The sequence below is a fragment of the Oncorhynchus mykiss genome, chromosome 11 (assembly GCF_013265735.2).
Source record: "Oncorhynchus mykiss isolate Arlee chromosome 11, USDA_OmykA_1.1, whole genome shotgun sequence".
In the NCBI taxonomy this organism is placed as follows: Eukaryota; Metazoa; Chordata; class Actinopteri; order Salmoniformes; family Salmonidae; genus Oncorhynchus; species Oncorhynchus mykiss.
This window is the reverse complement of record NC_048575.1, coordinates 74518125-74941585: the sequence shown is the minus strand read 5'-3', so window position 1 is coordinate 74941585 and position 423461 is coordinate 74518125. Positions and strand designations below refer to the sequence as shown.

Here is a 423461-nt window from a genome sequence, read left to right as displayed (position 1 = left end):
AAACATCAATATACAATATAAACATCAATATACAATATAAACATCAATATACATATCAATATACACTATAAACATCAATATACATCAATATACACTATACAAATCTATATAAGCGTCAATATAAACATCAATATACATATCAATATACACTATAAACATCAACATACATCAATATACACTATACAAATCTATATAAGCATCAATATAAACATCAATATACATCAATATACACATCAATATAGACATCAATACACATCAAAATAAACATCAATATAGACATCAATACACAAATGGTAGAACACTCATATAAACCAAACACATTCTTCAATAAAGAATTGCCCCAGAGGCACCACCTCTTACAATTTTAGAGCGCTTTGGAGATTATTCCACAAGTAAGGTGCAAGCTCTTCTCTCCCTCAAAAATCAAACCAAATCAAATGTATTTATATAGCCCTTCGTACATCAGCTGATATCTCAAAGTGCTGTACAGAAACCCAGCCTAAAATCCCAAACAGCAAGCAATGCAGGTGTAGAAGCACATTGGCTAGGAAAAACTCCCTAGAAAGGCCAAAACCTAGGAAGAAACCTAGAGATGAACCAGGCTATGAGGGGTGGCCAGTCCTCTTCTGGCTGTGCCGGGTGGAGATTATAACAGAACATGGCCAAGATGTTCAAATGTTCATAAATGACCAGCATGGTCAAATAATAGGTCTGGGACAGGTAGCACGTCCGGTGAACAGGTCATGATTCCATAGCCGCAGACAGAACAGTTGAAACTGGAGCAGCAGCACGGCCAGGTGGACTGGGGACAGCAAGGAGTCATCATGCCAGGTAGTCCTGAGGCAACCTCCACCACTCTCCCTTCTCTCCCTCCACCTCCCTCCCTCCACCTCTCTCCCTTCTCTCCCTCCACCACTCTCTCTTCACTCCCTCCACCTCCCTCCCTTCACTCCCTCCACCTCTCTCTCTTCACTCCCTCCACCTCTCTCCCTTCACTCCCTCCACCTCTCTCCCTTCTCTCCCTCCACCTCCATCCCTTCACTCCCTCCACCTCCCTCCCTTCTCTCCCTCCACCTCTCTCCGTTCACTCCCTCCACCTCTCTCCCTTCACTCCCTCCACCTCTCTCCCTTCTCTCCCTCCACCTCCCTCCCTTCTCTCCCTCCACCTCTCTCCCTTCTCTCCCTCCACCTCCCTCCCTTCACTCCCTCCACCTCCCTCCCTCCACTTCTCTCCCTTCTCTCCCTCCACCTCCCTCCCTTCACTCCCTCCACCTCCCTCCCTTCACTCCCTCCACCTCCCTCCCTCCACCTCTCTCCCTCCACCTCCATCCCTTCACTCCCTCCACCTCCCTCCCTTCACTCCCTCCACCTCCCTCCCTCCACCTCTCTCTCCCTTCTCTCCCTCCACCTTCCTCCCTTCACTCCCTCCACCTCCCTCCCTCCACCTCACTCTCTCTTCACTCCCTCCACCTCCCTCCACCTCTCTCCCTTCTCTCCCTCCACCTCCCTCCCTTCACTCCCTCCACATCCCTCCCTTCACTCCCTCCACCTCCCTCCCTCCACCTCTCTCCCTTCTCTCCCTCCACCTCCCTCCCTTCACTCCCTCCACCTCCCTCCCTTCACTCCCTCCACCTCCCTCCCTTCACTCCCTCCACCTCCCTCCCTTCACTCCCACCACCTCCCTCCCTTCATTCCCTCCACCTCCCTCCCTCCACCTCTCTCCCTTCTCTCCCTCCACCTCCCTCCCTTCACTCCCTCCACCTCCATCCCTCCACCTCTCTCCCTTCTCTCCCTCCACCTCCATCCCTTCACTCCCTCCACCTCCCTCCCTTCTCTCCCTCCACCTCTCTCCGTTCACTCCCTCCACCTCTCTCCCTTCACTCCCTCCACCTCTCTCCCCTCTCTCCCTCCACCTCCCTCCCTTCTCTCCCTCCACCTCTCTCCTTTCTCTCCCTCCACCTCCCTCCCTTCACTCCCTCCACCTCCCTCCCTCCACTTCTCTCCCTTCTCTCCTTCCACCTCCCTCCCTTCACTCCCTCCACCTCCCTCCCTTCACTCCCTCCACCTCCCTCCCTCCACCTCTCTCCCTCCACCTCCATCCCTTCACTCCCTCCACCTCTCTCCCTTCACTCCCTCCACCTCCCTCCCTCCACCTCTCTCCCTTCTCTCCCTCCACCTCCCTCTCTCTTCACTCCCTCCACCTCCCTCCCTCCACCTCTCTCCACCTGGCTCCCTAGTGAGTGTACCTGGCTCCCCAGTGGTTGGACCTGGCTCCCTAGTGAGTGTACCTGGCTCCCCAGTGGGTGGACCTGGCTCCCTAGTGAGTGTACCTGGCTCCCCAGTGGGTGGACCTGGCTCCCTAGTGAGTGTACGGGGCTCCCCAGTGGGTGGACCTGGCTCCCTAGTTATTGTACCTGGCTCCCTAGTGAGTGGACCTGGCTCCCCAGTGGGTGGACCTGGCTCCCTAGTGAGTGAACCTGGCTCCCCAGTGGGTGGACCTGGCTCCCCAGTGGGTGGACCTGGCTCCCTAGTGAGTGGACCTGGATCCCTAGTTATTGTACCTGGCTCCCTAGTGAGTGTACCTGGCTCCCCAGTGGGTGGCTCTGGCTCCCTAGTGAGTGTACCTGGCTCCCCAGTGGGTGGACTTGGCTCCCTAGTGAGTGGACCTGGCTCCCCAGTGGGTGGACTTGGCTCCCTAGTGAGTGGACCTGGCTCCCCAGTGGGTGGACCTGGCTCCCTAGTGATTGTTCCTGGCTCCCCAGTGGGTGGACCTGGCTCCCTAGTGAGTGAACCTGGCTCCCCAGTGGGTGGACCTGGCTCCCCAGTGGGTGGACCTGGCTCCCTAGTGAGTGTACCTGGCTCCCCAGTGGGTGGACCTGGCTCCCTAGTGAGTGTACCTGGCTCCCCAGTGGGTGGCTCTGGCTCCCTAGTGAGTGTACCTGGCTCCCCAGTGGGTGGACTTGGCTCCCTAGTGAGTGGACCTGGCTCCCCAGTGGGTGGACTTGGCTCCCTAGTGAGTGGACCTGGCTCCCCAGTGGGTGGACCTGGCTCCCTAGTGATTGTACCTGGCTCCCCAGTGGGTGTTCCTGGCTCCCTAGTGAGTGTTCCTGGCTCCCCAGTGGGTGGACCTGGCTCCCTAGTGAGTGTACCTGGCTCCCTAGTGAGTGTACCTGGCTCCCCAGTGGGTGGACCTGGCTCCCTAGTGAGTGAACCTGGCTCCCCAGTGGGTGGACCTGGCTCCCCAGTGGGTGGACCTGGCTCCCTAGTGAGTGGACCTGGATCCCTAGTTGTTGTACCTGGCTCCCCAGTGGGTGGACCTGGCTCTCTAGTTGGTGGACCTGGCTCCCAAGTGAGTGGACCTGGCTCCCCAGTAGTTGTGGACCTGGCTCCCCAGTGTGTGGACCTGGCTCCCTAGTGAGTGTACCTGGCTCCCCAGTGGGTGGACCTGGCTCCCTAGTGAGTGTACCTAGCTCCCCAGTGGGTGGACCTGGCTCCCTAGTGAGTGTACCTGGCTCCCCAGTGGGTGGCTCTGGCTCCCTAGTGAGTGTACCTGGCTCCTCAGTGGGTGGACTTGGCTCCCTAGTGAGTGGACCTGGCTCCCCAGTGGGTGGACTTGGCTCCCTAGTGAGTGGACCTGGCTCCCCAGTGGGTGGACCTGGCTCCCTAGTGAGTGTACCTGGCTCCCCAGTGGGTGTTCCTGGCTCCCTAGTGAGTGTTCCTGGCTCCCCAGTGGGTGGACCTGGCTCCCTAGTGAGTGTACCTGGCTCCCTAGTTAGTGGACCTGGCTCCCCAGTGGGTGGACCTGGCTCCCTAGTGAGTGTACCTGGCTCCCCAGTGGGTGGACCTGGCTCCCCGGTGAGTGGACCTGACTCCCCGGTGAGTGGACCTGGCTCCCCAGTGAGTGGACCTGGCTCCCCAGTGGGTGTACCTGGCTCCCTAATGAGTGTACCTGGCTCCCTAGTGACTGAACCTGGCTCCCCAGTGGGTGGACCTGGCTCTCTAGTGAGTGGACCTGGCTCCCTAGTGACTGAACCTGGCTCCCCAGTGGGTGGACCTGGCTCTCTAGTGAGTGGACCTGGCCCCCCAGTGGGTGGACCTGGCTCCCTAGTGAGTGGACCTGGCTCCCCAGTGGGTGGACCTGGCTCCCTAATTAGTGTACCTTGCTCCCCAGTGGGTGTACCTGGCTCTCTAGTGAGTTTACCTGGCTCCCCAGTGGGTGGACATGGCTCCCTAGTGAGTGGACCTGGCTCCCTAGTGGGTGTACCTGGCTCCCTAGTGAGTGTACCTGTGCCCTCCCAGTGAGTGTACCTGTGCCCTCCCTAGTGAGTGTACCTGTGCCCTCCCAGTGAGTGTACCTGTGCCCTCCCAGTGAGTGTACCTGTGCCCTCCCAGGCCCACCCATGGCAGCACCCCCAACTTTTCGTTTCTCCCCATTGATAAGAACAGATCGTTGGGAAGAGTCAATGCTCTTCTTAGAGAATAACATACAAACAGTCTTGTCAATATTTAAATATAGGCATGAAGAGAATTATACACAAAGCATTCAACATTCATGGCTCTTATGAGTGCTATATGGTTACATGAGACATTACTAACCTAATGCAAAGGTATTAGCCTGGTGGAATGAGCCTGATCGCTGTGTATATTGTTATTAGAAACTGATTGATAGGAGGCCATTTCATTGGAGAGACCTGACCTCCTCTGGTGATTATGACCTGTAGACATGACCTTCAGTGGCACATCAACACAACCCACACGGCCATTACCTGTCCCTTTCACAATATTACTTTTATAGATGCTTTATGTGAATGGGCTAACTATTCCTTTCGTCTGGAGAAAGAGAGAGCGAGAGAAAGAGAAAGTGAGTGAATGAGGTTATAGAGAGTGGTATATTCTGTGAGACTGACCTCGAGGGGTGAGCGCTTGGATCAACAGAGAGAGACGCCTACATTGCCAGCTGAGCAGTCACCAAGGGGGATATAGCTAGATACAAACCAATAGCCCAAATCAAGGTGGGGAATCAATTGCTATGTTGGATTTGACCATGTTTGTCCTTAGGAAAATCATTAGGACGAGAAAAAAGGCTGCTTAAAAGGAGTGGAATAATCACTCATGGCCCTCTTAGGAACTATATCCCTGGCAAATCCCTGACACATCTTTGATGGGCTTTGACTGAGCTATTTTGGACCACTTTATTGTAGGGGAAAGACAAAGTATAGTCAAGGAAGAAAGAAAGAAAGAAAGAAAGAAAGAAAGAAAGAAAGAAAGAAAGAAAGAAAGAAAGAAAGAAAGAAAGAAAGAAAGAAAGACAGAAAGACAGAAAGATAGAAAGAAAGAAAGAAAGAAAGAAAGAAAGAAAGAAAGAAAGAAAGGAAGGAAGAAAGAAAGAAAGAAAGAAAGACAGAAAGAAAGGAAGAAAGACAGAAAGATAGAAAGAAAGAAAGAAAGAAAGGAAGAAAGACAGAAAGAAAGAAAGAAATAAAGGAAGAAAGACAGAAAGAAAGAAAGAAAGAAAGAAAGAAAGAAAGAAAGACAGAAAGATAGAAAGAAAGAAAGAAAGAAAGGAAGAAAGACAGAAAGAAATAAAGAAAGAAAGACAGAAAGATAGAAAGAAAGAAAGAAAGAAAGGAAGAAAGACAGAAAGACAGAAAGAAAGAAAGAAAGGAAGAAAGACAGAAAGATAGAAAGAAAGAAAGAAAGAAAGAAAGGAAGAAAGACAGAAAGAAAGAAAGAAAGGAAGAAAGACAGAAAGAAAGAAAGAAAGAAAGGAAGGAAGAAAGACAGAAAGATAGAAAGAAAGACAGAAAGATAGAAAGAAAGAAAGAAAGAAAGAAAGAAAGGAAGGAAGAAAGACAGAAAGATAGAAAGAAAGACAGAAAGATAGAAAGAAAGAAAGAAAGGAAGGAAGAAAGACAGAAAGATAGAAAGAAAGAAAGGAAGGAAGAAAGACAGAAAGAAAGAAAGGAAGAAAGACAGAAAGATAGAAAGAAAGAAAGGAAGGAAGAAAGACAGAAAGAAAGAAAGGAAGAAAGACAGAAAGATAGAAAGAAAGAAAGGAAGGAAGAAAGACAGAAAGATAGAAAGAAAGAAAGGAAGGAAGAAAGACAGAAAGATAGAAAGAAAGAAAGGAAGGAAGAAAGACAGAAAGATAGAAAGAAGGAAAGATAGAAGAAAAGGGTTACAGCAGTTTTGTGCTTGTGTTTTTTTTACACATGAATTCCATTAACGATCTTCCCATCCGACATTTCCTACCGTGCTGTACGATATAAGAGGTCGATAATGTAGTGAAAGGAGAGGCACATACCCATGTCTTGAAAACAGCCATTGGCCATTCCCATTTTTTACACCAGTGAAAGATATTACCGAGTACGTCCCAAGTGGCACCGTATTCCCTATTATAGTACACTACTTTTGACCTGGGCCAAAAGGGTGCCATTTGGGATTCGGGAGTATTTGGGAGTATATCAATTCAAGCTGCTATGATGGACAGGAACAACTGATCTGGGAGAAGGTAAATAACAAACGGGAGGCAACATCTGTTCTCTTTACAACTTTATCTTCTGGTTTTAAAAGAGACCAAACAACAGAGAAAAGAGAATATATCTTAATTTTACCTTGACATCTTCCGGAAGCTTCGTTGTTTCTAGCCACTACATGATAAGAGAACAAACATCTCACTTTGGCCAACGGCTGTTATGTTTTGAGGTAAATATGGATACCTGCAGATCTACTCAATGCTGAATACCCCATGGTATATGCATGCCTAAATTAGAACGAAAATAAGAGAGAAAACATGTTTAATTCTTCATTTGTTTTGATGTCAATTTGTCTCACCATTCATTCGGTATGGAACAATCAGAATGACTGATTAGAGATGGGAACAGATGTTGCTATAGGAACTAGTTTTGATTAACTTCAGTCTTCAGTCACTGCAGTCTCTCACTTGGTCTTCTAGCAGGAGGATTGTTGACATCATACTTCCCTCACTTCAACCCACTGATCAAGCTGCTAATCCTTCCTGTCTGTCAGGCAAAGCAAAGCCGTGTTCTCGCTCACCGCTCTGCATTAGAGATCCATTTGTACCTGCTGGCTTCCCTCAGCAGTCTAGCAGGTCTGTGGTATCTTCTGTATCATATCAAAATCAAAAGAAAAATGCTGTTTGTCACATGCTTCGTAAACAGGCGTGGAATAACAGTGAAATGCTTACTGACGGGGCCTTCCCAGCAATGCAGAGAGAAAGAAAATAGAGAAACAATAGAAAAGTAATAACACAAAATAATACAAATAATAATAGATACATAATTCGTAACGATAACTTGGCTATATACACTGAGTGTACAAAATACCTGCTTTTTCCAGGACATACACTGACCAGGTGAATCCAGGTGAAGCTATGATCCATAATTGATGTCAACTGTTAAATCCACTTCAATCAGTGTAGATGAAGGGGAAGAGACAGGTAAAATAAAGATTTTTAAGCCTTGAGACCATTGAGACATGGACTGTGTGCCATTCAGAGGGTGAACGGGCAAGACAAAAGATTGAAGTGTCTTTGAACAGGGTATGGTAGTAGGTGTCAGGGTCACCTGTTTGAGTGCGTGAAGAATTACAGCGCTGCTGGGTTTTTCACGCTCAACAGTTTCCTGTGTGTATCAAGAATGGTCCACCACCCAAAGGACATGCAATAGGGATTGCATCATCTGTGGATCTGTTTGGGCAGTATGCGAATTAGAGTGGGTCCAGGGTATCTGGGATGATGGTGTTGATGTGAGCCATGACCAGCCTTTCAAAGCATTTCATGGCCACAGATGTGAGTGCTACGGGACGATAGTCATTTAGACAGGTTACCTTGACGTTCTTGTACGTGTGTGTAGGAGCAATGTTCCTATGATGTGATACAGTACGTGATTGGGGGAGAACAGCTATGACAAGCTGTGTGATCTAGTGCGGAAGCTTCCTGTCTCTCACTGACCCAGGGCTGCTAAAAGCAGGGAGGTCATTAAAACACACAGCAGCAGCAACGGGGATCATGGATTGGATCACCGTGCCCAATGAGAAGCTTCATCTGAAAGGAAAGGGTGCTGTTGGCAGGACAACAAGCAGACAGACAATATGTAGGCATCTAGTTGCTTCATATGATCATGTGGAATGATTTTCTGGTTGTTTTCTATTGCAAAATGCTGTACAAAATATGAATTCTCTCAAAAGTCCTTGTGTCACAGCATAGCTCAAACAGTTCATATACTGTAGCTTACAGTATGTACTTGGCCCACAGTGACTTCACATCATCATGGGATGAACCCCCATGTGAAGGTTTGTAATTCTATTGTAAACTGAAAATGCTCTCTCTTTGCAGTAAACAAAATATATTTTTTTGTTTACTGAAGTGATTGGCCTGAACATCAGAGACATGAAACACAGTAAACTAATCTGTAGAGACTACAGCTAATCGGCTTGCTGTGTTGTGTGGCAGAGACACAAATCCCTAACAAGTTTAGGCAGCAGCCACTATCACCAACCCAGCAAGTGGTCCCGATTGTTTTGTTTGTTTGTATTCTTGGAGGGGAGGGGGGGGGGGGGGGGGGGGGGGGGGGGGTGTTTGGATGCTGTTCCGTTCTCCTCATCTCTGGCCATGAGATTAAAAAACTCTCATTTATGAACGAAAAGAGACAAAGAAATCCCTCTCAAATCAAATTATAGGAGCATGTTACTTTGTCAAGCGTTTCCCCTTTTATCTGGAGCTGATTAAACTCCCGTTGGAATCGTCTGAAGACACACGGCTGTGATTGCTGATAAAGTTTTGAAGTCGCTGCGGTGAGTGAGGAAGCAGGGAATCAAGGAGGGAGGGAGGGTGGAAGGAAGGAAGGAAGGAAGGATGAATGGAAGGAAGGAAGGAAGGAAGGAAGGAAGGAAGGAAGGAAGGAAGGAAGGAAGGAAGGAAGGAAGGAAGGAAGGAAGGAAGGAAGGAAGGAAGGAAGGAAGGAAGGAAGGAAGGAAGGAAGGAAGGAAGGAAGGAAGGAAGGGGCTACGATTTTATATGGCAATCAGAAATTTGGGATTTATGTTTTTGTCCCTGTAGGCAAAAAAAAAAGGGTTAGCTCATGTCCATCAATGGTAGCAGAGCAAAATACTCCACTAGCTAGATATCATTATATGCATTATACATGCATCTTAAGGATACAATTGTTAAGTAGGGAGTTGAGTGTTCTAAATAAAACACAACACTCAATCTTATTGTTTCTATTGTTGACAGCAGGGTTTACTTATCTCAACTAAGTTCCAGTCTGTTATTGCATAGACATTGTGTCGCTTGAGAGAAAGAGAGCAAGAGAAAGAAAAAGAGACAGAGACAGAGAAAGACAGAGAGAGACAGAGAGATAGAGGGTGTGAGAGAGACAGAGACAGAGAGAGACAGAGAGAGACAGAGAGATAGAGGGTGTGAGAGAGACAGAGATAGAGGGTGTGAGAGAGACAGAGAGAGACTGGGAGATAGAGGGTATAAGAGAGAGACACAGAGAAAGACAGAGAGAGACAGAGAGATAGAGGGTGTGAGAGAGACAGAGACAGAGAGAGACAGAAAGATAGAGGGTGTGAGAGAGACAGAGATAGAGGGTGTGAGAGAGACAGAGAGAGACTGGGAGATAGAGGGTATAAGAGAGAGACACAGAGAAAGACAGAGAGAGACAGAGAGATAGAGGGTGTGAGAGAGACAGAGACAGAGAGAGACAGAGATAGAGAGAGAATGAATCACTAAAACAATACAGAAATACACTACGGAAAAAGAAGGAACAGCATGTCAGAAATCAGCTCAATGCAATTGAAGAATCCATAGACTCTAACCACTTCTGGGAAAATTGGAAAACACTAAACAAACAACAACACAAATAATTATCTATCCAAAATGGAGATGTATGGGTAAACCACTTCTCCAATCTTTTTGGCTCTATAACAAAGAATAAAGAGCAAAAACATATACATGATCAAATACAGATCTTAGAATAAACTATTAAAGACTACCAGAACCCACTGGATTCTCCAATTACATTGAATGAGTTACAGGACAAAATAAAAACCCTCCAACCCAAAAAGGCCTGTGGTGTTGATGGTATCCTCAATGAAATGATCAAATATACAGACAACAAATTCCAATTGGCTATACAAAAACTCTTTAACATCATACTTAGCTCTGGCATCTTCCCCAATATTTGGAACCAAGGACTGATCACCCCAATCCACAAAAGTGGAGACAAATTTGACTACAATAACTACCGTGGAATATGTGTCAACAGTAACCTTGGGAAAATCCTCTGCATTATTATTAACAGCAGACTCGTACATTTCTCGTACAACAAGTGTGCGGTTAAAATTGGCAAAAAACACACACATTTCTTCACACAGGGTCGTGGGGTTAGACAGGGATGCAGCTTAAGCCCCACCCTCTTCAACATATATATCAACGAATTGGCGCGGGCACTAGAAAAGTCTGCAGCACCCGGCCTCCCCCTGCTAGAATCCGAAGTCAAATGTCTGCTGTTTGCTGATGATCTGGTGCTTCTGTCACCAACCAAGGAGGGCCTACAGCAGCACCTAGATCTTATGCACAGATTCTGTCAGACCTGGGCCCTGACAGTAAATCTCAGTAAGACCAAAATAATGGTGTTCCAAAAAAGGTCCAGTCACCAGGACCACAAATACAAATTCCATCTAGACACTGTTGCCCTAGAGCACACAAAAAACTATACATACCTTGGCCTAAACATCAGCGCCACAGGTAACTTCCACAAAGCTGTGAACGATCTGAGAGACAAGGCAAGAAGGGCATTCTATGCCATCAAAAGAAAGATAAATTTCAACATACCAATTAGGATTTGGCTAAAAATACTTGAATCAGTCATGGAGCTCATTGCCCTTTATGGTTGTGAGGTCTGGGGTCCGCTCACCAACCAAGACTTCACAAAATGGGACAAACACCAAATTGAGACTCTGCACGCAGAATTCGGCAAAAATATCCTCCGTGTACAACGTAGAACACCAAATAATGCATGCAGAGCAGAATTAGGCAGATACCCACTAATTATCAAAATCCAGAAAAGAGCCGTTAAATTCTACAACCACCTAAAAGGAAGCGATTCACAAACCTTCCATAACAAAGCCATCACCTACAGAGAGATGAATCTGGAGAAGAGTCCCCTAAGCAAGCTGGTCCTGGGGCTCTGTTCACAAACACAAACACACCCTACAGAGCCCCAGGACAACAGCACAATTAGACCCAACCAAATCATGAGAAAACAAAAAGATAATTACTTAACACATTGGAAAGAATTAACAAAAAAACAGAGCAAACTAGAATGCTATTTGGCCCTACACAGAGAGTACACAGCGGCAGAATACCTGACCAATGTGGCTGACCCAAAATTAAGGAAAGCTTTGACTATGTACAGACTCAGTGAACATAGCCTTGCTATTGAGAAAGGCCGCCGTAGGCAGACATGGCTCTCAAGAGAAGACAGGCTATGTGCTCACTGCCCACAAAATGAGGTGGAAACTGAGCTGCACTTCCTAACCTCCTGCCCAATGTATGACCATATTAGAGAGACATATTTCCCTCAGATTACACAGATCCACAAAGAATTCGAAAACTAATCCAATTTTGAAAAACTCCCATATCTACTGGGTGAAATTCCACAGTGTGCCATCACAGCAGCAAGATTTGTGACCTGTTGCCACGAGAAAAGGGCAACCAGTGAAGAACAAACACCATTGTAAATACAACCCATATTTATGCTTATTTATTTTATCTTGTGTCCTTTAACCATTTGTACATTGTTAAAACACTGTATATATATATATAATATGACATTTGTAATGTCTTTACTGTTTTGAAACCTCTGTATGTGTAATGTTTACTGTTCATTTTTTTTGTTTTTCACTTTATATATTCACTTTGTATGTTGTCTACCTCACTTGCTTTGGCAATGTTAACACATGTTTCCCATGCCAATAAAGCCCTTGAATTGAATTGAATTGACAGAGAGATAGAGAGATAGAGAGATAGAGGGTGTGAGAGATAGAGGGTGTGAGAGAGATAGAGAGACAGAGAGATCGAGGGTGTGAGAGAGATAGAGAGATAGAGACAGAAAGACAGAGAGAGAGAGAGAGAGAGAGAGATAGAGAGATAGATGAGTGTGAGAGAGACAGAGACAGAGAGAGACAAAGAGAGACAGAGATAAAGGGTGTGTGAGAGAGAGACAGAGAGACAGAGAGATAGAGAGATAGAGGGTGTGAGAGAAATAGAGAGACATCAGCACAATTAGACCCAACCAAATCATGAGAAAACAAAAAGATAATTACTTGACACATTGGAAAGAATTAACAAAAAAAACAGAGCAAACTAGAATGCTATTTGGCCCTACACAGAGAGTACACAGCGGCAGAATACCTGACCACTGTGACTGACCCAAAATTAAGGAAAGCTTTGACTATGTACAGACTCAGTGAGCATAGCCTTGCCATTGAGAAAGGCCGCCGTAGACAGACCTGGCTCTCAAGAGAAGACAGGCTATGTGCTCACTGCCCACAAAATGAGGTGGAAACTGAGCTGCACTTCCTAACCTCCTGCCCAATGTATGACCATATTAGAGAGACATATTTCCCTCAGATTACACAGATCCACAAAGAATTTTAAAAAAAAAACAATTTTGATAAACTCCCATATCTATTGGGTGAAATTCCACAGTGTGCCATCACAGCAGCAAGATTTGTGACCTGTTGCCCCAAGAAAAGGGCAACAAGTGAAGAACAAACACCATTGTAAATACAACCCATATTTATGTTGATTTATTTTCCCTTGTGTACCCTTAACCATTTGTACATCGTTGCAACACTGTATATATACATAATATGACATTTGTAATGTCTTTATTGTTTTGAAATGTACTGTTAATTTTTATTGTTTGTTTCACTTTTGTATATTATCTACCTCACTTGCTTTGGCAATGTTAACACATGTTTTCCATGCCAATAAAGCCCCTTGAATTGAATTTAATAGAGAGATAGAGGTTGTGAGAGACAGAGAGATAGAGATAGAGGGTGTGAGAGACAGAGAGATAGAGATAGAGGTTGTGAGAGACAGAGAGATAGAGATAGAGGGTGTGAGAGACAGAGAGATAGAGATAGAGGGTGTGAGAGAGATGGGGGGGGGGGACTGACATATTCATTAATAGTGTAATAAAAACAAGAATTCTTTGTAATTTAATCTCTGTGAATGTGGAACACAGGCAATTATTTGAAGGGTGAAAAAAACAGTTACATTTTTTCCTCATGAATCTACACACAATACCCCACAATACTGACAAGGCAAAAACAGGTTTTTAAAAATGTTTCCAAAAATAAATAAAATAAAAACTGAAATATCACATTCACATAAGCATTCAACTCCTTTACTCAGTACTTTGTTAACATAGGACAATGTGGGAAAAGGGAAGAGGTCTGAATGCACTGTAGGCCAATGTATGAAGCAGAGCCATAGGCCTACAGTATAGGATCAACACATTATAGATTATATATTCATTTATAAGACCATGCAGATGGGAGGAACATCTCCAACATCCCTCAAGTGTGTGCCAAGGATTCGGGTGAAGCAGCTGGCTTTAAGGTCATAAAGTTGATTCATATATTGTCTTATTCATGTTCGAGGAACAGAAACAAGCAAGTGCTCAAGTAAAACATCGTGACGAGCTGATTGCAACAGCACCGGCGTCTCTATCCTTGGCGCTGAAATTCTGTGAGAGCATTCGATTCAATTCAATAGACTTCATTGACATGGCAAGTTAAATTACTTACATTGTCAAAGTACACATATAACAAAAATGGTGGGACCATCAGCATTCTTTACCTCCACACCGCACTTCAAGAGTGCTATCTATTTTAGTGAGTTATCAGTAGGGACAGAAGGAAGTGGTATATATCTAAGAGTGTTGACACCATACTCTTGGATGAGAGGTCAAATTTGCATGGATGGACACCAATTTTTCAACCCCTGTATTGGTCAGCCTGTTGCGTGCGGTGGTGTGTGTGTTCCCAAACAAGGACCAGTTGTGCTCTGAGGAGGCTGATGTTGGTGCAATTTGGAGGATGATGGAGGCAACAGGGGAAACAAAGTCCAGAAAGTCCCTTCCACCAGGTGGCTGATGCGATAAATTGTTTTGTTTTCAGTGCCATTATGTCCTAGAGGAGCAGATTCAATGCATGAGCAGCACAGCCAATGGGTGTGATGTGAGGGTAGGACTCCTCCACTTTAGACCAAGCAGCCTTCATGTTCCCAGCATTGTCTGTCCCCAGTGCAAATACCTTCTGTGGTCCAAGGTCATTGATGACTGCCTTCAGCTAAGCTGCAGTGTAGAGACCGGTGTGTCTGTTGTCCCTTGTGTCTGTGCTCTTGTAGAATACTGGTTGAGTGGTGGAGATGATGTAGTTAATTATTCCTTGCCCACGAACATTCAACCACCCATCAGAGATGATTGCAATGCAGTCTGCTTTCTCTATGATTTGCTTGACCTTCACGCATCCAGCAAATGCGTAGATAAAGCATGTCTGGTTGGAGGGGTGTATACTGGGTTAAGAACATTCAGAAATCTCTTCCAATACACATTGCCTGTGAGCATCAGAGGTGAACCAGTTGCATACACAGCTCGAGCAAGACATTCATCAGTATTTCTCTGAATACATTCCTCCATTGAGTCAAAAAATACTTCTGATTCCAGGAGGACCATGAGCTGTTGCTATCGATAAGGTATCTGATTCATAATTTCCACCTCAAATAGAAGTAGAGGGACTTTTGACAGAGGTTGCTGGTTGTGAGCGCTGAGGGAACATTATGCACTTGGCCAGACGATTCTGCATCTGTTTTGCGTTCTTCAAATATGATTTGGCACAGTATTTGCAAATGTACACAGCTTTTCCTTCTACATTAGCTGCAGTGAAATGTCTCCACACATCAGATAGTGCCCGTGGCATTTCCCTGTAAAGATTAGAAAAAAAATGTTTAAAAAAAACAAATACAATTCCATGTACAGATAAATAGTTAAGCAGTTAGATTAAACAGCTCCTTTGTAAGATAAATGTATGGAAACAGGTGAATTAACACTGCTCAATTAGCAGGCTCAAGCGAGCTAAATGGTAGCATAAACTAACTATCAGAAATGGTTAAGAAGTTAGAAATGATTTAAACACACTTTGCTGTAGGCTACTATTTACTAGATAACAAGAAATAATGTACATCATATAAAATATATTCACCCCACCCAGTATTGTAAACAAAAACTTACCAGAAAGCATGTGGTCCTTGGCTCAGACAGTGTAGTAGTGTGGGCTCAATAGCATCTCATTAGTGTGCAAGATCTTGAGAATCAGCTGTACATGTGATGGAAGAGTGCACTGCAAATGTGATGGAAGAATGCACTGTGCATGTGATGGCAGAATGGTTAGTAGTATAGCGGCTAGCACATAATGTTTTGAGAACTATACGTTTCTTAGAGTTTGGTGAAAGTGTGGTTGTCTTGTGGTTATTTTGCATACCACTTTCTCACAACTTTCTGGGAATGGTGCAGGATAATCGCATGGCTTTGGAATATTTTCAGCACATTTAAGGAACTTGACAAAGTTCTTGGTATTTCATTACCATATCCTAAAAGTTCTAGCATGGTACGATTACATTTTCATGTTTTCATATTTGATAAAAAAATGTATGTTCTAGGAACGTTCTCCAAATGGTTTGACATTAAGAATGTTGTGGAATAGTTCAGAGAGTGTTAAGAAACAGTGTTCTTCAGTTGGAATTTCAGTACTTCAGCATAACATTTCCTACAGGTTTCCTCACATGGTTCTATTTAAAGTAATGTTCTCAAATTTTTTTCCTAGAATGATAAGAGAACTTTCCATTAAAAAAAAACACAATAAAACTTTAGTAATGTTCAGAGAATGTTCTAAGAATATTATTTGAAAACATATACATTATTTTCTCAGCATCAACAAAACTCTCTATATCCTCTATCTTGTTAAGTGTGTTCAGGAGTGTTGGGCACACCTACTAATTGGCCACACCTGATGTTAATGAGTGCATGTTTCCTCCCAAACAGAATTGCGGTCTGTTTGAATAGACTCAAATGAACAGCTTTGTTTGAGTTTAAAAAAACATGGCATGGTAGCTTCATCCTGGTGGCACAATTAACTAACTCTGTGGATAAAGAACAGAAGATCATAGGTTCAAATCTCACTGATAAAAAAAGAAATGTGTTGTTTAAGTTTTATGGTAGTTATTAAAAAACCTCCAAATAAGCTATAATTTCTGTTCTTAGAGCGTTAAAAAAACCTCTCTGGAAGAAACCAGAGTAAAACGTTCTCAAAACCTTCCTGCAACCTTAAAATAAACATTCCCAGAAGAGACAAAATGTTTATTTCTGTTCTCAGAACGCTTAAAAAAAGTTCAATTTTACCAGTCAGAAAACGAATGGCTTCATTCACAGAACCAATGTGAAACCAAAAACATACATTCCAACAACTTCCAAGGAACCAAGTGTGCTAGCTGGGTATAGCCTATCTATCCATTTAGCCAAAACTCTCCCAGAGTAGCTAAATAGACTGGCAGGAGATTGTTGGCAATTTAGCATGGCTGTTTACTCCATTTTACAGTTTACAAAACTAAGGCTTTCAATTGACTTTCAAAGTGAATAAAGATGTGGTCATGCTTGTATTCTAGAAATGTTCAGCATTAGATTTTAATCAGAGATCTGGTTCTGCAGATTGAATGATAAAAAACTGTAATCTGAAACAGCACACATTAATGTATTCCTTCCCTCGGGGAGACCGGGGAGTGGTGGGGGTTCTTTGGGAGTGATAATTGCCCTTATCACACATGAGAGATTATTTGCCCTGATATTGTCATTCTTAAATGGGATACTTTCAGTAAAACTGTCATGCTAGTGGAGTGTTGAATGTTGATTACGTTGTAGGCTCACACGCTTCTATATGCAGCCACAAAGCCATGCTTTAGGCTACTATATGGTCAGTATGTTCTCTGCATACATTTTTAAAGATCAAAGTATTATAAGCAAGTAATGCATACCTGCAGGCTAAACCTATTCTGTATAAGCTATACGTTACTGCATAAATACAAATGTATAGACAACTGAATTACACTAAAAGCAATAAGGCTATGGGCTGGTTTGTTTATTAACAGACCAATACAGAAAACCTACCCGTGTCTGTGTCCAGCAAACATAGTTAGCCTGCATTTTGAGCCTGCCAAGATCGATCAATGAAGGTATGATTAATCTAATCTAACACAGAAGACAAAATTATTTATCAGAGTTGATGCATTGTCCCTTCGCTTAAACATTCAGACAAAGGGGCCTAATTCTGATACAAAGCAAATATCCTTTAAACGAATAATAATGGGTTAGGGACAAAGGCTAATGATGCTGCTGCTGGCTTTTCTTTTCACAGATAGGTGGGAAATAGTCCAATAATGTGGAGCGTGTAATTAGGAATCTCTCTGCCATCAGTCTTGCTAATGTCCAGAGTTAGGTTTACAGACCCAGGGAGTATTCACACAGCAGGACTGAAGGCAGGCTGGGAGGCTTACAGACCCGGGGAGTATTCACACAGCAGGACTGAAGGCAGGCTGGGAGGCTTACAGACCCGGGGAGTATTCACACAGCAGGACTGAAGGCAGGCTGGGAGGCTTACAGACCCGGGGAGTATTCACATAGCAGGACTGAAGGCAGGCTTACAGACCCGGGGAGTATTCACACAGCAGGACTGAAGGCAGGCTGGGAGGCTTACAGACCCGGGGAGTATTCACATAGCAGGACTGAAGGCAGGCTTACAGACCCGGGGAGTATTCACACAGCAGGACTGAAGGCAGGCTGGGAGGCTTACAGACCCGGGGAGAATTCACATAGCAGGACTGAAGGCAGGCTTACAAACCGGGGAGTGTTCACACAGCAAGACTGAAGGCAGACTGGGAGGCTTACAGACCCGGGGAGTATTCACACAGGAGGACTGAAGGCAGGCTGGGAGGCTTACAGACCCGGGGAGTATTCACACAGCAGGACTGAAGGCAGGCTGGGAGGCTTACAGACCGGGGAGTATTCACACAGGAGGACTGAAGGCAGGCTTACAGACCCGGGGAGTATTCACACAGCAGGACTGAAGGCAGGCTGGGAGGCTTACAGACCTGGGGAGTATTCACACAGGAGGACTGAAGGCAGGCTTACAGACCCGGGGAGTATTCACACAGGAGGACTGAAGGCAGGCTGGGAGGCTTACAGACCGGGGAGTGTTCACACAGGAGGACTGAAGGTAGGCTGGGAGGCTTACAGACCCGGGGAGTATTCACACAGGAGGACTGAAGGCAGGCTTACAGACCGGGGAGTATTCACACAGGAGGACTGAAGGCAGGCTGGGAGGCTTACAGACCGGGGAGTATTCACACAGCAGGACTGAAGGCAGGCTTACAGACCCGGGGAGTATTCACACAGCAGGACTGAAGGCAGGCTGGGAGGCTTACAGACCGGGGAGAATTCACATAGTAGGACTGAAGGCAGGCTGGGAGGCTTACAGACCCGGGGAGTATTCACATAGCAGGACTGAAGGCAGGCTTAGAGACCGGGGAGTATTCACACAGCAGGACTGAAGGCAGGCTGTGAGGCTTACAGACCCGGGGAGTATTCACACAGCAGGACTGAAGGCAGGCTGGGAGGCTTACAGACCCGGGGAGTATTCACACAGCAGGACTGAAGGCAGGCTGGGAGGCTTACAGACCCGGGGAGTATTCACACAGGAGGACTGAAGGCAGGCTGGGAGGCTTACAGATCCGGGGAGTATTCACACAGCAGGACTGAAGGCAGGCTGGGAGGCTTACAGACCGGGGAGTATTCACACAGCAGGACTGAAGGCAAGCTTACAGACCCGGGGAGTATTTACACAGCAGGACTGAAGGCAGGCTGGGAGGCTTACAGACTCAGGGAATATTCACACAGCAGGACTGAAGGCAGGCTGGGAGGCTTACAGACCGGGGAGAATTCACATAGCAGGACTGAAGGCAGGCTGGGAGGCTTACAGACCCGGGGAGTATTCACATAGCAGGACTGAAGGCAGGCTTACAGACCGGGGAGTATTCACACAGCAGGACTGAAGGCAGGCTGTGAGGCTTACAGACCCGGGGAGTATTCACACAGCAGGACTGAAGGCAAGCTGGGAGGCTTACAGACCCGGGGAGTATTCACACAGCAGGACTGAAGGCAGGCTGGGAGGCTTATAGACCAGGGAGTATTCACACAGCAGGACTGAAGGCAAGCTTACAGACCCGGGGAGTATTTACACAGCAGGACTGAAGGCAGGCTGGGAGGCTTACAGACTCGGGGAGTATTCACACAGCAGGACTGAAGGCAGGCTGGGAGGCTTACAGACCAGGGAGTATTCACACAGCAGGACTGAAGGCAGGCTGGGAGGCTTACAGACCGGGGAGTATTCACACAGGAGGACTGAAGGCAGGCTTACAGACCCGGGGAGTATTCACACAGCAGGACTGAAGGCAGGCTGGGAGGCTTACAGACCGGGGAGTATTCACACAGGAGGCCTGAAGGCAGGCTGGGAGGCTTACAGACCCGGGGAGTATTCACACAGGAGTACTGAAGGCAGGCTGGGAGGCTTACAGACCCGGGGAGTATTCACACAGCATGACTGAAGGAAGGCTGGGAGGCTTACAGACCCGGGAGTATTCACACAGGAGGACTGAAAGCAGACTGGGAGGCTTACAGACCCGGGAGTATTCACACAGCAGGACTGAAGGCAGGCTGGGAGGCGTACAGACCCGGGGAGTATTCACACAGGAGGACTGAAGGCATGCTGGGAGGCGTACAGGCCTGTGAAGTATTCACACAGGAGGACTGAAGGCAGGCTGGGAGGCGTACAGGCCTGTGAAGTATTCACACAGGAGGACTGAAGGCAGGCTGGGAGGCGTACAGGCCCGGGGAGTATTCACACAGGAGGACTGAAGGCAGGCTTACAGACCCGGGGAGTATTCACACAGCATGACTGAAGGCAGGCTGGGAGGCTTACAGACCCGGGAGTATTCACACAGGAGGACTGAAAGCAGACTGGGAGGCTTACAGACCCGGGAGTTTTCACACAGCAGGACTGAAGGCAGGCTGGGAGGCGTACAGACCCGGGGAGTATTCACACAGGAGGACTGAAGGCAGGCTGGGAGGCGTACAGGCCTGTGAAGTATTCACACAGGAGGACTGAAGGCAGGCTGGGAGGCGTACAGGCCTGTGAAGTTTTCACACAGGAGGACTGAAGGCAGGCTGGGAGGCGTACAGGCCCGGGGAGTATTCACACAGGAGGACTGAAGGCAGGCTGGGAGAATTACAGATCCGGGGAGTATTCACACAGCAGTACTGAAGGCAGGCTGGGAGGCTTACTAGCCTGTGAAGTATTCACACAGGAGGACTGAAGGCAGGCTGGGAGGCTTACAGACCCGGGGAGTATTCACACAGGAGGACTGAAGGCAGGCTGGGAGGCTTACTAGCCTGTGAAGTATTCACACAGGAAGACTGAAGGCAGGCTGGGAGGCGTACAGGCCCGGGGAGTATTCACACAGGAGGACTGAAGGCAGGCTGGGAGGCTTCCTAACAAAAAATGTATGTATCCCTACCTAAATGTCCATTAATTATAATCCACAAAATAATTTCCATCGCCTGTCCCATTTCCATTTCCTGATTATTTTAATCCTGCAGAATACTGGGTCAAATTAAGAACCTACATCTGTAGCTCACTACAATCACAACCCCCTTATTGTGTTATTATATGATCTTTGATTTTCCAGAGGTGTCTGAAGGGGAAAACCATGGATGTGCACTGCATCTTACATCTATGCATGGACATTTACAAAAACAATTATCTTCTGCCTGAATGTCAATGAATCTATTTAATCACCATCATTTTATTACAGGAATATACACAACTATGTAGGACATAAGGCTAAGAATAAAGGCATATGTACTGTCTCTATATATACGGTATGGTGATAGCTTTGTTTAATGTACCATGTTCACAGCCAGCGCAGTGGACAGGCAGGCTGGCAAGAATAGAACACAAACACCAGTGTTATTTCACACAGTAAACACAGCCAAGTGCTTCCACTGCATATAAACAACATCCTTTTGCACCCTTGTCAACCACCATTACACAGCATTGTGTGAGTGAGTGTGTGTGTGTGTGTGTGTGTGTGTGTGTGTGTGTGTGTGTGTGTGTGTGTGTGTGTGTGTGTGTGTGTGTGTGTTATACGCATACAAGTAATTCCATACAAATGAAGAATAGCATGAATAAACCACTCATGAAGCAGAAAATTATAGAAAGGAAACATTTGACATTTTTATTACTAATGCCTTTCAAAAGACTATATAAGAAAGCATGTTAAAGGTGTACACTACAGATGTCAGATCTTAACTTGATCACTCTTTTGTCATAGAGAATTTTCTCGTCAGTCCCTAAAAAAAATGTTCTTTCTCTCCATGCGGTGGCAGTCGAGTCAGTGGGATCAGGGCTTTCGATCAAAATGATGTTCTCTCTCGCTCGCTCACACGCTAGGCCTAGGTCCTAATACTGCAACATTCAAATGTACAAAAATCTGTCTGAAACACAGCCATGCACATCAACAACCGTTGTTTCATATACAGTAGCTTAATAACACAAGATAGATATTGGTTCCAACTAGGCTACGACATACTAGTGTCAACATCCCAAGGTCAAAGTTACGGTCGCTGTTTTCACCTGGCACATAGGCCTACTGTGTCGACGTGGGTTCGATACCAGTCCATGACATTCTGGCACGAAGAACTGAATCCCCCCCCCCCCCCCCCCCCCCCCGATATATTTACTTACACAGTTCCAATATGGACAGTCCAGGGATATTTTACCTCTGATCTTGATAAGAAGTGATCATACCAGACACGGTTGAATAGCATAAAGAGGAAACCAATAGAATAATAACAGTAGGCTACACCAACATTAGTTTCCATTCCTACAAAGTGTGGGGTAATTTGCCACAGTAGACTTGCCATGGTAAACAATTAAATACTTTACTTATATTGTACGGAATGCTTGTCAAATACATAAATCGCTCTTAGTCTAAATTGTTTCCGATTACAACACCAACCAGAGGGTCTTTGTCTTTTTTTTTTAACCTTTATTTAACCAGGCAAGTCAGTTAAGAACAAATTCTTATTTTCAATGATGTCCTAGGAACAGTGGGTTAACTGCCTATTCAGGGGCAGAGCGACAGATTTGTACTTTGTCAGCTTGGGGGTTTAAACTTGCAACCTTGCGGTTACTAGTCCAACGCTCTAACCACTAGGCTACCCTGCCGGTTGCAAGCAGGACTAAGGTAACACTGACATTAGCTTTTAGGGAGAGGTAATGAGGTGACCATTAACGGTTGCCATTGAGGTCAGCTGCGTGGGTGAATTTAGCACGTATTGATGGTTTAACTAGACATCATCTGGTGATAATATAGTGCCATTGATGGTTGCAATAGGCCCCTTGTTGTTTAATTATATTACAATACATTCTGTAGTCAACTCATTAGCATAATGACATTAATAACACAAGATATATATTGGTTCCAACTAGGCTACGACATACTAGTGTTAACATCCCACGGTCAAAGTTACGGTCGCTGTTTTCACCTGGCACATAGGCCTACTGTATCGACGTGGGTTCGATACCAGTCCATGTCCATAGGTTACAGTAGCTGAGTTGATGAGCTGATTTGGGCCATCAGTTGACTGACAGATTTAGGCCTACTGTAGAACAATATATTTTCCTCCAGTGTGGATGCTCGCCCACGTTTAAATTAGGCTGTGTATAATTTCTCAGTACATTCAAATAAACGCAATGAACCTGTGGGTTTAATGTATGTTCACGGTCACTATATCGTCCAGCACTGGGAGAAACTCATGCAGCTCAGAGCCAGAACTCACTGCTCAGACCACTGCGTTACGGCACTTCACCATTCTCTATCAAGCACTAAGAATGCTATGAAAACTGATGATACATAGGCAATTGTTTTTAATTATTTAGTTTTAAGCCTTCCCTAAACCATAGCCCTAACCTTAACCACTCAGAATGAATGCCTAAACTATTCATCTTTGAGTTGTTTCAAATCAAATCAAATGTTATTGGTCACATACACATATTTAATGGATGTTATTGCGGGTGTAGCGAAATGTTTGTGCTCCTAGCTCCATCAGTGCAGTAATATCTAACAGTGCAGTAGTATCTAACAGTGCAGTAGTATCTAACAGTGCAGTAGTATCTAACAGTGCAGTAATATCTAACAGTGCAGTAGTATCTAACAGTGCAGTAGTATCTAACAGTGCAGTAGTATCTAACAGTGCAGTAATATCTAACAGTGCAGTAGTATCTAACAGTGCAGTAGTATCTAACAGTGCAGTAGTATCTAACACTGCAGAAGTATCTAACAGTGCAGTAATATCTAACAGTGCAGTAGTATCTAACAGTGCAGTAGTATCTAACAGTGCAGTAGTATCTAACAGTGCAGTAGTATCTAACAGTGTAGTAATATCTAACAGTGCAGTAGTATCTAACAGTGCAGTAGTATCTAACAGTGCAGTAGTATCTAACAGTGTTGTAATATCTAACAGTGCAGTAGTATCTAACAGTGCAGTAGTATCTAACAGTGCAGTAGTATCTAAAAAAAAGTGCAGTAGTATCTAACAGTGCAGTAGTATCTAACAGTGTAGTAGTATCTAACAGTGCAGTAGTATCTAACAGTGCAGTAGTATCTAACAGTGCAGTAGTATCTAACAGTGTAGTAATATCTAACAGTGCAGTAGTATCTAACAGTGTAGTAGTATCTAACAGTGCAGTAATATCTAACAGTGCAGTAGTATCTAACAGTGCAGTAGTATCTAACAGTGCAGTAGTATCTAACAGTGTAGTAGTATCTAACAGTGCAGAAGTATCTAACAGTGCAGTGGTATCTAACAGTGCAGTAGTATCTAACAGTGTAGTAGTATATAACAGTGCAGTGGTATCTAACAGTGCAGTAGTATCTAACAGTGTAGTAGTATATAACAGTGCAGTGGTATCTAACAGTGTAGTAGTATCTAACAGTGCAGTGGTATCTAACAGTGCAGTAGTATATAACAGTGCAGTAGTATCTAACAGTGCAGTAGTATCTAACAGTGTAGTAGTATCTAACAGTGCAGTGGTATCTAACAGTGCAGTAGTATCTAACAGTGTAGTAGTATATAACAGTGCAGTAGTATCTAACAGTGCAGTAGTATCTAACAGTGCAGTAGTATCTAACAGTGCAGTAGTATCTAACAGTGCAGTAGTATCTAACAGTGTAGTAGTATCTAACAGTGCAGTAGTATCTAACAGTGCAGTAGTATCTAACAGTGCAGTAGTATCTAACAGTGCAGTAGTATCTAACAGTGCAGTAGTATCTAACAGTGCAGTAGTATCTAACAGTGCAGAAGTATCTAACAGTGTAGTAGTATCTAACAGTGCAGAAGTATCTAACAGTGCAGTGGTATCTAACAGTGCAGTAGTATCTAACAGTGCAGTAGTATCTAACAATTCACAACAATGTTTCTGTTTTAACCCAGTAACTATGCGTAATGAATAGACATTCGTTCATCTGTGAGTCAAAGGGCAGTGGACCGGATTCAGACCCATGCTGACTCTGGCATATGTAGACTGTCTGTAACCGTTGGACCACAAAGGCACTGAGGAAACAAATCATTTATTCTGTCTATTACTTGCCTTCAACATATAAAACAATTGATAAAAAAATATATGATTTTCACTAACTAAAAAATATCTACTCCCCACAAATATGTAAATTTATTCTAAACCAGATGAGAATGAACAGGAGACGTGCTGTAGCCTGCATGGAACCTACACAAGTTACAATGTAGGTGCGGTGTGCATTGTATACAAACACCTCCTCCAGCTGCCCACTGGCCGCCATTTTAAATATTTCTTCAGATATTCAAATCCTCCTGCTGCAGGATTAATTTCCTCCTGCGACGAAAGGGGTCAAATTAAGATCCAACATCTGTATGTTCCATTTATTTGACTAGATGAATTGGACCACCTTTTGCACCCTTTTTCACAATCAAATGTTTTTCATTTATTAATAATATTGTCAGCAAGAATCACCTCTTGGACTCTGAGCACGGTGGTCCTATAGACTGGAACGGCAACAGATGTTGTGGTCCATAAGACATGGCATTTCTAACATCTAACACACACTGGCACAGGCATGCACACGCACACACACACACACGTACGCATGCACACACACACACAATCACACTCTAGGTGTTGTGGTCCATAAGACATGGCATTTCTAACATCTAACACACACTGGCACAGGCATGCACACGCACACACACACACACACACACACACGTACGCATGCACACACACACAATCACACTCTAGGTGTTGTGGTCCATAAGACATGACATTTGTAATATCTACCACAGGCTGCCTGACAATAACAGGACGAGATGGGACAGACATCATCTAGCTGCTTCCTATCAGTCCTCTCTCTCTCTCGCTCTCTCTCTCTATCCCTCTCTCTCCCTCTATCCCTCTATCCCTCTCTCTCTCTCTATCCCTCTCTCTCTCTATCCCTCTCTCTCTCCCTCCCTCCCTCCCTCCTGATTCCACATCAAACAGAAACACATCATCATAAGAACACTGCAGGAAATAATACCTAGTTGATAACAGAGAGGAAGTGCATAAGAAGTGAGTTCCTCTGATGCATCACACACACACACACACACACACACACACACACACACACACACACACACACACACACACACACACACACACACACACACACACACACACACACACACACACACACACACACACACACACACACACACATACACACACACACACACACAAGCCCTGTGCACCAAATTGAAGGAGGGGAGGGGGGCAGTACTTTAGAATATAATGTAAAATGATGGCACGTCGTTTTGGAAACGCTAATTGGAGGTAATTTTGCTCTCAATTTTAATAAAGCTGGTGTTGTCGTATCATACAGCAGTTCTCTTCCCATTATCTGGTATGCATGGCAGCATGGTGGCAGGGTGCCAGCGGTGTGTGTGTGTGTGTGTGTGTGTGTGTGTGTGTGTGTGTGTGTGTGTGTGTGTGCAGGGAGGCTGCGACAGTGCTCTACCACTTCATCACCATGACGATGCAGCATGTTGATGTTGATTTGATGTAGGAGAGAGAGTGAGTGTCAGAGGTAGTCATTAGGGAATAGGACAGGAGTGACAGACGAGAACACACACGCACGCACACACACACACACACACACACACAAGCAGGTAGTCATTAGCACTGGGATAGGGTGGGAGTGACAGGCTGCATAGTCAGAGTACGATGAGCCTGCACAGCCATTCATTTACATGGATATACGACTATGGCGGGGACCATAATTAAGCAGGTGTACAGGGGGGGACAGGGCCCTAGAAGGGCAAACGGAAAAGGACAAGGAGGAGGAGGTGGAGGAGCAGGAGAGTCACAGGCAGGAAGGAAATTACAAACTGATGATATTCATCCTGTCTGTCACCAGTCATGAGGTACCAGGGGAGGGTATTCAGCCTGTCTGTCAAGAGTCATGAAGAACCAGGGGAGGGTATTCAGCCTGTCTGTCACCAGTCATGAAGAACCAGGGGAGGGTATTCAGCCTGTCTGTCACCAGTCATGAAGAACCAGGGGAGGGTATTCAGTCTGTCACCAGTCATGAAGAACCAGGGGAGGGTTTTCAGTCTGTCACCAGTCATGAAGAACCAGGGGAGGGTATTCAGTCTGTCACCAGTCATGAAGAACCAGGGGAGGGTATTCAGCCTGTCTGTCACCAGTCATGAAGAACCAGGGGAGGGTATTCAGCCTGTCTGTCACCAGTCATGAAGTACCAGGGGAGGGTATTCAGTCCGTCACCAGTCATGAAGAACCAGGGGAGGGTATTCAGTCTGTCACCAGTCATAAAGAATCAGGGGAGGGTATTCAGCCTGTCACCAGTCATAAAGAACCAGGGGAGGGTATTCAGCCTGTCACCAGTCATAAAGAACCAGGGGAGAGTTCTAGAATTATCACCTTTCAGGACTGATAGAATGCAACGTCAGCAACTAGCACTCGACAACTAACACTGTGCGCTCACATTCATACAGGCAGACATTCTCCCAATCAATGGGCTTTAATGAAGTCCATGTTCCTTTTTTTCCTCAGTGAAGGCAGTGAAATGGCCTCAGATCAATATCTGCTAACAGCAGTTTGTTTGAGGGAGAGAAATGTTTCAAGGGGTAGTCGTGCCTGGGGAGCATTACGGACGAGGGATAGGGTCGGTTTGTAACCTTTATTTAACTAAGCAAGTCAGTACAGAACAAATTCTTATTTACAATGACGGCCTACCCCGGCAAACCCAAACGATGCTGGGCTAATTGTGCACCGCCCTATAGGACTCCCAATCAAGGCGGGATGTGTGCAGCTTGGATAGTCATTAGGGTGTCACTCCTCTTATCAGCTATATAATAGTCACAAGGCAGTGTGGATTCTCCCTACATACTTATTCTAGCAGTTTATGTGTATTTAGCAGGCTTCTCTACAGTAAATGTTATGTTGTAATAACATAATGTGTTCAGGTTTTACTTTTAACTACCCTCACTCTTTTACAGGGAATGGTCAGTGAAGAAGGGTGCTGTTGAGTTAGTGTTGAATTACAAACACCCTCACTCTTTTACAGGGAATGGTCAGTGAAGAAGGGTGCTGTTGAGTTAGTGTTGAATTACAAACACCCTCACTCTTTTACAGGGAATGGTCAGTGAAGAAGGGTGCTGTTGAGTTAGTGTTGAATTACAAACACCCTCACTCTTTTACAGGGAATGGTCAGTGAAGAAGGGTGCTGTTGAGTTAGTGTTGAATTACAAACACCCTCACTCTTTTACAGGGAATGGTCAGTGAAGAAGGGTGCTGTTGAGTTAGTGTTGAATTACAAACACCCTCACTCTTTTACAGGGAATGGTCAGTGAAGAAGGGTGCTGTTGAGTTAGTGTTGAATTACAAACACCCTCACTCTTTTACAGGGAATGGTCAGTGAAGAAGGGTGCTGTTGAGTTAGTGTTGAATTACAAACACCCTCACTCTTTTACAGGGAATGGTCAGTGAAGAAGGGTGCTGTTGAGTTAGTGTTGAATTACAAACACCCTCACTCTTTTACAGGGAATGGTCAGTGAAGAAGGGTGCTGTTGAGTTAGTGTTGAATTACAAACACCCTCACTCTTTTACAGGGAATGGTCAGTGAAGAAGGGTGCTGTTGAGTTAGTGTTGAATTACAAACACCCTCACTCTTTTACAGGGAATGGTCAGTGAAGAAGGGTGCTGTTGAGTTAGTGTTGAATTACAAACACCCTCACTCTTTTACAGGGAATGGTCAGTGAAGAAGGGTGCTGTTGAGTTAGTGTTGAATTACAAGCACCCTCACTCTTTTACAGGGAATGGTCAGTGAAGAAGGGTGCTGTTGAGTTAGTGTTGAATTACAAACACCCTCACTCTTTTACAGGGAATGGTCAGTGAAGAAGGGTGCTGTTGAGTTAGTGTTGAATTACAAACACCCTCACCCTTTTACAGGGAATGGTCAGTGAAGAAGGGTGCTGTTGAGTTAGTGTTGAATTACAAACACCCTCACTCTTTTACAGGGAATGGTCAGTGAAGAAGGGTGCTGTTGAGTTAGTGTTGAATTACAAACACCCTCACTCTTTTACAGGGAATGGTCAGTGAAGAAGGGTGCTGTTGAGTTAGTGTTGAATTACAAACACCCTCACTCTTTTACAGGGAATGGTCAGTGAAGAAGGGTGCTGTTGAGTTAGTGTTGAATTACAAACACCCTCACCCTTTTACAGGGAATGGTCAGTGAAGAAGGGTGCTGTTGAGTTAGTGTTGAATTACAAACACTCTCACTCTTTTACAGGGAATGGTCAGTGAAGAAGGGTGCTGTTGAGTTAGTGTTGAATTACAAAGCAGACAAAGCCTCAGGTAACCATTAAATAATTCATCCAAACTCATACCCTGTAGCTCCAAGCCACCTTGAGGAGGAGACACACTGAGTGTACAAAACATTAGGAACACCTTTATGTAGTAGTAGGTAATAGGTTCCAGGCGCACCGGTTTGTGTCAAGAACTGCAACGCTGCTGTGTTTTTCACTCTCAACAGTTTCCGGTGCGTATCAAGAATGGTCCACCACCCAAAGGACATCCAGCCAACTTGACACAACTGTGAGAAGCATTGGAGTCAATATGGGCCAGCATCCATGTAGAACTCTTTCGACACCTTGTCATCCATGCCCCAACCAATTGCAGCTGTTCTGAGGTCAAAAGGGGGTGCAACTCAATATTACGAAGGTGTTCCTAATGTTTAGTACACTCAGTGTAAACCATGAATGTGTAATGCAGGGTAGAATTCACTGTGTGAGGACTCGAGCCCATAACAGTTGCTGTACCCGGCGGTGATACAGCCCGACAGGATGCTCTCGATTGTGCATCTGTAAAAGTTTGTGAGTGTTTTTGGTGACAAGACAAATTTCTTCAGCCTCCTGACGTTTGAAGAGGAGCTGTTGCGCCTTCTTCACCACGCTGTCTGTGTGGGTGGACCATTTCAGTTTATCCGTAATGTGTACGTCGAGGAACTTAAAACTTTCCACCTTCTCCACTACTGTCCCGTCGATGTGGATAGGGGGGTGCTCCCTCTGCTGTTTCCTGAAGTCCACGATCATCTCCTTTGTTTTGTTGACATTGAGTGTGAGGTTATTTTCCTGACAACACACTCTGAGGGCCCTTACCTCCTCCCTGTAGGCCGTCTCGTTGTTGGTAATCAAGCCTACCACTGTAGTGTCGTCTGCAGACTTGATGATTGAGTTGGAGGCGTGCATGGCCACGCAGTCATGGGTGAACAGGGAGTATAGGAGAGGGCTCAGAACTCACCCTTGTGGGGCCCCAGTGTTGTAGTAATAGTAGTAGTAGTTGTTGTTTTTTGTACTAGCAGTAATATTAGTATTAGGAATTGTAGTAGTTGTAGCAGAATTAGTAGTTGTAGTAGCAGTAGAAGTTGTAGGAGAAGAGGTAGTAATAATAATAGTAGTAGTAGTAATCATAGCAGTAGAAGTTGTAATAGTAGTAGTACTTGTAGCAGAAGTAGTAGTAGTAGCAGCAGTAGTAGTAGTAGTTGTTGTAGTAGTAGTAGTAATAGCAGTAGTAATATTAGTAGTAGTAATTGTTGTAGCATTAGCAGTAGTTGTAGTAGCAGTTGTAGTTGTTGCAGTAGTAGTAGTTGTTGTTGTAGTAGGTGTAGTACTAGTAGTTGTTGTTGTTGTTGTAGTTGTAGTAGTAGTAGTAGCAGCAGCAGTTGTACTAGTAGTAATATTAGTAGTTGTAGTAGTAATAGTAGTAGTAGTAATAGTTGTAGTGGTAGTTGTAGTAATAGTAGTAGTTGTAATAGTAGTAGTAATAGTAGTAGTTGTAGTAATAGTAGTTGCCGTAGTAGTATTAGTTGTAGTAGTATTAATAGTAGTAGTTGTACTAGTAGTAATAGTAGTGATTGTAGTAGTAGTAGTAGTTGTACTAGTAGTAGTAGTAGTAGTAATAGTAGTAATAGTAGTAGTAGTAGTACTAGTAGAAATAGTGGTAGTAATATTAGTAGTAGTAATTGTAGTAGTAGTAGTGGTATCACGCTGCTGCTCTCTCATTTAACTATTTGCACTTTACGGATTGTGTTTGTTGCAGATGGCTGTTCACAAATCTAAATGTGTATTTGAACCCAATAATGGTTTAATTCAAATAGTTTAAGCTGCCTATCAATCATTGTTTTTGAAACCAGTGGACAGCCAACTAAAAATGCGCTCCTGCAACAGCTGCATAGTGCAGATTGAACCCCATGGAATAAATGCGGGGCTTTGACTGCAATATCTATTTCATGCTCCTAAAAATATATATACACTACCGGTCAAAAGCTTTAGAACACCTACTCATTCAAGTTTTTTTCTTTATTTAAACTATTTTCTACATTGTACAATAATAGTCAAGACATCAAAACTATGAAATAACACATATGGAATCATGTAGTAACCAAAAAAGTGTTAAACAAATCAACGACATTTATATTTGAGATTCTTCAAATAGCCACCCTTTGCCTTGATGTCAGCTTTGCACAATCTTGGCATTCTCTCAACCAGCTTCATGAGGTAGTCACCTGGAATGCATTTCAATTAACAGGTGTGCCTTCTTAACAGTACATTTGTGGATTTTTTTCCATCTTAATGCATTTGAGCCAATCAGTTGTGTTGTGACATGGTAGGGGTGGTATACAGAAGATATCCCTATTTGGTAAAAGACCAAGTCCATATTATGGCAAGAACAGCACAAATAAGCAAGGAGAAATGACAGTCCATCATTACTTTAAGACATGAAGTTCAGTCAATACGGAAAATGTCAAGAACTTTGAAAGTTTCTTCAAGTGCAGTCGCAAAAACCATCAAGCGCTATGATGAATCTGGCTCTCATGAAGAATGCAACAGGAAAGGAAGACCCAGAGTTACCTCTGCTGCAGAGGATAAGTTCATAGGAGTTACCAGCTTCAGAAATTGCAGCCCAAATAAATGCTTCACAGAGTTCAAGTAACAGACACATCTCAACATCAACTGTTCAGAGGTCGAATTGCTGCAAAGAAACCACTACTAAAGGACATCAATAAGAAGAAGAGACTTGCTTGGGCCAAGAAACACGAGCAATGGACATTAGACCGGTGGAAACTTGTCCTTTGGTCTGGAGTCCAAATTGGAGATTGTTGGTTCCAACCGCTGTGTCTTTGTGAGACGCGGTGTAGGTGAACAGGGGATCTCTGCATGTGTATTTCCCACCGTAAAGCATGGAGAAGGAGGTGTTATGGTGTGGGGTGCTTTGCTGGTGGGTGACACTGTCTGTAATTTATCTAGAATTCAAGGCACATTTAACCAGCATGGCTACCACAGCATTCTGCAGCGATACGCCATCCCATCTGGTTTGGGCTTAGTGGAACTATCATTTGTTTTTCTACAGGACAATGACCCAACATACCTCCAGGCTGTGTAAGGGCTATTTGACCAAGAAGGAGAGTGATGGAGTGCTGCATCAGATGACCTGGCCTCCATAATCCCCCAACCTCAACCCAATTGAGATGGTTTGGGATGAGTCGGACCACAGAGTGAAGGAAAAGAAGTGAACAAGTGTTCAGCATTTGTGGGAACTCCTTCAAGACTGTTGGAAAAGCATTCCAGGTGATGCTGGTTGAGAGAATGCCACGAGTGTGCAAAGCTGTCATCAGGAGAACCCTTGAATGAGTAGGTGTTCTAAAACTTTTGACAAGTAGTGTATACCCATTGATTCTTTAAGAGTATAACTTATAAATGCCAACTGTTACACTCCATGAGAACCTAAAATATAAGCTTGTTTTACTCCAATGTTTGTAAACATTGTAAATGTAAACAAACACGGTATAGCTTCGTAACATGGTTAAAACAATTATTTTATATTATGGATGGTCAGTCCTTGCATCCATAGCTCTGTCTACTAATCTGAGATTGGTTACATTTCTCCAGGATCATCCCTCAGTTTTTTACCAAAACAGATGCAGGGTGACGTTTTTTAAAATTGTTTCATCTGTGGATTTGCCCTTCAATTAAACAGCTGCATATTATCAAGATATCAAAGTGTCACAAACAAAAAAGGTAAACAATAGACCTATAGCAAATGCAGCATATGACATTCCTTTTTCACATGTAAATAGTACTTTTAAGTAGTGCTCAAAGTATGCCATTCCATGAGCGCAGCACTTATTTTTCAACTCAAACCAATGAGCCCAATCAGTCCTCCATGACAACAAAATCATAAACAACAGAGTAGGGCTGGCTAATAAGTCCTTAGTTTTGGGGTCATTTCCAAGTCCTATTATTGAAGATCAAGGGGTATAACATGTTATTGGAATGACTGGAATTCTGATAGACTGTAGTTTTTAATGTAAAGATATAATTTAATCGTATTATTGTATGTAGTAGAAAGCGATGGGTTAGAAGAAGCCTACATAACCAACCCATAAAGTAAAATGTAACATCCACATAAGGCCAGCTATGTAAACTTTAACATGGATTTATTCTGTAATAGATGTCGTTCAATTGGTAACATACATTTTGTCTTCTTCTAATGCCTTTGAAGGGGAAAGTAATCTAAAAGTAACAGAATGTAATCAGATTACGTTACTGAGTTTGAGTGATCCAAAAGTTACATTACTGATTACAATTTTGGACAGGTAACTAGTAACTGTAACGGATTACATTTAGAAAGTAACCTACCCAACACCTTTATAATCATTGGCCAGTACGGAGAATTAATTAAAACAACAAGCCCAAATCCCTATCTCCATCCATGGCTAATTTAGGACAGGGACAATTTTAGCCAGCTGGCTAGCTAGCCACCGGAGCACAACAACCTAACGACATGCAACAATTCAAGATTTTCTGTCTATGACATATGCGCTCAATGGGATTTTGATAGGAGTGACGCCAAATCCAAGCTGGCTTCCCGTGACACTTTTTTTTGGGTGCGCCAGGAACATTCACAGTTGAGCTCGCTCAGCTTAGCTCAATGCTGATTGGAAAATATATATTTTTTAATTGGTCAATAGAGGCCAGATGCTCGCTGGCTTCCCTTGCATTCAATGCTACAGGCGGCAACAATGTCAGACTCGTTTAGACCAGACAGCAATCAGATAGATGTTCTCCACGTACAGAGACAGAGGGGCACTGTTTCGCTCGGTTGGTTTCTCCTATGAGATACATTCAGCCTTTTGCGAATTAAAGGAAAATTATAAAACACAGAGAGACGAAAGACACATTATTATTTATTTTCATAATTTTTTTGTGTGAATTCTTTGGGGAATTCTTTCCCTTGACATTTATGAATACACACCATTGATTAAGTAATTTAATGACTAGCTAATGTAGCTAATGTAAACAAAAACAAAAACAAACAAAAAAAATAATTTCAGAACTTTACAAAGGAACAGAAAGGAACGATATCAACTGTTACTTTGTTTTGGTTCAAACTGGTTCAGAAGTTGATTTTGCTAGTAGGAACAGTGGAATGGGAAGGAGAAAAAGTATGATTCTGTTCAGAACGAAATGATTGGAAAATAATTTGGGTTCCAACCCATGCTACAAATACAGTATCTATGGGGGGTGGGCACTACGTTACTGCCCCCTGGCCCTACAAAGTAGGCAAGAGCAATTATTCCACTGCTTGAGGTGACAGAATACAGTTTCTCTATCTAATCAGTGGTATATAGACTGAAAATAGTATGCACCATGTAAAGTGTTGGTCCCATGTTTCATGAGCTGAAATTAAAGATCTTCGAAATATTACATATGTACAAAAATCTTTCTTTACATCCCTGATAGTGAAAATGTATTCATTGTCAAGATATCCATGCTGATTAAACAGCATGATCATTACACAGGTGTATCTTGTGCTGGGGACAATAAAAGGCCACTGTGCAGTTTTCTCACACAACACAATGCCACAGATGTCTCGGGCTTTGAGGGAGCATGCAATTGGCATGTTGACTGCAGGAATGTCCACCAGAGCTATTGCCAGTTAATTGAATTTTCATTTCTCAACCATAAATTGCCTCCAACGTCATTTTAGAGAATTTGACAGTACGTCCAACCAGCCTCACAGCCGTAGACCACGTGTAACCACACCAACCCAGGACCTCCACATCCGGCTTCTTCACCTGAGAGGAGTATTTCTGTCTGTATTAAATCACTTTTGTGGGGAAAAGCTCATTATGATTGGCTGGGCCTGGCTCCAGTGGGTGTGCCTGGCTGCCAAGTGGGTGGGCCTATGCCCCCTCAGGTCCACCAAGGGATCATCACCCCTGATCAGTAATTTTCTTATATGAACTGATATTTTTTCAATACATATAAAAACGGTCTTGTGGTTGAAATTCTCTACTCTGGAAGAGTTCAGAAAGAAGAGGGCAGATGCCTGCCCGCCTGCCCGCCTGCCTGCCCGCCTGCCCGCCTGCCCGCCTGCCTGCCTGCCTGCCTGCCTGCCCGCCTGCCCGCCCGCCTGCCCGCCTGCCCGCCTGCCCGCCTGCCCGCCTGCCCGCCTGCCTGCCTGCCTGCCTGCTTGTGTCATCCCTCAACCCTGTCTCTATGACAGTCTGCTTGTGTCATCCCTCAACCCTGTCTCTATGACAGTCTGCTTGTGTCATCCCTCAACCCTGTCTCTATGACAGTCTGCTTGTGTCATCCCTCAACCCTGTCTCTATGACAGTCTGCTTGTGTCATCCCTCAACCCTGTCTCTATGACAGTCTGCTTATGTCATCCCTCAACCCTGTCTCTATGACAGTCTGCTTGTGTCATCCCTCAACCATGTCTCTATGACAGTCTGCTTGTGTCATCCCTCTACCCTGTCTCTATGACAGTCTGCTTGTGTCATCCCTCAACCCTGTCTCTATGATAGTCTGCTTGTGTCATCCCTCAACCCTGTCTCTATGACAGTCTGCTTGTGTCATCCCTCAACCCTGTCTCTATGACAGTCTGCTTGTGTCATCCCTCAACCCTGTCTCTATGACAGTCTGCTTGTGTCATCCCTCAACCCTGTCTCTATGACAGTCTGCTTATGTCATCCCTCAACCCTGTCTCTATGACAGTCTGCTTGTGTCATCCCTCAACCCTGTCTCTATGACAGTCTGCTTGTGTCATCCCTCAACCCTGTCTCTATGACAGTCTGCTTGTGTCATCCCTCAACCCTGTCTCTATGACAGTCTGCTTGTGTCATCCCTCAACCCTGTCTCTATTACAGTCTGCTTGTGTCATCCCTCAACCCTGTCTCTATGGCAGTCTGCTTGTGTCATCCCTCAACCCTGTCTCTATGACAGTCTGCTTGTGTCATCCCTCAACCCTGTCTCTATGACAGTCTGCTTGTGTCATCCCTCAACCCTGTCTCTATGATAGTCTGCTTGTGTCATCCCTCAACCCTGTCTCTATGACAGTCTGCTTGTGTCATCCCTCAACCCTGTCTCTATGACAGTCTGCTTGTGTCATCCCTCAACCCTGTCTCTACGACAGTCTGCTTGTGTCATCCCTCAACCCTGTCTCTATGACAGTCTGCTTGTGTCATCCCTCAACCCTGTCTCTATGACAGTCTGCTTGTGTCATCCCTCAACCCTGTCTCTATGACAGTCTGCTTGTGTCATCCCTCAACCCTGTCTCTATGACAGTCTGCTTGTGTCATCCCTCAACCCTGTCTCTATTACAGTCTGCTTGTGTCATCCCTCAACCCTGTCTCTATGGCAGTCTGCTTGTGTCATCCCTCAACCCTGTCTCTATGACAGTCTGCTTGTGTCATCCCTCAACCCTGTCTCTTTGACAGTCTGCTTGTGTCATCCCTCAACCCTGTCTCTATGACAGTCTGCTTGTGTCATCCCTCAATCCTGTCTCTATGCTAGTCTGCTTGTGTCATCCCTCAACCCTGTCTCTATTACAGTCTGCTTGTGTCATCCCTCAACCCTGTCTCTATTACAGTCTGCTTGTGTCATCCCTCAACCCTGTCTCTATGACAGTCTGCTTATGTCATCCCTCAACAATCTGTCTCTATGAAAGTCTGCTTGTGTCATCCCTCAACACTGTCTCTATGACAGTCTGCTTGTGTCATCCCTCAACCCTGTCTCTATGACAGTCTGCTTGTGTCATCCCTCAACCCTGTCTCTATGCTAGTCTGCTTGTGTCATCCCTCAACCCTGTCTCTATTACAGTCTGCTTGTGTCATCCCTCAACCCTGTCTCTATGACACTCTGCTTATGTCATCCCTCAACAATCTGTCTCTATGAAAGTCTGCTTGTGTCATCCCTCAACCCTGTCTCTATGACAGTCTGCTTGTGTCATCCCTCAACCCTGTCTCTATGACAGTCTGCTTGTGTCATCCCTCAACCCTGTCTCTATGACAGTCTGCTTATGTCATCCCTCAACCCTGTCTCTATGACAGTCTGCTTATGTCATCCCTCAACCCCGTCTCTATGACAGTCTGCTTGTGTCATCCCTCAACCCTGTCTCAATGACAGTCTGCTTGTGTCATCCCTCAACCCTGTCTCTATTACAGTCTGCTTGTGTCATCCCTCAACCCTGTCTCTATTACAGTCTGCTTGTGTCATCCCTCAACCCTGTCTCTATGACAGTCTACTTGTGTCATCCCTCAACCCTGTTTCTGTGACAGTCTGCTTGTCTCATAGGGCTCTGGTCAACAGTAGTGCACTATTTAGGGAAGAAGGTGCCTTTAGGAGGCACAACTGCAGTCTCTCTCCTGCTCCCACCCTTGGCCTTACTGCCCCCTGAACCTACTGCCCCCTGGCCTTACTGCCCCCTGGCCTTACTGCCCCCTGAACCTACTGCCCCCTGGCCTTACTGCCCCCTGAACCTACTGCCCCCTGGCCTTACTGCCCCCTGGCCTTACTGCCCCCTGGACCTACTGCCCCCTGGACTTACTGCCCCCTGGACCTACTGCCCCCTGGACCTACTGCCCCCTGAACCTACTGCTCCCTGGCCTTACTGCCCCCTGGCCTTACTGCCCCCTGGACCTACTGCCCCCTGGAACTACTGCCCCTTGGACCTACTGCCCCCTGGACCTAATGACCCCTGGCCCTACTGCACCCTGGAACTACTGCCTACTGGCCTTACTGCCCCCTGGAGCTACTGCCCACTACTGATAAATATGTGCAGTAAGCTGAGACGTGGCCATCGAGGGCTAGCGTGAGGAACAGAGTTGATATTCTGATTCCACAGGGGTCCGTACGACCCGTCGAGATAGCTGTCCAGATATCCCTCCCTGTCTTATAAGATCAAATCTTATCAGGGAAATAGTGATCTCACTTTCTCCAACAGGGCTCAAAGTTGTTGCCAAGGTTACTTCTGAAAGCTGCATGCTCTGAAACTTAGTGCAGTGTAATATGTAGTATGTCTACGGCCAGCAGATTTTCTGAGTCGGAAAAACTCCTGGTCCTTATTAGATCTGAGTAGAGGAAAACTAGAAATCCTGGCCAATTCATGCACTGTTTAAGAAGAGTGAAGAAAGTATTAAGACGAAATAATAGTTACATACTAATAGCTATAAATATGCTCGTCATGCATACATTTTACAACAGCTTTCAAAAAAGAAAAGTGCTTACGTTGAAACGACAAATATCCTTTTTCAAGTTGTGTATTTAAAAAACCCTTATTTTCCATTTCAAATTGAACCACTCTGAATGGCAAACATGTTACACACAGCACCGTGACAGAACTTACTACATGTGTATTCTGTATGTACAGTATGCAGAAAACAAACAGAGAATATGATAATACCAGCACCAACATTCTATTTTGCTGCCAAGCAACCAAGTGTGAACTCTCTCACACCGTTGACAGGTGTATAAAATCGAGCACACGGCCAAACAATCTCCATAGCCGCAAAGTGGTGGGCCACACAAGCTCACAGAACAGGACTGCCGATTGCTGAAGCGCGTAGCTCACTCCTGAGTTCCAAAATTCCTCTAAAAACAACGTCAGCACAAAACAAATTGGGCGGCTTCATGAAATGGGTTTCCATGCCTGAGCAGCTGCATACAAGCCTAAGATCACCATATGCAAATCCAAGCAATGGTTAGAGTGGTGTAAAGCTTGCTGCCATTGGATTCTGCAGCAGTGGAAACACGTTCTCTGGAGTGATGAATCACGCTTCATCATCTGGCAGCCCGATGGATGAATCTGGGTTTGACGGATGCCAGGAGAACGTTACCTGCCCAAATGTATAGGTGCCAACTGTAAAGTTTGGTAGAGGAGGAATAATGGTCTGGGGCTGTTTTTCATGGTTTGGGCTAGGCCCCTTAGTTTCAGTGAAGGGATATCTTAATGAGGCAGCATACAATGACATTCTAGATGATTCTGTGCTTCCAACTTTGTGGCAACAGTTTGGGGAAGGCCCTTGTTTCAGCATGACAATACCCTTGTCCAGAATGCAAGGCCCATACAGAATAGTTTTTTTTCGAGATCGGTGTGGAAGAACTTGACTGGCCTGCACAGAGCCCTGACCTCAACCCCATCGAACACCTTTATGATGAATTGGAACTCCGACTGCGAGCCAGGCAGAATCTCCCAACATCAGTGCCTGACCTCACTAATGCTCTTGTGGCTGAATGTAAGCAAGTTCCAGCAGCAATTGTCCAACATCTTCCCAGAAGAGGGGAGGCTGTTCTAGCAGCAAATGGGGGTACAACTCCATATTAATGCCCATGATTTGGAATGGGATGTTTGACGATCAGGTGTCCACATACTTTGGTAGTGTAGTGTATCTTAGTTGTTATGCCTACTTGCAAGTCTGCTAGACTTTAGAAAAGCAGGCAATAACTACATGTCCAGAATATTTGGTTCCTTTAACAAAATAACTATCAGTCAGGAGGATACAGACAGCTCAAGACTGTAAAGTCCATGTAGAATAAGAGCACCTCCTCCCAGCTGCCCACTGCACTGAGGCTAGGAAACACTGTCACCACCGATAAATCTATGATTATCGAGAATTTCAATAAGCATTTTTCTATGGCTGGCCATGCTTTCCACCTGGCTACCCCTACCCCGGTCAACAGCTCTACACCCCCCACAGCAACTTGCCCAAGCCTCCGCCATTTCTCCTTCACCCAAATCCAGATAGCTGATGTTCTGAAAGAGCTGCAAAATCTGGACCCCTACAAAATCAGCTGGGCTAGACAATCTGGACCCTCTAAAATCATATGCCACAATTGTTGCAACCCCTATTACTAGCCTGTTCAACCTCTCTTCGTATCGTCTGAGATCCCCAAAGATTGGAAAGCTGCCACAGTCATCCCCCTCTTCAAAGGGGGAGACACTCTAGACCCAAACTGTTACAGACCTACATATATCCTACCCTGTTTTTCTAAAGTCTTCGAAAGCCAAGTTAGCAAACAGATCACCGACCATTTAGAATCCCACTGTACCTTCTCCACTATGCAATATGGTTTACGAGCTGGTCATGGGGTGCACCTCAGCCACACTCATAGTACTTAACGATATCATAACCGCCATCGATAAGAGACAATACTGTGCAGCCATATTCATCGACCTGGCCAAGGCTTTCAACTCTGTCAATGACCGCATTCTTATCGGCAGACTCAACAGCCTTGGTTTCTCAAATGACTGCCTCGCCTGGTTCACCAACTACTTCTCAGAAAGAGTTTCATGTGTGAAATCGGAGGGCCTGTTGTCCGGACCTCTGGCAGTCTCTATGGGAGGCCACAGGGTTCCATTCTCAGGCCGACTCTTTTCTCTGTATACATCAATGATGTCGCCCTTGCTGCTGGTGATTCTCTGATCCACCTCCACGCAGATGAAACCATTCTGTATACTTCTGGCCCTTCTTTGGACACTGTGTTAACAAACCTCCAGACGAGCTTCAATGCCATACAACACTCCTTCCGTGGCCTCCAACTACTCTTAAATGCAAGTAAAACTAAATGCATGCTCTTCAACCGATCGCTGCCCGCACCCGCCCACCTGTCCAGCATCACTACTCTGGACGGCTCTGACTTAGAATATGTGGACAACTACAAATGGCTAGGTGTCTGGTTAGACTGTAAACTCTCCTTATAGACTCACATTAAGCATCTCCAATACAAAATCAAATCTAGAATCAGCTTCCTATTTTGCAACAAAGCATCCTTCACTCATGCTGCCAAACATACCCTCGTAAAACTGACTATTCTACCGATCCTTGACTTAGGCGATGTAATTTACAAAATAGCCTCCAACACTCTACTCAGCAAATTGGATGTAATCTATCACAGTGCCATCCGTTTTGTCACCAAAGCCCCATATACAGTGCCTTGCGAAAGTATTCGGCCCCCTTGAACTTTGCGACCTTTTGCCACATTTCAGGTTTCAAACATAAAGATATAAAACTGTATTTTTTTGTGAAGAATCAACAACAAGTGGGACACAATCATGAAGTGGAACGACATTTATTGGATATTTAAAACTTTTTTAACAAATCAAAAACTGAAAAATTGGGCGTGCAAAATTATTCAGCCCCTTTACTTTCAGTGCAGCAAACTCTCTCCAGAAGTTCAGTGAGGATCTCTGAATGATCCAATGTTGACCTAAATGACAAATTATGATAAATACAATCCAATTGTGTGTAATCAAGTCTACGTATAAATGCACCTGCACTGTGGTAGTCTCAGAGGTCCGTTAAAAGCGCAGAGAGCATCATGAAGAACAAGGAACACACCAAGCAGGTCCGAGATACTGTTGTGAAGAAGTTTAAAGCCGGATTTGGATACAAAAAGATTTCCCAAGCTTTAAACATCCCAAGGAGCACTGTGCAAGCGATAATATTGAAATGGAAGGAGTATCAAGACCACTGCAAATCTACCAAGACCTGGCCTCCCTCTAAACTTTCAGCTCATACAAGGAGAAGACTGATCAGAGATGCAGCCAAGAGGCCCATGATCACTCTGGATGAACTGCAGAGATCTACAGCTGAGGTGGGAGATTCTGTCCATAGGACAACAATCAGTCATATATTGCACAAATCTGGCCTTTATGGAAGAGTGGCAAGAAGAAAGACATTTCTTAAAGATATCCATAAAAAGTGTTGTTTAAAGTTTGCCACAAGCCACCTGGGAGACACACCAAACATGTGGAAGAAGGTGCTCTGGTCAGATGAAACCAAAATTGAACTTTTTGGCAACAATGCAAAACGTTATGTTTGGCGTAAAAGCAACACAGCTGAACACACCATCCCCACTGTCAAACATGGTGGTGGCAGCATCATGGTTTGGGCCTGCTTTTCTTCAGCAGGGACCGGGAAGATGGTTAAAATTGATGGGAAGATGGATGGAACCAAATACAGGACCATTCTGGAAGAAAACCTGATGGAGTCTGCAAAAGACCTGAGACTGGAACGGAGATTTGTCTTCCAACAAGACAATGATCCAAAACATAAAGCAAAATCTACAATGGAATGGTTCAAAAATAAACATATCCAGGTGTTAGAATGGCCAAGTCAAAGTCCAGACCTGAATCCAATCGAGAATCTGTGGAAAGAACTGAAAACTGCTGTTCACAAATGCTCTCCATCCAACCTCACTGAGCTCGAGCTGTTTTGCAAGGAGGAATGGGAAAAAATTTCAGTCTCTCGATGTGCAAAACTGATAGAGACATACCCCAAGCGACTTACAGCTGTAATCGCAGCAAAAGGTGGCGCTACAAAGTATTAACTTAAGGGGGCTGAATAATTTTGCACGCCCAATTTTTCAGTTTTTGATTTGTTAAATAAGTTTGAAATATCCAATAAATGTCGTTCCACTTCATGATTGTGTCCCACTTGTTGTTGATTCTTCACAAACAAATACAGTTTTATATCTTTATGTTTGAAGCCTGAAATGTGGCAAAAGGTCGCAAAGTTCAAGGGGGCCGAATACTTTCGCAAGGCACTGTACTACCCACCACTGCGACCTGTATGCTTTTGTTGGCTGGCACTCTCTTCATATTCGTAGCCAAACACACTGGCTCCAGGTCATCTATAAGTCTTTTCTAGGTAAAGCCCCACCTTTTCTCAGCTCACTGGTCACCATAGCAGCACCCAACCGTAGCCCGCGCTCCAGCAGGTATATTTCACTGGTCATCCCAAAAGCCAACTCCTCCTTTCCTTCCCGTTCCCTGCTGCCAATGACTGGAACAAATTGCAAAAATCTCTGAAGCTGGAGTCTTATATTTCCCTCACTAACTTTAAGCATCAGCTGTCAGAGCAGCTTACTGATCATTGCACCTGTACACAGCCCATCGGTAAATAGCCCACCTAACTACCTCATCCCCATATTGTTTTTGTTTTTTTTGCTCCTTTGTACCCCAGTATCTCTACTTCATCACATTCATCTTCTGCACATCTATCACTCCAGTGTTTAATTGCTAAATTGTAATAATTTCGCCACTATGGCCTATTTATTGCCTTACCTACCTAATCTTACTACGTTTGCACACACTGTATATAGACTTTTCTATTGTGTTATTGACTGTACATTTGTTTATCCCATGTGTAACTCTGTGTTGTTTGTGTCGCACTGCTTTGCTTTATCTTGACCAGGTCGCAGTTGTAAATGACAACTTGTTCTCAACTGGCCTACCTGGTTAAATAAAGGTGAAATTAAAAAAATTAAAAAGAGGTATGCTTAGAGATGCAGAAAAATAAACAATTTTGACATAGAATTAAGCATAATGATTATGGCTCTATTGCGGGATTAAGGTGTTTCAGGTGTTTGAAAAATGCTAAATTCTCGAATTTACGGTCGAGTCCTAGCCCCCTCCGGAATACCCACCAGCCATCCTCTGGTACTTTGTGCCCCCTCAGATTTTTGGGGATGCATGACACCCTTGGTTGGAGTCACATCATTTGTTCAATGTTCATTCATTCATGACCATATGACCACTTAGCATTATTTTAGTAAGTACTTTTGATGTTGATAGATAAAAATACTTTTTATTTTTTATAAATCTCAAAAATATACTGTGTGAAAACACTGCATATATTTTGGCTGTGCTGTGGAGACAAGGTGCAAGAAGGATAGTTTGTGTGTATGTATTGATATGTAGCCTACGTGTGCCTTTTATTAATGATGTAGTTCTGTCCTTGAGGTGTTCTTGTCTATTAATGTTCTGTATTATGTCATGTTTTATGTTTTGTGTGGAACCCAGGAAGAGTAGCTGCTGCTTTTGCAACAGCTATTTGGGATCCTAATAAAATACCAAATATCAAAATGGTGCTCTGTAGAGATAAAACTAGATGATGTCTGAAGCTAATGATCAACGATTCTCTTTGATTTAGCCCTGGATGGAAAAAACAACAGCTTCAACAGCAGGGTTGAACTCGGATTAGCCCCAATAACATAAAAACATGTCTCTGTCGTTCTTTCTCTCTGTCATTCTCACTCTTTCTGTCATTCTCTCTCTCTCTCTCTGTTGTTGTCTCTCTCTCCGTTGTTCTCTCTCTCTGTGGTTGTTTCTCTCTCTGTTATCTCTCTGTCATCTATGTCGCTCTCTCTCTCTGTCATTTTCCCTCTGTCATTCTTTCTCTCTCTGTCGTTCTTTCTCTCCCTGTCGTTCTCTCTCTCTGTCGTTCTCTCTCTCTCTGTCGTTCTCTCTCTCTGTCGTTCTCTCTCTCTGTCATCTCTGACGCTCTCTCTGTCATTCTCTCTCTGTAATTTTCTCTGTCGTTCTCTCTCTCTGTCATTTTCCCTCTGTTGTTCTTTCTCTCTCTGTCGGTCTCTCTCTCTCTCTGTCGTTCTCTCTCTGTCATTTTATCTCTGTCGTTCTCTCTCTCTGTCATTTTATCTCTGTCGTTCTCTCTCTCTGTTGTTCTCTTTCTCTCTCTCTGTCGTTCTCTCTCTCTCTGTCAATTTATCTCTGTCGTTCTCTCTCTCTGTCGTTCTCTTTCTCTCTGTCATTTTTTCTCTGTCGTTCTCTTTCTCTCTGTCGTTCTCTCTCTCTCTCTCTGTCGTTCTCTTTCTCTCTGTCATTTTATCTCTGTCGTTCTCTTTCTCTCTGTCGTTCTTTCTCTCTCTGTTGTTCTCTCTCTCTCTCTGTCGTTCTCTTTCTCTCTGTCATTTTATCTCTGTCGTTCTCTTCTCTCTCTGTCGTTCTTTCTCTCTCTGTCGTTCTCTCTCTCTCTCTCTGTCGTTCTCTCTCTCTCTCTCTCTGTCGTTCTCTTTCTCTCTGTCATTTTATCTCTGTCATTCTCTTTCTCTCTCTGTCGTTCTTTCTCTCTCTGTCGTTCTCTCTCTCTCTCTGTCGTTCTCTTTCTCTGTCATTTTATCTCTCTCGTTCTCTCTCTCTGTCGTTCTCTTTCTCTCGCTGTCATTTTATCTCTGTCGTTCTCTTTCTCTCTCTGTCGTTCTTTCCCTTTCGCTTTATCAGTCAAATGTACAGAAAACTTTGTTGCATAAATACCACAGATTATTTGAATCAGACACTTCTAATAACAACCTGTTGTTTATTTTACTTTCATTGTCTTTTATCTTTTTGGTTTCATGACACAGACAGAGCACTGTGATTTCTTCAGTTGCTACCAGACATTCTGTTTTGCTTTTAGTGACAGCTGAATTGGTGATGCTTTGTAACTTCTTTTTAACAGCAGGTATCTATAGACCGGTCTACCAGCGGTGAACAACACACTTGGCAGCACAAACAAAGCTCAAAGCACAAAACACTCAGAACAAAAGTTTCCCTCCATGACATTTGCTTGTTGCACAATAACAACCAAGGACCTTGTGATTCACAGACAGAATTCTGCCTCCCAAATGGCTCCCTATTCCCAACATAGTGCACTACTTTTAACATGAGTCCTATGATCCTTGGTCAAAAGTAGTGCATGGCCGAGGGAATAGAATGCCATTTGGGAAACAGATGACTCTTGCTGAGCAGGAAAATCATTGGAGGGGAAAATCAGTCACCGCAAATGACAAGTGCTATGATCATCGGTCTGTCAAAGATGCAGGGAATGATTTTGTACCGTGTGCTACAATGGGGTTCTGCTAGGTGTCAGTGACTAGGCTACATGAGGTTCTGCTAGGTGTCAGTGACTAGGCTACATGGGGTTCTGCTAGGTGGCAGTGACTAGGCTACATGAGGTTCTGCTAGGTGTCAGTGACTAGGCTACATGGGGTTCTGCTAGGTGGCAGTGACTAGGCTACATGGGGTTCTGCTAGGTGTCAGTGACTAGGCTACATGAGGTTCTGCTAGGTGTCAGTGACTAGGCTACATGGGGTTCTGCTAGGTGGCAGTGACTAGGCTACATGAGGTTCTGCTAGGTGTCAGTGACTAGGCTACATGGGGTTGTGCTAGGTGGCAGTGACTAGGCTACAATGGGGTTCTGCTAGGTGTCAGTGACTAGGCTACATGGGGTTGTGCTAGGTGTCAGTGACTAGGCTACAATGGGGTTCTGCTAGGTGTCAGTGACTAGGCTACATGGGGTTGTGCTAGGTGTCAGTGACTAGGCTACAATGGGGTTCTGCTAGGTGTCAGTGACTAGGCTACAATGGGGTTGTGCTAGGTGTCAGTGACTAGGCTACCTGGGGTTCTGCTAGGTGTCAGTGACTAGGCTACATGGGGTTCTGCTAGGTGGCAGTGACTAGGCTACATGGGGTTCTGCTAGGTGTCAGTGACTAGGCTACAATGGGGTTCTGCTAGGTGTCAGTGACTAGGCTACATGGGGTTCTGCTAGGTGTCAGTGACTAGGCTACATCGGGTTCTGCTAGGTGGCAGTGACTAGGCTACATGGGGTTCTGCTAGGTGTCAGTGACTAGGCTACATGGGGTTCTGCTAGGTGTCAGTGACTAGGCTACATGGGGTTCTGCTAGGTGGCAGTGACTAGGCTACATGGGGTTGTGCTAGGTGTCAGTGACTAGGCTACATGGGGTTCTGCTAGGTGTCAGTGACTAGGCTACATGGGGTTCTGCTAGGTGTCAGTGACTAGGCTACATGGGGTTCTGCTAGGTGGCAGTGACTAGGCTACATGGGGTTGTGCTAGGTGTCAGTGACTAGGCTACATGGGGTTCTGCTAGGTGTCAGTGACTAGGCTACATGGGGTTCTGCTAGGTGGCAGTGACTAGGCTACATGGGGTTGTGCTCAGGTGTCAGTGATTAGGCTACATGGGGTTCTGCTAGGTGTCAGTGACTAGGCTACATGGGGTTCTGCTAGGTGTCAGTGACTAGGCTACATGGGGTTGTGCTAGGTGTCAGTGACTAGGCTACATCGGGTTCTGCTAGGTGGCAGTGACTAGGCTACATGGGGTTGTGCTAGGTGTCAGTGACTAGGCTACATGGGGTTCTGCTAGGTGTCAGTGACTAGGCTACATGGGGTTCTGCTAGGTGTCAGTGACTAGGCTACATGGGGTTCTGCTAGGTGTCAGTGACTAGGCTACATCGGGTTCTGCTAGGTGTCAGTGACTGGGCTACATGGGGTTCTGCTAGGTGTCAGTGACTAGGCTACATGGGGTTCTGCTAGGTGTCAGTGACTAGGCTACAATGGGGTTCTGCTAGGTGTCAGTGACTAGGCTACATGGGGTTGTGCTAGGTGTCAGTGCCTAGGCTACATGGGGTTCTGCTAGGTGGCAGTGACTAGGCTACATGGGGTTCTGCTAGGTGGCAGTGACTAGGCTACATGGGGTTGTGCTCAGGTGTCAGTGATTAGGCTACATGGGGTTCTGCTAGGTGTCAGTGACTAGGCTACATGAGGTTCTGCTAGGTGTCAGTGACTAGGCTACATGGGGTTGTGCTAGGTGTCAGTGACTAGGCTACATCGGGTTCTGCTAGGTGGCAGTGACTAGGCTACACGGGGTTGTGCTAGGTGTCAGTGACTAGGCTACATGGGGTTCTGCTAGGTGTCAGTGACTAGGCTACATGGGGTTCTGCTAGGTGTCAGTGACTGGGCTACATGGGGTTCTGCTAGGTGTCAGTGACTAGGCTACATGGGGTTCTGCTAGGTGTCAGTGACTAGGCTACATGGGGTTCTGTTAGGTGTCAGTGACTAGGCTACATGGGGTTCTGCTAGGTGGCAGTGACTAGGCTACATGGGGTTCTGCTAGGTGTCAGTGACTAGACTACATGGGGTTCTGCTAGGTGGCAGTGACTAGGCTACATGGGGTTGTGCTAGGTGTCAGTGACTAGGCTACATGGGGTTCTGCTAGGTGTCAGTGACTAGGCTACATGGGGTTCTGCTAGGTGGCAGTGACTAGGCTACATGGGGTTGTGCTAGGTGTCAGTGACTAGGCTACATGGGGTTCTGCTAGGTGTCAGTGACTAGGCTACATGGGGTTCTGCTAGGTGGCAGTGACTAGGCTACATGGGGTTCTGCTAGGTGTCAGTGACTAGGCTACATCGGGTTCTGCTAGGTGTCAGTGACTAGGCTACATGAGGTTCTGCTAGGTGTCAGTGACTAGGCTACATGGGGTTGTGCTAGGTGTCAGTGACTAGGCTACATCGGGTTCTGCTAGGTGGCAGTGACTAGGCTACATGGGGTTGTGCTAGGTGTCAGTGACTAGGCTACATGGGGTTTTGCTAGGTGTCAGTGACTAGGCTACATGGGGTTCTGCTAGGTGTCAGTGACTGGGCTACATGGGGTTCTGCTAGGTGTCAGTGACTAGGCTACATGGGGTTCTGCTAGGTGTCAGTGACTAGGCTACATGGGGTTGTGCTAGGTGTCAGTGACTAGGCTACATGGGGTTGTGCTAGGTGTCAGTGACTAGGCTACATGGGGTTCTGCTAGGTGTCAGTGACTAGACAAGGCAAGGCATGACAAGGTAGCTAATAAAGGATCGTTTTCAAGCGGTTTGTTTACACAGAAATCATTAAGTGTCAACATTATACCATTGTTCATCAGCAGCACTCAACACAAAAATGGAACAAGCTGCATGATTTGCCGCAATCAAAGTTCCTTCTGGAAAAAATACAAAATATACTGATTTTGTTTAATAAAGTTATTTCTGTGCCACCCACACAAAGGCAAAAGGTGATGTAAAATGTTCATGTCCTACAGACAGAGACACACTTAACAAAAATATAAATGCAACAATTTCTAAGACCTTACTGAGTTACAGTACATATAAGGAAATCAGTCAATTGAAAGAAATGCATTAGGCCCTTATCTATGGATTTCACGTGACTGGGCAGAAAAACAACCATTGGTGGGCGGGGGAGGGCATAGGCCAACCCACTGGGGAGCCAGACCCACCCCCTGGGGATAATTCGTTTTTATCCACAAAAGGGCTTTATTTTACAGAAATACTCCTCAGCCCCCCCGCAGGTGAAGAAGCCAGATGTGGAGGTCCTGGACTGGTGTGGTTACACGTGGTCTGCGGTTGTGAGGCTGGTTGGACGTACTGCCAAATTCTCTAAAACGAAGTTGGAGGCAGCTTACAGTAGAGAAATTCATATTTAATACCCTTGCAACAACTCTGGTGGACATTCCTGCAGTCAGCATGCCAATTGCACGCTCCCTCAAAACATGAGACATTTGTGGCATTTTGTTGTGTGACAAAACTGCACATTTTAGAGTGTCCTTTTATTGTCCCCAGCACAAGGTGCACCTGTGTAATGATCATGCTGTTTAATCAGCTTATTGATATGCCACACCTGTCAGGTTGATGGATTATATTGGCAAATGAGAAATGCTCAATAACAGCAATGTAAACATATTTGTGCATAAAATATGAGTGAAATAAGCTTTTTGTGCGTATGGAAAACGTCTTTACATGTTGATTTGATGTTTTTCAGTCTCCATAAAGTAAGCACCAAACCCTACCCTCCTCCACTCCAAACTAGAGTGAGTAGAGGCTGCAAGAGAAATATAAAGTGGCGCAAAACTAGTACTTCCTCTCTAAGTCTAGCTGTATCCCACACATCTCTCAACAGATAGCACTGAGCAAGGAGCAGTTTAGGTCTGCCAGACATCTCTCAACAGATAGCACTGAGCAAGGAGCAGCTTTAGGTCTGCCAGACATCTCTCATTAGATAGCACTGAGCAAGGAGCAGTTTAGGTCTGCCAGACATCTCTCAACAGATAGCACTGAGCAAGGAGCAGCTTTAGGTCTGCCAGACATCTCTCAACAGATAGCACTGAGCAAGGAGCAGTTTAGGTCTGCCAGACATCTCTCAAAAGATAGCACTGAGCAAGGAGCAGCTTTAGGTCTGCCAGACATCTCTCAACAGATAGGACTGAGCAAGGAGCAGCTTTAGGTCTGCCAGACATCTCTCAACAGATAGCACTGAGCAAGGAGCAGCTTTAGTCCTGCCAGACATCTCCCAACACAGTGGTTCCCAAACTTTTTATAGTCCTGTACCCCTTCAAACATTCAACCTCCAGCTGCGTACCCCCTCTAACAACAGGGTCAGCGCACTTTCAAATGTTGTTTTTGCCATCATTGTAAGCTGCCACACACACACACACTATAAGATACATTTATTAAACTCAAGAATGAGTGTGAGTGTTTGTCACAACCCGGCTCGTGGGAAGTGACAAAGAGCTCTTCTAGGACCAGGGCACAAATAATAATATAATAATAATCAATCATTTTGCTCTTTATTTAACCATCTTACATATAAAACTTTATTTGTTCATCAATTTTTTTTATCTAACTCACCACAGGTTAATGAGAAGGGTGTGCTTGAAAGGATGCACATAACTCTGCAATGTTGAGTTGTATTGGAGAGTCTCAGTCTTAAATCATTCTCCACACAAAATCTGTGCCTGTATTTAGTTTTCATGCTAGTGAGGGCCGAGAACCCACTCACACATACTGTAGATATGTGGTTGCAAAGGGCACCAGTGTCTTAACAGCGCAATCTGCCAAGGCAGGATACTCTGAGAGCAGCCCAATCCAGAAATATGGCAGTGGCTTCTGATTCAATTTTCACAGAACCGCTTGTTGCAATTTCGATGTTCAGATATCAGTGGACTGGAGGTAGGGCATGAAAGGGGATTCCAGTTGTTTGTGTCATTCGTTTGGGGAAAGTACATGCGCAATTGCGCACCCAACTCACTCAGGTGCTTCACTATATCACATTTGACATTTGCACACAAAAAAATCATACAATGATGGAAAGACCTGTGTGTTCATTACATAGTGCAGAAAATACACGAGAGTTCATGGACCTTGCTTTAACAAAGTTAACCATTTTCAATGTATTGTCCAAAAAGTCTTTCAAGCTGTCAGGCATTCTCTTGGCAGCAAGAGCCTCTCGGTGGATGCTGCAGTGTACCCAAGTGGCCTCGGGAGCAACTGCTTGCATGCGCGTTACCACTCCACTATGTCTCTCTGTCTTGGCTTTTGCACCATCAGTACAGATACCAACACATCTTGACCACCAAAGTCCATTTGGTGTCACAAAGCTGTCCAGTAATTTAAAAATATCCTTTCCTGGTGTCCTGGTTTCCAGTGGTTTGCAGAAGAGGATGTCTTCCTTAATTGACCCCCCCCCCCATAAAAGTAACAGACATATACCAGTTTGTGCCTTTTCCCCCAGCATTCCCCCAGCCATATACGCAGCAGCAGGAAGAATTAAGTACTCCACAATAGTATGGGGCTTGCCTGTCCTAGCCACTCGGTAGCTCACTATATAAGATGCTTCTAGACCCTTCTTATTCATGGTATCTGTTGCTTTTATACATGTCTTACTACTCAAAAGTCGTCTTAATTCTCGTGGTTTATTTTTCAAATTGGCATGTTTTGTTTCTAAAAGTCTGCGCAAGAGTGAAGGTTTCATCGAGTTGTGAGATAGTACTGTTGCACATCTAACACACTGTGGCTGAGGAAAGGCACTACTCCCAATACAAGTGAACCCCAAATCAATGTAGTTCTCATCATATTTGCACCTCTTCGATGGTCCAATGTCCCTGTCTGTTGTTCGGTGGTTTCCTGGGTAAGGGGTCAGTAGCTCTTCGGCTGCATCAGATTCACAGCTGGACTAACAACAAATGTAGAATTACTGATGCTAGCATTGGATGTGCTGGTGGAAGCAGAACAACTTGTGTCGTCGACAGGTGCAGGTGTAGTACTGCTGGTAGTAGCAGGTCTACCAGTAGAGCTGGTATGTGTCTCTTTGGACTCAGGCCTTACTTTTTTCACCATTTATCAGTTTTCCAGCCAACGGAATGAGCAGTAGCTACGTTTGGCTACATACGGACGTTGGTGGAATTCCCGCGAGAGAGTAACAGTTAATGTGATTGGATGTTAATTATTTGACTAGGCTACCTGTATTTGACATGGTGTTGTCATTTCACTGAACACTACATGGTTTACTTGTATTATTGGCAGTTAAACGAGGCTACTCAGGCAAGAGATTAAAATGTGAAATCAGGTTTTTATTTGTTGTACCACCGACGGCATTGGGCGTACCCGTTTGGGAATACCTGTCCCAACAGATAGCTCTGAGCAAGAAGCAGCTTTAGGGCTGCCGACATGTATTGATGTGCTGGACACACACACAGGGTGGAGCCAATGCAGTTTAAAGAGGAAAGCACAGGAAGTGGCTGCTTGGGGGGGGTGGAGCTGGTGGATTTTATTGATGCCCTGGGTGGTCCTTTATGCACACAAGCAATAACCACGTGGCAGAATGACTCCAGTGAGTATTTCCCCCAGCTGACACACACAACGCTTGGCTACACATCGTTAATTAACAGAACATCAAACCCCTCCTGCTTCCTGTTGACTTTACACTGCAGTGTCCTCTCAGCTGATTATACTGACTTCAACCATGTCTATTGGCTATTGTCTCCCTACGAGCCAGGCGTGTGTGTGTGTGTGTGTGTGTTAGCAGCAGGTTTGTGGGAGGGCTTAATCCCAGATAGCGGGCAAGACTATCAGACATTTACACACTCAGATCTGACTGGAAAGGTGTTTATAAGATGGACGAAAGGAGAGAGCATGTGGAGTGGGATGCTTACTAAGAGGTGGAGATTATTACAAGTGCAACATGGATTGTGTCCCAAATGGCACCCTATTCCCTTTATAGTGCACTACTTTTGACCAGGGCCCATAGGATAGTGCACTACTTTTGACCAGGGGCTATAGGGCTCTGGTTAAAAGTGCACTATAAAAAGGGAATAGGGTGCCATTTGGGACATGGGCCCAGTGTTGGCGACATCACTGGTATGAGGAGCTCTGTGGTGGAGAGCTCTATATCAACAAAGTGTCTCCGAGTAAGAGTACTGATCTAGGATCACTTTGCCTTTCAGATCATAATGAATAAGACCGGGAGAGAGCTGATCCAGTACTTATACTGTGAGACGATGTGAAACAGGTAAATCCAGGTGAGAACATCCATTTAGAGAAGAATGGATGACGTCAGTAACACAGCAGTGGAACGGCAATAACCCGTTGGCCACGTTACGGTAGCGGGGGGGAGCCGTTGGCCACGTTACGGTAGCGGGGGGGCCCGGCCCTGAAAGCTAGATCAGTGGTGGCTGGTATCTTACTGCCTTTTGTCAGTTACATTTAATAAATGGAACGCACAAGAAAACAATCAAATATAAAATGGTTCACCTTCCTCCCATGGACAAAACCAGTTTAGACACGTCAGATGTATTCAACATTTCGGTTTAACTGAACTCATTTAATGTCAATAATACAGATACAAAATTAAAACCTTAAGTCTATCCAATATATTCTGAAAAAAAGATAAAATGTTAATTGACCAGAAAAAACAATACCAGACAATGTCATGATGAAGAAAGATGACATGCGATTTAAGCTGAGTGGCACAGCTGACTGAAACTGTTACAGAACCAAGTTAGGTATATAAAGGAAGACCAATCAAAACACCGACCGTCAGCCCCTAAGCACTTGTGGAGATCTGAGAGCATTGGATGGCGTAAGCAAAATGGAAATCATTTCACTAAGCCTATGACAAGGTAGTGTAGCTATGACAACTTTTGATATACCAAGGCTATCCAGTCTTTGCACGTCTACTCAACTGCCTAAAGGGCTATTTGAGCCAAAACTAGCAAGGAGAAAGGCTTCCACGTGTGCTTGGTGATGTCTAAAAAGACTGACAGAAAGCGTCGTTCTTCCCCTCCTGTGGTCCTGATTGATTGAAACACCAGGAAGTTATGGAGAAGACTTCCTCCAAGCACACAGTAGGGATGAGGGAGAGAGCCACGTGAGGGAGGGGGGAGCAACACACTGCATGTACAAGATGGAAGGAATGGATGGATGGATGGATGAAGAGAAAGTGTGAAGGGGCACGGTGTTGTTTCTACGCTGCCGACCGCCGTCGGATGATAAACGCTCCTCTTTGTAGCTGTCCCAGGTAGATCCTCATCTTGGTGCTGTCGCTGGTCTTCCTCACCCAGATCTGAGGGGAAACCCAACCAATAGGACGCATTATGGTCATTTACAAAAGAGCCTCTATATAATAAAAGCATGGTGCTCATCATATCAGGAGTTCCAAAACTTATCAAAAGAACATCCCACAATTTATTTACTGTATTAAACATATCAGGCCATTTTTAGGAAAACTATAATTTTTTCCATCCTATCTTCCAGCTCGAAATGAAAACACATACAAGCTAAGATCTCAATCTTGTTTTATGCTAAGAGCCCTCAAAATTAGAACAGAGCATGGAAAAATGGCCCTTTTACTTAGCCACCTGGGGTTGGAATTCCCTCCAAGCCAACCCAAAACTCCAGGATCTATTGTCCCTGGAGGAGTTCAAAGGACAAATAGATGATGAACAGGTTGTTGAGACATGTAGTTGTTCCTGGTTGTCACCCCATGTCACTAGTTTGCGTAGCCTTATGTAAGGAAGCATGTCGTTTTACTTCACAGACAGTTCGCTGTTGTATGCATGCTGCCGTCTGTTGCCCGTTTTGTCATTTCGTTTTTAGCCCGTCCCCACAGGCCTTTTGCCAGGCCATCTTGGAAATAAGAATTTGTTCTTAATTGAATTGCCTGGTTGAATAAGTTTTTTAAAAACACCACCATACAATACCTACACTGCACTTCGGACAGACTACTACGACCACCCTAACTCTATACTAGCAAGTCATGGATCCCTCTAATATATAATGGATTTAAGTGGTACAAGCATAGAGCTGTAGCTGTGGAAATGAGAACTGAAACCCACCTCATTTGTTCCCACTGAGCTGATGACACAGCTGATCTTGGTGTTCTCCTTGGACTCCAGGTGGATGGCCTGGCTCTTATGATACCTGATGGGAAAGCCACAAGTTGTTATTTATAAATAAATAAATAAATATATATGACAATTATCTTAAATTGCTGTAGGAATTTCTAAGCCTTTCGAAACCATGACCTATAAAAATATTACACGTAGCTCATTTAGTATAACAGGATTAATTATCTGGCATTGAGTGAGGGGTACGAGAAGGAATTACTTATATTTAACTAGGCAAGTCAGTTAAGAACAAATTCTTATTTACAATGACAGCCTACCGGGGAACAGTGGGTTAACTGCCTGATTTTTAATCTGTCAACTCAGGGATTCGATCTAGCAACCTTTCGGTTACTAGCCCAACGCTCTAACCACTAGGCTACCTGCCGCCCCAGGAATAATGTCCACTCAGATAAGGACTTTGAAACCTATAGGACAATATCCTCTTGAGCACACAATCCCTTAAAGATTATAATAGATAATCTGACAATGCTGTAATGGAGAGAAACAAAATGACCAAAAGCTAGGTAGTCTTTGATTGTGGCTGAGGAGAGAGTCCCTGAGGTAAGTGAAAAGGAGTGACAAGCTGGAACAGACAGAATCAGTAAAAGGTTTATTTCTTTATTGAAGAAAATATGTCCGCTTGCTTCAGCTGTCTTGCTTTCAGGCAAGCGCATTAGATGAAACATCATTACCGGGAGAAAGGAGAAGGAACACATGTGGTTTCAACCATGGCTGCTGAGTCTTCACCATCCTCTCCCCTCAGCCTTTCTTATCCTAGGTCTGGTGAGACTGTGGGAGCGAGAACGATAGCAGCGAACACTTCACTCAACTGAGATCCTCTCTCACTTCAGAATTGATCAAAGGCTACATGAAAGTCATGGAAAGCCATTTTTAATATCACAGAGGAGCACATTTCACATTTTCCACTCTTCAAAAGGAATTATTCATTGGTGCGTGATGTCCTATGCAGAGAGCTACTCTTTACCCAAAGGGCCTGAGAGGACAGATTATCCCATCCAAGCAAACACTGTCATTTCTGTCAGCCTATGGAACTATCACCAAATGGCATACTGCTCTGTACGCCAAAACCCATGTTCCATCCTCATGATAGCGATGTAATGTAATTTCATGGTGACAGGTAGTATGAGCTTGCCTGGCTAACATTCCAGCCACCCATTGGTTAATATGAAATATGACCTATTGGCCAGAGGGAATGTTACTATAAACATACTACAAACATGATTTCCATTTCTTGAATCTTGTTTTTGAAGTCTTAAAAAAAACAGACATATCAGCAAAGCCAAGAATTCTTCAGTGAGTAGAGCATGAGGATTTACACGGCTGTGGCGCCATCTAGTGGCAAATAAAAGTCAAGCGCATCATGAATTAAAACACTAGGTATTATATTATAGGGAATCAGTTCAGTAGATCTTATATTTAGACCAATCCTATTAAAACAGCGATAAACCACAACAGCAGACAATAAAAGTACAAAATTCCCCCTTTTTGCTGTTTCAGTCAGCTGTGCCACTCAGCTTAAATCGCATGTCATCTTTCTTCATGACATTGTCTGGTATTTTTTTTAACTTTTTTTAAATGGTCTAATCAACCAATTGAAAAAGATAGTCAGTGTGCATGTACCATCTCTTGTCGTAGTACAGCTTTCCCTCTTCAATGCGGGCCTCATAGCGCTGTGAGGGGGCCTCCATTGGAATGGTGGGCATTTGGTCTGGAGACGACGGAGACACTGGGGGAGAAAACATGGTGTGAGAAAAACTAAAGTAATTTCAATGTAAATAGTTAATTTACTAAAAACGCTGCCAGCCCAGGAGTTCTTGATGTTTAATGTAAATAAAATAAACATGTTTTTGTAGTCTGAACAAAAATCCTGTATAATAACTTGATTCATCTTCATTTTGTCTTGATGGCATTTAGACTGAAACAAAACAATCCAAACAGTTGTAAAAAATGGACTGCTCACATACCTGGACGCTTAGGGGATTTCAGCTGCTTGTTCAGTATTCGCAGATCTTCCAGGATCTGGTCATCGGTTAGCAAATAGTTAAGCTGAGGTGTGGATCGTTAAGGACAACTCGTCTTAATCAAATCATATTTTTTGTGTGTGTGTGTGTGTGTGTGTGTGCATATATATATATATATTTCTGTGAAGGGGTAAAACTGTATCTAGTAAGTTTTAACCCTGTGAAGATGAAAAGAAAAAGAAGTGAAATGTAACTAATCAGTCAAGACGAGATTCTTTGAAGCTGGACAGTGTCTAACATGGATCAACACTGTTGTAGACAAGACAGACAGTGATTGGACCTCTAGTAAAGGATATCAGGTGCAGGTTTCCTCCGCTTGTCTGGAATGGGGACTGGATCGTTGGGCCGCCTCCTTAACTTCCGTGTCATGATGGGTTTCACCTCCATGGAATCTACACAGGGGTAATATGGAATGAGCTTACCGCCATGCACCCGACACTGTAGAAATATTACTACTAAGTCCACCTGTCAGAGCACTTCAATGGGAATGTACATTCTAATAACTATATGGGTGACACTCATGTGGGTATAACACAGAGGAAAGCTATATTGGTACATGTACACCGAGTATACAAAACTTGGGGCTCCCGAGTGGCGCAGCGGTCTAAGGCTGTAACCAGGCTGTATCACAACCAGCAGTGATTGGGAGTCCCATTAGACGGTGCAAAATTGGCCCAGCATCGTCTGGGTTTGGACGTCATTGTAAATAAAATGTTGATCTTAACGGACTTGCCTAGTTAAATTAAAAAGTTCAAAAGAAAACACCTGCTCTTTCCATGACAGACTAACCAGGTGAATCTTATGATCCCTTATTGAAGTCAACTGTTAAATCCACTTCAAATCAGTGTAGATGAAGGGGAGGAGACGGGTTAAAGAAGGATGTTTAAGCCTTGGAGACGTGGATTGTACGTGTGCCATTCAGAGGGTGAATGGGCTGGACAAAATATTGAAGGGCCTTTGAACAGGGTATGGTAGTAGGTGCCAGGCACACCAGTTTGAGTGTGTCAAGAACTGCAACGCTGCTGGGTTTTAACAAGAATGGTCCACCACCCAAAGGACATCCAGCCAACTTGACAACTGTGGGAAGCATTGGAGTCAACATGGGCCATCTCCATATTATGGAGATTATCCCAATGTTTGGTATACTCAGCGTGTGTACACACACACACACACACACACACACATTCAGTGATCCGATTCAACAGTGCAGTTCTAGTACAGGGTCAGACCCCTCTTTGCCTCCAGAACAACCTGGGCATGGAAATGTTGCTCAGTTGGTAAGAGACCTAACGTGTGCCAGGAAAACATTCCCCACAACATTACACCACCAGCCTCTATTGACACCAGGCAGGATGGGGCCATGGACTCATGCTGCTTACTCCAAATCCTGACTGCCATCTGTATGCCAACAGGAACCAGGATTCGTTGGACCAGGCAATGTTTTTCCACTCAATTGTCCAGTGTTGGTGATTGCATGCCCAGCTGATAGGAGTGGAACCGGTGCGGTCGTCTGCTGCAATAGCTCATCTGTGACAAGGACCGATGAGTTGTGCTTACCGAGAAGCCATTCTGCGCCGTGATTTGCCCATTTGTGGCACGCCTGTTAGATTGCACGATTCTTGCCGTCTTGTCTCAGTAAACCCTAGACACTGCCGTGTGTGAAAAGCCCAGGAGGCTTCAATTGAATGATTAAAAATCTGCAAGTTAGAGAGTGAAAACAATGTATCTAAGACTTTTAGCCCTTGTTAGTATGAAGGTTGTGAGATATAAGATGAGCTAAGAAACTCCATCTCCAAAACACTTCCACTGAGGATAAAATAAGTTAGCCTACATAGTCTTCTTCCTCAGCAAAAACCAACCGTCACCCATCAGTCTTTTTTACCCCCCCCCCCACCCAGAGTGTGATGAGAGGAGGGAGACAGTCTCAGTGATTCTCCTACCGCCTGTCAGCTCCATTGTTAATTTCTCATTCTCTATCATCTTCTTCTTCTCCTCTAGCTCAGCAATTAAGTTTTCCTTCAGCTCCACCTTCTTATCGTCAAACTCTTTCACCGCCGCCTTCTTCTCTTTGATGTAGTTCCTCTCCACCTGTTCTGTCTGAGAGCGAGAGAGAAGGAACCAGAGAGAGAAGGATCCAGAGAGAGAAGGAACCAGAGAGAGCAGGAACCAGAGAGAGCAGGAACCAGAGAGAGAAGGAACCAGAGAGAGAAGGAACCAGAGAGAGAAGGAACCAGAGAGAGAAGGAACCAGAGAGAGAAGGAACCAGAGAGAGAAGGAACCAGAGAGAGAAGGATCCAGAGAGAGAAGGATCCAGAGAGAGAAGGATCCAGAGAGAGAAGGATCCAGAGAGAGAAGGAACCAGAGAGAGAAGGAACCAGAGAGAGAAGGAACCAGAGAGAGAAGGAACCAGAGAGAGAAGGAACCAGAGAGAGAAGGAACCAGAGAGAGAAGGAACCAGAGATTGTGTCGAAAGGCCATAAAATACATTTAAAAAAATGCAATAATTAGCAGGTGAAGGAGTCAGTTGAATTTCCATGTTAGGTAATAATATCAAAACATCCCTTACCTCAAGTTGGAGAAAGAGATCTGTAAGAAAGAAACAGACAAATTACAATGTTAACGCTCATGTTGACTGCATTGTCAGTTAATCCCTGGCTGTCACATTGACTTTAAGCACAAAACCAACAACCACAAAAAAATAGTGTTTTTATTCATCATGTACACAGCAGGAATAAATGGTGCAGTAAATGCTTACAAGCTGGCTCCCTCAAAAATGCAGCACACACTTTGGGTGTTCAAGTTTAAATGACACAGAATGAGGTCTCTCCATGTGGCAACAACTTAACGGTGACTGAGTGTATCCCAAATGGCACCCTACGCCTTATGGGCCCTGGTCCAAAGGTAGTGTACTATATAGGGAGCCATTTAGGGATGAGCACAGTGATCCTATTCCACAACAGTGCCATTTTCTTACCAGCATTGCGGACTCTCTCCTTGTATTGTTGGTCCAGCTTCTTCATTCTCTTCTGGTACTCCTGAAGTGTTCCTGCAGGGAAGAGTTTAATTAAAACACAGCATATACAGTTGAAGTCAGAAGTTTACATACACCTAGGCCAAATACATTTAAACTCAGTTTCATAATTCCTGACATTTAATCCTAGTAAGAATTTCCTGTTTTAGGTCAGTGAGGATCACCACTTTATTTTATGAATGTGAAATGTCAGAATAATAGTAGAGAGAATTATTCCTTTCATCACATTCCCAGTGGGTCAGAAGTGTACATACACTCAATTTGTATTTGGTGGCGTTGCCATTAAATTATTTAAACTTGGGTCAAACGTTTCGGGTAGCCTTCCACAAGTATCCCATAATAAGTTGGGTTATTTTGGCCCATTCCTCCTGACAGAGCTGGTGTAATTGAGTCAGGTTTGTAGGCCTCCTTGCTCGCACATGTTTTTTTCAGTTCTGCCCACAAATTTATGGGATTGAGGTCAGGGGTTTGGGATGGCCACTCCAATACCTTGACCTTGTTGTCCTTAAGCCATTTTGCCACAACTTTGGAAGTATGCTTGGGGTCATTGTCCATTTGAACAGACCCATTTGCAACCAAGCTTTAAATTCCTGAGTGATGTTGCTTCAATATAGCCACATCATTTTCGTTCTTCATGATGCCATCTATTTTGTGAAGTACACCAGTCCCTTATGCAGCAAAGCACCCCCACAACAAGCTGCTGCCACCCCCATGCTTCACAGTTGGGATGGTGTTCTTCAGCTTGCAACCCTCCCCCTTTTCCTCCAAACATAACAATGGTCATTATGGCCAAACAGTTCTATTTTTATTTAATCAGACTAGAAAGTATGCTCTCTGTCCCCATGTGCAGTTTGCAAACCGTTGTCTGGCTATTTTATGGTAGTTTTGGAGCAGTGGCTCCTTCCCTGCCGAGCGGCCTTTCAGCTTATGTCGATACAGGACTTGTTTTACTGTGGTTATAGATACTTTTGTACCTGTTTCCTCCAGCATCTACACAAGTTCCTTTGCTGTTCTGGGATCGATATACATTTTTCGCACCAAAGTACTGTAATCTCTAGGAGACAGAAAGTGTCTCATTCCTGAGCAGTATGACAGCTGCGTGGTCTCATGGTGTTTAACTGCATACTATTGTTTGTACAGATGAATGTCGTACCTTCAGGCATTTGGAAATTGCTCCCAAAGATGAACTAGGCTTGTGGAGGTCTACAATTTATTTGAGGTCTTGTCTGATTTATTTTGATTTTCCCATGATGTCAAGCTAAGTGGCACTGAATTGGACGATAGGCCTTGAAATACATCCACAGGTACACCTCCAATTGACAAATTATGTCAATTAGCCTATGACAACATTTTCTGGACTTTCCCAAGCTGTTTAAAGGTAGTCAACTTTGTGTATGTAAACTTCTGACCCACTGGAATTGTGATAGTGTTTTTTTATAAGTGAAATCATCTGTCTAAACAATTGTTGGAAAATGACTTGTCATGTAAATATCCTAAACAACTTGCCAAAACTATAGTTTATTAACAAGACATTTGTGGAGTGGTTGAAAAACAAGTGTACGTAAACTTCCAACTTCTTATCCAACCAATCTCTGAAAGCAAAGAGCACCACCCTCTGAGGAGCCATCATAACAGTTGTGCAAAATGATAGGTCTGCTCAGCTCTACTTATGCACGCGGAGGAATTCATGACATTGATAATCACATTGATTGTGAATGCAAGGAGGATAATGAACTGATTATAGGCTAGGCCTAATTCATAAACGCAGTGAGGATAATTGGAAACAGTGACACTACCCTCTTGGAGTTGCGTCAACTGCCTTTTCAATGATGCCAGCTTGTCTTGGTACATCCTGAAACCAAATAAAACATGATTATCACAACCAACTACTAAATCTGTAACTGTAGTCATTCAAGATCAGGCTACATTTTGAACATCCCATTTCATCCAAGTCAACATATATTCTATCCAGTGTAACCGTGCAATTGGTGGACAACACTCACTGTTCTTTGATTTCCACATAGTCATCCTCATCATGTTTCGCCAGGTCAGTTTCACTGGCATCTTCTGTGTCTGAAAGAGGGAGAAGAAAAAAAAGAGAAAAAAAATGGCGGACGTCAGTAAGTAGGCTAACAGTTCACCAATATCATATGACATAGGGCCTATGCCAAGAAAACATTTTCAGAACAATTTGTTCAATAGCAAGTCAATGAAATGTCTAATTTTAGGAAAGCTGGAAACAGTAGTAGGATAGATGTAGCTACTCAGTCAAGTTACCTTTATTTGGATCCCCAATGAGTGCGTTACCAGCCATTTCCCTTTAGACTTATACAAAAATAAACTAACAAAGTAAAACAAGGTCGTCTGATAAATGCGAAATGTTATGTCGTAGGCTAAAGTAGCCACACGCAAGATGGCAAGCTAGCTAACTCAGCGTTCAGCTAACAGGCTTGCTCATTTCTATCAAAAAAAAGTTAGCAATTAAATGTTAACCAGAATTGCACAGACCGGGCAGTGACTCCAGATTAGTAAACAGTCGTTTCTTATTTGACCAGCCAGCTAATTCTCAACAAAAGGGTTTACATTGAGTGCCTAACATTTGTCCCGTTGCTAACGCGTAGCAAATTGATGAAGCCAAATACGAGAGCGATTTGTCAAGCTAGCCAATTTAGCTATTAGCAACAGCTAATTCAAGACTTGGCAATTGAACCGGTTTCAAATGTTGTTAGCTAGATGCAATCTCTGCGTGGCCTGCATGAGAATACGTAGTTGTGTACCTATTTTAGATACCCGACTAGCTCGTTAGCTACTGAGTTTGCCAGCGCCAAAGCAGGTTTTTGCCGGTGACCTGTCAGCTGATGGTAGCTAACGCTAGCTAGCGGCGTAACGTTAACGCTTGCTAGCTAGTTACAACACCAGTGAATGGTTGACTTAACATTGACAAGACTAACACAACTCTCCATCAAATACAGGTAACATGAGTAAAGGGTCATTGCTTAAATCTGTAGATATACCCAAAGTTAACAGCACAAATGCAACGTGACATTTGGAAATAGCCTGCATCAGCGCGCGGCCTTAAAACCTAATTTAGCTAAATCCCAACAAACCACCTTCATCTACGCACGTACCCAATGAAATGGCTGGCCTCAAAGTTAACTGGACATGTAAGGAGAGCTGAAATTACAAAATCAAATATAGTTTCTTATACTTCACACCAACAGTGGCAAGACGGTGTCAGAAAAGGCCAATCACTGAAATCATATTGGTGTTAAAGCAAATGATGAGTCTTTCTTGCCACCTGTCAACCATTACAAATGTTTTACTGAGAATGACTGCCTGCCTGTTTGTTACGAATTTAACTCCAAAATCGAGACTCCAAGTCCAATGCACGGTTACAAAAACTACTTTTTCTCTCTCTCTCATATATATATTACGTTAGCGCTGTCTGTCCACCACTTGACAACGTGTTGCTGTATAAAAGTAAAGCCGGGCTTGACCGCTAAACATGAAAGTTCAAAAAGATAATGAACTTGTCCCTCATCTACACTAACAGGTAGCTTTCCTGCCAGGGGCGTATTCATTACAACCAAACGAAAAGGGGCGGGACCTACCTGAATTTGTCCAATAGAAACTCTCGTTTTTAACAGTTTGGACTCATGATTAAACTCCTGCGAACAACAAGCTGGATTATAGAAACCTGTGTTAATTCAACGCTGGCTAGCTAGCGTTAGTTACCCAAACTGGCGCAAACTTTACTCTTCAATGGGGATGGGTTCATTCTTTAAAAAAATGTATTAAAAAATAAAAAACGTGCAAAGGTCACACTAGTTTTAGGAGACTATTTGAGAAAAGTAACAACGTTTATTAGCAAATATCACAAGAGTAGCTAGCTAACAAAATGTGCTACATTGGCGAACCTACCTTCTTCCGAGTCTCTTCCCCTGAAGCTTCGATCATCGTCGTCGTCCACACTATCAAGTTCTTCTTCATCATTGTAATAATCTACCATCGGTGATAGTAAAGTAGAAGCCATTTGATGGCAAGTAAAAATGTAAACAAACGTTAGATAAACAATCGATTTGGAATTTGCAGTTCAGAACAAAACAGCGCCTACATCTGTTAAGACCCCATGAGAAGTAAGATGGCCGTTATTGCGCCTGACCAAAATATTTAAAACAAAACTGTAGAGATTATTTTTAATAGTAATTTTATCACATCTTTGTGTCATGCATACACCAATGTAATAGTATAAATTAAATAGCGTTTTTCCATGAAACAGGGTTAGTTACCAGTATCTTCGCTATATTTTAGCAGTCTAATTAGGCATTTCTAGGTCAGCCCTTGTGCAGAGCAAAAGATTTTCAGCGATTTGTATAAGTTTACAATTAAATGCTATACAGAATTGCACATGCCGGACAACCATTCACTTCATATTAGTAAACCGTTGTTTCTTATTTGACCAGTCAGCTAATTCCCAACAGCAAAGGGTTTACATTGAGTGCCAACATTTGCCACATGTTGATTTGCTAGCCTCGATTTTGTTACGAATTGACCCTGCGCTGGGTCAATCATAACATAATGGCTATCGGGGTAAAGTGCGTGTCTTGAAAGTATTTACGTCCCTCACGTTCACATAACTGTATAGACACTAAACTATTAATATCCCTAAACCTGGGTATTCGAAATAGTTGCTGAGTAGGGTTGTTCGTTTTTTGCGGTCATCACACATACACCGACATATACCTTGACAAAACCATAGGGACCCCAAACACAGAATATCCATTATATTGACCAGGTAATCTAGGTCTAGCAAAAATATCCAGCAGAAAAAGCACTAAAAACCTGCCCAAAGCGCGGAACACAAGGCCATATTTTTTTCCCACGGCAAGAGATGAGTTGCCATATTTATCCTATAAACCATTTTCCATATCGTTAGAGGCAATTAATAAGGAATATTGTAGTAATTTGTAATGACGGTATAAGCAAACTATTGCGAGCTGTCATAGCGCAAAGGCTTTTCAAAGGAAATAATTTGCCTTTACACACTTTTCTATCAATGGATGTCGATTTAACTCGCATGACTGCTATGATTAAGCAATACGGCACAGAGAATGGTTTTAAATTTAAAAAAATTATCAGAAATACCTAATTTACCTAATAAGGCTGTAACATAACAAAATGTGGAAAAAGTGAAGGGGTCTGAATACTTTACGAATGCACAAGACATACCCCCCCCCCAGACACGCCACTCTGGGTTTCTTCCCAGTACCCCAACCAAAAACAGATTGAATCCCTCGTCATTGTGGAATGCTCTGCCACAAGAGGTTACTCAGGCAAAAAGCAGGTTTCGCTTTTTAACAAATTTAAAAAATCATTATCACAGCACCTCTCCTCTTTCTAAAGATATAATTGAACTGTACTCTAAGAATATTAATATGTACAGTGCCTTGCGAAAGTATTCGGCCCCCTTGAACTTTGCGACCTTTTGCCACATTTCAGGCTTCAAACATAAAGATATAAAACTGTATTTTTTTGTGAAGAATCAGCAACAAGTGGGACACAATCATGAAGTGGAACGACATTTATTGGATATTTCAAACTTTTTTAACAAATCAAAAACTGAAAAATTGGGCGTGCAAAATTATTCAGCCCCCTTAAGTTAATACTTTGTAGCGCCACCTTTTGCTGCGATTACAGCTGTAAGTCGCTTGGGGTATGTCTCTATCAGTTTTGCACATCGAGAGACTGAAATTTTTTCCCATTCCTCCTTGCAAAACAGCTCGAGCTCAGTGAGGTTGGATGGAGAGCATTTGTGAACAGCAGTTTTCAGTTCTTTCCACAGATTCTCGATTGGATTCAGGTCTGGACTTTGACTTGGCCATTCTAACACCTGGATATGTTTATTTTTGAACCATTCCATTGTAGATTTTGCTTTATGTTTTGGATCATTGTCTTGTTGGAAGACAAATCTCCGTCCCAGTCTCAGGTCTTTTGCAGACTCCATCAGGTTTTCTTCCAGAATGGTCCTGTATTTGCTCCATCCATCTTCCCATCAATTTTAACCATCTTCCCTGTCCCTGCTGAAGAAAAGCAGCCACCATGTTTGACAGTGGGGATGGTGTGTTCAGGGTGATGCGCTGTGTTGCTTTTACGCCAAACATAACGTTTTGCATTGTTGCCAAAAAGTTAAATTTTGGTTTCATCTGACCAGAGCACCTTCTTCCACATGTTTGGTGTGTCTCCCAGGTGGCTTGTGGCAAACATTAAACAACACTTTTTATGGATATCTTTAAGAAATGTCTTTCTTCTTGCCACTCTTCCATAAAGGCCAGATTTGTGCAATATACTGCAATATACTGATTGTTGTCCTATGGACAGAGTCTCCCACCTCAGCTGTAGATCTCTGCAGTTCATCCAGAGTGATCATGGGCCTCTTGGCTGCATCTCTGATCAGTCTTCTCCTTGTATGAGCTGAAAGTTTAGAGGGACGGCCAGGTCTTGGTAGATTTGCAGTGGTCTGATACTCCTTCCATTTCAATATTATCGCTTGCACAGTGCTCCTTGGGATGTTTAAAGCTTGGGAAATCTTTTTGTATCCAAATCCGGCTTTAAACTTCTTCACAACAGTATCTCGGACCTGCCTGGTGTGTTCCTTGTTCTTCATGATGCTCTCTGCGCTTTTAACGGACCTCTGAGACTATCACAGTGCAGGTGCATTTATACGGAGACTTGATTACACACAGGTGGATTGTATTTATCATCATTAGTCATTTAGGTCAACATTGGATCATTCAGAGATCCTCACTGAACTTCTGGAGAGAGTTTGCTGCACTGAAAGTAAAGGGGCTGAATAATTTTGCACGCCCAATTTTTCAGTTTTTGATTTGTTAAAAAAGTTTGAAATATCCAATAAATGTCGTTCCACTTCATGATTGTGTCCCACTTGTTGTTGATTCTTCACAAAAAAATACAGTTTTATATCTTTATGTTTGAAGCCTGAAATGTGGCAAAAGGTCGCAAAGTTCAAGGGGGCCGAATACTTTCGCAAGGCACTGTATCTATTAATAGTATAAATAGTATTTTTGTTGTCTCGTTGTGTCTTTCCTATATACAGTACCAGTCAAAAGTTTGTACACACCTACCCTTTCAAGGGTTTTTCTTTATTTTCACTATTTTCTACATTGTAGAATAATAGTAAAGACATCAACATATGAAATAACACATATGGAATCATGTAGTAACCAAAAAAGTGTTAAACAAATCAAAATATATATGAGATTCTTCAAAGTAGCCACCCTACCGTTAAAAAGATACCTTATGCTCCTGAGTGGCGCCATAGGCGGAAATCCCAGGGGGGGCGGGGAGGACACGACCCCCCCATCCTGGGAAAAATATGATTTGTCCCCCCCAATATATCACTGTAAACATAACTATGTCATTTAAATAATATGAATAATACTCAATGAAAGCACTTGTGCTGATTATAGACACTTAATAGCACGTTTTTAAGTTATAAAAGATTGCGACCCCCTGCCCTTTGCCTCACAATGGTTTGATTCACTGCCAGTTCCTTAGCTGGCTAGGTAACAGAGGGTTCGTATCTACTGTCTGAAAGGCACTCAATGCACGTAACTTAATCCAATCAATCGCGCCATAGCAATGTTTTTTTTTTATGTTGGCAGGGTTCACACACACACTAGCTGAATTTGCAGAGCTAGCGGGCAAATATGAACTATTAAGCTAGCTAGTACCTATTCCATTTATGTGGCGTCGTCAAAGATGGAATCTTTGCTATCATCAGTTTATTCCAAGATCAGCATGCAGCTGTAGTGCTTCAAAGTCCCTGTGATAAGGCCAGCGATAAACTGAACTCCAAACTGAACAGAATTACACTCTCTTCTACCATTGTCTTAAATATCTTTAATGGTCTCGTTGCAAAAGCTAACTTGTCCCTATGGAACTTTTATTTTTTTATTTTATTTCACCTTTATTTAACTAGGTAGCAAAGATTATAGGAAACGCCACAGAAACGGAATTGGTCCTCGCTAGTTTTGCAAATTCAGCTATTGTTGGAAGCCAGCCAATATGAAACAAACTATATTAAAATTCCAAAAGGTTGCAGCATATGTTGTGTAAATGGTGAACTCATACAGCTGTCAACTCGTCACTGCAATCCGTGTCACATTTGCTAGCTACCGTTTAGATCGAAGCCCATATAGAATGATAGAAGATAAGATGATAGGAGCCCATCTCCTACTGTAAATAACCGACACACTGTGTGTGTGTGTGTGTGTGTGTGTGTGTGTGTGTGTGTGGCCAGCCAGGTAGAAAAATGTCAGAAAAAAATTAAAAAGACAGACATCAGAGTATTTTTCAGTACACCAAAACGCAAAGTAAGAACCCTAGTAGCCTAATATCTCAAAGACTAGTTGATAAAATGTTCATTAGAAAGAAGTGAAATGCTAATGGAAATGTTTCACAATGATGTTATTAGGCAGAGCAGGCACCAGATGGCACACAGACAGCAGAGCTGGGGACAGATGGGCAGGGACAGACTGGCAGAGACAGACTGGCAGGGACAGATATGTAGGGACAGACTGGCAGAGACAGACTGGCAGGGACAGATATGTAGGGACAGACTGGCAGAGACAGACTGGCAGGGACAGATGGGCAGGGACAGACTGGCAGAGACAGATATGGGGGGACAGATGGGCAGGGACAGACTGGCAGAGACAGACTGGCAGGGACAGATATGCAGGGACAGACTGGCAGAGACAGACATTCAGGGACAGATATGCAGGGACAGACTGGCAGAGACAGATGGGCAGGGACAGATATGCAGGGACAGACTGGCAGAGACTGATAGGCAGGGACAGACTGGCAGAGACAGATGGGCAGGGACAGATATGCAGGGACAGACTGGCAGAGACAGACTGGCAGAGACAGGGAGTCTCAGGTAAGTTTGTTGAGTCTTTGTTTGGCAACATTATGAAAGGTTCTAAAAAAAATGACTTGTAAAATAGGGACATCATTTGAAAATGCCATGGATACCCCCACTCTCAACTTAAACTGGTGACTGAACTAAGATTTGTTTAAGGCAATGGTATTGCTGTTGTGATTAATTGTTTAGTTTTGTGTACCGGTAGTTAGGAGTACGGCAAACACCTTATTTATTTTCTAGCGACAGACTGTGAGTCAGTGAGGGTGGTGAAAGGGGAAGAGCCAGGGAGAGAGACTTCAGAGGACAGTGTCACAGCCACGGCAGGACCAGGTGTCAACCTTGTTGCCAGCAGCACCAGTATATGGGGACAGTGGCACAGCATTGTCCAATTACCTCAATGGCACAAAACCATATCAGCCACACCCAGAATTTACAGAACCGCAAACTCTTGCCAACAGAGTGTTGACGTTTCAAGAGAGATGGTTTTGCAATTTCCCATGGCTACATTATACACCATCAATAAAAGGAGTGTTGTATTCACTGTAGTCAAGGGTTTTCAAGCCAGCCATCTTTTGGCCAAAGAGCAAATGTTGCCTTCATTAGTGCAGGATTTAGGAACTGGAGAAAAGCCATGGAGAAAATGTAATGTAATTGTCCCCTCCAAAGTTGATATCAGATTTTCGCCCCTGAGTGGCACAGCGGTCTAAGACACTGCATCTCAGTACTAGAGGTGTCATTACAGACCCTGGTTCGATTCCAGGCTGAATCACAACTGGCCGTGATTGGGTGTCTCATAGGGCGGTACACAATTGGCCCAGAGTCGTCTGGGTTTGGCCGTCATTGTAAAAAAGAATTTGTTCTTAACTGACTTGCCGAGTTTAATAAAGGTTCAATAAAATTAATAACAAAAATAAAAGGTAGAGGGCGTGGATCAGAAAAACAGTCAGTATCTGCTGTGGCCACCATTTGCCTCATGCAGTGCGACACATCTTTCGCATAGAGTTGATCAGGCTGTTGATTGGGGCCTGTGGAATGTTCTCCCACTCCTCTTTAATGGCTGTGCGAGGTTGATAGATATTGGTGAGAACTGGAACACGCTGTCGTTCACATCGATCCAGAGCATCCCAAACATGCTCAATGGGTGGTGTCATGTCTGGTGAGTATGCAGACCATGTAATAGCTGGGAAATGTTCAGCTTCCAGGAATTGTGTACAGATCCTTGCTGCTGTGTATTATTATGCTGTAACATGAGGTGATGGCGGCGGATGAAAGGCCTCAGGATCTCATCACGGTATTTCTGTGTACTAAAATTGTCATCGATAAAATGCAATTGTGTTTGTTTTCCGTAGCTTATGCCTACCCATACAATAACCCCACCGCCACCATGGGGCAGTCTGTTCACAATGTAGACATCAGCAAACTGCTCACCCACACAACAGTTGAATAGTTGTACAGTTGAAACCGTGAAGAGCAGACCAGTGGCCATCAAAGGTGAGCATTTGCCCACTGAAGTCGGTGACCACGCCGAACTGCAGGCAGGTCTAGATCCTGGTGAGGATGACAAGCATGCAGATGAGCTTCCCTGAGACGGTTTCTGACAGTTTGTGCAGAAATATTTTTTTTGTGCAAACCCACAGTTTCATCAGCTGTCCAGGTAGCTGGCCTCAGACGATCTCGCAGGTGAAGAAGCCGGATGTTCATCGCGCACCAGTGCGCGCTAGCCAAGGTTGCCAGGTGCACGGTGTAGCCTCCGACACATTGGTGCGGCTGGCTTCCGGGTTGGATGCGCGCTGTGTTAAGAAGCAGTACGGCTGGTTGGGTTGTGTATCGGAGGACGCATGACATTCAGCCTTCGTCTCTCCCGAGCCCGTACGTTTGTAGCTACTACAACAATTGGATACCACGAAATTGGGGAGAAAAAGGGGTAAAAAAAAAGGAAAAAAGAAAAGAAGAAGCCGGATGTGGAGGTCCTGGGCTGACGTGGTTACACTTGGTCTGCGGTTGTTCGGCCGGTCGGACGTACTGCCAAATTCTCTAAAATGACGATGGAGGCGGCTTATGGTAGAGAAATTAACTTTCAATTCCATGGCAACAGCTCTGGTGGACATTCCTGGAGGTAGCATGCCAATTACACCATCCCTCAAAACTTGGGTGGCATTGTGTTGTGTGACAAAACTGCACATTTTAGAGTAGCCTTATATTGTCCCCAGCACAAGGTGTAATGATCATGCTGTTTAATCATGCTGTTTAATCAGCTTCTTGATATGCCACAGCTGTCAGGTGGATGGATTATCTTGGCAAAGTAGAAATTCTCAGGAATGTAAACATATTTGGGCACAATATTTGAGAGAAATAAGCTTTCTGTGTGCATGTAACATTCCCGGGATCTTTTATTTCAGCTCATGAAACATGGGACAACACTTTACATGTTGCATTTTTATTTCTGTTCAGTATATATATAAACTCAGCAAAAAAAGAAACGTCCCATTTTCAAGGCCCTGTCTTTCAAAGACAATTCGTAAAAATCCAAATAACTTCACAGATCTTCATTGAAAAGGGTTTGTTCATGCTTGTTCAATGAACCATAAACAATTAATAAACATGCACCTGTGGAACTGTCGTTAAGACACTAACAGCTTACAGACGGTAGGCAATTAAGGTCATAGTTATGAAAACTTAGGACACTAAAGAGGCCTTTCTACTGACTCTGAAAAACACCAAAAGAAAGTGGCCCAGGGTCCCTTCTCATCTGCGTGAACGTGCCTTAGGCCTGCTGCAAGGAGGCCATGGGGACTGCAGACGTGGCCAGGGCAATAAATTGCAATTTTCTGTACTGTGAGACGCCTAAGACAGTGCTACAGCGAGACAGGACGGACAGCTGATCATCCTCGCAGTGGCAGACCACGTGTATCAACACCTGCACAGGATCGGTACATCCGAACATCACACCTAATGGACAGGTACAGGATGGCAACAACAACTGCCTGAGTTACACCAGGAGTTACACCAGGTACGCACAATCCCTCCATCTGTGCTCAGACTGTCCGCAATAGGCTGAGAGAGCCTGGACTGAGGGCTTGTAGGCCTGTTGTAAGGCAGGTCCTCACCAGACATCACCGGCAACAACGTCGCCAATGGGCACAAACCCACTGTCGCTGGACCAGACAGGACTGGCAAAATGTGCTCTTCACTGACGAGTCACGGTTTTGTCACACCAGGGGTGATGGTCTGATTCACGTTTGTCGTCGAAGGAATGAACGTTACACACAAAGGCCTGTACTCTGGAGCAGGATCGATTTGGAGGTGGAGGGTCCATCATGGTCTGGGGCGTTGTGTCACAGCATCGGACTGAGCTTGTTGTCATTGCAGGCAATCTCAACGCTGTGCGTTACAGGGAAGACATCCTCCTGCCTCATGTGGTACCCTTCCTGCAGGCTCATCCTGACATGACCCTCCAGCATGACAATGCCACCAGCCATACTGCTCATTCTGTGCATAGTTTCCTGCAAGACAGGAATGTCAGTGTTCTGCCATGGCCAGTGAAGAGCCCGGATCTCAATCCCTTTGAGCACGTCTGGGACCTGTTGGATCAGAGGGTGAGGGCTAGGGCAATTAACCCCAGAAATGTCCGGGGACCTGCAGGTGCCTTGGTGGAAGAGTGGGGTAACATCTCACAGCAAGAACTGGCAAATCTGGTGCAGTCCATGTGGAGGAGATGCATTGCAGTACTTAATGCAGCTGGTGGCCACACCGATACTGACTGTTACTTTTGATTTTGACCCCCCATTTATTCAGGGACACATTATTCAATTTCTGTTAATCACATGTCTGTGCAACTTGTTCAGTTTATGTCTCAGTTGTTGAATCTTGTTATATTCATACAATATACAGTAAGTTTGCTGAAAATAAACGCAGTTGACAGTGAGTCTCCAGATCTCAAACCCATAGAAAATCTTTGGAGGGAGTTGAAAGTCTGTGTTGCCCAGCAACAGCCCCAAAACATCACTGCTCTAGAGGAGATCTGCATGGAGGAATGGGCCAAAATACCAGCAACAGTGTGTGAAAACCTTGTGAAGACTTACAGAAAATGTTTGACCTCTGTCATTGCCAACAAAGGGTATATAACAAAGTATTGAGATAAGCTTTTGTTATTGACCAAATACTTATTTTCCACCATAATTTGCAAATAAATTCATAAAAAATCCTACAATGTGATTTTCTGGATTTTTTTTCTCATTTTGTCTGTCATAGTTGAAGTGTACCTATGATGAAAATTACAGGCCTCTCATATTTTTAAGTGGGAGAACTTGCACAATTAGTGGCTGACTAAATACTTTTTTGCCCCACTGTATATACAGTTGAGGTCGGAAGTTTACATACACTTAGGTTGGAGTCATTAAAACTAATTTTTCAACCACTCCACAAATTTCTTGTGAACAAACTATAGTTTAGGACATTACTTTGTGCATGACACAAGTAATTTTTCCAACAATTGTTTACAGACAGATTATTTCACTTAGAACTCTGAATCACAATTCCAGTGGGTCAGAAGTTTACATGCACTAAGTTGACTGTGCCTTTAAACAGCTTGAACAATTCCAGAAAATTATGTCATGGCTTTAGAAGCTTCTGATAGGATTATTGACAACATTTGAGTCAATTGGAGGTGTACCTGTGGATGTATTTCAAGGCCTACCTTCAAACTCAGTGCCTCTTTGCTTGACATCATGGGAAAATCAAAAGAAATCAGCCAAGACCTCATTTTAAAAAAAAAGTCTGGTTCATCCTTGGGAGCAATTTCCAAACGCCTGAAGGTACCACATTCATCTGAACAAACAATTGTACGCAAGTATAAATACCATGGGACCACGCAGTCGTCATACCGCTCAGGAAGGAGACGCTTTCTGTCTCCTAGAGATGAACGTACATTGATGCGAAAAGTGCAAAACAATCCCAGAACAACAGCAAAGGACCTTGTGGAGATGCTGGAGGAAACAGGTACAAAAGTATCTATAACCACAGTAAAACGAGTCCTATATTGACATAACCTGAAAGGCAGCTCAGCAAGGAAGAAGCCACTGCTCCAAAACCAACATAAAAAAAGCCAGACTACGGTTTGCAACTGCAGATGGGGACAAAGATCGTACTTTTTGGAGAAATGTCCTCTGGTCTGATGAAACAAAAATAGAACTGTTAGGCCATAACATATGTTTGGAGGAAAAAGGGTGAGGCTTGCAAGCCGAAGAACACCATCTAAACCGCGAAGCACAGGGATGTCAGCATCATGTTGTGGGGGTGCTTTGCTGCAGGAGGGAGTGGTGCACTTCACAAAATAGATGGCATCATGAGGACGGAAAATGATGCTCTTGATCTATATATTTCGAAGCAACATGTATATTGAAGCAACATCTCAAGACGTCAGTCAAGATGTTAAAGCTTGGTCGCAAATGGTCAATGACCCCAAGCATACTTCCAAAGTTGTGGCAAAATGGCTTAAGGACAACAAAGTCTAGGTACTGGAGTGGCCATCCCAAAGCCCTGACCTCGATCCTATAGCAAATTTGTGGGCAGAACTGAGAAAATGTGTGCAAGCAAGGAGGCCTACAAACCTGACTCAGTTACATCAGCTCTGTCAGGAGGAATGGGCCAGAAAATTCACACAACTTATTGTGGGAAGCTTGTGGAAGGCTTCCCGAAACATTTGACCCAAGTTAAACAATTTAAAGGCAATGCTACCAAATACTATTTGAGTGTATGTAATCTTCTGACACACTGGGAATGTGATGAAAGAAATAAAAGGGATTTTTTTCATTTTCTACAACACAAATTCTTTCAGTTTTACCATTTCACTACCAGCACCCCTACTTCCAGGCTATGTCCACAGGTGGTAGTAGTGGTAGTAGGGATACAGGAACATCCACTCTTCCTGTGTAGCAGGAGGAGACTGAGGTCAGAGCACTGTGTCTACACTTGACACTTACATGCGACTTCTAGTATCAGAATACGAAGATCACATTGAAAAGACAGATCTAGACGCACAAAAGTCGTATTGTGTTCAGATCTGGACGACCACTTCAGGAGGTGGTCAGGGACGCATTGTGTGCGGATTTCCCCTCCGTCTGGACCATAGACATGGGGCACGCTCAACCAAATCACTTTTGTCAAGGCAAAGTGTGTTGCATTATGGGTATACACATTGTCTGACTTTCAACTTGTCTACTGCATGACCTTTACAGCATGTGATCAAAGACTGCAGTCGACTGGAAATCATAAATGGTTGATATCGTCACCTATCATTGGTTATTATCAATGCATGTTTACTGTTTTGGGCGGATGAACCTTCAGAGCTTAAATAGATGTTAATCCGTACATCCTTTACAATCTATTTTCGATCCACCTTTCTTACAGTAACAAATAAAATATCCAACTTGCGACAATATAGCTGACAACTGTAATGTTGTGTCCCATGTTATAGCCAGGAATTTGTCTTGTCTGTAATATTGTTGTAAAAAAAAAGTGTTGATTTGTTTATTACGTGTGAATAAAATGTTATACATATTGTAAACGACGCATTTGTTAATCTGGGGGATTTCTACACTGGCAATGTCCCGAAAACGGTCCTTTAAAACACCCTAGAGTTGATTTTGCGTAATTAAAAACAAACATAAAAAGCTGTCAGTTTAAACGAGAGATATCTGGTGTCTTGCATTGGACGCGTCTCAATCTACCACATCCGCCGATGTCTCACTTCCACGTCTTTGGTATGTGTCAGACCATGAGGTATCCTGAAAATCGGTCTTCTCACAGAATCGTCTGTAGCGTCCAAACGGTTTGGCCTAGAAACTAGCATGATGGAAAGATGAGACTCTCACTCTCAGGATGGTGTTCTCTACAAGTGTCTTGGGACAGCCGATCTGCCAACTTCTCTCTGTAGCGTCCAAACAGTTTGGGCTACACACTAATCTGACCCCTCTATGGAAAGGAGAGACTCTCACGAACACGTACATGTTATTTCGCTCTAGGATGCCCACAGGCCTTACAAGACTCGTCTGAAGGTCCTGGGTACCAGTTGAAAAAGTGAATGGAAGTACAGTATATATGGAGACTGTTTAATGCCAAAAATAAGAGGTTAACTATATGTATAAAACAAAAACTTATATCTCTCAGATATAGGACAGACACTTCAGAACAAACTTCCTTTAGATTTTTGGGGATAGGTTAATCTGTTGTTCAATGAGTTTGTATGTACTAATAGAAGTAAGGCCAAATAAAAAAAAATTATCAAGCATTTAAACAAATATTTTTGGGTTACTTCAAAGGGTGTAACATTCCTAAATCAAATAACAAAATGATCATTGGTATGACTTTGTTAAAGCAATTCCATATAGCTTAGTAGAACCAATTTCGATAGCATCCACTTCATCTGCAATAACAAAGGTGAAAGCCATGTCTGCCATTGTCGAGTTTCCTTGAAACAGCAGAAGTAGTCCGACTTGCATATGTGCACATGTGCCTCCCCAGACTTCACTTACCGACTTTGCTCAACGACTTCCGTCTAAAACAATTAACAAACCCATTTGAAGAGCTAAAACTATACTGAAATTCTTACATTTAACTCCAAAACTAACTAAAATAAAAACCATTATGAATTATGTTCAATTTTAGTTTTTTTCTCTCAAAATGTTGGGCAAACATTAAATGGGGATTTTAAGCTTCTGAATCTGGGGGTTCACAGATACTTGCGGTACTGCCTAGCAAAGCTTTTTGCACTCTATCCAATTGTCCTTCCCTACCTTCAGGCTATGCTCAAACCCTACAGCCCAACCCGAGCAGTCCATTATGTCACCTCTGGTCTTTAGGCCCATCGCCCGCTCAGCCCAGTCCAAGCTCTTCTCTGTCCTCGAACCCCAATGGTGGAGCCAGCTTTCCCCTGAAGCTTAAACAGCAGAGTCCCTGCCCATCTTCTGAAGCACCTGAAAGCCTACCTCTTCAAAAGAGTATCTTGAAAAAAATGATTCCCCACCTCACCTCGACCCACACCCCCCCTTTTTTTTTTTTTCTGAACCAACACTTGCAATCGATTCCCCCTTCTCCCCCTGTCTAGCTTTGACTTTGCTGATAGCTACTTTACTGAGGAAAAGTGTACTTACTATGCCTGTGATATGTGGTTGTCCCACCTAGCTATCTTAATACGAATGCACTAACTTTAAGTCACTCTGGATAAGAGGGTCTGCTGAATGACCAAAATGTCATGTGGAGGCTGCTGAGGGGAGAACAACTCATAATAATGGCCGGAACGGAGCAAATGGAATGGCATCAAACACCAGGAAACCATGGAAACCATGTGTTTAATGTAGAATACCATGGCACTGATTCCGCTCCAGTCGTTACCACGAGCCTGTCCTCCCCAATGAAGGTGCCACCAGCCTCCTGTGGTGGTATTCTATAGCAAACTGTAGTATTTTATCATGTTGGTTAGCAGCAGAACCTCCAGACAGCGAGACAGACCTTACTACGCGCCTTGGACTTGATTACATAAGACAACACATTGCCAGAGTTATGTTGAAAGAACACTTGACCCCTAAGCCCTTAATGGAGTGGCCACTTGATGATGTGTTTGATAATGATCACTTGAGTCCGTTTTGGGCGAAATGAGAATTGAGTCGATGCGCACTTGCATCCCAACTGCCACAATATTCCAAAATTATGAACCCATTCACGAGCATCTTGTGTTCCGCTGTGACCTGTTCTGTAACATGATTCCCTAGGAAACAGTGCCAGATAGACACACACTCTGGTAATAGATAGTAAGAAAGTTGTAAAAACTAAACGTCGCCAGCTCACAGTGACTTGAAAAACTTCAAGTTTTATTATCACGTGCACAAGAACAGTGAAATGCTTTTCTTGCAATCTCCAAACTCAACAATGCAGTAATATATATCAATGTAGCACTAAAAATAACATGAGGTAGAACAGAAACACATGAAGAAATTTAAAAAACAAAATAAGAACACAAGAAAGTAAGAAGTTATATGCATGCTAAACTGATTAAGCTAATGTGCCCTGCTTGCTCAATGTGCCTGCTACTGCTATCTACTTCTAACTAGCTAGCTTTATTTAAGATAGTTCAGACTATTTTGAGGAAGTGTTAGAGGCTATGTTGTTGCTACGGTGACTCAGGAGGGACAAACAACATTAACTGCCAGGGTATGATATAGCGAACATAACACCCCCAAGACTCAAATCCATTTTTTAATGAGCAGCAAAAAAACACATGGGTAATCAGTGTGTTCAGCCCCCCTTTATAACTAACTTAACCTATGACCTGAACCAGCATTACTGCCCCAAAGTGGCAAGAAGTAACAAGCTAAAAAACGATACAACACAAATGGCTCCTGGCCTCCGACACAGGATACTTTCTGTCCCCAACACTAAAACTATTTTTTATTTTTTATAAAACTTTAACAAAATAAAACTAGTAAATCAGATCTGAGAACTAACTGAAATTAAACTGAATTTCAAATACAAATCTTAAAACTAATAGAAATAAAAACTAACATAAAAACACAAAACTATAATAACCTTGTGTGATTCCAGTCATATCTGATTGAGCTTGAACACACTGTCTGTGGCCAAGGTTAAACCTAGGTCTTCTACATGTCAAAAGACTGTGTTAGCCCGCTGAGCTAACTCAAGCCTATAGACACTGAGAGGGAGGCAGAGGGGAAAATGGGGGTTCAACCCGGGACCTAACTCAAGGACCTAATACTTCACTTTACTTTTTAAGCGTTTTGCATGGATTTCCTGCAACTCATCATGTTTTTATTAGACATACATTCCATGGACTGTCTAGTATTAAAGGTGTCATTCTAAATTCTAACACCAGATGTCAGTATCGCCTTATTGTTTATTTATTTCATTTTTCTCAATTGTGTCGCCTTAGTTTTTATGAACACTGCCAAGTGATACATTTGATCAGAATTTACATTTCTGTGACCGACTTTCATCGCTTTCAGAGGTCAATATTGTCCCAATGCACCATTGAACAATATACATAAAGCCCCCAAAAATAAATGTGAGTTTTCTCATTTTTAAAAATGCAATTAACCCCATGTTATTTTATTAATGTGGACTTGACTGAAACCTAATACAGTACCCAAGTATTCATTTTCATTTTTAACATTGATATCCCTAGTTTTTCTATCCCCAAAGGTTGTCTGTTGATGATCCTTTATAGCCGATAACCGATACATTTTTGTTTCTCTCATCCACCTCCTGTCCTCGTCTGCTTTGACTCTGAACTCGATTGTTTCTCCTTGTAAACAGCACATACTAAAACGTCCAATATTGTCTAGAGTTAAATGACAATGGTCTTGACAACACGACATTTGATCAGTGCAATGTATTGATCATGATCAATAATCAACGGGCATGATCTAAACAACTGTGACACATACAGTGAATGTCGTGTTTTTGTTTGTTTAAACCATAACATTTATAGAGGCCAGAACTAAAGACAACTGCTGCTTGCCAGATAATCTACGAATTTATTTCCGCCTGTCAAACTAGCTGTCAGCGGCAAGGGGCCGTGCTCGTGCGGAGGAAAGGAGCGACTCGAGCCCTCATTCAGGAAGTCCTGACCAAACTTCAGAAAGTCAAGTTGTCTCTCGGAGTTGGACTAAATGTTATTGGAAACGTGGGATTCATCAAAAGGAACAAGAACATCACTGGTCAGTTTTTAATTTGGTTTATTTATGATGAAGGTACAAATGTTAATGTTAGCTATTGCTGTCACAATTTCACGCTTCTAATTTGCTGGCCTTATACACGAGAGACACTTCCTAGTACGCTGTCGTCATGTCTTCGTTTCCTTTAAGATGAAGTCGAAGTAACCCATGTTCCTGTGAAATGATTATTTCGTTGTCAAGATACCAGGCTAACGTAGTTGTATTCTTTATTATGACTCATAGCATGATGACTACCGAAGTTGAGACTTGAACGCATTGTTGTTTTAACGTAACAGTCTCACTAGATAGGCAGTCAGTGAAGTGCGTAGGGTAGTTGAACTGTGCAAGCCAAATACTTGGTTGGTTACACCTGCTCGCAAAACAATTCTCACCGTCGGTTTCATTGGAAATTGTTTATCATTCATACAGTGCTTTTAAATCGTTGAAAGTATTGCTTGGCAAATGAGGAACAGAGGACGTGTTTTCATAAGCACCGACCTGAGCTCATGGGTAAGTATTGCGAGCAAATGACAAGCCAGTTTGGTTCACCTCTTGTCGTGTTAAATTATAAACTGAACCTCTCGATAAACAATGAGACATGTTTTTAAAACCTGTATGCAGTTGCTTCAAAGCCTTTCAACTTGGTTTAGCTGTCAATTTTGTGAATTGTCATTTTGTTTCAAGAGGTTTTACTTGATAATTGGCGAGTTGTCACTAGACGGCTGGAACTATAATGTAGCTAGCTACTGTCTGGCTGTGCCACAGACTGTTTTTCAGTGGATACATGTTGCGACTGAACGTTTTACAACCAGCTACTTACTTACTGTATCATTTTTTGGACATTCTGCGATGGATGGATTGCCAGACATCGAAAACGATTGCATAGCTCAATGCACATGTTAAAATATGTAAATGAAACGAAATTTGCTTTAACTGCCCAGTAATTGACAGACAGAAATGACATTGTCACCCGAGTCTAACGTTAGTGCGTCTATTGTTTTTGTGCTCGAAGCAAATGTTGGTCTAGTGCACTACACACTGGTTAAACAGCATTGACAGCTACCTTTTTGAATGTTTTGTTTGATTTGCCGTCTATTGTCATTCATACAATGCTTTCAACGATAGCTTTACCACTGATATGCAGATATTTTGTTTCCTGTAATCTGCATAAAAGTAAATGTAGGTTAACATTACGCGCTTGAAATGTCTCATTAAAGGCTAAAATAGCAGCCAGTGGAACAGCCTACAACAACCAACCTGACTTCATGATGTCATCCTTTTATGTAGACAGCTTGAATAGGAAGCTAACAGACATGCTTGTAATGAACACATTTCTGCTTGTTCTGAACATGCAATATCTTGTAATTTCCCAAGATATTGCCTGAGCCATATGAAGTCGTTAGCTTCCATATTTAGCATATATTTGGTCAGCTCTTGAATATTCTGTATCAGAGTTCTCTGTATAATGTGTACATTCATTTATCTCTCACTATAAACAAATATTTGCCCATTAGCAGCCAGTAGCTTGATTTTAAAGAAACAACTTTCATTGCTTAAGCCTCTGCTTCCAACATAACCTACAGTAACCTTATCAAGTCGGCCAGCCAGCTCATCAGTAAGTCTCAGGCTTTGAGTGGGAGGTAACTATGAACAGAGTTACACCGTGGCAGTCCAAGGCTACCAGTCCCTTAAGGTTGCCTGCATCACCTATCTAGCTGATAATACTAAGCTAGTTAAGTCTATTTTTTTAAATATATTTTTTTATTGTATGATGAGGGACAATAGCCTGAAATGGTCGTGTCTGTGTGTGTGACCGAGGTCCAACGGAAGTTGCCCCTCCCTCCTCTGTTACCTTCACCCAGTTAGTTTAGCTTTTTTGTAGGATATTCAGACGTGACATCCTGTCTTCCTCCCAAATGGAACCCTATTCCCTATATAGTGCACTACTTTTTATCAGGGCTCTGGACAAAAGTAGTGCACTATATGGAATAGGGTGCCATTTGGGACATTCGCCGAGTGTCACTGACATCCTGTGTGTCTGATCTGTTGGCGTGCTCAACGGTTGTGGTTTGTGTTTGTGAATAACCTATGCATGCATGTATGTGTGCATTGCATGTATCCCATAGGCATTGGCTACATATATCTTACATGTTCCTCTGCACGTGTAAAGTCCAATTAAAACTTGATATTTATCCTGCTTGTCTTCCCTGACTGACTCTATATTTTCTGTGTAGTTCCTCTTCTGTGAGTCTGCAACGTGTTTGACTGTAATGTGCAACTATATATCTGCAAGTGTGAGGTGCGTTGATGGATGCGTGGGGTGAGGACACATCAACTGTGGCTGTCAGGGAGAGGGGGACATTCTGGGTCCTATGAGCACTGATCAAAAGTAGTGCAATATTTTTTTAACCTTTATTTAACTAGGCAAGTCAGTTAAGAACAAATTCTTATTTTCAATGACGGCCTAGGAGCAGTGGGTTCCAGGCTGGCCCTGTTCAGGGGCAGCCGGGGGTTTGAACTTGCAAACTTCCGGTTACTAGTCCAACGCTCTAACCACTAGGTTACCCTAGTGGTTAGGCTGCCCTAATATAAAGGGAATAGTGTGCAATTTGGGACACAGGAAAGCCCAGGCTCCAGCCCCCTCTACCAGGCAGGCCCAGGCTCCAGCCCCCTCTACCAGGCAGGCAAGCCCAGGCTCCAGCCCCCTCTACCAGGCAGGCAGGCCCAGGCTCCAGCCCCCTCTACCAGGCAGGCAGGCCCAGGCTCCAGCCCCCTCTACCAGGCAGGCAGGCCCAGGCTCCAGCCCCCTCTAGCAGGCAGGCCCAGGCTCCAGCCCCCTCTACCAGGCAGGCAGGCCCAGGCTCCAGCCCCCTCTGGCAGGCAGGCTCAGGCTCCAGCCCCCTCTACCAGGGAGGCAGGCCCAGGCTCCAGCCCCCTCTACCAGGGAGGCAGGCCCAGGCTCCAGCCCCCTCTACCAGGGAGGCAGGCCCAGGCTCCAGCCCCCTCTACCAGGGAGGCAGGCCCAGGCTCCAGCCCCCTCTACCAGGGAGGCAGGCCCAGGCTCCAGCCCCCTCTACCAGGCAGACAGCCCCAGGCTCCAGCCCCCTCTCCCAGGCAGGCAGGCCCAGGCTCCATGCCTCTCTCGCAGGCAGGCAGGCCCAGGCTCCATGCCTCTCTCCCAGGCAGGCAGGCCCAGGCTCCAGGCCTCTCTCCCAGGCAGGCAGGCCCAGGCTCCAGGCCTCTCTCCCAGGCAGGCAGGCCCAGGCTCCAGGCCTCTCTCCCAGGTAGGCAAGTAGGCAGGCAGGCAGGCCCAGGATACAGCCCTCTCTCCCAGGCAGGCAGGCCCAGGATACAGCCCTCTCTCCCAGGCAGGCAGGCCCAGGATACAGCCCTCTCTCCCAGGCAGGCAGGCCCAGGATACAGCCCTCTCTCCCAGGCAGGCAGGCCCAGGATACAGCCCTCTCTCCCAGGCAGGCCCAGGATACAGCCCTCTCTCCCAGGCAGGCAGGCCCAGGATACAGCCCTCTCTCCCAGGCAGGCAGGCCCAGGATACAGCCCTCTCTCCCAGGCAGGCAGGCCCAGGATACAGCCCTCTCTCCCAGGCAGGCAGGCCCAGGATACAGCCCTCTCTCCCAGGCAGGCAGGCCCAGGATACAGCCCTCTCTCCCAGGCAGGCAGGCCCAGGCTCCAGCCCCCTCTACCAGGCAGGCAGGCCCAGGCTCCAGCCCCCTCTACCAGGCAGGCAGGCCCAGGCTCCAGCCCTCTCTCCCAGGCAAGTAGGCAGGCAAGCCCAGGCTCCAGGCCTCTCTTACAGGCAGGTAGGCCCAGGCTCCAGCCCCCTCTACCAGGGAGGCAGGCCCATGCTCCAGCCCCCTCTACCAGGGAGGCAGGCCCAGGCTCCAGCCCCCTCTACCATGCAGACAGCCCCAGGCTCCAGCCCCCTCTCCCAGGCAGGCAGGCCCAGGCTCCAGGCCTCTCTCCCAGGCAGGCAGGCCCAGGCTCCAGGCCTCTCTCCTAGGCAGGCAGGCCCAGGCTCCAGGCCTCTCTCCCAGGCAGGCAGGCCCAGGCTCCAGGCCTCTCTCCCAGGTAGGCAAGTAGGCAGGCAGGCCCAGGCTCCAGCCCTCTCTCCCAGGCAGGCAGGCCCAGGATACAGCCCTCTCTCCCAGGCAGGCAGGCCCAGGATACAGCCCTCTCTCCCAGGCAGGCAGGCCCAGGATACAGCCCTCTCTCCCAGGCAGGCAGGCCCAGGATACAGCCCTCTCTCCCAGGCAGGCAGGCCCAGGATACAGCCCTCTCTCCCAGGCAGGCAGGCCCAGGATACAGCCCTCTCTCCCAGGCAGGCAGGCCCAGGATACAGCCCTCTCTCCCAGGCAGGCAGGCCCAGGATACAGCCCTCTCTCCCAGGCAGGCAGGCCCAGGATACAGCCCTCTCTCCCAGGCAGGCAGGCCCAGGATACAGCCCTCTCTCCCAGGCAGGCAGGCCCAGGATACAGCCCTCTCTCCCAGGCAGGCAGGCCCAGGATACAGCCCTCTCTCCCAGGCAGGCAGGCCCAGGATACAGCCCTCTCTCCCAGGCAGGCAGGCCCAGGATACAGTCCTCTCCCAGACAGGCAGGCCCAGGATACAGCCCTCTCTCCCAGGCAGGCAGGCCCAGGATACAGTCCTCTCCCAGACAGGCAGGCCCAGGATACAGCCCTCTCTCCCAGGCAGGCAGGCCCAGGATACAGCCCCCTCTCCCAGGCAGGCAGGCCCAGGCTCCGGCCCCCTCTCCCAGGCAGGCAGGCCCAGGCTCCGGCCCCCTCTCCCAGGGAGGCAGGCCCAGGCTCCGGCCCCCTCTACCAGGGAGGCAGGCCCAGGCTCCGGCCCCCTCTACCAGGGAGGCAGGCCCAGGCTCCGGCCCCCTCTACCAGGGAGGCAGGCCCAGGCTCCGGCCCCCTCTACCAGGGAGGCAGGCCCAGGCTCCGGCCCCCTCTACCAGGGAGGCAGGCCCAGGCTCCGGCCCCCTCTACCAGGCAGGCAGCCCCAGGCTCCGGCCCCCTCTACCAGGCAGGCAGGCCCAGGCTCCGGCCCCCTCTCCTAGGCAGGCAGGCCCAGGCTCCGGCCCCCTCTCCTAGGCAGGCAGGCCCAGGCTCCGGCCCCCTCTCCTAGGCAGGCAGGCCCAGGCTCCGGCCCCCTCTCCTAGGCAGGCAGGCCCAGGCTCCAGCCCCGTCTACCAGGGAGGCAGGCCCAGGCTCCAGCCCCCTCTCCTAGGCAGGCAGGCCCCAGGCTCCAGCCCCCTCTCCTAGGCAGGCAGGCCCAGGCTCCAGCCCCCTCTACCAGGGAGTCAGGCCCAGGCTCCAGCCCCGTCTACCAGGGAGGCAGGCCCAGGCTCCAGCCCCGTCTACCAGGGAGGCAGGCCCAGGCTCCAGCCCCCTCTCCAGCAACAGAAGCGCTCTCGCAGGCAGGCAGGCCGGCCCAACATAGGGGAGGTGTAAACCCTGGCAACAGGCTTAATCACTACACACTGACTGCTCTGTAAAGGGCTTTGGATAATCTGGGTGTGAATAAAGTTTCAGATATGAAGGAGAATTGAGAGGGAAAGGGCATTTCCATTGCAGCTGTTCTTTTTACTCTTGTCTCTCTTCTTAAGGACTAGTCTGGGCTATTCTGTTTACTACTCGCTCTCCTTCAATTCTTCCAAGCAGAGGAAGGAGGAAGATGAGGCCTTAAGGAAGGAGTGTGTAATGTCTGTTTCCCCTCAACAATGAACTGTTCCATGACACACCTGTACATTCTGTTCTTTGCTCTAAGTCTAAGGACATTAATTCTAAGAACGAGGAAATGTATTAAGATTGGAATTACATTGAGGAATTACAGTTGGCTCCAAATGTATTGGGACAGTGACACGTTATTTTTAGTTTTATTTAGGCTCTACTCCAGCACTTTGGATTGGAAATGATACAGTGTCTGAGGTTAAAGTGCAGACTGTCAGCTTTTATTTGAGGGTGTATTTTCATCCATATCAGATGAACCGTTTAGAAATTACAGCACTTTCTGTACATAATCAACCCTATTTAAAATAGTCAAGTTTTGTATTTGGTCCCATATTCATTGCACGCAATGACTACATCTTGGATTCATTTGCTGTTTTTTGTTCTTTTCTTGGTTGTGTTTCAGATTATTTTGTTCCCAAATAGAAATGAATGGTAACTAAAGTATTGTCATTTTGGAGTCACTTTTTATTGTAAATTAATATAGCATATGTTAATAACGCTTATACATTCATGTGGATGCTACCATGATAATGGATAGTCCTGAATGAATTGTGAATAATGATGTTTGAGAAAATTAGACGCACAAATATCATACCCCCAAGACATGCTAACCTCTCACCACTACAATAATGGGGGAGGGGAGCATTTTTTGGGGGGGTATAATATTTTCACGCTAACTTTCTCTTTTATTTACGATTCATTCAGAATTATCCGTAATCATGGTAGCATCCACATGAATGTAGAATTGTTTAGAAACATATCATATTCTTATTTGTAATGAAAGTGACCCCAAGATTGTCCCAATGCTTTTGGTCGGTTCACCCGATATGGATGAAAATACCCTAAAATTAAAGATGAAAGGCAGCTCTTTGACTTCATAGTCATGGTATCATTTCAAATCCGATTATTGGAGTACAGGGCCAAACAACAACAACGTGTCACTGTCCCAGTATTTTTGGTGCTCAATGTTGACAGAGAGACAGAACATTTTGTCACATGCGCTGAATACAGCTGGTGTATACTTTACCTTTACCTAGCTTACGAGCCTTTCCCAAAGATGCAGAGTTTCAAAATAGTAACGTGAGGAGTAAAATGAATTTGATATTTATACATACACACACACTACCGTTCAAAAGTTTAGTCACTTAGAAATGTCCTTGTTTTTTTAAAAGAAAAGCTCTCTTTTTGTCCATTAAAAATAACATCAAATTGATAAGAAATACAGTGTAGACATTGTTACTGTTGTAAATGATTATTGTAGCTGGAAATGGCTGATTTTTAAATTGTTATGGAATATCTACATAGGTGTACAGAGGCCCATTATCAGCAACCATCACTACTGTGTTCCAATGGCACGTTGTGTTAGCTACTCCAAGTGTATCATTTTAAAAGGCTAATTGATCATTAGAAAACCCTTCTGCAATTATGTTAGCACAGCTGAAAACTGTTGTCTGATTTAAAGAAGCAATAAAACTGGCCTTCTTTAGACTAGTTGAGTATCTGGAGCATCAGCATTTGTGGGTTTGATTACAGGCTCAAAATGGCCGCTCCAGATACTCAAGTCTAAAGGCCAGTTTTTTTATTGCTTCTTTAATCAGACAACAGTTTTCACCTGTGCTAAAATAAATGCAAAAAGGGTTTTCTAATGATCAATTAAATCAAATAAAATGTATTTATATAGCCCTTCGTACATCAGCTGATATCTCAAAGTGCTGTACAGAAACCCAGCCTAAAGCCCCAAAAAGCAAGCAATGCAGGTGTAGAAGCACGGTGGCTAGGAAAAACTCCCTAGAAAGGCCAAAACCTAGGAAGAAACCTAGAGAGGAACCAGGCTATGTGGGGTGGCCAGTCCTTTTTAAAATTATAAACTTGGATTGTCTAACACAACGTGCCATTGGAACACAGGAGAAATGGTTGCTGATAATGGGCCTATGCAGAAATGTCATAAATCAGCCGTTTCCAGCTACAATAGTCGTTTACAACATTAACAATGTCTACACTGTATTTCTGATCAATTTGATATTATTTTAATGGACAAAAAAATCTGCTTTTCTTTCAAAAACAAGGACATTTCTAAGTGACCCCAAATGGGGGTGTACACATGAATGTATGTATTGTATATATCATTGAATAGGACCTACTAGGCAACAGTGTGGTACTCTGCAGCAGAGTTGTAGTACTCAAGGCCACATATTGAGTGTCTCTGTCTTGGTGTCAAACATTTGTACTCGGTCTTGCCTTTGACAATTTCTTCCCAAGACCAGCGGAGTAAAAAAAACAACTTATCAGCTTCCATTCAGTCAGTGCATAAAACCGCTTCACAAGGTCAGATGTATACAATTCTTTCTTAAAACATTATTACAGTCTTAACAGCCTTTCTATCTATTATAGACATGTTAGTACAGTGGGTGACCCTAGAGGCCTTTGGTGGGTGACCCTAGAGGCCTTTGGTGGGTGACCCTAGGAGGCCTTTGGTGGGTGACCCTAGGAGGCCTTTGGTGGGTGACCCTAGGAGGCCTTTGGTGGGTGACCCTAGGAGGCCTTTGGTGGGTGACCCTAGGAGGCCTTTGGTGGGTGACCCTAGGAGGCCTTTGGTGGGTGACCCTAGGAGGCCTTTGGTGGGTGACCCTAGGAGGCCTTTGGTGGGTGACCCTAGGAGGCCTTTGGTGGGTGACCCTAGGAGGCCTTTGGTGGGTGACCCTAGGAGGCCTTTGGTGGGTGACCCTAGGAGGCCTTTGGTGGGTGACCGGATCATTGAAAGGACAGCAACTGTAATACCAGCACTCTTTTAGAAATATGCACTTTCTGTAAATTAAGGGTCAGTGTTGTAGTGGAAGCTATGTGCTGGTATAAACCGTATACCCACGTTTTAGTGTTTTTTTTTTTTCCTTCAGTGGGCATTGCGTGTACTCACTTAATCCTTACTGATGTGTTTTGATTTTTTAAGTTTAACCTTTAGTTAACTAGGCAAGTCCGTTAAGATCAAATTCTTACTTAAAATGACGGCCAAACCCAGGCGATGCTGGGCCAATTGTGCGTCGCCCTATCGGACTCCCATTCACGGCCAGTTGTGATTCATCCTGGAATCAAACCAGGATGTCTGTAGTGACACCTCTTGCGCTGAGATGCAGTGCCTTAGACCGCTGCGCCACTCGGGAGCAAAATAATGTAGTGGTGTATACGATTTAACAATGATATAGTACAATAGAGAAATCATGCACAAAGTAGCCTGCACAATTTGTAAAGTACGTGAAATATATTGACGTGTGCTGCACACACAGCCCAGTTTCAGTGGAATATTATCTGCACTAGAGTTGGACCAATTAATCGGAAATCGGTATTTTTGGGTGCCGATTTGCCCATTTCATTTATTTTTTATACATTTATTTAACTAGGCAAGTCAGTTAAGAACACTCTTATTTTCAATGACGGCCTAGGAACGGTGGGTTAACTGCCTCGTTCAGGGGCAGAACGACAGATTTTCACCTTGTCAGCTCGGGGGATCCAATCTTGCAACCTTACAGTTAACTAGTCCAACGCAATAACAACCTGCCTCTCTTTTGTTGCACTCCACGAGGAGACTGCCTGTTACGCGAATGCAGTAAGTCAAGGTAAGTTGCTAGCTAGCATTAAACTTATCTTTATGAAAAACAATCAATCATAATCACTAGTTAACTACACATGGTTGATGATATTACTAGATATTATCTAGCGTGACCTGCGTTGCATATAATCTGACTGAGCATACAAGTATCTGACTGAGCGGTGGTAGGCAGAAGCAGGTGCGTAAACATTAATTCAAACAGCACTTTTGTGCGTTTTGCCAGCAGCTCTTCGTTGTGTGTCAAGCATTGCGCTGTTTATGACTTCAAGCCTAACAACTCCCGAGATGAGGCTGGTGTAACCGAAGTGAAATGGCTAGCTAGTTAGCACGCGCTAATAGCGTTTCAAACGTCACTCGCTCTGAGCCTTCTAGTAGATGTTCCCCTTGCTCTGCATGGGTAACGCTGCTTCGATGGTGGCTGTCGTTGTGTTGCTGGTTCGAGCCCAAGGAGGAGCAACGAGAGGGACGGAAGCTTTACTGTTACACTGGCAATACTAAAGTGCCCATAAGAACATCCATTAGTCAAAGGTTAAGGGAGGGAAATAGTCCTATAATTCCTATAATAACTACAACCTAAAACTTCTTACCTGGGAATATTGAAGACTCATGTTAAAAGGAACCACCAGCTTTCATATGTTCTCATGTTCTGAGCAAGGAACTGAAACGTTAGCTTTCTTACATAGCACATATTGCACTTTTACTTTCTTCTCCAACACTTGAATTATTTAAACCAAATTGAACGTTTCATTATTTACTTGAGGCTAAATTGATTTTATTGATGTATTATATTAAGTTAAAATATGTGTTCTTTCAGTATTGTTGTAATTGTCATTATTACAAATAAATAAAATAAAAAAAATAGACTGATTTTAATCGGTATAGGCTTTTTTGGTCCTCCAACAATCGGTATCGGCGTTGAACAATCATAATCGGTCGACCTCTAATCTGCACGCTGCAGGAGTGTGCAGCTCTCAACTGGTTTTGGCATGGAGTAGCTCACAGAAGAATGACATCGGTAGCCGGTAGGGAAGACAAGTTGAAATATCTTCCAGTAAATGCTAACTAAGGCAACGATGGGCATGCAAACCAGGTATTGTAAAAAGTTTAGCCCAAAGTATTGTTCAGTAGGCTGTTTGTGATGCGCAATTGTCGTCATGCACTGTTTGCATCAGGGGGGTAGACCGAGGACCACCCACTGGGGAGCCAGGCCCTGACAGCCCACCCAATCAGATTGATGTTTAAGCATTGTTGAGGACGATCACATTGTTTTACATTTTTTCTTAAAAAAAAAAGTGATTTTGAGTGAATCAGAAGAATCTATAGAAAAACAGGATCTTTCCCACATGGTGCCTTTCCTTCGCTGGGTGGGCCGTTTGGAGACTTTTGGGGAATTTGAGGCTACCCACTTCTCCAGGCACCACTGCATAGGGCCGATGGAAAGACAGCAGTCACACACAGCATGATGTTAAAGGATAAGCAGTCCATAAACTTGGACATAATAAGCCAGTAGGTCCCAATCATAAGAATAAAAAACACAACCATTTAAGCATTTCCCAATCAAAATGTACAACTTCCCCATTGCAAAAAACATTTCAACGTTTTGCACACACAGTAACCAGTGAACTTTAAGTTTAAAGTGGAACTGACACCGTTTTAATTAATTTGCAGATATGAAACAGACTATCACTCAAAAATATACAATACTCAGTTTATGCTACAAAACCAACTTTGAGGTTTTAAAAAGAGATTATATTTAACTCAACGTTCCATTACCTACACTCAGGCATTGCTGGAAGAATAGATGGATGCAGTATAATGCATCATTAATATAATTAACCAATACATTTCTTGGGAGTCCAAAAACTATGACTATCAGGTTGTAAATCACAGCTGGCCTGGTACATTGTTTGCAGCCTCCATTCGGGCTGCACTGTTTCAATTTAATTCATTCAATATTCTGGACAACGGACAAATGTAACTAATGCTGGGAATGTCAATACAGTAAAACTAGCATTAAAAGCAAGTCAGTCATAGCGTGGCTAATAGGCTAACCTTTCTATTTATGTAGCAAGCTAAAAACACAGAGCCCAACGTTAGCTAGCTAATTGGAGTGTGTGAGTGACTGACTGTTCCATCAAATAGTTTTTCATTGGCTATACACGGTTGATGTGCATAACTGAGGGAGAGAGAGCCTACCCTTTTCATGATTGTTTGATCAATAGGATATATTTGCAGAAATTCATTCAGGTGTATTTAGTGGCTTTTGGTGAATGTGTCCTAATGATCTAAAGTTGCACTGTTGCTACTTCCTGTAAACACACAGTCCAGTTCAAAGTGAATGATGGCAGGCCCGTGTGGCCAATGGCTTGTTTGTATTAAGGTCTACCGTAGCTCTGATTGGCTATAGCGCACCGGGCTGTGGAGACTCCGTTCCTGGACAAGACCGATGTTTTATTCAGTTTTATTTACTGCAGTGTCTATTGATTGTCCAAACATATGTCTGTTTTCCACTCTATATTGCTATAGAATTTTCACAAGCCTTAGTATATACATAATTCCCAAACATTCTAAGAGTTTATGTAAACGTGAAAAGTGGATTAAGTGGTAACTTGTCAGGAAATGATTTTTAAAGTGTCCTTCCCGGGGGTATATATGAACAGATTTGAATAAGATTTAATTTTGCTAAAATTCTGTCAGTTCCACTTTAAGTGCAACAATGTTTCACACAAGTTATTGTCAGAGACGGCTATCAGGAAGCATGCTGCAATAACTAACACAGTTCCACTCACCAGATGATAATCATTTGAAACTTAACTTCTTGTTGAAAGTTATTCTTAAAGGGAGAAGCTAACAAATTAGCAGCAACATTCTCTTTGATAAAACCAACAACGACAACAACAACATTGTTAGCTAGCTAGACCGTGGGGAAACTACTGCTCGCTATTGCACAGTGTTGGCCTTCAAGAAGGCAGAAGTTTCCATAGGTTTTTGTAAAAACAGTCCCACCCATTAAGGTCCCACCCAATGTGATTGGTTGATTCCACTTTAACTCCAAAATGTTGCCCTAATACAGTTGAATGACAGATGCCTTTTATCTAGCTTCTGATGGCCTAGCCAATGGCTGACTTAGCTACTGTAGCTAGATTTATATCCCCAGAGACCAGCAAAGAAAAATTGTGATTTAACTATTTTCTTTCCAACAAAAACTGAAGAGATTAAATCAGAACATTATTATATTATAATCATTGTTTTCTAAATCCTTAGCCCTTCTCTGAAGGTATAGAAGGCCAGGCCCATTCTTCCCCACTGTGTTTGGGTTAGTAATCATTTGTAGTGGCTGTATCTTCTTGCAGCAAGCATTTCTTTTCCCTCTTCACTATTCTAAATGTCTAAAGAATCCAGATGTTGTTCTGAAATATGAACACAGAAATACTAGACATTTTCAACTCTAATGGTGGTGATTTGACAATTACAATGATGGTCTTGAATTGGACTTGCATTTGTCTCAGTCTTGACTCTCTCGGACCCCTTGTTCCCCTCCCGGTCTTGACTTGGTCTCTGTCTCACCCCCTCCTGTCTTGGTCTTGACTCGATTTGCTCCGGTCTTGGTCTTGAATCGGTCTTACTTTAGGTGGTCTCCAACACAACACTGCTGTACACTCTGTTATCATTAATAAAGTGAAATGTAGATTGGACATCACTTGTTGTCAGGTGTACAATAGGTCCATAGACATAGCTTTCATCATTGAATAGGCCAAAATACTGTACAGGTTTTTTGCCAAAACAAAGGAAACACCACCATAAAGTGTCTGAATTGGGCCACCACAAGCTGCCAGCACAGCTTCAATGGGACTTGGCATAGAGTCCAATCAATCAAATGTATTTATAAAACCTTCTTACATCAGCTGATGTCACAAAGTGCTGTACAGAAACCCATCCTAAAACTCCAAACAGCAAGCAATGCAGGTGTAGAAGCACGGTGACTAGGAAAAACTCCCTAGAAAGGCCAGAACCTAGGAAGAAACCTAGAGAGGAACCAACTATGAGGGGTGGCCAGTCCTCTTCTGGCTGTGCCAGGTGGAGATTATAACAGAACATGGCCATGATGTTCAAATGTTCATAGGTGACCAGCAGGGTCAAATAATAATCAGTGGTTGTAGAGGGTGCAACAGGTCAGCACCTCAGGAGTAAATGTCAGTTGGCTTTTCATAGCCGATCATTCAGAGTATCTACAAGTGTGTGGAACAAATGTTGGGTGTTTTGTTGATGGTGGTGGAAAACGCTTTCTCCTGCACCTTTCTAGAATCAATTGACCTTTCACTAAGCCCTGTCCCAGAATTTTGGGCAACCAATTGCACCGCTTCAATAGATGGCAACTGTCGTAGAGTCCGACACCTCGGACAAGGCCGCATTTAGAGCTCATGAAAGCCAGTGTGGGCTATGGCAAAAACCAGAGTTGAGCTCAGGGTAAATTGGTTTGAGATCTGGTGACTGACACATGCGCACACACACACAGCCACCCACCCACCCGTTAAACCCTCTGCTCTTTTGAGACCCCTCTTTCAAAGTCACTGAGATCTCTTCTTCAAGCCATGGTAGCCAAAATAATGGGCAACTGGGCATTTTATACATGACCCTAAGCATGATGGGATGTCAAAGTACCTGCTTTCAATATACTTTATATCCCTCATTTACTCAAGTGTTTCCTTTATTCTGGTAGTTACCTGTATATGAATTGTATACTCTCTCTCTCTTACTAGCTTATGTCCATCACTTTTAGTCTCGCTGACTGTAGTCCTGAATAGGCTAATTTAAGAGCAGCGAGCAGTCAGCCACTGAGCAGATGAGCGAAGCTAGAAAGGCCAGCTTGTGGCCTGAGAAGACCTGGGCCCATGCTAATTAGCACTGATAACATCACTCCAAGGACTCCATCCTCTCACACACACTCTCTCTGCCTTTCTCCATCTCTCTCTACTAGGGCTGACTCCATTTAGTCGACTGGTCGTTTATTTGGTCGATAGGCTGTTGGTCGACCGAGATTTCTTTAGTCGAGCAGTAGTGTGTGTGTGTGTGTGTGTATATATGTGTATATATATATGTATATATGTGTATGTCTCTCTGTCTCTCTGTCTCTCTGTCTCTCTGTCTCTCTGTCTCTCTGTCTCTCTGTCTCTCTGTCTCTCTGTCTCTCTGTGTCTCTGTGTCTCTGTGTCTCTGTGTCTCTGTGTCTCTGTGTCTCTCTGTCTCTCTGTCTCTCTGTCTCTGTGTCTCTCTGTGTCTCTCTGTGTCTCTCTGTCTCTCTCTGTCTCTCTCTGTACAAGACACCTGATTTCGTGCCTGTCTGAGTGGACAGATCAGTTGTGAAGGCCGTGTGTATGGCACAGTCATCACTCGAAGATGTTTGCTACTGAAATTGTAGATGGTTATATTATGTAAGAAAAATGGTGCAGCACAAATAAAAAATTTTTTTTATAACAAATGCGTGTTCTCCCCCGTGTGGATAGTGGTCGCTTTCCGCGGTTCTGAAACGCATCAGTGCTCTGTTGAATTGCCGTCTTTCCTAGACCATGGTGCTATGTGCATAATAAATCAATTTTTATTTGTCACATGCTTACTTACAAGCCCTTAACCAACAATGCAGTTTTAAGAAAAATAAGTGTTCGGTAAAAAATAGATGAGTAAGAAATACAAATAATTAAAGAGCAGCAGTAAAAGGCTATATACAGGGGGTACAGAGTCAATGTGCGGGGGTACAGGTTAGTCAAGGTAATTGAGGTAATATGTACATATAAAGGGACTATGCATAAATAATAAACAGAGAGTAGCAGCAGCATAAAGGGGCGGACAATGCAAATAGTCCGGGTAGCCATTTGATTATCTGTTCAGCAGTCTAATGGCTTGGTGTTAGAAGCTGTTAAGAAGCCTTTTGGGTCTACACTTGGCGCTCCTTTACTACCGTACGGCAAGCGGTAGAGAGAACAGTCTATGACTAGGGTGGCTGGAGTCTTTGACAATTTAATAGCGAAGTTAACCAGCATATTGTTGTTGAGAACAATGCGGCGGAGGCTGCAGCGGAGTGAAAACAGCTCTAGCCTTAATTGTCTAAGAAAATTGAGAGGATTTTAGTAATCTATACAGCACCTGTTTGAGACACTATGCACTCAGTGCTTTCTCCTTACCTTCTTTTTCTCGATCTCCAGTATTTTTCGCAACTAGTCAAATGTATTCCACACGTCTGACTTCCCCTTTACCTCCTGAGCAACCAGTAAACATTCCCCCGTTGTCGAGTTTATTTATTTGCTACATCTGTTTTGCTGTCACATGTTACGGTGTTCAGAGTTTGTTATAACCAATTTAATTATGTGATTATGAGGCACTATTGGTCATGTGTATGCAATGCTCACATGTGTCACGTAAAGAGAGCAAGGGTTGAGGGAATAGGAATTTTTATTTTTTCCCTAAACAAATGATAGATTTTGGTAACAACATTTCAGTCAGAAATGGTTGTAACTAAGTTGCAGCTTCAGCAACATGGACAGTGTGATACACACTATTGATGTTCTGTGGTGGTAGCTGCAGCACAGCGCAGCAAGTTTGGCAGATGACCACATTTTCACACAGAGCAGCAAGTTTGAGCCAGGCCCAGCACAATTTAAATCAATTACGGTCGGACTCCCTCTAGTCATTTGTGTGCCTTAATTATTTAATCAAACAGTTCACTTAAAGCATCAGACAAGCTCAGTGCATATAGTTGATTTGATTACAACACATAGGATATGTCTGTATATGGAAAGATACACGTTTGAGCATTTTGCCCAATCTCACACTCATCTTCTCTCTTTCTCTCACCTCTCACCTCTTGTTCTCTCTTTCTTACTACCTCTATGCTTCCCCTCATCTTGGCTGGTTTATTTTTGTATAATGGCTTCTGCTGTGTTTATGTGATGCGTCTGAGGGCCAATCATGTGCATGTTTGTCTTCAAGACAAAGGCACGCCATGATGGAATGTCCCAGTACACACTGGGCCTCATGTATCAACCGTGAGCAGCACACACTTTTGTGTGTAAGTCATTAGTATATGAAATGGTACGTGTATGTTGATTTTTATGCAATATTTTAGAGCATGAAGATGAAGCTGTAAAATGACTGGCATGCCTTGCCCATAAAATGACATCCGGTGTACTTCCTGTATAAAGGGCCCTGTTGGTGGCAAGGTCAATCCTTTGCTCTCTCTCCCTGCCAGGCTATTTAAATATCCTCCTCCCCCTCTTCTGGTCCTACACAACTCCCTCTAGCCTCTCAGCTCCTCGCCCTCTTCTTCTGGTCCTGCACAACACAACTCCCTCTCAGCTGAAAGCCTTCAACTTGTTTTTCTTCTTCCCTTTTTTGTCTCTCGCTCTCTGTCGCTCCGTCTCTCACTCTCTGCCCCCTCATCCCTCCTGCCACGTTAGAGAAGACTTACTTTTGAATAAGATATTAAGGGGATGGATAGGAGAGAGCGAGAATTATCAGTTCTAACCGGTGATGCTGCTGGTTTATATACGCCACGACGGTAGCAAAGCACATGAAATATTAAAGCGTTTTGGCCGTCAAGCTTAATGTTCTGCGCTCATCTGGTTGAATATGTCTAATAGGAGAATGCCGTCTCAGATGACCAGGACAATTATGCTTCTCAACTTTTCAGATTTTTCTGTTCTTCCTTTACATCTCCTCTAGCAAGATGAACTCATGTGTGTCTGTTTTTAATGGTGATTTCATAAGACAGCGATCACTGCACCGCTGAACGCGAGGGGTGGTCGTGGGAAAGCAGATGAGGGGTGTCCCAAATATAGGGAACAGGGTGCCATAAGTGTACTACTTTCGCCCTGGTCAAAAGAAGTGCACTACGTAGGGAGTTGCGTGGCATTTGGGATGCAGACTGGGTACAGATGTTTGGTAACAGGCTTACACTATCAACACCACAATATTTAATGACTAATATTGACCCCATCAGCAGCTACCGCTTCACAATAGACACCCTGTTCAGAACAGGTGTTACGTTGGGTCGCTGTACGGGAGCCATGAAGGCAATGCTTGTTAGTATAATGTGGTCATCTGCCAACCATTAGGTTAGAGATGTAGAGGGAAGGTCTATACTACAGGGAAAAAGAAGTGTCCACACAGTTAGGCTAAATCAGATGTCATTTCAGTATTAATGGCTTTCGGTCACCATTGGCCATCCAGAGCATTGTTTGTACACTCGAGATCTGATGGCTGTCTGTACACCATGTCAGCCTAATAAAAGGTGTGTGTGTGTGATGCTGCACTGTTTTCCATCTGCTCTGGGTTTTAAGCATGTTTCACGCCTAGCTGCCTCCCTCTCCTAATGTGATGCTCCACTGTCTGTCTCAATGAGGCCTGGCCGTCGCTCCAAGACATTCCTAACCCTAGTTCTCTCCTCATCGCCTGGTCTGGTGGAAAGTGTGCATTTACCTCTTGGATGGATGGCTGTGGAAGGACAGCGTCAGTGGAACATGGGAATGTGTCTGCTCATCATGGTCAGACCAGAATCACATGCAGGCATGGGCCAGTCAAGCAAACTCATGGTCACAATTCATGGGGGTGAATCTCAAATGTGTTTCCTTGCATCCTCTCTCCACACTGCTTCCTCAAAATGCATTGGAAGAGAAGGTCTGAGTGCAAGGGGGGAGAGGGAGCGAGACAAAGAATCAACGGTGGTCACCGCATGATCGCTAAGGGAAAAATGTATGGTTGGATATATCTAGTGAATGCCGTCCTTGTGATTGTTCTCCCACACTCCACTGCCCAGTTTTTCAAAAGTTGACCCGTCTGGATTTTGCTGATCTAATAGGATTAAATGCATAGAAATACAATTAATAGAATGGGAGTCATTTAAGTCAATGATTCCTTCGTTCTGTCAAGGTTCGAACACCCCCCCCCCCCCCCCCCACACACACACAGTTTTATAGCTGATATCATGCTATTTAAAAAAAAAAATTGTGGCATGTGGCTGAGAGAGAATGTTACTGTTTTAGAGCAAATTTTCTGCTATTCTACAATTTGCCATGAGGCTTAGAGAAAGTGTTGTGGTTTTAAAGATAATTTCCTATAATAAAAATAAATAAATCATGGCCTATGTGTTTATAAAATATGTTGTACACCAGTCCGTTCTAGCCAGTCTTCTTTTTCTATGTATTTAATCATATTCGATCTGCGAAATCACTTTTGGAAAAACTGGGCCCTGAGGAGCCATTCATTCTCTGTGTGTCTGAACTGACTGTTTTAATCTGTAATACTTTAGGGAGCGGCAACAGGGTGCAGCTGTCATCACAGACAGAAAGGAACTGTGGAGCAGCGGAATAGCTGCCTCCGTTGCAGCCACTGTCTCTAATGTAGGCTGGGCTAATGGCTATGAGGCTATACCGACCTATTTGTGCTACGTATATTGAAATAAAACAACATTTCACACCAATGTAGGCGCTAGCCAGTCTCATGGCTGGTTTGACATTTAATTCACCACTGCAGATATAGAATGGCTAGATAGGCAGACCAGGCTGTAGATTTAGGCTTATCATACTGTACATGTTCTGCTCATCTCCCTGTGTTCTTGGCGTGCATAGTACAAACCCCTCAGTGATGAGCCATTCTTGGTAAGTTGGTCTTCACTGACGGTGTGGGACTCAAGCAACTTAATTGCAGCCTTTAACATTAAAGAAAATGAGCCTCAGATTTTCTGGTGGAGAAAAACGACACCTGTGACCGACTGAGTTGGTCATCGAACCCCCGTTAGCTCTGTGTGTGTGAGCCACTGAGGCTATTTTCTCTGAAGCCGCTCTGTTCTGGGGCTCCGGGGTGAAGCCGCTCTGTCCTGGGGCTCCGGGGTGAAGCCGCTCTGTCCTGGGGCTCCGGGGTGAAGCCGCTCTGTCCTGGGGCTCCGGGGTGAAGCCGCTCTGTCCTGGGGCTCCGGGGTGAAGCCGCTCTGTCCTGGGGCTCCGGGGTGAAGCCGCTCTGTCCTGGGGCTCCGGGGTGAAGCCGCTCTGTCCTGGGGCTCCGGGGTGAAGCCGCTCTGTCCTGGGGCTCTGGGGTGAAGCCGCTCTGTCCTGGGTATCCGGGGTGAAGCCGCTCTGTCCTGGGGCTCCGGGGTGAAGCCGCTCTGTCCTGGGGCTCCGGGGTGAAGCCGCTCTGTCCTGGGGCTCCGGGGTGAAGCCGCTCTGTCCTGGGGCTCCGGGGTGAAGCCGCTCTGTCCTGGGGCTCCGGGGTGAAGCCGCTCTGTCCTGGGGCTCCGGGGTGAATGGGCAGGCAGGGCTGTCATCACACAGGGAAAGTGACATGGCTAATAACTGTTCTTGCCTTTTCTCTGCCCACTAGGCTGCATGTTTCTGTGTCCACAGAACACTATATTCTAGTGGAGTCTACTGTACACTTAAGCTCTTTGTCAATTGTAAAAAGTCCCCTTCAGTCCTCACCACCTCACTTCCTCTCCTTGTTTTCCTCTCCAGCCTAATGCTGAGCTTGGCTCCACCATTCCGTTTTCACTCGTCAACTCTTCTCCCATCAGTGCAGATGAAGGGAAGGAGACGAGGATCTGATTTTTAGACAATTGAGAAAGAACCATGGCCGGTGTCTGAACTTTATAGGACCCTAAAATATCTGATAAACAAATGTATTGAATTTTACTGTTACATTCTGTTTTAATGTCTGGATTCTGTCTGCGTGGTCCATAACTGTCTGGATTGTAGATTTTCTAGGGTCTTATATTTGTCTTCTCTGCTCGTTGTTCTGCTGTGCTCTGTGGCTTGGTAGAGTTTAGCATGCAGAAGCTCAGTATTAATAGTTTTCTCCTTTAAAAAAAAAAACCAAAAAAACCTGCATGTACCGCATAGAAGTCCTGTTGAAAAATTGAAGTGTCATGTCATAGATTTTATGTACCATGCTGTGGTTGGATTCCTGGGTAACCCAACCCACCGTGGAGAAGCTACAGTATGACTCGCTAGCGTTGCAGTTGCGGAGAGGGGATGCCAGCTTGGTTTAGAGGGGTGATTGTAATGGACACATTTGCTGATGTGAGTGGTGAGTGAGGTAATATTGTGGCGGATGGTGGTCTATTTTTGGGCTCTCCCTCGGCCTGCCTAAAGCTCTTTGTCTCACCACCACTCGACATCAGAGCTGCTGCTCGCTTCCCTGGCTGGCCAACAAACATCAGCTTTAACCTGTTCTCATTTTATAAAGTGTTATGTTTTTTTTATTTTTTTTAAGAATCCTATTTGACATGTTATTGGTTGGTGGAGCTGGAGTCACAGTGGGGCAGGATGGTGGCATCATGTAGCCTACCATCTGTCGTCTAGTGTGCTGCTGACTGGCATTGCAAATGCTGATGTATTCTGGCTTTTAATGGTGACATCAGTTTTGTCATTTGGAGAGAATGCGTACACTACAGCCTTAGCTTACTGGATGTGACGTATGCTTGTATTCTCACACCTCTTCATCTGTTGGAGTTGGACTCCCTCAGCTATTTCTGCCAGTGAGTCCCAGGAGAAAGTATTAAGTACGTCCCTGCCCTGGCTCTGTCGCCATGTTACGCTGCTCACTGTGTAGCCCTAACTAATGCTAGGACTGGACAGTCTCCATTGGGTCAACTAGAGATTTGCCTGTGATGAATCTGGGGAGATTGCATCGTGCTCATCGCAAGCCAGCAGTGAATCAGGCTAAATTTGATTTTAAGTCTCTCTCTCACTGCCTCTCGCTCTCTCTCTCTTCTGCCTCTCTCTCTCTCTCTCTGCCCCTCTCTCTCTTTGTCTCTTATGGGACTGAATATGCATCAACACTGTATGATGTGTGTCTCATTTCCCTCCATCTATAATGCATCACAACATTAAGGTCAACAAATACCTGCTCTGTTGACCCACTGGGGCTCTACTGACAGACATGGCTCACAAGTAAAGGGCGGAAGTGGGAGCCGAAGTAGTATTTCTGTTACCCTTTTCTTGCTTAATATTCCATAATGCCTGGGTTTTGTATGCCTTTGTGAGCCTGAAGAGCCTGGGGTTGAACTGAACAATAGTCCAATTAAACTGTGACTCGCTGAAAACTGTGTCATTCTCGCTCTCTCTCTCTCTGTGTCACCACACATGAACAGATGTGCTGCTCTGCACAGCTGATAGGCGCTGAACCCTACATGTGATTGTCTGTGAAGACAGAGATGAGTAAACAGATGTAGCGAGAGAGATGAAAAGAATAAACAGAATATCTTCCTCTTCCTGTACACTGGCCTTTATGACCTCCAACATCAGCTATTACTTCCTGCTATCATGTTACTATAACAACCTTTTCTATTATGACCATAATGGACATTAATCTCCCTTTATAAAGGAAGACCTATTCGCCTAGACCATATAGCAGAGCAGGAGTGCTGATCTCGGACCAGGTCCCAGCCTGTCTTATTCATAATTATCGAAAAAGAAACTGATCCGAGATCAGAATTTTGAGTCCAAGACGTGTCGTGAATAGAAGTCGACCGATTTAATCGGAATGGCCCGATTTTTAATTAGGGCCGATTTCTAGTTTTCATAATAATCGGTAATCAGCATTTTTGGACACTGATTATGGCTTATTATATTGCAATCCACAAGGAGACTGCGTGGCAGGCTGTGAACACATGCGAGTGCAGACAGCAAGGAGACATGCTAAGTTGGTAGTTAGCATTAAACTTCTCTCATTAAAAACAATCAATCTTAACATAATCACTAGTTAGCTACACATGGTTGATGATATTACTCGTTTATCCAGCTTGTCCTGCGTTGTATAGATCAATGCGGTGCCTGAAATTGTGTCACTTCTCTTGCATTCAGTGCAAGCAGAGTAAGGGTATATGCAGCAGTTTGGGTGGCCTGGCTCATTGCGAACTGTGTGAAGACCATTTCTTCCAAACAAAGCGTAATTAATTTGCCAGTATTTTACATTATGACAACATTGAAGGTTGTGCAATGTAACAGCAATATTTAGACTAACACTGAACCCAAACCAGCTGCATACATAGTGCATAAATGTATTTTCTCCCCCCATACCAAATGCGATCACGACACGCAGGTTAAAATATCAAAATGAACTCTGAACCAATTATATTAATTTGGTGACAGGTTGAAAAGCATTAAATATTTATGGCAATTTAGCTAGCTAGCTTGCACTTGCTAGCTAATTTATCATTTTATTATAATTAAGTATATGATTTGATAGAGCACTCTGACTGAGCGGTGGTAGGCAGCAGCAGGCTCATAAGCATTCATTCAAACCGCACTTTCCTCTGTTTGCCAGCAGCTCTTCGCAATGCTTGAAGCACAGCGCTGTTTATGACTTCAAGCCTATCAACTCCTGAGATTAGGCTGGCAATACAATAGTGCCTAGAAGAACATCCAATAGTCAAAGGTATATAAAATAGAAATAGTCCTATAATAACTACAACCTAAAACTTCTTACCTGGGAATATTGAAGACTCATGTTGAAAGGAACCACCAGCTTTCATATGTTCTCATGTTCTGAGCAAGGAACTGAAACGTTAGCTTTCTTACATGGCACATATTGCACCTTTACTTTCTTCTCCAACACTTTGTTTTTGCATTATTTAAACCAAATTGAACATGTTTCATTATTTATTTAAGACTAAACTGATTTTATTTACGTATTATATTTGGTTAAAATAAGTGTTCATTCAGTATTGTTGTAATTGTCATATATATATTTAAAATCGTCCGATTAATCGGTATCGACTTTTTTGGTCCTCCAATCTGTATCGGCGTTGAAACATAATCGGTCGACCTCTAGTCGTGAGTATGGACACTAATCTTTTAGACCCCTGTGATATTCAATGTGTTAATATAGCACTGAGCCTAGCACTGAGGGGCAGTGATGTCTATGTTGAGCCGTAGAGACTAGTGTTCTCATGACACCCGTCTCATGAGACTAGGTAGGAAGCAAGGAAGCAAACTAAACAAAACATGAACCGAATTCAATTTCTTGAGGAAAACAGTCCTAAAATTGGGGGGGAAAAAACTGCTCTATGTTACCCAGAGTCACATTTGTTTATGTTGCAAGCTATAGCACATACAATCTTTATAAAATAGGTTTTATGTTTTATGTCTGCTTTGTTTTATTTTGTTACCATGGAAAATCTGCTATGACAATGCTATTAGGGGTAATGATCTCTGTATATTGAGCCTTGGGGGCAGTGATCTCTGCGTGTGAGGGGGTGGTAGATGACTGATTCCTTCCAGATAACACATCTCATCGTCCTCCTTGACCAAAGCAGAGCTATCCTAGATCTCATGAGGGTGTGAGGGGAGGTCAAAGCCTTGGTGACCCTCTGAGGAGGTTGTTAGCCCGGGGAGGCTAGATAGGTCAAAGCATTAGCAAGGAGAATGGATGTTATGCAGTGTGTGTGTGTGTGGTGGAGGATGGATGTTATGCAGTGTGTGTGGTGGAGGATGGATGTTATGCAGTGTGTGTGGTGGAGGATGGATGTTATGCAGTGTGTGTGGTGGAGGATGGATGTTATGCAGTGTGTGTGTGGAGGATGGATGTTATGCAGTGTGTGTGTGTGTGGAGGATGGATGTTATGCAGTGTGTGTGGTGGAGGATGGATGTTATGCAGTGTGTGTGGTTGAGGATGGATGTTATGCAGTGTGTGTGGTTGAGGATGGATGTTATGCAGTGTGTGTGGTTGAGGATGGATGTTATGCAGTGTGTGTGTGGTGGAGGATGGATGTTATGCAGTGTGTGTGGTTGAGGATGGATGTTATGCAGTGTGTGTGTGTGGTGGAGGATGGATGTTATGCAGTGTGTGTGTGGTGGAGGATGGATGTTATGCAGTGTGTGTGTGGTGGAGGATGGATGTTATGCAGTGTGTGTGTGGTGGAGGATGGATGTTATGCAGTGTGTGTGTGTGTGGTGGAGGATGGATGTTATGCAGTGTGTGTGTGTGTGGTGGAGGATGGATGTTATGCAGTGTGTGTGTGTGTGTGTGTGTGGTGGAGGATGGATGTTATGCAGTGTGTGTGTGTGTGGAGGATGGATGTTATGCAGTGTGTGTGTGTGTGTGGTGGAGGATGGATGTTATGCAGTGTGTGTGGTGGAGGATGGATGTTATGCATGTGTGTGTGCGTGGTTGAGGATGGATGTTATGCAGTGTGTGTGGTTGAGGATGGATGTTATGCAGTGTGTGTGTGGTGGAGGATGGATGTTATGCAGTGTGTGTGTGTGTGGTGGAGGATGGATGTTATGCAGTGTGTGTGTGGAGGATGGATGTTATGCAGTGTGTGTGTGGAGGATGGATGTTATGCAGTGTGTGTGTGGTTGAGGATGGATGTTATGCAGTGTGTGTGTAGTTGAGGATGGATGTTATGCAGTGCGTGTGTAGTTGAGGATGGATGTTATGCAGTGTGTGTGTGGTGGAGGATGGATGTTATGATGTGTGTGTGTGGTGTAGGATGGATGTTATGCAGTGTGTATGTGTGGTGGAGGATGGATGTTATGCAGTGTGTGTGTGTGTGTGTGTGGTGGAGGATGGATGTTATGCAGTGTGTGTGTGTGGTGGAGGATGGATGTTATGCAGTGTGTGTGTGTGGTGGAGGATGGATGTTATGCAGTGTGTGTGTGTGTGTGTGTGTGGTGGAGGATGGATGTTATGCAGTGTGTGTGTGTGTGGTGGAGGATGGATGTTATGAAGTGTGTGTGTGTGGTGGAGGATGGATGTTATGCAGTGTGTGGTGGAGGATGGATGTTATGCAGTGTGTGTGTGTGGTGGAGGATGAATGTTATGCAGTGTGTGTGTGTGTGTGTGGTGGAGGATGGATGTTATGCAGTGTGTGTGTGGTGGAGGATGGATGTTATGCAGTGTGTGTGTGGTGGAGGATGGATGTTATGCAGTGTGTGTGTGTGGTGAAGGATGAATGTTATGCAGTGTGTGTGTGGGGTGAAGGATGAATGTTATGCAGTGTGTGTGTGTGGTGGAGGATGGATGTTATGCAGTGTGTGTGTGGTGGAGGATGGATGTTATGCAGTGTGTGTGTGGTGGAGGATGGATGTTATGCAGTGTGTGTGTGTGTGGTGGAGGATGGATGTTATGCAGTGTGTGTGTGTGTGGTTGAGGATGTTATGTTTGAGTGACTATTGCTGTTCCTAATTGCCCCTGAGGGGATAAATACAGTTATATTACAATTTAATTGAACCAGGATTCAGCTTGAGTACAGTCAACATGAATGGGAGGAGGAGGAGTGGAAGGTTAGCTTGGAGAATGGCAGTAGAGGAAACAGAATCCTTTATAGATATGGAGCAGGCCAGCAAAGGGGCACTGCGCCATGATGTGTAGCTTAGCCGACACAGAGGAAAGTCGTTGTACGAGAGATCTCACATCACAGCTGGCTGGCCACTGACCATGGGCCTCATTTATAACCTTTGTGTAAATTTGACACTAAATATCAGTGTTGTAGTTTAATGAACTTGGCATGTTTTCTGCTATAAATCAAACCTGTCCTGAAACTGTTTGTGAACGAAGATTATATCTCCTCCTGAAAAATGCCCATTGTTCACCTTTTATGGTGACAATAAGTATTGGAATTAAGCCGAGACCGTGTCTGAAGGAGATCTTGATCACATCTTTGGAGGTGTTGGCAGAATGTTTTGTTTTGCTGTAGCCTATCTGACTGTTTCTGAAAGACAAAAAAAACAATGGCAAATTGTTGTGGACCTGTAAACAAATTGTTTGAATTCAATAATGTTTTGCAGTTACATTTTTCCAAACCTAAATATGCCGCACTGCCCGTGAATTCTGAAACTTTGTCTAGTGACAACTACATTAGCCCTACTTTGTCTAGTGACAACTACATTAGCCCTACTTAGTGGTAGCCTTCATAGCTGTCTGTTTGCCTGTTCGATTCTGCTGTATGTTATAAACTGCGCAATTAAAAACAAATTATAATAACCTATTTCATTAATATAAATGAGAGATGCGCATGGTATTTTGTTTTTATGAATACTTGTGGAATATGAACTCGATCATGGCCAGAAAATGATTTTATTCTGCAATGGTTGCGATTTAATGTATTGTCTTTTATACATTTAAATGTTGTCTACTGGAGAAATTTGACAGTATTCCGTTGTAGCCTACAAACATCAATGGAATTTGGTGACCTATTGGTTCTACTGTTTAAATTGCTCTCCGGCTCGGAAAGCTTAGAGTAAAATAATTTAAATATACTGAACAAAAATATAAACGTGTTGGACCCATGTTTCATGAGCTGAAATAAAAGATCCCAGAAATGTTCCATACACACACAAAGCTTATTTCTCTCATTTTGTGCAATATTGTGTTTACATCCCCATTTAATATTTCTTCTTTGCCAAGATAACCCATCCACCTGACATGTGGCATATCAAGACGCTAAATAAACATGATCATTACACAGGTGCACCTTGTGCTGGGGACAATTAAAGGCCATTCTAAAATGTGACGTTTTTTCACACAACACAATGCCACAGATGTCAAAGATGTTGGGAGAGCATACAATTGGCATGATGACTGCAGGAATGTCCACCAGAAGTGTTGCCAGAGAATTTGAATGTTAATATCTTTACCGTAAGCGTTGTCTAACGTCGTTTTGGAGAATTTAGCAGTACGTCCTACCGGCCTCATTACCACAGACCACGTGTATGGTGTTGTGGGCGAGCGGATTATGGATGTAAACATTGAACAGAGTGCCCTATGGTGGCGGTGGGGTTATGGTATGAACACAGTTGCATTTTATCTATAGCACTTTGAATGCACAGAGATACCGTGATAAGATCCTGATGTCCATTTTTGTGCGTGCATCCTATTCACCCCCCCCCCCCCCCCCCCCCCCGAAGGTTGCAAGATTAGATCCCCCAAGCTGACAAGGTACAAATCTGTCGTTCTGCCCCTGAACAGGCAGTTAACCCACTGTTCCTAGGCCGTCATTGAAAATAAGAATGTGTTCTTAACTGACTTGCCTAGATAAATAAAAGTATTTTTTTTTTTAAATCTGCAAATCGGCGCCCAAAAATATCGATTTCCGATTGTTATGAAAACTTGAAATTGGCCCTTATTAATCGTCCTTTCCGATTTAATTGGTCGACCTCTAGTGAACACATATGCACGCACCATTTGTACTTTAAAAAAAATAAGTTTTTTTTTCACTTCTCCAATTTGGACTATTTTGTGTATGTCCATTACATGAAATCCAAATAAAATCTAATTAAATTACAGGTTGTAATGCAACAAAATAGGAAAAACTCCAAGGGGGATGAATACTTTTGCAAGGCACTGTAGGTGAGGATTTTATTCTGCAATGATCATGGAAAAAAATAACAGGAAAAAAGATGCCTATTACTAATTATTATAACACGCAAAGGTAAATCAATTTTCTGTCTTCTCGCTAACGGCAAATGATTGCATCTTGTTATTATATTTGCTACCTGTTTTTTTTTATTTTTATGAATAAGAGCATCATACGTTCCTGCACAAGGCTACTACAAGGGTACTTTGTCCTTTTTGCAATGCAGTACTTGAACCACTAGAATCTGTGTGTGTTATCATGGTCTACAGTTAGTAGGCTTGAGGATAAGCACATTCTCATGCCAATTTCAGTATTTAAAAATGCCCTTTTCTCTCTTTTTTTTTTCCCCCCCAAACTTTTCTGCGTGAACTGGTGCACGCATGTTTTGGGTCAGGGCTAGTTGAGAGGAAGTGATAGCCAGCCTGCCTGCCTTACGGTGTGTGTCAGTCAATCACTCAGTTGGGTCTGTATTCCGACTGAGTGATTGACTGATACATACAGAGTTGAGTGGTTAGAGCGTTGGACTAGTAACTGAAAGGTTGCAAGTTCAAATCCCCGAGCTGACAAGGTACAAAATCTGTCATTCTGCCCCCTGAACAAGGCAGTTAACCCACTGTTCCTAGGCTGTCATTGAAAATAAGAATTTGTTCTTAACTCACTTGACTAGTTAAATAAATGTTTAAAAAAATAAACACAGTTCAGTAGTGTCTGTACTGTCAGACTGAGGACGCATCTCTAATCGCTCCCTATTCCCTATGGGCTCTGGTCAAAAGTAGTGGACTATAATGGGGAATAGTGTGCAATTTGGGATGCAAACCCTAACTGACTGGAGTCCATACTGTACTGTATATCCAGGCTGTGTGCCTGTAGTCTGACAGAATGGGTGAGTCCGGTATGACTGTCAACAGCTCTCTGCCCAGTCAGGCTTTAATCTTATCACTCTGTGCTCTGCTAGGCCTGAGGTTATATGCTGCCTGGGACAGTCTGTACACGCCTGCATGCCGCACGCAAGGTGTGTGTGTGTGGTGAATATGGGGGGGGGAGAATTGGTGTAGTGGGTAGAGTGGGTTAGTCCCTACCAGACAGTCTATGCCTGTAGTGTGTTTTGTAAAGGCCAGTGTTACTAACTGGTAATAATTTACAGGGATCCATCAATAGGCTTAAAGACTTGATGGTTAGATGTAGTTCTACAGCATATTGAAGCACACAGATTTTTATCTTGGTGTAATGGACCTCAGGGTAACACGTCGGTAAGTTACAACCAGCAGGATATTTCCTAACACACATCATTTCCAGGCTCCGCCTACCGACTACACCACTAACACGTGAGTAATAATACTTCACACTCACTACTACTACTACTACCACAGGGGTGTTAGCCTACATAGAGTTCATTGTGGGTAAAATAAAATGTGAATTCACACACAGCACCACAGGGCTGAATTCTAACCGTTATATTGGAAGAGCTGAGGATTGTCTGATGAAATAGAGAGGGGGTAGGGGGGGGGGGGGGGGGGGGGGGGGCGAAATCTCTCACTGTAGAGTTCTGAGCCTGCATTCATTTCCAAATTAATTGCAAGCAGACTTTACATGGGCTAAAAGCTGAAATCCTAGGCCTAAACCGATGGGCCTTCTCCGTCTCTCTCCTTTCTCTGTAAACTCCTAGCCATGCTGTACGTAATTGATCCTGCCAGTGTATATTAAAGAAAGAGAAGCGTGAAGGAGCACAGGGAAATGACTCAGTGGCCTAAATGCAATGTTTCCTTTTTGGTGTTTCCTCCTGCTGCATTTCCTCCCACTCTCTCTTTCTTTCATTCTGTCGTTCGTTCTCTCTCTTACTATCTCTCCCGTGCACGCTCTGTCTCTTTCAATCTCTCTATCTTTCTCTCCTTCTCTTGCTCTCATTCTCTTTTTCTCCCTCTTATGCTTGTACTGATCATTCTCTCTTGTCCTTGTAAGTCTTTTTCTTTAATAGCAGCAGACTAGTCAAAGGATGTAGGCTAGGCTGACTTCATCGTCATGTCTCGATCCTGGCTCCCATCGTCATGTCTCGATCCTGGCTCCCATCGTCATGTCTCGATCCTGGCTCCCATCGTCATGTCTCGATCCTGGCTCCCATCGTCATGTCTCGATCCTGGCTACAGGTCTAGGCCATGTCTGGATCAACTGCCTCTCTTCAAAATGGCTGGCTGGCCACCCCCATGGAGGAAAGGGAACACTTCATCCAGTCTATTCTGAAGTTGGCAGATCTGAAAGGGTAGTACTTCATAAATGTATGCCAATGAATCCCAACCTCCCTGAGAGCTCAGTGACGTGCCACACGCAGCGTGACATGCGCCAAGTCTAGGTCCAAAAGTCTCCTTAACAGCTTCTACCCCCAAGCCTTAAGACTGCTGAATAATGAATCAAATGGCCACCGGACTATTTACATTGACCCCCTCCCTTTGTTTTTACACTGCTGCTACTCGTTGTTTATTATCGATGCACAGTCACTTCACCCTCACCTACATGTACAGATTACCTCAGATAACCTGTACCCCCGCACACTGACTCGGTACCTGTACCCCCTGTTTATAGCCTCATTACTTTTTATTATTTGTTACTTTAGTTTGTTTGGGAAATATTTTCTTAACTCTTCTTGAATTGCACTGTTGGTTAAGGGCTTGTAAGTAAGCATTTCACTGTAAGGTCTACTACACTTGTTGTATTTGGCGCATGTGACAAATAAAATTTGAATTGAAATAACACCCACCTCAAGAACGAGGCCTTGGAGAGAGTCTGAGGCTGCATCTCAATACTATGAAGCGGTCTTGTGTCCTGTTAATGTATCTGCACTGATAAGAAAGGCCTGGACAGGTGAAGGCCAATTCCCAGTAGGCCACCCATCCACCATATTGTTTTCACATATCATCCTGTGTGGAAGACGCGATTGCAATGCACCCCCAGTAGCAATGTGAACTGTCAGTGTTTCAGTTATCCAGTGTTTTTAGTGCAGTACAGAAGGAGAGGAAACGACTGTAGGTTGAACCCCCAGTAGCAATGTGAACTGTCAGTGTTTCAGTTATCCAGTGTTTTTAGTGCAGTACAGAAGGAGAGGAAACGACTGTAGGTTGAACCCCCAGTAGCAATGTGAACTGTCAGTGTTTCAGTTATCCAGTGTTTTTAGTGCAGTACAGAAGGAGAGGAAACGACTGTAGGTTGAACCCCCAGTAGCAATGTGAACTGTTAGTGTTTCAGTTATCCAGTGTTTTTAGTGCAGTACAGAAGGAGAGGAAACGACTGTAGGTTGAACCCCCAGTAGCAATGTGAACTGTCAGTGTTTCAGTTATCCAGTGTTTTTAGTGCAGTACAGAAGGAGAGGAAACGACTGTAGGTTGAACCCCCAGTAGCAATGTGAACTGTCAGTGTTTCAGTTATCCAGTGTTTTTAGTGCAGTACAGAAGGAGAGGAAACGACTGTAGGTTGGATCTCAATAGTCTATCTCTCTCCTACTGACTCCTCCCGTCCTGCTCTTCCCTGGTTGAACCTCCTCTCCTAAACCAAAAGTCACGTGAGGACCGTTCTAGTCGTGACACCTCATCTCTTGGCAGCGATGCCACTAGCCCCGTTAGTTAACACACTCACATCTAATGCATAGAGCCAAGGCTAAGCCATGCAGTGTCTGTTCATTTGATTTTAAAACAAATATTTAATGGTGTAAAACTGATGAGCGGCTCTGGGTTTGCGTGTGTGTCTATACCAGAGCCTGGGCCTGTACCAGGGTGGGTTTTATCTTTTTGCCCTGTGCTTGATTCTGTGCTTGATTCTGTGCTTGATTCTGTGCTTGATTCTGTGCTTGATGTGAGACGGGCTTCGTCCGAAATGGCACCCTGTTCTCTATATGGTGCAGCCCCTCCACACCTCTCTGATTCAGAGGGGTTGGGTTAAATGCGGGAGACACATTTCAGTTGAACGCATTCAGTTGTACAACTGACTAGCTTCCCTTTTGATTGGAAAATCATGTTGAGCAGCCCTCTACTCCAATCCCCCTCCTCTCTCAAACTAGATCAGTTGGTGTGGCAGTGTGTGCTGAGCCGCAAATGGAAGTGTGTGTGTGTGCAGATTGTGTGTCTATGTTGTTTGCGTTTGCTCGTTCACGCACTCCTCTCATACATTTTACATGCCCTAGTGGGAACGAGGCTGAAGCAGCAACATGACTCACTGGGCTTGGGTAGACTTCACCACAGGCACTTGTTACGGTTTTGTCAGGCCAGGGTCATCCATGGAACTGTGGTGTGCTGTAGCTTACATGAGAAGTGTGTTTTTGTGTGTGTGTGTGCGTCTCTCCCCCATGTACTGTATCAGCTTTGGCAGTTAGCAGAGCTAGGCAGGCCTGTAGCAGCCAGTCAGTTGATGCTAAAGCTGCCTGAAACCAAACTCTAGCCACAACACAGCGGGTGTAAATCATAGTTAATCCATACAAACTGACAGTCACGTGGGATAGATTTATTTATTTATTTATTTATTTAATACTGGACCAATCACCAGTCTCTCCCTCATCACTTTTATAGCTGTGGTTAACGCACACTAGCATGCTATAGGCAAGGTCTGCCTTTTGGAGTCTGTCTGTCCTAGTGTGTGTACATGCATATGTCTGTGCGTGTGTTTAGGTGTGTCTGGGGAATGCGTTTGTGGCCCTGTCAAATCAATGCAGCTGGTAACTGATAGTGTCATAAACAGACATCGGGTTATTGTCCAGTCAATGACTATACAGTTGAGCTGCGGCCATGGGGCTGTTTTCCACACACTGATGGGAATGAGTACCTATCGAATGGTCTTATTTCCATCTCTGTGTTCTGGCTACATCTATAATAGCAGTGGGTGGCAGCCCCATGCCAAACCATGTCCAAAAGAGAGAGGACCACAGTGGGAAATAACTATATATTATTATTGTTTTGCTCCAAATTCCCCATCTGCTTTAGTAAAGCCTAGTTCCTGCAATGACTCTAACTCTGGTGAGTAAATTGGAGTTGAGTGAATTATATCCATTGGCCTGGTTAGGGTGGTGGTTGAGTGAATTATATCCATTGGCCTGGTTAGGGTGGTGGTTGAGTGAATTATATCCATTGGCCTGGTTAGGGTGGTGGTTGAGGGACTTGGTCTTTAAACTCTAACCTGTTTTAGAACTTTTGTAAAACCTACTGGCTTAATGCCCAGTTAACCTCAGATTAATCAACAGTCCATTCACCAAACCCTCTGATTAACTGTCACTAGTCCTGGGAGAGTGGATGAATGTGAATGGACAGATGTGTAGATGGAGCATGTAGGATGTTGCCTGTTGTGGGTTAGTGTGCGTCTCGGTAGTTAAATTAGCCTACCACTGGCCTTCATCAGTGGTAACTGTGAATAGCCTACCACTGGCCTTCATCAGTGGTAACTGTGAATAGCCTACCACTGGCCTTCATCAGTGGTAACTGTGAGTAGCCTACCACTGGCCTTCATCAGTGGTAACTGTGAGTAGCCTACCACTGGCCTTCATCAGTGGTAACTGTGAGTAGCCTACCACTAGCCTTCATCAGTGGTAACTGTGAATAGCCTACCACTGGCCTTCATCAGTGGTAACTGTGAGTAGCCTACCACTGGCCTTCATCAGTGGTAACTGTGAATAGCCTACCACTGGCCTTCATCAGTGGTAACTGTGAGTAGCCTACCACTGGCCTTCATCAGTGGTAACTGTGAGTAGCCTACCACTGGCCTTCATCAGGAGTTATTCCTGACCAGGTCACAGTCAGGAAAAGCTCCAAATCCTAATAGTTTTAAGAATAGATCAGTGTAATATTTTTTTATTTTTACCTTTTTTATTTAGAACCAATTGTTATTTACAATGACGGCCTACCGGGGAACAGTGAGTTAACTGCCTTGTTCAGGGGCAGAGCGACAGATTAGGCTAGTTTAGGTATGAATCATTAATTTATTCTGTTTTGCTAAACTCATCTTCCCACGGAAGTAAACTGTCAGTGAAGTGTTATTTTTGGAACTGTGATTGTCGTTCGCCCCCGTTCAATGACGTGAGTTAACTCAGGCCAGAGAGAGAGGGTGTTGTCAGGAGTCGTCTGTTTTTTCAGCTTATCGACTGGTCGAAATGTTAAAACGTGTTTTTCCATATATAGACACACCCATTACTGCATGTCCAGTCATGTGAAATCCCTAGATTAGGGCTTTCAATTGACTGGTTTCCTTACGTACTTACGTAAGTCAGTAAAATCTTTGAAATTGTTGCATGTTGTTTATTTTTGTTCCGTATATATGTAGGCTACTGAGGTTGTCTGATGCTTTAAGCACACAGTTATGCAATAATTAAGACACAGCAATGAATCAAGAGGGAGCCAGAGAGAGCCTGTAAAAACAGACTTTGTTTACTTGCTGTTTGATGTGAAGAAAAAAATCCTTTCAGAAGCTCCACAGCTCATTATTAGTGGTGAGTTAAGACAATCAGAAATATTATCAGATCGCCAAATGGACACATTTAATAAGCCTACATTTGCTCGCAGGCCAGGTATCCTAGGCCTACTTCTATGCATAATTAGGTGCTTTTCCTTACTCAACATTGACAGGAGCGCTCCTAACAAAACGCAATGACTAAATTGACAACTCGTAAACAGAATGAAATAAATCAACTTGTTTCTCACAAGTGTAGCCTAGGTTGTGCGCTCTGCAAACAAGGTGTCCACTCCGAGAGAACAGTAAAGGACTGTAATAATAATTTTAGTGAAGGCATTAAAAAAAATGATGCTAATCGAACAAACGCTGTAGATTAGAAATGATGGGAATTAACAGTAAATGTACTGGTGGTGCTGGCGTGCCTCCACAATGGATTAGTCTGTTGAGACGGGCATCAATCAAGATGTGCCATCCATGTTAATTGTTTTTGCAACTAATCGACCAAAAAATGATTGACCAATCAACAGCCTATTGACCAAACAATCGACTAGTCGACTGAATGGGGTCAGCCCTATCCAGCATGTGTGTGAACTTGTGCCCTTTTACTGCCTCTTCTTTGTTTACCAGCCCAGCAGCAGTAACACACACACACACACACACACACACACGATAATCATAGCCGACAGTTCTGCCTTCACTCTGATCCTCGAGCACGTTTTTCACTGCTTGATGGGTTATAGTACTTCACTATTGCAGAGCCAGAGAGCGATGCACTTGTTGGCTTGATCTGTTACACTGAGCTGGAATACATGTGTCAGTGAGTGTATAGACTAGCATGCCTACTGTTGTGTTCAGTGGGCGGGATGGTGAAGTCCAGGGGAGGGAGGGAGGGATGGTGAAGTCCAGGGGAGGGAGGGAGGGATGGTGAAGTCCAGGGGAGGGAGGGAGGGATGGTGAAGTCCAGGGGAGGGAGGGAGGGATGGTGAAGTCCAGGGGAGGGAGGGAGGGATGGTGAAGTCCAGGGGAGGGAGGGAGGGATGGTGAAGTCCAGGGGAGGGAGGGAGGGATGGTGAAGTCCAGGGGAGGGAGGGAGGGATGGTGAAGTCCGGAGGAGGGAGGGCGGGATGGTGAAGTCCATGGGAGGGAGGGCGGGATGGTGAAGTCCATGGGAGGGAGGGCGGGATGGTGAAGTCCATGGGCGGGATGGTAAAGTCCATGGGAGGGAGGGTGGGATGGTAAAGTCCAGAGGAGGGAGGGATGGTGAAGTCCAGAGGAGGACAGTCATGCTGGCTGCATGTCATTTCAAATCACAATGTATTTTGCACATGTGCCGAATGTTTACTTACAAGCCCTTAACCAACACAGCAGTTTTAACAATATAGAGTTAAAATATTTACCAAATCAACTGAAGTGTAAAAAAAATGAAAAATAATTACACAATAAAATAACAAGGGGGTATATACAGGGGGTACCGGTACAGAGTCAATGTGGAGGCTATGTACAGGGGGTACCGGTACAGAGTCAATGTGGAGGCTATATACAGGGGGTACCGGTACAGAGTCAATGTGGAGGCTATATACAGGGGGTACCGGTACAGAGTCAAAGTGGTGGCTATATATAGGGGGCACCGGTACAGAGTCAATGTGGAGGCTATATACAGGGGGTACCGGTACAGAGTCAATGTGGAGGCTATATACAGGGGGTACCGGTACAGAGTCCATGTGGAGGCTATATACAGGGGGTACCGGTACAGAGTCCATGTGGAGGCTATATACAGGGGGTACCAATACAGAGTCAATGTGGAGGCTATATACAGGAGGTACCGGTACAGAGTCAATGTGGAGGCTATGTACAGGGGGTACCGGTACAGAGTCAACGTGCAGGTTAGTTGAGGTAATATGTACATGTCGATAAGGGTAAAGTGACTACACACATCCTAAACAGTGAGTAGCAGCAGTTTAAAAACTGTGGGGTGTGTCAATTCCAATAGTCCGGGTGGCTATTTTCTGTGCGGTAGCAGAGAGAACAGTCTGACTTGGGTGACTGGAGCCTTTACCCTTTCTTTGGGCCTTCCTCAGACACCGCCTAGCATATAAGTCCTGGAATGCAGGAAGCTTGGCCCCAGTGATGTCCTGGGCTGTACGCACTACCCTCTGTAGTGCCTTACGATCAGATGCCGAGCAGTTGCCATACCAGGCGGTGATGCAACCGGTGCTTAGCTTAGTGATGAGCTTTGTGGGCACTATGGTGTTGAATGCCTCTTGTTGCACTACACGAGGAGACTGCCTGTTACGCGGATGCAGTAAGCCAAGGTAAGTTGCTAGCTAGCATTAAACTTAATCAATCATAATCACTAGTTATAACTACACATGATTGATGATATTACTAGATATTAACTAGCATGTCCGGCGTTGCATATAATCTGACTGAGCATACAAGTATCTGGCTGAGTGTTGGTAGGCAGAAGCAGGCGTGTAAACATTCATTTAAACAGCACTATTGTGCGTTTTGCCAGCAGCTCTTCATTGTGCGTCAAGCATTGCGCTGTTTATGACTTCAAGCCTAACAACTCCCGAGATGAGGCTGGTGTAACCGAAGTGAAATGGCTAGCTAGTTAGTGCGCTAATAGCGTTTCAAACGTCACTCGCTCTGAGCCTTCTAGTAGTTGTTCCCCTTGCTCTGCATGGGTAACGCTGCTTCGATGGTGGCTGTTGTCGTTGTGTTGCTGGTTCGAGCCCAGGGAGGAGCGAGGAGAGGGAAGGAAGCTATACTGTTACACTGGCAATACTAAAGTGCCTATAAGAACATCCAATAGTCAAAGGTTAATGAAATACAAATGGTATAGAGGGAAATAGTCCTATAATTCCTATAATAACTACAACCTAAAACTTCTTACCTGGGAATATTGAAGACTCATGTTAAAAGGAACCACCAGCTTTCATATGTTCTCATGTTCTGAGCAAGGAACTGAAACGTTAGCTTTCTTACATTTACTTTCTTCTCCAACACTTGAATTATTTAAACCAAATTGAACGTTTCATTATTTACTTGAGGCTAAATTGATTTTATTGATGTATTATATTAAGTTAAAATAAGTGTTCATTCAGTATTGTTGTAATTGTCATTATTACAAATACTGCCGATTTTTTTTATTTATTTTTTATTTTATTTGATTTTTAAAAAAAAAAAATTTTATTTTTTTTATTTATTTATTTTTTAAAATTTATTTTATTTTTATTGTATCGGCTTTTTTGGTCCTCCAATAATCGGTCGACCTCTAGTATGTACGTACGGTCACTGTTGGGACGATGTCATCGATGCGCTTATTGATGAAGTCAATGCCATCGGAAGAATCCCGGAACATATTCCAGTCTGTGCTAGCAAAACAGTCCTGTATCTTAGCATCTGCTTCATCTGATCACTTTCTTATTGACATAGTCACTGGTGCTTCCTGCTGTAGTTTTTGTTTGTAAGCAGAAATCAGGAGGGTAGAATTATGGTCAGATTTGCCAAATGGAGTGCGAGGGAGAGCTTTGTACTCATCTCTGTGTGTGGAGTAAAGGTGGTCTAGAGGTTTTTTCCCTCTGCACATTTAACATGCTGGTAGATATTAGGTCAAATGGATTTGAGTTTCCCTGCATCAAAGTCATTAAAGAAAATTTTATTAAAAATCAAAACTGTCATGTTGTCCAATTTTTATTTCTTTTTTGAAGTGCCGTGATATATTTTGACCATATCGCCCAGCCCTAGTGTGACTGTGAGACTTTAGTAGCAAGATGTGCTCCCCTCACCCTACATCTGAATTAGACTATAATTACAGGAGCAGGGTGAGGGAGAGGGCAGGAGAACAGAAACCATACAGCCTCCGGTTCACTACACACACACACACACACACACACGCATGCACAAAGGGACCTTATGTAAAATGTATTTAATATATTCAAGTTGGAAAGTGAAGATCTAGGTTAGCTCTAGCCCTGAGGTTGGTGTGGACTTTCCCCCTCGCCCTCCTGGGGAAAATGACTAAGTCATGTTGTTGAAGTACACAGCTCCAAAAAAATACAGATTGAGTTTTCTTGCAGAAAAATTCTTACCATCCCATGGCATGGTGTGTGATGTCAGAGGTCGTTGTAGATTCTCGTAAGTCGGAAATCCGATCTTCTGCCTTGCCTTTTAATGTGTGGTTGTGTAGGCCGTTGATGAAATACAACATCTAAGGTAATTTGTCACGTGCACGGGAGACAGCTGGGGTAAAACGGTACAGTGAAATGCTTACTTCCTGAATTTCATCAACAGTGCAGAGTACATGTTAAGTATAAAAAATAATCAATCAGTAGATGAATAGAACTGTAACAGAGCACAACATGGAGGAAGCTATAGTAGATCTTCAACCAGGTGAACCCTACAGCCCACTACCAGTGTTGGACCAGATGACCCCACAGCCCACTACCAGTGTTGGACCAGGTGACCCCACAGCCCACTACCAGTGTTGGACCAGGTGACCCCACAGCCCACTACCAGTGTTGGACCAGGTGAACCCCACAGCCCACTACCAGTGTTGGACCAGGTGAACCCCACAGCCCACTACCAGTGTTGGACCAGGTGAACCCCACAGCCCACTACCAGTGTTGGACCAGGTGAACCCCACAGCCCACTACCAGTGTTGGACCAGGTGACCCCACAGCCCACTACCAGTGTTGGATCCTCTCACTCTGGATGCATTCCAGTAGTTTGCCTCTCTTGGTAGAGCAAGAGGAGGGGGGATGAGGCGAGGGGGTTTTACTGTGTTACAGTTAATTATTAGGAAATCTATGATTTTCACATGACTGGGCAGGGCCACAGCCATGGGTGGACCTGGGAGGGCATAGACCCACCCACTGGGGAGCCAGGTCCAGCCAATCAGAATTAGTTTTTCCCTTCAAAAGGGCTTTATTACAGACAGAAATAATCCTACATTTCATCAGCTGTCTGGGTGTCTGGTCTCAGACAATCCCACAGGTGAAGAAGCCGGATGTGGAGGTCCTGGGCTGGCGTCTGCGTTCTGAGGCTGGTTCTGAGGTTTGTTTCAGCTTATGGTAGAGACACGAATATTCGATTATCTGGTAACAGCTCCTGTGTACATTTCTGCAGTCAGCATGCCAATTGCACACTCCCTCAACTTGAGACATCTGTGGCACTGTGTTGTGTCAACTGCACATTTTGGAGTAGCCTTGTGATTGTCCCCAAACACAAGGTGCACCTGTGTATTGATCATGCTGTTCAGCTTCTTGATATGCCCCAGCTGTCTGGAGGATGGATTATCTTGGCAAAGGAGAACTTCTCACTAACAGGGATGTTAAAACGATCTGTGCACAACATTAGAGAGGAGTAAGCTTTTTGTTTATGGCTATTTTTTCTTTCATGCTCCTGAATCATGGAAACACTTTATGTTGCGTTTTATATTTTTGTTCAGTATACATTATTAGTCTGAGCCTAACTATATTCAGCTTTATTTCCAGTTGGATTTGAATGGCTGTTTTGTCTCTCAAACGCGCACACACAAGCCCAGGCTTTCCAGCTGTGGAAGTGGGCCGGGCAGAATACACACTTGCTCAGACACACACATGCTCTGGTCAATGCAGGCTGGATGAACCACCGCTACAGTCAATGTTTAATGTCCTGACACTAAGGTTTCCTTTAGATTAGATACAGGTCATATAACAGAGTAAGTGTGTGGTTAGTGCTATATATAGAGCAGCTATATTGTAGTAGTACAGAAGTCGCAGATCACAGTCCAACGTGTGTTTTGTGTGGGAACAGAAGATGATCCGTCAGATGTTAACAGATAACATGGTTAGTGTCCTCTGTGGAGTTACGTACGTGTGTGTGTGTGTGTGTGTGTGTGTGTGTGTGTGTGTGTGTAGAGAGAGAGAGAGAGACACTAGGGGGTCTGAGGGAGTGTGGAGGAGGACTAGGGGGAGTGCGAGAGGGGAGAGGAGGACGAGGGGGGAGCGCGCGGGTGGGGAGAGGAGGGCGAGGGGGGAGCGCGCGGGTGGGGAGAGGAGGGCGAGGGGGGAGCGTGCGGGGGGAGAGGGCGAGGGGGGAGCGCGCGGGTGGGGAGAGGAGGGCGAGGGGGGGAGCGCGCGGGAGGGGGGAGAGGAGGACGAGGGGGGAGAGGAGGACGGGGGGGGAGCGCGCGGGGGGAGCGGAGGACGAGGGGGGAGCGCGCGGGGGGGGAGAGGAGGGCGAGGGGGGAGTGCGCGCGGGGGGAGAGGAGGGCGAGGGGGGAGTGCGCGCGGGGGGGAGAGGAGGCGAGGGGGGAGCGCGCGGGGGGAGAGGAGGCGAGGGGGGAGCGCGCGCGGGTGGGGAGAGGAGGGCGAGGGGGGAGCGCGCGGGTGGGGAGAGGAGGGCGAGGGGGGAGCGCGCGGGGAGAGGAGGACAGGAGGATGCGGGGGGAGAGGAGGACGAGGGGGGAGCGCGCGCGGGCGGGAGAGGAGGAGGACGAGGGGAGCACGCGCGGCGGGAGAGGAGGAGGACGAGGGGAGCACGCGCGGGGGGGGGGGGGATGAGGAGGACGAGGGGAGGATGAGGGAAGCGGGCAGCGGAGGGGGTGGACTGGGTGAGTGCAGGGGGAGGAGGAGGAGGAGGACTAGGGTAGTGCGGGGGGAGACTATGAGGACTTGGGCAGCGAGGAGGGGTGAGGAGAGGACTAGGGCAGCGTGGGAGGAGAGGACTAGGGCAGCGTGGGGGGAGAGGACTAGGGCAGCGTGGGGGGAGAGGAGGAGGTCTAGGGGAGAGGGGAGTGCGCGTTGAAGTCTGGATGAAGAGCGTATGTTATGATGTACCACTATCTCCATCTGTTATGATGTACCACTATCTCATCATCTCTTATGATGTACCGCTATCTCCATCTGTTATGATGTACCACTAGTTCCATCTGTTATGATGTACCACTATCTCATCATCTGTTATGATGTACCACTATCTCCATCTGTTATGATGTACCACTAGTTCCATCTGTTATGATGTACCACTATCTCATCATCTGTTATGATGTACCACTATCTCCATCTGTTATGATGTACCACTAACTCATCATCTCTTATGATGTACCACTATCTTCATCTGTTATGATGTACCACTAGTTCCATCTGTTATGATGTACCACTATCTCCATCTGTTATGATGTACCACTAGCTCCATCTGTTATGATGTTCCACTAACTCATCATCTGTTATGATGTACCACTATCTCCATCTGTTATGATGTACCACTAACTCATCATCTCTTATGATGTACCACTATCTTCATCTGTTATGATGTACCACTAGCTCCATCTGTTATGATGTACCACTATCTCATCATCTGTTATGATGTACCACTATCTCCATCTGTTATGATGTACCACTATCTTCATCTGTTATGATGTACCACTATCTCCATCTGTTATGATGTACCACTATCTTCATCTGTTATGATGTACCACTAGCTCCATCTGTTATGATGTACCACTATCTCATCATCTGTTATGATGTACCACTATCTCCATCTGTTATGATGTACCACTAACTCATCATCTCTTATGATGTACCACTATCTTCATCTGTTATGATGTACCACTAGTTCCATCTGTTATGATGTACCACTATCTCCATCTGTTATGATGTACCACTAGCTCCATCTGTTATGATGTTCCACTAACTCATCATCTGTTATGATGTACCACTATCTCCATCTGTTATGATGTACCACTAACTCATCATCTCTTATGATGTACCACTATCTTCATCTGTTATGATGTACCACTATCTCCATATGTTATGATGTTCCACTAACTCATCATCTCTTATGATGTACCACTATCTTCATCTGTTATGATGTACCACTATCTCCATATGTTATGATGTGCCACTATCTTCATCTGTTATGATGTGCCACTATCTTCATCTGTTATGATGTACCACTAGCTCCATCTGTTATGATGTACCACTATCATCATCTGTTATGATGTACCACCAGCTCCAACAGAATCCATGTTCTTCTAGTTAGTACCTTTTTAACTGAACAGCTTAGATTAAGATTGATTGGCGATGTAAAGTACCAAACGAAACAGTCCATCGGTGAGACTAAACAACATTCAGTAGCTACTATAAGGAGCTATAGTCCTCCCCGGTGAAGTTGTCACTCTGAGTATAGGCATATAACTGTAAAGGGAAAAGTCCTGGAGTGAACTGGAGGGGTGGGCCATGTGCTTTACTGGTTAGTGTAAACTGGCTGGTTCCAGCCCTGAATGAGTGATTGGCTGACTGCCATTGTAAATCAGCCCATATACCATCGGTATGACAAACTGTTAATTTTTATTGCTATAAATAAGTTTATATACCAGTTTATATTAGCAATAAAGCACCTCCGAGGTTTGTGGGATATGGCCAATATACCACGACTAAGGGTTGGTATCCATAAGAACGGCCATTAGCCGTGGTATATTGGCCATACACCACACCACCTCGTGCCTAAATGGTGACGGAGCAGCAGTGCTGATCTAGGATCAGCTTCTCCCTATCCGTTTTATTATTTAGCATGATCTAAAAGACTAAACTCTTCCTGGAAGCTCCTCTTCTATTTTGAGACTGTTCCTGAGTAAGGCCCCAGATTCAAAGACTACTGGTACCTAAAGGCTGATCTATGTAGCCTCACTCCCATGATTCATAGTCTTCTATAGAGCCGTCGTATTATTTTGCGTCACTAAGCTCTGAATACGGTAGAGCTAGCTCCTCAGACTGCTCTGAATACGGTAGAGCTAGCTCCTCAGACTGCTCTGAATACGGTAGAGCTAGCTCCTCAGACTGCTCTGAATACGGTAGAGCTAGCTCCTCAGACTGCTCTGAATACGGTAGAGCTAGCTCCTCAGACTGCTCTGAATACGGTAGAGCTAGCTCCTCAGACTGCTCTGAATACGGTAGAGCTAGCTCCTCAGACTGCTCTGAATACGGTAGAGCTAGCTCCTCAGACTGCTCTGAATACGGTAGAGCTAGCTCCTCAGACTGCTCTGAATACGGTAGAGCTAGCTCCTCAGACTGCTCTGAATACGGTAGAGCTAGCTCCTCAGACTGCTCTGAATACGGTAGAGCTAGCTCCTCAGACTGCTCTGAATACGGTAGAGCTAGCTCCTCAGACTGCTCTGAATACGGTAGAGCTAGCTCCTCAGACTGCTTTGAAAGCTATAAATCCTGTTGTGTAGCAGGAGTCTGTGTGTCTGTGTCTGCGTGCCCTCTTATCAGTCACCCTATCTGAGATGAGTCACGTCTATAAAATCCCACCAACAGCATGTGGCGCTGCCACCAAAACAGGACATTCTGTCGAGTTTGAAGGGTTGTGGGAGTTCATGTCCTGTTTGTACTTACTGTAACCGGCTGTAGACATCTGGTACAAGTGTGTATCATCTTTGTTAGTCGGCAACATATTGTATCAGTCCATTTTATTTTTGTGTGTCTGTGGATCTCTGTGTCTCTGTGGATCTCTGTGTGTCTGTGGGTCTCTGTGTGTCTGTGGCCCTACTTAAACCCAATGCTAGATTTAAGACACATGCGTGAGCACACACACACACACACACACATACACACACACACACACACACACACACACACACACACACACACACACACACACACACACACACACACACACACACACACACACACACACACACAACCTATGACTCCCTCTACAAATGGCACTCATCTTTAGAGCTGCATCTAGTTCTGTGACATTAATACGGTTAGATTCTAGTCCAATTAATTTCCCCAGACTGGGGGAGCCCACCAGCTGAGCAGCAGCCAAAATCGGCTTAATATTAGCCCCTAAAAAAAAGAAAATAAGTCATGTCTCTCTCCTCCCCTCCGCCCCTCCCCTCCGCCCTCCCCTCCTCCCTTCCCCTCCTCCCTTCCCCTACTCCCTTCCCCTCCTCCCTTCCCCTACTCCCTTCCCCTACTCCCTTCCCCTACTCCCTTCCCCTACTCCCTTCCCCTCCTCCCCTCCCCTCCTCCCTTCCCCTCCTCCCCTCCTCCCTTCCCCTACTCCCTTCCCCTCCTCCCTTCCCCTACTCCCTTCCCCTCCTCCCTTCCCCTACTCCCTTCCCCTCCTCCCTTCCCCTCCTCCCTTCCCCTACTCCCTTCCCCTCCTCCCTTCCCCTACTCCCTTCCCCTCCTCCCTTCCCCTACTCCCTTCCCCTCCTCCCTTCCCCTACTCCCTTCCCCTCCTCCCTTCCCCTACTCCCTTCCCCTACTCCCTTCCCCTCCTCCCTTCCCCTACTCCCTTCCCCTACTCCCTTCCCCTCCTCCCTTCCCCTACTCCCTTCCCCTCCTCCCTTCCCCTCCTCCCTTCCCCTACTCCCTTCCCCTACTCCCTTCCCCTCCTCCCTTCCCCTCCTCCCTTCCCCTACTCCCTTCCCCTCCTCCCTTCTCTACTCCCTTCCCCTACTCCCTTCCCCTCCTCCCTTCCCCTCCTCCCTTCCCCTACTCCCTTCCCCTACTCCCTTCCCCTACTCCCTTCCCCTACTCCCTTCCCCTACTCCCTTCCCCTCCGCCCCTCCCCTCCTCCCTTCCCCTCCTCCCTTCCCCTCCTCCCTTCCTCTACTCCCTTCCCTTCCCCTACTCCCTTCCCCTACTCCCTTCCCCTACTCCCTTCCCCTCCTCCCTTCCCCTCCTCCCTTCCCCTCCTCCCTTCCCCTCCTCCCTTCCCCTCCCTCCTCCCTTCCCCTCCCTCCTCCCTTCCCCTACTCCCTTCCCCTCCTCCCTTCCCCTCCTCCCTTCCCCTCCTCCCTTCCCCTCCTCCCTTCCCCTCCTCCCTTCCCCTCCTCCCTTCCCCTCCTCCCTTCCCCTACTCCCTTCCCCTCCTCCCTTCCCCTACTCCCTTCCCCTCGTCCCTTCTCTTACTCCCTTCCCCTCGTCCCTTCTCTACTCCCTTCCCCTCGTCCCTTCTCTACTCCCTTCCCCTACTCCCTTCCCCTACTCCCTTCCCCTCGTCCCTTCTCTACTCCCTTCCCCTACTCCCTTCCCCTACTCCCTTCCCCTACTCCCTTCCCCTCCTCCCTTCTCTACTCCCTTCCCCTACTCCCTTCCCCTACTCCCTTCCCCTCTTCCCTTCCCCTACTCCCCTCCCCTCCTCTCCTCTCTCCTCTCTCCTCTCCTACTCCCCCCTCCCCTCCTCTCTCCTCTCCTCTCTCCTCCCCTCCGCCCCTCCCCTCCTCCCTTCCCCTCCTCCCTTCCCCTACTCCCCTCCCCTCCTCTCCTCTCTCCTCTCCTCTCCTCCTCTCCTCTCTCCTCTCCTCTCTCCTCTCCTACTCCCCCCTCCCCTCCTCTCTCCTCTCCTACTCCCCCCTCCCCTCCTCTCTCCTCTCCTACTCCCCCCTCCCCTCCTCTCTCCTCTCCTACTCCCCCCTCCCCTCCTCTCTCCTCTCCTACTCCCCGCTCCCCTCCTCTCTCCTCTCCTACTCCCCCCTCCCCTCCTCTCTCCTCTCTCCTCTCCTACTCCCCCCTCCCCTCCTCTCTCCTCTCCTACTCCCCGCTCCCCTCCTCTCTCCTCTCCTACTCCCCGCTCCCCTCCTCTCTCCTCTCCTACTCCCCCCTCCCCTCCTCTCTCCTCTCCTACTCCCCCCTCCCCTCCTCTCTCCTCTCCTACTCCCCCCTCCCCTCCTCTCTCCTCTCCTACTCCCCCCTCCCCTCCTCTCTCCTCTCCTACTCCCCCCTCCCCTCCTCTCTCCTCTCCTACTCCCCCCTCCCCTCCTCTCTCCTCTCCTACTCCCCCCTCCCCTCCTCTCTCCTCTCCTACTCCCCCCTCCCCTCCTCTCTCCTCTCCTACTCCCCCCTCCCCTCCTCTCTCCTCTCCTACTCCCCCCTCCCCTCCTCTCTCCCCTCCTACTCCCCCCTCCCCTCCCCTCTCCTCTCCCCTCCCCTCCTCTCTCCTCTCCCCTCCCCTCCTCTCTCCTCTCCCCTCCTCTCTCCTCTCCTACTCCCCTCCCCTCCTCTCTCCTCTCCTACTCCCCTCTCCCCTCCTCTCTCCCCTCCTACTCCCCCCTCCCCTCCTCTCTCCTCTCCTACTCCCCCCTCCCCTCCTCTCTCCTCTCCTACTCCCCCCTCCCCTCCTCTCTCCTCTCCTACTCCCCCCTCCCCTCCTCTCTCCTCTCCTACTCCCCCCTCCCCTCCTCTCTCCTCTCCTACTCCCCCCTCCCCTCCTCTCTCCTCTCCTACTCCCCCCTCCCCTCCTCTCTCCTCTCCTACTCCCCCCTCCCCTCCTCTCTCCTCTCCTACTCCCCCCTCCCCTCCTCTCTCCTCTCCTACTCCTCCCTCCTCTCCTCTCCTACTCCCCCCTCCTCTCCTACTCCCCCCTCCTCTCCTACTCCCCCCTCCTCTCCTCTCCTACTCCCCCCTCCTCTCCTCTCCTACTCCCCCCTCCTCTCCTCTCCTACTCCCCCCTCCTCTCCTACTCCCCCCTCCTCTCCTCTCCTACTCCCCCCTCCTCTCCTCTCCTACTCCCCCCTCCTCTCCTCTCCTACTCCCCCCTCCTCTCCTCTCCTACTCCCCCCTCCTCTCCTCTCCTACTCCCCCCTCCTCTCCTCTCCTACTCCCCCCTCCTCTCCTCTCCTACTCCCCCCTCCTCTCCTCTCCTACTCCCCCCTCCTCACCTCTCCTACTCCCCCCTCCTCACCTCTCCTACTCCCCCCTCCTCTCCTCTCCTACTCCCCCCTCCTCTCCTCTCCTACTCCCCCCTCCTCTCCTCTCCTACTCCCCCCTCCTCTCCTCTCCTACTCCCCCCTCCTCTCCTCTCCTACTCCCCTCTCCTCTCCTACTCCCCCCTCCTCTCCTCTCCTACTCCCCCCTCCTCTCCTCTCCTACTCCCCCCTCCTCTCCTCTCCTACTCCCCCCTCCTCTCCTCTCCTACTCCCCCCTCCTCTCCTCTCCTACTCCCCCCTCCTCTCCTCTCCTACTCCCCCCTCTTCTCCTCTCCTACTCCCCCCTCTTCTCCTCTCCTACTCCCCCCTCTTCTCCTCTCCTACTCCCCCCTCTTCTCCTCTCCTACTCCCCCCTCTTCTCCTCTCCTACTCCCCCCTCTTCTCCTCTCCTACTCCCCCCTCTTCTCCTCTCCTACTCCCCCCTCTTCTCCTCTCCTACTCCCCCTCCTCTCCTCCTCTCCTACTCCCCCCTCCTCTCCTCCTCTCCTACTCCCCCCTCCTCTCCTCCTCTCCTACTCCCCCCTCCTCTCCTCTCCTACTCCCCCCTCTTCTCCTCTCCTACTCCCCCCTCTTCTCCTCTCCTACTCCCCCTCTTCTCCTCTCCTACTCCCCCCTCTTCTCCTCTCCTACTCCCCCCTCTTCTCCTCTCCTACTCCCCCCTCCTCTCCTCTCCTACTCCCCCCTCCTCTCCTCTCCTACTCCCCCCTCCTCTTCCCTCCTACTCCCCCCTCCTCTTCCCTCCTACTCCCCCCTCCTCTCCTCTCCTACTCCCCCCTCTTCTCCTCTCCTACTCCCCCCTCTTCTCCTCTCCTACTCCCCCCTCTTCTCCTCTCCTACTCCCCCCTCCTCTCCTCTCCTACTCCCCCCTCCTCTCCTCTCCTACTCCCCCCTCCTCTCCTCTCCTACTCCCCCCTCCTCTCCTCTCCTACTCCCCCCTCTTCTCCTCTCCTACTCCCCCCTCCTCCCCTCTCCTACTCCCCCCTCTTCTCCTCTCCTACTCCCCCCTCTTCTCCTCTCCTACTCCCCCCTCTTCTCCTCTCCTACTCCCCCCTCTTCTCCTCTCCTACTCCCCCCTCTTCTCCTCTCCTACTCCCCCCTCTTCTCCTCTCCTACTCCCCTCTCTTCTCCTCTCCTACTCCCCCCTCTTCTCCTCTCCTACTCCCCCCTCTTCTCCTCTCCTACTCCCCCCTCTTCTCCTCTCCTACTCCCCCCTCTTCTCCTCTCCTACTCCCCCCTCTTCTCCTCTCCTACTCCCCCCTCTTCTCCTCTCCTACTCCCCCCTCTTCTCCTCTCCTACTCCCCCCTCCTCTCCTCTCCTCTCCTACTCCCCCCTCCTCCTCTCCTACTCCCCCCTCCTCCTCTCCTACTCCCCCCTCTTCTCCTCTCCTACTCCCCCCTCTTCTCCTCTCCTACTCCCCCCTCTTCTCCTCTCCTACTCCCCCCTCTTCTCCTCTCCCCCCCTCTTCTCCTCTCCCCCCCTCTTCTCCTCTCCCCCCTCTTCTCCTCTCCTACTCCCCCCTCTTCTCCTCTCCTACTCCCCCCTCTTCTCCTCTCCTACTCCCCCCTCTTCTCCTCTCCTACTCCCCCCTCCTCTCCTCTCCTACTCCCCCCTCCTCTCCTCTCCTCTCCTACCCCCACTCCTCTCCTCTCCTACTCCCCCCTCCTCCTCTCCTACTCCCCCCTCCTTCCTCCTCTCCTACTCCCCCCCGCTTCTCCTCTCCTTACTCCCCCTCTTCTCCGTCTCCTACTCCCCCCTCTTCTCCTCTCCTACTCCCCCTCTCTCCTCTCCTACTCCCCCCTCCTCTCCTCTCCTCTTCCTAAGCCCCCCTCTTCTCCTCTCTACTCCCCCATCTCTCTCTCCTACTCCCCCTCCTTCTCCTCTCCTACTCCCCCTCTTCTCCTCTCCGACTCCCCCTCTTCCTCCGCTCCTACTCCCCCCTCCTCTCCTCTCCTACTCCCCCTCCTCTCTCTCCTACTCCCCATCCTTCATCTCCTACTCCCTCCTCTCCTCCTCCTCTCCTACTCCCCCGCTCCCTCCTCTCCTACGTCCCCCCTCCCTCCTCTCCTACTTCCCCCCTCCTCTCCTACTCCTACTCCCCCCCCTCTTCTCCTCTCCTACTCCCCCCTCTTCTCCTCTCCTACTCCCCCCTCTTCTCCTCTCCTACTCCCCCCTCTTCTCCTCTCCCCCCCTCTTCTCCTCTCCCCCCCTCTTCTCCTCTCCCCCCCTCTTCTCCTCTCCTACTCCCCCCTCTTCTCCTCTCCTACTCCCCCCTCTTCTCCTCTCCTACTCCCCCCTCTTCTCCTCTCCTACTCCCCCCTCTTCTCCTCTCCTACTCCCCCCTCTTCTCCTCTCCTACTCCCCCCTCTTCTCCTCTCCTACTCCCCCCTCTTCTCCTCTCCTACTCCCCCCTCTTCTCCTCTCCTACTCCCCCCTCTTCTCCTCTCCTACTCCCCCCTCTTCTCCTCTCCTACTCCCCCCTCTTCTCCTCTCCTACTCCCCCCTCTTCTCCTCTCCTACTCCCCCCTCTTCTCCTCTCCTACTCCCCCCTCTTCTCCTCTCCTACTCCCCCCTCTTCTCCTCTCCTACTCCCCCCTCTTCTCCTCTCCTACTCCCCCCTCTTCTCCTCTCCTACTCCCCCCTCTTCTCCTCTCCTACTCCCCCCTCTTCTCCTCTCCTACTCCCCCCTCCTCTCCTCTCCTCTCCTACTCCCCCCTCCTCTCCTCTCCTACTCCCCCCTCCTCCTCTCCTACTCCCCCCTCCTCTCCTCTCCTACTCCCCCCTCCTCTCCTACTCCCCCTCTTCTCCTCTCCTACTCCCCCCTCCTCTCCTCTCCTACTCCCCCCTCCTCTCCTCTCCTACTCCCCCCTCCTCTCCTCTCCTACTCCCCCCTCCTCTCCTCTCCTACTCCCCCCTCCCCTCCTCTCCTACTCCCCCCTCCCCTCCTCTCCTACTCCCCCCTCCTCTCCTACTCCCCCCTCCCCTCCTCTCCTACTCCCCCCTCCTCTCCTACTCCCCCCTCCCCTCCTCTCCAATCCCCTCCTCTCTCCTCTCCTTCTCCCCTCCCCTCTCCCCTCCTCTCTCCCCTCCTCTCTCCTCTCCCTCTCCCACTCCTCTCTCCTCTCCTACTCCCCCCTCCTCTCCTCTCCTACTCCCCCCTCCTCTCCTCTCCTACTCCCCCCTCCCCTCCTCTCCTACTCCCCCCTCCTCTCCTACTCCCCCTCCCCTCCTCTCCTACTCCCCCCTCCCCTCCTCTCCTACTCCCCCCTCCCCTCCTCTCCTACTCCCCCCTCCCCTCCTCTCCTACTCCCCCCTCCCCTCCTCTCCAATCCCCTCCCCTCCCCTCCTCTCCAATCCCCTCCTCTCCAATCCCCTCCTCTCTCCCCTCCTCTCTCCCCTCCTCTCTCCTCTCCCTCTCCCACTCCTCTCTCCTCTCCTACTCCCCCCTCCCCTCCTCTCCAATCCCCTCCTCTCTCCTCTCCTTCTCCCCTCCTCTCTCCCCTCCTCTCTCCTCTCCCTCTCCCACTCCTCTCTGCTCTCCTACTCCCCTCCTCTCCCCTCTACTACTCCCCTCCTCTCCCCTCTACTACTCCCCTCCTCTCCCCTCCTCTCCCCTCTACTACTCCCCTCCTCTCCCCTCTCCCCTAATTCCCTTCTCACCTTCTCCCCTAATCCCCTTCTCACCTCCTCCCCTCATCCCCTTCTCACCTCCTCCCCTCCTCCTCTCTCACTCCCCTACTCATCTCCTCTCTCACTCCCCTACTCATCTCCTCTCTCACTCCCCTCCTCCCCTCCGCTCTCAATCCCCTCCTCCCCTCCGCTCTCAATCCCCTCCTCCCCTCCGCTCTCAATCCCCTCCTCCCCTCCGCTCTCAATCCCCTCCTCCCCTCCGCTCTCACTCCCCTCCTCCCCTCCGCTCTCACTCCCCTCCTCCCCTCCGCTCTCACTCCCCTACTCCCTCCTCTCTCACTCCCCTACTCCCCTCCTCTCTCACTCCTCTACTCCCCTCCTCTCTCACTCCTCTACTCCCCTCCTCTCTCACTCCTCTACTTCCTCCTCTCTCACTCCCCTACTCCCCTCCTCTCTCACTCCCCTACTCCCCTCCTCTCTCACTCCCCTACTCCCCTCCTCTCTCACTCCCCTACTCCCCTCCTCTCTCACTCCCCTACTCCCCTCCTCTCTCACTCCTCTACTCCACTCCTCCTCTCTCACTCCCCTCCTCCTCTCTCACTCCCCTCCTCCTCTCCTCTCTCACTCCTCTACTCCCCTCCTCCTCTCTCACTCCCCTCCTCCTCTCTCACTCCCCTACTCCCCTCCTCCTCTCTCACTCCCCTACTCCCCTCCTCCTCTCTCACTCCCCTACTCCCCTCCTCCTCTCTCACTCCCCTCCTCCTCTCTCACTCCCCTACTCCCCTCCTCTCTCACTCCCCTACTCCCCTCCTCTCTCACTCCCCTACTCCCCTCCTCTCTCACTCCCCTACTCCCCTCCTCCCCTCCTCTCTCACTCCCCTACTCTCATATTCCCTACTCCCCTCCTCTCTCACTCCCCTACTCCCCTCCTCTCTCACTCCCCTACTCCCCTCCTCTCTCACTCCCCTACTCCCCTCCTCCTCTCTCACTCCCTTCCTCCTCTCTCACTCCCCTCCTCCTCTCTCACTCCCCTACTCCCCTCCTCCTCTCTCACTCCCCTACTCCACTCCTCCTCTCTCACTTGCCTACTCCTCTCTCACTCCCCTACTCCCCTCCTCCTCTCTCACTCCCCTACTCCCCTCCTCCTCTCTCACTCCCCTACTCCCCTCCTCCCCTCCTCTCTCACTCCCCTACTCCCCTCCTCTCTCACTCCCCTACTCCCCTCCTCTCTCACTCCCCTACTCCCCTCCTCTCTCACTCCCCTACTCCCCTACTCCCCTCCTCTCTCACTCCCCTACTCCCCTCCTCTCTCACTCCCCTACTCCCCTCCTCTCTCACTCCCCTACTCCCCTCCTCTCTCACTCCCCTACTCCCCTCCTCTCTCACTCCTCCCCTCTCTCTCTCCTCTCTCCTCTCCTCCTCTCCTCTCTCCTCTCCTACTACCCCACTCCCCTCCTCTTTCCTCCCCTACTCCTCTCTCTCTCCTCACCATCTATCATTTCTCAATTCAGTTCAAGGGGCTTAATTGGCATGGAAAACATGTTAACATTGCCAAAGCAAGTGAGGTAGATAATATACAAAGTGAAATAAACAATAATTATGAGCAGTAAATATTACACTCACAGAAGTTCCAAAAGAATAAAGACAATACCAATGTCATATTATGTTTACATATATACAGTGTTGTAACGATGAACAAATGGTTAAAGTACAAAAGGGAAAATAAATCAACATAAATATGGGTTGTATTTACAATGGTGTGTGTTCTTCACTGGTTGCCCTTTTCTTGGGGCAACAGGTCACAAATCTTGCTGCTGTGATGTCACACTGTGGAATTTCACCCAATAGATATGGGAGTTTATCAAAATTCGGTTTGTTTTCGAATTCTTTGTTGATCTGTGTAATCTGAGGGAAATATGTCTCTCTAATATGGTCATACATTGGGCAGGAGGTTAGCGAGTGCATCTCAGTTTCCACCTCATTTTGTGGGCAGTGAGCACATAGCCTGTCTTCTCTTGAGAGCCATGTCTGCCTATGGCGGCCTTTCTCAATAGCAAGGCTATGCTCACAGTACATAGTCAAAGCTTTCCCTAATTTTGGTTCAGTCACAGTGGTCAGGTATTCTGCCACAATGTACTCTCTGTTTAGGGCCAAATAACATTCCAGTTTGCTCCTACCTACCTCCCTCCTACCTCCCTCTCTCACTCTCCCTTTCCCTCTCCCTTCCTCTCCCTTCTCTCTCTCCCTTAACCCTCTCCCTTCCTCTCCCTTCTCTCTCTCCCTTCTCTCTCTCCCCTTTCCCTCTCCCCTTTCCCTCTCCCCTTTCCCTCTCCCCTTTCCCTCTCCCCTTTCCCTCTCCCCTTTCCCTCTCCCCTTTCCCTCTCCCTTCTCCCTCTCCCTTCCTCTCTCCCTTCTCCCTCTCCCTTCCTCTCTCCCTTCCTCTCTCCCTTCTCCCTCTCCCCCTTCTCCCTCTCCCCCTTCTCCCTCTCCCTTCCTCTCTCCCTTCCTCTCTCCCTTCCTCTCTCCCTTCTCCCTCTCCCTTCTCCCTCTCCCTTCCTCTCTCCCTTCTCCCTCTCCCTTCCTCTCTCCCTTCTCCCTCTCCCTTCCTCTCTCCCTTCTCCCTCTCCCTTCCTCTCTCCCTTCCTCTCTCCCTTCCTCTCTCCCTTCCTCTCTCCCTTCTCCCTCTCCCTTCTCCCTCTCCCTTCCTCTCTCCCTTCCTCTCTCCCTTCTCCCTCTCCCTTCTCCCTCTCCCTTCTCCCTCTCCCTTCCTCTCTCCCTTCCTCTCTCCCTTCCTCTCTCCCTTCTCCCTCTCCCTTCCTCTCTCCCTTCTCCCTCTCCCTTCCTCTCTCCCTTCTCCCTCTCCCTTCCTCTCTCCCTTCTCCCTCTCCCTTCCTCTCTCCCTTCTCCCTCTCCCTTCCTCTCTCCCTTCTCCCTCTCCCTTCCTCTCTCCCTTCTCCCTCTCCCTTCCTCTCTCCCTTCTCCCTCTCCCTTCCTCTCTCCCTTTTCCCTCTCCCTTCCTCTCTCCCTTCTCCCTCTCCCTTCCTCTCCCCCTTCTCCCTCTCCCTTCTTCTCCCTCTCCCTCTCCCTTCCTCTCCCCCTTCTCCCTCTCCCTTCCTCTCCCCCTTCTCCCTCTCCCTTCCTCTCCCCCTTCTCCCTTCCTCTCCCCCTTCTCCCTCTCCCTTCCTCTCCCCCTTCTCCCTCTCCCTTCCTCTCACCCTTCTCCCTCTCCCTTCCTCTCCCCCTTCTCCCTCTCCCTTCCTCTCCCCCTTCTCCCTCTCCCTTCCTCTCCCCCTTCTCCCTCTCCCTTCCTCTCCCCCTTCTCCCTCTCCCTTTCTCTCCCCCTTCTCCCTCTCCCTTCCTCTCCCCCTCTCCTTCCTCTCCCCCTCTCCTTCCTCTTCCTCTCCCCCTCTCCTTCCTCTTCCTCCCCCCCTCTCCTTCCTCTTCCTCTCCCCCTCTCCTTCCTCTTCCTCTCCCCCTCTCCTTCCTCTTCCTCTCCCCCTCTCCTTCCTCTTCCTCTCCCCCTCTCCTTCCTCTTCCTCTCCCCCTCTCTCTCTCTCTCTCCCTCCCTCCCTCCCTCTTTTCTCTCCTCCCCCCTCCCTACACATACTGTCATGGGTACATACACACACACACTGTCATGGGTACACACACACACTGTCATGGGTACATACACACACACACACTGTCATGGGTACACACACACTGTCATGGGTACACACACACACTGTCATGGGTACACACACACACTGTCATGGGTACATACACACACACACTGTCATGGGTACACACACTCTGTCATGGGTACACACACACACTGTAATGGGTACATACACACACACACTGTCATGGGTACATACACACACACACTGTTAGGGGTACACACACTAATAATCACACACTGACGTACTCACACACATCAATGAGTGTCTGAAGGATGTCTGCACATGTACTCACAGTTTGTCCTGCACATAGATCACTCACACACTCTCACATACACAGTCTAACACACACACACACACACACACACACACACACACACACACACACACACACACACACACACACACACACACACACAGCCACACAGCCACACAGCCATAACAGTGTCTGAAGGCCGTCTCCTGCCCTTGGCTACGAGGCGTTGCTGCTGTGATGTCACACTGTGGAATTCCACCCAGTAGATATGGGAGTTTATCAAAATTGGGTTTGTTTTCGAATTCTTTGTGGATCTGTGTAATCTGAGGGAAATATGTGTCTCTAATACGGTCATACATTGGGCAGGAGGTTAGGAAGTGCAGCTCAGTTTCCACCTCATTTTGTGGCCAGTGTGAACATAGCCTGTCTTCTCTTGAGAGCCATGTCTGCCTACAGCGGCCTTTCTCAATAGCAAGGCTATGCTCACAGTACATAGTCAAAGCTTTCCCTAATTTTGGGTCAGTCACAGTGGACAGGTATTCTGCCACAATGTACCCTCTGTTTAGGGCCAAATAACATTTCAGTTTGCTCCTACCTATCTCCCTCCTACCTCCCTCTCTCACTCTCCCTTCTCCCTCCCTCTCTCACTCTCCCTTCTCCCTCTCCCTTCTCTCTCTCCCTTCTCCCTCTCCCTTCCTCTCTCCCTTCCCCCTCTCCCTTCCTCTCTCCCTTCTCCCTCTCCCTTCCTCTCTCCCTTCTCTCTCCCTTCTCCCTCTCCCTTCCTCTCTCCCTTCTCTCTCTCCCTTCCTCTCTCCCTTCTCCCTCTCCCTTCCTCTCTCTCTCTCCCTTCCTCTCTCTCCCTTCCTCTCTCTCCCTTCCTCTCTCTCCCTTCCTCTCTCCCTTCCTCTCTCCCTCTCTCTCCCTTCCTCTCTCTCCCTTCCTCTCTCTCCCTTCCTCTCTCCCTTCCTCTCTCCCTTCCTCTCCCTCTCTCCCTTCCTCTCCCCCTCTCCCTCTCTCCCCCTCTCCCTCTCTCCCTTCCTCTCCCCCTCTCCCTCTCTCTCCATCTCTCTCCCTCCCCCTCTCCCTCTCTCTCCATCTCTCTCCCTCCCCCTCTCTCTCCCCCTTCCCCTCGCTCTCTCTCTCTCCCTCCCTCCTTCTCTCTTTTCTCTCCTCCCACCGCCCTACACATACTGTCATGGGTACACACACGCACACACACTGTCATGGGTACACACACACACTGTCATGGGTACACACACACACTGTCATGGGTACATACACACACTGTCATGGGTACATATACACACTGTCATGGGTACACATACACACTGTCATGGACACACACACACTGTCATGGGTACACACACACTGTTATGGGTACACACACACTGTCATGGACACACACACACTGTCATGGGTACACACACACTGTCATGGACACACACACACTGTTATGGGTACACACACACACTGTTATAGGTACACACACACTTATGGGTACACACACACTGTCATGGGTACACACACACTGTCATGGACACACACACACTGTCATGGACACACACACTAATAATCACACACTGACGTACTCACACACATCAATGAGTGTCTGAAGGATGTCTGCACATGTACTCACAGTTTGTCCTGCACATAGATCACTCACACACTCTCACATACACAGTCTAACACACACACACACACACACACACACACACACACACACACACAGCAATAACAGTGTCTGAAGGCCGTCTCCTGCCCTTGGCTGCGAGGCGTTCTCTGACCTAGCACTGTTAGTCACATCACACACAAAATATAGGACCCCCTTTCTCCCCCTCATTTTCTCTCTCAACCTCTGGCCAATCTCTTCTCCTCTTCTCTCGCTCTCTGCCTCTTCCTCTCTCCATGCATCTCTCTCTCTCTCTCTCTCTCTCTCTCTCTCTCTCTGCCATGCTCTCTCTCTCTCTTTGCCTGCCTCTCTCTCTCTTTGCCTGTCTCTCTCTCTCTCTCTCTCTGCCTCTCTCTCTCTCTGCCTCTCTCTCACTCTCTCTCTCTCTCTTTCTGCCTCTGCCTCTCTCGCTCTGCCTTTCTCTCTCTCTCTGCCATGCTCTCTCTCTCTCTCTCTCTCTTTGCCTGCCTCTCTCTCTCTCTCTCTCTTTGCCTGCCTCTCTCTCTCTCTTTGCCTGCCTCTCTCTCTCTCTCTCTCTCTCTGCCTCTCTCTCTCTGCCTCTCTGCCTCTCTCTCTCTCTCTGCCTCTGCCTCTCTCTCTCTGCCTCTGCCTCTCTCTCTCTGCCTCTCTGCCTGCCTCTCTCTCTGCCTGCCTCTCTCTCTCTCTCTCTCTCTCTGCCTGCCTCTCTCTCTCTCTGCCTGCCTCTCTCTCTCTACCTGCCTCTCTCTCTCTCTGCCTGCCTCTCTCTCTACCTGCCTCTCTCTCTCTGCCTGCCTCTCTCTCTCTGCATGCCTCTCTCTCTCTCTGCCTGCCTCTCTCTCTCTCTCTCTCTCTCTGCCTGCCTCTCTCTCTCTCTGCCTCTCTCTCTCTGCCTGCCTCTCTCTCTACCTGCCTCTCTCTCTGCCTGCCTCTCTCTCTCTGCATGCCTCTCTCTCTCTGCCTGCCTCTCTCTCTCTCTCTCTGTCTCTCTCTCTGCCTGCCTCTCTCTCTCTCTGCCTCTCTCTCTCTCTCTGCCTCTCTCTCTCTCTCTGCCTCTCTCTCTCTCTGCCTCTCTCTCTTTGCCTCTCTCTCTGCCTCTCTCTGCCTGCCTCTCTTTCTGCCTGCCTGCCTCGCTCTCTGACTTCTCTCTCTCTCTCTCTGACTCCTTTCTCTCTCTCTCTGGCTCCTCTCTCTCTCTCTCTGGCTCCTCTCTTTCTGAAGGAGGGAGGACAAGAAGGCAAGACTTGAGAGCTCAACTTTCCCAAGGCTCCTGCTTTCTGCGTCACTTTCAGTTATAAATCATGTAGCGACACTCACAAGAAGCAAAATACATTTAGGTCCTCTTTTTGTCCTTTATTATTCAAACTGTGGCTTGTTATACCTGATCTGAGGCCTGTGGTATCTAGAGGGAGGATTTTTCTGAACTCCTATATCTACTGGGTGAAATACCACAGTGTACAATCACAGCAGCAAGATTCACAACCAGTGAAGAACAAACATTGTAAATACAACCCATATTGTTTTCTTCCCTTTTGTACTTTGACTATTTGCACATTGTTATAACACTGTACAGTAAATAGCCATAATATGGCATTTGAGATGTGTCTATTCCTTTGAAACCTGTGATTGTCATGTTTACTTTTTATTGTTTATTTCACTTCTGTTTATCTATTTCACTTGCTTTGGCAATGTTACCAATGTCGAAAAGCCCTTTGAATTGAATTGATATGAGACCTATGATATCTAGAAGAGAGAGATGTGAGGCTTGTGTTATCTAGAGAAGAGATAGAGAGATGTGAGGCTTGTGTTATCTAGAGGAGAGAGAGAGATGTGAGGCTTGTGTTATCTAGAGGAGAGAGAGAGAGATGTGAGGCCTGTGTTATCTAGAGAGAGAGCGATGTGAGGCCTGTGTTATCTAGAGAGAGATGTGAGGCCTTTGTTATCTAGAGGAGAGAGAGATGTGAGGCCTGTGTTATCTAGAGTAGAGAGAGATGTGAGGCCTGTGTTATCTAGAGGAGAGAGATATGTGAGGCCTGTGTTATCTAGAGGAGAGAGAGATGTGAGGCCTGTGTTATCTAGAGGATAGAGAGATGTGAGGCCTGTGTTATCTAGAGGAGAGAGAGATGTGAGGCCTGTGTTATCTAGAGGAGTGAGAGATGTGAGGCCTGTTATCTAGAGAGAGAGATGTGAGGCCTGTGTTATCTAGAGGAGAGAGAGATGTGAGGCCTGTGTTATCTAGAGAGAGAGATGTGAGGCCTGTGTTATCTAGAGGAGAGAGAGATGTGAGGCCTGTGTTATCTAGAGAGAGAGATGTGGGGCATGTGTTATCTAGAGGAGAGAGAGATGTGAGGCCTGTGTTATCTAGAGGAGAGAGAGAGATGTGAGGCCTGTGTTATCTAGAGGAGAGAGAGAGATGTGAGGCCTGTTTTATTTAGAGGAGAGAGAGAGAGATGTGAGGATTGTGTTATCTTGAGGAGAGAGATGTGAGGCCTGTGTTATCTAGAGAGAGAGAGAGAGAGATGTGAGGCCTGTGTTATTTAGAGGAGAGGAGGAAATAATTTGGAGAAAGAGGAAGTAGTTATCTTGGAAGAGCTCAGCGGTCATTGGATGAATAATGAGTCTCTTTTCTTTTGGCTGTTGTCTGGTTGGATGGATGTTCACTTCACAACATGTTATTTTGTTGTCTTGCCACTGACAGCATGGCCAGACTGGAGCTAGGTGCCAGACTTCACTAATCCTTGTTGATAACAAGCATACCCATAGCATGATGCATACCCATGACATGATGCAGCCACCACAATGCTTGAAAATATGAAAAGTGTGGCTCTGTGATGTGTTGTTGGACTTAGGTTTGCCCCAAAAGTAATGCTCTCTATTCAGGACCTGAAGTTAGATGTTTTGCCACATTTTTAGCAGTTTAACTTCAGTGCCTTACTGTAAACAGGATGTGATTCTTGTAGATGTGACAGTACTGTAGCTAGCTAGCTGCTGCCAGACCAAAGCTCTTGTAGATGTGACAGTACTGAAGCTAGCTAGCTGCTGCCAGACCAGAGCTCTTGTAGATGTGACAGTACTGTAGCTAGCTAGCTGCTGCCAGACCAGAGCTCTTGTAGATGTGACAGTACTGTAGCTAGCTAGCTGCTGCCAGACCAAAGCTCTTGTAGATGTGACAGTACTGAAGCTAGCTAGCTGCTGCCAGACCAGAGCTCTTGTAGATGTGACAGTACTGTAGCTAGCTAGCTGCTGCCAGACCAGAGCTCTTGTAGATGTGACAGTACTGTAGCTAGCTAGCTGCTGCCAGACCAGAGCTCTTGTAGATGTGACAGTACTGTAGCTAGCTAGCTGCTGCCAGACCAGAGCTCTTGTAGATGTGACAGTACTGTAGCTAGCTAGCTGCTGCCAGACCAGACCAGTTTTGTTCAGTTGTGTCATGCTGAAGTTTTCTATACTTGAGTTATTTATGTAAGTATGCTCTTTCCTCTGTTTCCTCAGGTTTTTCTCCATCTGTCCCAGCCATGAAGCAGCTGAGTGGACTATAGACCCGCTCTTGGCCTAGAGAAAAGCAGAACTCCATCACACACTAAGGTAATGATGCATGTGGTCGTTCGGCACTAGCAGACAGCTACTGTACAGGGGCGATTCCACTTCGGCATTACCCCAAAATATTTTTGGTATCCCAGATTGTTCTGGGAATTCTCACTTCATTTAAAAATCATAATGAAAGTGGCCCTTTTGGACCTGTACCTGCTTCCTGACGATCTGTGAACCGTCCATGATACAAACAACATCTAGTCATTATACTGTAAGACCCTATGATTTGTGAACCGTACATGATACAGACAACATATTGGAGCCATTATACTGTAGGACCCTATGATGTGTGAACCATACATGTTACAGACAACATCTAGTCATTATACTGAGCCCTAATGGTTGAGCCCTAATGGTTGGTGTGTTGAGCCCCTAATGTTTGGCGTGTTGGAGCCCCTAATGTTTGGTGTGTTGGTGCCCCTAATGTTTGGTGTGTTGGAGCCCTAATGGTTGGTGTGTTGGAGCCCTAATGGTTGGCGTGTTAGAGCCCCTAATGGTTGGTGTGTTAGAGCCCCTAATGGTTGACGTGTTGGAGCCCCTAATGGTTGGCGTATTGATCCCTATTGGTTGATGTGTTGGAGCCCTATTGGTTGGTGTGTTGGAACCCCTAATGGTTGGTGTGTTGGAGACCCTAATGGTTGGTGTGTTGGTGCCCCTAATGTTTGGTGTGTTGGTGCCCCTAATGTTTGGTGTGTTGAGCCCTAATGGTTGGTGTGTCGGAGGCCCTAATGGTTGGTGTGTCGGAGCCCCTATTGGTTGGTGTGTTGGAGCCCCTAATGGTTGGTGTGTTGGAGCCCCTAATGGTTGGTGTGTTAGAGCCCCTAATTGTTGACGTGTTGGAGCCCCTAATGGTTGGCGTATTGAGCCCTATTGGTTGGTGTGTTGGAGCCCTATTGGTTGGTGTGTTGGAGCCCCTAATGGTTGGTGTGTTGGAGACCCTAATGGTTGGTGTGTTGGTGCCCCTAATGTTTGGTGTGTTGAGCCCTAATGGTTGGTGTGTCGGAGGCCCTAATGGTTGGTGTGTCGGAGCCCCTATTGGTTGCTGTGTCGGAGCCCCTAATGGTTGGTGTGTTGGAGCCCCTAATGGTTGGTGTGTTGGAGCCCCTAATGGTTGGTGTGTTGGAGCCCCTAATGGTTGGTGTGTTGGTGCCCCTAATGATTGGTGTGTTGAGCCCTAATGGTTGGTGTGTTGGAGCCCCTAATGGTTGGTGTGTTGGAGTCCTTAATGGTTGGTGTGTTGAGCCCTATTGGTTGTTGTGTTGGAGCCCCTAATGGTTGGCGTGTTGGAGCCCCTAATGGTTGGCGTGTTGGAGCCCCTAATGGTTGGTGTGTTGGAGCCCCTAATGGTTGGTGTGTTGGAGCCCCTAATGGTTGGCGTGTTGGAGCCCCTAATGGTTGGCGTGTTGGAGCCCCTAATGGTTGGCGTGTTGGAGCCCCTAATGGTTGGCGTGTTGGAGCCCCTAATGGTTGGTGTGTTGGAGCCCCTAATGGTTGGCTTGTTGGAGCCATAATGGTTGGCTTGTTGGAGCCCTAATGGTTGGAGCCCCTAATGGTTGGTGTGTTGGAGCCCCTAATGGTTGGTGTGTTGGAGCCCTAATGGTTGGAGCCCTAATGGTTGGTGTGTTGGAGTCCCTAATGGTTGGCGTGTTGGAGCCCCTAATGGGTTGTGAGTTGGAGCCCCTAATGGTTGGTATGTTTAGTCCTAGTGGTTGGTGTGTTGGAGCCCCTAATTGTTGGCGTGTTGGAGCCCCTAATGGCTGGTTAGTTGGAGCCCCTAATGGCTGGTGTGTTGAGCCCTAATGGCTGGTGTGTTGATCCCTAATGGTTGGTGTGTTGAGCCCTAATGGCTGTTGTGTTGAGCCCTAATGGTTGGTAGTGGTTGCTCCTTTCTTGCTGCTCTACATACTCAAGCCGGCATGATGATGCTGCTGCTGCCTTTGTAGAGCAATCGCTCAGGATTAAACTTCACTGGGAGAAGAGAAGCACATACACACAGAACGCCAGGAGCAAAGCTGGCTGTTGAGTCATACAGCAGAGAGAGCTCAGAGAGTTGGGGAGCCCATAGCCAAGGCTGGGGGGGGGGCAGACAATATTTTTGGTAGGGTGTAGTTCCGGGTTTTCAGAGGGAGGGAGGGCCGAGTTTTCAGAGGGAGGGAGGGCCGGGTTTTCGCATGGAACGATGAATAGAGGGCCGCGTTTTCAAATGGATGGATGGATAGAGGGCCACGTTTTCACATGGATGGATGGAGAGAGGGAGGGCTGGGTTTTACTGTAGGAGGGAGGGCTGGATTTTACTGTAGGAGGGAAGTCTGGGTTTTACTGCATGAGGGAGCGCCGGGTTTTACTGTAGGAGGGAAGGCTGGGTTTTACTGTAGGAGGGAGTGCTGGGTTTTACTGTAGGAGGGAGGGCTGGGTTTTACTGTAGGAGGGAGGGCTGGGTTTTACTGTAGGAGGGAGGGCTGGCTTTTACTGTTGGAGGGAGGGCTGGGTTTTACTGTAGGAGGGAGGGCTGGGTTTTACTGTAGGAGGGACGGCTGGGTTTTACTGTAGGAGGGAGGGCTGGCTTTTACTGTAGGAGGGAGGGCTGGGTTTTACTGTAGGAGGGAGGGCTGGGTTTTACTGTAGGAAGGAGTGCTGGGTTTTACTGTAGGAGGGAGGGATGGGTTTTACTGTAGGAGGGAGGGCGGGGTTTTACTGTAGAAGTGAGGGCTGGGTTTTACTGATGGAGGGAGGGCTGGGTTTAAATGTAGAAGGGAGGGCTGGGTTTTACTGATGGAGGGAGGGCTGGGTTTTACTGTAGGAGGGAGGTGTCGTGACGTTGTATTAGGGACTGTTGCTCATCGAATGATTAAAGGTTTCTAATTGCGTGATTAACTGAATCAAGCAATTATTAACTCATTATCCTGGGGCACCATGGGAAAATTAGTTTTATTGAGTTTCTATTTCCCAAATTAACTCTCAGAATATCAGAATATCGATTTTACAATAGCCGCTAATTAATCAGTTACCTCTACAGTCTCGTTCTGAACGTCACATAATCCGGGAGCTGCACGGACCCGGGTCCCACCAATGAGTTCGTACCACACCAATCTTAGTTCCTATATCTACTGGGTGAAATACCACAGTGTACAATCACAGCAGCAAGATTCACAACCAGTGAAGAACAAACATTGTAAATACAACCCATATTTTTTTCTTCCCTTTTGTACTTTGACTATTTGCACATTGTTATAACACTGTACAGTAAATAGCCATAATATGGCATTTGAGATGTGTCTATTCCTTTGAAACCTGTGATTGTCATGTTTACTTTTTATTGTTTATTTCACTTCTGTTTATCTATTTCACTTGCTTTGGCAATGTTTCCAATGCCGAAAAGCCCATTGAATTGAATTGATATGAGACCTATGATATCTAGAAGAGAGAGATGTGAGGCTTGTGTTATCTAGAGAAGAGAGAGAGAGATGTGAGGCTTGTGATATCTAGAGGAGAGAGAGAGATGTGAGGCTTGTGTTATCTAGAGGAGAGAGAGAGAGACATGAGGCCTGTGTTATCTAGAGAGAGAGAGATGTGAGGCCTGTGTTATCTAGAGAGAGAGAGCGATGTGAGGCCTGTGTTATCTAGAGAGAGATGTGAGGCCTGTGTTATCTAGAGGAGAGAGAGATGTGAGGCCTGTGTTATCTAGAGAGAGAGATGTGAGGCCTGTGTTATCTAGAGGAGAGAGAGATGTGAGGCCTGTGTTATCTAGAGGAGAGAGAGATGTGAGGCCTGTGTTATCTAGAGGAGTGAGAGATGTGAGGCCTGTTATCTAGAGAGAGAGATGTGAGGCCTGTGTTATCTAGAGGAGAGAGAGATGTGAGGCCTGTGTTATCTAGAGAGAGAGATGTGAGGCCTGTGTTATCTAGAGAGAGAGATGTGAGGCCTGTGTTATCTAGAGGAGAGAGAGATGTGAGGCCTGTGTTATCTAGAGGAGAGAGAGAGATGTGAGGCCTGTGCTATCTAGAGGAGAGAGAGAGATGTGAGGCCTGTGTTATCTAGAGGAGAGAGAGAGATGTGAGGCCTGTTTTATTTAGAGGAGAGAGAGAGAGATGTGAGGATTGTGTTATCTTGAGGAGAGAGATGTGAGGCCTGTGTTATCTAGAGGAGAGAGAGAGATGTGAGGCCTGTGTTATTTAGAGGAGAGGAGGAAATAATTTGGAGAAAGAGGAAGTAGTTATCTTGGAAGAGCTCAGCGGTCATTGGATGAATAATGAGTCTCTTTTCTTTTGGCTGTTGTCTGGTTGGATGGATGTTCACTTCACAACATGTTATTTTGTTGTCTTGCCACTGACAGCATGGCCAGACTGGAGCTAGGTGCCAGACTTCACTAATCCTTGTTGATAACAAGCATACCCATAGCATGATGCATACCCATGACATGATGCAGCCACCACAATGCTTGAAAATATGAAAAGTGTGGCTCTGTGATGTGTTGTTGGACTTAGGTTTGCCCCAAAAGTAATGCTCTCTATTCAGGACCTGAAGTTAGATGTTTTGCCACATTTTTAGCAGTTTAACTTCAGTGCCTTACTGTAAACAGGATGTGATTCTTGTAGATGTGACAGTACTGTAGCTAGCTAGCTGCTGCCAGACCAGAGCTCTTGTAGATGTGACAGTACTGTAGCTAGCTAGCTGCTGCCAGACCAGAGCTCTTGTAGATGTGACAGTACTGTAGCTAGCTAGCTGCTGCCAGACCAGAGCTCTTGTAGATGTGACAGTACTGAAGCTAGCTAGCTGCTGCCAGACCAGAGCTCTTGTAGATGTGACAGTACTGTAGCTAGCTAGCTGCTGCCAGACCAGAGCTCTTGTAGATGTGACAGTACTGAAGCTAGCTAGCTGCTGCCAGACCAAAGCTCTTGTAGATGTGACAGTACTGTAGCTAGCTAGCTGCTGCCAGACCAGAGCTCTTGTAGATGTGACAGTACTGTAGCTAGCTAGCTGCTGCCAGACCAGAGCTCTTGAGTATTTATTTACTAGAAAGCTAAAATGATGGTAAAAGATACACATACACAAAAACACATTCTAGGCTATTGAATAAAACTTAGTGCAACGGGCCAACACACTATGGCGCTTGTTACCCAAAATGGGGATTTAAAAGAGAAAGTACACGAGAGAAATATACATTTGGGTGAATTTGTCAGCTATGCTATTCTAACCCTAGCCTTGCCCCAAACTGCCGCTCTTATGGGTCAGAATATAATGATGTAATTATGTGGGGAAGGTCTCCGTGGATTCTCAGCGTGGACCGTTCAGGCTGCTCAATGACGCACTTCTCCGGCGCAATTCTTTGGCTGTCCTCACGATGTCAGTGTCCTTTTGGCTTAGGAGTCTGTTCCCTCGCCCTTGCTCTGGAAGGGCTCTTATGAGGACAGACAGCTCTGTAGCTCAGAGCTCACAGCGTAGGAATGAAACAGTGTAGATACCACGATTCGATGGGGAGTGGAGGCTAGGTGGTTCGACTTGAATTCACCATCTTAGACACAGCTACTCACCAGTAGCTTGGGTAGAAACATATTTCTTTGTCTTCAAACTTGTGTTGCGTTTTGGGTTCGTTGACTTTTTAGACCTCGGCTGCAGCTTGGGTCACGTAGTCTCATATGTTAATTCTGTACTTACAGGTTTTATATCCTCGGGTCAGAAGTGGCCGTAACTGCCTTTAGGGCAATTCTCTGGGCGTACCAAGTTATGGGCAAGGTCTAGATTTTACTCAAATCCAATTTTAGACAACTAACTTCACATTTCATCTTTACCAAAACATTCTCTTTGATTTGGACATTTTCCACACAACGTACAATGTATAAACATTAAACATATACAGGGAAAACTCTTAATGTTACAATGTTTTCGTTATAACGTCATCTATTAACCTTTAATAACAAAACAAAAATGACATACATTTTCATATTCCATCTATCGTCATGACCACCATTGTGGCTGACAGAAACCATTGTTCCAAAGTCCCTTTATTTCATGTTTAATGTTCTGAGGCTGGTTCTCCATAGTAACAGGAATGTTGTGTGGCCTAAGATTTACCAGGGGCATGAGGGGTCATAAAACCCCCACATCTTCAGACCCTAGATCTCTCTTCCTCTGTTGGGGGTGAGAGATAATCTGTAGGGTTGTGGTTTCCTGTAACCTGACCTGATCAGGACAGTCATGACAGAGGGCTGGGTTTTACTGTAGGAGGCAGGGCTGGGTTTTACTGTAGGAGGCAGGGCTGGGTTTTACTGTAGGAGGGAGGGCTGGGTTTTACTGTAGGAGGGAGGGCTGGGTTTTACTGTAGGAGGGAGGGCTGGGTTTTACTGTAGGAGGGAGGGCTGGGTTTTACTGATGGAGGGAGGGCTGGATTTTACTGTAGGAGGGAGGGCTGGGTTTTACTGTAGGAGGGAGGGCTGGGTTTTCAGATGAATGGAGGGAGGGCTGGGTTTTACTGTATGAGGGAAGTCTGGGTTTTACTGTAGGAGGGAGGACTGGGTTTTCAGATGGATGGAGGGAGGGCTGGGTTTTCAGATGGATGGAGGGAGGGCTGGGTTTTATTGTAGGAGGGAGGGCTGAGTTTTATTGTAGGAGGGAGGTCTGGGTTTTACTGTAGGAGGGAGGGCTGAGTTTTACTGTAGGAGGGAGGGCTGAGTTTTACTGTAGGAGGGAGGGCTGAGTTTTACTGTAGGAGGGAGGGCTGAGTTTTACTGTAGGAGGGAGGGCTGAGTTTTACTGTAGGAGGGAGGGCTGGGTTTTACTGTAGGAGGGAGGGCTGGGTTTTCAGATGGATAGAGGGAGGGCTGGGTTTTACTGTAGGAGGGAGGGCTGGGTTTTCAGATGGATGGAGGGAGGGCTGGGTTTTATTGTAGGAGGGAGGGCTGAGTTTTACTGTAAGTGGGAGGGCTGGGTTTTACTGTAGGAGGGAGGGCTGGGTTTTACTGTAGGAGGGAGGGCTGGGATTTCAGATGGATGGAGGGAGGGCTGGGTTTTAGTGTTGGAGGGTGAGGGAGGGGGTTACCGAAGGGAAGAGGGGGTGGTTGATTCCGAACTCTACTGTATGTGTGTCTGTCCGTGTGCGCATGCGTATAACCCATGTTTCAGCGCGGTGAGAGAATACATCTCACGAATCACTTTCATCTCTACTGCTGAATTCCCCCTCACAGGCATACTTCTATGTCCTATAGTTCATGTTCATTACAATTGAATCAACACAAATCACCCATTCACATCCATATGAGACGAAATGACCATGTGTTAACGTGTGTTATTAATACTGTAAAGTACACGAATACTCCACAGTGGGGATGTGAAGCATTATTACTGCACCCAGGCTCTCCGTCTTGATTAGTAAGGCTTTGCTGAAGTGCAGTGATTCTCTATGGGATTGAATACCACAGTGTAATATCAAAAGCACTAATCCTACTCTGTAATATCATGCTAGTAATATAAAGTGAAAGGATCATTATCTAATTATCTCTCTCTGTCCCTCTGTCCTTCCCAACAACCATACATTATGCACAATTTGGCAGATTTGTATTGGTTAGGTTTGAGCGATGTCAACCATTGTCCTATTGTGACTATATACACATAAAACATTGTGATATTCGATATTGGCCAAACGACAGTTGGGCTATAGCACAAAATCGAATACAACTGGACCAAGCATGATGAAAGATAATGTTGTTGGAAGTCCCTAAAGTCCCTTTGTGTCTGTCTGGCGCACACGTGATGGAGCAGTGACTCTCTGATGAGGAACGGTCTGTCTTACTGTAGTGAGCTAGGTTATAGGACTACGTAATGAGGAACGGTCTGTCTTACTGTAGTGAGCTAGGTTATAGGACTACGTAATGAGGAACGGTCTGTCTTACTGTAGTGAGCTAGGTTATAGGACTACGTAATGAGGTACGGTCTTCCTTACTGTAGTAAGCTAGGTTATAGGACTACGTAATGAGGAACGGTCTGTCTTACTGTAGTGAGCTTGGTTATAGGTCCACGTAATGAGGAACGGTCTGTCTTACTGTAGTGAGCTAGGTTATAGAACTATGTCATGATGTGGAACGGTCTGTCTTACTGTAGTGAGCTAGGTTATAGGACTACGTAATGAGGAACGGTCTTCCTTACTGTAGTGAGCTAGGTTATAGGACTACGTAATGAGGAACGGTCTGTCTTACTGTAGTGAGCTAGGTTATAGGTCTACGTAATGAGGAACGGTCTGTCTTACTGTAGTGAGCTAGGTTATATAGGACTACGTAATGAGGAACGGTCTGTCTTACTGTAGTGAGCTAGGTTATAGGACTACGTAATGAGGAACGGTCTGTCTTACTGTAGTGAGCTAGGTTATAGGACTACGTCATGATGAGGAACGGTCTGTCTTACTGTAGTGAGCTAGGTTATAGGACTACGTCATGATGAGGAACAGTCTGTCTTACTGTAGTGAGCTAGGTTATATAGGACTACGTAATGAGGAACGGTCTGTCTTACTGTAGTGAGCTAGGTTATATAGGACTACGTAATGAGGAACGGTCTGTCTTACTGTAGTGAGCTAGGTTATAGGACTATTATATAGACCTTCCAGTGAAATGCTGAATGACAAGCCCTCAACCAACAGGTGTAAACCTCATAGTGAAATGCTGACTGACAAGCCCTCAACCAACAGGTGTAAACTCACATTTAAATGATCATCACTCACTAGCGACTCCTGTGTTGGGCCGGGCGCAGTGCACGCTGACCAGGTCGCCAGGTGTACGGTGTTTCCTCCGACACATTGGTGCAGCTGGCTTCCGGGTTGGATGTGCATTGTGTCAAGAAGCAGTGCGGCGAGGTTGGGTTCTTTTTCGGAGGCCCTCAACCAACAGGTGTAAACTTCATAGTGAAATGCTGACTGACAAGCCCTCAACCAACAGGTGTAAATTTCATAGTGAAATGCTGACTGACAAGCCCTCAACCAACAGGTGTAAACTTCATAGTGAAATGCTGACTGACAAGCCCTCAACCAACAGGTGTAAACCTCATAGTGACATGCTGACTGACAAGCCCTCAACCAACAGGTGTAAACCTCATAGTGAAATGCTGACTGACAAGCCCTCAACCAACAGGTGTAAACTTCATAGTGAAATGCTGACTGACAAGCCCTCAACCAACAGGTGTAAACCTCATAGTGAAATGCTGACTGACAAGCCCTCAACCAACAGGTGTAAACTTCATAGTGAAATGCTGACTGACAAGCCCTCAACCAACAGGTGTAAACTTCATAGTGAAATGCTGACTGACAAGCCCTCAACCAACAGGTGTAAACTTCATAGTGAAATGCTGACTGACAAGCCCTCAACCAACAGGTGTAAACTTCATAGTGAAATGCTGACTGACAAGCCCTCAACCAACAGGTGTAAACTTCATAGTGAAATGCTGACTGACAAGCCCTCAACCAACAGGTGTAAACCTCATAGTGACATGCTGACTGACAAGCCCTCAACCAACAGGTGTAAACTTCATAGTGAAATGCTGACTGACAAGCCCTCAACCAATTTTTTTTAAAATAAATAAAATAATAGAAACATTCAAATTCTAAAAATCTAAATAAAAAAAAGACAAAATAATAAACATATATATATTTTTAAGTGTTAAAAAAAAGAAAAAAAAGTAAACATTACAAAATAAAAATTCTAAATAAGTTCACTGACTGAGGCTCTCGACCTTCGCCTCTCCCGAGTCCGTATGGGAGTTGCTGCGAAGAGACAAGACTGTAACTACTACCAATTGGATACCATGAAAAGGGGGGGGAAATGTAGTAGCAGAGGTAACAGTCTATGACTAGGGTGGCTGGAGTCTTTGACAATTTTTTGGGCGTGGACACCAAGGAAATTGAAGCTTACAACCTGCTCCACTGCAGCCCCCTCGATGAGAATGGGGGCGTACTCGATCCTCCTTTTCCTGTAGTCCACAATCCTGTCCTTTGTCTTGATCACGTTGAGGGAGAGGTTGTTGTCCTGTCACCACACGTCCAGGTCTCTGACCTGCTCCCTATTGGCTGTCTCATCGTTGTCACTGTTGTGTCATCAGAAAACTTGATGATGGTGTTGGGAGCGTTCCTGGCAATGCAGTCATGAGTGAACAGGGAGTACCGGAGGGGACTGAGCATGCACCCCTGAAGGGGCCCCCGTGTTGAGGATCAGTGTGGAGGATGTGTTGTTGCCTACCCTTTCCACCTGGGGGCGGCCCGTCAGGAAGTCCAGGATCCAGTTGCGGAGGTTGTTGTTTAGTCCCAGGGTCCTTAGCTTAGTGATTAGCTTTGAGGGCACTATGGTGTTGAACACTGAGCTGAAGTCAATGAATAGCATTCACACATGGGTGTTCCTTTTGTCCAGGTGAGAAATGGCAGTGTTGAGTGCAATAGAGATTAGAGGTCGACCGATTATGATTTTTCAACGCCGATACCGATTATTGGAGGACCATAAGAGCCGATACCGATTAATCGGCCGATTTAAAAAAAAATAATAAAAAAAAAATAAAATAAAAAAATATTTGTAATAATGACAATTACAACAATACTGAATTAACACTTATTTAACTTAACATAATACATCAATAAAATCTATTTAGCCTCAAGTAAATAATGAAACATGTTCAATTTGGTTTAAATAATGCAAAAACAAAGTGTTGGAGAAGAAAGTAAAAGTGCAATATATGCCATGTAAGAAAGCTAACGTTTCAGTTCCTTGCTCAGAACATGAGAACATATGAAAGCTGGTGGTTCCTTTTAACATGAGTCTTCAATATTCCCAGTTAAGAAGTTTTAGGTTGTAGTTATTATAGGAATTATAGGACTATTTCCCTCTATACCATTTGTATTTCATTAACCTTTGACTATTGGATGTTCTTATAGGCACTTTAGTATTGCCAGTGTAACAGTATAGCTTCCGTCCCTCTCCTTGCTCCTCCATGGGCTCGAACCAGCAACACAACGACAACAGCCACCATCGAAGCAGCGTTACCCATGCAGAGCAAGGGGAACAACTACTAGAAGGCTCAGAGCGAGTGACGTTTGAACCGCTATTAGTGCGCGCTAACTAGCTAGCCATTTCACTTCGGTTACACCAGCCTCATCTCGGGAGTTGATAGGCTTGAAGTCATAAACAGCGCAATGCTGGATGCACAACGAAGAGCTGCTGGCAAAACGCACGAAAGTGCTGTTTGAGTTAATGTTAACGCCAGCTGTATGTAATTCATGTCGTCGGTCAGCCACGACTCGGTGAAACGTAAGATAATGCAGTTTTTAATGTCACGTTGGTAGGATATATGTGATCGTAGTTCGTCTGTTATTATTATGGATTGATTGTACGTTGGCTAATAGGACTGATGGTAACGGTAGATTGCCATCTCGGCATTGGATCCTTACAAGGCACCCGGACCTTCATCCCTGATACCTCAGTCTCTGATACCTTCGTCTTTTTCTCCTGCGAATGACAGGGATGAGGGCCTTGTCGGTCGTCTCATGTAAATAATTATCGTCTGACTCGCGAGCGTGCGTGTACTTGCGTGCATCGAGTCTTTGTAGTGCGGGCAGCGAGCACTAGTCGGTGACTCTCATGCTGGGCTGACTCAGTTGATCAGGGGTTCATTGACCCCTGTGCTGCTTGTTAGAGGTCTTCATGCATCTGTCATAGTGGATGATAAATAACCTAGCTATAGCATCTATCATAATGGATGATAAATAACCTAGCTATAGCATATATCATAGTGGATGATAAATAACCTAGCTATAGCATCTATCATAGTGGATGATACATAACCTAGCTATAGCATCTATCATAATGGATGATAAATAACCTAGCTATAGCATCTATCAAAGTGGATGATAAATAACCTAGCTATAGCATCTGTCATAGTGGATGATAAATAACCTAGCTATAGCATCTGTCATAGTGGATGATAAATAACCTAGCTATAACATCTATCATAGTGGATGATAAATAACCTAGCTATAGCATCTATCATAGTGGATGATAAATAACCCAGCTATAGCATCTATCATAGTGGATGATAAATAACCTAGCTATAGCATCTGTCATAGTGGATGATAAATAACCTAGTTATAGCATCTATCATAGTGGACGATAAATAACCTAGTTCTAGCATCTCTTGGTCTACTAGCGAGAGTTGGCTTGTTGGTTGGTTGTGGTCTCTCCCTCCCTCTTCCCTGCTCTCCGTCTCTCTCTCCCAGTACTGCCCCTCCCCCGCCTGCTAGAGCGGCACCTCTCTCTTCTATCTCTCTGCCTCTCTGCCTCTCTGCCTCTCTCTATCTCTTCTCTCGCTCTTTATCAGCTCTGGTTAGTAAAGTCGCTTAAAAAATTACTTTTCTGCTGCTTCCCTCACTCGGATCGGTCTGACTCTGACCAGGTCTATATGGGTCTCCATTTAAAACAATGTATGCATATCAAGCCCCAGGTCCATTTTGGACCTTTTTGGTCCCGTGAAGACGTTTCCGCGTGTGTGTATCAGAGCAGAGCTGTAGAATGTAATATTCAGCAGCCTGATGGTCTTCTTTCATAGCATCACGTTTGAAGATGAATTAGTAATGGCAGTGCAGTGGCCTCAGGGAGCCCACAGCGTGAGAAACCACCATATTGGTGGGTGAAATGTGTGTATTTGGGCAAGAGGATATGTGAGAGCATGTCTGTTTACCAATATTTTTGACGGGAGTGTATGTTTGTGTGCAATTGCAAAGGTGAGGACGTGTGTGCCTTCGCTCAACTCATTCGCACGGACGCATGTATGTGTGCTCACTCGCGCACACACACGTGAGCACACATGCTTCGATTTACACACACACACACACCCACGCACTAACTCCCTAATCTGTCTAAGCCGCGTACCTAATCACATCCCTCAGCACAGTGTCATTCATAGATAGATCTGCAATTATTTCAAAATGCGCGTGCACACACACACATGGTGTAAGCGGGTAGTGAGGACCAACAGCACAGTTTCAACCTGTTGTTGCCTAGTTGCATCATATCATACATTCCTGAAGGGGGGAGCAGGGGGGAGGCAAGAAAAGAGGGAAGAGAGATGGAAGCAAAGGGCCCCTAGAGAGGCCATGTGACCTCTTCATTTGCTCCATTTTTATCTCCGACCCTCTCCTCTATCCTTCTTTCTATCTCCAACCTTCTTTCTATCTATCCCAACCCTATATCCTTCTTTCTATCTCCAACCTTCTTTCTATCTATCCCAACCCTCTATCCTTCTATCTATCCCCAACCCTCTATCCTTCTTTCTATCTCCAACCCTCTATCCTTCTATCTATCCCAACCCTCTATCCTTCTTTCTATCTCCAACCTTCTTTCTATCTATCCCAACCCTCTATCCTTCTTTCTACCTCCAACCTTCTTTCTATCTATCCCAACCTTCTTTCTATCTATCCCAACCCTCTATCCTTCTTTCTATCTCCAACCTTCTTTCTATCTATCCCAACCCTCTATCCTTCTTTCTATCTCCAACCTTCTTTCTATCTATCCCAACCCTCTATCCTTCTATCTATCCCTGACCCTCTATCCTTCTATCTATCCCTGACCTCTATCCTTCTATCTATCTCTGACCCGCTATCCTTCTATATATCTGTCCCCTATCCACTATCCTTCTATATATCTATCTCTGACCCTCTATCCTCTATCCTTCTATCTATCCCTTGCCCAGGAAATTGTCTAAAAGGGATTGAATTTGTTGGTAGGTTTCCAAACTGCATTCCTTCCGTCTATAGCATTTCTTAATGTTACTCAGTTCCTTTGGCTTTGATGCCTCATGATTGAGTATTGCTCTGTTCAAGTAGATTGTGATTTTGCTGTGGTCTGATAGGGGTGTCAGTGGGCTGACTGTGAACGCTCTGAGAGAGACTGGGTTGAGGTCAGTGATTAATTAACCTCTAGTGACTCCCCATCCCGGATCCGGGAGCGTAATCATCGTCTGACACTAATTAGCATAACGCAACGGACATAAATATTACTAGAAAATATTCCTGTTCATGAAAATCACAAGTGAAATATACTAAGACACAGCTTAGCCTTTTGTTAATCATCCTGTCATCTCAGATTTTCAAAATATGCTTTACAGCCAAAGCTAGACAAGCATTTGTGTAAGTTTATTGATAGCCTAGCATAGCATTTTGTCCAGCTAGCAGCAGGTAACTTGGTCACGGAAATCAGAAAAGCAATCAAATTAAATAGTTTACCTTTGATGAGCTCCGGATGTTTTCACTCACGAGACTCCCAGTTATATAGCCAATGTTCCTTTTTTCCAAAAATATTATTTTTGTAGGCGAAATAGCTCCGTTTGTTCTTCACGTTTGGCTGAGAAATCGACCGGAAATTACGGTCACGAAAACGCCGAAAAATATTCCAAATTAGCTCCATAATATCGACAGAAACATGGCAAACGTTGTTTATAATCAATCTTCAAGGTGTTTTTCAAATATCTATTCGGTAATATATCCACCGGGACAATTGGTTTTTCAGTAGGACCGATTGGAATAATGGCTACCTCTGTATTTTACGCGAGAGTCACTCTGAGAGCCATCAGGTGACCACTTACACAATGTAGCCGCTTATGGGTATTCTTCAACATAAATGCGTAAAACTACGTCACAATGCTGTAGACACCTTGGGGAATACGTAGAAAAAGTAATCTGGTTGATAGCCCATTCACTGCTCAATAGGGACGCATTGGAACGCAGAGTTCCGGATTGGATTTTTCTCAGGCTTTCGCCTGCAATATCAGTTCTGTTATACTCACAGACAATATTTTTACAGTTTTGGAAACGTTAGAGTGTTTTCTATCCTAAGCTGTCAATTATATGCATATTCTAGCATCTTGCCCGAACAAAATATCATGTTTACTTTGGGTATGTTATTTTTCCAAAAATGAAAATACTGCCCCCTTGTCACAAAAGTAGTCTACAGTACTACTGTCAAGAGATGAGCTATAAGTGTACCTTGACAATGTACATACCCAGTGTGCGACAGAGCTGCAGGAGTTGTGACCCGTTTTTGTTGGTTAGGTTGTCATAGTTGTGCCTAGGGGTCATATGGGGGAGGGAATGCTGTCATCTCCAGGCAGGTGTTTGTCCCCCTGTGTGCTGAAGGTGTCAGGTTCTTGTCCGGTTCTGGCATTTAGGTTGCCACAGACTAGTACATGTCCCTGGGCCTGGAAAGGATTGATTTCCCCCTCCAGGATGGAGAAGCTGTCTTCATTAAAGTATGGGGATTCTAGTGAGGGGATATAGGTAGCACACAGGAGGACATTTTTCTCTGTTAAGATCATTTCCTTTTGAATTTCTAGCCAAATGTAAAATGTTCCTGTTTTGATTAATTTAATGGCGTGAGTTAGGTCTGCTCTATACCAAATTAGCATACCCCCAGAGAGCTGGGACAACCAGCTCTCTGTAACCTAGAGGGCAACCAGTGGGTCTGTCTCCTCTATACCAGGTTTCTTGCAGGATGACAATGTCTGTATTACCGATTTCTTTGGTGAAGTCCAGGTTCCTGCTCTTTAGGCCAAAGGCAGATGACCTCAAACTTTGGATATTCCAGGATGATATAGTGAAGGCTTTGTGTTCCATGAAGTGTCCAATGTTGTTGGTCGTGTGGTTTGGCCTCAGGCCAGCAAGTGTGAGCAGAGCCTGCTGAGCATCTGGTACATGCCATTGGCTTGGGCGAGTGTGAGAGTGGGGGTTGGGCCTGTTTGCCCGCTCACTGCCTGGGCGTATGTGTGACTTCCATGTTGAGGCCCTCTTTGCAGAGGATGGGGTGGGCAGGAGGGGCATAGGTCTGATCTGAGGGGGCCTAAATGGGGTGTGGGCATGGTTGACGTGGGGGGGTGCTGATTGGTTGGGGTGGGCGTGTGGATGTGGCTGGGGGTGCTGTGGTCTGTATTAGAGGTCGACCGATTATGATTTTTCAATACCGATACCGATTATTGGAGGACCAAAAAAGCCGATGCCGATTAATCAGCCGATTTCTTTTATTTGTTTATTATTTTTAACTTAATATAATACATCAATAAAATCAATTTAGCCTCAAGGAAATAATGAAACATGTTCAATTTGGTTTAAATAATCCAAAATCAAAGTGTTGGAGAAGAAAGTAAAAGTGCAATATGTGCTATGTAAGAAAGCTAACGTTTCAGTTCCTTGCTCAGACCATGAGAACATATGAAAGCTTGTGGTTCCTTTTAACCTCAGTCTTCAATATTCCCAGGTAAGAAGTTTTAGGTTGTAGTTATTATAGGAATTATAGGACTATTTCCCTCTATACCATTTGTATTTCATTAACCTTTGACTATTGGATGTTCTTATAGGCACTTTAGTATTGCCAGTGTAACAGTATAGCTTCCGTCCCTCTCCTTGCTCCTCCCTGGGCTCGAACCAGCAACACAACGACAACAGCCACCATCGAAGCAGCGTTACCCATGCAGAGCAAGGGGAACAACTACTAGAAGGCTCAGAGCGAGTGACGTTTGAACCGCTATTAGTGCGCGCTAACTAGCTAGCCATTTCACTTCGGTTACACCAGCCTCATCTCGGGAGTTGATAGGCTTGAAGTCATAAACAGCGCAATGCTTGACGCAGAACGAAGAGCTGCTGGCAAAACGCACAAAAGTGCTGTTTGAATGAATGTTTACGCGCCTGCTTCTGCCTACCACCGCTCAGTCAGATACTTAGATATTTGTATACTTGTATGCTCAGTCAGATTATATGCAACGCACGACACGCTAGATAATATAATTTACCATTCCAGTGTTTTACTTGCTATATTGTATTTACCTTGCCACCATGGCCTTTTTTGCCTTTACCTCCCTTCTCACCTCATTTGCTCACATTGTATATAGACTTGTTTATACTGTATTATTGACTGTATGTTTGTTTTACTCCATGTGTAACTCTGTGTCGTTGTATCTGTCGAACTGCTTTGCTTTATCTTGGCCAGGTCGCAATTGTAAATGAGATCTTGTTCTCAACTTGCCTACCTGGTTAAATAAAGGTATAAATTAAAAAATAAATTACCTGCTGTATTGTGGCAGGGTGGAAGTCTTTTCGTGGTAGCAGGGTGGAGATAACCACTTGTGCGTTGGGGGAAGTAGAATAAGCTTTTCAATCTCTCCCTTCAGTGCTGTGGCCACCCTTTCCTGCTGTGCTCTCAGGTCATTTGTGCCTGTGTGTATTATTATGTGGCTAGGTGAACCTAGTTGGTCCTCAGACAGAAGATCTAGGGTGTTTGGAAGCAAATCTCTATCTCCGACCCTCCATCCTTCTATCTATCTCCGACCCTCCATCCTTCTATCTCCGACCCTCCATCCTTCTATCTATCTCCGACCCTCTATCCTTCTATCTATCTCTGACCCTCTATCCTTCTATCTATCTCTGACCCTCTATCCTTCTATCTATCTCCGACCCTCCATCCTTCTATCTATCTCCGACCCTCCATCCTTCTATCTATCTCCGACCCTCTATCCTTCTATCTATCTCTGACCCTCTATCCTTCTATCTATCTCTGACCCTCTATCCTTCTATCTATCTCCGACCCTCTATCCTTCTATCTATCTCTGACCCTCTATCCTTCTATCTATCTCTGACCCTCTATCCTTCTATCTATCTCTGACCCTCTATCCTTCTATCTATCTCCGACCCTCTATCCTTCTATCTATCTCTGACCCTCTATCCTTCTATCTATCTCCGACCCTCTATCCTTCTATCTATCTCCGACCCTCTATCCTTCTATCTATCTCTGACCCTCTATCCTTCTATCTATCTCTGACCCTCTATTCTTCTATCTATCTCTGACCCTCTATCCTTCTATCTATCTCTGACCCTATATCCTTCTATCTATCTCTGACCCTCTATCCTTCTATCTATCTCTGACCCTCTATCCTTCTATCTATCTCTGACCCTCTATCCTTCTATCTATCTCTGACCCTCTATCCTTCTACCTATCTCTGACCCTCTATCCTTCTATCTCTGACCCTCTATCCTTCTATCTATCTCCGACCCTCTATCCTTCTATCTATCTCCGACCCTCTATCCTTCTATCTATCTCCGACCCTCTATCCTTCTATCTATCTCTGACCCTCTATCCTTCTATCTATCTCTGACCCTCTATTCCTCTATCTATCTCTGACCCTCTATCCTTCTATCTATCTCTGACCCTCTATCCTTCTATCTATCTCTGACCCTCTATCCTTCTATCTATCTCCGACCCTCTATCCTTCTATCTATCTCCGACCCTCTATCCTTCTATCTATCTCCGACCCTCTATCCTTCTATCTATCTCTGACCCATCTCTCTCTCTCTCTCTGTTCATCTCTTTATTCTCTTAATTTCTCTTTTCTCTTTCTCATCTCTCTCACTCAACCTCTATTCTCTTCTCCCCCTCTCTCTCTCTGTTATTTTATCTGGTGTAAACTGTGTATTCAGATTGAGTGGTGTGGGGGGGGGGGGGGGGGGGGGGTGGAGATAGACTGGGATGATGCAATGAAGAGGGAGACACATACACACACACACACACACTTGAAATGCTTTATATGGATTTGGGGTAAATGGAAACAAAACATGGCTTACACACACACACACACTGTGTTTTCCCTGTTGGCATACGTCGGAAGGGTCAATGAAGGCTTGTAGTTTATCTATAGCTTACGGGTGTATTTATTGTTCTGTGTCTATAATTTTCTCCAGTCCAGCCAGAGACATGGCATCCAGAACACATGGAGAAATCTTGACCCTGAACTGTGATGAATCTTGACCCTGAACTGTGATAAATTGGCAGTAGTTCACCCATTACTAACATCAATGGTGGAACCAATTCATGTTTTTTTTATTTTTTATGTTTCAACCGATGTTTATCACGGGTATTACGTAGCAATGATAATGTGTGTGAGAACTGAACTTTAGTTAAACACAATGATGGAATACCAAGAGTACAACACAATGTACAGTATTGTAGCTTACACATTAGAACCCCTGTAACCAGGCTTGTCATCCATTATTCACACCGTTTCCTACCAAATAGTCAGTGTCATCTGAGGTGTGGTATCCAGCTCAGAGAGGGTCTGCTGCGGCTCAGGAGAAATACCTCAACCACACTACAGTTAGTTAGCATGAGAACATCATGAACTGTCTGTCATTGTAGAGCTAGATAAGAAGTCAGGCAGGAAGCCAAGTCTGCATGTACCACACGGAACACACCATTGTTTCGAAGGTTCTACATAATCCGCGTCATTCCATGCCTTTCATGTGAAAAAGGAACAAATATGGCTATGCCTTTTTGAACAGTAGATTGTTTGATATGACACATTGTATCTGAAAACAATGAATACCTCTAAGATGAAGCTCATGAGAATTATGATGATGATCATTGTCTGTGACTCTCTCTGCCTGGCTACACTCGCTGTGTGTGTAGGGTTGAGCGGTATAGAGATGTTCATAGTGTTTCTGTACCATACCGAAGGGGCGCTATGTATACTGAACAAAAAATATAAAAGCAACAATTTCAAGGATTTGCCAGAGTTCATATAAGGAAATCAGGAAATTATAAATTAATTAATTAGGCCCTAATCTATGGATTTCACATGACTGGGAATACAGATATCCATCTGTTGATTACAGATACACTGTATATACACAAGTATGTGTACACCCTTCAAATGAGTGGATTAGCCTATTTCAGCCACACACATTGCTGACAGGTGTATAAAATCAGGCACACAACCATGCAAACTCAATAGACAAACATTGGCAGTAGAATGGGCTTACTGAAGAGCTCAGTGACTTTCAACATGGCACTGTCATAGGATGCCACCTTTCCAGCAAGTCAGTATATCAAATTCCTGCCCTGCTAGCACTGCCCCGGTAAACTGCCCCGGTAAACTGCCCCGGTAAACTTCCCCGGTAAATTGTAAGTCATTTTATTGTGAAGTGGAAACGTCTAGGAGCAACAACAGCTCAGCCGCGAGGTTGTAGGCTACACAAGATCACAGAACGGGACCACCGAGTGCTGATGGGCGCAGAAACGGTCTGTCTTCCAACTCACTACCGAGTTCCAAACTGCCTCTGGAAGCAACGTCAGCACAACAACTGTTTGTCTGGAGATTCATGAAGTGGGTTTGGAAACGCCGCCATTGGACTCTGGAGTAATGAATCACACTTCACCTGGATTTGACAGAAACCATGAGAATGCTACCTGCCCCAATGCATACTGCCAACTGTCAGATTTGGTGGATGAGGAATAATGATCAAGGGCTATTTTTCATAGTTCGGGCTAGGCCTCTTAACGCTACAGCATACATTCTAGACGATTCTGGGCTTCCAACTTTGTGGCAACAGTTTGGGGAAGGCCATTTCCTGTTTCAGTATGACAATGCCCTTGTGCAAAAAGCGAGGTCCATACAGGAATGTTTTGCCGATCGGTGTGTAAGAACTTGACAGGCCTGCACAGAGCCCTGACCTCAACCCCATCGAACACCTTCGGGATGAATTGGAATGCTGACTGCGAGCCAGGCCTAATCGCCCAACATCAGTGCCTGACCTCACTAATGCTCTTGTGGCTGAAAGGAAGCAAGTCCACTCAGCAATGTTCCAACATCTAGTGGAAAGCCTTCCCAGAAGAGTGGAGTCTGTTATAGCAGCAAAGGGGGGACCAACTCCATAATGATGCTCATAATTTTGGAATCGGATGTTTGATGAGCAGGTGTTTACATACATTTGGTCATGTAGTGTACCTTTAAAAAAAAAAAGTAGGGGCGTGAACCATTCAGTATCTGGTGTGACCACCTTTTGTCTCATGCATAAAGTTGATTAGGCTGTTGATTGTGACGTGGAATGTTTTCCCACTCCTCTTCAATGGCTGTGCAAAGTTGCTGGATATTGGTGGGAACTGGAACACGCTGTCATACACATCCCAAACATGCTCAATGGGTGACATCTGGTGAGTATGCAGGCCATGGAAGAACTAGGACATTTTCAGCTTCTAGGAATTGTGTACAGATCCTTGTGACATGGGGCCGTGAATTATCATGCTGAAACATGAGGTGAGGCCGGCGGATGAATGGCATGACAATGGGCCTCAGGATCTCGTCACAGTATCTCTGTGCATTCAAATTGCCATTGATAAAATGCAATTGTGTTCATTGTCTGTAGCTTATGACTGGCCATACCATAACCCCACTGCCACCATGGGGCACTCTGTTCACAATGCTAACATAAGCAAACCGCTCGCCCACACAACGCCTTACACATTGTCTGCGGTTGTGAGGCCGGTTGGACATACTGCCAAATTCTCTAAAACAATGTTGGAAGCGCCTTATGGTAGTTTAAATTCTCTGGCAACAACTCTGGTGGACATTCCTGCAATCAGCATGCCAATTGCACGCTCCCTCAACTTGAGACATCTGTGTCATCATGTTGTGACAAAACAGCACATTTTAGTGGCCTTTATTGTCCCCCGCACAAGGTGCACCTATGGAATGATACATTCTGATTAATCAGCTTCTTGATGTGCCACACCTGTCAGGTGGATGGATTATATTGGCAAGCAGAAACGCTCGCTTACAGGGATGTAAACAAATTTGTGCACAACATTTGAGAGAAGTAAGCTTTTTGTGAAAAATTCTGGTATTTTATTTCAGCTCATGGCACATGGGAACACTTTATATGTTGCGTTTATATATTTTTTTTCAGTGTGAACTTTTTTCTACGCACTAAACAATTTAGGCAACGGGAATCTTGATCCAGAAGGGGATTGAAAGTCTCGGCTGTAACCAAAAAGCTTTATCTTGACATCTAGCCACTTACAGTGGCTTGCAACAGTAAATACCCCCTTTGGCATTTTTCCTATTTTGTTGCCCGGAATTAAAATTTATTTTTGGGGGGATTGTGTAATTTGTTTTAAACAACATGTCTAGCAATTTGAAGATGCAAAAAATAAGACAAAGAAATAAGACAAAAAAACAGAAAAAACTTGATTTTGTGTATGTCCATTACATGAAATCCAAATAAAATCCAATTAAATTACAAGTTGTAATGCAACAAAATAGGGAAAACGCAGAGGTGGGTGAATACTTTTGCAAGGCATTGTAGGTAGAAAGTTACCAAACCATTTAATGCATAGCTAGAGCCCTGAACTGGATATCATTTGATACATCTTAGATTTCTTATAGTTCTAGTTCATAAGCAGTATCGTAGCATGGACTCAGGCAGCCTCCGCATAAGTTATTCCCATCGCTAAAAAAATACAAAAAATACTGTATATCTATATTTAATATTTTTTACGGTATTGGAAATCATATGATCAGTATTTGGAAATACTCCGGTATACGGTATAAACAGTATATCTCCCAGGCCTACGTGTGTGTGATCACGTGGCCCTCTCTATTCTCTCTCTGTGTGTTTGTGTGTGGAAGTGATGCACCAATGACTCACAGCGAGCGGCTGCAGCTGTCCTCTGTGTGTCTCCGTGTGTGTGCGTGTGTGTCCGTGTGTGTGTCCGTGTGTGTGTGTGTGTGTCCGTGTGTGTGTGTGTGTGTGTGTGTTTGTGTGTGTGTGTGTGTGTCCGTGTGTGTGTGTGTGTGTGTGTGAGAGAGTGATTTTCTGCATGGTTGAACAGCAGGACGAGATAGTGAGCATGACCGTCTCCTTCCCTTTCCTCTACCCTGCCAACTGTCCACGTGACCAACGCACATACGTTAAATGGTGATGAGTAGGATACGGTTGTAGACAGGGGTTGGTACCGAATCAGGTGTTTTGAACTGTGTGTATGTTTCTGCATGTTTATCCTGTAGGTCCTGGTTGGTAAATGTCATCTCGAAACGCTCTATTGTCCATTTAGTTGACAAGTCATGTTGTGAAGAGATCATATGAATACACCAAACTGATACACTACATGTCAGCTCTTTGTTGTGTGTTGGCCTTACTCCCTCTCAAACGTGTACGTTTGTGTTCCGTCCAGGTTGCTATGGTGAATGCTGGGCGCGTGGATGAGGAGGAGGAGCTGCAGTGAGGTGGAACACCGCGGTAACCACGGTACCGTCTAGCGCCCACCCACCATGCCCTCGTCCACGCGGAAGGGTGTGCCAAAGGACCCGGAACAGGCCGACCTCTTCTTCAAAGATGACCCAGAGGAAGTCTTCTGTGACCTCCACGAGATCGGCCATGGCAGCTTCGGGGCCGTCTACTTTGTACGTGAACTGAGATCCTGACGTATACAGGTTCTGGGTGGGAGACGTGCACATCAACTTAGCTCTAGTGCCGCTCCAGTTAGGAGGCTAGTAGTGATAAAGTAATAGTAGGGGTTATACTCTTGAAAGAGTAGCATTGGCTCTACTATTACACAGAACTAGCTGGCATGGCTAGAGTATACTCTATTCATTTTGTGGTTGATGTTAGTCTGTGGCTATGTCAGAGTCCAGGGACAAGATCACACACTTTCTCAAGGTTGTCTGATATTAACTCTCTGCTGCCATTTCCGTTAAGTTTCTATTCTGCGTTTCTTTATCTGGTTGTCACTAATGACACAAAGCCTTTGATTCTAAAGCAACGCCGGGAGAGAGAGGACGAGTCTGCCAGCACCAATCCCTCCATCCTTCTCCTCCTCATCCTCATCCCTTCCCTCTACCCCTCTCCTCCCTTCTCTCTACCCCCTTCCCACTATCCCTCTCCTCCCTTCTCTCCTCCCTTCTCCCTCCTCCCTTCCCTCTACCCCTCTCCTCCCTTCTCTCTATCCCTCTCCTCCCTTCTCTCTACACCCTTCCTTCTACCCCTCTACTCCCTTCTCTCTCCCCCTTCCCTCTATCCCTCTCCTCCCTTCTCTCTACCCCCTTCCCTCTACCCCTCTCCTCCATTCTCTCACCTCCCTTCCCTCTACCCCTCTCCTCCCTTCTCTCTACCCCTCTCCTCCCTTCTCTCTCCTCCCTTCCCTCTACCCCTCTCCTCCCCTCTCTCTCCTCCCTTCCCTCTCCTCCCCTCAAATCCTCTACTCCCTTCCATCTACCCCTCTCCTCCCTTCCCTCTACCCCTCTCCTCCCTTTTCTCTTCTCAACCCTCCATTCACCTCTCCTCTTCCAACTCCTCCTCCATTCACCTCCCCATCCCTCTCCTACTATCTCCTTCGCATCCCTCTCCTCTCCTATCCTCCCCTCCCTCAGCCTCTCCAGATTCAAGGCTGGTGGAGAAAAGGCATACTCTGAAGCCTTTCCTTCTAAGACAGCTGTTTTGTGGGTTATGTGGCGAGGACATCTGCCGATGGATGGGTGGATAGATAGTAGGCCATTACTACTACATAGAATCCAGTCATTTTCACACAAGGCTACAGGACTCAATGTCAGCCTAGCAGTCTGGCTGATATGGCTTACTATAGAGTCCTGGTGCTTTTTTATTGTCCCCCTTGACACTGTTCTTTTGATAGTAGTGCAGGATATTTTACTGGACCTGGGTTGGCAGGCATTACTGCTCTTCTGAGTCCAGTCATCGACCAGACAAGGCTACAGAAATAGAATTACAACAATGTACTGTTATTTTAAAGCGGCAATCTGAGATTTGAAAAACAACAGAGGTCAATGGCTATGTATCATTCATTTAAAAGTCCAGAAATGCATGTGTCAATCCCAGATTAACCCTTTTAAGTGTTCCAGTCAAATTGCCGTAGTCTAAATATATTTTTTTATCCTGTTCTAGTAATTACATTTTTATGGCAAAAGGACCATGTCACCGAACCCCACTGCGTGAGGATGAGTTGGTCAGTCTGTCTAGCTGATATGGCTGGCTATGATGAAATCCTTGTGCCTTTATTGTGGTCATTGACACACTTCTCTACCCAGCTGCCTGTGATCCACAATAATAGTTTATTATTTATTTCGTTTATTAACTTCAATGTCTTAAAACAGATATTCAGACCCCTTGACCTGTTCCACGTTTTTGTTACATTAGTCTTATTCTAAAATGGATTTTAAAAAATCCTCATCAATCTACCCACAATACCCCATAAAGACAAAGCAAAAACTGTTTTTGCTAATTTATTAAAAATTAAAAACGTAAATATCACATTTACGTACGTTTTCAGACCATTTACTCAGTACTTTGTTGAAGCACATTTGGCAGTCTTCTTGGATATGATGCTAAAGCTTGGCACACCTGTATTTGGGGAGTTTAAATATTATGGGGTATATTCTGTGTAGATTGCTGGCTATTTAAAAAAAAAAAAATCCAGTTAAGAATAAAGCTGTAACTTAACAACATGTGGAAAAGTCAAGGGGTCTGAATACTTTCCAAAGGCACTGTATGTAGAAAATCTATGAGAACTAACAATCACCAAAATAAGAGCTAGACAGTCAAGGAGAATTGCAAAGTCCAAAAACAATGAATATAGCAGTATATACACTACCGTTCAAAAGTTTGGGGTCACTTAGAAATGTCCTTGTTTTTTAAAGAAAAACAAGTTTTTAGTTGGTCCATTCATTTTTTTTACATTTTACCTTTATTTAACTAGGCAAGTCAGTTAAGAACACATTCTTATTTTCAATGACGGCCTAGGAACAGTGGGTTAACTGCCTGTTCAGGGGCAGAACAACAGATTTGTACCTTCTCAGCTCGGGGATTTGAACTTGCAACCTTCCGGTTACTAGTCCAACGCTCTAACCACTAGGCTACCCGGCTATACAGTGTAGACAATGTTAATGTTATAAACGACTATTGTAGCTGGAAACGGCAGATTTTTTATGAAATTTCTACATAGGCGTACAGAGGCCCATTATCAGCAACCATCTCTCCTGTGTTACAATGGCACGTTGTGTTAGCTAATCCAAGTTTATCATTTTAAAAAGCTAATTGATCATTAGAAAAACCTTTTGCATTTATGTTAGCACAGCTGAAAACTGTTGTCTGATTAAAGAAGCAATAAAACTGGTCTTCTTTAGACTAGTTGAGTATCTGGAGCATCAGCATTTGTTGGTTCGATTACAGGCTCAAAATGGCCAGAAACAAAGGACTTTCTTCTGAAACTCTTCAGTCTATTCTGTTGTGAGAAATGAAGGCTATTCCATGCGAGAAATTGCCAAGAAACGGAAGATCTCGTACAACGCTGTGTACTAATCCCTTCACAGAACAGTGCAAACTGTCTCTAACCAGAATAGAAAGAGGAGTGAGAGGCCCCGGTGCACAACTGAGCAAGAGGACAAGTACATTAGTGTCTAGTTTGAGAAAGTCCTCAACTGGCAGCTTTATTAAATAGTAGATATTCCATAAAAAATCTGCCGTTTCCAGCTACAATAGTCATTTACAACATTAACAATGTCTACACTGTATTTCGGATCAATTTGATGTTATTTTAATGGACAAAAAAATCTGCTTTTCTTTCAAAACAAGGACATTTCTAAGTGACCCCAAACTTTTGAACGGTAGTGTCATTTAATCTAATGTTTGAGAAAAATAACAGCATTAGCCATGGCAAAATGCACAGGAAATTATCTTTAAAACTGCAAACATTTCTCTCAGCTCCATGGAGAAATGTGTAGAATTGCAGGAATTTGGCTTAAATTCAAATATTTCTCTACACCGCCAAGAGGGGGGCCTCTAAAATGTTCTCTAAAATTCAGCCATTTCTAGGGGCAGAGACTGTAATGACGCTCTTACTGTGTGTAGATGGGCCACCAGCAGGTAAAGTACTGTACCTAACTTCTAGCTGAAGAACAGCCTGTTTCCTCTATGCTCATATCTCAACTCGAGGGAGTTTCCTGTGATGTTAAAATCTGTACTTTCATATTTGTTCAGTAACTCCTTAAGTGGAGATGTCAATGAAGAGAGACAGTTGATTACTGTTTCCAGTTTGCTCTCATTTGACCCAGAGTCATCAGTCAGTTTGTTAGGTACACCCATCTAGTACCTGATCGGACCCCCTTTTTCCTCCAGAACAGCCTGAATTCTTTGGGGCGTGGAAACATTGCTCAAGTGGTATCCAGGGACCTAACTTGTGCAAGGAAAACACTCCCCACACCATTACACCATCAATACCAGCATCTATTGTTGACACCAGGCAGGATGGGGCCATGGACTCATGCTGCTTATGCCAAATCTTGACTCTGCCATCAGCATGACGCAACAAGCACCAGGCAATGTTTTTCCTCTTTTCAATTGTCCAGTGTTGGTGATCATGTGTCCATGGAGCTGCTTCTTCTTGTTTTTAGCTGATATGAATAAAACCAGGTGTGGTTGTCCTGTGCAATAGCCCATCCGTGACAAGGACCGACGAGTAATGTGTTTCCGAGATGCCGTTTTGCACACCACTGTTGTACTGTGCTGTGATTGACCGGTTTGTGGCTGTTAGCTTGCACGATTCTTCCCATTCTCCTTCAACCTCCATCAAGCAGCTGTTTTGTCCCACAGGACTGCCGCTGACTGGATGTTTTTTGTTTTGTCACTCCATTCTCAGTAGATCCTAGACACTGTGGAAAAGCACAGGAGGCTACTGGCACTGGTGTGTCTGGCACCAACCATCATACCACGCACAAAGTCACTTAGTTCACTCATTTTTCCCATTTTAACTTTCAGTCAAACAGTTACTGATTGCCTGTCTACTTGCTTTATGTAGCAAGCCATGGTCATGTGACTGTCTTTAGGCGCAAACCATTTTTTTTAATGGGGGTGGTGTACCTAATAAACTGGCTTCTAACTGTATAAAGATGTATCACTATAATTTGACCCATTTGTACCAGCTTTTAGACTCCAACTGGATGCTAGCCAGCTGTCTATGTTTCAGATACTTATTGAATTGAATGTCAAGTGCTCCACTTGGGTTTGCAAATGAATTGACTCTGGCAAGGACTATTCACTTACTAGTAGTAATTTACTAAATGTGAACTGCAGCACAATCTGGTTAACAAATGATGGTCGTTCCTAGTGGGTTTTAGTACTGATGACGGCTCTATAAAAGATGAGCCCATATCCTGTATTCATACCACTGTGGTGTATTTATATAGAGATGCCTGTTCTCACATCCACCCTCCCATCTCTCTCTCTCTCCTCTCTCTTCTCTCTCTCTCTCCTCTCCTCTCTTCTCACTCTCTCTCTCCTCTCTTCTCACTCTCTCTCTCTCCTCTCTCCTCTCTTCTCACTCTCTCTCCTCTCTCTCCCCTCTCTCCTCTCTCTCCTCTCTCTCTCTCTGTCTCTCTCTCTCTCTGTCTCTCTCTCTCTCTCTGTCTCTCTCTCTCTCTCTCTGTCTCTCTCTCTCTCTCTACCTCTCTCTCTCTCTCCCGTCTCTCTCTCTCCGTCTCGTTCTCACTCACACCCCCCATCTCTCTCTCTCTCTGTCTCGTTCTCACTCACACCCCCCATCTCTCTCTCTCTGTCTCGTTCTCACTCACACCCTCCCATCTCTCTCTCTCTGTCTCGTTCTCACTCACACCCCCCATCTTTCTCTGTCTCGTTCTCACTCACACCCCCATCTCTCTCTCTCTCTGTCTCATTCTCACTCACACCCTCCCTTGTCTCTCTCCTACAGGCCAGAAACTCCTACTCCAAAGAGGTGGTGGCCATCAAGAAGATGTCCTACAATGGCAAACAGACCACCGAGGTGAGAGGACAACTCCAGCACACATTAAAGTCACTCACTGACTGCTATACTGGCTAAACCAACCAGCCAACTCACTCTGAAGTCACTCATTGACTGCTATACTGGCCAAACCGAGTCACTCAGTATGTCCACTATAACAGTCACACCTAAGGTTAACCTGTAGTGACGCCCAGCCCGTGAACGGGACCGTTATCATCATCTGACACTAATTAGCATAACGCAACGGACATAAATCTTCCTAGAAAATCTTCCTATTCATGAAAATCACAAGTTAAATATATTGGAACACAGCTTAGCCTTTTGTTAATCACCCTGTCATCTCAGATTTTCAAAATATGCTTTACAGCCAACACTAGACAAGCATTTGTGTAAGTTTATCATAGCCTAGCATAGCATTATGCCTTGCTAGCAGCAGGCAAACTTGTCACAGAAATCAGAAAAGCAATCAAATTAAATCGTTTACCTTTGATGAACTTTGGATGTTTTCACTTACGAGACTCCCAGGTAGACAGCCAAAGTTCATTTTTTCCCAAAATGTTTTTTTTGTAGGCAAAATAGCTCCGTTTGTTCTTCACGTTTGGCTGAGAAATCGCCCGGAAATTGAGGTCACCACAACGCCGAAAAATATTCAAAATTAGTCATTGGAACGCAGCGCTTTCAAAACCTTCTCAGGCTTTCGCCTGCAACATCAGTTCTTTTATACTCACAGACAATATTTTTACAGTTTTGGAAACATTAGTGTTTTCTATCCAAAGCTGTCAATTATATGCATATTCTAGCATCTTTTCCTGACAAAATATCCCGTTTAAAACGGGATATGAAAATACTGCCCCCTAACACCAAGAGGTTAAACATTCCTTGGCCAGCTCTCACTCGCTCAGAAGTCACTCGGACCACAGATGGTCACATCTCACTTTAAACTCAAACTAGAATGGTCATGCCTCAGGCTTTGAAACGGTACTAACTTACTTGGAACTCATTCCCACTGTCTGCTTTATCAGTCACACCTCAGTCCTTGAAACAGAGGTTCAACTTTCCATGGACAACACTCCTTCCCTATGGACACAACACACTCCTTCCCCATGCACAACTCACTATCTTTGAACTCACAACCTGGCCTTTCGAACGGTCACATATCAGGCATTGTAACAGAGGTTCGACATTCCCTGTGATCCACAAGGCCTTGTGTTGACATTTTTGTTAGGATTGGGGTCAAAGGTTAGGTTCAAACTCCTCTCTTGTGTAATTGTAACTGACCTATCCATAAACTCTCTCTCTCCCTCTCCTTCCTTTTCTCTTCAGAAATGGCAGGACATCATCAAGGAGGTCAAGTTTTTGGAGCAGCTGCACCACCCAAACACCATTGAGTATAAAGGCTGCTACTTGAAAGATAACACTGCCTGGGTCAGTGGACTGTGGCAGAGCTGCATCAATTTCAATTCAATTATAAAGGCTTTATTGGCATGTGAAACATATGTTTACATTTCCAAAGCAAGTGAAATAGATAATAAACAACAAAATTGAACAGTAAACATTGCACTCACAAAATAGAGACATTTCAAATGTCATATTATGTCTCTATACAGTGTTGTAACAATGTGCAAATGGTTAAAGTACAAAGGGAAAATAAATAAACATAAATATGGGTTGTATTTACAATGGTGTTTGTTCTTCACCGATTGGCCTTTTCTTGTGGCAATAGGTCACCAATCTTGCTGCTGTGATCTCACACTGTGGTATTTCACCCAGTAGATATGGGAGTTTATCAAAATTGGATTTGCTTTCAAATTCTTTCTGGGTCTGTGTTGTCTGAGTGAAATATGTGTCTTTAATATGGTCATACATTGGGCAGGAGGTTAGGAAGTGCAGCTCAGTTTCCACCTCATTTTGTGGGCAGGCTCTCTCTCTTTCTCTCCACCATTCTTTCACACATTGTCTCTCTTCACTCTTTCAATTTTATGTTATAAACTTCTGACCTCTGACCTTTCTCTCTGTCTCTTCCAGCTGGTGATGGAGTACTGCCTAGGCTCCGCATCAGATTTACTAGAGGGTGAGTAGTGCACACACACACAGCTCATCCAAAGAACATTTTTGGCTACAAAATCCAAACACAACGAAAATAGCTGGATGCTTTTGGAGCATGTGCTCAATGAATCTATTAACCTGTTGTAACTACCCATCCAGTGTCCGGGATCGTTGTCATTATCTGACACTAATTAGCATAACGCAACATAAATATTACTAGAAAATATTCCTATTAATGAAATCACAAGTGAAATATATTGAAACACAGCTTAGCCTTTTGTTAATCACCTTGTCATCTCAGATTTAGAAAATATGCTTTACAGCCAAAGCAAGACAAGCATTTTGTGTAAGTTTATCGATAGCCTAGCATAGCATTATGTCCAGCTAGCAGTAGGCAACTTGGTCACGAAAATTAGAAAAGCAATCAAATTAAATTGTTTACTTTTGATGAGCTTCGGATGTTTTCACTCACGAGACTCCCAGTTAGATAGCAAATGTTCCTTTTTTCCAAAAATATTATTTTTGTAGGCGAAATAGCTCCGTTTGTTCTTCACGTTTGGCTGAGAAATCAACCTGAAATTGCGGTCACGAAAACGCTGAATATTCCAAATTAGCTCCATAATATCGACAGAAACATGGCAAACGTTGTTTATAATCAATCCTCAAGGTGTTTTTCAAATATCCATTTGATAATATATCCACCGGGACAATTGGCTTTTCCGAGTGGAAAAATGGCTACCTCTGTATTTTACGCAAGAATCACTCTGCCATATAATCGCTTGCGCTCATTCTTCAACATAAATGCGTGAAACTACGTCAAAATGCTGTAGACACCTTGGGGAATACGTAGAAAAAGTAATCTGGTTGATAGCCCATTCACTGCTCAATAGGGACGCAATGGAACGCAGAGCTTTCAAAACATGAGTCACTTCCGGATTGGATTTTTCTCAGGCTTTCGCCTGGAATATCAGTTCTGTTATACTCACAGACAATATTTTTACAGTTTTGGAAACTTTAAGGTGTTTTCTATCCCAAGCTGTCAATTATATGCATATTCTAGCATATTGTCCTGACAAAATAGCCCGTTTACTCTGGGAATGTTATTTTTCCAAAAATGAAAATACTGCCCCCTAGTTACAAGAAGTTTAATGATTCAACATTCATGGTTAGAGATGAGCCTTTTCTCTAACCTCTCCACTCAATATTCCACTATGAATGTTCCTGTTCAGTCTCCCAACATTCCTGACCTTGCTCCGACTCGTGTGTGTGTGTGTGTGTGTGTGTGTGTGTGTGTGTGTGTGTGTGTGTGTGTGTGTGTGTGTGTGTGTGTGTGTGTGTGTGTGTGTGTGTGTGTGTGTGTGTGTGTGTATATAATTAATGTCCCTTTTTCAGGACCCTGTCTTTCAAAGATAATTCATAAAAATCCAAATAACTTCACAGATCTTCATTGTAAAGGGTTTAACCTTTCTAGCGCATGCGGAACCCCTCGACAACATTCCCCTGAAAAGGCAGCGCAAAAATATTTTTACGAAATATGTAACTTTCACACATTAACAAGCCCAATACAGCAAATGAAAGATGAACTTCTTGTTAATCTACCCATCGTGTACGATTTCAAAAATGCTTTACAGCGAAAGCACAACATATGATTATGTTAGATCACCGCCAACTCAAAAAAACACACAGCCATTTTTCCGGTCACAAAAAGCAGAAATATAGATCAAATTAATCACTAACCTTTGATGATCTTCATCAGATGACACTCATAGGACATCATGTTACACAATACATGTATGTTTTATTCGATAATGTGCATATTTATATCCAAAAATCTCAGTTTACATTGGCACGTTACGTGCAATAATGTTTTGATTCCAAAACATCCGGTGATTTTGCAGAAATACTCATAATAAACATTGATAAAAGAAACAAGTGTTATTCATAGAATTAAAGATAGACTTCTCCTTAATGCAACCGCTGTGTCAGATTTCAAAAGAACTTTACGGAAAAAGCATAATCTGACAACGGCGCTCAGAGCCCAATCCAGCCAGAAAAATATCTGCCAATTTGGAGTCAACAGAAGTTAGAAATAACACAATAAATATTCACTTACCTTTGATGATCTTCATCAGAAGGCACTCCCAGGAATCCCAGTTTGACAATAAATGACTGATTTGTTCCATAAAGTTCCATAAAGTCCATCATTTATGTCACAATAGCCACTTGTTGTTAGCATGTTCAGCCCAGTAATCCATCTTCATGAGGCTTGAGCACTTCGTCCAGACAAAAACTCGAAAAGTTCCATTACAGGTCGTAGAAACAAGTTAAATGATGTATGGAATCAATCTTTAGGATGTTTTTAACATAAAACATCAATAATGTTCCAACCGGAGAATTCCTATGTCTGAAGAAAAGCACTGGAACGAGAGTTAACTCTGTCGGGAGCTCACGTCACTGAGACACTCTGCCAGACCACTGACTCAAACAGCTCTCATGAGCCCCTGCTTTATAGTATAATCCTCAAATCAGTTTCTAAAGACGGTTGACATCTAGTGGAAGCCGTAGGAAGTGCAACATAACCAATATCCCACTGTATCTTCAATAGGGGCTGAGTTGAAAAACTACAAACCTCAGATATCCCACTTCTCAGTTTTTCGCCTGCCATATGAGTTCTGTTATACTCACAGACATCATTCAAACAGTTTTAGAAACTTCAGAGTGGTTTCTATCCAATACTAATAATAGATTTGCATATATTAGCATCTGGGACAGAGTAGGAGGCAGTTTACTCTGGGCACGCTATTCATCCAAAAGTGAAAATGCTGCCCCCTATCCCAAAAAGGTTAAACACTGTTTCCCATACTTGTTCAATGAACCATAAACAATTAATGAACATGCACCTGTGGAACAGTCGTTAAGAAACTAACAGCTTACAGACGGTAGTCAATTAAGGTCACAGTTATGAAAACTTAGGACACTAAAAAGGCCTTTCTACTGACTCTAAAAAACACCAAAAGAAAGATGCCCAGGGTCCCTTCTCATCTGCGTGAACATGCCTTAGGCATGCTGCAAGGAGGCATGCAGATGTTGCCAGGGCAATAAATTGCAATGTCCGTACTGTGAGACACCTAAGACAGCACTACAGGAAGACAGGGCGGACAGCTGATTGTCCTGGCAGTGGCAGACCATATGTAACAACACCTGCACAGGATCGGTACATCCAAACATTACACCTGCGGGACAGGCACAGGATGGCAACAACAACTGCCCGAGTTACATCAGGAACGCACAATCCCTCCATCAGTGCTCAGACTCTCTGCAATAGGCTGAGAGAAGCTGGACTGAGGGCTTTTAGGCCTGTTGTAAGGCAGGTCCTCACCAGACATCACCGGCAACAACGTCAGTGCTCTTCACTGACAAGTCGTGGTTTTGTCTCACCTGGGTGATGGTCGGATTCACGTTTATCTTACAAGGAATGAGCGTTACACCAAGGCCTGTACTCTGGAGGGGGATCGATTTGCAGGTGGAGGGTCCGTCATGGTCTGGGGGCGGTGTGTCACTGCATCATCGGACTGAGCTTGTTGTCATTGCAGGCAATCTCAACGCTGTGCGTTACAGGGAAGACATCCTCCTCCCTCGTGTGGTACCCTTCCTGACGGCTCATCCTGACATAACCCTCCAGCATGACAATGCCACCAGCCATACTGCTAATTCTGTGCGGAATTTCCTGCAATACAGGAATGTCAGTGTTCTGCCATGGCCAGCAAAGAGCCCGGATCTCAATCCCATTGAGCACATCTGGGACCTGTTGGATCGGAGGGTGAGGGCTAGGGCCGTTCCCTCAAGAAATGTCCAGGAACTTGCAGGTGCCTTGGTGGAAGAGTGGGGTAACATCTCACAGCAAGAACTGGCAAATCTGGTCCAATCCATGAGGAGGAGATGCATTGCAGTACTTAATGCAGCTGGTGGCCACACCAGATACTGACTAATACTTTAGATTTTGAATCCCTCTTTGTTCAGGGACATATTATTCCATTTCTGTTAGTCACATGTCTGTGGAACTTGTTCAGTTTGTCTGTTGTTGAATCTTGTTATGTTCATACAAATATTTACACATGTTAAGTTTGCTGAAAATAAACACAGTTGACAGTGAGAGGACGTTTTTGCTGAGTTTATATATACAGTGCCTTGCGAAAGTATTCGGCCCCCTTGAACTTTGTGACCTTTTGCCACATTTCAGGCTTCAAACATAAAGATATAAAACTGTATTTTTTTGTGAAGAATCAACAACAAGTGGGACACAATCATGAAGTGGAACGACATTTATTGGATATTTCAAACTTTTTTAACAAATCAAAAACTGAAAAATTGGGCGTGCAAAATTATTCAGCCCCCTTAAGTTAATACTTTGTAGCGCCACCTTTTGCTGCGATTACAGCTGTAAGTCGCTTGGGGTATGTCTCTATCAGTTTTGCACATCGAGAGACTGAAATTTTTTCCCATTCCTCCTTGCAAAACAGATCGAGCTCAGTGAGGTTGGATGGAGAGCATTTGTGAACAGCAGTTTTCAGTTCTTTCCACAGATTCTTGATTGGATTCAGGTCTGGACTTTGACTTGGCCATTCTAACACCTGGATATGTTTACTTTTGAACCATTCCATTGTAGATTTTGCTTTATGTTTTGGATCATTGTCTTGTTGGAAGACAAATCTCCGTCCCAGTCTCAGGTCTTTTGCAGACTCCATCAGGAGTCCATCATTCTTCCAGAATGGTCCTGTATTTGGCTCCATCCATCTTCCCATCAATTTTAACCATCTTCCCTGTCCCTGATGAAGAAAAGCAGGCCTAAACCATGATGCTGCCACCACCATGTTTGACAGTGGGGATGGTGTGTTCAGGGTGTTGCTTTCACGCCAAACATAACGTTTTGCATTGTTGCCAAAAAGTTCAATTTTGGTTTCATCTGCCCAGAGCACCTTCTTCCACATGTTTGGTGTGTCTCCCAGGTGGCTTGTGGCAAACTTTAAACAACACTTTTTATGGATATCTTTAAGAAATGGCTTTCTTCTTGCCACTCTTCCATAAAGGCCAGATTTGTGCAATATACGACTGATTGTTGTCCTATGGACAGAGTCTCCCACCTCAGCTGTAGATCTCTGCAGTTCATCCAGAGTGATCATGGGCCTCTTGGCTGCATCTCTGATCAGTCTTCTCCTTGTATGAGCTGAACGTTTAGAGGGACGGCCAGGTCTTGGTAGATTTGCAGTGGTTTGATTCTCCTTCCATTTCAATATTATCGCTTGCACAGTGCTCCTTGGGATGTTTAAAGCTTGGGAAATATTTTTGTATCCAAATCCGGCTTTAAACTTCTTCACAACAGTATCTCGGACCTGCCTGGTGTGTTCCTTGTTCTTCATGATGCTCTCTGCGCTTTTAACGGACCTCTCAGACTATCACAGTGCAGGTGCATTTATACGGAGACGTGATTACACACAGGTGGATTGTATTTATCATCATTAGTCATTTAGGTCAACATTGGATCATTCAGAGATCCTCACTGAACTTCTGGAGAGAGTTTGCTGCACTGAAAGTAAAGGGGCTGAATAATTTTGCACGCCCAATTTTTCAGTTTTTGATTTGTTAAAAAAGTTTGAAATATCCAATAAATGTCGTTCCACTTCATGATTGTGTCCCACTTGTTGTTGATTCTTCACAAAGAAATACAGTTTTATATCTTTATGTTTGAAGCCTGAAATGTGGCAAAAGGTCGCAAAGTTCAAGGGGGCCGAATACTTTCGCAAGCCACTGTATATATATATCTCTCTCTATATATATAGCACTTGTGTTTGTGTCCCATCCTGGCTGTCATGGATACCATTTTAAACAGCCATGGTGGTGTGTGTGTGTGAAGTGCTGTTGATAGTTCTCCACTGTAGTTCCACTTTGCCATTTGACTCCTTGGCAAGGCTTCGCTCTACTAGCCTGGTCCCAGATCTGTTTGCTCTGTCTTAACACCTCTCTATAGTCATTGCGTTAGCAAGACGGCACAAACAGATCTGGGACCAGGCTATAGTTCTACCAGAGCCCTGAATGTTTTTTATAACCCTAATATCCCAACCCTTTACCCAATAGGCAGTTGCTGTTGGGGTTGTTTGTGGCTGTGTGTAAATCAGGAAGGGCAGATTACTGTACCCTGTGTCTCTAGATAGCTCTGATGGTTTTCCCCTTCTGTTTTATTTTTCTATCCTCTCTAGTTCATAAGAAACCGCTCCAAGAGGTTGAAATTGCTGCCATAACCCATGGTGCCTTGCAGGGACTGGCTTACCTACATTCCCGTAATATGATTCACAGGTGAGTGTTTCCACATTTAAAATGTTCCTCGACAACAAAATTTGAACTGATGCTGAGACGATAAGTGGTGTCTGTTTTCACAGCTAGGTAATAATAACGTTATCAGAGAACTGTATCAGAGCGGTTATATCTGGCAATCCTTATCTCAGTTCCATGTGCATTCCAACAAGCCCTCTTGAACGTCACTAACGGAAAATGGTATTACGTGCTGAAGCCCGTATCATTTTACTATGCTCCCATAAATACACGTGCTACTCTTTTATTATACACAAATAGGATAGGCATCCACTATTACAGTAGTAATTCCCAAGCCCTAAATTCTCTGGCAAGCATCGTTTTACTACAGGTCGTTATGTCACTGATTAAAATGTTCAAAAGTTGAGGACAAAATGTCTTAAATAAAAATGATTCCCTACAGAATTTCATAAATTAATTGTAAGGTTTTATGCCTCAAAAGTAGACTTTACAAGTGTCCTCTCACTGTTTTCTGTGCTCAAGGAAATGTCTTTATTAATAATCTGGAGTTGTTATTCACAACGTTTCAACCACATTCTTCCTGGAGTTGAGCATCTGTCGTGTGCTTTTTGGATATATATCATAGATAAATAAATAACAAAGAAAGAAAAGTATACTACAAACATATTGTAACACTTTACGGTGTCCGTCTTTATTTGTGCATTCATGAATCCTTTATAAAGGCTACATAATGTGTCCTAACAATATCCCACCACCCTGACCATGTTGTCCCTTCTCTCTTTCTCGCGCTCTCTAGAGATGTAAAAGCTGGAAACATCCTGCTAACAGAGCCTGGCCTGGTCAAACTGGCAGACTTCGGCTCTGCCTCTATAGCTTCTCCTGCCAACTCCTTCGTAGGAACACCTTACTGGTCAGTACCTAACACAACACTAACACCTTACTGGTCAGTACCACCACCACAACACTAACACCTTACTGGTCAGTATCTAACACAACACTTACACCTTACTGGTCAGTATCTAACACAACACTAACACCTTACTGATCAGTACCTAACACAACACTAACACCTTACTGATCAGTACCTAACACAACACTAACACCTTACTGGTCAGTACCACCACCACAACACTAACACCTTACTGGTCAGTACCTAACACAACACTAACACCTTACTGGTCAGTACCACCACCACAACACTAACACCTTACTGGTCAGTACCTAACACAACACGTACACCTTACTGGTCAGTACCTAACACAACACTAACACCTTACTGGTCAGTACCTAACACAACACTAACACCTGACTGGTCAGTACCTAACACAACACTAACACCTTACTGGTCAGTACCTAACACAACACTAACACCTTACTGGTCAGTACCTAACACAACACTAACACCTTACTGGTCAGTACCACCACCACAACACTAACACCTTACTGGTCAGTACCTAACACAACACTAACACCTTACTGGTCAGTACCACCACCACAACACTAACACCTTACTGGTCAGTACCTAACACAACACTAACACCTTACTGGTCAGTACCTAACACAACACTAACACCTTACTGGTCAGTACCTAACACAACACTAACACCTGACTGGTCAGTACCTAACACAACACTAACACCTTACTGGTCAGTACCTAACACAACACTAACACCTTACTGGTCAGTACCTAACACAACACTAACACCTTACTGGTCAGTACCTAACACAACACTAACACCTTATTGGTCAGTACCTAACACAACACTAACACCTTACTGGTCAGTACCTAACACAACACTAACACCTTACTGGTCAGTACCTAACACAACACTAACACCTTACTGGTCAGTACCTAACACAACACGTACACCTTACTGGTCAGTACCTAACACAACACTAACACCTTACTGGTCAGTACCTAACACAACACGTACACCTTACTGGTCGGTATCTAACACAACACTTACACCTTACTGGTCAGTATCTAACACAACACTAACACCTTACTGATCAGTACCTAACACAACACTAACACCTGACTGGTCAGTACCTAACACAACACTAACACCTGACCGATCAGTACCACCACCACCACTAACACCTGACTGGTCAGTACCACCACCACTAACACCTTACTGGTCAGTACCACCACCACTAACACCTTACTGGTCAGTACCTAATACAACACTTACACCTTACTGATCAGTACCTAACACAACACTAACACCTTACTGGTCAGTACCTAACACAACACTAACACCTGACTGGTCAGTACCTAACACAACACTAACACCTGACCGATCAGTACCACCATCACCACTAACACCTGACTGGTCAGTACCACCACCACTAACACCTGACTGGTCAGTACCAACACCACCACTAACACCTGACTGGTCAGTACCAACACCACCACTAACACCTGACTGATCAGTACCTAACACAACACTAACACCTGACTGGTCAGTACCAACACCACCACTAACACCTGACTGGTCAGTACCAACACCACCACTAACACCTGACTGGTCAGTACCACCACCACCACTAACACCTGACTGGTCAGATCAGTACCACCACCACTAACACCTTACTGGTCAGTACCACCACCACCACTAACACCTTACTGGTCAGTACCACCGCCACCACTAACACCTTACTGGTCAGTACCACCACCACCACTAACACCTTACTGGTCAGTACCACCACCACCACTAACACCTGACTGGACAGTACCACCACCGCTAACACCTGTGCACGTCCATCTGTGTGTTCCAGGATGGCTCCAGAAGTGATCCTAGCCATGGATGAGGGTCAGTACGAAGGGAAGATAGACATCTGGTCCCTGGGAATCACCTGCATAGAACTGGGTGAGTTAGCGTACTTCTGTTTTACTGGGAATCACCTGCGTAGAACTGGGTGAGTTAGCGTACTTCTGTTTTACTGGGAATCACCTGCGTAGAACTGGGTGAGTTAGCGTACTTCTGTTTTACTGGGAATCACCTGCGTAGAACTGGGTGAGTTAGCGTACTTCTGTTTTACTGGGAATCACCTGCGTAGAACTGGGTAAGTTAGCGTACTCCTGTTTTACTGGGAATCACCTGTGTAGAACTGGGTGAGTTAGCATACTCCTGTTTTACTGGGAATCACCTGTGTAGAACTGGGTGAGTTAGCATACTTCTGTTTTACTGGGAATCACCTGCATAGAACTGGTTGAGTTAGCATACTCCTGTTTTACTGGGAATCACCTGTGTAGAACTGGTTGAGTTAGCGTACTTCTGTTTTACTGGGAATCACCTGCATAGGACTGCGTTACTTTATTAATTACATTTACATTTTAGTCGTTAAGCAGATGCTCTTAGTCAGAGCATTGGTAGGAGGTTTCTCCTCTTTGACTCCCTGTTGAGCAGAAAGCCTGCAACTAACCCTCTCAGCTTCTAGTGTAGAAATTATTTTGGACATATCAGGAGGCATCATTACTTGTTAGGATAACCTACTGTTTTGGCCTGCTTCAGAATGTCAAACATATACAGTTGAAGTTAGAAGTTTACGTACACCTTAGCCAAATACATTTCAACTCAGTTTTTCACAGTTCCTGACATTTAATCCTAGTAAAAATTCCCTGTCTTAGGTCAGTTAGGATCACCACTTTATTTTAAGAATGTTAAATGTCAGAATATAATAGTAGAGAGAGTGATTTATTTCAGAAGTTATTTATTTCGTCACATTTCTAGTGGGTCATAAGTTTACATACACTCAATTAGTATTTGGTAGCATTGCCTTTAAATTGTTTAACTTGGGTCAAACGTTTTGGGTAGCCTTCCACAAGCTTCCCACAATAAGTTGGGTGAATTTTGGCCCATTCCTCCTGACAGAGCGGGTGTAACTGAGTCAGGTTTGTAGGCCTCCTTGCTCGCACACGCCTTTTCAGTTCTGCCCACAAATGTTCTATAGGGTTGAGGTCAGGGCTTTGTGATGGCCACTCCAACACCTTGACTTTGTTGACCTTAAGCTATTTTGCCACAACTTTGGAAGTATGCTTGGGGTCATTGTCCATTTGGAAGACCCATTTGTGACCAAGCTTTAACTTCCTGACCGATGTCATGAGATGTTGCTTCAATATATCCGCATAATTTTCCTCCTTCATGATGCCATCTATTTTGTGAAGTGTACCAGTCCCTCCTGCAGCAAAGTACCTCCACAACATGATGCTGCCACCCACGTGCTTCACGGTTGGGATGGTGTTCTTCAGCTTGCAAGCCTCACCCTTTTTCCTCCAAACATAACCATGGTCATTATGGCCAAACAATTCTATTTTTGTTTCATCAGACCAGAAAGTATGATCTTTGTCCCCATGTGCAACTGATAACCATAGTCTGGCTTTGTTATAGAGGTTTTGGAGCAGTGGCTTCTTCCTTGCTGAGCGGCCTTTCAGGTTATGTCGATATAGGACTCGTTTTTACTGTGGATATAGATACTTTTGTACCTGTTTCCTCCAGCATCTTCACAAGGTCCTTTGGTGTTGTTCTGGGATTTGATTTGCACTTTTCGCACCAAAGTACGTTAATTTCTAGGAGACAGAACACGTCTCCTTCCTGAGCTGTATGACGGCTGCGTGGTCCCATGGTATTTACTTGCGTACTATTGTTTGTACAGATGAATGTGGTACCTTCAAGTTTTTTGAAATTAGGATGAACCTGACTTGTGGAGGTCTACAATTTATCTTTCTGGGGTCTTGGCTGATTTCTTTTGATTTTCCCAAGATATCAATCAAAGAGGCACTGAGTTTGAAGGTAGGCCTTGAAATACATCCACAGGTATACCTCCAATTGACTCAAATTATGTCTGTTTAAAAGGCACAGTCAACTTAGTGTAGGTAAACTTCTGACCCACTGGAATTGTGATACAGTGAATTAGTGAAGTGAAATAATCTGTCTGTAAACAATTGTTGGAAAAATTACTTGTGTCATGCACAAAGTAGATGTCCTAAACTATAGTTTGTTAACAAGACATTTGTGGACTGGTTGAAAAACAAGTTTTAATGACTCCAACCTAAGTGTATGTAAACTTCCGACTTCAACTGTAGCGACACCATCTGGCGAGAGGAATGACACTCCTTCACATTGTTGCTCAGTCCTGTTTTTCATGTGATTTATCTATTTCAGACACTGCATGTGAAATTGCACTCACTCACTGACACTTATATATAAACAGACAGATAATGGGAATTACTAGGTCAGTAGTATATCTTATCTTTCCTATTGGTCAACCAGATATAAACTCCCTCCTAACTCTCTCTCCCCCTCCATAGCGGAACGGAAACCTCCGCTGTTCAACATGAATGCTATGAGTGCCTTATATCACATTGCCCAGAACGACTCTCCCACGCTACAGTCTAACGAGTGGTAAGTCATCACCATCCCTCCACTGAGCTGTTTGACCACACACACACACACACACACACACACACACACACACACAACCTTTCGCAGCCCTGGAATTCCCAGTCAAAGTACACTACATGACCAAAAGTATGTGGACACCTGCTCGTAAACCATCTCATTCCAAAATCATGGGCATTAATGTGGAGTTGGTCCCCCTTTTGCTGCTATAACAGCCTCCACTCTTCTGGGAAGGCTTTCCACTAGATGTTGGAATGTTGCTGCTGGGACTTGCTTCCATTCAGCCACAAGAGCATTAGTGAGGTTGGGCACTGATGTTGGGTGATTAGGCCTGACTCGCAGTCACCGTTCCAATTCATCCCAAAGGTGTTCGATGGGATTGAGGTCAGGGCTCTGTGCAGGCCTGTCAAGTTCTTCCACACCGATCTCAAGAAACCATTTCTGTATGGATCTCACTTTGTGAACGGGGGCATTATCATGCTGAAACAGGAAAGGGCCTTCCCCAAACTGTTGCCCCAAAGTTGGAAGCACAGAATCATCTAGAATGTCATTGTATGCTGTAGCATTTAGATTTCCATTCACTGGAATTAAGGGGCTTAGCCCCCTACACCATGAAAAACAGCCCCAGACCATTATTCCTCATCCACCAAACTTTACAGTTGGCATTATGCATTCGGGCAGGTAGCATTCTCCTGGCATCCGCCAAACCCAGATTCATCCGTCGGACTGCCAAATGGTGAAGTGTGATTTATAACTCCAGAATACGCATTTCCACTGCTCCATAATCCAATGGTGGCGATCTTTACACCACTCCAACCAACACTTGGCATTGTGCATGGTGTTCTTAGGCTTGTGTGTGGCTGCTCGGCCATGGAAACCCATTTCATGAAACTCCCAACGAGCAGTTATTGTGCTGACGTTGCTTCCAGAGACAGTTTGGGACTTGTTAGTGAGTGTTGCAACCAAGGACAGACATTATTTCATGCCCTAGGCGCTTCAGCACTATGTGGTCCCGTTCTGTGAGCTTGTGTGGCCTACCACTTCGCGTCTGAGTCATTGTTGCTCCTAGACGTTTCCACTTCACAATAGCAGCAATTACAGTTGACCCGGGCAGCTCTTGTAGGGCAGAAATTTGACAAACTGACTTGTTGGAAAGGTGGCATCCTATGACGGTGCCAAGTTGAAAGTCACTGAGATCTTCAGTCAGGCCATTCTACTGCCAATGTTTGTTTATGGAGATTGCATGGCTGTGTGATTTATTTTATACAACGGGTGTGGATGAAATAGCCAAATCCACTAATTTGAAGGGGTGTACACATACTTTTGTATATATAGTGTATGTTATGTCATTACCTGAGGGGCCTAGCTGAGGCCTATTTAAAGAATCAGGCTCAAGTACACAGGCTTCTACTGTAATCTACCATTCACCAAACCACACTCCGTAGGACGGAGAGGGGGATGGAGAGACATAGACAGGGAACGAGGCAGGGAGAGAGAGGAATGGAGGGAGACAAACAGACAAATGGGTATGTAGGGAGCGAGGCAGGAAGAGAGGAGGGGAGAGAGGGATGATGGAGAGAGACAGATAGATGGATGGTTATGGAGGAAGCGAGGCAGGAAGAGAGGAAGGGGGAGAGAGGAGGGGAGAGAGGGATGATGGAGAGAGACAGACAGATGGTATGGAGGGAGACAAACAGACAAATGGGTATGGAGGGAGCGAGGCAGGAGGAGAGGAAGGGGAAGAGGGATGATGGAGAGAGACAGACAGATGGATGGTTATGGAGGAAGCGAGGCAAGATGAGAGGAGGGGAGAGAGGGATGATGGAGAGAGACAGATAGATGGATGGTTATGGAGGAAGCGAGGCAGGATGAGAGGAGGGGAGAGAGGGATGATGGAGAGAGACAGATAGATGGATGGTTATGGAGGAAAGCGAGGCAGGGAGAGAGGGATGGAGAGGGATGGAGAGAGACAGACAGATGGTATGGAGGGAGCGAGGCAAGGGGAGAGACGGGAGGATGGAATGAAAGAAGGAAGATGGATGCAGAAAGACAGGCAGCAATCACACTAGCCCCCCCCCCCCCCCCCTTTCTGATGGTGTAATGACTGGCATAGAAGGAAGATCCAGTCGAATATTACTCTACATGTCAACACAATGACATGGCACTACACCCACTTTACAGTAGTATCACACCATAAAGGTGGTAGTTTGTACTCTACTTGACCCAAGATAGATATAGGACTTATATGGCTCTAGGAATACATTCCTTTCAACAAATACAGTTCCTTATACTACAGCTGAAACAAGTGGCAGCATACGTCACTCTTTACAAGGGGATTTTCCTGAAGGTGAAAGTGTTTTTTCATCGTCCGTGTTCCGTACTGAACAGTGCTACTCATTGTTCTCCAGTGTAGGAGTCAATGTGGCAGTTGTGAAACCTTAAGCAAGCAGATTCACAAGTAGCGCTCACTCTCCAAGAAATGAGAGTTTGATTTTCTATTCATTTATTTCTATGGGTGCCCCCATGTCAGTGTGTTGTTGGATGTGTTTCAAACAGGCCTCTGGCATTAACATAGTCTCTCAGAGCTGAAACTAGCAGAAACATCACCATGCAGCGTTAGTCATGTTGACAAGCAATACAGGTGCTCTCTTAACCCTGACTCTGTGTATACTACTGAATGTATGACACTTTGACAGATGATTGAAAGTGACAGCTTTATGTCTTTATGCTTGTTTCTCCCAGAGCTAAGACTAGTAGAACATTTAGAAAACTATGTGGACTGTATGATGTACCCATGCAAAGAGTTTGATGATGGACTTTCAATAACACTGTCAAACATGGTGAATAACTATAGAAGCACCGCTTGGCCCTGACTCTGGTTTGAAAGGTGGGAAAGTGGATGTTGACTACTATTGCCTATAGTGCCTGGCTTAATCATTGTTGCATTCTGTTTTCTTCCGTCCCTCTGCTCCACCTCTCAACCCCTCTATCCTTCTTCGAGGTCGGACCCCTTCCGGAGCTTCGTTGACTGCTGCCTCCTCAAAATTCCTCAGGACAGACCCTCGTCTGGGGAGCTGCTGAGAGTGAGTGCACTTCCTGTTATTTCTGACACCTCACTTCCTGTGTCAGTCTCTCAAAGACCATCTGGATGTGTGAATCCTAAATGGTATCCTATTCACTATATAGTGCACTACTTTTGACCAGAGCCCTGTGGGTAGTAGTGCACTAAGTAGGGAATAGGGTGCCATTTTGGATGCATATCGATGACTCACTGCCTCCCACAGCTCTAGAGAAAATATTAATCAAAGATTCCACAGCGGTTATTCCACACACATACACACACACACACACTGGTTCCACAGGGGTTAGGGTTTTGTTGTTTAGTGTGTTTGAACTATTTTACATGTTTTGCTGTGCTACACCTCGTGTTAGATGTTGATAAAGCTTCAAGTGTAAGCTTGCCTATCTGTGGACTCACTAAACATTCTGACCAAGCTCCCTTGACGCACAATGAAAGCTGAAGTCAGCCCCCATAGACCCCCATGAGTTAGAGCACAAAAGCACAGTCACACAGTCTTTGTCATTTGTACGTCCTGATCTGCCAATACACTGTGCTCACCTGTGTTCATTGTGTGCATGTGCGTGTGTGTAAGACAAAGATGGCTCGGACAGACATGGCAGCTCTGCTTCTAGCAACTTTGCAGTATTTGTTTTTTTTTGTGTGTTATTTCTTACATTATTAGCCCAGAATGTTTTTTGTGTTATTACATACAGACTGAAAGAACTTTTGGATATCAGAGCGGCGGTAACTCACCACCATTACAACCAGGAATACGACTTTCCCAAATTGGATCCTTTGTTCTTACCTCCGAAGGCAATTTAACTTATCCCAGAGGCCGCTACAAGATCCGGCTGAGAAGAGGTATTCAGAGTGGACTTCTAGTCCCACTCAGGAGGCGTGCACACCATCCACCGCTTCCGAATATATTACTTGCTAATGTTCAGTCTCTGGATAATAAAGGAGATGAGCTCAGGGCGAGGATCTCCTTCCAGAGAAACATCAGGGACTGTAACATACAACATAACTCTGTTTCACGGAATCATGGCTCTCTCGGGATATAATGTGCCCGTCCATACAGCCAGCTGGGTTCTCAGTACATTGCGCAGACAAGAATAAAGAACTCTCCGGGAAGAAGAAAGGCAGGGGGTGTATGTTCCATGATTAACTACTCATGGTGTGATTGTGATAACATACAGAAACTCAAGTCCTTTTGTTCACCTGACCTAGAATACCTCACAATCAAATGCCGACCCTATTTCCTCCCAAGAGAATTATCTTCGGTTGTAGTCACAGCAGTGTATATTCCCCCTCAAGCCGATACCACGATGGCCCGCAAGGAACTACACTGGACTTTGTGCAACCACATATCCTGAGGCCGCATTAATTGTAGCTGGGGATTTTAACGAAGCAAATTTAAGGAAAACGCTACCGAAGTTTTATCAACACATTGACTCTAGTACTTGCGCTGCTAAAACACTCGAGCACTGCTTCTCCAACTTCTGGGATGCCTACAAGGCCCTCCCCCGCCCTCCCTTGGGCAAATCAGATCATAATTTTGCTCATCCCTTCCCATATACCAGAAACTCAAGCAGGAAGTATCCGTGCTAAGGTCTATTCATTGCTGGTCTGACCAATCGGAATCCATGATTTTAAGATTATTTTGATCACTCAGACTGGGATATGTTCCGGCTAGCCTCTGAGAGTAACATTGATGTATACACTGACATGGTGACTGAGTTCGTCAGGAAGTGTATAGCGGATGTTGTTCCCACTGTGAATATTAGAATCTACCCAAATCAGGAACCGTGGCTAGATGGGAGCATTTACGCAAAACTGAAAGAGCAAACCACCGCATTTAACCATAGCAAGGTGACTGGGAATATGGTTGAATACAAACAGTGTAGTTATTATAGTGCAATCAAACAGGCAAAATGTCAGTACAAAGTGGAATCGCAATTCAACGGCTCAGACACGAGCCTGTGGAAGTGTCTGCAGACAATCATGGATTACAAAGGGAAAACCAGCCACGTTGAGGACACCGACGTCTTGCTCCCGGACAAGCTAAACACCTTCGCCCTCTTTGAGGATAACACAGTGCCACCAACGCGACCCGCTCCCACGGACTGTTGCTTCTCGTTCTCCGTGGCGGACGTGAAAAATACATTGAAACGTGTTAACCCTCGCAAGTCTGCCGGCCCAGACTGCATCCCTAGCCGCGTCCTCAGAGCATGCACAGACCAGCTGGCTGGAATGTTTACGGACATATTCAATCTTTCTCTATCCCAGACTACTGTTCCCACTTGTTTCAAGATGTCCACTATTGTTCCTGTACCCAAGAAAGAAAAGGTAACTAATCTAATGACTATTGTCTCGTAGCATTCACTTCTGTCATGAAGTGCCTTGAGAGGCTAGTTAAGGATCACCTCTACCTTACCTGACACCCTACAGCCACTTCAATTTGCATATCCGCCCCAATAGGTCCACAGACGATGCCATCGCACTGCACACTTCCCTATCCCATCTGGACAAGTGGAATACCTATGTAAGAACGCTGTTTATTGACTACAGCTCAGCCTTCAACACCATAGTACCCTCCAAGCTCATCATTAAGCTCGGAGCCCTGTGTCTGAACCCCACCCTGTGCAACTGGGTCCTGGACTTCAGCCACCCCCAGATGGTGAACGTATGAAACAACACCTCCATTTCGCTGATCCTCAACACTGGGGCCCCACAAGGGTGCATGCTCAGCCCCCTCCTGTGCTCTCTGTTCACCCATGACTGCGTGGCCATGCATGCCTAAACTCAATTATCCAATTTTTAGACAACACATCAGTTGTAGGCCTGATTACCAACAATGACGAGACAGCCTACAGGGAGGAGGTGAGAGCCCTGGTGGAGTGGTGCCAGGACAATAACCTCAACGTCAACAAAATGAAGGAGCTGATCGTGGACTTCAGGAAACAGCAGAGAGAGCATGTCTCTATCCACATCGATGGGACTTCAGTGGAGAAGGTGCAAATCCGCGTACACATCACCGACGATCTGAATTGGTCCACCCACACAGAAGAAGCCGTAACAGCATCTCTTCAACCTCAGGCGGCTGAAGAAATTTGTCCCATCAAATCAAAGTTTATTTTTCACGTGCGCTTTTCACGTGCGCTGAATACAACCTTACAGTGAAATGCTTACTTACACGCTCCAACCAATAGTGCAAAAAAAGATATTAGGTGAACAATGGGTAGGTAAAGAAATAAAACAACATTAAAAATACAGGCTATATACAGTAGCGAGGCTATAAAAGTAGCGAGGCTACATACAGACACCGGTTAGTTAGGCTGGTTGAGGTAGTATGTATATACAGTGCCTTGCGAAAGTATTCGGCCCCCTTGAACTTTGCGACCTTTTGCCACATTTCAGGCTTCAAACATAAAGATATAAAACTGTATTTTTTTGTGAAGAATCAACAACAAGTGGGACACAATCATGAAGTGGAACGACATTTATTGGATATTTCAAACTTTTTTAACAAAGCAAAAACTGAAAAATTGGGCGTGCAAAATTATTCAGCCCCTTTACTTTCAGTGCAGCAAACTCTCTCCAGAAGTTCAGTGAGGATCTCTGAATGATCCAATGTTGACCTAAATGACTAATGATGATAAATACAATCCACCTGTGTGCAATCAAGTCTCCGTATAAATGCACCTGCACTGTGACAGTCTCAGAGGTCCGTTAAAAGCGCAGAGAGCATCATGAAGAACAAGGAACACACCAGGCAGGTCCGAGATACTGTTGTGAAGAAGTTTAAAGCTGGATTTGGATACAAAAAGATTTCCCAAGCTTTAAATATCCCAAGGAGCACTGTGCAAGCGATAATATTGAAATGGAAGGAGTATCAGACCACTGCAAATCTACCAAGACCTGGCCGTCCCTCTAAACTTTCAGCTCATACAAGGAGAAGACTGATCAGAGATGCAGCCAAGAGGCCCATGATCAGTCTGGATGAACTGCAGAGATCTACAGCTGAGGTGGGAGACTCTGTCCATAGGACAACAATCAGTCGTATATTGCACAAATCTGGCCTTTATGGAAGAGTGGCAAGAAGAAAGCCATTTCTTAAAAATATCCATAAAAAGTGTTGTTTAAAGTTTGCCACAAGCCACCTGGGAGACACACCAAACATGTGGAAGAAGGTGCTCTGGTCAGATGAAACCAAAATTGAACTTTTTGGCAACAATGCAAAACGTTATGTTTGGCGTAAAAGCAACACAGCTGAACACACCATCCCCACTGTCAAACATGGTGGTGGCAGCATCATGGTTTGGGCCTGCTTTTTTTCAGCAGGGACAGGGAAGATGGTTAAAATTGATGGGAAGATGGATGGAGCCAAATACAGGACCATTCTGGAAGAAAACCTGATGGAGTCTGCAAAAGACCTGAGACTGGGACGGAGATTTGTCTTCCAACAAGACAATGATCCAAAACATAAAGCAAAATCTACAATGGAATGGTTCAAAAATAAACATATCCAGGTGTTAGAATGGCCAAGTCAAAGTCCAGACCTGAATCCAATCGAGAATCTGTGAAAAGAACTGAAAACTGCTGTTCACAAATGCTCTCCATCCAACCTCACTGAGCTCGAGTTGTTTTGCAAGGAGGAATGGGAAAAAATTTCAGTCTCTCGATGTGCAAAACTGATAGAGACATACCCCAAGCGACTTACAGCTTTAATCGCAGCAAAAGGTGGCGCTACAAAGTATTAACTTAAGGGGGGTGAATAATTTTGCACGCCCAATTTTTCAGTTTTTGCTTTGTTAAAAAAGTTTGAGATATCCAATAAATGTCGTTCCACTTCATGATTGTGTCCCACTTGTTGTTGATTCTTCACAAAAAAATACAGTTTTATATCTTTATGTTTGAAGCCTGAAATGTGGCAAAAGGTCGCAAAGTTCAAGGGGGCCGAATACTTTCGCAAGGCACTATATATATTGATATATATTACCTCACTGTTGAATCTAGGAACACAAGCATTTCGCTACACCCTCAATAACATCTGCTAAATATGTGTATGTGACCAATAATTGTATTTGATTTTGTGTGTTAATTTGTGCATGTTGTGTTCATTGTGTGCCTGGCTGTGTAATGGAGATATTTTAGTTTGTTTGGCCGACAGGTCCGAACTGCCTGCTAAGGGTTTTACGTTCTTGGTTAGTTGTCACTCTCACTCTCCGGGGTTCCAGCCAGGGGGCTTGTCATTTTTTATCTGGCTGCCCAGGGAGTGTAGGGGTTAGTAGGCTGGAGGGGATGAGACAGTGGGGGGGCTAGTCTGGAGCTCTGGGTGTATGTGTACCTTTAGGTGGAGATCTAGGATCAGCTTTTCCTCCCCCAAATCCTGACCTTAATTAATTATTATAACCTTAACTATTAGTGAGGCTGACCTTGGGCCAGTGTCTAGTAGGCAACTTCCTCCTAATCTGAGTCGGGCAGGGGGTATCCACATCACTGCCCCTCGAGCCCCTAATTAAAACACACACGCTCATTGCCCGCCGCCCCTCTTTAGGAGTCAGGTCACTAATCTGTGCCCCTGTGCTGTCAACAGATGCTTTCCCTTCAGGTTCCACTTCCACTGAGTGAGAAAATTACAGACGCTCTATTATTGTAACAGTGAGAGGTTAGCATATTTTAGGGTTATGAAATCTGTGTGTCTAACTTTCTCACTCATCGTTATTCACGATTCATTCAGGATTATCTGTAATCGTGGTAGCATCCACATTAACATAGATGTGTTTAGAAACATATTATATTCTTATTTACTATAAAAGTGGCACGATACATTTTTTATGATTCATTTCTACTGGGCACAAAATAATGTGAAACACAACCAAAAAGAAAACAGCAAATGTATCTCATTCTCTCCTTTTCCCCTTCTCTCTCCAAGCCCCCTGGTCCATGGGAGCTCTCATTCTCTCACTCACTTGTTCAGTCCCTCTCTCCATCTCTCTCTCTCTCTTTCTCTCTCTCCGTCCGTTTGTTTGAAAACGGGAAAATGTGTCATCTCTATTTCCAGAGTATGATGTCATCAGTGTGCTGCTGAATGAGAGAGTACTTTACATTACATTATCCAGCCAGTATCTGTCAGATAGGTGTGCATGTAGACACACAGGCATTGCATACATCACATTTCATTTAGCAAATATTTTGTTGTGTGTGGGTGGGTGGCGGCTTGAGCCTTTTGGGGGCCCAAAGCAAGAATTGGTTGGTGGGCCCCCTACCTCACGGCAAAACATTTTAGTTGTCCGCCTCTTGACGGTGGATCATTTTTCCATGGGACGTAGAGAAAATGTGCAGTTTTAAAGCAAGTTTTCTGCAATTTTATAACACATTTCATGCAATCCTACCCGTTTCATGCAATCCTACCCGTTTCATGCAATCCTACCCGTTGAGAGACATTTTTGCAATTCCTTAGCTAATTTCCTGCAATTGTCCACATTTAGTATTGACTTATGCCATGTCAGTATGATATCTGAGTGAGAATGACTAACAAAATCAATGGAGGCGGGCTACCGCTCTGTCCCATATGTCCTTTAGTCTATATAGGATGTATCCCTGCTATAAACCTAGATAGGGACTCTTATCTAGGTTGAATAACCCACAGGCGCCCTCTAGTGACCAATGGACAATAGAGATTTTCTTTCAGATAGAAATCACATGTATTGATATATACAGTACCAGTCAAAAGTTTGGACACACCTACTCATTCCAGGGTTTTTCTTTATTTGTACTATTTTCTACATTGTAGAATAATAGTGAAGACATCAAAACTATGAAATAACACATATGGAATCATAACCAAAAAAGTGTTAAACAAATCAAAATATATTTTATATATGAGATTCTTCAAAGTAGCCACCCTTTGCCTTGATGACAGCTTTGCACACTCTAGGCATTCTCTCAACCAGCTTCATGAGGTAGTCACGTGGAATGCATTTCAATTAACAGGTGTGCCTTGATAAAAGTTAATTTGTCGAATTTCTTTCCTTCTTAATGTTGTGACAAGGTAGGGATGGTATACAGAAGATAGCCCTAATTGGTAAAATACGAAGTCCATATTATGGCAAGAACAGCTCAAATAAGCGGAGAGAAATTACTATCTGTCATTACTTTAAGACATGAAGGTCAGTCAAACTGGAGGTTCTTCAAGTGCAGTTGCAAAAACCATAAAGCGCTATGATGAAACTGGCTCATGAGGACTGCCATAGGAAAGGAAGACCCAGAGTTGCCTCTGCAGTAGAGGATAAGTTAATAAGAGTTACCAGCCTCAGAAATTGCAACCAAATAAATGGTTCACTGAGTTCAAGTAACAGACCCATCTCAACATCAACTGTTCAGAGGAGACTGCGTGAATCAGGCCTTCATGGTTGAATTGCTGCAAAGAAACCACAACTAAAGGACACCGATAAGAAGAAGAGACTTGCTTGGGCCAAGAAACACAAGCAATGGACATTAGACCAGTGGAAATCTGTCCTTTTGGGCCATATTTGAGATTTTTGGAGTAGGTAAATGGATGATCTCCGCATGTGTGGTTCCCACTATGAAGCATGGAGGAGGAGGTGTGATGGTGTGGGGTTGCTTTGCTGATGACAGTCAGTGATTTAAAAACAACTTTAAGGCACACTTAACCGGTCATCACCGATCCTCCACCAAATTTCACAGTGGGTGCGAGGTACTGTGGCTTGTAGGCCTCTCCAGGTCTCGCACCCACTGTAGTTTGAGACAGACGCCTCACAAGTCTTCAACTGGCAACTTCATTAAATAGTTCCCCCAAAACACCAATCTCAACGGTCCTCATGGACCCTGACCTCGAACTCAGGGGTCCCAAACTTTTTTGGCCCACGACCCCATTTTGATATCTGAAAATTCTCGCGACCCCAACCATGTGAAAAACATTATGGAATTAACAGCCAATGTTATCTTTTTTATTTGGGGCTATGGAAGTCAATTGTCTTTTCAACTCACCATCACGTACTTTTAATGTGGGGCTATGACAGTCACTATCTCACTACCACTAATGAGATAGATGTTCTTGATGCAAGTCGCGTCAGAGCTTCTCAAAGTCTGGGCAGTCGACAGAGCGCACCTTAACTCTGCGGTCACATCCAACCTGGATGGATATTTAGTTTTAATGCAGACAAGAGTACTGAATCCAGCTTCACATAGATATGAGCTGGTGAAGGTTAATGTCCGTTTTATGGTGCTATTAGACACCTGGGAACTCTGAAAAATACAAGTTGGAAACATGATGTCAGTGATCTTAAGGTTGGAAAGTCAGAGCTCTAGAAAGAGGCCCAAGATTCAGATTTCCCAGTTGTCTTGAACACACTGACGTTGGAATTCTGAGATTTCAGAGTTCCCAGTTCCCAGTTGTTTTGAACGCAGCATGGTGAACCTGACAGGGTATTTATTCCCTTTGAGTCATGAACCAAAATTCCTCTGTAGTGACCCGCGAATGTATTCAGTCACATAACGGCTCGATCAGCTGTTTAATTTCACTTACCGGCATGTCGACTGAGCCAGGGTCACAGTCAAACGAATTAGGAAGTAGGTCCCAAAGTGCCCTTTCAGGTGTTGGAGGTGAGCAGTCATCACTCATGTGGGACACTTACTGATGCTGTTTTCTATTAGAAACATGCACAGCCGAGGGTAGGGGGCATGGCTCGCTTTTAAAAGACTCTGTCCAATAAGAATGATATAATCTGAATCCACTGATTCAGTCACTCATCTGTAGAATGGTTTTGTATTTCCCCTGCATGCTTGCATTCAGTTCATTCAGTTGACCAAATATGTATGTTACATAGGCAAGGAGACACATTTTATTTTCATTACAAAGAAAGTCGGCCAAGTCTGTTTTTATACGTCCATTGTGAATGACAACAGTTATTCTCTCAATGCGAAAAATCTTTCCAACACTCCCCCTCGATAACTACTATGCCTCGGAATGGAATAGAGCATTGTCCTGCTCTGATCCCATATCTAAACGCAACATGCAACAGTTCATGTAAGGAAATCGGTCACAGATACAGATATAGGTATCTGTGACCACCATTTGCCTCATGCAGCATGACAAATCTCCTTTGCTTAGAGTTGATCAGGCGGTTGATTGTGGCCTGTGGAATGTTGTCCCTCTCCTCTTCAATGGCTGTGTGAAGTTGTTGGATATTGGCGGGAGCTGGAACACGCTGTCGTACACGTCGATCCAGACCAGCCCAAACATCAATGGGTGACATGTCTGTTGAGTATGCAGGCTATTGGACCATTTTCAGCTTCCAGGAATTGTGTACAAATCCTTGCGACATGGGGTCTTGCATTCGTTGTCTGTAGCTTATGCCTGCCCATACCATAACCCCACCGCCACCATGGGACACTATTTACATTAGCAAACCACTCGCCTGCAAAACGCCATACACGCTGTCTGCCATTTGCCCGGTGCAGTTGAAACCGGGATGCATCCATGAAGAGTTCACCTCTCCAGCATGCCAGTGGCCATTAAAGGTGAGAATTTGCCTCCTGAAATCTGTTACGACGCCGAACTGTAGTCAAGTCAAGACCCTGGTGAGGGCGACGAGCATGCAGATGAGCTTCCCTGAGAGAGTTTCTGACAGTTTGTGCAGAAATTATTTGGTTGTTTCATCAGCTGTCTGAGTGGCTGGTCTCCGACAATCTCAGAGGTGAACAAGCCGGATGTAGAGGTCCTGGACTGGCGTGGTTACACATGGTATGCTGTTGTGTAGCTGGTTGGACACCTTGCCAAATTCTCTAAAATGAATTTGGAGGCAGCTTATGGTAGAGAAATGAATATTACGTTTTCTGGCAAACGCTCTGGTGGACATTCCTGCAGTCAGCATGCCAATTGCACGCTCCCTCAACATTTTGAGACGTCTATGGCATTGTGTTGTTACAAAACTGCCCAATGTGCACCTGTGTAATAATCATGGTTTTACAACAGCTAATGGGGATCCTAATAAAATACCAAATGCCGTTTTGATCAGCTTCTTGATATGTCACACCTGTCAGGTGGAATGATTCTCTTGGCAAATGAGACATGCTCACTAACAGGGATGTAAGAAAATGTGTATACAGAATTTGAGAGAGACAAGCTTTTTGTGTGTGTGAAACATTTCTGGGATCTTTTATTTCAACTCATGATATAGAAATGAGTGTATGTGCCTTTTGACTCTCCACATTGTTTTCCCCATACCAAATACAGTTGCTCGTATCGAAGTCTCTGCAATAGTGTGTGGTGTCATAGCGTAGCAGGCCTTGCCATTCACCATGGGAATGATTCAAGTGCAACGGTTAAGTGCCACCTTTTCCCATGATCTAAGGGTGCTTTCTAAGGGTGCTTTCTAAGGGTGCTTTCTGGTTGAATTTCACCTTTTAGATTTGAATCATTTTACATGTTTAAGGTTAACCACATTCAAATGATTGATATACAAAGACGATATTATAATATATATTTTTTTAATTTTTCCTTTATTTAACTAGGCAAGTCAGTTAAGAACAAATTCTTATTTTCAATGACGGCCTAGGAACAGTGGGTTAACTGCCTGTTCAGGGGCAGAACGACAGATTTGTACCTTGTCAGCTCGGGGGTTTGAACTTGCAACCTTCCGGTTACTAGTCCAACGCTCTAACCACTAGGCTACCCTGTTTTGATAAATATATATATATTTTTTAAATCAGGATTTTTAAAAGTTCTCCCGCGACCCCATTTTCATATCAGGCAAACCCCCCTAGTTTGCTCTAACCTGTAAACTCTCTTTTCTCCCCAGCATGACTTTGTACGTCTGGAGCGCCCCCCGCGGGTCCTCATGGATCTGATCCAGAGGACCAAGGACGCGGTGAGGGAGCTGGACAACCTGCAGTACCGTAAGATGAAGAAGATCCTATATCAGGAAAAACACATGGGGGAGAGCCAGGAGGAGGAGGAGGTGAGGATGGAGAGGGGAAGCTGGGAAGGAGAGAGGATGGGAGGAGGAGGAAGGGAGAGCCGGGAGGAGGAGGTGAGGATGGAGAGCTGGGAAGGGGAGAGGATGGGAGGAGGAGGAAGGGAGAGCCGGGATGAGGAGGAGGAAGGGAGAGCCAGGAGGGGGTGGAGGAGGAAGGGAAAGCCAGGATGAGGAGGAAGAGTGGAGAAAGTACAGTTGAAGTCAGAAGTTTACATACACCTTTGCCAAATGCATTTAAACTCAGTTTTTCACAATTCCTGACATTTAATCCTAGTAAAAATTATGTCTTAGGTCAGTTAGGATCACCACTTTATTTTAAGAGTGTGAAATGTCAGAATAATAGTAGAGAGAATGATATATTTCATATTTTATTTCTTTCATCACATTCCCAGTGGGTCAGTAGTTTTTCATTCACTCAATTAGTATTTGGTAGCATTGCCTTTAAACTGTTGAACTAGGGTCAAACGTTTTGGGTAGCATTCCACAAGCTTCCCACAATAAGTTGGGTGAATTTTGGCCCATTCCTCCTGACAGAGCTGATGTAACTGAGTCAGGTTTGTAGGCCTCTTTGCTCGCACACGCTCTTTCAGTTTTGCCCACAACTTTTCTATAGGATTGAGGTCAGGGCTTTGTGATGGCCACTCCAATACCTTGACTTTGTTGTCCTTAAGTCATTTTGCCACTACTTTGGAAGTATGCTTGGGGTCATTGTCCATTTGGAAGACCCATTTGCGACCAAGATTTAACTTCTTGACTGATGTCTTGAGATGATGCTTCAATTTTTCCACATTATCTTCCTCCTTCATGATGCCATCTATTTTGTGAAGTGCACCAGTCCCTCCTGCAGCAAAGCACCCCCACAACATGATGCTGCCACCCCTGTGCTTCATGGTTGGGATGGTGTTCTTTGTCTTGCAAGCCTCCCCCTTTTTCCTCCAAACGTAACAATGGTCATTATGGCCAAACAGTATTTTTATTTCATCAGACCAGAGGACATTTCTCCAAAAAGTACGATCTTTGTCCCCATGTGCAGTTGCAAACAGTAGTCTGGCTTTTTTTATGGTGGTTTTGGAGCAGTGGCTTCTTCCTTGCTGAGCGGACTTTCAGGTTATGTCGATATAGGACTCGTTTTACTGTAGATATAGATACTTTTGTACCTGTTAACTCCATCTTCTCAAGGTCCTTTGCTGTTGTTCTGGGATTTATTTGCACTTTTCGCACCAAAGTACGTTCATCTCTAGGAGACAGAACGCGTCTCCTTCCTGAGCGGTATGGCGGCTGCGTGGTCCCATGGTGTTTATACTTGCGTACTATTGTTTGTACAGATGAATGTGGTACCTTCAGGCATTTGGAAATTGCTCCCAAGGATGAACCAGACTTGTGGATGTCTACAGTTTTTTTCTGAGGTCTTGGCTGATTTCTTTTGATTTTCCCATGATGTCAAGCAAAGAGGCACTGAGTTTGAAGGTAGGCCTTGAAATACATCCACAGGTACACTTCCAATTGACTCAAATGTTGTCAATTATCCTATCAGAAGCTTCTAAAGCCATGATATCATTTTCTGGAATTTTGCAAGCTGTTTCAAGGCACAGTCAACTTCGTGTATGTAAACATCTGACCCACTGGAATTGTGATACAGTGAATTATAAGTGAAATAATCTGTCTGTAAACAATTGTTGGAAAAATTACTTGTGTCATGCACAAAGTAGATGTCCTAACCGACTTGCCAAAACTATAGTTTGTTCACAATAAATTTGTGGAGTGGTTGAAAAACGAGTTTTAATGACTCCAACCTAAGTGTATGTAAACTTCCAACTTCAACTGTACATGGACTATGACCACTAATATTCTTACATTACGATGAAACATGTCAGTAAGATGTGTTCCCAGAAACATTTGATTACATGACTATAGTATTAAAACAATGGCATTGTGTGTCAGGGTGGATAAGCCTCTGGAGTCAACTGAACTCCTGTTATGGTCTGGCACAAATTGAATACTGTAGGTGTCCCAGAGGTCAACAAAAGAAACCCGTTGTCCTCCTGTTCACCTGTCTTGAACTAGGGCGAAGGAACAGTGATACAGAGCCCTGTCGTATAGCCCTGCGTCTCAGTTCTCCAACCATTTTTTTGCCCTCACTTATTAAGCTTTTATAATTATATAGATATTAACACATTTCTAGACATTCTGGTTTTGATTTCCCTGTGCTGGGGTCTCTCCTCACTGCCACACAGACATGTGGTTTTGATTTCCCTGTGCTGGGGTCTCTCCTCACTGCCACACAGACATGTGGTTTTGATTTCCCTGTGTTGGGGTCTCTCCTCACTGCCACACAGACATGTGGTATTGATTTCCCTGTGCTGGGGTCTCTCCTCACTGCCACACAGACATGTGGTTTTGATTTCCCTGTGCTGGGGTCTCTCCTCACTGCCACACAGACATGTGGTATTGATTTCCCTGTGCTGGGGTCTCTCATCACTGCCACACAGACATGTGGTTTTGATTTCCCTGTGCTGGGGTCTCTCCTCACTGCCACACAGACATGTGGTTTTGATTTCCCTGTGCTGGGGTCTCTCCTCACTGCCACACAGACATGTGGTTTTGATTTCCCTGTGCTGGGGTCTCTCCTCACTGCCACACAGACATGTGGTTTTGATTTCCCTGTGCTGGGGTCTCTCCTCACTGCCACACAGACATGTGGTTTTGATTTCCCTGTGCTGGGGTCTCTCCTCACTGCCACACAGACATGTGGTTTTGATTTCCCTGTGCTGGGGTCTCTCCTCACTGCCACACAGATATGTGGTTTTGATTTCCCTGTGCTGGGGTCTCTCCTCACTGCCACACAGACATGTGGTATTGATTTCCCTGTGCTGGGGTCTCTCATCACTGCCACACAGACATGTGGTATTGATTTCCCTGTGCTGGGGTCTCTCATCACTGCCACACAGACATGTGGTATTGATTTCCCTGTGCTGGGGTCTCTCCTCACTGCCACACAGACATGTGGTTTTGATTTCCCTGTGCTGGGGTCTCTCCTCACTGCCACACAGACATGTGGTATTGATTTCCCTGTGCTGGGGTCTCTCCTCACTGCCACACAGGCATGTGGTTTTGATTTCCCTGTGCTGGGGTCTCTCCTCACTGCCACACAGACATGTGGTTTTGATTTCCCTGTGCTGGGGTCTCTCCTCACTGCCACACAGATATGTGGTTTTGTGCCACATGCTCTGTTTTGTATGACACACTCAAGCTTGCTGATCCTGTTATGATGGACGGACACGGACAGGACTGACATCGATACTGTCTGTCCAGGTGAAATGTCTATTTATGGGCTATTTAGCATGACTTTGACTCTGTTGCACTCTGTATCGCAGGACATTATTTCTGCTGTATCAAGGTCACTCCAAGCTTAATGAGGCTATTTGTAAACCCATATTTACAGTTGAGGGGTGGGAAGGGGCAAGAGGTGTGTGTGTATTTCCCACAGTGTGTGTATACTGATTTCCATCTCTCTCTCCTCCAGGACTGTGAGCAGGCCAGCTGTAAGATGAACAGCCTGGGCAGTAACCACTCCCTCCCCAGCACCTCAGTCAGTACAGGAAGCCAGAGCAGCAGCATCAACAGCATGCAGGAGGTCCTAGACGAGAGCTGCTCCGACATGACCATGATGCACCACGACTACGATAGCAGCTTAGAATCCTCCGCACAGTCCAAGAAGGTATTATTTACAGAAAGAGAGAAACACACACACACATACATGCACACACACCAAGAAGGTAACACTGACAGAGGGAGAGAGACGGCCGGACAGCAGGAGAGAGACGGCCGAACAGCAGGAGAGACACACACACACTCACACACACATAGAAAGTAACACTGAGAGAGAGAGAGAGAGAGAGAGAGAGAGAGAGAGAGAGAGAGAGAGAGAGAGAGAGAGAGAGAGAGAGAGAGAGAGAGAGAGAGAGAGAGAGAGAGAGAGAGAGAGAGAGAGAGAGAGAGAGAGAGAGAGAGAGAGAGAGAGAGAGAGAGAGAGAGAGAGAGAGAGACTAGCATACACGCATACTCACCAAGAAGGTATTATTGACAGAGAGAGAGAAACACACACACACATACATGCACACACACCAAGAAGGTAACACTGACAGAGGGAGAGAGACGGCCGGACAGCAGGAGAGAGACGGCCGAACAGCAGGAGAGACACACACACACTATAAAACTAGCACGATCATTGTCCCTCCAGCTAGTCATTCACTCCAACACTACCCACGTCCTCAAGAATGACGCAAACAAACATGAACACACACATCAAGAAGGTACTACTCATCTAGCCCCTCAATCTCTCTAGCCAGCCAGCCAGCCAACAACCACCTACACCAAACTTAAACCCACATCCTGAAGAATGACAGCTCTCAGGGATGTACAAACGCTCATACACACAGGAGGGATAGCTATACACTCCAACCCTCACCCAAAAAATGACACACTGGAGGGATAGCGATACACTCCAACCCTCACCCAAATAATGACACACAGGAGGGATAGCGATACACTCCAACCCTCACCCAAATAATGACACACAGGAGGGATAGCGATACACTCCAACCCTCACCCAAATAATGACACACAGGAGGGATAGCGATACACTCCAACCCTCACCCAAATAATGACACACAGGAGGGATAGCGATACACTCCAACCCTCACCCAAATAATGACACACAGGAGGGATAGCGATACACTCCAACCCTCACCCAAATAATGACACACAGGAGGGATAGCGATACACTCCAACCCTCACCCAAATAATGACACACAGGAGGGATAGCGATACACTCCAACCCTCACCCAAATAATGACACACACAAACAACCTCGCGGTGGTATTCATATAATCATACTATATTAACCTAACCAAACCCAACACCCTTCAATTAAAAACACTGATGCCATGGAAACCATCGATACATTCTTCCACAAAATGCTGCTCAGCTTGATTCTTGTAAAGATGATACACACAGCACACAGAGCCAGAGATCATCACTCCTGTGAATCACACTTTGAGAACAAAGATGCCCTGACCTCTCCTCTTCTCTTCTCTCGTCTGGTGTTGACACACAGGCTGAGGGTTGAGCTGGACACACTTCTGAATGCTTTACATTATTCAGAATGAATGAATAACCTGTGTCGTGTCTTTACTATCATTAACTGAAGACTTTTAGTTTTTATCAAAGATTCTCTGTAATTATTATTACGCGATTAAACTGATGAATCATGTAACTGTAATTAACTAGGAAGTCGGGGCACCAAGGAAAATATTCAGATTACAAAGTTCTAATATAAATTTTGAAATTTTGATTAATAAATTCGTCTTTACCTCACATTAGTCTCATTCCAAACGTCGTAAATTGTTGGTTATCTGCACAAACCTAGTCTTCACTATGAGTCATCCATACATCAATTGTCTTAAATCATTTATTTATTAACTAACTAAACAATCACAGAAGTGCACACACAAACAAACAAGGTAAATATGGTTACATGAAATGATAGGAGAATGTGCCCTAGTGTGCTAAACCGGCATCTTGGTGGATAAAAAGGGAAGTGGGGGTCAGCTGAGAAGTCACTACAGAGTTAATAATTATAACAATTGAAATGCTAATCCTTTGCACATGAACGTTCACTCATTCGGGAACAATTGCAATCAACATATATATTTACGCTCAGCGTGTCTTCGGGGTCTCTGTTGAAAAGTTAGTTTCTGTTGGAGAGTTTGTCCGCCCTCTCTGCCGTGGTTAGAATGGATAGTTGAGAGTGACATTCATTCATGTCGTTGTAGAGTGGATGTTTCGGCGGTTTTCGGTCTTCACGTTTAATGATACCGAATTCCTAGCTGCTGACTAGCAATTAATATCGAAGACTTGTTCTTATTCTGTCGGTATCAATAGTCTAAGAGTTTAACCACGTGAGATGGTTAAAAGATTCAGCAGTCTGGTCTGGAACCTTTATCCTCTCGTAATTGAGAGCAACATGGTCTGATGAGAAATTCTCAAAGTGGGGGTTTTATTCGGGAGAGCAGAAAAGGGCCTGTCCCAGGATTCCCAACCATAACTGTGCTCATGGGCGGTCCTCTGATTTAGTTAAACTCAAAAGGGAATTGAAGTTTCCTTCATTAAACAGTCCAAAATCACATTACACAATTTTACAAACAGTATCATCCTCACTCATTCTTCTTATACAACAATTAGATGTAAAACCTCATATCTGACGCTATTATATAAACAGCGTTATGGTAATGTGGCCGTATGCTCCCCTGAGTTTCACAAAATTGTACCAAATGGACCAGTTTGTAGTTGGATTCTTCACCGATATTTTATACCTCCAGAACATAAATGTTGTTCGGACCTCAAGTTATGTGAGGTGGAAGAAATTCCTTGATTCTCTATGAAAATTCACTCTGTCTCTATACTGTGGCCATGAGGAGATAATCTCCTCCAGGAATTTACGACCTCTCTCTGACCACAGCAGCCTGGGTGTAGGAGACAGGGAGAGGGGGATGGGGCTTGCTGTACCCAAAGAGGGCAACGTCATGACACCTGCATGTCTCAGGCATCACAGCACACACAGGCACACACACATACACTTCAAACTAGCAGATTATGAGATGTTTGTTTCCTCCTCTTCAGCCACGTCTTTCCTGGTCTTTATCGTTTAGTTAACTGTTTTTAACGATGGGTGTGTGGGTTGCTGATATGTCACAAGGCCAACATGGGTGTATAGGAACAAGAGAAGGTGGCATGTTGTCTGTCTATAGATTCACACTGATAAAGAGTTAATTTTCCTACATGTACAGTGCCTTCGGAAAGTATTCACACCCCTTTACTCTTTCCACGTTTTGTTGTTTTACAAAGTGGGATTAAAATTGATTTAATTGTCATTTTTTGTCAACGATCTACACAAAATACTCAAGTGAAAGTGGAAGAAAAAAATGTACATTTGTAAAATAAAACACAAATATACAGTATCTTGATTAGATAATTTAATACATGTCAGAATCACCTTTGAGTCTTTCTGGGTAAGTCTCTAAGAGCTTTCCACACCTGGATTATCCAACATTTGCCCATTATTATTTAAAACATTCTTCAAGCTTTGTCAAATTGGTTGTTGATCGTTGCTAGACAGCCATTTTCAGGTTTTGCAATACATGTTAAAGTAGATTTATTAAGTAAAAACTGTTGCTCGGCCACACATTCTTAGTAAGCAACTCCAGTGTATATTTGGCCTTGTTTTTGGTTTTTGTCCTGCTGAAAGGTGAATTAATCTCCCAGTGTCTGGTGGAAATCAGACTGAACCAGGTTTTCCTTTAGGATTTTGTCTGTGGTTAGCTCTATTCTGTTTATTTTTTTATCCTGAAAAACTCCCCAGTCCTTAATGATTACAAGCATACCCAAAACATGACGCAGCCGCCACTATGAAAATATTGTGTGTTATACAGTAATATATTGGATTGGATTTGCCCCAAACATGTATTCAGGACAAAAAGTAATTTGCTTTGACACATTTTTTGCAGCATTACTTTAGTGCCTTGTTGCAAAAAGGATGCATGTTTTGGAATATTTTTATTCTGTGCAGGCCGGAGGGGATGGCTGCCGTTTTATGGGCTCCTAACCAACTGTATTTTTAGTTTTTTCACATTGTTTGTAAATTGCCTCTACCATCCATTCTATTGGCCAATGTGCAATCATTGGAAAATAAACTGGATGATCTCCGTTCGAGACTATCCTACCAACGGGACATTAAAAACAAATATCTTATGTTTCACCGAGTCGTGGCTGAATGACGACACAGATAATATACAGTTGGCTGGGTTTTCTGTGCATCGGCAGGACAGAACAGTTAAGTCTGACAAAACGAGGGGTGGGGGTGTGTGTTTATTTGTCAATAACAGCTGTTGCGCCATGTCTAATATTAAAGATGTCTCAAGGTATTGCTCGCCTGAGGTAGAGTACCTCATGATAAGCTGTAGACCACACTCTCTACCAGAGGTGGGACCAAGTCATTGTTTTGCAAGTCATAAGTAAGTCTCAAGTCTTAGCACTCAAGTCCCAGTCAAGTCTCAAGTCAAGACCGACAAGTATTAAGCCAAGTCTCAAGTCCTAAACTTTGAGTTTCGAGTCCTAAACAAGTCATAATGTGCTCTTCACCAAATGTAATAAATACCATTTCATATTTTTAACAAAAGCAATATTTAGTATATTACATTTACACAAATCATGAATGCTTTTAAAAATAAGACCACAACAAATATAAATGTAATCTGTTTTAAATTCAGGCTGTAACACAACAAAATGTGTCAAATGAATAATTTCTGAAGGCACTGTAACTGGTCAACTGGTCATGAACTGACATAAAATATGTAGGTTTATACACACTCCAATTTGATAGTCTAACCATCTAACGTTGGCTTGAGTTCAGTACAAAACTGTTCACTACCGACCTGTGGCACTACAGAACTATGAGAGAACAACCACCATACCTATCCTCTCCACCAGACGCCCTATATGAAGAATAATTTGGCTACGAATAATGCAACGTTCAATTATATCAACTACAGTTACATTTAGGTTTTGAAGTTACAGGCCATGTAATTCAACGTTTCTCCTGTCTGTCTCTCGCTCTCTCTCCTCAGGACCACAGGTATAACTGGGATAATGGTCTGAAACCTGACCTCAGGCCGGAGCTGATGCCATTATCCTCTGACATGAGCCAGGCACACAACTACCGCCACGACAACTTCTCCACCATCAAATCAGCATCACTTGTAAGGGTCAACACCCCTTTATCTCTCTATCTTAATTTATCCCTCCTTTCTCTCTACTATCCATCATCTAATCAGCATCACTGGAAAGGGCTACCATCATAGGTCACTCTCCCTGGGTGATACCAAGTCTCCCTCATACTCTGTCCATCTTTACCTCTCCTCTTTCCTTTGTGTCTCACATGCTGTCTCTCTCTAGCTTCCTCTTTCCTTTGTGTCTCACATGCTGTCTCTCCCTAGCCGCCTCTTTCCTTTGTGTCTCACATGCTGTCTCTCTCTAGCTTCCTCTTTCCTTTGTGTCTCACATGCTGTCTCTCTCTAGCTTCCTCTTTCCTTTGTGTCTCACATGCTGTCTCTCTCTAGCTTCCTCTTTCCTTTGTGTCTCACATGCTGTCTCTCTCTAGCTTCCTCTTTCCTTTTGTATTCTTTCTCTTGTTCCCACTCTATTCTTTCTCTCCCTCGCTCCCTCCCTCTCTGTGTCCTTCCACTCACTCAACCCCTTTGTGTTCTCCCGGTCCTTCACTCTGCTTCCGCTCCTCTTCACCGCTCTCTCCTTCTCTCCCTCGCTCATTCTCTCCTGTACTTTTCCCCTCGCTAATATATCACTCTCTTGGGGTTCCCGAGTGGTGCAGCGGTCTAAAGCACTACATCTCAGTGCAAGAGACGACACTACAGTCCCTGGTTCGAATCCAGGCTGAGTCACATCCGGCCGTGATTGGGAGTCCCATAGGGTGGCGCACAATTGGCCCAGTGCCGTCCGGGTTTGGCCATGGTATGCCGTCATGTAAATAAGAATTTGTTCTTAACTGACTTGCCTAGTTAAATAAATCAAAATAAATACTCCGACCCCCTCTGTCTTAAGTCTGGAGGGGTGCAGTGTGGAGTGAGATTACCCTCCCTGCCTCTCTCTCTTTCTTTCTCCATGTATGTTGTCATGGATACACGGCTCCAGTAAGCAGTCAGTCAGTTGCAATAGTGTCTATGGTCTGTCTGTCTCCTCCCACTGGATTCAATGGTGTCTATGGTCTGTCTGTCTCCTCCCACTGGATTCAGTGGTGTCTATGGTCTGTCTCCTCCCACTGGATTCAATGGTGTCTTTGGTCTGTCTGTCTCCTCCCACTGGATTCAATGGTGTCTTTGGTCTGTCTGTCCTCCCACTGGTTTTAAGCCCTGGACTGGCAATGTCCTTTACATGCCATGTGTTAGGCTAGATTTACTGACTGTGTTCTGGTTCTGGACACTTGGTTTACTGGATACTTGGTTCTGACTTCCATAGGTAGTGTTTATTTGATATTTTAGAAATAGTGTGAAATCAGCGCTCTGACTGTTAATCAAATGAATTGGTTAAGTGAATTGGTTGTTCACGTGGTTGTTGTTTTATGAGGCAGGGTATTGTGGTGTTGATTCCCCATTGCGGTAGGTATAAGTTGCATTCAGACAGCGTGGAGTCTGTTGCTGCTGCAATGAGTCGATGACATCATCGCTTTCTGCCGCCGTGAGGCGGGCACATGTCCCCTGATGGACCCGGCACTGCTCGCTCAGACTGGAAAGAACAGGTGGGGGGGGGGGGGGGGGTGACAATGTAGAGGGGGGGGGGGGGTGACAATGTAGAGGGAGGGGGGAGATGACAATGTAGAGGGAGGGGGGGATGACAATGTAGAGGGAGGGGGGAGATCACAATGTAGGGGGGGGTGACAATGTAGAGGGAGGGGGGGATGACAATGTAGAGGGAGGGGGGGATGACAATGTAGAGGGAGGGGGGAGATGACAATGTAGAGGGAGGGGGGTGACAATGTAGAGGGAGGATGGGGGGTGACAATGTAGAGGGAGGGGAGGTGACAATGTAGAGGGGGGGAGAAAATAAATGGGATGGACAGAGAGGAGAAAAACATACACACAATGGAGGGAGGGAGACTAAAAGAAAAGAACATGAGAGAATAGACAGATTAACAAACAGACAGACAGATGGACAAGCGAGCCAGTCAAGTAGGCAGAGAGGAATAAGAATGAAGTACAGAGAAGGAGAGGAATGTGACTGAAGGAGAGAGAGGAGAGGAATGTGACTGAAGGAGAGAGAGGAGAGGAATGTGACTGAAGGAGAGAGAGAAGGAGGGGAATGTGACTGAAGGAGAGAGAAGGAGGGGAATGTGACTGAAGTAGAGGAATGTGACTGAAGGAGAGAGAGAAGGAGAGGAATGTGACTGAAGGAGAGAGGAGAGGAATGTGACTGAAGGAGAGAGAGAAGGAGGGGAATGTGACTGAAGGAGAGGAATGTGACTGAAGTAGAGGAATGTGACTGAAGGAGAGAGAGGAGAGGAATGTGACTGAAGGAGGGAGAAGGAGAGGAATGTGACTGAAGGAGGGAGAAGGAGAGGAATGTGACTGAAGGAGAGAGAGGAGAGGAATGTGACTGAAGGAGAGAGAGAAGGAGGGGAATGTGACTGAAGTAGAGGAATGTGACTGAAGGAGAGAGAAGGAGAGGAATGTGACTGAAGGAGAGAGAGGAGAGGAATGTGACTGAAGGAGAAGAATGTGACTGAATGAGAGAGAGAAGGAGGGGAATGTGACTGAAGGAGAGGAATGTGACTGAAGTAGAGGAATGTGACTGAAGCAGGGAGGAGAGGAATGTGACTGAAGGAGAGGAGAGGAGAGGAATGTGACTGAAGGAGAGAGAGAAGGAGAGGAATGTGACTGAAGGAGAGGAATGTGACTGAAGGAGAGGAATGTGACTGAAGGAGAGGAATGTGACTGTAGTAGAGGAATGTGACTGTAGTAGAGGAATGTGACTGTAGTAGAGGAATGTGACTGGAGGAGAGGAGAGGAATGTGACTGGAGGAGAGGGAGGTAACAGAAGGAGAGGAATGTGACTGAAGGAGAGAGAAGGAGGGAGATGTGACTGAAGGAGAGAAATGTAACTGAAGGAGAGAGAGGAGAGGAATGTGACTGAAGGAGGGGGATGTGACTGAAGGAGAGAGAGGAGAGGAATGTGACTGAAGGGAAGGAATGTGACTGAAGGAGAGGAATGTGACTGAAGGAGAGAGAAGGAGGGGAATGTGACTGAAGGAGAGAAATGTGACTGAAGGAGAGAGAGGAGAGGAATGTGACTGAAGGAGAGAGAGGAGAGGAATGTGACTGAAGGAGAGAGAGGAGAGGAATGTCACTGAAGGAGAGAGAAGAAGGGGAATGTGACTGAAGTAGAGGAATGTAACTGAAGGCGAGAGAGAAGGGGAGGAATGTGACTGAAGGAGAGGAATGTGACTGAAGGAGAGAGAGGAGAGGAATGTGACTGAAGGAGAGAGAGGAGAGAAATGTGACTGAAGGAGAGAGAGAAGGAGGGGAATGTGACTGAAGGAGGGAGGAGAGGAATGTGACTGAAGGAGAGGAATGTGACTGAAGGAGAGAGAGGAGAGGATGTGACTGAAGGAGAGAGCAGGAGAGGAATGTGACTGAAGGAGAGAGAGGAGAGGAATGTGACTGAAGGAGAGAGAGAAGGAGGGGAATGTGACTGAAGGAGAGAGAGAAGGAGGGGAATGTGACTGAAGGAGAGAGCAGGAGAGGAATGTGACTGAAGGAGAGAGCAGGAGAGGAATGTGACTGAAGGAGAGAGCAGGAGAGAAATGTGACTGAAGGAGAGAGAGGAGAGGAATGTGACTGAAGGAGAGAGAGGAGAGGAATGTGACTGAAGGAGAGAGAGGAGAGGAATGTGTCTGAAGGAGAGAGAGGAGAGGAATGTCACTGAAGGAGAGAGAGAAGGAGGGGAATGTGACTGGAGTAGAGGAATGTGACTGAAGGAGAGAGAGGAGAGGAATGTGACTGAAGGAGAGGAATGTGACTGAAGGAGAGAGAGGAGAGAAATGTGACTGAAGGAGAGAGAGAAGGAGGGGAATGTGACTGAAGGAGAGGAATGTGACTGAAGTAGAGGAATGTGACTGAAGGAGAGGAATGTGACTGAAGGAGAGAGAGAAGGAGGGGAATGTGACTGAAGGAGAGAGCAGGAGAGGAATGTGACTGAAAGAGAGAGCAGGAGAGGAATGTGACTGAAGGAGGGAGAAGGAGAGGAATGTGACTGAAGGAGAGAGCAGGAGAGGAATGTGACTGAAGGAGGGAGCAGGAGAGGAATGTGACTGAAGGAGAGAGAGAAGGAGGGGAATGTGACTGAAGGAGAGAGCAGGAGAGGAATATGACTGAAGGAGAGAGCTGGCGAGGAATGTGACTGAAGGAGAGATAGGAGGGGAATGTGACTGAAGTAGAGGAATGTGACTGAAGGAGAGGAGAGGAATGTGACTGAAGGAGAGGAATGTGACTGAAAGAGAGGAATGTGACTGAAGGAGAGGAATGTGACTGGAGGAGAGGAATGTGACTGAAGGAGAGGAATGTGACTGAAGGAGAGGAGAGGAGAGGAATGTGACTGAAGGAGAGGAATGTGACTGAAGGAGAGGAATGTGACTGGAGGAGAGGAATGTGACTGAAGGAGAGGAATGTGACTGAAGGAGAGGAATGTGACTGAAGGAGAGGAATGTGACTGGAGGAGAGGAATGTGACTGGAGGAGAGGAATGTGACTGGAGGAGAGGAATGTGACTGAAGGAGAGGAATGTGACTGAAGGAGAGGAATGTGACTGAAGGAGAGGAATGTGACTGGAGGAGAGGAATGTGACTGGAGGAGAGGAATGTGACTGAAGGAGAGGAATGTGACTGAAGGAGAGGAATGTGACTGAAGGAGGGAGAAGGAGAGGGATGTGACTGAAGGAGAGGGATGTGACTGAAGGAGAGGGATGTGACTGAAGGAGAGGGATGTGACTGAAGGAGAGGAATGTGACTGAAGGAGAGGAATGTGACTGAAGGAGGGAGATGTGACTGAAGGAGAGGAATGTGACTGAAGGAGAGGAATGTGACTGAAGGAGGGAGAAGGAGAGGAATGTGACTGAAGGAGAGAGAGCGGGAGAGAAGAGAGGTGCACTATGTCTGATCACACTGAATGAAGTGTTAGATATCAGTTAAGAAGAAAGGGGAGAAAGCGAAGAGAGGGATGATGAGCCTCATCTGGAGGAGAGAGGGATGAATGGGGTTATTACAGGTCAGCCTGACTGGGAGAGGGTAGGAGGGGTACAAAATAGTTAACACTTCTATGTCCTTCTGAAATATGTAGCTTTTGTTTTAGTCCACATACAATACCAGTCAAAAGTTTGGACACACTTACTCATTCCAGGGTTTTTCTTTATTTTTACTATTGTCTACATTGTAGAATAATAGTGAAGACATCAAAACTATGAAATAACACATATGGAATCATGTAGTAGCCAAAAAAGTGTTTAAATTAATATATATATATATATATATATATATATATATATATATATATATATATATATATATATATATATATATATATATATATATATATATATATATATATATATATATATATATATATATTTGAGATTCTTCAAATAGCGCCACCCTTTGCCTTGATGACAGCTTTGCACACTCTTGGCATTCTCTCAACCAGTTTCACCTGGGATGCTTTTCCAACAGTCTTGAAGGAGGTCCCACATATGATGAGCACTTGTTGGCTGCTTTTCCTTCACTCTGTAGTCAAACTCATCCGAAACCATCTCAATTGTGTTGAGGTCGGGTGATTGTGGAGGCCAGGTCATCTGATGCAGGTGAAAGCTATGATCCCTTATTGATGTCACTTGTTAAATCTGCTTCAATCAGTGTAGATGAAGGGGAGAAGACAGGTAAAATAAGGATTTTTAAGACTTGAGACAACAGACATGGCATTTGTATGTGTGCCATTCAAATGGTGAATAGGCAAGACAAAAGATTTAAGTGCCTTTGAACGGGGTAGGTGCCAGGCTCACCCGTTTGGGTCAAGAACTGCAATGCTGTTGGGTTTTTCACGCTCAACAGTTTCCCGTGTGTATCAAGAATGGTCCACCACCAAAAGGACATCCCGCCAAATTGGAATCAACATGGGCCATCATCCCTGTTGAACGCTTTCGACACCTTCTAGAGTCCCCAACAAATGTTGTCTGTGCTGAGGGAAAAAGAGGGTGCAACTCAATATTAGGAAGGTGTTTCTAATGTTTTGTACATTGAGTGTATAACACATGTTGAAAATAAATAATACTTTTATTCAAAACACACATCAAGGCTCCCTTGATCAACCAGGTCATTGGCCGAGTAGCTTACCTGGCGAAAGGTCAACTAAACAAATAAAAAATGTCCTCACAATCAAATAAATCTTAACCTTTGGCCTGGAAGTGTTCCCCCCTGGATCGTATTTCCCTTCTTTGAGCTCAGCCTGTGAATGGCGATCACATGACGTGACTTGGCCTGTGATGGCAGCAAGGTGAAAGCAAGTGATTAGGATTGTCCCTGCATCACAGTAGAGGTATTGATTCAGATAGTTTAGGAGGGAATCTCTTTCACCCTTTCTTTACTTATCGCTCTCTCTTTCTCTCCCTATCGCTCCCCTTTCTCAGCCCTTCTCTATCTTCCTTTCTGACTCAATTAGGAGGGGATCTCTCTCTCGTACCCTCTCTCTACTTCTCTCTTTCTGCCTCCTTCTCTCCCTCTCTCAAAGAGGCTTTCATGTGACCCACCTGCTGAACGCAGGCTGCTCGGCCCCCAAAAAAGCCCCCTCTGTTCTGCCTGCCAATGGAGTCCGCTCCCTCTCTCTCATTCACAGTTCACATGCCTGCCCCGGTGTAGCTGCCCCGGTGTAGCTGCCCCGGTGAAGCTGCCCCGGGGGTAGCCCACAGCCACTGCGTTTCTCCAAAGACGTTTGTCTCAACGTTAACCAACCAGTGGGTTTGTTGCTTGTCTGGGTAAAGCTGAGCTGAGGGGGTTCGGGTGTAGGATATGCCACACATGGTTTCTGGGTGCTTGCACGGTTGTTGAACATGAACGTTGCCATGATGCACGGACTTAAGAAAATGAGTTATGAGAAGATGAGGGACTACTATGGGGATCTGGATAATCCCTTTTGTCAGGTTTGGTTTGTTTGTCTGCTTGACTCTTTACTCTTTATGTTGTGACTTGGACTAACTTGACTTGATTTTGGCTGACCTAACCAATGTAAATCACATTACATCATAGTCCACTCATGAAGTCAATCTACATTGATTAACCGGTTGGATTTAAATTAGATCTGTATGAACATATATATATATATATATATATATAGAAGACAATTATTGTATCTCCTCCTTTCTAATGTTGGATCTACTCCTCCCTCCTTTCTAATGTTGGATCTACTCCCTCCTTTCTAATGTTGGATCTACTCCCTCCTTTCTAATGTTGGATCTACTCCTCCCTCCTTTCTGATGTTGATCTACTCCTCGCTCCTTTCTAATGTTGGATCTACTCCCTCCTTTATAATGTTGATCTACTCCTCCCTCCTTTCTAATGTTGATCTACTCCTCCCTCCTTTATAATGTTGGATCTACTCCTCCCTCCTTTCTAATGTTGGATCTACTCCCTCCTTTCTAATGTTGATCTACTCCTCCCTCCTTTCTAATGTTGATCTACTCCCTCCTTTATAATGTTGGATCTACTCCTCCCTCCTTTCTAATGTTGATCTACTCCCTCCTTTATAATGTTGGATCTACTCCTCCCTCCTTTCTAATGTTGATCTACTCCCTCCTTTCTAATGTTGATCTACTCCTCCCTCCTTTCTGATGTTGATCTACTCCTCGCTCCTTTCTAATGTTGATCTACTCCCTCCTTTATAATGTTGGATCTACTCCCTCCTTTATAATGTTGGATCTACTCCTCCCTCCTTTATAACGTTGGATCTACTCCCTCCTTTCTAATGTTGGATCTACTCCTCCCTCCTTTATAATGTTGGATCTACTCCTCCCTCCTTTATAACGTTGGATCTACTCCCTCCTTTATAATGTTGGATCTACTCCTCCCTCCTTTATAATGTTGGATCTACTCCTCCCTCCTTTCTGATGTTGATCTACTCCTCGCTCCTTTCTAATGTTGGATCTACTCCCTCCTTTATAATGTTGGATCTACTCCTCCCTCCTTTATAACGTTGGATCTACTCCTACCTCCTTTCTAATGTTGATCTACTCCTCCCTCCTTTATAATGTTGGATCTACTCCTCCCTCCTTTCTGATGTTGATCTACTCCCTCCTTTATAATGTTGGATCTACTCCTCCCTCCTTTATAATGTTGGATCTACTCCTCCCTCCTTTCTAATGTTGATCTACTCCTCCCTCCTTTCTAATGTTGATCTACTCCTCCCTCCTTTATAATGTTGGATCTACTCCTCCCTCCTTTCTGATGTTGATCTACTCCTCCCTCCTTTATAATGTTGGATCTACTCCCTCCTTTATAATGTTGGATCTACTCCTCCCTCCTTTCTAATGTTGATCTACTCCTCCCTCCTATATAATGTTGGATCTACTCCTCCCTCCTTTCTAATGTTGATCTACTCCTCCCTCCTTTCTAATGTTGATCTACTCCTCCCTCCTTTATAATGTTGGATCTACTCCTCCCTCCTTTATAATGTTGGATCTACTCCTCCCTCCTTTATAATGTTGGATCTACTCCCTCCTTTATAATGTTGGATCTACTCCCTCCTTTATAATGTTGGATCTACTCCTCCCTCCTTTCTAATGTTGATCTACTCCTCCCTCCTATATAATGTTGGATCTACTCCTCCCTCCTTTCTAATGTTGATCTACTCCTCCCTCCTTTCTAATGTTGATCTACTCCTCCCTCCTTTATAATGTTGGATCTACTCCTCCCTCCTTTATAATGTTGGATCTACTCCTCCCTCCTTTATAATGTTGGATCTACTCCCTCCTTTATAATGTTGGATCTACTCCCTCCTTTATAATGTTGGATCTACTCCTCCCTCCTTTCTGATGTTGATCTACTCCTCGCTCCTTTCTAATGTTGGATCTACTCCTCCCTCCTTTCTAATGTTGATCTACTCCTCCCTCCTTTCTAATGTTGGATCTACTCCCTCCCTCCTTTCTAATGTTGGATCTACTCCCTCCTTTCTAATGTTGATCTACTCCTCCCTCCTTTATAATGTTGGATCTACTCCTCGCTCCTTTCTAATGTTGGATCTACTCCCTCCTTTCTAATGTTGGATCTACTCCCTCCTTTCTAATGTTGATCTACTCCTCCCTCCTTTCTAATGTTGGATCTACTCCTCCCTCCTTTCTAATGTTGGATCTACTCCTCCCTCCTTTCTAATGTTGATCTACTCCTCCCTCCTTTCTAATGTTGGATCTACTCCCTCCCTCCTTTCTAATGTTGGATCTACTCCCTCCTTTCTAATGTTGATCTACTCCTCCCTCCTTTATAATGTTGGATCTACTCCTCCCTCCTTTATAATGTTGGATCTACTCCCTCCTTTATAATGTTGGATCTACTCCTCCCTCCTTTATAATGTTGGATCTACTCCTCCCTCCTTTATAATGTTGGATCTACTCCCTCCCTCCTTTCTAATGTTGGATCTACTCCCTCCTTTCTAATGTTGGATCTACTCCCTCCTTTATAATGTTGATCTACTCCTCCCTCCTTTCTAATGTTGATCTACTCCCTCCTTTATAATGTTGGATCTACTCCTCCCTCCTTTCTAATGTTGGATCTACTCCTCGCTCCTTTATAATGTTGATCTACTCCTCCCTCCTTGCTATTGTTGGATCTACTCCTCCCTCCTTTATAATGTTGATCTACTCCTCCCTCCTTTCTAATGTTGATCTACTCCTCCCTCCTTTCTAATGTTGATCTACTCCTCCCTCCTTGCTAATGTTGGATCTACTCCTCCCTCCTTTATAATGTTGGATCTACTCCTCGCTCCTTTCTAATGTTGGATCTACTCCCTCCTTTCTAATGTTGGATCTACTCCCTCCTTTCTAATGTTGATCTACTCCTCCCTCCTTTCTAATGTTGGATCTACTCCTCCCTCCTTTCTAATGTTGGATCTACTCCTCCCTCCTTTCTAATGTTGATCTACTCCTCCCTCCTTTCTAATGTTGGATCTACTCCCTCCCTCCTTTCTAATGTTGGATCTACTCCCTCCTTTCTAATGTTGATCTACTCCTCCCTCCTTTATAATGTTGGATCTACTCCTCCCTCCTTTATAATGTTGGATCTACTCCCTCCTTTATAATGTTGGATCTACTCCTCCCTCCTTTATAATGTTGGATCTACTCCTCCCTCCTTTATAATGTTGGATCTACTCCCTCCCTCCTTTCTAATGTTGGATCTACTCCCTCCTTTCTAATGTTGATCTACTCCCTCCTTTATAATGTTGATCTACTCCTCCCTCCTTTCTAATGTTGATCTACTCCCTCCTTTATAATGTTGGATCTACTCCTCCCTCCTTTATAATGTTGGATCTACTCCCTCCTTTATAATGTTGATCTACTCCTCCCTCCTTTCTAATGTTGATCTACTCCCTCCTTTATAATGTTGGATCTACTCCTCCCTCCTTTCTAATGTTGGATCTACTCCTCGCTCCTTTATAATGTTGATCTACTCCTCCCTCCTTGCTATTGTTGGATCTACTCCTCCCTCCTTTATAATGTTGATCTACTCCTCCCTCCTTTCTAATGTTGATCTACTCCTCCCTCCTTTCTAATGTTGATCTACTCCTCCCTCCTTGCTAATGTTGGATCTACTCCTCCCTCCTTTCTAATGTTGATCTACTCCTCCTTCCTTTATAATGTTGATCTACTCCTCCCTCCTTTCCAATCATTGCAGATGAAGGGCAATAGAATTGGAGAGGACAGATTTTTGTCATTGAGATAGTGCCTTTGTGTATCCCATACTGTTTGACCTATGACCTCAGTTGTCCTAACTACCTTTGCGATTAGTTGGTTGATTGATTGATTGAATCCCCCCACAGGTAACCAAGCAGATCCATCAGCACGAGCAGGAGAATGAGCTGCGGGAGCAGATGTCAGGTTATAAACGGATGAGACGACAGCACCAGAAGCAGCTGATCGCTCTAGAGAACAAGCTGAAGGCAGAGATGGACGAACACAGACTGAAGTTGCAGAAGGAGGTGGAGACTCAGGCCAACAATGCCTATATAGAGCTAGAGAAACTGGCCAAAAGACACACCATCCACTGTGAAAAAGAGGTGGGTCTGGGGGGGGGGTCCTGTCTTTTCCTGTCCTGGAGAAGTGCCATTACTGTCCAATCAAAGAAGGTGTCTGGGGAGAGGGAAAAGATCCCTTGTTCAGGTTATGGGTTAGGCATTGCTGCCACCCAATGTCAAGAAGCTGTTAAAAACCACAACATTTCATCTGTAACTATGCAGATTAACCTCCATGGTCCACATTCCCTCCTTGACGTCCACTGGCACGTCCACTGGCACGTCCACTAGCACGTCCACTAACACGTCCACTAGCATGTCCACTAACACGTCCACTAGCATGTCCACTAACACTAACATGTCCACTAGCACGTCCACTAGCATTTCCACTAACATGTCCACTAGCACGTCCACTAACATGTCCACTAGCACGTCCACTAACACGAACTCATCCACTAGGATGTCCACTAGGATGTCCACTAGCACGTCCACTACCACGTCCACGTCCACTAGCACGTCCACTAACACGTCCACTAGCACGTCCACTAACACGTCCACTAGCACGTCCACTAGCACGTCCACTAGCACGTCCATTAACACGTCCACTAGTACTTCCACTAGCACATCCACTAACACGTCCACTAGCATGTCCACTAACACTAACATGTCCACTAACACGTCCACTAGCATGTCCACTAACACTAACATGTCCACTAGCACGTCCACTAGCATTTCCACTAACACGTCCACTAGCATTTCCACTAACATGTCCACTAGCACGTCCACTAACATGTCCACGAGCACGTCCACTAACACGAACTCATCCACTAGGATGTCCACTAGGATGTCCACTACCACGTCCACTACCACTAACATGTCCACTAACATGTCCACTAACACGAACTCATCCACTAGGATGTCCACTAGGATGTCCACTAGCACGTCCACTACCACGTCCACGTCCACTAGCACGTCCACTAACACGAACTCATCCACTAGGATGTCCACTAGGATGTCCACTAGCACGTCCACTACCACGTCCACTACCACTAACACGTCCACTAACACGTACACTAGCACGTCCACTAGCACGTCCACTAGCACGTCCATTAACACGTCCACTAGTACTTCCACTAGAACGTACACTAGCACGTCCACTAGTACTTCCACTAGCACGTCCACTAACACGTCCACTAGCACGTCCACTAGCACGTCCACTAGCACGTCCACTAGCACGTCCACTACCACTAACACGTCCACTAACACGTCCACTAGCAAGCTACCTGTCTGTTAATGGTGTTAGTTTACAGTACATTCGGAAAGTATTGAGACCCCTTCATTTTTTACACATTTCGTTACGTTACAGCCTTATTCATAAATAGATTCTATTGTTTTTTTCTCTCATTAATCTACACACAGTACTCGAGAATGACAAAGCAAAGCATTTACATAAGTATTCAGACCCTTTACTCAGTACTTTGTTGAAGCACCTTTGGCAGCAATTACAGCCTCGAGTCTTCTTGGATATGACACTACAAGCTTGGCACACCTGTATTTGGGGAGTTTGTCATTCTTCTCTGCAGATCCTCTCAAGCTCTGTCATGTTGGATGGGGAGTGTCGCTGCACAGCTATTTTCAGGTCTACAGAGATGTTCGGTCGGGTTCAAGTCCAGGCTCTGGCTGGGCCACTCAAGAACATTCAGAAACTTGTCCCGAAGACTTGTCCTAGGCTGTATGTTTAGGGTCGTTGTCCTGTTGGAAGGTTAACCTTCGCCCCAGTCTGAGGTCCTGAGCGTTTTGGAGCAGGTTTTCATCAAGGATCTCTCTGTACTTTGCTCCGTTCATCTTTCCTTTGATCCTGGCTAGTCTCCCAGTCCCTGCCACTGAAAAACATCCCAACAGCATGATGCTGCCACCATGCTTTACCGTAGGGATGGTATTGGCCAGGTGATGAGCTGTGCCCTTCTCCCCCATTTGCTTAGTTTGGCCTGGCAACCAGTTCTAGGAAGAGTCTTGATCGTTCCAAACTTCTTCCATTTAAGAATTATGGAGGCCACTGTGTTCTAGGGGACTTTCAATGCTGCAGAAATGTTTTAGGGCCCTTCTCCAGATCTGTGCCTCAACACAATCCTATCTCAAATCTCTACGGACAATTCCTTTGACCTCATGGCTTGGTTTTTGCTCTGACATGCACTGTCAACTGTTAGACCTTATATAGACAGGTGTATGCCTTTAGCATATCATGCCCAATCAACTGAATGTACCACAGGTGGAATCCAATCAGGTTGTAGAAACATCTCAAGGATGATCAATGGAAACAGGATGCACCTGAGTTCAATTTCGAGTCTCATAGCAAAGGATCTGAATACTTATGTAAATAAGGTATTTCTGTTCTTTATTTTTTTTATAAATTTGCACAAAAAAAAAAAAAAAACGTTTTTTCACTTTGTTATAAATGGTGTTGTGTGTAGATTAAGGAAAACTATTATTCAATCAATTGTAGAATAAGGCTGTAACGTAACAAAATGTGGAAAAAGTGAAGGGTGTCTGAATAGTTTCAGAATGCACTATACTCTAACAATACTTAACACTAACACCACTAACAGACCGGTAGCTTGCTAGCAAAACAACATTAGCCATGTGTTTTTTTTCTCCCTGTGTGCCTCTCTCCCATACAAGGCCCCTTCATAGCTAACTATTATCTGTGCTTCTCTCCCCCCACCCCTCTCTTTCTCTCTCTCTCTCTCTCTCTCTCTCCCTACTCCTCTCTCTCCCCCCTCTCTCTCTACTCCTCTCTCTCTCCCTCCCCCCCTCTCTCTCTCTCTCTCTCCCTACTCCTCTCTCTCTCCCTCCCTCCATCCCCCCTGTCTCTCGATTCAATTTAAGGGCTTTATTGTCATGGGAAACATATGTTAACATTGCCAAAGCAAGTGAACTAGATAATAAACAAAAGTGAAATAAACAATAAAAATGAACAGTAAACATTACACTCACTGTCTCTCATTTCCCCTCAGATGAAGACAATGTCATCAGATGAGAAGAAGTTCCAGCAGCAGATCGTGTCGCAGCAGAAGAAGGAGCTCACCACCTTCCTAGATAATCAGAAGAAGCAGTACAAGCTCTGCAAGGAGAAGATGAAAGAGGTCCTTTATTCCCCCTTTCCCAGCCTCACACTATATGCTCTGTATTGAGCTGAGTTGAATCGATCCTTAGTACAAGCGCTGCAAGGAAAGATTAGAGGTTGCAATGCAACACTTTGTCCTTTAGCTAGCTAGTACAGTACTGTACCCTCGTATAAATGCCTAGGAATAATCTCAGCACCCATGACACATCTACTATGTATTGCGATGGGTGGAAACAACCATCCTAAGAATACACGCACACACACATACAAACACACACACACACACACAAACATACACAAGTACAGTATGTTTGATCATCGTGCATTTTCATTTCACTGAGGAGGAGCTGAGTCACTACACACACACACACACACACACACATTGTGTTTCTAACAACCTTGATGCACTGTTTCTCACTGTTTCTCAGAACTGGATCCATTGTTGTGAACAGAACTAGGCCATCTCAGTTAATGGACATCGCTCTGATTCTAGACATTCCGTTACATAGCATTGTTTAAATCATAGGAATTAGAATACGATAATGGACATGAACCTTCTTATGATGGGATAAAGGTCAGTCATTTTGGTCAGGGAGTTAGTTGGTCAACCATGGTTTTCCAGTCCTGTGGTAAGATATTGTGTAAAATAATGAATTTGAAGAATGTTTGTTTGATCGCTAGCCAGCCATTTTTAGAGGAATAAATCTTTTTTTCTCAAATTAACTGCCAAAATGCCAACATTCCATTCAAACAATGCAGTCAATACACTGGCTGAAATCAGTTGATGATAGGACTTAGACAAGTTGTAAATGCAACAAGTACTGATATTGTATCATATAATAGCGTCACAGCTTTCCAAGAAAACAAAATGTTGACTGTTTATAGGCTATTTATACAGACATTTTTTATAAAACCTGTATAAACTCTATTTATATTTATATGAGGTTGACAATTCTATTACACAATTTCTGATATATCACGTCTTTTATTTTCCTGCATAAATAAAACCAGGATTATGCCTCTATACTGCCATTATTTCCAATTAGACTGGTTTGGATTTCTCCCTGACCAATATGGCTGCCAATTTCATCTCATTCCTGAACTTTGAGGGTTTATGACATTGCCCCTCTAGTAATTTAATAAAGCAACAAAAACAATGGAAATGCCATGGAAACGCGTTGGGGAAAGATCCCAAATCTCATTTCCCCCCAGCAAAATTAGCCTACATTTAGGCTACTGTATATACAGTATATCACAAAAGTGAGTACACCCCTCACATTTTTGTAAATATTTGAGTATATCTTTTCATGTGACAACACTGAAGAGATGACACTTTGCTACAATGTAAAGTAGTGAGTGCACAGCTTGTATAACAGTGTAAATTTGCTGTCCCCTCAAAATAACTCAACACACAGCCATTAATGTCTAAACCGCTGGCAACAAAAGTGGCAACTGCATTTGTTAAAAACGACTGGCTACCTCCATCGATTTCCTAATGCTACGCTACCAGTTTACATGTACATGAACGGGAGAGACTGCATTTGTTAAAAACGACTGGCTACCTCCATCGATTTCCTAATGCTACGCTACCAGTTTACATGTACATGAACGGGAGAGACTGCATTTGTTAAAAACGACTGGCTACCTCCATCGATTTCCTAATGCTACGCTACCAGTTTACATGTACATGAACGGGAGAGACTGCATTTGTTAAAAACGACTGGCTACCTCCATCGATTTCCTAATGCTACGCTACCAGTTTACATGTACATGAACGGGAGAGACTGCATTTGTTAAAAACGACTGGCTACCTCCATCGATTTCCTAATGCTACGCTACCAGTTTACATGTACATGAACGGGAGAGACTGCATTTGTTAAAAACGACTGGCTACCTCCATCGATTTCCTAATGCTACGCTACCAGTTTACATGTACATGAACGGGAGAGACTGCATTTGTTAAAAACGACTGGCTACCTCCATCGATTTCCTAATGCTACGCTACCAGTTTACATGTACATGAACGGGAGAGACTGCATTTGTTAAAAACGACTGGCTACCTCCATCGATTTCCTAATGCTACGCTACCAGTTTACATGTACATGAACGGGAGAGACTGCATTTGTTAAAAACGACTGGCTACCTCCATCGATTTCCTAATGCTACGCTACCAGTTTACATGTACATGAACGGGAGAGACTGCATTTGTTAAAAACGACTGGCTACCTCCATCGATTTCCTAATGCTACGCTACCAGTTTACATGTACATGAACGGGAGAGACTGCATTTGTTAAAAACGACTGGCTACCTCCATCGATTTCCTAATGCTACGCTACCAGTTTACATGTACATGAACGGGAGAGACTGCATTTGTTAAAAACGACTGGCTACCTCCATCGATTTCCTAATGCTACGCTACCAGTTTACATGTACATGAACGGGAGAGACTGCATTTTGCAGTCGCTTCTAAATCTGAAAAGGGACGACTTCTAAATGGAATGCAGTGAGATCTGCCACATATATCCAAATCAGATTTTAGTAACCACGTGGTAGACCTGTTACAATACATCAATCATGACGGTTTTGACGAATGTCCGCTTTGTTAGATCAGATTTGTTGAATGTGCGCCAATCCAGCGTCCTTCTATCCTCCATGGTGTGCGTTCCATTGACCTCTTTATCGCAACATGTACTGTTAATGTGGAGCTACTATGCCTGTCATAGAATGTTGGAAGTGTTATGTAAATGCATCATAATGCAGAAACCTCATTGGCCCAACTCTCTAGATACATGGCTCTAGAGGACCCTATATATCTTTAGAGAATAAGAGGATCTGCTGCACACCTGACCATTAGACAGGAGAACATGTATATCACGGACCGTTATATATCTGTAAAAATCTCCTCTGTCTCTCTTCCCATCTTCCAGGAGATGAATGAAGACCACCACACCACTAAGAAGGAGAAGCAGGAGCGCCTGTCCAAGCACAAGGAGAACCTGCAACACAGCCAGGCTGAGGAGGAGGCCCAGGTTCTGAGCCAACAGAGGGTCTTCTACGACAGGAACTGCAGAGGCTTCAAACGCAAAGTCATGATCAAGAGGCATGCGTTGGAACAGGAGCAGATACGAGAGGTACTGGATATTGTATAGATGTACAGATAGCCATTTCAAACGAGAGGCCAGGCGGACTGGGTGACATTGTGTGAAGAATGACTGGGATGTACAGTATCTTGTATAGATAGACACACATTTTAGTTCAAGTTCAGTCTGACGTGGTGTGCAGTGAACACTGCAATTCAGTAGGGATGTGAAAATCACATGTCCAACTGCTTATCCATAACATTCCCAGGGTCAATGTTGTCCTCGAATGGCTTCTGTAACATGAAAAATAATGTTCAAATCGGTATTTTCTGATGTTTCGTGGAAAACACCAAAAAGTGGTTTCCCATCTCGTGGAAAGTATAAGCAAGGCAACCATGGGGGGGGGGGGGGGGGGGCTAGGTAGGTAGGTAATGTCAATAAAACGACACCACAAGATACTGATCAGCTCCTGACCAAATGGCAGTAGGTTCTCATCATCCAGTGTCCATATAAAAGCAAAGTTTTAATCATTGGATGGCCATGATAATCCTCATCTATCCCTCCTTCTCTCTATCTCTCCCTCCCCATGTCTCTCTCTCTCCAGGAGCTGAACAAGAAGAAGACCCAGAAGGAGATGGAGCATGCCATGCTGATCAGACAGGACGAGTCCACCCAGGAGCTGGAGCATCGTCAGCTGAAAACCCTTCAGAAGCTGCGCATGGACCTTATCCGCCTGCAGCATCAGACAGAACTGGAGAACCAGATAGAATACAACAACCGGCGCGAGAGAGAGCTCCGCCGCAAGCACGTTTTGGAGCTACGGCAGCAGCCCAAGAACCTTAAGGTGACGGCTACGCCAGGTGCAGCTAAGCTAGTGGATGTATCCCTGGGAATGTGATGGCTGCATTGTTAGCTACTTTAGGCTGCATTGTTAGCTACTTTAGGCTGCATTGTTAGCTACTTTAGGCTGCATTGTTAGCTACATTAGGTGTTCTCAAGGAAAATGCTCTGATGTAACCAGGTAGTGGATGATATGAACCTAAACGTGAGGGTTAGGGTGCAGCTAGTAAAGGCAGTCCTGAAAAAGGGGAAATTCCAATGTCCTCTCCATTTCCACCAGGCCATGGAGATGCAGATTAAGAAACAGTTCCAGGACACGTGTAAGGTCCAGACGCGTCAGTACAAGGCCCTGAGACACCACCAGATGGAGGTGACGCCCAAGAGCGAGCACAAGGTGGTCCTCAAGGCCCTGAAGGAGGAGCAGACCAGGAAGCTGGCCATCCTGGCCGAGCAGTATGAACAGAGCATCAACGAGATGATGGCATCGCAGGCGGTGAGTCGCTTTAAAATGGAGGACGGGTGTTATGATGAGGATTTGTGAGCAGTGATGCTGATATTTGATCATTTTCTTTATATCAATTTCAAAGATTCATATACATGTTAAAGATCTTATCTAATATAGCACATGAAAATGAAAGAATAGTTCCATAGGAGAATTGTATCATTTTGTCCCCAAGCCGTAGGAGAAGTTGGTCATTGTAGGAGTTTGTAAATCTGCTTCTGTTATTCCCATATCTCCTCTTCTGTTCCATCACTCCTCCTATCTCCTCTTCTGTTCCATCACTCCTCCTATCTCCTCTTCTGTTCCATCACTTCCTCCTATCTCCTCTTCTGTTCCATCACTTCCTCCTATCTCCTTGTCTGTTCCATCACTTCCTCCTATCTCCTCGTCTGTTCCATCACTTCCTCCTATCTCCTCTTCTGTTCCATCACTCCTCCTATCTCCTCTTCTGTTACATCACTCCTCCTATCTCCTCTTCTGTTCCATCACTTCCTCCTATCTCCTCTTCTGTTCCATCACTCCTCCTATCTCCTCTTCTGTTCCATCACTCCTCCTATCTCCTCTTCTGTTCCATCACTTCCTCCTATCTTCTCTTCTGTTCCATCACTTCCTCCTATCTTCTCTTCTGTTCCATCACTCCTCCTATCTCCTCTTCTGTTCCATCACTTCCTCCTATCTCCTCTTCTGTTCCATCACTCCTCCTATCTCCTCTTCTGTTCCATCACTCCTCCTATCTCCTCTTCTGTTCCATCACTTCCTCCTATCTCCTCTTCTGTTCCATCACTCCTCCTATCTCCTCTTCTGTTCCATCACTCCTCCTATCTCCTCTTCTGTTCCATCACTCCTCCTATCTCCTCTTCTGTTCCATCACTCCTCCTATCTCCTCTTCTGTTCAATCACTTCCTCCTATCTCCTCTTCTGTTCCATCACTTCCTCCTATCTCCTCTTCTGTTCCATCACTTCCTCCTGTCTCCTCTTCTGTTCCATCACTTCCTCCTGTCTCCTCTTCTGTTCCATCACTTCCTCCTGTCTCCTCTTCTGTTCCATCACTTCCTCCTGTCTCCTCGTCTGTTCCATCACTTCTTCCTATCTTCACTTATGTTCCATCACTCCTCATTTCTCTCTCTTGGGGTCTGTTTATTCCTCTCTCTCTATTGTGGTCTATCTCTTTATTCCTCTTGCCTCTCAGCTGCGTCTGGACGAGGCCCAGGAAGCCGAGTGCCAGGCTCTGAGGCAGCAGCTGCAGCAGGAGATGGAGCTGCTGAATGCCTACCAGAGTAAGATCAAGATGCAGACCGAGGCCCAGCATGACAGAGAGCAGCAGAAGCTGGAGCACAAGGTGTCGCTTCGCAGAGCCCACCTCGAACAAAAGGTACAGAGAGAGAGAGACAGAGACAGACAGAGCGCTGTGCAGAGCCCACCTTGAACAAAAGGTACAGAGACAGAGAAAGACAGACAGAGAGCTGCGCAGGGCCCACCTCGAACAAAAGGTACAGAGAGAGAGCTGCGCAGAGCCCACCTCGAACAAAAGGTACAGAGAGAGAGCTGCGCAGAGCCCACCTTGAACAAAAGGTACAGAGAGAGAGACAGAGAGAGAGACAGAGAGAGCTGCGCAGAGCCCACCTCGAACAAAAGGTACAGTGAGAGAGACAGAGAGAGCTGCGCAGAGCCCACCTCGAACAAAAGGTACAGAGAGAGACAGAGAGAGAGCTGCGCAGAGCCCACCTCGAACAAAAGGTACAGAGAGAGAGACAGAGAGAGAGCTGCGCAGAGCCCACCTCGAACAAAAGGTACAGAGAGAGAGACAGAGAGAGAGCTGCGCAGAGCCCACCTCGAACAAAAGGTACAGAGAGAGAGACAGAGAGAGAGCTGCGCAGAGCCCACCTCGAACAAAAGGTACAGAGAGAGACAGAGCTGCGCAGAGCCCACCTCGAACAAAAGGTTCAGAGAGAGACAGAGAGAGAGCTGCGCAGAGCCCACCTCGAACAAAAGGTACAGAGAGAGACAGAGAGAGAGCTGCGCAGAGCCCACCTCGAACAAAAGTTACAGAGAGAGAGCTGCGCAGAGCCCACCTCGAACAAAAGGTACAGAGAGAGACAGAGCTGCGCAGAGCCCACCTTGAACAAAAGGTACACACAGAGAGAGCTGCGCAGAGCCCACCTCGAACAAAAGATAGAGGGGGAGGCGTCACAGAGACAGACTGTTAGATCCACAGAGCCTACCTAGTAGAGAGGGGAGAATCAACGCATGCACACAGACACACAGACTGTTAGAAACACAGACTTACACACGCAGAGCCCACCTTCACGAAAGATGTCAAAAAAAGGTATTGGGGGGGGGGGCGGAGTTAACGCAGACAGACACTGATGTACGTGCGCACACACATGCAGACAGACACTGATGTATGTGCTCACACACATGCAGACAGACACTGATGTACGTGCGCACACACATGCAGACAGACACTGATGTACGTGCGCACACACATGCAGACAGACACTGATGTACGTGCGCACACACATGCAGACAGACACTGATGTACGTGCGCACACACATGCAGACAGACACTGATGTACGTGCGCACACACATGCAGACAGACACTGATGTACGTGCGCACACACATGCAGACAGACACTGATGTACGTGCGCACACACATGCAGACAGACACTGATGTACGTGCGCACACACATGCAGACAGACTTTACACACATTTTACTCATCGCTGATCTATAACCCAGGGCCATGAAACTGGTCATGCACACAGCTTTTTCTTCTAAAATCCCATGATGTTACCATTGATGTGTTATTCTTACATGCTCTCTATATTTTAATCATAAGCAGTGTAAAGGAAATGTATAATTGATTCTTGATAATATGTAATATGGAGATTCTCAACAATAAGGCGTTACTTACTCAGCGACGCTGCCTCTACTTCCCTGTTGTATTCACCAAGTCATACACTCCATTCTGTGTCATACAATCTGGAGTCACAACACCTTTTCCTTCAGCTCCTCTCCCCACTCACTACTCTCTGCTGTTGACCATTTCCAACAGTGGATGCTGATGGCATACAATCAATTCACCATAGGCCACTTTATCAGTCATAATACTAGCTTTTTTGGAGGGACTAGAATACAAAGTTTTTCCAATGCAATGATGTCATTGCTCCTGGACAACAAAGGAACATGTCGCCCTGATCCAGTTTCAGTTGCCCAAGCAGCAGTTGACAGTAGTATCTTTACAATGTTATGCAACCAGTGGTGCTGTGGTGCCATCTGTTGACCATCTGTCTCCCTGCAATCTGTCTGAAATAGATTGCATCATCGAAACCAGTATCAGGGTTGTATTAATCAGGGAACGTAACAGAATCATTTTTTTAACGTTCTCCAATGGAAAACTAAAATGAGCATTTCTTATTGGACCAGTTCAGGTAGACAGACCCTTCCTGTTTCAATAAGTGTTCTTCCATTTTGTGCCTAATGAACACACCCCAGGCTCATGTGCCTCATTTCATATGAAAGAGAAGTGCAAACTGCAGATATCGATCCACTGTCTGGACTATTACGTGACTCAGGGGCTAGATGGAATCTGTTGCTGAAGGCTTTATGGAATTAAATCATGAATCAATACAAACCGAACACTGAAAATCAATTAAAGTTACGGACGTCTATAATGGGTTGATAAGCTTCACTGTTAATGTCTGGTCCTAAATCATGACTAGTGCAGGTGTATTTATGTCTGTACTAGTGCAGGTGTATTTATGTCTGTACTAGTGCAGGTGTATTTATGTCTGCAATAGTGCAGGTGTATTTATGTCTGTACTAGTGCAGGTGTATTTATGTCTGTACTAGTGCAGGTGTATTTATGTCTGCAATAGTACAGGTGTATTTATGTCTGTACTAGTGCAGGTGTATTTATGTCTGTACTAGTGCAGGTGTATTTATGTCTGTACTAGTGCAGGTGTATTTATGTCTGTACTAGTGCAGGTATATTTATGTCTGTACTAGTGCAGGTGTATTTATGTCTGTACTAGTGCAGGTGTATTTATGTCTGTACTAGTGCAGGTGTATTTATGTCTGTACTAGTGCAGGTGTATTTATGTCTGTACTAGTGCAGGTGTATTTATGTCTGTACTAGTGCAGGTGTATTTATGTCTGCAATAGTGCAGGTGTATTTATGTCTGCAATAGTGCAGGTGTATTTATGTCTGTACTAGTGCAGGTGTATTTATGTCTGTACTAGTGCAGGTGTATTTATGTCTGTACTAGTGCAGGTGTATTTATGTCTGTACTAGTGCAGGTATATTTATGTCTGTACTAGTGCAGGTGTATTTATGTCTGTACTAGTGCAGGTGTATTTATGTCTGTACTAGTGCAGGTGTATTTATGTCTGTACTAGTGCAGGTGTATTTATGTCTGTACTAGTGCAGGTGTATTTATGTCTGTACTAGTGCAGGTGTATTTATGTCTGTACTAGTGCAGGTGTATTTATGTCTGTACTAGTGCAGGTGTATTTATGTCTGTACTAGTGCAGGTGTATTTATGTCTGTACTAGTGCAGGTGTATTTATGTCTGTACTAGTGCAGGTGTATTTATGTCTGTACTAGTGCAGGTGTATTTATATCTGTACTAGTGCAGGTGTATTTATGTCTGTACTAGTGCAGGTGTATTTATGTCTGCAATAGTACAGGTGTATTTATGTCTGTACTAGTGCAGGTGTATTTATGTCTGCAATAGTGCAGGTGTATTTATGTCTGCAATAGTGCAGGTGTATTTATGTCTGTACTAGTGCAGGTGTATTTATGTCTGTACTAGTGCAGGTGTATTTATGTCTGTACTAGTGCAGGTGTATTTATATCTGTACTAGTGCAGGTGTATTTATGTCTGTACTAGTGCAGGTGTATTTATATCTGTACTAGTGCAGGTGTATTTATATCTGTACTTTGCTGACAATGGAGTGGTTATATAGATTCATGTTGAATTTCAAATCAATCCCCTAGACTAGCTTGAGCAAAAAAGCAAAAACCTGAACGAGCAGCTGTTGCAGGTCAAACTCAGCAGTACTCATTCATACCTTCAGTATGTTGTGATTCCAAATACTCTTGCTTCCGATAGTTTAATGAACTAAGTTGTTGTTTTGTAGATTGAAGAGGAGCTGGCTTCCCTTCAGAAGGAGCGTACAGAGAGGATCAAGCACCTACTGGAGCGCCAGTCAAGAGAGATTGACATGTTCGACATGGAGAGTCTCCGTCTGGGATTTGGTAACCTGGGGGCCCTGGACCCCCCCAAGGATGACTACAGATGACCAGCCCTGGTAACCTGGACCCCCCCAAGGATGACTACAGATGACTAGACCAGCCCTGGTAACCTGGGCTCCTGGACCCCAAGGATGACTACAGATGACCAGTCCTGGTAACCCTGGACCCCCAAGGATGACTACAGATGACCAGCCCCCCCCCCCAAGGATGACTAGACCAGCGCTGGTAATCTCCTCGTGGCCTCTGTCTCTCGATCTTCATCCTCTGGTCTGACCCTCCTCATCCCGCTGACCTGGTCTGGTTTGACCAGTTGGGGTCTTTAGTCACTGATTCTCACACACACACACCAGCCCAGTGCTAGTCTAATGCCAACGGGGCCCCCGATCTCGTGGTACTTCTTTTTTTTTTTTACCAGGCAAGTCAGTAATTTTGTCACAAGATGACAAAAAATGCTGGACAACTTCCTAGGCTCTTTCTTTTAAAGAATAACAATACAATGTCAGTGTTCCTGTTTCTTGTGCAGTGATGGCACTTGTAGTGTGACTAAGCAGAAACCAGAGAGGGAGAAGAAGACAGAACGAGCACAAGTGAATAATGTTGTGTTGCTCAATGATCACACAGAGGTTAATAATTGGTAAAAACTGTGCAAAACTTCAAGCCCAAAAACAAACTGATCCTTCAACTCTTTTTTTAGATTTATATTCATCAGGACATTTTTATGTAATTTCATATGTTGAGAACATGTTTTAAGTCATAATGTACATATTGGTACGTGAATCAGTTTGATTATAAACTTGACTTGGGAGGGACACTGAGGAGAGACTTGCAATGCACCCTGGTACTCCACTGATTCTCTGCACTGGCATGTCATGTGAATGTCTGGAATTGCACACTATTCCCTATGTAGTGCAGTACTTCTAGGGCAATAGGGGTGTGATTTGAGACGGCGCCCATGTGAATCCCTACTCCCAGGTAGCACAAAGGGCTTTGTCGCAGGGGGAGGGACATGTATTTTGTGTATAGAACAATTTATGTAGAGCTTTTACTTATTTTCGTATTTTAATTGTTATTCAAATATTTCTTTTTTAATGGACGATTGCTCCTCTTCCTTCAGTAAGTCGACTCGATCGCTCAATGTGTTTCTTGAAATTCGTCATTCTTTTTGCTTTAAAAGCTGCGAAGTATTTTCTTATCAACCAGATCAGTAAATAAATGCTTTATCTTTGCATGCACTTTTGTTTTCCAGGATTAAGAGAAAGCATGAATCTGTCAGAGCTTTTAATTATATTTGTAAATAAAGTGCTCATCACACAACTTCTGTCATTGGATTTTTTGCTGTATACAGGTAGTCATGGATTTGAGTTTGCTGATGCTCCCTATTAATATGGTGACATCTTGGCCACATTCAAGGTCCACCACTGAACGGTTTATGCAGGGCCAGGTTGTGTTACAGGAGCACTCCACCACATTTTCATTATCGCCAGTGTCCACAAAAATAACTGATGCAACCATAGAGTAACTCGTTGGAGAACGGTCAGCGACTAAAGATTGTAAACCAAACAAGATTAGCCGTTTTGTTTGATCATGGTGATAGAGAGATGACTTTTTAATGAGTCGGCATGAACAACTATAGGGCATTGCTCACATAATACAATTGTAAAATAAATCAGTGTGGGAAAAAAAAAGGCATTGTGGTTCCTGCAGTTATCTACATAATGTTAATTTCTGAATACTCCTTTGTTTATTTTCCAGCCAGTTGCTCATAGAGTTTAGGGACATAATTATCCCATTCTGCCTGATAGCAGGTTCCAGCCACAGGGACTCCCAGTCCGTATTTCTGACGGAATTCTTGGATCTTGAACTTGCCGCGGTTGTCTCCACAGCAGTTGGTGAGGACGGGCTCCGTACAGGAGAGGTTTCCTGACTGCTCATAGACCAGCCACACATACCTGTGGAGACCTGGGGGACACACACACAGAGAGACAGGAACAAAGATGTCACGTGGTCAATGAGGGAGGAAGTGCAAAGGCTATGTGAAGCAATGCACCACATGTCCAATAATACACTTGTGTAGACAATTTGTCACATTCAAGTTTCAGACATTCCTAGAGGAATAGAAGTCGCTCCAATCATTGGATAAGGTTACCAGTGCCTTTTGGAGGGCCAGACCCAACGTAGTCGGACATGACACATCCACTGGATACATTGTTTCCCTTCATGTTCACCACCAGAAAGTGATGCCACTCCCTTCAAAAAAATATATGGTTATCCAACATCCAAGAAAACATTTAAGAAATATGATTATCGATAACACAATCTGTTGGCTTCAGAAATCATCAGGGGGTGAAAAGGTCAAGCAACGCTTTGAATAATCGATCAGAGAGCCAATAAAAAGGGAGTTGCAGCCTAGAGCTGAGCGATATGGCCCGAAAAAATTATCTTGATATATTCACATTTATAGGTGATTCATATAATTTGTTCTCAAAATAAGCTTTTGTTGTACAATTAAAAAGGTCAAGCCTCCACGCCAAAAGACCCACTAATTTGATCAAAATAGTTAAATCTACTTTTTATCCCCAATAATCACTGATCTGGTTGTCAAGTCTATGAAAATGCAATTTACCAGAACAATGCATAATGCACATTCACTCTTAACGCCTGCTATAAGTCAGTCATTTATCAAAAATTAACCCAGGTCTCAAACAATGTCAAGCAAAAGCCCACATGCTAGTGAGTTGCCAGCCAACTTGGATCTATCTGCTAGTAACAAGGTAGAACAGTTGAAGCGTTATGAACACACCCTTCGATGTTTGAACAGCATGCTAGCTTGTCCATTTTTTCCCCCAGATGTTGATATTAAGTGACCTAACTAATTTCTCAGAATGAGAACGAGTTACCAAAACCCAGTGCTAGTCTAATGACAAATGGGCCCCCAATCCTTTTCTTTTAACTAGGCAAGTCAGTAAATTTGTCACAAATGACAAAATGCTGGACAACTTCCTAGGCTTTCTTTCTTTTAAAGAATAACAATACAATGTCAGTGTTCCTGTTTCTTGTGCAGTGATGGCACTTGTAGTGTGACTAAGCAGAAACCAGAGAGGGAGAAGAAGACAGAACGAGCACGACGATAAGTGAATAATGTTGTGTTGCTCAATGATCAAGGTTAATAATTGGTTAAAACTGTGCAAAAACTAAGCCCAACAAACTGATCCTTCTCATCTTCTTGGTGCTTTCAGTTCCTTCAACTCTTTTTTTCAGGACATTTGTGTAAAATTTAAGCAAATGTTGATATTAAGATACCAAATCCTTAGATAGTGTTTAATGCTTACTGCACATGTATACAACAGTCGTGATGTTTCAGTCGTCTGCTCTGCACATCATCTGAGGAGTTGAGACATAAAAAGGGTATCATGAGAAAGGTTAACTTCTCTATTATATGTGTTGGTGTCCATGTGACCCATTCTGTTGGACCAAACCTCAAACGCAAATAGCAAGTTGAAACCACTTGTCAGAGACAAAGAAGTGATCTCTCAGCTTTGTTGTTGTAAGTGTGTGTGTGAGTGAGAGAGAAAAATGGGAAGGTGCACACAGCACAGAAGAAGCGATTCTGGAGAAGCATGCATTTAGAATATTGTGCTAAAACTAATTTGATATATCGCCCAGCCCTACGGCAGCCCACCCAAATTTGGGGTCTTTCCTGCTGGGTGCGTCGGGGTCGGTCATGGCCAGGGTGTACAGCTTTGTGGAGTCACACCCCTCCCACTCTATAGAGGTGGGACGGCTCTGCACCTGTGAAGAAACAAACCAAGGGGAATGTAGTTGGTCTCAATACATTTCAAGCCCATCCCATTTTGGTAATAATTCACACAAGCAGTGGTCAATATAGTTGGTATCGCAACAAACACCCTACAAGCCAAAAATACTTTCACAAGTCAAGGATGGTATCACAATACAAGCATTCCACTACACTCGCATTAACATCTGGTAATCATGTGTATTTGACCAATAAAAATGGTTGCTATCACAAATACAAACCACAGTTGATATAGTTGGTATAACAAACAATAAGCAAAAAAATCAGTTTAATGTATTAAGGATATTCGAATGAACTGTGGATAATTATGTTAATTTGAGTTAGGCCAAAAATCCTGCACTAAGAGAGTGCTGATTAACATAGTCATTGCCCAACCCTCTTCTCTGCAGTGCAGACAGTCAGTGTATGGTCAGACCACCTCTTATGCAGTCTAAGCAAGACTGGAACATTATTGCACACTGACACGGTTTTGTGCATTGTGTCACATTTTTGCAAATAAACCTGGTCTTGCAAATTCTAGCAATCAATAACATTTTTTAAATGAGCTTATTTCATGTAATGTATCAACTACTATCTATTGAGCATAATCGTGAGCACGTGCTGTTAACCCTACAACTCTGAATTATATTCGAGACACTAGCTAGTTTGCAAGCTAACTCCACAGAACAATGAGATATTTTACCGGATGTATGAATGTGAAGCATCCGCTTGGCGTTTCCGCTCACTACCAAATATGTAGTGAGAGGAAGCACACTGGCCGGAGATGGAACGATATGGATTTGGGATGACATTCTGCACATTTTCGCACCAATTAAACATTTGTTCTCAATACAGTTCTCTGTTCCCAACTATAATATGTTGTGGACTAAGTTGCAGACTTTACCCTTTCCAAAAGTGTGTGTATATATCGCGTATAGGAGTGCAAAGGCGAATTCAGTTATTGCACAGGCGCACCTCAGATAGGCGGCGCAGATACAGGCTAGAACGCGCCAATAGGATCGCATTAGCTCGTGTTTGGCTCAGCCCACTATGACTCGTTTGGTCCCATTGGAAACGACAGGCGTGGTCTATCTTAGTTTAGTTATTTAAAAAAATATTCGCTAAATCGTTAGTTATTATGTCAAAGATGAACGCCAATGCAACGGCGAGTAACTCATTCGAACAGTGTACACCACAGTGTTGGAGAAAGGTCAGCGACTAAAGAACATAAACCAAACACGATTAGCTGTTTTGTTTGACTGATCATAGGGATAGAGAGTACTTTTTAATGGAGTCGCCATGAACAAATCTAGGGCATTGCTCACAGAACACAATTGTAAAATAAACGAGTGTGGCACAAAAAGGGCGTTGCAGTTATCACAGCTACACAATGTTCATTTCTGAATACTCATTTACTTTGTTCATTTGCTTGTTTTGCCCACTTTGGTCCCATTGGAAAAGACAGGCATGGTCTATCTTGGTTTAGTTCTAAAATAAATACTCGTTCGTCTTTGACAGTACCTGTGTTGGCGTGAGCACTTTGCCCAACTCGTCGATTTCAAGAGAGCCATACTTGACATGGAGGGTCTGTGCAGGCTTCTCATCCACCTCTGTTAGGGCAAGATTCCCTGTCCACTGGCTTAAATCTACCGGCATTTTGACTGATTCCGGAGAGCTGCAAACAGGAGCTGCTTTGACTTATTCTGCACAAAAACACAAGGGGGCAGGCACAGGCAGGGCCCGGAGTCCTGACTATGCATTGCGTTTAGGCCAATCACAGTACGTCTAGCTCTGCAGTTAGCACTTGTGATTGGCCTAAGGTTCTGTCAATCCCTCACTTTACTGCCCAATGACGCGAATTTATCTTTCTAGAATGTTCTTTTCATGACCAAGGTCCACTCCTACTCGAATTGTCACGTTTTGCTGATAAAGCTACATTGTGTCTTTAAGATCTAGAAACATATATATAAATTACCTACATTTCAGACACTTGTGTGTTAGTTTTCCCTGAGTTAGATTTCACTCTAGAAAAAGAGATAATAGGCTGTCTGTCACCTTCTCAGTGAACTTGGGTAACCCGTCTCGTTGATCAGCGCGGTGACAGCGGTATTAACTGTCAATAAACTAGAAATCCCCTGCTGCACCTTTAAGAAGGTAAGTGTTGGGTGTGGTTTGAAGTTTCCGGATAAACGCCCGCGAGTAAACAGCCAGGTAGCCAAATGGCTGAAAAATTATAGCATGTGGCAGTTCCATGGAGAAGAAAAATATTGAATTATTGTGGCTCATAATTCCTATATCAGTTACTCTAACCAGTTATGTAAACTAGGTGTAGAGGTGTGTTGTGTCACCGCATGCACAACAGGTAGTCAGACAGAGGTTGGCAACCAAAGCATTTGTCTAACTATAAATCAGAGTATATATGCTATACAGTAGGAGGGATAATTATGAATGGCTTCGCAGTTGCAATTTTTCTTCAGGTCATGCATCAGACCGGTGAGTGTCCACTTGTGACATGTTTATGAAACATAATCCATTGTTTTTAGCCTATACAGTAAAATTAGTTATATTAGGTCTGACGTTTTGATCTATATAGGCCTACTGTTCACTTTTATAAGCAATTTGTTGAATCGCAATTTGTTGAATTGAATAATCTTGTCTTAAATTATCGTGCTCATTGTTTTTATGAAAGTTGCAGCAAATGGGCGCTCGGATGAAACTACTGTAGCTGGAACACTGGGAGAGAATATTATACTTCCGTGTTGGAACACTGCGACCAATGTGACCCCCTCATTCACGCGATGGATGACGAATGGCCAGTTTACCATTGAACGCAATCATTCCATTATAATTCCAATATTCCCAAGTGAAGGGCACCTGACCATACTGTACAATCAAAGCTTGTACATCAACAGAATTAATCTATCAGATGAGGGGACCTATCTCTGTGATTCTTTACCCCATAACAACAAAACTCAAACAAGTCTCACATTGCAAATAGTCAGTAAGTATCTGTGTTCTATCATAACAATGTGTGTTGATGTCCTTCATATAATGACTTGCAGATACTGTACTGGTATCTTGGTCAATTGCCCTGGCAGTTGCCCTAGAAATTATTTTGAACAATTATTGCCTTGAAACTGGTTATTCTGGATTATTTGGTGCTGGGGCTGGTTTCATAGCACATGCTGTAGTAGCCTGTGTGTTTTGTAGGCATTTGAACAATCATGATCAGAGGGGTACTGCAGTGTTACCTTGACCATTATGTAGTATATGATGGATGGATGGAATGGGACTGAATAATTTTTTACAAATGTTCTGTATGTTATGGAATCAGTCCACATTGCTCAATAATGAAAGATGGGTGCCTTGGGTTGTAACAAGGCTTGATTGTTGTATACTGTGAGGACTGTTTTCAAGTGGAAAATGTCTGCCTTCTTTGGCAACACTATAGTAAAGTATATCATGTTTACTTCTTGCAGGTGGTCCTGACAATAGCATCATAGACATCCAGCCAGCCACGCCTCTTTCCAACGGAACCCTCTTTGTTGTCAGGGGTTCCACGGTGTCATTCAACTGTTCCAGCTTGTCCTACCCCTCCCAGAGCCTGTCCTGGGGGTTTCAGGGTGTGGCGTCCAGTAATGACTCTCTGGCGGTGGGCAGTGGGTCGTGGCTGGACTTCAGGATAGAGGATGTTCAGCCCACAGCTCAGGGGAACTACAGCTGCAGAGCCCAGAACTCAATCTCCCAGAAGGCTGCTGGCTCTAGCACAGAGCTGCTTGTATACTGTAGGTGACTGACTATAAGGGAAACAGACTTAATGGTCTCTGATAGTGGTTGATTAGTGACAATTTGAATATCGGTATATATCCTAAGCTCCTAATAGATACCTATCAGATACAGTGGCCAGTGGTGCTTGTTCAAATGACTTGTCTATCTTATTGTTGTGTAATAACCCAAATACCTCATCAATTCTATACTGTAAAGAGCATCCATCTTTCTCCTTTAGATTCCCCAGAGAGGCACCCAGAGTGTCTGTGGAACGCAGGGAAGGATCCGTCCCATGTCCAATTCAGCTGTAGCTGGTTTGGAGGCTACCCCTCTCCCACGTTATTCTGGGGGGAGAAGCATCAGACGTCAGGGAGCCATGGGAAGCAGGTGTTTGTTTTGTGGGGGTTAAAACATTACTTAATTGGATACATGCTTTTAAAATATATATAAAACATTTTTGCGTGTGTGTGTGTGTTATCCTCAATTATTTCCTTTGTGGTTCTTTTAGGTGGCTGGACAACTGATGGAGTCGGAGGAGACAGATAATCTGGTGGTGAATCTGAACAGGTCATTGTTGTTCGATGGGCAGATGCTGAAGTGTAATGGGCATCACCCTACGATAAGTCCAGGAGAGGATAAGTTCTGCTCCTTCACCCTGAGTAAGTGAGAGACTACCGCAAAAGTAGTGAATGGAACACTTCCCTATATAGTGCACTACTTCTGAACATGACCCATAGGTAAATAAGTGTACTATATAGGCAATAGGGTGCCATTTGGGATGCACACCCAGCCAACATCTGATATGCCTTTTGTTTGCATTCAGCTTTATGGTTTCTATATTGCAACTGTACATAGATGCCCCGAAACGTGTCAATATCAGTTCTGCATTAAATTGTACAACTGACTAGGTATCCCCCTCTCCTTTCTGTTGTACAACTGACTAGGTATCCCCCTTTCTTTTGTACAACTGACTAGGTATCCCCCTTTCTGTTGTACAACTGACTAGGTATCCCCCTTTCTGTTGTACAACTGACTAGGTATCCCCCTTTCTGTTGTACAACTGACTAGGTATCCCCCTTTCTGTTGTACAACTGACTAGGTATCCCCTTTCAGTTCAGGGTGCTTTATTGGGACACCCTACCATTGGCCAATTTACTTGATACGATGATGTTGGGTAATTACTAAAAGAGACATCTCGTCTGTCTCTTATTTACTTTCAGCTTTTAACCAACTGAATGGTTTCCACAACTGTACAAAGCTCATAGAATATTAGTAATGTGTGAAACACCCAGTGGCTGTGGCACACCTGGTCTGATTCCAAAAGAAACCTGCAAAGGAGGGAGCTGTCTTTGTGATTCCAGAAAGGCGAGATATTTTGAAGTAATTTATCAGCGTTTCTGAGCACCAGGCAAGATGACTCAAACAATGAGGAAGAACAAAAATAATGTGTTACCTACACCTCTTACCAAGCTATACTTTTCCCATGTCACACCCAACGCAGTTTGTGTGATTGTGTGCATACCTGTATAGAAGGATATCTAGCTAGATGTGTATCTATCACTAACCCAGTCTAAACCCCAGTCTCCCTCCTCGTCCCCTAGAGTCCCCCTATCCTGAAGGGGAACCACTAGTCACAGCGGTAGAAGGAACCAACGTGACATTAACGTGTACAGAGTCCAACTCCCTGCCTCCAGCCCTCACCAGCTGGCAGAGGACAGCCCAGCAGGAGGACGTAATCTCCAGCCCTAAGTACGTCCTGTCAGAGCAGGGCCCCACCTTCACCCTCACTATAGTCAACATCACCAAGCAGGACGAGGGCTTCTACTTCTGCAGGAGCGAGAACCCACTGATGGTCCGCGAGTTGGAGATCTATTTAACAGTTAAAGGTTAGTTCAGAGAGGTGTGTGTTTACAGATTGGATATCTCTGCAGACTCCATCTGGTCCTTGTGATAATCTATGTTGATGATCTTACAGGTGCAGAAAGGTAGCAAGGCAACACCTTCCCTGGAATGTCGCTAAACCTGTTGCCTCTCCCTGTTAGCTTCTAACAAGACTCTTTAGAGTATTGTACATTCATTTCTCTTTAGTGACTTAACTTTTTTTTGACTTAATCATGTCTAATGTTGTTTTGTTTCCACAGCCACCTCTCAATACAGTGGAGCAATCATAGGGATATTCCTAGCTATTTTGATAGTAGGATCTGGGATTGTTATTGCTAAAACAATATACTCCAACCGTGACCGAATATGCCTGGGTAAGATCTTTTTCCCATGCATTATAATGTCCCTTTTGTTGATGGGGCTTAAACTTTGTAACTGCCCGTGCCATATCAGATTATCTGTGTTTGTTATTTTCAGGGGTGCAATTTTCACTGGGGACATAACTAAAAATAATAGTTATGTCCCCCCCCTAAAACCAAAGTTGTACCCCTGGTTATTTTTGTATAATTTCATGAAAGGGAATGGATAATAGGACCCCCATCACCTAAGATAATATAAGATATACTTTGACGATAACTGACTTGTGAAGTTACCGAATTGCTAAAAGATATATGCAAATACTAACTACCTACTTTGAAATCTAAATATATGTTTTTTTTTATTACAGGTAATGGATTTGAGCAAATGGGGGAGAGAGGAGATGTGTTGAGCCTGGTAGAGGCAGATGAAGAGGAGGTGTTTCATGAAGCTATACCCAGACTTCCACCTCTGCCTCTGACCAACGGACACAATACTACACTTGTAGAGATACACACAATACCACCCAGTAAGGAATGATTTTCTGCTTCCAAGTTGTAGAGGGAGGGGAAGGGGGGGGGGGGTTGTTTTCAAAATGTGTATTTTATATTAAATGTGACACTATTAATAATGTTGCAATGTTGTATTTGCACATGTATCCGTAATACACAGTGGATAGAACTGTAACTGGGCGGCAGGTAGCCTAGCGGTTAAGAGCGCTGGGTTCGAATCCCAGAGCCAACTAGATGAAAAATCTGTCTGTGCCCTTGAGCAAGGAACTTAACCCTAATTGCTCGTAAAAGTCGCTCTGGATTAGAATCTGCTAAATTACTCAAATATAACGGTTCTGTTGCTGTTTTGTATTGATCTTATACTGTAGATGCAACTATAACCCAAATCTGTAACCAATCTCTTTTTTAGTTGACCACGAAGATGCAGAAATTCTTGAACATCCATTACAGCTAGAAGATAGAGATATCGATGAACTTGTCACGTTTTAGGTGTTGTAAGACTTAAAGAAAACGATTTTGTTGTGTGTGTAATGATTGGTGGTTGGTTTGTACAGTATGTAGATACAGTATATAGGTTTGCTTTTTACCACCCATTTAACCTTTGTTTTGTTTTAGCTTCAGGCTTATTGGGTGATATTTAACATGGTTATTTCAATTAATGGTTGCCATTAGCCTCATTTAAATTACATATTTGACAATAATGTAACATTTTGTATTTCTCAAACACCAAATTAAACCTGTTTTTAAAAAATAAAAATAAAAAAGGCAGGGATGTAGTTCTCTCTCTTGTTTTTATATACAATTTACAAGTTTGAACGCGTAGGTTTATCAGGGCCTAGTTTTAACAAATGGATTTCGATAGGATTAAATCCATAGAAATAGAACGGAAGAATCGGTAGGCAGGTTCCGTTGACCCAGGTTTATTAGACAAGCAATGTTAAAAAAAAAAAAAATGTTCTAGATTGACAACTTTTGTATTCGTTCGACGGGATTATTTTTTTTATCAAACTTTAACACGACAAATGATGGAAGCTGTATTTTTTTCGAATAAATGATGATTGGCGATTCATATTTTGAAGATACGTGACGTCATCACGTAACTATAAAGCTATACTCCACATTTTTTTACGTGTATTTATATTTAACCTTTATTTAACTAGGAAAGTCAGTTACGAACAAATTCTTATTTGCATTGAGGACCTACCCTGGCCAAATCATTTGGGCCAATTGTGCGCCGCCCTATGGGACTACCTATCACGGCCGGATGTAATACAGCCTGGATGTAACTAAATGTTTACTGTTTGCAAAATCTTTTTTTCTATAAAACATTTTCTTTACAGGAACAAGATTGTCCCGACTTTAAAGAACGCCTTGCTTTTCTGGTTGGCTGGCAAGTTTCACTATCCGATTACTTCAGATGTACATGAGCGCAGACCGTGGCGATGCGTTGGCACTCGTCCCAGAAATATATGATTCAGTTATTATTGCGTTGTGGCTTTCGCGGGCAACATGAAACAGATAGGTGGGAGGACATACAGGCTGTCGCCAATTTATTAATGCGTAATTTACCTAAGTGGGTAATGGAAACACTTCAGCCACTACAATTTGTATTCCACACTAGGTTTTTGTGAAAACATGTTTGGGGTGTGAGTGACGTCACTACGGTTTGGTTGACACAAGAAGCTTTCACGCACCCTAGCAGGCAATTGTCGCATTTATTTTCTATGCGAACATTCTAAACGTCGACAACAACAAAAATCACTGGATAAGTAATGGCAACATAGCAAGTGATTTGAATGGGGACAGTTGTTCTATTCATTATATTTTACTATATTACTATGCATTTAATCCTATCCGATAGCCGAAATCCAGATAGATCATTATTTAAAACTTGTTCACTGTAGATCAAACAAATCAGGGACAAATCAATTGTACGTAATAGAAAACAAGAGTACATGTGCTACGGTAGCCAATCAGGAAATCTGTACTGTACAGGAAATAGATAAATTATTCTCCTTTTACTAAAAAACACGCAATAAAACAACAACAATTAGGATATTTTACATCATTTAGCGATCTAAAGACATGATGGGCGCTCTGTTTTCCTCTTATTGACTGGAAGGCATTGTTAGATAACCAGGAAGTCAGTTAAGAACAAATTCGTATTTACAATGACGGGCTACCAGAAGGCAAAAGGCCTCCTCCGGGGACGGGGGCTGAGATTACAAATATAGGACAAAACACACATCACGACAAGAGAGACACCACAACACTACATAAAGATAGACCTAAAACAACAACATAGCATGACATGAACACACAGCATGGTAGATATTGGAGCTGAGATCCGCCCACCCTCAATCCCAGTTCGCCTGATCTATGAGACACGGGGTAGTGTGGGTGGTCGCCAGTGGTGTAAAGTATTTCTGTAAAAGTACTACTTAAGTCGTTTTTGGGGGTATCTGTACTTTACTTGACTATTTATATTTTTGACAACTTTTACTTCTACATTCCTAATGAAAATAATGTACTTTTTTATTCCATACATTTTCCCTGACACCCCAAAATACTCGTAACATTTGGAATGCTTTGCAGGACAGTTCACACACTTATCAAGAGAATATCCCCTGGTCATCCCTACTGCCTCTGATCTGGCACTCACTAAACACACATGCTTCGTTTGTAAATTATGTTTGAGTGTGTCCCTGGCTAACCGTGAATTAAAAACAAGAAAATCCTGCCGACTGGTTTGCTTAATATGAGGAATTTGAAATTATTTATACTTTTACTTTTGATGCTTAAGTATATCTTAGCAATTACATTTACATACATACAGAAATGTACACATACTTTTAGACTTAAGTAGTATTTTACTGGGTGACTTTTACTTGAGTCATTTTCTATTAGGGTATCTTTACTTTTACTCAAGTATGACAATTGAGTACCTTTTCCACCACTGGTGGTCGCCTGGCTGCTTCAGTATGGTATGCATGTATGGACTTTAAAGACAGGACTGTAAATATTCCTTCCTTTCGTTCTTCCATTCTCCATTGCTTCCTCTCCTCTTTCCTGATTTGAAAGTATTGATGATGTTCATCAGCACCTCTGGAGATTATTATTATTTTTTTTGTTTGTTTACTGTCAATAATGCTTAATTGTCTGTATAGAGTCAACAAGGTTGCTATTCCACCGGAGAGCAACAGACAGGACAAGAGCCTGAACTGTGATCAGACAGTGTGGGGTCTCACGTTTGGACCCCGTCCATCAAAAACACCAACCCCTGGTGATTAAAGCAGCCTCCAATGAGAGAGAATCATCCAGACTGCTTCTGGCCACTGGACAATGGAGTCATCAAGATATGGGATGTTGCAACTGGTCGGACATCTTGCTGTGTTTGTTATGGAGTTGAGGCTAATGTTTCATTTGATGATAGCACTTTTCATTGAACCCCTATTTTGAATAGATTATCATATAATTGTATAAAGATCGATAACTAAATATGAATGAATGTTCCTTCAAGCTGTGTTTATTTCACTCCTAACTGAAGCTCACCTTGGTATCTTCCTCTGGAGATAACACCTTAATGATATTGCATTTAACCCAGAAGGTCAGACATTTTTATATCTAAAAAATATATATTAATCCAAAGAGCTTTTCTCCGTCTCTTTTTTTCAATTGTCTATCTAAATTCATGGATATTTTTTATTGCACATGGAAATAATCTTGAACTGCTCTATACTTACCTGCTTCTCCACCTTCCATAAGTCAAAAATAGCCACATCGTCACTGGCTACAAGGACTGGATCAGCCACTGACTGACCTCACTGGCTACAAGGACTGGATCAGCCACTGACCTCACTGGCTACAAGGACTGGATCAGACACTGACCTCACTGGCTACAAGGACTGGATCAGACACTGACCTCACTGTCTACAAGGACTGGATCAGCCACTGTCCTCACTGGCTACAAGGACTGGATCAGACACTGTCCTCACTGGCTACAAGGACTGGATCAGCCACTGTCCTCACTGGCTACAAGGACTGGATCAGACACTGTCCTTACTGGCCACAAGGACTGGATCAGACACTGTCCTCACTAGCCACAAGGACTGGATCAGCCACTGACCTCATTGTCCCCACTGTCCTCACTGTCCTCACTGTCCACAAGGACTGGATCAGCCACTGTCCACAAGGACTGGATCAGACACTGTCCTCACTGGCCACAAGGACTGGGTCAGACACTGTCCTCACTGGCCACTTGGACTGGGTCAGACACTGTCCTCACTGGCCACAAGGACTGGGTCAGGCACTGTCCTCACTGGCCACAAGGACTGGGTCAGACACTGTCGTGTTTCATTAGACTGCAGCATGGTGGCATCCTGGTTTAACAAAGTTAGACCCCCATGACTCAACATGCCAGAATGCTCCAGAATGTATATGAGTTTGGGAATAATGATAGAATACTTATTGGCGTCCATTTTAAATTAATTTTTAGTTGTTTGGAAGTATTGACTAATGATAGCAGTCAAGGGAGGAGAGCATATTTATTTATTTTAACCTTTATTTAACCAGGCTAGTCAGTTAAGAACAAATTCTTATTTACAATGACGGCCTACACCGGACGACGCTGGGCGGATTGTGCACCGCCCTATGGGACTCCCAATCATGGCCGGATGTGAGGCAGCCTGGATTATTGGCATCCATTTGAAATGTAGGAGTTATTTGGAAGTATTGAATAACTAATGATAGCAGTCAAGGGAGGAAAGCTTATTATTTGCCTCCATTTGGAAAGCATAACAAAATCGCGGGAATATTGTATGACAGAAGTGACAGAACTTTCTAGGGCCCTGAGGTGATGCATCTTTCATTCTGATCTTCTCTGAAGTTATGGTTGAATAGGTGAAGGCAAGGGTTCTACTATGTCTGATCAGCTATTTGTTCAAAGACATTTCTCAGGATGTCAAAATGCTAATGGATGCAAATAGTTAAGTGACTCAAACATGCAACTGAACTCTTAAAAGTCTTGAATCCTAACATTATTCAGGTTAATTTACATCAATGTAATACAATTACTATCAAGAACAACCAATCTACATTTTTGTGCTAGAGGTATATTGTATGATAACTATTATAGTGTGTATTTTGTTATTTAAATGTGTACATTTACTGAGAGTAAATCTAAAGCTTGCATTGTGTACAGTAAATTAGTCTACTGAAACATTATTCATTGACTTTTGTACACAGCATACAATAAGACACTAGATTACATAAGAAACCATTTTATTTGACAATCAATATCAAAATGTAAATAAAGACAGGAATATTGAGCAGACAAGCACAAGTATGTTTTTATGAAGTTAGTCTCGAGTGAAATGTATTTTTTTTTGTGTGAACAAAAGGGTATCAAAGCCTTTAAGTCAGTTGGCACTAACTCAACGAACAATGGTCTTGACCAGCAATGTAGAAATTGCATCAGGTGTGTTAGTGCTGGGCTGGAATAGAAGCCTGCACACCCTGTAGCTCTCCAGGACCATGGTAGGTGACCTATGTGTACTAGACGTTTGTGACTGAGGACTACTGGTCTAGGCGGCCTCATTGACCACGATGTCTCTCACTGCCTGGAAAGCCGCCACCATCGAACTCAATTGGATCTTCTCACTAGTTCCAGAGGCCAGCCGGTACCTAGAAAAATATTAGTAATCTTCATTTACATTTAAATCATTCAGCATATGCTGTTATCCTGAGGGATTTACAATGAGTAAGGTATACAATTTGATGGGTATACAACCAACATACTGAAGATATGAGCACTTACTCAATGTCTGCCAACTTGATAAGCAAGCCCATCCGAATGGCAGGAGGGAAGTCCACTGTAAGAAATCAAGAAACACGGATGGTTATCATACAGCACAGAAGTGTAAAAATCTCTCAAAACATGCACCATAAAATGAACTGGTGTAACGCCGTGACTTTGATCTTAGCGCGGAGTCGACCCCCACCCACGAACTCATCCACATCTTCTGACCAGGAAGGACCCTTATCCTTACAATCTGCATCTACACAGGACTGAGGCATCGACCAATCTCCACAAGTCACAGGAGGAGACACCTCTCCATGGGGGAGGAGACACCTCTCCATGGGGGAGAAAAACCCCCATTGTTCTTCAATGGCTTCACCTCACACCAGGAAATCACCCAGCTAAGAAGCAAGCCTTCTTCCTCATCTTCCTCCTTTTCAAAACGAGATTACAGACTACCGTCAAATGGCTGCAGTTTGAATGTCAAAGGAATTAGCATCTGTGGAGGCTGCCCCAAATGGTTCCCAATCAATGGAAGGCCATTCACGTTCACACAACAAAGAGATGTGTCAGAGACTAGGCCCTGGGACCGGACTGCTACAGTGAAGACACTCAAATTTACAAAAAAACTTAAAATGCTCTTTTACCGAAGGATACAGAGTGTCGAGGAGTATCTCTGATATCCAGTGGTCCCAATTTGATTGTTTAATTATGCTACAGTATGGCTTTCACTTTGCTTTGTGACATCAATGTCAGATTATTAACATGTCAATGTTAGTATCTACAGAACCACAAGGAAATGACGAACACTGAAACAGGTTTTGTGACTGCACAAAAAAAGTACAGGCAGTTATGGACATAATTCTTTATTAACAGAACCTAACTCAGCCACACCTTCTTTCACACTTGGACTCAAGTGGGCGTGACTGAGCTAAAGCTTGGCCAATCAGACTACAACACAACAAGCTGCTTGCATTACTGTCTTCGAATTAATTGGCAGGCAATCATTATTCTACGTATTGATAAATTAACTGCAATTTGTATTGCTAATAGATCATTAGATTTGATGAAGTACCACAGACAAGCAATTCCTTCCAACTCCTTTTAAATCTAGGCCCCTGCACGCTCCTTTTACATCTAGGCCCCTGCATGCTCCTTTTAAATCTAGGCCCCTGCACGCTCCTTTTACATCTAGGCCCCTGCATGCTCCTTTTAAATCCAGGCCCCTGCATGCTCCTTTTACATCTAGGCCCCTGCACGCTCCTTTTACATCTAGGCCCCTGCACGCTCCTTTTAAATCTAGGCCCCTGCACGCTCCTTTTAAATCTAGGCCCCTGCATGCTCCTTTTAAATCTAGGCCCCTGCATGCTCCTTTTACATCTAGGCCCCTGCATGCTCCTTTTACATCTAGGCCCCTGCATGCTCCTTTTAAATCCAGGCCCCTGCATGCTCCTTTTACATCCAGGCCCCTGCATGCTCCTTTTACATCTAGGCCCCTGCATGCTCCTTTTACATCTAGGCCCCTGCATGCTCCTTTTACATCTAGGCCCCTGCATGCTCCTTTTAAATCCAGGCCCCTGCATGCTCCTTTTAAATCCAGGCCCCTGCATGCTCCTTTTACATCTAGGCCCCTGCATGCTCCTTTTAAATCCAGGCCCCTGCATGCTCCTTTTAAATCCAGGCCCCTGCATGCTCCTTTTAAATCCAGGCCCCTGCATGCTCCTTTTAAATCCAGGCCCCTGCATGCTCCTTTTAAATCCAGGCCCCTGCATGCTCCTTTTAAATCCAGGCCCCTGCATGCTCCTTTTACATCTAGGCCCCTGCATGCTCCTTTTAAATCTAGGCCCCTGCATGCTCCTTTTACATCTAGGCCCCTGCATGCTCCTTTTACATCTAGGCCCCTGCATGCTCCTTTTACATCTAGGCCCCTGCATGCTCCTTTTACATCTAGGCCCCTGCATGCTCCTTTTACATCTAGGCCCCTGCATGCTCCTTTTACATCTAGGCCCCTGCATGCTCCTTTTACATCTAGGCCCCTGCATGCTCCTTTTACATCTAGGCCCCTGCATGCTCCTTTTACATCTAGGCCCCTGCATGCTCCTTTTACATCTAGGCCCCTGCATGCTCCTTTTAAATCTAGGCCCCTGCATGCTCCTTTTAAATCTAGGCCCCTGCATACTCCTTTTGCCAAGTTTTGCATCCGTGCTTCTCTAGCATTACCTTCAGGTAGCTGAATGCGTTGCTAAAAATCACTATCCAATTTCTGTACTTTATTCTGTATCATTTTACTGTTATATAAGGAGTGACATCTCTAACATACGGTACAGAAGTGTACCAAATCCCTCAAAAAATATATCATTGCATCATAAAAGGTATCAGTGCTATAATTCACAGGCCCTCTATGGTAACACCTGATGAATCTGCCAAGACAGCTTAGTGAAACACATAACTTCAGAAATAAGAAAACAGGCCTTCACTGTCAGGCTAAAACGTTGCAGTAGTGATGCGTGCCACACTTAACACTGGCAAGCCATTCATTCTACAATGAGAACACTGGCAGCCATGGCAACCGCGAGGGGTCTCCCGGGAAACCAGAGGAAGAAAACATCACTATGCAGTTCGCTCTCCTAGCAGCTCGCCTCTCATATAATGTGCTGTATGAAGTATGTTTAGAATAGATCTATCAACTATAGATAGATAACAGTAAGCTAGGCCCTGCCCGGCCAGACAATATTTTTTTTAAAGTCCATAATCTAGTATATAATTCACACATTAAAAAGACCCAGACAATTAACACATTAAAAAAATACAACTTCAGACTTTGGGGATACAGTGATTGTACCTGTGATGCATTCAATGGAAATACCCATCCCATACAGTATGGACATCTCTAGAACCACAGCAGTGTACAGGTTTACTGCCTCCAGTCCAGCCCTTACCTCTGTGGATCAGTAGGTGGACCTCAGTCAGGATGTCATGCAGGGCTAGGCCTTTCAGCGTCTTCAGCTGGAGAATCTCTGTGGATCAGAAGCTAAGGAACATCTCTCAATATCAAGGATGGGATTTGACCTTCAGTATAATTCCAGGAATTCATGATATTCTGACATGATCCTCTATATATCCATACATACCCAGAAACATACAGTATCATCACCTAGCCAACTTTCAGATGTCATTTTGTCCTGATCCCATACAGGGGTGAGATTCTTCCTGATTAAACCAGGAATTTGTGTTTTTCTGACACAATCCTCTATTCATAGGCTACATCACTGAAATTAACTTTCTATACCGACCTAATAACATCCCTGCAAAATACACCACCCCAAGGCATTCAGAGCCACTTCCTAGAAGAGGTAGAAACACCAAGGCATTCAGAGCCACTTCCTAGAAGAGGTAGAAACACCAAGGCATTCAGAGCCACTTCCTAGAACAGGTAGAAACACCAAGGCATTCAGAGCCACTTCCTAAAAGAGGTAGAAACACCAAGGCATTCAGAGCCACTTCCTAGAAGAGGTAGAAACACCAAGGCATTGGCGATATTGTTATTTGAAAGAGCTGTTTTGGCAATACATAAACCATTGTGGGGCAGGGGAACGAGCCATTTGGTTGTTGAAAAGAGTAGGCTAAACATAAACCATTGTGGGGGGGGGGGGGGGACGACGAGCCATTTGGTTGTTAAAAAGAGTAGGCTAAACATAAACCATTGTGGGGGGGGGGGGGGGGGACGAGCCATTTGGTTGTTGAAAAGAGTAGGCTAAACATAAACCATTGTGGGGGGGGGAAGAGCCATTTGGTTGTTGAAAAGAGTAGGCTAAACATAAACCATTGTGGGGGGGGGGGGGGGGGGGGGGGGGGGCCATTTGGTTGTTGAAAAGAGTAGGCTAAACATAAACCATTGTGGGGGGGGAAGAGCCATTTGGTTGTTGAAAAGAGTAGGCTAAACATAAACCATTGTGGGGGGGGGGCGAGCCATTTGGTTGTTGAAAAGAGTAGGCTAAACATAAACCATTGTGGGGGGGGAAGAGCCATTTGGTTGTTGAAAAGAGTAGGCTAAACATAACTTGTGGTAATAGATATCGTTGAAATACATATGGTTGTGGGAGAGGATAAAGGATACGGTTGTAAGCGGAAGTGAAGTCCTTGTTTAGCGACCAGTCCAGGATGTTGGCGATATCGGATCGTAGTGGGTGACCAGTGCAGGTGTACACATTATCCTCGGTGACCTTCCCATACGCCATGCTGGTGCTCTGAGAAATACATGGGAAAGGAATCAGTCAGTCATTAGAAATAACAAAAAGAAATCGACCATAAGGAGTGTACTCAGAATCTGGGCACCGATATGGAAAATCCATATCAGTTTGCAGTTTTTTTAAACAATATACACTGAAACAAAATATAAAACGCAACATGTAACATGTTGGTCCCATGTTTCATGATCTGAAATAAAAGAACCCAGAAATTGTCCATCCGCACAAAAAGCTTATTTCCCTCAAATGTCGTGCACAAATGAGTTAACATCCCTGTTAATGAGCATTTCTCCTTTGCCAAGATATCCATCAACCGGACAGCTGTGGCATTTCAAGAAGTTAATTAAACAGCATGATCCTTACACAGGTGCACCTTGTGCGTATCAACTATGTGAAGGAGATGTGTTGAACTGCATGAAGCAAATGGTGGTCACACCAGATACTGACTGGTTTTGTGATCCTCGCCCCTACAGATGCATATCTGTATTCCCAGTCATGTGAAATACATATATTAGGGCCTAATTAACTTATTTCAATTGACTGATTACCTTATATGAACTGTAACTCAGTCAAATCTTTGAAATGGTTACATGTTGCTTTATATATATGTGTTCAGTATAGATGCAGTTTTTTTTTAATCAATAACATTGCAGCTGTGTTCATCTTCTGTTAACTTCCAAGTCTTTGTGAAATTCAGACAACTGCTTGTTGACTGCCCATTGGGCCTGGTGTGAATGTTCAGGGGGTCTGAACCTACCTAACCAGTTGAATACAATCAACCATTATTCAGCAGGCCAATAAGTATGCTAAATTGTGAGCCTGTGAGGTCAGTTTTTTGGCTACAGGAACAGTCATGTAATATATAGGGTACCAAACTATATCAAATACATTTTTATTTGTCACATGTGCTGAATTACAGCAGGTACCTGTTGTATCTGTCACCTTACAGTGAAATGCTTACTTACAAGCCCTTAACCAACAATACAGTTTAAAAAAAAATATATATTTTTACGTAAAAAAAAAAAAAAGAGAGAGAAAAAAAGTAACAAATAATTAAAGAGCAGTATCGAATTATCGATTTTGGTGCCCACCACTAGCCAATACATTTAGACCAGCAATAAAAACTCAACACTGTGATGCAATTAATCACATTTAGCTACACACTGGTAGCACTCTTTCCGTACCTGCAGTATGTTGAGGGATCTTCTCATGTCTCCCGATGACAGGGTCACAATAGCTTTCATTCCATCTGGAGTTACATCAATGCTGCAGGGACAAGAGCAGACATGCGTCTCTGATTAAAAGGCCCCACTCACCTCCCCCGGCCCCACTCACCTCCCCTGACCCATTAACTCCTGAGCCCACTCACCTCTCCTGCTGGATAACAAACTCCAGCCTCGGTATCATCTGGTCCTGAGACAGGGGTCCGAAGCGGAACCTGGTGCAGCGAGACTGCAGGGCTGGGATGATCTTAGACAGGTAGTTACAAATCAAACAGAACCTGGTGTTTTCTGTGTACTTCTCAATGACTGTAGGAGAGGAAGCGAGAGGTAGAGGGGAAAGAGAGAGGTAGAGGGGGAAGAGAGAGGTAGCAATAGGAGTAGAAACCAGCAGGGAGAAATGGATGTCAATGATTTGACGTTCAGTGGGCATCTGCTCATTAAAATGTTGTAATGTAGAATATAAAATGTGAACTGTTAAATCAATGGCATCTATTACAAGCAATTGTAGCACATTAATATTCTAAATAATCGGGCTAATATGCGGTACCGCTCCCAAATGCATTTAACATTTGCTTGTGGTCTCATGTCCCCATGTTACAGTAAGCAGATATTTTCATCAGTGAGAATTACTGGTTAGCTCGCAGGCAGCTCATTTGGCCAGTTGGTACACAGCAGGTGAACAACTCAAAACAGATGGTTACCTCGACGCAATGCATTCTGGGCATCCCGGGTCATGGCATCAGCCTCATCCAGTATCACCAACTTGAAACCCTTCCTGGAAGACAAAGAAAAATAAATAAACACACATTTTGTCAATTGCAGTCAGGGTTATCTAAGGACACGGGTACTTGCAATCCTTTGTGTTTCCTAGTCCTCGCTGAAAAGACTTGGAAACTGATTGCAATATGGTAGACAACTACTGGTAGATAAGAGACCTACTTCTCTACAAATACAGACCTGTCAGTGACGGCAAGGAAACAAAACCGTTTGAAGTATTATTCATTATTGTCATACTTGAATATGGTCCTGGTGCTGGCAAAACTCAGGATGGGTCCTCGTACAACATCGATACCTCTGTCGTCTGACGCATTAAGCTGCAAATAAAAATGTATGCATTATTGATGCACCGAAAACAGTTATGTATGCCGCACACTAACATTGAATGTTAAGAATCAATATTGCTCACTGGAAAACATGACAACCCTGAAGTGCAGTGTTATGAGCACAGCATTTGTCTTTGATAATTCTACATATCAGGGCTGAGTTATTACGTACCTCCAGGACCATGGCGTTGAACTCCTTCTCCTTGTAGAGCTGCTTGGCAGAGGCGAGAACAGTAGATGTTTTCCCTGTGCCTGGGGGTCCATAGAACAAGAGATGTGGCAGCCTGTCCTCACTGATAAATTTCTGGACTGAAAAGAGAAAAGGATTGGGTCCAACAAATATGTTGTTACATATGCACTCATGCAACAAAAAAACACAACTGTAGTTCATTTGAGAATGAAAACATTATTTTGAATAAATTCACTTGACTATATATTTGAAATGAATTGTTGTTGGAATGAATAAAGGTCAGGTTTTCTACAGCAGAAGTTCCATCCCTGTTGTTTCAAAGACTGAAAAAAACATACTTACTGGTGCTTAATATGTCCTTGTGAGAAATCAAGTCATCTAGGGTCTGTGGCCTGTATTTCTCAACCCTAAAATAAAGATATAAAATGTCAGACAGCATCGCGCATGCGTGGCTACATTGTAAGCAGGGAAGAGGTGGTGTGCACGAACAAACAAGGCAACTAAAATACAAATCACAACACTTTGCTACACCGTATAGGCAGGGGAAACATATTAACACAATGATTGGGGTTTTGTCGAGCTAATTAGGCCTGCTAACGTAGCTAGCTATCTAGTTAATTAGTTAGCATGCTTGCTGGCAAGAAATAAGCTAGTTAGTTAGCTAGCATCTGACACCGGCTAGCTAGTGAGCTCAAATTACCACGGCAAATTTCTTGACTGCAACGGTATCTTGCCAATCGATGCCATTTGAATCGATTCAATTTGTTCTCCAATTTTCACCAATATATTATCCAAATGGCGCGCTTTACTTCAACAAAACGTGCATTACATTACGATACACAGTTTACGGCAGGTTTGCAACCAATCGCATCCGTTGTTTTACTGTGGGCGGAGTCAAATTACTCTTTATAATATTTCGCGGCATGCTGCCATTTCCTTTTCCGTCGACGTTCCTCTCCAAGTAGCAGCTCTTCTTGTTCAGTCCGCAAAAGACAAAGAAACATGTCCGACGAAGGAAAACTTTTCGTCGGTGGCCTGAGCTTCGACACCACAGAGCAATCTCTTGCAGAAGCGTTCTCAAAGTATGGAAATATCTCTAAATGTGATGTCATCATGGACAGAGAAACAGGAAGGCCTCGTGGGTTCGGCTTCGTAAAGTACGACAATCCCGAGGATGCGAAGGACGCTATGGATGCAATGAACGGCCAGTCTCTCGACGGCAGAACCATCCGTGTGAACGAGGCAGGCCAGGGAGGTGGTGGAGGTCGTGGAGGTGGCGGTGGATACAGAGGTTCCCGAGGTGGTGGTGGATACGGCGGTGGAGGTGGATATGGTGGAGGCGAGAGGAGTTACGGTGGTGGCGGAGGAGGCCGCAGCTATGGCGGAGAAGACCGAGGATACGGAGGTGGTGGTGGTGGTGGATACAGGAGCGGTGGAGGCCGAGGCGGGTACTCCTCTGGTGGCGGATACAGGGACAATCAATAGGTTGGGCCCAGGAAGGCTACGGAGACCGTTCTAGGCCGGGGATCCTACAGAGACTGCTAGCTACAACAGTTAACGTTATGCTGCACACGAGTAAAACTCCGATTCAAGATCATCCCTTGGCTGGCTGTATTTAAAAGATGCGCTCCTCAAGAAATGTCCACGTGTTGTTGTTGACCGGATGACTTTTGTAGTCCTATTCTGTGTTTAATTAGCTAAGTTAGCTTGCTAGCTAGCTCGAGCGTCTTTCAATTTAGCCACGTGTGTCAGCCATTCATTTCCAAACCATGTGAAAAGTTCATGTTCTCTTGCCCAGTAACATTCCACCTTTGTACTTTCTGTTTGTATCCTCAACATTATTTTTTGTGTCAATTTTGGCTTTATGGAACCTATTAAACGATTTCTTTGGAAAAACAAGTTCTCCTCATGTTATTAGTGAACTAATTTTATCAATCCATAAAATGACTCGTGTTTGTGGTTGAATTTATTCTGCCAAGGGCCTTAACGCGGCAATCCGCAGTTACAACCACAGGGCCACCCCCTCTACAAAACTGCAGGGTGGGTCTGGGTCGATATAACCACGCAAATAGGACTGACCATTATATCGGAGTTGTTTTTAACGATGTGCAAGTAGGTTTTTGGGCTCATGAGGCATAACATTTATATTCAAAAGTCGACGGGTGCATATCATTTTATGAATCCAAAAATGGATGTCGCAACTGCAGATTGCCCCGTAAGACTACGGTGTGTCGAAAGTCTTCATACAATTCTTTCGGTAGAACCAAATTCGCCCACAAACACGAATATAATAGTATTTATATAGCTAGCTATCTTAAATGACCGCGTTTTCGCGAATTTAAGTATCTGATTGTACGGGACTGGATACGGAAGTAAAGCGGAAGCGGGCGTCGCTTTCGCACAACTGAAAAGTGGTTTCCACTAGAGCGCACAGCCACAAAGTTAAAATACGCTTTATCGTAAAGGTTCATGAGAAATTGTAGCTTTTTGGTCTGAATTTAGGTATAAGGCTATTAGTGTGGTTGAAGTAATGCTAGGGTTTAAAACATTTGAAGATACATTGTAGAAATAGGCAGGATTTATGACTTTGTGTCTGTGGTAACTAGTGACGACCGCGTAATATCAAGAGGGTATATTTTGTCATTTTTCAGTTACAAAATAACGAATGTCGAAGGCAGATACCAAGTCAGTCGTTTGCTTGTCATTTCTAAATATATATATACCTTAATGCCAGAATAAAGGCTTCTAATTAAGAAATCCCCGTGTTCAAAATCAACGTTTATCGGTGGTATACGCAGTTTTGCAGATGTTATCGCAGGTGCACCGAAATGCTTGTTTCGAGCTCCTACAGTGCAGCAATATCAAGCAATACAATAATACACATAATCAAAAAGTTTAAAAAAAGAAAACTTAAGACATCAAAACGAGCAATACCAGTCTGGAATAGAAATAAGTATATGAATGTGAACGGTGTGTATGGACAGTATGTGAATAGAAATGGTGTGTACAGCAGTAGTTATATAGGATGAGCCTTGACTAGAATATGGTATGTACATATGAAGTGGGTAAAACAGTATGTCAACATTATTAAAGTGACCCTTGTTCAATGACTATTTCCATGGTTGTCGAGTGGCACAGTGGTCTAAGTCACTGCATCCCAGTGCTTTAGGTGTCACCACAGACACCCTGGTTTGATTCCAGGCTGTATCACAACCGGCTGTGATTGGGAGTCCCATAGGGCGGCGCATAATTTGGCCCAGTGTCATCCGGGGTAGGTCGTCATTGTAAATAATAATTTGTCTAGTTAAATAAAGGTAAAAAACGTATGGCAGCAGGGTAGAGTACCAGGTGGTAGCCGGCTAGTGACAGCGTCTAAAGTTCAGGACAGGGTACTGGGCAGAGGCCGGCTAGTGACAGTGTCTAAAGTTCAGGACAGGGTACTGGGCAGAGGCCGGCTAGTGACAGTGTCTAAAGTTCAGGACAGGGTACTGGGCAGAGGCCGGCTAGTGACAGTGTCTAAAGTTCAGGACAGGGTACTGGGCAGAGGCCGGCTAAGAGTTCGAGATTTCCTGACTGGAAAAGAAACCCCACGGTTGATCTTTTGACATTTTTTGTTTAGTTGTTGTCCATCCTTTTTTTCCTGACAAATAAGTAATCTCTACTGCCATTTGGATTGTACAGAGAGGTAGGTAATCAGAATACTATTTTGGCAAAACCTGACTCTTGGGAAATACATGCGAATGTAGCTTCTAATAGCACTTTCCTATAAAACATGCTCTTCTTATCAAAAAGTCTGAGTGACATTTATCTGAATGTTGTTTTTAATATAAAAAATAAAAACCTAAATCAAGTGTTAGAACATGTCAGATATGGTGTCTACACTAAATGAGACACGACTGAGTGCCACAAAAACACATCAAATAGAATGGTTGTTTTATTGTCGGTTTTGTCAGAATGTTTTAGGCTGCTCAGATTATTGTAAGAGGCTCACTGTATATACGCCCTTATGATTGGCCATTATTGGCCTTATGATCACACACTGTACAACACATAGACTGTACAGTGTTTCTAGTGAACTCTAGAATAGGGTCTGTGTGCAGTGTAGCCTATAGAAGCCAAACAGCTATATTTCTCATTCTGTCTTGACACACAAAGCACCAAGCCTGTTCAGTCCAGCAGCGAGACAATAATAATGCTGCCTGCTGACACAGAGGAAATGTCCAAAATCTCTGGTTGCCCACCACCGGCCTCATTCAAGTTGACCCGCAGGTACAACCCGAAATCTTTCCCCTGTTTATTTCACCCCACCAATAGAAGAGAAAATACTGTCATAAAATAGGCTATAATTCAGTGAGAGATGTTGGCCCGGCCTACTCAGTGTCATTCAGCGCTCTGTAATTTAATTTAGACAGACAGACAACTGTTGCAGTTCATTTGGAGTATACAACCATAACACATGTAGCTATGGTTATTTTACTGGTGTGTGTGTGTGTGTGTGTGTGCATGTCTGTGTGTGTGTCTGGCAAGATATCTACAAGTAGGCTTAAAAGGGCACATGTAAACAGAATAGCCTAAATGTATCTTTAAAATTATCCCAATTTTGTTCTCTGAAAAATGACCAAAACAAGTATTCAGACCCCTTGACTTTTTCCACATTTTTTTACGTTACCGCCTTATTCTAAAATTGATTAAATAAAAAATGTCCCTCATCAATCTACACACAATACCCCCATAATGACATCACAATACCCCCATAATGACATCACAATACCCCATCATGACATCACAATACCCCATAATGACAAAGTGAAAACAGTTAAGACATTTTTGCAAATGTATAAAAAAAAATGGAATTAAGCTCAGGTGCATCCTGTTTCCATTGATCATCCTTGAGATGTTTCTACAACTTGATTGGAGTCCCCCTGTGATCAATTAAATTAATTGGACATGATTTGGAAAGGCACACACCTGTCTATATAAGGTCCCAAAGTTGACAGTGCAAGTCAGAGCAAAAATCAAGCCCTGAGGTCGAAGGAATTGTCCGTAGAGCTCAGAGGCAGGATTGTGTCCAGGCACATATCTGGGGAAGGTTACCAAAAATGTTTTGCAGCATTGAAGGTCCCCAGGAGCACAGTGGCCTCCATCATTCTTAAATGGAAGAAATGTGGAACCACCAAGACTCTTCCTAGAACTGGCCTCCCAGCCAAACTGAGCAATCAGGGTTAAAGGGTCTCGTCAGGGAGGTGAACAAGAACCCAATGGCCACTTTGACAGAGCTCCAGAGTTACTCTGTGGAGATGGGAGAACCTTCCAGAAGAACAACCATCTCTGCAGCACTCCACCAATCAGGCCTTTATGGTAGAGTGGCCAGACGGAAGCCACTCCTCAGTAAAAGGCACATGACAGCCCACTTGGAGTTTGCCAAAAGTCACCTTAAGACTCTGCGACTATGGGAAACAAGATTCTCTGCTCTGATGAAACCAAGATTGAACTCTTTGGCCTGAATGCCAAGCATCACATCTGGAGAAAACCTGGCACCATCCCTATGGTGAAGCATGGTGGTGGCAGCATCATGCTGTGGGGATGTTTTTCAGCGGCAGGGACTGTGAGACTAGTCAGGATCGAGGGAAAGATGAATGTAGTGAAGTACAGAGAGATCCTTGATGAAAACCTGCTCTAGAGGACTCAGGACCACAGACTGGGGCGAAGGTTCACCTTCCAACAGGACAATGACCCTAAGCGCACAGCCAAGACAACGCAGGTGTGGCTGACAAGTCTCTGAATGTCCTTGAGTGGCGGAGCCAGAGCCTGAACTTGAACCTGATTGAACATCTCTGGGGGGACCTGAAAATAGCTGAAGAAGACCCGAGGCTGTAATTGCTTTCAAAGGTACTTCAACAAAATACTGAGTAAAGGGTCTGAATACTTAAGTAAATGTGATATTTACGTTTTTTATTTATAAAAAATGCCTTTGCTTTGTCAATATTGGGTATTGTGTGTAGATTGGTGAAGGGATCTAATCTTAATCCATTTTAGAATAAGGCTGTAATTTAACAAAATGTGTAAAAGTCCTGATAACACCTTTAAAATGCTGATGTGGAGCTGATGATTGAGCATATCGATAACGGAGTTCAAACAGTGAACTCGCACTGATGCACATAATCTCGCGATAACTCCTCCCCCATGCAGCATCACTCGGTGGTGGTGCCTCTCCTCCCGCTGCTTCCGTGGGCGATGCGATCCCCTTGCTGTAGATTTGATTGACTGGAAACATGTCGGTGTGGTGGTGGGAGCGACCCGGGATGCAGCTGCTGGCAAGGGAGACGGGGAGTACCTGTACCCAATCCACACAGCATCACCTTTAAAATTATTATATGACGATGCTTTAATTTAATGGATCCGTTTATGTTATTATGATGCGTTGGTTTTTTATTTGAAATGAATAAACAACGCTCAATGGATTTATTACCTGAGGCTTGATCGGTTGTGTTCTGATTTTTGTTTCTGTTGTGGAGGTAGCCTACGCTATCTGCAGATTGTGTTTGATGATATAGCCCTCAGCATCAGTACCAGGTTCAATCAGAAACACCTTGATGAACCACCACCAGGAAATACAAGGACTGTTGCAATGGAGTCGCCTTTCACATAGATCACATCTCATCTGTAAACCAATGTACATAATATAATATACCACCACGTTTGCTGGCGTTTTGCAGGTCGCTTTATTTCATGGAGTTTTTTCCACCTTTATTTTCTGAGTAGATTTTTTTTTGAAGTACACATAAATAAACGACCACAGCTCGCAAGCAATGGACGAGAAGAATATGACAAAAAGCGACGAGCAGCGTCTGAGTTTGCAAAAAGCCTTGCAGCAGTGCGAGTTGGTGCAAAATATGATAGACATAAGCATTTCCAGCTTGGAGGGATTGAGGACCAAATGTGCCACATCTAACGACTTGACACAGAAAGAAATACGAACGCTGGAGGTAGGCAAAAGCACCCATTCCGTAGAATGAAAAAGGCTACTGCTGCGCTGAGGCTGCTAATCATGTATTTTGATCAAAATCACTGTTGGGTTGGTTGTCACGTCTATCATAGCCTATATCAACATCAAAGTACATTATTCGATGTCGTTAAAATGGTTGACTATATCATTGGAATACTGTCCCCCCCCCCCCCCCCCCCCCCCCCCCCTATGTTATACAGCCTAGATGTGTTTTATGCAGTGTAATAAATGAAGAAAAAGCTAGCTGCAGTGAGCAGGCTGTTGTGGTCTTGCGCATTCTGCAGGTGGTAGAAAGAAGGTGGTTTATTCAGCTGTAGAACTCTTCTCCATCAGAATTCTCCCCGAGAACGTTGAGGCCTAAACACTTTCTGTTTACGATTCATCATCACTATCATCATCAGTAATATGCTCTGCATATCATCAGCTAGATTGCAACAACTGTTATGCAAGTGTGTATTAGTGAAATTGAGATCCGATTTAATTGGCCCACAGGGTATTCCATAAATTGCGTTATGTAATGGACATGATGTTATCCAAAGACAGTGTAATGTTTTTTTGTATTTTTTTTGTATCAAAACATAGATTTGTTTGCCAAATGAATAAAATGGGGTCTGGATACATTTCAGGTGCACTTAGGCCCTAAATGGTTTAAAGGACAGAGATTCCTGTGTATGTTACAGAGGCGGGTGATTTTAAACAGAATACATGTAAACAGAGGTCCGATGTGATGGGACTTGATGATGTGCGAGTTAAAAAGGGCACCATCATTATCCTCAACATAATGAGATGACATAGGCCTGTAATAGATGTGCAATGAAGTTTTAGTGGCCACAGCTGGAGGAATAGCAGGCCTCTCTCTATATACTGTTTATTCATTTACTCAATCATGTAGTTTTCCCACTGATACAAGGGAAAAAATCCACGTCTATGCCTCTCGTATGGACTTGATATATATAGGCACACCATTTTACAATATTTCGTCATTTGAAGAGATATGTAGACCTAGTTGCTTGAGTTGAATTGAATTTCAGAGAGGAGTAGATTGAAAACATACACTACATTAGGCCCTATAGCTAGGACTACAGTACATTATGGCCACTCGTTAACTTAATAGTCTACCTGTTTGGGTGAATGGAACATGCTGAATAGATTCCCCATGTTTAGCTAGGTTACAAGTATTTGATCTAACAAATGTTCACACACAGTTTATCGTTCCCCACTCCCTAGCTACCAACCAAAAGCACCACTTTGAAATGTACGCCTAATAGTTTGACTCAGGGAAACTGTGCTGTGTCATGCAGGCACAGCATCTTCAGTCAGGAAAAACATGGCTGCACTCAAACTCTAAAAAGACATGTCTGCCATTGACATGTGGCCTTATGGCCCTGTTAAGTTAGGTGGTAGGTTTGCTGTATGTTTGCACATGCTGTCATGCACACTGTTTGGGCCTTCTGAGGCAGAGGGCACAGTACTAGAGGATTGGGCAATCATATTTTGTAACATTTTACATTATGTTGCTCTTCTTCCTGTGTAGTTCTAATAGCATTATATTAGCATGTTGTTATAATGTATTCATGGAGGGCCAAACGTGGTTAAGCAGTTGCCTCTCACAGATTTTAGCCATGGCATGGGTCAGGCTGTTGATGTAAAAACATTATTAATACATTTCATTTATTGATTGACTGTGTTGGACAAGGTCTTTACATTAGATACAGTTAAAGGTGCAATCTGCAATAGATACATTCATTTTTGACTTTTAAATTAATTAAATATAACCATTGATTCTTGAAGAATATCATTTATAAATGCCTCATGACTCAACTGTTGTATTCCATCAGAACCCAGAATAGAAACTTGTTTAACTCCAATGTTTGTAAACAATGTAATGTAAACAAACACAGCATAGCCTCAAAACATGTTTGTCTATGAATTTGACAGTGGTTACATTTCTGCAGCCTACCCCTTAGCTTTTTACCATAACAGTGGTGGGGCGTCATCTTTGGTATTGTTTGAACTGCAGATTGCCCCCTTTAACTTGTCTTCTCCAGGCCGGGTCAGGTTTCTGGCAGGTAACGTTGCACTTATAGTAGAATCATGCACTCGTTGCACCCCATAGTTCATTCATGATTTTTAACTTGCTGCACTTGTTGCATCTCCAACAAAGTCCTGTGTTAACACAGACATATGCAATATTATAGAAACAACTATTTTCAATTGTGAAAGCATCTGACTATTGCAACTGTGATTTTTGACTTTGTTTGTAAAATGTCCCCCTGCACAGTTCAAGACATTGAAAAGTGTGTTCTTATATCACAGGTTATTATGAGGGAGAAATTCAATATGAGGAACATGAGGAATGTTGGGTTCACTTTGATTTACCACTTTTAGCACAAAAGTGCTGTCTTGACTTACTGTGCAATACTTGCTGAAGGACAGTTTAACTGTTGTTAAACAGAACATACAGTAATCTACAATGCAATACAACTTCATTGATCGATTTGGGGTTCCTGAATGTTTGAATGGCTCATCTATTGAACTGTGGGCCAGTTTCCCAGGCACAGATTAAGCCTAGTCCTGGACTAAAAAGCTATTCAATAGTGATTCTGCTTTGTTTGGCAGTGTCTCTCTGTTGTGAAACAAGGTGCATGTGGGATAGGGTCGGACTTTACCATATCACATGGGATAGGGTCAGAGTTCAGACTATACCATATCACATGGGATAGGGTCAGAGTTCAGACTATACCATATCACATGGGATAGGGTCAGAGGTCAGACTATACCATATCACATGGGATAGGGTCAGAGTTCAGACTACACCATATCACATGGGATAGGGTCAGAGTTCAGACTATACCATATCACATTGGATAGGGTCAAAGTTCAGACTACACCATATCACATGGGATAGGGTCAGAGTTCAGACTATACCATATCACATGGGATAGGGTCAGAGTTCAGACTAAACCATATCACATGGGATAGGGTCAGAGTTCAGACTACACCATATCACATGGGATAGGGTCAGAGTTCAGACTACACCATATCACATGGGATAGGGTCAGAGTTCAGACTACACCATATCACATGGGATAGGGGCAGAGTTCAGACTACACCATATCACATGGGATAGCGTCAGACTATAGCGTATCTCATATGCCTTTTTCATCATAGGAGATGTGTCTCAAGTTAAAAACAACCCATCCGAGTTATGAGCAACATCTTTTCCCTAGTTACGAAGACCAACACCTTTTCCCTAGTTACGATGATCAACACTTTAGCCCTGGTTACAATGACCAACACCTTCTCCCTAGTTACGATGACCAACACCTTCTCCCTAGTTACAATGACCAACACTTTTTCCCAAGTACGATGGCCAACACCTTTTCCCAAGTTGCGATGACCAACACCTTCTCCCTAGTTACAATGGTCAACACCTTCTCCCTAGTTACAATGGTCAACACCTTTTCCCTAGTTACAATGGCCAACACCTTTTCCCTAGTGCAGACAAAACATTTCTGGCCCTACCATGGGAGCAGGTCAAATATCAGCTCTCCACATCCCAATGGTAACCATAACCTTTGGCTCAAAAAACACACTCACTAGCACCAGTGTGGAAAGACAACAACCTTCACACAAACCAGTGCTTACCTTTGTTTCTCTGGTTGCATTATATGCTACTGTACTGTACTGACCCACTGTTTGCCATTCACCCCTTGAATAAATGAGCTGTATTGGACCTAGTCCGAGTTCTGAAAGTATTCAGACACCTTCCCCTTTCCCACATTTTGTTACGTCACAGCCTTATTCTAAAATATATATTTTCTTTAAACATATCCTCATCAATCAACACACAATACCCCATAATGTCAAAGCCAAAACAGGTCCTTGTGATGTTTCTACAACTTGATTGGAGTCCACCTGTGGCAAATTCAATTGATTGGACATGATTTGTAAAGGCACACACCTGTCTATATAAGGTCCCACAGTTGATAGTGCATGTCAGAGCAAAAACCAAGCCAGGAGGTTGAAGGAATTGTCCGTAGAGCTCCGAGACAGGATTGTGTCGAAGGCACAAATCTGGGGAAAGAGTACCAAAAAGGGAGAGAAGGGCCTTGGTCAGGGAGGTGATCAAGAACCCGATGGTCACTTTGACAGACCTCCAGAGTTCCTTTGTGGAGATGGGAGAACCTTCCAGAAGGACAACCATCTCTGCAGCACTCCACCAATCAGGCCTTTATGTTAGAGTGGCCAGACGGAAGCCACTCCTCAGTAAAAGGCGCGCTCTCTGTGACCATGAGAAACAAGATACTCTGGTCTGATGAAACCAAGATTGAACTCTTTGGCCTGAATGCCAAGCGTCACTCACATCTGGAGCAAATTTGGTGACAGCATCATGCTGTGGGTATGTTTTTCAGCGGCAGGGACTGGGAGACTAGTCAGGATCGAGGGAAAGATGAACGGAGAGAAGTACCGAGAGATATTTGATGAAAACCTGCTCCAGAGCACTCATATGACAAAGCAATGAGAAAAAAAATATATATTTTAGAATAAGGCTGTAAAGTAAACTTATGGGCGATTCACTATATATATACACTACCGTTCAAAAGTTTGGGGTCACTTAGAGATTTCCTTGTTTTCGAAAGAAAAGCAATTATTTTTGTCTATTAAAATAACACCAAATTGATCAGAAATACAGCATTTTTTAAAAACCTTTATTTAACTAGGCAAGTCAGTTAAGAACAAATTCTTATTTACAATGACGGCCTAGGAACAGTGGGTTAACTGTCTTGTTCAGGGGCAGAACAACATATTTTTACCTTGTCATCTCAGGGATTCGATCTAGCAACCTTTCAGTTACTGGTGCAACGCTCTAACCACTAGGCTATGTAGACATTGTTAATTTTGTAAATGACTATTGTAGCTGGAAACCGCTGATTTTTAATGGACTATTAGGCATACAGAGGCCCATTATCAGCAAACATCACTCCTGTGTTCCAATGGCACGTTGTGTTAGCTAATCCAAGTTCATAATTTTAAAAGGCTAATTGATCATTAGAAAACCCTTTTGCACGTATGCTAGCACAGCTGAAAACGGTTGTTATGATTAAAGAAGCAATAAAACAGGCCTTCTTTAGACTAGTATCTGGAAAATCAGCATTTTTGAGTTCGATTACAGGCTCAAAATGGCCAGAAACAAAGAACTTTCTTCTGAAATTCGTCAGTCTATTCTTGTTCTGGCCAGCATCCCGGAGTCACCTCTTCACTGTTGACGTTGAGACTGGTGTTTTGCGGGTACTATTTAATGAAGCTGACAGTTGAGGACTTGTGAGGCGTCTGTTTCTCAAACTAGACACTAATGTATTTGTCCTCTTGTTCTGTTGTGCACCGGGGCCTCCCACTCCTCTTTCTATTCTGGTTAGAGACAGTTTGTGATGTTCTGTGAAGGGAGTAGCACACAGCGTTGTACGAGATCTTCAGTTTCTTGGCAATTTCTCGCATGGAATAGAATTCAGTTCTCAGAACAAGAATAGACTACAGGCCATTCAATTACAGGCCATTTTGGCCCTGTAATCAAACCCACAAATGCTGATGCTCCAGATACTCAACTAGTCTAAAGAAGGCCAGTTTTATTACTTCTTGAATTCTTGCTTCTTGAATTAGAACATATGTTAGCTGTGCTAACATAATGGCAAATGATCAATTAGCCTTTTAAAATGATAAACGTGGATTAGCTAACACAACGTGCCATTGTAACACAGGAGAGATGGTCGCTGATAATGGGCCTCTGTACGCCTATGTAGATATTCCTTTTTCCAGCTACAATAGTCATTTACAACATTAACAATGTCTACACTGTATTTCTGATCAATTTGATGGTATTTTAACAAAAAGAGAGCTTTTCTTTAAAAAAACAAGGACATTTCTAAGTGACCCCAAACTTTTGAATGGTAGTGTATATATCTACATTTTTTAAAACATGTTTTCTCTAAATAAGCTTTGTTGTACAATTAAAGGTCAAACACAGTCAGCAAATAATTGAATGAATTCAGAGCTCGTGAAGTTATACATAGGCTGAATATATGCATTCCACAACCATATGACCCACTAATTATTTAATTATTTAATAAAAATAGTTGTAGCTGCTTTTTTTGTTGTTGCAATGATCACTGATCTGGCATTTTTTTTTGTTACAAATTTAACCTGAACCATGCATAATGCACAATCACTAACAATGTAGTAGGCATTATAAAAAGATGAACACCATTCTCAAAAACAACCTCTCTAGCACAAGCCCACGTGCTAGTAAGTAGCCGGGCTAATATCACGTTTAGCCAACTTGGATCTAGGTATAATTTCACAAGCTCTGAATTCGGTTAACAAGGCAAAACAGTCGAATTGTTATGAACACACCCTTCTGCCCGTCTCCAACTTTTTGAACAGCATGCCTGTCTACTTTGTTCAAAGTTGAAATCAAGTGGCCAACCATATTTCTCAGAATGAGAACGAGTTGATGATTCCTTATGTAATTGTTTCATGCTTATTGCACATATATTAAACAGACTAAATAGCTAGTATAACAATCGTTATTTGACTACAATGCTGCTGGCGATACATGGTACCGTAAAAACTGAGCATTCATTTTCCAGAATGAATGTTCATTGATATAGTTTCGACATTTGAGGAGTTCAAACATATACAGGGTATCGTTAGAAATGTTAACTTATCCTCTATTACAGTAAAATAATGTCTCAATGTGTGTTGGTGTCCATATGACCAATTCTGTTGGACCAAACCTCAAAAGCAAATAGCAAGTGGAAAACGTTCGTCAGACAGGAAGAAGTGATCTCTCATCTTTGTTGTTGGGAGTGGTAGAGGGAGGGGCTTGGGAGAAAGAGGCGAAACGCGCCAAAATCTGTCCAAAATAAACCCAATGCGTTTCTATGCGCTTATTTTGAACCTATTGTCGCCTGTCTTCCCGCCTTTGGGACAAGGACTCCCATTGTTAGGGCGGAGACTTGAGCAACTCGTCATTATATCCAGATCTCTGGTGTAAATGGGAAGGTGAACAGCACAGAAGGAGCGAACGGGACGAGATCAAAAAGACAACATGAACGTGGATATAAACGCTCATAAAAACGAAAAATACAAAAAACTCGATTCTGCGATACAGGCGCAAAAACATACATTCGAATTGATCGAATTAATTGGATATATCGCCCAGTCCTAGTTAATTTGTAAACATATGATGTCTTCATTTTAAGCCTATCATTTCAAATCAAATGTTTTTGGTCACATACACATATTTAGCATATATTATTGCGGGTGTAGTGACATAGTTGTGTTCCTAGCTCCAACAGTGAAGTAATATCTATCAGTTCACAACAACACACACATATAAAATCAAAATAATGGAATTAAGAAATATATAAATATTAGGACGAGCAATGTCGGAGTGGCATTGACCAAAATACAGTAGAATAGAATACAGCATACATATGAAATGAGTAAAGCAGTATGTAAACATTAAAGTGACCAGTGATCCCATGTCTGTATATAGCGCAGCAGCCTCTTAGGTGCAGGCTTGAGTGACCGGGTGGTAGCCGGCTAGTCAAGAAGCTATACATGGTGTCGCAGGGCGTCCAGTTAGACTGCTAGCTGGCTGCAATAATTTAATTACTTGTTCAGTAATTAAAGTTGGAAATTCAAACATTGCAGATTGCAAAATTAATGTGCAATACAATATCAAATCAAATGTATTTATATAGCCCTTCGGCTGATATCTCAATGTGCTGTACAGAAACCCAGCCTAAAACCCCAAACAGCAAGCAATGCAGGTGTTGAAGCACGTTGGCTAGGAAAAACTCCCTAGAAAGGCCAGAACCTAGGAAGAAACCTAGAGAGGAACCAGGCTATGAGGGGTGGCCAGTCCTCTTCTGGCTGTGCCGGGTGGAGATTACAACAGAACATGGCCAAGATGTTCAAATGTTCATAAATGACCAGTATGGTCAAATAATAGGTCTGGGACAGGTAGCACACTACAATGGCATACTAATCAGCTACCAATTGTTTTATATGGGGTAACATGGGGTAAACGCCCCCCTACGATCAATGTCTGTTTGCTGACAACAGCAAATATGTTTGGAGAAAAAAATTGAAGGTGGATGATGACCATGCTTAGGGTAACAAATTATAAAGGAAAAAAAATGGCTACAGTTGACAGATTTTTAGTTATTTAATAAAACATGGCAGGCCTTAATGCCTGGCCATTTTCAATAGCTTTCAGGGCACAACAAAGTGCCTCTTCGCCATAGCCACCCCGATCAGATATTTTCTTGTAAACTCTCATCTTTAGAACGCTGGATAACTGACCCCTAACCCCTATTCTGACCCTAACCTAACCCTAACCCCTATTCTGACCCTAATCTAAACCCTATTCTGACCCTAACCTAACCCCTATTCTGACCCTAACCTAACCCCTATTCTGACCCTAACCTAACCCCTATTCTGACCCTAACCTAACGCTAACCCCTATTCTGACCCTAACCTAACTCTAACCCCTATTCTGACCCTAACCCCAACCCTGGCCCCAATTTGAACTCTGACCCCTAACCATAATCATGCTAACTGGGGGTTATTAGCGTATGCTAACTAGCTGGCTAGCATGTATTTCCCCTCAGACTTTCTGCTAGTGAGGCTGCAAGCTAGCTAACTGGGGGCTAGCTAGCTATCTATGCTAGCAGGCGTTAGCTTATGCTAACTAGCTGGCTGGCATTTATTTCACCTCAGACTTTCTGCTAGTGAGGTTGCTAGTTAGCTAACTGGGCTAGCCAGTGCCTAAATCACAGCTAGACTTGCTTGGGCGAAGCCACATGAGCAATGGACATTAGACTGGTGGAAATCTGTCCTTTGGTCTGATTCTTGAGAGTTTTAGTTCCAACCGCCGTGTCTTTGTGAGACGCAGATGAGGTGAACGGTTGATCTCTACATGTGTAGTTCCCACCGTGAAGCATGGAGGAGGAGGTGTGGGGGTGCTTTACTGGTGACACTGTCAGTGATTTATTTGAGAACTTGTTCTCAACTAGCCTACCTGGTTAAATAAAGGTGAAAAAAATAAAAATTTAGAATTCAAGGCACACTTAAGCAGCATGGCTATCACAGCATTCTGCAGTAATACTCCATCCCATCTGGTTTAGTGGGACTATCATTTGTTTTTTTAACAAGACAATGACCCAACCCACCTCCAGGCTGTGTAAGGGCTATTTGACCAAGAAGGAGAGTGATGGAGTCCTGCATCAGATGACCTGGCCTCCACAATCCCCCGACCTCAACCAAATTGAGAATGGTTTTGGATGAGTCGGACCGCAGAGTGAAGGAAAAGCAGCCAACAAGTGCTCAGCATATATGGGAACTCCTTCAAAACTGTTGGAAAAGCATTCCAGGTGAAGCTGGTTGAGAGAATGCCAAAACGGTGCAAAGCTGTCATCAAGGCAAAGGGTGGCTTTGAAGAATCTCAAGTATATTTTTGGTTTTGTTTAACACTTTTTGGGTTACTACATGATTCCATATGTGTTATTTCATAGTTTTGATGTCTTCACTATTATTCTACAATGTAGAAACTAGTAAAAATAAAGAAAAACCCTTGCATGAGAAGGTGTTCTAAAACTTTTGACCGGTAGTGGACTTTATGCACAGTAGCTTGCGAGGTCATGATGAGTGCTCTGTTGCATTTAGTTGGAAAACATTTAGTACTTTCTAAACTTTGTAAACTTTCTAAGCTTTGAAAACGTTCTAAGCTTGGAGACCTTAAAATACAGATGATGAGATTGAAAGTCATTTTTTATTGTAGGTAGTTGGAGTCTTTGTAAACAACCATTGTATAGCTTCAAAATATGTTTGATCTAATGCAGCCTTTTTCAAACGGGACACCCAGCCATTCCATGTATTTGAACAATTCCAGAGCTAGCACACCTGATTAAACTTGCCAACTTGACTAGGTGAATTGCCAACTTGACTAGGTGAATTGCCAACTTGACTAGGTGAATTGCCAACTTGACTTGGTGAATTGCCAACTTGACTAGGTGAATTGCTAACTTGACTAGGTGAATTGCCAACTTGACTTGGTGAATTAGTCAGAATGTGAATTGACTAGTGAATTGTCGACTTGACTAGGTGAATTGCTAACTTGACTAGGTGAATTGTCGACTTGACTAGGTGAATTAGTCAGAATGTGAATGGACTAGGTGAATTGTCAACTTGACTAGGTGCATTAATCAGAACGTGAATTGACTAGGTGAATTGCTAACTTGACTAGGTGAACTAGGTGTGCTAGTTCAGGACACAATTGTGAAACATCTGTGGGGCCAGAGGAGAGGTTTGAAAAGCACTGCTCTCTTAATATATAGATGGTGAGTCCTTGCATCCATAGCTGTGTAACCCATTTGGCTTGTGCTTCTCCAGCTCTAACTCACACATGTCCCTCTGTCCCCCCCTGCAGGGAAAGCTGGTGAAGTACTTCAGTCGCCAGCTGTCCTGTAAGGTGAGAGTGGCCTTACAGGAGGACACCACTGAGCTACAGGACTTCCCCCGTCTGGGACACTGGTTCCGTATAGTCAACCTGAGGAAGGAGGTCACTGAGGTACTTTGATTTGCATCTACGTATCACAATCACTGTGAGTAAAACCTTCTTACAAATAGCCGATGGTCTGCAAAATGTATGACAATAAAATGAAAGGGAAAACAGTACATTTACATGTTAGTCATTTAGCAGCAGTGTTGGGGTCAATCGCATTTAAATTCCAGTCATTTAGCAGCAGTGTTGGGGTCAATCCCATTTAAATTCCAGTCATTTAGCAGCAGTGTTGGGGTCAATCCCATTTAAATTCCAGTCATTTCAGGAAGTAAACAAAATTCCAAATCCCAATTCCACATTTTCCTTTGAAAATTGAAAAGTTTTTACGAGGGTTGGAATTTAAATTTTATGTGTACTTCCTGCTTACAAGAGCGGTCAGGATGGTGGATCAGACTAACGCCTCATCATAAACAAATATTACTTTCAATTTCTATAAGCCCAACATAGTCTTCTTCCATTGCCCAAAACACATCACTTCCTGAACCTTCTCGAGTGCTACCTTGTCTCTCTAGCATGCATTGTTGTTACTAGCACTTACTTTGCTCATAGCTACTTTTATGGATGAAAAGTTTTACTTACTTCAACTCTGATATGTGGTTGTCTAGCTTCATTAAGATGAATGCATTAACTTCAAGTCTCTACAGATAAGAGCGTCTGCTAAATGACTGACATGTCAATGACCCCAACCCTGTTTAAACACTCTTATCCAGAGTCCCATACAGTTAGTCATCTTAAGGTAGCATTCGTCTTAAGGTAGCTAGGTGAGACAACCACATATCACAGTCAGTCACAGTAAGCAACACATTTCTAAAAAAAGAAAAATAATAATAAGTAGCTATCAGCAAAGTCAGTGCTAGTTAGAAAATACAAGTGTGGGAGCACGTTTCTGTCTTCCCTGGTCATATGATCTTTTATTTTATATACCGAACAAAAATATAAACACTACAATTTCAAAGATTTTACTGAGTTACATGTCATATGAGGAAATCAGTCAATTGAAATAAATTCATTAGGTCCTAATCTATGGATTTCACATGACTGCGAATAAAGATATGTATCTGTTGGTCACAGAAACCTTAAAAAGAAATGGGCCTCAGGATCTCGTCACAGTATTTTTGTGCATTCAAATTGTTATGGATAACATGCAATTGTTTTCGTTGTCCGTAGCTTATGCCTGCCCATACCATAACTCCACCGCCACGCCACCATGGGGCACTCTGTTCACAACGTTGACATCAGCAAACCCCTCGCCAACACAACGACATACACATGGTCTGCAGTTGTGAGGCCAGTTGGATGTTCTGCAAAATTATCTTAAATGACTTTGGAGGTGGATTATGGTAGAGAAATTAACATTAAATTCTCTGACAATAGCTCTGGTGGACATTGCCGCAGTCAGAATGCCAATTGCATGCTCCCTCAAAACTTGAGACATCTGTGGCATTGTGTTGTGTGACAGGGATGTAAACTCTTTTGTGAACAACATTTGAGAGAAATAAGATTTTTGTGCGTATGGAACATTTCTGTAATCTTTTATTTCAGCTCAAACATGGGACCAACACTTTACATGTTGTGTTTATATTTTAGTTCAGAGTATAATCTAAAATTCCTGATCTTATATCAGCATTCTCTGATACTCTTGGTAAATACAGGTCCAGCGGTATCAAACTCAATTTCTGTGTGTGTTAGTTTGGGCACTTGTGTGTTAGCCTGGGTGCCAGTCTGTTTCTGCTCTCTAGCCAACTCCTGATGGAATCGTCATGATAATGAAGTAGGCAGAAGCACAAACAGATCTGGGACCAGGCTACTTGTCTGTGTGTTCTGTAGGAGATGGGTCCAGGCGAGGTGACTCTAGAGGGGCTGTTGGAGATGAGTGATGAGGAGGTGTGTGAGGCCATGGAGAAGTTTGGAGCCAACGACGAGGAGTGTGCCCGGCTCAATGCCTCTCTGACCTGCCTAAGGAGGGCCCACAAGTCAGGTAGGAACCCTACACACTTGGAGGGAGAGGGAGGAAAGGTAGACAGTGGGGGCAAGCCAGGTATTTATTTAACTTTCATTTAACTAGGCAAGTGTGTTAAGAACAAATTCTTATTTACAATGACGGCCTACCCCGTCAAACCCATGCGCCGCCCTATGGGACTCCCAATCACAGCCGGATGTGATACAGCCTGGATTTGAATCAGGGACTGTAGTGACGCCTCTTACACAGCGACGCAGTGCCTTAGACCGCTGCACCACTCGGTAGGGCCCCTAACACATGCCGTCTCTGAGGAAGGGAGAGAAGGAGGGAAGAAGGGAGGGGAGAGAGGGGGAGGGCACTCTGGGACGTAACTCACTCCTCTAGGTTGTTATTGCCTGAGTTCATGGGGAGTTTTCAGTTAGTTTATACAGTAGCCTTGTATTACTATCGCGATCTCGCAAGCTTACATAAATACTCTGAGTGTACAAAATATTAGGAAAACCATCCTAATATTGAGTTGCACCCTCCTTTGGCCTCAGAACAGCCTCAAGTCGTTGGGGGACGGACTACACAGTGTTGAAAGTGTTCCACAGGGATGCTGGCCCATATTGACTGCAATGCTTCCCACAGTTGTGTCAAGAAGGCTGGATGTCCTTTGGGTGGTGGACCATTGTTGAAACACACGGGAAACTGTTGGGCGTGAGAAACCAAGCAGCGTTGCAGTTCTTGACACACTCAAATCGGTGCGCCTGGCCCCTACTACTAAACCCAGTTCAAAGGCACTTCAATCTGTAGTCTTGCCCATTCACCCTCTGAATGTCACACATACACAATACATGTCTCAATTGTCTCAAGGTCCTTCTTTAACCTGTCTCCTCCCCTTCATCTACACTGATTTATGACAGGTAACCAACTGGCAGGTAGCCTAGTGGTTAGAGTGTTGGGCCAGTAACCGAAAGGTTGCTAAATCAAATTCCTGAGTTGACTAGGTAAAAATCTGTCGTTCTGCCCCTGAACAAGGCAGTTAACCCATTGTTCCTAGGCCATCTTTGTAAATAATAATTTGATCTTAACTGACTACCCTAGTTAAATCAAAAAGTTTACATCAATTTTGGATCATAGCTTTCACCTGAATTCACTTTGTCAGTCTGTCATGGAAAGTTCCTAATGTTTTGTACACTCAGTGTGTTTCGCTACAAGCAAAACATATTTATTTAAGCTCACGATATCAGGATGGTAGTATGAGGTCTCCAGCCCTGTTCCTGGAGAGCAACCGTTCTACAGGTTCCCGATATCAGGATGGTAGTACGAGGTTATCTATACCTGAGCTCTCCAGCCCTGTTCCTGGAGAGCAACCATCCTGTAAGCTCACAATATCAGAATGGTAGTATGAGGTTATCTATACCTGAGCTCTCCAGCCCTGTTCCTGGAGAGCAAACATCCTATAAGCTCACAATATCAGGATGGTAGTATGAGGTTATCTATACCTGAGCTCTCCAGCCCTGTTCCTGGAGAGCAACCATCCTATAAGCTCACAATATCAGGATGGTAGTATGAGGTTATCTATACCTGAGCTCTCCAGCCCTGTTCCTGGAGAGCAACCATCCTATAAGCTCACAATATCAGGATGGTAGTATGAGGTTATCTATACCTGAGCTCTCCAGCCCTGTTCCTGGAGAGCAACCATCCTATAGGTTTGAACTCCTACTCTAATCTTGTGCACTTGATTCTAATAATTAGCTGGTTGATAAACTGAATCAGCTAAGTTACAGGAGGGTAGCTCTCCAGGAACAGGGTTGGAGAGAAAACCAACACAAGGGTAACTCTCAAGGAACAGGGTTGGAGAGAAAACCAACACAAGGGTAACTCTCCAGGAACAGGGTTGGAGAGAAAACCAACACAAGGGTAACTCTCCAGGAACAGGGTTGGAGAGAAAACCAACACAAGGGTAACTCTCCAGGAACAGGGTTGGAGAGAAAACCAACACAAGGGTAACTCTCCAGGAACAGGGTTGGAGAGAAAACCAACACAAGGGTAACTCTCCAGGAACAGGGTTGGAGAGAAAACCAACACAAGGGTAACTCTCCAGGAACAGGGTTGGGGAGAGAACCAACACAAGGGTAGCTCTCCAGGAACAGGGTTGGAGAGAAAACCAACACAAGGGCTCCAGGAACAGGGTTGGAGAGAAAACCAACACAAGGGTAACTCTCCAGGAACAGGGTTGGAGAGAAAACCAACACAAGGGTAACTCTCCAGGAACAGGGTTGGAGAGAAAACCAACACAAGGGTAACTCTCCAGGAACAGGGTTGGAGAGAAAACCAACACAAGGGTAACTCTCCAGGAACAGGGTTGGAGAGAAAACCAATACAAGGGTAACTCTCCAGGAACAGGGTTGGAGGGCAGTGGTGGAAGAAGTATCCAATTGTCATACTTGAGTAAAATAAAAGATACCTTAATAGAAAAGGACTCAAGTGAAAGTCACCCAGTAAAATACTACTTGAGTAAAAGTCTAAAAGTATTTGGTTTTAAAAATACTTAAGTATCAAAAGTAAATGTAATTGCTAAAATGTACTTAATTATCAAATGGAAAAGTACAAGTCTAAATAATTAAAAATTCCTTATAATATAATATAATTTATTTTAAGCAAAGCAGATGGCCACATTTTCTAGCTTTCTTTTTTTTTTTAATGGATAGCCAGAGGCTAGCTCCAACTCAGACATAATTTAAAAACAAAGCATGTGTTTAGTGAGTCAGCCAGATCAGAGGCGGTAGGGATGACCAAGGATGTTCTCTTGATAAGTGTGTGAAATAGACAATTTTCCTGTCCTGCTAAGCAAGTACTTTTGGGTGTCAGGGAAAATGTAGGAGTAAAAAGTACATAATTATCTTTAGGAATGTAGTGAAGTAAAATATTAATAGCAAAGTAAAGTACAGATACCCCCCAAAAAACTACTTAAGTAGTACTTTCAAGTATTTTTGCCCAAGTACTTTACACAGCCTGATCTATACAGTTCATGAGGACGTTTCATGAACTGGTGAATGGTGCCATCTGTTGACCTGATTTAGCAGCACAGTATGAAGTCAATATAGCCTGGATGCCAGTCTCAGAATGACACAATGAGGAATGAAGGGCTGGAGATACAACGACTGGTGGGATTGAATCTGTTGACTCTGCTAGTCTATTCTGCTGTGTTAGTGGAAAAGCCTGCACACCTTAAGATCACTTCTGTTGGTCAGTTGCACACAAATTCCAACTGAAATTTGACTTACGCTTTTAACCCAACCCCTCTAAAAGACACATGCAGGATTTGGCTGCAACACTGGGCGCCCAGGAAGCTGTTGTGGAGGGTTAAATGCCTTGCTCAAGGGCACAACGACAGGCAATGGCATCTTGAATTTGATAACAGCAACCTTCTGGATGCCAGCTCACTTCCTGCCAGATTTGTCCCGTCTGACCTGGGATTCAAACTGGCAACCCTCCAGTTGCTGGCTTGCCTCTCTAACCGCTAGGCTACCTGCTGCCCCGTGAGTCTCCAGCACCAGGTTTTAACAGGGAATTATCTAAGCGTTAAATGATCCATATTGAGCTATTAATTGCTCTTGCCATTATAGGATAAATGAAGCTCTCTGCCCTCGTATACTGTAACAGCCCCTTTTAGTACCCTTTACCTGTGACTGTGTGACATCCTCACAGTCGTCCCCTCGTTCCTCTCCATGGGTGCATCTCAAATGTCTCCTTGTCTCGTTTCCTTCATCTCCACTGATGACAATGGAAACCAAATTATTGTACGGCATTACAAGACATTACACCATTTTGCTTTCACCTGTCCACTGTTTTCATATTAGTATAGATGAAGGAAGGATATGAGGAAAGGAGGCTGCTGCGGATGATTGAGATGCACCCTCCCAGCATACAGAGCATGCAGTCCGTTGGCATTTTGTCCAATAGGGGGCAGCACAGACCACATGTTTATTTTCAGAACTAAACAGTCTAGTGTTGTAGTGTTGCTGGCTGAGCAGAAGGGGACAGTAGACCATCACAAAACTAGGTTTGATATCAAGGGTTGATGTGTGTGCCAACCCCCCCCCCCACACACACACACACATTCATTCCCACCAGATGTGTCTCTTAGATGAGTCACTGGGAATACTTTCTGTTATCAAGCCAAGTTGAGAAGAGTTGTATTGTCGGTGCAGTGTTCTCCTCATCACCGTCATAGTACACAGACCGGGAATATTTTTTTCTCCAAGTGAAAAGACAGCAGATGTTGCTTTAGGAAAATCTGGCCATGTACCAAACTGCTGTCAGATAACACAATGTCCCATCAGTCCCAAAGTTCATCTTACGGTCACTTCCCTTCCCTGCTTTGATTCTACACACAGCTAACTCCAGTAATAATAACGAGGAACTTGTTCTCAACTGGCCTACCTGGTTAAATAAAGCCGAAATAATAAAAAATAAAATAATAATAATAATGGATTTATAAAGCTCCTTTCTACCAACTGAGCTACTCAAAGTGCTTTACATAGTAAGGGGGGGGGGGGGGGGGGGGACGACTCACCCACCACCAACTTGTGGCACCCACTTGGGTGATGCACGGCAACCATTTGCCAATTAGGAATGAAGGGATGATTAGGTGGCCATGATGGATTGGAGCCAGGTTGGGAATTTAGCCAGGACCCTGGGGTTAACACCCCTACTCTTGCGACGAGTGCCATGGAATCTGTAATGACCACAGAGAGTCAGGACACCCGTTTAACGTCCCATCTGAAAGACAGCACCCTACTCAGAGCAGTAGGCAGGTTCATTGCATCCTGTGGGTGTTGAATAGGCTCTGGGCTGGGGTCAGATTGTGACTGGATACACACACACACACACACACACACACACACACACACACACACACACACACACACACACTGGTCTGGCCTGTGTGTCTGTTCCTAAGGCCTGATTAGATTGTAACCAGTAGCTGATTGGCTGCTGAGTTCCAATTTCCTCCAACGGAGACAGCCCAGGGATTGGACACCCATACAGAGTCCAGTTGGGTGTGTGTGTGTGCGTGTCCTTGTGTTTGTGTGTGTGCCTAGTTGTAGTTGTTCCAACCAAGCCTAATAGATCACACACACACATACACATATGCTAGGCCTGTACATCAGTGGCGGTTGGTGCCGTTTAAGATGAGGGAGGACAAATGTATTTTTTGTGAGCGCTGCTTTATTCCTATTACAGCATATTGGATGACTGTCATTCATATTCCATTCACCCAGCTCAATGTAACATCAATGGGTTCAGGCTACTACATCATACTAACATTTCCCTCATACCCATCGGGAGGTTGCTAGAACCTAGCCTATGAATTAAAGTTAACAACGCAGGTGCAGACACGTCGAGAGATAAATTATAGTAATCAAGGTGACAGACATTGACACATTCAATACCGCCTTGCACACTCTTCCCTGCATCTAGCTGATCTAGGGTGTAATCATTAGTCCAACAGTTGCAAACATAAGTTTCTATTTCTACAAATTCGTGTATGTTTATCCCCGTTTTGTTTGCTTCCATTTAAGAAAGATTATCTTGACTTGGAAGAGTTCCAGTGTTGGAGAGACATAGCCAGCTAGCTAACATAGCATCCCTCTCTGTTTGAGCCAGGTGTTTGAGTAGGCTAAACTAGCCAGCTAAGAAAGTGAAAACAAATAAGAGTCAACTACTCATCACATTTTATCCACTGCAGTGCTAGCTAGCTGTAGCTTATGCTTTCAGTACTAGATTAATTATGTGATCCTTTGATTGGGTGGACAACATGTTAGTTCATGCTGCAAGAGCTCTGATAGGTTGGAGGACGTCCTCTGGAAGTTGTCATGATTACTGTGTAAGTCTATGGAAGGGGGTGAGAACCATGATCCTCCTAGGTTTTGTATTGAAGTCACTGTACCCAGAGGAGGACGGAAGCTAGCTCTCCTCCAGCTACTGTAGACCTTCATTGCATAACAGCGTGTTTTAATCAATTATTTGGTGAAGTGAATATATTTAGTGTAGTTTTCTCTGAAAATAATAACTTTTTTAATGTTTCAGTATTTTTATTTTTATGGAATTCCCTGAGGATGGTCCTCCTCTGAGGAGCCTCCACTGCTGTACATAAAACAGACCAAAGCCAGCCCAATTCAGCCCAATTATAAATGATATAGCCATGCATAACATGGATAGCTAAGAGTTGTAACTCTGTATTGTACAGACAGATACAGATACAGTTACTGTCATCCTGCTTCTCACGGTCAGCAAGGGTGTTGGATACACACACACACACACACACACACACACACACACACACACACACACACTCTCTCTAATGTACTCTTTTCATACGGGGGGCCGGCGAGAGGTGTGAATGTAACGGGAACACCACACACTGCGCGACTGCTATTAAGGGCCTCTCATACTCAGAGCGAAAGGGAGAGAAAGGCATACTTTGTCTCCCAGGTCACGTCTCAAATGGCAACCTATTCCATTTATAGTGCACTTCTTTTGATATGGGCCCATAAGGCCCTGGTCAAAAGTAGTGCCTTACATAGGGAATAGCTTGCCATTTGGTACGCAGTCTCATACCCAGTCTCAGCCTCATCTTCAGGGCCCAGCCTCAGACTCATCCCCAGCCTTCAGACTCCTCCCCAGCCTCAGTCCTAGCCTCAGTCTCATCCCCATCCCCAGCCTTCATTCTCATTCCCAGCCTCCACACTCCCCCAAGTCACCAGCCTCAGCCCCAGCCTCAAGTCTCAGCCTCCAACTTCATCCCCAACCTAATCCCCATTCTCCAGCCCCAGCCTCATCCCCAGGCTCCAGCACCTTCCTCAGGCTCCAGCACCTTCCTCAGCCTCCAGCCCCATCCTCAGCCTCCAGCCCCAGCCTCATTCCCATTCTCCAGCCCCATCCCCAGTCTCCAGCACCCTCCTCAGCCTCCATCCCCAGCCTCCAGCCCCAGTCTTCAGTTTTATCCCTAGCCTCCAGCTTCATCTCCAGCCTCCAGCTTCATCCCCAGCTTCCAAGCTTATCACCAGACTCAGCCTCCATCCTCATCCCCAGCCTCCAGACTCATCCCCAGGCTCATCCCCAGTCTTAGCCTCCATCCCCAGCCTCCAGTCCCAGTCCCAGACTCATGCCCAGCCTTCAGTCTCAGTCCTTTCTTTAAACCTCAAGAGAGAAAATTACCACCACTACACTCTGACGCTCAGCCCCCACTTTGAAATATGACATTTGCTGTGTGTTTTTGAATTCTCTGAAAGGTATGGGTCCGTGGGGAAGATTCTTCATGGCCCTCTATGGAGGCCTGTCTTTGTAACTCCTACGCAGATCATGAATATGCAGAATATTCACATGAAAAAGTTTGAATTGTCACAGTATTTTGTAATGACTCTTGAAGCCATTGCAGACTTAGTTGCACTTCTGTTATTTGTGAAGCCAGTGACTAATATAAACTTTGTTGTGTACAGGATTTGTAACCTCACTTGGACTCTTCAGCTTGAAGTGTCTCCACCCACGCAGTAGAATTGCTAGCTTTTTGGTGGCGTAGCTGGCTAAGACATTGTGGTGTGTTTACGAGACAGAGGTCCCGAGTTCCAGTCTCTGTGTGAGCTGGTGACGGAGGAATAGATACGGTTACTCAGGTATGGCTGCATCCTTCACAGTTGCATCCATAACAACACTTTTGAGGTTCAATAGAAAAACGTAACGTGCGACATGTGATTGTATATTGAGGAGTGAGACATGTGATTGTATATTGAGGAGTGAGACATGTGATTGTATATTGAGGAGTGAGACAGGTGATTGTATATTGAGGAGTGAGACATGTAATTGTATATTGAGGAGTGAGATATGTCATTGTATATTGAGGAGTGAGACATGTGATTGTATATTGAGGAGTGAGATGTGATTGTATATTGAGGAGTGAGACATGTGATTGTATATTGAGGAGTGAGACATGTGATTGTATATTGAGGAGTGAGACGTGTGATTGTATATTGAGGAGTGAGACATGTGATTGTATATTGAGGAGTGAGACATGTGATTGTATATTGAGGAGTGAGACATGTGATTGTATATTGAGGAGTGAGACATGTGATTGTATATTGAGGAGTGAGACAGGTGATTGTATATTGAGGAGTGAGACATGTGATTGTATATTGAGGAGTGAGACATGTGATTGTATATTGAGGAGTGAGACATGTGATTGTATATTGAGGAGTGAGACATGTGATTGTATATTGAGGAGTGAGACGTGTGATTGTATATTGAGGAGTGAGACATGTAATTGTATATTGAGGAGTGAGACATGTGATTGTATATTGAGGAGTGAGACATGCGATTGTATATTGAGGAGTGAGACATGTGATTGTATATTGAGGAGTGAGACATGTGATTGTATATTGAGGAGTGAGACATGTGATTGTATATTGAGGAGTAAGACATGTAATTGTATATTGAAAAGTGAGACATGTGATTGTATATTGAGGAGTGAGACAGGTGATTGTATATTGAGGAGTGAGACATGTGATTGTATATTGAGGAGTGAGACATGTGATTGTATATTGAGGAGTGAGACATGTGATTGTATATTGAGGAGTGAGACATGTGATTGTATATTGAGGAGTGAGACAGGTGATTGTATATTGAGGAGTAAGACATGTAATTGTATATTGAAAAGTGAGACATGTGATTGTATATTGAGGAGTGAGACAGGTGATTGTATATTGAGGAGTGAGACATGTGATTGTATATTGAGGAGTGAGACAGGTGATTGTATATTGAGGAGTGAGATGTGTGATTGTATATTGAGGAGTGAGATATGTAATTGTATATTGAGGAGTGAGACATGTGATTGTATATTGAGGAGTGAGACATGTGATTGTATATTGAGGAGTGAGACATGTGATTGTATATTGAGGAGTGAGACATGTGATTGTATATTGAGGAGTGAGACATGTGATTGTATATTGAGGAGTGAGACATGTGATTGTATATTGAGGAGTGAGACGTGTGATTGTATATTGAGGAGTGAGACATGTGATTGTATATTGAGGAGTGAGACATGTGATTGTATATTGAGGAGTGAGACATGTGATTGTATATTGAGGAGTGAGACATGTGATTGTATATTGAGGAGTGAGACAGGTGATTGTATATTGAGGAGTGAGACATGTGATTGTATATTGAGGAGTGAGACATGTGATTGTATATTGAGGAGTGAGACATGTGATTGTATATTGAGGAGTGAGACATGTGATTGTATATTGAGGAGTGAGACGTGTGATTGTATATTGAGGAGTGAGACATGTAATTGTATATTGAGGAGTGAGACATGTGATTGTATATTGAGGAGTGAGACATGCGATTGTATATTGAGGAGTGAGACATGTGATTGTATATTGAGGAGTGAGACATGTGATTGTATATTGAGGAGTGAGACATGTGATTGTATATTGAGGAGTAAGACATGTAATTGTATATTGAAAAGTGAGACATGTGATTGTATATTGAGGAGTGAGACAGGTGATTGTATATTGAGGAGTGAGACATGTGATTGTATATTGAGGAGTGAGACATGTGATTGTATATTGAGGAGTGAGACATGTGATTGTATATTGAGGAGTGAGACATGTGATTGTATATTGAGGAGTGAGACAGGTGATTGTATATTGAGGAGTAAGACATGTAATTGTATATTGAAAAGTGAGACATGTGATTGTATATTGAGGAGTGAGACAGGTGATTGTATATTGAGGAGTGAGACATGTGATTGTATATTGAGGAGTGAGATGTGTGATTGTATATTGAGGAGTGAGATATGTAATTGTATATTGAGGAGTGAGACATGTGATTGTATATTGAGGAGTGAGACATGTGATTGTATATTGAGGAGTGAGACATGTGATTGTATATTGAGGAGTGAGACATGTGATTGTATATTGAGGAGTGAGACATGTGATTGTATATTGAGGAGTGAGACATGTGATTGTATATTGAGGAGTGAGACATGTGATTGTATATTGAGGAGTGAGACATGTGATTGTATATTGAGGAGTGAGACATGTAATTGTATATTGAGGAGTGAGACATGTGATTGTATATTGAGGAGTGAGATATGTGATTGTATATTGAGGAGTGAGATATGTCATTGTATATTGAGGAGTGAGATATGTGATTGTATATTGAGGAGTGAGACATGTGATTGTATATTGAGGAGTGAGACATGTAATTGTATATTGAGGAGTGAGATATGTAATTCACTTGCTGTAAATGAGAATTTCAGCTATTATGAACACTTTCATTTAAAGTGTATATTAGAATAGTTTATTGCGTTAATAACAAATACAAGGTGATTGTGGCTTTCACACAGGTCTTGGTTTGTATTTCAACTCACAAGTTGCTTCAGCGTTGAGTCATATTGTTTAAGCTAGGATCTTGTCAGTTAGTCCCTCTGTGTTGCTCCAATGTACACACATTATATACCCAGCATGCCCCTCTTCAGCAGCCCACACACACTCAACACATGCATGCATACAAGCGTGCATGCACACTCACTGTAAACCAAACATCCTGCCTTGTCCTTACTAATAGTGTTGATCTAGCCTTAACGCTGAGAGCTAAGTGTTCATGAGAGAGACAAGTCTTGCCCGGAATTCTCAGACTCAGTATACATCCTCACTCATCTTTTCATCATTAAAAAGACTGGCCCAGCACCTGCCCTGCCTTAAGACTGCAGTGCTTACACTCACAACTAATTGGCTTCAAATGTCATCTGTGAGTATAGAAAGAAGAGGAGAGGAGGAGAGGACAAGAGAGGAGGACAAGAGAGGAGGAGAAGAGATGAGAGGAGAGGACAAGAGAGAAGAGGAGGAGAGGACAAGAGAGGAGAGGACAAGAGAGGAGAGGACAGGAGAGAAGAGGAGGAGAGGACAAGAGAGGAGAGGACAAGAGGAGGAAAAGAGAGAAGGAGAAGAGAGGAGAGTACAAGAGAGGAAGAGAAGAGAGGAATGGACAAGAGAGAAGAGGAGGAGAGGACAGGAGAGCAGAGGAGAGGACAGGAGAGCAGAGGAGAAGACAGGAGAGCAGAGGAGAAGACAGGAGAGCAGAAGAGAGGAATGGACAAGAGAGGAGGAGAAGAGAGGAATGGACAAGAGAGGAGAGGACAATAGAGAAGAGGAGGAGAGGACAAGAGAGGAGAGGACAAGAGAGGAGAGGACAGGAGAGCAGAGGACAAGAGAGGAGAGGACAAGAGAGGAGAGGACAATAGAGAAGAGGAGGAGAGGACAAGAGAGGAGAGGAGGAGAGGAGAGGACAGGAGGAGAGGAGAGGACAGGAGAGCAAAGGACAAGAGAGGAGAGGAGGAGAGGACAAGAGAGGAGGAGAAGAGAGGACAAGAGAGGAGGAGAAGAGAGGAATGGACAAGAGAGGAGAGGACAAGAGAGGACAGGAGAGAAGAGGAGGAGAGGACAAGAGAGGAGGAGAAGAGAGGAGAGGATAATAGAGGAGAGGACAAGAGAGGAAGAGAAGAGAGGAATGGACAAGAGAGGAGAGGACAAGAGAGGAGGAGAAGAGAGGAATGGACAAGAGAGGAGAGGACAAGAGAGGAGGAGAAGAGAGGAGAGGACAAGAGAGGAGGAGAAGAGAGCAGAGGACAAGAGAGGAGAGGAGGAGAGGACAAGAGAGGAGGGGACAAGAGAGGAGAGGAGGAGAGGACAAGAGGAGGAGAGGAAAAGAGAGGAGGAGAGGACAAGAGAGGAGGGGACAAGAGAGGAGAGGAGGAGGAGAGGAAAAGAGGAGAGGACAAGAAGAGAGGAGAGGCAAGGACATGAAAGGAGAGGAGGAGATAAGATGAGAGGAGGAGAGAGGATAGGCAGAGATGATGAGAGAGGAGAAGAGGACAAGAGAGGAGAGGAGGAGAGGGCAAAAGAGGAGAGGACGAGAGGCGTATGGGAGAGGAGAGGGCAAAAGAGGAGATGAGTATGGGAGAGAAGAGGAGAAGAGAAAGGGAGGACAGGCCATGAGAGGAAGAGAGAGGAGAGGAGATAAGAGGAAAGGAGGGGAGAGAACAGGAGATGATAGAAGAGAGGAAGCTTTTCTAGCTACTACTGATTCTATAAGAACCACCATCGTCCACCTTCATCCCATTCAAAGGATTAAATAAAACATGAATCCTTCTGGAGCAGCATATGGCATCCTTTCACAAAGGGTGTTTCGCAAATTGTATCCTATTCACTATTTAGTGCACTACTTTTGACCAGAGCCCCTATGAGGATAGAATCCCAGTGACCTTTCTCTGCCATTTACCACACAACAGCACTAGTCTGGTCTTAACTAGTCGAATTAGTATGATGTTAACCGCCTATTCTCACAGAACTCTACCTATATGTAAATATCTCCTATTAACAATGACTATGTGTAATGTGTTGGCCATATTACCATAAATCATCATGTTGAATAATCACTCCTCCGTGTCCTCTGACTGGTGTGGTGTATTGTGAATCACTGTGGAGATACTGTAGGATACTGTACTGTATAGGACCTCTGCTGCTGTTGGCCATGTGACAGCACAGAGAACAATGCAAAGAGATTCTATTAAATTACTATCCCTGACCAAAATGGCTGAGCTTTCATACCATCATCAGAACAATCGTGTTCATTATACTATTATAATTCCTAATTCTATGGAACAATGGCTGTACATAATTGATTGATTTGATTGATCTGTACATAATTAATTGATTGGATTTATATAGCACTTTTCTAGACACCCAAATCCATTTACATGGTAAGGGGGAAGCTCACCTCATCCATCACCAAGTCACTCTACAGACAGTCACCCTACAGACAGTCACCCTACAGACAGTCACCCTACAGACAGTCACCCTACAGACAGTCACCCTACAGACAGTCACCCTACAGACAGTCACCCTACAGACAGTCACTCTACAGACAGTCACTCTACAGACAGTCACTCTAAAGAGAGGTGGAACCAAATAACTAATGAATAGGCTTTGGAACGCTCCATAGAATAAGAATGACACTCCATAGAATGAGAGTTACACTCCATAGAATGAGAGTTACACTCCATAGAATAAGAATGACACTCCATAGAATGAGAGTAATACTCCATAGAATAAGAATGACACTCCATAGAATGAGAGTAATACTCCATAGAATAAGAATGACACTCCATAGAATGAGAGTTACACTCCATAGAATTAGAATGACACTCCATAGAATGAGAGTAATACTCCATAGAATGAGAGTAATACTCCATAGAATTAGAATGACACTCCATAGAATGAGAATTACACTCCATAGAATGAGAGTAATACTCCATAGAATTAGAATGACACTCCATAGAATGAGAGTTTGTCACGTTTCTTCAAAATCGAACCCAGAAGCAGACCAGGACAAGGAGAGTAGGAAGAAGGTGAGTATTTATTTACAAGTGAATGTGAATGGGTAGATATATCCAGGTGGCGTAGCGGGTAGCGGTGGTGAGTTGATGGGAGTAAATAGGTGGATCCAATGGGGAAGCGGAATCCTCCGACGACCAGGCGGGAATGGGGTAAATGATCCGGGTGAGTAACTGAAGACAGAACAAACGGAGGTAAGTTCAAGGCAAGCAATACGTAACAAACAAAACAAATTCTATCCAACTTGAGGCTGATACTCTGGCACAACATACTGTTCATGGCTAACGATCCGGCAGGGAATGGATGTCAGGTCCGGGCTTATGAAGAGGAGAGATGATGATCAGGACCAGGTGTGCAGATAGCTGATGGGATACAGGTGCGGGTAATCAGAAACCCCAACTGGCTACATTGCCCGGCAACCAGACAGGGTGCGTTCCAGGACGCCGAAAAAAACTCCAGGACAGAACATAGGCAAAAAACAGACTCAGGAAACGGGATTCGTGACAGTACCCCCCCTCCGAAGAACGCCACCGGGCGGACTACCCGGAGCGCCAGGGTGGAGGCGGTAAAAGTCACGAAGCAGGTCATCGTCAAGGATCTGACGTCGAGGAATCCAACTCCTCAGGACCATATCCTTCCCAATCCACTAAATACTGGAACCCTCGACCCCGCCGTCTGGAGTCCATGATGTGGCGCACCGTGTAGACAGGACCACCTCCGATCATCCGAGGAGGAGGAGGACGAGGGGGTAACAGAGGACTGAGGTGAACCGGCTTGAGGCAGGAGACATGAAAGGTGGGGTGTACTCTAAGCGTTGCCGGCAATTTGAGTCGGACCACAGCAGGGTTAATGATTCTCTCCACCACGAACGGACCAATGAACTTGTGACAGTTTCCTCGACTCAGTCCGTAGAGGAAGATCCCGTGTAGCCAACCACACCTTATCTCCGATGGTATAAGCGGGAGCAGGAATACGGCGACGATTCGCCTGGATCTGATACCGGTCAGAAACTCTAAGGAGGACCTTACTGGCCCGATGCCAGGTCCGGTGGCAACGACGAATGTGGGCCTGGACAGAAGGGACCGAAAGATCCCTCTCCTGAGAAGGAAACAAGGGAGGTTGGTATCCGTACAGGCATTGGAATGGGGACATCCCAGTGGCAGATGAAGGAAGGGTATTATGGGCATACTCGACCCAGGGTAATTGAGATGACCAAGAGGTGGGATCAGAGGAGACAAGACAACGCAGCGTAAGACTCCATCTTCTGGTTGGCTCTCTCCGCCTGACCATTAGATTGGGGGTGAAATCCAGATGTGAGACTGACTGTAGCTCCAATGGCCAAACAGAAGGATTTCCAGACAGCAGAGGTAAACTGAGGACCACGGTCAGAAACAATGTCACAGGGCAACCCGTGGACCCTGAACACCTCCCTAACCAGGGTCTCGGATGTCTCAGTGGCAGAAGGCAGCTTGGAGAGGGGAACAAAGTGGGCAAACTTGCTGAATCTATCCACAATGGTCAGAATAAACGTGTTACCAACAGAAGAGGGCAACCCCGTGACAAAATCCAGGGCCAGATGCGACCAAGGTCGCCGGGGAATAGGTAGGGGGTGAAGAAGCCCAGAGCTGGCCCGATTGGTACTCTTATTCTGCGCACAAACAGGACAAGCGGCAACAAACCTCCGGGTATCTTCTCCCATGGCAGGCCACCAAAATCGTCTGCGCAGTAGCGCCATAGTCCGAGCAACACCAGGGTGACAAGCTATCTTGCTGGCGTGGGACCACTGAAGGACAGCAGAACGAACCGACTCAGGCACGAACAACCGACCGGGTGGACCGTTACCGGGCCCGGGCTGTGTCCGAAGAGCCGCCATCACCTCCTCCTCAATCCTCCATGTAACGGCTCCCACGACAACGTTCTGGGGAAGAATCGTCTCAGTCTTGGCCTCACTCTCCTCCGTCTTGGAGAACATCCGGGACAGGGCGTCCGCCTTCCCGTTCTTCGACCCAGGTTGGAACGTCAGGGAAAAATTGAAGCGTCCAAAAAACAAAGCCCACCGGGCCTGACGAGAGTTGAGACGTTTAGCCGATTGCACGTAAGCCAGATTCTTGTGGTCAGTCCAGACCACAAACGGTTGCTCCGCTCCCTCCAACCAGTGACGCCACTCCTCCAAGGCAAGCTTCACAGCGAGAAGCTCCCGGTTACCCACATCGTAGTTTCTTTCAGCTGGAGAAAGACGACAAGAGTAGAAGGCGCAGGGATGGAGTTTACTGTCAGTGGAGCTACGCTGGGACAGGATGGCGCCCACCCCCACATCAGACGCATCCACCTCCACAACGAACTGACGGGAAGTGTCAGGTTGATAGAGAATCGGGGCGTTGGTGAATCGGCTCTTCAAATCTAGAAATGCTCGGTCTGCCTCAGGAGACCAACATAACTTTCTGGTGCAAGACGTCAGTACAGTTAAAGGGGCGGCCACCCGGCTGTAATCACGGATAAACCTCCGATAAAAATTTGCAAACCCCAGGAATCTCTGGAGCTGCAATCTCGTACCGGGCTGGATCCAATCCCGAACCGCCCGAACCTTCTCTTGGTCCATCTTGATCTCTCCCCTGGAGATGATGTAACCGAGGAAGGACGTTGTGATTTTCACGCCCACACTTCTCAGCCTTCACGAACAGACGGTTCTCCAATAACCGCTGCAGGACCTGCTTGACATGTTGAACGTGGCTAGAAAGCTCCTTCGAGAAGATGAGGATATCATCCAGGTAAACGAACACAAAAATACCAATCATATCTCTCAGAACGTCATTCACCATACTTTGGAACACAGCAGGAGCGTTGGTCAGTCCAAACGGCATCACCTGGTACTCGAAATGTCCCATCGGAGTATTGAACCCAGTCAACCACTCGTCCCCCTCTTTGATCTGAACCAAATGATAAGCATTACGTAAATCAAGCTTCGTAAAAACCGTAGCACCCTGTAAAGAATCGAAAGCCGAGCTCATCAAGGGCAGGGGATACTTGTTCTTGACCGTAATATCATTCAAACCCCGATAATCAATACACGGTCGAAGAGTGCCATCCTTCTTGTTCACAAAAAAAAATCCTGCTCCCAGAGGTGATGACGAGGGCCGAATGAGACTTGCAGCTAGAGACTCCTTGATGTAGGTCTCCAAGGCCTCACGTTCAGGTCGAGAGATACTGTATAACCGTCCCTTGGGAAAGGCGGCTCCAGGAAACAGATTAATCGCACAGTCATAAGGTCGGTGGGGAGGAAGGGACTGAGCCTTCTGTTTACTGAATACTTCACCCAACTCGTGATATGTTTCTGGAACCAGGGACAAATCAGGAGGAGCAGAGTCACTGACCTGACTGGAAATGGCAGGAGAACAGGCAGTCCTAAGACAGTTAGCATGACAATCAATGCTCCAACTAGTTACCTTACCTGTCACCCAATCAAACGAGGGATTGTGTTCCTTCAGCCAGGGGTAACCAAGAACCAGAGGAACATGGGGCGAGGACAGAATGAAGAAGGAGATAAACTCTGAATGATTCCCCGACAACAACATCTTAACCGGTTCAGTCCTCATAGTGATCCGTGCCAGACTACTGCCGTTCAGAGTGGTTGCTTCAATGGCTTCCGGCAATTGCTCCTTGGAAAGCCCCAGCTGTTCCACCAAGTCGGCATCAATAAAGCTGCCATCGGCACCTGAATCGATAAAAGCGTTCATCTCTAAGCTCTGATCCTTATTCATAAGGGTCGCAGGAAAACGGGGTCTGACAGGATTCTTGAGAGGTTGAATCTGGCTCGCTAAAATTCCTCCCAAAACTAGCGAGCCGGGCAGTTTAACGAGCGCTGTGGACAAGCGGAGATGTAATGTCCTGAGCTACCACAGTAGAGACAGCTGTTGGTCTCACGTCTACGTTGGCGCTCCTCCTTAGTTAGCCCGTGTCGCCCCACTTGCATTGGTTCAGGCTCTGGTGGCAAGACCCCTCCACTAATCCCGTGTGGGGAATAACGATCAATACGTTCTGGTTCACTTCCTGAACCGAATGGTAACCGAGTTGCTGATTGATTGGATGGGCCCCACTGCTTCTCCCTCCTCTCTCAGACTCTATTATCTACCCGAATAGATAAAGTGACCAAGCTGTCTAGGTCACTAGGCTCTGGATAGGATATCAGCTCGTCCTTGAGTTGCTCCGACAACCCCTGGTAAAAAGCCGCTTGTAGTGACTCCTCATTCCAACCACTCTCCACAGACAATGTCCTGAACTCGATCATAAAGTCTGCCACACTGCGAGCTCCTTGGCGAAGAGTGAACAAACGTTTAGCTGCGTCCTTACCTCGGACTGGATGGTCAAAAAGCCTTCTCATCTCTCCCGTGAATTCCTGGTATGAAGCCATGCAGGTCCCCTGTCGTTCCCAAACGGCTGAAGTCCATTCCAGAGCTCTTCCACGCAGCAGTTCAATAACAAAGGCTATCCTAGCCTTGTCAGTGGCGTAAGAATGGGGCTGCAGATCAAACACTAACCCACACTGCATAAGAAACGAACGGCATCTTCCCAAATCCCCTTCATATTTATCAGGCGTAGGTACCTTGGGTTCACGGAAGGAAACCGCATCAGGCACGGCAGGTGAGATGGGTGAAACAGGTGGTGAATGAATAGCCAGCAAACTGAGCTGATCCTGGATCTGTGTCAAGCTAGCAGATAAGTTCTGCAACCGCTATCTCCTGTAGCGCCGTCTTGTGTTGTCCCAATGTCTTCCCCTGCTGGGTAATGGCATGGCAAACGGAATCCAGGTCCGCTGGGTTCATTCTTGGCCGGATCGTTCTGTCACGTTTCTTCAAAATCGAACCCAGAAGCAGACCAGGACAAGGAGAGTAGGAAGAACGTGAGTATTTATTTACAAGTGAATGTGAATGGGTAGATATATCCAGGTGGCGTAGCGGGTAGCGGTGGTGAGTTGATGGGAGTAAATAGGTGGATCCAATGGGGAAGCGGAATCCGACGACGACCAGGCGGGAATGGGGTAAATGATCCGGGTGAGTAACTGAAGACAGAACAAACGGAGGTAAGTTCAAGGCAAGCAATACGTAACAAACAACAAAACAAATTCTATCCAACTTGAGGCTGATACTCTGGCACAACATACTGTTCATGGCTAACGATCCGGCAGGGAATGGATGTCAGGTCCGGGCTTATGAAGAGGAGAGATGATGATCAGGACCAGGTGTGCAGATAGCTGATGGGATACAGGTGCGGGTAATCAGAAACCCCAACTGGCTACATTGCCCGGCAACCAGACAGGGTGCGTTCCAGGACGCCGGAAAAAACTCTCCAGGACAGAACATAGGCAAAAAACAGACTCAGGAAACGGGATTCGTGACAGTGTTACACTCCATAGAATGAGAGTTACACTCCATAGAATGAGAATTACACTCCATAGAATGTGAATTACACTCCATAGAATGAGAGTTACACTCCATAGAATGAGAGTTACACTCCATAGAATGAGAATTACACTCCATAGAATGAGAATTACACTCCATAGAATGAGAGTTACACTCCATAGAATGAGAATTACACTCCATAGAATGAGAATTACACTCCATAGAATGAGAAGAAAAAAGGTTTTGTATTTTTGTTGTTCGGTCACATGAAGTAACTGCAGTTAATTTATTTATGTTTTGTTTTAACCAGGCAAGTCAGTTAAGAACAAATTATTATTTACAATGACAGCCTACAGAACTGCCTTGTTCTGGGGCAGAACAGATTATTATTTACAATGACAGTTTACAGAACTGCCTTGTTCTGGGGCAGAACAGATTATTATTTACAATGACAGTTTACAGAACTGCCTTGTTCTGGGGCAGAACAGATTATTATTTACAATGACAGCCTACAGAACTGCCTTGTTCTGGGGCAGAACAGATTATTATTTACAATGACAGTTTACAGAACTGCCTTGTTCTGGGGCAGAACAGATTATTATTTACAATGACAGCTTACAGAACTGCCTTGTTCTGGGGCAGAACAGATTATTATTTACAATGACAGCCTACAGAACTGCCTTGTTCTGGGGCAGAACAGATTATTATTTACAATGACAGCTTACAGAACTGCCTTGTTCTGGGGCAGAACAGATTATTATTTACAATGACACCTTACAGAACTGCCTTGTTCTGGGGCAGAACAGATTATTATTTGCAATGACAGTTTACAGAACTGCCTTGTTCTGGGGCAGAACAGATTATTATTTACAATGACAGCCTACAGAACTGCCTTGTTCTGGGGCAGAACAGATTATTATTTACAATGACAGCCTACAGAACTGCCTTGTTCTGGGGCAGAACAGATTATTATTTACAATGACAGCTTACAGAACTGCCTTGTTCTGGGGCAGAACAGATTATTATTTACAATGACACCTTACAGAACTGCCTTGTTCTGGGGCAGAACAGATTATTATTTACAATGACAGCCTACAGAACTGCCTTGTTCTGGGGCAGAACAGATTATTATTTACAATGACAGCTTACAGAACTGCCTTGTTCTGGGGCAGAACAGATTATTATTTACAATGACACCTTACAGAACTGCCTTGTTCTGGGGCAGAACAGATTATTATTTACAATGACAGTTTACAGAACTGCCTTGTTCTGGGGCAGAACAGATTATTATTTACAATGACAGCCTACAGAACTGCCTTGTTCTGGGGCAGAACAGATTATTATTTACAATGACAGCCTACAGAACTGCCTTGTTCTGGGGCAGAACAGATTATTATTTACAATGACAGCCTACAGAACTGCCTTGTTCTGGGGCAGAACAGATTATTATTTACAATGACAGCCTACAGAACTGCCTTGTTCTGGGGCAGAACAGATTATTATTTACAATGACAGCCTACAGAACTGCCTTGTTCTGGGGCAGAACAGATTATTATTTACAATGACAGCCTACAGAACTGCCTTGTTCTGGGGCAGAACAGATTATTATTTACAATGACAGCCTACAGAACTGCCTTATTCTGGGGCAGAACAGATTATTATTTACAATGACAATTTACAGAACTGCCTTGTTCTGGGGCAGAACAGATTATTATTTACAATGACAGCCTACAGAACTGCCTTGTTCTGGGGCAGAACAGATTATTATTTACAATGACAGCCTACAGAACTGCCTTGTTCTGGGGCAGAACAGATTATTATTTACAATGACAGTTTACAGAACTGCCTTGTTCTGGGGCAGAACAGATTATTATTTACAATGACAGCCTACAGAACTGCCTTGTTCTGGGGCAGAACAGATTATTATTTACAATGACAGCCTACAGAACTGCCTTGTTCTGGGGCAGAACAGATTATTATTTACAATGACAGCCTACAGAACTTCCTTGTTCTGGGGCAGAACAGATTATTATTTACAATGACAGCCTACAGAACTGCCTTGTTCTGGGGCAGAACAACAGATTTTTTACCTTGTCAGTTCTGGGATTTGATCCAGCATCCTTTCGGTTACTGGCCCAACACTCGGCCACCTGCCGCCCCTAGGAAGCTCTGTTAATATTTTAATAAAGCAGTTGCTAAGAAACTAGTATGGTTGGTAAATTGAGCCGTTACAGAGCCAAACATTTTTATGTATCTGGTTAGACTTCATTCTTTCTCTATATCCCTTCCCTTCTCTAGCCCTGACAACAGTATTACAGAAACCATTTCAAATGAGCTTTTACTAAAAGACTCCAAGGAAATGGATACTCTAATATACTCTAGAGAGGGATTATTCCCACTGTTCATTAGTTACATGGATGTTTGCAGACAATATTGGATTATTCAGGTCCTGTGTGTAATTTATGCCTGGGCTGTAATTTGATCAGTATCACATGCTTTGTGTGTGTGTGTGTGTGTCTCTCTCTCTCTCGTCATCATCTATATTAACAGAGCTAATGCCAGTTTATTGGTATCCACGGGTGAAGAAGGCTCTTTGATGATTTCGAAACATTTCAAGTGAGGAGATGCCAAACGTTTTAATATCCAGTGTCTTGTTTGCCGTACGTTTTTTCTGATGAAGGATGCTTGAGGGTGGGTCATCCTCCCCTTCTATTCCTTTCTGAGCAGTTAAGGAGCGCTTCGTTGGTCTCTTTTCCTGTTGCATCCTGGTCCTGTCTGAGGAGTTGGGTGCATATGTGTGTGTGTGTGTGTGTGTGTGTGTGTGTGTGTGTGTGTGTGTGTGTGTGTGTGTGTGTGTGTGTGTGTGTGAGTGCGTGCGTGCGTGTGTGGCCTTGTGTAAGTGTGTGTGTTTGAAGTATGGGAAGGAGGCTGGTCCGCCTCCAGGAGAAAGGAGAGCAGTGAGGTCTGTCTCCACCCCAGGACCCTTGTACTATAAAACCCCGTATACAGATCACCTCCATCATCACAAGTCTCTCTCATCTCAGTGGTTAACTCATTTGGCCCTGCTTATGCATTAAGTTGATTAATATGCAACACCATGAGTACCTCATGTATGTTGAGACACCACTGATAGTGGTTGTGTGTAGGAGATCCATGCAAGCAGATAGGAAGCTTTCCATTGTTGTTATATGTTGTTTATCTGAAGATCAGAGCATGACGTATACCATGAAACTAGAATGACTAACTCTTTGACGTCACCCGCAGTTATTGAGGGATGTAATTTGACAACCAACCCATCTCCCATTGGACACATCCCCGAGGACTCCTCTAGTGTACATAAACTGTACTCTCATGTCTGTCACTCGCTGTGTATGTGTGTGTGTACTGTCCCTGGGAGTGTCTCAGTCAGACACAGAGGGAACATGTATGTGATGTCGTCCTGAAGAGATACTTTGACCCCTGACCTCATACGAGAGGCCTTAAGACACTCAGTCGCTCACTCGTGTTAATGCAGGCCTCTCCCTTTCCTTCTACCCCTCTCGTCTCGTCTCCTCTCCTCTCCTCTCCTCTCCTCTCCTTTCCTCTCCTCTCCTCTCCTCTCCTCTCCTCTCCTCTCCTCTCCATTCCTCTCCTCTCCTCTCCTCTCCTCACTACCTCTCCCCTCTATATCATTATCCTTCTCCCTCCAGAAGTCTCTGGTGGCCTTGTCTCAAAACATCCCAGATAAGAAAAAGTCCTAAGGAGTTCACAACCATTAGTGTTATTGAACTGGATCAGATAATGTAGCCAGTGTTGATGCTGAGAGCTCTTTAGAGTATGTGATTACTACAATAGCTGGGTCTCTAAAGGGCAGTGTGAGAGAGGGAAACAACAAATTATCAGGGTACTGCAGAATATTTTATCGATCTTTTTATAAAATCTATAAACTTTTGTTTCCTTTTCTTTTCTTTCCAGAACAACTTGAGGATGAGACATTGCCCAATAACGGAGGTGATTATTTCCATTTAAGCTGAAAATCTCATTTCTCTCTTCACTGCTTTCCCAAACCAAACTATTCTGTCTCATTTACTCAGCATGAACCCCCATCTCCAGCTTCTCATCTAATGTTTAGTGATCAAGGTGGCTGTGGTTCGTCAGGCATCACTGTCCTCTACTCCTCTCTATCTGAACCCCATGCTACATTGCATCTGCTCTCTCTCTTCTTTGCTCTATCATCAGGCCATTGTTTTTTATAATCAAATATTTGTTTTATTATTATCGTATTACTAATTATTAATTAGTATAAATGTAAATGACCAGGTGGTTGTTTATGTTGTTTGTAACATGTTCCTCCTCTAGCAGGCAGCCATGCCAAACAGGACTGGTCCATCCAGTGGCCCACCTCCGAGTCCGGCAAGGAGAACACTCCCTTCCCCTCTCCCGAACCCAGCCAGTGGGTCCGCTTCCAGCTCTCCCAAAGCCCGAAGGTCCAGGCCAAGTACAAGCAGCAGCACCACAGCCAATATCACAGCCCCCAGGCCTTGCTACCCTATCCGTACGGCCCCTATGTCCAGCCAGACCGCCTCACCGTGGACAGCCACCTGGGACTGGGGGCCTTCCCCCCCATGGACACGGGCCACCGCTCCCTGCCCCCCTCTCCCCGCCAGAGGCACTTTGCCCACACCCCTCCCCGGACTCCTCTGGTGGTCAACAGCATGACCCCCCCGGGCACGCCCCCCATGAGGCGCAGGAACAAGGTGAAGGCGCCCGGGACGCCCCCACCCCCCAGCCGAAAGCTCATCCACCTGCTGCCAGGCTTCACCGCGCTGCACCGATCTAAGTCACACGAGTTCCAGCTGGGAAATCGCATAGGTCTGGAAGCAGCTGACATTCAGACACCCAAGTGAGTCATTTGACCTTTGTTTTATCTGTACCCTTAATACTGCTTTCACATAGAATTGACAATATTTTGCTGTAAAAAACATGTTTTTATGACCCGCTTACAAACAAGCCCATTTTGACCAAGTTCTTGCCTGTGTGTTGTTTTATACCTCTAGTGGGGAATGAGTGGTAGTAGTGGAGAGGGGTTTATTTTAATAAATCTATTGAGAATATACACCATCAAAAATAAATCCATGATTCATTCCTTTAGGCAGGTCCTAAGAAACATAAGACTAATACAATGTATTTTCAAAAGAATAGAATTACATTTTTTGAGATAATCAGGCCTATGTTATGAGTCCGTGCAGCCATTGCTGCGCCATCCAATTGAAATCTTTCGGTCGTTATCTTGTAAATTAAACAGACAAGACACACCTACCTATTCACAGTCAACACACATATGTACAGTACCAGTCAAAAGTTTGGACACACCTACTCATTCAAGGGTTTTTCTTTATTGTTTACTATTTTCTACATTGTAGAATAATAGTGAAGACATCAAAACTATGACATAACACATATGGAATCATGCAGTAAACAAACAAGTGTTCAACAAATCAAAATATAAGTAGCCTCCCTTTGCCTTGATGACAGCACACTCTTGGCGGAGTGATATTTTGAAACAGAGCCCAATCTCATGCTTTTTTTATCCACGTTTCATCTCTTTCCTACACTCCCTCCGCTTTGTTAGGAAGCAGGCGTAGGGTCTCACCTTCATCATGATACCCATAGAAAATAATAACAATCCTATTTTCAAAAGCATGTGAGTCTCATTCTTATTTCACAACCTCTGCAGGCTTTTGGAGTTGCCTATATGCGATTGAGCAAAACAAATAGGCCTACACTTGATTTAGGCTACATTATAGCGCGCTAAATCTTTCTAATCAGAGGTAGATGAGCAAGCGAGCTACCACCTCCACTTATTTGCCCAGACAGAAAACAATTCAGTGAATCAGTGAAACAAAATCACATTGATTGATTATCAGATGAGTCAGTGAAACAAAAGCACATTGATTGATTATCAGATGAGTCAGTGAAGTCACAGGCTTTTGGTAGGTAGTAGGCCTGGGCTAATAAACGACTGTGAGTGAAGAGCAAAGCAATCCACCTGTTAAAGTCCAAAATGTTGAAGTAAATGATTCAACTTGACAAGATGTTCATGAGCCTCAACTTTTTCAAATCCTAATTGCAGCCTTACCAATATCCAAACATAGATTTAGTTAAGACGAGTTCCCACACTGTCCCAATCAAAACGGTGCTGAAATTAGCATCTAGATGACCACACGTGGCTAGGCTATTGCTTCAAATGTATTACAAGGAGGATTGGATGACTTTGGTAGTTTCAGTCAGCAACAATTCGATGCCTTCAATTGCATTAGCCTACTTTATTCCAATATTTTCATCATTCGGTGATATTTATTCCCTCAGCGATTCTTTATGGATCAACGTGGGTAATAAAGCAGTGCATGTGGTGGGTTATGTGAACAGATGGGTGAAGTGACTTCCCTCGCAAAGTTTTACAACTGGCAGGAGGATGGTAAGCGGGCGTTGCCTTAGCAACCGTCAAGACTTTAGAAGCGTAGTGCGTGCCAATGCCGCCTCAGCATTGCGGCTACGTTTCATACAAAGCCGCAGGCAGAACTTTACTGAAATGATTACTAGGTCGTTGGGCGGAAATGAACGTTTTGGCTTTGATCCCGGCAATACCTTTCAGATGTAAAGAAAAAGGCGGGAAAAAGTTGGCAGTATGATAAAGTTGGCATCTTAGTATGAAAGGGATATTATTAGAATCCTCTTTTGCAAGGACCCTCCCCCACCCACAGACCCACTTGCCCACTGGCCAAATGATACAACAGCCATGTTTAGTGAACTGTCAGTAATGGGACCTGTTGAATGAAGTGTGAAGTGTTTTTTTTGTGGGGGGGGGGGGGGGGGGGTCTACTACAGTTATAACACTTGTGTTTCTGGTTGTGATTTTGGAGCAGTTTGTTTGTTGTAACAAGTTTGATTCTGTTGGGGGACAAGGGTTCTCAAGGAGTTTGTGGATGAAGAGAGGGAGAGCTCGCAGTCGGTACAATCAAACTAAAAGTGTATTGTAAACAAGTGTTTAGAGTCAGGGTTGTTCAACTTCAACCAACTGTTGGCCTGCTTGAGGCACACTTTACACTTTCAGAATCTCATTTCTAATACAGCAAATCTATAGAATAAGGTGAAGTTCTTTAGAAGACAGAGAGGATAGTCCCAGGAAAGCATCTCCATCTTGAAACTGTTTTATTAAACTAAGATGGAGATTAAGATCGACGTCTATACAAGAGAGAGGAAGAGGGTAATCATAGGAAACATTATATTGTCTCTAACTGCATTTAATAAAACAGTTAGAGAATAAATACAAGCTAGAGCGGCTTTTCTGAGAGTGCCTTCTCTCAATGAACTCAATTTAGTCCTTTATCTTCCTGCCCGAGGCTCAATCAGTTTAATTCATTCAGTTTAATTCACGTCCACTAGCGCCCGTAGAGAAACGATGTCTGTCAACAGAACAGAGATAACAGTGAAAAGTGCTGAGTTCCTGACTGAGCCACTGAACCAACCGTGTGTCTCATCTGGTGCAATTTTGATCAGATCAGATCAGCCTGTTTCCTCCAGGCCAGAGAGGGTCCACCCCAGTACCTCCAGTCATCAGGAACCATCAGGAGTCAGGAAAGGAGAGCCCCTCGGGAGACTAACAGTCATTTTTATAAAATTATTAGATTACAGTGGCCCATCGTTGCCTAATTGGTAAGTTATTATTTGGTTCTGCCCTGGTGTGTGTGTGTATATTTGTGTGTGTGTGTGTGTGTGTGTGTGTGTGTGTGTGTGTGTGTGTGTGTGTGTGTGTGTGTGTGTGTGTGTGTGTGTGCGTGTGTGTGTGCGTGTGTGTGTGTGCATGCATCCATGTGTGTGTGTGCGTGCGTGCGTGCGTGTGTGTGTGCATGGATGTGTGTGTGTGTGCATGTACTTGTCTGTCCTGTGAGGTAGTGGATGAACAGGCAGTGAATAGGGACTCAATAAGCATTAGATAATTGATTACCGGTCCCTGAGCACTGACAGACTGCAGGCTCAGAGTTTAGCCCTCTAATCAATGACCGTTTTAGTACTGGCCTATGCCTGGAAAGGCTAGCACTCATCTGTACACAGTGGATCTTTCACTAACCTCACCTTGGGTACCCCCAGCCAGTTCTACTTTGCTTATCTATTCCTGAACTAGCAAAGCCTGATTCAACTTAACCCATCTTGGTTTTCTTGAAGGTTTTGGAAACATAGGCCTAGTGCTATTCCTCTACACAAATATATACCTTCCTAGTATTGAGTTGCAGCCTCGCTTCATCAGGCTCTACAAGGTGTCGAAAGCGTTCCACAGGGATTCTGGCCCATGTTGACTCTAATGCTTCCAACAGTTGTGTCAAGTTGGCTGAATGTTCTTTGGGTGGTGGACCATTCTTGATACACACGGGAAACTGTTGAGCGTGAAAAACCCAGCAGCGTTGCAGTTCTTGACACACCTACTACCATACCTCGTTCAAAGGCACTTCAATCTTTTGTCTTGCCCATTCACCCTCTGAATGGCACACATACACAATCCATGTCTCAATTTTCTCAAGGCTTAAAAATCCTTCTTTAATAACCTGTCTTCTCCCCTTCATCTACACTGATTTAAGTGGATTTAACTGGTGACATCAATAAGGGATCATAGCTTTCACCTGGATTCACCTGGTCAGTCTATGTCATCAAAATAGTGTTCCTAATATTTTGTCCACTCAGTGTACATGGTTTAAAGAGGATAAGTACAAGTCTACTTTTTGGTTCAGCTGACTTGTTTCTCCTAATGTTGACTACATGTTTTGTTCCATTATGTTTCATTTGTTCTTTAGAACAGTAGGGGCACAACATGGCCAGATACAAAAGCTGCTTTTTCACTGTTTCATTTACAGGTGTTAATACACTGCATTGTTTTTGCTACTGTTACCACAGCTTCCTCATTCCTCACCTTCTATCCTTAACACCTGAAAGAGCTGTCAACAACCCTCAGCTCATCCTGTCTTTTTTAATTAGAAAGTTGTTATAGGTGGTTTTTCACTTCATGGTTTCTCCTGCTGTTACCACAGCTTCCTCATTCCTCACCTTCTATCCTTAGTGTCTGAAAGAGCTTTCAAAACGTCTTACTCTCAGTCCTAGCACTGGAATGGTAGATGTGCAGAAGATGAATGTGCAAGTAGAGATACTGGGGTGCAAAGGAGCAAGATAAATAAATAAATACAGTATGGGGATGAGATAGTTGGATGGGCTGTTTACAGATGGGCTATGTACAGGTGCAGTGATCTGTGAGCTGCTCTGACAGCTGGTGCTTAAAGCTAGTGAGGGAGATATGGGTCTCCAGCTTCAGTGATTTTTGCGGTTTGTTCCAGTCATTGGCAGCAGAGAACTGGAAGGAAAGGCGGCCAAAGGAGGAATTGGCTTTGGCTATCTCTGCAGTAGATTGCAACACCGCCCCCTTTGGCAGTTCTATCTTGTCGGAAAATATTGTAGTTAGGGATGGACATTTCAGGGGTTTTGGTGGTCTTCCTGAGCCAGGATTCAGATACGGCTAGGACATCCGGGTTGACAGAGTGTGCTAGGGCAGTGAATAAAACAAACTTAGGGAGGATGCTTCTAATGTTAACATGCATTAAATCAAGGCTTTTACGGTTACAGAAGTCAACAAATGATAGTGCCTGGGGAATGGAAGTGGAGCTAGGCACTGCAGGGCCTGGATTAACCTCCACATCACCAGAGGAACAGAAGAGGAGTAGAATAAGGGTACGGCTAAAGGCTAAAATAACTGGTCGTCTAGTACGTACAGAACACAGAGTAAAAGGAGCAGATTTCTGCTAGAATAGATTCAAGGCATAATGTACAGACAAAGGTATGGTAGGATGTGGATACAGTGAGGGTAAACCTGTGCTTAGAGTGACACTGAAAGAAATGAAATAAACCTGTGCTTAGAGTGACAAACCAGGTGATGTCACCGCATGTGTGGGAGGTGGAACTAAAGTGTTAAATATGGCGTATTGAGCAGGGCTAGAGGCTCTACAGTGAAATAAGGCAATAAATACTAACCAAAACAGCAATGGACAAGGCTTATTGACGTTAGCGAGAGGCATGCGTAGCCGAGTAATCATAGGAGTCCAGTGAGTGGCTTCAGGCAGCTTGCGGGCCGGGGCTAGCAAGCTAACAGAAGGGCCTTGGAGGGACGTTGCGACGGAAGAATGTCTGTTGTGGCCCCCTCGTGCTATTACGTCAGCAGACGGATCAGCAGGGCTCCGTGTGGTAAACCAGGCCAATTGGCAGAATAGGTATAGAAAGAATTTGCACAGTGGGCCTCTTAAGCTAACAGTCCAATGTGTTCTGGACAGCTAGCAGGCCGCGGCTAGAATGCTAGCGGATGGGATTTCATGGGACGAAGCGACGGTGGAGCCAGTTGAGAAAAACCCCATCGGGTGAATCACGTCGTTAGCCAGGAGTGGCCACTCGAATAGCAGCTAGCTAGCTGCGATGATCCAGGTGAAGAAGGAAAAGGTTTGGAGCTTGCGGTAGGAATCCGGAGATATGGAGAAAAATAAGTCCGATTTGCTCTGGTTTGAGTCGCGCTGTGCAGACTGGCGAGAGTTGTCCATGCTAGAGGTGGCTGATGACCACTAGCAGTGGCTAGCTGACTACTAGCTAGTAGCTAGTTAGCTGGATAGCTTCTGTTGGGGTTCTGGTTCAGGCAACGGTTCAGACGATGGATCAGCAGGGCTCCGTATGGTGGGTATAGTGGCCAAAGAATTTGTCCGATGGGCCTCTTAAGCTAACAGTCCGATGTACTTTAGACAGCTAGCGGGCCGTGGCTAACTAGTAGCCAGTTAGCTGGTAGCCAGTTAGCTGGCTAGCTTTTGATGAGTTGATGAGTTCTTAATTAAGTATAAAAATAGCAGATCCGTACCACATTGGGTGAGGCGGGTTGCAGGAGAGTATATTCAGTCCGTAGATAGAAAGTGATATTAAAATATTAAATATATATACGGGAAAAAAACTATGTTTACAAGGGACAAGGGACAGGAAGGGGCAAGACAAAAACAAGACAAAAACACACGACTGCTATGCCATCTTGGAATAAGATTGACTAACCTTTAACCTCGCCATGTTCCTACTGATGGCATATCTCTCTAGTGTGTGTGTGTGTGTGTGTGTGTGTGTGTGTGTGTGTTAATGAGATGTTCCTACTGATGGCATATCTCTCTAGTGTGTGTGTGTGTGTTAATGAGATGGTTCTACTGAGTACCAGTAGACGTCAGTAGAACTGAACTGAGGACCAAAACCAGACAGCTGTTTTGTTATCTGTGATATCTTTATGCACAGAATCCTGGAAACAGCAGGGAAGATAATGGTTGTGTTAGGATTCCCCCTTAAGTTGATTCACCTATAGAATGTTAATCACCTTCTAGAACCATCCATACTCTAACAACAAACCTGCAAAAACCACAGTTATTTATGTATGGCAGTGTAGTTCTGTATGGACAATAATGTCAATATAACCCTTAATCCCTATATCGTGTGCACAAACCCACAAAAAGTATGGATAACTTGTTGGCGTGTTGTGGCTCGTTGCAGTGTGAAACTCTGGGAATAGCTTCTAGTCTGAACTTTGTGACAGGTGGACTGATGCTGGAGAGTTTGCTGGTCGGGGACAGAAGGCACTGAGCAGCCTGTCTGCTGTCCTAACAATGGGGACCTTCTGACAGCCATGATACAGTTGAAAAAACAATAGACTTCACAATCCTCCTACTGCCTGTGAACAGTGAGTTACCTCATCAACCAGCCATGATAACGTTACCTGAATGGCTTCCTTCTTATTGTTTCCCCAAAGAGGGTAGACTACCCAGTTATCCATGAGTGGCCAAGAACCATTTGTTTTGGTCTTGGTTATGGATGAACGTTTGGAAAACTTGCGGTGTTCGAATAGTCAAATTAATACCTTCCTCTTGATCATTTTTGAACGGTTGTTTTTAAATGTCAACGACAAATTAATGATATTCTCAGCTGCTGCTAATGAGAAGTGTTGAGAAATGAAAGGGTTGATAGGCAGTAGTCTAATGACAGAACAATTTTATAGTTTGGCTTCAATTTAGAAGAAGTCTAATTAGCTAGTTTCAAGTATATTCTGTATGCAGTGAGTGGATGACCATTAAAAAAAAAACGTCACTAATTTGTTAGAAAAAGAAAGAAAAGAAATCGACAACAGCAAGAAAAAGGTAACTGACTAGCCTTTCGCTGATTTGATAATTGGTATTATGGAAGGAGTGTTGCAAGACTGACTTGTCTTCTTCTTAATTGACATATTTACATTTTATTTGGTGGCGTACTGAGAATATAATAAATATAATCTCTCTCTCTCAACAATCACCCACAGGCCAATTACACTGGATTCATGTAATTCACCAGCTTGATGCAGTAATCAGTTATACTCAATCAATCAATCAATCAATCAATTGTTATTCTCCCTCTCTCTTTATCCCACTCTCTCGCTCCCTCTCTTTCTTCTCACTCTTTTTCTCTCTATATCACTCCATCTTATTATCCCTCTCTTCTCTCTCTCCCCCTCTCTCTCTCTCTCTCTCTCTGTCTCTCTTGCATACACAAAATCAATTAAATCAACATTTACTTGTTTCATCTTCACACAATGAACAGGGCTTCCCTGCATGATTAGCTGTGCTAATCTCTATTCGGTACACACTCAGTCAGGGAACAGAGTAGATGCAGAGTATCACATTGGTCTACTCTACCTTTCCATTAGCCATGCCTCAGGCCACTAACCCCCCCCCACCCCAATAAATCCAGTGCCTCAGGTACCCACCACCACTTAAACCTTATCGTCCGAGGAGCAGGAGTGCGACGGGCGGGAGGTGCGAGTGCCTATTAATTTTGCTAACGTTGCCTCTCTCGTCTCGCTGTCCTTTTCAAGGCGTGTGTTTCTCTCTCAGCTCAAGTGGTAATGGATGAGGCTCGTTGGCTATGGTAATGAGGAGCAATATGTGTTGTGGAAAAGGCCACAGAGTTTTCTCTGTGGAGCCATCGAGTCGCATCTCATCTCCAGAAGTGTTGTGCTGCTCGTTGGCTTTGTTTGCCAGTTTGAAACTTTGTTGGTGTATCACTAAAAGCGGCATTAAAAGTTTGGGGAATAACAAACGGAGAGCAGACATCCACCTCCACCTAGTTCAGCTGTGTTAGGGTTAGATGTGTGTAAATACTTCTCTGTTTAAGAGATGTTTGTGTTATCTCAGTCCTGTAAGGGAAAAACAGAGAGTTTGTCATCATGCAGCTCTTCCCATGACCGCCTGCTTCAGAAGGACGATGACCTTTACCTCCGTTTTCTTTTCTCCTCTGTGTTTTATTTTTCACCATAATTCCTGTGTTATGCTTCTTTATGAAAGTTCCTATCTCTCCTCACACTTCTCTCTCCTTTAGAGGTGAATGTTAAGCACTTTCTTATTGAATTTGATGTTTTGCTAATAAATAATAATAAATAATAATAATAAATCATGCAGCACTGGCGGGAGGTAAAGGAGGAGGAGGGATGGAGGGAGAGGAGGAGAGAAAGAGAGGGGGGTGCAGGGAGAGGAGGAGAGAAAGAGAGGGGTAGGCAGGCTAGGCTATGATTCACTACTACTTTGTGCCTTCTTTCAGGGTAATTCCACCATGGACAACTTGAGTGGAAAAATGTCTATTCTACAGCCAATTTGAATGTTTGTTTTGATAAAAATGTCTTATACAGTATGATATGATACTCTCAATATGTTTTTTAATTTATGTTTTACAGTGATCTGTGAAATTCCCCCATTTCAGCCTGAAAAATACATCTTTATTGGATTTCTGTTCAGTGTTGCCATGGGAGCTGTATACCCAAAGATCTCAACTCTGTCAGATGCTCTAGGATAGGGTTTCCCGAACTTGGTCCCGGGGACTCTGCACATTTCGTTTTTTTGGCCCTAGCACTACACAGCTGATTTAAATAATCAACTAATCATCAAGCTTTGATTATTTGAATCAGCTGTGTAGTGCTAGGGTAAAAATAAATACATTTGCACCCCTTGGGGTCCCCGGGACCGAGTTTGGGAAACTCTGTCCTAGGAGGGGAAGAGGAAGGTCGTGCCTCTCCAGAGGATATACTGTGGAGATGTACAACAGCTGATCTAACTGTTTAAAGCCTCACTTTGTACAGTGCCTTGCAAAAGTATTCATCCCCCTTGGTGTATTTCCTATTTTGTTGCGTTACAACCAGTAATTTAAATTGATTTTGTATTTGGATTTCATGTAATGGACATACACAAAATATTCCAAATTGGTGAAGTGAAATAAAAAATGTTTTTTGCTGTAAAGTGGTGCCTGGATATATATTCACCCCCTTTGCTATGAAGCCCCTAAATAATATCTGGTGCAACCAATTAACTTCTAAAGTCCACCAAAGATAACCCTGAAGGAGCTGCAAAGCTTCACAGCGGAGATTGGTGTATCTGTAAATAAGACCACTTTAAGCCGTACACTTCAGAGAGCTGGGCTTTACGGAAAAGTGGCCAGAAAAAAGCCATTGCTTAAAGAAAAAATATAAGCAAACACGTTTGGTGTTCGCCAAAAGGCATGTGGGAGACCCTCCAAACATTTGGAAAAAGGTACTCTGGTCAGATGAGACTAAAATGTAGCTTTTTAGCCATCAAGGAAAACGCTATGTCTGGCACAAACCCAACACCTCTCATCACCCTGAGAACGCTAACCCCAAGGTGAAGCATGGTGGTGGCAGCATCGTGCTGCGGGGATTTTTTTCACTGGTAGGGACTGGGAAACGGGTCAGAATTGAAGGAATGATGGATGGCACTAAAAACAGGGAAATTCTTGAGGGAAACCTTTTTTAGTCTTCCAGAGATTTGAGATTGGGACAGAGGTTCACCTTCCAGCAGGACAATGACCCTAAGCATACTGCTAAAGCAACACTCGAGTGGTTTAAGGGCAAACATTTAAATGTTTTTGAATGGCCTAGTCAAAACCCAGACCTCAATCCAATTGAGAATCTGTGGTATGACTTAAAGATTGCTGTACACCAGCGGAACCCATTCAACTGGAGCTGTTTTGCCTTGAAGAATGGGCAAACATCTCAGTGGCTAGATGTGCCAAGCTTATAGAGACATACCCCAAGAGACTTGCAGCTGTAATTGCTGCAAAAGGTGTCTCTACAAAAAATCGACTTTGGGGGGTGAATATTTATGTACGCTCAAGTGTTCAGTTTTTTTTGGTCTAATTTCTTGTTTGTTTCACAATTAAAAATATTTTGCATCTTCAAAGTGGTAGGCATGTTGTCTAAATCATATGATACAAACCCCCCGAAAATCTATTTTAACTCCAGGTTGTAAGCCAACAAAATAGGAAAAATGCCAAGTGTGGTGAATACTTTCAAACGTGTCACTGTACATACTGTAGGTGTCATATTATGCCATTGTCATTTTTTCTTTAGCCTATATTTAACTAGGCAAGTCAGTTAAGTGCAAATTCCTTTTTTACAATGACGGCCTACCCCGGCCAAAGCCTCTCCTAACCCGGACGACGCTGGGACAATTGTGCGCCGCTTTATGGGACTCCCGATCACGGCTGGTTGTGATATAGCCCAGGATCGAACCAGGGTCTGTAGTGACGCCTCTAGCATGCAGTGCCTTAGACCGCTGCACCACTCGGGAGCCTCTAATAGCAGTGGGAGTACCATGTTATCATAGGATACTTTGCTATTCCACTGTTCTTACATAGGCGTTGTTCATGATATCTAGTCAATTTCATATAAAGTGCAGATACACTTCCTTTGTGGAAACAGAAGCTCTAAATTCACAGAGAGAGATTTATTGAATGATTAACTCTTAACACCAATGCAGCCATGTGTTCATGTTGTTAAATATTCAAATCCTTCCAAAACCAATGTCTGTTTTACCTGGACAATACATTTACATATAGATCAGAGCCACAGCTAGTTCCCGGACAGACACATCGATGCTTTAACACATGACCCCTGACCTTTTGGTTTATTAGTGACACACACTACTGATCCATCCCTTAAAGAAGACACATCACGCTTCATGGACAGTCATATGGTGTGTGTGTGTGTGTGTGTGTGTGTGTGTGTATGTGTGTTTGTGTGTATGCATCTCCTCTTGGTTCTCGAGGAAAGGTCTTTGCCCCCCTGCTAATAATGACAAGTCAGGTGAAAGGGGGTGTCAACGTGCCCCCCCCCATGCACGTACGGGCACACACACACACACACACACACACACACACACACACACACACACACACACACACACACACACACACACACACAGACAGACAGACAGACAGACAGACAGACAGACAGACAGACAGACAGACAGACAGACAGACAGACAGACAGACAGACAGACAGACAGAGACAGACAGAGACAGACAGACAGACAGACAGACAGACAGACAGACAGACAGACAGACAGAACCTTATTCCGCTCTCAGTGTGTCCAGGGGTAATGAGAGCTCAGATGCCTCTCCCTGCGTCACACCAGGAAATTGGAGGCATGATTCTGAATTTATATCAGTATTTAGGAGTGTGAGGCTGTGCTGGACCGAATGCCATTGTTGCATAGTTGATTTATTAAGCCGTGATGCCGGAGAAGGGGTGAGGGGGGGTTGAGTGCGGGGCCAGAGGCGGTTTGGGTGGGTGTTGAGATTACTCTTGAGAACCCCAACGGGAGCTTGGATAGCCATAACAGAGAAGATTGAGAGGCAGCGAGGGGGAGTTGGTGGTCTGATGCCCAGGTTCGCTCTTCAGTACTATTTCCTTTCCCCCGACTACCTAGACATCAACTCTCTCAGTAATTTCCCTCGCAGGCCATAGATGGGATTTATCTCCTAGATGTGTGCTTTGGTATTGAAATCATCCCTGAGAGATTAACGGCATCATCTTCGGTTGGTTTTGGTTCCCTGGTTCTCAGACTCTTTGTTCCTCTGGTTAGTCTCTACTGTTCTCCGTTTTAAAGTACCACTGAAGGAACATGGCTATGGGCCAAATTGCTTTTCTTGCATCTACCAGCATTTTTTTTAATGTTAAGGTTTGCTCATTCAGGGGTTAACGTATGGTTTCCTTTTGAAATAATACTGTAGGAACATCAATGTGGATCTACCGAGGAGGAACTCTGGCTGAAATGAATTACACTCTCTCTGTGTTATTTAACATGGAGACATAGTGTGGACATGTTTGATGTTTCATCAGACCATGGAAGTATATTTCTTTAGGCACGCTGTCATGTTTTGTGTTTAAAAGTGTGTCTGTTTCAGTGATATCGTCTTGCTGATGAACTAAATATGACCTTTTGATGTTCTGTGTGATCACCAGACACCAGACAGCGACTACAATATCCTTATATGTCTTGAGGAAAAGTTTTGTGATCATGAGATGATACTTCATTGTGTACTTGCTGAGAGATTTGCCTCGCATCACAATTGTCTTTTACCACAAAGATAGAAATCACATGATGTAGATGTTCTTGGGAACAATGTGGCAGCTATTGCAGGTTTATTGGGAAATCTTCAGAGATTATTTTTCACAGAGAGAGAGAGAGGGGAGAGGAAGGAGAGACACACAGAGAGAGAGAGAGAGACATCAACCTAAACATCAGCGCCACAGGTAACTTCCACGAAGCTGTGAACGATCGGAGAGACAAGGCAAGAAGGGCATTCTATGCCATCAAAAGGGACATAAAATTCGACATACCAATTAGGATCTGGCAAAAAATACTTGAATCAGTTATAGAACACATTGCCCTTTATGGTTGTGAGGTCTGGGGTCCGCTCACTAACCAAGAATTCACAAAATGGGTCAAACACCAAACACAGGAATGACAAAACACTAAGGTCTTGTTAGTATATAATGTCTGTTTTCTGAGAGTACTGTAACTCATATAACCGAGAGTACTGTAACTCATATAACTGGGAGTACTGTAACTCATATAACCGAGAGTACTGTAACTCATATAACCGAGAGTACTGTAACTCATATAACTGAGTACTGTAACTCATATAACTGGGAGTACTGTAACTCATATAACTGAGTACTGTAACTCATATAACTGAGAGTACTGTAACTCATATAACTGAGTACTGTAACTCATATAACTGAGTACTGTAACTCATATAACTGGGAGTACTGTAACTCATATAACCGAGAGTACTGTAACTCATATAACCGAGAGTACTGTAACTCATATAACTGAGTACTGTAACTCATATAACTGGGAGTACTGTAACTCATATAACTGAGTACTGTAACATATAACTGAGAGTACTGTAACTCATATAACTGAGTACTGTAACTCATATAACTGAGTACTGTAACTCATATAACTGAGAGTACTGTAACTCATAACTGAGTACTGTAACTCATATAACCAAAAGTACTGTAACTCATATAACTGAGAGTACTGTAACTCATATAACTGAGAGTACTGTAACTCATATAACTGAGAGTACTGTAACTCATATAACTGAGAGTACTGTAACTCATATAACAGAGTACTGTAACTCATATAACAGAGAGTACTGTAACTCATATAACTGAGAGTACTGTAACTCATATAACTGAGAGTACTGTAACTCATATAACTGAGAGTACTGTAACTCATATAACTGAGAGTACAGTAACTCATATAACTGAGAGTACTGTAACTCATATAACCGAGAGTGTAACTCATATAGAGATGCAGTAGAGAAGTCTTCTGTCATAGCAGAACATTGACTATAGATCAGTATGGGGAATGATGCCTCACCGTCAGTCTCCATATAACCTCTCTTCAACCTTTATTAAAGCAGCATGAAGGTGTCAGTGAAAGACTGATAATATACCCAAAAACAATTTGCATAAAAACAACAGGACTCTTCTTTCTCCATATGGGCCCGGTGAAAGCATCTGAATATTTATTGTTACTGATGTTAGTGAGACCTAGTCAAATACTTTATCTGGACTTTATTGAGTTTGCTTGACACAATGGAACCAATAAAATGTGTATATAATATATATATATACATACAGTATATACAGTATATATATATATATATATATATATATATATATATATATATATATATATATATACAGTGCCTTCAGAAAGTATTATTTTTCTAAATTTTGTTGCGTTACAGATTTTGTGTCTCTGCCCTACACACATAGTACCCAATAATGTCTAAGTTTACACAATTAATTAAAAATTAAACGCTGAAATGTCTTGAGTCAAGAAGATTTCAACCAGTCACATAATAAGTTGCATGAACTCACTATGTGTGCAGTAATAGTGTTTAACATGATTTCTGAATGACTACCTCATCTCTGTACCCCACACATACAATTATCTGAGAGATCCTTCAGTCGAGATGTGAATTTCAAACACAGATTCAACCACAAAAACCAGGGAGGTTTTCCAATGCCTCACAAAGAAGGGCACCTATTGGTAGATGGGTAAAACAAAGCAGACATTCAATATCCTTTTGAGCACGGTGAAGTTATTAATTACACTTTTGGAAGGTATATCAATACACCCAGTCACTACAAAGATACAAGCGTCCTTCCTATCTCAGTTGCCTGAGAGGAAGGAAATCAGGGATTTTACCATGAGGCCAATGGTGACTAAAACTTTTACAGAGTTTAATGGCTGTGATAGGAGAAAACTGAGGATGGATCAACAACATTGCAGTTACTACACAATACTAACCTAAATGACAAAGTGAAAAGAAGGAAGCCTGTACAGAATAAAAATATTACAAAACATGCATCCTGTTTGCAATAAGGCACTAAAGTAAAACTGAAAAAAAGATTGGGTAAGAAATTAACTTTAATTCCTGAATACAAAGCATTATGTTTTGGGAAAATCCAACACAATGCATCAGTGAATACCACTCTTCATATTTTCAAGCATGGTTGTGCCTGCATCATGTTATGGGTATGCTCGTCATCGGCAAGTACTACAGAGTTTTTTTTCCAACACTCTACTCAGCAAATTGGATGCAGTCTATCACAGTGCCATCTGTTTTGTCACCAAAACCCCATATGCTACCCACCACTGCGACCTGTATGCTCTTGTTGGCTGGCCATCGCTTCATACTTGTCGCCAAACCCACTGGCTCAGGTCATCTACAAGTCTCTGCTAGGTAAAGCCCCGCCTTATCTCAGCTCACTGGTCACCATAGCAGCACCCACTCGTAGCACACGCTCCAGCAGGTATATCTCACTGGTCACCCCCAAAGCCAATTCCTCCTTTGGCCGCCTTTCCTTCCAGTTCTCTGCTGCCAATGACTGGAACAAACTGCAAAAATCACTGAAGCTGGAGACCCATATCTCCCTCACTAGCTTTAAGCACCAGCTGTCAGAGCAGCTCGCAGATCACTGCACCTGTACATAGCCCATCTGTAAATAGCCCATCCAACTATCTCATCCCCATACTGTATTTATTTATCTTGCTCCGTTGCAACCCAGTATCTCTACTTGCACATTAATCTTCTGCACATCTACCATTCCAGTGTCTAATTGCTATATTGTAATTACTTCGCCACCATGGCCTATTTATTGCCTTAACTCCCTTATCTTACCTCATTTGCACTCACTGTATATACAGTGGGGCAAAAAAGTATTTAGTCAGCCACCAATTGTGCAAGTTCTCCCACTTAAAAAGGTGAGAGAGGCCTGTAATTTTCATCATAGGTACACTTCAACTATGACAGACAAAAGGAGAAAAAAAATCCAGAAAATCACATTGTAGGATTTTTTATGAATTTATCTGCAAATTATGGTGGAACATAAGTATTTGGTCACCTACAAACAAGCAAGATTTCTGAATCTCACAGACCTGTAACTTCTTCTTTAAGAGGCTCCTCTGTCCTCCACTCATTACCTGTATTAATGGCACCTGTTTGAACTTGTTATCAGTATAAAAGACACCTGTCCACAACCTCAAACAGTCACACTCCAAACTCCACTATGGCCAAGACCAAAGAGCTGTCAAAGGACACCAGAAACAAAATTGTAGACCTGCACCAGGCTGGGAAGACTGAATTTGCAATAGGTAAGCAGCTTGGTTTGAAGAAATCAACTGTGGGAGCAATTATAAGGAAATGGAAGACATACAAGACCACTTACAATCTCCCTCGATCTGGGGCTCCACGCAAGATCTCACCCCATGGGGCCAAAATGATCACAAGAACGGTGAGCTAAAATCCCAGAACCACACGGGGGGTGAATGACCTGGTGAATGACCTGCAGAGAGCTGGGACCACAGTAACAAAGCCTACCATCAGTAACACACTACGCCGCCAGGGACTCAAATCCTGCAGTGCCAGACGCGTCCCCCTGCTTAAGCCAGTACATGTCCAGGCCCGTCTGAAGTTTGCTAGAGAGCATTTGGATGATCCAGAAGAAGATTGGGAGAATGTCATATGGTCAGATGAAACCAAAATGTAACTTTTTGGTAAAAACTCAACTCGTCGTGTTTGGAGGACAAAGAATGCTGAGTTGCATCCAAAGAACACCATACCTACTGTGAAGCATGGGGGTGGAAACATCATGCTTTGGGGCTGTTTTTCTGCAAAGGGACCAGGATGACTGATCCGTGTAAAGGAAAGAATGAATGGGGCCATGTATCGTGAGATTTTGAGTGAAAACCTCCTTCCATCAGCAAGGGCATTGATGATAAAATGTGGCTGGGTCTTTCAGCATGACAATGATCCCAAACACACCGCCCGGGCAACGAAGGAGTGGATTCGTAAGAAGCATTTCAAGGTCCTGGAGTGGCCTAGCCAATCTCCAGATCTCAACCCCATAGAAAATCTTTGGAGGGAGTTGAAAGTCCGTGTTGCCCAGCAACAGCCCCAAAACATCACTGCTCTAGAGGAGATCTGCATGGAGGAATGGGCCAAAATACCAGCAACAGTGTGTGAAAACCTTGTGAAGACTTACAGAAAACGTTTGACCTCTGTCATTGCCAACAAAGGGTATATAACAAAGTGTTGAGATAAACTTTTGTTTTTGACCAAATACTTTTTTTCCACCATAATTTGCAAATAAATTCATAGAAAATCCTACAATGTGATTTTCTGTATTTTTTTTTCTCATTTTGTCTGTCATAGTTGAAGTGTACAGGCCTCTCTCATCTTTTTAAGTGGGAGAACTTGCACAATTGGTGGCTGACTAAATATTTTTTTGCCCCACTGTAGATGTTTATTTTTTCTACTGTATTATTGACTCTATGTTTGTTTATTCCATGTTTAACTCTGTGTTGTTGTATGTGTCGAACTGCTGTGCTTTATCTTGGCCAGGTCGCAGTTGCAAATGATAACTTGTTCTCAACTAGCCTACCTGGTTAAATAAAGGTGAAATACATTTTTTATTTTTTAAATGTTATGACTTTTGTTATGACACTCCTGAACCTGTGACCAGAAACCAGCTGCAAGGGGGCAATACCATAAAGTAGATGATCCATCTCTTCACAGCAAATTCTGCATAGCTGACATGGTTGTATGCCCCATATACTGTATATATAACATTTTGTTGGTAGCAAGAATTTTGTAAAATAATTTTCATTTAAAAACTCAAATTGTTGAATCAGGTGCCATGGGATCGGAACGTCAAAGATGTCTTCTCAGCATTTGTGTAACCTGTTTGAAGTAGCTGTCATCAAATGGAACTGGTATTTTTTTTTATTTATGAAAATGTTGATGTTCTTTAAAAAATAAAAAATAAAAACATTTGGTCTTTAATATAGGGCAGACAAAGAAGTTCCTTACCTTCTCCACCTTCCACTTGCCTTCTCCATTTCTGTGGTAATGCTACAATCAATTGGTTATAAGTTTGTATTGAGCAAACATTCCCATATATTTTAGATAGCTGCATGTGTGACGTAACACCACCATTCATATTCATTATATAATTAATAAAAATAATGATTTTTATTTTTTTTATATGTTTTTTTTATCAATTAGTGTATTTGAGTGTAATTAACCAGAATTGTTTTTTATTTTCTTGAGGCTGAAATGTAAATTGTAATCGTTTGCTTGGTTGAGAAAGGGCGATGCTTTGAACTAGGTTTAATTTTAAATTAACTGAAAATAAGAGGTCGTAATCTGCATGAAGGTAAAAAGCGATTTTGTAATGAAGGATGAGCCTGCCTTAAAAATCGACTGGAGAACCATTTTGGGCTTAAGTATAACTTTTAGTGAGAGGTTCAATGCTTGAATATTTAATTATTTCAGCCCCCAAACTCATATTCATTATATAAATAGGCATGTTTAATTTTGTCTGGCTTACCATTCCAAATTCATTTGAATAATATTGCTCATATAATTATGAAACGAGTCATCTGGAGTAATCAGGGCCATAAGTAAGTACGTAAACTGTGATATGACTGATGAGTTAATCAGTGTGATTTTTCCATAAATAGACAGGTACCTCTCCATGGTTGCAAGATCTTGTTTATTTTGGCAAACTTTCTATTGAAATTAGTCTTGGTAAGTTATTTTATATCTTTAGGGATAATATAATTTTATAACTACAGGGTAATGTCATAATAATTTAGTCCAGAGAGGCGAGAGAAATGATCTAGATCGTCAATGAGACTACACCGTTATCCAGGACTTGTGAAAAACTTGTCTTCGGCATACGTTGGCACTTTTGTTTTTAGGCCGTGGATTTCCTAACCCTTGATCTTATTCTTGATCTGATCTTAAGAGAGAGCATTTCAATGGCCATAACAAATACATTTGGAGATAATGGACATCCTTGTTTATCCAATAGAATCATAAGTGCAAACCCTGCCTATCTTGTACTTCAGGCACGCTAGAGCAAACACTTAAAGTATTTGTTAGGGTTCAAATAGTATCTGAACCCAGCTCTGAGGTTGGTTAGTACAGAGGTATGCAGATGGAATCTCTGCAGTGCTTTTTAGGAGAAGGACACAATAGTTAATGAACCAACAGTACAGGCTGTAGTTCTTCAGTGGAAATGATTCCCGCAGGTTGTGATGATTCCAACGTAGAGATGGGAACCTGTGGAATAGTCATGACGTTCGCTTTTCACTTCCTTTCATTTGATTTATCCGCAAAGGATGTGTTTGTTTGAAGTGTTGCATTTCTCTCTGCGGTCTTACGGCGGATCAAATGAGGATTCCTTCAGTCCATATCAACGTAATTGGGGTGTGTGTGTGTGTGTGTGTGTGCTTGCATGTGTGTTCCTATTTGCTCTTCTGTGTAATGTCCACACCAGATAGTGGTGTTTCCCTGCTCCCTCCAGCAATCCTGATGTCTTGCCAAGAAAGGGAGTTGAGCCTTTAAAGAAAATCAAAGTGTTTTTAGGTTGCATCAGGTTTTCAGCTCTATAAACACAGTCACGACACTGGGCAATGGGATTCTGGTTCAACTAACTTTATACATTGTAGAATGTACAAATAACAAGGCTATGAACTTCAGACCCCGAACATCAATCTACAGTGACAGTGTGTGTGTCCCATTATTCATAATAACATAAAATATACTGTACCTTACTAGCGTGCAACTTAGAGTTTACTCATGCTAGTATGAAATCTATAACATGGATATTGCAACCCCCACATAGAATATGTTGACTCTCACCTCAAGGATTTCCCTGGCTGAAGGTATGATGGCATACTTACCAGTACTAGTGTGCTTATTGAGCTAGGTAGGGTACACTTAAGCCCTACTTAGTCCAAGGACCACTCATCATATGGAAAGGATCCATATAATGGATACTGGTGTTGACTCCCACAGTAGAGAATTCCCTTTCTGACAGTATGTTGAAATATGACAGTAGCCTTATGTTCCATGTCCCCCCCCCCCCAGGACTGAACAGACTGCCATGCTGCTGATTTCAGCAATCGTGGTATAATTATTCACACTCTAATGACATCTTACTTGACACCTGTCATCCTCCATCCTCTCAATTCAATTCAAGGGGCTTTATTGGCATGGGGAACATATGTTAACATTGTCAAAGCAAGTGAGGTAGATAATATACAAAGTGAAATAAACAATAATTATGAACAGTAAATATTACACTCACAGAAGTTCCAAAATAATAAAGACATTACAAATGTCATATTATGTTTATATATATACAGTGTTGTAACGATGTTAAAGTACAAAAGGGAAAATAAATAAGCATAAATATGGGTTGTATTTACAATGGTGTTTGTTCTTCACTGGTTGCCCTTTTCTCGTGGCAACAGGTCACAAATCTTGCTGCTGTGATGTTACACTGTGGAATTTCACCCAATAGATATGGGAGTTTATCAAAATTGGGTTTGTTTTTGAATTCTTTGTGGATCTGTGTAATCTGAGGGAAATATGTGTCTCTAATACGGTCATACATTGGGCAGGAGGTTAGGAAGTGCAGCTCAGTTTCCACCTCATTTTGTGGGCAGCGTGAACATAGCCTGTCTTCTCTTGAGTGCCATGTCTGCCTACGGCGGCCTTTCTCAATAGCAAGGCTATGCTCACTGAGTCTGTACATAGTCAAAGCTTTCCTTAAGTTTGTGTCAGGGACAGTAGTCAGGTATTCTGCCACTGTGTATTCTCTGTTTAGGGCCAACTAGCATTCTAGTTTGCTCTGTTTTTTTGTTAATTCTTTCCAATGTGTCAAGTAATTATCTTTTTTGTTTTCTCATGATTTGGTTGGGTCTAATTGTGCTGCTGTCCTATGGTTCTGTGGGGTCTCTTTGTGTTTGTGAACAGAGCCCCAGGACCACCTTGCTTAGGGGACTCTTCTCCAGGTTCATCTCTCTGTAGGTGATGGCTTTGTTATGGAAGGTTTGGGAATCGCTTCCTTTTAGGTGGTTGAAGAATTTAAAGGCTCTTTTCTGGATTTTGATAATTAGCGGGTATTGGCCAAATTCTGCTCTGCATGCAGTATTTGGTGTTTTAGGTTGTACACTGAGGATATTTTTGCAGAATTATGCATGCATAGTCTCAATTTGGTGTTTGTCCCATTTTGTGAATTCTTGGTTTGGTGAGCGGACCCCAGACCTCACAACCATAAAGGGCAATGGGTTCTATAACTGATTCAAGTATTTTTTGCCACATCCTAATTAGTATATCACATTTTATGTCCCATTTGATGGCATAGAATGCCCTTCTTGCCTTGTCTCTGTCTGTCTGTCTGTCTGTCTGTCCGGCCGTCTGTCTGTCTGTCTGTCTGTCCGTCCGTCTGTCTGTCTGTCTGTCTTTCTCTCTCACTCTCTCTCATTCTTTCTGTCCACACATAGGCAGAGATAAATGGGCCAAATGAGATTTTAATGCATAATGTGGTTTTAGCGTTATTGCCGACAAAGGCTTTAGTGAGAAAGTGATAACCTGCAGGCAGCTTCTTTATTGCAGAAGAGAGAGATTGCGACAATGTGTCAGAGGACCTTAAAAGGTCTAATTGTGTGACTGAGGATATGTCCTGCAGGCTTATACTAACTGACTGCAGTCTCACTCTGCCTGCCTGGGACACTGTGTCTCTGTCTGTCTGTTTCTCTATCTCTGCCTCCCTGGGACACTGTGTCTCTGTCTGTCTGTTTCTCTATCTCTGCCTCCCTGGGACACTGTGTCTCTGTCTGTCTGTTTCTCTATCTCTGCCTCCCTGGGACACTGTGTCTCTGTCTGTCTGTTTCTCTATCTCTGCCTCCCTGGGACACTGTGTCTCTGTCTGTCTGTTTCTGTTTATCTGCCTGCCTGGGACACTGTGTCTCTGTCTGTCTGTTTCTGTTTCTCTGCCTCCCTGGGACACTGTGTCTCTGTCTGTCTGTTTCTGTTTCTCTGCCTGCCTGGGACACTGTGTCTCTGTCTGTCTGTTTCTGTCTGTCTCTCTCTCTCTCTGTGTCTGTCACTGTTTCTCTGTCTGTCTGTCTGTCTGTCTGTCTGTCTGTCTGTCTGTCTGTCTGTCTGTCTGTCTGTCTGTCTGTCTGTCTGTCTGTCTGTCTGTCTGTCTGTCTGTCTGTCTGTCTGTCTGTCTGTCACTGTCTATCACTGTCTGTCTGTCTCTCTCTGTCTATCACTGTCTGCCTGTCTGTCTCTCTCTGTCTATCTCTGTCTGTCTGCCTCTGTATATCACTGTCTCACTCTCTCTGTGTCTATCACTGTTTCTCTATCTATGTCTGTCTGTCTGTCTGTCTGTCTGTCTGTCTGTCTGTCTGTCTGTCTGTCTGTCTGTCTGTCTGTCTGTCTGTCTGTCTGCCTCTGTATATCACTGTCTGTCTCTCGCTCTCTCTCTGTCTGTCTGTCTGTCTGTCTGTCTGTCTGTCTGTCTGTCTGTCTGTCTGTCTGTCTGTCTGTCTGTCTATCACTGTCTGTCTCTCTCTGTCTGTCTGCCTCTGTCTGCCTCATCTGTCTCTGTCTATCTCTGTCTGCCTCTGTCTGTCTCTTTCTGCCCCTGTCTGCCTCTGTCTTTTTCCGTCTGTCTCTGTCTGTCTTTGTCTGTCTCATTCTCAATTCAATTCAAACGACTTTATTGACATGGGAAACATATGTTTATATTGCCAAAGCAAGAGAAATTTGTCATTAACAAAAGTGAACTAAACAATAAAATTACAGTAAATATTACACTCACAAAAGTTCCAAAGGAATAGAGACATTTCAAATGTCATATTATGGCTATATAGAAGTGTTGTAACGATGTGAAAATAGTTAAAGTACATTTGGTTGGGTCTAACTGTGTTGCTTTCCTGGGGTTCTGTGGGGTCTGTTTGTGTTTGTGAACAGAGCCCCAGGACCAGCTTGCTTAGGGGACTCTTCTCCAGGTTCATCTTTCTGTAGTTGGTAACTTTGTTATCGAAGGTTTGGGAATCGCTTCCTTTTAGGTGGTTGTAGAATTTAACAGCTCTTTTCTGGATTTTGATAATTAGCGGGTATTGTCCTTATTCTGCTCTGCATGCAGTATTTGGTGTTTTACTTTGAACACTGAGGATATTTTTGCATTTTGCATTTTTTTCCCATTTTGTGAAATCTTGGTTGGTGAGTGGACCCCAGACCTCACAACCATAAAGGGCAATAGGTTCTATAACTGATTTCAAGTATTTTTTAGCCAGATCCTAATTGGTATGTCAAATTTTATGTTCATTTTGATGGCGTAGAAGGCCCTTCTTGCCTTGTCTCTCAGATTGTTCACAGCTCTGTGGAAGTTACCTGTGGCGCTGATGTTTAGGCTGAGCTATGTATTGTTTTTTGTGTGCTGTAAGTGGACGGTGTCAAGATGGAATTTGTATTTGTGGTCCTGGTGACTGGAATTTTTTGGAACACCATTATTTTTCGTCTTACTGAGATTTACTGCCAGGGCCCAGGTCTGGCAGAATCTGTTCAGAAGATCTAAGTGCTGCTGTAGGCCCTCCTTGGTTGGGGACAGAAGCACCAGATCATCAGCAAACAGCAGACATTTGACTTCAGATTCTAGTAGGGTGAAGCTGGGTGCTGCAGACTGTTCAAGTGCCCTCACCAATTCGTTGATATATGTGTTGAAGAGGGTGGTGCTCAGGCTGCATCCCTGTCTCACCCCACGGCCCTGTGGAAAGAAATGTATGTGTTTTTTTGCCAATTTTAGCCGCACATTTGTTGTTTGTGTAAATGGATTTTATAATGTTGTAGGTTTTTCCCCCAACACCACTTTTCATCAATTTGTATAGCAGACCCTCATGCCAAATTGAGTCAAAAGCTTTTTTGAAATCAACAAAGTATGAGAAAACTTTGCCTTTATTCTAGTTTGTTCGTGAATTAGTATGTTTAGGGTGAATAGGTGGTCTGTCGTATGGTAATTTGGTTAAAAAAAACATTTGACATTTGGTCAGTACATTGTTTTCACTGAGGAAATGTACGAGTCTTACTGTTAATGATATTGCAGAGGATTTTCCCAAGGTTACTGTTTACACATATCCCACGGAAGTTATTGGGGTCAAATTTGTCTCCACTTTTGTGGATTGGGGTGATCAGTCCTTGGTTCCAAATATTGGGGTAGATGACAGCGCTAAGGATGATGTTAAAGAGTTTTAGTATAGCCAATTGGAATTTGTGGTCTGTATATTTTATAATTTCATTTAGGACACCATCAACACCACATGCCTTTTTGGGTTGGAGGGTTTGTATTTTGTGCTGTAGTTCATTCAATGTAATTGGAGAATCCAGTGGGTTCTGATAGTCTTTAATAGCTGATTCTAAGATGTGTAATTGATCATGTATATGTTTTTGCTGTTTGTTCTTTGTTACAGAGCTAAAGGGATTGGAGAAGTGGTTTATTCACACATCTCCGTTTTGGATAGATAACTCTCTGTGTTGTTGTTTGTTTAGTGTGTTCTAATTTTCTCAGAAGTGGTTAGATTGTATGGATTCTTCAATTACATTGAGCTGGTTTCTGAAGTGTTCCTTCTTTTTCCCATAGTGTATTTCTGTATCATGTTAGTGATTTGCCATAGTGAAGGTGTACTGTAGGCTCAGGTTTTCTGGGTCTCTATGTTTTTGTTTGGACAGGTTTCTCAATTTCTTTGTTATGTTTTTGCATTCTTCATCAAATAGTTTGTCATTCTTGTTAACTTTCTTAGGTTGTCTGCTTGAAAATTTTAGATTTGATAGGGAAGGTTAAATATACTGTTTAGGTTTTCTACTGCCAAGTTTACACCTTCACTATTACAGTGGAACATTTTGTCCAGGAATTTGTCTGAAAGGGATTGAATTTGTTGTTGCCTAATTGTTTTTTGAATACACTACTTTTCTTCCATCTATAGTGTTTCTTAATATTATTCAGTTCCTTTGGCTTTGATGCCTCATGATTGAGTATGTCTCTGTTCAAGTAGACTGTGATTTTGCTGTGATCTGATAGGGGTGTCAGTGGGATGACTGTAAATGCTCTGAGAGACTCTGTGTTGAGGTCAGTGATAAAGTAGTCTACAGTACTACTACCAAGGGATGAGCTGTAGGTGTACCTACCGTAAGAGTCTCCTCGAAGCCTACCATTGACTATGCACAGACCCAGCGTGTGACAGAGCTGTAGATGTACCTACCGTAAGAGTCTCCTCGAAGCCTACCATTGACTATGCACAGACCCAGTGTGTGACAGAGCTATAGGTGTACCTACCGTAAGAGTCTCCTCGAAGCCTACCATTGTCTAAGCACAGACCCAGCGTGTGACAGAGCTGTAGATGTACCTACCGTAAGAGTCTCCTCGAAGCCTACCATTGACTATGCACAGACCCAGCGTGTGACAGAGTTGCAGGAGTTGTGACCTGTTTTTGTTGGTTGTTTTGTCATAGTTGTGTCTAGGGGGGCATATTTGGGAGGGAATGTTGTCACCTCCAGGTAGGTGTTTGTCCCCTTGTCCCCCTGTGTGCTGAGGGTGGCATTCACCACAGACTAGGACTATGCCCCAAGGCCTGGAAATGGTTGATCTTCCCCTCTAGGATGGAGAAGCTGCCATGGTTAAAGTATGGGAATTCTATTGGGGGGGATATAGGTAGCAAACATGAGGAGATAATTTCCTTATTAATTTCAAGCCAGATGTCAAATGTTTCTGTTCTAACTAATTGAATAGAAGGGATTAGTTCTAATCTATAACAAATTAGCATACCCCTTGAGTCCCTTCCCTGTTTCACACCTGGTAGTTTGATGGATGGGACTACCAGCTCTCTGTAACCTAGTGAGTAACCAGGGGTCCGTCTTCTCTATACCATGTTTCTTGTAAGATGTCAACGTCTGTATTTCTGATTTCTTTGATGAAGTCTTGGTTCCTGCTCTTTAGGCCAAATGCAGATGACCTCTGACCTTGTATATTCCAGGATGAGATAGTAAATGCTTTGTGTTCCATCGTGTCTAGTGTTGTTTTCTTGTGGCTCGGACCATTACGGTAGGTGTGAGCAGAGCATGTTGTGCATCAAATTACATACCACTTAGGTCGCAGGATGGACCTTGAGCGGGTGTATTAGTGGGGGTTGGGCCGGTGTAGAGGCAGGGTGCATGGGGGGGGGGAGCATAAGACTGATCTGGGGAGGCTTATATAGGGTGTGGCTAGGGTTTGTTTGGGGAGGCGTCGACTCTCTCAATTCAATTTAAATTAAATTAATTTATATTTTTCTCTCTCTCTCTCTCTCTCTCTCTCTCTCTCTCTCTCTCTCTCTCTCTCTCTCTGTCTCTCTCTGTGCACTCCACTCTGTCTCTTTCACTCTGTCTCTGTTTCTCTCTCTCTCTATCTCACACTCAGGCTTCAGGGAGAATGATGATATGACGTCTCAGGATATTTGACGTCTGAAGTGATTTGAGTTTGCCGTTTTCAAAGTAGAAAATGGGGGGGGGGGGACTAACCCTAGCCATGTTATACTGTATCTTTCAACAGTTTTATAACTGTAGTTGTATAAGAAGTTGTATTATAAGAGCTTTTTAACGTTTGGACCTACCCATTCAAGAGTTTTTCTTATTTTGTACTATTTTGTACAATTTTCTGCATTGTAGAATGTGGTAACAAAAACGTGTTAATCAAGTCAAAATGTGTTTTATATTTTAGATTCTTCAAAGTAGCCACCCTTTGCCTTGATGACAACACTGCAAATCCACCATTCCAGTGTTTTACTTGCTATATTGTATTTACTTCGCCACAATGGCCTTTTTTTCCAGTGTTTTACTTGCTATATTGTATTTACTTCGCCACATTGCCTTTACCTCCCTTATCTCACCTCATTTGCTCACATCATAAATAGACATATTTTTCTACTGTATTATTGACTGTATGTTTGTTTTACTCCATGTGTAACTCTGTGTTGTTGTATGTGTCGAACTGCTACCTGGTTAAATAAAGGTGAAATAAATAAATACAAATTTCATCCCAAACCATCTCAACCTGGTTGAGGTCGGGTGATTGTGGAGGCCAGGTCATCTGATGCAGCAACTCCATCACCATCCTTATTGGTCAAATAGCCCTTACACAACCTGGAGGTGTGTTTTGGGTCATTGTCCTGTTGAAAAACAAATGATAGTCCCAAACCAGATGGGATGGCGTATCACTGCAGAATGCTGTGGTAGCCATGTTGGTTAAGTGTGCCTTGAATTCTAAATAAATCACTGACAGTGTCTCCAGCAAAGCACCATCACACCTCCTCCTCCATGCTTCACGGTGGGAACCACAAATGCAGAGATCATCCGTTCACCTACTCTGTGTCTCACAAAGACATGGCGATTGGAACCAAAAATCTCACATTTGGATTCATCAGACCAAAGGACAGATTTACACCGGTCTAATGTCCATTGGCCCAAGCAAGTCTCTTCTTATTGGTGTATTTTAGTTGTAGTTTCTTTGCAGCAATTCGACCATGAAGCCCTGTCTCCTCTGAACAGTTGATGTTGAGATGTGTCTTTTACTTGAACTCTGTGTATAATCGAAGAATAAAGCTTTAGAACTGTAGTTTAGAACAGTTTAATTACATATTAACTGTTTCTCTGCGCGTAAGAGCTTTAGAATTGTATAATATCAGTTTATAACTGTTTAATAAGATTAATTTTGTATTTCTGTGTGTCTCAGAGTGAAGCAGAAGAAGTCCAAGCCTCAGCACCTGAAGATCAACAGTAGTATGGGGAGCTGTGAGAACCTGCCTACCCAGCGTTCACCCCTACACTCCTCTGACCATCGCTCCCTCCGTTCCTTTTTCTTCCCCACCTTCATGCCCTCCACTCCCCCCGTCTACTCCGATGCAAGTAAGTACCCTTTTTATAACACTAAGCCTTATAGTACTCGTTAGTCTAGGAGTGTTCAATTCTATCCGAAAATGGCCGATGTGGGTGCAGGAGTAACTCACCTGATTCAACTAATTAAATCTTGATTGAAGATTGTCATTGCTTGGCTAGTTGAATCAGGGGTGTTATCTAGTGTGCAGTGGTTTAAAGTACTTAAGTAAAAATACTTGAAAGTACTACTTAAGACGTTTTTTTGTGTATCTGTACTCCTAACTTTACTATGTATATTTTTGACAACTTTTACTTTTACTTCACTACAGTCCTAAAGAAAAGTATATACTTTTAACTCCATACATTTTCCCTGACACCCACAAAAGTACTCTTTACATTTTGAATGCTTAGCAGGACAGGAAAATGAACAAATTCACACACTTATCAAAAGAACATCCCTGGTCATCCCTACTGCCCCTGATCTGGCGGACTCACTAAACACACATGCTTCGTTTGTAAATGATGTCTGAGTATTGGAGTGCGCCCCTGGCTATCCATAAAATTAAAATAAACAGGAAAATGATGCCTTCTGATTTATACTTTTACTTTTGATACTTAAGAATATATTAGTGATTACATTTACTTTTGATACTTAAGTACATTTCAAATCAAATACTTTTAGAGTTTTACTCAAGTAGTATTTTACTGGGTGACTTTTACTTTTTCTTGAGTCATTTTCTATGAAGGTATCTTTACTTTTACTCGAGTATGACAATTGGGTACTTTCTTCATCACTACTAGTGTGTTACATGATTGTTGATTGTCCACTGTCTGTCTACAGGTCTTTCTCTAGTAATTACTATATGGGAGCATCACGTTTTAGGGAAGAACCAGATGCAGACAGTGTCGAAGTAACAAGATTGTATTACTAGAACAGGGGGCAGGCAAAATGACAGGTCAAGGGTAGGCAGAGGTCAGTAATCCAGATCAGAGTCCATAAGGTACAGAACGACAGGCTCAGGGTCAGGGCAGGCAGAGGTCAGTAATCCAGATCAGAGTCCATAAGGTACAGAACAACAGGATCAGGGTCAGGGCAGGCAGAGGTCAGTAATCCAGATCAGAGTCCATAAGGTACAGAACGACAGGCTCAGGGTCAGGGCAGGCAGAGGTCAGTAATCCAGATCAGAGTCCATAAGGTACAGAACGACAGGCTCAGGGTCAGGGCAGGCAGAGGTCAGTAATCCAGATCAGAGTCTATATAAGGTACAGAAATACAGGCTCAGGGTCAGGGCAGATAGAGGTCAGTAATTGAGATCAGAGTCCATAAGGTACAGAACGACAGGCAGTCTCGGGGTCAGGGCAGGCAGAGGTCAATAATCCAGGTTGGTGTGACAAGGTACAGAACGGCAGAACGGCAGGCAGATTGATGAAAACTGGGAAAACTAGAAAACAGGAACTAGAAAGAGACAGGAGCAAGGGAAAAAATGCTGGTAGGCTTGACAAACAAAACAAACTGGCAACAGACAAACAGAGAACACAGGTATAAATACAGTGGGGATAATGGGGAAGATGGGCGACACCTGGAGGGGTGTGGAGACAAGCAAGCACAAAGACAGGTGAAACAGATCAGGGAGTTTAGGGAGTTTAGCCATACTTAAACACATAACAAGCATAACAATCGGTCCTGAACGAGAGCGCGAGACGGGGACGATGTGAGGAGACTGAGAATGAACGAAGGAGGCAGGGACAGGGATGTCAGGAAATGAAATATGGCCGTCGCTAGGGGATCTGAATGGGTCTAGACTCTGACTAATAGTCCTTAATTCATTGTTTGGGGTTTTAGGCTTGGTTTCTGTATAGCACTTTGTGACATCGGCTGATGTAAAAAAAGGCTTTATAAATACATTTGATTGATTGTCAGGTATTACCATGGAAGTCTGGATTGACGTTGTGGACTCGAGGGCATACGAGAAGCAGCAGGAAGTTGTTCTTTACACATCCGTACACAGACTCCTACATAGGCTATACATACACAAAACAAAGATGATGCATTATGGTTATCGCTCAAGATGAGGTGTCTACTTCAATTCATCTCCCGCAACATAAAATGGGATGAATGACATGCCTGTTTGTGTATTTTTGTAGGGAGTGAAAGAGGGAGAGAAAAGGGGGAGAGAGAGAGAGTCAGACAAACAGGGAGAGAGTTTAGGATAGAGAGAGAAAGAATGAGAGAGCAGGAGAGAGAGAGAGAGAGAGAGAGAGAGTCAGACAGACGGACAGACAGAGAGTTTAGGATAGAGATAGATAGAACGAGAGAGCAGGAGAGAGAGAGAGAGAGAGTCAGACAGACGGACAGACAGAGAGTTTAGGATAGAGAGAGATAGAACGAGAGAGCAGGAGAGAGAGAGAGAGAGAGAGAGAGAGAGAGTCAGACAGACGGACAGACAGAGAGTTTAGGATAGAGAGAGATAGAACGAGAGTGCAGGAGAAAGGGAGAGTCAGACGGACAGACAGACAGACAGACAGAGAGTTTAGGATAGAGAGAGATAGAACGAGAGAGCAGGAGAAAGGGAGAGTCAGACAGACAGACAGAGAGTTTAGGATAGAGAGAGATAGAACGAGAGCGCAGGAGAAAGGGAGAGTCAGACGGACAGACAGACAGACAGAGAGTTTAGGATAGAGAGAGATAGAACGAGAGCGCAGGAGAAAGGGAGAGTCAGACAGACAGACAGACAGAGAGTTTAGGTTAGAGAGAGATAGAACGTGACAGTGATGATAGTTATCCCTGCTGCATGATGGAATCTGATAAGCTTCTTGTTAAGTCATGTTTAATACGACACCAGTTGCTAAAAGTCAAGTGCTCCTGGTAATCCAATATCTCCCTCAGTAATTACTGTCTTTGTAATTGAATGTAGTTTAAATGTCACGTAAGTACAAATAAGTATAATTATTGTCTCTTGTTCTTTATGTCAGTGTTAGGGGCTCGAGCCTCTAGATATTCAGGACTATAAACTAAGTGTGTTTAATTGGACACTGTGTTAACAACCCTCCAGGCAAGCTTCAATGCCATACAACTCTCCTTCCGTGGCCTCCAATTGCTCTTAAATACAAGTAAAACTAAATGCATGCTCTTCAACCGATCGCTACCTGTACCTACCCGCCTGTCCAACATTACTACTCTGGACGGCGCTGACTTAGAATACGTGGACAACTACAAATACTTAGGTGTCTGGTTAGACTGTAAACTCTCCTTCCAGACCCATATCAAACATCTCCAATCCAAAGTTAAATCTAGAATTGGCTTCCTATTTTGCAACAAAGCATCCTTCACTCATGCTGCCAAACATACCCTTGTAAAACTGACCATCCTACCAATCCTCGACTTTGGCGATGTCATTTACAAAATAGCCTCCAATACCCTACTCAACAAATTGGATGCAGTCTATCACAGTGCAATCCGTTTTGTTACCAAAGCCCCATATACTACCCACCATTGCGACTTGTACGCTCTCGTTGGCTGGCCCTCGCTTCATACTCGTCGCCAAACCCACTGGCTCCATGTCATCTACAAGACCCTGCTAGGTAAAGTCCCCCCTCTCAGCTCGCTGGTCACCATTGCATCTCCCACCTGTAGCACACGCTCCAGCAGGTATATCTCTCTAGTCACTCCCAAAACCAATTCTTTCTTTGGCCGCCTCTCCTTCCAGTTCTCTGCTGCCAATGACTGGAACGAACTACAAAAATCTCTGAAACTGGAAACACTTATCTCCCTCACTAGCTTTAAGCACCAACTGTCAGAGCAGCTCACATATTACTGCACCTGTACATAGCCCACCTATAATTTAGCCCAAACAACTACCTCTTTCCCTACTGTATTTAATTTATTTATTTATTTTGCTCCTTTGCACCCCATTATTTTTATTTCTACTTTGCACATTCTCCCATTGCAAATCTACCATTCCAGTGTTTTACTTGCTATATTGTATTTACTTTGCCACCATGGCCTTTTTTTGCCTTTACCTCCCTTATCTCACCTCATTTGCTCACATCGTATATAGACTTGTTTATACTGTATTATTGACTGTATGTTTGTTTTACTCCATGTGTAACTCTGTGTCGTTGTATGTGTCGAACTGCTTTGCTTTATCTTGGCCAGGTCGCAGTTGTAAATGAGAACTTGTTCTCAACTAGCCTACCTGGTTAAATAAAGGTGAAATAAAATAAATAAAATAAATAATTCCAGTGTTTGAGGGCCACTGAGGGTTCAGCTTTTTCTTGCCGTCAGTGACTAGACTACTGATGTGTCTATTCTCTGTCCAGTGAGACTAATTGACCAAGTGATTACCAGGGATAAGATAGAACGAAAGAGGTTGACTTTAACATCAGATCTAGAATCAAATAACCTTACCTATATCTGACCCAGAACCAGAGGTTAAGGTCAAAGTCCACCCACTCCAGAACAACTGACATGGCACTCTACCCACTAGAACAACTGACATGGCCTGGCACTCCACCCACTAGAACAACTGACATGGCCTGGCCCTCCACCCACTACAACAACTGACATGGCCTGGCCTTCCACCCACTAGAACAACTGACATGTATTGGCCCTCCACCCACTAGAACAACTGACATGGCCTGGCAATCCACCCACTAGAACAACTGACATGGCCTGGCCCTCCACCCACTAGAACAACTGACATGGCCTGGCCCTCCACCCACTAGAACAACTGACATGGCCTGGCACTCCACCCACTAGAACAACTGACATGGCCTGGCCCTCCACCCACTAGAACAACCGATATGGCCTGGCCCTCCACCCACTAGAACAACCAACATGGCCTGGCCCTCCACTCATTATCTTCCTGTGGCTCTGACAAAGACATTAGAGATTAAGACAATTGCCTATCTAAGGCAGTTATTCATAGTAAGTGGCGGCATCCCTAATGCTTTTATCTGTCTGCTTAGCCTCCCCCTGGGGTCCCAGTGCGGCTCATAGCAGCACAGAGCCACGGAGCAGGCCTGGTGGGTGTTGTCAGTCTGTTAATGGGTCTGCTTGGGGTCCGGAAGGAAAGATAGATATCCAGAATGCTGCCGCAGTTTTATTGAGCACGCTGTGCCGTAAAGTATCTGCTTGGGATCTGCTCAGCACAGCTCATCTGTAAAAGCCCCTTCTGGCACTACAATAACCAAGCAACTGGCTCTGATATCTGTATCAACGAGCAAGGACCCCATGAGGACCCATGAGGACCCCTTGATACAAAAATTAGAACCATGTTTCAGGGCGGCTGTATTTTGTGTCTCGTCATGAATCTTAGAGATTTGAGGTTTCTTTTAGTTTGTCTGATTGAAGTGGTGCCTGCAGGGAGACAGGTTTTGTGTGTCTAGTTGGGAGGCTGCTCCAACCACACCAACACCTGCTGGGCCTAGAGAGCCTGCAGCCAGGTAAACACAGACACCTCAAGGCTCATTTTAACACTGCTGCCAGAAGAACACAGACACCACCGAGCTCAATTTAACACTGCTGCCAGGTAAACACAGACACCACCAGGCTCAATTTAACACTGCTGCCAGGTAAACACAGACACCACCAGGCTACTTTTACTGCTGCCAGCTAAATACAGACACCGTCAGGCTCATTTTACCACTGCCAGCTAAACACAGACACCACCTGGCTCATTTTACCACTGCCAGCTAAACACAGACACCACCAAGCTAATTTTACCACTGCTGTCTGGTAAACACAGACACCACCACCCTCTTTTCACCGCTGCTGCCAAGTAAACACAGACACCACCAGGATCATTTTTACCATCGCTACCAGCTAAACACACCAGGCTCATTTTACCACCTCTTCCAGCTAAACACAGACACCACCAGGCTCATTTTTCCACCACTTCCAGCTAAACACAGACACCACCAGGCTCATTTTCCCACCACTTCCAGCTAAACACAGACACCACCAGGCTCATTTTTCCACCACTTCCAGCTAAACACAGACACCACCAGGATCATTTTACCACCTCTGCCAGGTAAACACAGACACCACCAGGCTCATTTTTCCACCACTTCCAGCTAAACTCAGACACCACCAGGCTCATTTTTCCACCACTTCCAGCTAAACACAGACACCACCAGGATCATTTTACCACCTCTGCCAGGTAAACAAAACACAGCCTTTATAATTTGACCATCACTTCTAATGAACACTTCTGCTCCCCACATAAACAGTATAATGACTAGGACAGACATTCACTGCCTGAGGTAGTTCTGGTCCAGATCTGTTTGTGTTGTTTTACGTCATTTAGTAGACATACTCTATTCCAGAGCAATTAGAGTTTAGTGACTTGCTCAAGGGCACATTGACAGATGTCTCACCTTGTCAGCTCAGGGATTCAAACCAGCGACCTTTCAATTTTAACGCTTTTAACCACAGGGCTACCTGCCATATGAGTTGGGAAGACAGCACAAACAGATCTGGGACCAGGTCTGAGGGGCTTTGGCCCATTTGTAGAAGATAATATGTATTTTCTAACGTGTTGTTTTTAATGACCATCACCATGATGTCTACAACAGGAAATTATAGGGCACTTGGTGATAGGTGAGAAGAGGCAGGGGTGTTCTCCTCGTCAAAGATGACATCAAAACAATATTCTGTAGAAAAGGTCATACCCACGCGTTGAATGGTTGTCATGGAAACAGTGCTGGCAACAAGGCTCTTTGTCTCCAGTCGAACGGAGGAGTTTGTTTCACACCGTGGAAATTACAGTTACATTTCACCACTGCTCTTTGCCAACTTCTGCTACTTAGAATACACATGGGGTAGTTGTATTAAAGAAAAATAAACTCATATCATTATTCAAACTTGTTATTGTGTTTCAAATCATCCAGCCTCGTCTTTTAACTCTTTTTCCATTTACCTTTATTTAACTAGGCAAGTCAGTTAACCAGGCAAGTCAGTTAACCAGGCAAGTCAGTTAACCAGGCAAGTCAGTTAACCAGGCAAGTCAGTTAACCAGGCAAGTCAGTTAACCTGGCAAGTCAGTTAACCAGGCAAGTCAGTTAAGAACAATTTCTTATTTTCAATTATGACAGCCCAGGAACAGTGTGTTAACTGCCTGTTCAGAGGCAGAACGACAGATTTGTACCTTGTCAGCTCGGGGGTTTGAACTTTCGGTTACTAGTCCAACGCTCTAACCACTAGGCTACCCTGCCACCCCAGTTGGTTTCCACGCATAAGGATACCACTGCTGTAGATGCCTGTGATCAGAAAGGCAGACATGTTTTTTCTACTTTATGGTGTAATATCCTCCATGTCTATGTATCCTCTCTCTCTCCCTGTTGTTTGGCTGTTTGTCATCTTATTAGATTATGACATGAGTGGGGAGGGGGATGGGGGGTGGAGGGGTAAGGAGGCTGTGAGTCTATCCAAATTAAAGAGAAAGAATGGGGGACACTGTTGTCTGGCGCCTTTGGGTTACTCTGACATCCGTCTGTGTGTGTGTGTGTCTGTGTGTGTGTGCACGTGTGCACGTGTGTGTTGGCTTGAGAGGCACACATGTGCAAAGACTCATCAAGTCAGGCCCAAAGATGTCAACCCCATGCGATGTTGCGGTTACGAGGCTGTTAGTGTAAACAGACTAAACAACAATCAGATGATGTCACTTCCCCTTCTCTATCAGATTATCAGGCTGACTGAGTGTAATTTAGCGACGTATTGGACTGTGAACCAGAGACACAGAGACACAGAGTTTGTGTGTGCAACAGAAACTCGGAAATGCAGTGTTTCTGGACCTACGTTAATCGGTCCTATCATCAATCATTCATATCCACTTCAGTGGCGTGCTGTCACACAGTAAACTCCAACATGGCTGCTATAGAATGTTGTAGTGTCATGTTAATGGGGCTCCAACATGGCTGCTATAGAATGTTGTAGTGTCATGTTAATAAGGCTCCAACATGGCTGCTATAGAATGTTGTAGTGTCATGTTAGTGAGGCTCCAACATGGCTGCTATAGAATGTTGTAGTGTCATGTTAATGAGGCTCCAACATGGCTGCTATAGAATGTTGTAGTGTCATGTTAATGTGGCTCCAACAGGGCTGCTATAGAATGTTGTAGTGTCATGTTAATAGGGCTCCAACATGGCTGCTATAGAATGTTGTAGTGTCATGTTAATGGGGCTCCAACATGGCTGCTATAGAATGTTGTAGGGTCATGTTAATGAGGCTCCAACATGGCTGCTATAGAATGTTGTAGTGTCATGTTAATGGGGCTCCAACATGGCTGCTGTAGAATGTTGTAGTGTCATGTTAATGGGGCTCCAAATATGGCTGCTGTAGAATGTTGTAGGGTCATGTTAATTAGCTCCAACATGGCTGCTATAGAATGTTGTAGTGTCATGTTAATGAGGCTCCAACATGGCTGCTGTAGAATGTTGAAGTGTCATGTTAATGAGGCTCCAAATATGGCTGCTGTAGAATGTTGTAGTGTCATGTTAATTAGCTCCAACATGGCTGCTATAGAATGTTGTAGTGTCCTGTACATGCATCATAATGCTCATTCTAGACATTCACTTTTGTGGTATTTTCTTAATACCCTATGTGATTTTATTGGGGATCTGACATGATCCAGCTCTCTGAACACATGGCTCTGTTAACGACAGGTCAGGTCAGGGTCATATTATTGAAAGTGAAACAGAATGGAGAATAGATTTGCACAGAACATTTTCACACATGCACACACACACACGCACGCATGCACACACACAGACATGCACACAGACACACACACGCATGCACACGCACGCGCGCACGCACGCCCACACACACACACACACACACACACACACACACACACACACACACACACACACACACACACACACACACACACACACACACACACAGGCTGGGTCAGAAACAGTGTATACATTAAGAGTAGGTTCACCCTTCAACTGCTTAGTGTAAAAAACTAAATCTCATGTTTGGTAAACATGGACTATGTGAACAGAATTACTAAATCTCTTTCAGTGTTAAGGTGAGTAGGGCTCAGGCTGGAAATATCAAACATGAAAAACACAATTCTACACACTAGGGACGCGTTACTGTTACTAGCCAACCTTAAGAACTGTTACACAGTGATGAAGTAGGTCCAAAAAGATTACTTCATTTTTCCAAATGTTCAAATTATTTTATCTTGACAGGGAATACCTATGTGAGAATGCTGTTCATCGACTACAGCTCAGGATTTAACTTGTGTCTCGACCCCGCCCTGTGCAACTGGGTACTGGACTTCCTGACGGGCCGCCCCCAGGTGGTGAGGGTAGGTAACAACATCTCCACCCCGCTGATCCTCAACACTGGGGCCCAACAAGGGTGCGTTCTGAGCCCTCTCCTGTACTCCCCCCGTTCACCCACGACTGCGTGGCCATGCACGCCTCCAACTCAATCATCAAGTTTGCGGACGACACTACAGTGGTAGGCTTGATTACCAACAACGACGAGACGGCCTACAGGGAGGAGGTGAGGGCCCTCGGAGTGTGGTGTCAGGAAAATAACCTCACACTCAACGTCAACAAAACAAAGGAGATGATTGTGGACTTCAGGAAACAGCAGAGGGAGCACCCCCCTATCCACATCAATGGGACAGTAGTGGAGAGGGTAGTAAGTTTTAAGTTCCTCGGCGTACACATCACAGACAAACTGAATTGGTCCACCCACACAGACAGCATCGTGAAGAAGGCGCAGCAGCGCCTCTTCAACCTCAGGAGGCTGAAAAAATTCGGCTTGTCACCAAAAGCACTCACAAACTTCTACAGATGCACAATCGAGAGCATCCTGTCGGGCTGTATCACCGCCTGGTACGGCAACTGCTCCGCCCACAACCGTAAAGCTCTCCAGTGGGTAGTGAGGTCTGCACAACGCATCACCGGGGCAAACTACCTGTCCTCCAGGACACCTACACCACCCGATGTCACAGGAAGGCCATAAAGATCATCAAGGACAACAACCACCCGAGCCACTGCCTATTCACCCCGCTATCATCCAGAAGGCGAGGTCAGTACAGGTGCATCAAAGCTGGGACCGAGAGACTGAAAAACAGCTTCTATCACAAGGCCATCAGACTGTTAAACAGCCACCACTAACATTGAGTGGCTGCTGCCAACACACTGACTCAACTCCAGCCACTTTAATAATGGGAATAGATGGGAATTGATGTAAAATATATCACTAGCCACTTTAAACAATGCTACTTAATATAATGTTTACATACCCTACATTATTCATCTCATATGTATATGTATATACTGTACTCTATATCATCTACTGCATCTTTATGTAATACATGTATCACTAGCCACTTTAAACTATGCCACTTTGTCTACATACCCTACCTACATTATTCATCTCATATGTATATGTATATACTGTACTCGATACCATCTACTGCATCTTGCTTATGCCGTTCTGTACCATCACTCATTCATATCTTTATGTACATATTTTTTATCCCTTTACACTTGTGTGTATAAGGTAGTAGTTTTGGAATTGTTAGGTTAGATTACTCGTTGGTTATTACTGCATTGTCGGAACTAGAAGCACAAGCATTTCGCTACACTCGCATTAACATCTGCTAACCATGTGTATGTGACAAATAAATTTGATTTGATTTTATTGGACAATACACAAACATTTCGGTTGAAATAATTTTTCAGTGTGAATAATTATCTTACAAATACTGTATCTCTTCCATCTGGATTCAATCTATGGAGCTATTTTCAAAATAGCTGAGTTTCCTTCCTTACTGCTCATTGTTCAAGCACTCCTACACGTAACATAAAGTGGTACCCCCTCCTCTTCCACCTCGTCTTCCACCTCGTCCTCCTCCTCTTCTTCCTCTTTCTGCTATTCCTCGTCCTTCTTCAGACCTTGTTTTTGAGTGGTGAAACTGAAGACATCTTTGTTTTCATACTGAGAAATGAGAAGAATTGGGAGTGCTCTCTCTCTCTCTCTCTCTCTGTCTCTCTCTCTCTCTCTCTCTCTGAGTCTCTCTCTCTCTCTCTCTCTCTCTCTCTCCTCCTTTCTCAGTATCTCTCTCTCTCTTCCTCTCTCAGTATCTCTCTCTTCCTCTCTCAGTATCTCTCTCTCTTCCTTTCTCAGTATCTCTCTCTCTCTCTCTTCCTTTCTCAGTATATCTCTCTCTCTTCCTTTCTCAGTATCTCTCTCTCTCTTCCTCTCTCAGTATCTCTCTCTCTCTTCCTCTCTCAGTATCTCTCTCTCTCTTCCTCTCAGTATCTCTCTCTTTCTTCCTCTCTCAGTATCTCTCTCTTTCTTCCTCTCTCAGTATCTCTCTCTTCCTCTCTCAGTATCTCTCTCTCTCTTCCTTTCTCAGTATCTCTCTCTCTCTCTTCCTTTCTCAGTATCTCTCTCTCTCTTCCTCTCTCAGTATCTCTCTCTCTCTTCCTCTCTCAGTATCTCTCTCTTTCTTCCTCTCTCAGTATCTCTCTCTTTCTTCCTCTCTCAGTATCTCTCTCTCTCTCTCTCTCTCTCTCTCTCTCTCTGTCTCTCTCTCCTCCTCTCTCAGTATCTCTCTCTCTTCCTCTCTCATTATCTCTCTCTCTTCCTTTCTCAGTATCTCTCTCTTTCCTTTCTCAGTATCTCTCTCTCTCTTCCTCTCTCAGTATCTCTCTCTTCCTCTCTCAGTATATCTCTCTTTCTTCCTCTCTCAGTATCTCTCTCTCTCTCTCTCTCTTCCTCTCTCATTATCTCTCTCTCTCTTCCTTTCTCAGTATCTCTCTCTTTCCTTTCTCAGTATCCCTCTCTCTCTTCCTCTCTCAGTATCTCTCTCTTCCTCTCTCAGTATCTCTCTCTTTCTTCCTCTCTCTCTCTCTCTCTCTCTCTCTCCCTCTCTCTCTCTCTCTCTCTCTCTCAGTATCTCTCTCTCAGTATCTCTCTCTCTCAGTATCTCTCTCTCTCAGTATCTCTCTCTTGCTCTCTCTCTCAATTCAATTCAAAAGGCTTTATTGGCATGGCACATACAGTATATGTTAACATTGCCAAAGCAAGTGAAATAGATAATAAACAAAAGTGAAATAAACAATCAGAAATTAACAGTAAACTCACAAAAGTTCCAAAGGAATAGAGACATTTCAAATGTCATGTTGTGGCTATGTTCATACAGTGTTGTAGCACTGCGCAAATAGTTTAAGTACAAAAGGGAAAATACTAAACATAAATATGGGTTGTATTTACAATGGTGTTTGTTCTTCACTGGTTGCCCTTTTCTTGTGGCAACAAGTCACAAATATTGCTGCTGTGATGGTACACTGTGGTATTTCATCTATCTCTCGCTGTCTCGCTCCCTCTCTTGCTCTCTCTCTCTAGCTCTGACACACACACACCCACACAAATTCACACACACACACACACACACACACTCACACACACACACACACACACACACAGAAATGCAATGCACAGAATAAGTATGGTACATAATTTATTCACACTAAAGTCTATGTAGCGGGTTAAGTCTGGTCTGGGCTTTTTGCTCAATCTCACACTTTGTTGATGTTGAATTTCTGAGCAGTATACTGTAGTAATGGTGAATATCTGAGCATTATACTGTAGTAATGATGAACATCTGAGCAGTATACTGTAGTAATGCTGAATATCTGAGCAGTATACTGTAGTAATGATGAATATCTGAGCAGTATGCTGTAGTAATGCTGAATATCTGAGCATTATACTGTAGTAATGCTGAATATCTCCGCAGTGTACTGTAGTAATGCTGAATATCTGAGCAGTGTACTGTAGTAATGCTGAATATCTGAGCATTATACTGTAGTAATGCTGAATATCTCAGCAGTGTACTGCAGTAATGGTGGTGTCAGAAGAATGTTCTTTGGAGCCATGTTCCTATATCTTTCATGTATCGTACACCTTGAGGCTTAGATTGTTTGTAATCGTGAATGTAACTGAGAATTCTTTGTTTATTAATTTACTGTGTGGTCAAAGCTGAGAGTTCTGATTCCATTCTGTCTGAATGATAAAAGAACATTTGGAAAAGAGAATAACTTGAATGTTTTCTCTAAAGATCCAGAAGTGAATCATTTTATCTCATGATTCTGACGATGATCAGACTTTTGTCACTTATATTTGATTGTAGTAAATACCAAAGTGAGATCAGACCAGTTTTTACTCATCTATTAATTTGGTGAAATGTCATGCAGTCCACAAATCAGTTTTTGCTTTAGTCCAGTCACAATCAGTGTACTGTGGTATTCAGCATGGAACTATTCAATACAAGGGCATGTGTTGATATCTAGTCCTACCCTCCACCGTCCAAACATTAAGACACATGTTTTAGGCTACAAAGCTGCATGTTTGACTGAATCAAGCCCTACATTTGGTCCAATATCTAATCATCGTTACATTCTTATCCATCCCTCTTTATATCTCTCCTCCTCCAGACACTCTCTCAGTGCCTCGCTGGTCCCCACAGATCCCCCAGAGAGACCTGGGAAACTCCATAAAACACCGGTAACCTGTGTGTGTGTGTGATGGTTTGAGTGTTCAGGAATGTGTGGTAGTGTGTCTTAATGTGTCTGTTTCTCCACACCTGACGAACAGAATGTCAGACCAATTAGGGGGCAAAAGTAATCTTTGTGCTCATTCCACATTTGAACCCCTGATGACTCCCAAATGCTATGGATTTCCAAGTTGAGCAATACACCACCGCTATTGGCCACGAGAACCTGCCTACGTACTGACTTTTCTCTACTTCGTTGTCTGTCGCTCTTTCTCTCTCTGTCTCTCTCATGCTCTCTCTCTCTCTCTGTCTCTCTCATGCTCTCTCTCTCTCTCTGTATCTCTCTCTCTCTCTGTCTCTCTCATGCTCTCTCTCTCTCTCTGTCTCTCTCATGCTCTCTCTCTCTCTCTGTATCTCTCTCTCTCTGTATCTCTCTCTCTCTGTATCTCTCTCTCTCTCATGCTCTCTCTCTCTCTCTGTATCTCTCTCTCTCTGTCTCTCTCATGCTCTCTCTCTCTCTCTGTCTCTCTCATGCTCTCTCTCTCTCTCTGTATCTCTCTCTCTCTCTGTATCTCTCTCTCTCTGTATCTCTCTCTCTCATGCTCTCTCTCTCTCTCTGTATATCTCTCTCTCTCTTTCTCTCTCGCTCTCTCTTCTTCTCTCGCTCAGCCTCAGAAGTACGTGGGAGTTTGCCCACTGTTGAAGGTCACTGAGGAGGAAAGACAGTGGTTGTGCACACATGTCTTAATGCCTCATCAGCCAGAGACAAGCACATTTACAGTGCCTTGCGAAAGTATTCGGCCCCCTTGAACTTTGCGACCTTTTGCCACATTTCAGGCTTCAAACATAAAGATATAAAACTGTATTTTTTTGTGAAGAATCAACAACAAGTGGGACACAATCATGAAGTGGAACAACATTTATTGGATATTTCAAACTTTTTTAACAAATCAAAAACTGAAAAATTGGGCGTGCAAAATTATTCAGCCCCTTTACTTTCAGTGCAGCAAACTCTCTCCAGAAGATCAGTGAGGATCTCTGAATGATCCAATGTTGACCTAAATGACTAATGATGATAAATACAATCCACCTGTGTGTAATCAAGTCTCCGTATAAATGCACCTGCACTGTGATAGTCTCAGAGGTCCGTTAAAAGCGCAGAGAGCATCATGAAGAACAAGGAACACACCTGGCAGGTCCGAGATACTGTTGTGAAGAAGTTTAAAGCCGGATTTGGATACAAAAAGATTTCCCAAGCTTTAAACATCCCAAGGAGCACTGTGCAAGCGATAATATTGAAATGGAAGGAGTATCAGACCACTGCAAATCTACCAAGACCTGGCCGTCCCTCTAAACTTTCAGCTCATACAAGGAGAAGACTGATCAGAGATGCAGCCAAGAGGCCCATGATCACTCTGGATGAACTGCAGAGATCTACAGCTGAGGTGGGAGACTCTGTCCATAGGACAACAGTCAGTCGTATATTGCACAAATCTGGCCTTTATGGAAGAGTGGCAAGAAGAAAGCCATTTCTTAAAGATATCCATAAAAAGTGTTGTTTAAAGTTTGCCACAAGCCACCTGGGAGACACACCAAACATGCTCTGGTCAGATGAAACCAAAATGGAACTTTTTGGCAACAATGCAAAACGTTATGTTTGGCGTAAAAGCAACACAGCCGAACACACCATCCCCACTGTCAAACATGGTGGTTGCAGCATCATGGTTTGGGCTTGCTTTTCTTCAGCAGGGACAGGGAAGATGGTTAAAATTGATGGGAAGATGGATGGAGCCAAATACAGGACCATTCTGGAAGAAAACCTGATGGAGTCTGCAAAAGACCTGAGACTGGGACGGAGATTTGTCTTCCAACAAGACAATGATCCAAAACATAAAGCAAAATCTACAATGGAATGGTTCAAAAATAAACATATTCAGGTGTTAGAATGGCCAAGTCAAAGTCCAGACCTGAATCCAATCGAGAATCTGTGGAAAGAACTGAAAACTGCTGTTCACAAATGCTCTCCATCCAACCTCACTGAGCTCGAGCTGTTTTGCAAGGAGGAATGGGAAAAAATTTCAGTCTCTCGATGTGCAAAACTGATAGAGACATACCCCAAGCGACTTACAGCTGTAATCGCAGCAAAAGGTGGCGCTACAAAGTATTAACTTAAAGGGGGCTGAATAATTTTGCACGCCCAATTTTTCAGTTTTTGATTTGAAGTTTGAAATATCCAATAAATGTCGTTCCACTTCATGATTGTGTCCCACTTGTTGTTGATTCTTCACAAAAAAATACAGTTTTATATCTTTATGTTTGAAGCCTGAAATGTGGCAAAAGGTCGCAAAGTTCAAGGGGGCCGAATACTTTCGCAAGGCACTGTATATACAGTATCAGTCAAAAGTTTGGACACACACTCATTCAAGGGTTTTTCTTTATTTTTACTATTTTCTACATTGTAGAATAATAGTGAAGATGTCAAAACTATGAAATTACACATATGGAATCATGGAGTAACCAAAAAAGTGTTAAACAAATCAAAATATATTTTAGATTTTAGATTCTTCAAAGTAGCCACCCTTTGCCTTGATGACAGTTTTGCACACTCTTGGCATTCTTTCAACCAGCTTCACCTGGAATGCTTTTCCAACAGTCTTGAAGGAGTTCCCACGTATGCTGGGCACTTGTTTTCTGCTTTTCCTTCACTCTGCGGTCCAACACATCCCAAACTTACTGGGACTATCATTTGAAAAACAAATGATAGTCCCACTAAGCGCAAACAGGATGGGATGGCGTATCACTGCAGAATGCTGTGGTAGCCATGCTTGTTAAATGTGCCTTGAATTCTTAATAAATTACTGACAGTGTCACTAGCAAAGCACCACCACACCATCACACCTCCTCCTCCATGCTTCATGGGTGGGAACCAATCATATGGAGATCATCCTTTCACCTACTCTGCGTCTCACAAAGACATGGCGGTTGGAACAAAAAATCTCACATTTGGACTCAGACCAAAGGACAGATTTCCACCGGTCTAATGTCCATTTCTTGTGTTTCTTGGCCCAAGCAAGTCTCTTCTTCTTATCGGTGTCCTTTAGTAGTGGTTTATTTGCAGCAATTCGACCCTGAAGGCCTGATTCACACAGTCTCCTCTGAACAGTTGATGTTGTGATGTGTCTTTTACTTGAACTCTGTGAATAATTTATTTGGGTCGCAATTTCTGAGGCTGGTAACTCTCTAATGAACCTTTCCTCTGCAGCAGAGGTAACTGAGTCTTCCTTTCCTGTGGTGGTCCTCATGAGAGGCAGTTTCATCATAGCGCTTGGTGGTTTTTGCGACTGCACATGAAGAAACTTTAAAAGTTCTTGAAATGTTCCGTATTGACTGAACTTCATGTCTTAAAGTAATGATGGACTGTCATTTCTCCTTGCTTATTTGAGCTGTTCTTGTCATAATATGGACTTGGTCTTTTACCAAATAGGGCTATCTTCTGTATATCACACCTACCTTGTCACAACACAACTGATTGGCGCAAATGCATTTCGAAGGAAATAAATTCCACAAATGAACTTTTAACAAGGCACATCTGTTAATTGAAATGCATTCCAGGTGACTACCTCATGAAGCTGGTTGAGAGAATGCTAAGAGTGTGCAAAGCTGTCATCAAGGCAAAGGGGTGTTTCTTAGCTTACTACATGATTACATATGTGATATTTCATAGTTTTGATGACTTCACTACAATGTAGAAAATAGTAAAAATAAAGAAAAACTAGGTGTGTCTGTCTGTACCTGCAGCTTATATTGTAAGCACATGTTATTATGCATAAGTAAAGGCTATAGCACCATCTCCCTGGGAATGGAAAATAAATATCTGTGAAAACATATCTCACTTTAACGCCAGTTGAACTTTGGTAGCATAGGTATGGCCTGCTAAAACAAACGTATCATTTAGGCTCTACCGCCAGGACGGGAGATTGAATTGTGCTCTCCCTGGTTCTGTTTAGCGACGGTACGAGGCGATTCGAGGGTTCCTAATGAAGAGATTCTGATTCTGTCAGCCTCTATCCATCATATTCTATTGCACCAGCCTGCTACTTGAACCCAGGTGTCAGCCTGTGTCAGTCATATTCCATTACCCCAGCCAGCCTTCTACTTGAACCAAGGTGTCAGCCTGTGTCAGTCATATTCCATTACCCCAGCCAGCCTGCTACTTGAACCCAGGTGTCAGCCTGTGTCAGTCATATTCCATTACCCCAGCCAGCCTTCTACTTGAACCAAGGTGTCAGCCTGTGTCAGTCATATTCCATTACCCCAGCCAGCCTGCTACTTGAACCCAGGTGTCAGATCTATCAGTCAATAAACCCCCTAGCTCTTCCCTGTGCTTCCTGGCACTCAGATACTCCTTCGAACCTCGAAGTAGGGAATTGCTTATTATCATTCAAGAGAATTAAGACACACTGTAGATTTGCCTGTTTGATAAGTGGCAGCATCTTGAGATCTTGCGCTGTGCCGCGGTTTCTGCCTGGCTCCATCTTCATCTCTGGGAATGATTGCTGTCTTACCGCCTTGATGCAGCACCAGGGTCTCTCCCCACTGGGCACAGACGTCAATTCAACATCTACTCCACGTTGATTCAAGTTGGCTGTCACAGCAGTTATTCAAAGAGCACAGCCACAAACTCACCATTGGAGAGGGATAATGAAAGGAGTGCCAGGTGAACCCCAAATTGAATCAAGGTGCATTGGAGATTAGCACGACAATCTTTAGAAGGAGGGGGAAGAATAAGCCTAAAGGCGCCCATCATTCACATGTTAAGAAAAGGTTAACCTGTGAATATGAGGCGTTCTATGACAAAAGCCATTTGTCATCACATGGGAATAGGAATCATTGTCTGGAAGGTCACAAGCAATCAGTGATGTTTCCTCTGTGCAGTGATGCACACCTGCTGTTTTTATGTTATTTTGGGGACTCATTTATGCATGGAGAAACAGGTAGAAGATGTTTTGTCTGTGTGATCTGAACTCACTCTCTCTCTCTCTCTTGTCCTTGCAGGTTTTCCACCAAGTATTGGATGTCTCAGACATGCATAGTATGTGGGAAAGGAATGTTGTTTGGACTCAAATGTAAAAACTGCAAGTAGGTCCTTCTTCCCAAAATGATCTTGGTTTGTGAAAAGCATGTCTACACCATGACAAAACATTATAGCCATGCATCAAATGTTTCTTAGAATTTATCCTGGTGTGCTTAGTGAAGTAAAACAAATCTACATCAATCATTATGCTGGTTGGTTATGGGTCATAAGCTCTTTTTTGTCATCCATACATTCTTATTAGAACTCTGTAAGGATCATTTGTCACGGTATACTTTGAAAAGTCTCTGAAAAGGAACTGAACAGCAATTACCAATTATCATTTTAAACAGATTACTCAAAGAAATTAACCAATTTCTCAATCGACCGAATGAGAAATCTTTGACAGAAGGACAGCTTTTTATTTCCTTAATGGCCCAGACTATTAAATATTCAAGACATTTGTATTTTAACTGTTTTGAAAATGAATTGCAGAGATTCAGTGATGTCAGGGGTTATGTCCGAAGTAGCACCCTATTCCCTATACAGTGCTCTACTTTTGATCAGAAGTCGTGCACTACATAGGGAATATAGGGTGTCATTTCAGACACGACCCTGGTTTCAGAGTGTATATCATTCTGTTTTTTCACTAGGCTGAAGTGCCATAACAAATGCACCAAAGAAGCCCCGCCTTGCCATTTGCTGATCATCCAACGAGGAGGGAGTAACCCCCTCAAAGGTAACAAAGGACTGTATACCAGCAGCTTACTGTAAGGCTGAAGCCTGACTTCATGTACAGGCCACATAACCTCAAGGACCATTTCACCACTTGTCTTTAAATTCATACATCATGTCATTTAGCAGATTGTGTTTCTGAAAGCGACTGGAAGTGTTTTAATGCGTCATTTTAATAGCTGTAGACCTTGATACACAGGCCACACAACGTCTTAGTGGTATTCTCAACATAAGCAGTAACACAAACTGCACATGTATCTCAAGTTAGGAGAGACACTGTATATAACCCTACTGTAATTCAGCAGCGCAAAACATATTCGTTTTAGGAATACTTATTAGGATTGTTATGCAAGTATTACTTTCTTTAAAAGTATACTCATTCTCTGTTATAGTGCTTTAGTTATAGAAGTATTACTTTAAAAGAATACTCATTCTCTGCTATATTCTCTGCTGTAGTGGTTTTGTTATGGAAGTATTACTTTAAAAGAATACTCATTCTCTGCTATATTTTCTGCTATAGTGGTTTTGTTATGGAAGTATTACTTTAAAAGAATACTCATTCTCTGCTATATTTTCTGCTATAGTGGTTTTGTTATGGAAGTATTACTTTAAAAGAATACTCATTCTCTGCTATATTTTCTGCTATAGTGGTTTTGTTATGGAAGTATTTCTTTAAAATAATACTCATTCTGTCACGGCTGTTGAAAGAACTGGACCAAGGTGCAGCGTGGTGAGAGTACATATTCCTTTATTTCGTATGAAGCCGACAAAATCAATAAACCATCCAAAACAACCGTGACGCTATAGTGCCAACAAACAAAGACAACTTCCCACACAGAAAGGAGGGAAAAGGGCTACCTAAGTATGGTTCCCAATCAGAGACGACCATAGACAGCTGTCCCTGATTGAGAACCATACCCGGCCAAAACATAAAAACACAAAATCATAGAAAACGAAACCTAGCATGCCCACCCCAAATCACACCCTGACCAAACCAAATAGTGACATTAAAAGGCTCTCTACGGTCAGGGCGTGACACATTCTCTGCTATAGTGGGTTTGTTATGGAAATACTACTTTATAAGGTTCTCTGTCATCTGAAGTTAGTTTTTACTGTATGTTCTTTACACGTCTCTGTTTTTCTCCCAACTGGTGCGACAGATCACCAAGGAAATCAAGGTAAAACAATAAATTTATCAATCTTTCTTTTTTTAATTAACTACAGAACCTTTCTGAAGTCTCTGCTATTTGAAGTTGGCCAGCTATCTTACGTTGTTCTTAAGTGTTCCCTTGCGCTAGTAACAAGGGACCATCTTCCATTTAACACATTTAGAAATTTGAGGAGATGAAGACTTTCTGTAATGGACAGCCATATCACATCTGCTCAAAGCCCTCACTCAGTGTTCTGTTGTTTACGTCTGATTCTGTCTCTACCAGCTCGTTTGGTACGGACTGAATCGGTACCATGTGACATCAACAACCCCCTCAGGTACACAGACCTGCACATCAGTCAGACGCTGCCCAAAACCAGCAAAATCAACAAGGTAGGAACCACCGTACCCCCCCCCCCCCCCCCCCCCACACACACACACAAACTGCTCTGGGCTCCACATCTGAGGTTTGTCTTATCAAAAGTCCATCTGTTCTTTCTTTCTGTTTGAAATCCACTGAATCTCAGTCTCTCAGACGGACTAGCAGTACTGGATTAATCAGTCTATTGGATGTTTTTCTGTTGTTGTACTAATTCATTTTCACTCTTCATACCGTAGCCAACAGATGTATACTTTACAATTCTTCAAACACTGTTTGGGATGACAGAACTGAAAACCTCTAACCCTCATCATAATTTCATAAGGGGCATTTTAGGCAACATTGTGTGGCCCTTACAGTTCGGCGTTTTACCTCACTGTGTCCTGTCATTAGTTTTTTATCCTTTTTTAACGAGATGCTTTTAATGGACATCTGCTAATTCACTATGACCATTACCAGTGTAGTTTGAGACCAGAGTTTTTTCACTCCCTCACTCTGTACGACTTCCCCAATACAACCAGGAAATGAACATAGTATTAGCAGCTATAAGTCAACAACACACACACAGCAACACTCCATAATGAGAGAGGTCAACCAAGGCCACTCATTTCTACCCTACCACGTAAAAGAGCTTTTAGCTCCAAGAGCACATATCTCTCTAGTATCTCTATGGACCCTCATCATAACAACGCCATTAGACAACAGGTGCGTTGTCAGGTGCTATCTTGTGAATGAGGAAGAGTCAGAAAATATACTAGTTCCACCTGCTAATGGCCATAGAGATAAACTATAATACTGGTCTATTTAATTATGTATCTCTCTATATCTCTCTCCTTATCTCTCTCTACCCCCTCTCTCTCCCTCTATCTCTCTCTGTATCTCTCTTTACCCCCCCTCACTCTCCCTCTCTCTCACTTTCTCCTCTTATTTCTCCCTCTCACTCTCACTCCCCCTCTCTTTCTCCCTCTCTCTCTCTATCTCTTTCTGTTCTCAGGATCACATACCTGTCCCGTACCAGCCAGACTCCAGTAGTAACCCCTCCTCCACCACCTCCTCCACTCCTTCCTCCCCCGTTCCCCCCCTCCCCTCTAGTGCCACCCCTCCCTCCCCCCTGCACCCCTCCCCACAGTCGGCACGGCTACAGAAACAGTTCAGTTTAACAGGTACGGGATTTAAATGAAAACATTGAGTTTTTTCCCCCAGATAAAGTCTCAAATCAAACTTTATTTAAAGTTCATTTAGACATTTCTTCTGATAGAAGTAGTACATTTAGCGTTACTACTGTTTTATTTTTTAGAGCTGTCTGTTCTAGGAAAGACATTTCATTCTTGTCATTTCTACCCTTCTATGAACCCAGCTCTGTGCTGATTGTCAGTGAAAGAAGACAAAAAAGGGTCTGCACCGTAACTCTGATCCTCTCTCTCTCTCTCTCTCTCTCTCTCTCTCTCTCTCTCTCATTCTCTCTCATTCTCATTCTCTCTCACTCGCTCTCTCTCTCTCCCTCTCTCTCTCTCTCCCTCTCTCTCCATCTATCTCTCTCTCTCTCCCTACCTCTCTCTCTCCCTACCTCTATCTCTCTCTCTCTCCCTCTCTCCCTCTCCCCTCCTATCCAGCCTCTTCTTACTTCAAATACAAGCAGCAGTTCATCTTCCCAGGTAAGTGCCTTGTAATTGAGCATTATGATACCCATACTGCACCAGGCCGAAGGAGGAGGGTACTTTTGATGTCTTCTCTCTCCTCTTCTCGTCAGTCTCCTCTCCTCAGCCTCCTCTCCTCAGTGTCCTCTCCTCAGGCTCCTCTCCTCAGGCTCCTCTCCTCAGTCTCCTCTCCTCAGTCTCCTCCCCTCAGTCTCCTCTCGTCTTTCTCCTCTCCTCAATCTCCTCCCCTCAGTCTCCTCTCGTCTTTCTCCTCTCCTCATGCTCCTCTCCTCAGTCTCCTCAGTCTCCTCTCCTCAGTCTCCTCTCCTTTTCCTCATTCTCCTCTCCTCACTTTCCCCTCCTCAATCTCCTCCCCTCAGTCTCCTCTCCTCATGCTCCTCTCCTCAGTCTCCTCACTCTCCTCTCCTCAGTCTCCTCTCTTTTTCCTCAGTCTCCTCTCCTCACTTTCCTCTCCTCTCCCTCAGTCTCCTCTTCCCAACATCCTCTCCTCAATCTCCTCTCCTCAGGCTCCTCTCCTCAGTCTCCTATCCTCCCCTCAGTCTCCTCTCCTCAGTCTCCTCTCCTCAGTCTCCTCTCCTCAGGCTCCTCTCCTCAGTCTCGTCTCCTCAGGCGAGCCATTACTGTCACGTTCGTCATAACAAGGAGACCAAGGCGCAGCGTGATATGAATACATTCTACTTTATTAAACGAAGAACACTAAACAAACTAACAAAATAACAAAACGAACGTGAAGCTATAACACGAGTGCTGACATGCAAACTACACATAGACAATAACCCACAAAACCAAAATGGAAAATGGCAACCTAAATAGGATCCCCAATCAGAGACAACGATAAACAGCTGTCTCTGATTGGGAACCAATTCAGGCCACCATAGACCTACATTACCTAGACAATACAAAAACCCCATAGAATTACAAAAAACCCTAGACAAGACAAAAACACACATACCACCCTCGTCACACCCTGACCTAACCAAAATAATAAAGAAAACAAAGATAACTAAGGTCAGGGCGTGACAATTACAGAGTCTTTTAAAGCTGTGGATCGTAATCCTGCAGCAACAGAAAATCTGAATTATTGTGTTTTTTTGTTATGGTTGATACGTTTTAATTAAAGTGAAAATGACAAACTTTAGAAGGCTTTTTAAACCTGGAATACATTGCAAGTTTTTATTTCAACGACAGCGTGATCAAATAAAGATCCTACATGTGTATGGGGGTGAAACAGGGTGTAACCTTTGGAAGAGTCAGAGATACAGTACCGTGATATAGGACTGATCCTCATAGTGTATGTTATGGAGTCATGAGTAGTGTCATGAAATTTCAGTTAAAACATTGAATTATAATTGTATTACATGCACTTACCAGCCTATCAAACAACTAATTTGCAACACAAAGCAAGACAAAGCAACACAAAGGAAGACAAAATAACACAAAGCTACACAAAGCAACACATTTCACTGCAGCTATCCGGCATGGCCACGGGAAGAAGTTTAGTTGTGGGGGTACCTAAATCCTTTTTTCTCTCTGCGCTGCTGTTGACTGTTTTGGTCCGCTCATACAATAGTAATAAATAAATATAAATATTTGATTTATTTATTCATTTATTCTGATTTACCAGGCAGCACTGCAGCAACCTCTGCACCCCTATGCTATCTGGTGTATGTGACAATATAACATAAACTACATGGCCAGAAATATGTGGACACCTGCTCGTCGAACATCTCATTCCAAAATCATGGGCATTAATATGGAGTTGGTCCCCCTTTTGCTACTATAGTTGCCTCCACTCCTCTGGGAAGGCTTTCCACTAGATCTTGGAACATTGCTGAGGGGACTTGCTTCTATTCAGCAACAAGAGCATTAGGGAGGTTGGGCACTGATGTTGGGCGATTAGGTCTGGCTCGCAGTCGGCGTTCCAATTCATCCCAAAGGTGTTCGATGGGGTTGAGAACAGGGCTCTGTGCTGGCTAGTCAAGTTCTTCCACACCGATCTCAAGAAGCCATTTCTGTATGGATCTCGCTTTGTGAACGGGGGCGTTATCATGCTGTAACAGGAAAGGAAGCCCGGAATGGTCTAGAATGTCTTTGTATGCTGTAGCGTTAAGATTTCCCTTCATTGGAACTAAGGGGCCGGAACCATGAAAAACAGCCCCAGACCATTATTCCTCCTCCACCAATTTTTTCAGTTGGCACTATGCATTGCGGCAGGTAGCGTTCTCCTGGCAACCGTCAAACCCAGATTCATCCATCGGACTGCCAGAGGGTGAAGCGTGATTCATCACTCCAGAGAATGTGTTTCCACTGCTGCAGAGTCCAATGCCGATGCTTGGCATTGCGCATGGTGATCTTAGTCTTGTGTGCTGCTGCTCGGCCATGGAAACCCATTTAATGAAATTCCCCACGAACCGTTCTTGTGTTGAGGTTGCTTTCAGAACAAGTTTGGAACTCGGTAGTGTGTGTTGCAACACGATTCAGCACTCTGCGGTCCAGTTCTGTGAGCTTGTGAGGCCTACGACTTCGTGACTGAGCCGTTGTTGCTCCTAGACGTTTCCACTTCGCAATGACAGCACTTACAGTTGACTGGGGCAGCTGTAGCAGTGCAGAAATTTGACAAACTGACTCGTTGAAAAGGTGGCATCCTATGGTGGTGCCACGTTGAAAGTCACTGATCTCTTCAGTAAGGCCATTCTACTGCCAATGTTTGTCTATGGAGATTGCATGGCGGTCTGCTCCATTTTGTCAGCAAACGGTGTGGCTGAAATAGCTATATCCACTCATTTGAAGGGGATATACTTTGTATATTCAGTGATTTTTTCCCCCCCTCTTTTTCTTTCTTTTTTCATTTTTCTTGTTAAAAAAAATCTAACAATCTGTTTTTACTTTGTCATTTTAGGGTATTGTGTGTAAATTGATGAGGAAAAAAACAATTTAATCACTTTTAGAATAAGGCTGTAACGTAACAACATGTGGAAAAACTCAAGGGCTCTGAATACTTTCCAAATGCACTGTATGTGATATTACACTGTGCTGTGGTATAAAGACTATGTAATGCCCAGTGTTGTGAGGATTTACAATATACCTCTCCTCTCTAGATGTGGCCCTGGCCCCAGAGGCCCCCAGCAGGGCACCCCAGGTCATCCTGCACCCTGTCCTGTCTGAGCCGGGGTAAGTAGGAAACTAGGAAACGGGATTGCTTTCTTTATATTTGTTTTGGCTCAACCATGGTACCAGGTAATAAACCAATGTCACGCAATCAACATCTAATGAGAATGTCAGTGATGTGTCAATCTTTGAGTTGACACGCAACATAATGTCTCCCAATACCTTGGGAGTTGTGTCGGCCACAGAAACCTACCATGGAGCAGATAAGTCACTGTCAGAGATTTAATTCAGACCTTAGTCAATCAAGAAGGGGTGGTTGAAGGGAAGTCTTGTGTGCTGCTGCTCGGCCATGGTAACTGCCAAGTAACTTGGGAGGAGTGTCGACCATAACGCTGTTGACATCGTGGATACAGTATAAACAACATGAGTTATCGGGACTATTGTATTCTGACCTTAGTCAATAAATAAATTATTTAAAATCCCAATGGGAAAAAACTGGTTGAATCAACGTTGTTTCCACGCCATTTCAACCCAAAACACCAATGTGATGACCTTGAATCGATGTTGTTTCCACGCCATTTCAACCCAAAACACCAATGTGATGACCTTGAATCGACGTTGCTTCCACGCCATTTCAACCCAAAACACCAATGTGATGACCTTGAATCGACGTTGTTTCCACGCCATTTCAACCCAAAACACCAATGTGATGACCTTGAATCGACGTTGTTTCCACGCCATTTCAACCCAAAACACCAATGTGATGACCTTGAATCGACGTTGTTTCGACGCCATTTCAACCCAAAACACCAATGTGATGACCTTGAATCTACGTTGTTTCCACGCCATTTCAACCCAAAACACCAATGTGATGACCTTGAATCGACGTTGTTTCCACGCCATTTCAACCCAAAACACCAATGTGATGACCTTGAATCGACGTTGTTTCCACGCCATTTCAACCCAAAACACCAATGTGATGACCTTGAATCGACGTTGTTTCCACGCCATTTCAACCCAAAACACCAATGTGATGACCTTGAATCAACGTTGTTTCCACGCCATTTCAACCCAAAACACCAATGTGATGACCTTGAATCGACGTTGCTTCCACGCCATTTCAACCCAAAACACCAATGTGATGACCTTGAATCGACGTTGTTTCCACGCCATTTCAACCCAAAACACCAATGTGATGACCTTGAATCTACGTTGTTTCCACGCCATTTCAACCCAAAACACCAATGTGATGACCTTGAATTGACGTTGTTTCCACGCCATTTCAACCCAAAACACCAATGTGATGACCTTGAATCGACGTTGTTTCCACGCCATTTCAACCCAAAACACCAATGTGATGACCTTGAATCGACGTTGTTTCCACGCCATTTCAACCCAAAACACCAATGTGATGACCTTGAATCGACGTTGTTTCCACGCCATTTCAACCCAAAACACCAATGTGATGACCTTGAATCGACGTTGCTTCCACGCCATTTCAACCCAAAACACCAATGTGATGACCTTGAATCGACGTTGTTTCCACGCCATTTCAACCCAAAACACCAATGTGATGACCTTAAATCGACGTGGAAAACAAATTGGATTTGCAAAAAGTCATCAACATCATTTTTTATTTTATTTAACAAATTCCTTGTTCGAAGCAGCGTCACCCATGCAAAGCAAGGGGAACAACCACTCCAAGTCTCAGAGCGAGTGACGTTTGAAACGCTAACTAGCTAGCCATTTCACATCGGTTACACCAGCCTAATCTCGGGAGTTGATTGGCTTGAAGTCATAAACAGATGCTGGCAAACGCACGAAAGTGCTGTTTGAATGAATGCTTACGAGCCTGCTGGTGCCTACCATTGCTCAGTCAGACTGCTCTATCAAATCATAGACTTAGTTATAACATGATAACACACAGAAATACGAGCCTTTGGTCATTAATATGGCCGAATCCAGAAACTATATTCTCGAAAACGTTTATTCTTTCAGTGAAATACGGAACCGTTCCGTATGTTATCTAACGGGTGGCATCCATAAGTCTAAATATTTCTGTTACATTGCACAACCTTCAATGTTATATCATAATTACATAACATTCTGGCAAATTAGGCGGCCCAAACTGTTGCATATACCCTGACTCTGCGTGCAATGAACACAAGAGAAATTTCACCTGGTTAATATTGCCTGCTAACCTGGATTTCTTTTAGCAAAATATGCAGGTTTAAAAATATATACTTCTGTGTATTGATTTTAAGAAAGGCATTGATGTTTATGGTTAGGTACACATTGCAGCAACGATAGGCACCGCATCGATTATATGCAACACAGGACACACTAGATAAACTAGTAATATCATCAACCATGTGTAGTTAACTAGTGATTATGATTGATTGATTGTTTTTTATAAGATAAGTTTAATACTAGCTAGCAACTTACCTTGGCTTACTGCATTCGCATAACAGGCAGTCTCCTTGTGGAGTGCAACGAGAGAGAGGCAGGTTGTTATTGCGTTGGACTAGTTAACTGTAAGGTTGCAAGATTGAATCCCCCGAGCTGACAAGGTAAAAATCTGTCGTTCTGGCTACCTTCTCTAACCACTAGGCTACCTACCTCCTCTAACCACTAGACTACCTGTCTCTAACCACTAGGCTGCCTACCTCCTCTAACCACTAGGCTACCTTCTCTAACCACTAGGCTACCTACCTCCTCTAACCACTAGGCTACCTGTCTCTAACCACTAGGCTACCTTTTCTAACCACTAGGCTACCTGTCTCTAACCACTAGCCTACCTCCTCTAACCACTAGGCCACCTCCTCTAACCACTAGGCGACCTCCTCTAACCACTAAGGCCACCCTGCCGCCCCTAAGGGAATTTCCAATTTTTTTTCACCCAAATTTTCACCTAAATCCAATGACATGTGTTGTTGATTTCACGTTGAATTCACGTTATTTGAAAACTCAACCAAATGGAAATCAAAACTAGATATGCCCAGTGGGATAGCTCTGATTCTTCCTCTGTCTCCCTCCACCAGTGAAGTAGGTCAGAAAATGACATCCATTTTATTTTTTAAAAATATGCCAAGAAATTTTGTAGCGCGACGCAGAGCAATGTTCGCATGATCTTGTGGGCAAAAACAGACCGTTTCAGATAAGCCTCATATTACATCTCGTCTGTCGGTCTCTGTCCCTCCATTGGTCGAGGGATGTATAGGGACTCAAAATTATTGGAGCAAAGACGTTTTTGTGACAATTTCAATGAGAGATGCAGGACAAGACAAACACTCTGGGGCTAATGTTAACATGGCCTTAACCACATGCTATAGTTAGCATGCCAACTGGATTCCACTTGGGTTTCTAAAAGCCACGGCTGCCGAAAACAAGCAGAAGGAGATGACGAGGAGTGATGCCAATGTCTTTGGACTCTAAATCGATCACATGAATAAATGCAAGGTAGCGCTCAGTAACTTTAGCTTTTAGAAACTGCTTACTGTATGTACCAAGATGTTCAAATAAACCTAAATCTAAACTAGCTTTCATAGATGATTTTCATAGTCAATTGTTGGTGTATTTTTAAGCTGACAGAAATGGGTTACTGTTTTAATGACGTTCTAATGTTTTTTTATACCTTCTAAGTGACTGACACAGGTGTTATTTCAGTGTCAATATTACTGGGGAAAGGTGCAGCCATCTCTCTCTCTATCTTGCTTTTTCTCCCTCTATGTCTTTCTCGCTCTTTCTCTCTCTTGCTCTCTCTCTCCTTCTCTCACCTTCTCTCCCCCTCTCTCTTGCTCTCTCCCCTCTCTCTCACCTTCTCCCCCCCTCTCTCTTGCTCTCTCCCCTCTCTCTCTCCTTCTCTCCCCCTCTCTCTCTCTCCTTCTCTCCCACCTCTCTCTCTTTTTCTCTTCCTCTGCTTTCTGACAAATATGAATCCATTATCTTGGTTATGAAACCCACATTCTCATGATGTAATTAAAGCCAGTCTTCTCCTCTGTGTGTGGCTCCATGCACTCCCTCACCCAGCCAGAGTCTAGTACCAGCTGGCACTTTCCCCCCTCCTCTTCTCTGGGTTAATGAGGGCCTCTCTCTGGCCCTGGCTGGATCCTCTCATTAGGAGACTGAGGTCCTACCAGGGGCCACGTATACCACAGGAATCACATACATAATTTCATACACCGTCTCCATGTGTGTGTGTGTGTGTGTGTGTGTGTGTGAGTGTGAGTGTGAGTGTGAGTGTGTGTGTGTGTGTGTGTGTGTGTGTGTGTGTGAGTGTGAGTGTGAGTGTGAGTGAGTGTGAGTGTGTGTGTGTGTGTGTGTGTGTGTGTGTGTGTGAGTGTGTGTGTGAGTGTGTGTGTGTGTGTGTGTGAGTGTGTGTGTGTGTGTGTACACAGTTCTACTGATGACACAGAGGTTGGAAGAGCTTACCTGTAGAATGCCTTTCTGCCTGGCCACCTAGCGAGATAAACAGAAAAGAGGGTTCAGAAAGTGCATGGTGTTTAATCACTGTCCATGATGCGTGATTCAACACGGGTCATTGCAGATGTGTTATGCTAGCATGTGCAATGTAAAATGTGTGTATGATGCTAGCGTGTACAATGTAAAATGTGTGTATGATGCTAGCGTGTACAATGTAAAATGCTCATCCCATCTGCATGCCCTCCTCTTGCTTACAGAGTCGAGATGAACCCTTTAAACCCTTTACTACAGATTGAAGTGGAACCTACATCAGACGTGAGTCCACGCTCTAATGAAATTGTGGGATTTGTTTCTGAATAGAATCTGTTTTTGTTATAGTTTGGCATGCTGACGCTCCAGATGGCAATCCTCTGCAACCACACAACAAGGATGGCCATTTTCACCGTTTCAATTTCATTTAATTGGGTTTTTATTAGAATTTAATGTAATAATTGCACAGTAAGAGCCCAGAGGATAGAGGATAACACATTAAAGAAGTATACAACTAGTTTGTCTAATTATCTGTTCTCTTTCACCACAGAACCCATAGCATCAATAATTAGAACTCATGGCTCAATCCGGGGGAATAGAGATTGGTGGAGGTCAACATGTGATGTCATTGTATGCAGATTATATTTTAGTTAATTTATCTGCACCAGAACATTCTCTGTCATTTATTTTACTACTGTTGGATACATATGGTGCAGGATGTATCAGGATTCAGAGTGAAATAATGTCCATTTCTAATCAGGACTTTGAAAGTACATTTAGATGGAAATGAACTAAGACATATATGAAATACGTTGGTGTACTAATACCATGCACACTTTAGGAAGCATATAAAGTAATTTACTCTTCTTTAAAAGGAGACTTTGGGGTTTTGGCATTGAGACCCTTCATCTACTTCCCCAGAGTCAGATGAACTTGTGGATACCATTTTTATGTATCTGTGTCCAGTATAAAGGAGGTTAGAGGTAGTTTCACAAACTAATGCTAACTAGCATTAGCACAATGACTGTGAGTCTATGGTATCTACTAGCATGCTAGTAGAGGAAGGGCCTTATTGCCAAAATCCCGAAGTATCCCTTTAATAGATACGATTTAATATAATATTCAGAGATGAAGAGATGAACACCATTATGTTAGGTAGGGTCAACATTTTCAAAATTAATATATTACCAAGGTTGATGATTTATTCCAGGCCTTGCCAGTTTCAAATCCATCGAACTTATTAAATCAAATTAATGGCCAGTTCTCCATCTTTATTTTGACTGGAAAGACCTCAAGAGTCAAATGACTGTTTTCCACTTCCCCTATAATGCTGCCTGTTTTCCACTTCCCCTATAAATCTGTCTGTTTTCCACTTCCCCTATAAATCTGTCTGTTTTCCACTTCCCCTATAAAGCTGACTGTTTTCCACTTCCCCTATAAAGCTTCCTGTTATCCACTTCCCCTATAAAGCTGACTGTTTTCCACTTCCCCTATAAAGCTGACTGTTTTCCACTTCCCCTATAAAGCTGACTGTTTTCCACTTCCCCTATAAAGCTGACTGTTTTCCACTTCCCCTATAAAGCTGACTGTTTTCCACTTCCCCTATAAAGCTGACTGTTTTCCACTTCCCCTATAAAGCTGACTGTTTTCCACTTCCCCTATAAAGCTGACTGTTTTCCACTTCCCCTATAAAGCTGACTGTTTTCCACTTCCCCTATAAAGCTGACTGTTTTCCACTTCCCCTATAAAGCTGACTGTTTTCCACTTCCCCTATAAAGCTGACTGTTTTCCACTTCCCCTATAAAGCTGACTGTTTTCCACTTTCCCTATAAAGCTGACTGTTTTCCACTTCCCCTATAAAGCTGACTGTTTTTCACTTCCCCTATAAAGCTGACTGTTTACCACTTCCCCTATGAAGCTGCCTGTTTTCTACTTCCCCTATAAAGCTGACTGATTTCCACTTCCCCTATAAAGCTGACTGTTTTCCACTTCCCCTATGAAGCTGACTGTTTTCCACTTCCCCTATGAAGCTGCCTGTTTTCCTCATATAAAGTCATTTATATATGTATACTGTATATGTTGTTTACCCCCCCCTTTTCTTCCTCAATTTTGTGGTATCCAATTGGTAGTTACAGATTTCTTTAAAATCTTACAACCTAAGGCATCTAGCATAGAAACAATACTGAAAGAAGCTGCTACAACAAAGAAGTTGATTGCCAAAGTTATATCAAGATGGATTGAAGCTTTATCTGCTGGTTCAGAACCTATAAGGAAACGATGGGAAACAGATCTAATGGAAGAAATTGAGGAGAACCATTGGTCACAGAGATGTGGACATGTTCATACCTGCTCCTATAATATATGTAAGATCCTTTGTAGGACTTACTACACTCCAGACAGAATGCATGTAATGCAGGCAGAAATGTCACATCTCTGTTGGAGATGCAGAAAGCACAAAGGAACCCTATTACACATGCTGTGGTCCTGTAACAAACTGACACCATTTTGCCATAACATACAGCGAGGCAAAAAAGTATTTAGTCAGCCACCAATTGCGCAAGTTCTCCCACTTAAAAAGATGAGAGAGGCCTGTAATTTTCATCATAGGTACACTTCAACTATGACAGACAAAATGAGAAAAAAAATCCAGAAAATCACATTGTAGGATTTTTTATGAATTTATTTGCAAATTATGGTGGAAAATAAATATTTGGTCAATAACAAAAGTTTATCTCAATACTTTGTTATACACCCTTTGTTGACAATGACAGAGGTCAAACGTTTTCTGTAAGTCTTCACAAGGTTTCCAAAGATTTTCTATGGGGTTGAGATCTGGAGACTGGCTAGGCCACTCCAGGACCTTGAAATGCTTCTTACGAAGCGACTCCTTCGTTGCCCGGGCGGTGTGTTTGGGATCATTGTCATGCTGAAAGACCTAGCCACGTTTCATCTTCAATGCCCTTGCTGATGGAAGTGTTACGGTGAGTGAATGAGGACCCAAAAGCGAACTAACTTAAACAGAGCTTCTTTAATAACCAAACATAGGTAGGCTCAGATAGACCGGCAGATTCCGACAGGACAGGACAAGGTTACAGCAAACATGACGATAGTCTGGCTCAGGCATGAAACACAACAAACAAGAATCCGACAAGGACAGGAACAAAAACAGAGAGAGATATAGGGGACTAATCAGAGGGAAAAAGGGAACAGGTGGGAAACGGGGTGACGAGGTAGTCAGGAGGAGACAAGGAACAGCTGGGGGAAAGCGGGGGAGAAAAGGTAACCTAATACGACCAGCAGAGGGAGACAGGGTGAAAGGAAAGGACAGAGACACAACATGACAATACATGACAGTACCCCCCCACTCACCGAGCGCCTCCTGGCGCACTCGAGGAGGAAACCTGGCGGCAACGGAGGAAATCCTCGATCAGCGCACGGTCCAGCACGTCCCGAGAGGGAACCCAACTCCTCTCCTCAGGACCGTACCCCTCCCAATCAACGAGGTACTGGTGACCACGGCCCCGAGGACGCATGTCCAAAATCCTGCGGACCCTGTAGATGGGTGCGCCCTCGACAAGGATGGGGGGGGGGGGGGGAAGACGAGCGGGGGCGCGAAGAACGGGCTTAATACAGGAGACATGGAAGACCGGGTGGACGCGACGAAGGTATCGCGGAAGAAGAAGTCGAACTGCGACAGGATTAATGACCCGAGAAATACGGAACGGACCAATGAACCGCGGGGTCAACTTGCGAGAAGCCGTCTTAAGGGGAAGGTTCTGAGTGGAGAGCCAAACTCTCTGACCGCGACAATATCTAGGACTCTTAGTTCTACGCTTATTAGCAGCCCTCACAGTCTGCGTCCTATAACGGCAAAGTGCAGACCTGACCCTCTTCCAGGTGCGCTCGCAACGTTGGACAAAAGCCTGAGCGGAGGGGACGCTGGACTCGGCGAACTGAGATGAGAACAGCGGAGGCTGGTACCCGAGGCTACTCTGAAAAGGAGATAGCCCGGTCGCAGACGAAGGAAGCGAGTTGTGGGCGTATTCTGCCCAGGGGAGCTGTTCTGACCAAGACGCAGGGTTGCGAAAAGAAAGACTGCGTAAGATGCGACCAATAGTCTGATTGGCCCGTTCTGCTTGACCGTTAGACTGGGGGTGAAAGCCGGAAGAGAGACTGACGGAAGCCCCAATCAAACGGCAAAACTCCCTCCAAAATTGAGACGTGAATTGCGGACCTCTGTCCGAAACGACGTCTGACGGAAGGCCATGAATTCTGAAAACATTCTCGATGATGATTTGTGCCGTCTCTTTAGCAGAAGGAAGCTTAGCAAGGGGAATGAAATGAGCCGCCTTAGAGAACCTATCGACAACCGTAAGAATAACAGTCTTCCCCGCTGACGAAGGCAGTCCGGTGACAAAATCTAAGGCGATGTGAGACCACGGTCGAGAGGGAATGGGCAGCGGCCTGAGCCGGCCGGCAGGAGGGGAGTTACCGGACTTAGTCTGCGCGCAGACCGAACAAGCAGCCACGAAACGACGCGTGTCATGCTCCCGGGTGGGCCACCAAAAACGCTGGCGAATGGAAGCAAGCGTACCCCGAACGCCAGGGTGGCCGGCTAACTTGGCAGAGTGAGCCCACTGAAGAACGGCCAGACGAGTAGGAACGGGAACGAAAAGAAGGTTCCTAGGACAAGCGCGCGGCGACGGAGTGTGAGTGAGCGCTTGCTTTACCTGCCTCTCAATTCCCCAGACAGTCAACCCGACAACACGCCCCTCAGGGAGAATCCCCTCGGGGTCAGTGGAGGCTACTGAAGAACTGAAGAGACGAGATAAAGCATCAGGCTTGGTGTTCTTAGAGCCCGGACGATAAGAAATCACGAACTCGAAACGAGCGAAAAACAGCGCCCAACGCGCCTGACGCGCATTAAGTCGTTTGGCAGAACGGATGTACTCAAGGTTCCTATGGTCAGTCCAAACGACAAAAGGAACGGTCGCCCCCTCCAACCACTGTCGCCATTCGCCTAGGGCTAACCGGATGGCGAGCAGTTCGCGGTTTCCCACATCATAGTTACGTTCCGACGGGGACAGGCGATGAGAAAAATACGCGCATGGGTGGACCTTGTCGTCAGAGAGGGAGCGCTGAGAAAGAATGGCTCCCACGCCCACCTCTGACGCGTCAACCTCGACAACGAACTGTCTAGAGACGTCAGGTGTAACAAGGATAGGAGCGGATGTAAAACGATTCTTGAGGAGATCAAAAGCTCCCTGGGCGGAAACGGACCACTTAAAGCACGTCTTGACAGAAGTAAGGGCTGTGAGAGGAGCTGCCACCTGACCGAAATTACGGATGAAACGACGATAGAAGTTCGCGAAGCCGAGAAAGCGCTGCAGCTCGACGCGTGACTTAGGGACGGGCCAATCAATGACAGCTTGGACCTTAGCGGGATCCATCTTAATGCCTTCAGCGGAAATAACAGAACCGAGAAATGTGACGGAGGAGGCATGAAAAGTGCACTTCTCAGCCTTCACAAAAAGACAATTCTCTAAAAGGCGCTGGAGGACACGTCGAACGTGCTGAACATGAATCTGGAGTGACGGTGAAAAAATCAGGATATCGTCAAGGTAAACGAAAACAAAGATGTTCAGCATGTCTCTCAGGACATCATTGACTAATGCCTGAAAGACAGCTGGAGCGTTAGCGAGGCCGAAAGGAAGAACCCGGTATTCAAAGTGCCCTAACGGAGTGTTAAACGCCGTCTTCCACTCGTCCCCCTCCCTGATGCGCACGAGATGGTAAGCGTTACGAAGGTCCAACTTAGTGAAAAACCTGGCTCCCTGCAGGATCTCGAAGGCTGAAGACATAAGAGGAAGCGGATAACGATTCTTCACTGTTATGTCATTCAGCCCTCGATAATCTATGCAGGGGCGCAGAGACCCGTCCTTCTTCTTGACAAAAAAAAACCCCGCTCCGGCGGGAGAGGAGGAGGGGACTATGGTACCGGCGTCAAGAGCTACAGACAAATAATCTTCGAGAGCCTTACGTTCGGGAGCCGACAGAGAGTATAGTCTACCCCGGGGGGGGGTGGTTCCCGGAAGGAGATCAATACTACAATCATACGACCGGTGTGGAGGAAGAGAGGTGGCCCTGGACCGACTGAACACCGTGCGCAGATCGTGATATTCCTCCGGCACCCCTGTCAAATCACCAGGCTCCTCCTGTGAAGAAGAGACAGAGGAAACAGGAGGGATAACAGACATTAAACATTTCACATGACAAGAGACGTTCCAGGAGAGGATAGAATTACTAGACCAATTAATGGAAGGATTATGACAAACTAGCCAGGGATGGCCCAAAACAACAGGTGTAAAAGGTGAACGAAAAATTAAAAAAGAAATGGTTTCACTATGATTACCAGAGACAGTGAGGGTTAAAGGTAGCGTCTCACGCTGAATCCTGGGGAGAGGACTACCATCCAGGGCGAACAAGGCCGTGGGCTCCTTTAACTGTCTGAGAGGAATGTCATGTTCCCGAGCCCAGGTCTCGTCCATAAAACAGCCCTCCGCCCCAGAGTCTATTAAGGCACTGCAGGAAGCTGACGAACCGGTCCAGCGTAGATGGACCGACAAGGTAGTGCAGGATCTTGAAGGAGAGACAGGAGTAGTAGCGCTCACCAGTAGCCCTCCGCTTACTGATGAGCTCTGGCCTTTTACTGGACATGAAGTGACAAAATGACCAGCGGAACCGCAATAGAGACAGAGGCGGTTGGTGATTCTCCGTTCCCTCTCCTTAATCGAGATGCGGATACCTCCCAGCTGCATGGGCTCAGCACCCGAGCCGGCAGAGGAAGATGGTAGTGATGCGGAGAGGGGGGCAACGGAGAACGCGAGCTCCTTTCCACGAGCTCGGTGACGAAGATCAACCCGTCGCTCAATGCGAATAGCGAGTTCAATCAAGGAATCCACGCTGGAAGGAACCTCCCGGGAGAGAATCTCATCCTTTACCTCTGCGCGGAGACCCTCCAGAAAACGAGCGAGCAAAGCCGGCTCGTTCCAGCCACTGGAGGCAGCAAGGGTGCGAAACTCAATAGAGTAGTCTGTTATGGATCGATTACCTTGACATAGGGAAGACAGGGCCCTGGAAGCCTCCTCCCCAAAAACAGATCGATCAAAAACCCGTATCATCTCCTCCTTAAAGTCCTGATACTGGTTAGTACACTCAGCCCTTGCCTCCCAGATTGCCGTGCCCCACTCACGAGCCCGTCCAGTAAGGAGAGATATGACGTAGGCGACACGAGCAGTGCTCCTGGCGTAAGTGTTGGGCTGGAGAGAAAACACAATATCACACTGGGTGAGGAACGAGCGGCATTCAGTGGGCTCCCCAGAGTAACACGGCGGGTTATTGATTCTGGGCTCCGGAGATTCGAAAGCCCTGGAAGCGGCCGGTGGATCGAGGCGGAGATGGTGAACCTGTTCTGTGAGGTTGGAGACTTGGGTGGCCAGGGTCTCAACGGCATGTCGAGCAGCAGACAATTCCTGCTCGTGTCTGCCTAGCATCGCTCCCTGGATCTCGACGGCTGAGTGGAGAGGATCCGAAGTCGCTGGGTCCATTCTTGGTCGGATTCTTCTGTTACGGTGAGTGAATGAGGACCCAAAAGCGAACTAACTTAAACAGAGCTTCTTTAATAACCAAACATAGGTAGGCTCAGATAGACCGGCAGATTCCGACAGGACAGGACAAGGTTACAGCAAACATGACGATAGTCTGGCTCAGGCATGAAACACAACAAACAAGAATCCGACAAGGACAGGAACAAAAACAGAGAGAGATATAGGGGACTAATCAGAGGGAAAAAGGGAACAGGTGGGAAACGGGGTGACGAGGTAGTCAGGAGGAGACAAGGAACAGCTGGGGGAAAGCGGGGGAGAAAAGGTAACCTAATACGACCAGCAGAGGGAGACAGGGTGAAAGGAAAGGACAGAGACACAACATGACAATACATGACAGGAAGGAGGTTTTCACTCAAAATCTCACGATACATGGCCCCATTCATTCTTTCCTTTACGCGGATCAGTCGTCCTGGTCCCTTTGCAGAAAAACAGCCCCAAAGCATGATGTTTCCACCCCCATGCTTCACAGTAGATATGGTGTTATTTGGATGCAACTCAGCATTCTTTGTCCTCCAAACACGATGAGTTGAGTTTTTACCAAAAAGTTATATTTTGGTTTCATCTGACCATATGACATTCTCCCAATCTTCTTCTGGATCATCCAAATGCTCTCTAGCAAACTTCAGACGGACCTGGACATGTACTGGATTAAGCAGGGGGACACGTCTGGCACTGCAGGATTTAAGTCCCTGGCGGCGTAGTGTGTTACTGATGGTAGGCTTTGTTACTTTGGTCCCAGCTCTCTGCAGGTCATTCACTAGGTCCCCCCGTGTGGTTCTGGGATTTTTGCTCACTGTTCTTGTGATCATTTTGACCCCACAGGGTGAGATCTTGCGTGGAGCCCCAGATCGAGGGAGATTATCAGTGGTCTTGTATGTCTTCCATTTCCTAAAAATTGCTCCCACAGTTAATTTCTTCAAACCAAGCTGCTTACCTATTGCAGATTCAGTCTTCCCAGCCTGGTGCAGGTCTACAATTTTGTTTCTGGTGTCCTTTGACAGCTCTTTGGTCTTGGCCATAGTGGAGTTTGGAGTGTGACTGTTTGAGGTTGTGGACAGGTGTCTTTTATACTGATAACAAGTTCAAACAGGTGCCATTAATACAGGTAACGAGTGGAGGACAGAGTAGCCAGAAATCTTGCTTGTTTGTAGGTGACCAAATACTTATTTTCCACCATAATTTGCAAATAAATTCATTAAAAATCCTACAATGTGATTTTCTGGATTTTTTTTCCCTCATTTTGTCTGTCATAGTTGAAGTATACCTATGATGAAAATTGCAGGCCTCTCTCATCTTTTTAAGTGGGAGAACTTGCACAATTGGTGACTGACTAAATACTTTTTTGCCCCACTGTATGTGCTATCATTTCATTGTGTCTAGGAATTTATATCCATCCATCTCCACGATTATGTTTCTTGGGAAATGTAAATTTTGGTGATCAATATCAGAGAACGTTTTGTAATCTAATTGCTGCAAAAAAAATGAATAGCCATCAATTGGAAAGCTTCATATCCACCCTCAATAACAAACTGCAGGATTGAACGATCTAGCGACATCCCGTTAGACCTTACAGAACATCCAGGATAAACCAGACATATTTGACAGAATTTGTAAATTGTATGTTGACCATCTTCAAGAATGTTTTGTATAGTGGGTGTTTTGTTGTTGTTGTTGTTGTTGTGTTTTTGTGTTGTATGAAAAAATACATAAATACAAATAAAACACTTATTGTGGACCTGGATTGAAAGGAGTTTCACTCTTCCTCTCCTCTTCCTCTCCTCTTCATCTTCCTCTCCTCTTCCTCTCCTCTCCATCTTCCTCTCATCTTCCTCTCCCCTTCATTTTCCTCTCCTCTTCATCTTTCTCTCCTCTCCATCTTCATCTTCCTCTCATCTTACTCTCCTCTTGATCTTCATCTTCCTCTCCTCTTCATCTTCCTCTCCTCTTGATCTTCCTTTTCATCTTCCTCTCCTCTTCATCTTCTCTTCATCTTCCTCTCGTCTTCCTCTCCTCTTGATTTTCCTCTTCATCTTCCTCTCCTCTTCATCTTCCTCTCATCTTCCTCTTCATCTTCCTCTCCTCCTCCTCTCCTCATCTTCCTCTCCCCTTCATCTTCTCTTCATCCTCATCTTCCTCTCCTGTTCCTCTCCTCTTCGTTGTCTCTTCATGTTCCTCTACTCTTCATCTTCCTCTTCATCTTCCTCTCCTCTTCATCTTCCTGTCCTCTTCATCTTCCTTTCCTGAACAGAACGATGAGGTGGAGGATTCGGAGGATGAATTTGAGGAGATGAACCTGTCTCTGCTGTCGGCCCGTAACTTCCCCCGCAAGGCCAGCCAGACATCCATCTACCTCCAGGAGTGGGACATCCCCTTCAAACAGCTGGAGATCGGAGAACTCATCGGGAAAGGTAATAGAATAGAATACAAAACAATTGTATTAGTCCAACTGTTACATCTGTTCTATATTGCCACATACAATGCAGTCACAGTCATTTGAAAAGAGCACATTGTCAGCCATTGTGCAGAATCCTTGGAGCTAGATTTAAAAAAATATATAATGTAACTAGGCAAGTCAGTTCTTATTTACAATGACAGCCTACCGGGGAGCAGTGGGTTAACTGCCTTGTTCAAGGGAAGAACGACAGATTTTTACCTTGTCAGTTTGGGGATTTGATCCAGCAACCGAACTATCTAACCACTAGGCTACCTGCTGCCCTGAAGTGCCTTGCTTCAGGGTCACAATGGTGGGACATTTTAGCTGGGATCTGACACTAGTAGTCCTTTAGTTACCAATTCAGATCCAACTTGAGATTTGAACCAGCGACCCTCTGGCTACAGGTCCACCTCTTTAATCTCTAAGTTACCTTCTGTTCTCTTCAGGTCGCGTCGGGCTAGTGTTCCACGGGCGCTGGCATGGTGAGGTGGCCATCCGCCTCATCGACATCGAGCGGGACAACGAGGACCAGCTGAAGGCCTTCAAGCGGGAGGTGATGGCCTACCGTAACACTCGACATGAGAACGTAGTCCTCTTCATGGGTGTCTGCATGAGCCCCCCACATCTGGCCATCATCACCAGGTGAGCCCCCTAAACCCTCACCTGTGTGTGTGTGTGTGTGTGTGTGGTCCTGTTCATGGGTGTCTGCATGAGCCCCCCACACCTGGCCATCATCACCAGGTGAGTCCCCTAAACCCTCACCTGTGTGTGTGTGTGTGTGGTCCTGCTCATGGGTGTCTGCATGAGCCCCCCACCCCTGGCCATCTTCACCAGGTGAGTGATGATGTTTGTCATACCTGAGCTCTGTTCCAACATGGATCCCAGCCAACTGACAAACTGACTGTGGTCTTCTAATCGAACTGCATCAGTAAGCATGTCGTTGTGGGTCCTCTTCAAGTACAGGATGGGGAATTGGGTCTGACAACCCTGCCATAATTATACTGGACAGTTTAGGAACAGCAATACATTAAGTAACATCTGTGATGGTTGGTGGTAGTCCCATACCACCAGCTGGTCTCTTAGTGTAGGGAAGAAGCTCAACCCTTTTAACGTCACAGTAACCCCCTCCTTAAATTCCCCTCTCCTGTCTCTCTGATCCCACAGTGTTAACCTCCTAGAGTGGTGAAGTGGATGCTATCGCCCAATCCCTTTTTCTGAACGTTGACATCAAAATCCCTGCAAAGCTATCGTAGAGCAGTGACGCTGTGTAAAAAAAAATACAATACTCTTGTGAAGGAGCTTAGCTACATCGTATGAGTGACCCAGTCTTTGTTACCCTGGGGCCTGAGTCAGAGTCTCTCTCTCTCCAACAAGGGTGATGTTTTTGTAGATTCACTATAGATCATCATACAGCGCTCCATTCCCTTCTGGAGCACTAGTGTGTGACATGGGTGTCTCAATGAAGCCAAAGGCAGTGTCCTGGCTGTGCTGTCTGGCTGGGCTGATTTGAAGTGCACTGGGTTGAGCCAAGCCGGGTGTGTAGTGATTCGCCACAGCCCTTGCGCGTTGTCTAAAGATCTGTGCTTACACAAAGACTGGCCTTTCAGGATGCGCCGTTATAGGTTTAAAGACATGGTATTGTTTGTCATGTAACAGGACACCCACAAAAATGAACTTGATGATTAATCTCAAGTTGTTTATCTGGCAGGAGATTTCTATTAATAAAATATGAAATATTAGTGGCTAGCTAAGGACAGAAACAGACAATGTTACGGCTAATAAAATACATGTTTGCTGAGGTGAAGGCGGAATCCAAATTACCTCACGAGTAGAAGTGTATACCTGGAGGTGAAGCAGTTGTAATCATATTGTAGTTAAATCCCTGTCTAGACGTGACTAAATGTTTTGTAGTGTTCACTTTTAGGGAAATTCCTCTGTGGTGTGGTCCCTTTTTCAACAAAGGAAAGACTCCACAAAGTAACTGGTAAAAGTAACAAAACAACAATAATTCCTTTGATTCCATTTGATTCTCTCCCTGGTTTTCTATTCGTCAGTTAAACTGCTGTGTCATTGTTTCTTCAGAGGAAATTTTGAGGGTAACTAATCAAACCATTCTGAAGCCCCCTCCCCTGTTATGATAACAGATCAGTGCACAAAGTAGCAGAAATAATGTTTCACAAAAAAACTGAATCTAAAACCAGAGGATGTTACGCTTGACTTTGTATTAGTACCGTGTAAACTTCAAGAATTATGCAGTTGAGTAAATTGAAATGTGGGATGTTATAGAAACAATGCCATTCCTTCCCTTATTGCCCGAGTATCAACCCTGAATTGTCTGCATGACCCAAGATTGCAATAACCCTTTGAGCTAAAGCCTAGGCATTTACTCTGGGAGCTAACACAAGATTTTTGGCTGTCAAGCATAGTTCGGCGAACCACCAACACTCGCAAACAATAGTTCAAAAGACTGCTTTACCTTGTAAAGTCCTGAGTGCTGAGATGAGTGAGTGCATGTAATCAAAGTAAATGTCATAGCTGGCTGCATAGAGCTGCTCTTAATATGCAGTACCTGCTATAGAGTCGCGCTAGTCTTAATTATTCCACTCAGGCTTATTACCCCGGAGACCAACAGGAAAAACATGTCAAATTGAACCTGAGAGAAGACGAAATTGGCTTATACCAGGCAGGGATGAAAGGTTAGTCAGTGATGCGGACAATTCAGCAAATATTAATATTGATTGTTTGTCTTTGATTCGCCATGAGTGGCTGTGTGTGGATTGATTTGCAAGAGCACCCGCAGCGTGGAATAATCATTAGCCGTTTCCTGGCACTGCAGGTTTCTATCCATAAGGAATAATTACTCTGCTTTTCAAGGCTCTCTAGGCTCTCTGAGTGTTTTTGGTGACTTTATTGGCTTTTGCTCAGCAGAGAGAGAGCCACGAATACAACTCCATCCGTGTATTACTATCCTGATTGTATTCATCCCGACTGTTGACAACATGCACACACACACACTCACACACACACACTTGAAAGCTATGGCAGTAATTTATGTCATCCCTGGATGTTTATCGGTAGCTGAAGTTGTTGACGGTGCGTCATCAGGTGATATAAGGTCCCTATCCCGTCTCACGGAGCCAGAGCCCAGAGAGATGCTAAAAATGTCTCCTGTCACCTTACCTCGTTGTATGAATGAATATGCATGAAGCTCCAGTATCAGTTTGGCCCTCAGGCCATCTGGATGTCACCTAGCTGCGTCAATCCATCACATTCAGGGGGAGGGGAAGGCTTTGTGGTGAGAGGAGGGGGTGAGGGGCTTTGGGGTTTTAGAAGGGTTGACGGGGGAGGAGGGGGCCGAGGCTTTGGGGTGATAGAAGGGGTGACGGGGGGAGGGGCTTTGGGATGATAAAGAGGGGAGGAGGGGGAGGTGCTTTGGGGTGATAGAAGGGGGGTGTGGGGGAGGGGCTTTGGCATGATGGAAGGGGGGTGAGGGGGAGGGGCTTTGGGGTGATGGGAGGTGGGAGGCTTTGGGATGTGAGGAGATGTAATGATACTCTCTCTCAATTCAAAGGGCAAACATGTTTGCAGTGCCTAAGCAAGTGACATAGATAATGAATAAAAGTGAAATAAACAATAAAAAATAAACAGTTAACATTACACTCACAAAAGCACCAGAGGAAAAGTTTCAGCTGGACTTTCACATTATCAAAGAGATAATGTGAAGAGACTTGAAGAGCCTTTATGACCAGGTCCACCTATACAAGGCAGCAGTGCCCACCTTCGCCCGGACCCTAAAGGACATCGCCCTCAAACGCAGCCCCAACACTTTACACAAAAGCAACAAATCAATAGACACCCCGGCCAGACCAGCAAGACACTCTCCCAGACCTGCGGGACCACCCTGTGAGGTTGTATAATGAAGAGGTCTGGTCTGACACGCTCTGGAGAGAGAGAGAGAGAGAGAGAGATAGAGAGGGAGAGAGAGAGAAAGAGAGAGAGAGAGAGATAGAGAGGGAGAGAGAGAGAGAGAGAGAGAGAGAGAGAGAGAGAGCTTATCTTAATGAGCTATCTCTTTCAGTCCAGCTGAAACTTTTTGGGGTTGCCCTGTGACATTACTGTTAGATGGCAGTCAACACCTGGCTGTGATTCACCAGGAGTGGATAGATGGCAGTCAACACCTGGCTGTGATTCACCAGGAGTGGATAGATGGCAGTCAACACCTGGCTGTGATTCACCAGGAGTGGATAGATGGCAGTCAACACCTGGCTGTGAATCACCAGGAGTGGATAGATGGCAGTCAACACCTGGCTTTAGTTGTTCTCTGCTCTCATCCATCGCCTGCCCTCTGAGGCCAAACGAGAGGCCTTGGGGATAGATTGCAAACCAGTTATTCCTCCACTACAAAGCCAAATGCTCAGCTTGTGTTATTGGAGATGTAATGTAATGTGTAATATTCAATTAACAACAAAACAGAATGGATATGTCCGTACACTGGACTGATACCACCATCATTATTGAATATTAAATTAACAACAAAACAGAATGGATATGTCCGTACACTGGACTGATACCACCATCATTATTGAATATTCAATTAACAACAAAACAGAATGGATATGTCCGTACACTGGACTGATACCACCATCATTATTGAATATTAAATGAACAACAAAACAGAATGGATATGTCCGTACACTGGACTGATACCACCATCATTATTGAATATTAAATTAACAACAAAACAGAATGGATATGTCCGTACACTGGACTGATACCACCATCATTATTGAATATTAAATGAACAACAAAACAGAATGGATATGTCCGTACACTGGACTGATACCACCATCATTATTGAATATTAAATGAACAACAAAACAGAATGGATATGTCCGTACACTGGAACTGATACCACCATCATTATTGAATATTCAATTAACAACAAAACAGAATGGATATGTCCGTACACTGGAACTGATACCACCATCATTATTGAATATTAAATTAACAACAAAACAGAATGGATATGTCCGTACACTGGACTGATACCACCATCATTATTGAATATTAAATGAACAACAAAACAGAATGGATATGTCCGTACACTGGACTGATACCACCATCATTATTGAATATTAAATTAACAACAAAACAGAATGGATATGTCCGTACACTGGAACTGATACCACCATCATTATTGAATATTCAATTAACAACAAAACAGAATGGATATGTCCGTACACTGGACTGATACCACCATCATTATTGAATATTCAATTAACAACAAAACAGAATGGATATGTCCGTACACTGGACTGATACCACCATCATTATTGAATATTCAATTAACAACAAAACAGAATGGATATGTCCGTACACTGGACTGATACCACCATCATTATTGAATATTCAATTAACAACAAAACAGAATGGATATGTCCGTACACTGGAACTGATACCACCATCATTATTGAATATTCAATTAACAACAAAACAGAATGGATATGTCCGTACACTGGAACTGATACCACCATCATTATTGAATATTAAATGAACAACAAAACAGAATGGATATGTCCGTACACTGGAACTGATACCACCATCATTATTGAATATTCAATTAACAACAAAACAGAATGGATATGTCCGTACACTGGACTGATACCACCATCATTATTGAATATTCAATTAACAACAAAACAGAATGGATATGTCCGTACACTGGACTGATACCATCATCATTATTGAATATTAAATTAACAACAAAACAGAATGGATATGTCCGTACACTGGACTGATACCATCATCATTATTGAATATTAAATGAACAACAAAACAGAATGGATATGTCCGTACACTGGAACTGATACCACCATCATTATTGAATATTAAATGAACAACAAAACAGAATGGATATGTCCGTACACTGGACTGATACCACCATCATTATTGAATATTAAATTAACAACAAAACAGAATGGATATGTCCGTACACTGGAACTGATACCACCATCATTATTGAATATTAAATGAACAACAAAACAGAATGGATATGTCCGTACACTGGACTGATACCACCATCATTATTGAATATTCAATTAACAACAAAACAGAATGGATATGTCCGTACACTGGACTGATACCACCATCATTATTGAATATTCAATTAACAACAAAACAGAATGGATATGTCCGTACACTGGACTGACACCATCATCATTATTGAATATTAAACTAACAACAAAACAGAATGGATATGTCCGTACACTGGACTGATACCACCATCATTATTGAATATTAAATTAACAACAAAACAGAATGGATATGTCCGTACACTGGACTGATACCACCATCATTATTGAATATTCAATTAACAACAAAACAGAATGGATATGTCCGTACACTGGAACTGATACCACCATCATTATTGAATATTAAATGAACAACAAAACAGAATGGATATGTCCGTACACTGGACTGATACCACCATCATTATTGAATATTAAATTAACAACAAAACAGAATGGATATGTCCGTACACTGGACTGATACCACCATCATTATTGAATATTAAATTAACAACAAAACAGAATGGATATGTCCGTACACTGGAACTGATACCACCATCATTATTGAATATTCAATTAACAACAAAACAGAATGGATATGTCCGTACACTGGAACTGATACCACCATCATTATTGAATATTAAATGAACAACAAAACAGAATGGATATGTCCGTACACTGGACTGATACCACCATCATTATTGAATATTCAATTAACAACAAAACAGAATGGATATGTCCGTACACTGGAACTGATACCACCATCATTATTGAATATTCAATTAACAACAAAACAGAATGGATATGTCCGTACACTGGACTGATACCACCATCATTATTGAATATTCAATTAACAACAAAACAGAATGGATATGTCCGTACACTGGACTGATACCACCATCATTATTGAATATTCAATTAACAACAAAACAGAATGGATATGTCCGTACACTGGAACTGATACCACCATCATTATTGAATATTCAATTAACAACAAAACAGAATGGATATGTCCGTACACTGGACTGATACCACCATCATTATTGAATATTCAATTAACAACAAAACAGAATGGATATGTCCGTACACTGGAACTGATACCACCATCATTATTGAATATTCAATTAACAACAAAACAGAATGGATATGTCCGTACACTGGACTGATACCACCATCATTATTGAATATTAAATGAACAACAAAACAGAATGGATATGTCCGTACACTGGACTGATACCACCATCATTATTGAATATTAAATTAACAACAAAACAGAATGGATATGTCCGTACACTGGAACTGATACCACCATCATTATTGAATATTAAATGAACAACAAAACAGAATGGATATGTCCGTACACTGGAACTGATACCACCATCATTATTGAATATTAAATGAACGACAAAACAGAATGGATATGTCCGTACACTGGAACTGATACCACCATCATTATTGAATATTAAATGAACAACAAAACAGAATGGATATGTCCGTACACTGGACTGATACCACCATCATTATTGAATATTCAATTAACAACAAAACAGAATGGATATGTCCGTACACTGGACTGATACCACCATCATTATTGAATATTAAATTAACAACAAAACAGAATGGATATGTCCGTACACTGGACTGATACCACCATCATTATTGAATATTCAATTAACAACAAAACAGAATGGATATGTCCGTACACTGGACTGATACCACCATCATTATTGAATATTAAATGAACAACAAAACAGAATGGATATGTCCGTACACTGGACTGATACCACCATCATTATTGAATATTCAATTAACAACAAAACAGAATGGATATGTCCGTACACTGGACTGATACCACCATCATTATTGAATATTAAATTAACAACAAAACAGAATGGATATGTCCGTACACTGGACTGATACCACCATCATTATTGAATATTAAATGAACAACAAAACAGAATGGATATGTCCGTACACTGGACTGATACCACCATCATTATTGAATATTAAATGAACAACAAAACAGAATGGATATGTCCGTACACTGGACTGATACCACCATCATTATTGAATATTAAATTAACAACAAAACAGAATGGATATGTCCGTACACTGGACTGATACCATCATCATTATTGAATATTAAATGAACAACAAAACAGAATGGATATGTCCGTACACTGGACTGATACCACCATCATTATTGAATATTAAATGAACAACAAAACAGAATGGATATGTCCGTACACTGGAACTGATACCACCATCATTATTGAATATTCAATTAACAACAAAACAGAATGGATATGTCCGTACACTGGAACTGATACCACCATCATTATTGAATATTCAATTAACAACAAAACAGAATGGATATGTCCGTACACTGGAACTGATACCACCATCATTATTGAATATTCAATTAACAACAAAACAGAATGGATATGTCCGTACACTGGACTGATACCACCATCATTATTGAATATTAAATGAACAACAAAACAGAATGGATATGTCCGTACACTGGACTGACACCATCATCATTATTGAATATTAAATTAACAACAAAACAGAATGGATATGTCCGTACACTGGACTGATACCACCATCATTATTGAATATTCAATTAACAACAAAACAGAATGGATATGTCCGTACACTGGAACTGATACCACCATCATTATTGAATATTCAATTAACAACAAAACAGAATGGATATGTCCGTACACTGGACTGATACCACCATCATTATTGAATATTAAATGAACAACAAAACAGAATGGATATGTCCGTACACTGGACTGATACCACCATCATTATTGAATATTCAATTAACAACAAAACCCCCTGGGGAAAAAAAGAAAAAACATGATTTCATTAAACAATGCTTCTCTTTCTATGAAGATTAATATATTATTCTATTCTATACTATTCTACTCTACTCTCCTCTACTTTACTCTCCTCTATTCTACTCTACTCTCCTCTACTTTACTCTACTCTATTCTAGTCTACACTACTCTACACTCCTCTATTCTACTCTACTCTCCTCTACTTTACTCTCCTCTATTCTACTCTACTCTCCTCTACTTTACTCTACTCTATTCTAGTCTACACTACTCTACACTCCTCTATTCTACTCTACTCTCCTCTACTTTACTCTCCTCTATTCTACTCTACTCTCCTCTACTTTACTCTACTCTATTCTAGTCTACACTACTCTACACTCCTCTATTCTACTCTACTCTCCTCTACTTTACTCTCCTCTATTCTACTCTACTCTCCTCTACTTTACTCTACTCTATTCTAGTCTACACTACTCTACACTCCTCTATTCTACTCTACTCTCCTCTACTTTAGTCTACTCTATTCTACTCTACTCTCCTCTACTTTACTCTACTCTATTCTAGTCTACACTACTCTACACTCCTCTATTCTACTCTACTCTCCTCTACTTTACTCTACTCTATTCTACTCTACTCTCCTCTACTTTACTCTACTCTATTCTAGTCTACACTACTCTACACTCCTCTATTCTACTCTACTTTACTCTACTCTATTCTACTCTACTCTACTCTATTCTACTCTCCTCTACTTTACTCTACTCTATTCTACTCTCCTCTACTTTACTCTACTCTATTCTACTCTACACTACTCTACACGACTCTACACTATTCTACTCTACTCTACTCTACTCTATTCTACTCTCCTCTACTCTACTCTATTCTACTCTATACTACTCTACTATAATCTACTCTACACTACTCTACTCTACTCTACTCTACACTACTCTACTCTACTCTATTCTACTCTCCTCTACTTTACTCTACTCTATTCTACTCTACACTACACGACTCTACACTATTCTACTCTACTCTACTCTACTCTATTCTACTCTCCTCTACTCTACTCTATTCTACTCTACACTACTCTACTATAATCTACTCTACACTACTCTACTCTACTCTACACTACTCTACTCTACTCTACTCTACTCTACTATATTCTACTCTACTCTACTATATTCTACTCTACACTACTCTACACTACTCTATTCTACTCTATTCTACTCTACTCTACTATATTCTACTCTACACTACGCTACACTACTCTACACTACTCTATTCTACTCTACTCTACTATATTCTACTCTAAACTACTCTACTATGTTCTACACTACTCTACTCTATTCTACTCTATTCTACTCTACTCTACTATATTCTACTCTACACTACTCTACTCTACTATATTATACTCTACACTACTCTACACTACTCTACACTACTCTACACTACTCTATTCTACTCTACTCTACTATATTCTACACTACACTACCATATTCTACTCTACACTACTCTACACTACTCTATTCTACTCTATTCTACTCTACTCTACTATATTCTACTCTACACTACTCTACACTACTCTACTCTATTCTACTCTATTCTACACTACTCTACACTACTCTACACTACTTGACTCTATTCTACTCTACTCTACTTTACTATATTCTACACTACTCTACTATATTCTACTCTAAACTACTCTACTATGTTTTTCTCTACACTACTCTACACTACTCTATTCTACTCTATTCTACTCTACTCTACTATATTCTACTCTACACTACTCTACACTACTCGACTCTATTCTACTCTACTCTACTTTACTATATTCTACACTACTCTACTATATTCTACTCTAAACTACTCTACTATGTTCTACTCTATTCTACTCTCCTCTACTTTACTCTACTCTATTCTACTATATTCTACTCTACTATATTCTACTCTATTCTACTCTACACTACTCTACTATGTTCTACTCTACACTACTCTACTCTACTCTACTATATTCTACTCTACACCACTCAAATCTACTATACACCACATTACACTACTTTACACTACACTACTCTACTTTAATCTATTATTTTCTACTCTACCATACCTTACTCTATTATAATCTACTGTATTCTAATGTATGATGTGTTGTTAAGTTGTAATGTCTCTCTCTCAGCTTGTGTAAGGGAAGGACCCTGTATTCGGTGGTGAGGGATGCCAAAGTCATCCTGGATGTTAACAAGACCAGACAGATCGCCCAGGAGATGGTTAAGGTACTGTAATGTTTTTAAGACTCATTACACATTACCTTAACAACATAATCAATGTGTTGGAGACTGCCTGGATCATTCAACCAATACATTTCTTCTACAACAATATTGGTCACAAAATATGACTCTAGAATCGCAATGATTTATGTTTGTGTTGTTTTCAGGGAATGGGCTATCTTCACGCCAAGGGGATCCTACACAAGGACATGAAGTCCAAGAATGTTTTCTATGACAACGGCAAAGTGGTCATCACCGACTTCGGACTCTTCACCATATCTGGGGTTCTGCAAGCCGGCAGGTTAGTACTTACTGTTGTACTTTACATTCAAGTTCAGTAGAGTGCAGTACAGTACAGTAGATGTGCTGGGATAAGATACATAGATACATCTGTTAAAAAAAGCATAAGTAGGAAAACAAAACGAAACCAAATAGAAAGGAGTGTGTCATTATAACCCCGCCTGCTGTGGTATTTACTTTACTGCAGTGATGATTATACTCTTAGTGGTTCAAACGTCTGTATTATCTAGAAAATTATATGGATCGGTGCTAATCTCTATTTAATTTGTCTCCCTGAGAGTGATTAAAGTCTATCTCTGCTTTCTTCTGCTGCTATGCTGAAATGACTGCTCCCTGAAATGACTGCTCCCTGAAATGACTGCTTCATGAAATGACTGCTTCCTGAAATGACTGCTCCCTGAAATGACTGCTTCATGAAATGACCGATTCCTGAAATGACTGCTCCCTGAAATGACTGCTCCCTGAATTGACTGCTTCATGAAATGACTGCTCCCTGAAATGACTGCTTCCTGAAATGACTGCTCCCTGAAATGACTGCTTCCTGAAATGACTGCTCCCTGAAATGACTGCTCCCTGAAATGACTGCTCCCCGAAATGACTGCTCCATGAAATGACTGCTCCCTGAAATGACTGCTCCCTGAAATGACTGCTCCCCAAAATGACTGCTCCCCGAAATGACTGCTCCCTGAAATGACTGCTTCATGAAATGACTGCTTCCTGAAATGACTGCTCCCTGAAATGACTGCTCCCTGAAATGACTGCTCCCTGAAATGACTGCTCCCCGAAATGACTGCTCCCTGAAATGACTGCTTCATGAAATGACTGCTCCCTGAAATGACTGCTTCCTGAAATGACTGCTCCCTGAAATGACTGCTCCCTGAAATGACTGCTCCCCGAAATGACTGCTCCCCGAAATGACTGCTCCCTGAAATGCCAGCAGCCACAAGTTTCACACAGCAAAGCATCTTAATAAATCTTATGTCAATACTTATATATGGAGCAGCTTTACAGGCGTTAGCAACATGTTCAAAGGAAGTGTGTGTGTGTTTTTTTTTCTTTCAAAAAGTACTTTTTCTTAGTCTCTTTAGATTTTGATTGACATATATGGTGAGACGGCACCAACTGCTATAATTGACTGGTGATTAGGTTTGTCATGATGGATGTATTTCCATTTAATTGGCCACATCAATTAAAAATCTCCAGTAGGTATGAGATGTGTTCCTGCTATTGACTGTGAGATGATTACACGTGCTATGTACTACTAATTATTAGAATCAGCCGGCTTCCCAACGAGAGATATTGCATAGTGTGTTTTCAACAAGTTTGTACAACATAGTTGAAACGTGATGTTGCGTAGGAGTGCATTTCAACACCATGGATGGAAGAGGGTAGGAAAAGTGTATGAGATGAGTCACTGTTTATTTCAAATGAAGATGGATGGTTTTATATTGGCATTCTTAACACTCATTAAAACCTGAAGCCTCTTCTAAATAAATGCTGAAGTGTTACTGTAGACAGATATGCAATCCTGTAACATGATGCAACATGCACCTAGATCTTATACAGCCTTGTCCAGTCTATCGTTAGTTTCCAGTATAGCCAACTGCCATTTAGGTTTGCTCTGGAATCAATACTTTGTATAGTACTATAGTCTTTATACTAAACCTGGTCTCAGAGCATTTCATATTCTTCTGTACGTAAATCTGAGACCCCCCCATTTAGTATGATATGTTTTACGTTTTTTTATGGCAATTATTGATTTGTGGATGTCCATCACTCATTTTGTGTGATATGCTACGAATTACAATTCAAATTATATGTTACAAATTTGCAAAACATATGATATGTTACAAATTCTAGCTAGGTGACTAGGCAGCTAACGTTAGCTGGCTAGTTAACGTTTGCTAGGCTAGAAGTTGGGGTTAGGGTTAAGTTTAGGTTAAAGGGTTAGGGGAAGGGGAAGGATTAGCTAAAAAGGTTAAGTTTAGGGGAACGATTAGCTAACAAATTGCTAAAAAGTGGTAAGTAGTTGAAAAGTTGCCAATTAGCTAAAATGCTAAAGTTGTCCGTGATGAGATTCAAACTCACAACCTTTAGGTTGCTAGATGTTTTCATAATACACCAACCCACCCTACTCTTGTTTTTTGACTTAAGTAACCATCTGTCTAATGTAACCATACCAAACGTAACATACGGTATCATACTAATTTGAGTGTCCCGGATGTACATTTACCATGTTACGTCTAGTCAATGAGACCAGGCTGGTTGACTAGACAGAAGCAGGAGCAAAACAGAATGTGTGTATGGACACAACATCTAAAGATTCTAACAGATGAAAGAAAATGTGATTCACTCTGATCATTGTGTTAGGATTGTTTTAAGGAACTGTTGTTACTGCAATGCTGAACAGAGAAAACCTGGAAAGGTTTTTCTTTTGTATTTCCTGTTGTGCTATTTGACTTGCAGTGTACAAAAGTCTCTATGAAAATTACTGTGCACCAATGCTCACAATGGCCACACTAAGGCTTACTGTTTGTCAGGTTATCATTTGATGTTTTTGGCATCTCTCTGGACGATGAAGAAAGCCCCCCCAAAATTATTGGGAAAATCATCTAAATATGTTTTTGTTGCGGTTTTTGAGACGTCCCATCCTCCACCTGACTCCTGATTAAACCCTCATAGACGTCTGGTATTGTCGTCAATACCCAGAAGCCTCTATTTCAAAGTTGAACATCTAAATTCGTTTCTGGGAACAAATAGCTAGGTGTGAGATGGTTAATCTAACGTCAGTAGTTGTGACTTGTTTATGTTGTTGTTTATTTTCATTGGCAGGCAAGACAGCTTGCTAATAAACAGGTCTGATGGAATGACAAGACAAACATTTACCTACCGCCCCTCACTCTCAGCAGGAACGTTATGTTGTGGTGGCGGCAGGAGTGTGTGTGTGTGTCATACAAACAGGAGTGTTTCTCATTTTTACCAGGAAATGTTTGACAACCGTTCATGTAGTGTCACCCTGCCAAACACACATGAGGATATGTAGATGTCTGAAATGTCAACAGTACTGGGCCTCTGCTAACTGGCGGTTGAATAATCAGCCTGTTGTTTTCATTGAACTAGGCAAGTCACTTAAGAACAAATTCTTATTTACAATGACTGCCTAGGAACAGTGGGTTAACTGCCTTGTTCAGTGGCAGAACGACAGACCAAACCTTTCGGGTTACTGACTCAGTACTCTAACCACTAGGCTACCTTCCGCCCCTGGTTATCTCTTTTTTTTTGGTAGCAAAACTTTCTCACCTACCAAAGCCAACCCTCTGAATGATGAATTATCATTATCACCAAGAGAAAACAAACAACGCCCTGCATATTTATCTTCATCATTAAATAAGAACTACAGTGGGTAGCTAAATGAAACCATCAGTTTCATGACTCAATGTGTTGTTGTGTGCATCATGATAAAAACTAATGAATGAGTGGGCAGATAGCAGACCCTTTGGATGGATATACCCACAGTAGTGCAATGCAGTGCTGTGTATTATTGCAGCGCTGCCAGTGTCCCTGTCTATTTGACTGAGTCAGTGAGCGCTCAGGATGCATTTTGAAGTAGTTGCGAATGTCAGAAAGGTTGTGGTCGATTTGATTTGATTTATTAGGATCCCCAGTGGTGGCAGCTAGTCTTACTGGGGTTCAACACATAACGGAAAATATAATACTGACAAAAGACTTTACAATTTACATACATGAACATGTAGTGTGTTTGTGTGTGCCTCTATCAGTTCCACGTACATGTCAGTACATACACACAACAAGTAGGTGACATGGGGGAGAGGCGTTGTGTCATGAAGTGTTGCTTCATTTATTTTTTGAAAGCAGGTTTGCTGTTTACTTGCGCTATATGAGATGGAAGAGAGGTCCATGCACTCATGGCTTTGTATAATACTGTACATTTCCTTTAATTTGTTCTAAACCTGGGGACTGTGAAAAAAACCCTAGTGGCATGTCTGGTGGGGTAAATGTGTGTGTCAGTGCTCCGTTTCAGTTTACTATGCAAACAATTTGGAATTTCCAACACATTAATGTTTCTTATTAAAACAAGAAGTGATGCAGTCAGTCTTTCCTCAACTCTTAGCCAAGAGAGACTGGAATGCATAGTATTAATATTAGCCCTCTGTTCTGGGCCAGCTGCAGCTTAACTAGGTCTTTCTTTGCAGCACTTGACCATATGACTGGACAATAATCACGATAAGATAACACTAGAGCCTGCAGGACATGTTGTGTGAAGTGTGGTGTCAAAAAAGCAGGCAGGATCACTGGACAGATAGTAGCAGTTCCAGCAACTGATGCCAACCGAGTCGCGGGATCCAAACTCAAAAGGTAGCTAGCTAGTAACCAAACTTTTTCAATTTACTTTCTATCAGGTATCAAGGTAAGACCCAGAGGCAGACCGTGTCGAAGTAACAATGTTTATTACAGCCACAGGGGCAAAGGTACAGGACGGCAGGCAGGGTCAGAGTCAGGGGCAGGCAGAGTGGTCAGGTGGGCACGTACAGGGTCAGGACAGGCAAGGGTCAAAAACCCGGAGGACGAGAAAAGAGAGACTGGGGAAAAAAAGGTGCTGATACAAAAACGCTGGTTGACTTGACAAACAAGACGAACAGAGAACACAGGTATAAATACACAGGGGATCATAGGGAAGATGGGCGACACCTGGAGGGGGGTGGAGACCATCACAAAGACAGGTGAAACAGATCAGGGTGTGACACTTTCAGAACTTTCCAAAACAACAAACCGAGAGAGAGAGAGAGAAGAGAGAGAGAGAGAATGAATGAAAGAGAGAGATAAAAAGAAAGAGAATGAGAGAGAGGGGGAGAGAGAAGGGAGAATGAGAGAGAGATAGAATGAGAGTGATAGAGAGATAAGAGAGATATGGAAGAATGAGAGAGATGGAGAGATAAGAGAGAGAGAGAGATGGGAGAATGAGAGTGATAGAGAGATAAGAGAGAGATGGAAGAATGAGAGAGATGGAGAGATGAGAGAGAGAGATGGGAGAATGAGAGTGATAGAGAGATAAGAGAGAGATGGAAGAATGAGAGAGATGGAGAGATGAGAGAGAGAGATGGGAGAATGAGAGAGATAAGAGAGATGAGAGATGGGAGAGAAAGAGAGAGTGCGAGAGAGATGGGAAAGATGAGATGGTATGAACATGATGAAGAGAGAGAGATCAGGATTTAGACTTTCTAATGGGGTGTGATGTCATCCAGAAAGATGTCTCAGGGTGCGTTTGGGGTGTGAAGTCATCCAGCAGGATGTCTCAGGGTGCGTTTGGGGTGTGATGTCATCCAGCAGGATGTCTCAGGGTGCGTTTGGGGTGTGATGTCATCCAGCAGGATGTCTCAGGGTGCGTTTGGGGTGTGATGTCATCCAGCAGGATGTCTCATCGTGCGTTTGTGTAGATGGGAAAGAAAAGGACAGATTCACCCGTGACACAAAACGACGCTTTCCAGTTGTTTTAGATGTTTTCTGGTGTGTGAATGAACTACTGGAAGTGTGAATTATGAGTTTCAATTAAACAATAATACTGTATTTACACAAAAGTAGTAGAAATGTATAAACCCATACTGCTTTATCTGTATAGGGATGATATTAATTCATTCTGAACAATTAGAACAAAAAAAATGGTGGCCATTAACTTTGAGAAAACTTTGAATGACCTCACACCGTTCCGCATTCAGACTGTTGTTGACCTGTCTCTATTCTGCAGCCGTAGAGAGGACAAGCTGAGGATCCCCAGTGGATGGTTGTGTCACCTGGCCCCTGAAATAGTCTCTCAGCTCTCCCCGGAAACAGAGGAGGACAAGCTGCCTTTCTCCAAACAGTCAGACGTCTTTGCTTTCGGGTGAGTACCGCTACGTTGCAAATGGTACCCTATTCCATATGTAGTGTGCTACTCTCGACCAGGGCCCATATCTCTCTGGTTAAATGTAGTGCACTATTAGGGAATAGGATGCCAATTGGAATACACTACGTGTCCCTTGCCGCTTCTCTTTTGTTGTGAGGAGTTGTTCAGGAGCCTCTTCACTCTCTGTCTAGTTTTCATTGGATTTTCAAGCCCGATTGTATTGACTTGAATGAAATTGGATAAACTTTATCCCACTAGGGGAAATTGGGTTTGTCACTAGCAAGACAGATACTATAATGCTTATTTTATTTGTTTGTTATCCCTCTGAACCATTTACCATCTCTTTCCATCTTCTGTCTTAGCCATCTTCCTTCTCATCCATCTTCCTTCTCATCCATCTTCCGTCTCAGCCATCTTCCGTCTCAGCCATCTTCCTTCTCATCCATCTTCCTTCTCATCCATCTTCCTTCTCATCCATCTTCCGTCTCAGCCATCTTCCTTCTCATCCATCTTCCGTCTCAGCCATCTTCCTTCTCATCCATCTTCCGTCTCAGCCATCTTCCTTCTCATCCATCTTCCTTCTCATCCATCTTCCTTCTCATCCATCTTCCGTCTCAGCCATCTTCCTTCTCATCCATCTTCCTTCTCATCCATCTTCCTTCTCATCCATCTTCCGTCTCAGCCATCTTCCTTCTCATCCATCTTCCTTCTCATCCATCTTCCTTCTCAGCCATCTTCCTTCTCATCCATCTTCCTTCTCATCCATCTTCCCTCTCATCCATGTTTGGAATGGTTATAATAAAATGGTCATAATAGCTAGAATTGCTATAATAACCGAAAGCCAGGAGTTTTCCAGTCTACCTGACCTAACCAAGAAAAACTCTAGTACCATAGATATAACACTGACCCTAGTTATAACACTGTCTCTAGTTATAATACTAGTTATAACACTCAACCTAGTTATACCACTGACCCCAGTTATAACACTAGTTATAACGCTGACCCTAGTTAACACTAGTTATAACACTGACTCTAGGTATAACAATAGTTATAACACTCACCCTAGTTATAACACTGACCCCAGTTATAACACTGACCCTAGTTGTAACACTAACCCTAGTTAAAACTAGTTATGACACTGACCCCAGTTATAACACTGTCTCTAGTTATAATACTAGTTATAACACTCAACCTAGTTATACCACTGACCCTAGTTATTACACTAGTTATAACACTGACCCTAGTTATAACACTAGTTATAACACTGACCCTAGTTATAACAATAGTTATAACACTGACCCTAGTTATAACGCTAACCCTAGTTAACACTAGTTATAACACTGACCCTAGTTATAACACTGACCCTAGTTAACACTAGTTATAACACTGACCCTAGTTATAACACTGACCCTAGATATAACACTAGTTTAACACTGACCCTAGTTATAACACTAGTTATAACACTGACTCTAGTTATAACACAAGTTATAACACTGACCCTAGTTGTAACACTGACCATAGTTAACACTAGCTATAACACTGACCCTAGTTAACACTAGTTATAAAACTGACCCTAGTTATAACACTGACCCTAGTTAACACTAGTTATAACACTGACCCTAGTTAACACTAGTTATAAAACTGACCCTAGTTATAACACTGACCCTAGATATAACACTAGTTTTAACACTGACCCTAGTTATAACACTAGTTATAACACTGACCCTAGAAATAACACTAGTTATAACACTGACTCTAGTTATAACACAAGTTATAACACTGACCCTAGTTATAACACTGACCATAGTTAACACTAGTTATAACACTGACCCTAGTTATAACACTGACCCTAGTTATAACACTGACCATAGTTAACACTAGTTATAACGCTGACCCTAGTTATAACACTGACCATAGTTAACACTAGTTATAACACTGACCCTAGTTAACACTAGTTATAACACTGACCCTAGTTATAACACTGACCCCAGTTATAACACTGACCCTAGTTATAATACTAGTTATAACACTGACCCTAGAAATAACACTAGTTATAACACTGACCCTAGTTAACACTAGTGATAACACTGACTCTAGTTATAACACTAGTTATAACACTGACCCTAGTTATAACACTAGTTATAACACTGACCCTAGTTATAACACTGACCCCAGTTATAACACTGACCCTAGTTATAACACTAGTTATAACACTGACCCTAGAAATAACACTAGTTATAACACTGACCCTAGTTATAACACAAGTTTTAACATTCCTTGCCTTCTGTTTTTTATCTTCTGTGATCGTCACAGACCCCTTTGCGTGGGCGGACCCTGCACTGTTGACTCCTAACACAATTGCATTTTCAGATGTCCTCCCATATGGAGGGCCTGTCACTGGATCAGTCTGAGGGGAAGGGACGCAGTGCTCACATACACGCTCACATACACACTGGATGGGCCCCATATGGCACGCTATTCCCTATATAGTGCACTACTTTTAACCAGAGCCCTGTGGGAATAGGGTGTCATTTGGGACGCAGCCGGTGTCCATCTGGCCTGTTGGTGCCTTAGTGTTATCTAGAGGTGACCCCTAGAGCTGTTGTACATATTCAGCAATTCTCCATGTGTTTTTTTTCTCTATCTTGGCCAAATGCTATTTTTATGCTTCTCATCCCTGGTTGTTGACATGACAGTGGAGAAAATGGCTGCTCATAATGCAAAGAGAGGATAGTGTGACGATGTTGATAAAGTATGCTGTATTAAATGGACCTAACAGGTTTGATGTAAAGTTAGTTCCTCAGCAGCAACCTTGTGGTCTGTCAAACTCATTGTCGGAGCGTCTATAGCTTTTCAATGTATTCCGGCAAGCACAACAGACATACATCATAGAGATGCAGGTTTAGGTATTAAACCTGGTTTGATACCCCTTGTGTGTGGACGTCTGTTGTTGTATTTTGTCATAATCTCACCGTAATAGGAAAATATTACATACACACATCCAATCTCCCTGAGCAGGTGCTCAATAGGAAAACAAATCAATTAATTGGGAAACGTGACAGTGCACAGTGAAATCTATGCTGCCGTGTCATTGATGGTATCATAATGTTACATTTCTAAACCATGGGATATTTCACACATCTGCCCCCCCCCCCCCCCAACTGATTCCCCCCTGTGCTGTGTCTATCTGCAGCACTATCTGGTACGAGTTGCATGCACGTGAGTGGCCTTATAAGAACCAGCCAGCAGAAGTTATCATCTGGCAGGCGGGCAGCGGAATGAAACCCAATCTCACACAGATCGGTATGGGCAAAGAGATATCGGTGAGTGTTGCCCATTTACAGCAAACTGTGCCACACCTGCTGACTAGTTTTCATTGAACCTTTATTTAACCAGGCAAGTCAGTTAAGAAAAAATGTCTTATTTACAATGACGGCCTACACCGGACAACGCTGGGCCAATTGTGCGTCGCCCAATGGAACTCCAGGGACTGTAGTGACACCCCTTCATTTATTATTATTATTTTTTTATCCTTTATTTTACTACGCAAGTCAGTTAAGAACAAATTCTTATTTACAATGACAGTCTTGCACTGAGATGCAGTGCCTTAGACCGTTGCGCCACTCGGGAGCAGGTAGAAGTTGCTCACTAGTTGTAGGTGAACATATAAGAAGTCCATGGGTAAAGATACTGTATATTCCTGAGTAGGGTTCTTCATAGTGTTCAGAATGAGCATCCTCATACATATCAATTTACAGGTGTTCAGAATGAGCATCCTCATACATATCAATTTACAGGTGTTCAGAATGAGCATCCTCATACATATCAATTTACAGGTGTTCAGAATGAGCATCCTCATACATATCAATTTACAGGTGTTCAGAATGAGCATCCTCATACATACCAATTTACATGTGTTCAGAATGACCATCTCATACATATCAATTTACAGGTGTTCAGAATGAGCATCCTCATACATGGAATGAGACTAAATCCTGTACACCAGTCTGGGATGTTTTTAGTTGTTTTTTTATCCTGTCCTCAATTGGCTGTTTGTTATTTGTGTTTTCTGAACCACTTCACAAAATAATATCTCTCACAGGGAAAAATACTGTTATTTGAATCCGGTGGCATTCGTCCATTTGTCCAGTTCTCCACGCAGGTCTCTTTCTCTCCTGTTTGTCCTGTGTGTGCCTGGCTCTCTAAACGGGGTCTGTTCTGGATCTCCCTCCCTAGGACATCCTGCTCTTCTGCTGGGCGTTTGAGCAAGAGGAGAGGCCCAGTTTCTCCAAGCTGGTGGATCTGCTGGAAAAGTTGCCAAAACGGAACCGCCGCCTTTCCCACCCAGGGCACTTCTGGAAGTCAGCTGAGTATGTCAAATGAGACTAAAAAACAACAAAGTAAACTTGCCTAGACTATGTATCCTCATGGTGTGTGTGTGTGTGTGTGCGTGTGCGTGCGTTTGTGTGTGCGTGCGTGCGTGTGTGTGTGTAGGTGCAGTTGACCGTGACCCTCTGAGCCTAGACTTCTCAACGTCCTCTGAACTCATATTTTGGGTTTATTGTTTAATCACATGGAAGATGTGTTATATTTCATTACTCAAATGACCTGTTCAGTTTGTTGGTTAGTTTCTTTATTCTGGAATGTATTTTTCTCAATGTCACTTGTTTTAATGAGAGTTTTTTTTGTGTCATGTCTCACTTCATTGTGTACGGAAAATGCATCAGAATGAACTAGTTTTTAGAATGAATGTAATTATGTAATGAATTGTGAAATTTACATTTTTAAGTAATTGTTTTGCCATTTCCTGTCTGTCAACTGTTTTTGTCATTTGTCAGTGTACCTCATGGTCTCTTGTGTTTGTGTTCTCCACATGTTAGTCTCAAAGCTGTATTTTAAAGTCATTATTCACTATTGAATGTGAAGACTCCACTGGTAGGAAACTGTTCTGTGCTTTGATTATTGCCTGTGAACACTGTTGAGGATGCATCCTATTCCCTACACGGACCTGTCAAAAACGTCAAAGGTAGTGCACTAGATGGGAAATAGGGTGCGAGATGTTTGAACAACAGCCTTTTTTCTCAGCTCTGGGTCATTCAGTAGAAGACCTAGACTGACTGACTAGAAATCTCTCACACTAATGTGAAAACGCTGACACTTCAAATGTATCTCATTACTTAGTAGAAATGTGCATCAACACCTTGGACAAATGCTGTCACTGAGAAGTAGGTGTATAGTGGTTACTTTGGTGTTTTAACGCAGAAAAGGAAAAAAACAAACAAAAAAGACATAGCTAGCTAAGGTCACTACCTACGTACGTTAATGATGACACAATCGATTCACTTCAGGAATTTGTCAGCCCTATAATTGATAAAGCACTTTCTGAACAGACACCATAACAGACACCATCTAGTAACATGACTCTGTCCATGACCTGGCCTTTTCTATCATATATTTCACAGCGATATTTGAAATCTAAGCAAGCTAGAGTGCAGTCAGATTGTGTCTCAGTAAGAACTGTAAAGCTACTGCCATGGGCTCTGTACAGCCATGGCTTAGATCCAGACAATCCAATCCTGTATAAAGCCCTTTCTACAACACTATATTATACAGTAAAATATGTTGGAAATGCATACAAACAAATTGCTGCTGTTTTTTTGGAGTACATCTGTCTATTTTGGAATTACTGGAAATCAGATATTGTACGTGGGTCATTTATATTTGTACTGTTTACAACTTTTAAGTGCATGAAATGGACTACAAAGGATCTGTTCTCGTTATTACGATACAAAGTTGACTCTTTCAGCTCTGCAGTAAGTATATGATCCCTGGGGTATTTTCTGATGGAACTGTTGTCAGCGTAGGATCACCAACCAATACAACAGTTAGTGAGACGATACAGCCTGCTTTGTAAAAAAAAAGGAAATGTTCAAAAGCGATGTTTAAGAGAATGATTGTAATATTATATTTGCACAGTATAATCGTGAAGAGAAATAACTAATTGTGCTGGAAAAAAAAACAAATCAACAGAAAAACCAATCAACATTTAGTGAAAAATGTACAGTGGCTAGTGAAAGTATTCACCCCCTTGGCATTATCCCTATTTTGTTGCCTTATAACCTGGAATTCAAATGGATTTCTGGGGGGTTTGTATCATTTGATTTACACAACATGCCTACCACTTTGAAGATGCAAAATATTTTTTCTTGTGAAACAAACAAGAAATTAGACAAAAAAAAATCTGAAAACTTGAGTGTGCATAACTATTCAACCCCCCCAAAGTCAATACTTTTTAGAGCCACCTTTTGCAGCAATTACAGCTGCAAGTCTCTTGGGGTATGTCTCCATAAGCTTGGCACATCTAGCCACTGGGATTTTTGCTCATTCTTCAAGGCAAAACTGCTCCAGCTCCTTCAAGTTGGATGGGTTCCGCTGGTGTACAGCAGTCTTTAAGTTATAGCACAGATTCTCAATTGGATTGAGGTCTGGGAATGGCCTAGTCAAAGCCAATACATTTAAATGTTTCCCCTTAAACCACCCGAGTGTTGCTTTAGCAGTATGCTTAGGGTCATTGTCCTGCTGGAAGGCGAACCTCCGTCCCAGTCTCAAATCTCTGGAAGACTGAAACAGGTTTTCCTCAAGAATTTCCCTGTATTTAGCACAATCCATAATTTCTTCTATTCTGACCGGTTTCCCTGTCCCTGCCGATGAAAAACCTCTCCACAGCATGATGCTGCCACCGCCATGCTTCACTGTGGGGATGGTGTTCTCGGGGTGATGTGAGGTGTTGGGTTTGCACCAGACATAGCATTTTCCTTGATGGCCAAAAAGCTCAATTTTAGTCTCATCTGACCAGAGTACCTTCTTCCATATGTTTGGGGAGTCTCCCACATGCCTTTTGGCGAACACAAAACGTGTTTGCTTATTTTTTTATTTAAGTATTGGCTTTTTTCTGGCCACTCTTTCGTAAAGCCCAGCTCTGTGGAGTGTACGGCTTAAAGTGATCCTATGGACAGATACTCCAATCTCCGCTGTGGAGCTTTGCAGCTCCTTCAGGGTTATCTTTGGTCTCTTTGTTGCCTCTGATTAATGCCCTCCTTGCCTGGTCCGTAAGTTTTGTTGGGCGGCCCTCTCTTGGCAGGTTTGTTGTGGTGCCATATTCTTTCCAATTTTTAATGATGGATTTAATGGTGCTCCGTGGTATGTTCAAAGTCTCGGATATTTTTTTATAACTCAACCCTGATCTATAGTTCTCCACAACTCTGTCCCTGACCTGTTTGGAGAGCTCATTGGTCTTCATGGTGCCACTTGCTTGTTGGTGCCCCTTGCTTAGTGGTGTTGCAGACTCTGGGGCCTTTCAGAACAAGTGTATATATACTGAGATCATGTGACACTTAGATTGCACACAGATGGACTTTATTTAACTAATTATGTGACTAATAAGGTTGCTCCAGATCTTATGTAGGGGCTTCACAGTAAAGGGGGTGAATACATATGCACACACCACTTTTCAGTTTTGATTTTTGATTTATTTTTTGAAACTAGTAATTTTTTTCATTTCACTCCACCAATTTGGACTATTTTGTGTATGTCCATTACATGAAATCAGAATAAAAATCCATTTAAATTACAGGTTGTAATGCAACAAAATAGGAAAACACCTAGGGGGATGAATACTTTTGCAAGGCACTGTAGACCTCGTTTTATCGTCAGTTGCCGTAAATCAATATTCCATGTGAACTCACTACAGCAGTTTTGGTGTACAGGATTTATTACTTTATGAATGTATGTATTGTGTTGTTGTGGTTTTGTCGTATATTTTTGTTCATTCAGATTTATTTTTCTCCATATACCTTCCTATATTACGTAAGCGTTGATGTTTATTTTCTGATTCAAGCCTTGTATTGTAGAGTATTGCTCCAAAAGCTTGTATTTATCAATGCCTTGTGGTCCATGGCTCAGTGACTGGTAGATTCATCAGAAGCTCTTTATTTGCACTCATCTTCTACGAAAAAGTATGCCAATAAAAATGTTTTCATTTTGAATGTTTTTTGTTAGTTTTTACTCATCTTTTATCTTACCCTCTTCTCTTTTATACATTTTGCACTTGTTACTTTGAAAATGTTTTACACACCCTTGCACATAACTTTATTGAAGAGCAACTTCCCCTAAAAACAAACATATATTTTAGAAAACAACCTATATGGCATCGATAGGAGCCAGAAAAATGTATTCTACTGTCAAAATTGACTACTAAAGTGTAACAAAGTTTTGTGAGACTTGTGATTGTGTCTGCATCACCACTTAAATGAAGTTTGGGTTTATTTCAATCCTGCCTACATGCCCACAGCTGGCAGCAAACAAGTAAACAAGTAAAGCACAGCTGCATGCGGCCCGATTGTAATAACTGTGGTAAATTTGACACTGAATATCCCTAAGTTGAGGACCATTGGTAAATTACACATTGTACACAATGTTAAAATTCCAATTGCTCCAAATTCCAATGACTTAAAAACCTCAAACCAACTATAAATTGTAGAAATGTATATACAAATATTGAAACCATTTCATTAAAACTAAAAGGTGTGCAACATGAAAATATTTTCTCATTGTGTAATTTATTGCGGTCCCTAACTAGCCCCAAGGATAGGCTATCCAAAATCAAACCAACTTTGCCACAGTCGCACATCAGCTGGCTGAAGCTAATTGAGGTAAGAATTTGGCTAACTCTTCTCACCTGCAAACATACAAGCGAGACACCAATATCAAACCACACCCCGAAACCAACTCCCGCTTGAATTCATTCGTGACCGCTAACATTTTTTAATAAACCATCGGCTACGATGCCAAATCAGGAAGTTCAGCCATCCTTTAAAACGGACCCTAAAGTCAGTTGCTAAGCTCAAATGAAATAGACTTATATATAATATAATATAATATAATATATATAATAATATTATATATGTATAAGATCCATAAAAATAAAAACTGAATCTGGATTAAAGGTACTGTATCAATCAGGAAAGTTTGAGTGGCATCAAATGTACTGGTGAACAATGTCATCAATCTCAACCAAGAACCCTTCAAGAGTCCTTCCCAGTGTTTAAACAGTAACACAATTCAAAACGATTAGCCTATCATCTGGTCTTTCACAGACATAACACCTTAGCTACACGGAGTGTACAAAACATTAGGAACACCTTCCTATTTTTTTATTTTTACCTTTATTTAACTAGGCAAGTCAGTTAAGAACAAATTCTTATTTTCAATGACGGCCTAGGAACAGTGGGTTAACTGACTGTTCAGGGGGCAGAACGACAGATTTGTACCTTGTCAGCTCGAGGATATGAACGCTCTAACCACTAGGCTACCCTGCCGCCCCTATTATTGAAATGTCGCCCCTTTTGCCTTCACAACAGCCTTAATTTGTCAGGCATGGACTCTACAAGGTGTCAAAAACATTCCACAGGGATCCTGGCCCATGTTGACTGCAATGCTTCAAACAGTTGTGTCAGGTTGGCTGGATGTCCTTTGGGTGGTGGACCGTTCTGGATACACACAGGAAACCCAGCAGTGTTGCAGTCCATGACACACTCAAACCAGTGCTCCTGGCACCTACTACCATAACCTGTTCAAAGTCACTTAAATATTTATTTATTTATTTATTTTACCTTTATTTAACCAGGTAGGCAAGTTGAGAACAAGTTCTCATTTACAATTGCGACCTGGCCAAGATAAAGCAAAGCAGTTCGACAGATACAACAACACAGAGTTACACATGGAGTAAAACAAACATACAGTCAATAATAAAGTATAAACAAGTCTATATACAATGTGAGCAAATGAGGTGAGAAGGGAGGTAAAGGCAAAAAAAGGCCTTGGTGGCAAGGTAAATACAATATAGCAAGTAAAACACTGGAATGGTAGTTTTGCAATGGAAGAATGTGCAAAGTAGAAATAAAAATAATGGGGTGCAAAGGAGCAAAATAAATAAATTAATTAAATACAGTTGGGAAAGAGGTAGTTGATAGGGCTAAATTATATGTGGGCTATGTACAGGTGCAGTAATCTGTGAGCTGCTCTGACAGTTGGTGCTTAAAGCTAGTGAGGGAGATAAGTGTTTCCAGTTTCAGAGATTTTTGTAGTTCGTTCCAGTCATTGGCAGCAGAGAACTGGAAAGAGAGGCGGCCAAAGAAAGAATTGGTTTTGGGGGTGACTAGAGAGATATACCTGCTGGAGCGTGTGCTACAGGTGGGAGATGCTATGGTGACCAGCGAGCTGAGATAAGGGGGGACTTTACCTAGCAGGGTCTTGTAGATGACATGGAGCCAGTGGGTTTGGCGACGAGTATGAAGCGAGGGCCAGCCAACGAGAGCGTACAGGTCGCAATGGTGGGTAGTGTATGGGGCTTTGGTGACAAAACGGATTGCACTGTGATAGACTGCATCCAGTTTGTTGAGTAGGGTATTGGAGGCTATTTTGTAAATTACATCGCCAAAGTCGAGGATTGGTAGGATGGTCAGTTTTACAAGGGTATGTTTGGCAGCATGAGTGAAGGATGCTTTGTTGCGAAATAGGAAGCCAATTCTAGATTTAACTTTGGATTGGAGATGTTTGATATGGGTCTGGAAGGAGAGTTTACAGTCTAACCAGACACCTAAGTATTTGTAGTTGTCCACGTATTCTATGTATGTATTCTATGTATTCTAAATATGTTGTCTTGCCCATTCACCCTCTGAATGGCACACATACCCAATCCTTGTCTCAAATCCATTTTTAACCTGTCTCCTCCCCTTCATCTACACTGATTGAAGTGGATGTAACAGTTGATATCAATAAGGGATCATATCTTTCACCTGGATTCACTTGGTCAATCTGTCAAATAAAGAGCAGGTATTCTTAATGCTTTGTACACTCTGTGCATATACAGTGCCTTGCGAAAGTATTCGGCCCCCTTGAACTTTGCGACCTTTTGCCACATTTCAGGCTTCAAACATTAAGATATAAAACTGTATTTTTTTGTGAAGAATCAACAACAAGTGGGACACAATCATGAAGTGGAATGACATTTATTGGATATTTCAAACTTTTTTAACAAATCAAAAACTGAAAAATTGGGTGTGCAAAATTATTCAGCCACCTTAAGTTAATACTTTGTAGCGCCACCTTTTGCTGCGATTACAGCTGTAAGTCGCTTGGGGTATGTCTCTATCAGAGCTCAGTGAGGTTGGATGGAAAGCATTTGTGAACCGCAGTTTTCAGTTCTTTCCACAGATTCTCGATTGGATTCAGGTCTGGACTTTGACTTGGCCATTCTAACACCTGGATATGTTTATTATTGAACCATTCCATTGTAGATTTTGCTTTATGTTTTGGATCATTGTCTTGTTGGAAGACAAATCTCCGTCCCAGTCTCAGGTCTTTTGCAGACTCCATCAGGTTTTCATCAGGTAGCTTGTGGCAAACTTTAAACAACACTTTTTATGGATATCTTTAAGAAATGACTTTCTTCTTGCCACTCTTCCATAAAGGCCAGATTTGTGCAATATACGACTGATTGTTGTCCTATGGACAGAGTCTCCCACCTCAGCTGTAGATCTCTGCAGTTCATCCAGAATGATCATGGGCCTCTTGGCTGCATCTCTGATCAGTCTTCTCCTTGTATGAGCTGAAAGTTTAGAGGGACAGCCAGGTCTTGGTAGATTTGCAGTGGTCTGATACTCCTTCCATTTCAATATTATCGCTTGCACAGTGCTCCTTGGGATGTTTAAAGCTTGGGAAATCTTTTTGTATCCAAATCCGGCTTTAAACTTCTTCACAACAGTATCTTGGACCTGCCTGGTGTGTTCCTTGTTCTTCATGATGCTCTCTGCGCTTTTAACGGACCTCTGAGACTATCACAGTGCAGGTGCATTTATACGGAGACTTGATTACACACAGGTGGATTGTATTTATCATTAGTCATTTAGGTCAACATTGGATCATTCAGAGATCCTCACTGAACTTCTGGAGAGAGTTTGCTGCACTGAAAGTAAAGGGGCTGAATAATTTTGCACGCCCAATTTTTCAGTTTTTGATTTGTTAAAAAAGATTGAAATATCCAATAAATGTCGTTCCACTTCATGATTGTGTCCCACTTGTTGTTGATTCTTCACAAAAAAATACAGTTTTATATATTTATGTTTGAAGCCTGAAATGTGGCAAAAGGTCGCAAAGTTCAAGGGGGCCGAATACTTTCGCAAGGCACTGTATGTGGAAAGGAGATGAGTTGGAGATAATTTACACATTCCCCAGACATGTATATTTTGTATTAAGCAAATTGGCAGCAACAGTGTGTTTGCATGGATCTCTTCAGGTCTGTAGGGACATGGAGGGTTGACTATATTCCAGTATCCTCCTTCACGTATCCCAGCATTCACACTGAATTGATCATTCTACTAATTGACACTTGCCGTCATATTTTTTATGTTTTTTTTGGCCACAGATTCCTGCATGCTCAGAGGGAGCGTTGGCACGCTGATGACACTGTCTGTGTGTGTCTGTGCGAGCCTCACTTGCTGCCTCTGCTTTACGCCTCTGTGTGTGTGTGTGTGGGGGGGGGGGGGTCAGGTGTGTGACTCACAGGCTGAGGAGGGAGAGAAGTGGGAGAGAGGGAGGATGGAAAGAGGGAAGGGAGAGATGGATGGATGGGAGCACTGGGTTCTCCAGACATTCTCTCCTGTCTTCAATCTCTCCCCCCTGTCTTCAATCTCTCCCCCCTGTCTTTAATCTCTCCCCCTGTCTTCAATCTCTCCCTCCTGTCTTCAATCTCTCCCTCCTGTCTTCAATCTCTCCCTCCTGTCTTCAATCTCTCCCCCCTGTCTTCAATCTCTCCCCCTGTCTTCAATCTCTCCCTCCTGTCTTCTATCTCTCCCCCTGTCTTCTATCTCTCCTCCCTGTCTTCAATCTCTCCCCCCTGTCTTCATTCTCTCCCTCCTGTCTTCAATCTCTCCCTCCTGTCTTCCATTTCTACCTCCACTTCTTCTGACTGCCCCCACTCAAGTGTAAAATTCACACCCTTGTCAATGTCTGAAGATACAGTATCTGTCCAAATGATGGAGTAGTTGAGGACTGAGGCAAAAAATAGTTGTCTAGTCCTACTTACTCTAAAGCAGGGCTCTCCAACCCTGTTCCTGCAGAGCTACCCTCCTGTAGGTTTTCCCTCCAACCTTGTTCCTGCAGAGCTACCCTCCTGTAGGTTTTCACTCTAACCCTGTTCCTGCAGAGCTACCCTCCTGTAGGTTTTCACTCCAACCCTGTTCCTGCAGAGCTACCCTCCTGTAGGTTATCACTCCCACCCTGTTCCTGCAGAGCTACCCTCCTGTAGGTTTTCACTCCAACCCTGTTCCTGCAGAGCTACCCTCCTGTAGGTTTTCACTCCAACCTTGTTCCTGCAGAGCTACCCTCCTGTAGGTTTTCACTCCAACCCCAGGTGTAATTAACCTGATTCAGCTTATTAACTAGCAAATTATTAGAATCAGGTGCACTAGATTAGGGTTAGAGTGAAAACCTACAGGACAGTAACTCTCCAGGAACAGGGTTGGAGTTCAAACCTACAGGACAGTAACTCTCCAGGAACAGGGTTGGAGTTTAAACCTACAGGACATTAACTCTCCAGGAACAGGGTTGGAGCTAAAACCTACAGGACAGTAACTCTCCAGGAACAGGGTTGGAGTTCAAACCTACAGGACAGTAACTCTCCAGGAACAGGGTTGGAGTTCAAACCTACAGGACAGTAACTCTCCAGGAACAGGGTTGAAGTTCAAACCTACAGGACAGTAACTCTCCAGGAACAGGATTGGAGTTCAAACCTACAGGACAGTAACTCTCCAGGAACAGGGTTGGAGTTCAAACCTACAGGACGTTAACTCTCCAGGAACAGGGTTGGAGTTTAAACCTACAGGACATTAACTCTCCAGGAACAGGGTTGGAGTTCAAACCTACAGGACAGTAACTCTCCAGGAACAGGGTTGGAGTTCAAACCTGCAGGACAGTAACTTTCCAAGAATAAGGTTGGAGAGCCCTGATCTAAAGAGTTGGTTTTCCCTGCTGAGAGATCATCTACCATCTTGAAGGCTTGAGGGGATGGTGGCAGGGGCGGGTGTGTGGAGAGGTGGAGAGAGGGGGATGGAGAGGAGGAGGGGAGGCGGAGAGGTAGAGAGAGGGGGTTGGAGAGGAGGAGGAGAGGTAGAAAGGAGGAGGGGTGGTGGGAAGGTAGAGCGAGGGGGTTGAAGAGGAGGAGGAGAGGTGGAGAGGTAGAGAGAGGGGGATGGAGAGGAGGAGTGGAGGTGGAGAGGTAGAGAGGGGGATGGAGAGGCTCAGAATGGATGGAGAGAGGGGGTTGATTAGGGAATACCAGTAACAGCTTGAATTGGAATACTAATGAATTATTTCATATTTTGATCCTTACATAATTAGCACCAATTAGCTTGTTGAAGTTTCTCCTATTCTGCAAATGAATGTACATTATTTCCTGGAAAATCCCCTCTAAACGAGGAAGATCTGGTGAAGAAATATATCCCATAGATTCTAAAATGCAGTCATTAGTGATTATATCATATCCTAGTGATCAACATTCCATTTGCAGGTTCTAATCGGGAATGTAATTGTTCTGTGAGAACAGATTTTTTGGGGAAAATACAATAATGATGTGCACTATAACCAATGACTGATGACTAAAACCTAAATGCAATAATGATGTGCACTATAACCAATGACTGACGACTTAAACCTAAACCCCCACTTTAATGAAATGTATGTTTCCTTCCTGTTGTTCTTCCTGATGTTTTCGCATGTTGTTTCACTAGAACCTTTGATCTTTCAGGATCTTCTTCTCTCTCCCCCACACCATGTATATTTTGTTTTATTCATTTTGAAATTGGCATACTGAAAAAGCTGAACACAGAGCAACCCAGGCTGCAGGTAAAGATACCTTATTTTGAATCCTGTCCTTGTTGTACCAAGGGCACCAGTAGAGGTTAGTGGTACAGTATGTGAGAATCAAACTTGGACAAAATTCTTGCATCTCGCAATGAGAGAGCAGGTCAGTGGAGATTCTAACTTTAAGAATTGGAGAAGGACAACGAAACAGATACTGTAACCTTTAGAATGGAGAAAGACAATGAAACAGATACTGTAACCTTTAGAATGGAGAAAGACAATGAAACAGATACTGTAACCTTCAGAATGGAGAAAGACAATGAAACAGATACTGTAACCTTTAGAATGATAAAGACAATGAAACAGATACTGTAACCTTTAGAATGGAGAAAGACAATGAAACAGATACTGTAACCTTTAGAATGGAGAAAGACAATGAAACAGATACTGTAACCGTTAGAATGGAGAAAGACAATGAAACAGATACTGTAACCTTTAGAATGGAGAAAGACAATGAAACAGATACTGTAACCTTTAGAATGGAGAAAGACAATGAAACAGATACTGTAACCTTTAGAATGGAGAAAGACAATGAAACAGATACTGTAACCTTCAGAATGGAGAAAGACAATGAAACAGATACTGTAACCTTTAGAATGATAAAGACAATGAAACAGATACTGTAACCTTTAGAATGGAGAAAGACAATGAAACAGATACTGTAACCTTTAGAATGGAGAAAGACAATGAAACAGATACTGTAACCGTTAGAATGGAGAAAGACAATGAAACAGATACTGTAACCTTTAGAATGGAGAAAGACAATGAAACAGATACTGTAACCTTTAGAATGGAGAAAGACAATGAAACAGATACTGTAACCTTTAGAATGGAGAAAGACAATGAAACAGATACTGTAACCTTTAGAATGGAGAAAGACAATGAAACAGATACTGTAACCTTTAGAATGGAGAAAGACAATGAAACAGATACTGTAACCTTTAGAATGGAGAAAGACAATGAAACAGATACTGTAACCTTTAGAATGGAGAAAGACAATGAAACAGATACTGTAACCTTTAGAATGGAGAAAGACAATGAAACAGATACTGTAACCTTTAGAATGATAAAGACAATGAAACAGATACTGTAACCTTTAAAATGGAGAAAGACAATGAAACAGATACTGTAACCTTTAGAATGATAAAGACAATGAAACAGATACTGTAACCTTTAGAATGGAGAAAGACAATGAAACAGATACTGTAACCTTTAGAATGGAGAAAGACAATGAAACAGATACTGTAACATTTAGAATGGAGAAAGACAATGAAACAGATACTGTAACCTTTAGAATGGAGAAAGACAATGAAACAGATACTGTAACCTTTAGAATGGAGAAAGACAATGAAACAGATACTGTAACCTTTAGAATGGAGAAAGACAATGAAACAGATACTGTAACCTTTAGAATGATAAAGACAATGAAACAGATACTGTAACCTTTAGAATGATAAAGACAATGAAACAGATACTGTAACCTTTAGAATGGAGAAAGACAATGAAACAGATACTGTAACCTTTAGAATGGAGAAAGACAATGAAACAGATACTGTAACCTTTAGAATGGAGAAAGACAATGAAACAGATACTGTAACCTTTAGAATGGAGAAAGACAATGAAACAGATACTGTAACCTTTAGAATGGAGAAAGACAATGAAACAGATACTGTAACCTTTAGAATGGAGAAAGACAATGAAACAGATACTGTAACCTTTAGAATGGAGAAAGACAATGAAACAGATACTGTAACCTTTAGAATGATAAAGACAATGAAACAGATACTGTAACCTTTAGAATGGAGAAAGACAATGAAACAGATACTGTAACCTTTAGAATGATAAAGACAATGAAACAGATACTGTAACCTTTAGAATGAAGAAAGACAATGAAACAGATACTGTAACCTTTAGAATGGAGAAAGACAATGAAACAGATACTGTAACCGTTAGAATGGAGAAAGACAATGAAACAGATACTGTAACCTTTAGAATGGAGAAAGACAATGAAACAGATACTGTAACCTTTAGAATGGAGAAAGACAATGAAACAGATACTGTAACCTTTAGACTGGAGAAAGACAATGAAACAGATACTGTAACCTTTAGAATGGAGAAAGACAATGAAACAGATACTGTAACCGTTAGAATGGAGAAAGACAATGAAACAGATACTGTAACCTTTAGAATGGAGAAAGACAATGAAACAGATACTGTAACCTTTAGAATGATAAAGACAATGAAACAGATACTGTAACCTTTAGAATGGAGAAAGACAATGAAACAGATACTGTAACCTTTAGAATGGAGAAAGACAATGAAACAGATACTGTAACCTTTAGAATGGAGAAAGACAATGAAACAGATACTGTAACCTTTAGAATGGAGAAAGACATTGAAACAGATACTGTAACCTTTAGAATGATAAAGACAATGAAACAGATACTGTAACCTTTAGAATGGAGAAAGACAATGAAACAGATACTGTAACCTTTAGAATGATAAAGACAATGAAACAGATACTGTAACCTTTAGAATGGAGAAAGACAATGAAACAGATACTGTAACCTTTAGAATTATAAAGACAATGAAACAGATACTGTAACCTTTAGAATGGAGAAAGACAATGAAACAGATACTGTAACCTTTAGAATGGAGAAAGACAATGAAACAGATACTGTAACCTTTAGAATGGAGAAAGACAATGAAACAGATACTGTAACCTTTAGAATGGAGAAAGACAATGAAACAGATACTGTAACCTTTAGAATGGAGAAAGACAATGAAACAGATACTGTAACCTTTAGAATGGAGAAAGACAATGAAACAGATACTGTAACCTTTAGAATGAGAAAGACAATAAAGCAGCACCCTTTTAAGATTGATTGGAGCAACTGCAAGGTAATGATACAAAGCTTCATTAAGATGGTATCAAGACCATGAAACACATACAGCACAGTAGCTTTAGAAACTGCCAATTTGGTGCAACATGAGCTGTCAGAGTTAGCACTAGCTCCACAGCTTCCAGAGTGTGTGGGCTTTTCTTTATTCCTCCAAACACACGGCGTACTTCACGGAAGACGGAGAGATAGAGACAAAGGGCTGGGGAGAGGACAGCGAGAAAGAGAGGGGGGAGGAGATATAGAGATAGGGAGAGAGAAAGAGAGAGGACACAGAGAGAAAGAGAAATACGGAGATGTATACCCTGAAAACTCATACGAATTTCCCGAAAATTCTTCATTTAGCTGGCAGTGTTTTGGACCAGGGCTTGCATTAATTCATGCATTAAGGTGTAAGATTTCCCTCTGGCTATCACACGTGTTCCTCAACAGCTAGGAAACACCAGTCCCCATGTCTGTCCATCTGCCAGCTAAAATAATACAGTTCTGCAACAGTCCCCATGTCTGTCCATCTGCCAACTAAAATAATACAGTTCTGCTACAGTCCCCATGTCTGTCCATCTGCCAGCTAAAATAATACAGTTCTGCTACAGTCCCCATGTCTGTCCATCTGCCAACTAAAATAATACAGTTCTGCTACAGTCCCCATGTCTGTCCATCTGCCAACTAAAAGAAAACAGTTCTGCTACAGTCCCCATGTCTGTCCATCTGCCAACTAAAATAATACAGTTCTGCTACAGTCCCCATGTCTGTCCATCTGCCAACTAAAATAATACAGTTCTGCAACAGTCCCCATGTCTGTCCATCTGCCAGCTAAAATAATACAGTTCTGCTACAGTCCCCATGTCTGTCCATCTGCCAGCTAAAATAATACAGTTCTGCAACAGTCCCCATGTCTGTCCATCTGCCAGCTAAAATAATACAGTTCTGCTACAGTCCCCATGTCTGTCCATCTGCTAGCTAAAATAATACAGTTCTGCTACAGTCCCCATGTCTGTCCATCTGCCAACTAAAATAATACAGTTCTGCTACAGTCCCCATGTCTGTCCATCTGCCAACTAAAATAGTACAGTTCTGCAACAGTCCCCATGTCTGTCCATCTGCCAGCTAAAATAATACAGTTCTGCTACAGTCCCCATGTCTGTCCATCTGCCAGCTAAAATAATACAGTTCTGCTACAGTCCCCATGTCTGTCCATCTGCCAGCTAAAATAATACAGTTCTGCTACAGTCCCCATGTCTGTCCATCTGCCAACTAAAATAATACAGTTCTGCTACAGTCCCCATGTCTGTCCATCTGCCAGCTAAAATAATACAGTTCTGCTACAGTCCCCATGTCTGTCCATCTGCCAACTAAAATAATACAGTTATGCTACAGTCCCCATGTCTGTCCATCTGCCAGCTAAAATAATACAGTTCTGCTACAGTCCCCATGTCTGTCCATCTGCCAGCTAAAATAATACAGTTCTGCTACAGTCCCCATGTCTGTCCATCTGCCAGCTAAAATAATACAGTTCTGCTACAGTCCCCATGTCTGTCCATCTGCCAACTAAAATAATACAGTTATGCTACAGTCCCCATGTCTGTCCATCTGCCAACTAAAATAGTACAGTTCTGCTACAGTCCCCATGTCTGTCCATCTGCCAGCTAAAATAATACAGTTCTGCTACAGTCCCCATGTCTGTCCATCTGCCAGCTAAAATAATACAGTTCTGCTACAGTCCCCATGTCTGTCCATCTGCCAACTAAAATAATAAAGTTCTGCTACACTTCCAGTGAGCCACTCAGAATAGCCAAGGCCTATTGTTCAGTAGGTCTCCTATAGATGTCAAACAGTGTCATGCTGTTGTTAGTCTGATCTCAACTTGTATCAGGGAGATGAGGTGCACATTAAACAGTGTCATGCTGTTCGTCTGATCTCAACTTGTATCAGGGAGATGGAGGTGCACATTAAACAGTTGGATGATAGATACTGTAAATACAATTGAAAATAACCTTTCCAGATTTAAATGATTTATCAAAAGTTGTATTTTTCTAATTTTGTAATTATGCCCGTCATGTTGTCCAAGAGGGAATTTGTGTTTGTGCATTAGAGTGTTTCTGTACGTGTTTGGATATAATTGTCTCTATTTCGTCTGGTTGTTCCTGAGGGCATTGCAAGGCTTAAGGAAGATCACTCTCTGACTTAATGTTGGTTGTTCCTTTCCCTTCCTGCTCCAGGCTGTAACTTAATTAACCATGGGACTGTGTTGTTGCGTGGTGAAGCTTGTCCCCAGCTCCCTCCACTTCTTCTCCATCACTTCCTCTTGTCCCCAGCTCCCTCCACTTCTTCTCCATCACTTCCTCTTGTCCCCAGCTCCCTCCACTTCTGCTCCATCACTTCCTCTTGTCCCCAGCTCCATCTCTCACACCCTTCAGCTTCCCCACCCCAAAGCCTACAGTGCCACCAGAAAGTATTCAAACCCCTTGACTTTTCCACTTTGTCACGTTACGGACTAATTCTAAAATGAATTCAATAGTTTTCCCCCCTCATCAATCTACACACAATACCCCATAATGAAAAAGCAAAAACTGTTTATTTTTGATTTTTGATCATTTAAAAAAAAGTTAAACTGAAATATCACATGTATTCAGACCCTTTACTCAGTACTTTGTTGAAGTACCTTTGGCAGCGATTACAGCATAGAGTCTTCTTGGGTATGAAACTACAAGCTTGGCACACCTGTATTTGGGGAGTTTCTCCCATTCTTCTCTGCAGATCCTCTCAAGCTCTGTCATGTTGGATGGGGAGCGTCGCTGCACAGCTATTTTCAGGTCTCTCCAGAGATGTTTGATCGGTCCAGGCTTTGGCTGGGCCACTCAAGGATATTCAGAGACTTGTCCCGAAGCCACTCCTGCATTGTCTTGGCTGTGTGCTTAAGGTTATTTTCCTGTGGGAACTTAAACCTTCGCCCCAGTCGGAGGTCCTGACCGCCTTGGAGCAGGTTTTCATTAAGGATCTCTCTGTACTTTGCTCAGTTAATCTTTGCCTCGATCCTAACTAGTCTCCCAGTCCCTGCCCCTGAAAAACATCCCCACAGCATGATGCTGCCACCACCATGGTTCACTGTAGGGATGGTGCCAGGTTTCCTCTAGACGTGACGCTTGACATTCAGGAAAAAAAGTCTAACCTTGGTTTCAGCAGAACAGAGAATCTTGTTTCTCATGGTTTGAGAGTCCTTTAGGTGCCTTTTGACTAACTCCAAGCAGGCTGTCATGTGCCTTTTACTGAGGAGTGGCTTCCGTCTGGCCACTCTACCATAAAGGCCTGATTGGTGGAGTGCTGCAGAGAGTGCTGCAGAGATGGTTGTCCTTCTGGAAGGTTCTCCCATCTCCACAGAGGAACTCTAGAGCTCTGTCATAGTGACCATTGGGGTCTTGGTCACCTAGCTGTCCAAGGCCCTTCTCCCACGATTGCTCAGTTTGCCCGGGCAGCCAGCTCTAGGAAGAGTCTTGGTGGTTCCAAACTTCTTACATTTAAGAAAGATGGAGCCCACTGTTTTCTTGGGGAACTTCAAAGCTGTGGACATTTTTTGGTACCCTTCCTCAGATCTGTGCATCGACACATGCACTGTGCTGTGACATGCACTGTCAAATGTGGGACCTTATATAGAAAGGTGTGTGCCTTTCCAAATCATGTCCAATCAATTGAATATACCACAAGTGGACTCCAATAAAGTTGGAGTCCACTTGAAACATATCAAGGATGATCAGTGGAAACAGGATGCACCTGAGCTCAATTTCGAGTCTCATAGCAAGGTGTCCGAATACTTATGTAAAAAGGTATTTCTGTTTCTGTTTTTTTTTAATACATTTGCAAACATTAAAAAAACAAATGTTTTCACTTTGTAATTATGGGGTATTGTAGGTAGGTAGATAGATGGGCTGTTTACAGATGGGCTATGAACAGGTGCAGTGATCTGTAAGCTGCTCTGACAGCTGGTGCTTAAAGCTAGTGAGGAAGATGTGAGTCTCCAGCTTCAGAGATTTTTGCAATTCGTTCCAGTCATGGGCAGCAGAGAACTGGAAGGAAAGGAGCAAAGGAGGAATTGGCTTTGGGGGTGACCAGTGAGATATACCTGCTGGAGCGCGTGCTATGAGTGGGTGCTGCTATGGTGACCAGTGAGCTGAGATAAGGCGGGGCTTTACCTAGCAGAGACTTGTAGATAACCTGTAGCCAGTGGGTTTGGCGACGAGTATGAAGCGAGGGCCATCCAACGAGAGCGTACAGGTCGCAATGGTGGGTAGTATATGGGGCTTTGGTGAAAAAATGAATGGCACTGTGATAGACTGCATCCAGTTTGTTGAGTAGATTGTTGGAGGCTATTTTATAGATGACATCACCGAAGTCGAGGATCGGTAGGATGGTCAGTTTTACGAGGGTATGTTTGGCCGCATGAGTGAAGGATGCTTTGTTGCGATATAGGAAGCCGATTCTAGATTTAATTTTGGATTGGAGATGCTTAATGTGAGTCTGGAAGGAGAGTTTACAATCTAACCAGGCACCCAGGTATTTGTAGTTGTCCACGTATTCTAAGTCAGAGCCGTCCAGAGTAGTGATGCTGGACGGGCGAACAGGTGCGGGCAGTGATTGATTGAATAGCATGCATTTAGTTTTACTTGCGTTTAAGAGCAGTTGGAGGCCACGGAAGGAGAGTTGTATGGCATTGAAGCTTGTCTGGAGGTTAGTTAATTAACACAGTGTCCAAAGAGGGGCCAGAAGTATACAGAATGGTGTCGTCTGCGTAGAGGTGGATCAGAGAATCACCAGCAGCAAGAGCAATAAGAGATGCTCTACAGATGGTCATCATATCAACAAGCTGTCTGTTTGAGATTTTCCACATGAGTTATTCCTGTCATGTTTGGAGAGATGATTAGAGAATGAAAGTGGGGAGATACTGCTAATTGGGATGAATTATGTGTTGGATATTGTCTACTTTTGGTGTATGTTGTTAGTGGTCGCCTGGGGCGTCATGCACCCCCCAAATCTGAGGGGGCACAAAGTACGTGATTATGGCTGGAGGATGGTCCGGAGAGGGGCTAGGCCCCCCATCTAGAAGTTTGAGAATTTTTCAAACACCCTAAACACCTTACTCCTGCAATAGAGCCATAATCATTATGCTTAATTCTATGTCAAAATTAGGTTTCTTTTTCTGCATGTCTAAGCATAACTCTTTATCCTCCTGACTGATGGTTCTTTTTTTAAAGGAACAAAATATGCTTCTCTGCATCTTTGCTCAAATCTGGGTAAAAGATTGAAAGGAATATGAGTCTTATTCAGTACATAGTTATTGCCTGTTTTTCTAAATATCAACCTTGCCAGCAGGCACTCCGCTAAGATAATTAGACAAGCTAGCTACTCTAACTTGATTGATATTCTGAAATGGAACGGTAGATAGTTATGAAGTTGGTAGATTGGGAACCTATCTGGGCTAAAGCCAACTTCATACAATTGCTAGGTAGCTAGCAGTATTACAGAGAAACAAACAGAACAAAACAAAACAGATTTTTTTTTAACAGGACAAATAAGAGGGGGCACCTGCCCCTGCGCCCCCTATGGCCATGACACATGTGGTGCACGCATGTGTGTCTGTGTGTGCGTATGCGTGCATCGGTGGAGCCTGGTGGGAGGAGCTAGAGGAGGACGGGCTCATTTTAATGTCTGGAATGGAATTAATGGAACGGTATCAAACAAATGAAACCGATAAAAACCTTGACTCCGTTCCATGAATGCTATTCCAGCCATTACAATGAGCCCGTCCTCCTCTAGCTCCTCCCACCAGCCTCCTATGGCGTGCATTTGTCTATGTGTATTTGTGTAGGTGTGTGTAATGTGTGTGTGTGTTTATACTGTAGGTGTGTGTGTAATGAATGTGTGTGTTTATACTGTAGGTGTGTGTGTAATGTGTGTGTGTGTTTATACTGTAGGTGTGTGTGTAATGTGTGTGTTTGTACTCTAGGTTTGTGTGTAATTTGTGTGTGTATTTATACTGTTGGTGTGTGTGTGTTCGTGATCAGCTATGCAGAAAATGTGTTGCTGCTGCAGACGAAATGCCAAATACTCTCTTAACCACTCATCTCTCATTTTCACATTCAACTATTTCATTTCTCCCAGGTATACTTTTTTTTTATCCCTTACCAAATAAAAGCTTTTTTCCTCATCTGCCTTACCAAATAAAACTTTTTTCCCCTCGATGGGTTATGGATACAAAGACACCAAGGTCGCGTCCCAAACGTCACACTACTCCCTATATAGTGCAAACAAACCCTACTTACCAGTGCAATATATAGGGAGTAGTGTACCTAAGGAATAGAGTTCCATTTGGGACACAATCCAGAAATCCATGTGGAGCATTAGGATGCACTCCAGAAAGCTTTGCGTACGGGGCTGAGCATCTTTGAAATGCTGTGGTTCGGACTTATGAGTCTGTTACAGCTCATGTCATTCACTGATAATTTCCGTTAGAGCAGATTTGACTAAATAACTTAGCAGGTGTTGAAGGGAGAGGATCTGATCACAAGCACCATTTCTGATCCACTAGTTGAGTTGGAAATTAAATATTCAACCTCCCTCTTCTCTAATTTACTGCACTTAAAAAAGCATTGACAACATGCTCCTCTCCTACTCCTCTTCCTCCTACTCCTCTTCCTCCTTCTCCTCCTCCTCCTCCTACTCCTCCTTCTCTTCCTTCTCCTCTCCTCCTTATCCTCTTCCTCCTCCTTCTCTCCTCCTACTCTTCTTCCTCCTACTCCTCTCCTACTTTTCCTCTCCTCCTTCTCCTCCTCCTCCTCCTCTCCTCCTTCTCCCCTTCCTCCTTATCCTCTTCCTCCTACTCCTCTTCCTCCTTCTCCTCTCTCTGTACAGAGGTTGTGTTCTGAGGTTCCATGACAGTGTTCTGAGAGGCAATTATGGTCAGTGGACACACACAATGCCTTTCTGTCCTGTTACGCTTGAATTTTCCCATGAGCCTCCCAAATGCACTACTGTAACCAAAGCCTGGTAAGAGAAACAGGACTTCAAGAGAGAGATCAGCTCATGATCGAGAGGAGAGGAGAGGAGAGGAGAGGGAAAGAGAAAGAGAGAGCTCTACAGGGTTCTATGTCCACCAGCACACTTCATTCCCTCACGCAAGTCAGTAAAGCCTGACAACCTCTCCACAAACACGAGTCCCACCGCCTCGCCACGTCATCGTGGAAAGCGGCTTTTAGTAGAGACATACAAATGAAATTGACCCAATCTGCCACAGAGAGATACATTTATGATGCTAAGAATGGGATGATGACACCCCCCCAAATCCCAATAGAGAGATGAAGAGGTCTTATTTTTGTATGTTTCTATAGAGGCCTCAAAATAACACATAATTGGTTCATGCATAGGCTACATGCTGACTGAGGCCTGCTTTGATCTACTTCCACACCAACATAATCCCATGATTTAATCATCCAGGCCTGTAAAAAAATTCAACAATAACCTGATTATGATGCCAGAGCAGTGGGATCTCAAGAAATGTTTCGTAAAGGGGCTCTTCAGCTGTCCTTTATTGGTTCCAGATAGAACCTTTTTTTCTCAGAGGGCTCTATTTTAACAAACCTAACGCAATGGTAAATCTTTGCGCTGGCAGTAGTGCTATACGTGTGTCAGTGTGTCAGAAATCAATTTGGCATTTTCACAGCGGGAATTATGGGCACGGTGGCTGGCGGTGGTGTGAAAGGGCTGGGTTTTGATGAATAGATAAGTTGTAGGTGTGTCAAGGCTTGGCCCTTCACTGGCCAATCAGAATATGCTCCATGGCTAAATATGTGATTGCATCAAGTTGTGTATTTACAGTCTTTTATTATCAACTCCAATTCTAATGTTAGTCCATTATAAATAGCCTACAGAATCAAAATAACAAAATCTTGGCCCATCCCATATTTGCTAATATGTTGAACATGTTTGCGGTCCATATTGTTCTAAGAACATTAAAATACAGTGCCTTCAGAAAGTAATCATAACCCTTCGACATATTTATTGACTTATTCCAAACTTACAGTACAATAAAAATAAGCTATTTCTAAATAGGATCGGGTCAGGGTCGGGTCAGAATCAAGATATCCCTTTTTTGCCTAAGGCCAAGGGCTCTTTAGTGCTGGCAGTAGTGTTATAGGTTCGGGGGTGTGTTGGAAATATTTTAGCTGTTTTCACAGTGGGAATTATGGGAGCAGTAGCTGGCAGTGGAGTGAAAGGGCTGGGTTTTGATGAATGAACAAGTTGTGTGTGTGTGTGGAGGCTTACACTGGCCAATCAGAACGTGCTCCACAGCTAAATACATGGTTGCTTCAAGTCTTTTATGTATTGCGTTGTCATCAACTCCAATTAGAATATTAGTCGGTTATAGTCTAGTTCATGAATTAGCCCACCCAATATTTGCTAAAAATGTTGAACATATTTGCAGTCAACATGATTCTAATTGCATTGCTTCAATATGGAAATGCATGGTTAAACATAGGCTATAGCATTAGCACTGATATAGGGGCTAGGCCTACTGTAAATTGCATTCTGGACATGGAAATGCCAAACATACACTGTAATGGAAAAACTGTAAATTATACAGTAATTTGGGGGTATTGTCAACAGTAAAACACTCTGAAATATTTTACTGCAGCATATTGTAAATTATAGTGCATTGTGTGAAAATGTTGTGGGCAGGGCAAATAATTGCTGTATTTCGAGTGGTACTGTAATTCCACCCCACAGAAAACAGTACCATACCATATATTTGGAGAGTCAAAAACTTTTTGACCTCTACTGGGTGCATGGTATTGTTGATTCTGGCTCTTTAACATATTTTGCAACATGCCTTGTAAGAGGCTGTATTTGTTGTACCCATGGGTAAGAATGCTGTACCAATTTGACTCGTATTTTTAGTGCCCCATTAACTTTTAAAGGGGACAGATTGGAGTGGCAACCAGTCAACCTTAAACGGTTGAGCATTTAGCCATGCCCTTCTGGTCTGTTTTTCCCTGTAGTCGAAGGCAGTTTGGAAGCCTTTGTTAAGTCCTCTAGTAGTGCAAGGGATGTAAAACACCAAAAATTCATGAATATACCTGTATGATGTGTAAACATTTACCTAGCAAACAACCTGCTTGCAACAATCCCTTGTAATTACGGTAAAATACTGTGAAATACAAAACGCTCCCATCAATGAATTTCACTCATTCACTCCAACTATGGTAGCGTGTTTTCATTTTTATATTTTTAACAGTATAATATAGTCCCTTTTAGGTATTGTACTGTGTGTCATTACACATTACTTGCTTTGATTCCGTATTTATGTTACAGTATGTCACGCCCTGACCTTAGTTATCTTTGTTTTCTTTATTATTTTGGTTAGGTCAGGGTGTGACGAGGGTGGTATGTGTGTTTTTGACTTGTCTATGGGTTTTTGTATATCTATGGGGTTTTTGTATTGTCTAGGTAATGTAGGTCTATGGTGGCCTGAATTGGTTCCCAATCAGGGACAGCTGTTTATCGTTGTCTCTGACTGGGGATCCTATTTGGGTTGCCATTTTTCCATTTTGGTTTTGTGGGTTATTGTTTATGTGTAGGGTCATGTCGGCACGTTCGTGGTGTTAGTTTGGATAAGTGTTCTTCGTTAATTAAAGAAGAATGTATTCTTATCACGCTGCGCCTTGGTCTCATCATACGACGAACGTGACACAGTAGGTGTACTGTAATATAAAATATATAATTTTACCTGCCTGTAAACTACTGTCATTCACTGTAACCCCTTTACAATGTACGGTAACCCTACAATTGGCTACATTTTTGTTGTTGTAACTATGCCTATCTAGTTTTTTTGATTGGCTTCAACAGAAATATTTGTCTACACACATTGCATTAACATTTAAAAAATGCACTGCATGTTCGAGACTTGGACAATGCCCAAACACAATAAGATCAGCCTACAATCGCCATTGATATGGCCTGTTAATGACTTTACTACATGAAAGGTAAAACGAACATGCAAACAGCCTGAGCTGCAAGTGGATTCAGCACGAAGGACAGCGATCGGAATTCCTTCAATTTGACAATTAGGTCCAACAGAGGAAAGTGGAGTATGCGGTTTTTTGACAAAAGGAAAAACAATATGCAGTTTTTTTTAAAAAGAATCCCTAAACAGGCTTCCTACTGTTACTGACACCTTTCATGCAATGGGTATCGCACATGAGTCCAGACTTTTCACAGAAGCTGGACAAAAATAATGTCCAATATTAAAGGGGGATTTCGTTGACTGTTTTGCTGTCTGTCTGTTTTGCTGCTCATGATATTTTAATAAAACATTGGTGATGAATCAATAAGGCTACAAAATCAAAGCCATAACCAATCACATTACACTATGACCAGTTTTTGCCGGTCTTAAATATCTCTCTCTAGTTGAGCACTAAAATTGGCATATTGGCGCACGTTTTTCAGTACACACCTAAAATATTTCCACACCTCAGCACAAGCGAGCTGATGTTAGACAGGTAAATGACCAACCCTGGAGTTTTTACAACGAGGAAATTGCAAACGAACATGTTTGATACTTGCGCCTCCTTAGGGGACAGTAGAAAATAGAGCCCAGAGTGTATATTGATATTTATACAATGGGTTGGTCTGATCCTGAATGCTGATTGGTTAAAACTCACACAAATTATCAATGAACCTACCAGGTACCTCCCCAAAGCCTTAAACACGGGCACCCTCATAGATATCATCCTAACCAACTTCCCCTCTAAATACACCTCTGCTGTCTTCAACCAAGATCTCAGCGATCACTGCCTCATTGCCTGCATCCGTAATGGGTCAGCGGTCAAACGACCTCCTCTCATCACTGTAAAACGCTCCCTGAAACACTTCAGCGAGCAGGCCTTTCTAATCGACCTGGCCGGGGTATCCTGGAAGGATATTGACCTCATCCCGTCAGTAGAGGATGCCTGGATATTTTTTAAAAATGCCTTCCTAACCATCTTAAATAAACATGCCCCATTCAAGAAATTTAGAACCAGGAACAGATATAGCCCTTGGTTCTCCCCAGACCTGACTGCCCTTAATCAACACAAAAACGTCCTATGGCGTTCTGCATTAGCATCGAACAGCCCCCGTGATATGCAGCTGTTCAGGGAAGCTAGAAACCATTATACACAGGCAGTTAGAAAAGCCAAGGCTAGCTTTTTCAAGCAGAAATTTGCTTCTTGCAACACTAACTCAAAAAAGTTCTGGGACACTGTAAAGTCCATGGAGAATAAGAACACCTCCTCCCAGCTGCCCACTGCACTGAAGATAGGAAACACTGTCACCACTGATAAATCCACCATAATTGTAAATTTCAATAAGCATTTTTCTACTGCTGGCCATGCTTTCCACCTGGCTACTCCTACCCCTGTCAACAGCACTGCACCCCCAACAGCAACTCGCCCAAGCCTTCCCCATTTCTCCTTCTCCCAAATCCATTCAGCTGATGTTCTGAAAGAGATGCAAAATCTGGACCCCTACAAATCAGCCGGGCTAGACAATCTGGACCCTTTCTTTCTAAAATTATCTGCCGAAATTGTTGCCACCCCTATTACTAGCCTGTTCAACCTCTCTTTCGTGTCGTCTGAGATTCCCAAAGATTGGAAAGCAGCTGCGGTCATCCCCCTCTTCAAAGGGGGGGACACTCTTGACCCAAACTGCTACAGACCTATATCTATCCTACCATGCCTTTCTAAGGTCTTCGAAAGCCAAGTCAACAAACAGATTACCGACCATTTTGAATCTCACCATACCTTCTCTGCTATGCAATCTGGTTTCAGAGCTGGTCATGGGTGCACCTCAGCCACGCTCAAGGTCCTAAACGATATCTTAACCGCCATCGATAAGAAACATTACTGTGCAGCCATATTCATTGATCTGGCCAAGGCTTTCGACTTTGTCAATCACCACATCCTCATCGGCAGACTCAACAGCCTTGGTTTCTCAAATGATTGCCTCGCCTGGTTCACCAACTACTTCTCTGATAGAGTTCAGTGTGTCAAATCTGAGGGTCTGTTGTCCGGACCTCTGGCAGTCTCTATGGGGGTGCCACAGGGTTCAATTCTTGAAACGACTCTCTTCTCTGTATACATCAATGAGGTCGCTCTTGCTGCTGGTGAGTCTCTGATCCACCTCTACGCAGACGACACCATTCTGTATACTTCCGGCCCTTCTTTGGACACTGTGTTAACAACCCTCCAGGCAAGCTTCAATGCCATACAACTCTCCTTCCGTGGCCTCCAACTGCTCTTAAATACAAGTAAAACTAAATGCATGCTCTTCAACCGATCACTACCTGCACCTACCCGCCTGTCCAACATCACTACTCTGGACGGCTCTGACTTAGAATACGTGGACAACTACAAATACTTAGGTGTCTGGTTAGACTGTAAACTCTCCTTCCAGACCCATATCAAACATCTCCAATCCAAAGTTAAATCTAGAATTGGCTTCCTATTTCGCAACAAAGCATCCTTCACTCATGCTGCCAAACATACCCTTGTAAAACTGACCATCCTACCAATCCTCGACTTTGGCGATGTAATTTACAAAATAGCCTCCAATACCCTACTCAACAAACTGGATGCAGTCTATCACAGTGCAATCCGTTTTGTCACCAAAGCCCCATACACTACCCACCATTGCGACCTGTACGCTCTCGTTGGCTGGCCCTCGCTTCATACTCGTCGCCAAACCCACTGGCTCCATGTCATCTACAAGACCCTGCTAGGTAAAGTCCCCCCTTATCTCAGCTCGCTGGTCACCATAGCATCTCCCACCTGTAGCACACGCTCCAGCAGGTATATCTCTCTAGTCACCCCCAAAACCAATTCTTTCTTTGGCCGCCTCTCTTTCCAGTTCTCTGCTGCCAATGACTGGAACGAACTACAAAAATCTCTGAAACTGGAAACACTTATCTCCCTCACTAGCTTTAAGCACCAACTGTCAGAGCAGCTCACAGATTACTGCACCTGTACATAGCCCACATATAATTTAGCCCTATCAACTACCTCTTTACCAACTGTATTTAATTTATTTATTTATTTTGCTCCTTTGCACCCCATTATTTTTATTTCTACTTTGCACATTCTTCCATTGCAAAACTACCATTCCAGTGTTTTACTTGCTATATTGTATTTACCTTGCCACCAAGGCCTTTTTTTGCCTTTACCTCCCTTCTCACCTCATTTGCTCACATTGTATATAGACTTGTTTATACTTTATTATTGACTGTATGTTTGTTTTACTCCATGTGTAACTCTGTGTTGTTGTATCTGTCGAACTGCTTTGCTTTATCTTGGCCAGGTCGCAATTGTAAATGAGAACTTGTTCTCAACTTGCCTACCTGGTTAAATAAAGGTAAAATAAATAAAATAAAAAAAAGCGCATTCCAACCGGTGTCTATTCCACAAGTTACCACCGGCTAAACCTATGACATTAAAAGGCCTGTTCCATCTGACTGCGCAATCCACTGTCTCATCAGCCCAGGCAGGGAAGTTATAAACTTGATCTCCAAAATAAAAAAAACTCTGGACATGATCCCACATTTCTTTTACACTAACATTTAGTTTTCAACAGATTTGTACTTGTATAAACCTTGCTGTCTGATTCTCCAACATTTTAAACCTTGTTTCAATATTCAAATTCGATCTCGAGCTGTCAAATCAAATTTTAGTAGTCACATACACATGGTTAGCCGATGTTATTGTGAGTGTATCCAAATAACAATATCCAAATAACTGTCACTAGAAAACAGCTTAAACAAATGCAGCTACTGTTGTTATTCTGTGTGCACTGCTTGATGTGACTGTAGGTTAACCATGGTTAGTCAGCTAGCAAGCAAGGGATTAGAACGTTGCCAGCCAGTATGACAATGGAACGTTTAGAACGAACGACTGGGTTGCGTCCGTAGATACAGAACAACGAGACTGAATAACTGGGTCATGTACATAGATACCCGAACCAACAGAACGAACGACCAGCCGGCTTGGGTAGCAACCCTAGATTTGTTTCAGAACTATCTTATAGAATGATGAAATAGTATGAATAGATAACGTTTTTAGGGCCTCCCGTGTGGTGCAGTGGTCTAGGGCACTGCAGCGCTAGCTGTGCCACCAGAGTCTCTGTTGCAGCCGGCCGCGACCGGGAGGTCCGTGGGGCTACGCACAATTGGCCTAGCGTCGTCCGGGTTAGAGAGGGTTTGGCCGGTAGGGATTTCCTTGTCTCATCGTGCACCAGCGACTCCTGTGGCGGGCCGGGCGCTAACGAAGGTAGCCAGGTGCACTGTGTTTCCTCCGACACATTGGTGCGGCTGGCTTCCGGGTTGGAGGCACGCTGTGTTAAGAAGCAGTGCGGCTTGGTTGGGTTGTGTTTCGGAGGATGCATGGCTTTCGACCTTCGTCTCCCCTGAGACCGTACGGGAGTTGTAGCGATGAGACAAGATAGTATTTACTAACAATTGGATACCACGAAAAGGGGATAAAATAAAAAATAAAATAAACGTTTTTAATTAAAATATGTCAATCAGTATTTCAACATGTTGGTAACCTGTTGTATAAAAGTGATAATGCCCTCAAAGCCAGTGTTTGGAGGATATATTGGCATGGTTTGCTGGGCCTCGACTTCCTCTCGGGCCTAACAACACCTGTGCCAATATATCCTCCAAACACCGGTTTCTCTGGCATTATCACTTAAGTAGAATATCTACAGTACCCATTTCTTTGTCTGACTGTTAAAGTACAAAGAAGTACAATTTGAAGACAATGATTCAGAAGATGATTGAATGTTCATTTTTATTGACGTTTTATTGACACTTCGAATTCCATCTTGACAAAAATGTGATTTTCTGCTTATTCTTATTTAAATCTCAGTCTCTTTTCTTTTCTTGTTAGTTTCTTTTATAAATTTGAATGTCTGAAAATCTTCTCCACCTTGTCTACTGATATTCTGTGAAAGTCATTTTGAATGTTCTGTCCAAAACAGATGCCTCTGTAAACTATTAAATCAAATGCACGCATGTTCATTGTTTGATATGCCTATTCCGCATTTCTGCAGCACAAAAATCCTCCTCCTCCTCATTATCACCATTATCATCACCACCATGATGATCACCACCACCATCATTATCATCATCACCACCATTATCATCACCACCATGATGATCACCATTATCATCATCATCACCACCATTATCATCGTCATCATCATCATCATCATCATCACCACCATCATCATCATCATCACCATCACCATCATTATCATCATCATCACCACCACCATCATCACCACCATGATGATCACCATTATCATCATCATCATCACCATTATCATCACCACCATGATGATCACCACCACCACCACCATCATTATCATCATCACCACCACCACCACCACCGCCATCATTATCATCACCACCACCACCACCACCACCATCATTATCATTATCATCATCACCACCACCACCACCATCAATATCATCATCACCACCACCACCACCACCACCACCATCATTATCATCACCACCACCATCATTTTGATGCTATCCTTGCTCTTTCTGATGTTAATGTATTTGAGGGAGCCACTCTTTCTTGTTCAAAGACAGATGATGAATCTCCATTTGTACAGTGATGTTTACAAAGTTGTTTACCCTTCCAGAAATGTATAGTTTCTGCTATTCAACTGAAGGTCAATGAATTACTGAAATCTGCAGCCTCGTTATTATTACGTTTGTGTTTTGTTCTACTGTCCAGCCAATAAAAACTTTAAAACATTTTACATGGTGAAATTACTTTTCTTAAGGAATTGTTTGCGCTGATATTTGTGGCAGTCACTGTAAGAATAAAATACACACAAAAACAGTTTTTTTGGTGGCTTGGTCTTGCATCCTTCTAGAAGTATCTTTTTGCATCTTGCATCTTCTTGTCTTAAAAACCATGTCCGTTGTCTTAGCTTTTTTGACTCCCTTTTGAGAATCCTAAGGTGCAGTAAAGTATTATTTTAATGATAGACAAATACAGATTGGGATGTTCTGGCATTGTAACGATGGATCTCACTCCCTCCAGCCCACTTTACAGTATTTATGCAGTAACCATTTTCTTACGGTTGAATAAACCCACATAATGGTTCTGGGAGCTGTACCAGGTAGAATCTCCTCACAGGTTAATGCTTCCAATTTTGAGAAGGTGTTGTGCGCGTGGTGTGCAGGCAGCAGTTTAAATTGATTCTGGAACACAAGACTGATGTAGTGTTCCCTTGACTCTCTGTTCCCAGAGGTTAGGTTATGGTTGCAAAGTCTCTGAGTGTCAAAGGAAGTGGATGGAGTGTTACACAGGTGTATAATGGATACTCAGAGTCTGTCAGACAGGGTACTCTATAATGGAAACCCTGAGTCTGTCAGACAGGGTACTCTATAATGGATACTCAGAGTCTGTCAGATAGGGTACTCTATAATGGATACTCTGAGTCTGTCAGACAGGGTACTCTATAATGGAAACCCTGAGTCTTTCAGATAGGGTACTCTATAAGGGATACTCTGAGTCTGTCAGACTGGTTATTTGGCATTGGTGGATTCTAATCAGGAACAATTTTGTTTTGTTTTACCATGTGACCTGTCCAGGAAAGACTCTTGATAACAAACAACCGTAATCACATTATTTAAATTTTATTTGTATTTATTATTTCACCTTTATTTAACCAGGTAGGCAAGTTGAGAACAAGTTCTCATTTACAATTGCGACCTGGCCAAGAGAAAGCAAAGCAGTTCAACACATACAACGACACAGAGTTACACATGGAGTAAAACAAACACACAGTCAATAATACAGTATAAACAAGTCTATATACAATGTGAGCAAGTGAGGTGAGATAAGTGAGGTAAAGGCAAAAAAAGGCCATGCTGGCAAAGTAAATACAATATAGCAAGTAAAACACTGGAATGGTAGATTTGCAGTAGAAGAATGTGCAAAGTAGAAATAAAAACAATGGGGTGCAAAGGAGCAAAATAAATAAATAAAATAAATACAGTAGGGAAAGAGTTAGTTGTTTGGGCTAAATTATTAGTGGGCTATGTACAGGTGCAGTAATCTGTGAGCTGCTCTGACAGCTGGTGCTTAAAGCTAGTGAGGGAGATACGTGTTTCCAGCTTCAGAGATTTTTGTAGTTCGTTCCAGTCATTGGCAGCAGAGAACTGGAAGGAGAGGCAGCCAAAGAAAGAATTGGTTTTGGGGGTGACCAGAGAGATATACCTGCTGGAGCGCGTGCTTCAGGTGGGTGATGCTATGGTGACCAGTGAGCTGAGATAAGGGGGGACTTTACCTAGCAGAGTCTTGTAGATGACATGGAGCCAGTGGGTTTGGCGACGAGTATGAAGCGAGGGCCAGCCAACGAGAGCGTACAGGTCGCAATGGTGGGTAGTATATGGGGCTTTGGTGACAAAATGGATGGCACTGTGATAGACTGCATCCAATTTGTTGAGTAGGGTATTGGAGGCTATTTTGTAAATGACATCGCCGAAGTCGAGGATTAGTAGGATGGTCAGTTTTACAAAGGTATGTTTGGTAGCATGAGTGAAGGATGTTTTTTTGCGAAATAGGAAGCCAACTCTAGATTTAACTTTGGATTGAAGATGTTGATGTGGGTCTGGAAGGAGAGTTTACAGTCTAATCCGACACCTAGGTATTTGTAGTGATCCACGTATTCTAAGTCAGAGCCGTCCAGAGTTGTGATGTTGGGCAGGTGCAGGCAACGATCGGTTGAAGAGCATGCATTTAGTTTTACTTGTATTTAAGAGCAATTGGAGGCCACGGAAGGAGAGTTGTATGACATTGAAGCTTGCCTGGAGGGTTGTTAACACAGTTTCCAAAGAAGGGCCAGAAGTATACAGAATGGTGTCGTCTGCGTAGAGGTGGATCAGAGAATCACCAGCAGCAAGAGCGACATCATTGATGTATACAGAGAAGTCGGTCCAAGAATTGAACCCTGTGGCACCCCCATAGAGAAGCCAGAGGTCCGGACAGCAGACCCTCCGATTTGACACACTGAACTCTGTCAGAGAAGTAGTTGGTGAACCAGGCGAGGCAATCATTTGAGAAACCAAGGCTGTCGAGTCTGACGATGAGGAAAGCCTTGGCCAGATCAATGAATACGGCTGCACAGTATTGTTTCTTATCGATGGCGGTTAAGATATCGTTTTGGACCTTGAGCGTGGCCGAGGTGCACCCATGACTAGCTTTGAAACCAGATTGCATAGCAGAGAGGGTGTGGTGAGATTCGAAATGGTCGGTAATCTATTTGTTGACTTGGCTTTCGAAGACCTTAGAAAGGCAGGGTAGGATAGATATAGGTCTGTAGCAGTTTAGGTCAAGAGTGTCCCCCCCTTTGAAGAGGGGGATGACCGCAGCTGCTTTCCAATCTTTGGGAATCTCAGATGACACGAAAGAGAGGTTGAACAGGCTAGTAATAGGGGTGGCAACAATTTCGGCAGATAATTTTTAGAAAGAAAGGGTCCAGATTGTCTAGCCCGGCTGATTTGTAGGGGTCCAGATTTTGCAGCTCTTTCAGAACATCAGCTGACTGGATTTGGGAGAAGGAGAAATGGGGAAGGCTTGGGCGAGTTGCTGTGGGGGGTGCAGTGCTGTTGACCGGGGTTTGAGTTTGAGTTTGAGTTTATTTTGTATTTTTACAGGGACAGTGCACATTAATCAACGTTTCAGTAAAAGTGCCGGTTTTAGCCAGCCGGCTAATTTTCAACCGCAGTCCCTGGGCAGGTTATTAAAAACAATTACAATATAGACAATAGTAGCATAGAACAAGCAAGACATAGCATACAGACAGAGGGTAGGGGTAGCCAGGTGGAAAGCATGGCCAGCCATAGAAAAATGCTTATTGAAATTCTCAATTATAGTGGATTTATCAGTGGTGACAGTGTTTCCTATCTTCAGTGCAGTGGGCAGCTGGGAGGAGGTGTTCTTATTCTCCATGGACTTTACAGTGTCCCAGAACTTTTTTGAGTTGGTGTTGCAGGAAGCAAATTTCTGCATGAAAAAGCTAGCCTTGGCTTTTCTAACTGCCTGTGTATAATGGTTTCTAGCTTCCCTGAAAAGCTGCATATCACGGGGGCTGTTCGATGCTAATGCAGAACGCCATAGGATGTTTTTTTGTTGGTTAAGGGCAGTCAAGTCTGGGGAGAACCAAGGGCTATATCTGTTCCTGGTTCTACATTTCTTGAATGGGGCATGCTTATTTAAGATGGTTGGGAAGGCATTAAAAAAAACAGGCATCCTCTACTGACAGGATGAGATCAATATCCTTCCAGGATACCCCGGCCAGGTCGATTAGACCTAGACTCTGAGACCAAGCCCCCAAATCCCCTAGACTCTGAGACCAAGCCACCAAATCACCTAGACTCTGATACCAAGCAACACATCACCTGGACTCTGAAACCAAGCCACCAAATCACCTAGACTCTGAGTCCAAGCCACCAAATCACCTAGACTCTGAAACCAAGCAACCAAATCGCCTAGACTCTCAGACCAAGTCATCAAAACACCTAGACTCTGAGACCAAATAACCAAATCACCTAGACTCTGAGACCAAGTAACCAAAACACCTAGACTCTGAGACCAAGCTAACAAAACACCTAAACTCTGAGACCAAGCCACCAAATCACCTAGACTCTGTGGACAGTGATTCAAAGAAGAACTACAGTCTAGTTATAGACTGTCACTATGGCTCCTGTCAGGTCAAATGGGCCAAAACTCAGGGTTCTTATTATAGCTGAAATGTGATCATGTGTAGTCCCGTCCTCCTCTGTTAACATTTAACACATAACCCTGAGCGAGTGTTTCATTGTGTGTGTTGAAGCTGTGTTTTGGCTCATGAAGCTCTCTGCTGGATTTGACTTGAGGGTGCGATTAGACAACAGTAGTTTAAGCTCATGGAAGTCAGCAGACAGAATAAAAATGTACATGTTTAATCATCACAAACTCCAGATAGGTGCAGGGAAATATGTTGTTTAACAGGGTCAAACACAGTAGTACAGCTCCACTGGAGCAAGTTAGGGTTAAATGCCTTGCTCAAGGGCACATCAACAGATTTGTTCCCCTTGTCGGCTCAGGTATTCAAACCAGCAACCTTTTCGGTTAATGGCCCAATGCTCCGACCGCTAGGCTTCCTGCCGCCGAGAATAAGAGCTCTTTTGCTTTTACCAGCACTCCAAAATCCCTTGCCACCAACAGTTTGGGCATGTTATGATGGGAGGATGCGGTTTGAGGCTGATTCACTCCTATTTGAAGTCCTGTGCCCACCTGTATTTAATACCTTTAATAGTGAGGGTTGGCAGTGAGCTGGTCGTACAAGACTTATATAACCTTGAATTAAAGAGAAAACATAGAGTTAGATTGAAGAGAGGACAGAAGGTAAATTGACAACCTGCAGTTCTATGAGCTGTCATAGAGTCAAAGAGAGTGCGCTGGCCTTTATAGAACGTAGTATCCAATGAGCAGCAGGGGCATCAAAATGAAATGAATGAATCAGAAGATAAATAAAGAAAATGATGCAATCTTTCTAAATGTATACACTTTAGCTTCTTTAATTGAATTTAACATACAGTTCTGTAAGTTCCTCCCATGTATTGAGTCACCTCTCCTTTATACCTAATTGGGCAGTGGTTCCCCAATCGTATTTTTGTTAAGGAACTCAGTCCGACTTTCAACTTACTCTTGAAAGTCGTAATAATAGAATGCACAAGGTGCGATTTCAAAATTGGATAGTGCATAATCAGTTTTCAGTCATTGCATACCTTAGAGTGCTATTTATAACTTGTCAGAAATGTCCAGCTCAACTAGCCCATGTCAGCTAACAATTTTGGAGCTAGGTTTTATAGCCCATAGATTTTGGTGTAATTTTTAAGTCTCTCAAATATCACATGAATACACATTAGACATGGCAAAATGTTTAGAATTGCAATAAAATTTGCTTTAAAACTGCAACATTTTCTCTGCCCCCCCCCCCCCCCCCCCCCATGCCAAAATTGCAGGAAATAAGCTTTAAACCTGCAAAATGTTCTGGAAAAATGTGTGAACCCATGCAATTTCACAGACAGTACATGTCAAATACATCAGTGTAGGACATCAGTTGTGCTAACAAGAGAGACAGACAAGCAACAATATATTTAACTCCAGACTTAAACAAATAATTGATTTATTTCTTACTGAGAGTATTTTCAAAGGCTTGAACCCAATACCCTGACCCTGAATGACGTTGTCTGACGCAAGGACCAGGATTTCTGTGAGACCCTCCTCCCACAACGTTCTCCCTGTGTAAATCAGGTCTGCACCTTCCTACTAAGATGGATGTCACACTGGCACATGTTGTACAGCTCTCACTTTATTCTCAAGTGCTTCGTATTATTTTCAGCACTGGAGACAATCGTAAGAGATGTTAGTGGAATTTCATTTAGTTGTACTTGCCTGGCATAGCTAGTTCATTGCAATACTATTATAGTGAAGATAGTACCGTGAAGATTTATGGCATTAATATTATGAAAATGTAACTCATTCCCCCGAAATGTAACTCGGTCCCCTGAAATGTAACTCATTCCCCTGAAATGTAACTCGGTCCCCTGAAATGTAACTCATTTCCCTGAAATGTAACTCGGTCCCCTGAAATGTAACTCAGTCTCCTGAAATGTAACTCGGTCCCCTGAAATGTAACTCAGTCTCCTGAAATGTAACTCGGTTTCCTGAAATGTAACTCTCCACTAATATCTGGGGATATACAGTGGTTCACAGTCACACATACACTATATCACTCTGACCATTGCTCATTCTGTGATGATCATAACCTCTGTAATGATCTCTGTTGCTTACGATAAAAGCTGCTTAATAATATTCAAGAACTGGTGAGGCTTGGGAGTAAATTTGTTTTAAAGTGATTGTCATTACACTCTGACACTTGCATACACACAGCCCCGTGCCAGCCTCATGAATTAGTCGGAAACAACGAGGTTACAGTGCATTCGGAAAGAATTCAGACCTGTTGACTTTTTCCACATTTTGTTATGTTACAGCCCTATTCTAAAATGAATTAAATTGCTTTTTAATTTTACATTTGTCTTAATTTATCAATTTTAATGGAAATATAACATTTACATAAGTATTCAGACCCTTGACTCAGTACTTTGTTGAAGCACCTTTGACAGCGATTACAGCCTCAAGTCTTCTTGAGCTCTCTCAAGCTCTGTCAGGTTGGATGGGGACACTGCACAGCTATTTTCAGGTCTCTCCAGAGATGTTAGATTGGGTTCAAGTCCGGGCTCTGGCTGGGCCACTCAAAGACATTCAGAGACTTTCCCGAAGCCACTCCTGTGTTGTCTTGGCTGTATGCTTTGGATTGTTGTCCTGTTGGAAGGTGAACCTTAACCCCAGTCTGAGGTCCTGAGTGCTCTGGAGCAGGTTTTCTCCCAGTCCCTGTTGCTGAAAAACATCCCTGCAGCATGATGCTGCCACCACCATGAACAAACAGGAACGCACACTATACAGAGTATTTTCACTTTTGTTTTCCTTCAGGAATGTACATAGAACGGAAATGTGTACCCAAACCAAAATATCAAGAGAGATAATCAAACATTGCTTACATTACACAACTCTGTGTTGCTGGGTCATTAGAAGTTTGACTGAACTCATTTAAAGTTCCAGAAATCAATAATGTTTTTTGCCTTTCGACTCTAATATATTAGGAATCATTTGACTACACTAAAATCTGTTATTTTGTTTCATTAGTATGTGTAGAATGCTTCGTATTTAAACACTGTGCCAGTTTAATCATACATTCTAACAGACCTTATAGGTCTTATGGGGGCATTGGAAAGTATTAGTCTATCACTTGTACTACATCCTTAGTTTCCCACAGTTTCCTTTGTCAAGATCTCACACTCATTGATCCTCCACAGCTTCCAATCCACACATTAAACCCTGCTCCTCTTCACTGCAATTCATCTCCAAGCTATTGTTGTACACAAAAATGAATGCTCAATCAACTTTCTGTACCTGAAAAAAAAAATGATAAAAGCTAAATAAATGATGAGAGAACAATTTATTCAGATCCTCAGTATTCAGTCAATGTTACAATGACAAGTTTGGCTTTAGGCACCATTCTGATTGAGCTTCTGGAAGCCGAACCAGCTGGGCTGAGGCTAAGGGTTATGGTTTTAAAATAAATTATGCCAGGGTAGGGAGTGGGTTAAAGACTTCACATCTCTGTAAACACCAGGAGTTCTTGTTCCCCGGCCTCCCACCAGCTCCCTGGGGCAACTGGAGGAGAACACAAGACAGAGGGAGGCACATTATGCTATCATCCCCTAACAGCCTGTTAAGAGGCCCCCTCCATACTGCCCTTTCCACACACACACACACACACACACACACACACACATACACACACATACACACACGCACACGCACGCACGCGCGCACACACACACATATACACACACACGCGCACAACACTCACACAGGCACGCATGCACGGACACCCCCTTACAGTATCAAGTCCTTGTACCCACCATGCCATTACCCTTCAGCCTTCAGAGTGCTAAACTACTCTCTCTCTTTGCCTGTCTCTGCGGTCTCCAGTCCCCCATATGATTTTACACTCTTTTCAGCGAGAACAATCCATTTGTTTCAGGAAACCTCAAGGCCATGTAGAAGAGATGGGTGGGAGGAACTCTATCTTGAAAGTGTGAGATATACTTTACATTGTTTGTGAGGCGCTGTGGTGTCCTCTGGTGCTTTGGTCCTCCACAGTCCCATAGTTTATCACCCACGGGCTAAAAAGATGGTATGCAACCCTCATGTTTTGCATCATTTCAAATCAAATTATTTTCTACACAACCAGTGGGAAGATGCTGGTATCCACTTGCATACATAAATACCCCTCATGTGTTATCACCACTCTGCCTGCTCTTTGGAACTATAGTGCATTTCATGAAACTATTGAGGCCCTTACCTCTACTGAAGAAGTGATGGAGTGCTTTTCATTGCTTTTCCTCTAGCGCATGTATGTTGACTGTAGTAGAGCTTTGTCACATATGACAGGAATGTATCATAGAATGACCTGTGTGAAATCATCAAAAACATGTCTACAAGCATTTGTTACAGCAACAGGAGAAAAGCTTCAAGCTTTGTCCAAATACTGGTGGACTCAGCTAACAAAAGAATTGACGATTTAACCAAAGAGGTCCAGGACCCTGGAGAAAGACAAGACTTGCGAGGAACCTACATCTTCCCCAATGAGGACTTGTCTGTAGCTGTGCGCCAGAGGCGGAAAGAACTTATCCCAGCTGTGAAAGCTGCCAGAGAGCGTGGGAACATTGCTTACATCCTCTACGCCAGGCTCATTGTTCACCTCCCTCCCAAAAGCCTGGGAGGAGTGAGAGAGCCAATCTTCCGGGTCAGTAGCTTCAACCCATTATCACATACACATACACACACACATGCACACTCACTCACACACACTCACACACACACACACAGCATATATTCAGAGCCATATTCCTGTTAACTTGGAGAGGATCTCATGTCAAATGTTGTTGAAGTGTTGTGGTCACATGTTCCCCTGCTTCATCTAAGGCCTCTTCTTTGCTTGATAATGTGTGTGATGTTAACCAAGAGGACTATTTTCTGAGTGACCTGAATATAGGCTGGTTTCATCAAGCTGCCTGCTCAAGGGGTAGCTTCAAACTGTAACCAGTGCCTGTAATCTGGCTCAGGTTATCAATCAACCTACCAGAGTGTTTACAAACATTACATAATTCACGTGTATTGATCACATCTTTACAAATGCTTCACAAATCTGCTCTAAAGCTGCATCCATACCCATTGGAGGTTGTGACCATATCTAGAAAACTGAAGTTCCAAAGTCTGAGCCTAAAACTGTGTATAAGAGATCATACAAGTGGCTTTGTAGTAATTCCTATATTGAAGATGTAAAGAAGATTTGTTAGTCTGATGTGTGTAATGAGGAGCATCTAGATGCTGCACTTGACGCATTTATGACATTTGTTTCTTCCGGTTATTGATAAACATGCACCTATTAAGAAACTGACTGTTAGAACTCAGACATTTTGTATTATTCTGTACGTAAACACGAGACACATTTTTTTAGTATGGTATGTATTCATTTGTGGATGTCCATCACCCATTTCGTATGATATGTTATGAATTAAAATGTATATTGTACAGTACTAGTCAGAAGTTTGGACACACCTACTCATTCAATGGTTTTTATTTATTTTGACTATTTTCTACATTGTAGAATGATAGTGAAAACATCAAAACTATGAAATAACACATATAGAATCACGTAGTAACCAAAAAAAGTGTTAAACAAATGAAAATATATTTTATATCTGAAATCTTTCAAAGTAGCCACCATTTGCCTTGATTGACAGCTTTGCACAGTCTTGGCATTTTCTCAACCAGCTTCACCTGGAATGCTTTCCAATAGTCTTGAAGGATTTCCCACATATGCTGAGCACTCG

General features: G+C 43.9%; 8 protein-coding genes and 2 long non-coding RNA genes across 20 annotated transcripts; 5 read left to right on the top strand and 5 right to left on the bottom strand.

Annotated features, from left to right (window-relative positions):
• Window positions 1-53320: 53320 nt before the first annotated feature.
• Window positions 53321-64130, bottom strand: LOC110536385 (sin3 histone deacetylase corepressor complex component SDS3). 4 transcript variants are annotated; one of them, XM_036936335.1, is made up of 12 exons: window positions 63424-63585; window positions 63118-63163; window positions 61993-62062; window positions 61786-61841; window positions 59933-60004; window positions 59525-59544; window positions 58899-59055; window positions 57255-57350; window positions 56902-56988; window positions 56558-56663; window positions 54866-54950; window positions 53321-54093 (listed from the first exon to the last, which is right to left on the bottom strand). In XM_036936335.1, exons 1-12 carry the CDS (start codon window positions 63568-63570, stop codon window positions 53995-53997), a joined length of 1041 nt encoding a protein of 346 aa, XP_036792230.1. In that variant the 5' UTR covers window positions 63571-63585; the 3' UTR covers window positions 53321-53994. The 4 variants fall into 4 exon arrangements, with proteins under 4 accessions (XP_036792230.1, XP_036792231.1, XP_036792233.1 ...); XM_036936336.1 differs by lacking the exons at window positions 63118-63163; window positions 63424-63585 and adding an exon at window positions 63911-64130; XM_036936338.1 differs by having other exon boundaries at window positions 62267-63548.
• Window positions 64131-79298: 15168 nt separating this feature from the next.
• Window positions 79299-229707, top strand: LOC110535115 (serine/threonine-protein kinase TAO3). 3 transcript variants are annotated; one of them, XM_036936323.1, is made up of 21 exons: window positions 79299-79660; window positions 139171-139263; window positions 162276-162504; window positions 167817-167888; window positions 169191-169292; window positions 169893-169938; window positions 176168-176264; window positions 177037-177150; window positions 179019-179110; window positions 181552-181645; window positions 184644-184725; window positions 195530-195688; window positions 199230-199424; window positions 204391-204522; window positions 215400-215636; window positions 218606-218734; window positions 221644-221847; window positions 222401-222640; window positions 222917-223129; window positions 224328-224510; window positions 228282-229707. In XM_036936323.1, exons 3-21 carry the CDS (start codon window positions 162373-162375, stop codon window positions 228441-228443), a joined length of 2685 nt encoding a protein of 894 aa, XP_036792218.1. In that variant the 5' UTR covers window positions 79299-79660; window positions 139171-139263; window positions 162276-162372; the 3' UTR covers window positions 228444-229707. The 3 variants fall into 3 exon arrangements, with proteins under 3 accessions (XP_036792218.1, XP_036792219.1, XP_036792220.1); XM_036936324.1 differs by lacking the exon at window positions 79299-79660 and adding an exon at window positions 79749-80167 and having other exon boundaries at window positions 228282-228443; XM_036936325.1 differs by lacking the exons at window positions 79299-79660; window positions 139171-139263; window positions 162276-162504; ... (4 more) ...; window positions 177037-177150; window positions 179019-179110 and adding an exon at window positions 179425-179453 and having other exon boundaries at window positions 228282-228443.
• On the top strand, window positions 81969-85131 carry LOC118937398 (basic proline-rich protein-like). Its single transcript, XM_036936343.1, has 5 exons — window positions 81969-81977; window positions 82278-82805; window positions 83332-83743; window positions 84432-84775; window positions 84943-85131. The coding sequence occupies exons 1-5, from the start codon at window positions 81969-81971 to the stop codon at window positions 85129-85131; spliced, it is 1482 nt and encodes a 493-aa protein (XP_036792238.1).
• Window positions 210438-218712, bottom strand: LOC118937390. The gene is made up of 3 exons (XR_005034744.1): window positions 218586-218712; window positions 210771-210856; window positions 210438-210557 (listed from the first exon to the last, which is right to left on the bottom strand). It is a non-coding gene; the product is annotated as an uncharacterized LOC118937390 (long non-coding RNA).
• A 261-nt stretch (window positions 229708-229968) lies between the features above and the next one.
• Window positions 229969-234286, bottom strand: pebp1 (phosphatidylethanolamine binding protein 1). 2 transcript variants are annotated; one of them, NM_001160679.1, is given in 5 exon segments: window positions 229977-230355; window positions 230543-230643; window positions 232076-232185; window positions 233711-233864; window positions 234245-234286. In NM_001160679.1, coding segments are annotated over 4 exon segments (564 nt in total). In that variant the 5' UTR covers window positions 233846-233864; window positions 234245-234286; the 3' UTR covers window positions 229977-230137.
• On the top strand, window positions 234072-242774 carry LOC110536384 (V-set and immunoglobulin domain-containing protein 10). 2 transcript variants are annotated; one of them, XM_021622145.2, is made up of 9 exons: window positions 234072-234343; window positions 234879-235190; window positions 235669-235974; window positions 236196-236344; window positions 236466-236616; window positions 237559-237843; window positions 238099-238212; window positions 238566-238724; window positions 239117-242774. In XM_021622145.2, exons 2-9 carry the CDS (start codon window positions 234992-234994, stop codon window positions 239194-239196), a joined length of 1443 nt encoding a protein of 480 aa, XP_021477820.2. In that variant the 5' UTR covers window positions 234072-234343; window positions 234879-234991; the 3' UTR covers window positions 239197-242774. The 2 variants fall into 2 exon arrangements, with proteins under 2 accessions (XP_021477820.2, XP_021477818.2); XM_021622143.2 differs by lacking the exon at window positions 234072-234343 and adding an exon at window positions 234360-234682.
• Window positions 242775-243970: 1196 nt separating this feature from the next.
• Window positions 243971-252131, bottom strand: rfc5 (replication factor C (activator 1) 5). Its single transcript, XM_036936328.1, has 11 exons — window positions 251968-252131; window positions 251610-251674; window positions 251250-251386; window positions 250989-251068; window positions 250676-250749; window positions 250121-250280; window positions 249936-250017; window positions 248622-248751; window positions 247444-247521; window positions 244523-244577; window positions 243971-244389 (listed from the first exon to the last, which is right to left on the bottom strand). The coding sequence occupies exons 1-11, from the start codon at window positions 252012-252014 to the stop codon at window positions 244290-244292; spliced, it is 1008 nt and encodes a 335-aa protein (XP_036792223.1). The 5' UTR covers window positions 252015-252131; the 3' UTR covers window positions 243971-244289.
• Window positions 252132-252182: 51 nt separating this feature from the next.
• On the top strand, window positions 252183-253166 carry LOC110536383 (glycine-rich RNA-binding protein GRP1A). Its single transcript, XM_021622142.2, has one exon. It carries the CDS (start codon window positions 252270-252272, stop codon window positions 252750-252752), a length of 483 nt encoding a protein of 160 aa, XP_021477817.1. The 5' UTR covers window positions 252183-252269; the 3' UTR covers window positions 252753-253166.
• Window positions 253167-257499: 4333 nt separating this feature from the next.
• LOC110535114 (kinase suppressor of Ras 2) lies at window positions 257500-385544 on the top strand. Of its 4 annotated transcripts, XM_036936320.1 has the most exons (23): window positions 257501-258253; window positions 268769-268909; window positions 270731-270881; window positions 293659-293694; window positions 294043-294586; window positions 322265-322437; window positions 335881-335950; window positions 340995-341078; window positions 341664-341749; window positions 342897-342923; window positions 343182-343288; window positions 344269-344437; window positions 344888-344929; window positions 348031-348103; window positions 352720-352777; window positions 362408-362567; window positions 363040-363235; window positions 373678-373774; window positions 373936-374069; window positions 379833-379967; window positions 383164-383293; window positions 384207-384340; window positions 384465-385544. In XM_036936320.1, the coding sequence occupies exons 1-23, from the start codon at window positions 258077-258079 to the stop codon at window positions 384472-384474; spliced, it is 2934 nt and encodes a 977-aa protein (XP_036792215.1). In that variant the 5' UTR covers window positions 257501-258076; the 3' UTR covers window positions 384475-385544. The 4 variants fall into 4 exon arrangements, with proteins under 4 accessions (XP_036792216.1, XP_036792217.1, XP_036792214.1 ...); XM_036936321.1 differs by lacking the exon at window positions 384465-385544 and having other exon boundaries at window positions 257500-258253; window positions 294046-294586; window positions 384207-384353; XM_036936322.1 differs by lacking the exon at window positions 384465-385544 and having other exon boundaries at window positions 257500-258253; window positions 342906-342923; window positions 384207-384353.
• Window positions 385545-420539: 34995 nt separating this feature from the next.
• Window positions 420540-422201, bottom strand: LOC118937457. Its single transcript, XR_005034808.1, has 3 exons — window positions 421928-422201; window positions 421677-421748; window positions 420540-421233 (listed from the first exon to the last, which is right to left on the bottom strand). It is a non-coding gene; the product is annotated as an uncharacterized LOC118937457 (long non-coding RNA).
• Window positions 422202-423461: the final 1260 nt, after the last annotated feature.

Coding starts and splice junctions, on each gene's coding strand:
- LOC110536383 (XM_021622142.2), top strand. CDS start 252,270: ATGTCCGACGAAGGAAAACTTTTCGTCGGTGGCCTGAGCTTCGACACC.
- pebp1 (XM_021619877.2), bottom strand. CDS start 233,845: ATGCCGGTAGATTTAAGCCAGTGGACAGGGAATCTTGCCCTAACAGAG. Junction 232,186..233,710: donor AAGTGCTCACGCCAACACAG/GTACTGTCAAAG, acceptor GTTTCTTCACAG/GTGCAGAGCCGTCCCACCTC. Junction 230,644..232,075: donor AGGAAAGACCCCAAATTTGG/GTGGGCTGCCGT, acceptor ATTTTTTTGAAG/GGAGTGGCATCACTTTCTGG.
- LOC110535114 (XM_036936319.1), top strand. CDS start 258,077: ATGGACGAGAAGAATATGACAAAAAGCGACGAGCAGCGTCTGAGTTTG. Junction 341,079..341,663: donor CTCAAATGTAAAAACTGCAA/GTAGGTCCTTCT, acceptor TTTTTTCACTAG/GCTGAAGTGCCATAACAAAT. Junction 344,438..344,887: donor GAAACAGTTCAGTTTAACAG/GTACGGGATTTA, acceptor CCTCCTATCCAG/CCTCTTCTTACTTCAAATAC.
- rfc5 (XM_036936328.1), bottom strand. CDS start 252,014: ATGGCATCGATTGGCAAGATACCGTTGCAGTCAAGAAATTTGCCGTG. Junction 251,387..251,609: donor CAAGGACATATTAAGCACCA/GTAAGTATGTTT, acceptor TTCTCTTTTCAG/TCCAGAAATTTATCAGTGAG. Junction 250,281..250,675: donor CCAGAATGCATTGCGTCGAG/GTAACCATCTGT, acceptor CCTCTCCTACAG/TCATTGAGAAGTACACAGAA.
- LOC118937398 (XM_036936343.1), top strand. Junction 82,806..83,331: donor GCTCCATGCCTCTCTCGCAG/GCAGGCAGGCCC, acceptor TCTCCCAGGCAG/GCAGGCCCAGGCTCCAGCCC. Junction 84,776..84,942: donor CGGCCCCCTCTCCTAGGCAG/GCAGGCCCAGGC, acceptor CCCCTCTCCTAG/GCAGGCAGGCCCAGGCTCCA.
- LOC110536385 (XM_036936335.1), bottom strand. CDS start 63,570: ATGAATACGCCCCTGGCAGGAAAGCTACCTGTTAGTGTAGATGAGGGA. Junction 61,842..61,992: donor TATGTGGAAATCAAAGAACA/GTGAGTGTTGTC, acceptor ATTTGGTTTCAG/GATGTACCAAGACAAGCTGG. Junction 59,056..59,524: donor ATCTCTTTCTCCAACTTGAG/GTAAGGGATGTT, acceptor TCTCGCTCTCAG/ACAGAACAGGTGGAGAGGAA.
- LOC110535115 (XM_036936323.1), top strand. CDS start 162,373: ATGCCCTCGTCCACGCGGAAGGGTGTGCCAAAGGACCCGGAACAGGCC. Junction 218,735..221,643: donor GCAAGGAGAAGATGAAAGAG/GTCCTTTATTCC, acceptor CCCATCTTCCAG/GAGATGAATGAAGACCACCA. Junction 223,130..224,327: donor AGATGATGGCATCGCAGGCG/GTGAGTCGCTTT, acceptor CTTGCCTCTCAG/CTGCGTCTGGACGAGGCCCA.
- LOC110536384 (XM_021622143.2), top strand. CDS start 234,634: ATGAATGGCTTCGCAGTTGCAATTTTTCTTCAGGTCATGCATCAGACC. Junction 235,191..235,668: donor TCTCACATTGCAAATAGTCA/GTAAGTATCTGT, acceptor TACTTCTTGCAG/GTGGTCCTGACAATAGCATC. Junction 236,345..236,465: donor CAGGGAGCCATGGGAAGCAG/GTGTTTGTTTTG, acceptor TGGTTCTTTTAG/GTGGCTGGACAACTGATGGA.